Below are 576,716 nucleotides of genomic sequence, written 5' to 3' on the forward strand. Positions count from 1 at the left end.
GTCCTAACTGGGTCAAGTGCCCTGTAGATGCCTCAACCCCAAAATGCCAGGGAGATTTGTGAGCCCCAATTTGCAACATCAACTCCAGCCCTTTTGAAAGGGCAAGAGGGATTATGCCATAAATATGTTGTAGCCAAGGCTGTGCTGTGTAATCAGATACGAGGAACATGAAGAGCACTGGCTGTTCTGTGCAACCCCTCGTGTCCCAAACACTTCTATTATTTCATCTGACTTGTGCTCTCCAACTGCCCTGCAATGTGTTTTTGACAGCTGTGTTGCCTGGCAGCCACTCTGTCACAGCTCAGGATGTAATTACTAGGAGAGGTGTATCTGCACCCAAAAGAATAATGCATCCTTCCTCTGTAGGCTTCACAAAAGGCCCACGGTCTTTGTCCAAGTGTTTAGGCACTGCTATAATGCAAACAGCAATAAGACAACTCAGTGAAGTGTGACTTAATGTGACAGACTGAGGTATAACCAGAAGTAATTTGTTTATGCAAAGAAAGGATAAAATTATGCCAATGCTCAGAATTTGTCGTTTTGTTTTAAAACCAAGCAAGGTAAGTGTACCTTGTCTACAGTGTCTGAATAGAAATTACTATGCTCTGCAGCACATTTTAAAACAATAATCTACTGGGTAACATGGACTAACAATGGTCACGAAAGTGGACTAGATAGTAGTTAGGTCTTTCTATTTCTAGTTCAGATTATTCCATTTTTTTGGAAGATCATGATAGGAATTTTCTAAAATTAAACCTTACATCACTTTTTATGTTATGTCATAGACAATTTAGCTTGGAGAATGAGCCTGATACCTGTTCTTTTTCCTTACAGGAAAGGGGGACGGTAGATCAAAACTAGATCTGGTCAGGAAGTATTTGACAAACCATTTTATTAAAAAAAAAAAAAAAAGGCAATATGTTGTATCCAAAATATTGTGTTCAAAGTACCTTGATTTCAGTGAACTTTCCCTGAATCCAGAGCAGGACACTGGGGGAACTGGTCTGTATCCTCGGTGGGCTTGGCCCAGGCCTGACTACGGATTTCCTGCCCCTTGCAGGCATCAGCAGTAACACAAAAGGGATTTCAGTTCCATCTGCAGGCACTCAGTAAATTCCAGTTCTCCAGAAAGTTTAAACACTTAATTTGGTCTGATATAAACCAAAATCGAGGAGACAAGCTCTGCAGTGCTCCTACCTAGAAGTCTAGGTTTGGATATACCTTCCAGAGTAGAGCCTGAATAGGGTTTTGTTCTCTCACTTGCAAGAGACTTCATATAAATTTAGGAACATGTATGTTTAAATCAGTACAGGATGGACTCTTGAGACCTAAGCAAATCTACTGAAGCTTAACAGATGTGGGGCCTGGGAGTGTCTGCTTTTTTTTTGGATGTTTGTTTTTCCTTCATGGTCTAGCACAATCAAAAGAAATGCAGTGAAAACAATACAAGCCGTTTCATGCCTATATGTGTTTAATATCATTTTTTTTTGAGTGGATAATAACAAAAAGAATAATGTATAATCAGGTTGTAATGAAGCATAATAAACACTTATTTTGGACTTTAAGTGTAGTGAGTTCCTGTCCCCATCACAACAAGCAGTGGGTGCCACTTAGGTTTTTGCCTACGGCTGTGCAGACAGTGCAGGAGCAGAGCTGGGGAGTATCAGGGCACAGGGGCTGGATGTGAGGGAGCCACGCAACACACACAACAGACAGCAATCCTGAGCCAGCTGCTAGCAGCAGTGACTTCTGAATATTTGCTCTCCCTGACCTGTCAGGAGCCAGTCAAAAGAAAGCAAATTTTTCCAAAGCAACAACACCCGGCTTACAACCAGCCAAGCATCACTTCCTCTTCCCCAGGCGGTCGTTCCTGCTGGAGGGGGGGAATGCTTTTCTACCATTGCAGAGAATGAGTCCATTTTCTTCTTCCCATCTCTCCATAAAGCAAGCCAGCAGTCTTCCTCGTAACACCTCTGAGGCATGTGTGCACCTCTCCACCAAACGCACAAATGGGCAGGTGGGCATCCAAGCACTGCATTGCAGGCTGTGAACATGCACTGCAGGAGGCTGGACACCTCTCGCTGAAACACGCTCTTCTGCTTTGGAAAGCCTTCATTGGTTCATCTGACTTCAAAACCAAGCTGTTCATCACTGAGGGCCACTAGGAATCCTCTCTGAATAATTTGCTGCAGGCTTTTGAGTTGCTTAGCTCCCTTTCACCTGATCAGTGGGATCTCAGTGATGTTTTAAATGTTGGTTGTATTGCAAACTTACTGTGGATATAAATAGCAACAATTGATTATCAGAACCATATGCATCAATGGCATGTGTGGGTCATGTATACGGTTTGTTTGGAAGTCTTTGATTTAGTTTCTAAAGTGCTTTTTTGTTTTTGTTTTTGGAAAGCAAATTTCCACTTCATTTAGTGCTCTGTTATCACATAGAGCAAATATTTGGTGAATTCAGCTCAGAATCACTGCTTGCTGCATTTCAGAGATGTGAAAGGCCTGCAAATCGTAACATTCAGCAATGGAAAGATACCAAAATGGGAATGGGGGATGAGGAAGCAGGAGATCAGCACAGGGTGTGACTTGAAAGACAACAGAACAGGAGAATAACCATAAAAAAGGAGGGAAGAGGTGAAAGATAAAGGAGACATATGAGTAGGTGAAACATTTCAAGTAGTTTCATGATTTGTATGACTCAGAGCTGGAAAGGCGTTTATACAACCCCCAGCTTTCTCTTGATGGCCTGTGAACATCTTCACCACAGCATCCAACCCTCTCCCACTCTGCAACACCAGCTGCCTGCCTCTCTGCCCCCAGTGCCTTGTTCAGGCTTGAAAACCCAAGGCACCTTCAGATGGCAGCTCAGCCTGTGTCCTGCCAGTCATCACACAGGGAATCAGGCCATACTCGCCGCTAGCAGCCCTTCAACGCTCAAAAATGAGAGAGCTCCAGAGCATCCTGAGCCATGAGGTTTGTCCCTGCTGTGGTTGGAACCAGTTACTGCTCTGTCCACGGGAATGGGTGGCTGGGGTGTGGGGATGTTGGCAATCCTATAAAGATATCTGCTTGCATTTACTTTAGTTGTTTCATTCTTTTTAAGAATCTCCGGACCATGGCGACAGGGGCAACGCTAATGTAAATACAACCCAAAACATTGTTTGGTACACAGCGAACTTTTGTTTTAGTATGAATAAAAAGAGCAATGAGTTTGCATTGGTAATTGTGATTGTCAGAGCTAATGAACCTGACTCAACTCTTCAGTTTGATTTGTCTTTTAGCATACTTGGAAGCAGGGGACCTTATGACCCCTCGGGGAAATTAAAACTCTTATAGCTCTCATGTCTGGCCTTTTCTGTCAAAACAATGTTGTCATTGAGCTATTGCTCTTTCTCTTACAGGACAAAATTAAACTCCAAAGCCAATAAGATTCTTGAAGGAGTTTGTTCAATGTTTCTTTCTTTCTTTCTTTATTTAACCAAACACAAATCTCAAAATGACAAATCAGTACCTTTTAATTTAAATTTGAAAACAAACAAAAAAACACAAAAAAAACACCACCAACAACAACAAAAAAAACCACCACTTATAAATGGACCCATGGAAGCTGGGAGTTTTTCGGACAGCTGCCACCAAAATTCAGGTTCATTTACCCCCAGGCACCTGAGCATATGCATGATATTATTTATTTTTTAATGTCCAATGTGAGAAGCTTCACATACATTTACTGCAGAGACTGTGTAGGAAATTTTGAAAGAAACAGATTGCAGTTAGGAGCCAAATTCTCATTGAAAGTCAGTGGAAGATCTCCTGTGTGATTGATGGTTAATCTGCATATTTATCTTTTCTTCCTGAGCTCTTAAATTCCATATTTATGTTTAAAATCGTGTATTATATTTTATTTATGTTTGTTTCTTTCTTTCTTTTCCATAGCTGTGTGAGGATGCTTAGCCTGATTTTGCAGAAACTGGGTTTAAGACACAGCCTCTGTACATCTGACAGCCCTCTATGAATCTTTGAATGCTTAGGCCAATATTGAGCACATTTGAGAGAAGTATAGAAATCAAAAAAAAAACACTCGTCCTAAAAGTATTCCGAAGGTAGGCAGCCAGTTAAGAGCTGTGGTTAATGCTTCACTGAGGTAAAAAGTGCAGCACCTCGTATGAGACATTAGAAAATCCAGATAGGGTTGTAACCTCAGGACACAAATCCATAGAAAATCAGGCTTCATTGATTCCCCTGCTCACAGCACTGCTACAGAGCTGTGATGTATATGTACTTGTTCCCACAGTATTTGCATCCCTACAGCATCCACTCAGCTTTCATATGAGCCAGCTACCTTAGTGTAACAGTAATGACTTTCTCATGATTGTATTGTCGTTTGCAAAAGGATATTTGCATATAAGCACACATATTTATGCAAGGGCCTCTCTTGTTTTGCTAAGTACAGCGTCAGTATCTCTCACTGCCTTCATGTGAACAGGCCTTCACCCCATATAATCTCTTTGATGAAGGAAAAATACAAAGCCACATGCCAAATATTTTGAGTTTTCTGCATTAACCTGGGTCCATGTTGACAAGTTGTTCCCAGGAACAGTAATAACAGTAAAATATTTTCATTCCAGTTTCTTGAGAGGCTGGAAAAATCAACAAAAGGATTGCATGAGACCAGTTGCCAGAAATAATATTGCAATTTTAAACACCAGGCCATCTCACAACATCTTGTGAGTAACGAAATGCTTCAAAAATTTTCTTTAATTTACTTTGTTTGCATTGTATTCTGTTTTTTGTTTTCTTTTAAATGTGCCTGATTTTTCCTGCTGAATAAGAGCACAGCAGCTGTTGAACGGAAACAGTGAGGCAGATGACTGGAACAGAAAATCTCTGATGGGGCTTCAGACAGGAGTCTGCATCTGTACAAGGGATGCTGTAGGTTTGCTCAATGACCCTATAGGCTTCTTTGGTTTTATTAAGGATAACATTTCCTCCTGGTAGAGGTGGACAGATACAGACAGAGTGGCACCAGCGGAGGTAAAAAGGCTATGGAGAAATCCAGGCAGCTTTGCCCTTTCCATTTGGGCGGTGGTAGGTAAGGAGGGATCACCTCAACAAGTCTGCTGTCAGGTGTCAGTGGTGGTGGCTTCGAGGAGGTTGGGCACTCCTGGTGACCAGGAGTCAGGGACAAGGTGGCTATGGCCCTGGCTCTGTCCTTATCTGTCCACAGCCAAACCATGATCATGTTTGTCCTCCGCATTTGCCAGTGCTACCGCACAGCAGGGGGGCAGTAAGACCTTCAGGAAGGCCAAGCACTCACAAGGTGCATGTGTGCCTGTAGTCTAACAAGTGGCTTTTGAATGGACCCACACAAGGACATTTTGAACTCTGTGTCTACAGTTACACCTTGATGCTCCCTCAAGTCTCAGTCCAACAGCTCTCCTAGCATTCCCCATAAGCTCCAACTGTTCAGCTCTCCATCGGAGATAATGTTTCCTTGTGGGATAACCTTTCATCATTTTTGTAATGACCTATTCAAGGAAGCAGTAGATGGATGGTGCAGGGAAGGAGAGGTGATGGACCAGAACAGCTCTCCCCATGCCGAGACATCCAGGACACCTGGGAAAAAAGAAGAAATTGGCTTTGTCCTGGTTAACCTGGTCTCTCCGGTCTTTTAGCCTCTGACTGCTTACAGACATGCCTGGAAACTTCTGAAAAGGCAGTAGGAGTCAGGGAGTTAAAGAAATTATGGTGGCAAACCAGTGTGATCTAGGATGTACACTGGTTAGTCCAGTACAGAAAGACCATTCATGGAAGGTTACGGATGTTGGCTTGTAAAGGGGGACAGGTTTCAGTGAGAACATCAGCTACAGAGGCTGAAAATGTTTATGATTTTCAATTTTGCTAGGTGTATTTCTATGTCAGAACAGTACTGAGCTCTGGGGTGTGCACAGGTTTAGTTGCCTGAAATGTACACAGGTCACCAGGGAGCACCCAGCACTGTACAAGAGGACACCTACAGGCCAGCCCCCTGACAAAACCACATCAGCAGCCTTGCAAAACCAGCCAGAGGAGACTCACAACAAACTCACAGCATTTTTCTGGACCTACACACAAGAAACACATAAGATGATTTTTCTATGCCCATGAGAAAAAAATGTTCAATCTCACTGAAGCTGCAGAAAAAATGACCTTTTTTGTACTCTGCCTGCAAGACATTTACAGTGTTTTCTGAGACTTGGATGCACTACCATTGTAAACAATGTTATATCTGTAATTGTAATGAAATAAAATTATAAAGTCATGTAAAGGTTAAGCTATTTCTAAGAAAATACCAAATAAAATTAGTCTAATTAACAAGTTGACATTGAACTTATTAGCTTATGGACAAGCAATTCCTAGACTACCTAATGATGCATTTAGCTAATAGACCAAACAACAGTGTGTATCAAAGCAAATTCAAGATAGACATTCTGCCAACTAGAGGACTTGGCTAAACTAATAAATTTGTAGCTGAGATTAATTTTTGAAATAGAGCTTCAATACTCTTATGGCAGCCCGCCTAGACTGTTGTGGTTAGACAATAGCAATTCTTGCCTTTTGTTCTAGTATTTTTACTCACTGGCAACACAATTTGTGAAGAATATAACTTGAAAGCCAGCTTAGCACCCTACATCACAATTAATACTCAAAACTTCACGACAATAGTCAAGAATAATACGTTAGTTCCCCATTTATGTGATAAGTACATTTATGTGACCTCCTCAACATAGTCAGATGTTTACAGCCAGACACTTACCTTTAAACATTGTCCTCAGCAGTGATCCTGAAAGAACCCTAACAGACATGAAGAAAGCAAACAGAAAATTATTTAATTAGACATTTAAGTTTCTGCTTCCCGGTTCTTGCCAAACAGCATTTATCTCAGGAAGACTGACTTAGTGTTTAGTTAAGATATAGGTAGCTTTCTGGTAATGATAAACTAATGGACTAGTAAACTACTCTTACTGGCTTGCAGTGGTTCTGTTTCTAGCATTGTTTGGTTGTTCCACTTGCTAGAAAAGAAGAGTAAATACCTTGTTTGAATCTTTCAAAGGTTCAAGTGTCTCTCTTCCCACAATTTTTCAGCAAGTAAATACAGCAAAATAAGAAAGAGGTGGGAAAAAAAAGAAAAAAAAAAAAGGAATGTAAGTGCCTCAAGAAATCTGATAAAAACACAATGAAATATAGCTCATCCCTCTAAGCTTATATTAGGCCTCCACTGCAAACTAAGAAAATCTTCCTATCAGACTTCACCGATGCTGCCAGTCAGTAAGTACTGATTACTGATGAAGTAATTCATGAAAAATTCTATTTTGGCAAGTGAGAATGCTGTCTGAATGCAAAGTTATTAAAACTAAATGGGTCATGTAAAATCACACAACTCGTCCTGTGAGCTCCACAAAGCTGAGCCAACTTTGAGAATGTCTGAGAACTTCTCTCTCTGAGAACTTCTAAGCACATCAGATCTCATTAAAAAAAAAATAAAAATAAAAATACACAACGCATTTCAAAAGTGACAGAAAACGGAACAGAACCAGCCTATCTTTCAGATAGTTCCTATTTGCATCCAATGGAGAAAAGCTTTCAGAGATTAAGTTCCTACACACACACACACACAATCACACACACACACACACATTTACTTATTTATTTATTTTATTGTGAGTTATTTCTATTATTTCTACCCTGGATTAGTTCAATTAATTATAGCACAAGGACAGGACCGAGCAGCCAGGGATGCAAACATTCAGAGCTACGCAGAAAAACGTCCAAGCCCCCATAACCGAGGAAATCTAATGAACACCCTGGAGGTAACTGTTAAAAAAGAGGGGCACAGGAACAACCTTCCTGTCAACACTACTGGGAGAAGGAAGGGAACAGCTTTTGACATGCAATTTGATATCTTCATGACATGATGTCACCTAACACCACTCTCCTGATCCATGGAGGGCACCTGCAGATCACCCCTGATTTTCAGAGATCTCCCATGTTTCTTATATTGATTTTTCACCTTTGGTTTTTGTTTATCTGCAGTGTGTCTGCATGTGAAGAGATCAGCCAGGCTCCCTTTACTGTCAATGCAGAGAAACAGGTGTTTGTAGGTTTGGATTCAGCCACTGTATTTTGGATGAAGCCTGTCTTCCAAATGACTGTTTTTCTCCACTGACTATAAACCAAATTTAGGCAAGCAGCTCAAATCTAGACAGCTGCACTGCAGACACCTAAATTTTGCTCTGGGTTTTTATTCACACTTCTGCAAATGGGCATAAAATGTAACTAAGCCAGGACAGAACATTTACATTACCTATGGAAATACAGATTGATCACATACAGTACAAGAAAATTGAAAACTGAGCATTATAGGCTGCTCTAGAGTAATTCAATTCTTACCTAAAGCTGCACAGGAGTATAAAGAGCAGAAGCCAACTGTGCTGCTGTTTTATTTTGTTGGGATTTTTTTCTTTATAATATCTCAAATTCCCTGTCACTGAGTGTTCCATAATACAAATACTTATGCAAATATTTATTTCTAATAATAGTTGTATTTATTTCATATAAATTGTACAATACTTGTGATTGCCAGTTTATCAGGATAGTAGTCATTGACTTATTTATGAAAAAAAAAAAAAAAGTGTTTGAATAACTGAATAACTTCAGCCAAAGTAAACAAACCTCTCAGGTAAATGTATGCTATGCATGCCCTACCTGTTCATCATCTCGGATATCAGTTGCATGCCTGAATTAAATAAACAGGCTTTATCTCTTGTTACACCACAAGAATATACATACCTGCCTGCAAACTCTTTGGTTTTGGTAGGACCCACAAGACAGGCTTGGATCTGAACCCCTCATCCTCTTTGTCACAGGGAAAACAGTAACTCTCAGGAAAGCCATATACAAGCAGGCTATGTGCTGGTTAATCCTTTCCCCAAAGGCTGTGTTTCTATGGATGAATAAACAGGGTGCAGTCTGAGGGCAGTGCCCAGACTCGCTGCATTTTCCAGGCACAGGCAGCCAGGGACAGAGCTGAGGAGGCGAGGAACGGGGGATATGTCATGCATTTGCACTCCAGAGTGCGTGAAGGAAGTCACTGAGATTTTGAAGACAACGAAATGGTTCAAACAGTTCATCCAGTTTCATCAAAGCTGTGGTGAGACTGCTGAAGTAAAGCTGCCAAATTCTTCCCTCTCTCTGCTTTGGGACTGTCACAGATCATCTCTGGCCAATGTACCTGGTCAGATCCTGCTTGGCAGCCCAGCTATCAAAATTATGGACATCATAACCATCACACTGACAGATCATCATTTCGTTAGGACACTGAGCATAAGTCCAGGGCCTCTGTCTTTAACACAAAGACTTCAAGGGGAACCAAGGGTTGCCAAAATACATGTGTTCTCTTCCCCAGAAGAAAGTCTGTGGGCCTCGTGGGACATTACCAGTGACACTTCTGACAGTCAGCACAATGACTGCCATATGGCCCTGTCTTCCTACCATCTACATACACCTCCCTAGCTTTCTGGCACTGCATGTGTTCCCCTATCAGAGACACGAAACATGAGTGCCAAATGGAAGAAAATAAAAGCTGAGGCTGTCCCACACTCCCACAAAACCTTCCTGCCCACCTCCCTCTAAGCTGCCAAATCTCACCCCAAACCTCCCTGTGATTCACAGATGGTTTAATCAGTCCTGTACAGATAGATCTTGTGACTGAATAAGCACCAGAAATGGAAGGCACTGTGAAAAGGTAACAACCATACCCAGCAACCCATCAAGGCTCCTAGGGCCCAGTACTTTCAACCAGAACAAAGTTTCATGTGCTCAGGAGAGGACATGAGACAAGAACAATGAATTCCACAGTTGCTTCTCCTCCACCGTGGTAAGCAGGTGCCACTTGAAAAAAATAGCTGATGTGGAAACTATAGGAGAAAGCTCTCATCTTCAAAGGCATGATTTGGCATGCAAAGTGTCCCGGGTGCATGGGTAGCGGCCTGCTATTGGCTATGGTCAACTCGTCTCCACTCTATTTCTGAGCAAGCTCACAAAGAAAATAACCAAATACATAATCAAATCTTAATGCCTATATTTAGATTCAGGACACAGATGTGAAACCATTATAGTAGATGCAAAATCTCCTGTAGTCAGTGGATAGACAGTAAACATCCTTTCTCAGACTCCTGGAGCTGCCTTAAGCATTTGATGTCTCAGACACTCAGCCCCTTTCCCTGAGAAAGAAAGGAAAGGTCCAGAGTGATTGTCTGAGATGGTCTGAGCTCTTTCTGGAGCAGAGTACCCAAAAGTACTGTGAGAAAACTGCAGTTTTATCACAAATTTTCACACAGCTTTTCTTCAACACCTATAATCAATCACTAAATAACAGCAGTAGGAAAACCAGGACTTAAGTTCCCACAATACATTAATGACACATAGCTTTTACATATCCTCCAGCAGATACCCCCAAAGCCAGCAGTACTTGGATGAGATCTGTTTATAAATGAAGAATGACCCATGGAAATGGCACACAAGCAAGGCAGAGATGATAAGGGAGAGCAAGAGAAAGCATTTGGAGAGTTTGCAGCCACAGCTCAGTAGCTGTGGCTGGAGGAGCACGTACACTTCATCAAAGCAGACTTGTTACTTGGAAAGTCACTTGTGTTGTCTTGCTGAAATCAAGATCTTGCATAGCATCACCTAACAGTCATTCCTGGCTGGCTAGGAAACTTCTTCCTGGTAGATGATAATTGATTTTAGTAAGTCATGCCTTGATCATTCACCTTCTGATTATAGCATGCAGTATGTCTTGGCAGGAGGCTGCAATTACTATAAAATTCTGCTGAGTATCTTCTCAGAAACACAAACATGCCAAACCTTGCTACCACAAGCAGCTGCTCTGTTGTACACAGCTCTCCCCTCTGGAAGAACACACACCAAAAGCACACCATGGTCCTGACTAGTTTTTCTCAGCACTTTGCAAGAAAGCGCAGTGCAGTTGCGCTGTAGGAGACCCACGCAGGTGGGGAGCCATGTGTATTTATGAACATCCACACTCAGCTGAAAGACTGCAAGTGATGACACATAGAAAATACTTTTGAAATTGATTCCAGCAGTTAATTACCCTCACAGTTAAAACTTTGCTCTTTGGAAAGATATTTATAACAAGTATTTTAGTCATCTAATTGAACTGTGATTCAGAATATGTAAGTCTGGGAGCCTAAGTTGCCTGCATGTCCAAAGGGAAAGATACAGATATGAGCACATGGCTCAGAGCACCTGAATAGATGCACAAAATCACACAGTGTGAATATCTATCTTCGCCTTTGTTAGTTTAAGATAACCTAAAGCCATGTTCTAGTTCAGGTTCGTCGCCTTCACATAATTACTTTTGATATAGCAGAGAAACATTAAGGCAGAGCAAATCCGCCTGTGAATGCAGTGAGAATCATAACACGGCAACATGCAATCAGTAGCACAGCTGGAACTTCAGCCCACACTTCTGCACTTTGCTAGCTTGTGATAGGCTTAAGTACGTACTTATGTCCTGCTCAATGGGGCCTGCAGAAACAGATCTCAGCTGTTATAACAATGCTTTTGACTCTGGCAGGCATCCGTGTGAGGATTTCCAGCTTCTCAGATTTCCTCAGAATATTCCTTGTTTCCTGGAACATTTGGAAGGGTCACAAACATCTTTCCCACTTCTGTGCCAACACATCTTCCAGGGCAATGAGTTCAAGTGGCTTTGTTTGATTCACTTTTCCCAGAGTTTCTCTCAATCAGGAGTGTTGGATTAAAAAAGAAAACAAAACAACTATCCAACCAACCAAAATCCCCATGTCCTTCATTTTCTCTCTACTATTGCATGACAAAAGTTAGTGTTACAAAATATTTGTTTCACATTCATCATCTACTGACTTCAGTGGCTACTCTTCCAGGCATAAAACCTGGGCTGTGTTCTTTCTCGTAGCTGTTTTCCAGCATATCCAGTGACGTGCGATTCGGGGACAGATTTACAGACTGCTCTCCAGAAGTGTGATGCTTCTATCTTCTCCTAGCAGCATAACACTAGCTTGTGCTGGCATGTGTGGGCAGGCCAGGAGACATTCAAAAGCTGCTGAGATTCCCACCTTGCTGTAATGGCTGGGTCCCTCTTCCCTTTCCCTTGTCATTTTCTTTTATTCCAGCACGAGGCTCAGCAGAAGAAAATGGACTGGGTAGAACGATCTCAGCGGCAGAGCAAGTTTTCAGAGTCACCATGAATCAACTCTTTGGTTTTACTCCGTACCAAAGACAACACAACTGTTTCAGTTTCGCATCCCACTGACAAAATCAGAAGCAGAACAATGTGGGGCTGTCTTGGCTTTCTGAGTGATTGAGCATGTGTTCTTGCTCTGTTCCCAGGTGGCGTAAAGCACAATCACTGCCTTTTGATGATAATGTTTTGCTTTCTGAAAGATTGAATACTACATCCTGGTTTTCAAATAAATAAATAAATAAATAAAAATAAATTTCGCAATGTTGACCATTTGCCTGGTCTATTGAATATACGGCCAGTAGTAAAACACCAGATCACGAGTCAGTGCAGAGTACTGCTGTAGTATTTACACTCATCTATGCAGAAGGTTTTCGTCAATACAGGAAATGGTTTTCTAACCCTTTCACATACACTTTCTTGCTGGAAATTCTTTACAGGCTGTTGTTTCCCTTGCCTGAAATTTTATAAATGAATCACCAACAAGAATGTGACTTCCCTTATGCATCTTTTAAACAGCACAGCCAGGAACCGTTTTGTATTCAAGTGAGTTTCAACATGGAGAAGAGTTAAAATCTAAACCTTCATTGACAGGCATTTAGAAAAGCATGCTATACTACAATGTCACCTTACCTTTGCTCTTGAGGCTGAAGTTTCTGAGAAAAACGTGCAGTGTACGCACTGATAATGCACAGATGCACTCACATAACATATGCACATTGTAGTGCATTAAAATTTACATAATCTTACTTGTTTTGTGGTTGTTGTTGTTTTTTTTTTTTTTGCAAGTCCCTTTATGTAAACTCACTATTGTGCATATATATACAAGTTTGCAATGGTATTGAGCATCTTCCTCAGCAGTGTCTCTAAATCATTGAGCAGACTACCCATTACTGCCCCTATAAAGTGTCTACAGAATATATAAAGACACTGCCTTTTATATATGCATTAAGCTGTATTAAGTCATTGGATCCAATTAATCTTCTGTTACAAGTAACTTTTTTTTAAAAGGTGGTCCAGTGCAAAGCTTTATGTACAAATTGGTATGGAGAGACGCACTAAGTTAAAAACAACTGAGCTCCTGTGGCACAGGCAGTCCATCAGCTGAATGACAATAATTGACCATGAGCATGTTCTTAGCATGCCCCAATTGCAGAGAGAAATGTGTTAGTTTAAACCACCGTGAAGGTGCCCGCACCCTCAAATAGTCAATAGGCTGCAACATGGCTACTGGAGACCTTACCACATCTTAGGACAGGCTTAATTGTCCCCTTGGTGTAACCTGAAATCTTCCACTGTCACATGCCAGGTTGTAAGGAGCCAGAAGAGCTGTTCATTTGCATTAGGTTAAGGTACAGAAAAAGAGCAGGGATCAAGAACTGCCCATAAATGTTGCTACAAGGAATGAGACATAATGTATCTCCACCACCCTGGGCTGGGCAGAGCAGTGAAATCTCCATGTCATGAATTGTGAGTCTGAGAAGTACACGGTCCACCACAACTCTCAGCAGTTCCAGAAAGTTTTAAGGCCACCTGAAACAGAAATTTGACTTTTCAAAAGACCAACATGAAACGCCATTTTTTACTTTTTGCTTCCACATTGTAAAATTGTTCCATTTTGAATACAGACCCTGCTTATCAAACACTATGATTTTACATTACAGTAAAGCTGCTACCATTATATTTCCTGGCATTATTTAATACAAACAAAACCAATGTTCATTTACTCACTTAGTGAACCAAGTTATTTGATGAAAAAATACCTAATTTTGATGAAACAAGCAAAGACAGGTAACGCTTTTCAACAAGATCAAAAGCTATATCAAAATGAGAAGGTTTCTGAGAAGAAAAAAATATTTGAAAAAAAATCAATGCACTGCTGCAGGGGAACTGTCTCCTCCTTTAGTCAAAGAGTGAAAATATATATATTGAGTAGTAACAGTGCTTAGAGCATCTGCTAGCTACAGATACATTTGTGATGATACAGGTCTCACCTCTGTAAAAATCCACAGTGGTCTTGCTGGTCTTGGCTTGTGTCCCTTCTCTTCAGGCCTTAGTCTTTCCCACACTCCACTTCCTCAGAGTTGTCTTGAAACCCAAAAGAGATTTAAACAAGAAAAATAAACTTTTATTACTCTTTGAGAAACACAACTATTTTCCAAGGAATATCAAAGTGGAAAACAGGCTGAATAATCAGAATTTGGACTTTATTCAGAGAGCTAGTTATCTTCTGCAAGTCCTGAATATTCTGCTCCAAGTTATCTCCATCACACGAGAGAGGATCTGTAGCAGAACTTATTTGTAGTTCTGAATTAGAAAAAAATAAAAGAAAAATCTCACTGATGATGAAAACATCATACCATATTAACTGAAAAAAAAAAAAAGAAAGAAAAGAAAGAAAGAAGTGTCACAGATGCATGAATATTCCTGTGCAAATATGGATTTTGTTCAGTTTGACTTTTGACAGGGCTTCCCACAGTATCCTTGTATCCAAGCTGAGAATTTACAGGTTGGATAGTCAGAATACTAGATGGATGAAAAGCTGGACCATTGGGTTCAAAAGACAGCATTCAACATTTGGTCTAACTGGCATTTGGTTAGGAATGGCAGTACTAATGTTAGCACTATGAAGTATTTTCATCAGCAACCTGGATGGTGGGGTGGAGCACACTCTCAAGAAATGCATAGATCAAGCCAATATGGTCAGCAAGTTGAAAGAAACAATTTTTCATATTGATGTTTGTGAAGCCACTGTGGCCAGTTTTACATTGCCCAGTGAGCTCAAAACACTGGAGTGAGCTCAGCAGAGAGCCACTGAGATGACAGGGGCTGGAGCACTTGCCCAGTGAGGACAGGCTGAGGGAGCTGGGCTTATTCAGCCCAGAGATTATACGGCTTCATGGAGAGAGACCTAACAGCAGCTTGCCAGGGCCTTTGGGGAATTACAAAGACGGGGCCAGCCTCTTTTCAGAGGTGAGCAGGGACTTGGACCAGGCAACCTCCAGAAGTCCCTTTCAGCAGTTCTGTGAAATGCTTGGTATGAATTTATAAAGAAAGGAAAGTGAAATGCTTGAAATGTAACCTTTTAATTCATACAATCAAGTAAAATGAATTTATTTATGATTTAATGTAGAAGTACTACACGAGCCTTTAATCATGCAAATGTCATCTGTGTTTTCCTTCTACACAGGTTCTTAAGCTGAGCTTATCAACATGACATCTGATCAACTTCTAGGAGTGCTCTGAGCAGCATAACATCTGGCATGTAGTTTGTTTCATGGTTACTGGCATTCCCTTCTATCTATTTAGATCTTGACTCCTTTTGTTAGGGACATTCACATAAACAGGATGTTTCTCTTTCTGCCTGTACTGATATCCTATTGATGCGAGTTCTCCTGCAATAGCCATTTTTAGCAAGGTAACATTAAAGGCTGCAATTACCAACAAACAAAATCAAACCTGCATTCAAAATGACAAAATAAAATGGAATCTTGTCCAGATCCTGCTAAAGAAACTGCTCTCTGTCTCCACTTTATCTGATAGCCGCAAATGTAATTTGCACAGCTGTTCTTCAGGGACTTATACAAAGGCTTCAGGCTCTGGGAAGACCTAACCTTTGTTTCTTTCTGGGTTGATTCTATCTCATTTTTATAAGGTCATAAATCAAGGCTAGTGAGAGAGAAAATATATTTGGGCTTTTGAATACAAAATGAGTAAGAAAAAAAGCTGTCATTTAAAGCAAATTCCTCCCCCACTACCACCTCCTTTTTCTTCCCAAGTGCAAGCTCCCTGCTGTACAAATCAAAAGTATGCACCGAGATGGTGCCTAAATCTTTTATGAAATGGGCCCTTCACTTGCACTTCAATGGAGCTTGCTGTGCATTAAAATTTCTTTTAATGGCAGAAGGAAATAATTCTGCAGTTATGGCTCTCTACTCCCTGCTGCACACGATATTTGGGCTGAATATGGGACTTATGGAAGGGTACAAGAATTTGTGTTAGTGTCCTTTATGCTATGTTCTTATGGGCCACAAGACCTGAAGGTCCCTATGGTCCTGTAAGGGTAGAAAACATGTACCTCTTGAGGTCCATGAGACCCCTATATACATTCCACACATAGCTCCTATGCCTACCATCTGTAACATCACTCATCCTGCAGCGGGCACGTAATAGTAGGGGTAGAGTGAAGCAACCCAAATCACTAGCCATGGTGGGAAGTAAGCCAGCATGGCTGGCCAAGGTCAGCATTGCTGGGTTGCCCAAGGACCCAGCTGTGTGCTAGCTCTCTCCCAGGGAGCGAGTGGAAGTGCCCCTGGGAAGACACGACTGTCCTCCTCAGATGAACACCTCCTGGAGTTCCCTCAGCCCTGTAGTGTACCCCTCTCATGGCTCTAGGAAATGGGGAAATTTGATGTGATGTAACTTATGGACATGCACCATTTTGCCTAGCCACGGATGAGCGGATTCCCTGACATTGGTCATGTTCCTTCCTCAGCCCTTTTCCTTCTCCCCAGCTATTTGCCACCTGCACAAGAGCCCCCCACTAACCACAAGGCAGAGGATATACAAGTACTACCTTGTTTCCCTGAATCTTGCACAATATCCTCTATACCGTAGGAGGCATCTCTGCAGCTCCTCACCGTCGTGCAGATGTCTGAGCACTGAAAGAATTGCTTCATTCTTTCCTTAAGTTGTTGACTTTCACACAGCCCAGGCAAGACTAGCTCAGATCAATGCAGCTCACAAGGGTGCGTGCTTGCAAACACATTTAGCACCAGCCTTCAAAGCAACCCCCTCAAGCCCAAAAACAACAAAAAAGGAGGCTTCAAAGGATCTGTCTACCCCCTCCACAACATAATGTCCCAGGCTCACTGCAAACAGTAGTAACAGAAAAATCTGCCCTAACAAGGTTCAAGGAAGACATTGAAGTAAACTCAGCTGGATTCCCTAGGAAGAACAGACTCTTTCACCATGGAAGAGAGATTTTTTTCTAAATGGTAGGTATGTTTAATAATACAGAAGCTGCAGTACCATCATCCAAATATTTGTTTTTATCCCTGTGCAGGCAAGCCTGGCTCTGTTCAACAGTCAAATCCTGCTTTACTGTACACTTCCAGCGTGGAATCCTTCCTTACACGTTTTTCAGTTTTATAAATACCTGTTCTACCTCAAATAAACCCTTCCCTGTACTGTTTAGGTATAAACTCCAATTACAAACTCATGGGTAGAGCAGGGAAAAGCCCTCATTTCCTTATACTGTAACTCAGTGTATTTCAGTGTCTCAGTTGTTGCTTTGTTTTTACTTGGCATCAGATATGAGATATAAATTGTGCTTAGAATAATTTTTCATCATTGCTTCTTGCAGGTATCTGCCAGTGAGTTTATTAAACCTGAAAAAGTAATACCAGTGCTTTTTGTCTGAACCAGAAGTCATTGAATCTAATCAGTTTTCTAAACACAAGTTTAAGGAAAGAGAACTAAATGTACAACCGATGATAAAAATTGTTCAATGTCATGTTCCAGTATGTTACATTTCTTCCCATGCTGCCTTGGTACACACTGTATCCTATTTTATTTCATCCTGTTTCTCTGGGTTCAGAAGCAATTGCTGTAGTGTATCAGTACTGGCTGTTCTTGTGAAAACTTTCACATTAGTACACAGCTAAGATCAGAGTTCATTCATGCTTTCTAAGTGCTCCTGAAATGAAGTATCTGTTCTGCTACTGATAATTTCAGGAGGTTTGTAATGAGAGAAAAGATATTTTCTCTCTTCCTCTGTCCACAACTATTTGGAATATAAAAATGAGACACAAGAAAGGCCTTTAGAAGTGGCACTGAATATCTTGATTTACCATTTGTTTTTAATCTTGCCTATCTAGTTCCTGCCAAATCCCTGAAATCTCATTTTCTTCTCCAGAAAATAATGAAGAACCTCCACATGATTTTTGGAAGCTTCATGCCACAATCATTCTTATTTTCTCATGCTAATTTACTACAAACTCTGACCACACAGCTGAGTAGTGACTACCACACAGGCAGACAGATAGGTGGATAGCTCACCCACATATCTTTTGCTTTCCATATCTACCACATTAAGGACTCACTACCTGGGATGTGTTTTTCTATAATCTTGTTCAGTAAAGCACCTTTCTGTTCCAACTTCAAAAGACAACAAAACGTATCTTTTAATCTGCAGTGACTGGCAGATAGCCATTACCAAGTATCTTACTTTCTTTGAGTGTAGTTCATCAATGCTTCATCAATGCCATTCTCTTTGTCGTTAGAAGACTTGAGTTTGTAGTGTGGGGTGTTGCTTTTTTTCTCCCTGAAATCACATTCCATTGTCTCTGCAATCATTGTCTATTCTCATCTTCACATAATTGCTGCTTTATTAAGCAAAGTATTTAGAAAGTTCCTCCCAAAACCTTTACACTGAACACTTTTCAAAAATTAAATGCTAACAGAACAATTTCTCTCCCACCACTAGAGGAATGCTAAGTAGCCGGGCTGTTTTTTGGTTTTTGTTTTGGTTTTTCTTTTTTTCCATTTTTTTAATCTTCTCCCCTGAAACTGTATGACATAGTTAGACACTAAACTGATGTGGGTGGCATAAGAACAAGAATGGAATAAAGAAATATTAGAACAGCACAAAACAGGATAGTACAGGATACATTTCCTGTCCTGAGAGGGTAGACAAGAAGTTGTGTGGGAAGGCCAAGTGAAAGAGGAAGAGAAGAAACAGAAGAGAATCTGGGGGGTTTATCTGGGACGTGGTCTTGCAAATACCTGCTGCTGGGGCTCTACTCTGCAGACCAGACTGCATAGTTTCACATGAAACAGAATTATGTTAGAAGGAGATAACAGCAGAGCCAAGCTGATACTGATGCTGTGTCAAGTAAACCACAGGAGAAGGTTCACATATTCAAAATTATTGTTTCACCTCACTTGGGGAACTGAATATTGCAGCTCTGGCATTCACAGACTTATGCTGATGCTCTGCCTGCTCAGTTTTAATTACAGGCAGATATGGCAGGAACATGCACAGAAATGAAATATTGGTCGCAGGGGTGCTTGAGAGCAGCTGTTCCAGCAGCAATCACCAGCAGGACACACCACCACTAGGAGGATGACACCTTTCCAAAGAAGCTGGAGGCAAGAATGCGGTGAGGTGCCTTGCAATGGGAACATGGGCACAGAGGAACCTTTCCTCACACTACTAATTCTTGGTGCACAGTCAAACACCACACACTGAAGAAGGTTTTTGATAGAGAGATGAAGCAGCTGAAATTGGAAGGTCCACAGAGCCAAGCCACGGGGCTAAGACTGGCAGGGACTAACCTCAGCATCAACTCTTAGTACATGTGCTGCCATGTACTGACTTGCACAAAGGCTTGCTCATTCTGTATGCAGAGCTTTTACTGTCTCCCTCTGCATATTACCCAGTAGACAGCCATCATGTCATCTATTATTTACTACAGCTTTTGACAAATTGAATCCTGGCAAACACGGGTGCAATTCCTCTGAAAAAGTAGAACTTTGTCCATTGAGAGAATGGCCCCTGACATCTCTGCAGCATCCTGCAGGCTCTGCTGGAGGGGTAGGCAGAGGGAGAGCCACAGCTTCGCAGGGCAGCTTACCACATCTGGATGAGTTCAGGTAATGCCTAAAAGAACATTACTCTGTTAAGACCATGAATATACATTTTACAGGGGTACTGCAGTGTACATTCAGTAAACAACATGGTGGTATTTATTTCATAGGTGAACAGCACTACCATCAAAAAACAACTCTTTCCAACATGGTGTGGAAGTTGGAAATAAATAACCCTTCTCACCTCAAGCATTTGACATACTGTCAATCTTGAGCAGGCATTGTTATCCCCAGTGCTGTATTTTTAAAGCAATTTTTCAAAAGCACATCGCCAGCACACTGTCAGTGTTCACAGTTCATTGAATCACAGAACCGTGGAGGCTGGAAGGGGCCTCAGGAGACACCTAGACAGCCTCCTGCAGAAGTTTCTCGTGGTTTTGCCCAGTCAAGTCCTGAAAACTTCCAGTGGCACAGATTCCACAGCTTCTCTAGGCAACTCTTCACTCTTCAGCTATAAGTGTTTTCAGTTTTCCTCTTAAAAAAAAAAAAAAAAAAAAAGCCTCAAATCTTCAAATCTTTCACATTCTAGGCAACACAAAACATTTTTCTCCTGATTTACTGAAATGGTTTCAATACATCTGACAAGTGACAACCAGTCAGGAGGAAATTCCAGCAGCAGTTATATAAATGCCTGAAAATAGGTGTGTTTAGAGAGGGAATGTTGATGCTGAGCCATGGCTGTGTTGCTACAGGTATTGCTAGACTTAAGAGATAGCACAACATTAATAACCCTCATCTGAACAACCCCAGATCAGTTCTAGTTGGTATCATGTACGTTTACATATCTTCATGTCAAAGAAAAGAGAGATTTAATTACACCTACATCCACCATTTTCAATTTTAAGCCAATTTACCCATAGTGGTTGCAACTAATCAAAACGCTACATCCAAAAAACTTTGCACAAGATATATTTTTCATATCAGGCAGAGCAATCCCTTCCTCCTGTTGTGAAGGAACAGATCGTTCAAGACGGGAGTCTGGGCTGTGCTAAAGGCAGCTAAAATTACAGCCAGTTCCCAAAATAGATATCAAAAACCCAGCAGGCTCTTCTTCCCTCCATGGCTGCCCACACTGTGGGAACTGTTCCATCAGTGTTATACTCCTTAGACAGCTCTTCTCCCACCTCCCCAGGCCCAAAAAGGAGAGCTTGCCTTCTGCCCCCATGATTAGCCCTACCCACACATGCCCTGCTCCCCCAGACTGGCCAGGTTTAACTTGAGAATTAAGCCCTGGAGAGTGTTCAAAAAATCAGGTGGTTTATTTGCATAGTAACAAGGAATAACACTGATAGGTGTCTGCTTTTTTATTTCCAGACCGCGCACACTGAGGAGAAACTCAACCCTATGCAGAGAAGCAGATTTTGAGCCACCATTGTGTGAGCAAGGAGGTAATGGATCAGAGCTCCCACGTTCAGCAGATGGCAGGTGAAAAACCCATGCACTCACCCAGGCTGGTGACAAACAGGGAAGCTTTCCTCATCCTTCAGTGGGCACAATTTGTGTTGGCACAGGCCTCCACAAAGCCATTACTTCCACCCACTTGCAGTAGTTCAGCAGGGCTCAAGTCACGCCTCATGTACACAGAATTATCTAGCCTGGAAAAGACTTTCAACATCGAGTCCAACCACCAAACTGAGCTACCGAGTCCCATCACTAAACCATGTCCCTTAGTGCCACATCCACACATCTCAAATACCTCCAGGGATGGGGACTCCACCATTTCACTGGGCAGCCTGTTCCAATGTTATCCACCATCTTCATGAAGAAATTCTTCCTAATGTCAAATCTAAACCTCCCCTGGCACAACCTGAGACCTTGCATCCTATCACTTATCACCTGAGAAAAGAGACCAACATCTTCCTCGCTGCAAGTAACAGACTTTTCCTGGGTAACTGGGACCTTATTGCCTCTAGAGATATTTTGCAGCACCAAAATTCTCAGCAGCACTAAATATCTCCGAGGTGAAACAACATCCAGGCTACTGCAAGCTAGGCCCCCCAGTGGGGTCTCTTGAGTTATAATGCCATGCCTGCTCTCAAGTAGTCACCCAGCTAGCAAAAATAGCTTTAGATGAGCTTGGTGAGAGAGCAGAACTTGCAAGAGGGCTTTCTCCTTTTGCAAGTCCTGCAGATGCTGGAAGCCCTGCTAGTTTGTCTGCAGCAGCAGCTTGCTGCCAGAGGAACTGCCCAATTCCTGTCCTGCTGGAAGAAAGTCCCTCTCTCTCCCCTGTTCTTTTCAGGATGTTTTGAGAGCGTCAATCCTGAAGCTACCCTCACACAGGCTTCCTCTCCCAGCTCTCTCCAAAACCACAGTAATGAAGCAATCAGGACCTTTCAGCAACCAGCGCTTTGGTATAATCCTTCCTTTGTGACAGTCAGTGGGAGATAAATCACTGGCTAGAGCTTGCTACAAATACACAACAGAGGCACGTATAACATTCCCCACCCCCCCAAAAAAAAAAAAAAAAAAAAAAAAAGGCATGAAAGATGGACTAATCAGGGATTCTACAGCTATCAGAGGAAGGTCTTTTTTACGGCAGAGAAAATACCTTATTTTCCTGAGTATTTCCCATCAGTTTTACTTTACCTTCATGGAAATGTAAATGTGGAAACTGGAACCCAAGGGATCTATAGAGGCTCTGTGAATTTTCAGCATTAGTGAACAGAGAATTAAACAAATTTTGAAGTAAAACACAAGCTTTCTGGTGTCCAGTGTATATGTCCTTACATGAGGGCTAGGCAAGATGAAGGAGAGAGACACATGGCCTGGAGAAAGGCCGTATGAAATTTCATCTTTTGACATAATCTAAATGGGGAAGCTGGAATCAAAATTAGAACAGCAAAACAGCAGTGTTAAAACATTGATTGGGAGCAAGAGGTTTGGCTTAGAAAAGGATTCTTATGCTCCAAATATTTTTGCTGATGAATGAATGCATTCCAGCACTTGTTTTAACTCTCTCTGTCACCTCTTAGGAGAAGAAGCCTCCACAGATGCTGAATCAAACCACACAAATGGTCTGGATCAGCGTTTAGGAAAATACAGATCAGGTTTTTGTGATATTTGAAGATGAGCACTAGCAATTCCTTTCTAGCTATTACAGGCACCTACTGGAGCCTACCACACAGATATTCACCTTTAAATTCCAGTTCAGTGGGCCAGAAATCTAACAGCAGAGTGCTCTGTCCAAAGTACGTTGTCTATTGCTGTACATTTGTGGAGCATGCATTGATTTCAAAAAGGTTATAAATGTATTTTTATTCCAACTTTTAACTGTTGCACTCCACAATTTATCTCATCACTTCCCTAGAAGAGCTGATGAGAGCGACAGCTCATTATTATTTTTTTTATCATCCTTTTAGTGATGATAGCATTAGAATTCATCACCTTGAGAAGACACAGGACTATTCAAGTTGCAGGAACTTTATGTTTAAAGTTATAATTTTGCTTTGAAGCCCCACGTCCTGAGACTTCAAAAAGAATTTTCTTCTGCAGTAAGGAAAGGATGGAGGAAGAAAAATAGTCAGCTGTAATGATGCAAGTTGAGGTATCTGATCTCACAGAATAAGAATACCTTGGAATCTGTACCTGAATTTATCTTAGTATTTTCTGAAGCCAGAACGTGTACCCCCAAAGACATAGTAACTGCAATTTGCAAATGACTCCTAAGTCTTAGATCACTGACCATACTTCCTCAAACTTTTGTTGTCACTATACCTTGTTGCACACCATGCATTAGAGAAAAGCCAATTGAGATATTACAAAAGAATTTGATAAGCCTTTCTGTGCCCAGGGCTCTCTGCTCTTATTCCCATTGCCTGACTAATGCACAAGCAGGACAATATGAACCCAGTCTTCAATTAGCCAAGTTAATTAGTTCCAGTAAAATAGAACCCAAACCTTTTCACCATTGCAGAAAAAAAAAAAATGAGAGAGAAAAGGTAAATTTGCTTACCACTGTTTGTTCCCCCAGTTAAAACTGAGCTCATCACTTGGTACTTGCACACCTGATAGCCTGCCAACATTCATAAACCCAAGGAAGTTAACAGAATCAAGGAATTGAGAAACCCATGGGCATAAAATAGGCAGTAAACATCAAAAGGGATGATCTCCTTTACATCTAAAGCACGTATATGTCCCATAGCTCACCTATTAGCTCTTTGATTCTAATTCCTTTGGATGTAGAATGTATTGTTCTGATAATATTTTTATTATATAAAACCAAGCCTTTCCTTTATTTTTTTTTCCTTCATCAAAGTAGACTGAAAGTTCTTAAAAATTTAATGTTATAAGTCTAGTTTTCATTAATTTCTTAGTGGTCAACTGAAAAAAAAGAAAAAAGGCATAGAACATCTGGATTCTGGGAGCTGTCTTATCTCCAGTAACGTGTGTGTGATACTGACTGTTTTACATCAACCTTTCCCCAAGATAACTTTCACCTTCCAACCAAAAAATAAAATAAAATAAAAAAAATAAAATAAAATAAAAAAACTAAAAACAATGACAGCAACAAAAAAAAGAGCAATAACAACAACAACAAAAAAACACAGGTGGATGGGCCCATGACAATCCCAAGACCTACTCACATCCCAAAGACCCTAAGCTGTGCCTGGGCAGAGCAGCAGCAGACATAGCAAAGGCTCGTGCATGCAGGGGGATGCAGCAAAGGCAGCCAGTATCGGACCATGGAAGAGGAGCGGTGGGGAAGAAGCCTGGGAGATGCATTGTGCAGGCTAGACCAGGCCATACAGGTGGGTGAGTGGACACAGACAGGAGGCATCTGGCAGAATATTGCCTGGTGGGTTGGAGATACTGATGATGCCTCCAGAAATGCTGGGGAAGGGAAGTTCCCAGAACATCCAAGCTGGCCCCCAACAGCCCCACAGCCTTTGTGCTCTGTGCTGAATCCCGGTGAGGTCATTCCCCCTTCCTCCTTCCTCTCGGCTTTGTGGTGAAATGACGTCTTTGGCTCCAGACCGGACAAGGGCAGAGCAGGTCGAGTGATCACTTCCTTCCCAAGGCAGGTCATGTCTCTGCCATGCAGCGCAGGACTGGGGCTATCTTAAGACTTCTCAAGGCCACCAGATGGTGGCACAGAGATGATGAAGGACCCACAGGCGCTGACAGTGGAGAAACTGCTATGTTTCTGCTAAGTGGTTTAGGATATTTTTATGTCCAACTCACAACCCTGCAAAAAAGGGAAGAGGCATGTTCAGCAGGGAAACGCTGCCCCTTGGTCAGGGGCATGGGCTGTCCCTGTGGGCTGAAGGAGCAGGAGGCACAGCTCTCCAACACAAGCAGGAAGCAATGTCTCCTCCAGTTCCCCTGTTTTCTCTCCAAATATTCATTTAAAAATCTCATTCTTAACACATCCGCTTCACACTTGAGGAAGAAGCCTTTATGAGAGGAGAAATGACAGCACAGAGAGCTGGGAGATGTGGGGGTTAGTCCAGCAGAAATGGGTTGGTGATTTCAGGCCAACTTTATCCTCAGCTTGAGGAAACCTGCTGCTTGTATTGAGCATAAAAGCGGTATCATTCAGCCCCTCTTGGCTAGATCTGCACGTACATCCATGTTTTGGCCTTGGTCAAACCTCACGTAGTCATCCTTGGTCATCCTTGGTCATCCTCACGTAGTGCATTTCAGTGGTGTTTGGGGAAGGATTTTGGTTGGCATAGAGGAGGTTGCTTTCAGAGGAAAAAAACAGATGCTGTGAGCCAGGAGCGCAGAGAGAAAGTGTGCTTTAAGGCTTGCTGGGAATGCAAAGGCACAGAATTCAGTGTAAAACAAGCAAAAAGGAGGAGGGATTAGCGACAGAAAGTAGGACCTGTTGCATCCTGTAAACACTGCTGCTAAGGCACTTAGGGCAAAGTCTGAAACCATGAAATAAATACACAACTGCTCGAGGCAAAACAAGGCCTGACAATACATTTGGTATATCAGAGAAGCATGCTAGAGAATTAATGATATGACAGACAAGGGAAATAAGGATAAACAATAATTAGCTAATATGTTATCAGAGAATGCGATGCTGCTTGCATCCAGAAACATTTTAATCAATCTCTCTTACATTACACATTTATAAAGCTTTTAAAAGGCTTAGCAGTTCATTGATGGAAAAGTAAATAAATAAATAAACATTCTTTAGCAACTATAAATCACAAGGTGTGTCAGTGGCACTGCAACCTCATAAACCAAACCTTGCCTGCTAAATGATGGGATCCCAGCTGATCTGATGCACCATTTAATTTGTCTGGTGGAAACCTCTCATTTGTCTTGCTCCCAAGTTACTTGGAGGAGGCTACCGATAACTCCAGCTAAATACCAGACAAAAATGCACCTCCAAGAGGTCCTTAAAATAGGATGCCCATGGAGAAGCTTCTCCTGCTGCATATCCTGTGCCTGATTCTTGCCTTGATGAAATTGTCACCCGAGCAAGGTGAAGCTCCCAAGCAGCGATGCGCATTGTACACTTAGCATCGGGAGCTGCAGGCGGGTACGGGTGGTGATTTTCAGGGCTGAGCAGGGCTGTGTGCAGTAAAGTGCAAACATCACAGGTCTGGGCAGCACCAAGAAGGCACAAAAATCCTTCCTGGAACAAAAGCTGGGCTAAATCCAGCTGAATTTCAAGCAGACATGACACCATGCTAACACACCTGACAAACTGTAGCAAACCGATCCAAGCTGAGACAGGACATCTTATGGAGCTGATGTTTTCCTTATTTTCCTTTTTTTTTTTTTTTATTTCTGTGAGAATTCAGAGTTCCCAAACCCCTTTAAATGTAGATTTACAATACCTGCAAACTGCATTATGCCATGTAACAATACAGCACGAAGCCGATTCTCCAGCACGTTGTTACGTGAAAACCCTACGGCACTGTAGGAGAAAAGCAGTAATCAATAAAATACTACTGCATGTGGTGCTCAAAACAAAAGGCCGTATTCTTCCGAGGGCAGTTTCAAGAATAGGCATCTTCCGTGAGCATGCTGGTACTCAGACCTCATTATATAAAAGCACTACTGGATTAATTAGTTAATGTCTGCTAAGCCTTTTGAAGAAATATGGTATTGTATATATCAGTGCCAGCTGTTATTTATTTGAGAGGTAGCAGGGAATATTCTGCATCTAACTGTGACAATCCCCTTTAGCTTCAGCCATGAGATCTGAATAATGAGACGCAAGATCAGGACAGAATCCGGCCTTTAATTTTTAAAAACATTGCCTTTACCATCTACCACCTTCTCCAGACTTTAAATTCTACCCCACTACAGATAAAATAAACTATTCTTACACAAATGAGAGGTACGTTACACCCACAGAAATCAGCTCTCCCTTGCTTACAATTTCCTCACAAGTCATAAACCAGCACACCGTGCCTGGAGAGGGAAGAAAGCTCAGGCAGCTCTGAGAAACGCAGAGCATGAAAACAGCAGAAGTACTTTGTAGTAGAGGCATGGACAACCAGGGAGTTATTACACTAAGAAAGCAAGATAACCAGCTACCCCAGCTCTTAGCAGTACTTCACGAAATTCAGAGTTAGACACATCTGTGCCAATGTCAAAAAAAAGACAGATACAGATAAACACCCTAAAATGCAACGCACACAGTCTCATAAGTGTACTTGAGAGGATTGTGTTGAGGCAGGAAAATATTGTCTAGAAAGCTATCAATAAATTAAACCCTCCTTGAGAGACAATGTTAGATATCACCTCTGGTCCTTCTTAGTATTTATGCCCTCCTTTAAGTTGGCTTTCACAGGTTTCTTAGACATAAACTTGAGTATAAAGCTCTCTCCAGTATATCCAAACAGCAGGATGCCTGAAGTCCAAAAGAGGTAATACATCCCTAGAGGGATTGATTTTGTCCCCCAGAGAGGTGTTGTAGGGATGGGAACAGATTCCTCCCAATGGCAAACACAGTTTCCCCCATAGCAATCCTGGGGCATACAATTCTGCCCCTACCCTGCAGAGAGGCTTTGCAATTCATCTGAAGAGAGCACCTCCTAAGCCATCTTTTTAGCATGTGCAGACAATGTTCAGAAAGCTCAGCCCTCTGACATTTCTGTGTGGCATGCATCTGTGAGTAAACTCAGTATGGATCTCAGCTCTTCTGATGTGACAAAAATACCACAATTATAGACAATACTTTTATATCTTGCAGGTTATGTCAACAGTTTACTGCTTAAAGCTCACCTGTGTTTACAATATGTGTACTTATATTAAGAAAATTATTTAGGATAGGTTGCAAGTTTTAAATTCTATTCCCTGATAACACCAACAAAGGACAATCTGATATTGGAGAAAGAAGAATTTATTTCAAGAAAAAACAGTGTGCTGATTCCAGAATAAAAGACTGGCCCCATATGGAATATCCCTGGATCAATAATCCTGAAGATGCTACATGCACCTAAATACACCTCTGTCCATCCAACAGTGTAATCACAGCAAAACCTCAAAAAAAAAAGCAAAATGCCCTTTTTTAAAAAAAAAAATTTAAACCAATGTAAAGAGTTAAACCAATCAGACAATTCAAAAAAGGCCAAACTATGAAAACCATATTTAGTTACTGAACCAAAAGGCAGCACTGTTCAGGAAATTGGAAGCATGGATAATTACCTTGGGAGACTCAAAAAGTCTTTCTTTTACTGCACTAGCTATCTCCATCCATTATTTAACAAGGATGCCAAATCAGCCATTTTTGGTGTCAGGTTGCTCCTGGAAAAGATGTAGCAGCCAGGGGACGGGGTGGCTTGCTCAGCACTGGTTTGTGCTGGGGATGAGGGGCTGCACTTTACTTGAACCAGCTCAGTTATCCCAGTTAGTGGGCTCTTGGTCACCGTGTTTCAGGTTAAGCACATGTCTGCCTGTACACAAAGCAATTCCTTGTGGGACTTTCTCCTAGACTTCTTCATATTCTTGTCCCACTAGGATGTTTGGAGCAAACTCAGTGAGGGATAGGAGTAAATAAAGGAAAAGGACATTAAAAGACTGCAAGGATACTTTACTATACTGTCAGATAAGGGGACATCATGACACCAAGCCTTTATGTGTCCCAACCTCTTTACAGCCCTATGGCCTTAGGTGCTGCTTGCCCCACATTTCTGCCTGTGCCCAGACACCCCGCTCCCTCTCTCCCAGCAGCTATCATTCTCCATCTCCCATGCAAAGGGCTTGCAATTCCCCCCTTTCGTTATCATTCTGTTTCTTCTTTGCTTTCTCTTCTAAAGTTTCATCTTCTTGAAGCTGTCCTGGGAGGCTGGGAAGCACTGAGATATGTTCTTACACATGCGTGTAGCATCACCTTGCTCTCAGGAGCATCAGAAAGGCATCATCCCTCCCTGCAGCCCAAGGGGGCATGGCATGGAAGAATGTACTCCCCAGGACTGAGGCAGGGGGACAGCAGCAGCCGGGGGCTGAAGCCCCCAGGGAATCTGCCCCAACATCCCAACAAACCCTTATAGTGCAGTGCCCACTCACAACGCAGCGCCCCAGATGGCACCAGCCTGGGAAAGAAGCTGAACAGACAGCCCATTTCTTTGCCATGGATATTTCGGAACTGACGTTTCCCAGATTATTTTAGTTTGCTTTACCAGTTGATCCTGCGAGCAGAGGGAATTTCTGTTTTTTCTTTCAACGACGTTACACAACATTGTGTTGAGCCGCATACATACAGCCGGAGGGAAAACTAGTCTTAGCAAGTACCTCATCTTGGCAATCAGTTTTTAAACAGATGTTCAGCTGTCGTAAGATGCATTGTAGTAGTGGGCTGGGCCCTAGTACAATGTGCAGCCAAGGATGTAGCGACAATTGTACAGGATTAATTAAACTTCCTGAATGACCTCACTTAACGGCCCTGCAGAGACCAGATAAGAATCACACAGCTTGGCCAAGAGCCTTAAAAGGGAAAGGAAAGGGAGGGAAAAGGACTTTCCGTAAATGCATGCTTCTTTCCCCGGTCTGGGTTTCAGAACAGCACCTGCAGGGCCTGGCAGAGGGCGGCACAGCTCGGTTTGAACAAAGGGAGCCAAATAGGTCAGGCGAGCAAGCAGATGGTCACGGGCAGCCCCACGACCTTATGGCAGCTCAGGCGGTCCCGCTTCTTTACACCTTCGTACCTTGCCCTTACCATAGCTCTTTCTGCCCACCCAGGGATCCCAAAGCACCCGAGACCCAGCAACACAAAGCTGGGGGCATCTATGCTGCAGGTATGTCATTTTATGGCTCGCTTCTTCGATCTTCTGATAACTGCATCAAAAGTTGGCTCTGTCCAGCTGACATTCATCCCACAGTCCACTCCCCAATGAAAGAATAAGAGGCCATCACCAATTTGGCTCCTTCCACCTACATCAATCTTCCGAGACTACCTTAGCTGGCTTTGCAACCTGAAGACACCCCACAGGTGCCCTCTTGCCATACAGCCTAGCATCATGCTGCAAAAACATCTGGCAGGTTGAGACCCAGCGCTCATGCAGACAACTGCAAAAGTACCACAAAATAAAAATGAGGTCTTGGGTCACAAAGGAAACACACATACTAGCGAGCTAAATGGGGCCGGGACACCCACTTGAGCACTGCCCATACTGCTGAATCTCTAACAGGCTGCCTGGCCTGGTTTCACCTCCCAGGCACTGTCCAGGCTGACTTCAGGGAACACCATGGGCTGGTGACTGTTCTTAACAAAGAAGATGGCCAAGACTGCCTTGTTCTGGAGAGAAAGAGAGCTTATCCATAGACACCAGCTGTGCAGCATCCCCTCAGGATGGCCGGGACCTGGCCCATTTTATTTGCCCAGCGGGGTCACCATGCAAGTGTCAGAGGAGATATCCCCTGGTGCTGTTTTCTGGACATGAGACACTTCACCTGGGAAGAGGGGTTGTTCCTGCAGGTAGATGTCTCTAGCAGCATAGATGTAGCCAAAAGTATTCAAGAGCTCAGTTTCCTTTGATTTCAGGCACAAAAATACCTTAGTAAGTAGAGGCTGAATTCTACCATAATGCTAGGAGCATGATTTAGTGTTCTCCACCCTTGCCCCATCCTCTGCCTGTTTGGTGGCTTGGTTTTCCATCATGCCAATCAACTCACTGAGCAATGGCCTGATCACTGTGGGCCCAGCCATGGAAGCAACACGACACGCAGCCACAGATAGGATTCTCCTTTCTGCAGCAGGTGAAAGATTAATTATTTTAGGTGTAAGAAGTTAAACTAGAGAAATAGTGAGATTTGCAGTTTCTGAGGAATAATATGGCTGCTTCTCTTCTCTGCACTAGTGTTGCTTGCTGTGTCCCTACAACACTGGAGAAAACATGCCCCTGTATAGCTTCATCACTCACACTTGCTCCATCAGCACCCTGCCTACATGCGTGCCAAGTGCCAAATAAAATCTTTCAACTCCACTCACATAGCCCTGCCACTTACCTCGAAAGCAGTTTTGCCTGGAAGACATATGGAGACAGGGGATCAGAAAGTTACCCACAGAATGGAAAATATTCTCCTACACAATTTTTAATTCTCAACATAGGAAATATCTTTGGCCTTTCCTGAACAGGAAATCAGTGATAACATGAGGAATATTTGATCATCCTTCTGTTTTGAGTATCACACACCTCTCTAATGTATTTATGTGTTGATCACGCTATATTACAAATAAAATGAAGGGTTGTAAAATGCTGCTGGAGAAAGTAAGAGACTGGAAGAGTTAAATAACTTGCTGAGGTCCCAGAGCACGTTGCTGATAAGAATCAAGAACAGAATCTATGTGAAACAGCAAAACAGAGCAGAATCCAACATGATTGGCAAGATGCCTACTGATTTCAAAGGGACCATAATTTAGTCCCCAGAGTCTTGACTTCTAACCTGCCATTCCTGTGGCACAGCAGATTATCAACTGAGAAATTCCTGTTAAAGTCTGATCACCATGATGAAGCATGTGAAATGCATCTTGATAAGCAAGTTAAGATAAATGCATTTTTAAATACAGTTTAACAAAATAGGTCTAGCACATATTGGTACCATCAAAGACATGGTGAAAATGTTTTCCTGGATTTATTTGCTTTATGTGAGCCTGGAGTCAGGTCCCTGCTGTTCTTACAGAGCCCAAAAGTCCAGAAAAGAATATCATTGGCTTCAACAAATCTCACCAAGTTTCCTTCCCAAATGAAAATTTAGTCCCACAAAATTTAGAATATTGTATTCAAACAGGGTTAAAAACTTTCATTTAATCTTTAGCGTGAGTTTAATTACTGTACAGCTTGATCTCCTGGAGTTTTCCCTTCCCAATTAGACCCTGCAAGGAAATAATCAAGGACAAGAAGAAAGGAAGAACTGCGGATGCTACCATACTCATTACGGGGCATCTCGCCTCGGTAAAGTAATAATGAAAATAGCCAAAACATTGCAATGCTTTTGTGGCAAAATCAGATGAGGAGGAGAGCCATCCATAGCTGGCAACACACATCTTGTGCGATGATAGCTAGACTGGCTACCAAAACACCCCATCCCGTGCGCACCTCTGAAGTTAAAAAGCCAGCCTTTGTCCCACAGACCAACCCATCCTGTGGCAAGAGGCAAATGCAGAGCTGCCCCTGGCAGCCCCAAGGCTTTCTCCGTGCCTTGGTCCAGACCAGGGCCAGAGAACGTGCAAGCTGAGGGACTACACAAGCCAGCAGTGGCTGAGGGACTCTGGGAATACCAGCAAACAATGGGACTGCACTGGAGAGGCTGATGGGCAGTGGTCATTGCCTGCTTTGCACGATCAGAACACAGCAGTATCACATCCTCTGTGCAGAGCAACATAACTCCTCTGTGCCTTTGGTCATCAGCTGTTAAGATCCTCTAAAAGAGCTCTGCATTATACACATTTTCAAGTTTGCTCTCCACATATGGGGCTCAATACAGTTTTAATTCCTTTAAAAGCACACACAGACACGTAATGACCTTGTTCAGATAATTTCTGCATAATGTCCAGGCTTTATGGTAAAGGTGTATCCTAAATAGAAAAATTATTAATAATTAAACTCCAAACCAGTTCTTAAAACAGGTACATTTACCTGCTTACAGTGGAAGAACAGAGCACGCTCTTTTCCATGGACATGCAAGACCACAGAGGCATTTCTCAGTCTAGAGATTCAGGTGGAAACAGCCCCAAAGTTCAGAGATCCTTAGTTCTAGGTCAGGCCTGTGACTAAAAATAAAAGCATAAGCCTTAATCTTACAACAAAAAGCATCCGCAGTGTAAAGGGTTGTTTGATCCAGAGCACTTACAGTGTACAAACGTGATTCTTCAGGACTTATTCAGATGAAGTTCTCACAAACTTGTAGATATTCGCAAAATGATTGAAAATGATTTTCCTTCAGTACGGTTTTAAAAGTTTTTTGGATAGTGAAGCAAGCAACAATAAACAACGCACATTTAGATAAAAATCAGCCTCATCATCTGTGCTCAAGTTGTCTTAGGTAAGATGAGACTTTGAAACTCTAAAAATGACCCAAAATTCAGCATTCTCAATTTTGGAGAAGGGAAAAAAAAGGGGGGGGGGAGGGGAGAGGGAACAAGTTTGGTATGCATTTTCTTCTACTGGCCTTTTTTTTTTTTCTGAGCTTTGTTAAAGAAATACTAGCTTGCTTAAATTTTTTTTTTGTTTGTTTTTCTTAAGAGACTTCCCTCCCAGATTTGACAAAATGATTTAGATGATATTTTGGATAAGTTCCTGCAGAGGGTGCTTTTTAGCCCTCAGCCTCTAGGCTTTTCTACCACCTCCTCCCATAGTTTGGTGTCTCTGCTTCAACATCAGCACTCACTTTCATTCCATTCAAGCCTTTCCCTTGCTGTAAAGCCCCAGCACTGTCGCAGTGCACATCAATTTCCAGACACTGCCAGCAATCCTTGGGCTTTCTGAGTGCCACAATGCTCCTCTTGGCAGGATGGTGGCCCCCAGCCTGAGCCAAGCCTCTGCTGATTCCTGCCAGCCAGAAATCATAGTAGAGGTGAAAAGAGGGCAAATCCCATGGTTTAGCAGAAACCCAAATCATTTGTGTTGTTAAGGAAAGCTTCTAGAAAAAATCCATCCTCTGCCATATGACAGCTCTCCCCTTGCATCCTTTGGGGAGGCTTCCAGTAATTCCAGACTTTTTTTTTTTTTAAGCATTGTGTTCATGTAGGAAGGCTGCTAAACTCCCAAGACTGACACTGCCACTTGCAGAACAGCAGCTTATCCGGGGAGTCTCATGGATTTAATCTATCCTTAGGCAAGACCGGGCCCATTCTCAGCAAGAAAAAAGTGTTAAATAAACAGCATCAGTGCAAGACAAGTGAAATATTTCCAGATTTTCTCGAGGTGGAGCAGCTTAGCACAGAGGGCGCTTCCACAGGCGATCTCTGACTTCAGGCTGCGCCCTCCCAGCCCTTCCACATCTCCTCTCCAGCTACTGCCTCAGCAAATAATATTTTGGCCTTTATCTAGGAATGTGAAGAGATGACCACAGATAACTTCCTCCTGCCCTACTCCATACCCCGGTCTAGGACTAGTGTGCTTGAAACCAGCTGTCTTTCAGCCCCTCTGCAGCTTATTTGCAACCTTTATGCAATGACCTGCACGCTCACACTTTCCCATGTCCTCCAATGTGCCTAGCATTTCTACTACGTTCCCTAAAGATGCTGGCAGGATACAGACCCCATCCTGGGGAACAGGGAAGCCCTCTCACAATTGCCAAAGGAAGATCTGGAACAGGCTATCAAATCTTTTTAATTGACATTACAAGAAAAATTTCCAAATGTTTTCAGTGTTGAAGAGAAAGACAGGAGGGGGGTAGCAATGTACTTCAGATCCACTTCTCAGGAAGAGGCTTGAAGAGCTTTCAGCTGCAGCTTTTCCAGGGTCTTCCTTGTCCAGAGCAGCATGTTCTGCCCTGCAGGACTTTGGTTAACAGCTCAGGAAATAAGGGTACAGTACAATGAATCTGTGAAAAACCTTGATAAATGAGGGGTGAAGGGGGTGGTGTAGAAACCAACTGGATTTTTATTCTATACTTATTACTTCTGCCAACTAGCATAAATTTAAAGAAAAAAACCAAACCAGCAGGCTGTCAGAGGGAAACACCTGCAGCTCTTTGAGAGTCCCTCTGCTTTGAATTTGAACTTCTTTGTTTCACCAGTTTAAATGAAGCAATTAGTCAGTAACATGCTGCCAATTTTTTTAACGTGTCTCCCAAACAAACATTACCCATGAGCCTTTGATAAGACCATGGCACAAAACGGGCACATAGGAGTCTATGCAAGATGACTCTCAGGTTTGTTTTTGTCACATTTAAGGCATGAAATACTTTTGCTCTGTCCCCAGGGGTGTGGAAAAGCAGAGTATCTGAATCAAGTTAGCCTGCTGGATACCTAAGAAAGACAAGTGCATGCACACAGAGTGTACTGACCCCATACTGCTCATTCAGGGGGTTGATAAGGAACATATGCGAAGACATTGTCATGCTGGAAGGATCTGAAGACTCCCTCCTCCCCTCAAGCACGTTTCCTTTTGGCTTCACAGCTTGATCCTGGGTCACTCCCGCTACTCCTGCGATCTCCACCACCATGCCTGTGCAACCAGTACAAGCTTTCTCTCACGCTAGCAGAAAATTTAACATAGTTTGTCTCCTAGAAACATTCATCTCAGCAGTCCTCCTCCGCCCACCTGCGTCTTCTCTAAATCTTGCTGTTCTCCCTGCATTCATTAATCCCCCAGGCAATTCTGCATTGGCTGAACTGATGCCTGGGAATAGGAAACTTTCCCCAGGGGGGAAAGGGAGAGGAAAAAAAAAAAGGGGGAAAAAAGTAGTTAAAGCTCATTTTAAAGTGTGTTTTTAATGTCTGGGTGACAGAGTCCACTGAGACAGCATCAAACTGTTTCTTGGGTGGTAGCTAATACCAAAGCTTTGGTTCTATTCCCCTTATACCACAGAGCTGTGTGGAACAGAAGACTTTTCCCATGAGATACCACTTTCCAGTAAGGTTTTTTTTCCTCACAGGCTGAGATCTGAGACCACACGCCTGGAAGCCCAGAAAGGCACCTTCCTCCACTTTATCTTAAGCCTTAGTACCACGCAAATCATTAACCTACTGAATTCCCTGGCCTGATGTGCCAGCCCCAGCTTTACCTTGCACTTTCCAGTACAATACAGAGGCCACAGGAGCATTTCATGAACCAGGAGGGCACGTGCTGTGCTGTTGTATTGGTAGATTCGAGCACTCTCGATGCATTGCATCAGACAGGAGTTAAAATGGGCCTACAGCAACTGCAGTACCTTACAACACCATGAAACCCGCGAGGCCTACACAAGCAAAATCAGGCCTGCTTGCTGAAACCTACATCTCTTTAGTGTCTGTGCACTAAAGGTCATTCAATCTTCTGCTTGCTTTTAATCCATTTTAAAGCTGTCTTTTCATTAACATAACACAGTTGCAAATGCAAAACCTTAAGCTTCTCTGCTAGGGATTTAAAGAGGGTAAGTAAATAAATATAATGGATGCGACAATTCCTAATAGAGAAGATTTTTTTTAAGAAACAAAGGTAAGGGTACTTTTTGAGACTTATTTCTAAAAGCACTTACAGACCAAAGATCAAGTGGTCCTAAGAATAAGGGGAAACTCAAGGGGAAACACTTGTAAGAGCAACATTGGTTAGGCCAACACACATCAACCTGTGCCACATCACCTCCAAAGACCCCTGCCCTCCCCAGCTCTCAGCCCATCATCAAGGGGCTTTAGTTCTCCTGTGTTGTCTTTTGCTGAAATCTGGCTTGGGTGACACCACCCCTGACAGCATTAGGACCACATTCCCCGTGGGAACTCTCTCACCCTCTGTACAGTGATGCTGGGACCCCTGCCCAGCTAACATACCCTATGGGCTGAGCACTTCCCTGTCTTGTCTGCACCGAACAAGGTCTGCTTTTGACAGCCATCTACAGGACAACATTGCCCAGATTAGATGGAGGCCAAGATTTCTGCACAAAAAAGCACAATTGTCTGTAATTGAGCTGATGGATTTGTTCTTGTCAAGATGTAAATGGTCCAGAATAGCTGCACAGCTCTTCCTCCACGCTGCAGTTGTCAATGGACTTAAATCACTAGAAAGCTTGCCATTTTTTCCCCCCCAGCTAAACTCTGGATATTGCCTGCTATTAGAAAAATGATTTCTCCTACAGCTCTGGACCATATGGCTGTGTTAGCATTATTGCTCAGATTAAAGACTTTCAGCCATCTGCTGGACTATCGGCACCCGTTCTCTGCCTCTCCATAACCCAGCTCCGCCACTGCATTCTGGAGCAGGGCACATCCCTGGCTGCAAAGGGATTTCTCTACCCCACACCTCAGGGCTGTGAGCAAGGGGAACTGGCTGAGGCACCATTTATTTATTCAGGATGAGCCAAGCTCCTCAAGGGGCTGAGAAACCTCCTCTCTCTGCATATGGGCTGAAGTCAACACCAAAAAATGCTGAAAAAAATTTAAACGTCCTTTTTATTACACAAGCGATCTCTCTTCAGGTCACACCTTTCAAGAAAAACTGATCCTCTCTCTTCTATGTTTGTTTGGTTTCTTAATAAAATTCTAGAACAGATTGGTTCCAGTTTGAAAGGACCTAGAAAAATCAAGTCCACCTACCTGATCACTTCAGAGCTAACCAAAAGGAAGAGCATATTAAGATTGTTACCTAAATGCCTCTAAACACTGCCAGGCTTGGGGCATCAACCACATCTCTAGGAAGCTTAAATTGCTATAGTTTGCAGGTGAAGGGTATTCCAGTTTGCGCCTGCAACTTAGGCTGTTGATAAAAGCAGTTATTAAATAGTTTGTACACAATGTTGCCTGAATACAGTCCAGTCAGCATTAAAGAAATATTGGTAATGAGGTACCTCAGCCCAGCAACTCAGAGATCTGTGAATAATGAAACACCAACGTTGTATCTCGGGTGATCAATTTTTTGTAAATTTTCAAACTCTTTTTTCTACATTTAAATATTTTAATATTAATTTATTCTAATGTCATCTCAAGTGAATAATGAGTGATATCACAACCGTGGTTTAAAAAACCTCCAAGAAAAAAAACAACACACTGTTTTACTTCTGCTTGACCTGGTTATTAAAATACAGAGTACCAGTCTTTAAACAGAAATTTCTTTATAACAAGCCCCAAAGGCTATTCAGCCAACTACAAGAATTTTATGTTTACCTTGAAAGCAGTCCTTAGTATAGGCTAATGATATCTAAAAACACCCCTAAAACCTGCAGTTATGGGCTAAACAACTTCTACAGTCTAGAATGAACTCAGTAGGAAATTCCATAATAAAAACAGGAGCATAAAAAAATAACTAACATTCAAGCAAAATGCACCAACAGTACAGACAAGGTAGGCAATTCTTTAAGGCACCTAAATCATTTTTGTCTGACCACAGAAATTCTTCCCAACCCTCCAAAACCTATTGGAACTTTTTTAGGGGAGGAAGGTTGCAAGAGGGAAGATTCCTGAACTGCAGTACTGCTGCTTTGCATTTTCCAAAGCAGTTAAAAAATGTCAGTTAGTTCTTATGTTTGACCTCCAAATGGTATTTCCACTTAAATTCATTTGTCAAAGCATAGGGAGAAAATTAGTATTTTCCTTTTTCAGACCTTCCTGGGCACCTTTACTCCTGTAAAAAGCAATATCAGACTAAAGTGATTCTCCACTCTGTATAAGAGGTGAAAAGGAAATTTAGAAAATAAATCTGAACAATTCTTACTATAGCCTATTTCAATTACCACCTTTCTGAATACACAGTTGTGCTGTTGTAATTAGGTACAGAGTCATTATGTGTAGTTAGATACTACAATGACTTGGCAGGGCATATGCAATGTTTTTAATGCAAGGTTAGCTTGCCTGTGACCGTCAGAAGTGTACTCTGACAGGCTCACAAACTCTTTATCCTGACATAAGTTGGATCTCCATGAAAGGAAAGTCAGATTCTCCCCCTCCTGGGGCACTGTTCTTGGCCCACATCCTCGCCTCTCTGTTGCTTATAGAGAATCAGGATGAAAAACTGATCCAGCTGAAAATTAGCTAAAACAATCAAACCAGTAACCAGTTCCCTCTGCCAGCACAGTGTGACCACACAAATGGCTTTTGCTCATGTCAGGGGGATACTGCTGCCATGAAAGGAATGAAAAAGGAGGGTGAAATCACCACCTCTGCTAGCTGTGCCATATTATGCTCACTTTAAGCAACCATGCACGTAGAGCAGAGTTTGCTCAGTGTGCTCTTCTGGGTGTTGTACCAAGTTAACATCAGGACATCTAAAATGAAAGCACTGACAAAGGTTTTAAACTGGTGATGTTTTAAAAATAATGGATATAAACCAAGTGTAGGAGACACTAAATCAAGTATACGAGAGACAAGGAAAAGGGAGCAAGATTCTGAGTAGCAGAGCTGCTATGGCAAGGTTCCCCAACAGAACCCAAAGGGGTTGGAGGTGCCAATGCCTGGAACAAGTGTGGACCATGCAGAGATCAATCAGAGGCTAAGCAGGAGGGATCCATTAACTGCTCTTAAGGCTATAAAACTTGACAGCCATTGAACATCATTTGAATCTGTCTTTTTGCTTTTGTAGGACCTCATCCCTTTCCAATTATTGAAGAGGACAGTGACTGTTTCTACCACAGGCTCCAGTTCCACATTGTTCTCCATGCCTCTCTCATGTCTCTTTCCTCATGCTGCTGACAAATGTAAGACTGCCAGGTTTCAGCACAGCAGCAGCTCAGGTTCTTTAGCAACAACATAAAGACAGATTTCAAATACAAGTCATTCAGCCAACGCATTGCTCTTCTGAAAGGTGAAGAGAGGCAATCAAAGAAATTGAACCAAAATACAAAAGGCTGCAGTCTGGCTCTCTTTCCCTGTATGCAGCTGAAGCAGCAACATACTTAACTAAGAAATCAGTATTCAGTAATGCAGCCGTAACTATCCAACACCACAGAATATCATAAATATCCAATACCTATATGGCTGAGGCCTTACTGATGCAACTCTGCTTCTGCAAGGATCAAAGCACTCCGAAACAGATCAAATGAATAATTAATAACCATTGCCTACATCCCATCAGCATGAAATTGCTCATTTAATTCTAATCAAAGTTAAGTCATTTTCCCAGGATCAGACTTCTTATGAAATTTACTGCAAAATCCTAGTATTCCAGAGATGTTTTTCCAGTGCTGTTCATAGTTTGTTTTTTGTGACATCTTGACAGAGTGAGTTCTCTTCAGTGCTTGCCTCACACAGCTGCAAGTTACATGCACATGCATTAAAAAAAAAGTCTGAGATCTTGATCTGATGTCTTTGTATTCCTCAGTCTGGAAGAGAAAGGACTCAAAGAAAGAGATAAACCCTCTAAAATCATAAGTGGCATAAAGAAAGTGAATGGTTGCTCACAGTCTTCCAACACAAGAAGAAGTGACTACCTGAAAAACAAGAGGAGATAATGGGTGCAAAGCAAAGCATGATTAAGCTGTGAAACTACCTGGTACAGGCTATGCAGATGCTGAGCAAGACCAAGAATTAAGGAACTTTGTAGGAGTGTTGTTAATCAACATTCCTAGTAATTGAATTCTTCACTTGCACAGACTAGTAAGTGTTGACTTATTCTTGTTCCTGCACTTTGTCTGTATTACCATGTATAAAAATGGGCACCTGCAAAAAGAAAGTGAGTATTCCAGTCTGTAAAGGGCAAGGTGTGCCAGTTTTGACATCTGAAAAAATGAATATACTCTCCGTCTCAAAAATGTTTTTTAAAAAAATCATATATGGCAACTCCCTTTTGTATTGCAGTGACCATCAGTAACATTGCTGATGTAAATCCTCATTTACTCAGTATTGTCATCTCAATATCAAAATAAGTTCTAACACAATCACACACCATTTAAGCTTCTAACCTTTAAGAATTGTCTGAAAGACAACACAAAATATGGAGAAAGCAGAAACTCTATTTTATTGTATTTGATGAGGAGGGATGTAGGAGAGGTAGCTGCCAACTTACATAAGAAATATAAAAATTTAATTATTTCCTGAAACAGCTCAACATGTAACCTTAAGAACATTTATTGAAAGCAAATGATGCCAATGACAAACATTCTTTCAGGATCTGTATCACACATCAGTAGAACCCAACCAAGGACCTCATACACATAATGATGCTCTGAGTAAGAATTTCTGACGGCTGCAAACTTCCACCTGCATTTTCTCCAGATATTTGAGAGCCTGGCAGGGAACTGCAGGTGGGTAACTGCACACCAAGAGCTGAGAGCTTGGGACAGCAGTAACTGTGATGTTTTAAAGACCTGCCCAACACTAGTGAAGACACGAACAACTGCCTGTATTTGTATTCCACTGAAGGCACACAGTACATTGTGTAGCACATTAGACTTAAAAGCTTCCAGTGTATGAAATGAATTATGCAGCAGTGTTTATTGAACAATTTTACTAATAAGCCATCTTAGATTTAAATAATAATATTTTTACATGTAAGGCATACAGTAAAAATGATTCATGCATTCAAAGTGCCTAGAGCAAAGCATACTTTCCTTAGAAGGAGGCTTACTGGAGCTAAGAACCAAGAGTTTACCAGCTCTGAAAAATAATGGGACATAGTAACAAAATGCCTCTTTTTTTCTGCCATTTCAGCCAGTCTAGAGGCAGCCTTGTGGCTGGAGCTCAGGACTGTAAATATTAGGTATGTGAGACTATCATGGGTAACTAGTGGCATTAGCTGGCAGCTTTGGCAGCAGATCATTCTGTGATGTACATCTACTGCTAAACTTTGCCAAAGATAGAAGCTGATGTAAAACTGATGAGAAATGTGAGGTGAAGTGACAAGGAATTCATTTTTGGATTTTGGTCCCATTACTTTGGGATCACCCAAATATTCCAAGAAGCCCATTAGAAAGGAAAAACACGTTTGTGCAACCCTGCTCCACATGCTTTAGAATCGTATTGACTTATGTGTTAGTGTATGGAATATTATAATTTACTGCAATTATAGAATTACAGCCATATTACATTACATAAAATTGGTATCATAATGTTGCATAATTATAACATGCAATATAATATACATACTAATTACTATACTATGCAACATTACATTATAAAGTATTCTGGCATTTCCCATGCTCCAACTGCAAATTGCCAGTTAAAGCATTCACTTAAACCCCTACCACAGCTCACTTTAGCTTTCCAACATACCTTAATTTCTTTTCTTCGTATCCTGCATGGTCGTCTTCACAGTTTGTGCCTAATTTGGCTTGCTCGCTGCTTCACCACAATATTTTTGCCTTGGCACATGTGGTTATTCACATCTTGTCCTGGTGGATTATAAACCATTTCAAATTAATACAGAATTGTTACAGAACCATCACAAAACCACAGACAAAGCTTTACCACTACTGAATGTCTGACTTTGTCTTTTTTTTGCTAACTAGAAAACAATCTTTTGGAACTATTAGTGTATCATAACAATTTCCTTTAGTTTGAGTAGTATATTCTAAATACCATATCTACCTACTAATTGTTGAGCACATCTGGAATCAATGGATCAGCTACAGTTTGTAGCAGTCATCTTTTACAGTCACATCTATTAGCTGTGATAGGGAAGGAGTCTTGTCCCGAGTCACCCAAGAACCTGCAGCCTCCATTCCAGCCTTACTGTCTGCTTTGCACCCTCCTAGCCAATCTTTTATAAATATATATATACACACTAAATTGGCAATAATGTTAAATAATTGTGTCATTTTGTGTTTTGCTAATTTAAATTCAAACATTATCTGTTTTACTGTCACCTATGGACTTGTTCCAGTTTTAGCTAACTTTAAAAATACTGTAATTTCATGTTTTCTCCCTAAGTTTTTGCATAGAATGAATTATGTAACTAAGAAGCAAATGCCAGAGGTAGACAGAACTGTTGTTAGAACTTTGCTGCAATACCAAGCAGGATTTATAGCTTGGGTGGCTGAATTAAAGTTGCCACAAGACTTCACCTGTCATCAAGCACAGCCAACACAGGACTCCTTTGGTGGCCAAGCCAGACAACAAGGCAGGGGTTCTGCCATCCACAGCCACAAAAGGAACAAACCAGATGCATTTTAAATAATACTCCAATGTATTTGGAATTTTCCATTTTAACACAGAAATAGCATTTCATGCAGAATTTTTTAATACTCTATCTGAAACTCTCCTTTTTCCTCACCAGTTCTAGCAACTTCTCCTAGCTGACGGTGATGCAGGGAGCTCAGCATCTCAGAGTGCTCCACAGAATAAAACACAAACTCTAATCATAAAATGATTCACTATTTGACCAAAGGGCATGACTGAAAAAGAGGAACTAAGCATTTTTCTCTGCTTAATTTAATTTGTATTGTGCCTTTCCACTGGTCTCTGTTAATGCAGCCCACTTGGCATTTTTGGCAAGTGAATTTTCCTATTCCTAAAAATGGTTTTAAATTAATCCAGAAGGTTTCTCGCAACCCCCGTCAATTCCTCTCCCCTCTACATATTTGCGTAAAGAGCTTTGGCCTAGATTTTGTCACCCAATGATGTCTCCCAGGAGAAAGATTTCCAAGGCCTATTCATGTTTCAGGATGGGACCAGAGAGCTGTCTTGCTTGCTGCTCACTCTGGGAATCCATGCTTGTGCTGTCCTAATCACCTTTGATAACCTGTTTTGATGAGACATGTGATTCTGGTTCCTGACCTTAAACAGGTTAAAGGGGACGTATTTTGCACCACTGAGCAGCCATCCTCTGCAAAGCTGACCCACAGGGTACGTTTGGCCGAGTAACTCAATTCACTGCTATTGAAAGTTTGCTGCCATGAAAAATTCAGTTGTGGGCTGTGGTAGTACTTCAATAATAGTATCTAAAGGATTATTTATAACTAACCAATATTTAGATTCCTATCTCCTTACCGTGACCTCACTATCTGCTTTCCTGTAACCTAAGCATTTATTGCCGAAGGTAAGCGAGGGTGATAAGTGGCATGCTCTGGCTTTAATTAAACTCCTCGGACTCCCGCTGCTGGAGGAGCAAACCACGGGCTCCCACGGCCTACCAGAAACGCCTGCAGCGGCCGAGAGGAGCCCGGAGAAGAGCGGAGCCGGGGATGCTCGGGCAGCTGGCACCACCTAGCGCCCGCCGCGGCCCCGGTGCCTCTGCGCGCCGCGTGTGCGCTCCCAGGACAAGGGGCAGGGGAAGGATGCTCGCCCCGGGCAGGGCCAGCTGTGGGGCATTCCGACCCGAGCAGCTCAGGGGAGCACAAAGATGCAGCTTCAAACCGCAGAGATTTTTCCCGTACGTTCATTATTTAAATCGTTTTTTTTTTTTTTTTTTAAACTTCAAATGAGAAGTAAACTGGCTTTAAGATGCTTAAAGTGAAAGAAAAAAAAAAAGATGTTTTTAGAACTGGGACATGAGGAAAATACTTGCAAGAAATCCCCAAGCAATTAATTGAAAGACTGATGGCTTTGACAACTGTACAGCTTCAGGGTGAGGGAAGAAGAAGCCTAGAGCTGCAGGTAAATTGGGGCCGGAAAGCAGCTGCCACAGGGAGCCAGTGCTGACAGTAAGTGGAAATGCCGGCTGCACTTGCCATCTGCTCTGGCTCAGGGGAAGCCTCTGGGGATCCTCATAACCTGGATAGCTGGGGCTCAAAGAGCCTATGGCCCCAAGTGAGGTGGGGCTGGAAAGGTTCTGTCAGAAGGCATATGAAGAATGCAGTGCAAAGCCTGCTCTCCTCTTTCTCCCTAGGCATACCTTACTGACTGCCACCTTCGGGAAGCTCTGCAGTTCAGCTTTGGGATTGTTTTCCTGCCATAATTACACACAACTATGTTTTTTAGCCCCTCCATTAAACACATATTAGTACTTTAAATCCCCTGAGAGCTGTGGGTTTGTTGTTTTATTTTACTAGATTATTATAAGACTGTTTATTTTTTTTCTTTATTTAGCTGTTATTCACGTAAGTCAGGTTAACACGAAATGAAAAAAAATATTTTCCTGGAATTCACCAAAGGCAAATTAAAGCGTTTTGGACTTTACTTCTGTGAAGTTAGGGCTATTTTATCCTTATTTTCAGCTGCTTTATCATCTGTCTTCCACACACAAAACCTGCCTTATAAAACTTCTTATTATTCCCAGTTCAACCTAACTGACATCTGAGGTGTGGTCCAGCAAACCATGGCCCACAATGGCACAGCAGGGACCAGGACTGAATTCTAGGACAAAAACGCTGCTCATGTCCAAGCAGAAATAGTAGCTAACGGCCATTTCATAGAATTTGGCTTTGCATTAGAAAATGAGTGGACTAAAACTATTGAAAACCTACAATCTTTCCTGCATATAAAAACATACACTGAAGCTCTGTTTACAGATCAGAAGAGGCAGCACCACTGTGAGGGACTGACATTTTAACTGTAGATTCACACTGGAAGTACATACTACTTTGACTTGGTATTCATATTTCTGTCCAGTGCTAACTCCATTACCCCCTCAGGATATCTCCTACAGTGTGCTGATGTCTCAAAAGCTGCAGTTTCTGCTCAGCAAAGAGCATCTGCTTTGCAGGAGAGCCTGGAAATAAATTTGATTTACACTGAAATGGTGCAACAGGGGAGGAGAGTTTTGAGCTAGCACAGTCCATCCCAGAAGTTAGCTGTGTCCCAGTCCTGCAAGGTAACAGCCAGCTTTCCCAATCTTTGGTAGGAACTATCAATAGACTTCTAATGCACAGAACAAATGCAGACTGCAGCCACACAAGGCACTGTGGCTCACAGGCACTTGATCTCTTTGAGGAAAAAAGCAGGGCATTTGTTAAAAATAACTTTCCAAATGAATGTTGCATTTGTATTAGTGTTTTTTGCTGATGCAAAACAATTTCTGCCACTTGAAATAATAAATCTATTTCTCCCAAAGCTTTAAGTTTACCTTTAAATGAAGACTACTCAGGGCAACTTCGGATCATCTTTTGATAGCTTACTGATGCTAGTAGTTTCTGAATCCTTTTCCTTTTGTCACCTCTAGCAGCCAGGATTCTCGGACTGCTTCCTGGCTGGAGACTATCTACACCTCTGCCTCCAGAGGACTTCTGGTCTGAGAGCCCCAGCACCTTGTCAGCGAGACCAGGCAGAGCAGAGGTGTAGAAAGGCTCAGGATCCACTCAGGACTGTGCAGCAGTAGTGGTGATGCACCACTGGAGGCAACCTTCACTATCTACAGAAGCAGCACCTGGCACCCAGTGCAGAGATCTCAGCTCAGGCAGGACTTCCGCAGGTGGTGCTATTCTCCACTTCTCTGGTGGTAGGGTTAACCCAATACAATTTCAGGTGTCTGTATACAGATCCACACAGCTTAGAAAATAAACACAAGTCTGTGCATGTACCCAGAGATACAGCCTCGTTAGGGTTCCAGAGGATACATTATACAATTGGAGTTTACAAAGGACATGAGATTTTTCAGTTTAAGATCCTGAGAAGATTGTGCAAGACAAATGGTGGAATCAGAACTCTTAACTTCCAGAGAGCAGATTTCGGTTTATTCAGGGATCTTGTCAGGATCCCATGAGAGACTACCCTGAAGGAAAAAGGATGCAAGGCCAAATGGCTGGTCTTCAGGAACAGCCTCCTCAAAGTAAAGCACAGCCCATTCTGACATGCAGAAAGCAAGTGTGGGAGAAAGACCCCATGGAAAGGTCAGTCCATTCCTGGCTGAGCACAAATGCAAAATAAAAGCATGCAGAAGGTTGAAGCAGAAACAGGCTGCCCAGGAGGAATACAGGAATATTGCTTCAATTCACAGGAGTGAAGTTGAAAGGCCAAAGCTCCTCTGGGTTGGAACTTGCAGGGCATGTGTAGGTCAGTAATAAGGAGTTCTATAGCACAAAGGTAACAAAATGAAGTCTAAGGAAGACACAGCCATGCTGCATAATGAGGCAAGGAAACTAGTTACAGAAGACATGGAGTAGACTGAAGTACTCAGTGGTTTTTATTCTGTCCTTAGCTTTCACCAGTAAGGTCTGCTATCTGGTCTCCCATTTTCCTAAGGCTCCTAGTCTGTGGGAGCAGCAAGAAGAGAGCTGCTCTATCAGGAAGCATGAGTCGAGGGTAGGGTCAGCACAGGCAGAGAACTTACCAAGAGAGCACAGACCTATGAGCAGGAGCCATGACCACCAGAGGTCCCACCAGCAACCGTCAGGCAAAGGCAAGGTAGAAAGTCAAATCCAAGGTTACACCAAGAAATCCAAAAAATAACCAAAAAAAAAAAGAGTACTGAAAAAAGATATACTGAAAGTACAACATAGCTCAAGCTAGGTATTGAAAGCCTGGGCCTGAGCTTAAATAGATCTCCTGGGCCCATGGGCAGTGGGTGTGTGGGGTGGAGGTCCAGATGAGGGTTGTCAAGGTAATTTAAGCCTATTAGAGCCTTCAGGGCCTAGGCAGAATGTAGTGTTACCTACAGGAGAGGAGGGTACAGCTAAGGAGTACTGAAGTCAGTTGGATAGATACAAGTACCCAGAAGCAGGTGATTAGACCACGAGTCCAGGTCTGCTGATGAGTAAAGGAGTCCCTCATCGGAATGAGCCCAAATGGGATTCCAAGAGTAAAGTTCCTCTTTGTTACGCACAGCTTTGCACTGAGTACTGAAGGTTTTCCCAGACCTATTTCTAAATCTGACCACTACATCACAGACCCAAATCTGATGGAGGTAAACAGTGCATTAAATCAACAGGTTAAATTGTTCTTCTAGTGCATGCTGGTCAATGTTAGAGCAGCTTTAGTGGAGCCATGTGTTAAAAGAGGATGCAAGAAGTACCTGTGTAAAGTGTGCATATGAACAATGAAGTTGGGTGGCCTCCTTGTTAAAGGAATGAGATCTGCATTCATTAAATAAAACACAAATAAACTAGGTTAATGGAATAACTACACTGAGGGAGAAAAAAGTAATGTCTAGACACTATTTTTCTCATTCACATACTACCATTTCTCAACTCATCAAATGTGATGAAATCTTTTTCTTCACAAACCACAATGTTATTCAAACTGTAAAGACTATAGTTTCTCATGTATTTGCTTCAATATCCTCTAAAATGGAGAAAATACAAAGTCCTCTTGTTAACATTTCAAATGGTGACATTTCTTTTACATTCACGTCATAAATGTGAGAGTCAATATACGTCAAAATGGCAAATGATTTAAATAACAAAAATGATAAATTACAATGGATTGGAAACAGTCATAATTAATTTTGTAAGTGATAATCTTATCAAAGAAAAATGTTTCACACATACACTACTTTGCAGAACAGAAATAATAAGGCTGCATCTAAAACTGAAGACATGCACACCATTCCTTGCAAAGTTCCAGCATGATTCAGTTGAGATTCAGTGCTATATGGTTGATGGTCTGATTCCTGGACATGCTCTTGTTACTTCTTGTGTGAGCAGTTGTTATCATCCAAATGTTCTTCCTCACAAAGTCTGTGGCCTTGGATCCTCCTGAGAGTTACGCGTGTCCTTAATATTACGGAATTACTATAAGTGGGCACTCCCATTGGTTTCAGCTGTGATGTGGGGACAGGTTCTGTGCTGGCATCACCTCCAACAAAAAACAGAGGACTCTAAGATACCAATGCTCCTGGGGACATGTGCTAGCCAGGAAGGGTTCATGTGCTACATGATCCATCTATACTCCTCATCAATGTTAAAACATGCCTTACACACAAGCCTATTTCAACCTCATGAGTGTTTAGAGGCAGTTCAGTGAAAAAGAGTCTCTTTGTTGTTGTTTTTTTAATGAGTTGTGGAATAAAGGAAATTGTGATGATGGAAATGCCATTGGAGTCATACTTGTTGCATGGTACTATTCCTTCCTCTACAACTGTATGCAAATTCTCCAGTGGGTTTTACTAAGAGTTGATGTTTCCTAGGGAAATCCCCAAATTAGAATTATTCAAGTACGAATTTCATAATTCCATGAAAAGTTTCATAAAATTGTCAATCATGTCACTCTCTAAAATCATCTTTGCAATTGCAGGATATCTGGTTACAGTAGAAAGGGGGAAATGCCTTGTTAAAATACATATATTTATACATATATATAATTATTATATCATATATTTTATAATAACTATAATATTGTATAATATTTTTCTTATATATTTTGTATATATAAGTATATAAAAATGAATTCAATTTGATGTATATATATGTATGTAGTAGTGTGTGTATGTACATCATGTATCCGTATACAGTACAGTTTATCATTGATCTCTTGAAGCCACATCGTTTGGAGCAATGTCAGTTTAAGTCATAGTACCACATGCTAGGGAAACTGGTATAAAAAAAAAAAAAGGTCAAGTAAATGGGTGAAGACAGATACATATGCCATGACAAGAAAGACTCAACAAATGCTTTCCAAATTGAAAGTTATGCTTCACAAATCTATTGGGGTTCTTTGAAGAAGTCTATGAGCATGTAGACTAACTAGGCAAATCCAGTTGATATAGTCCACTTACATCTCCAAAGGGCATTTGACATGGTCTTTTAAAGGAACAAAGTTTCAACAAGGTAAAAATAAAGGATTCTGCATGGGTAAGCAATGATTAAACAATAAGAAACCACAAAGAATAGTCTTTTTCTCAGTGGAGGAAAACACCAAATGAATCCCACTCATTTGTGTTAGAGCCTTCGCTTTGTCATATATTCCAGCATTATGGGGAAAAGGTCAAATACTTCAAAATACTTCAGTAGCAATATTTGCTGATGACACTATTCTAACTCTTTGTGCTGAAAGTAGTGACACTCTGGAGATTGTTGGCATGATAAATTGCTGAGGCAGAGAGCATCAGCAGGTGCAGAAAAGGGTCAGGCAAATTCAGGGACAATATATCTCTAAATCAACAGGGGAATTGACAAGGCAATGACATGTCATCACCTAGATTCCTTGTTAGAGACAGAACACTGAACTAGGCAGACCATTTCTCTGACTTAGTAGAGCATTTCTATATATTTTATGTACACTTTTTAAGAGTAATCAAGACATGGGTTAATTATGAAAAACTACAGAAGCAGTTCTGAATTGCTGGGAGATTAAATTGCTTGTGGATAAATTTGTTTGAATAAAAATCCTAAATTCACAAACAGAATGATGAGCTTTGAACTAAACATTATTGCTCAGGAATGCGATCTTGGGGTTATAACAGAAAGGGCTATGAAAACATCCATTAAATACCCAGTAGGACTGCGTTAAATAAAAATAATTTTTAAAAAAATCATCAGGAAGAGTATGACAGAAACAATTATCATCTCACCAATTAAATTTAAAGTGTGCCTGCATTTTAAATTCTTTCATAGTCAAGTATTTTTAAAAAGAGATGAAATAACCAAAAAGGAGTACTGCAAGGACTAACAGGGACAATCAAATGTATGGGATAGCTTCTAAATATGAAATTATTAAAAATGTTAGGACTGTTCAGCCTGGGGAGGGGACAGTTGAAAAGGGAACTTCAGAGGTCTACAGAACCATACAATGGTGCAGAAAAGGTGAAAAATTGTCTCTTTTCATACAAACTCAGAAGGGAGGAGAGTTTAAAAGGACAATAATAAGCTGAAAGTTAGAAATAAACAGTACATTCTGAGGTTGTGATACTCCTTTCCACAGGATGCTGTGGCAGCTAAAAGCTTAGATGGATTCAAAATATGTTTGAATATCTTTTTCTCATTAATTTGATCATCAAGGGTTCTCAGTTACAATAATAAAACAGCAGGTTCCTGAAGTCACTGAGCCAAAGATCATTGGAACCTGAAGGAATATATCAGGGAACCGTGGATGTATGCTTGGGCTCTTCTTACATGCCACCTAATAACCCTTCCTTCTGCTACATGGTTTAGTGCAAATCCAATGAGCCTTGTGAGACTACAGATGCTGAAGGTTTTCTAGAGATCATGCACAAAGCTATCACTGCACAGAGCGCACCAAGGGAAGACTGCAATGACTGCGAGTTTGCCATACAGAGAAATCTGTCTCCGGTACCTATGCATACTTCCACAAACACTTACTTGGTGCCATTTTTACACTGATGCAGACAGAAATTGTTCCTCTAACTATGGCTGATCTATCAAAATCTTGTCTCAGAATGGCAAATGAAAAGTTGTATTTTCACAGGATTAGAAAATTTACTTCAGGGGATTATGCCATTGGCCAAAATAGAGGAAAAAGCACTTTAAAACAATGTTTCATGGTGAAAGATTTTTAAAACAGCATAAAGATTAGGACAGCCAAAATTCTTGGAAAAATATCCAATTTTGTCTAGGGGTCTTAGAGATAGCCAGCATATTCTGTCAAATCAGTATACCTACTGAGCCGTAATAAAGTATGCAACAAGATACTATACATTAAAAATAAAAACAAAAAAATAAAAATAAAAAGAGAGAAAGAAAGAAAACATTTACAATAAGACATCATAACAAACAAAAAAAAATGCAGAGAACGTTTTTAGACTGACTTGTGGTTTTAATTTGCTAGTGCTTTATTGAACTAATGGCTGAATTCGTTACCACATAGCTTGCTTTCATTTTCTTATATGAGCATGTTTTTTCTTGCCCCAAGTAAAACAGGATATCCATCTTTCAGAATTTCTGTCCTACCTTTTGCAATACCATTCATTTGTATGTGGTAAGAGCACAAGCATTCAGCAAATTACATTGTGGTCAAAGGAAGTTTGCAGCTTTTGTATTGCAAGAGGATAAAGCTTTTGTTGACTAATGTGGGACTTCCTACTTCCCCTTACTTTGATGTCATATGTTTAAGTTTAAAGGAAGAGCAGCAGAAATAATAAGTATTACACTGTTTACTTTATCTCATTTTGCCATGACACACAGTTTTAGTGAGAGCAGATTTAACCAGCCTGTAAACCCACTGTGGGTGCCCCTACTCCCATGCCACTAGGCAGACTACCCTCGCGTCATCCATGCAAAGAGTATGAGAAGCGTGTTAGTGAGGTACAGGAGTTTCTATTTTAAAGAAAATGCTAACAGTTCAATGTTTATGCTGGATTGTCTTTAATAACAAAAATGGACTAAAAATCATGGAGAGAGCCTATAAAATAATTTTGTTTTGCTGAGGAGATTTTTCAGTTATATCTGACTTACTGTGACAAAATTGGTATACATATTCATTTCCTAACAATTTTCAATCCAAAATTATAGTTTTATTTTGGAAGGAAGGAAGTGCCCAGAGTAGAATTTTAGGACCTGTTTGCTCTAGGAAAATCCACTATGATAAGAACTAATATAGGGAACTAAGTTCTGACACTGCAAAGTTGAAAGCAACTGCAAGTGAACTGCAAGTGAAAGTTGAGCAACTAAGACTCTTCGAGATAGTTTGTTTTTCATTTTGCAGTTTTCATTATACCAACTTTTTAGCTTCACTAGCTAGATAGCTTTTTGTCTAGAAGAAGCACAGAAAGATCTTCAGTTCTCTTTAATATATTCAGTTCTCTTTAATATCACCAGTTCTCTTTAATATCTTTATCAATGATCTGGATGAGGGGATCAAGTGCACCCTCAGTAAGTTTGCAGATGACACCAAGTTAGGTGCGTGTGTCGACCTGCTCGAGGGTAGGAAGGCTCTGCAGGAGGATCTGGATAGGCTGGACCAATGGGCTGAGGCCAACTGTATGAAGTTCAACAAGGCCAAGTGCCGGGTCCTGCACCTGGGGCGCAACAACCCCAAGCAGCGCTACAGGCTGGGAGATGAGTGGTTAGAAAGCTGCCTGGCAGAGAAAGACCTGGGAGTATTGGCTGACAGTCGGCTGAACATGAGCCAGCAGTGTGCTCAGGTGTCCAAGAAGGCCAACAACATCCTGGCTTGTATCAGAAACAGCGTGGCCGGCAGGGCTAGGGAAGTGATTGTCCCCCTGTACTCGGCTCTGGTGAGGCCGCGCCTCGAGTAGTGTGTTCAGTTTTGGGCCCCTCACTACAAGAAGGACATCGAGGTGCTTGAGTGTGTCCAGAGGAGGACGACAAAGCTGGTGAGGGGTCTGGAGAACAAGTCTTATGAGGAGCGGCTGAGGCAGCTGGGGTTGTTCAGCCTGGAGGCTCAGGGGCGACCTTATCACACTCTACAGTTACCTTAAAGGAGGCTGTAGAGAGGTGGGTGTTGGTCTGTTCTCCCACGTGCCTGGTGACAGGATGAGGGGGAATGGGCTAAAGTTGCTCCAGGGGAGGTTTAGGTTGGATATCAGGAAGAACTTCCTTACCGAATGGGTTGTTAGGCATTGGAATAGGCTGCCCAGGGAAGTGGTTGAGTCACCATCCCTGAAGGTATTTAAAAGACATTTAGATGTAGAGCTTAGTGATATGGTCTAGTGGAGGTCTTGTTAGTGTTAGGTCAGAGGTTGGACTGGGTGATCTTGGAGGTCTCTCCCAGCCTAGATGATTCTGTGATCTTGGTCAATGAATCAGCATCTCCATCCCTTCAACTGAGGTGTGAGAGCTTGCAAAGCCAGATCTCAGGGACATCCAATAGATTCTCCATCAAATGGGAAAAATCCTGGCCAACCTGCTTCATAGAGTTAAGGTAAAAAGTCAGATTAAAATGGAAGTATTTGAACAGAAATATTTTTTTCTATAAGGGAAAGGAAAGGAAAGGAAAGGAAAGGAAAGGAAAGGAAAGGAAAGGAAAGGAAAGGAAAGGAAAGGAAAGGAAAGGAAAGGAAAGGAAAAGGAAAGGAAAGGAAAGGAAAGGAAAGGAAAGGAAAGGAAAGGAAAGGAAAGGGAAAGGAAAGGAAAGGAAAGGAAAGGAAAGGAAAGGAAAGGAAAGGAAAGGAAAGGAAAGGAAAGGAAAGGAAAGGAAAGGAAAGGAAAGGAAAGGAAAGGAAAGGAAAGGAAAGGAAAGGAAAGGAAAGGAAAGGAAAGGAAAGGAAAGGAAAGGAAAGGAAAGGAAAGGAAAGGAAAGGAAAGGAAAGGAAAGGAAAGGAAAGGAAAGGAAAGGAAAGGAAAGGAAAAGGAAAGGAAAGGAAAGGAAAGGAAAGGAAAGGAAAGGAAAGGAAAGGAAAGGAAAGGAAAGGAAAGGAAAGGAAAGGAAAGGAAAGGAAAGGAAAGGAAAGGAAAGGAAAGGAAAGGAAAGGAAAGGAAAGGAAAGGAAAGGAAAGGAAAGGAAAGGAAAGGAAAGGAAAGGAAAGGAAAAAGGAAAGGAAAGGAAAGGAAAGGAAAGGAAAGGAAAGGAAAGGAAAGAAAGGAAAGGAAAGGAAAGGAAAGGAAAGGAAAGGAAAGGAAAAAGGAAAGGCATTAGCTGTTTTTAAAACACTTTCTTTACTTGTAAAACGGACTTTGATTATTCAAGTGGAATTACATGCATATGTACCCTTTAGAAAGTACTTTATAGAGGTATTATAATTGTCCATCCACTTCAAGTCTGTGGCTACTCTGCCTGATGAATATTACATATCACTTAAAAATAAGTGGGTTAGGAGGAAATCGCTTACAATGAAGCACATGAACAGGCCGGGATCATACTGTTTCCTTCTGGATACAGACACTTTAAGATTGTCTTTACTTCCAGGAATATGAACTATTTTCAAGAGATTCTCACCTCATGGGATGTCCAGGATACGTTCTGCTCAGGGGAGGAGACAGTCACTCAGCATTTTCACTCTTTCTTCAACAGATAATCCCTCTTTCACCCATCACCTTCTGGGTCTTTCCTGAAACTTTCTGCCGCAGGAACAGTGGAGAGGTGTTAACCTCAACAGGATTTCTACCACAGACATCTAACATATCAGAGGTATGAACTTATCTGAGGGAAAGGATGACATTAATATTACTACCATTGGAAGACAGAGATTTTCCTGAGGCTATCCACAGACCAGATAAAAAGATAGCGACATTTTCCATAAAAATGTTTCATTCACAAAAGTTGTTTCATTTGTGAAATATTTTTTTCAAAATCATTTCAAGATAGCTTCATACACTTAGCTTCAGCTAGATAGCTTCAACAATTCAGAAATTAACTGATGTCAGGGGACTCAGGTCTTCCTCATTTCTAATGCTATCTCCATTCCTTTAGATATCACAGATTCCTTGCTAATATGATGAATGCTGCAATGGCTTTGGCTTTAGGTGTCTAGAAAACGAAGAACACTACTGGCGTTTCAGCTTTTAAAGGCAGATGCTTAACAGTGGACTACAGGAGATTTTTATGTCCATCAAAAAATTGCCAGTGGCTCACCATCTGTAGCATGGTATGCAACAAAAAGACCATGCCTGAATCCTTCCCTACTGGTGGTGACTTCCAACGCAAAGAAAAACAGTCTTTGAGCAATTCCAGGAATTAATGTGTCTCTACAAGTTCTTCAGATTAAATTATTTTATTTATTTTTCACTTTGAGCTAAATATCTCTCTCAAAATTAGGTTTAGAGTTTGAATGGGAGGGGCTAATTTTGAATATCTTCATTTTATGCGCTACACCTGCAGCATCCTTAATATGCAGTGTATAATTAGCATGGAAATGATTATAAAGTACTTCATGGAAGGTGAAGTTTGAAGACCAAAACAATAAAGAAGGGAAAAAAAGGAGAGTTTCCAACATTGTGTCATTGTTTTTAAAAGGACTGAGACCAATCTACTGAAGCAAACCAACCATTAGGGACCTCTTTTCCAGTGAAGATAGTTACAGTAAAAGCACGCTTTTGAACATCGTCCTCTCAGACTTCATTCCTAATCTATTTCATCCGTTTTATGTTTCATTTCCAGCAATGAATAAAACCCTGAGGAGAAATAAACCTAATTATTTGTACGTGGCCCCCCACAATCTCCTACTTGACTATGTCAAGCCAGAGTCATTCTGCTGACGCACCTCCTGTCAGCCGACTGTACAGTACAGCGGTGGCTCTCCTTCCCTCATTTTGCTTTCCCTTTCCACTTGGCAGAGGTATGTGTGTGGGATTTCACAGAGTCTCCTGCCAACTTTGAATGAGAGATGTGTCCAACTCTTATTGGTCGCTCTCAATTCGTAAGGGATAAAACAACATTATTTGAAGATTCAGACAAATACCAGGAAGGAAAAAAATTCTTTGCTGTTGATTTACTGGAACACACTATCATCAGGACTTGAAGGGAGGGAATTTAAAAAGAACAAATTGCATGGATTACGCAAGTTATTAACTTTTCAAGCTGATGAACAAGACTAATAACGCACACCCTAGAGTAAGAACATAGGTAACAAATATCCAATTCACAGCTGCCATGTCTATCTTAAAACTGATCTCTGCATAACTTTCTAGACTAACCAGTTACTACATTGGCTCAAATAATGGCTGAATTTTCCCCTTCTCCTCTGCTCTGGACTCTTTTTGACCTCTAAATAGGAGTGCATCCAAAGTTATCCTCATAGCACTGTGCATTTCCGGCTGGTTTGCAGCAGTGCTTGCATAAATTAAGAAGCAGCTTTCTGATGCTTCCTAAGTCATATCCTTAATTATGTCAGGGCACAGCTAGTAAGATTTTAGGGATTAGACCCAAGATCAGTCTAAACTAGCTTTTGAGAGAATATTATACAAAACTTAAGAAGGACATCAAACCATTTTTGAAACATAAGCTGGAGACTGCATTTACTATATACAGTATCACACCTTTGAAATATATCAGTTGGGGAACCTTATTCTAGAGACATCGTAAGATTTTTGTGGGTGTTGCAGCAGAAAGAGTAATAAGAGGTCTATTAAACTTGGAACCTAATGGTGGACGACAAAGCACAAATGTATGTGCAGGGCTTTGCATGAAGATTGAATAAGTGTGAGATATATGTATCTTGCAGCAGCCAGTGAATTCACAAGATTTTTAAAGAATATTTACTGAAGACTCTTTTGTAGCAATATTATACAAGGTAAAAGAGTAAAAATAACATAAAAATCTTAAGGTAAGAAAAATGTTTTTATCATTTTTTGGCCTACAAAGAGTTCTGCTATTTAAATAAGACTCAGGACGTTTTCTTTATTCTTAGGACTTCCTAGGCAGTTATCTCAGCAGCCAAAGAGGACTTCATATAAGTTAGATAAGAAGAATTTATCCTGGCATAAAAACTACTGATTAGCTTTTTAAAAGTGGTAGGAGTTCATGTTGCTATTTTTAAAATTCTACATTGATCCAAAAAACCCACGCCATTCCTAAGAAATGAAAAATACTCTGAAAGCCTGATAAAACTTTTGAGGGGAGGAGGGGAGGGAGAGTTTTTCTCCAAACAGTTTTCCACTGCCAAAAAAATAAGTAATTTTTCACTCCAAGTAATTCATTTGAGGATAGTTGTTTTTGCATTATATCAGAGATCATTTTGTACTCCTTGTACTCCAGATGGTCCTAACAGGCTACCTAGTGCTTGTAGGTACAACTCTGGTACAGCTAGGAATCTCACCACCTTACAGGTGTTTTACCATTACCCCAAACTGGAACTCTAATCCCATGCCCTTTGTCTACTGCAGCCTTCTACAGCTTTCCTGTGCCCCCCAAAATTGCCACCATCTCCCATGGGTCCCCATACCTTTCTGTTGGAAACTGAAACTAAACTGCTTGCAATTTGCCCACCTCTGTACTAGAGGTATACTAGAGGTATACTAGAGTATACTAGAGGTATACTAGAGGTATAAACTAAATGTGTGGAGGCTATGTGCAAAGATGGTTACTGGTTTCAGTAGTCTTTCTGTACAGTTTATTGTTTGGTGCATTTCATATCCATTTATTTTGTCCATGAATGCAAAGTACTTATAGTTCGAAGACCAACTGTAAACTCCCACAAAAAGGATGTTGTTACGTTCTTCTCCTTTCCCTGCTCAATGGCAAGGCTGTGTACAGTACTGCTACTATGTTCTAGCAGCTTTTTCTTAACACAAGGTATAGGACAAGAGTTGGACATTAAATCCCAGCAAGGTAGTGTCCTTATGTTTAGATCACTGTATCTAACTACACCCAAGCTTTAAACCAGTCATGGCAATACCAAGTTTAGGATAAGCACTCAATTAACTCCCCAATTTCCTGGGAAAGCTTTGCAGTCTATACTGAACCATCTGTTACCATGAATATGCTGCCAGAAGATGCACAAGATAGCTAGTTCAGGGGACAATGACCTCACTCACTACATTTACTCCAAAAATCACTACTATGGGGTCCTGGTGGAATTCTTTTGTCACTGCCTTCAGCTTCCCGTAACCTCACATCCCCAGGACCTTGAAGACAAAGAACTGCCAGATTTTTACCTGTGCTATGTAGGTTGAAGGGGGTCAGTCTGGTGCTCTCCTGGCCTGCCCATAGGTTAGTGTGTGAACTTTCAGCCTCCTTAGCCCCCATGTTCCTCACAAAAAGTGCCTAACTCCCCTTCCAGAACATGCACACACGCAGCATGCTTTTAGATGACTACTATTGTGTTCAGTGATGCAAGTATACTTTATTCTGTTCTCATTATTTTTCCACAGTCAGCTCAGGAGTGATTTTTTTTTCTATTTTATCTCACAGACGTGGGATAGTGTAGCAACAATATCGCTCACCAACAACTTATTTTTTGGGGGGGTTGCCTTTTCTCCTTTTAAAAAGAGGAGATACTTTTCAAGAGTCTGTTTTCTAAAGCCACGGAAATTATTTTTTTTGCCAAAGAAAAGGGTGAGTCAGGCTGCTCACAGATAGTACATGCAGATCTTTTAGAAGCGCTTTAAACTGTTCTCTGGGAAATAGCTCACAATTGACTTCACAGCCTGACACAGCCAGTGCAGGATGACCAGAACACCATTAGCACATGAATCATGGAAGAGCGACAGATAGTTGAGCACACAATGTTATGTCACAGTTACATCAATATTTAGAGTACTAGAAGAGAGAATACTAAATAAATAAATAAATAAATAAGTGTCAGAATAAAACTGTATCATTCATCAGAAGCCAAAATACTGTGATGAGCCAGCAAAAAAGCACCAGAGCATTCACACCCACATTGCCCCTGTTGCCAGCACAGCCCAGGGTGATGAATCCTAGGGGAAGGCTACAAGCAGAGAGAAAGATCACAGCATTCACTACCCCCATAAACTTTTGGCAGTCAAAGAGAGACTATTTGCTACAATTTGATTGTGGTATGCAAGAAAAGGAAAAGGAAAAGGAAAAGGAAAAGGAAAAGGAAAAGGGAAAGGGAAAGGGAAAGGGAAAGGGAAAGGGAAAGGGAAAGGGAAAGGGAAAGGGAAAGGGAAAGGGAAAGGGAAAGGGAAAGGGAAAGGGAAAGGGAAAGGGAAAGGGAAAGGGAAAGGGAAAGGGAAAGGGAAAGGGAAAGGGAAAGGGAAAGGAAAAGGAAAAGGAAAAGGAAAAGGAAAAGGAAAAGGAAAAGGAAAAGGAAAAGGAAAAGGAAAAGGAAAAGGAAAAGGAAAAGGAAAAGGAAAAGGAAAAGGAAAAGGAAAAGGAAAAAGAAAAAGAAAAAGAAAAAGAAAAGAAAAAGAAAAAGAAAAAGAAAAAAAAAGAAAAAGAAAAAGAAAAAGAAAAAGAAAAAGAAAAAGAAAAAGAAAAAGAAAAAGAAAAAGAAAAAGAAAAAAAAAAGAAAAAGAAAAAGAAAAAGAAAAAGAAAAAGAAAAAGAAAAAGAAAAAGAAAAAGAAAAAGAAAAAGAAAAAGAAAAAGAAAAAGAAAAAGAAAAAGAAAAAGAAAAAGAAAAAGAAAAAGAAAAAGAAAAAGAAAAAGAAAAAGAAAAAGAAAAAGAAAAAGAAAAAGAAAAAGAAAAAGAGAAAAAAATAAAAAAAGTTTAGAATAAATAAAACAGTTTAGAATAAAGACAGTGCACACAAGCAGGGACTAAGGTACCCAGCAAGCATTGTTAGACAGCATTTTCTTGTCTCTGTAACGGATACTTTACTCTTTTTGTGAGAAGAGGACTCTACTAATGCTCACAAGTCCTTCTAGGCCGCGTGCTGACTCAGTGCACAACTTGTTCCACTGTGTCTGATGGAGCAACTTGCTTCCTATCAGCATACAGCCATACTCACCTGCTTGCTGGGTGCCAAAACCAGCCAGCCAGGTGTCTCAACGTCTGTTACACTGAGCAGAAGTAGCTGAGTGTAATTTAATCTAGAGAAAAACTGTAACACATTGAGGAGTGAAAAGACTTGCTTGTTAGGGAGAGTCCAGAGAACCAGTAACATCTGCTTCTGCTGGGTTACCATTTCCAGAAGAGCATTTGAAGGCTCCTTTTCCAGAAGAATGGAATGAGAAAGTCTTTCCTAAGAGGGTGACTCCACGGTAATTTAGTGAGCCACTGAAAACATGATTTCTGAGGGGTAGGATTCACTGGAAGAGACACTGTGAGGTTTTCAAAACTGAAGTCCGTTATGCCAGTTATATTCTTTGGCATAATAAATCTTACACAAAACCTAGATCCCAGGGGAGAGTTACCATATCTTGTGCACTAAATTTTGCACTATTATTTCAGAGTCAGAACGGTAAAAAGCAAGAGCAATACCTGAGATATATGTACAGGATACTTGTAAGGACACCAACACGCAGTCCCCATCGCTACCAAAAAACAAATACAGATGTCAAACAGGGAGCTGTGACAAGCATACCCAGCTTCTGGAGCGCTGAAGAAAAAGGTCATCCTATTTCAGAGGGGTGATGATAGATGGAATTTGTTTTTAATTTCAACAGATATTAAGCCAAACATTATAAAATAATTAGTGACCGCGTCCTTTCCTCCAGCATACTGCTGGGAAGCTGGAGTGTTTAGAGGCTGTGATCTCACTGACTCTAAGGAAATTCAGAAACAACTTCAGCAGACGAAGAGGTGGCAGCAAGCCAGGCCACTTTTCCTCAGAAATTTTTGCTGGTGGTGCCCGCAGAGCTATCAAAACCCTGGCTGAGTGTGGCCAAGCCAACATGAGAACTGGGGGAGTTTAACACCACCACACAGTGCTAGGGAACCAGCATGATCCCATCATTCTCAATCCAGAACATGCCTTTCTGAAATTATTTTTCAGTTAACCCTTGCTGTTGGACATGACAGAGAAGCCTGGTTTTTCTCAATGAGAGTTTCCCACTAGGGCAGAAGTGTTAAGAATTCAGCAGCAAAGACCGAAACGTTAAGAATTCAGCAGCAAAGACCAGTAGTGTGACATGAGATCAGCCAGTGTAAACACGTGGCACTCCTGGCTGCATGGAAAAATATGAAGAAACAGGACAACTTTCCTTTTGAAAGTCCCAAAGCCCCAAAACCAGTCTCAAAAGCCGTGGTTACCTAATGTGCAGGGAGAAGTGGTATTGGGATGAAGCCATCAGCCACACTCATAGGAAATAGCCACATTGCACCTTCTTAAAAAAAAAAAAAAAAAAAAAACTGTTTTAGAGTCCTGTCCAGTTTCAGTTGGTGTCTGTTAAATTGCTGCAAAATATTATTACTTTTTTTTAAAGAAAAGATCAGAGCTGTGCTGACAGGCTTCTGAAAACACAGCTGTAGGGACAAATATATATGGTACTTGCAGGCTGCAGTATAGCCTAAATATCTTCCAACTGTAACTCCTATAACATCTTTCAGAGAGTGCCATCTCCACTTCTGCTCTAGCCCACAAGACCTGTAAACAATAAATATTAAAATTCCATTTGTTTGAGATAGAGTCTATGCTAACAGAGAAAATTCACAAAGCTCGGTATCTTTTAAAAGCTGTAGGCAGGAAGTGTGGCTTGTAGCAAATTCTGGAGTTGGAAGAATGGAGCATAACAATTTAGTTCTGTGACAAAAGGCTTATTACAGTCCAAATGAATATGTGTTTAAACTCCAAACACCTGTCACTCAATTGTAATAGAGTGAATATTAAGAAGAGTGGTTTGTAACAAGACAGTTGTAATGAGTCCAGCTTTTGGTGATGCTGAGAAAAATCTGATATGTAGTGGCAATGTGCTCTGATTTTCCTCTGATTAGAGCGAGCTGGTGTCTCTCTTAGTCTGTGCTACCAGGGCAAAATCTACTTATTCATCCAGCAGATGAAACATCAGAGTATGGTTATTTCTTTAAGAAACTCTAGTCATTGAAACACCATTTGTAGAAAACAGGCAGCAAGTTACCCTTCGTTTCAGGTTCATTGCACTTTATGATTAACTTCCAGGCCTCATGTTCTCTTACCTTTAATTCTAACATTAGACATCAAAATTTAAATTGTCACATGGCTTGAAAAATCAGTAAAGATGAGCGTGAAACATCAGATAAATAATTTCTAAGATGTAAATAACTTGTAATGTGTACTTTTGAAAATAACATTTGGCCTCAAGGATTTTCATGGGGGCTTTGACATTCATTCCTTATGTCTTTGGACAAAGCAGCTTCCCTGCACCTTGAATTCCCTGCCTGCACAACAAAGAGAATGACTGTAGCTAATCTACTGGGGACTGCCTGTTTGATTAATTACAGTGATATTGCTACTGCTAGCAGCCACTGAGTCAGCCAGGGATCACCTCTTCTTCATGCTCAGGATTCAGCACAGCTCATCACAGTTTCTTTCATAGAAAAAGGAAGCAGGAGAGGACCCTGCACAATCTTGGAAAGCTTTGAACAACAGCTCCAGCTCTCGCTCTCGAGAAATCACAACCATTTCCTCTTGCATTTCTCCTTTAGCACACTTATGCTATACTGACCATGGCTCTCAAGAGGCACTGAACACTAAGTTTCAGATGACTGAGTCATCCTGAGACTGTGAAAATCAGATAATAGGGCTTCGGAAATTGGGAAGAGATAAGGGGGTTAACATTCCTTTTTTTCTCCTCACAGGCTTCCCAGGAAATAAGGTAAACTTATTTCAGCCAGCAAGACTTGCAGCTTCTTTTCTCTCTCAGCAGGTACATCTGATTTCTGGTCAACGGATGGTGCTTGCTCTTCCCTTTTTCCATTGAAACCAAGCAAACTGTTGGCATCTGCAAAGCAATGAGAATGAAACCACTTCATTCTCTTTCAGGGAGACTGAGAGAGGCTTCCTGAAATGTAACAGGATGTGAAAACAGCAGTGCTTTGTGCACGGCTCCTCAAGGAGTGAACACGCGTCTTGCTGCAATGCCACACTGCCCAGGGAACTTCTGCTCGTCCCACACGCCTCTTCCAGTGACACCTCACCTTAGTGCACTGCTTTGAAGTTATTGCTTCTGACGTCAAATGTTTGGCAAGGGTGATCTAAACTGAAGGAAAAAAAAATATCCAAAAATCAAGTCAGTTTCTTCTTCTGTCCATGTTTAGGGTATTTGGAAATTACACAACAACAATTGCCAAATTCCATTCACATTCCCCCCACCTTCCTGACAGCCAGCTTTACTCTCAACGTAACGTTCAGTAGACTGGGCTCACATCAAGACACCCATTCTTCTGAATATTCTGTTTGCATAAGCGTTGTGACAGCTGTGGGCTGTGTCAGGACTGGCCAGCTGGGCAGAGAGCAGGGAGGAGGGGGGTGAAGTAAAGACGACACCGGCTTTGTACAGAGGAAATTAGGGATTGTGTTTCAAGTACAGTTAAACTGTGATGGCTCCTCAGCATGTATACAAACTCCTGTTTTTCAATAGCAGTGTGGTTTTGTACTCGTATTGTTTTGCTTTTTTTTTTTTTAACTTTTAATCAAGGTGTAGTCACATGCTGAAAACCGAAAGTAACTTTTCCTTCCCCCTCCAATGTAAAAAGTGACAACACCTTCCATATACACAGACTTCTGGACTTAAACACTTGGCCAACCTGTGGCACCTTCAGGTGGCTGACAGCTGATGTGCTGTGGCATTAGTTACATTATCTTATTGTGGGGAATCTCATGGGTTTAGCTGGAGAGGCTTTCCACAGAATTTTGGATGTAAAAACAACTTTTCTCTTTGAAACACATGATAAATAGAAAAATAAATCACTGCCCAATGTGGGCACCTGGATTATTATATGTGGGATTTGAGCCTCAAGGTTTGTTTTTGATGCAAACCTACCTCAGTGCATACTGTTTGATGCTGCCAAAAATACATTCCTCTTGCACGGTGCCTCTGCAGCAAGCTGCAAATCTCAGAGGCTTCATTCTGCAGATGAAGTGGGGTTGCCCCAGAAGTGCTACAAATCCCAGGAGTTCCCTAATACTGGGGCAAGAAAACCCAGCTCAGGTCCTGGGTTCCTGCACCAGCTCTGCTGGGGCCGGGCTGCAGGCTCTGGGAAGCTTATCCGCTGATGTCAAGAGGGATTTAACATGTGACTGTGTGTGGAAACAGGCTGTCCAAGCTGTTGCAACTTACAGTAAGAGCAGGAAAGGCAGCAGGAATATTACAAGCGCCTTTTTACTGCAGCAGTTTGTGCTGAATGAAATCCCCGAAAGGCACTGACAGCTGTCCTCTGGCAGGGTAACGGGTGGTTAACAGGACAGAGAGTAAGTGAGACAGCTGGAGGTTCCCCAAGGCAGCTGTGGAGGTTCCCATATCCCAGAGATAACACTGGGTATGAAAGGAGATTAAGAAAAAGCAGGAAGTGATATAAATCAGAGCAGAATCCACATTTTCTATGACCCAGCAACTTTCCCCAGGGCAGAGGAGAGCAGAAATCAGAAGCGAGTTTGCCATTTCTTTTCTGGATTAATAAATAAATAAATAAATAAATAAAGGATTAATCATGAGGTGAAAACACTTTGTAAGACCGTGAGTCAGCAGAAAAAGTTGCTTGCTTGGAAGCCACATGAGAACGTGGCCGGGATGCAGCAGTGAGTCAGGGAAAGTTGGAACTTGGGCTGCTGCCCTCACCCTTCGCCCAACCCTTTGGTCTTCATTTAATAACACGTGCACCTGGGAACAAGGCAGTGGCTTACACAGGTAAAGAGAGAGCTCGCGCTGTGTTGTGTAGTCAGCATGGATTCAGACTGCACTGTACAAATAAAAGTACTGGATGACATTATTTCCCTTTTTGTGAGGTGTTTTTTGGCGCTGATCTTCTACAGCATCTCCTGTGGTGTGGTCCCAGCAAAACAGGATGGTCAACAACAGAGGAGCCCTTGGGCATACACACTCGTATAAATCCAGAACAGCACAAACCTGGATCCTCTGTTTTTCCACAGGAAAAATAAATGTGAGGAAGAAAACCTTGTCTCACCACAGCCCTACCCTCTGTGGTGTTTTTAGGGGAAGATCCCTCTGAAAAGAGAGTATGCCTTCTAGTAAATCACGTGTTGGCTTTTCTGAGAACCACCACAAGGGCACTGGAGCAAGGAAGTATGTCTCCAAGATGGGCACACAACTTGGCCTTTCACCTCATGGAGTCAAAAGAAGATAGGAATAAGTCTCATCCCCAAGAAAGACATTGAGAGGGTAGGACTGAGTCCAATTGCTCTTTCCTGTCTGGTTTACTTAGGCAACGCTGTAGACCCATGTATGGTAACTCTCAAAGCAACTTTGTTAATGGCTCTTAACCAGGTTACTTAAGGTTACTTACACAGTTTTAACTCAGAATATGAATTATACACCCTTACAGCACTACTGCTAGGTCTCTGCATAGGTTTTTGCTTAGTCTCCTGCTTTATTGCATAAAGGTCTCAGTACAGGCTCTACACACGGGAGACTTCTTTGCTTTCCAGGTCCTTGCTCCCCACGGTCCAGCCACACTGAAACAGTTTGTAGTGCTGTCTGAGCAGATAAAGGAGATTTTCAGACTTTCAGGCTGTACTGCTCACCCTTTAGGAAGTGTTAATAGTCCCTAAACCCTTCAGATAGACCTATATAGTGCTTTTCTTTTCCCTAATGTTAAAGGATAGTGTACAGACCCCATCCAGAAGTAAATCTCATGGCAAAGAGCAGTGTATCACTCACATGGAAGTTGACTTTCCCCCACAGATTTTATGATCTGAGATACAGCAAAAAGGCAGAAGCCAAATGCAGAGACAGGAAAAGTGACAGAGGGTAGCAGTGAAGGCGGGTGTGGTTACATGACCTAGTCACCACAGAGACCTGGGAAATTATGAGCTGCTTCTGGGTGGTTTGTGTGGTAGACACCATGAAAAATAGGGCTTAGTGAAGAAAAAATAATGGTCTTATGAATTTTGAAATAGTACGATATGCAAAACCATGAGGCCAGGGATTTACTACAAATCCATGAAACTCGGAACAGGATCTGCAATATTATTCTCATCAGACGTGGTTAATAATCACTCTTTCCTTATTGCTCCTTGTCTAACTCTTTAAGCCTCATTGCTCAGCACTCTGAAATCTTCTGAAAGATTAAAATGATCAACACTGGTGGTTATTTTTTTTTCCCTAAATTTCTGCTGACAAACCCTGGTGACGTGTTAGAATACACTGTTGGTTTTGGGCCACTGCCAGAGGATCAGCCAAGAAACAGTCTGTGGGAAGCGTCAGGAGCAGAGACTTCTCACCAGTCCTTACCACTGGAATTATAGGAGTGAGTTAAATTCAGCTATGCAATCCTCAGGCGTGACTGCATCCTCGCAGATGTCAGGCTCCAGGCTCAGGACCTGGTTTCTGTCCAGTTTCTAAGCCAGGCTGCCAGAGGTCACCCAAGGACCACCATGACCTGACTGGTGTGTCTCCTGGGGATAGCTGGCTCAAAAATGCCCGTATCTTCTCTTCGGAGTCCCCTCTGAAAAGTAGCCCTCCCTACAGCACTAGCTAAAACAGAGTCTGTAGCTTACCAGGTGTTAAGGAAGGTCTACACCAAAAAATAAAAAATAAAAAAAATAACAATCCCTCCAGCCCTGCACTGCTTAACCCCATACCTGTTTATCTTGTTTCCCTCTTTTGCCTCGTCTCCATCAGCAGCACAAGCACAAACCAGATCTGGAAACTGTTGCAGCTGAAATCTGTGTTTCACCACAATTGTTGGGGAGATTTCTGTTAAATGCACATCAAAGCTCAATCTGAGAAAAGGCTTACAAGACCATTCACCAGTTTACTCACTCAGTCACATTGTCATTCCTTTGCTTTGGTCCAAAGGTTCAACATTGCTCCCCAAAACCTCAATGAACTGCAAGGAAATACCAAGAATACATTAAAAAACCAAATTGATCAACTCTACAGAGAGTTTTGTTAGCTAGGTAGTTTAAAAATTTGGAAATTCATACCCCTGTGTAGTTCCTCTCTGTCACTCAAGGCAGTATATCACCACAGGCTCACTGATGCAAGTGGATGCTCATGAACAACACCAACTGTCCCCCTCCCTCCCCTTGCATAATTAAGAACTGTTAGAAGAAGCACACTGCTGTAAGGAGCACGTCAGCAGCCATGTTAAGGGAGTGAAGAACATGACATTGATGGCGAAACATTTCCTCTACTCTAATGTGAATGACAGAAAGGCCTCTCTGCCTAAAAATCTTCATGTGCATCACTTTGAATTTCTGGAGGATATCCAAGCTTAGCTATGGAGAGTACATGTACATACTACTGCTCTGGAGAATGCATTCTGCTTGGAGTCTCCTTTGGCAATCTTCTGGGTAACCACTAGATTTTTAATTACTTAAGTACAACCTACCTGGGGAAAAAGTAATAATAGTAATAATAATAATAATAATAATAATAATAATAATAATAATAAAGCTGCAAGAGCCCCTGACAAGCAGCTCAAGTCATATGTGTACTAAGAAGTTTGCCTCTCCACCCTCTCTTGCATGGTAGCTCTACATTTTTTTAATAACTATTTGATGACTTAATTTCAATTATTGGCACTCAGATAGTGCAGGGTACCTGAGGGCTATGATAAACATGTGAGAATACCATTCTCTAGGAATGTTAACGTTAGATTTATTTGCATCTGCTCTCACCTTCGAGCTTTTGGTGACCAGTATTGGGGAATCACTCTGTGTCTCAGTCAAGAGCACTTTCTGCTTGTGGCACTCTGAAGAATGTGCCAGGCTGGAAGAAAAGACTGACAAACCCTCTCAGAGGGTGCAGGGCTCTAGCAGAATGACAGGGAGCTGAACTTACCAAGACCTGTGCTTAAGACGAAGATATTAGCAGCAGTTAAGAAAATGTTATACATTGTAGAAAGGCAGCTAAAATTGTGTTTCTAACTATTAAAAGATTTTTATTTAGGAAAACTAAAGCATGAGACGTCTCTATAAAATCTCTAAAATCTGAAATAGGAAAAATTTGGTTTTGGAGATGGATTTCTTTTAAACTTCTTGCTATTTAAAGGAGAAGGTAAGAGTAGTTTTAACTCCCATGGGAAATGGATCTACCACTGTTATTTATGCCTCTGAAAATCTCTCCCTTCTCATTTACTAATACCTGAACACAGCAGTAATGTTACCAGAATGGAGAATCCTAGGCTCCCTCACACAACAGAAGGCTGAATGTAGCCAAGAAACAGAATTATACTTTCCTTGAGGCATTTTCAATTCTTGAAGATTACATAATTCTCATTAATCCTTACTGTGTATTAGCACCATGAGTGGCAGAAAGAGAAAAGAAACATTTAAAATTGTATTGACCAAAAACCCAGCTATACTGGACTAACACCAGCCAAGATATTTCTGCAGTTGAAGGGTGGCTTGAAGTCCTTACGCTTGCTTGATAGGGTATTTAACTATACTGTACCAGTAATTTTCCCCACACATTTTATACTGAAAAAAATTAGCAAATCTCTATTTTTCTTTTTAGGCAATTTATCTTCAGGAAGAATGACTACAAGCAAGCTGAGGGCAAGCATTTCTTTTCAGTCTCACTCACTTTAGAACCTCATGACCTCCTAGTACTTTATTAAGTGTTATTGATGCCACTATTAGAGCCATAATATCCTCAGAGTTCTTCAGGTGGACTTTTGATGTTAACAGTAATAACGGTAATAATAATAATAATGAAATTGTCATCCCTTGTGATGATAGACTTAGAAAAACAGCTAACTATTCCCCAGAGGCTCAAACTCAGCAAATCAAGTGTAGAAAGAAAAAAAATATTTAATATTTAATATGCATTTAGCCTCTTGCTCTCTAGAATTTCTTTTTGCTAAATGGTGTGTGCATGTGAAAATATTGGTATTGTATCCTCCTGATAGAATTCATACTACAAACCCACCCACAGCAGAGAACAAAATGGGCTTATCTGATTTAGCTCATTTTTTTGAGGGACCAACAAGCAGGGCAGAAAGTTGGCAAGGTTTGTCTGAGGAAGCCCTGAATGGAGTGGGGAGAACAGAGGTGAGGATCTTCTTGCTCTTCCCGTCTCTGGGAAGCATCCTCCCTTTTGGCAGCACCCTGGCTGGTCCAGCAGACTGCACTTTCACTGCCATTTTGTCACAAGGGATGGGGAGGGTATTTTTCTTTCCATTATGGAGCAGTAGTAAAGAGAACATTTCCTTGGTTGACTTGCCCTTTGGCTTCTGTGTAAAGTCCAAAGGAGAATTCAATGAAAATGTTAGTCAAAGTAAGATCCATTCAAGTCAGAGCATGAAGTGGGTTGTTTTTGCAGTGAGACATTGAGAAAAGTGTTTTAGCAACAAGTTTTGTAAACTTGCCTGAAATCAAAGCTAAAAAGGATGGATAAAAGAGTATTAAAATGGGAATACTTTAGCTTCTTCACATGCCAAGTTATTCTTTTCTAGAACTATGTAAACAGCCAGGCCGAAATGAATACACATGTTGGTTGAATTGTTTGGAGGATTTTCTCTCCTTTTTTTTTAATTTCCTTTTTAAAGTCTGCATCACCTTACATTTTAAAATAAAATAGTGAGAATAATAAGCAAAACATGTCGTCTAAAAATACTCATGTAAAATGCAAATGAGTTTATTTTTTGGGTTCTTTTTGCTTTTCTAGGACTGAGGCCTGAAGTTGTGTTTTCTTTTCTCAGAAGACTTAGAAAGTAATACGCATTCCAAAAGCAGTTACCAGTTACAGCTTATCCTGTTTGCTTTTCAAGAGAATATGAAAATATATATATATACATATATTACATATAAATATACACAACTACCGCAGAACACAAGCTACCAGTGCTAACCATGTAATTGCCGGAGAAAAGCCATAGGCTAGTAACACTATTGTGAGGACATAAAAGGACAGCATGAAAATGAAATATTAGGTGGCTGATTTAGCTTACAGCTGTTCTGCACTCTCATCAAGTGGTATTCTATGTCAAAGAATGACAGTTTTAATTTCCTTTGCTGATTGCTCTGTTTAGATTACTTTGACGCAAATTATTGCTTTTATAAGAATGTAGACCAGCTGGAAGGCAAACATCTCTCCTAATAGTTTTTTTCTCTTTTTTTTTTCTGTTTCTTCATTGTCTGTAGTGGAGGTGCAAATTCAAACCATATAACTTGGCTTTATAATCACCATTTTGATATTTTTAGGCATTCAGGTGTAAAAGCTGGTCCCTAAATTACAGGGCTATAATTCTAGCTTAGTCTGGAGAGAATGACTTCATGAAGTAATAAATGAAATGGTAACTGGACTAAGCAGGATCAAGAAAACATTTGATGGATTCAGTTACAATGGATCTTACTTATACAGTTTAACTTTTATGTGCATTTAACTGTTTTCTTAAATATACGCTAACTGAAGCACGGGCTTCCCTGACCTTGAGCTTAAGGAGTCTATGCTTACAACCCAGATAATTACACTGAAGCTACTGGTGCATCTGTTATAACACCTATTATCCAGAAAACAGCCCAGCAAAATCTGACCCAGAGGCTGCAACACCCATTTGAACTTCCACACTTCGCAGTGCCTCCTGGACTGGTCACCATGTTCCCCCTTACCAGCACGTTCTGGTAAAGACCTTGTTCACTGTGTCACCTCAGACCAGACTCTCCTTGAAAGGACTTTGTGCAGCCAGGTGCTCCCAGTGTTTCCAGCTCCACATCATCCCCTGCCTTCTTGGGCAGGGAGACCATGTTGTGCCCATCATCACTGCCAGTCCTTCCGAAAACTGGTCAAAGTAGGAAGAAAGGACCAACCTACTATGGAGTGCTGGTGTTTCTCCAACAGCACTGATGGCAACTTTGACTTCTCCAATGAAAGCATGAGACAACAAAAGAGATGGATCTGGCATGTTACGTGAGGTGACTTGGTCTTTGCTGAGTCGCCTGAGAAGGGCATGTCCCAGTGCTGGGCTGCAGACATGGACTGTGCCTTCCACTGGTGGGCCTAGGCTATGAGACTTCTCTCCTCATGTAGGAGCCAAACAAGTCAGGTTACCTCTCAGTGCTGAAGACTGGCTCAGTTACTTCTTGTCCAGGCTTTACCATTTTGTAGGCAGTTTAGCCAGGATTTGTTTGCTCTAATTTAGGTGCCAGGACCTTCTCCAAACATCTAATGCTACATCTTTGGGACCTTCAGTACAAGAAGGACACTGAAGCCCTGGAGCATGTCCAGAGCAGGGCTACAAAGCTCGTGAAGGGCCTGGAACACAAGTCCTGTGAGGAGCAGCTGAAGGAACTGGGGTTGTTTAGTCTGGAGAAGAGGAGGCTCAGGGAAGACCTTATTGCTCTCTACAACTGCCTGAAAGGAAGGTGTGGGGAGCTGGGCCTCTTCTCACAGGTAACTAGTGATAGGACTAGAGGGAATGGCCTCGAGTTGCGCCAGGGGAGGTTCAGGTTGGAAATGAGGAGACATTTCTTCTCAGAAGGAGCAGTCAGGCATTGGAACGGGTTGCCCAGGGAGGTAGTGGAGTCACCGACCCTGGGGGTGTTGAAGGAAAGGTTGGACGTGGTGCTTAGGGACATGGTTTAGTGGGTGACATTGGTGGTAGGGTGATGGTTGGACCAGGTGATCTCGGAGGTCTTTTCCAACCTGAATGATTCTGATTTTTGCTAGTGAGTCACACATGGCTAAAACCATTTGCAGGCACTGAAGCCCATATTCATGTTAATAAACCATCTCACTATACATGTTCTTATACATGATTTCATGCATAGACATAAATGTGTAATTTCTAAATATCCTGCCCTCACTGCCAAACCCAATTCAGATCATGCAGCTATATGAACTGGCTGGAGCTTGATTTGCTCCTGAATCTGTCCCAAAATTTTACAGTCAGTCTTAAACTCTGATCCCACGCTTTGGCACGATCTCATGGGTGATCATTTATTTCACTGCTTCCTTTGGGGTGCAACTGGGCAACAAAGACAACAAAATCATAGCCGTCAGGTCCTTTCAATCTGTGGCCAAACTATCATCTGGTACCAACCCAAAGCACTTGTGAAAGCAAGTACATCTAGAAATTAGTTTCCTGAGGAAAACAGGGCCATGCACACCAGCCACTAATGCACTGTTCTTACCAAAGTACGTGTGTAGAAAACACAACTCTGAACATGTGGCAAATCTCTTCTTCTCTTGAAGCAATGTTGGCTTCTCTCAACAGTGAATGCACATCGGGAACACAATTGCCACCCACAGTAATCAGCTCAGCATGGTAGATGTGCTTGAGGTCCCTGAGAGCCCTCCACCATGCAGCCCACGTGAGTCTGGTGATGCTGCTAATGGCAACTCCTGATATAGTGATTGGAAGAAAGCAGCCCCTGGCCATGTGGGGTCAATTCCAACCTGATTCCCAGGCTGCCATCACACACACAGAGTTCTGCCCACACACCCTGCTCTCTTCCTCTCCAAGGAGGAGAGTGCCCCAGCCATGATCCTTACTCACCTGAGGTGGCACAATGCTTTGAAAGACAATAGCAGAGTTGAGCCCAGCGGGCTGGGAGTGAAGGACAGCCAGTCCACCTAGGAAAGATGGATCAGATAGGGAAGAAAGGTCTTCGGGATGCAAAGGAGGATATAGACCCGAGACCACTGGCAACTGAGTGTTCTGAAAGCTGAAAGGAGATATTGGAAGGGGAAGTAGCAAGGATGTATTTAAGAAAATACGTTCAGGAGAGGATGCAAAGCAAATTTTAAGCTGTTCAGAGGAGTATCAACCCCATTAAATGGCGAAAGAAAGACAGCATATCCTGACAGAAAATGTGTGCAAGGTAAAGACATTACCAGAGACATTTGCTGCTGCTTGAGTCTGTTGCTACACTGTGCTGGCCATAGTGGAAGTAGTAAACAAGTGTTTGAGGAGGGGTGGAAGAAAGCATCAAAGAATTGCTCTTCTGTACTAGCACAGACACTTGGTTTTTCGCTTGGCCCCTTTTGCAACGTTCGGCTGCCAAGCTAGCATACTTCTCCGTTGCTGTGTCAAGCAGTTCAACCAGAAGTGCCTGATGCCTTCCCCAGAATGACGTCTTTCTTCAGGGTATTAGTAATTGCACTGGGGTTTTGAGCCACCGCTGGAGAGATGCCAGCCCATACACTACTGTCTGCCTGTGGGCTACGAACACAGGGCATTTCCAAAAGGTTCAAAGATTTTTTTTTTCTGGCGGAGGTTTTTGTTTCAGTTTTCAGACGTGTGTCCTTGCCCATGGCCGTGCTGTGAAAAATATGGCTATGCAGAAAAATACTGTTTTAAAAATGATGCTTTCCTGCACATCAAATTGAAGCTCAGTAAAACATAAGCCTGGACTTCAAATGTATTTCTGTGTCAACAGGAGGTCTACTGGAGCAGCAGCCAAATTGCCTGTCTTTATTTCAGTGGAACGACACTGAAAGAAAACTGAGTTGCAAACGATTAAGGGATCTTTCTTGCTACTCTCAGGAATTAATGGACCTGAAGGATCAAGTGCCTCTCCCCCGGAGAGATGGTCCTCCCAGCTGAACAGCAGTCTCACTGGGTGAGGAGTTACAAATTGTTCTTGCTGACTCTGCCCAGGCAAGTGCCCCATCTTTTACAAGCTCTGTCATTCCATGATTCAAAAGTGAAAGTCAGGTCCACTTCGCTTCCCCATTTCATTTCGCCTTTTAAATTGCTAAGAAGAGACTTTGACACTGAAACTGAAAAATAAATGGAATTTGTGGATCTTTCTAGCAAAACTCTACTTCCCCATGCCTCCTTTTTCTTCATCTCTTGAATACTCTTTTGACTTTTTCCTTCCTCCCCACCTTTTCCCCCCACTCTTTTCTCTATCCCCATTCTACCTCATCTATAGTCCTCTTCATTGAAAAATGATAGATTTTTTCCAACCCTCAGCACTTCCTTTTGTTCATTATTTTGGTCATTCTCAGTTCTCCTGCAAAAAAATACTGAATCTTGTGAAAAATAAATTGAGGAAAAAAGTGATAAAGACAATCAATAAGTAATTTGCTAGGTTCCTCTGTTTCAAAAAATGCAGGGAAAGCATCATTTCTGCTACTAAACTGAGACCCAAATATAAAAAGAGATGGCTAAACATTTTCTGCCTTGTCTTTGTGTGTCTTCCCTGTAAGGCACAAAACCAGGTAAAAACAGCCTTGTCCCCAGGTCTCTTTCCTGCCTACCACCAACATGCACAATAAACGTGTCATAAAGTTCTGCCTTAACAGCAGTTTGGGTTTTGAGAGGTTTTCCTTTCTTTGTTTCTGCCTGTCATTAACATGCTGTGAAGGGTGTCTGGGAATGTCCTCATTTTAATGGGACATGGGATCTTCGGGGTGGAAGGCACCTCTGGAGGTCATCTGGGCCACCCCCTGCTTAACCAGCCAGTTCAAACCTGGGCCAAGTTGCTCAGAGTCTCATCCACTCAAGCTTTGTGCTTCTCCAGTGCTGTTGATTTGATGGCAATCTGGGCACCTCTTCCAGCATCTGACCAACCTCACTGCAAAAAGCGTTTTTCTGCTTAGGAAATTTGTCTCATGGTTAGGAAGCACTTTCTTGTTTGAAACTCACATTTCTGTTCACAGTTAGCTTACTGCCATGTGTTCATTGCTATCCCATCTGATATTTGCACTGCTGATAGGCAGATAGGCAGCAGTCTTCATCCCTTCTGTGGCTTTGTTTTGCCAGCCTAAACACAGCATCCACTTCCCAGCTCCTCTCTAGCTCAAAGCTCTCCATCCCTCTGACCACTTCGGGCAGCTCTGGGCACCCTCATGGGCACCAGCCTATCTTTGCTTAAGCATGAGCAAAATTTAAATGAAATCTCACAAACATCTGCGAATAAGGGCACTATGCTTTGCTCTTTTCTGTTGGATATACCTCACCAGACCATGCTGAGATCATATCAGCAGCACATCCACTTATATACAAGGGTCCTTCCCTTCCAGAGTTATTTCCATCCAATGCCTTCGCTGCCATCACAGCACATAACTCGTTAATTCCTTCCTCTCCATGAACTTATTAACACTCAGCAGTGCTCTCTCCCTTTTAGCCAGCTCTGTCCACACCCAGGAAGTAAATGAAGAATACTTATTAACAGGGCTATGCTGCCACATACCAATCCCTTCAAAATTCATAGGCACACTTGCTGCACAATAATCCAGGAGTTTTCTAGAAAATAAATAAATAAATAAATAAATAAATAAATAAACGCCAGATTCACTGTATCTTGAATTCAAAGTAGAAAAATTATGACAAACCTGTGATCCAAAATGTCCTGCGTGCATAATCATCCTAAAAGTGTGCAAAAAGAGCCTACCTGAGCAATAGTCAGCAGTATGTTCACAGCTAACTTCCATTGACATCCTCTCTGCAAATCACATCGGAGCACCCAGAATTACCGATGCCCTGTCCAACATTTGCATGCTGGATGAGAAACTGAGAAAAGTGCTGTTTGCATGCTACCAGTGGGGCTGGGACTCCCTAGCACAGAAAGAGGTGGCTGTGAGTCTGTCAGCAGATGAACTCCTCTCTTTGTGTGCTGGAGGCTATAGCTCTGCCCCATGCCGCAGTAGCATTGGCAGAAGTTGCACATGCCCACACACCCTTACTCCAGCTCTCAGCCTGCCCAGGGGTACCAACTCCCCCTCACCAGCACTTTAAGTTTGTCTGTTTTTGTTGGGCATAGCTCAGTTCTGGAATTACTGGCTGGGAAGACAGTGAGGAGCAGAGGTGGAATCACGGATGAGGAGTTAGCTACCAATAGGCAAGATTCCTATTCCCTTCCAAATCTCTTTGTTGAGAGATTTATGTTTATGCCAGCTGTATTATCTTTTCCAATCAGCATTCCCAGCAAAACAGTTACCAGCACTGCTATTAGAGCACCCGTAGCTAAAATGGTTTCGCAATGTGGGGAAAATCAACAAGATGGACTTTGTTGGCCTCTTCCCAATCTTTTTGAACTCAGTGGCAAAAATCCCTTGGTACAAGAGGTGCTGGTATGACAAAATCTGTTCTCCTATAATCTTTGAGAATCTATGCATAGAAATAGATTCTAAAGCCATTTTTAACTTGATACTCCATATTGAATCAGTTTCATTCCGTAAGTTCAAACATTATTATGAATAAAATCCCTGAACCTCTGCTCAAAACATACGATAAATGTCCTATCATGTCAAGTGGAAATTCTGAAATTTCACCCCAGTAATTTGAAGCAAACCCAATTCTTTCATCTGCTCAATCCCTTACTAAACAATCATGTAAAAAAAAAAAAAAAAAAAAAAGACACGAGAAAACTGCCAACAACAGTAATCCTAACCTTCTGTTGCAGCCCAAGGATAAGACCACCAAGCTTAAAAGTCAAATTGTGTGGGCACTACTGTTAATTAGGAGAAATGGTACCTACATGGTATTAGTTGTTAAAGAAAAAAGAGATATTTTTCAACACTGTAAACTAACTGTAATGAATAAAATGCACAAGACTGGAAAGTTAGAAATCAGCAGAGAGAAATGACACAAACCATGAGAATGTGACTGGTTATTTGTAATAGGATAATACTACATTACTTACCTAAAACCAACTGTTTTCTTTGCCTAAGCATGATCTTTTATGTCAGGGTATCGCATGTCTTTTTCTCCTGGTGCTTACACTCTTGGAAGGATTTCATTCATTTCCAGGAAACATTTAACATATTCCTCCTATGTTGCATAAAATTCTGCCTGAAAAAAAAAAGAAGTATATACATCTGCCAGCTCAGCGTATGCTGAGAAATGTGCATTGAAAGTAAAGGTTTCAGACAATATACCTTAAAAAGAAATTTGTTATAGCAGAACCCTGGTCCTGTGGACATCTTCATATGCTTCACTGCTGTGTAGGCATAGCGTTACCACCAGTGACAGCAAGACTATTCAGAAACATGGTCCAGGCACCTACTATTTGAAGATCTTCCACATCTAAGACAATACTGTGAAAGAAGCCAGAGAAATGGAAACGTGAAGAGAATCACATCTCAAGACAGCATTCAAAAAGTGACCCTGTGGTGAATAATATTTAAGAATAACTCCAGACCATGTGAAGTGCCCAAGACCATTGTGTGGCTCCTTTCAGAGCCAAGACTAAAATTTCTGTTAGAGATGCATCCCTGTACAAGAGTTTCTCCACTAGAAAATGGAGTGTGATTATAGTTACTGTCACTACCACAGCAGAGACAGAATCAGATTCCTCCCTGCTCTGGGTCTGTAAAACAACCTGTTCAGTTTTTGGCAGCTTTCCTGTGGATTATCTGGATGGAGCTTGAACCCCAGAGCGATGGGAATGCCCCAAGATGGCCAACCAGCTCCAGTTCCCCCCCTCCTCCCAGGGAGTGCTTTTGTCACTTCCAGTATAGCTGACATATGGTGTAGCTGATATTATACTATAGTATAATATATTTAGTGTCTATGATATAGATACAGATAGTGGAAATGAAGAAATTAGTCTTCTTTTCTGCATCAGGAAGAAAAGATCTATGCCACTGAGGACAATATTCAAGATGATGAAGCTGTGGTTCAGAAAGACAGTCATTGTGGCTTGTCAGTTATCTACTTTGTGGAAGTATATCGTGGTGACTGCGCCCTAACGATGGCAGTCCCTGGCCCCAGGGCACGTCTGTTTGAGGTGTAACATCACCAACACTGCTACCAGGCTCCAGGGCAAGGGACACCATGAGCTGATGTTTCCCTGTAATGATCGTTTACATGTCAGGTGATATACGGTAAGATTCTAATCTGACATCTCTTCAAATGTGCCCAGTTTTAGCAGAAAAACATTCTAGACATTCATTTCTAATTCAATTTCTGAGCAAACTGAGAAATCTGGGTAACTATCACAGATTTCCTGCAATCTAGAAACACCAGGAGCCATCCCTGTTTTTTTTAGAGCATTTAGAGCGAAAAAATAATATTTTCTATTTTGTGTAAATTACTTCTGATTTACTAAAGTTATTCCAGATCCCCAAAAAAGAAGAAAATAAGGGTGATGCAAAATTTTTACTGGTATTTCATTTCTTCTGCAAGGCTGCGCAGTAGCCTTGATTTACTGTAGTGTAACATAAGGATTCTTTTCGTGTGACCTTTTTCTTCCTTACTTGAGAATGGCAGTTTAGAAGGATTTAGAGGTGTGTTCCCATTGTATAATTTGTGATGTTTCGCGGTTACTCTCTTCTTGTTACTCCAGGCTTGTCAAGATTATTAGTGCTTAAGGGGCTAATTCAAAGGAGGAACTGGCAGAACAGGCAGAGTGACTTCGTCCCCTGGCAATGAACTGAGTGTCAATGGCAAACAAGGGATTGTCAATGGCAAACAAGGGATTTTAAGCAGATGTCATCTAATGTTTGGGACCGGTATTTTCTCCTTTTCTTATACCATCTGACTGGTTTTCTTCCTTGCAAAAGCTCAACAAGTTATATATGTTTCTTACCTTGCTAGCCTTTGATCTAACGGTACTACTTTAAGAAAAGTTTTCTCAAATCATGATGAGACGGACTAAGGCTAAAGTGAGAGTGAACAAATTGTACAGAAGGTAGCAGGGAAGGTAGAATTCATTTTCCGCATTTTCCATTCATCTGTCTTTCCTTTTACATACAAGACAGTGTCAGGTTCATAATGAAATCAATAGGAATGTTGACGTTAAGTTCAGTGTAAACAAAATCCACCCTTTTACAGTAATTTTACCATACACTGAGAAAATTTTAAAAGCAACTTTCCTTCTGTGTGACATTGATTTTTCACTTTTGATAAGCAGTTATTTTCCTTAGCCCCTGTGGCTGCTTCTCTAAAACAATACACAAAATTTGCTCAATACATACATCATAAGAAAACTATGAAACATGAAACAAAAAGGAATTCTAGGGAAGTTAAAGGACTCTCCTCCTCCTACATTTCTTATCATTGTAAGAAGCCAGAAAATAACTTTGTTTTGCTGACTTTTGGCAGACTTTTGGTTCTGCAGAGGATCTTGGTAGACCAAAGAGCAGTGAAGGTTGTAGCTATGCCATCTGCCCACACACCAAAGCCCATTTCAAAAGCTGTGATTTCTAGAAGTTAGGATCTCATGAAATTTGTAGTCCAAAGGATCTTGCAACCTATTCAAATTGCTTAGTATAAAAAAAATTTCAGGTGTGGTCTTACCTATTCAGATGGCAAAACACACACTGACAATTGTCTAAGACTGCAAAAATCTTGAGCCTGACTTTCTTTTCTCTTTCATGGGCATCAGGCAAGAGGAGTCCTTTCAAAACCAGTGGAGTTATGACAGCATAAAACACGTGCAGTGGCTTTCTGTGAGCAGTGGATAGGTCTGGCTAAAAAGACCATTTAGGAAATAACAAATATGTCCAAAATATAATGTGAAAGCTGAAAGCACAAGGAGTCAAAAGTCCTCATGAATTGAGATTGAATTTAGCTATGAGATTTTTTTTGTTATGAAAAGTATTGAACACTTCAATTTCTTAAAACCTTCTATATTTTTTAATCTGGTTTCAAGAATATGTGCTACTTTGGAGAAGTGAGAACTAAATGCTATTTTGGGATGAGGTAAAATGTTCTTCATGTTTGTCATGAAGACAGGATTTTTTACTTGCAGTTTTTATTTTTATTTATTTATTTTTGCAGTCCTAGGAATCGGGCATCACCACACTGACACAAGTGTTTGGGCAGCCATGCAGAGAGTCAGATCATAGAACAGATCCCACTGAAACCTGTTTTTATTACATTCCTTTGCCAGGCCGGTTTCCAACCAGATCCTCCCCCCTGCTGCTCAAATGTTAATACCAACACACATGGGAGGTGGTGAGAAAAAATGACTTGTGGCAGAAGTCACACTGTGGCCTGGCAGTGCCACTCCTTTGGGTAGTGGCTTTCCCATGCTGATATTAACTTACAACAGCTATGGAACTACATGCGAAGTGTCAGGCAGAAACCAGCAGATTTCACTGGACGGGTATGTGGCACCTGGGCTGACTGGGAAACATGGATAGCACATAGCTGAGAAGTGCAACACTCACCAAGGAGTATCTTCTATATGACTATTTAAAATTCCTTTAAAAGAAAATTAGCTGAAAATTAAATGTTAAAAGGTAGCAATTTTATAATATTTGTTAAATATGGAAGCTTGCACCAGAAATTTTGCTTAGACTGTTATAAACACATAATAAATATACCATGAAATGCAACACAGAAGTTTATTTTACCAATTTTTTAAAAGCACCTGTAATTTTGAACTAAGTCCTTGCTCTTTGTTCCTGTTTGCTAATGTTTGTTGTATTTATGGGGAATAAAGAGAATGCACTTCATTTTCAGACATGTTTTAAAAGCCTAAGCACTTCATCCTGACAAGTCCAGGCAAGCAGCATCAGAAAAATGTAGACCATAGAAATCCCAAGACCTGAGCCTTTATAAATAACAATGAAGATGAGAGCCACAGGAGTGACGTGATGCTGCAGAGCTAAGGTACAAAGACAACTAGGGAGATACCCACTGCGTTCCCTCTCCACACCAAAATTGCCACTGTCATACACCATTTCAGGCATAGGGGAGAGTTAGGGTTTTTCGGACTCCAGTGGTTCATCTAGACTGCTTCTGGTTTTTTTAGTGCTTTTTTTTTTTTTTCCTTTTGGTTTCACATGTATTTTTAAAACCAGCAGGGGAATCGCTGCATTCAGGACGAGTGATACCAGGGGACTTTACACCAAGCAGCACCTGACTGGGGCAGACAGAGCCGTGGTGTTCCCCTGCAAGGGGCTAAGTGAGAGACGGTCAAAAAACCATGAGGAGCTCTTGCACCAGCCCAAAAGAAACAACAGGGAGAGGAGCTTTTTCCTCTCAGGAAAGCAGATCTCTCTCCCAGGCAGCCAACACTCAATTTGTCCTGGGTTTGGGTGTACAGACCAGTTCTTCCTCCCAAAACGCAACCTATGGAGGAAGCAGAGATGATACTGTGGGTCCTCAACCCTGCCCAGGCTTACTCAACAACTCTGAGGTCACAAGATTTCTTGGGAATCACTTTCTATTTCTGCCCAAGGGCCACATTTCTTGTGTTATATACTGTGGCAAACATCGCCTGAAATACAGGCCAGCCCACCAAGGCAGCACATTGATTCCTGACCTCTTATATCTGATGAAAAATAGTTCACTTTAAGAGGACAGAATGGAAAATATCTTGGCCAGGATTACTTTTAGGAGTTGGGGAACTTTCCTGTAAAGTAGCAAATCTGAGTTCCCAATCCCTTTGGATAGGAAAGAGATGTGATTCAACATCTCCCATATTCCAATTAAGCCATCTAAACTAAAACCACTTGGTCATCTAATTGGCCACATGGTGGAAAAATCTAGTTGGACCTAGACCACTCGAACCCTCTGATGATTGGATCAAAGTCTTTATAGCCAGCCTGGCCCCCCAGGATACTTTTGCTTCAATAATAGCAGTATGGGAAGAGTGAAGATTACAGATCCAGCACAACCTATTAATCCTTGCTGTTATAGTGTTCTGACGTGCAATTACAAAGGGCTCCCACTATAGTAAGTAGGTCCCCTTTAGCAAATTCAGTATTGTTCAGTAGAACAATAAAGGGCTTTCTTAAAACTTTCACAGAAAGACAGAAGTTACTTAAGGCAGTATCTGAGCAATGATGTTAAGGTTTCTTGACAAGACTGTAAGGCCAAATATATGACCATAGTGGCAAACTCCTCAGCAGTTCCCTTATGTCACTACAGGATCCTTGAGCTCCAAAAGCCTTTGTATAACTGCACATCTGTTGTAGCAGGTGCACAGTGTGTCTTGTTTTTCTAGTTATTCATCTTCTAAGAAAAATTTCCAATACATATAACTTATTATTGAAATGTTATCTCCCAAAGGGAATGCACTAAATTCTTGCACCTAATTCTGGCAGTGGAGTTACGATACATTTATCAGCGGTCCAGTAAAGCATTACTACCACTTTGTAGCATAATTAAAAAATAGCCCTCTAGGTGGACAGTCTGTATGACTCATTACACTCAGATGAGATATAAAAATGACACCTACTTCCACTTCAGACATCTTTCCATATTCTAGCTCTGATGTAGAAGTAAAGCTCTCTCAAGCCTGAGAAGTAGTATCTCCTGAATAATTTTGCATACAATTATAGAAATAACCACTATTCAACTTCAGTTGTCTGTTGAAAAAGAACCTGCTGCTATCCAGGAGAAAAACACAAGAGGATCATTGAACGACTTGGGTTAGGTAATTTACAACATTGCAGAAAAACAGTCATGAGGAAAAACAGAATGAAGATGCATGGCTAGAGGTCAGACTGGGTGAGAGAACAGTCTGATAAGGAGATCATTGTCACAAAAAAAATAGACTTGAATGTAGGTAAATACTTAGATCTACAAGGGTCTCATTAAGCAACATATCAAATTTTTATGAAAGACTGAAAGAGATCCTATGCTTACGGAACTGAACTAGACTTGGCACGCACTCACAAGTGTGATTGTTTTACAGGTAAACATTGACACCCCTTTGTTTTCCTTTCGCATTGAGCAAGCTGTGCGGAAGAACTTACCTTTTGAATGTTTTGTAAAACACAATCTATATCTAACATACTATGTTAAAAATGATAAACAGCAAAAATAACAAATAGTTACAACATTCAGTACCTTTGATATACTCAGACTGCTCACTGTGTTCTCTTTTCAGCTTCATCATCTTCCCTGATGACTGAAAAACCTTCCTCTTCTCTTTAGTCATACAACGTCTTCGAATTTTCATCTTTCATACTTAGAAGAGAGCTCAAAAGGAAACAAGAAGTTCTTTAAACACAAGCAGAATTTACAGTCAATTTACTTTCAAAAGCAGACAGAGACTTTCTATTGAAGCACAGTCCATCAATAATAATTTAAAACACAAAACTCATAATAAATACGGGATCTTTATCAAAACAACATATTCACAATAGTGGGCAATGGTCACGAAGAAGCCAAATACAGTTAGTGTGCAGGTACTGAGCTTGTGAAAGACAAAATATGGGAGAATTTGTAACTTGACCAGTTCTCTGTTCTGGTGCCTCATGCAGCCATATGAAAAGGTGTGCAGCACCACGACGGAGGCAAAGCGAGAGCTACCTTCCTCCCAGGAGGAAGGTTTATGGAATCACTTACTGATGCCATTTATCAGTGCAGCCACAGCAGCAAAGTACTAGTGGAGTAAGCCTAGGGTCACTGACAAATGCTACCTTAATCCCATTCCAGAGTTAAAATGGCTGCTTAAAACCGCTTTGAATCATAAAGGTGTACAAATGGGTATCTGCCTGCAATCATTATGATTTGGCAGGGACGTGTATTTAAAGTGACCTGTGATATTTGGATATTCCCCAAGAACAGTTACCTCAAGGGCCTCTTTAGCTTGGGACCACATACCAGCCAGCCTGGAGGTTGACTAGAGAAGACCGTGGCACGATTTCTCTTCTCAAGACTGAGCAGATAAAGCTGAAAATTAGAACATAAATTAAAGCTAAGAATTTTTCCTCTAAACCTCTAATTTAGCCTAAGGCATGGAAATTCATGGTATTTGCATATGATATGCTCAAGGAGAAAATTTGAGTCTATTACTACATATCCTAGTCTTGTTTAAAAATGATGCAAGCCTGCCTTTAGGGAAGAAAAATGAGCAATCCCCAGAGCTTTTCACAAAAAAATCCCCAACATCTCTGTGGTTCCCTGCTGGCAAACAACCAACAGAGAACCAAAGAAAATTTCAATGCAGCAAAAGCAAAGGTTGTTCCTGTGTGCCAGTGCTCTTTGGTGTCATGTGTAGATTCTCAGAGTAATGTTTAGTTAAGAGAAACATGAATGCAGGATATTAATGTCCTGCTCAACCTGTTCTTTTGAAGTAGAGCACGGGGCAGTCTGGTTTCATTTTCTCCTATTCAACCTCTTGGTGAAGCCGGTAGTGACTTTTTATTTGTAAACACGGGGCAAAAAAAAATCTCTTTTCTGAAGCCTCAGATTTTTGATGTAGGCTCTTGAAGATGATATCACTAATGTATCACAGAAACTGTGGAGAAGAGACATGGAAGAACTTACCGACCCTTTAATTTCAGCAAATGCTCAATACAAAAATACTTAACAAGAAAGGAGCGAAAAAATGGGTGAGGTGTTCGTATGTTGATGGACAACAGAAAACCCATCTCTTACAGAGCTATAGGAACTCAAGATCCCTCGTTAATAGTTTTGAGGGTACCCTCTGAAAGCATGCCAGGGAAACTGGACATCGGCTTTACACCTCACTCACAAAATCTAGAAGTAATTTGTTTAGTCATTGTTATGATTCCACTTAAAAGGTCTACCAGCAGTTGACACTTTCTTCCATACATGAACCAACACTTTTAGAGCAGAGCATTGTGGTTTTAGTTGTATTCCCTCTCTTATTGCAAACATTATAGTGTAAAGAAATGACCTCTGAATAAGCATTAGTGGTTTGCATTTTGACTGTAGAATATTAGAGATTATTAAAAAGAAGAAAAAAATGTCAAATCTAACACAAATAAACTGGAGTGGACCATGCCACAACCCTAGTAATTTTCTTACTTTATTACTTTATTCAAAGATTTAATTTTTCCATGCAGAAAGGCCACATATCCACTTGACTCACAGCACTGAGCAAGCAAGGTCTGCTGCTGGCAGTAGCACTGCATTTTGCCTCAGCCTGTGGTGGGGCTCTGTGCAGACGTGTCTCATGGCCAACAGAGGAGGGGTGACAAGCTCTGACGATGACAGCTCTGCAGTCTGTTGAGTTCTTCACTGGCAGGAGCATTTCTCCTGATGGTGACACCCATCTCACTGGAAAACAGCCTCCTGTTTGCAAATCTCCCAGGTTATCAGGGGCAAAAATCGCGTGGGCTTGCTTGCACCCAGAGCAATTCTCCGGATCAAGTCTCTGAGTTGGCATATTAATGCTAGAAAAAGAGAGTTCAACAAATGGCATTATCCCGGATTGTTTCCCTGGCTATAAATTCACCCTTGACTGTAGGAGTAATTTTCACGTGTAAAGTCTGAGAGGATAATTTTTTTTTTTTTACAGCATTCATGATTGGCCTCTTTGCTCCCACAGAAATTTACAATAGTAATGCCCATCACCCAGACAAAAGAAAAAGTTGGATAAACGCCAACAGTTTCTGATAACCCACTTTAAGAAGGTTTTGCACATCGGGATACAGCCATCTGTTTTCTGCTACAGCGTCTAGTAGCAGAAGCATTTTAATGGCATTGTGTAAATTTAAGTTCCTCCTTCTCTTGAATGCTATGCTTTCTGCAGGATTGTCAAGTACTGAGTTTGTAAGGCATTAATTAACAACTTCCATGGGAGCATGTAAGGATACTCTGTACTTCTGAAAAGTCACAGTGACACTCAAATACAAAGACAAAACAAAACAAAACAAAACAAAAATCAGTAAGAGGCAATAAAGACAGAAAGCTTAGAAGCTTTAAGATGATAAACAACAATTGGAATTTGCTTGTATTTCACTCTGAAGATATAACTAGATGCATTGGCAAGAGTAAACCCATATAACAGTGAACAGCACAAAAAGGCCTTTTGGACACTGCTAGGGAATGGACATGATACAAGGAAAAAAGGACAACATCAAATAAAATCACAAAATTAAAAATTACAGAACTACAAACATGACTAACGTACAGAATGCCTGCTGAAAATACAATATTAAGCAAATGTAGCATTCCATCAAGTTCAGGTGATTTTAGGAATAGTCAGCATTTTCAGTTCAGCTAGGTAAAGGGCAACAAAAGGAAAATTGATCTGTCTGCAGGGAACAGGTCATGAGCTGTCTGGAACTGGAAGGAAATACTTCTGGATGTGCGTCGATGTGCTATCACGAATGGAAAGGAGTCTCCATCCCTGCTGTATCTGCCCCTGATGAACAAGAAGGCAAACACCAGGCTTGTCCGGAGCACTGAGCTGATCTGGTCTGCTTGTTTCTGGCCTTGGGCGCCTTGCAAACAAATCCTTGATTCAAGTCACACAGACTGTTAGTTGCAGGTCTTATTATTTTATCCATTATTATTTCTGTTATTCTAATATTATCCTATTATTGCTATGGCTCCTCTCTGCTGAGCACCAGGCACGGACTGATTGCTGCTACTGAAGATCACTCTGTTATACTTGCATTTCAGCACTGTCATCTCCCCCGGGCAAAATTACTACAGCTGCCTTTCCACTCAAAAAAAAAACAAACAAAAAAAAAAGTATTCACATTCTTTCTTGAGGTTGTCTATCGAGGTTGTTCTGAAAAAAAAAAAAATAATATATATACATATATATATATGTTCTGGCAGTGTCTGCTTTTGTTAAAAAGGAGAGTCCACATGACGACACCTAAGTACAGTCACTGTGTCATCCTTTCTCCTATGCCCCATGTTACGTCCTCCTCACTCCAGAACCAGAATCGGGTCTTTCTCTGCTTCTGTCCACCCGAGATAGAGGTACAGATTTCACAAAAACAAGCCCGTTTTGCCAAAATCATTCGAGACATGCCAGCAGTTAGCCTACAGCATGCCTGGAGCAGTCGGTCTCAGCCCGTGCCCCACGCGATGGAGCTGGACGGACTCACGTGCCCCGGGTGAAGGCTCTCCCTGCGAAATGTTAAAATTCCCACCGCCCCTCCCAGGCAGGTGGAAGGATAAGGCTGCAGATAACAGGTAACTGCGTGGCATTTCCTGCGGTCCTTGCCCTGTGCTGGCTGCAGGAGCTGACCTTCCACCAGCTGTGCATGGGAAATACACGGGCGATGGGATGCGCGTCCTCCCGTGCCTGTGACCACGTACAGCTTGGGCGTGTGCACCTAACCAAGTGCGTTTAGTCCCGTATTTGTACACAGTAAGAGCACGGGAAGCGCGGGTGTAAATCACAAACCACTAGAAGGCTGCGGCTCTGATGCTGGACACCCGACGGGCGTCCGTGCCTGCGTGCAGGCTGACTTTTGGCAGCCGGCCGGCTCGGGGCTGACAGCGAGGGGGACGCGGGGACCCCGCCCGGCCCCGGGGGGCTCCGGGGGGCTCCGGGGGGCTCCGGCCCCGGCTGCAGCCCCTGTCCCGGCCCGGCGGGGCCAGGTGAGCCGGCGGCTGCGGCGGCTGCGGCGGCTGCCCGGCCCTCAAGGAGTTACCGGTTGGGAAAATGACTTCATGTTTTCTGCCCGGCTCCTCTCGGCTCGCCCCCCACGGCCCCGTTTCACAATCCCGCCGCGCTCAGACGGGGCGAGCGCTGTGTCAAGCCCGGCGCACGCCACAGCGCACACCCCCGTGTTCTCTCACCCCGGATTTTCCCGGGCCGTGAATAATCTCGAAGCCCCCTCGATAAATACACGTTCAGGGATGCCCGGAGCTCACTCAACCCGCCAGCCTCTCCTCCTCCTCCGAAGACGGGCCGGAGCCGAAGAAGAAGAGCCTCACCATGAGCTTTCCCGACGGCTGCCGGGCGGCGAGGCGCCGGGGGCCGCCCTCCCTCCGCTCCGCCGCCGCCCTGCTGCTGCTGCTGCCGCTGCTGCCGCCGCCCGCCGCCGCCGCGCCGCTGTCCCTGGCCGCGGTCTCCGACTCCTCCGGGGAGGCCGAGCCGGAGGAGGCCGGGGCGAGGCGGGCGGCGCTGCCCGACTGCGAGGCCCTGGCCTGGCTGCTGCACGCCCGGGCGGCCCGGCTGCAGGAGGAGGTGGGTACGGGGCCGCGAGGGGGGGTGGTCGCCCCCCCCCCGGGGGGCTGCTGCCCGCCGCCGAGGTACGATGTGAGGTGTGGGTGTCTCTCCTCAGATGTGCGAGAAGTTCACCGTCTGCGAGAACAGCATGGAGATGCTGGTCCAGAACAACCTCAACCTCCCCAAGGTGACGGAGGAAGACGGGTGTCTCCTGGCTGGCTTCGACGAGGCAAGGAACCGCTCTCTTTCTCGCCCGAACCCCGGCAGCAGTTTTGGGCCTGCCCCAAAAGCAGCTGAGCCCAAGACTTGTGCCCACCTGCCCCTACAGACAGCGCTCCGCCGAAGCCAGGTCCGAGTTAGAGCTGACCTTCTCACCTTTCTCTTTCCAGGAGAAATGCTTGAAGAAACTCTCCAGTGGGCTTTTCACCTTTCAGACCTACCTTGAATACGTACAGGAAACTTTTACTAGTGAAAAGCAAAAAGTTGAGTCGCTGTGCTATAGCACAAAGCATCTGGCAACGACGATAAGGCAGATGGTGAGTCGTTTTTAAATTTACTCAGACCATCGTTGTGACTTAGAACTAAGGTGTAGTCAGAGAAATAGTAAGCTGTGTGAAGCTGAGGATTTCCCGCTCTTACTTCTCTCAGCAAGAACAGGTGACAACACTTCCTTATGCTTGGATACTTACCCTTATGACTAATTTACAGGTTTTGTTTGTTTTGTTAAAGAAACTACTCTTCTTCCCACTTTCTATTTTCATTTTTGATTTCCAAACCGACAATTACAGGCAGCTTTCTGTTTAAGAACAAATATGCTAATGCTGCCTGGCTGAGATTTCTCAGGAAATTCTTTCCTAATTGCAGTTCAGTCCTAACCTCCTAATGTTGCAAGCTACCAAGAAATACGATAACTTATCTTAAAACCCACATGAATAATAGTAAATACAGTTTTACAATATTATGAATCTTTGAAACTCTCCAAAACAAACTTTTCAGGTGAGCTATGTGGTGTATTCAAATATCACTAGCTTAAAATCAAAGAAAACAGGTAAATTCAGAACAAAACTTAATGACCCAACTAAATTAAAAGTGCTGCCTATTGAAAAGCTTGATTTTGCTCGCAATCATCATGAGGAAAATATATATATATATATATTTTTTACAGACAACTAATTATCTTTTGATTTGGTAAACTAAAGGCTATTCATTTCTGACAGCTGTTTTGTGTGTTTTGGAGTGCTTTGAAAGATCACACTTTAAATTCACTTCATTCCTGCAGTTCTTACTCATGTTAATAAACCTTAAGATGAATGCTTCCTTTGTCATCAGTGAAACTTTGTATGAGTAAGAACCACCCAGGTGAGTAAGGATTCCAGAATTAAGAACTGCGGAAGTCTCGGCATTATTTCCTTCAAGGAGCTTTTCAGCATTGAAAAGGCCATTGTTTGTTTCTAATACCTTTCTTAACATATTTATTTATGTTCATCATTCTTTAAGTGAAAGGAAGCTGAACTGCTTTTTTCACACTGTACTTGCTAAGAATAATAGTCCTGTCATAAGACAGCAGCTGACTACTGACTTCAAACTCAATACATTACTTTGTAGAAAGTTTTATAGCTGGGTGAGACTAGCCTTTTCTGAAAATTATACAGGTAGAGGTAGTTAGAACAGGCACAATTAAACATGATGGTCAAATCAAACCCCACATATGTAGGAACTGTTGAGATTTTGAGAAAATCAGGAGCCCTGATCTGCAGGGTGGAAACTTTTCTTTATGGGAAGTCTCTCTGCTGTTTAAGGCAAGGAGAGCAGGTGGAAAGTATCTGTTATTTGTGGTCAAGTCGATCCATTAGCAAGATACCTGTCTGGATATCCAATTTTTTAAAAAAAACATGCAGAAAGGTGTCTGATATACCAGTAACTAAACATGATCAGAATCCACCTCCAAGTAGTCTAGATGGAAAAAATGTTCATTACTTTAATTTCACACACAGAAAAAAAAAGTTCCAGAAGGAGGTGCATGTGCTTTTGTCACTTGTTAAAGGGTAGGACAGATCTTAAAAACAGGATGAAGAAGATACTTTATTATTAGACTTCTAGAAACTGAACTGAAACTGCTCCATGATTTGGGTAAGTCCCATTTTAAAAAGTCATCCAGCCACACCATGGGACAAGCTCTTCGAAACCACTCGGGTATCCAGTTTCCAGCACTGACTGTTAGAATTAGATATGAAACTTCTCTTACTCGTCTTGTCCTTAGGATCCCACACACCAGTGAAAGTGGTAACGCTTAATCTTCCATGCACCTCAATGCCTGGAAAGTAGGAATTAAGCAGCTAGACAAGTTTGGCGTCTTTTGAAAACCGTTAATCTACTACCAAATGTGAGAGCACTTGAATGTCATCTAATTAACTTATGATTCAGGATACAGCAGCCAGTATGGATTAGGACATATCATGTTCAGCATCTTCCCAGCTAACCACATGGTGAGCGGACGCCAGGCAAAGGTGTATTGATCTGTTCAGTGCAGCGCATTCAACTGGAATATGCAAACCAGAACAAATGCTATAGATTAGACAAGAACCTTTGATTCTTCTGGAGACATAGCAGCAGATACAAACATACCTCAAATCCCACCGCAGAAGTGGAGCTGTAGATACACAGGTTGCAGGGAGGTCTGCCAGCAGCTGCACAGAATGGGTGGATATGCAGATGGTTGAAACATATTCTTATGTATAAACCAATCACTTCTAGCAAGATTGTTTAAACCATTTTAACAAGGGCACCTCAATATTCTGTTTTTCACAGGTGATAAATCCTGATGAAGTGGTCATCCCAGATTCAGCTACCCAGAAATCCCTCCTCACAAAGCTGAAGTCGGATAAGACCTGGATAGAGAAAATCACCACACACCTCATCCTCCGAGACTTTACTTCATTTATGGAGAAAACCGTGAGGGCTGTTCGCTATTTGAAAAACACCAGGAGTTTCAGTGTCTGAATGTTTTAATTCGGGCACAATCCTTTGTTACAAATCTGTCATGTGGCAGATGACAGTGTTGTTCTGTTTTAAGAACCAGAAATAGTAACAATGGTTTGCATTTTTATATATCCTCATTTCCTTCTAGGAACCTATTTATTGTATTTAAAATATTTATTCATTTCTAATGATTTCTATTTATATTTTCAATATTTAGAAATAATTTAAAGAAAGGACCTATTTTATTTCATTTCTAATGGTACTATTCAGAATATCAACTTATTTAATATGTATTTGATACCAAAAGAATTTTTCAGAAGCTAGATTGTTGTACAACTTACGCTTTTAAAATATTTGTGAGATTGCATTTATGACCTATTTATATTTTGTAAACAAATAAAAGCTGATTAAAAAAAAACCTGTATAACCTGTTTGGATTTTAATTAAGACTGAGGGACTCTAACATATCTATTTTTTAATGCCGGTAATTATCAAAATAACTATTTTCAATAATTTAATTTTTATCACTATAATTACATCAGATATCTACATAGTACATATATACATACATATACAGCCTAATCAATATAAAAATCTTAAAATGGGATATAAAGTAAATAGAATAGATGTACTGTATGTACTTCACTGTATGTACTGTATTTACATCAGTATGTATTGTAAGTACTTCAGTACTGAACATGATAAAGCATTATTGCTCAAGAAACAAATGGATAATGATACCCCTATATTTAATAGGGAACACTATAAATTTGTAAGTAGATGCTTACAAGTCAGCAATCTGTTTGAAACAAATAAAGTGGTCAGATACTGAATTAACAGGTTTGATATAACCTGATTATCCTCTGATTATACTTACTGCTGTCATTCAAGGGAATTTTCCAAGTTTGACCAAACATCTCTCCCTTTCCCCCAGGATGTAGAAGAAAAAATCTTAGGATCTTTCCCCAGGTGGGAGAAATCAACATATTATTGCTGAGATGTTAATGACTCTTGGTGATCTAATCCATTTGTCTTTTGTCATTTATATTCCACTAGCATAGAGCGGTCACTGTAACATGAATGCAAATCGTTGAGCACTGCAGAGAAAAAAAATCCTTAGACTGAGTACCAACCACTGAAGTATTCCTTACCTGTTTCATCTCTTTCATGCGGACATACCTCATACACCCAAACGCATAGAAATTTAGCTCATAGCACACATAAAGGACGGAGTCCCTTGAGTTTTGTCCCTACAGTGTGAATGGAAGAACATTAACGACCCTCTCTCTTGAGCAGCACAATGGTGCAGATGAGGAGATGAAAGGCATGCCCTGGAATGTGGATAAGGATGTCAGTAAATTCTCCTCTTCCTCTGCGAGATCTGATCCTCCACGCACGCATTCCACCACTGGGGATGCCAAAACAATGAGCAGTCAGCTCAGAGCCTGCATCTCAGAGGCTCAACACAAAGCAAAGTACAATTGCTTTGCCCAATATGGTAAAACCATATGGCTCAAATTGTGCAACACCTCAGGAAAGAATGAAGAGACCTCAAAGTGGTCATTTTCAAGATGTCTGTGGCAAGCGGGGTTTCCTCGCAACACAGAAGACAGTACTTTAGCTGTCCTGGCACACAGTCAAAAAAAATCTGGTTTGCCCTTTTCAAAGCCTACCTTTGCAGAGATTTTCTTAGTGAATGCTTGGCTAGAGAGCTTTCTGGTGCTTACCATGACAGCTAGGGGAGAGCCACAAAGTTTACCTAAATCGCTTTGCCCTTTTCTGAGTAAAATGCAACAATCCGTCTTAAAGCTGCTGGGCTGCTGTCTTGTATACATGTGGCTTTGAGAAGGAAAGAATGTAATTTGCATCTGTTGGTCTAGATGAAACTAGACCAACAGTAAGAATTCTTCAGTAAGTGTCCTTAAAAAAAGGAAGTTCTCTGAGTGAGGTCATGTATGAAGGGTTTACCACCAAGAATCTTCAAAGAGACCTCAATGGGAATCCCAAGTTGAACCCTTCAAGGACTGTCTTACTATATGAGAGCAGAGGGGAAAAGAAAAAAGAAAGGAAGAGAAAAAGAAAACTGGTCTCATCTCTCTCCTAGTACTGGGTGACAGTTAAGAATCGTTATAAGATCATTATTAGTTACTATGTATACCTCAAGTAAACAAACTCACTCTCAGAATGGATTTCCTCCTGGAATTCCAGGAGGCAGCTCAACTGCAGGGTACTGAAATCTTGTGCAACAGACCGACGAGCATCTGCACTTCCTACCAGCACCCTTCAGCTGGTGGCCACCCCATGTCGTCCGTCACTGTAGCAAAGATGTAAACGTTACTACATTTCAGGATGTACAAGGTGAGCAAATATCACTGCTTGCTAGGAGATGCTGCTGGTGCTTTTGCAGAGGTGCCACCATTTTATCTGCAGCTCCCCCACAGCCACCTGCAGTTCTCAGGCTACTTCCACGCAGCAGCTTGTCAGACAACTAAACACTGCTGAGCATGTTAAGGAGCCTCTCTAACTTATCTTCCTTTTTTTCCCCAATTTGCTGTACAGAAAGCATTTTACAATGAGCAACAAACACACACGAACATGTATTAGTTGGTAGATCAGTGCAAATACATAAAAACAGATAAGAGTAGAAATGATGAGTCTAAATTTTTACAAATTGATCCCCCAAAATAACTGTGCTACTTTTAGCAACAATGAAATCACAGAGTCATTTAGGTTGGAAAAGACCTTCAAGATCATCAAGTCCAACAATCAACCTGACCTACCAAGTCCTACCACTAAGTCATGTCCCGTAGTGTCACATCCACACACACATCTATTAAACATCCCTGGAGTCTGCAGGGACTCCACTTCCCTGGGCAGCCTGCTACGACACTCTGCTGCCCTTTCTGTGAAGAAACTATTTCTAACATCCAAACTAAACCTCTCCTGGTGCAACTTGAGACCATTTTCTTGTGCCCTAATCATTTGTCACCTGAGAAAAGAATACACCCTTCTTGCTGCAACCTCCCTTCTGTTGCAGAGAGCAATGAGGTCTCCCCTCAGCCTCCTCTTCTCCAAACTAAACAACCCCAATTCCCTCAGTCACTCCTCGGTTGTCCTATATGACCCGTGTGATGGCACTCAAGATGATCTGCACCATAACCTTCTCTGGTAGTGAGGCTGGACTGAAAGGCCTGTAGTTTCCAGGATCCTCTTTCCTGCCCTTACTGCAGACTGGAGTCCCATTCACTAACCTCCAGACAACTGGGACCTCCCCAGTTTGCTAGGACTGCTGGCAAGTTATTGAAAGTGGCTCTTAAAAGAGAGCACCTCGTAACTGACAGCTAATTCACCGATACTGAGCAAGGCAAAAAGAGACCTCCTAATACTTAGCTGTAAGAACTAGGAAACTACCCAGCAAACAAGCCTTATGGCTGATGATGTACAGGACTAGGTTCTCCCCACGAACTGTGAAGCCAGCTAGTCTGCCTCCATGTTTGTCTCGCAGCTCTACTCATTAACATCACCCAGAGATTTTGGAATATACTCAACAGATTACAAATTCCCTTTACCCCAAATTAGTTCTCCTAATGCAGGAAGAGGGTAGAGAAAGTTACATTAAAAGGAATGCATGCACTCCGTAGTATGCAAGAAAAAGCCTGTGGTATTAACAGACAGTATCAGAGGAAGATAAGTAATAACATTTGTCTTGGTGCTGTGGTCGTGACACTAAAATGCTAGGTAAGAGAGAAAAAAATCATTTGAAAAAACCTTATACGAAGGTAAGTAATCTGTAATGCAGAATTACTTAATTTTTTGACAATGATGGTCTCATTTTCCTACCTTTTAAAACATGTTTTCTTAATAGAAGCCTGATGTGAAATAAACTTAAAAAAAACATATATCAGGCATGATCCACTTCACAGTGGATTAGTTAATTCATGTAAACACGTGAACTCCTTCCAAGACAATTTACTAAGGCAAAATCCTCACTTCAGAGCTTGCCTTCACATCTTCTGTAAAGCTGTGAGAAACAGGTTTTCATGTATACAAGATATTAATTTCCTTTATGAAAACATCTCGAAGCACAAAGAAAAAAAAATGAGGCAGACTATAGAACTTCTGCTAAATCTACAAAATTTATTCCAGAAGCACAGTAGGATGTTTGAACTTTGCAGTCATTTCATTTGCTGCATTACATTCATTTCAATAGTGTTACAACTGTCTGGTTTTCAAAATCCTGAAATATTTGAATGGTGACTATCTTAAAAAAGTAGTTAATTGCAATCGGTGAGGATACACAGCAGTACCATTGCCTGCCAAGTAAGCCAATGCACTGATGTAAACTCTAAATTTTGGCCGAAAGAACAGATTCTTGAAAAAGACTGCCTCCATTTCTAGCACCTTCACTGACTTTATTAATGGCTGGTGGCTAGTGAGGTTAGCACAGATGCTAAGGTTAGAGGTGGAGGAGTATACACCACTAGCAGATTAAATGGAGCAGTATCACTTTTCAGCAGTAATGAGCCATCAGATTGACTTAGCTAGCTTTTGAAACTTCCCCCAGAGTTTCCCACTGTTACTGGTAACTAGTAATTTAATTTAAACAATAAAATAATGTGAAGATAAGTATACAATAGTATACATCACAGTCAGACCCTGAAGTTCTAGAAGTGCTGATAAATATACATATTAGTATAAACCTTATGGTATTTGGTGATAAACTTTCTTTAAACCCTTACTTCTTGAGTTGAATGGTTAGATAACAATTTCAGATCTCTCAATGAAATACTTACTTCCTGAAAAGATGAAAATAAAACTAACCCTCTCACCCCCAGAAAACGCAGCCTCTGCAGGCTCCAACACTGAAATACCATTTCCTTCCCAAGCTCTTAACCAAATTAACTCAATTCTGTAATTTCATCATATTTACCCTAATCTCAGTATACTTTCAAGGCATACTTTGGGGGTCATAGGATAACACAGTACAGAAATTTTGCAGTCTGAATTCCTATTGAATGACCAGAATCTAAGAAGAATCAGTCTTTCAAGAGATAATCTATATGCAAAATAAATAAATAAAACAATCTTCAAATTCAGAAAATTGAGATTTGATTTGCCCTACCATATTTATTTCTACCAGACAGTGCTTCTCTAACACAATATGGACATTTTATTGTTTCAGCTAAGTTTTGACTAGTTTCAATAAGAGCAAATGTGTTAGTGATTAGCTGTTCATCTCTTTGAATTTATATATAAATGGATAAAATTCTACATTCTGCAGCATATAAAGAAGGAAAATATGATGTATTTGCAAATTATATTAACAGTTTTATTACCTGAGAGAATCCCTGCTGTTGCACGCACACACACAGACGTAAAATCACCTACGGAAAGTTCAAAGTCCAATCTTCATCTTAAAAAAGAAAAACTGCCTACTATGTCATCACTAGTACATAGCAAGAGTCTTCCTCTCTTCTTCCACTGTTCCTAATAATTTGTGTAGAGATAAAAAAAAGGGACCACATCTTGACTACACCTGTAGACCCCACATTAGCAATGTTAACAAATACAATGAAGTTCAAAGCTGTTCCTCAAATTCCAAGACCTATAACCCTTACTAATCATACGGCTCAGTGACCTGGGACTGGGCTATAAGAGAAAATGGAATTTGTTAGAAGGGAGACCATTTAAGATGAAGGCAGATGTACGGGCAATCTTCCAGTCGTGCTGAAAAAAGCCTGTTTTCCAGTCGCAGTGTCATGAATTACACCATTTGGGGGGTTTCTATAAGAATAAGACAGATCCTGAGAAACAGCATTAGGATATAACTGGAAATCCAGGTTTATCTCACTTCCCAAGCCAGCAACTGCAAAGCAATGAGCAGTTACTTGAACTTCTTAAGTTATTGTTGATAGAAATTTGATTTCTTAATCACAAGAAAATATAAGAGTAAATTCTCTTTTCCACTTGGTGGATGTGCATCTCCTCTGCCTTACCCATTCCCTAATCCTGAATTAATAGAAGCATAACCAAGAAACAATGAATGTAACCCACAAACAGTTACTGCGTTGCACACCATCATGGAAAAATATTTAGAAATTGCAATTAACTAATCAGTTTTAAAAAGTAAATTAGTCATATGACATTAAACCAGGATGTGGTTTACTCCTGTGGTGAGAACAGATGTAATGAGCTTTTATTTCCAAAATTCATCATAAGTACCATCATAATTTAAATTTCAAGTATATAAGGAGATATTTCCAAAAATATCCGGGGTATTTAGCTTGTTTTAGCATTTTTTTTCCTGTTAAAAGCATGTTAGAACGCTGTTTCATTGACAACATGATGCAATAAAAACAAAACTTAAGAAGCACTTTGTCATCTACAGCCATTCTGAGACATCTGTACACAGAAAAGCAGCACATTTTACACGTTGCCAACATGTGGGCCTGTTGCTACAAAATCATGATAATTGCTTTGGTTTGCAGTGTTTACATGTTTGAAAACTATAGGTTTAAGTTACTTTGACTTTTGCTGATGACTTATGGAAACTAAGCATGTACTCTTTGTTTTGTAACTGCGATGAGATACAGTACAACGACCTTACGCTGGCTGTGTCTACACCAGCAACTTGTAGAACTACATACTTTTTCCACACTTCCTATCAGCTTCGTTGTTACCTCAACTGACCAGTCCTTGAAAAGCTTTTGGAGCAAAAAGGTAGGTTCCTTTGTAGATTAACTTACTATGAACAGATCTGTAAACCAAACATTTTGTTTACTCTCCCCTGTTCAGTGGCTACACTACAAGGCACAAAACGTCTTTTCACACCCTACTACCAGGAGATCCCCTGTCCACACACGACCAAGAAACCCACCAAACTCACAAGACTCCCCCAGTACAACAGGGCTCTGCTTCTCCTTGGTTACATACACACCTTTTTCTCAGTTCACGTGATTTTCACTTCTAAAAACCTTGTCTGCATTTCACACTCCTTTACCCTCTTGATCAATCTCATCTTTATTTTTCCAGACCCTGACTTTTTTTTTTTTAAATCTAATATCTTTATCCCCCGTTACATTTGCAATGGCCATGCCCGAGGACAGTTCTTCAGAGACGGAGCCTGCCCATTTCTTCAGTCCTGGCTTAAGGACAATTCCTCCTTCACAGATATTCTCCTCAGACACCCATCAGGCCATTGGCTGGTGCCGCTCTTGCAGAAGGAGGCGGACCAGGACCTTCTGACAAGCAGAAATGTTGACTTCCTCATGTCAAAGGACCGTGGACATGGTACTGCAGGTCACTTGAGATGGACAACAGGCCATTCTTCTCACACTAAAATCCTTGAGATTTGGCAAAAAAAAATCCCAAAGATTTGGTAAGCAGCATAGCGAACTACAGTCCATGGCAACCTCTGATCTTCCTAACACCAGTCCGGGTGGAAACGTTCCCCTCAGCCTCTTGCACAATTATTTGCACAACACACCCCAGCAACAGCTTCCCACGTGGGGCACTACACTAAGACTACGGCAACCACAGGCATGCTCCACATCTACTTCACAGGCATGAGGCATGCGGCTGTGCCACTCCTACGTCCAGGTAAGAGCTGATAAAGATACCTCAGAGCAGGTACGTTCTGCACGGCACACAGGAAAGCACGAATGATTTTATTTCACACTTCTCAGAGCATGGGGAAAGCATAAACTTTAGTTAAGCTGTGGAAGTCACAGTCTGATTTTCAGAAAACTACATGCTCTGACTTCATTCAGAGTTCATGCATGGTCTCAAAGGACCGCATCACAAATCCCATTTCTGAAAAGAATCCATACTGGGCTACAGAAGCCACTAATTCACGTGACAGAAATCTGCTGAGTGGGAAAGCCCCTGTTTGTTTCTAAGTGTCTCCCATCCCACGGTAAAACAAAAACTTTTGGGGAGTCTGACAAACAGGAAATGTATTTGAGTCCTTCCACTTTAATCCAGAGGCCTACCCTCTTCCTCCTAGCAACACACAAACACCCTTGACAAAACTGGTGTATTTGCTGACGTTATTTTAAGAGAATTAAGATTCTTTATAGTAATCTGTTCAAAATACAACTTCAAAGAACAAGGATCTGTTCCTACAAGCACGTCTGAATTTTGTGAAAATGACAGTAACTATCAAATAAATTCAACGTATTGCTACCAAAGACTCCCTTCATTTTTAAGGCTTTGAGAGAAAAACTTCTCTGATCCTGTTTTTGTTACTTTATAATTAGTTACCAAGACCTATGGTTAATGGCTATTCAATTCTTTTCAAGATAAAAATGAGTTTTTAAGGAGTTCCAATTACTTTTTATTTAGAGAGAGAAACACTGACTGCATTAATCGAACAAATTTGTACTATATATCAGCATTCAATTTAACTTGACTTGAACATACTACGAAGGACAATTTATTCCTGAAATTCAAAGGCCAAAGGTTGTATGTTAATGACTTTCCTGAACCACATTTGATTTTTTTTTTAAAGAAAAATTGCAGTCATTTATCTATAGCAGTGAATCACTAAAATTTGTTATCCAATGTGCTTAAAGCGAAATTCTCAGAATAACAGTTGCCTAAGCAATACTTACCCAATAATTCCAAGTCTTAAAAAAAAAAAAATGAACTAATTACTTATAAGGGAAATTTTGATGATACTGAGGTCACAGAATCCGGCCTGTTCTTGAAATATCCATGCTTATTTATATACTTTTAGCGAAAGAGACAAGAACACTTCCCCATTTGGCACTTCTTGCCAAATACTATTATTCCTGGAAAGCTGCCAGAGCAACCATGCGGTGGTTAAGACCCACAAACCACATCCCCAAATCTGACACACAAGAGTATATGAAATACACTTTTGCAGGTGTTTTGGTCCACAGTTGCATTTTGGGTATCATGAAATGCAAAGGTTGATTTTGAGAAATCCAAGTTACTTTGCACTGCTACCTTTGATGCTCTGAACATACTTTGCACAGCAACATTTCACTATGAATTCTGATAGCAGAGGAGAAAATGAGAAATCTCCTATTCCTGAATTATTTAATTAAATGTAAAAACTGCCTGAAAATCTACAGGGTTAAAAAAAAAAATCAATCTGGAATACCTTTATTGCAATGTTAACAGCGAGCAAAGAAATTTTTTGTTTGTTTTTTAAAGTATCACTGCACAAATACAAACTAGCCTGTATACTTCTAGAGGGGAAAGAGAGTAATCTACCCAATTCAGCTTCTATTTTAACAAAAACCAAGCAGTTGCCATTGCTGTGCTCTAGTTTCATTATTGAAATGAAGAATGCCAAATGAAGACAAAACAACCACATTCCAAAGAACAAGACTTTGGAACAAAATAAAAACATATACTGTAATATAATAGTCTTCTTCCTTCAGCTGTATGTCAATAGTTTCTACTGTACACAAGCATACACACATACACAGCAATTTTGTCACGTACTCCCAACCCCACCCCCAAATTATGGAAAATTTAAATAGTATTTCAAGGTAAAATCAGAAGAAAAGTGTGCATCTAGGGTTTTTTTTTGTTTTGTTTTTTCCTTTTTTTTTTTTTTTTTTAAAAAAAAGCTATTTGACTATGCTGGGAAAAAACATACACATCTCTCAATCCTTAAGATATCCAGAGTTGAACAAGTCCAAAAGAAAAAGAAAACAAAAAACAGACCTGCACAGAGCAACCAGCTGCAGAGGCTTACCAACATTCAGGCAGAAATCTTTGAAAAATATCAAAATGTTTAGAACATCAACTCAGTTTTCTTGTTATTGCGAAGAGGAATAGTTACCCGAAATTTAACCTTGTTATGACGACCTGTGGGGGTTGAACGTCAACAAATTTAGAAAAAAAATCCGGTTATCATTCCTATAATAAAAAAATACTATATATAATAAAAAAATACTATATAAAGACTTGAAAACAACGCATATGCATTCAAATGTGTTTATTTAATTACACTGTGATGCAAATAAGTTAGGTCCATATAAACTCCATTTTGTTGTATGTACAACCTATGTCATTAGCAAGCTGACTGAGCCAGCTGGTGTAAGTGTCCGCCTCATCCTCTGGAACATACACATCTTCAGACCCTTTCTCTGTCCATCGTCTGGTTCTAGAGCAGGACAGCCACATCTTTCATCCCCATAGCAGACTGAAAGGGGGAAATGAAGGTCAGATTTGCAGTATGTGCTTGTTTTTAAGTGGATTTTTCAAAAACACAAGCCAGAAGAAACAGCCCTATAAAAGTACAGAATAAATGCTACCCCTAAAAAACACTGAAATAAAGCTACCTTTAAAATCAAATTTAAGCCTACGGAGCATGAACATGTGCCCAGAAAAATGAGCATCTGTAAGCTTTGGAGTAAAACCAAACACACGTTTCTAGTATCTGTGTATCCTGTTGTACTAAATACTAACTTTATGTTGTGCAGACATATGCAATAAACCAAAAAAAAGTCTCAAGATGCTAGTGAAACTAAACAGAAATACTGCCAGAAAAAAAAAAAAAAAATTACTTCAGCAACTTAGTTCTTAAGACAACAGGGTATTTTACTGAAACTGTAACATCCCTAAAAATGGGATTTCTACAGTTAATATATGACCTTGCAAACAATACACTCCAATCAATTATTTGTTTTAGCAGTATCTCTGGTTCCGTACAGTAAACAAAGCCATTTCAAGAACAGTAAGAGTCATGCTTCCTTCATAACTTCAACTTTAGAAGTCTGAGCTATGGAAACCCTCCAATAAAATTCAAATATCACAAGAATTCAAGCGTTATTAATGCCAGGATGTTGCAGCAGTAACAAATAGCCCCACAACAACCAGGCAACAAGAGCATATGAACTTTGATTCATTACAGTGATTAATATTAAAGGATATATCCCTTCATTTAATGCAGCTTTTACACAGTTTTACCACCCTACTTGCAAAGGGGGAAGGAGACTGGGTTTTATTTTAAACTCATGTTAGAAAGCTAAGTAGTTATTCCTAGGTGCAGAAAGAAACTTGCATAAACCACCCTTAGAACAGCTAAGAAGGGCAGCTCCCACTCAAAAAGTACAGGAAGTCCCATGTATTAAAATCTGCATAAGATTAAGAGCAAAATACAAAGGCCCTCGTAAGAATTTGGTTTGCTGTCTTTTCTAGTTTGGATTTTTAAGGAAATAAGAACTGTGACCAGCTCTGTTATCACCCAAAATAATTAAAAACTATGGATGAAAGCAACGTTCACAGCTCTTACTGTCCAGCATGAACAGACAGAGATGACAATTAAAACCGTGACCATCTACACTGGTTTTGCATGTACATTTGGACCTGACACATACCTCCAGATTGTCGGCTCGGGCATTCCCGGATCCGCACCCCTCTTAAAACCTGAAGTGAAACACACATTAGATAAACGTACATATGTACGTGCAGACTTTTACACAGCTAAAATAGCATCAAATCATTCCAGCCCACTAAATTCCAATAAAAAGAACAGGGAGCTGTGATTCATGAAGACACAGACTCACCTCAACAGAAACTAAACATTATCAGGATTACAAAACAGTCAAAATAAATATGCTTGTGTGTATTTTCTTTATTATTATTACCTGCATCTCTATCTGACTTAAAATTCAGGGTCAGCTAGCTATGTGAGATGGTGGAAATGATTTACCCCAAATATCAAGGCACATGTGCATGCATACATATATACCCTGTCATGGCTTTGGCTGGGATGGAGGTGGTTTTTTTTTTCAGAGGCTTGTATGATGCTGTGTTTTGGATTTCTGATGAAACTAGCGGTGATAACACCAATGTTTTAGTTGCTGCAGAGCAGTGCTCGCGCAGAGCCAAGGACTGTTTAACTTCTCACAGGGCCCTGCCAGCGAGCAGGCTGGGCGTGCAGCAGGAGCTGCGATGGGACACAGCCAGGACAGCTGGCCCAGGCTGGCCAGAGGGACATCCCACACCATATGGCTCAGCAATAACAGCTGGGGGAAAGGAGGAGGAAGGGGGGGGATGTTCAGAGTGATGGCGTTTGTCTTCCCAAGAAACCATTACGTGTGATGGGCCCTGCTTTCCTGGGAGCAGCTGAATGCCTGCCTGCCAATGGGAAGCAGCAAATGGATTCCTTGGTTTGCTTCTACCTTAACCCATGAATTCTCACACTTTTACCTTTCTGATTCTCTCCCGCACCCCACCTGGGGTGAGTGAGTGAGTGGCTGGGTGGTAACATGACCGTAACAACCCACATATGCAGATTTTAAGTGTTGTTATGAAAGCAACCTGGTCAGACAGCATCAACAGTGACACCTGTAACTGGTATAAGGGCTTGAGGCGATGTCCTGTGACAGCACCTGAACTTACAGCAATATTGCAATAACAGTTCATTTAAATGAGGATTAGAGAATGCTAAATCTTAAACCAATTAAACTTAAAACCATTTTGGGGGAAGGGCGTGGTTATTTACAGAGAGTTCATCCCCAGCTAATGACTCAAATACTGATTCACTAAAGCAAGTGTACACTAGAGAAGCAATTCAAGGTTCAGTTTACTAAATAGCTTTAACTCCTGGACTGTAAATTAAGTCCTGAAACAGGATCAGGAAAGACACGCGTTGTTCAACAACATGCTTACTATGTTTACTGTATAGAAATTGACGTTATATGGAAAAAACATATTTACAGACTATAAAATCAATGACAACTTTCCTGAAACGCAGGCCATGAAGGTTAATGGAAAAACTTAGATTAACTTCATGGACACTGGGTCAGCCCTTTGAAGATAACCTTGTCTGAGTTGAGGCTATTAAACATTCTGACCTATTTTCTTTCACTGCCATACTTTGCAGCAGAAGTGATTTAAAATTCATGAAATCATATTAGCAGTCAAACTATGTGTGTGAAACAGATTTAGCTAATGTTTCTGTTTTTTTCTTTTTGTTTGTTTTTTTTTTTCCCCTAGTACTTTTAAATAAGCAAGCCAATTCAACAAAACCGTACTGGTCTAATTCACCTAAGAGGGGCAGACGCTTCAAAACAAACATTAAAAAACAAACAAACAACAAAAAAGTAACCTGACCAATGACCTGGAATTGCACATATCAGAATCCCTTGTACCTACTCTGAACATCCCATCCTGACCTAGGTCTTCCAGAGAAAATTAAAACAAATAGCTGAAAATTTCATTGCCTATGTTTAGTTTAGCACGCGTTTCATATACATGGGTCAATACCAAAGTTTACCTTGAATCAGTGGCACCAAGCACTGTGTAGCCCCTTGCCTGTGTAACTGCTATACAAAAGAGGTTCTTCCAATTCGACAGAATTTGAGTGGCTGCCACCTAAAAATGTCTTTGGCAGACAAGGGTGGCACCTGCTTACACTTTATATCCTTTTATTAATTACAGCAGGCAAACTTGGAAGAAGACAACATAGATGTGGAACAGCGTACTTATCGCTTGGAGGTAAGAAATTAAACTTCTACAATTTTGTTTCTTAGGGTTACGTAACAGAAATATACCAAGCACCCCGACAGCCCTGCCCATGGCAGGGGTTGGAACTAGGTGATCTTTAAGGTCCCTTCCATAGCTTCCACTCTATGGTATTGGTACAGCTGCAAACACAGTAAGGTGGCTTTAAATAAAGTGCTTCGAGTTATATGCGTTCCTCAGAGCAAAGAGTGATTTTCTCAGATACTGGCGTAAAAGTGAAACCAACAGAAAACCTCAGCAGGAACAAAAGTAGGTCGCGAAGCACTGCTGAAATCCCACCCCAAAATAACCAATTCTGAAATAATCGATAAACTAAGAATGAAAATGTAATTAAACTTCAATCTGATGCTGTCATATGGTTTTACCCGTCGCGTTCGAAGTGACCCCTTTCACTTCTAGCCACTAATGCACGTGTGTAAGTGATTACGTATTAAGTGCCTCAGCCCTTTAAGTTGGGTTTATATTTTATATATGTTTATATGTAATATTAATTCCCCTCAATTAAAAGAACCATTCGGCTCTGTCTGCAAGCACTTAGAGCCCCAGCTCGCTGCCGTGTTAGCGCTCAAGGTGAAGATGTCTGCCAGTTTCGGCTGCCTCTCCCAGAAGGCCCGACAGATTTCGGGCAGGAGGCCGCCACGCGAGCCGTGCCTGGTGGCTTCCCCGGGACCCTTTGGCATGAGAGCAGCGAACAGAGGCGCCAGGCCCATCGCACACACACACTTTTAAGCAGGCCCTGCCCTTCAGCCACCCCCATCGGCGGCACACCGCCCCGACCCAGCGGCACCACCGCGGGGCCGGCTGCCGGGCCCTGCGCAAACGCACCCCGAAGCCCGGCCGCCGCTCGGGGGCTGAGCCAAGCGGCCCGGGGAGGCCGCCACCTCCGCCCGGCCGCACACCCTGCCTCAGCCAGGGGGGCCCCGAGCCCCCTGCCCGCACCCCCCGAGCCCCGAGGCGGGGGCCGCCCAAGGGAGGCCCCGCTCGGTCGCCGGGCGGCGGAGGCCCGCGGGAGGCCGTCGCCCCCGCCGCCACTGACCTAGGTAGAGCACGACGGGGATGAAGCCCCAGCGGATGGCGAACTGGCCGCCCTTGAAGAGCTGCTGCAGCCGCTGCTTGGCCTCCTTGCTCAGCTTCGGCATGCCGGCGGCGGGGGGAAGAGGGAGGAGGAGGAGGAGCCGGGCCGCGATCGTCACTCGGCGCCGACGGGGCGGGTCTCCGACGGGGAGGCCGGGAAGGGGGAGGCTCAGCCCGCCCCGGCCTGCCCTGGGGGGTTCATCTGGTCGACAAGGGGGTGAGGAAAGCTGTAGGTCGTTTGTTTATTTATTTATTTATTTATTTATTTAATTAATTAATTCCCGCAGCTCTCAGGTTTGTGCTCAGGCCTCGCGCGCCGCTCCTGTGGAGGCTGGGAAGGGGCTTCTGGTAAGGGAAAGGTGAAGGCGGAGTGCCGAGACGAGCGGCTCGGAGAGAAGCGGGAGCTGCTCCTCCCGGCTGTGGTAACCGACGGCGTGATCCCGTGAGACGTGGGTGCTGGGAGCGGCAAGTTGGGCGAGAGTAATCGGGGGGAAGTGTTGCGGTTTCAGACCTAATTCTTAAAAAACGCCAATACACAGCTTATGGCTTGTTGTCCCTGCGCACTCAGAGCCTGGGCAAGCATTAAGGCACTTTTTGAACTTCTAAATGAGTGCATCTGGTCTCAGCGAGACTTCTTTGCAGTGCCTTAACCCCCAAGCTGCTGTCAGTGTGACACCACCGCTTATGGGACATCTTACCGCCTGATGTCGGTGCCAGCAAGTTTTGTCACGGCCGTACTGTTTTCATTCCTGCCCAGGTAGTCTGCTGCATGTTGCTGTAATGCCACATCCAGGCCTGCGTGTTCCTAATATCACTGAAGTGGCAGCAGTATTAACACTGGCAGTCTGTATCGTCTGCTAACTGGGTCAAACTCCTGCCGTAGTTTGGAGGGGATTTAATTGCATATAGAAACTTGGGGGGAAAAAAAATTCACCAAAGAAATTGCTGCTTGTGGTAGACCAGGAGTCCATTCAGTTTTGTTTATAATCATGGTTTACAGTATTAGTTTACCTAGGCAATAACTTCTAGCTCTGTAGCCTACTTGTCACATTAGGAACAACTAAAGGACAGTGCTTTTATATGCAAAGAAAAATTCCAGGGCTATAACAAATGTCATTTACACAAATAGCTTTTCCACATTTTTTCTTCTAGTGCATGGATGCATATTCTGCCCTTCAGAGACAATGAAGATACGAATTTGTAGCTCGCTCCTTGTTTCCCAGGTATGGACAGGTAGCAAGCTGCATGAGTGATCCACAGTTTGCTTTTCCAAATGTCTACTCAAAGTCAAGATGTGGGTTATATGGGAGTATTGTGGTGATGTGGTGACAAACATGCTATCCGTCATGGTGTAGAATGCACAAACAGCCTGTCCTCATGAAAACCCATGCATGTGTGCTGTGCTTTCATATGCATTAAACACGTGATGGGTGACACCAGTAATTCTAGTCATGTGGCTGATGTATCTAATGATGTAGTAGGTAAAGCTCAGTTCATGAGTGGCTTCTTTATCAGCCAAATAGCTTATCCCTGAAGCTGCAGGCCGCCGTGAGGCCTCCCCTCAATCTCTTTTTCTCTGGGCTGAACAAACCCAGTGACGTCAGCTGTTGCTCATACGTCTCACCCTCTAGACCCCTCACCATGTTTGTAGCCCTTCTTTGGAAGCTCTCTAATAGTTTTATGTCCTTCTTACATTGTGGTGCCCAAAACTGCACGCAGTTTTGCAAAACTGCACACAGGACTCAGCATATTAAGTTATTCACACAGAATAACACACAATTTCTCCTTTTGGTGTCATTTCCATTCACCTATGCCTGCTCAGTAATGTAATGATATTACATTGATGATTACAGCATGTAATGATAGATTTTTGGGCTTCCAAGAGAATGAACAGAAGGGATTCATTTTAAGTAATTCTACATGCAGCCCTGTCAACGAATTACTTCTAAGATGTCCAACATATCCAACAATTACTTTTAACATATCTAACATCCTCATACAAAGATGATCAGAGGGCTGGAACACCTCTCCTCTGAGGACAGGCTGAGGGAGTTTGGGTTGTTGTTGGGGTTGTGGTAATGCTTCTGTGAAGGGTATTGGTTTTACTTGAATTATTTATTTTCTTTTGTCTGATAATCAAGACAAAAGCACTTGAAATGGTGTGCCCAGGAAATCAGAGAAACAACAGCCATAATTGTTGAGTGACAAAAGTAGTAATACTATCTGTATTGAAAGCTTTTCATTACAGAAAAACCCTTTGAATTTCTTTTGTCATGTAGTTCATGTGACCAGCAACAACTGTAAAATCTGAAATAAAGTTGCAGGGTTTTTAACTGGCACAAGAACGCGAATCCGTACTGGTTTTTTTTGTTTGTTTGTTTTAATTTGATTAGCAGTAATTCTGTACGTGCTGTGTTTTCATAGCAAAGAAGTACCACTGTAAACTGGCCACATGCTTCCATTTTTAATAGGTGAGAGAGACAACAGAGATTCTTGTGGACAAGTCTGAATCATTTAAGCTTCAGTCTCTGGTTCAGGGAAATAATGGCACTCTGATGGCTTTAGCCATTTTTGTTGCCTGGTACAAGGGGTACATTTCAGGTCAGAGAATTCCAGACCTCTGAAGTTTTATCTCAATACAGCACAAACCCATGCAATAGTGTATGCAATACAGCAGGCTGGAGAATGAGACAAAATGAAGTAACCTGTTAAGGTCTTGAGACAAATTACTGTAAGCTCTACAAGGGAAATCCCTGTGTACCTCCATTATGCAATTACCACTCTTCCTTTTGAGATTTCCTCTTCCATTTACTGTGAAGAAACTGGATTAAATTAATCTGCTGGAAAACAAAGTTAAAGTTTGGCTCTGTTTAGGAGTAACTTATATTTTGAAGATACTATGGTAGATATTTTATACTGTAAATCATTATAAACAAACAATACAAGAACATAAGACACATTTAACAGATTTCCAGTCCGGGGTGAATCTTTGTGATGTCAGTGAAAAAGGGTAGTATATAATTCCTAGGCTTTATGTTTTACTTAATTATTATGATTAAACTTTCTATAGTGCCCTAGTAATGATAGTCTTTTTTTTCCATTCCATTTTAGTATTCCCATTCATTTAGTTTAATAAATCCCAGCTACTCTGCAGTACCACTGCTCTTGGAAATGCTGCTTGTCAGTTTGTGGAGATCACATTTCACAGAAACAAATAGGAATGGAAAGCACTACAGTCAAAATAAAGATAAAAATAAAAACACACACACACACAAAAACAAACAAATGAAAAAACACCCTAAGGCTGTTTGATTATGCCATTTGGAAAATGTCAGAACTCTAAAATGTCTCTTTTTCTCTTGATTGTTGTAAGAGCAAGATTACTTGGGGTTTAATGTATTTGGGTTTTTGCATTTAGCATGTTTTCAAAACATACTTGGAATGCAGAGCAATGACACACAACATTTTTCTGTCCAGATTACAGTCTCTTTCATATGAATTTCTGTGTGATACTCATTGGCTGTACTCTAGCCACTGTGTATTATTGGATATTTCTAAAAAATATATACATATTGTCAGACGCGTATCTAGAAAATTAGTAAAGGGTGATCACTTTAAGTGAATCTACAGTGGTAGAAACAAAAGGGAAAGTGTATTTTTTAAATATATTTAATATAATTAATGTACTATTGATTTGTTAAAAAAAAAAAAAGATGGAGTTGGGTGCAAAGCAATAATTACGTTATTTTTCATTACAGCTCCTGAGGCCAGTGACGGAGAAACAGCAGTCTGAGGTGAGACAGCATTCAACAAAACCTCATCAAATGTTTTCAGAGTTCCTTGAGAAAAAGTACTGTTGTGCTTAAAAATTGAATATTATGTGCTCCACAGTACTTTCATTTGAACCTGACCTTCCCATTCTCCCTATCTTCATTTAATAATGAAAATCAGTGGTTACATTAAAGATACTGCTACTTTTTACTATAAGGAGTTATCCTAAAAATGTAGGAGTTGTATGGATGTTTTTATGATTGTAGTACTTGGCCAGGGATGAAAACAATCATCTGAGTGTTTGCATACTTACAGTGATATGCAGAAGTCTGATGGATGAAAGGATTTTCTGAGGCCAAAACTAATATCTATGTTCACTCATTCTTGGTTTTTTAATAAAGCTTTTTTCTTTTTCTTTTTTTTTTTTTTTTTTTAAAGCATCTGAGCAGTAAAGATCTCAATTTCAGAAAGGTTTTCGTCTAAAGATACTGGAATGTATAATTTTCACTTGTCCACAAATTACAACTAGATTTTTGATGCTGAAGAATATGTTATTGTAACAGCACATGCCCCTAAAGATTTTACAGGATTTAAAAGATGCTTGGTTTAGGCAGGTTTTTGCTATGAAACATGATGAGGAAAACAGTGGTTATATTTGGATTTCCAAAACAGTCTTTGCTCTTATTATACTTGTTTTTATACCAATTCTGATCTTAGTATCTGAGTACATTGTATTAATGTTAGGTAACACCAAAACAACTGAGAATGTAAGTCTTTGCTATCAGTTGACAGCATTGCATATGAAAATGAAATATTTCTCTTTGGTACAGAATGTGGAATTTGAGCATTTGAAAAACAAAATTTTAATTAAAATTCATGTATAACTTCCTTTCTTCAGAGAGTTGTCGTAATTGTATGTCCTTAACAACCACCTACAAAAGAGCAAATATGCTGCTGAAATAACTTTTTCTGACAATGAAATATTTGAAAATCATAACCAATCAATGCACAGCATTAACTTCACTGATTTAGAGTGGTGCTTTTTCGTTTAGATTCTACAAAGAAATGTATATAACAACAATTATCTCCCTTTTATAAGCAAAGAGAAAACAAATAGTAAAGCAAAAAGAAGCACCTTGGAGTTGAAACATTCCAGATGGATTTGGAACAGTTCTGTGTGGATTTTCTGCCAGAATGTGAGTTTGTTTTGTTTTTCTAATTTGAGTCATTGTTAAAAAAAAAAACAGTATTTTCCAGTTACTGTTTATACCTGTATGTATCCTTTTTCCTTTGATACAAAACAAGAACAATGTTTGTTAAAATGAAAATATAAACATAAATAAATTTGAATTTTATAAGCATAGCTTTAATTCTTAGTTCAAAGATATTCTAGGTTTTAGTGTTGTCATTATAATAGTTTCTAACAACTCATGTAATGCAATGAGAGGATGCAATTGCAGAAGAATTCAGAGCATAATAGGTATGGTAAAAACCTGTGTGTTTCTAGAGTTTGAATAAGATTACCCAGTCAACAAAGAAAATGTGTCAAGTATGTACTAATTCTCTCCCAGCATATCTAAATGTTGAACAAATTAGGAAATTAATATCTGCATTCAGTTTATCTGCCTTGATTGTTCACTCTGGGTAAATTCACTTCAGAAACTTAGGGAAAAACTTTTTGGCACATTCCATATTCAGCATGGCCTAATTGTGATGTGAAGAGCAGTTCACATCTCTTCTTGCCAAGCTTCATTGGAATCCACTGCATGAGCTTCCTTCTGGAATGGTGATGTTCCAGAAGGAACATCAAGTTTCAGAACTTGAATTTGAACCAGTATTAACAAAAGTATCAGCATTTATGTCTGACTGTATTTTTCATGTTTTGATAGTTCAGATTTCACTCCAAATTGAGATCTTCAGCACAGGGAAGATTAGAACCAGTAAAGGAGTAATTAAGGCCTCTCATACATACCCAAAGGTGATCCTGGAAAGTTCTTTTCTTCCTTTTCAAGTCATATTATTGCTGTCAGGATTAAGTGAAGAGCACCTCATGGTTAATGAGGTTTTCACCATTAAAACTTAATCTCTTAAAGAGCTGTCCCTTTTGACTTTAATACTTAAAAAAAAAAAAAAAAAGTCTATTTTAGCATGATTATATGCCATATTTAACCCAGATGGATGTTTTTAGATTTTACTGATTTTAAACTATTGTCCAGCATCTTCTGTCTGTATTGACAGCCTAAGTCATGTATCTGTAAGTGTCTTTCACTGTCGCCTTTCACTGTTTCCTATAAAATGTTATATGAACTCCTAAAGTTTTTATTTTGAATGACAGACATTTCAGCAAGAATTTTATCATATGCAGAGGATATTCAAGGAACTCTTGAGAGTTCCTTATGTTCTGCATTATAAAGTCTGTTAGACATACCTGACACAATCTGACCCTGATTTTCAAACATTTGAAAGGCCCAAATAAAATTACATTTCTATAATACTTTCATTCTTTTTTTCAAGTGTACATTAAGTGTACATCTAAAGAAACTGCATTGTACTACTCCATTTTGGGTTTAGGTAGCAGCCACAAGAGATTAAATGCTGTTAAGTGTAATGAAGTGTGAAGATGACAAGATAAATGAACCAGAGGCACCTCATCTTCCAACGCACAGTGGCACAGGTTTTGTATTCCAGACACAAATGTCACCTTGGGGTTGAAGTCATAGTAGATGAATCGCTGTAAGTATAACTGAGATAGTTTTTGTTTGTTTTTCTCCAATTACCTTTGTGCTTTAAATACAGTCCTCCTGAGTCAAGCAATGAGTTAATTGCCTGTGAGATCTGTGATGGAAAGTTCTCTCTGAAATAAACACAGTACTAAAAGTTTTTCTTTCTTTTCAGACATTGTGAGGAAGGACTGCTTTTAGTGACAGGGTACTAGACTAGACTGATACTGGTCTCCTGGGATGCTAGTACTTGACTGATACGTATAGCTCAGTATATTAGAATTGTTAACTGTATCGTAGCAAAATATTTTTCTGTAGTTTTTCTAATAATCCCTTTAAAGCCATGTGCAGAATGTTACTTCCCATGTGAATATTAGTTCTGACAACTCTGGTATGAATGTTGTGTTGGCGGACTTTCGAAAATGTGAAGGACAGGAATCAGCCAGTGAGCCTAGAGGGGACTTCAAAAAGATATTTACAAATTATTTAGCTACTATAAAAAAAGAAAGAAGAGAAGCTGACTAAAGGTCTCAATTAATACATTGTATCAGCTTCTCTCTCAGTTTAGTTCCCCTTCTTTGTTACATTAAGACAACATTGATCTAAAATTTATTAGCAGTGTTTCATTAACACCAGGGGAGGGCAGGCTTGAATTGGAAACTATTCTTGCTACTTCAATTACTTGAACTTAAAATAACAGATAGTCCCTCGAGCTCAAAGCTGATGGAATTTCTCTACTATTCTAATTACTCTTCCACTGGACAAAAGCTTCTTTACAATTGCTGTTTGACAAAATGAATGTTTTGCTGTGTTGCAGAAAGAATAGTGAATGTTTAAATAAAGATGATAATATGAAAGTGGATGAGTCAGTTTATTAGCAGCTGTGTGCTATTCACAGGGGAGAATCCATGCTGCTTAATAATTAATCACATATATCTTCAAACGTTTTTTAAAAATGAGTGAATATCATTATCCCCGCTTTATAGATGAAAAAACTGACGAATAGAGAGGTAGCTTTGCAAATTATCGGTCTAGGTGACCTGCAGAGGCAAGAACAAAATCCAGATTTCTGAGATCTAGTCCAGTGCTCAGGTATATCTTTGGCATAAATAAACTATGGTATGTCTAACAGTTACAAACATGGAAATGACTGCTTGCAGCCCAAATTGCTGAGGAACTTACAGTAATGAAATGGACACGTAACCTGATAGGCAGAGTATAGCTCTTTCTCCTCAAGAGGCTGGGTAGAGGTCAGATCAGATGGCTGAAGATCTGCACTAAAAACTGTATGTTATTAAAACAAGTAATCTGCATGTTTTTGTATATTTGTCATTTTTTAAGTTAGATTGTACTCTCTTCACGGAATGAAAAGCCTTTCTATGTAGACCTTAAAAGCCATTCCAGTCTGAGTACTAGGAAATGTATGGTTAAAAAGTCAATTTGCATACAGGTGAAGGGTTAAGATGCTAACCGACTGTTCTTTCGTTCTTTTCATCTTTAATTATGAGGGTTTCAAATTATGAGCAAAACATTAGGCTTCCTATTAACTCACCAAGACCATCCTGTTTACTGTACCTGTGGTCAGTAACATTCATGGGATTTGTGACTCATCATTAAGTGTTCTCCTTCATTAAGGCACTAAGTTGAATAGCTAAATATAGTTGCTATTTTTATTTGATTAAATATATGTATTCTACTTTCTTTATATGCTGTCTTATGAGGTCATTACCCATTGTAAAAGCTTTTTAAAGTTTTAAAATGCTCTGCATTTTTTTATGCATAAGCCTTAGCATAAATTGTTCTGTTTCTAGAAAAAACTGGAGGCATACTGTTATGAAGCCTCCCATGCCTAAGACTTGTGTAAGATATACCAGAGAACATTTGGTGCTGCATATTAAAAACTCCATTTGTAGAATGAATGAGCACATTGCACAATGCATTTTTCTTATTTTTCTTATTGCCAGTTTGCAGTGGCCATCGTGTTGATGGTGTGAATTAGTCATTGGTTTATGACTCCAATGAAAAGGACCACGTTCAAAATCATAAGGTAGAATGTAAATGAGTGGGCACTTAAGAGTTCGAACTCAAAAACTGCATAACCTATCACGGTGTTACTCATTTTTGGTTTATTTCCAGACAAATCTTGTTAAAATAGGAGTCAGAAATGGCTGGCAGTGATTTAAAGTACAATGTGGCAATTATCCGAAAACTTATTACTGTACATTCAGGCAGTGAATTTCAGGTTGATAATTTCTCTGTGTATTTTGTGTACCTCATGAAGAGTTGACATCTCCAAATATTCATAACTTTCCATAGCTCACAGAGGCCTGACGATGCAATTCAAAAGGGAAGAAATTAATTTTCTCTTCTGCACAAGGTAAGCATCAACACTTTTCTATATGTAAATGATTTTTCTGTTTATGGCTTACAAGCTATCTGAGAAGAAAACTTCTCTTCTCAAAATGACCGCTAGTTGTAGGTGTTTATTTACAGACTAATTTTGCAGCAAACCAGTACCTGCTAGCTCAAGAAAAAGCAAGAAAGCTAATGGTTCAATTAACTAAAACTGTTGCTTTAAGAAATGTGTTTCCCACTGTCAGATTTCTTTATTCTTTAACGCATCCCTAATTTTAAATTGGTACTTGTAAATTTCCAAAAAAAAATAATGTTTCATACTCTCAGGGTAAATACAATAATCTGGGCAAGGATACATGTAATATACCATAGTTTAAGTCTAAAATTAAATCTTAATTCCAGTGTAGTACCAATGTCTTCCAGTATCTTTTAGATGTACTGTATTTCAGTGTGCAAAGGCTTTAGCTCTTTTGCTTAATGTCACCTCTCAGTCTCTTGCAACAGCACTAACATTCTCTTCATCTTCAGTGCAGAAGTACAATAAAATGGAGGAAGTAGCACAATGAGCAGTTGGAGAGCAAAGATGTGGGTTCATGGGAAGGACAGTATCCGTCTGTCCCCAGATAAATCTAAGTCCATCTTCCCAGCTTGTAGTTGGCTTTGTTTACCTTTTGCTCCATAAGAAAAACAGAAACCCTCCTTGGTAAAATTTCCTTCAGATTACAACCAGAGATAAACCCATTCTGTACTCTGAAATTAAAGTTTTTTTGTCAGACAGCTTGTAAGCTATAAACATAAAAATCATGTACAAAAAAAAAAAAGTGTTGTTGAAACAATTATGTGAAATAAGGCATATAGGAAAATTAATGTTGAAAATGCCCTGAAGATAGAGAAAAATGAGAGGATAGTTCCACTGCACCAGCTCTATCTGTTCAATACACTAAGCTGAAGGAGAATTTTACCTTGTTATTGTTACTTGTGTGACTGATTACATCTTTCAGTTAAAACCCTTAATAGTTATTAATGGTAAATACGCTGTGCTTTTGAGGGCATGGCAAGTTTTTCCTACTGGTAAGCTTCACAGGTTTTCAGCTCCTCTTCCATGTAGCTTCCATATAACTTCTTATATGAGTCTTCGGTGGTATATCTTCCTGTTTGATTGTACTCAACTGTCCCTTTTATTTGTAGTATATAAAGTGTTCAAAAAAAAGCTCATGATTTAAGAGTAGTTAAGATATTACTAACTCAGAAACATAAAATGTCATTGTTAAGTACATTGTGTTTGTTCTGCTGAGCAGGCCCATCTTGATACAAAGGGAGCTGCAGATAATGCCAAATAACTGTCATAGAGCAGTGGCTATTGCTGTAGGCAGATTGACCAAACGTTTTTGCTATATTCTTCTACATGGAAAAACATGGATAGATATATTCTGTATGAAAAAAGAACACAACATTATTGAGTGCTTATAGACAAAAATAAAGTGGTATTTTATTGGCAAAGTACTCTTAGTTTTGGATAAACAAAAAAGATAAACAAGATCAAAAAAGATTATAAGTTTAAGTATACCAAGCATAATGCTAATACACTCATATTTGATCAAAATCAGCTACGTTGGCAATGTGCTTTCAAATATGGGAGTAGTGACAGTGAAAAAATACTTCCACATCACTTGACAGTAAAGCCTATTACTGTCGGGTTGCCATTGCCCTTGAATGAGTGCTCAAGTGTCCTTCCCTCTTTTGATAAATGCGTATGTTTATACTCACTGTCACAAGCAGCTGAGAATCACCAATTTATTCCTTGTTTAGAACTTTGTGGAGTCTACTACCTGTGAGCAGGCTCTGCTTAAATTAGCTGGAATTCCTAATCACAAAGCTCATTCTTGACATCCTTCAGCATCCAACAGTCTGCTGCAACTCCTGTTATACCTTCTGGGATTCTATGTATAGGAATTTCTTTTCTTCCCCAGTTGGCTCCAAGCCAGAAACATATCCACGTGCAGAAATGAGTCTGAATGTTGTTCACACCACTTTTTTTGTGTTTGTTTTTCTTAGTAGTTTCTACTCTTGAACTGGTCACCGAAATGCCAGTAAGCCTTGACATCCTTCTAGTAAGTACTGCAAAAGTCTTCCTCTGAGAGGACTAAACATTAGATGTTACCTGGGAGCTATCTGTATTTGAACTTAGTTATCACAAAAAGAGCTTACATGTTTGCTCTGACACAATTATTTATTTATTACTTGAAATTTAGATTGGGCTTCTGCAGAAAGCAGAAAGATTTCTGGTAGCTCACCAGCCAGTTGGCTTTTGCTGTCCCCAGGGCTAGCCATGAGCTGGTCTTTCCAGATGCTTATCGACAGTCTTACGCTTGCAATTTTTGCCAGGCCAGTAACATGATCACAGCATAACAGCCTGCCTCACAGCAAGTCAAGGAGAAGAGGGCAGATGCTAGTAGGAATTGAGGCTACTTGGAGATTGATGCCTGGCAATATTAACCAGAGGCCTGAGAAAGGTGAAGGCTTTCAGAGACCGGGGCTAAGCCCTGCACTGGGTTTACATGGCAAGGCTTTGGTAGTGTGTGGGCTGCTGGGGTGGCCTCTGCAAGGAGTCCAGGAGCTACCCCATGATAAGAGTTCGGAAAGGACAGCATCCCTTGGGAGGGACCCCACGTGGAGCAGGAGCAGAGAGTGACCGTGAGGGAGTGGAGAAGACGAAGCGTCAGGGACTGACCGCAGCCCCCATTCTTCGTTCCCCTGCATTGCTTTGGGGGGAGGACATAGAGTAGGGTGGATGGGGGGGGGGGGAAGGTGGTTTTAGTTTGTTTTTAGTTCTCACTGCTCTAGTCTGTTATCAATAGAAAATAAATTATATTAATCACCCTTATACTGAGTCTGTTTTGCCTGTGATGTAATTGGTGTAATTGGAAGCTGTCCTTATCTCAACCTGTGATCTTTTATTTTCCATCATCTTTTCTTCCCCTGTCCTTTTGAAGAAGGAGAGTGAGAGAGCAGTGTGGTGGTGCTTAGCTACACATTGGTGTTAAGCCAGCACAACACTCAAATACTTTACAATTCCCATCACAAACTGGATTCTCTACCCGAGTAAAATATTCTAAATCTAGAGCAATCTCAAAACTCTCTTCTCTGGAGTACCTCAAGATTTACAGAGATCAAGAACAGAATTTCACTCTATATTTGTTCTCTTGCAATTGATATTAGAAGGCTTGCAAAGCTTCTGTCTTGGTATCTATTTGGCACACACTTTATCTCAAGTCAAAAGGTGAGCACAAGGGGGAAAAAGCCTAGTTAGCTAGGAACCACATCAGCCAGCTGATAAACAGTAAGAACTTGGGGGCGGGGGGAGAAGTCATCTTCAAGGATGAAGAGTCTTAATTCAAACACTATTAAATTACAGAACCCCAAAATTAAATTGTTGAAGTTTAATTAAGCTGTGAAAGCAGCCAAGCACCAGGAACTCAATCCAGCCATGCCACATGTGCTCAGTCTCAGTTCTGCAAGACTGGAGCATCTGTAGCACGCAACATGGCAGTAACAATAGGTTGGAGGGAGGAGGTGCATGGGCAGCTGCCAGAATATAAACAAGCCCTCATCCAGTTGTGTAACAACTCTATTTACAAGCTGACATTAAAAAAAAAAAAAAAAAAGAGCTGACAACCACATCATCCTGGAAAGCCCCATGAACCTGCGTGCATCAGGGTGTGATGCAAAGAGTGGCTGACCCAGGCTCCACTTGCGAATGAAGCTTAAAACTGTCAAATCTCCAAGAGAAAGAGGAAGGGTTTGGGGCTTTACTCCAGCCATAGAGGGAAGGCGCCACTCTGCCTCCTGTGTGTTTGGCCATGCAAGCCACAGGAGATAAATCTGAGGGAAGCTCATGGGCCTCTAACAGTCCTGGTTTTAAGCTTATGTGAAGCACTGATAACAACAAAAGCCATCACAGTCAGATCTATGATCACGAGATCTAGAATTCAGTTACACTCATAAACTTGTCTGGGAGCTGGCAAGATCAGCCAGGAGGTACCACAGACAAGTGGCACGAGAAATGTCACCTCCTCTGGAACAGTCATTTAGTAGATGAACTACATCTGGGTTCTGCTAAGGGTCTGCTCTAGCAAACACATTTAGCGCTGCTGCAGTCACTTTAAATGCAAGAACTAGAATACACAGCACGCTGCCATATGTTAAAATCCAGGATGTTCAGTTCAGCAGTGAGAAGTGAGTAATACAAATGACATTAATTGAAATACATTTCAGGAACCCACTTTCCATCAAAAAACGTCCTTTCTCAAAATCAATCCCTTCATCAGGCAAATGCATGATTTCAACATTTTTCAGGGAAATCTCAATGCTTTTCCTTGTTTTTTGTAGGTCACGCTTGTTTCAGAATTAAGCAGGCTTAATTGCAACGTTGTTAATTACAATAATTTTTCTTTCCTTTTACATATTTTATATGGAACATACGCTGGGACAATGAGAAAGAAACACGCTAGTGTTTCTGACATAATTTCTTCATGCGAAAGTCCCAGTTAGGAACAAAGCCTTTCAAAATGCTGCCATTTCTGTGGAAGAGAAGTTTGTGCTCCCAGCCAGCCCTGTACAGACGACAAGTGTTTCTTGGATCACAAGGTCACAATTAGGTCCAGCAAGCAAAGTACAAAGCATTACGAAAAACAGCACTGCTCAGCAGCAAGGCACTTTTTCCTGGCCAGGCCAGTAAGAAGAAACTGCAATTATTGACTCAATGTCTTGACACTGAAGCTACACAATACCTTTAATTAGGGGAATCAGCTCCTTCTTCCCGAGGAAGGTTTATACCTCAGCCAGCTTGTTCTCGCCCACCTTAGGGCAACCCAGGGTCTATTAACTCAGAGGGAAAGCAAAAAGTTTGATAAACACAGCTAAAAGATTCTACATTATCTGCCAATGTGCAGCCCATTGTACGACAGGAAGAAATAAATTCCTTTGACCTCAAGCCATAACACCGTGACTCCTGTGTAAGCTTTCGGTGGTGTTAATACTGCCACGTGGTGCTTTTGGTTTTTCCCTGCTCACTGGGGATATTCCACGTCCCTCCTTCACAGGCATTGCAAATGGTAATCGTGCCTTGCACAAAGCGCTTCAAATACGACTTTTATAAGCAAGACTCTGAGAGCAATTACAGCTGCCTACCCAGAAACATAGATATGGGCACCGAAAAAATCATCCTTATTTCTTTGTTGTCTGTCACTGCAGTTTCCAAGTAAGTCTAGAAGCAGCTACGTGGAGGCTGCCACCGTGAACACAGGAGCAGCTCCCAGGAAGAGCTCGTCTTCATAAGTGCAAGGCAGATACGTGCCTTACAAAATATCATTTAGATCCCCAAGTAAAATGGAAAAGCCAACATGGTATTTTTGCTTCAGCCTGACAAAACAAATGCATGCCGTAACTAAACAAAGACAAAAGCAGGTAGTGGGATGTACGAATACTTACATTTTCAGCACAAATACCAACATTTCTGGGCACGCTGCCCCGAACCGTCTGGTGTTTTAGTAGATACCAGCTCGTGGATAGATTTCTGTGCTTTCAGAAATGCAAACTCTTCTGAGAAGTGACATTCAGCTCAGCCTTTTGGAGCAGAGCACCCCAGAATGACTCCCAGCGGGCACCTGCTTTTCTGCTTGTGGCTTCCTATGGGGGCCAGAGCGAGGAGATGTACCTGGAGGCCAACAGCAGCCAAGTTAGAGTGCTCCTATGCCTTAGAGGGTGTAACTCAGTAACATACCTTTTGATCAGCTACCTTATGACAGAAAGGAGAGCTCCAGAGATGCCCCAGCAGTGGATCCACACCTCCAGAAGTGTGGGACCAAGCAGAGCAAAGTATTGGATCCACGCTCCCCTTGCTGCTGCAGAAGGCACGGAGCTCACATGTTGGAGGCTCTTGTTCCACAAGGTGTCTTAGTGCTGGCCTAGGAAAAACAAATCTGTAAGCCACCATTTTTAACTGATAACCTGCCTGCAAGAGATGCATGTTTATAAAAACGTACCCACAGCAGGACGGGTAAACTTTTCCAAAGGGAGATGCGGTGAGCACACACTCAGGATGAAGGATGACAGCCTGCTCTCCTGGGCATCCACAAGGCCACGCGTACTGAATGCAGAAGTCAAGATGTCTGCTGGTGGAAGACAGAACATCCACCTTCATTTCAGGTGAGTGGAAATATTGATAAAGAATACCAGAGCCTCCTCTTAAATAGTGTAAATAGTGACAGAAGAAAGTAAATCTATTTCTGAACAGTGCTGCACTGATTCAGCTAAGGTAAGAGGGGAAAACCGCATCTCGTTATGTTGCAGCACGTTCAGTGAGGTTGAAATCAGCTTAATTCTGTGCTGTCCTTCTGGAGCCAACATTTCTGACTGTGGCTATCGTGAGGAGAATGTGGTTTCTGTAGATGGGCAAACCATTAATTATCCTTTCTTTTTCCATCCATGCTTTTGAGTCCTTTGTGTAAGCTGGTGAAAACAGCTGGCTAACTCCCTGTTCTCCAGATACAGGTGGATAAATGTGTAAATGCTGTGCTTTCTACTCCAGTTCAAGGCAGCTGGACATTTTCTCGCCTTCCGGCAACAAAATGCTGTAAAGTCTCTACTACCCTTTCCAACAAAATGCCTCAGTTTACTCGCCAGCTTTTATTCTTGTTAGTAGGGAACAAAGCTGATTAAACACGCTGACTACAGCATACACGGTCTAATAAACTGGACTATTAACTGCCTTCCTGTCACCACAAAATGTCACATTTTTGTGTGCTGCCCAATACTGAATCACCTGAAGCAGACCAGAAGACGTAAAGGGCCCCCTGCTGGGAAGTGCCTCCCTTTTGCAGCCAGCCAGTCAGCAGCATTAGGCCTGCCTCTCTGCCATGCTGTCCCACCTTTCGTGCCAGGTATATAAATTGTTAGGCCCTGGAGCTAGCAAGGATGGAGCTGCCTGTCGGATTCTGGTAGGATACTTGGCCTCATTTTAATCCCACTCTTGCAACGAAGATTGTATTTGTGTAAAGCTGAAAGCAGCAAGGGATCAGTGATGCAGCCAGCACCGGGACACGCAGCTCCCAGAGCCAGCAGTGCTGCGGTCGGTAGCGTGACAGCCCTGTAACACAAGAGCATGTGACATACAGCCATGCATCCGCACGCGATAATTAACCGCTGATGGGCACCAGGAAGAGGACAGGCTGTGTTACGTTCAATTAGGTGACCTTCCTTTCGGCTGACAGGCAGCTGAGCACTATACACGAAATACAATTTCTGCAGACTTCCTTCTCCACGAGCATTATAATTGCTGTCATTAACACTGGTCAGCTATGACAGCAAAACTGTCGTCTCATTTGTGCAATGTAGTAGCTTATAAAAAGGTACAACTTACCAGTTTTATTAAGTAGCTAACCAGCATTTCCCTTCTAGCATTCATTTCATGTACTTCCATGCAGGTTTTTTCAGGTAAGTCAACCACCTTCTATATAATTCTACTGAAAAAGAAAATTTCCCCAATAACTATAAACTGGGATAAGTTCAGCTGAGGGAATTCGCACATCCCTGCTGAGAGGAAGAGTGGCAGGTGAAAAGTGACACGAGTGTTCCGTGTTTGCTGTTGGAGAGTCGGTATTTTCCATCCTGCTGGTTCTGAGGGCATTACCTGCATGTCAGTCCATAGGAAGATGTCTGGCTGAGCACCTTGCACCTCTGTTTTGACTTTCTTCTGTTTTCCTTATGAAAGCCTGCTTTCATAGATGCTCAGTGTTTTATCTGATGTTTGATTTGTATGTCAGAATGGTGCAGAGGTTAAAAGAGGGGAGCAGCAAGGCTAGGGGAGTCTATGCTAGCTCATAACTTGCTGACTGTGTGTGTAGGTATTGAGAAATTTGTACAAATATAGTCAAATTGGGTTTTTATGAGGCATCTTCCCTCGAACTGCTAGAGAGACCTGGGCAGTGGCTTCAGCTGAGCCCAAGCCTGCCTCACTGCACATTGTGTGCCTGGGCAAGGCAGGCTGAAGAAAAAGAAAAAAAAAAAAAGAAAAAAAAAAAAAACCACAAAGATTTTAATGCAAGCACTCCTGCACAGCACAGCACAACAGTGCAAAGGCTTCTGCTATGTTTGGTTGAAGCCTCAGGGAAATTGAATCTGCTGTGATAATTAAAAGCCTAAAGGAGATTAGCCACTGACCTCATGACTCACCGAGCGAGCTGCTGTTCTTCTCGGCCTGAGGAGTCCCCCACAAGCAGATCGCACAACGTGGCAGCTGGATTAACCCTTGGATGTGGCTCTGGTCCCTGTGGCAGGGAATAGTGCCCAGCTGAGGCCATGCACTGCCTGGGACTGCCTGACCTTTCACTGTTAATCCAGAGAAGCAGTTGTGACACTAGCTGTAGGAACATAACCGTACCGCAGGGTTTGCTTTAGCCTTTGAACGTGCGTCGCTATGTCCCTGTACTGAGCGACCATGTGGTGGCAATGTCAATCTTCTTCAAAACATTTTCTTATGTTTGATGGTCTCAGCCCCTGCTCCTGCCCTGCTCTTCTCTTTTTTCCCTTTCTCTTTTTATAATTGAGGAAACTTTACATGTACTGTAATTTCCTTTGCAAACGTTGAACCAGTTTGTCTTATAGTAATTCAGTCCATCCCCAGGACTTTCTGATCCTGCTAACCTGTCTGCTTCCTTCTGCTTCCCCTCCATTCAGTCCCTAACAGGTGCACAACTAAACTTTTAAAGGGAATTAATTATATGTCCAATGCCAGCTTTCCATACAAGATTTCCCCCCTTTCTAAGGAGCAAATGCTGGATATTCTGTCCTTTGACTAAATTTTATTTGAATGTTTTTGTTTCTTTCTTTCTTTGTTTTACCTTATCTCACGCCAATAAGCTTCACTGTCCAGCCACCTTCATTTCTCAAAATTTGCCCTTTGCAAATAAAAACTCCTCCAAATCAGGTCTATTTTTTCTTCTTTATCTAAAACCAAAACAGGTTCTTATCTGTAACTATCTCCTACTTCTCTGTACGGTGGTACAATGAAACATTGCCTAGAAGTACCACAACCCCAGCTGAACAAAGGGGTTTACATACCAGTAGTTTGGTCTCACCAGCACCATTCCCAGTTGAGGCTAATTAACTTTTCCCAGTTTCAGGAATCTAATCCCTACACTATTCAACAAAAATGCTCAAAGTCTGAAAAAGTATAGCCTATTCTTTATTTTGTTTAATAAGTCTGTTGGTTATAGCTTCCAGAAGTGATAAGGAAATACATTATTGATGTAATTTGTCTTCTAATCAAGAAATTTCAGTCCCTCCTAAGGATAGTTTCTGGTAATATTCCTCCACCAAGATTATAAATGTGTCCCCACAGGCAGACCTGTGACACTACCCCAACCAAGAGAGTTTTGCCCAAAGGCCGTACAGCCGTTTCCCATTTTTTCTTAATCTGCCACCATTCCACCACCCTTCCCTGTGCCTTTTTCCAGTACTGTGGTCTCTCCATGCCCATGCTCCATGCACAACAGCTATTGCAGTGAGTTATTTCTATAGCAACAAGCTCCACAAACTGCTGCATGAGTGCTCTCAGTCTTGCTATGCAGACTTCTTGCATGACTGAAAAAAAAATATATAATAAAAAATTTCTAAGTCACATTATGCTGGCCAAACCAAACCAGTGAGACAGTGGGCATTTTTTTACATTGGGATCTTTTGTAAAGTCAGATCTGTGTCTCACTCGTGCTCTGGGTGGATGGGTCTCTTACCCCACTACCACACTGGACAGCTCTGCTTTTCCATCCCAGCAGCCCTGCTGTTCCTGTGTACCTCATGAACCACAAGCTCCTCGTTCACCACTTTGCTTGATATCTGCAAATCTTGACATGTCTTCACAGCTTCCAGCCCTCCATCTTTGTTGGCTCCACTTCTTGTCTGACCAGGCTGTGGTCTTTGCAGGGCCTCTTCCAAAAACTCCCTCAGACATCCAGCCGATGGCTAGTACATTCACCAAGATCCCTTAATTCTGGTATTCCTTACGGCTTAAGGGGCATTGCAGCAGCCAATCTAGTGGCCACCTCCTTTAAGAAAGCAGAAAATCCTTCACACCCACTCATTTTCTCTCCTCTTCTTCTTTAACCCTCTGACAGAAGCAGACCAGAGGCTCCTGACATGTTGTCTTCGGGTACCAGTCCTCTTCTTCTTAACAGGAAAGTACGACAAGAAAGCCATCAATGCTTAGCTACGCAGAGCTGAGGCAGCCCCCAGTGCTGCCCACAAAGGCCCTTCGTTTCCCAGGTGAGGTTGTTTCAGAAGTAACGCCCTGTTCCCGGGGCACGTGCCTGCGCTCAGGGTCCTCTCCTGGAAGGAGGCAGCGAGGCCCAGGCTGCAGGCAGCAGGGGGGGAGGGCAAACACACCTCGAGCCCTGGCTCTTGGGATGTTACCTGCCCCTGGAGCTGCGTGGGAGTCACGGGAGAAGAGTTGTCCTCCAAAAGCTCTCACCGGCAAGCCCTCACCTTTATGTCTCTCTCATTTTGCCCGGCTTCTTCACTCACTCAGAACTGCCTGCAGAGACAGACAGGGAGGAAGAGCAGCAGGCGTTGTGAGCTGCTCTGAAGGCTTCTGTTTCGCTCTCCCATTCACCTCTTTTCCCACAGTTGAGCACAGAGCGTGCTTTATACAACGTGTTCCTGCTTTCAGCCGTGGAACAAAACCGTCCCTCAGCACTTGTGCCGTACCGCGCTGGCTCTTATTAGAGTAGGAAGGAGTAATTACAGGGATTATGAATGTGGTGCTGAATGTCAAGGCATATTAAAGCTGTTCAATATCTCAAAATAGAATAAAGATTCTTCCACCTAAGGCGCTGCTTTTCTGCCTGAAATTAAATTATGGCATCAACTGCCTTGGATCTACCTAGTAACTAATTTTGTTGGCATATTTGAGAAGTTACTCATCTCACCGTTACCAGAATGCGTCAAAACTCTTTGTGCTCATAGGCATCACAGAGCTTTTAATCCAATGCTGCTCCTAAGGCACAAAAACACTCTGTCACTCACCGAGAACATAGTGCATGTGTCGTGCTGCTGTATGTATCACGCATGCCAGGCTTTGGGGAAAAGGTGGCTGATACAGTGTGGGATCAGGGACAACTCCATTGCCCAGTAACTTATTCTTCGAGTTATTTGTCTCTATGCACATTTGATTTTGGGGAACAATTCCAAAGCAGTGGACTAATCCATTTAGAGTCCAGACCGCAGTGTCTCAGGAGACTGGCAGCTGAAACGCTGCTTGGGCTCAATGCTTCTCCCACTCCTGCAGCCACACAGGGAACTTGCCACCACACAAGTGCTTCGGTACCCAGCTGCTGGCATCGTAACACGTCTGAAATCCATTGGGAGGCCTGAAGAAGTGGTGAAAATCTCCCAGTCACTGAGCTGGGGAAGATGTGAATGCCTGAAACATGTTCAGGTTCATGCCAGTGTCAGGGACAATGCTTTTGCAGTGAGGCTTCCTACACTAGTAGCAGGAAAAAGCAATATTTCATGGGTAATTGAAGAAATTTAAAGTAATGAATGTGATGCGGTCTGCAAGGCAGTTGAGACACTCCTTCCCAGCCTGAATAGCTAAGAAACAAGGCTCAGATTTGTCAGAGGATTCAGCAAGAACTGAATAGCTATCATTCAGTGATAGAGATGCTTTAATAACCTTGCTGCTGTTCTACCATTAAATCCCAAAGCAACTAAAACTACTACTGTGTATTTTTAAGTGGGATTCTGAAAAAAAAAAAAAACAGCAGAAGAAAGAATGACGTAAAGAGACCCATGGTCCAGTTCTTTCCTCCTTCCCTGCTCTAGACATTTAGAAATGCAGCTATTTCACAATTACTCGGATAATCCAAACAGATTCAGTAGAATTGTAGCTCCCAGTACCTGTCCTCATTATTCCAAGCAGATCTTTACCTCCCGGCTAGCAGAACTACTAAATCAGGTCTATTCTTCCTAGACTTCTGCCTGCTAGTAAGGACTTTAGTAAAAATAGGACAGCTGCTGACATTATTCAGAACTATGCTAAAACATTTGATTTAAAAGCTTATTTGAGAGTATTTTGGCTCTGTGCAGCAAGAAGGGAGATGCACAGACTCTGTTCAATAGGGAGCAGTAACAAGGCAGTATTGTATCCAGTTGCACAGGATAAAAAGCAAGAAAGAGATGGGATGTGCACTCTCCAGCTGTCGGAGAGGATATCCCTCTCTTAATGTGCTGGATCCATTCGATGGTGCCTCTGATGGGAAGCTGAAGGAAACCATACATATGTGTGTATATATGTAGACGTGCATGCATAACATGTCTGTGTATGCATGTTTTTATATGCATGTTTTTAAACAATCACAGTTCTGTTCCTACTTCAATAGGAATAAACAATGATACTCACATTGCAAGCCTGAGTGAAGTACCTTTTCAGAAAAAACACTGAATCTTTGTTCTTTGTTTTGGTTCACTAGTAGTATTGCGGAAAGATCAGCAAATCCCAGCCATGCTGAAGTCTTCTTGTGCCAAAACCAGACGCTCCTTCATTTATCTTGTGCATTGCAGAGGTAAACACTGGCATTCCTTCTCACTTCCTCAGAAGTCTACTCTCTCACACTAGAAAAATCCAGCACCATAACCCAGACCGAGAAACCATAGATAGAGGACTGCTAGTATTAGTCTGCATCAACGACAATAACAACTAGGTAGCTTGTCAGAAGGGCTGCATGACTCAGTCTAACTTCCACAAGTCTTTCCACGCCATTAAATTTCAGTATTGTCCCATGAAATTTAGAGTAACAGGCAATTAAACATGCCCTCATTTTCGAAATCAAGTTAATGAAGCGAGCGCCCTGCAATGTAAAGGCTTGTTTCACAAAGATTTCTAGAGTCATACTGCATTAGCAGGCATATTTATTACCTGGCAGCAGCTGGCTGTGAGAAAACATGAGCATTGAAGTCCCCTTTCATACAGAGCTAGGTTAACATAAAACATGAAAAATAGTTATCACAAACTAAAGGCAAGCAACTAGTTGTAAAGTCTGTAGAAATAAATGTCATTTCTGTAACTAAATTCTTGTGTTACCTTCAAAGATCTCTCTCACGCCGAACTGTCCCACAAATAGGCTTTAAGGTATCCTCATTGTCCCCTAAGGGCTGTATTTTGGGGTGCCGTTACCTTCTTTTGTACTCCCTACCACATTTTGTGAAGAGAAGATTCAAATTCAATTTTTTTCTTTTTTTTTTTTCCACTGATCCATCAGTATTCCTACTTGAAACCACATAACGGCCTATTTTAAACATTCCCTTTTACCCACTGTCACCGAAATAGCAAATCTTGCACAGCCACTGCATCAACTCTAACTTTTACCCCGCAGAAACTAAAATCTTTAGTTTGGTCAAGTAAACTGTTAGGAATATGAGATTTCATTTTCTACCCGATTACATGAGGAGAAATTGAGTTTTGCTCGTTTGAATTAAGGAGTTCAAGATTTGAGATTTTTTAAAAAATGACAAAAACTTTCAGTGTTACCAGAACTTAAGCTCTCCCACTGCTGCCATCTCTAAAAGCTCTTCCGTTCACGCAGGTTTCTCTGCAGTGCTGCACCAGCGACTACATTTGTAAGAGGAAGGGAAAGGAGCCTTGAACAAAATGCGGGATCACAACCCCGCACCTCCAGGAGAACAGACCTTGTCTTGTCTGGGAAATCTGCTTGGGAGATGCCCATGGGAGACCACCCTGGAGAGAAAAGGGACGCAGGACAGCTAGATGCTGCTCAAGGGCCACCTCCTCCAGGCTCAGAAATGGCCCACCCCAGCACACAGGAAATCAGGCAAAGCCAGCAGGAGGCCTGCATGCACCAACCAGGAGATTATGATTCATTTTAGACATAAAAAATGAGTGTACAAGCAGCAGAAGCAGCAGACCAAACAGTTCTACAGAGATGCTACCCAAGCATGCACAGGTAAGGTTAGGAAAGCCAAATCCCAAATGAAGCTGAATCTGCAATGGGAGGTAGACAAGAAACGTTTTTATGGATTTATCATCAGCAACAGGAAGACTGCTCTGGAGCAGAGGACCATCCAGCCTGGCCTTGAACACCTCCAGGGATGGGGCATCCACAGCTTCTCTGGGCAACCTGTGCCAGTGCCTCACCACCCTCTGAGTGAATAAGTTTCTCCTAAAGCCTAGTCTGAATCTCTCCTCATTTAGTCTAAGGCCATTCCCCTCTTGTACTGTCATTATCTACCCAAGTAAAGAGTCCTTCTCCATCCTTTTTATTTGTCCCCTTTAGGTACTGGAAGGCCAATGAGGTCTCCCCAGAGCCTTCTCCTCTCCAAGCTAAACAAGCCCAGTTCCCTCAACCTGTCTTCGCAGGAGAGGTGCTCCAGCCCTCTGTGGCCCTCCTCTGGACTCGCTCTAACAGGTCCAGTGGGGCACAATCCCCTCCCTCGCCCTGCTGGCCGCTCCTCTGTTGACGCGGCCCAGGACGCAGTCGGCCTTCTGGGCTGCAAGCACGCATTGCTGGCTCATGTCGAGCCTTTCGTCCACCAGAACCCCCAAGTCCTTCACCGCAGGGCTGCTCTCAGTGAGTTCTTCTCCCAGTCTGTGCTCCTGTCTGGGATTGCAAGGTGGCCAGGTAGTAGTACATTAGTGACAGGAGTTATCTGCCTCTGCCACCAACCAGTCTACAACTCACCTGCTTACGTTCACCTGAGATTCAGTGCTTTCCAGCTTCTTGTCTGACACGAAGCCTTGCTGTGTGTAAAATAGGTATTCCGTACATATAAAGTAATGCAGTGAATTTTACTGTGACTTCTAGGTGTGTATAATAAAAAAGCTGAACAAATACAGTGCTCTCTGTGGTGGTTTTACCCAGCTGGACAGCTGAACTCCACCACAACCTCTCACTCCTCCTCCTCAAAAGGAAAAAGGGGAGAAAATATGATGGAAAGGGCTCAAGGGGTGAGATAAGGACAGGGAGAGCACTCGCATATTATCCTCATGGGCAAGACAGACTCAGCATAGGAGATTAATATAATTTATTACCTATTACTAATAAGCCAGAGCAGTAAGAAACTAAAACCACCTTCCTTCTCATCCACCTTTTTCTACTTTCTCCTCCCGGGTGGTGCAGGGCAACAGGGAATGGGGGCTGCGGTCAGTCCCTAACACTTCATCTCCACCACTCCTTCATTCTCTGCCCCTGCTCCCCGTGGGGTCCCTCCCACGGGATGCCGTCCTTCCCAAACTGAGCTTACAGGGGCTGCCCACAGGCAGCAGCTCCTCAAGAACTGCTCCCACATGGCTCCGTACCACGGGGTCCATCCCCCAGGAGCAAACTGCTCCAGCACGGGTCCCCCATGGGCGGCAGCTCCCCCCAGACCGCCTGCTCCTGCGTGGGCTGGAGCTGGCTCTGACCTGACATGGGGCAGCTGCTGGGCTCTGCTCACAGAGGCAGCCCCCTGCTACCAAGGCCTTGCCACGTAAACCCAATACGTTGTCTAATGTGTATTTCAACAAAGCCTGTAAAAAATAAATAAATAAATAAATAAATCTGCTGTATTAAGTATTTACAAAAGCATGCAACTTCCAAAAAAAAACATACCAGTTTATTTTACTGGTCAAAGTATTAAACACTAAACAAGACAAGCTTCTTGTTTACACAATGGGAATGTAAATTTTCATGTACAATTACAAAAACACTTCACTGTAACGTGAAATACTGAAGTACTAAAGCAAAAGTGTCACACAACATACTGAAGGGTATAAGAAAGCGTGGCACATTCATTTAAACTCAGGCTCAGCTGAAGACAAACATCTATCACCTAACGCAGCTACTATGCTGCCTTTAGTGAATATTAAATGTACACATCTAGTCTGCTGTCTTAGAATTATACAAATATCAATATATTACATATCTATATATAGCATTGTAAGCCTCAAACTGTGACAAAAGTTAGACAATTAAGTTAGAAATCTCTAAAATTCTCATAGAAATCAGAAGAGACCTACTTAGAGAGAAGTATGGCTAAAAGGTATGTATTTCTGTACCTGATGAATCTGTCAGGTATTTAAGAGAATTCAACATCCCCTTTCAGAAAAGTCATTGTAGCTCTAGATCAAATGGTTAAGGTCATAATCCTTTTGCACAAATGCTATAGATTCTCACAACAAAAACAATTCTATTCTGCTGTCAAGAGTTTCAAAAATGTTGCTTTTCAAAGCCATCGTCGCAAACAGTTCCCTTTGATTAAAACAGTAAGGTCAGTTATAAATGTCAGCATTAAACAACTTCTCTCATTATAATTTGAGATGATTCACTCCTACATAACATTTTTTTTCCAGCAGAATGTTGCAACTGTGTGTGACATTTGGAGTGTATTCATCAGAACTACCTACTACCGGGTAGACTACAATATGTAATGTCTTCATATATTTTCCCTGTGCTGTTAGAAGACCTCTACTTCTTTAATATACGCTTTTCTTCCGTCAGTATAAAACAAGTAGATGATGTTCCAAATCCAAGGCCTTCCAAATTTTAGAAACACTGGGAAAGAATTAATAACTATGCTTCTTGCCCCAACCCCCTCCAGTTCTGCACTGGAAACAGCACAACGTGTCTTATGGAAGTCAAGATGCACGTTTGGACAACAAATAATTCTGCCATTCCTCCCCCATCCCCATTTTTTCATACTTTTAAATAAAAGAAAGAAGCATAGCTGAAAGTTTTATTACTTACATCAGTAAAGAAATTCTGTAGACTAGATCAGTATCAAAGTGTGATGTCAGTTCACAAAAACATGCTCATTCTCCGAGTCGCTCCGGAGACTAACACAGACACATTTACACAACGTCACACATGTATGGAGGCAGCAGTGTCTGGTACCAAGAAACTTCCTCTTTTACCATTTTCTAAAGGAAGAATAAATCCTTACACAATTTCAGTTGTACCAATGACAGTTTCTATTTTGGATTCAAGCCAGAGCACAGTTAGAATAATTAGCTGTATAAAATAAAAGGATAAACTAACTTTAATGCTGTTTGACTTGTAGCCAACAGAATTGCAAACATGTTATGTATCTACACTTTATGGCATTTTAGTTGCCTCAAAATTCCAATGATTTACAGCTGAAGAAGCCAGATCTTCCAAGTGTAATAAACACCTTTGATATCAACACCCAGCTTGAAATAATATCTACTGTGGAGATAACTGAAAGGATCATGAACTAAATGAAACGAAACAAACCCAACAGAAGTACTTATAAGTTCTAGTTTCTTAGCACTAACTCATAAATAATACTGTCACAACAAACATTTGTCAATTGCAATTTTATTCATCTATCCCAGTTTTTGTTTCTATTTTAGTTACTGTAAGGTGTTTCCACAGCATTGTTAAATATGACACTGCAAGAACAGATCAGGAGGCAGCCCTAAGTTCTGCAGGTTATTTCTTCATCACATCTAATATAAATTTCAAGGAAAGGAAAAGCGTTACATTCAGTATATGTACTTCTAGGCAATGTCTGCAATCAGCTGCCTGAAACTTTTCCATTGCTTGTCATTATGCATGCTCCAGTAACCACATATATTAGTCAATCTGAAACAAATATATTGTCATCTAATGTGTATTTCAGGGGAAAAAACAAAACAAAAAAAAAAAGAGTAAAAAGGCAAAATTTTCTGCTGTATTAAGTATTTACAAAAGCATGTAACTTCCAAAAAAATACACCAGTTTATTCTACTGGCCAAAGCATTAAACACTAAACAAGACAAGCTTCTTGTTTATACAATGGGAATGTAAATTTTCATGTACAATTACGAAAACATTCACTGTAAGGTGAAATACTGCAGTACTAAAACAAAACAATGTCACACAACAAACTGAAGAATACAAGAAAGGGTGGCACATTCATTTAAACTCAGACTCTCAGTTGAAGACAAACATCTATAGACCAACGTAGCTATTCTGCTGCTTTAGTGAATATTAAGAAATGTACACATCTAGTCTGCTAAGTAGTAGAATTCTACAACTTAACCCTAACAACTATGTCTTCTTATTTCTTTTCACTAATCAACCAGTCATAAACCTGAATAACATTAGCTGCTTAAAAGTTACTTGTGCTTCAGTATAAGTCAAAAAAGGTATACCTAAACTTATCTCCAGGCAGACAGAAAAGTCTCCTAGAATTTTAGTGTTTGGTCTGTCACAAGGTCTTTCTACGTTCTCGACAAAAAGGGATGACTAGCTGCATACACCTGGACGGTTGGGAATGACTATGCATTAGATCCTCACCTTGATTCTACACACACAATAATATGCTGTGTCTCGGATAATCACTGCCACTGAAGTGCTTTTGTCTGCTATTGCTTCTCTGCAATAAGTATTATTTCTGCATAAGTAGTTTCAATGTTCTTTTTTAATTGAAGTCTTAAGCTTATAAAAGTTGGTATCAAACAAGGTCACCAAACTGACTGAAGGTTAAAGGTTAAGTAACCTTGAACATGTTGCTCTTTTAGAATTTCTAACTAGAAAAATAATAGATACAAAAAATTAGGAGTTACACTGCTAGTTATATTTACACTATAATTTCCCTTTGTGCTTGCAAGTTACTGAAAGTACACATCCTTTGGTAGCATTCTCTTAGTCTCAAGTAACAAGTTCATGTGAAATGCATTTACACTCCTGATTTGCTTGATTCAGTGCAAAGGGTTCATACCATATTTTCTACAATGCCCTTACATAAGCACATCTCTTCCTCATAAGTAATAACTATTGATGATGGCAACTTTTCAATGAGTAGTTTTGTGCTTGCTATTTAAAAGTACGAAAGGGATACAGAGTCAGTCACACTTTTGTCTGAAAAGTGACTATTACAGCAGTTGGTAAGAACTGCCATACACAAGTACTGCTACCATATGACTTCTGACCCAGTTTCAAAGATACACATATAATCCAAAATGCATCTATACCTTAGACACATATAGGCATACAGAAGTATGAACACTGCAGTATATACTGACTAACATTACAAAAACCATCCATAACATCACACACTGACCAATGCCTTCCAGTTTTAACCTTGCATGTAAGTACAGCTTTCTCATGACTCATATATTCTAACAGTGCCATTCCAAAATTCTATGCTCATGCCAAAAGGCTCCTCTTAAATAAAAAAAAAATGCTTGCAGTTTTGCCTATGCCAAGAAGTATTGAAAAGTAGAATCTGGGAAAGAGGATCTATTTGTTCCCATGGTGTGCATTTGTAAAAAGCCAGATATCTTGGCCAGTGGCTGAACAATCAATGTTTGTAAATCTGGTAAAGCTGTAAACTTCACACAAAGCCATAAGCAATCAGGAGTATAAATACAGTGAGTGAAAAGAGGAACGTAACAAGCTATTAGAAGTTGATGCAAAATAATTGAAACTGTAGTCTATTCACTATTACTGTCAAATGTGAGCTGAATAAGAATGTATGGGCTTGAGGTTTAAGACAGTAATGTAGAGTACATTAAGGAGCTTACTGTACGGTACCAATATTGGCATACAACCCCATATTTCTTTTTTCATACTTGCTAATTCATGATATCAATCTGTTGACAAAGTTATACTAATACTAGGAGGTCGCTGCTGGTTAGGTTGCTTGCTTAAAAGAGGAAGGTCTGTTCTTTCTGTTCCATAGATCAGTTTTTCCTCCTGAAGACTGCAAGCTGAGAACCTGTTTGCCTCTGTACCAGATACACCACCACGATTATTTGGAACTGTGACACCACTGACCTGTTCAAATGATTTACTAAACACAGTAGTAGTAGTTCTGGCCAAACTATGGCTACCAGGTTTAGGCAAGGACTGGCTGGTTGTCAGTGTCAGTCTCTTCAAGGAAACAAGTTCTAGATTCTCGCTCATGGCTCTCTGAGTTTGTTTTCGTGATAAGTGATCTCTGCAGGTTTCTGCTTCTTTTTCTTTTCCTCCAGCTTTGCTTCCTCCAGATCTTCGTTGGCTCTTCCCTAAAAGGTTCTTACTGCTTGTGTTGCTGCTGTTAGGTAAGGCAGACTGACTCGTGCTAGATGCAGCCCTAGAGTAAAACCCTTCATCAGTTTCAGATACTTCTATCAGTTCTTCTTCAATTCCTAGATCAGTGTTACCTGTGTGGTAGGGAGAAAAAAAATATTAACATTTGGCTTTCTCACTTTTATTGACTTTTATTACTAGGCTTTGATATTTACAAGCATGAAGCCATGAAGCAAAAGAACAGAGAATAGAAGACAAAACACTTACCTATTACATTTTGGAATTAAGATTCATTAGGATATAAAGCTAGCAAATAATACTGCATTAACTAGATCAAAAAGCATGCCCACAACCTCAGTTTGTAGTGATTTTGAAAAAAATGCATTATTGTTAATTCATGCAGGAGATTAGAAACATATTAGAAGATACCGCACAAAACTAAAAAAAAAGTATAAATCTCATTTTGAGCAAGTGCTCCAATACGTGATTTTGCAAAGCTGATTAATTATGAAGATCTGTGATCAATGTCCCAGAAAACCCAATATGGCACCTGCTCATTTAGCAACCCAAGAATGCCTTAGGACTGAAAGGTCACCTTCTGCATCATAAGTCTGGTGGTATTAAGTTGAAAACTCAAGCACAATGGAACATGAAATCTCCTATATACCTTGAGAAGTCCAATTTGGAATACCTTAGGTACACAGTGAGATAATTTTCACATCCATTTTGATTGATTCTTCATACCATTGATCACTGGATCTGTAAATCCAGTAAATATGCTCAATACAATCAAAGAAGTGTTGAGTCTCACAGCATACAGCCTCCAGATTAAATGTGTCTACTTGTAAGTACGTCATCATTGTCTGTGGCACAGACAAAGCTGTGTGCAATACATGCATTTGTGTTATTACGCATGCAAATATATTAACTGCATACTTTAATTCTCCAAACATGCAGCAGTGATCCTTTCAATCAACAGCGGTACCTTAGAGTGCAGCTACAAGTGGTCTGCTAAAACTGCACTCTGCCAGTTGAGTTTATTCCATCATCCATCATTTTTCTTACAGATTTTTGCCTCCTGATTTCTGGCATGCCTTTGCTGTCAGTTCTAGGATCTGTAGCTGTTTCCTGTACTCCCTGTATATGCTGAACATCATTCTCTGCTAGTGCTCTGCTCTTTTCCCCATTCCCGGTTCTCTCTCCAGACACATTTGTGACACTAATCTCAGGTATGATAAAGTTGCCCAATTCAGTAGCATCATTACCATTCTCTGGTTGTTCTAGAATTAAAGACGGATAAGAAAAAAAAAAACACACAAAAGATGTCTGAAACAAAACATGAAACAAAAAAACAACAGAAACAGATGACTAAAGCATTATGAATTAAAGCAGATGTTCACATGTCAAAGTCTTGTTAATCAGCAATATTAGTGAGTATGGAATTTTATTTCTAAATTCTGGGCTTCAATCTTCTGAATATTGGCCTGCACCCACGTACTGGGAAACCTCACACTCAGTATTTCAAAACTGAAATTTTATTTTAACTGGAGGGGACCTTCCCCCAGCCCCCACACTGAGGACTCCTGCGCAGGCACTGTACTTCCAGGCACAGCGTGCTGCAGAGCTGGGCTCCTTACTGTTGTGCTGTCTGCACTCATCACAGAAAAGAAATAAGTCTCAGGGGCAGAAGATTTTTCTGGCAGGGATGGGCATCCCTGTCCCCACGTGGAAGAGCTAACACTGAATTTACCAGCAAAAGCTAATTGTTATGATTCTTTCTAATTAACTAGTCAACTATTAACAGAAGTATCATTAACAAAAGTATCCATCTAACAAGTTGTACTATGCGGTGGAAATGGCATTAAGAATTGCTGCTATTAGCCACTACTTTCCTGATACTAGGCATGAAACACAAGTTAAAAGCTGTGTTACTCCCTTTAAGAGCGATTTTTGCAAACGTCTTCTGTTGTCAGTAACAAGGTAAGAATTGCAATTGAGCACCACGAACTGCAGCAGTACTCATACCACCAAATATAGCACTTTTTCTAAAAACACAGGAGGAGAAAGTTAGTGAGGAGAGAAGACCAACACTCTCGTTGGCCTTATTGGACTCATTGCACAGGGGTGAGGCAGCTGTGCCTCTCCTATAGCAATCTTCAAACCCCTTCCTCCCCCCCGTCAGTGCCACTACGGGCACCTTATTTCACAGCACCACCTCTTCCCAGGATCCACGGGTCTCCACATGCACAAGCCCAGAAACTTCACTGGCAGCTAGGAAACCAGGCAGAGGAGAGGGCAGAACAGAGCTCGCTGTCAGCCCCTTCCCCACCAAGGGCAGAAAAGCACTGATTAGCAGCACCCGGCTCCAAAGAAAGGAGATTCAGAGTGCATGAAGTCCAGGGCTCAGCACAGACTGGAGGAACAGAGGAAGAATTTATTTCATGGATTTTGTGGTAATAGTGATATTGAATTATTGTTCAGTGGCATGCATTTCTAAATGCAATATCCTATTGTGTATCAGCACTTTATCCACCACTGCTAGATTCCCACAGCTGTGTAATCACTACAACAATGAACTGGGGAAAAAAAAAACAACCACTAAGCTTTACTCGAATAAAGATTAAACGTAATTATGCTAACTCCTATTAACTACTTTTAACGAAGGGTAATATACCTTTCTGAGCTTAACATTGAACTACAGGAGGAAATCAATGAAAAGAGGACGTGAGGTATCTCAACTTCTATTATCGCTATCTCCCATAATATCCACAAGTCCTCTGGAAGGAGTAAGGCTACACAAACCAGGTCCCTTACAGTAGTACCCCGTCCTTATAATTTTTAAGAACACCTAAAACTAACCTTCAGCTTCGTAGTATTTGGTTTTGAAGATAATACTGCTTCAAGATGGACAACTCTGTGGGTCTATCCTTTGAGAAAGAGATATTAATACCCAGTGCAAAAGGCAATGTAGCAAAAGAGAAAGCAAAGAAACTGCTAAATTTTGTACAGATGAAACTAAATAATTATGGCACTTTGAAAGGTAATGTAAATATGCTGTAGGATTTGAAGAAAAATACATTTGGAGTCGTGTTTCTGAATGCTTCGAGTAGTACAACCAACCTTGGTAAATGCATTTCATGATTACCAGCTGCTAAGGACTAGTTTAAAAGATTTAAATCATAGTCTACCTTATTATTACAATTGCCTCCATCATTTACACAAACAAACTGCCCATTTGGATTGTAATTCAGTTTTAACCACCAGAAGCTCAAGCTGCATTTCCTGCACAACAACGTCAGCATTTTGAATTATTATCAAGCTTATAACCCCAAATTAACATACATTCCAGATCCTCTCCCCCCCCCCCAAAAAAAAAAAAAAGTTGTAACTACTTACTACTTAGCATTAAAGAACTAATGCTGCTTCAAAAATAGTAGGAAAATTCTCTCCACAGAGATTCAGTGACTAACGTTTCTTTGTACACTACCTGAAAGTCAATTCCTGTAATGGGGGAAAAAATCATCTAGTCTTTATTGTCTAGTCAGTATCTTTGTTTTTGTTATACATCTTCCTAGCATCTGCTCAGCAATTCTTACTGAGTCTGTTACATCAGGGTATTTGTCTCACCTGCACAGAAGTTCTTCCCCAACAGCCCTTTTATGGGGTAGTTTGATATATTTTATATTACTAGAGAAAGCATTGCCAGTGTTTGCTTTATTTTTTTGCCCTAGCTTCCAAAAACAACCACTCATTTAAGTGTTTGTGTACCTTATAAACTCTATGATTTTTCTGCTTTTCCTCTATTTTTGAATGGAAACATAAATGCCACTCAGGATTTGTTTTTTAAAACACAAACACTAATGCTAGATCAAATCCTCTTTTTTATGCTTTACAAATTTAGAGGCAATCCAATTCAATAGCACTAAGTAATTTGTTTTTAAGGGATGGCTAATATCAATGAAGTCTATAAATCCTATTCATTTGGGTAGACGGATCCACTTTGCAAATGACCTTTACATTTAGTACCTCTGTCAGAAGTCCAAATTGGCAAAACCAGCTTGATTCGAAAAAAACATTAAGTTGCCCTGTTTCCAAAACAGACTTCAATCTAGAGTTCTAACAGGCTAGCAAGAACTAGCGCCTTAAATTTTTGGTATTACATTGATTTTTTTTTTCTAGTTTTTAAAAAAGTATGTGCTTCTCAACTGGAAATATGATCAGCTGTATTATTTTTTTATATTTATTTTACTTTACACAAATAGACAATGATTGAAAATTACTGCTCTCACTCCTGCAAGGGATATTTTGCTCTGTAAGGTCTTGTCCACATAATGCGCAAGATCATACTGCATCTAGCTGTATCGTCCATTGTATAATTCATTTCATATTGAAGCACAAAAATAAAATCCCTGAATATATTTTTCCTTGTCACTGTGGAAGAGAGAATAGTGGTCAAGAGGTACAAGGTTTGTTATCCTACTACTAACAACTCCAGTACTCATTTTAATTCAAGCACCCATCTGTAAGTATAAGCATCGTCATTCTTTACACCTATCCTGAGTATCTGTTCCACATCTTTCTTTTATCAAGGGTTGGAGAGCACTGAATTTTATTAGGAATTTTGAAATCCAGAGAATATTTATTCTGACTTTAAAAGACTTCTTTTCCAGTTATAAGTAATTTATTTTTAAGCATTTTGTAATGAAATTTTTGACTAGGCTAGCTGAAGTACTACATGCTTGGAATGTATGCCACTTAAACCAAAATAATTGGCCAACTGGTAAGTCATAAATACTGTAGGTTCATCTTTTGCCTTTAAACTAGCCTCATGTTTACATAGCCTTCAAACTTATAGCTATTTCCAAAATCTGCTATACAAGTTTTTGTCCCCGCCCACCATCAGTATAACTGATTTTCTTCTTCTTCTTCATCAAATCCTGTACCACTGAGACAAACTCAAAGTTTTTCCAATAACCCAAATAAAATGAGCTTCCAGTCCTTATCCCTAAATACTGACTTGCTTCAGTCATACTAGCTAGATTATCACTGTTTATCTCAAATTGTCCTGCTTTATATGAAAGCTCCACAAAACACTGCATTTCCCTTCATTTCTATGAATCCTACTGTTATTTCTCTTTCATCTGTTATCTGCTGCAGTGCATACTTGTCCCACCCACTGGTTCTTGAACTTCACAGAAGTATCACCCCTGTAAGAATGCAGTAATTGTAAAAGCTTCCAGATTCTTGTATTTGCTGAAAAAATGGATTTACATCAGGATGGTTCCAGAGCAAATTCTGTCGTGGTTTTTGTATTTCATTTTTTCTGTAAATGCAGGAGCAAGGGAATGCTTATTTTAATACACTTTCAATTCCTTTGAATGAGCGAACACTCAATACCCCTGATCTGTGTCCCCATCCACTTTGTACGAACATCAGAACCACTCAAAAATAATAGCTAGCAAAACTGCCAAGCTTCAGAGGGCATATCTGAGTTTAAAAGCTAAGCTATCAGTTTTCTGAGACCTGGTCAATATTCCCTTCTTAAAAAATGTAAGCCAGAATAAAGGAAAACAAACAGTAAAGGCTAAAATGTTCCTTAGCAGTCTTCAGATTTCAGTAATGACTTGCTATGAGTGCGGTCCAATAGGAAAGACACTAATGCTTTATTCCTTAGCTTTACCTCACAGTTTTAAACAGTTTATAAATGAAATATTTTTATTTCCTTTAAATGAAAATAACTTTAATTATTTTAACTTCATTCCTCCCTTCGAAGGCTTACGCTATTGGTACCACTAATACCAACAGCTCTGAAAGTTCTACCGCTATTTTAAAGTCATCTTCTACCAGCGTATTTATAAATAATTTCCAACACTTACCTGAAATACTCCTAGGTTCTTTTATGACACAGAACTCTGCAATATTTTTCTAACTGAACTGCCTATCTACTACAAAAGTTCATACAGTAAATACTATACAGAATTCATTCTGATATACTGCTTCAAAATCTTTATTGAACCTATTAAAAAGGCATTATCTACACTCACTCCCTTAGCTTTTCACCACAATTACAAGCCCAGCACAGGAAGCAATCTGAAGTTTTGATCTCTGGTCCAGCAGCTCTTCCCTCATCTGAAGCTGGTAGAAGAAGTGGAATATAATGTTTGTCCTTTGCAAGTATACTCAGCACCATTTTTTTCTACTTCTCAGCACAGAAATGTGCTTCACTTTGGGGAAGCCCTTATACTAGTTTGTCCAAAAAAATAGTAATTTATCCCTTTACCCTTAAATCCCATTGTTATTTAAATAATTTAAGACAGATGAGTTTTTGTGGCTTTGCTTCAGGTGCCATACACTACCCTTCAAAAGAGAACAACCTCTTTAAATAATCAAAAACTTTGTACAGCAGCCCTTAAAAAAAAGTTGTTCGTTTCAAAAAAAAAGAGGGTTGGGGAAAGAGAGAATATACTTTCTGAACTACAAGAAGATTCCCATTTACCAGTTTAAAAAAGTCCCAACTGCCACTTTCTTATCAGCAGCAGCAGAACGGCACCAAAGTCCAACCGTGACATGTTTCATGTAGAACATAGTCAATCTTAGTATTGCTCCAGACCCACCTTAAAAATGTGATTAAGTTTGTTCCTAGGAAGAATCTCATTTTAAAAAAGAACGAATGTATAGCATTGGCTCACTGAAGACATTTTAACTAATAATGAAGATTCGCAAAGACAAAATCCTCAATATTACTTTAAACAGGTGTAAAAAGCTAAGAATTCATTGTAAAATGTGCTTCTTACCATGCCTTTTCCATCTATGCCCTCGGATAGACATACTAGTCACAGCATTTCTTGATATCCTGGATGAAGTAGGTGTAATTTCAACCTGAATGCACCTTGTGCCTTCTTTACTAGATTTCATGGCACCCTGAGGCAGTGAAGCTTTTATTGCATTAGCAACCTAGAGCGAGGAAATATGCAGTTAAATTCTTAACGTGAAGATCAAAATTTTAGAGAAGACTTTTATCATATGATTCTTATTACTCCATGAAGATCACTGTGTACAATTCCAGTTTAAGGTCAAATATGTATGCTACCATTTTGCACAGGTTATTAAGAACGCTGGTTGCAATTACCTCTTAGAATTATTTTATATTTAACACTTGTCATTATTTAAAACAAAGTCTCCGATTTAAAGATGTGGCTATTACTTAACATGAACCTCAGAGTACTTCTGCACTATCATTAAGCTTTCAAGACTTGGAAGTGTTCTACTGTAAATAGCTTATTCACTAGGGAAGATGATAAAATAACCAAGCGCAGCCACACAGATCTCATGAGATTTAGGTTCCTGGCTTGATGTTCACTGGAAGGACTTATTAGACTAATAATTCTACTCTAAAAATGTTGAAATATGTTACCTACCAGCAGAGGTTCTGGATACAGTTCTAGCTGTGCTCTATACAAAATGTCATCCATAGCTTTACGAGCCAGATCCCATTCTCCATTATAACTGCAAAGGTAAATATATTCAGAATAATAAGCATCTGTGTCAATGGATGAACCTTCTTGATCATGACCTTCAAGAATACAGTATTCCTTGAAGGTTCAATTTAGAGGAATTAACTGTGTTTATTAATTGTGGAATTAATTAACTGTGGAATTATTTGTGTTTATTACCAGTAAGCCTGCTACTTAGCAAAACTGTTCTGAATTATTACATATGGAGACACTAGTTTTATTTCCATTAACCAGCCTGAGCAGTTTAGAAGTGACATAACTAGTTATTGATCAGCCAGTCATGAAATATTTTGAAATTCAAACAGGATGGTTTTAATATTACTCCACCTTTTTTGATTACTCCTGTGTTACTATCCTCTGATTATTTCAATTAATAAAAGAGTTTTATGCATCAACATGACTATCAAAAAGGTGGTCAGCATTCAGCATTTCAGAGAAAGAACAGTAGAAGACTTTTTTGCTTAACTAGATTGATGTCAGAAGTAAGCAAGCAGAAATTTGGACAGCAGACAAAATTTGGAAAAGGGTTTTTGGACATTTTTTCACAACACCAGTTATAACTCCCAAGTGCTAGTCCAGTCCTCCTTCCCCATTATTACACAGGTAGTGTCATCTAACTAGTTGTTGAACTAGTTCTGCTCCTGAAGACTTTATTGCTACATCTACCCATTAGAAAATAAAACATTTCTAAGGTAGCATGCCTAAATGAATGTAAAAATTAAGCTGTCATTTATTTATTTTGTACATATTAAAAAACAACAAACAAACAAAAACACTTACAAGGCATAATAAATCCCTGTTAGCATTTGCACCATGAATTCAGATGAAACTGGAATCCTGCAGTTTACTCCCTTGTACTTTCTCACTTGTTGGCGGGGATATCCACAGACACAAATTCTAAGGAAATCATGCATTGTCATTAGCAGATAATGTAGAAGTACCTTTGCATAGAACACTACCAAGTTAAGTGTTTAGTACTTTTTTTTTTTTTTTTTAAACTGCAGTAGACCCCAGGAAAATGCTCATCAACAACTGTGTTCTGAAGCAGACTATTTCTTATTATGGAAGAAGGGTATGCCCTCTACTGGCAGAGTTCAAATCCTTCAAAGCAGAGATACCCTAGACAATGTTACATTTATACCACAGCTGAACATGGGAAAAAACAGCCATTAGAAGTCATTATCAATTCAAAGCATTTACTGCCGAACAGAAAAAAATAAACTAACAGTATTTAAAGAAACAGAGCAGAATAGAAACTATTACTGTAAGAGACAGAAGCAAGTGTAATTCCATAAAATATGAAAGTTACACGCAGATTTTTCAAGCAAAGAGACCAGAAGCATCAAGCTCATGAAACCGTTCTAAAATCCAGCAGAAGTCAGCATTAGCAGAATTAGTCACAGATCTGATCCAAATTCCACATCAGATTCTGTAGACAAAAGATTTTGAAAAACAAAGATATGGGGTGGTTAAATATTCAATTTATTGACTGCTACTGGACTTCTCGAACGACTTAATGACATTCATCAGTATTTTCTTATTCATAGCACAGACTGACAGGTTTAGTCTTAGACACCTTCAATTCTTCAGCTTCAATACAGATTTAAGAGGTGTTTCACAAGCTTTCTGATAGGTTTTGCCAGGGGAGAGGGGGAGGGGAAGAATTCTTTAAGATTTTATTGCTTCTTACCAGTCAAATTAGAACTGCCATAGAGATTCTAGCACCCTTTTTTTTTAGAAATACTAACTTTGCCACTAACTTACTGTGCTTTTTCCGCTCTCCTTCTCTATTCCGCAACTCATCCTCTGCTTTGACTTACCAAAAAAACCCCAAAAACATAAGCAGACAACCCCCTTCCTCCAGATCTCTGCAACTCTCCCAGTATGTACTTTGCATATAGGATGATATAAAAATTTGACTCATCATGCTGATTTCACCACCACCCCAAAAAACAACAAAAAGGATTTTAAAGATCATCAGGAAAGACAGGAAGCCATGCTAGTGACAACATGCCAGGAAACGAAAACACTAGGAGATGTTTATAAAGGAGCAAGATACCTACCCTCTTTGCACTCATCTGTTACTGATGGTAATTCCATAGACCCTAGGCTTGTGCTGCCACTTTATAGAGTTGGTCAACTGCTGCTCTGAGCTGAGCATCTGCACTTAGTCATAATTGTCACTGAAATTTATGACCCTAAATACAAACTTCTCAGACAAAATGTAAAGTGATTGAATTCAGCAGTTCGAAATTATATGCCTAAAAAAAACCCTTTGCTTAGTTTTGAATTTTGATTTTCAAGAGCAGACAAACACTTCATTTGCAACTAAATGCCAGTTTTATCCTAATGATGATGTTGGTGGTGATGATGATGGCCAATGATGATGATGATGTTGGCCACAAGCATAGATTACTTAAGTATTCCTTGCTTATTCAGATTCTTAACTCCAATTCTATTATCATTAGGAATATATTACTTCAGAATACATTATGATTTGCATTTCACTATTCAAATGGCTTAAAACTAAGCGTTAGAAACCAAAATGCAAATAAACAGGTAGCTTAAAATACAGAGTTCACCTGCAGAGTAAAACTAGCTAACACAAGAGTTTTACCTCCAGTTAATGAATCAAACTGACTTTTTTTGTTAAATATGGTTAAGGTGTTGAACCAACCAAGTTCATCCTCTGAGACTTCACTTTGTACATCCATGGACAAAGTTAAAACTGTTTTTCTGACTCTTATCTAGTCCCAAACCATGAGCTAGTTACTGAAATTAATTAGGTTGAATAACCCACCCCAAAAAATCCCATCCATTCTCTTCCTCTTTATCCTCCAGCAGAGCTTACTATTATACAAGATGGGCAACACTTCAGTTCCAGATATTCCATAACTTCTATCAATGGTTTGGCTCAAAGATAATTTATCATACTTAACTGAAATAATAAGCGTATCAGTATTGTCTAAAGCCTGGAGGATGGAGGCAGAGAAAAAATAGTGTCCAGTTTAAAGTAAAGCTAGCTTAGATAAAAAACATCTAACCAGGTCATTTTTATGCCAGTAATATATATAATTATGCATTTACCAGATGCTACAGCATAGGGATATGTCATGTACTTGGGGGGGAAAACAGTGAACTCACAGTAGCAATATAATCAGTTAACGATGACAATGATACAGAAGAGACCCTCTTAATATAGCCATTTCTTTAATGCCAGTACTGATCAGTTTCAAAAAGCCCTGCTCTATCCTGAGTTACTTCCTGTAAAAAGGCTAGAATGAAATCAGCAGAACTGCTTCACTGTATGTCTCAGTAAGATAACCTTCTTATGGAGACAGACTTAGTTGATTTCTGCATCTCTCTTGGGTTCTCTGGGTTAACAAGAGTATTCTAAATTCCTTAACACAATGTCCACTTCGGAAATTCTAGAGAGAGAAATGTTCAATACCAGTACTTCCTTTTTGAATAAAGAAAGAGAGGAAAAATGGACACCAATAAAAGCTGAGGTTTTTTTTTTTTTTTGAAGTAACAACAGATTTTGGAAATACCTGCAATATCTGTAAGAATGAGCATACTTCTAGTTCACAGATCTACTATAACTTCAAAGACATTTCAATTTGCACTACAGCTAAATATACTTAGTAAGCATGTAATGCAAAGTTTACCAAGATTTTAGAAGACATTTCTGATTTTATTTAGTTAAAACACTTATGACTACTTTAATTAAAAAGAATTTCCTTGATTTGACTTCTTTCTCCATTTTACAGCACTGCATGTAAACCAGGTCATTGCTTCTCCCATCTCAACCCATAGTTAGATAAGAGTAACTTAAACACAGGTAATGCAGTAATAAATACTTACAAAAAAAGTCAAGTTTACAAGCAACTTTTGGGAACCTGAAGATTTTTTTTTTAGAATTCAAATTGCTTGCATTTCAAGTTGGCAATGCCATTTCAAGTATAATCAGCCTACAGAAATTACCTTGAACAAATTTGACACAGTGACTGAAGAGAAACTGCAGGCATGTAGCTTAAGGCAGCATTGTAGCAGAGCAGAAGGAAAGTTAACACTTCAAACCTGGAGTTTACAGGAAACAGAGATTATGTTACCAATTTTACTTTGAAAAAATAAAACAGGTTTACACAGAAATTTGCAAGAGTTATTTGAACAAACTTGATGTAATTCAATAAAATCATTGACCAACGATTATCTTGGGTCTGCAAGTTTTTCCTCTTCATGTGGAAAAACTCATAGTCTTTCTGCATCTATATTTACATTTAAAAAAAAAAAAAAAGAAAAACAGCACACACCTCTATACCTTCTGTCTATATGAAAAAAAACTTAAAAGATTCATTACTGATTCTCAAGCAAAATCCTACTATACAATTTTACCTGTTCTGTGCTGTTAACATCTCCCTCTGAGGATGAGGTCCACTGTATACAACCCTGGACAAACCATGCTGGGATAAAGCTCCTTCAGTCAGAGCCATGGAGCCAATGCTAGAAGGCTAAAAGAAAAAAGATCATTCAAAATACATCCACCTGAAGCCTTGCTACAATGCAAGAAAAAACAGACAACAGGACAGCATCACCATGTTTGTACATAATGTTCAACAGGCTTAAGATTATCTGTCTGCCCAGCTGTCTTAGATTGAAGAAATCATTTTATACCAGATAAAGTATAAGGCTTCAGAACAGGAAAAAAATATAGTTGGAGCATGCATACTATGGATTTATGACTATTAAAACCTGAAAAGGCCTCAGAGGCCAGTTAGAAGTAATCAGACCGAAAAATAGGTTATTAGGTCATGCAAAGCATTAAAACTAATTTTCAGTTTTATTCTTAAACAGGCACCACAAATCGTACTGCTTTTCACAATCAGTGACAAGTTTGTGTTGTAGGTGTTACTTACTTCATGATATACTGAAGGTTTGGATAAAGACGGAATCGTGAAACTCAGCACTTTGCTATGTCCCTCTTTATCAACTATCTCCTGAAAAAGTCAGAAGACACCCATGGTTATACTGTACTACAGAAACCAGACATTCAAAAATGTTAAGTGCTGAAGTGGGGCGAATGGACAAAGAAAACAAAATGAATTGTTATAAGAACAGATAGTGGATACTATAACGATTCAAGTTACAAGCTAGAAGTCATCTCTGTATTTGTTTCCTATCACAGTACATTTGTCTTGCTTCTGAATACTATTCAAATGACTTAGCAAAGGGCACATGCTAAAATAGGCCACCTTAAAAACCTAATCTGGAAATCTCAATATGTTTAAAGCATCGTGGTTTTGCTTTTTTGTTTTTGTTGTTGTTGCTTTATTGTTTGTTTTTTTTTTTATTTTTTAAAATTATACACTATTTGCTAGTTGTGAAGGTTAACACTCAATTATGTTTGGAAAACTACTTACCCATCAAATAATGACTCTACGAGTCATTTTGGAAACATCATATCACTAAAAGGATTGCAGCCTCATACGGCTTGACACAGTAGCAGATATCAAAATACTCGCAAAAGTTCAACCTTGATACTTATATATTTACAAAGAGTCGTAAATGATGCAGCCTAGGAAAACAGAAACATGGGTGCAAAGATCTTTGAGAAGATACCACTATGGCAGAATCTTGGAAGGTGTGTTGCAGACTTCTCACTCCTGTTAATTAGTGTAAGACTAACAGGTAATGTTAAAAAAAAAAAAAAGGTGCCCACGTATCACAGAAGAGCACTGAAGTACTCTCAGTCAAAAACCTTCAGAAATAACTTCTGAAGCAGATCTGACCAAAATCATACAACAATTTATTTTTTTAAAAAAATCTTAGCAACAGATTTCGTATGTCCAAAAGGTAGAGATTGGAGAGGAGCATCAGTAAAATGTCTAACATGGACTAAATGCATTTTGCCCGTAACTAAAATATGGTGCTCTTAAAGGTTCCCCCATAAATTTGTTTTTCAAAGGACTATTTTAACATCAAACAGTATCTTTTCATAGAGAATATATAAAAAAAAAGATGTCAAGGTTATTACAGAAATGAAAGACAACCTTTATGTTCTCCAAACTGAACAAACTGTTCAACAATCAAGCCCTAAGAATTTGTTGAAAGTGACTTTTTTGTGATCTCTATTCAAGGCAATTAGAATACCACAGAAAATATTTGCAACCATTTCAAAAGCAGTGCCTCTAAAAGCTCTCAAGCAGAATATAAGTTTAATCACTGTACCAAGAATTAATGAAAACAAAATAAATAACAAGGAATTCTTTGTCTCCTTCAGCCATTAAAGTACATCACACGTTCCAAAAAACACAAAAAGAGCAGAAATAAATATTCACCAAGATAAAATCTGATTTCAAGCTAGGACATCAATTCAAAGAGACAAAATTGAAATACTCAGTCACTTATTTTCAGTTCTGAAACAAAACTGTTTATTATTCCCTGTTAAGTACTCTGTAGTATCCCCCCCAAAAGCACACTAATATTTTTAGGCCTGAAAAATTATGTGCAAATACAAACCAAGTTGTAAACTCCTAGGAGAAGGGCCTCTATGCATCCACTGCTCTGCAAATCTCTGCTGGCTGAGACAGCAAGGTAGCACCACATCAGTTCTGGTAGAAACTGCAGCGTGAATCGCAGTAATTGTTCCTCACCACTGCGATAGAACTCGAAGAGCTGATGGCAGACTGGCTCCAGAAGCTGAAGTCACAATTAGGTTACAATTGTTAATGAGTAAAACATTATGGAAACTGCAACTTTGTGTGGAAACAAATTGATTAGTCCTTTGGACAAAACTATAAAGTGATAAATGTTAGGCTGTAGCTATCAGGGCAGTGAGGCAGTGACCAGAGCAGTAGGTGCGCAAGTCACCTTGCACATTTTCTGTCTCTTACACTTGCAGATGATACATGTAGAGTCTTCCATCCCCTCAAAAGTAGTAGTTCCAAAAGCTAGCTCCTTTCTTTCACTTTTAGCCCACTTCCTCTAGCCTCACAGGCATAAGCAGAGGATACTCATTATCACTGCATCTCATACCATAACCTTAATACACGTAATATACATGAAGAGTACCTGAACAAAAGGTCTTGTTATTCTAGAGCTCTCACAGTGTACACAAAAAGTGCTGAATGATTTTACTCTGCAAGAGAGAAAAGCTGCAAGGCACTCATGTATAAATCACAGAATCACAGAATCACAGAATTGTCTAGGTTGGAAGAGACCTCCAAGATCACCTAGTCCAACCTCTGCCCTAACATTAACAAGTCCTCCACTAAACCATATCACTAAGGGCTACATCTAAACGTCTTTTAAAGACCTCTAGGGATGGCGACTCAATCACCTCCCTGGGCAGTCCATTCCAGTGCCTAACAACCCTTTCAGTAAAGAAGTTCTTCCTAACATCCAACCTAAACCTCCCCTGGCACAACTTTAGCCCATTCCCCCTCGTCCTGTCACCAGGCACGTAGGAGAACAGACCAACCCCCACCTCGCTACAGCCTCCTTTAAGGTAACTGTAGAGTGCGATAAGGTCGCCCCTGAGCCTCCTCTTCTCCAGGCTGAACAAGCCCAGCTCCCTCAGCCGCTCCTCGTAAGACTTGTTCTCCAGACCCCTCAATAAAGTATTGCAACAAACTAGTACACTGTACTTTTAATCTTTCCACTCTCGTTAAACTCTTCCAGAAACTTCAATGTATAGGCTTGGGACAGAATTAGGAAGCTTCAAAAGTAATTTATTTTTTTATTTTTTTTAAACAAGATTGGTTAAGCTGACACAAATGGAAGTAATAGATTGAACTGGAAGTCATACACTGAGCAAGCACAGTTAAACATTTAAAGTAATTAAGTGATCAGCTTATGCTGTATTTCCATATGTAATGCTCATTCTTCTGCTATGACCTACTAGAGGACAAAACATAGTGTTAACCATGCGTCACTGTAGGGAGGTTACATTTTGCTCACAACAGTAAGAAATTCCTAAATCAACTGGTAAACATTGTCTACACTAGCAGGCACTTTTAAAAGCAAGCTGAACTGGATACTGAAACTTCAAACAAACAAAAAAATCAAAAGCACAGTCTCAGAAATTCTTTTTGACTGCAAACACAGCAAATTGCAGATAAGAATTTGGAACTGTTAGAGGATTTCTTCCTTACATTCCTCAAAACGTCGCTAAAAAGTGGGGTCAGGAAGAGAGGGGGCAAAAAAGGATGTTTAGTTAAATATTCTAAGTCATGCATTTGCAAATAACAAATAGGAGGACATTATCATCTGAGAAACTACTCTTAGAAAAAGAATCATGATAGCCAGTGGATGTGCATTAAAAAAACCTTACAAAATGAAATCTGAGATTCCTGCTATTTAGAATTCATTTCATCAACCTCAGCTCTAGGATATAAAAAAAAAACATTACAAGAAATGTGACATTCTCCAATTGCAAATCTCTAAGACAGTATTCAAGTGCAACATATCTAAAGGATTAGTTTTGCTGCCTCGGTTCCTTACCTCCAAGATTTAACATCTTAATGGTTCATCTGACTCCCAGAAACAGACTCTAAATTTATTTCAAAACCAGGAACGTCAAGGATAGTAATAGATTGAAAAGTGTTACTCGAAGTCCCCAAAAGTTTCAACCTGAATGTGATGGAATCCAAACCAAAGAGTATTTTAGAGTATTTTAGAGACTGCACTGAGAAAAGATACTGTAATAATCAGAATTGCCACTGCACTTCAGTTCAGAAAGCAAAGCATTATGCAACACCTTTCTGAAAATCCTTAAGAACTGGGATATAAATATGTACTTTATTGCTAGTAACTTGCATATAATGTTTTGTATTTGATCTATTAATTTCATTCAAAAAATTCTGAAATCCTACAGAGAAGACAAAAAAGTATATCAAGCTAAACTACCAGTCAGTTTTCAAAGCAGACTATCAAAGATACTTCTAGAAAACTTTATCAGCACAAGTGCTTTCCATCTTCAGCTTACATATTCCACACAATTTGCATGCTTCTTTTAATGAAATACCAGTTCAGAATGATGTGCTTGAACTTTACAAGGCACAAAAATAGCTATGACAGGTATCCATGTTCACATCATTATCTCAGCTGAGACAGCTTTATATCAACACTTTTAAATGCGTAATCAGTACAAAAAACAGATTTTCCTCCTTAAAATGCCACCGCATGCTAAAACCTAATATCAAAACACACTGATGAGTTGTTGCTGCTTCAAGATAATGTTTTACATTAAACCAGTTCTAAAGGGTATGAAAACTAGACTGAAACTTTTTCATGCTGGAACAGAAGAATGTTCAAGCAATTTTATCCTTCCTTCTTCAATGCTGCAACCAGACACATCAGGCACTTCAAACACTTTCTACTTCCTGATGCAAAGACCTGAATTGCTATTATCAGCAGTAATAGTGCTTTAGGTACAAGGCAAAAAACCTTGAATTTGTGAAGAAACAAACCTTCTCAGAAAAAAGAATTGCCATTGGACTTTTGAGTATCTGCTCAATTAAAAGTCCTTTAAATTTTCACATCTACCGCAGACTCTCCTTTTACTGATTTAGAATTTTCCCTAGTAATAAAGCCTTTATTAACTTTCCAGGAAGTGCCAGATAGTTGGAGAACTGTATAAATTAAGATTTTCAGGAGCATCTTCTCAAGCCAGAACATTCGCATTTCAGCACTGGCTTTCTATTTCAATTCAAAGTTTCACTAACAGGAAAATCTTCAATACCTCGTCCCCGGAATTATCCCAACAATCCTTTTGAGCAGAACTTTCACAGCCTTGGCAGCCGTGCTACAAACGTACAATGACAAACCTGGTGACAGGTAGTAGTAGTAATAAATCAAAGAACACGTGAAAGCATCAATAGGGAGACTCATCAGATTAAGTTGCATGTTGATATCCACTCTAAAGACCAGGCAAGCTTGACTCGGTATTTTGGAATGACTCAGAATGACTTTTGTTTGCTGCTCTGGAGGGCAAGTGACACGTTTTCTCTGTTGTACAACCTGGATTTCTCAATCACCATACTCTCTAAAAATGTACCTGTAACAGGAAGTGTCTTACCCTCTGCCCACTACTGGCATCATCTCAAACTTTGGAGAGGTTCCTTATTCTGGGTCTTTCCAGAACAGGAATTAAGGACTCAGTGCAGTTTTAAAATACACAAAGGTATGTTGGATGGTAGGAAGTGAGACAATACAATTACCAGGACACAGCTAGCACTAGCTCAGCATGTTCTGATCTCACCTAGACACTTCAAAAGAAGTGCAGTCATGGCGTATAAACCATTCCTTACACAGGTACAGAGCAAACCTGCCCCTTTCCACACCAGAATTTCTTACAAATTGGCAGATTGTTGTTTTAAATGATTGTAAATATATGTATTTATACAGTGAACGTACATTTGCTGAAGTGATGGCAAAAAAGCAAGAAGCCATATGACATAAGCAATTACATAAAAGGAATGCAAACCAATCTAACATTGGTCTCTTGGCTTACAAAAGACAAGTATCTGATAGCTATAGATTCACACTCAAATTATATTGAAACACAAAAATAATTCAGTCTCAAACTTCTTTTCAATTCCTTAATTTATTTCTTAATTCCATACACAGATCCTGAAGCCCCTGAGTATGATCCACAAGCTTAGTTATGATCAGCAGGTTGCAAAACTTACGAATTGTTTCCATAGTATTATGTCATTGCTAAGAACACATCTCAATAAATTAGAAGGAAAACATTTTCATAGACTCTTCGTGTAGTTCACATAGTTAGAATTAACTATTTCACATAGCTAGAACACAATTAACCAGCATGCAATACTTTACTTTGCTGGCATTCTGTGAAACACTTTGTGTAAGCAAGACCTGATATACTCACTTCACTCTGTGGCTCCTGAATTACTTTGTAAAGAGATGAAATCAGAGCAGTCTTGTCTTTCAAGTTTGTCGCATAGCTGGATATGGATGCCTCTGGCAAGGTCTGGAGAAAAAAAAAAAAGTGTATTATAACTACTAGAAAAAAGCAATTTTTATCATTAAAATGTAACAGCTATGTCAACAATTTTCCATTACAAGTTACTATTCAGAGTTTACTGTAAACTAGAATTTGTTTCATAAGGAAATCCGAACAATAGAACACATCATTTTTTCATGACAGCAAAGTTGCCAGAAGACACCACATTTTTTCATTTTGAAGACAGTTTCATTGAGAAACTAATGACATTGGAATGGAAATAGATAAAAAATGAGAGTTTCAGAAGTGCAATCTCATTGAAAATACATAATATACTGACGAAGCCAGGAAAAAAAAAAATCACAATTCACTTCCCACTCTTTTTGTTAGTGTCAGTGACAACACATGCCAACTATGAAATTTAAATACTGTGAAACTTTGCAGTTTGCAGACCCACACTTTATGACAGTACACAGACAGTGAATATTGTTACAGGATACATTACTACCTGAAAGAACACGAATTCAGGTTGGCATGAATAGCTCTTCTTTAACATGAGCAGGATTTCTGGTAGTACAGATTCCAAGTCTAATCTCTTTAACAACCCTTTGGAAGCTGTACATTTAAACTCACTATTCACAGCTCTTACAGTACTACTTGTCTGCAGTCTTTCAAAGGAGATCGTACTCCATTATACTGATAGGAAAACAAAAAGTGATTCCTAGATTCCTAGCAGACCAGGAAAAAATGGTCAAGTAAGTCCCAGCCCATACTCAAATCAACCAGACCACAATGCATGCCTCGTCCCAAACACTACAAGTATCAGAAGGAGAAAGAAAGAATGGAACAGAAGGCCAGTATCAAAGTTTGGAAACAAATCCAGCAGGCTACCAGAATTTTCACAAATGACCACAAACAGAATTTCTGGGGTTTAGGTTTTTTGTGCATAACTTTCAACTTCTGTTATATAAAATCTTTCAGTTATTCAGTAACAAGATTATTGAACAGAATGCTGAGGGCTCACAGGACATTTCAACAATAGCTTGACATAACCAAAAAGTTACCGAGACAAACACTAACAGAGAAATAAGGTTGGTCTATAATCTACATGGATCCATAACAAAGGTACAGTGCATTTTCCCCTACAGTTACACAACATACTTCGTGTCTTCAGTATCGGTATCTTATTGATATTCGTATAACACTTGAATCTTCCAGTCAAGGTGTTTCAAGAACACAGTTTGGCCATGACCACAAGGGTTTAAGTACGCTAGGGGTTATAATCTTAAGCTTTTATTTCTATGAATGAAGTTTTCAAAGGTATTCAATCAACACACTAAACTTTTTGGCTGTTGGCAGGACAGTGTCCTAACATCAAGGCTGAGAGTATACCTTAATAAAACAGAGCTGTATGACTCGTCCTCTTTTAAAGGTTGGGGCCATTGAATGTGCCCAAAAAAATCTATCACGTTTCAAGACAGAAAATAGTGAATCAGAACGGAGTCACAGAGATGGTGTTTTAATTTGCAACATTTCTTCAAATCACATAAGCAACATTTACACGCTGATATCAAGTTTCTTCTAAAGTAACAGGAGATTGTGGCTTCATAACAACAGAAAATAGAGAAGCTCTGGCTTCCTTAGAGCCAGCTTATCTATCTGCTGTTGCAGTTACCAGATAGCGGCCCAATCACATTATGCGTGAGGAAGTAGTAAAACGACAGTTCCTTACTTCAAAGTTGTCTTTACTGTTGCTAGAGCAAAAACTCTATAAAATAATCAACAATTATATAAATAAATAAATGAAAACACTCGTGTACCCAAGTGTTTTTCCCATGGCAAGTGGAAGGCAGAGATGACCAGTGATGCCTGCTCTCTGCGTTGAGATATTCTCTTCCATAGCTTTTGCCCCACTTAGAGCCGGACCTGATCTAACATAATGACAGTGCGACAGCAGAGGAATGCAACCTGCAAGGAACAGACCTGGACATCTGATTGTGAACAAGTTCTTTGACTGGAAAAAATTACAGTGATCAAAACTACAGGATATAACAGAAGTTCAACAAGTGAACAGCAACTATCACAGTGTTGAATTTTTAATGATAAAACTTAAAGAAGGCACTCCAGACAACGGGTGTTAATTACTCCATACAATCCATAAAAAGGTAAACCATACAGGAAAAAATGGAAAGACTTGAGATTTGGGGTACACCTTCATAGCTTGCAGTTCTTAATTTTTTGCCACAGCTCACAATTACTTTCACTGCTCTGTATCAGGAAGTATGTAACCCCAAAAAGGACAAGGGAAAAAAAAAATCTTTCCAACAGACGTTTGTATACATCAGATTACCTCAGCAAAATCCAAGGTTAGTGGGTGTCTTTATTTTCTACAGCAATCAGGCACTGGTGCATACTGCTCCAGCAGCAGTTCAAAGACTCGTGGCTAAATATCTTACAGTGTATTACCTTGAACTCCGATAACCACTCCTCCACAATCCCAGTATCCACAGCTAACATCTTCCAGCATCTGTTCCAAAACCTTCAGCCTGAAAGAGCAAGCAAACAGTTTGTAAAAACTATGCAGTTGCTGCACTAAACAGATGATGAAAATTAAGTTCCTGGGAATATTTAAAGCATCGTACCATGCTTTTACTCATTAACATTTCACATGCTGACATTATTTTGAACTTTCATTCTACCTCACTTGCGCAAGCTGCTGAAAGCATTAAGCATGGGAGCCTTCGCATACAGCAGTTTAATAAATTCCAAATATGTATTGCGTGGGAAGCTCAGTAAGTCAAAGATTTGCAGAACTGGCATTTTGAAAACAGAAAATATTACCTTCTCATTTCTATTTATTTTTCAGCTTACAGAACTCAAGAGAAAACTGTACAAACTCACTGAAGAGAAATGACAATTTAGTTTTTTCCTTGACAACTGCTATTCCTAACCTGGAAAAGGACACTGAAAGACTGATGGAGACCTTTCAAGCCTCCCCCTCACCACAGCTGCAAGACAATGAGTCTGCAGCCTCAGCATGTAGCCTAAGATGGACTCCCCTCCCCAACTTCCCACACAGTCTCAGACAGAGCAAGATCAGTGGTACCGAGACAAACACAAAAGATGCAGAATGGCCTTGGAAACTCGTTTCTGATTTCCCTTAAGCTTTTAGAAAACATTTTAAAAACAGCTGTTCTTTGGAATGGCTTATTCTGAAACTAAGAACAACATCCCACTAAGATACAAAACTGTTAAAAGTTAAGAGCACGCCTAGGATATACCCCACAGCACATGAAAACTATTTACATTAACTTACAACTTTGTGGTCATGGATTTCAGACAACAACAAATACTCATCTGATGAAATAATTAACACTTACTTGAAATGTTCAGTCATGATACACGTTATCAAGCTCCCCTTCGCTAGTTTAAAAATAGTCACAAAGTTCTGATACCCAAGTATGGGCTTCTTTGAGAAATGACAAGCAGGGAAAAGAGGGAAGTGAAGAATTGCCTCGTATAACACGGATGCAAATTTTTGCTCTGAAATCCAGATTGCAGTGGAATTTTAGAAAGCGTAAATAAAAGGAGAAGAACCAGGCATGATAATAGTGGGAGCTCACTATAAGCCCTCCAAAGCAAGGGAAAAAATTACTTAAGAGAGGCTTTACTTAAAGAGAAAGCTACTGAAGTCTTTCAAGGTATAGTAAGTAGATGATTTGCAGGAATAACTACACAGATATGCACTGCAAAAGCAACGAAACTGGACAGGCTGTCTGGCAACTTCTTGCATCGTGTTCGTAAAAAATAATAGCATAGGCAGACAGAGATTTTCCTTTTAAGAGAAAATAGGCTTCAAGTTCTCCCAAGACTTAAGGCAAGATTTCGTGTCCACTAGTTTCAAAGGCAAAGGTGTTCAGAAGGGCTGGCAGTTTGCTCAAGAAAGAATCATGAAAAACAAGCCCAGATTATGCCAAAGGAAAAGGAAAGGGCAGGGAAGGGGAGGGGATCAGACTATCAGCCTAATCATGAGTTGAAGTCAGGAGCTCGTAATGATCTGAAATTCAATAAAGAGGCACACTGAAAACCAGATCCATTTTAAATTACTGTGAAATACAAAATAGCTATGGTCTATATGGACATGCATTAGAAAGGTCAAAACGTAAACATGAAAACGCTAGGAACACACAATTCTTTTATCCCCTTGGTCAGAGGGAAAACTTTGCTGGAAGAAAATATACCAAAGGTTTGTTTCTGGTTTTGGAATTGGTCAGGTTTTATTTGTTTTTGTTTTTAAATGATGACCAAAAAAAGTCCATTGCAGTTAGATTACTGACATGGTTAGCATAAGCAAAGAAGAACTCACAGCATTACTGAGAAAGAATTTAGCCTGTTAAATAAATTATCTGGTCAGATGAAACCTAAAATCCTTGGGAATCCAGCTACTGAATTCTCCTCTTGCAGCTCCAGAAAGATATGGAAGACTGTGCAAAAAGTAGAAGGACAGTGCTTTCCAGTAATGAAAGCAGAACGAGGGCTAAGGAAGTATAAAACACACAGGATTAGATTTAATTTCTGGAGAAAACAGCAGTGGTAGCTGTAAACACCTAGCAGCAGCAGGTCCATTAAAATGCCTCTCCTGGCAGGTGGAGGGCTGCAGCAGTTCCATTAGAAGGATGCCAGCAGCATCAAGGGAGGGAGACAACAACCCACAGTCAAGCCGGGAAGTGGCTGCAAAAGGTACGAGGTGAGGTGGGCGAGAGAGACTCAATCAACAAATACAGAGCTAACCAGGACCCTCAGCTCAAGTGCAAACAGCTAACTAAGGCAGTGCCTACAGGAAGGCGTGATGAAGCTCTCGTAGCTTTTCCAGGCAATCAGCATGACCGGGTGCCCCTCTGCAGAGCCCGGCTGCTAACACACACACACACCTTGCATGGGGACCGAGAGGGAGGAGGAATTAGAGGTCTGCATGCAGCTGGGTGGTCACGATCTCCCTGCGATCACGAAGATGTGACAGCACAGCTCGCACAACAGAGCCATTGTCACAGCTGGGCACAGGCTCTTTAGGAAGATCGGAGTGGGATGGTGAGGAGGGAAAGGCACCTTTGTTTGGGAGAACAGTAAGGACACGTGGAGCTCTGGCCTAGGATGAGCAATATGCCCGCTGAGTGCTTCGGGGTCACAGATAGGAGGGCAGGCCAACACAGATGGCATTGTGGCAGGCGTCTGCTACTCATTACCTGCTCAAATCAAAATAGATGAGACCTTGTTCATACAACTGAAGCAGCCTCATGTTTACAGGTCCCTGGCCCTCACAGGGATCTTCAACTACCCCACTGTCTCCTGAAATAGAAGCACAGCAGGGAACATGAAACCCAGGAGGTTTTTGGAGTCCATTGATGATAACGTCCTTAAAGGGGATACCGAGGAGCCAACCAAGGCAGGCACTCTGCTGAACCTCATACTTACAAACACGTTAAAACTGGGCAGCGATGTGAATGTCAGGAGCAGCTACAGCTGCACTGACCGTGACACAGGGCAACACAAGATCCCAAGAGGAAGAAATAGCAGAGTAAGAAGGGTTGAAACCCTGGACCTCCACAGACTTTGCCCTGTTCAGACAGCCATGCCTTGGAGTGAAGGCTCAGCCTCAACGGGACACAGCCGGCGTGCTGCGGCCAGTGCTGGGCCCCCGCCACAGCAGACACACGGGAGAGACTTCAGGAAAGGGCCACAAGGATGGTGGGCACACCAGAGCATCTCTTGTCCACACTGTATCAACAAAGAAATAGGAAACATTGTCACGAAGGAAACTCATCTAGCTAAATACCAGTTCTTTCTGACCAGCTCTGATGATCTCTAAAGGTATAATAATGAAGATACAGATTAGCAGCCTCTAGATGAATTAGCTTTTGTGTCAAACCCTGACGCAAAAGGGAGGCTTTCAAACAACACTGTGCTAACAAACACAAAGGCAGGTCCTTCTGCAAATACTGAAGCAACAAATTCATTTCCTACAAAATCACAAGATCTGCTAGCCCTACTTTCATTCCTATGAATGTGGACAAAGGCTTCTGCAATGTCTTATGCCTCAGTAGGATTGACAAGAGTAACCCTTACTAAGCTCCATTAATAGAATAAATGCTTGTGCTCGTATTGACTCCTGTATCAAGGAGTCCTGGATACCTCAGTTCACAGCTGACACCAAATTCATCAAACACTTGTACTATTATTTATTTTTTTTTTTACCTATTTCTGAAAATAACACTTGATAGATCAATAGATTAAAGACATCCAGAGAACACAGGATTTATTTGGCCACTGAAACAATACGAACATCCTTGGCTGGCACTATCCATTGGACCAAGAACAATACTTCAAGACTTAACGACTGTGTATTTGAAGGCAACTCTTTTGGCATACCAGGCAATGCTAAAACATGAATATTGAAATGAAAAGCTACAAAAAGCTGAATTAAAAGAAAAAGGAAACATTTTTGCTGATTGGGTCTTTGATTTTTTACATCATGGAAACATCCCATTGTGAGTTAAGGCAGTCATGATCCGTAAGAGATGCGGACTGCTCTTATTTTACCTTCATGCATCACAAGAAAAACCATATACTCTTCTGAACACCTGGTTTAAACTTAAGCACATACACATCCACAGCAATAAACATGCAAGTGTCATAAATAAGAAATCTTATTTTGAAGACCATGTTTATGATCATCTGTAAGACTTTTCTCTGCATTTAAGAAGCTTCAATTCCACCTATCAGGCGTGGGGGGGTTGTGTTAAAACAGGCAGATAACCTAATGTTTTGCTCAGGATTGCTGCATTTTTTGCTAGTTAGATTGATCATGCTGCACTGCAGCAATGTATGGACAGATCTGGCAAACCCTTCTTGAGACTGTTCTAAAAGAAGCATTAACAAATTTCTTTTAACAATGCATTTTTTTTCTGAAGCTTACGGAAAGTTTACAAAAAGAAATCAACTCTAAAACTGATTTAAAAAAAAAAAAGTGGGCCTAAATAGGGGCTAAGTTATAGCATCTGTTAACCTTCTATGCATCAAATTCCAAGAGGATTTAAAAAAATGTATGCCTTAATTATAGCTCTAGTTGAGTGGATTCAACTCCAACACAGAGGCCACTGTAAAGCACAAGATGCCCCAGTCGCTAAAGAATTAAAGCAACAAAAGTAGATACAGTAGATACAGTAGATACATGCTACTTAAAAAAAAAAAAGTAAAATTATATTGAGAACGATCTTTACAAATACCAAAGCTGTAATGAAAATTCAAACAATACAGCAAGCACTACACAGCATTTCCCCCCCAAACATCATGCTTTAAGGAACATCAGCTTGTTATTCCCTTTGAATAGACCAGCTTTTTCCTTGGCCTCTTCCTTTAAGTCCCTGTATCAGATCTACAGAGTTTGAGAATTTCTTTAAAAATTAATAGTAATAAAATAGCTTTTGTCTATATAATCCTCACAAATCAAGCTTTGACTAAAACTGACCAGCAGCTTTCAATGTCCCCATGCTCCTCACTCCAAAAGCCTAACAGGCAGAGCCATTTGGATGTCCTGATGGAAGATCATTGCAGGAAACAGAGAGAAGTCTCAAAGATTCAAATGATCCCACAAAATTGTTTGTGACGGATTTCAGTCAGGTTGTCATCCATCTGTTGAACTTAATGGTAGACACATATATTATGTGTCTATGTCATACTAACGTTAGACATGTTCTTAGCTTACATCATGCATGAGGCAAAGCAACTTTAGGCAGCTCTCCTTGCACATCTTACCACGTTATTTCGCATTTATCACACGCGTAGGTACTGCAGCCCAGCTAGCACACAGCAAAGTTATCTGTGTATTTTAGCCTGTGAGTTAGAAGCACTTTGGAGAATTTTCCACAAGACTCTCACGTGGATTAGCAGCAAGGAATAGGATTCATACTACATAATAATTAACAAACAAGCTTCCCTAGTAGAACATCTATTTAAAGTAAGCATACATGAAATCATACAGCCCTTGCTAATCTCTAACATCAGAACCCAAAGGAACTCGAGCTCTAATATCAACAAGAAAAGAATCTAACTTACATTCCACTCAGTCTGCAATCCATTTTGATATGGCTTGAGGTAGGACTTTTCTGGATCTGTTCCCAAGTAATAAGCAGACTCTGAGAGCTGTAAATTGATCTTGCTCCATTCTAATACTATAATAAAACTCTCCATATATCGGAGATGGCATTTTTTGCTTTGCTTCAGAATGAATAGTACATCTGAAATAAGATATCAAGCAAGTTTACCTGACAAAAGCAGAGAGTTTTTTCAGAGACTCCTACAAAGTGATTGTAGAGACAATCCTTTTTTCATTACAGCACAAGCACACCGGGAACTTACCAAACTTTTAACAGAGGCAGGGAGAAAATGTTGCTATGCACCAAGCTGGTGGAGAACAAGCCAAGAGGAATGAAGTTATATTCTCTGGCAAACATACTAATGGGTACTGAAATGGCTTTCATTTTCCATGTCACTCAAGACCTTTTTAATCTCCCAGTATCAAATGATGGCCTTGAATCAAGTCACAGACAACACATGCACAGGCTGTTCTTAAAGAAAATTCTCACAATGGGTGGCTTTCCTATTCTTTAAAGCTACCCAACCTTGGTAGAATTTATCCACAGGATGTGTGTATCTGAATGAACTCTGGATTAAGTACAAGGAGGCTGGACTTGGACGAAGAATGAACTCTGGAGTTCTGCAGAACTGACCTTCTGGAGTCACTGTACTAGGCATTTGCTAGTGGAAAAAACAAAACCAGGAGCCAAAAACTGCTCAAGTCCCATCCTCTGGGAACTGCTGGAAGAAGAGGAAAAGCATATATTGTGCCCTTACTTAATATGAAAAGCATCTGTTTGGAAGTTTATGATATTTGCTAAGAAATATTTTTTCTTCATCTTCAGCTACACAGATCTAAGAGCGGAACATGAAGATTTTTAAGAACCAACAGCCAAATTTGGTTCCTAACTCCCTGAGGAGGAACAAAGTAAACTTGTGAGCGTTCTGTTATGATGCACCAGGTCTGTAAGAGTCCAAATCCCCGGTCCTTGTTGATTTTGTATTCTATGGTAGTTCCATTTTCAAAAGTAGGGAACAGCTAATTAGGACTCAACCTTTATTTTTTTTCTTCCCTCCTTTTAAACCCTTTGAAGTGGTACAATTAGCATTGGGAACTTTTTAAATCAGCTCTGTATCTCACATCAGGTTCACTTAAGGACTACAGTCAATACTTAAAATTCATGTTGCTGAATCCTCTTCTCTCCCAACTCTTTTCAGAGACAAAGACAAACCTTGGTAGGCCTCAGAAGAGGAAATGTAACTTGGGCAAGCGTGTTCTTGACTAAATTGTCAGCGAAGTGAATGTATTTTCCTGATGTTAATGCACGGCTTATTCTACTGATACAGTGCTTTATTCATTTATTATGGAATTTCAAATATTGTCAAGCTATCCTGTTCAAACAGATACCTGTTGATGCAGTAATGGATAGCAAATTAAAGTCTGTCAAGAAAACAAACCAATGCTGCTCTGGGCTCCAAAAACCACTCTGGCAAGTTCCACAAACCACAAAGGCCAGGTGTGACTTCTTGACATTTTTCAAATTTACTCTAAGAGAAAGAAACAAAAACCCCATTGTGCTAAGCCTGAAAGTCACATGCTCTATTCAAATACACAATGCAAGCAATGCTCAAAGACTCCGTGTCAAATACTCTCTTATAATTGCTGCCTTCAGTGTAAAAGAAAAGCAACGTCAACTAGCTAGCTATAGTTGCACCAAGCATCACTGGCTCAGGCAAGTCCCTAAAACGACAAGAGAGCTGTTCAGCATCTTCTAACGGGAGAACTAACAAGTGCCAGGGCTCAAAACAAGCGGGAGGAGTTACCGAAAACAATGCAGAGGAAGCATGCATTGAGTCCCAAGTCAGAGTAGGTTAAGTCTACAGAACTGCAGAGAAAAAGAAGCCTGAATGCATTCATGGAAGAAACCGTGCACAGTCATTAAATGTAAGAGCACATCCTCTCATTCAGAAAGCCCAAGTCATAGGGTGATCCCCCAGAATACTCTTCCAGCTTTCCCTGTCACTACATGCCCTGTTTTCCTCTCTAACAACCTATTAACAGCTCTTGTTAGACAGAAACATCTCAAAAATTCTGGTCTGACTCCGTACAGTCCCAACCTCAGCTATCTTGTCTTCACAACTCCTGTGCTGAAGCTATACCAAGACAGCAGTTTTGAACACCCTTGTTTCCAGTGGTTTTCAAAGGTTACTGAACCTTCAGAACTGAAACTGCAGTCAATTTGAATTTCACGTTGCCAGGGCTGTTTTTTCAGTTTTGCTTCTATTTTTCTCCCCAGTCCATCAGCTCTAACCACCTTATTAGCAGGTTACGCATCAGATGAGAGCCAGAGGTCAATGAACTTGTCCACAACAGAGAGTTGAGCAAGATTTCCTCATCTTGTGCATATACTCTTCTTGAATGGTTTACATCTGAGATATGACCAAGTTACAGATCTTTGGGCATCACATGGAAAAAATCCTCCTAAACAGTACTCATAATAGGTTCTTAAAAAAATCACACGGCTAATAATATTGAGACACAGACAATTCAGTTCTGGCAATAGTAGATAATGAAAAAAAATAGTTACACTGAAGTAAGAAAGTGTACATTAACTAAACTGCTCAGAAGCAACAAAAAGCTGCCTTAAATGCAGTTGTTTCTTGTGCTAGGGATACAGCACCATACAATACTGACACTTTGCAGCACAGAAACCTACACAGATTTATTTATTTTTTTTGTATCAAGCTAGAACTCACCCTTCTACAACCCTCAACTTCTGTAAACATGGAGAGGAAAAAAGCAACAGCTGAGCTCATAATGCCATTTACAGGGCTGATAAACAGTCGTATGGGCACACATGACCCAGAACATGTCTGCAGAAAGCCTTCTCAAATCTTGAGCAGAGGGTAGGGTCCCTATAAGCAAACGCTTTAGAAGATTTTAATTCTGACCTTTGGCTGCTGGCAGTTACATCTGCTCAACTTCAGATTAGCAAACAACAATTATAAACCACCTTTGTTCACAACCCACCTTGTACTTGCCCTTTACCAGGCAAAAGATAACTCTTTAAACACAACCAAACGACTCATGCCAGCCAAACGGTTTACCAAGATAGAGAAGTGAGATTTCATATTGATTTATTCCCTTGAATTTATACAAGCTGTAGTAAGTCAGGTTTGTATTGTTAAAGCTGTACAAAAGCAACTCTAATAGTAGGGCGCCAAACTGGTGTAAAAAAAAATGAAATAAAAAAGCTTAGAAGTTATTTTTTTTAATCACACTTCACCATTTCTTCCTTGCTGCCTTCTGCACAAAAGCACACCCTAAGTACAACGGCAGTACTGGCAACAACAGGGTCAGTCAAAACCAGCCACTGGAAACCAATTTGCCCTGGTCACATCCCATTCCCCAGCCTGCACAAGCCCTACTCTGTTTCAAGCTATTTCAGTTGCAGTATATCAAGTGTTAGCTTTTCTATCATCTGCAATATACCAAGAGTTACATCCATTATAGGAAAAATAAAGAGCTATTACTTTCAAAACAGCTGTTCTTAGCAGCTGAAATATACCTGCTTCCTCTTTTGTTCTGGTCCATGCGAACACTACTGTTTACATCTTATTAAATCTTTAAGAAAGAATAGATATAAACAGCATAGTCTTGGAGAACATAAGAGATCTAGATGAAAAATCTTGTCGTAAACTATGTTTGTAGTTATTGTGGGTTAATAGAGTTAACAGTTGAACATACACAAAAATCAAAGTAATAACCATATATGCATCACAAGGAAAGACATTTTAACCTAAAGCAACATTACAGGTAGACCAGCCAAAAGCTTAACCAAACATATCAGAAATAACAAACAGAAATGCACGAAAGGGAACAGCATACTGATACTACTAAAGTCACCCAATCCACACAGGTTTTCCAGGTTTTGCATTAGCCACAAAACCCCGCACTATTCAGATCAAGGTGTTTTCTTTATGCTCTAATAAGAAAGAACTAGAAAGCTTTAGATTTGTCTTTTTTTTTTTTAAAATGTATTAGCACACCTGTGTCTGGAGTCCTACTCCTGTGTCAGAAGTAGGAAACACCACAGGACAGGACACAGTGTTCTTACCACTTCTGTAATGAAATGCAGTGCTGCAGAAGTTACCAAGTTAGCAGAAGCATTCTCTACGCAGCTCCGAGCAAAATACAGTTACTGTCCTCATACACCCTCATTCCACTAAGCCCGACGCATACTACATCACGATGAAGTCAGGAAGTTTCCCTGAAACCCAGAAAACAAAATTTAAAACAGAGATATAGGATAAACTACGCAGAGAGAATAATTATGTTGCAGCTCTTGTTTCAGCGCCAATACAAGCCTTGAGTCAACAACCAACAGTCTCTCCAAGAGCAGAGAGCGTTATTTTGGTGGCGATGCCATGACCTCTAGTTACCTACTTTGCCTCCTCAAACTTCAGTGCTACTACAGCTTACCTTTACTAGTAGTTACTCGTTTAATCTAGCTGTTTGTGAAGTCTGCTTGCGGTAAGCTAATTTTAAAAACAAGTTTTCCTTCCTGTGAAAACGGCAAGTCATCTCAGAGGTCCTTCTGAACTGATCAAATAGAAAGGTGGCAGGTAATTCAGCAGTCGGAAATGCTGTCAATATAAATCACAACAGCTTCAGTATGACCTAAAAAGCATGCAGAGAATTGAGCAGTGGCTGCGCTTCACCTCCAAGTGTCAGCTGCCAAAGGCACAGTTCCAACACCTCTACCACAACGGCGTAGTTTTGGCTAGAGCAAGCAGAAAAGAGTTCATCCAACAAATAGTTTAGTAGTGACTCTTATCAGAAGGACAAAGCTCACAAATGGACAGGGGCTGGAGCAAGCTCTTCACCTTCCACTTTTAATACTCTACACCTTCTACTTTTCAGTAACAACGTGAAGAATGCAACACTTGGCCAAAGCCTCTTCGCTCCACTGGCTGAGAGCAAGATTTTAGGAGGTTCTGCCTACTTCCAACCCTGTTCTTGGTATCTGCTCCTCATCTGTTTTGAAAGGCAGAGACGCCTGCTTACAAGCCAACAGAACCTAACTGTAGAAGACAGTACACAAGACCCATGACTAAGAAATTTTGTAGCAGCTCTTGGGACTTCTTTTCAACAAGATCCTCTTTCTGCCTCCACAACGTGCAGGGAGCTCCAAAAACTGAAAATCAGGTTGCAAAAGTTCCAGGTGCTTCAGAAGTGACTGTTTTATTTAGAAAAGAAATAGTTAAGTTGTAAATTCTATTTTTTTGAAGTAATATTACTAGCATGAAAACCATTGAAAGAGAACTGCCTGCTCTGAAATCACACCTGCCTTTGCCAGCCAGTCATATGTGCCCAGCTGAAAGGTCCACCTGCGGCCTGAACTCCTGAAAGCGTGCACAAGCACCTACAAATAAGAACTATCCTTTCAAAGCAGGTCCACGCATAGCTGAGAAAGCCTAACACACTGTATTTGAAACAAGCATCAAACTATACTATCGGCATAAATTCTGGGATAGGTCAGCGATTTAGATGACCCAGAAACAGACTTCAAAAACTTAGTACCCCTAAGAAGAGTTATTATGGTGTGTTTACCTAGGGCAGACCTGCAGTGTAGTATACTAACATCAACACACACGCTCAAATGTGACTGCAATGAAAGAGCTTGATTCTTATTTTCACTCCAGAGCATTTATTTTATTTTAAACAACTGCTATGACACTTCCCACCACCCTGCTCTACCACTACAACAACATAAGCATTCCTGAAAACTTAATGCATCCAAAATATTACCTCTAGCGTACCATTCTACCATCTCCCCAAAGACCATGAGAGAAAAGCATAAGCGTTACTATCTGCAATACAGCACACATTTTATAGCAAAAAGAGGCTTGTGGTGATCTACCGGTAACTGGTTCGGTAGCTTATTTTGTCATGAAGAAGCTATAGGAAGCTGCGTTTTCCAGAGGAGGGGCACATCAACACCGACAGTAATCTTAGGGCTTGGTTTGCTTTGAGTGGTTGAAGATCGCTCCCTGTTAAGCTGCAGAACAAAAATGATCCATCAATAAATGTACATAATACTACGTTAAATAGCTTCAGGAAAAGGCTCCTTTATCTCCACATGACAGTTTTCTCATTCTTCCTCATCTCTTCCCCACCAAGCTCTCCCACACAAGCCTGCTGTATCAGAAGACTGGACACGCTAATTTGAACGACATTTTCCAGCATCTAAATAGAGCTTTGTGTACTTTACACACTTTATGAACATCAGAAAAACATCATTTCTTTCCTGATTATTTTTTTTAATGTAACAGCAAGACCCACACTTCTGTCTTACTCAGAATTTGGTATGCTTAAGATTTTAAAAAATAACCATAACAGAGCACGCGTATAATTTCTCTTTTCCTATTTCCTTTATTTTCACGCTCATTAAAACTCGAGATGTCTTCTGCTCAAAACAGGCCTGAATTTCTAAGTCTAATTCTTTAAGATTTCTGCACCTAATATTTCTAGAACAAGTGATCGGTACTTCAATATTTGGTTACACGCTCTGAGCCCTAGTTTGGAGCACAGGCTTCAGGACTTCAAGTCTGACAATATTTCTGTAGCCTAACAATAAAGTCGTCGAAATTTGTTTCTGTAATAACCTGAAGTCTATGGAGTTCAACCTGGAACCCGATTCAGTGCATTCTGCTTACGAGAGGCAACTGAAAAGTCATTTGAATTGCAGATGCAATTATGACAATACATGGAAATTGGTCATTGACTGCACATGTATTTGGGACACGGTGGACTCAAATGAACCAGAGCCGAGTGACAGCAGGACAGCTCAGGACAGCTTCACAGCCCTAGGAAGCACGTTACGCTCATGAAAACTGCTGTGCCCGCAGTAAAGAGGAGCTGTAACAAACCAAGAGCAAAGCACGCTACCACGTGAGAGGAAACACCAAATAAAATCTCAGTGAATGGCCACTTTTCAAACACTATGACATTCTTTCCAAGGGGAGAGAGAGATGTAATTGCACGATACAAAAGGATCATAATCCCGTCGTTAAAATCACCAGTCACATTTGAGGAATCTCTTAAAGGGTAAGTGTGGCAGCATTTAGTTCCTGGTGGTTTCAACACCCAGTCAACTTCCTATTCACGCTGTTCAGTCAGCTCCTCTGGTTGCTGTACGAGCAGGGGTTTCTTCTCCTCCCAACGTGAAGAATACCCACATCCTACAAAGCTACTAAATTTATACAGGACGTTCACTTCTCTGCACTGAAAACTGGTCATAAATGGGTGAGTTAAGCGAGTTAGCCCTTGCCACTGTTTCATGGGAACACGGCTGAACTAACAAGCATTCCTTGACCAGAATAGGACATTTTTAAGTACCACTAAAATGGGAACGCATCAAAGACTTCCACGACTTCCTTAAGGAACGAATGTATGCATTATGTATGGGAACTGCACAGTTTAGAGATCTTCTCTAGTTAGGCTAAGTTTCAGGTGAAAAAAATGTGTCAGGTTTTCCCATTACACGTACGGCTTGCCAGCATCAATAGTTTAGCATGAAACATCACCACACAAATAACCATTACATCCTAGTAAGACCTTCCGGGAACCACTGCTAATGCACATGCTTCAGAGACTCTTAAATTTTGATGCAAGACAAAAAGGGTCATATTAAAAATACATACACCAAAAAAAAAGTTACTAAGGCAGCAAAGAAATTCAAAGGAGCAGAGGCTGCATCATGTTAGAGAGCGGCTGAGTAGATTAGCAAGTGCTAGAAGAGTAGTTCTGCTACATTTGCAGAAATTACTGAAAAAGCAACACAACTTGAGCTCACGCCTTCAAGCTATCTTGACCAACTTCAAACAATTCTAGCTGAAAAGAGAATCCAGCTACTTCAAGCAGTATCATTAAGTACTTTGCAAAAGAGATGTTTCCTTTGTTGTGTTCCACAAAGTGACACGACAAATTTGATTGTCTCAAATACAGTGCTTCATGACAGCATAGCAATGCTGTGGTGAAAATACCTGCCACTTACAGTAATGATGCAAAATGCTGCTGAGAAAATGGGGGGAGCACAACTTTTTTTTTTTCCCTCCTCAGCTTTACAATGAAAAGTCAATCACATTTTCTCAAGAAAGAGAGGCACAGGTAAATACTATACAAGCACTCACAAAGCTGTGTGAGCAGATGTACAGAAGTACTGTCAAAAGCCCATCACCTGCTCCTCCGGCTGCTGCACTGGGAATTCAGTTCAAAGCAGGGGGGGAAAAAAAGGAAAAAAAAGCAAGAGCCTATTAGTCTTTCTAGACCTGATATATAGAGTCAATATAATTGGGAGTGTGAGACATGAAAGTGGAAAGACTACAGCTTATTACGCCTAAAAGCTGCAACTGAGTAAAAGTAGTAGCATGTTCCCAGCATGTGACATGAAACCTGTAAGTATTTTAGCACAGCCTCGAGAACAGCAATAAGAAAGGAATTATCTTAACTGAGCAGACAGTCACTGGCTCAGCCAGATGTGCTACAAACCGCAAACTGTAGGAGAATATTCAGAGTCTCACTGCCAAAATGTAAAGTTACTGGAAGGCACATTAAATTGTTGCTTTAGTACCAAACCCCTTCTACCATCGCCCCCCCGTGCTTTCAAAAAGCTTCCCTTCATTAGCCCAACGCAAAGTGTTGGAAGTCACAGCCTGATTTTGCAACCTACTTCACCTCTGGAAGAATACCACAGAAATTCATTCAGCCAGCAAGCACTAAGGAAAAATCTTACCATGGAAAAAAGTTTCCATTTTTTTGCCTGAAGATCCTATAGAGACAGAGACCATACAGCACATCCAGCATGCTTACAGGATAGGCTGCTTGAAAACATTCAACCATCCTAATGTTAAGAGACGGTAGATGGCAATAAAAACTATTAAATGAAGATTCTGAATATTTATTAGGCCAACTTACAACTTTTACTGATATTTGAGTCATTTCCTTCGACACAGCAAATACAATAGGATTAAAAAAATTAAAAGTACAAAAAAATTGTATTTAGAAACAACAATAGATTCCAGTACTTGAAAACAAACCACAATGATATAGCACAGCCTTGTCCATCAACCAGGCATTCATGAAGACCTTTTATTATCCCACATTAGCTTGTGTACAATACTCAGACTGCTAGACAGCTTAATTATTGAGCATTAGACTTAATTCTCTACCTCCAATCAAAAATCTTCCCACAAGAATCTATTTCATTTTGCAAAGGCTGCATATTCAGAGCATAACAGGCTTCCTCCCCCCGTTTCTAAAAGGAAAAAAGAAAAAGGACTGCAATAAGGTATCGTAATAGTAGTGTTTAGTATTAACAAAAATATTAAGGCTGTATGCACTGTTCATCAGATTGGAGTTAGCACCTTGCTGAAGCATAAATATTTATCCAGTGCAAACAGCGGGAGCCCTTAGGAGACAGCAAGGCTTAAAGCACTGAAGTGCGGTAATTAGCATCCAGCGCGGCTTCGGAGCATGCTATGCTATTTTTAATTAAAGGTTAGCTTCAAAATAGAAAAAAGTAACAAAATGCTAATGGTATCTTAACTCTTACCTAAGAGAGCTGTCTGTAACAGCTCTCTAAGCCACCCCATACACACAAAGCTTCTGGCACTAAATTTAGAGTAAGAGTGCTTATTCCAGTCAGGATGGAGAGCAAACACTCGGTGACTCGTGCACCAGCAATAGGCGTGTTTAGCTGTTCAGCCAGTTCTGCTTTTACCTACATCTCTTTGTTGTGCTTTGTTTGCCACAGAGCATTTCTTATCATCGGGGGCTAGAGACAGAAGAATGCAAACATACATCTGCTTTGGAGAGATAGCCCGTTTCCAATCTTCCTCTCAGCAATCAGATGATATGTGACCGACTCTCCTGCAATGTTGATCATTTAAAAAGGAGTAAAAAATGTTTTCATGCATGCTCTCATTTTTCATGGCACTCTCCATACACAAGAGTGATGATTACTGAGCACGGTCCAAATTCCACGTGCTTTATTGATTCCAAATCTAATAAATAACGCTCCTGATAACAACTGTTTATCAAGCACACATTAAATTTGTGCACCATTTGGAATTTACAACCAGGCCTTAAAAACCAAGCCCTTAATGCATCACCCTGAAATAACCGCAGCAATTTCTGCCAGCGGGATGACAAGGACGGGTCACGTCCCGAGCGCTGCAGCGTTCGCGGGGGCTGCAAGCCACGTTACGTTCATTCACTAGCTCCCCAGTTGCTACCAAAGCATGCAAGTTCACGTGGGGATGCGGCTAAAGAAGTCACCATAAGTAAGGCGCCTGACAAGAGTAAGCCAGCACTCTATTTTTATTCTGCTGGTCTCGAACCTGATCCTAATTAGGACAAAGGCTTCACAGCAGTTTCACCAGGAGGACTAAAACACTGAATATCCTGCATTATTTTAGATGAGCAGTACGTTAAAAGCTTGGCTCTTTCAGCTGGCTTTTAATCTAAACCAGAAGTATTTGAGTTTGCAAGCTAGCAAAGTTCCAACACCGATTTGACAGAACCCTAACCACTTACAGTCAGAGCAGATGCAGAAGCAAGACCCTCAGCCTCACAGAACTAAGAAATCATTTTAATGCTGTGCAGAGCTTGAGCGCCCTGGAAGCTTTAAGCAGGGCCTTGCAGCCCTGGCACAATTTAAAAACATTTTTCATACTTGAGTACATTTTTTTCTTCAACTACACTGGCCTGACACAGATTCCAGTCTTCATCCTGACACCACTTTGTTACTGCCTTCCAAGATTATCTCAAGAAGCATTACAAATATATTAATCCAATTTAAGTACCTAATTAACTGATGATAGTAAAACAATGTTTTAATTCCAACACATTCTTCACTCTCAAATGTGCATTTAATACTCCCCATTTCAATTCTGGCAGCTGAAGGCAGCGAGTGGCCAAAAGGGCCGCTCTTTCATAAAAGAAAGAAAATACAGATTTAAAGAAAAGATATGATGCCTACAATTTTACTTGGTGGGTTTGGGGTGCTGGGTTTTTTTGTGTGTGTGGTTGAGCTGTTGTTTTATTTTAAATACTTCCATGATTAAACAGAACAGCATCAGCAAATCAAAAGCTCTAGTTCTGTCAGACAGCAAACTATCAGATTCCAGTACAACGACAAGAACTTCCAAATCCATCCTACCATAACCAAACCAATACGCTGAGCAATAAGTTTTAAGCACATTGTATTTTCATAACACCACATAAGTCTAGGAGGTTACACACTGCCACTCCAGCGATCAAGCTATTACACATCAGTATTTGCACAGTCTTCAATTTGGGAGGGTTTGCGTGCGTTTTTGTTTGTTCTGTATTTTTGTTGTTTTTAAGCGTAGGAGATTTGGGCTCTAGTTCTCCTAACTTCGAAGGAGACAGAGCATACACACACAGCGCAGGTCATATCATCAGGCTTCTCATTTCCTACATAGTGTGACAGGATCTCCTGTTTAAACTTCACGCCTATTACTCTGGCAGACCGACTGCTTGATAACTGTTAGTATCTTCAGTAACACACAAGTGCGGCGACTCATGTGCATAACCCCCATCTATGCTAACAAAAGTACCTGCACAAATCCAGCGGCAGACTTCAGCAAAAGCTTGCACCCAATCTTGCATTTGCTAGACAGAAAGCACTCCAGGTTGTGCGAAGAGGGCATTTACCTAAATGAGGGCTTGGTAATGAACCTGGTGATCCAACTAACGGAGATAAGTTTAATCTGTTCCCAGTGGAGGCACTGCATGTTTGCAGAGCAGCCAGGTGATCTCTGCAAGAGTACAAGACCCACTGCGTTTGAATATTATCATCACCATAAACATTTAAGGCTCATTCAAATGCCATTTCCAAGCCTCAAACATAAAAAGCACTCCGCAGGCTCTTAGTCCCAAAGGAAAGCCTGGGAACTGTGACTTTTCTCTTACAAATCAAGCAGATTTCTCAAACTTCCACAGAACCTGAAACAAAGCAGCGTCAAGCTGGGCCATAAAATGCATATTTATTTTCTAATCAAAATAGCCAGACGGTAGTCAACATTTAAAAACTAATGATAGTGAGATAAATCTCCAGAACGAACAAGGTGGTTTTCACGTTGCACATACTGAAGTAAGTCACAGATCAGAGAGAACCTACCTACCTTGAGGTAGGATTTAACGAAAGGGCATTTCTTGACATGAACGTGTTTCCTTGTGTGCGATAACGTACTAAGAAATAGATTAACTCCGTGACTTACTGCTAGGCTAGTCATAACATTTGCATCAGTAAGTGGGCTCAGAGCTTAGGGCCAGCCCCATTGTGCTAAGTAAAATACAGATGACACATACCATTTACAGGGCCTAGCCTTGCAATATCTTTCGCACATTCTTGTTTGCAATACAAGTCTTTACAAATTAAAATCCAAGTGACTTAACCATCCAGCTATGCCTGTGAACATGTCTACCATGAACTTTCCCAAGTGAAAGAGAACCCTCCCATTCATGTAGCTATTGCAGAAGTTTGAGATGATTCTGCCCATGAAAGCCTTCTTCCTTTTAAGAAGCATTCTGAGTAAACTTAACTTGTCCCCTGAAACAGCTCACCATTGAAAGGAAGTGAAATGCTAAAATTAATAAATCATCCGCAGCAACACGAACTTCCTCAAAATTGTCACCCCTCTGTTAAAAGCCCTGTTAAAAGCACCCTGTCTCACACAAAGGTTATCACAGAGAAGAAGAAGCTGAGTTTTGCATTTCAAAAGTAGTATTTTCATGTTGTCTCCTTACTCTGGAGGAAAAAACGTATCCAAGCACAATGCCAGATGGATTCAGCTCAACTTTAACGTTTGTTACTATTACCTCAAGTATTTCACTGATGAAAGTGAAATAGACTGGAAGTTAATTTCACCACGCTTTCCAAGGATACTGACTTTTCACAACTTAAAAAGAACTTGTTGGAAGGTGGAGATGACAACAAAAGCACGGCACTGTCACAGAGGAAGGCATGCTGTGAAAGGCACAAGCTTCTGAAAAGATGCTTTGTAGCATCTAGCTGCATTCTCAGAGGCAAAAAAAACCTGCAGAAAAGCCTTTTAAATGCAGTGACAACCAATCATCAACGTCGCTCTACACTTTGCCACACAAAACTGCTCCTTCGCCGTGTCATTTGCTCAAGTCGCTTTTAAAATAACACTAATCATTAAGCCTGAACGTGCAGCTGACAAAACTACTTAGCCGCAATCAACAGAAGCTAGTATTTTATTCCTCTACACTCGTCGCGTGTATCGGCAACCGGTATTGGGAACGATCAGAGATCGGCGTTACAAGACACACGCTCCTCGGGTACCCAAACCTTTTCCTTGAGGACGCACAACTTTCCTGACAGAGCCAGGGTTCCGCTGGAAGAGAAACAAGGAGGGCAGCTCCCAGGATCACAGCAGTCAGCCCGCGGCCGTTACTTCTGCATCGGATATTCCCTTTGGACGACAGCGTGGGGCAAGCTGGCGCGATCTGGGGCGCGATGAGGCGATTTGGGGCGCGATGAGGCGATTTGGGGCGCGATGAGGCGATTTGGGGCGCGCTGGGCTCAATACCGAAAGCTCCCCCGGCACAGCCTCCCGCAGCACTTCCTCCTCACGACGCCCGGCCGCCAACTCTCGCCGCGTACAACTGTTGCTGCCGCTTCTCGCACCCCTGCCCGCACCGCCTCCAGCCGACGCGGCGCGGAAAAACGGTGAAAATTGAAAATAAAAGGCGGAGAGGGGCGGGCGGCACGGCGAGGCGGGCGGCACGCCGCGGCACCGCTGCACGGTGCCCGCCCGGGGGGCAGCTCTTTGTCTGCCCGCCGCCCCCAGCCCGCTGCCGCCTCCCGCAGCCCTCGGGGGACGGATTCGGCACGGGGAGGACCGGAGCCGGCGGGGCGCTGCCCGGCGCTGCCCAGCCCTGCCCTGCCCTGCCCTGCCCTGCCCTGCCCGCCCCGGCGGGTACCGGCTGCCCGCGGGCCGTGGGGGCTCCCCGCAGCCGTTGGCCGCCCAACGGCCGCCGCCGTCCCGCGCGGCCCCGCCGAGTTCCCTCAGCGGCCGCGCGCCCCCGCTCACTCCTCGCTCGCTCACTCACCCCGCCCGCCCCGCGGCGCCTCCGCTGCTCACGGACGCGCTCGCCCGCGGGGAGCGACGGCGGGAGGGAGGCGGCGGGCTGGCACCGCCCGAGCGGCCGCTGCCTGACGGCGGCGGCGGCCAATGGGCGTGCGAAGCGCGGTCACGCTAGCCAATGGGGTCCTCTGCTCGCCACCGGGGGCGGGGCCGTCCCGCGGGCTGGGCGGGCGGCGCCGCGGGGCTCTGAGGGAGCCCGGGGGGGGGGCGGGCGGCGCCGTGGGGGTCCCGTAGCCGCCTCAGGGCTCCCGGCAGCGACTCCCCAGTATAAGCACTGCCCCTGTCCCTGCTCCCTGGGCTCTGTCCTGCTCGGGCTGCTCCGGAGAATTGTCTTGGAATAAAACGGAGCGAGCATAATTAGCCACTTTTTGTTTTAATGATAGTTCTAATTTTTTTTTTATTTTCGTTTGCGCCGCGACGCTTTCCTTGCAGGCGTGTTTCGGGGATTAATTTTTAATCCTCAGAAGCACATGCTTAGGGTAATCCGCGGGATCAATGCGGATTAAATTAATCAGTAATCTGCGCCGGGGACTGGCAGGGCCCGCAGTGGTGTCCCCTGCCCCCCCCCCGTGCCAGGGGGTGTCCCTGCACCCATTGTGTCAAGGGGGGGGTCCCATTGTGCCAAGGGGTGTCCCATTGTGCCAAGGGGGTCCCACTGTGCCAAGGGGGTCCCACTGTGCCAAGGGGCTCCCATTGTCCATTGTGCCAAGGGGGTCCCATTGTGCCAAGGGGGTCCCATTGTGCCAAGGGGGGTCCCATTGTGCCAATCCCCTTGTGGGGGTCCCACTGTGCCAAGGGGTGTCCCCTGCACCTGCTATGCCAAGAGGTGTTCCCCTGCACCCGCTGCTCCAGGGCCCAGCTCCCCCACACCTTGCCCCCACAGCTCTCCTGCCCACAGAGGATCTCCATTCCCACACCAGCTGGTTACACGAGCTTGGAGCCCGAGGAACTGGCAGGTTCAACGCCTTCACTCAAAATCCACCCTTCCTGCATTCATACCTCGGTGTCTTTCTGCTTAAGCTGTGCCTCAACCTGTACCATCGTAACACTCATTTCCACGGGTGTCCAGTGTGTTGTTCAAATTCGGTGACAATGAAACGTATGGGTTATTTTCAAGGATTTTCAATAACACAAATAACACACAAAAACTGCTTTTAAAATGTAAATGTCTTTCTTACTAAGTCATTTCTCTTTATGCTACTCCCACTGTTTTATGGTCTAACTTCATTCTGGCGTCAGTTTCTATGACACTGGATAAAATGGGTCTGTTTTCCTGAAAAAAAGAGATGGTATTAGTTCCAACGAAGGTGTAAGGGAGTTCTGTTATTTTACTACGGTAAGATGAAGAGAGACAGTTAAATGACACAGTCTTAGGAACAACTAAACAGAACTTTATGAGTAAGATTTTCTTTTTTTTTTTTTTTTTTCACCTTAGAAAGAACATACATCTGAATCAGAGCCAGAATGCTTAATGCTCTTTTTTCCCCTTCTAATTACCAAGTAACAGAGATTCTTTGCATTTCCATCACTTTCTGCCAGCAGTGCAGGCATAAGCAGCTCCCATCAGAACGCTTCCCGCCTGCCGACTGTACCTGTTCCTGAGATCCTTTTGGTTTCTGGGACCACACAATTACCTGACTAGCCAAACCAATTCAGTCTGAAGATAACCAAGTGAAAAAAGACCATTTAAAAACCAGATTCTCTTCCCTGGCCTGGTTTTGTGCTCAGTCCTGCAGATCTGGGAGCAGCGTGGAATACAGAAAAAACCATGCGAGTAAAGATGCAGCAGTGCAAGAGGAGTTTAAAAACAAATTTGTCAGCCTGTATCCTCAGTTCTATCACATATACAGCATCAGGAAGGAATACAGGTACTGATGTGGACTCTGTATCCCAGCGCTGCTGTGGGTTGCGACATAAAGGACATGCTAGGTGACCCTGTTAGTTGCAAACAGAGGCAGTGAGATCATACTGTCATTAGTTATTAATGTTTCTGTTATTGATGCATTATGACTCTAACAATTAGTAAAAGTAATGAATCATGCACAAATGAAAGGCAGACATACTTCACATGCAGCATATGAGATACAATGACAGTTCTGCAACTTCAGGTCACATTATTAAAAGAGAATAGTTTACCTGGTATTACTTTCTGGTTTTACTTAAATTAGGCATTCCTAGGACATTAGCCTTAAATACCCTAAATGCCCAAAACTGTTTGCAGTGCATCCTTTCACTAAGTATTGATATTTCCGTGCATAGAGGTGTGCGTCATTTATTCCCTTTTAATCTTATGTTTGTGGCAGATTTTTTTCCCATTAGAAATCCATTCCAAGTTGCCCTCTGAGAGGAGGGCTACAAAGACTCAGGACTTGTGTTCCACTTCTCCAGCAGCCAAGGTTGCTCGGTGTTTCAGAAACAGTTTTTCCAGGAAGCAGTTTCCTTTAGTTTTCACAAAATATTCTTATTGCTCAGGAAAATAATTCGGAACCAACAGCTTCTGCCCATTTGACTATTTTTGATCTGCGTTTTTCATTGTAAGATCTTATATTAAGATCTTATATTTAGATTGCAAACTATAACGGGGTTGTTAGTCTCTTCAAAAATAGAAATCCTTGATAAATAAATACTTAACAACTGTAATCTCTGTCATATGACCGCGTTCTTAAAGCTCAATTCAATGCACAGTCCATTTTTAAAAAAAAAAACAGTGCATCTGGACCTCAGGAAAAAATAGCATTTATTACCAGTCATCTGATCTGATACCAAATCCACAGCCTGCAAGACACCAAGAAAGGCACTGTTTAGGAAGGCAGACATTGTGTCACTCCTCCGTCCCAGCCCCAGCCTAGGCCAGGCGAGCCGTGACTGCGGCTGCATGCTGGTAGCACCTCCATGGAGCAATCCTTCTGTGTCAGGCAGGATGGAAAAATGCTCACTTCAGAATTAAGGGCAGTCCTGTCTTGATTGGAAATTCAGCTAACATTGTCAACAATGCCCAGAACTCGCTCTGCCCTTCACAGAGCCTTTGATAGTGCCTCTGATTTGGACCACGAGCAAGCACCAAGTCATTCTTCTAATCAGCAGAGTTCTAAGGGCTTCGAACCAAATGCAAGGGTCCCCGGAGGCTACTGGTCTGACATCCTCCTTGAAAGCAGTTTCAAGGAAAATAATGCTGGCCTAAGAACAAAAAACGGATATTCTGAAATTTCCTTTCAAATGAAAATGAAAAGTCAACACTTTTTGCAAAACGAATTCTGCAGTTTTTATTTTGGGAAACAACTGGCAGAAATAAAATATTTTGACAGCATCAGATGTTCAGTTTGCACTTACGGTTTTCCTCTTAATATTCTAGTTTCAACCACAAATAAAATATCTGGATAACTTTTTCTTGAAAACACAAATGAAACTGCTATGTTCCTACAAAAAGTTAAGTTTTATCAAAACCATGTTTTGACAGAAAACTGCTGTGGCCGAAGTCTCTTTACAAGATCTTTCAGGAAAGTGACAAATCACTAATGTCTGCTTGACTCAAACACTGAAGATCTCAGTCTCATTTTTTTTGTATTATCTCAAAAGCAAGGAACAATGTTTACAACACTAGAAAATAAAATGTAATAGGTTCTGACTTTGCTTAAATTTTAAGGAGAGGCTATGGCATGGATCCAGTAAGAGAAAAAAATATATATATATATTTATATATATATATATATTTTTTTTTTTCTCACTGTACCACTAACGTAAGGCGAAGTTTAACAAAAATACGGGAACTAAATCCTAATAAATATAAATAAAGAATAATCTGTTCTTACAGCATGAGAGCCAGGAAGCCCATTGCTTCTTCTTCCTCACACTTCCCTGAGAACACACTGCACTGGGACTGTGACGAACACCAGCATCAAGCAGAGGTTAAAAGCACGCACGTAGGTTTGTAGCGCAGCAATTACCAGGATTAATTGCTGGAAGGGACAGACATAAACCTTGCCTCAGAGCCCACACAGCCTGGAGTCCTAGAAACCAGCACTCGAGGTAAGGGAGGGGAAGAGGAGAAATGCGTGGAGGTTGCTCTCACAAGACAAACAAGCAACTACACAGCATCAGGAGAGAATCGCGGGCAGGGGAGGCTGTGTTGGCGAGCTGGAAGAACGTGGCAGACACCCACCCGAGCACGAAGCCCCCTGTGCATCCCGCAGCACCGCAGCCCTCCCTGCTAAGCAAAGTACCAAAAGAAAGGCTGCCAAGCAGCAGGAGTTTTATGCGATATCCCCGTGCAATGCTGTCCTGTGGTTGCTGATGAAGAGGGTGGGGTTGGGCTCGGCGCTAGCGGCTGGCGTTGCATTATCGCTGACCCTCGGGTCGTGCTGGTGAGCTCTGCCTTTGAATCACAAGGGCTGGAATCCCAAGCACATGCTTTGCTAATGGAAGCTCTCCCTTCTGATGTAACCCCATTAACCCCCAAAACAGGGAGGTAGATCCAAGCCTACAAAGCCCGTCTGTCTTCCGACGGACCGGATAAGAGGCTTGATGCTCAGTGTTAAGCCCTTAGTACGTATACTGCAGTTGGCTTCACGCAGAACTGGTGGAAGCAGTCCTAAAAAGCAGCACCAGTAGGTCCATACAGCAAGATCAGTTTGATCTGACCCAGCCTGACCCCCACCACTCCATCTGACTCCCAGCTGTACCTCTTCCAAGACACAAGAACCAGCGCTGGTCCAAAGACTCCGCATTTCAATCTATTCCCCTGGAAACGCTAAGGCTTCAGCTGTATTACTAAGGTTCATAGCCCTGAGGGAGCATAACGTTTGTTTTAAAGCAGATAGGGCAACATATCACAGGGCTAAACTGCAGCAAGGGAGGCAGAAGGTGGGCGTTAGGAAGTCCTGCTCCAACCACACAGACAGCTCTGCAGCTGGAGCAGGTCGTGGGAAGAAAATGTGGAATTACCATCGGGTCAGTTTTTAAGAACAGTTCAGGTGTACTGACCATGATTTAAGGTGGATACGGGGAACTGAGTGATACCTCTTTGTGAGTTATCTTCTGATCTTTTGGGCTTTTATCAGCTGCACTTATTCTCTCAAAGTAATGGGTTACAGTCTGAATATTTTAAGACTTTAGGGAAACTTGAAATACTAAATTACTGTTTTATAGAATGCTTTTAGAATAAAAATGTGAATACTGTTAATGGGAATGTAAGTATTCTTAAATAGGAATACGTGTGTACCAAAAAGTTACCTACTTGAAGCAAAATACAAAACAGACATGAGGTAGTAGTTACCTTTGTCACCTTTTCTGACAGATTATAACCAACTTTGTCTTCTTCTTTTATAGTTGGCATCTATATCTTTCCAATTCTTAAGGTGTTTCTATTTTATTTTTTTATTGTATGTTTTATTATTAACTCTGGTAATAAAACCTCGTACGCTTCCTGAGGATAAAGACCTGTTTTTTCCCCAGCTCCATACTACTTTCACAGTGCCCAAATGAGATGTAATTCCAAACAAGTCTTTGCAGCCCTCTCTCTCCGTGCATTTTAGTAGATGCTTATGGGGCTTTTGTGATATTTCATTTGAGAAGGTTTCACTTACTCAAAACAATCAGACTAGGTGCCTGCTCTTGCTCCGTCAAGAGAATCAACTGTTTTGTTTTCAGTAAATATTTTGTTTTCCTGCCAGCAGAGAGCCTTTCTACTTGGTCAAGGACAAAATTCCAGCCAACTTTTTTTTTAATGTGAACAATAAAAAAATCTTGCCAATAAGGCTCACTTTCCTCCTAATGTGGGAGGTCACAAATTTGGTCTAATCATTTGGCCGTTCTCCCTAGAACTTATAAATGTTGACTGCAGAGACTGGCTTCAGTCTTAGACACTGTGCTAAGGAGGAGAAGCAGACTCCTAAGTTAATCAGGCCATTAGTGCCCTGCTTTCTTGCTGTCTACTTTCTCAAAGCCTGACATTTTAAAGAAGAAAAACTTATTATTCATAGGGCTATTATCCGGAGAAAAGAGTACATTCAAATTATGGACTTGTTATTTGATATAGATGCACCCTGTTGATTTTTAGAAAGTCACATCTCAGCCCAGCAGCCTCCTTGCTTCACGTGGCCCAGCTTGTGCTCTGTTTTATCTGACGGCATCTCACTGTAGCATCATTCTGTCGTGAAGAACATTGGTGTAGCACTGGTTGAAATTAAAAAAGGACCACACGCATTAGGTACATATCACATATCCGATCAAACCGCTGGGACGTTCAAGGGGAAAAAAGGTTTCTGTTTTGTGCAAGAACTTCATGATCTTAGATGCTATGTCCTGATAAAATCAGATCAGCATTTGACAATAGCCAAACATATTTTCAGCCCGTTTCTCTAACTCTGCTGTAGACGTGTATGTTCCAGCCTTGCAGCCCTTGTGCGTGTCACTGCCAGTGACTGACTTGTCTCCTGCCTTTTCTGGGGATTTGCTCTCTGTTTGACAGATTAAAATTATAGCCAGTTATGTTGTAGGGTTGTGGCTTTATTCACCACTAGATAACCATCGTAAGACGCATCGCTCACTCAGACAGCCCTGAGTCTTAAAACTGACTGGATGCCAGAAGGTCGGGTGCTGGCAGGTGTGGGGAGATTCGTTGTTGATAGAAACAAAGTGGGAGGGTTTTGCTTTTCCTTTGGAGAAATCACTGCTAAGGAGGAACTGAGGGGGAAAAAAAAAAAAAAAAGTATAACAGAAAGCCTGAGATGGCATTGAGCAAGGGATGCCGAACGAATGAAGCTCTATAGCTGGGAAAAAGCAAGCAGCCGACAAACAGAATTGCACATGCACGTGTGCACGTATACATCTGTATTTGTGGCCACCCTTGGAGCATATAAACCCCGCTGCCACGAACCACAGCCCCGACTGGTGACTACGTATTAATAGCCACCATGCTTTTCAAAGCATCATAAAAACGAGATGCACTCTGTAAATGCTAACCGCTGAGAGAGCTATCATATTTTGACAGAAGGGAAGCCTACTGCAGCAAAGCTTTTTCCCTCCCTTGGCACAGGACCTCTCATCACACGCATCCCCAGCGGTATTTCCCATTGTCACAATGACATCTACTGGAGGGGATGGGGTTGAACACGGATTTCTCTGTCCAGGTGTTAACACTTCCAGTGCCAGCAGGGCCGGTGCAAATCCTCGTACTGAAAACCGGCGGAGGGGTGAAATGGGCACAAAGCAACATGTCAATGTTATTGCTCTATTTTACACTCCCTCAAGAGACGCGCGATAAAAAAAAGAATGAGAGGAAATGATTCAAACCTCGTCTACAATGTGTAAATAAAAATGACCCGGCCACATATTTTTAAATGATTAGATGAAAAGGAAATGAACTTGTTAAATATCTCTTGAAAGATATAACAATCACTAACTTTAGAAGAATACGTCGCTGTGGCACTCCAAAGATACGTAAGTCCAAAACACAGGTTTGTTAAAATAAATTAAATATTAGAAATTGGTTATGCAAACCAGCATAAATTGAAAAGAAAATGTATAGCATGCTTTTACATTTCAGGTGTTTAATTTTATTCACAATAAAAATACTGAATGCTTACATGAAAAAACCAGTATATATTCTTGCTACATTTTCACTTGAGGAGGTCCTACTGCCTGCACAGGGCAAGGCAGGCGTCAAGTCCATCTACTGCCCTCTTCCCTTCCCTTCCCTTCCCTTCCCTTCCCTTCCCTTCCCTTCCCTTCCCTTCCCTTCCCTTCCCTTCCCTTCCCTTCCCTTCCCTTCCCTTCCCTTCCCTTCCCTTCCCTTCCCTTCCCTTCCCTTCCCTTCCCTTCCCTTCCCTTCCCTTCCCTTCCCTTCCCTTCCCTTCCTTTCCCTTCCCTTCCCTTCCCTTCGCTTCCCATGGCCAGATTTTGCCATGAAACCAAACAAAAACAGTCCTGGTCAAATAAACTTGCAGCCTAGCATGGCACAAACCCAGACTTACAAAAAAAAAAAAATAACAAACAAAAACAAAAACAAAAGAGTCTTTAACAAAATGAGGTGTTTTGACTCCTGGAGTCTCCTTTTCCTTCTAGTGTAGGAATAGAAACAATAACAGCGGCCTGCAGATGAGACGGTGGTATGAAATTTGTGTATTCTTCAGAAAATTCACAATATACAACATCAGGAAATTTTTCCATAAGAAGGAAATTCACTGGGATAACAGAGAGAGGTGAGGACAGAAGAAGAACACGAGGGAATCGTTGCAGTTGGCATGCTTGAAGAGAGGAACAAGGCGGAAAGCAAGAGGAGAGGAAACGAGACCGCTGGGGCAGCCAGACGTGGGGCTTGGAGGGCAAGGCCCCAGAGCTTGAGCTTGGCAACAGGTAAAGGTACACTCGGGGACTCAAAGTGTGAAATCAACACTGGAAGGTACTGTAGGACCAACTGGGAAGAAGCAGTGCCTGTGTCTGGGAGGGCAGTGAGGAAGAGCACTGTATATTGCGTGTGCTGAGCAGCTGCTCCATGTAGGAACGGGTAGGAAGCCTGATATGCCCTCTGCCCAGCTTCCTGAGCATGCTTGTCCTGGATTTCAGGCTGCCTAGAAATCAGAAGAGCATTGGCAAAGCAATTTGGCAGCAGATGGCTGCTGCTAAAAGAAGTCAGCTACTGCCCAAGGTATTAGGCCAGAAACATGCTCAGTGCTTGGCAGCTCGGGAGTGAGCTGAAAGGTGGGGGCCACACGGCTGAAAGGAGAGCACCGCTCCCCCCGTAGTGATGTACCTCTGTTGGAAAGGGAAAAAATTAAATTAAATTAAATTTTAAAAAAGATGCTTCAAAAGGATTTTACAAAAGACTTCTTCAAACAACTCCGCGTAACCAACAGTTAAGTTAAATCGCAATTTTTGGGAACACTACTGCCTTTTCCTTGCAGGACGTCTCCCAGCTAGCTGGAGCAGTAGTTACAGGAGCTGCCTGTGCATGCAACTATTTAACGCCTCCCTCCATGAAACACCGCCCTCAGCAGGGTTAGGGGCATCATAAAGGAGGGGAAACAAAAAAGGCAAAGTCACAAATATGGCATAGGAAGAAGACAAAAAATGAATGAAAATACTCAAAAAGTGTTTTTGAAATGTGGGAAAGCAGCTTCTTAGCACTGCTGTACTTGAAGAATGCCTCTCACCTCAGTCTGAGCAGGTTTCTTCCCACAACCCAAGCCTCTGGCTATCACTTTTTTTTTGTGTGTGTGTGTGTGTGTGTGCTGAAATATGATGCTTCTGCCTTCAGCCAGGGCCCTGTCTGCACTTTCCAGACTATGAGTTATGAGTCCCCTCCTCCTCCACACATAACTATTTCTGTTTTCTCCGGAATCAATGACAGTGGTAATGAGCAGCCAACTTAAACTCTATTATCTTATACTTGCATGTGAAAGCCATTAGATAAAGCATATCTCTAAAACAGTGAAACTGTCCACACGTACAATTCTTAGGCTTGCCATCCTCCTATCCGGCAGGGTTGGATTTGTTTGAATTTCCATTACAACCTCTCTCCCCTTGCCTCTGCCAGTTTGTCTCCACGGGGAGCTGCTGAGAGGTGATCTTCCCCTCCTGTGTCTTCTCAAAGGGTTTATGAGTGTTTCGGCTCCTTTTCATCTTCAAGGTCTCAGACTGAAGTTTGTTTCTCCTTGGAGACTGCGTGCAGTGTCCCTGAGTCTGCCGGCTTCGCCTGTTATCTTTTCGCTGTGAGCCTGGCTGGTCTTGTGCGGGGACCGACTGCACCTCCTGCTCCTTGTTTGCTCTTCCCGCAGCCTCAGGCTAAGCTGAAGAAGATGGGACACCCAAAATTCAGCCTGTACAGATCCTGTTTTCTCTCCATGATCCAGACATGTACCTTTCACTGGCTTGTTGCATCCCAGTGCTAAGAGTTTTATTACTTCTCATTTTTGTCAGTTACCCGCTGTAAACGTCCCAAACCACCGTCATTCACACCGGTCAGATCAAAGATCAGCCTACACGTGACTGTGGCTGCACAAAGACCACCAAGAGCACTGATTGCTCATCTTTATTATGCTCGTGTCAGCCTTAAAAGTCCACCTTAGGAATCTGCAAATACCTCACTGTGTAACTTTAATGAAGATTAGGACAGAGTGTTCTTAGGGTATCAGAATTTCTTATACAAATGTCAGTACAAAATTTTGTTTTGACTGAACTAAAAGAAGCAATACAGCTTTTTTTTTTTTTTTTTTTTTTTCTCACACACGCCCCGAAATATCCTGTTTACTTACCTACCATTTCAGCACAGACAACACAACCTCCTGGGGCAGACACAACTTAAGGAAGAACTGGAGCGCAACACCCGTGCAGCTGCTCTGATTAGTGAATGGGACCAGGACATCCTCATCTCGGGTAAACACAATCTATCAGAGGTAACTGACAGACTACAAGGTTGATAGATTACCAAATTACCAAAGCTCACCCAGCCTGCCCCATTGTACTTCGGGCACAGCAGCATTGTTCTGGAGGCCGGTGCAGAAGCTGCTGGAGATAAGTTTGCCCCCCCTTTCTCCATTTCCATTTACAGTTTCCTTTCTTCTCATGAGAACAGAAAAAAAAAATAAGCCTTTGCAATCATCGGTCGCTGTTCTTGAGCCTGACCTTCTGCAGGGCTGGCTCTCTGCTTCGCTTAGATCTCTGTAGCTCAAGATCTATGTCGATGAGACTAATGTTTTTAGACACTTGGCAAGACCAAGCCAGAGGGGATGCATCTTGCAAGACTGTTTGGAGCAGCCCTTTGAACGCCATAATCATGCTTCTTGCCGGCCACGTAGGGCAGCACCTCCCCAGTACGTTTCACAGTTCCTGTGTTGTGGGACATCGTGTTTCTTGGTCCCTCGAGACACAAAGCCTTACTTCACCCTGTACAGTCTCATTTCTGCGATGGAGTCAGTGCAGCCAGCCTCTCACCTGCTGCAAGCACCACTTGCGTGGCGCTGCAGTAACACAGCTGCTTGACAGCACACGCCAGGGCTGCACAGGGCGGGGAAAAACCCATCCATCTAAAGAAAGCCTCGGGAGGATTTCAGATAGGTTAAGTGAATTGTCCCACTGAAGTTCATCCAGAATACCACACCGAGCTGGACTCGCGGTTTTACTAAGTGCTTACATCTCTGCTGACATCAGTGATCTGCAGCTGTTCACAACAACATGAATCTGGCCTGGGAGCTGACGATCCTGTGGCTTGCAGGCAGGAGGGGGGCGACAAGAAGCGTCATTTATTTTGGATAGAAGTGGGTCGGGGGCTGTGTCACAACCCCCTCGCTGCCTGGTGGAAGCTAGTGACTGCCCTGCTATGTCCATGCCGTGGCGTGTGTGTTACTGGGGAGACATCGACATTGCCACGGCCGACAGAGTGAGACACCATAGCGTAACAGGCACTGTCTGACCTTTACATATTCATAAAGGCTTTCATTAATTTGTTTGGATTCTGGATTATTTTCTAAAGCAGCAACAACACACGCTGCCGAAGGCAGCAGCTCTGTTCCCAGCATCCCAGCAACAGGCACTCACTTAACACTGCCTGGGCTGGCATCCAGACAGACCCAGCGCTTCCCCCAACCCCTACCTCAAGCCCCTATCTCTCTCTGTCACCTCCCCTGCCACCCCGCCACGGGTTTCGCTGTCTGTGTGCCAGGGATCCAAGGTCTAGCTCTGATGCAGCCCAGCTGCATAACCTTGGCTCACGCTTCTGGGAGGATTGCAAGGCTGCGGCCAAACGCCGTGAGAAGGTCCAGGCAAAATAAGGGAAGGTAAAATTAGAGAGGCGGGTGAAAACTTGGTGAAAGACTGGGTGAAAGACAGCAACCCCACAAACTTGATGATCTGCTCCAGAAAGCAGCAGAGGCCAGCCCACCCCGTCCTGACAGGTGCTGCAACGACTTTTCGGTGCCTTTTGTGGGGACATGAGCATGCGAACTCTGGTAGCCTGTTAAATCCCAGCTATCTTGCATGTGTGTGAGCCAATAAATTGTTGCTTTATACTTTTAAGCTGTGTTTGGCCTGACTGCAGAGACTCTTTACATATGGCTAAACGTGCTGGAACCTAAAAGGATCAGTTACAGTCAACTGCAGAGCAGCTTCCCTTACTCATCATTAATCATTGTTTCTTTCAAAACCAGCTTCTTCCTACCCACAGAACAAATATTTAGTCAAATGAACATGACAAATACATCAGCGTCATTCCAAGATGGTTCCTCAAAACTCGTTAGTACGAGCAGCCTCGTTAGCACTGAGTCTCGCTGCTCCTTCAGCAGTCATTCAGAGCCCAGGCTGCCCCAGGCCGTACAGGTCTCCCCTCTCTGCGCCACAAAACACTTCCAAAGCATCAGCCCAGTGCATGACTGGGGAGAGAGGAGCTAGAGGGGAAAAGTATTTTATTTTATTTTCTTCAGCTCGATGCTGGAATGACTCATTTTTTTATACAGTCTCTTCACTTGCTAACTAACCAGATTTCCTGAGCCTTCATTACTCACCAGAGCTCATGCGAATTCTCTTGGGAGTGGGTGAAGCTGGGCTTAGTGTTTATGCATGGCACATGCATGCTGTCCCAGCGATGAAGAGAGCAATAGGACCAATTCTCCTAGGTAGGGTGGAACAGCAGCAACAGGAGAACACTGCAGCCACACAAAGGGCCTGCTGGCTGGGCGTATAGGTTCCATATTCCCTGAATTTCATGCAGCAGGCCATGCAAAATGATGTTACTCCTCCCAAAATAAACCGTACCACTTATTTATAATTTGTGAGAGCCTCCATCACACCTGCAACAAGCAAGCTCTGACATACACTTTCCCCTTCTCAAACCTTTCTCTCCTTGCATTACCTCTCGGAGTGGGAAAACTAGGAACCAGTGCCAAGGGGTTGAGAACCACAGCCCGCATGAAGTCCATGTGTGAATGGAAATTTGTGAAAATTTATTCTATAATAATATTTTCATAATACAGAAAGGGACATAGAACAGAACAATCCACAGAAGTTTGTGAGTGCTACTATCTTACCAAAATCCCTAGTGAGCTCTCCATCCACCTTGAAGTTCCCACTAGAATCAACCCTCAGAAAGTATCTTTTACATCCAGACATTCAAACAAGAAGTGTTTAACAAGGAATAAAAGTTTTACGAGTTTTAAATGATCACTGGCTCATGCTTCTTTTTCTTAACATAACCCAGAACAAGCTATAACTGAGATGGCATTTTAATCTTCGTGTGATGTTATTCTAACTTTTAACATCAACAAGCCAACAGTAATTCTTATTGTCATAAAAAATCAAACAACAACAACAACAATAAAAAACAGATTGCTTCTAAGGCCATCGGGCAATTACATAAGTAACATCATAATGTTTATAACTGGATATTTCAGATGAATGTACATGACTTTGTTCCAAAGGAGGTGCCTCAACCGCACGTCTCTTGAGGATGACTCATGCATTGTTTTCTTGAAGGCATCCCATTACAGGCAGCATTTGGAATGGAAAAATGTGATTTGTTTAAAAATGTATATATAGAACTGCAATCATGTGGACCAGTGGGGCGTAGAGGCTGCGAGTTCCTCTAAATGATGAGAGAATCCAGCATCACCAGGAAGGCAGTTCTGCTATTTCCTAGTTGCTGCTACAAAAAAAAAAAAAAAAAAAAACCACAAAACAAAACCCATGTTAAAATTGTGCCTCCGTAAGGGTTTTTCCCATGTGTTGGCAAGCCTGTCTTTATGTGTGTGTGTGTGTGTATTCAAAGAAGCAGCAATTTATTTATTGGCTTATTCAGGTAGAAGAGATTCAGGAATATCTCTTGTTCATTTTGCGAAATCAGTAAAAAGCTGTCAGTTGGAACTACTCATAGCAACTTTTTCTGTTTATGAGATCCAACATTTGGGAGCATTCCTTGGTAGCTGTGATGGCAGCTATGTTCAACTGTTAGATCTGTGCTCCTTTTCTGTTCCTCAGTTCAGCTGAGGGTAAAGCTCACAGAGACGATGGTAATTCACATGGAATCTCTCCCTGGCTTCATTGTCCCTGCATTGTCTTGTATATTCCTATTTCAAAAAAAAAAAAAAAAAAAAAGCAAACCTTTCAAATTCATGTTGAAAACATTCACTTTCAAGGAGTTTGAATACAGATTTTTACTAGAAGAGCAGATAATATTTATTATTTGGCTGAAAATACATCTCTGAGCTGCTGAAACCTTAATTATGGAGAGACTGACACCGTCCGCAACACAAGAAGGCAGCATTACTCATTGAGTTGGACTTTGCACAAACAGTTCTACTACTCCCTGATCTTGTTTCAAGCTCTGAGGCTAACCTACTGTGAGCTTTAACAAGTTCAGACACTGCCAACTTGTGGAGTGGATCTGTTAACACTGAGGGCCACCCTCAACAGGAGATATCGAGGTGCAGCTTATCCTTTTCCTCCTGGGCTTCTCCCAGGAGAAGACTAGATCTGAGGAGGAGAAGACAGCATTTGGGGGCTCTGGTTGCTAGAACATGCCGAAGGGCAGAAGGTGCTGGAGAGAGACAGGTGCTACACTATAGCATGTTGTCACTTTAAGGTTATGGGATTTAAAAGTCCCTAACCTGAATGCAGGTTTCAGTCCTCATCAAGTTCATGCCCACTAACCTTAAGTATGGAAATCAAAAAAGCTACTTCTTTTTTCACACCTCGTTCCCCTGCGAACTTCATTTTTTTTTATCCTACGGTTACTATGACCTTGCTGCAAAATCTCCCTCACCAGGGCTGCTTGCTCTTCTGACTCATGGGCAAGGAAATCCAGGGCATCTGCAGGACCAGCAGCACAGCGGGACGTGCAGGATCCAGGAGCACAGCAGGACATGCAGGACCAGCAGCACAGCAGGACGTGCAGGACCAGCAGCACGTGCAGGATCCAGCAGCACAGCAGGGCGTGCAGGATCCAGCAGCACAGCAGGACATGCAGGACCAGCAGAGCAGCAGGACGTGCAGGATCCAGGAGCACAGCAGGACGTGCAGGACCAGCAGAGCAGCAGGACGTGCAGGATCCAGGAGCACAGCAGGACGTGCAGGACCAGCAGCACAGCAGGACGTGCAGGATCCAGGAGCACAGCAGGACGTGCAGGACCAGCAGCACAGCAGGACGTGCAGGATCCAGGAGCACAGCGGGACGTGCAGGATCCAGCAGCACAGCAGGACGTGCAGGATTCAGGAGCACAGCAGGACGTGCGGGATCCAGCAGCACAGCAGGACGTGCAGGACCAGCAGCACAGCAGGACGTGCAGGATCCAGGAGCACAGCAGGACGTGCAGGATCTGCTGTCCCAGCCCCTGGCCAGCTCCCACGGGACAGCCTTGCAGGGCACCAGGACAGCAAAACCAACCCAAACACTGGTGTGCTGACACACGCTTGCCATGTTCTGCTGCTCTGCTGACATGTTATTACAACCCACACCAGAACAGTTACTGATCTGGCTTGGAGACACATACAAATATTTTTTTTTCCTCGAGGAAAGGGCAGAGAAGTGAATTGGAATAAAAGTATTGTAGGCAGCCTAAATATTTACCGTTCTCCAGAGTGGAAAAGCTAAACTAGAGGTCTGGAATTAGTGCCGAACATTAACAAAAAAGAAGAGATGCGTTCAGTGTAGAGCAGATGTTAATGACTAAAGGGCTTTGCGCAATGCATCCTGTGGCAGAATTAACCTCATCTCACCCACCGGCTGGGGTCAGCCAGACAGGGATCTGGAGTCCTCTGCTTTCCTTCTTGTTTTGCTTATTTTATCTGTTCCCAAAAGCAGATTATTTTCAGAGTATTTACAAGCATTTGTCACAAAGGCCTCCTGTGGCTGGCCCTGGCGATAAATCATTCCGCAATGAGCCAAGGTGGAAGTGCTGACAGTGAGGAAGGACCGCCGCCTGCCACAAGGCACGTACCAACCTGGGCTGCCAGGACAACGCTGCACTCGGTCACTGACCCATCCTGTCCCAAACCTCACCACTGAGATCCGGATGCGTTGTGTTACAACGACAGTGCAATTAAATAGCATGAAATCCACCCAGAGAGGGCAGGGGGTATCTGCTGCATCAAGATGGCTACCTGCTTGCATCGAGTTTTGGGTACTAAAATTACTCTCTACCATTGGGACCCTAAAATTGGAGGCACAAAGGCTTGAATTGTAGCCAACACAGAGAGAGCAGACCCCGTCCCAGGAGGACAGTGACCAGCCATGCTGGGGTCACCTCAGCTCCCCCCTTCTCCCAGGGCGGCCCCACTCTGCCTGCTCCCTGACACGGGAGTGCCACTTTCACTTCCTGCTTGGGGTAACACGCAGCTAAACTTCAGCAGTTACGTGGTCTGCAAAGAGTCACTTCGTCAGCTGAGGCTTTGCTTGTGAATTACTTTGTGGTCTGGGCTTCTCGAGATAACCAAGGGGGACCTTAATATTTAATGCAAAAAGGCAAAGAAACTAACTTTCTTACGTCATGTACAAGCAAATAAAGAACAAGCACATTTTAACCTCTCTTTCCTCTGCCTTTAAAGCTCTAATGCACCAGGCATCTACCAGAAAATTTGCAATAGCAGGGGCTGTTGTAAGCCACAGTTCACAGAAGTGTAAGTCTGCCCTCCATTAAACTGAAGGCATGAGTCTAAAGCATGACGGGGGGGAGGGAAAGGAAAAATTGAAACCAGCACTGAGAAAGCCTTAATTCAAGACAGTAAAACAGCTCTCCAAGCCAAGAAACCAGAAGGACCTCTAATAAACTGATTAGGAAGGAGTATCCTGGAAATAGTTCAGACCTGAGAAAATCCTTCAGACAGAATTCCCCCCATGCTCTGGCACAGCTCAGAAGGGCTCACAAAAGGTGGCACAAGATGTCCTTGCACAGAAGAGGCTGCTGGCACCCAGTAAGAGCATGCTCCGAAGAAGACCAGTGAGAGTTAAAAATGTACCAGTCAAAACCAGAATGCTGATTTCAGCTGTCCCACTGCTCCTGAGAGAGCAAGGAAGCAAACGTTATTTGATCTCCTTAATGCATGCAGTAAGGTGTCCCAGCTAATGTGGTGATAAACCCACCTCATCCTTGAAGTTTATGCCCCCTGTGAGTGTCAGTGCTGCGACTTGTCCTGGTCCCCCTTCTGCCATAACACAGTTAAGGTTTTCATATGCAGCTGTACTGCAAAAAAGAACTGGTCTGGGAAAAAATAAAAAAAAATGGAGGTTTGTTTTGTTTTGTTTTGTTTTGTTAAATATCTGGGATGGGTTAACATAAAAAGAATCAGAAACATTACAATTTAGAAAGCTTTTTGCCATTTTGCTAGATAATATACCTGAGACCCACATGTGGTATGTTGCAGAGGCAAACCTGCTGATAATCCCTGGCTTAAAACCATCCCCAGTTAAGTGTCTGTTTTCACCTTTGATGTCATATTCCCACTCATCCAGTAGCATCTGACTTGAGTGCTTGTCATTGATCTTTTTGTTCTCCGATGTGACGTGTTGGCTTGTATTTCTCTAACCAACGGAATATGATTTGATCACAAATTCAAGAGAAGAACTGTCTTTAAAAGCAGTGTCTGGTAAATATATAATTAAAGCCTCATCTGGGCGATCTTTCTCTCTTGCCAGAAGTGCCAGCTCTGCTCCAGTCTGTATACACTTAACAAAGCCTGTTGCCATTCCCTAGAGCCACGGCTTTCTATTTGACTCCACTGCTTCATCAGGACTGTTGGCTCTTCGCACAGCAGCACCCCTCAGGTCCATCCGTCATTCACGCTGCATAAGCAGAAGACACTCGACCTGCCACAAAAGCCAACCAAAGGCATTTGAATCTTTCACTACAGTGCTGCCAAAAATAGAACCACAATACCGCTAGGCATCACTGTAACATCAAAGCTTTCGGAGAGGATTGCCATGCTTTTGAAGGGAGGTGGCCTGGCACAGGAAGGAGGGACTTCTCTCCCAGCATCCTGATCTCAGTGGGATGAGAGCTCCCTTGGGATCCACCATTTCGTGGTGAAATCTGCACTGCAAGTTGGCATGAGACATTCCCCATATCCAACACAACCCCCTTCTTCCCCCTCACTTTCCTCCTAAGACCCTCAACTCTCCTCATTTTCCCCATCTTCCCCAACATAACCCACTTTGCCCACAAGAGGCAGAGGCTCTGCTCATAGAGGAAGGGGAGGGTGAAAGTAGCGTTTCTTTATCTGAACAGAGGAGTAGCAAGGGGAGAAGGGTGAGTAGACCCAGGCTCAAGACAACAAGACAAAAAGCTGGAATGACAGCTCTATCAATATCATGGCAGTAGTTGCCATCACCAGTCCAAATCAAGGTGAAATAAGGTGTCGTCACATACATTCAGATTCAGAACTTCTAGTCTTTTACTCCAGCCTTTGTCTTCTTTACTTCTAGTCTTGCTTTGTGAATTGGAAAGAAAACAAGGCAAAAGTGGACAATCACCATTTATAGACAGTATATAAGAAATTATTAATGCTAGCATGACAAAAGGGAAATTAATCTGACCCCAATGCCAAAGCAGCAGAAGAGCATCCTACTGAAAATATCCTGAGTTTGGGTCTCAGTCTAGCAAAGAGCTGAACACGACCAGTACTCAGTGTCCTTCTGAGTCCATACTGCAGAACCAGGCCCTTCTAATCTTCTAAATTTCAGCATGATACAGTTACTACTTCAGCTTCGCAATGGAAACATTTCTACCACAGCGTGGATTAGAAATTATTGGATTAAGCAAACAATGCTCACAAAAACGTTTCAGAGTATTCAGCTGTGCTGCACTAACCCAGTTAGCAGCATTAGTTCATCCCTCAAAATACAATTTGATATACTTTCAAAACCGCAATAGATATGATACTTTGTGCCAGAACAGTTATTTCCCTGTCAAACTTACAAATAAAATGCACTTCAGAGAAGAGTATAATCCCTTTCAATTTTTAATTTTAACCTCAGTTCGTGAATCAGAAGATTAGACATCATTAAACTATTAATGTTTGTAAAGTGCTTTGAGAATAACAATGTGTTTAGATGAGACACAACACATTATGATGCTTTCATTTGTATTAAATTCCCAAATTATGTTACAAACTGCCCATTTCATTTAAATGATTTGAATTTAATTTCTCAGATTTCACGAGGAGCTGACTTCTACTTTTTCCAATTCCCATCTCAAAATTCTGAGTACGAGATTTTGTCCCTGAGATTACACGATTTTCTGCCATCCCTCCAAGATTCTGGTGTCTTAGAAATCTAGGACCTGAACATATTTTTTTTCTCATCTTGACATGTTCTTCCTTTGCGGCTTTGTGTATTTACACACAGCAGTGCATATATACACACAAGTATACCCATACATAAACACTAGCTGGTTTTCATCAAAAAATAATATAGAATTTCACCTCAGCTAGGACACTTATTCTTAAGACCCTTTAAATTTAAACTAAATGTAGAATTTTCTCTCTAATACAGCATCCAGGCTGCTCATGGTGATGAGGCTGCTCCCACGTGCCTTGATATCACGCTCTGCTCCCGGATCACTACCACTGCTGGAGCAGCCAGACCTCACCACTCCCAGACGCGCCCTTTGTCTGTGAATTTCTCTCTCATATAGTAAAATTTGTAAAGCCAAGTGTGTCAGTGCACTTATTTCAATGAAATAAAGGAGGTTTAGGTTAGAAATTAGGAGACGTTTCTTCTCAGGAAGAGTAGTAAGACATTGGGACGGGTTGCCCAGGGAGGTGGTGGAGTGTCACCGTCCCTGGGGGTGTTTAAGGAAAGGCTGGACGTGGTGCTTAGGGACATGGTTGAGTGGGTGACATTGGTGGTAGGGTGACGGTTGGACCAGATGATCTTGGAGGTCTTTTCCAGCCTTAATGATTCTGTGATTCAATGATAAATACAACTCCCTCCACAGCCCACACAGGCCTGAGCCTTGCTGCCACCTTGTCAGAGCAAGGCTGAGCCTGAGGAACTTCAAAGCGAGAGCTGGTGTGGTCTCCATGCGTTGGCTGAAACCATTCACTCACTGCTCACAGATGCACACAACTACCACCAGTCCCTAGAACAACACAGCTTCAAAACCCCTCAGGTGAAGAATTGAGCCTAAACCTCTAAAAACAAGCCTTGACCTGGTCTCTTGGGCGAGAGGGGTTCCCTGGAGGTGTTCAAGACCAGGCTGGATGAGACCCTGGGCAACCTGATCGTTGCGCGAGGTGGCGTTCCTGCCTACAGCAGGGGGGTTGGAACTGGGTGATCTCTGAGGACCCTTCCAACCCAAGCCATTCTATGATCCTACATCCAGGGATGGGGCACCCGCAGCTCCTCTGGGCAACCTGCTCCAGTGCCTCACCACCCCCAGAGCAAATAATTTCTCCCTAATATCTAACCTAATCCTCCCCTCTTTTAGTTTAAACCCATTACCCCTTGTCCTATCCCTACGCCCCGTGACAAATGGTCCCTCCCCAGCTTCCCTGTAGCCCTCTTTATGCACCGAAAGCTCCCAAACCCCAACCCCACAGCCCCCACGTCCCCTCCCCGCGCTCCCCCCCCCCCCGCTCTTTGTTTACCCCCGGCGGGGGCAGCGCACCGGCAAATGGCGCCCGCGCCTGCGCAGCCCCGCCTCGCTCCCTCAGCTCCAAGGCCGCCTCCCCCAGCCCGGCATCTCTCCGCCCGTCCGCCTGTCCGTCCGTGTGTCCGCCCGTCCGTCCGTCCGTGTGTCCGCCCGTCCGTGTGTCCGCTCCCGGCTGCGGGGCGGCCTCCGAGGGGTCCCCGCGGCGCCGCATGCGGCCCGCGACGGGTGGCGGGCCCCCGGTGCCGGCGGTGAGGGGCCATGGCCGCCGCCGGGGCGGAGAAGGGCGGCAAGAAGAAGACGGAGAAGAAGCTGGCGGCCCGCGAGGAGGCCAAGCTGCTGGCGGGCTTCATGGGCGTCATGAACTGCATGCGCAAGCAGGTAACGCGCACGCACACACACACAGGGCTGCGGTGGTCGAAATCCATTAAACACCCGTGAAAACCCCCAAATCTGCTCGTGCTGCCCAGGCTGGGGGGAGTGCTGGTCGTTTTTCTCTTCTTGAGAGCCCCAAACTTGTGGTGCGAGAGTGGGCACGGGATCTGCGCGGCTCCCGAAACGTGAAGAGAACTTTCTGCTCCTCAGGGGAACCGCCTTGGCCCTGGCGTTAGTTAAAAGCGACCTGGAGCCAGGCTAGAGCTGGCCATGGGGCTCAGCTGCTCGCCTCCCAGGTCAGCCTGGTGAAAGGCTCAGGCCAGCTTTTAGTAACGTGCCCATCTGTCTGGGCCTGGCCTAGGAAGCGATATCAGATTCTGCTTTTGTCCATCACCCGACCCGTGCATCTTTTATTAATAACACTGTCAGTTACGCTTGTGTGCGTAAAGCTTTTCGTGTAGCTAAACCCTTGTGTATGAAAAACTGAGTTGGCTTCAATGAAAGGTTTGTGGTGACTTCAGGTCATGGAGCACTAAGACTTACGTTGACGCTCAGAGCCTATGACCTACTTCTTGTAGGTTTGTTTCTATTTTGAATCAGGTAAAACATATTCCAGGGTGTGGCTGGGCCCAGTAATTCAGCTGGGCACTGTCTGTCTCGTACTGCTGTCCTTGTTGGCAAGGGGATGCCAGGTGCCGTGGCTCTTTGTACTTGGGTAGAGGGAATAGAGCCCCCAGTGTGAGAGGATGAAGCTGAAGTGCTGCTGTGACACTTCGGGGTGTCTTGAAATTTGGTGTGCCAGCGGGGCTGCAACCCTGGATTTTGACTTCTTTTATTTTGCCAGAGTTTCCCAAAAACTTCAAATCAGACCTCAGGTGGTAGCTTTGCATGTCTGTCTGCCACTCTAGACACTTGCGCGTAGCTCATGATACTCTTGCTTGTTCTGGTTGTTTGTGGGAGGAGCAGCCTGAGGAAAACGTACTGGATCAGCTGGTTCATTGTGCTGCAGTTCAGTAGGACCTACAGGAAGCTCTTCTACGTGCTTTGATTTGAGGATTGTGCTGTACTTATAAAACCTCAGTATGCTGTGAGTGAAAACTTTCCTGTGGTGGATATGGCAACCTGCATGCAGAACACCACCAATTAAACTGCATTGGTTTAATGATGTAGGAAAATGGTCTGGGGAAAGGTACGGCTAATTCTTGAGAGACTGCTTTTTGCGTGAGCTGGGATTTAGAGGCAGCTGCTGCGTTTATGGGATTTCAGAGCAAACTATGGACGCATGTGTACTTAGTTCTGGTGGGATGCTGGGAGTAAGTACGTTCAGTGCATGGAGGAGTTGTTGCTCATCTCCAAAATGAGATTACCTATATCTTTGTGGATTTTTACTGTGGATTTTACTATTTGACAGCACACGCATAAATCCTCTGTTGCCACTTTGTAGCTGAGTGGAAATGTGCCAAGGGGGAAGCTATTGAGAAGGAAGTTGGGACGGGTTTGCAAGGTGTCGCCGAGCTCACAAAGCTTGGCAGTGCCAGCTGACGCCTGGGTGTGTCCTCTGGTTGCCGAAATGCTGGTCATGCGTTGCATCCTTGGAGCTATGGAGTGATGCAAGTGGGTCCTTTGGAACGAAGTTCTTCCTGGGAATTTCTGTACACTGTTTGAAATAGACCAGTTGCACCCAGGAGCGTCACAGAGGAAGAAGAAAGGAAAGCGATGATCTGTTCTGGTTGACAAATATTTCTTCCCACGCCCAGAGAGGCTTTAGGATATCTGAGATGCTTCAAATACTGAGCTGAGGCAGTAAACATGCGGACGCTAAACATACCTTACAAACACAGCACGTAGGTCAAGCAGCATTACAAGCCTTAGCACAGCTTGCCCACGGAATTTTATGGTATCTTACAGTGCTAATGTGCAACGCTTATTTTGAACCAGATGTTCTGGGAATTCCAGCTTTAAAAGATTTCCTTTGAAACTTTTCTCACATGGTCTTTTTTTATTGATTCAGTCATAAATGGTGCCGTGGGTGCACAAAGAAAGTTGGCTGTCATATACCCCTTCAAATCTATACTTGTAATTAAAACATCTATACTTGTAATTAGAGTATTTTAAAATATATCATTTATATTTTGTCCTGTGAACACTTTCTGATGGTTGTCCTCTAAGAAGCTAAAAAATATACTTTTTTAACAAGGCTACATATGGATTATCAGCCGAAGCTGAGCCCTAAGTAACACTGTCTGTGTGGAGAAAATTCTAATGCTGTTCTAATCAAATATTTCCTTCCTACAGTAGAAACGCTGCTTTCTGGGGTTAGTATTGGGATGGCTGTAGGTAGGTGTTACCCAAAGTAGTCTCAAGATAGTAGCTGGAAGTGCTGAGCTAGCTTCCTAAAACCATTTTTTCTTAATACAAAAATATTACAATTAACTGAAGTATGGTGTGCCTTTATTTCAGTCAGTGTGTTCTTAGAAAGGATACCATTTTAAAATCTATTCAAATAACATATTTTTACCCCAGCCCCTTACTCTTCTCTCCTGACAACTTTTAATTCTGTCACTTTCTCCTCATAGTTTCTCCCCTATGTGAACTGTCATGCGCTGTTTATATACAATTAGCAAACAATGAGAAATACAAGTATGTTTTGTCTGAAAGTTGCTGATCAGGTGTGATCATTCAGACTCTCCGATATAAGTGGTGGTTTTGGGATATGCTTTATTTAACATATCCCAACTGCATGTTTTGAATTTGTTCATGGCTTTCGCTCTGGGCTGTATGATGGAATTCTTCAGGTATTGGGATCCTCTGAGGTTTTTATGAAAACTGACAGCTGAGTAAGTAAGAAAGCCCCTGATGGATGAAAAGGCTGCAGTGTCAATGCAGCCCCCGTTAGATGCTGCGGACACTGTTATAGGAGGTTGATGTAAATGTCACAGGAAAAGCTTTAGAGTTCATATTTTATCAGTGACCAGCTTTAGGGTGCAAGTTCATGGGGAAAACTGAGCTTTTTTTTCTTTTTCAGGTTGACTTTGGTCGTCCTGACCAAAGGTCTGACTTGGTTGCCTTTCAGAAAATATTCTTGTTACATGATACTCTTTTGAGTTATGGAGATTAAGGACACCAGTGAATTTCCTTAAGCTGCTGTTAGAGAAATATTTTTGAAAGTATTTCAAAAATGCTTATCTTTTTTCTGTTTGTCTTTTTTCCTTTGATTTAGAGAACTCTATGTGATGTCATTCTTATGGTTCAGGAAAGAAAGATCCCAGCTCACCGTGTTGTGCTCGCTTCAGCAAGTCACTTTTTTAACTTGATGTTCACTAGTAAGTCTTCAAAATCGTTTGATTTTATGCTTTCATGGTCATATGCTGTTAGATACATGGCTGACAAGCTGTTTATTTTATGAAAGTGATTGATTTCAAAGACAAGTGTAAGTGAAGATTGCTTCAGTTTGTATCGTTCCACTCATCTCTGTTCGCCATTCCCCTCGTTTTCACTTTATCTCTCCTTTGATCAAACCAAGTGTTACTTTGTATGAAAGCCCAGTTGGAGCCCATACACTGTATTGCAGTTGGTCTCCCTCCCTTAACCTGAAAACTTGGGGTCGTTACTCCCGTGGCACAAAGGATGCCTGCCCTGTTCCTTCCCACCGTTAGGCACTGCCACTTAACAAAGCAGGCTTCCAGGAACGTAAGCGTTCTTGCGTTTGCACTAACTTTACAAATTTAGCCATGTACTACCTATCTTACAAATCATAGGTAAGGCGTGCAAAAGTTAAATTGACTTTAATGCGTGTTTTATAGCACGGTAAGTAGCAGTAGAACGAGTGTGCCTTCCAGTGGTTGGCTTGTAACCATCTGCGGGTGAACTTGCAATGCTGGGACTGGGTGTGGGGAGCTCTGAGCTGGCTCTATTATCAGCGTGAATATGGAAATAGCTTTCAGTAGTGTAGTCTGTGCTTCCTGTCCTCGGTAATGCTAGCTTGGCAGTCTGCGCTGCAGTCAGCAGCGTTTCTGACCCTTTCTATTTAACACACGTTACAGCATAATCGACATAACGCGAGCATGCACGCACACACCAGTTACCTTGGTTGTCACACTGCCTCCTTTCTTTCGTGACTTGCATGAATAATCCTGGGAAACAGGAATAGCTGTGTGCAGTCTTAGCAAGTTCCCATTTTGTATAATTACTTTACGTTTTGCAAACAGTGGAAAATACAATAGCCAGAGTGGCTTATTGATGTAGTTTGTCTTTTAATCTATTTGCAGCGAATATGCTTGAATCCAAGTCCTTCGAAGTGGAGCTAAAGGATGCAGAACCTGACATTATTGAACAGCTTGTGGAGTTTGCTTATACTGCAAGGTAGTTTTGTTATTTAAAAATGACATTTCTGCTAGAAAGCCTGCCAATTGTAAATGGTAAAATGTTAAAATAATGCTTTCATGATTCATCAGTTTTATTACTATTATAATCCTTCACTCATTTAAAGTCTGATGTGACTAGACCTTCTATTCTCCTCCCCTCTTCCTTTTTATTTAATCAGTAGGAAGCCCCACAGACTAAAGAGGGTGGTAATTGTCTCCAGAAGGCAATTCAGAATGCTTCTGGCTTCAGTGTTGGAGTCAAATGATATTCCCCATTGTTCTGAAATCCAGGCCCCTGTTGATACCAGCAGGGGTTTCTCTTTATGGCCATAGTAGCTATCACAGATAACCATTTGTGGGAGTTGCACCTTCACCTCTGGTCGGGCTGGGTGGATAACTACTGTGTGAACAGCATTTCCCTTCTATTTCAGGCTGCCCCCGTGCTTGGTTTTAAATAGCACTGCAGGCACTGTAGTGTTTATACAAAGCTCGCTCAAACAGCTAGGATTGTGAACGGTACTTTGCAAGGAGCTCTTATGGCAGATGGATGGCAGGCCCTTCATCTTTGTGCTGATGGGATTAACTCTCCTTAAGAAGGCTTTTTCTGTTTTCTGAGAGGAGTCTTGTGTGCTTCATCCGTGGTGAGACACAGTGTCAGCACCCCAGCCATACTGTTGCCTCTGCTGGTGCACAAACGCTTGCCTGTGGGCTCTGGACCTTTTCTTCAGGCACTCCCAAATAGTTGTTCTGCTCATGCACTTCAGACAGGTCAACCAGAGCAGGCTCCACAATGAGTTTAGACAAATTTTGCTGATGTCTGTTTGGGAGTAGGTGGCTGTCAGGAAAAGGTTCTGTTCCTTTTCTGTTTTGTAAAAATGGCTAACCACACAAGTCAAAGTAATTAGCATGGTATTCCAGATGGCCTGTGTTAGAGGCTTAGCCTTTAAAATCCAGGACTGTTTGCCCTTCCTTAGTAAAGTACAGCAAACCAAAGCAATTTGGAAAGACCATGAAGGGAAGCTATCTTCCCTGCATGGAAGAGAAGGATGCTTGGGGAAATATCAAGGGAATAATTTTGCCATTATTTCAATTGGTTTAAGTTGGTGTTTTGGCTGCAGCTAAGTAGGTATTTGTGCTAACTTTGCATCTTCTGTTTCACAGAATTTCTGTTAACAGCAATAATGTCCAGTCTTTACTAGATGCAGCAAACCAGTATCAAATTGAACCTGTGAAAAAAATGTGTGTGGATTTCTTGAAAGAACAAGTTGATGCTTCAAATTGTCTTGGTAAGAGAAATGCAGACTTAATTTTTACTTTGTTTTTAACTTTGCTGTTCTCAAAAAACAGTATCATCTAAAAGACGGTAACGCTTAGCTAAATCCAGATACATAAAAAATAATTTGGCTCAATCTAAACCGTTTTCCCTTGCCATAAACAAAGTGATCTGGCGGTTTTTGGTCAGTACCAGGGTCCACTGACTTTGCTAGGTCTCATCCCAGATTAGCAGCAGCCTGTAGCTTCTTGTTTGTTTGAGATCCTCAGCTGTTTAATGAGGTGGAGCTTTCAGTTGTTGTTACTGTACTTGGAGGTGGAATTTGACAGTCGTAGTTCATACAAAATTAATGTATCTTCTAAAAACTATGAACAGGATAAGTTTAGGTTACTCTTTTTTAATTGCTTCTCCTTTTGAGTGAAGTCTGTGATTGTCATCTGGGCAGGTTTGGTACTTAATATGCCCTGTAGCCTTACTGTATACTCAGAGTTACAAAAAAAGATAAGCAGAACTTGGTGTGTATTGATGCTCCAAGATTTGGAGCACTTTAGTCTCCAATTAAAGAAAATTTATAAAGCTTCTTACTGACCTTGGTTATGTTATTCTCCTAGTGACATCTCAAGTATGTTATAGATGTTTATAATATCAACAGAAATGTTTTGCAAAGTATCTGAATTAAAGGATTCAACTGATGCTTCAGTGCAGTACAGCAGTGGCTCCGAAACAACTGCTGGAAGGAAGACATCACTTTCTGAGGAAAATGCCACTTATGCTTGCTTTGGGGCATGTTCAGTCCTCTGTGGTCTTTGTTAACTAGAAAGTTAATTATATTCTCTTAACGCTTGCATACTTTGCTAATTTATATCAAAAGGGAGATCAAGATTAAATCAATTTTTCCACAAGATAATGCTTTACAAGTTGAAAGGCGTTCTCTGCAGACTCACAGGCAAGCCCATAAAAATGTGTACTTGAAAGAAACCGTGGTGAATCTGCAATCTCTCGAAATTGTTATTTCTCACTTGGAAAGCAGCTCATCAGAGACGTGCTTGGATTTTATTATTGTATTTTGCATCCTACTACTTAGAGAAGCTCACTGTAGTTGCATCCCATGGGTTGCCTTTGGCTGGTGGGTTGCTTCTACCACCCCTCCATCCTCCAGAGGAGGAGGAGAGGGAAGATTTGCAGCATGATGAGCAGATTTCCTGCTGAATAACCCTGTGCTTACCTGGTTACTAGAGGGAGGGCTGGAAACAGTGCTTCTCAGTAGCAGTTGCTGTTTATACCTTTATGCAAAGTTTCTGCTCTTGAAGCAGCATCAGCTTGACTTTTTCTGTGTCGGCCTGCAGCAGTTTGCTACTGACACATCAGAGTCCCAGTTGGTTGTGGCTCTTACAGGCGGTTGGGCTGGGTTGGTGACCGCTGCTGCGAGACCGGGTCAGGGAAGGTCGCGAAACCTGGAAGCAGTCTCTCAAGCTGTGCTGGTTAGACTGGGTGGTTGTAGTGTGGCTCAGACCTAGTTAACGTGCTGTCGTCTCTTTCACAGTGGGGAAGGAAACAGCGAGGAAGTAGTTAATAGAGCAAGTGCTACAGGCCTGGCTCTCCAGTTAGTTCTGCAGGGATAGGGATCACAAGTTTGGGCTTATCTTAGTTTGTCCTGAGTTGCAGATGAGTTACAGCAGCATCTTTTTTTCTTTTGTTTAAAAAGAAAATGCATATCAATAAATATTAAACTGGGTTTGTAACTATCAGTGAAATTATGGTATTTTTATTCTAGTCTAGTATATTAAAAGTAGAACCATAGAATGGCTCAGGTTGAAAGGGACCTTAAAGATACCTAGTTCCAACCCCTGCCATGGGCAGGGACACCACCCACTAGATCAGGTTGCTCAGGGCCTCGTCCAACCTGGCCTTGGAACACCTCCAGGGATGGGGCATCCACAGCCTCTCTGGGCAACCTGTTCCAGTGCCTCACCACCCTCTGAGTGAAGAATTTCCTCCTAACCTCTAATCTAAATCTCCCCTCTTTTAGTTTGAAACCATTCTCCTTGTCCTGTCATTGTCTGACTGAGCAAAAAGTTGCTCTCCATCTTTTTTTATAAGCCCCCTTTAAGTATTGAAAAGCTGCAATGAGGCCATCCCTGAGCCTTCTCTTCAGGCTGAACAGCCCCAGCTCTCTCAGCCTTTCTCCACAGTAATTGCAGTTTAGTTGGGATTTTTTTTTTTTAATTTTTTCTTTGCAGGTATAAGTGTGTTAGCAGAATGCCTAGACTGTCCAGAACTGAAAGCCACTGCAGACGACTTTATCCATCAACATTTCACTGAAGTTTACAAGACAGATGAATTTCTTCAGCTTGATGTTAAACGTGTGACACACCTCTTGAACCAAGATACACTGACTGTGAGGGCAGAAGATCAGGTGAGATCCCTGTTTCATTATAAAAGAGCTCTGTCTTCTAGCAGCAAAGAGCATTGAACTTCACTATGGTTTTCTAATCAAGAAATAGACTGAGGCAGCTCTCTTCGTATGTTCCTACAGTGTGTGATGCACGTAGTGCTTGCTAAAAGTGCATCCTAGCTTGGTCAAAACCTGATGTTAATGAATATCCGCACTTGAAGTGTGGATGTTACATGTGTAGTCTCAGCGAGCTGCAAAGAGAAGTAATAAAGGGAGTAAGCAAAACAGTTTCCTGTACTGTGGTAGCTGTAGGGCTTTCAATTCCATACAACATGAATGGAATTAAATTTAATGTATTACAGCAGTTGCTCCCAGATTGGGGTGAGATGTGCACCTTAATGGCTGCGTGTCTCTACCTGAGTATGGGCTGAGTCTCAGCTTGTTTCAGACAGGAGCTGCTGCTGATGGAAATATGCATACGTAAACTAATCTTCCAGAACTCCGGAACTTAGGAGCAAGGTGCACCAAGCACTCGGAACTAGCAGCATTGACAGTGACAGGTTGGTGGAAGGCCTATATTTATGGAATAAATACACACAAAAAAAAATAAGCCTGGGTGGCTGGAAAGGGCTTAAAATTGATTCATTTAAAAGCTGTAAACTGTGGTAGAAAGTACATTCACAGCAGTCCCATTTGGAAAACTTGATTCAGTATACCACAGCCCTGAATGCTTATTTGCCAGAATGTTCTTTTTACTGCAAGAAAATAGATTATAGGCGTGTCTGCACTGCAGCCCAAAGAAGTGATTGCAAGATGGTTGTAGCTGCTGGATTCTTCTTGAAGGTTCTCACTCACATCTGTTGAAACCATACTGAAGTTTTGCCTTTCTAGCTGGTTCTGGCGTTTGAACTAGATAATTCAAGTTCATTTAGCTATGTCATCACGAGTCTATGTGCCTCTTTGAAGTGCAACAGAGGGATCTCGTAATCAAGATGGTATGTGTGTGCACTTAAATAGAAACGGGTGTTCTGCTGACTCTGAAGTTTAGTCTTCACATAATTAATGCATTTTCTTCAGTGTATCTGTTACATGAAAATAAGAATTATTGTGGGTAGAGGAATAATATCAGGTGACAAGAATATGACAGCTGACTAGTTTATAAGTATAAATATGATTTAGGTCACAGTTCAAAATTCTTACCATGGACTGGGAAGAGTTCAGGCCACAGGGTAACAGTCTCAAAGCTAGAAGTGTTATATTTTATTAGCTTGTAGTGGAAATTACACTTTAGAATTTACACTTTTGAAGTTTTGCTGATAAAGATGGCATGCTTCAACGTGGCATCAGTGATAGAAATTTCAGGTAGGCAGCATGGCATGATTAAAATTCCTCTTGTTAAGTGGCAGCGTACAGTATGAAATTGCAAAGTTAGTAAGTGATACCAAAGAAATCTTATTTCTTAGGAGTACCAAGAGAAAGTTGACATAGTCCAGTCTTTGTATTGGTGTAAAGCATATTTACATTTAGCAGAAACAGGAAGGGTAGCTTTGATTACTAAGTGGCCTACTTTTCCTGTACATTAGTGGTGTTTCTGTTGTTGATAGGGACAGGAACGCTGTATGCCAACATTCTGCTGAATTTCCTTAGCTGATGGAACTTGAGCCTTAAATCCTTTTTTCTTTCTCTACTTTCCCTTGCTCTGTGGTCATTTTGCAGGATTACAGCAGAGGAGGTTTAGCAATCCTTCTGAATAACTCATAATATGGAGAGACATTTAATGGCAGAACTAAATCACTCACAAGTGATCTCTGTGATCAGTTTCAGCTACAACGAGTAGGTATTGAATGTGTTAATCACTTGTAATGAAACGAGTGCTGACTCTGAAATGGCAGTGTAGTAGATAAGCTTGCTATGTCTGAGAGCAGCACTGAAATATCTTAGTAGATAGGAATGGAAAGGAAGTCCACTATTACCTTCCTGACTCAGAGGACAGTCATAAATAAAACAGGTTTCTTGGTTACCTTGCTTGTTCTGTCCTTCCTGCCCTGCCAACAAAACCCATTATCTTTTCCTGTAAAGAGGAGATAGAGAGGAGAGTCTCAGAACAGTAAACTTATGGCAGTCTGCAGTTAAAAAAGCGTATATATATTTTTAAATGGTCCCCCAAGACACAATAGCAATGCATTTGGAACTTCCCAGCACTGATTCGATAACAGAAGCAGTTTGTCAGTTCATGACACTATATAAAGCACAAACTATTTCAGCCCTTCTGGTGAAGTATTATCTGTGTTGTGACATTGAATGCGAAGCATACTAGTTTTAATTCTGCCCAGATAAATATGAATTGCAGATTCATGCTTCCCACTTGAAAAAAAGGTTAAATGGCAGTAGAAGTTTTTATTTAAAAAAAAAAAAAGTTTTGTACATGGATTTTACTTCATACATGAGTGTTGTCTTGCCTTTTTGGAAGATGGAGGTGTATACACTTGTGAAATCTCCACGTACTGTTAAGTAAGTTAACTCTCAACACGTAGAAGAATCTGTTCAGAGCACTGAGATTTAGCTTTTGTCTGAGTTTATGGTGATGTACATTATTCTTTTCTTTCCTTTTGTTTAAGGTTTATGATGCAGCAGTCAGATGGCTGAAGTACGATGAGCCAAATCGCCAGCCATACATGGTTGACATTCTTGCTAAAGTCCGATTTCCTCTTATATCAAAGAACTTCTTAAGTAAAACAGTTCAGGCTGAACCACTTATTCAGGATAACCCAGAATGCCTTAAAATGGTGATCAGTAAGTTGACTTCTAGTTGAAATCTTTGATGTTCTGTGTAACTTAAAAATTATGTGGAATGTGGATTTTTGAAAATTGGTTTAAAATGCTCTGACAACATTTTCACATTAAATACATCTGACTGTGTTCCCTTGAGGATGTTGCACTTATTTGAAGTTGGATTAGCAGATTGTCATGTAAATAGTACACATTCTTGTGAAACGAGAAAAGAAGTGAAAGTCATCACCAAATGATATTAACTTTGTGATGTGTAATGTAATGAAGTTTCCATCAATGGGTTGTCAGGGTAATTGGAAGCATTAGCGTGCCTTTGGGACACGATAGGAACTTCAGTGTCTAATATTCATATGTGAATTATTAAAATTTCAAGAAATTAATTTTTAATATTACAAAGCTTCCCTATGCAAATAAGAATGTTAAGCCTCTGTTGCGCTATTTACACCTCTAACATACTCTGGAAGCTGAGCCTAACAGATAGTTACATTCCCAAGGTACAGATGAGATGAGGGAACAAGCTTTTAGTTTTTTTAGACACCAAATCTGAAGTTTTATCACGTGAAAAAGAAAAGCCAAGATGTTGATAAATATTCCAGAAGAATTTTTGTATTCCAGTAGCAGTTACTTAGTCAGCTTCCTTTTAGTGTAAATCTAAAACTGGCATACAACTGTTTTCCTTCAGTCAACAAGCAAGATTCAAATTAGCCTATACGTTGGTAAGTATTTGCTGACCATCAGTATTTCAGTCATACTTCTTGCATGACGTGGAATTAGGTGGATTGTTGAAGGAATACGGATTTTTGTTTTAATGGTTTGTAATGTCACTAATATTTTTGTATTCTTTGGAATGTTTTTGTAAGAAAATCCTTATTTTCTTATAGCAATTGTAACTAATACTTTGCGTTGTCAAGTAGTGAACAAAAGTGAGGGTTTTTCATAGATGCATTCCTTATTGATCAGAAACCATGGGGTCAGGAGCAGAGCGTGGTGACTCCTTGTTGCCTCGAAGTCCCTTCTTTAACATTGGTGCTGTTCTCCTTGGGCTCCCGGTTCTGCCAGTATTAGTCGTCTTTGGTTGTACTTCTTTTTGCCAGTTTCAACATGGCAAACTTAGATGCCTGGTAGTATTGGCGAAAATACAGCCGATAGATAAATTGGTATGTAACATGCATCCGTATCCATACCCTGTTGTCACATGGAGCAGGCAGATTGAAATGGGATGTAAATCTGGATGTATTCTCCTATGTGCTATTGCATACTGGTACATTTAAAAAACAAAACTAAGCTGTACAGATGTACTGTGGAAACTTGATTTCCCCCTTTTTTTTCCCCTCCCTGGCCCTGGAACATCCCTTTCTGAGCCACACTGGATCTACAGCGGTTGTTGTGTTCCTTCCAGGTGGGATGCGATACCATCTACTTTCCCCAGAAGACAGAGAAGAGTTAGTGGAAGGTACACGGCCAAGAAGAAAAAAACATGATTATCGCATTGCTTTGTTTGGAGGCTCACAGCCCCAGTCCTGCAGATATTTTAATCCAAAGGTAATCGTTACCTCAGAATGCATTAAGATTCACTGTTTGTAGTCCTCTGTGGTTTATATTTGCTGATGGTATTAACTAAGGCATAATGATCTACAAAATGGTATGGAGAAGAACGTACTCCCTGCCTCTTGGGTATACAGTTGGAAGGGTGTAGCTAATTAGGCATTTTCAAATCTGTGTACCTAGATGTAGTACTTTGTTTTGAGTAGAATGATTATGTGCTTGTTTGTTGGCAGTATTAGTACAGAGTTCTGACATACATTTGAGTCGAGAATTGATTGGTGTGTGCATCCCACAGCTGGAAGTAAATAAAAGGTCACAGAAACATCAGGCAGTCAGTTAGGAATATGTAGAAATCCGTATGCATGTGCATGCACGTATGTGTCCAGAGACTAACTCAAAGCAGTTTCTTCTTAGTGTAAGATAAAACATTGGCTTTTATGATAGTATAGAACCTGTTTTAGAATAGAAGGGGTTTTGATTCATTTAGTATAAATGTGTAACCATTTCTAAAGTCCAGTGGTTCACAATTCCACAAGTTAAGAGTATGTTAGAGGAATTGGCAGCCAGTTACCCTAGAAGTGGGGGGAAAAGTGAATTTCTACAACAAAAACCTTAGAGATGGCCAATTTAGAGCAATAAAACTTTGCCTGATATTTTCTTACATGTTTCCTGAATGAAGTCAAGCCACAGAAATGTTTATTACAGCTCTGCAGACTAGATGGGTTTGAAACATTGGCTGTTTGCAGAAGGATTACCCGTACACTGTTTTACCAGCCAAGCACATGCAGTAATACAGAAATAAGTTTCTACCAAAGCATCAATGCTCTCTAATAAATTAAGTTACACACCTGTAATATTTTGTTGCAGAGATTCCAGTTGTTTCACCTCAGCATATTAAATGCTTATTACAATTTCAAACAGTTGTGTTATCTGTCTAAACTACATAATGAATGTGAGTCCCGTCAGATCTAATTCAGAATGAACGAGCCCTTGGGGTGTGTTTTGAACTTATCCAACATGAATTTGCATTCCCTTAGGTAAAATAAAATTGAAGCCACCTCTTACGAGCATTGATCAAGTTTGGAAAAAAAAAAAAAAAACAACAAAAAAAAAAAAAACAAACAAAAAAAACAGATTTGCTGACTTAAAGTGAGACATTTAATTTGTATTTTTATTGAGAATTCCAAATTCTTGAATTATGTTCATCTTTCTTCACGCATATGCTTAAGTAAGATATATAGTGGGGTGGGAGGAACAGAGCAGGTAATTTTTTTATTTTTTCTTTTTGGAAGAAATCTTGCAGAATTACTTCTTGCTGGAGCTGTGTGGTCTTGCATGTGGCTTAACTGTGGGGCTGGGTGTGGGCAGAAGGGTAGGGGCAGGGAAGGAGAAAGAAGAAAGTAATTGGAGAACTTGATTCTAATAAGCATTGTCTCCCTTCAATGTTCTTTTTTCTAGTGCTTATATGCTTCCTCAAGTGTTCTTAGCTAGCCTGTCATGTCTTCTTCAATAGCTTTACTTAATTTATTTTTAGCTTTTAAGTTACTTAAAGGCCCTTTTCTGGATATTTTCCTAGAGTGTTTCTTTGATCTTTACCTATGACAGTAGCTTCTTAAATGCCACAAACCAAGGATCCAGAACCCCTGTGGGATTATCGTCACGTGCATGTGAAATAGGTGTGGGATGTAAGGCTCCAATGCTGCAAATACTACATCACATGTTTAACCTGCTTTAATTAGTCATATCAAAAGATAATGGGAGTGTCAGAGTGCCAAAAATCAAGGTTATATATGTACTTCTGCAAGGTTTTAGGACCTTGGGAAGGAATTTAAATTCCGTTTTTTGTTGTCTTCAGGGTTGATTGAATAGTGACCTAAGCCTCTACTTTTGATTTTAATTAAATTCAATAATTTAATTAAATCCTTATGCATCAGCTAAAGAAATAGTTCAAAACAAACTTAGGTTATGTTTCTTCTGAAAATATTATATTGGTTATGAGTGACATAACTTTCACTAATACTGCAAAAATTATTTCGCTATTGAATAGGCCGTGTTTGTTGAAGCTGTAAACAGAATTACTTTGACTATCTTTGTCTTTGATGTGCTGTGTTTAATACTTCAGTTGTTGCATGTCCTTCAAGAGATCAAAATGATGGAACAGATGCAGACTGGGGCATAAAACTCTTGTGGAGCAATCTGGCACTATTTTGAGTAGAGATGTTTGGTTTCAGAATTATGCTGAAAATCTTAGGTGTTCTATTTGTGGTGGTGGGAAACATTTTCTTGTTGAATTTTCCACAGAGCATTTTAAAAAAAGCCTTTTTCCCAAGTTGGAAATAAAGTTTTTTTTTTATGATTTCTTGATTAAAATTTATACATGACTTCATGGGACTTTGAGGTAGGAATATACTTACTCCTTTGAAATTATTCTGTTAGCCCTAGTGACCAGAATTAGCTGGAAGTTTTAGCTTTTAACAATAAAAATATCTGCCAGTGGCTATTAAAAATTAACAGATGCCTGGCGTTGATATTTCTTGACAATTAAGAGAACCAGCATACCTCTTACAAGGAGATAAGGAGCTGTAGATGATACACTGTTAATGGCAAGGTTGTCCATATTAGACATGCCTGCTGTTCTTCCTTGGAAGAGGAAGTAGCAACTGAAATGGAGGAAGAAGTTTTAAACAAAAGGATGTGCTCTTTCACGTGGCCCATAATAATTACATCTGGAATTGTCACTGTAGGGTCTTGTAGCTGCCAAGAATTCAGATGGTTTTAGTAAGTTAAATTTCTTTTTTAATTAAAAAAAAAAAAAAAAGCCTTTCAAAAACAATTAAATACAAAGGTACAGCTTCTGCCTCTGGTGTCCTGCATCACCAGCTGTTGAAAACCAAGGTCAGCAGGCGAAGTGTCAGCACATATTCATCTTGTTTTTTCTTTCCTTCTAACCCCACTACCCCACGCCCTGCAAAAAAAAAAAAAAGAGGCTTGCACAGATCTTGGCTGTTGTTCAAAGCAACTGTTTGTAAACGCCTAAGCCCTACTGAGATGAATACTGTGGGGTTCAGGGCAACACGCTGAAGAGCACTGAAAGAAAAGAACCTAAATTGCCTCCTGCTGGAAGAGGAGGGTTCTGCTGAGTGTGCTGAGGTTATGGGAGAGCCTATGGCTTTTCATTTGGTAAAGCTGTGATTGAAAGGGTGGCTATGAACTGAAGCCACAAAAGTGGGTCAGATTTCAGCCCTTAAAACAGTAAGGGAAAACGGATTTCTGTAAAAGTGCCAGAAATTTGAGCCAGAAAATATGATGATCTTGCACAAAGCACTAAGACGTTTTTCTTAAGATTTATGCAGCTATTTATTTTGCCATGCTGTAGTATGGCTTTCCTTTCTAGGATGCCTCAGGACGTGTTTCTCACCATAAAGGGCCACATGCACCTGCCAGCTCTTCTTGATTTGGGGGATGCTACAGGAAAAGATTGTAAGATGTTTTGGACTATAACATGCTCTGCCTCTTTCTTTGAACCCCCATGTAGGAGTCGCTGTTCCTCCTCATTGACCAAGGTGTTTGAAGTATGTCCTTGCTAAGAAAATGTAATAATGTAATGTCTTGTGTGAACCATTACGATGAAGGTCATTCAGCAGGTTTAGCTAGACCATCCTGAGGTGACAGAGATAAGTTAAGGTCCCAAGCTTTCCTGTTCAGCATAAGACACAAGCTGTGCTTACGATGGCATGGAATATGTGAGATGCAATTATTCAAGAAGTGTTTCTTGTTCTGTATGCTATCCTGGTCTGCCATCAGTTGCTGAGTTTGGTGTTCTTAAGGCTTTGGGTAGCCTTAATGCCTATATTTGATACTTGCTGGTTTTGCCAATCCATGCAAAATCAGTTTCCAGGCAACATGACTGTCAGTATTTGTGATAAAGCATTACCCTATTTCTCATGCTATCAACTGTGGATAGCTATAGATCATTTGTGTTCTGTAAATTCTGTAAATAAGCTTCTAGTTGTTACAGTAATAAAGTATGTATCACAGAGCTTTTTAACTGAGTTGCTTGTCAATTTGGATATTATCTTTTCCCTTTTTCCATCGCCTTTGTTTGGTTTTACTTTCTGTACTTATTTTCTTTAGATGTAAGATGTCTTTTTCCATTCCTATAAAAGAAAATGCAATTCTGCTTTATTGACTACATGCATTGCATCTGACTTGATAACAGCAGGAGGTCAATTCTGTTGGGGGAAAAAAAATCTGTTTTTCAGGGAAGCTGTACGGGGTGTACAGAGGGAATGGGGAAATAGAAATTGATAATGTCGTGGTTCGTTGCAGCTAACTATGTCTGTGTCTAAGCGAATTTTTCAAGAGTACGCCTGAGGAGTATTCTTCAATAAACAGTATTCATGTTTGTTTTGAAAAGGAAATTTAAAACTGACCATATCTAAATCTCTATGAAAAGCTCTGTTTGAAAAACACTCGCTGTGCAGGTAAGTGTTACAATCTATTAGACATTACCTGTTCTTTGTAATGCAGGATTACAGCTGGACAGACATCCGATGTCCTTTTGAAAAGCGCAGGGATGCAGCTTGTGTCTTCTGGGACAACGTAGTTTATATTTTGGGTGGTTCCCAGCTCTTCCCTATAAAGCGAATGGACTGCTACAATGTGGTGAAGGATAGCTGGTATTCCAAGCTAGGACCTCCAACACCTCGAGATAGCCTTGCAGCCTGTGCTGCTGAGGGCAAAATTTATACATCTGGTGGTTCAGAAGTGGGTAAGACACTAAAAATCTTTAAAACAAACCAAAAAAAAAAAAGCACAAACAAAGATACCTGGAGATTTTTCTGGTTTTTGCATGATTCTGTTGGAAAGAAACTGCACGTTGCCGTGTTAGCCTAATGAGTTAATTTTCCCATATTGAGAATTTTCTCCTCCCCACAACTCAACAAGCTATTTCTGGTGTGTTTTTAAAATGGTTTCACTTATTGAAATATTATTCACATTAACTAGGGTGTACGGCACGCTGTACTTTGCAGAGTTAACTAGGGACAAGCAAACATGATTTGCCATCCCACTCTGCTATTAGTTTACCTCTATAAATCGACAGAACTGGTTTAAAATTTTCTCTGGCATATGGCCGGAATACCTGCATTTTGGCAATGGCATTCATTGTACAAGTTGGGCCTAATGATTTTTTTTTTTCAAAGAAAAAAGTGTGAAATAAAGATTTTGAGTAACTGGTTTTGGTGGTGAAGTTATACCTGATTTTTTTTTTTAGTCTGATTTTTCTGTGAAATGACAGAAGTTATCTTCTGTTAATTTGTTATTGTTGGCTTGCCTCTGTACATGATTAAATACTACTTTATTTAGATGTAGTTAAACTTGTCCTTGTAGTTAAACTAAGACCACTGGGGTTTTTTCCCCCCTTCCCACAAAAAAACAAACAAAAAAACCACTAGTGGGTGACACACAAACTCTAGCATAATAGCAGCTGTTAATAATTTTTGTCTAGATTAACCTGATGCATGTGCAGGAAACCAAAAGTAGAAATGTAGGTATGCTATTATCCATAAAAAGTTTTTTTAAAAAGTTCTGCCAAAAAAAACACTGTACCTAGGGAGAAATTTTTAGTAGATCCTATTGAGTTCTGTCTTGCTGCAGAGGAAAGAGAGCAGGAAAAAAATAGTTGTAATCAGTGCCAAACATTATCAAAATTTTACAGTTTCCCATTAATCGACTTAGTAATGTTATCTGACTTCTAAAATATCGGCTGCTACAACAGACCTCTTACAATAAGACAGTTTGTAGCTGCCACCTAGTGTGATAAATGTGACATAACACTTCCCATTATTTGAAACTGGTTTAACCAAGGCTTGGAACACTATAAAACCTCTTAAATCTTCCATGAGAGAGACAAAAAAGTCACATATAAAAATAAATAAACTCGCCTACTTTGCAGGTGTATTTTTGCTTTGGAATCCAGTGAACACTGCTTGTTTAGAAAAGCCTGTCTATCCTGATCAGAGTGTTTTCTAAATTGGAGCAAACAATTATGCGAAACTATTAATTGGGGAAAAAATGCTGTAGTGTGTTGTAGAGAAATCTAAAAATTGCATGCTGCTTGCATTGACTGGAGAGCTTGGAAAACAAAGTACTGTGCCAGTCCGCTAAGGCAACAGGGTTTGCTTCACCTTTTAGAACTGACGGAATCCTGGTTTACTTGCAATACCCAGCAGAGTTTGAGCACTAAACCTACTGAATTCCTCCATTCAGGTGCAGAACAAACATTTAACATTATCCTGACAACATACTGAAAACAGCAGCTCTTCACTTTTTAGCAATGACATTAAAGACAGTTATTCTCTACTTCCTGTGCATAAGAATTTGTACAGCTTCAAAGCAATAAGGATGTATATTTACTTCAAGAAATTAAGTCTCATTCTGCAGTTCTTAATGATATTGAAAATTATGTGGTAGGAGTAAACAAATACACAGTTTATAGAAGTCTACTCCTGTATTTTGGGTCTGGAAACGTAACGCTGTTCCACATATCTTGATGGTCCTCAGTGAGTGCTGCTAGTGTATGCACTTGGCTCCTTTCAGAGCAAGCTGTATCCAGCCGCCTCTGCTTTTGTTATGGCTAGTCATCCAAGCACAAGTATTTAAGCTCCCATTTATCTACATTTAAAAATAAAATGCTTTTGATTTCATTAATAGTTTTATTGGCCCTTGAGGGAGGAAGACAGACCTTGTGCTTGCAGAAAATATTAAGTATCTGCCAGGCCCAAGGAAGAAAGTAAAATGGTGAGGGCTAGCTATTTTGTGGTTGCTAATAATTAAGAATTATGCTTTAACATAATCTAGCTGTCTAATTCAAAAGCAGCAAATATTCTGGGAATTGTACAAATCACTTTGCTTAGAGAGAGACTCGCATGAATCTGTACGAACTTTACAAAGCTGGTTTCATCTTCACATCTGAAAGTTCCACGTCTCCAAGTAGTGAGAGTAGCATGGATTGATGGCGATTTGATCAGTACCTGATGGCAATTTGTTCAGAATCTGATCAAAATATACATCTCTGTTCAGTCCGGCTCCCCCTCCAAAAAAAACCTGCATAACTTATACTCATTTTCAAATGCAAACAGCAATTTTATAAACTTAAGTATTTTGGAACAAAAGAGTCAAGAAAACAATTACAAGTATGTGCTTTTTGAATAGTCGCAAATTTTGAGTTGGTTGGCCCTATTTTTAGTGGTGGAAAAGCACCTTTCCCCTTACAACTAACAAAGCAAATTTGATAATTACTGTTACTCTCCTCCTGAATAACGACCACCAAAATTAACGCCACTTTGGTGGGTTTCTTGTTTTTTAAGGAAATTCTGCACTGTATTTGTTCGAATGCTACGATACGAGAACAGAGAGCTGGCACACAAAGCCCAGCATGCTGACTCAGCGCTGCAGCCATGGAATGGTGGAGGCGAATGGCCTCATTTACGTGTGTGGAGGAAGCTTGGGAAACAATGTTTCTGGAAGAGTACTCAATTCCTGTGAAGTTTATGATCCAGCCACGGAAACGTAAGTGTTCTATCAACTCTGAATATTTTTGGTCACTTTGTGCTTTGCTCAACCAAGGAATGCCTGAAATACAGATGAATATGAAGAATTGTGTGCATTAAAGTATTTTCCTGAGTTAAGCAGTAATGTATCATTTACTTGTAGTTTTACTTAAAAGGATAATTTTCTTCAGCTTCCCTTCATATTCCGTTTTCCCAGCTCCAGGATTTATTTATGTATTTTATATTTATTTTCTAGGAACTAAATAGTCAGTTTTCCTGTGGTTTTGTGTTGTTGTTTTCTCCAGGTGGACTGAGCTGTGTCCAATGATTGAAGCCAGGAAGAATCATGGACTGGTGTTTGTAAAGGACAAAATATTTGCTGTGGGTGGACAAAATGGCTCAGGTACTCCAGCACTTGTAATTCTCTGGATGGTCTCACCAGGTTTCATGGGGGGCCTTTTTTGCTTTTGCAAAGAATTCATTCTACTTTAGTCAGCTGAAAAACTTTGAGCAGTACCATAAAACATGTTCTGCTGCTGACACATCGTTGTTGCCTTCTTCTTTCTCTTCCATGCTTCACTATATCTCATTTCCCAAAGTGAAATTTTACTAATGATAATACAGTCAAATTCAGAAATGCACCCATAGTTTAGCCTAGTTCTGCAGTAGTTTAATATGGCTAAGCTTAAGAAAATAAAATTTTTTCTTTTTTTTTTTAATCCTTTATTGTGTATTTTGAGAAACTTTGTTATTCCTCTAAGAGACAGGTAAAAGTGTAGACATTGTTTTGGGACCTTCAGTCTAAGTGAGCTATTTTCAAGTGGTGAAAAAGTAAGAATTTTCTTGACTGCCCTAGTTAATGAAATATGACTTACTGTCATAAGCAGGTCACTTTATGATCTGTCTCCTGATCTGTAAAAGCAGAGTGATAGCTAATTTCCCAGGACAGTTTAATTTTAATTTTAATTACATAGGGTTTCTGAAGTGCTTTTGAAAATGAAAACTACTCTGCTAGGAGATTTATTAATTATTATTTATGGTAACTAGAATATCTAATTTCACATTAATGCTCTTTTAGAATATAGCTTTTACTTTAATTAGCTACTGAAACTATTCCAACATGATTGACTCTTAATTCAAAAGTAGCAGTAGATAAAATCTTTGTACTTTATCTAACAGTTATGGTTAGAACTGCCACTTTGCAAAAATTTTAGTGTGTTTGCTTAAATGTGTAGTACCGAGGCAATAAGTAAAGTATTTTGCTGTTTATGTTCTGCAACCATACTGATAAATTGTTCTTAATATAATGGTGAAGAATTACGGGATGAAATATTTACACCTCCTGAGATTAGACCTGAGAGATTAATTTTTACAATAATTCAAGAGTGGAAGTGAAAACTTTTCTGTGCCTTCTAGTCATTATTGTTAAATAGGAATAACAAGATGTTTGTAGATAATGTGAAGCATGATAACTGCCTGTTTCCTAAAGAAACAAATCTTACATAGATCTTATATTTTTGATCTTATAGAGATCTTATATTTGATCTTATAGATCAAATCTTATATTTCCTTAATAACTTGAAACTATTGGCCCTTCTAAAGGTACTTAGGCCATTATGATATTAAAATCCTTGAAATTTATTGGAGAGACATCCTCCTTCAGTATATGACCTATTTAAGTAAAAGTATGCTGATGACTCCTCTAGGATGAAACGGTCGCACTAGGGGCAAGCTTGAGGTAGTTTCCTAACTTTTGGTTACTAGCCACAAATCCATAATATACTGGGCAATGTTCTGTTCATGAAGCAACACATTAGAATCTTTAGTAAATGAAATGTTAATCTTTATAATGTGAAACTTGTAACAATACCTCTCATTTTCAGTCTCCTTTCTACTCTTCTTCCTGTATTTAAAAAAAGGGGAGGGCAGGTAGTTTGGAAACCTGTGGCCCTTCTTTTCAATGATTTTTTGTTTGATCTGTGTTTCAATGTAAACCTTGCAAATAACTAAATTTTATGAAGCATTTGTATGCTCAAGTTCAGCCTCGACAGGATATTGTAATAAGCAGTTATCTGTTTCATTGCTTTGTAGGTGGCCTTGATAATGTAGAATATTACGATATCAAGATGAATGAATGGAAGATGGTGTCTCCAATGCCATGGAAAGGTGTTACAGTGAAGTGTGCTGCTGTGGGATCTATAGTCTATGTCCTGGCTGGTTTTCAGGGTGTTGGTCGCTTAGGGCACATTCTTGAATATAATACTGAAACAGACAAATGGATAGCCAACTCCAAAGTCCGTGCTTTCCCAGTGACAAGTTGTTTAATCTGTGTTGTAGACACTTGTGGTGCAAATGAAGAAACATTAGAGACCTGAAGACGTGTAGGAGATCCTGAGAAATTCTTCAAGGACTTGGGGAAAGATGGCCATTGGTACTTTGCTTCCATGTTTTACTGAATCTTGTTATACTGAATAATAGGAAAAACTGAAATGCAGTCTTTCAATTTGTATATACAGCTTATTGTATAACATGGATTTTTGTGATGCCCATTTTATTGTCTGTTTTGAGATGGGGATGTGTTTTAAGAATCCACTTACCTACCTGAACACATATGCCATCTTCCTGTAAAAGGACTCTGTGTGGCCTTGTCAAAAAATAGACCCAAATCAGTTATTTAGAAGAACTCAAGGTGTTTGATGAACATAACATTGCTGGTTAAATGACACTTACCAAGCATAGTTACAGAGATTCTTCCTTTGATAAAGGTGAGTAAAGATAGCTTGGGTCATGAGAAACGTGAGCAAACTTTTCTCATTCATACATATCTGCAAAAATCTTACCAGGATGCAATGACTATTTTGCTCAGGAAAGACCAAGGACAGCAGTACTTAGATTCCTATACTGAATGGGGATAGATTATAGAGCTCTCCGGATTACAATAGGTGTTTTATTCTGGTGATTATCTTCCATCATGTGCATGACTGTGTACTGATTTTAAAGTCAGACAGGCCATATATAGAGAGATAGATTTGAGAAATACTTTGCTTAATGTCATCTTTGGCATTTTGGGAAGCTCTCACAAAAGACTTTCCTATTTTATAAATGGGGGGGAGGGGAAGGTCCACAATAATTGTGCACTATAGGAGCAAGTTGGAAATTCAAGATAATCAAACTCAGTACATCTTCCTAGGCAACCAGACTGTACATACTGTGGATGCCAAACCATTATCAAAGAAGTGAATAGGAATGGGAAAGCAAAGTCAATACAAAAAAAAAGTATTGATTTTTATTGAAAATGACTGTTTTTAAAATGGCACGAACCAAGTCATTAAAGTTATTTTGCAGAAGTCTTCTGAAGTTGCACATGATTATTAATCTCTGGTTTTGTAAATGTTTCCAGCCACCATGATACTAAATGTGATCACAATTTTTCTTCCAGCATAAAGCTCAACTTTTCAGGCTATCAGTGTCAATATTGTGTACATTATTCTGAAAAACTGCACAAACTTACACGCAAGTCTGTCCTACTGCCATGCTAGCTCATGAATATCTTCATCCCAGTTTTGTCACTTTTCTAACTTGCCAATTCTTGCAGGTCTGTTTCTATGAGACTATAACGTTGATGCTTGCCTACCTCTATCTTACGCATCACTGGTGGTGTGGATTTTTTTAGTCAACTTTATTTCTGAAGATCTCATAAGTACTGTAATTCCAGTTTCCTGAGCTTTTTTTTTGTAATCTTCTTCCTGATTTTCTTATACTTCTTAACAACTCTGTAGGTATGGAAAATAGTAGATGCACTCGAGGGCTTAAAGGGGTTCGTGCACCTCGGTTCTCTATTCAGTAGTAAGTGAATGATCTACAACACTTTTTTCGCCCATGTTTTTTTCTTTTTGAAAGAATCAAATGTCCCTGCCCTTTTTGATCCTTATTCTAAAATACTGTAAACACGGGAGTGATTGCTGCACTCTTTAGGCGGTACAGGCTGTTTGATTTTTGTATCCGCTTTTAAAAATGTGAAGTGCCTTTTTCTAACTTTGTTTTCAAGTGGTGTTTTCTTTAAAATATGTGTAAGGAAGAAGGGCGGCAGGCTGGGTGAGGACTGGGGCGTGAGGGAGCCCCCGTCACGGCCATTTTGTGAGGGGCGTTGTGGTGGCGGCCCTGCGCCTCGATGTCCTGCCACCTGTGTGGGGCCGTACACTACTGCTTGCTTCACGTTCGTGCAAGGCCGCGACGCTCCTTGTACCCCCCTGGGCATCGCTGTTCACTTTTTCCTTGACTTGTTCTGTGCTATGGGCCGCCTCCCACATTTAACCCAACGCTACGGGGCAGTGCCCCACCACCGCCCCGCCCCGCAGCACGCATAATGGCGGCGGCCGCGGGGCGGGGCCTTCCCCCCTCAGCCCCCGCTGCTCCCCGGCGCCCGGCCGTGACGCGGCGGTGGCGGTTGCGCGGCGGTGGCGGCGGCCATGGCCATCTGTCAGTTCTTCCTGCAGGGACGCTGCCGCTTCGGCGACAAGTGCTGGAACGAGCACCCCCGCGGCGGCGGAGGGCGCCACCAAGGTACCGGGGCAGCGGGGAGCCGCCACCGCTGCCTCTCCTCGCGGCCGGAGCCGGCTGCGGCGGGGGGCCGCTGGCAGCGGGGCGCCGGGCTCACCTGGGTGCCTTCAGGGGGTTGAGAGCTGTGCTTCTCCGTTAGCAGGCGCTGCCGGAGGAGGAGGAGGAGGGTGGGGCGCCGCAAACCAGAGGTACACCAACGTTATTCAGCCGTCTGCCTTTAAGAGCAGCGCGTGGGGAGGCAGCAGAGATCCGGGCCGAGGATCGTTCGGCTCCTCCGACTTGGGGTCGTCCGGCAGCGGCGGCAGGAGCGCGGACTTTTCTCAGAACAGGTTCTCCGCGTTAAGCAATCAAAACTTCGGTGATGGCTACAGAGATGAAGAAGAGAGACTTCTGTAAGTTATAAGCCTGCCTCCTTGGAAGCGCTTACAGCGAGCTAAAAGTTTACTGGGTAATGCAGAGGGTGTGATCCCGAGGAGGGTAGCTGGGATGTGTAGGAGAAGCATAGAAAACCCTGCTTCCTTTAATTCTCTTGAGTTGTGATAGCATGGGAAGAAAGGGATCCTTGCTCTGAACCTGGGCAGGGCAGCTAGCCAGCTGCGGTACCGGTAAGACAGTTGGCTGCTTAAGGTGCAGACAGGAGGATAAGGAGGGAGAAATTAAGACGTGTATTTTATTACAAACGTCTGAGTGCCTGTAATGTTTTGTTACTGTGTAATAACCTGCCTCTCCACTTCAGTTTTTAACCTTTCACTGTTTGTTTACATTTGGATTTCAGTTTGTTGCTGTAGCTTCTATTGTTGTGCTTCCGCCAAAGCTTTTTTTAAGCTTTTGATTCTTTTCCGAAAACATAGAGAGCACTTCTCTTATCGCCTCTCCCTTTACTGAATTTTGTTATTTAATACTGTGCATATTCATTCACGTTGTATCATCTTCTAATACTGAGAAAGTTCTAAAGTGCGTTGTGATGTGCAGCTTCAGGGAATAGCCTGTGACAGCATATGCCATCTAGGGGTTAAACATACTTCGTGGGGATTTTTTTGAAGACCTGGTTTAATTTACTTGCTTTACTCTGTACTTTAGATGGTACAGTAAAGTGCTTTGAAGGGACACACGTATCCTGCAGAATGAGTGCATTTTTTTTCCACAGAGAAGTGCGTACTTCTGTTGTTCATCCAGTGTAGTGTCCTACTTAGTGTTAAACTTAATTTTAGTCGTTTTAGGTACTTGAATTTGACTTTGCTTTGGTGTTTTTCTTTTGTCTGCCTAGTTTCTCCTTCATTTGTTTTTATGCTTTTTTGTCTAGTGAATGTATAGTGAAAGACATGGAAATTTGGGAATCTTCAGGACAATGGATGTTTTCATCTTACTCACCTATGAAAGACAAGCCTAATATTACAGGTAGGTAATGTTCGTAGCGTCACTGTACGCTACTACTTTTTAAAATGTGCCTTATACTTATCCACACCTGTTATATGTATATAAAACTGTTTGCAAGGTGATCACTTGCCTTGTGATGCAACAGGAAGGAATGTTGGATTATGACAAATCCATTTTGCATACTCACATCTTCTGTAATTAATCCTTTTTGCAACACAAACTGTAACTGACTTATCACAGATGGTGTAGCAAGGCCCGTTTCATCCGAACTAGAGAGGGTGACTGGAAGTTATATTTTCTTTGAGATTTTTGATCATTCATCTTCTTACAGGCTTTCAAGATATCTCGCCAGAAGAATTGCGTCTGGAGTGTTATAACTGCAGAGCAAACAATAACGCTCAGACCTATGTAAGTATTTTAAAACAACTGGCTTTTTATTTCACTATAGGACTTGCTACTTCTCTTTGGGTGGCAACTCTTGACTCACTTGATTACCAGACCTGAGGAGATTATCAGAATACCAAAGTATTTTTAACTTACTGTGCAGTAAATAGTAAAAAAAAAATAGCTGCTAGTCTGAGTGCTCTGTCATAATTTCTTATATCTCTCCGACAATTATACGATACAGTCCTCACAAAATATTCAAGTATCCAAAGCATGTGTTTCTGTTGATAAACCAGGTCAAAATCTGAGTTTTCCAGTCTGTTGTATAAGAGCTGATACCAAATAATGTGATCTTGCAGCATGTGACTAGACACAAAAGAATTATTGATGTTCATGATGCAAGGTCTTCTTGAAAAATTAAGAAATTTAGTTACAAAAAGATTAAGTGCTCTGCTCTTACAGGCATTTGGGACATCAGAATACTTTCTTAGTTTTTTAAGGAAAATTTTGTCAGTCTAGGCTTCAAATAAGGTGTTTTTGTAAACTTAAATGTGGGAAATACAAGTTAGAAATTCCTGAAAAATAAGTTATTTAATCACTTTGGGGTTTCTTATTTAACACTTTAATCACAGTTATCCAGACACAAGTACTACTTACTGTGCGTATGTTCCGACAGCAACCTGTCGGATTGCATCAAAGGGACTGATTTAAATTAAGAAAGTTAATTTTTGCAAAGCTAAGTATTTTAGGATGATACTATTATATTGTTCTAAATTTTTCTATGTTTTGAAAGGGGTTATTTTTTTTTCTGAAAATGTGGGAGAAACTAAGACAAATCTTAGTACTTCAGCTTAGTTAGTGAGCCCATACATAAACAGGACAGATAAAAAAAACAAGGATAGAAAAGCTTAGTCTTCTATACTTAAAACTCAGATTTTTTTTTGATTTTTTTTTTTTGCAAGCAACTGTTTCAGACAGTGGTAGAGCTTAGATTTGGAAAGCTCTGGGACATTTTTTAATCTTACTGTTGCGTAAAGTGTAAAATAAATTAACTAATTAATTATAGGGCAATAGTAAGAAAATTGAAGGAATTCTGGGTTAATAAAAATTTCAGCTCCTCGCCTTGAAGTTTCGAGAAAGAAAAGAAAAACTTCATTAAGCTAAAAGAGAACTTTTTCTAATTCTAGAAATTTTCTTTCAGTTTATTATCAGATCACTCTAATTCCATTTTATTAAGTCTAATAAAAACATGCTTGTCTTTTCCCTCGTTTTAGTTAAATTCTGTCCAGCATTTAGCGAAAGAGTGGAAGGACAGGCTGCTGCAGTTGAAGGCTTTAAATGCATCAACAAAAGTAGCATTGGTGAGTGTTAATGAAGGGTAAAATATGTCTGTTTCTGATGTCATTTTTTGCTTAATCTTCGGCAAATCTTTGCGGGTTTTTTTAAGATTCACATAGTTTCTGTTAAAAAGGCTATTAAATAAATGATTTCTAAGATACAGTTGTAATATGCCACCTTGTTTTTAATGAAGAGATCTTGCAAATATTCCATAGAAATTTCAGCTGTTATTAAAGGGTTTAACTGCACAACTTTGTAAAAAAAAAAAAAAAAAAAAAAAAAACTAGGTGCTTGGTATTACTTTGAAGATCTCAGGATACTGTTGTACAAGCAAATACGCATGATTCTTCTAGGGCATCCTTTTTTTGCAACTAAATAACCTGAGACCTGATAAAGTTTGGTTCCTAGATTTAGCAGCAGTTACAATGGTAGATACGTGAATCGTTCTGAGGAAAAACGCCTGGCATGAAAATGTTTGGCAGACTGGCAGTATGAAGATCTTGGCAGTAATCAGGAAATGGTAGAGAAACTGCAAAGTCTGGAAGGAGGAATTGCATAAGAGAACAATTGCAGTTTGAGAACTGCCTCAGTGTGGTTTTTATTGGTGGTAGAAGTGTGAGTGAATGCTCTAGCACTGCGTGAGTCAGATGAACATGGAAGTCTTTGAACACACTGGGGTGTCAAAGCCACCCTTCTCTGGAATCATGAAATCAGTGAGTTACTTGCAAGTTGGATTGGAAATGAAACTCTTTAGTTACCTAAGGAAAGTAGTAGTGAATCAGGATGATGTTAGCAAAGCAGCAGCCAGGGTTGGAAAATGTCATCACTGCAAGCCACATGGGAGTAACCGTACCTTAAGGATGGGTCTGGGTCATGTGCATGTGTAGCAGTGTGCCAACAGCCGGCCCCACCTTTTTTCCCCTGTGCTGATGATGGCTTTTCTGAAGCGTAATCAGTAGACCAGAACAGAATTGTCCTCCAAGCCACTTTAGGATAAATAGAGCATTTTGGTAACGCCAGAATGAGAAATTGATACGTATTTGGTACAGAAAAGAAGCTGTGTTTAGGTAAAATGGGAAGACAGGAAGGCTAGTTGGTCTTGGGAAGCTGGTAAACAGTTGTGAATCTAGAAGAGGATGCTCAGGAACAGTTAAAGCCGATATTAAATAATCAGGGAGACAGAGTAAGTTGATCAAGCTAAAGTCTGCTTGAAGTGCATTAAAGTTTCTGTTTAAGAAAAGAGACCCCTTGGTATGTCCAGGGCTGAAGGTGAGGAGGTGGGATTTGGACTGCAGCACAGAAGACTAGATGTGTCGAGGTCAGAGAGCAGATTAAGCCACAGCAGTGGCACAAATAAAACAGACTAGAAAAGATGAGATGAAAACGAGAGCTCAGAGAGGTGTTTGGTCATTGCAATTTATCGATTTTTTTTTTTTTTTTTTTTCCTGTCAGTGAAGATATTTGTACTTCTGGAGTGTTTCAAAGCAGTTTGTTTGTACCGGCAATTGCATGCAATTAGTGAAAATGATCAGTGTCTAACTTTGTCTAAGTTGTGTTAAATTGGATGGTGCAGCTGTTCTGTTTTTCCTGTTAATTACTGAAAGATACTTGCCTGCTTTGGAATGTAGTTTTCATTTATATATTTTGAATTTTTAAAGCTCTCTGAGTTAAAGAACGCGGTCATGCAGCCATTACCTTCGTTTGGATTTGGAGGACAGCAAACATCCAGCTTTGGGGTGTCAAGTAAGTTCCTGCATTAAGAATCAACATTTTTTGAGTTTTCTTCTGCAGGACTGAAATAGAGCAGTGCTTTAGTATCGCAGCTGTATTCTAAATTCTAAATGCGTTTATTCTAATATCTAATTCTAAATTCCATTCTAAATGCGTTTATAATTGCAGGTTTTCCTGTGAACAGCAGCAGTAACAGTGCCAGCAATTTCTCCTTTAAAACAAGTTCCAGTCTCCTCAGTCCCTCGTCAGGAAACACCCCTGCTTTTGGGAGCTCTTCTGCCGGCTGCAGTCCTCCTGCGTTTGGTGCGATGTCCTCCACGAGCGTTTCCCATCCTGCTGGTTTTGGCGGCCCATCAGCTCCCTCTGCAGCCTCCTTCTCATTTAAGCTTTCCGAAACAACCAGCGGTTTTGGAACTTCTGGGTTTTCAGGCTTTGGCAGTTCTTCTACTATGAACTCTTCAAGCAGCACTCCACTTCCAGCTTTTGGAGCTTTTAGTGCAGCAGCACAAGCGTCCCCCTCACATTCAAGCAGTACTTTATTTGGTCAGACTGCCTCTGCCTCTGGACATAACGTAACACCAGCGCCTTCTGCACTCACAAACAGCGCTACAGCGGATAAGTTATTTACACCCAAGAGTGAATTAACAGCAGAAGAGTTGAAACAGTTTGAAGCAAAAAGGTTTGTGATGGGAAAGATACCTCTTAAGCCACCACCGCTAGAACTTTTAAATATTTAAGACTTGTACGTTTATTCTGAAATTACACATTTTTGTAGCTGTTCCATGACACCTCAAATACACAATTTTGTGATTGAGTCATGAATTAAAATGCCTCTCTCTGAGATAAATTTTCATTTTATCTCAGACTTCTGCAGTAATAAACTCTTTAAAATAAATTTTTTTCATTCTGTAGTTATTTTGGAGTTGACTTTTTATATCCATGAAATAAGCTACTGAAAATAAAATTTATTAGTAGAAGTTCCCTTTTATATTCTGTACTGTGAACGTGTGGGCAAAACGTGTATTAAAAACCTGTTGTCAAAGGCAGGAATTCTTTGGTGTGGCATTCACAGCTACTGTGAATAGAATGCTAGAAAGAAATTAATGCGGTGCCAGCCTGCTTGTTGGACCACCTTGCCTGTTGTCTCTTACTTACAGGGTTCGTGCAGCCTCTGATAATTGTGGCTGGGCAGGGAAGGAACAGACCGCACAGGAGACCTCTGTGACCCCGGAGTCAGTTCCCTTTCCCAGCTGATACAATTTCGGTTTTGCTGGTTGTTCTGCCTGAGGTCATGCTACGTGCGTTAATGTCATACGCTTGGTGAGGGACAGCCCTGAAAGCATTCAGCAAGAATACGAAACTTGCTGTTTGCTGTTTTGACACCTTAGATTAAACTTCTCAGCAATTGTAAAACTACTTACTACATTTACATGACATGACGCAGATTGGTTGTCTGGGTCTCACATCTTGGTGGGTGCATGTATTAGCCCTACCTATACTGAACTGGTGTTATGAGGGTATGTATTTTGCCAAGATATAAAGCAATATATATAAATATAAAGATACAAAGCTATAAAGCAGTGGTCAGAAATTTTCCAAAGGAGGTTCTAGAGTCAGGTGGAGAGAATATCAGTTCTTGGCCACGCACTCCTATTGATGGTTTAAAATCATTTAACCTCTTATTTAATAGGAAAGCAAAAAAATGACTCTGTTATACATAAATCAATTGGCTGTTTCTTTAACGTCAAAGATAACATTTCAGATCTTGCTATGGACTCGTGGTCCTACTTAAAACTTCACTTTAAACGTGTTCCCTACTTAAAGGCTGTTGCAGGAAGACAGCTTGCTAAAATAGCATGAACAAATGTAAGATCTTGGATGATAAGCTATGGGCAGGCACTCTGCAGCCATTCTGCTCCAGTAGAAATGGGAGTTCCTCAGTCCCTGCGCTCAGTGTACACGAACCATAAAATTGCATATGTTACGTTACAGTACTGGGTTGCTTCTATTAAAGTTTTCGGGTGATTGTTTTGCAGATGAAGTAAGGCATCTGGTTTTTGTTATTGTTGTTAATGAACCAGTACAGGCTTTGTACAACCCACAAACAAAATACTGATACATTGGCTAGGAGTCCCATTTAAATCTTATGAAATGTGTTTTTCCGAGCAGGGTCTCTGGAGCAGTACTAAGACTTGTTCAAATTAAGAAATGTGCATCTCTTAGGGCTCACTTAGCACTGGATCGCTTGTGCCAGTTACTCAGCTTTTGACACAGGAACTGAGGAACATACCAAAATCCATTATGTAGTTGCAACTGGAGTTGCAGAAAATCCACAACTGTACAGAAGCTATTAAACTCACATTTGTAAAAGTTTATTATTTAACAACAACAACAACAAAGTGTGGCTTGTTAGATGAATTCCATAGCTGCCTAAACTTGGTCTATCCTATACCCTTTCCTGTATTTCATTTGTGCAGCCTTAGTGATTCTCAAACCCAAGTGTATCAGAAAGCGACAAGTTTTGTTTGCTTGTTTGCTTAAGTTCCTGCAACGTTTTTTTATTGTTGCTATATTAAAGCAGTATTCTAGCATGGCAAGAGCATATTTAGGGGTAAAGGTGTCATAGACTGAAGTCCCATTGACAACCTCAAGGGTCCCCTGGCATGGTTTTAGAAGACTGTGGATAATTTTGGCTTACATTTAAGATAGCAATGATTTTGAAGTCACCTGTGCTTTTATCTTCATCTTTTTCCTTAATGCTTATCCTCTGAAATAGTTTTACTAAAAAATAATAATAATAATAATGGACAAAAAGGGGGAGGGGGATGGGACTTAATAGTAGTTAAGGATACTCTGACAAATACTAAAGTTATCTTTACTAAGTTGAAGTATCTTTATACACAAGGGCAGTGAAAGATTGTTGAGCTTCTGCACCTCAGTGCTGCTGCTGTGCAATGGAAAAGCTTAAAGCAGCTTACTTCCAAACTTAAGCGATGCGCTGTCTAAAACCTTTACACTCTCTTAGTATCTCAGCAGGTTGTTGCAGCTACGCTGCACTAAGATGTTTCAAGGCCTTGAAATGTGTAAGGGCTATTTAAGTCGAAGCACTTTTAATTAAAATAATAATAGGACCATGAAAAATCTGACTAACCTGTTGTGTGTACCCAGATCAACAACATTGGCTAGATGTTCTCAAACATCATCCTATCCCACAGGGATGTAAGGGGAGAAGGGAATTTGGAAGTCTTAGGTCACTTTGCTGTAAGAAATGAAAAGAGAAAGGTTCAGGGAGGTATTCCTGCTTTAGATGATGATAAATAAAAATTCATGTTTGAGCAAATTTTTTGAACAATTATTTTTTTAGATACTCTCTTCACGTGCAAAGAAAAATGAAGCAATGCCTATTACGGGAATACTAAAGGCTGGATATTTCATCCCAAATGGTCTTCTGAGCATCTAAAAAGATGACAGAGAACAGTGTGAGACAAGAATTGGCGATATGACATCGCTAGCAAAAGTCAAGCTGTCTATTTGGCTGCAGAAGCGGAGATAAGGGTAGAATAGAAAGAAATAGTCTTGCTCTAATGGGCTTACTAAACTGCAGAAAATAAGCAACAATTTGTCAGTAGATCAAAGCAATCTTTCCCAATATTTGCTCTCTATTTCATTTTTTGCAGTTTGTCCTGTTCTGCTTTTGTTATACTTGATATCAGAGTTGGTTAAGAGTACAAAGAAAGCTAAATAATGCCTTCCTTTCAGCTTTGATCCTTACATTGCCTTAACTTCTCCTTTTCACATCTGCTTTTTTGTTTGCTAGAGGGCTGCCCTCCAGAAAGTCATAGTATTGTGGTCTGGCATCCAAAAATACATATAGGGTGGCAGCGGTCACGCATCTTATTTACCGTGCCTTGTTTTGGAACAGGAAACACGAGGTGAAAGCCCAAGCACGGAGGTGTAACACAGCATGGTTGGCAGGACTTGCTCTGGGAAGCAGGCTAGAACGACCAAGCTCCATGTGATGTTTTCAAGCACTTCCCTAACTTTGAAATAACAGGATTTATGAGTCACTGAAATTCCTGCAGTGTGGTACAAACAACTAAGTTGAAGAATTAGTCGAAGTTTGGTTTCCAAGAGATCGTGGATTAATCCTCAGACAGCAGCACTAGAGCCTGGCTGTGTGCCGGAGAAATGCCCTCCGCTGCCCGAGCAGAGGAAGCAGCCCGCTATGTAACAAAGGGACTCTGCTCTGCTCTCATTCCTCCGGATGATGCTGGCAGCAGTGGGAGATGTCAAAACATGAGCTCCTAACTGAGAAGAGAAAAACAAGAGCCTCAGAAAACATGACTTTGTCTTACAAGTTAAGCATTGTAGTCATGTGCTCTGTAGTTTGGCTGCAAAGAGGTGAGGGAGCCTTGCTCTGAGAGTAGGAGGCGCTGCGAATCATCAGCTGACTAGGTTTAAGCCACAAAGAGTAAAGCTAAAGGCATCAACAAGAACGATTTAGCAAGAGACAGGAAGATAAGGAAAGGAGCTTCCACAGACATCTAGGGGAAGGAAATACAAAAGGCCTATTAGTACAGGTGCACTGAAGTGAGATCGGTAACTGAGATGGTGGAAATCTATGTAAAATAAATACATGAAATGGGGTGGGGGTGGCAGTTATTGTTAAGAGGCAGGTGAGAAAATATTTATGGAATGTGAGCCTTCTGCAGCATAGCGGGAGTCCAGATAATTTGCTTTACTGGTCAGTAAGGGAGTCAGTTGATGGAGTTACTGTAGTACTAAAACGGTAGGGATGTGCTAATGGGGAAATACTAAAACTTAGTAATCAGAGGTACCTCTTTTGTTGATGATTACAAATAATTTGGGGAATTCCAGAGGCTGATCCTTTGGCTTTTACTAATGCATTTGGAATAGACACTGAAGGCTGTCAGATGTGATCAGGGTTAGAGATTAGTCACACGCATTGATGAGTGAGTGAATCCTTTATGTCTGTGATCCACAGCCTGTGTCCTAATGTTGAGGACAGAGAGAGAAACTGTAATTTGATTTTTACCCGGTCAATATCTGAGGAGAAAATCCATAGGTTCTATTTAGACATTATAGGTAGGTAGCTAATTGTATTTGACCTCATACAAGCCAGCAGCTGAAAGAGAAATCTGTACTACCAGTGAGTGTATGGAGAGACTGAAAACTGTACGGTTGCGAGGTACTGACAGTAGGTGAACCCACAGTGGTTTCCATCAGGAAAACGTAGTTTGAGACACGGGACTCTCACTTGCTGGGCAATTCAGTAATGCTGCATTCGGTTCTGAGCACACCGTTGCTGTAGAGCAGCTTGACAAATAGAAATTCAGAGAGCAACCAAAGTGACTGACAGCAAGGATTTGGGTGGAATCAGAGGAGCTGAAAAATGCATGCTTGGTGAAAGCAAAAGCTGTGGTATGGGATGACTGTCCTGGTGGAGGTTTGCTCACAGAAGGGAGGAAATGCGATTTTTTACAACACCTTGACCAGTAACCAGAACACTGAAGTGCTTCCTTAGGCAGCACGTTTTCCCACTGGGAAAGTCCTATTAATTCTCTGCTAAGATCTGGCCAGGCCAAAACAAAAGCACTAGATACAAACCCCGGCCTGTCAGGGCTAACGGCACATGTCCTCAGAGACCTGAGAGTCAGCATAAGCACTTCTGATCCCTCACCTTTGAACCAGAACACACCAGCACTTGTGAAGAGAGTGACAAGAGTGCGAAGCAGAGCATTTGAAGCAGGAGCTGTATGCCGCTCCCAGCTCTCCTGGGAAAGATTTAGGGCTCTGGCCGTGAGGAGGGAACCTCTCTCCATTGAGTTTGAAGAGGCAGATCAGCTCTGTAACACTGGAAGCAAATATACTTCTCAGTCCTGAAACTCTCACTCACAAGTGCTTGGTTTTTCTGTTAAGAATAAACAAGCACAAAAAGAAAAAAAAAGAAAAAGAAAAAAAAAAAGAGCAGTTATTAACAACGCAGCCCTAGGCAGTACTCTCATTTAACCCACGATGCTGCTGCAAGTTTTTGGTTTGTTCTGCAGAATAACTAGGCATGTTCTTACAACATAGTATCATGCAACAGGCTCTTTGCTAAGACTTACCTTCCTGCGAGATAACACAAACGGCTCTTAAAACATAGGGAAGAAGAGCGAGAACAACGAGATTTAAATGTCAACAGGCTGAGCAACATTTTTTTTCCCCATGTTACGTGGATTGCTTCGTCGTCTGTGCTTTTCTCTGCAGACAGTGAGTGGGATTTGCCCTTACCATGTCACGTGAGAGGCATCCGAAACAAGTTTTACATCTTAACGCCTTCCAGCAGGCAGCTCTGTTACATTGCTAATTGCATAGTAGTCATCAGAAAAGCGAACTGGTGGTTTTCAAGTACCTGCAGCACTTATACCCTGTTCCACCTGAATTTCTGTTTCATTATGGCAGTGCGCTCTTGGCAAACCAAATGCTTTCTAGTCAGCATCCAGACATGCTTCTGTAAGTCTTCAGCGTGCCCTTATCTTTGCAAATCAGGTGAAAGGTACCCAATATATATGCCCCAGCTGTACTAAGTAATTAGATTAGTCCTAATTATGCAGAGTATACCCACCCTCCCGTATGAATCGAACAAGCAACATTTGTGTGTGTATGTGTAAAGTCATGCCACATCACTTTAAAAGGGGCACTGATGAGGTACAGTTTTGATCTCAGATAGCTCAGCTTTTCAGTCCAACCAGCGCTGTTACATTTTTCTCAGCCTGACAAGTATCTGCAGGACTCTGGCTTCTGATGCGCTTCAGCATTAAAGCACTCCTTGTAATCACAGGAGATTTTGATGTTGTAGCTTACCCTACAAGTACGGGCTCCTCCTTAACATCCGGGTTTCTCTTGGATTATGTGTAATGATGAAATAGGCCCAAAATCATATAAAGCTGAAATAGCAAGTTTATAACAAAGGGTTACGTTCAAAAAAAAAAAAAAAGGCTTTACAAATTTAGAATAAAAGCTGTCTCTGGATGACTAGTCACATGGTAGCGCTTGTTGCTTTATATACCCTATTTATATACCCTATCTTCCTCGGACAGAAATGTCCTAGCAGGGAGGGGAGGAGAAAGGATTTGAACAGCTCCTTGTCCTGACCAGTATGAGGTCATTTGTGGTCTTCTACCTTTGGTCACAGCTCACGCCTCACCTCTGTCATGAAACTCTTCCAGAACAGAGGGTGAGCACTGCACCCCTTGGCAGCCCCCAGCACCTTCCTGGCTGTCCGAGTGTCGCTGGTCACCCCCTGGGGAGGTCAAGCAGCAAGGCAAGGGGAGGTTTCCAGGGCCTTCAGTGTTCTCCCACTGCCTTAGAGGTTGCTCAGCAGCCCCTATGGTGCTGGGGACAAAGAGGTCCTCTGCTATGCCCACCAGCAGGTGAGGATGCCCTACGTTGCTCTCACAAAGCAAGGCATTGCTTGAACTTCACCATAGGAACTTGGCATGGCATGAAAGAGGGACCTGGCCTGCAGGCAGATCTGCCTGCCCTCAGATAAGGATAAAATTTCTCTGCAGATCCTCCCGCCTGGAGTCTGCTTCAGACATCTCTGTCTCTATCTAACCTGCCTGAATCCCTGCCCTGCATGTCTCCCACTCCCACCAAGCTCCTTAGTCCCCAGCTTTTATGCAGTGTGAGGGACACGACCCGTTCGGCCTTCCCACCCAGGCTTTGCCGAGGGAAATGGCCACCAGAAACAACACTGCTCTGGAGCTCCGTGCCCCTTCCTGATGCCTGCATGGGAATTGACGTGTGCATACAGCTCAGGTGACCCTGGGTTCGTGCATTGCTCAAATCACCACCAAGCCAGCCAAGAACAGATGCAGAGCTATACACCGCCACAGGTAGGTGGTGACACAGCTCCAGCACGACTTGTTTTTCCAGCTGGTCCCACCAGCGCCCTTTATTCACGTGTTCAAACCCCACACCATATGATTTCTAGCAAAACTAATCCCCCTTATCATTTAATCATCTTGTACAGCCACTGGTCGACTCCTCCAGCCTGTTCTTACCAGGCAGCTGCCCTTCCGAAAACCACACCTAGAAAAAATAGAGACACTGAAGCTCCCCCCTCTGAGTCCTTCTAGTTCTCCAGACCCTCATCCAGAAAAGGTCAGAAGGTGTCTGTCCTCTTACAACACACTGACAGAGCGATGTACCTTCCTACCTGGCTCATCCTACAGACCCTCACCCCCTTTGTAGAGGGTGTGCTACAGGGACGGGCTCCATCTCAAGCCGTGCTGCGGAGGCAGAGGCTGCACCAGCACTTGGTTCTCCACCCCTTGTACAGCTCAGGGAAGGAGGGAGCAGCTCTGGGCCCCCACACGGGAGTGATCGTAGCCTCTCTGCTAACAGTTGCTTAATTGTCTGTACCTGCTGACAGTCAGATTGACTTTCTCCTGTTTCCTTTCTGGGCAATGTTTCACAAAGGATGAGAAAGGGGGGGGAATGGCACTAAGTACTCCAGCAATTTTGCTGCAGGCGTACTGGAAATCCCTGACACTGCCAGGGGAAAAAGCCTGGACATCCAAAATGTTGGTTGTATGTTTAAAGCACGAGCCCACCCTTCTTTTCACACTGCAAATAAAGAGCAATGCTTATCAAAGAGCACACATTGTACAAGTAACACAAGCAATACCTTTTGATCCTTGCATCAGGAAACACACCCAGTTGCCAATAATAGGTCCGCACTGAGGTAACAAAGTCACGTTGGGCATCTGATGATATATAAGGCTGTCTGTCCTATCTGTCCTGACGAAAGCAGGGCACTCTTTCTGACCTTTTCTTCTCAATTTGTCTATTTTCTGTTTGGAAAAAATATTGGGTTACATTAAAAAGAGCAGCAGAGTACCTCCATATTAAATACAGTGCTGGAGAACAAACAATTAAATGCACACAAGACACTTCTTGATCACAGCTGCTGTAAACTGGTTCTGGCAGCGAGGAGATTTTCTCCCACTTAAGTGATCACTGGACACATTCCATCCTTGTGATGATTTACTTTGAGAAGGTTTATTCTTCCAACAATAACTTAACAGAAACAGTCACGAAGAGAGGGAGTCCTCTAAAATAACTGGAAAGTACATGAGAACAATGTGTGTGTGTTTTAAAATCTGTTGGTGCGTGTGTGGCTGTCATTTATAGATATGCATCCTAGATCATTTACTTAGGAGTCTGTATATGTTGCAGTACTTGGTATATAGCAAGAGGAAATAAATCGCTTTTTACAGCATTCCCACCTCTGATGCTGGCCCGTGGGGACTCACGCAGACGGAGGACTTGGAGCCAAGAAGCCCTGATACACGCTGTGTGCCCTGCTCAGCCCTTGCAGACCCTCAGTGTGGACCCATCTCCAGAAATGATGCTGCAGAGCTGTAACACCGCCTGTTAGCTGTCTAAAAAAATCTGTGTGGAAGTAGGACTTCCAAATGGCAATTTGAGTTTCTGAGATAGTGCACAGGAGCCAGAAAACTGCTGAGGTCCAATTCATGATGTTTTCTGTTTTACAATCAAATAACTCAATTGTTTTAGCAGGTTTCCTAAGAAAACAACATGGTTTTGATTAGACTGTCTGATCATCTGTCTGTCATTCCTTCTGCCCCAGTCCCTTTTTTAAAACCCCATGGCCAATTTCCAAGCACTTAAGCCTCGAAGATGACTGTATTCTCATAGCTGGACTAAGAATTGGCAGCTGGATGAGGAGGGAGACCAAAATTCTTGCTGCGACTGAAAGAAAAACAGGCACAGCTCAGCTGCTATGAATACTGCTAGCAGCTGGCTGGCTGACCAGCACCCATGTAAATCCGGTTTGCAAAGCTTTTGCCCCACTGGGATATTAGCAAGGACAAAGGGCACCAATCTCAAGGAAATTAAGTTTCATACACACATTCTGTGGGCCAAAGCCAACTTGTTTTAAATATCAAAGCACAATTCTTTCACTTCCAAATGTGAAGTTCATCCAGGAGCAATACAGAAATACTGTGCTTGTAAATTCAGATAGAGCAAGGAATTGAGTCTCCCAGCTTAATGCTGGGTTGCTAACTTGCTGCTCATTCCATACTTAGCTGAAATGAATGAAATCATCCATAATCCCAGATCTGTGCTGATAGATCCCAAGCACCATCATTCCTAGAATCCTGCTGGCACAGGATCTGGCATCCTTCCTGAACCCTGAAGCTCATGGGGAAAACAGGTTCATGGCAGATGAGCTTCTGCAATGAAACAGATACTGTGAATGATGTTTCATGTAAAGGAAATTAAGTAACTAGCTGTCTAAAGACCATTGTTAAAACTGTGGGTTTTTTTTCCCTACTGGACAGTTTCTACCCATGGCTGGTCACTAACCCTTTATCATAGCATGTAACTCTATATTCATTTCCTTGTTCTTTCCTGTGGCAGATAATACCATTTTTGCCAAAACACTTGAAAATTTTCAAGACATTTAATAGATTCTCAGCTTATCCTGAAAAAAAAAGTGCTGGCTACAGATGTCAGCTGAGTCCTGCAACATATTCATTCATCTTCTAGTCTTAAACCTAACAAAACCTACTCCATAAGGCTTAAGGTACAGGACAGTCTGAATGTGAACGAACTCAGACAATCTGAGATGTTTTTTCCGTCTCAGGTTCCAGGCTCATACACTCAACCAGCACTAGCTCCTTCTGTTCAAACTGGAGAGAACTGACCGGGCCTCAGTATATGCGGCCTCCTTTACTTTGCCGGTCAGCCACTGCCCCTGCAAAAAAGGCTCCAAAACATTCAAGACAAGCACGGGTATAAGCGAGGATATTCAGCCTCACCTGCAAATTGAAGCTCATGAACTGCTCAGATGGGCTCTCTGCAGGAAACATCACTGAACTGGTAACCACATCTCCTCTAACTTAACGTAACTTCTGTCTGCTCACACCCCATCATCTCCAGGTGGCGACCTCTTATATGGTTATCATACAAGGCATGATAAAACCTGCTGAGATAGTCAAACAAGACTTCCCAAATCTGGCTACCTGTGTTGGCCAAGTCAGAAGCCACCAGAGATTACCTGCTGGCCCTATGGCTACCACAAGAGCTTGAGTTAATACAGGAGCAACCTTTGCTTGCTGCCGGTAAATAATGGAGATAATAGGCAACTACCAGGTGGGGTTGCCTTTGTCCAGGACACCAAGGCTCCCATGGTAGAAGACTGGCTGAGCTGAGGCCACACTGTAGAACTACAACAGCACAGGAATACAGCCCTGCAACACCGGCTTATCATTATACGTTCATGAAATGCTCAGCACAAAGCAGTGATGGCTGATTATGCCCTCTAAATACTACTGTGATACTAACACTAAGTGGTTCCATTAGCAAGTTCATTTTGCTGGTTCTTAATTACAGAGAGACTTGGGAAGATATACACATCAAAGGAATCCTTTTCCCTAGCCAGATAAGTCTTCTATTTATTCCTACGATATTTTAAAATTTCCCACCCTATTCAGTTTGAAAACCTGCTGTAGGCTGTTAGGATTTAAATCAGTACATGCTTATTTGGAGACTTTAAAGGTAAATGAGAGGTTACATGGACTGGTACAGAACTGCTTCTATTCGTCGGTTTTCAGGTACATAAGAAACAGAATTAAGTACCTTCCTGCTCTCCCAGGCAGTCCATTATAAACCCCAGGCCAGTCATTTCTTAACTGAATTTAAAAGCTCTCTGAAAACAATGTGATGTACCATGAAGCACAGAGCTGTCTGCTCTCAGCATTAACTCTGTAAGTTATTATTAGTAAAAAACTTGTATCCATCAACTCTTTTCCCACACAATGTCCTGCAAAAGCATTGGTGGACTGACTTAAACACTGAAGGAACTGGGATTCAGAAAGGAACTTAAAGGAAGGTCACTACTGGGAAATAGACTTTACAGACGTATACAGCCCTACAGTCGTTAAAATGGCCCCAGACTGAGCACAGCAGAAGAAAAGGACTTGTCCAGTGAGAATGCAGTGAGCAGGGGTAGAGTTTCTTTTAAATCGCCTGTTTTGTCTTATTCTATATTTGCTCCGATTTAAATAGTGAGTAGTTCCCATTTATGTTCTAATCAGATCTAGCTCTTGAGATCCAAAGCCTTTCTTGTGTGTTGGGGATCTTTGTTTTAAGGAGAAGCCATCTCAAAGCCTTGGATGGCTTGGTGGGCCCCATCCAGCAGGAAATAACCTTTCTTCAGTTGTAAATAATCTGAAGCTTTTTATTTATTTATTTTAAATTAATATCTATGAGAAGTACACTATGAGAAAGAGTTCTGTATAATCTGAAAACACATGAAAAGCATTCAAATACTATGGTAATGAAAACTATAAAACATGGCATAGATAAATAAAATGTATAATTTGCACATCCCTCTGCTTTCAGTACTGCTGTGATGGAGAGGTGGGTTCTGTAATTTGAGCAAAAATTTCAGGAAGATAGTATTTGCTGGAGCTTTTGCCTCCTATCTACATGAACGCACTGTCTTCAAGCTTTCCAGCAAAAGTCACCTGATGGCCAAAGCATGTGAATATGTAACAGTGCAAAAATACTCCCTGTGCCTTTCAAGATATTCACATAATGTCCTTAAGCCCTGCCACATTTGACTTCAAAAATTTCATAACACTGTTTGCTCCTTGTTTTATTTCTAGATGCTCTAATTCTAAGAGCCCTGAAGAAATGACATGAAATTCGTAATGAAAGACCTAGTGATTTTAATAGAGTTTTTCACTTAACCTAGATAGCCGGAAACATTTTCAACTGCTTAAGCAGAGGAGCAGTCATAATCGTAAGTATCCCTCCCAGGGAGAGACTGCATGAGCTCAGGGGAAGATCTAGCTGGTTATTCAGAGGGAAGGGAGCTGGTTCAGGACATTTTGATGGGCTCCTCCACCAAAGTGTCATCTTTGATCACTTTCACTTGCAGCCTTTCCATTTCAGATTAAATAAAGAAAGAAATCAAAGTTGCCTTTAAACATTTTCAATCACTGTGAGCACACAATCTTAGTAGGGTATTAGAGGTGCTGGGGGGATGTATGGCGTCAGGAACATGCTGCCATCCCTCAGTGCACCAAACAGAGTGCTGATGGTGGCTATCCATTACTGCATATACATCAGCATGGTATTTTTATATATTGTCATGTTTATGACCATCAGTTTGCTTAAGGTATTACCAAACCCTTCCTCCTTTTGATTTTTCTCCCTTACTTATAGAAAGCAAAGTAACTTATTCACCCAAAGAGCAGGGCCAGCAGTATTCTCCTTCGTGAGTCTTTTTCCTGCTGCAGAAGGAGGTGTTTCAACACCACCACCACCCCCGCCCTAGCGTGCTTCCCCTCTGTCTGTTTGGATCACTGAGCTGGAGGAGAAGGAAGAAGCCTTGCAGACCCTCCGCTACACATCCCCAGACAGTAGCGACATTTTTCACATTTTCTTTCCTGAGAAATCTCTCTCCATTCTCTCCTCAGTTATGTAGCCCTGTGCATTTACTTTTTTTTTTTTCTCTCTCTCTAGCTAGACAGAAAGACAGGCGTCATAAGTCAATTTTGTGCTGTGTGAAGACACGAGCCAAACAACCAAACACTCCCTATTCTGATGGATCACCTGTGGCTTAATCGAGACCGTTTTGAGACATCTTACAGTTCAATACATCTACCAGAACCCAGAGCTAGGCTTCCTATGAAGCAACAGGGGCGGACCGTACCCACAGAAAACACAGACCCACATTTTGGTTGCCACAGCCGGCACTCCAGCCCAGTGACACGGAGCCTCCTGGTGCTGGTCGCCCCTCGCTGCCCGCTGGCAGCTGGCAACGTCACTGCAGCTAACGTCCTCACCGTGAGGTTCATGTGCTCGTTATCACTGATCAGTGAGCTCCAGCTGGGTTTTACTACTCAGCAGTAGTAGGCTTCAAAGCTGCTCCTGCCTTTGGACTTTGGAATTTCATCCTCGACAACAAATACCGTTGCAAGGTAAAGAAGCTCTGACTTCACATTATATATTCAAAATAAAATAAAGATGGCAGTTTGGGCTGTATACTGTGTTTCTTTACTTACGTCAATTTCTCAATTAAACTTCTTGATTTGAATAAAATTTAAATGCATACAAATGCATTAGTAATTAATTCGTCTGTCCTCAGCACCCACCTAAAGTAGTTTCTATTTGCTATCAGAACACCCACAAAAGTCAAACTGTTAAGAAAACTGCTCAGTGAAAAATGATTAACAGCATAACTTGGTGTATGTGTCTTAGCAAATGCTGATTTTTCTTATGTGTCTATTTTTAATTCTACAAAGCACCATTGAATAACGAGTTCTACTTGCTGAAAGGTCTTTTGTATCATGCAATAATAGAAGAACTGAGTACTCGGGAATGTAGCAAACGATTGGCAAACAAAAGATCAGATTATCTCTATTTTCATTTTATCGCGTTCTTATTTCATAAAAATAATTTTTTGCCTCTATCTAAACCCTACTCACGGTAACTACCACCTAAAAAAATCACTGTAAATTTGTAGAGGTCTGTATGTACAATCCATTTTCCTCCTCTTCACTTACACTACTCATTTCTTTATTTTCTTTTCTTTAGGGCTATTCCAATTTTTCTGCTTTGACATCAGGCACTTACAGTACAGGATTAAATCCAGACTACTCAAATTGCGTGTAATGTCCTTTACTGAGAAGAACTGCAACTATTTTACATTACATCCGAGTTATTTAATAACGGTTAAACCTCTTTCCCCCTGCAGCAGAACCGAACCATTTGCAGTGAAAATGTAACCCCTTGTGTTAGGCATGGAGGAGCCTCCTCCCTTTCAGGCTCCTGGCATACGGTAGTGCTCAGAGCAACCAGCGGCAATTAAGCATGTCCAGGGGAAGATTTGTTAAGCTATTCTGCTCTTTTAGGAGAGACAATTTAAACTATAGATCTAAGAACCAGATTTTTCTGTTACATGACGCACAGGCATTTTCTGTAACAATTTTTTCAAGACATCTAGTATTTCCCATGCAGACCTCATAGCTCTGGTGATCAGTGCATTACACATGACAGACAGAAAGATTTTAGCCTTTGTATTTCACTTAAGCCAGGGATTGTGAGTAGGCTGCTGCATTAAATCAATTTTTTGGTTCTCACACTGTAACACAATAAAGTCATGTTAAGTTTTCCAGCACTGGCAAAGAAAGCTAAAAGAAAATAGCCTTGTTCCAATGCAGATTTAAAACAGAATCAGAATTGCATCACAGAAAATATAAATTAAGGATGTCAGTATTTTTTTAAGGTGAACTCAGAAGACTAATTCTGATATGCTTAATGTATGTGATGTTGTATTTTTCTGCCTACATGTGATTACAAGTGTTAGAGACTACTACTTATTGTTTTGGGGAGTAGGGCATTAAAATATAGATATTTTCTCATAATGACAGAAAGACATGGATTGCTGTTAAAGTTTTTGCAAGCAGGAACCCCTCCACCTGTGCTGCAGCCCTCCGGGGCTGCAGAGCTGCCTTGGCAGCCCGTCCTTCCCCCTGCCCGAGACGCATGGATGTGGTGCTGAGTCGGTACATGTGGGAACTGGCAAGTCAGGGCACAGCCACGCTGCTCCTCCTGCGCCTTGCCAGTTAACCCGGCGTCCCAGCAAGACACGACAGCTCTGTGCAAGCGACAGCGGATCAATTTGGAAAACAAACTACAATACAAAACAAAAGAAAAGAAACAAAAAATAAAAACAACAAAAAGTACGTTTTTCCTTCTCTTTCCCTCCAGGCCACGGAACGAGCTTTCCCCACTGTCGCCAGCTACAGGAGCAGGATCCAGGTGGATGTAATTCCTAGCATGACAGCAGCACATCTCTAGGAGCACAGCAGCTCCACTTGCTGAGTTTGCCTTCTTTTTATGCCACAAATGTTACTATCTAAACAGAGCTTACAGGTAGAAAGCTGGGTGCTGTATAATGTATTGATCTTTTCTCTCATCTTTCCATTGCCTATATGTTCACAAGTGGGTCTGGCCTTCCAAAGAAGAGGTGAGTGTCTGGATTACTGCCATGAGTGAGTGGGAATACAGTCCAAAAAATGCAGATTTTTGCCCACATTCTTGTTGTTAACACATTAAAGAGAATGTTATGCTAAAGTTCAGCTGCCAGCACTTTCGTTTTTTTCTGACTCCTATTACAGAGAAGTGCTGAGCTTATTTCTTGAGCAGTCAAAGCAATTTCAGTAAAGCAACTGAGCTTCTGTGCTGAACTCTTGAAGCCAAACCCATAATAAGTGAAATATACTATATACAGGGAAGGAGATATAACTTAGTGCACTCAGTTTATGTTGTTTCTTAGAAAAACTTAAAAGGAGCAGATTTTGGCTGTGAGATCACTTTGCCTTCAGTGTCCTGTCACAAAAATGACTACAAAGCAGATGTTTTTGTTACTTACATTCTTCTTGAAACAACATCACCTTTTTGGTTGGGTTTTGTTTGTTTGATTGTTCCTAGATATTTTTTATTTTGAAGAAATCTTTCTTTAATTTTCCTAGCCAAATATCAATGAGAGCCTTAGGGAAAACAACTTTTCAGCAAGAATTTGGTTGCTCTCTTTGGAGCTGGTTCATACAATATCTTCCTTTTAAAATCTCCCTGATCAGCAGAGAGGCCTGAACATATTTCATTATAGTAATGTGTAAAATATGGGTATCACACAGTAATAATCATGCACTTTTACAGCAATTATCTGCCCTCACGACTGGAAGAGGATGGTGCCTTGATGAGTCACTGTGAACATAAGCCGTGTAACTAACAGTTCATTAAACCAGCATGTAAAATGTAGCACAGTAAACTCAATGTCCAGGCTGCAAATGATCTGTGGCAGCTCTACAGCCCTACAAGTGGCTCAGCTGACGTGTGCACAGGGTCATCAAGAAGCTCACAGAGGCCTTCAGAGGACCACCAGCAAGGGAAGCGGAGCACTGGGATTACTGGGATAACTCCTCCTTGCATTGGCACCACAGCTAACAAAAATTTGCCTAGAGATATTGAAAAAAGCTCACTTGCTTTGCTTATGCAACTTGAGGAAAAAAAGGGAAAAAAAAGAGTGGTGAGGTGTGGAAGGCAAATATCTGTTACCATGCTTCATCTTTGACTGCTGATCATCTACATGAATTAATTCCCATGAGCAGGAAAGCCAAGTGCACACGTGGGAGATGAGTGGATTGATGTGGATTTGTATCTCAAGGCTGAGCTCTGTGGATTTTCTGATGTCAAAGAGCTGCAGCCTGTCCCTGAGTTGAATATTATCCTGGGTTTCTGTGCCTTCCTGTGAGCTGCTTTCACAAGACTTTTGGGGCACTGTCACACAAATGGTTATACCTGATCAGTGAGGTTAGTGTTACTACAGAGGAAACAACAGAGAGACATCCCTAAAAAAGGCGGAGAGATGGCATGCTCATTCAAGCCTTTGCTCTAGAGGAAATCAAGCCAAAAATGACTTCTGTCTCACACACACACACAAAAAAAAAAAAAAGCTCCAGAATTATACACTGTGGTTAAGTACAAAGTTTGGAAAGCATCAATACCAATACAGGAATTTGAAGAAGAGTATAGGTGCATGGAAATGCCTTCCCATAAAAATAAATAAATAAATACATAAATAAAAAGGAGACACTGTAATTATTACAAGCCTGTTTGTCCCGTTGTGATGGTTAACTCATTTTCCAGTGATAACTTGAGCTGGATGGTGCCATAAACTGATCAAGAGCTTTTGTAAAGCCTTTATTTCGTGTGTTGTAATATACACACATATACATGGCAGTTTTTTATTCATTTTCTGCAGAAAGACTGCAGACTGCTAACACAGCTTTGTTTACACATTGTTTAGTCAGCTGATGGGGCACTGTCCCTTGTGAAGTAAGACACAGATGATATCCTCCCAGAAAGGGAATTTGTGTCGCCTTAAGCAGCATTCCCTAGAGACCACTGGTAATGGCACACAGCTTTCACCTACACATATCTGGTTAGCTAAAATGAGATTGTTTCATTTGCATTTGCTGGCCTGGCTAAAAATCAAGATCATTCTTCAAATCTGTTTTTTATTTTTTATTTTTTTTTAAGTTCCTATGAGAAGTGTTTAACAATTCCTGTACTCGTGTTGAGGAGATGGAAGCATGATAGTGGTGAGAACATGCCAGCTCTGTCACAATCTAGACATGCAGGTACACATGATTTGATCACACCCTGTCATCTGACAAGCCTTCAGGTAGCAGAGATCTGTATCTCTTGGATGAGTTTTAATAACTGAGGAGCTAAAGCTGTGAAGAACCAAGCACTTCCTACCCACCCACTTCTTTGTAAGAATAAATCCTAAATCTCTCTGAACGTATTTCCTTGCTAAAAGAATATTTAAGATATATTTTAAATCTTTTCTCTGTTACAGCTACACAATTCAGTTCAGTTGTTTTAATTGTGAAGCCACTTCTCAGACACCAAGCATAACGATGTAAAATCTGTAAAGTTAATTTAAGATCTAGTGATTATCAGCCAGCTAAAAGCAATTCTTTGGTGTTTCAGAAGAACTCATGTTCAAACATAACTGAGAAGTCAGCTAACACTGGGACATAGAGTACGACTTTAAGTCAGCTCGGTTTTCAGAGGGTCCCTTCAGTCTTCACTTCTAATACTTTTCCTTCACTTTTTATTCCTCTCTTCACTCATTTTACATCTCTGTTCTTCCTAGCTCTTTCTTCCATTCTTATATGGCTTCCTCTTCTCCTCTTTTCTTGCTAATGCAGCTGGCTGCAGCCACAGCATAAATGGATCCAAATATTTTCTGTTTCGTCTCTTCAGGACTGTTTAGTCTAAGGCCCAAGAGCAGAAGAGGGAGAATGTGAAGGACCAGATCTTCACAGTACGGCCACCTTTTAGTGATTACCCCAGCCCTGGTGGTTTTGGATTCCTCTAACCACAGGCCTGATCCTCAGTGCCCCTGAAGTCTATTTACAACATGTTTAATAATTTCCACCAGCTGGCTCTTATTGAGAGTGTCACTCAATATTTATGTAACATTTTCATGTATCAAATAACACGGCAAAAAAAAATCTGTCTTAACCAACCTTATTGTTTTTAGGCTGATAAATTTTTGTTTTTAATTACCAGGCATTTGTTGTCAGCAGTTTTTCTCTGGAGGTTCTCAAAAACCCTGTTGGGAAAGAGTGCTCAAGCCTCCTTTCTCCCCAGCAGACTTTGGATCAGGCCCTCAGTGCTGAAACACAGTATTTGAAGGTCACTTTTCACTTTTAGGATCAACAACCTGGAAACAAAGGAGTGCAATTAAAATTAATGTCCGACGTGGTTTAAAAACATAATTGTGAATGGCTTCGAAACCTGACATTTCAACTGGGAATGTAGTTGATTTAATAACAAGAAAGCAACAATCACATGAGGACGCTGCAGTCATATGATTTTTTTTTTGCATAGTCAGTCACAGGTTTGACTTTGATTTACGTTCCCTCTCCTTTCTGCCAGATAATGAGGGCTTAGTTTAAACAAGCCTGGTATCCCTAAGGCTATTGCCTTCACCTCTTTTCCTGGCTTGGCAGCAGGAGGGAGAGCTGGCTACAGACAGGAGGCTGCTGAACCATGGAGTTTCCATATGCAAGATGCACTTCACTTTTCACAGGGCCTGGGATCCTTCTCTCTGTGCTGTAGGAAAGACAGGGTGAAAAAAGGCACTCCTCTCTCCGCTCACCCATGTCTGGCTTCACACACAAAGGCCATGACTTACTCTTTCTGAAAGACCTCTAGAAGGAGTCTTGCCTTGCATCCATCAGGAGCTTTTAAGAGGACAGGGCATCCGAATCTGTGTTTCTGAGAAAAAATGCTGGCTGGGGTGCTCCAGGTAGTGACAATAACTTACAGTTAATAGAAAATACTAGAAAAAAAAAAAAAGGATACTAAGAATAAATAAAAAATATTAAAAAAAAAAAGTCATAGTTGTAAAGTCCCCTCCCATTGGGCAATCTCTTCATTTTGTTTACAGTATGTTGGATTTACAGACTTCCACCTGCCTTGCCCAATATAAAAATGGTTTAGTGTTGCCCAGCTTGCTGGTTTCTGGCTAAACGGCGTCTCACTTGCCAGTGATATTTGGGATCACTGAAACCACTGTTGAGCTCCCGTCTTGAGGACTGTATTTGATTCTATGCCTTGTCTCATCAAAGCTTCTTTTCTGCTGCAAACAAAAGCAAGAAACTTCATGAGACTGCCAGGACCGCAACAAAATTCAGTGGTTGCATTGCCTATGGAAGACCACCTGGGGAAGGTGTCTAGGCTGATGAAGCATGTTGAACCTGAATTTGAACCATAAGTGCAGTGTTTGAAAGTATTACCCTCCTCCTCTTCAGCCTCTGACGACACCTTGTTATTAGGTTGGACAATAAAGTCTACTTTTAACGTATCTCTGTACACCGCACGCTACAATGAAGTGCTTGTCAGTGCTTTGGTCACGGCACCTTGTGACCTAGATATTGACTGGCCATCACTACACAGTCTGTGATCATACCTCTAGTTGTGGGCATGTCATATCGCACAGCTGTGGCACGGTGGTATATGCATGTGCCCACTAACCAAAGCTTTTAAATATTTTTTTCCTTAAGGATCATTTCTGATCAGGAGCCATGTCCAGGGAAATGCTAGAATCCGCCAGTCTCCATTTAGTTTGCAGTTGTTGCCTAGCATGTGGGAAGAGAAACATGTTTAAGTAGTGATGGGCCCATCAAACGCAATGAGCTGTTGCAGTAATACTAGCAAATCAGGCTAGGGTGAGAGTTAATTTGGATTTCTGAAAATAAATGGTCCTAATTTAAAAACAAATTAAGTACAAAAATTGATCATAGTATAAAACTAGTATAAAAATGCCTGCAAGGTAAATGGTGTGGCTCTAAACAGGTCTCTCAGAAATCCCAGGGAATGCTGAAAGCAAAGGGAGTGAGTCATAAGCACATGAGCCGAAAGAAGCTGAAGACAAAATCATGCATCTCTGCTTAATTCCATCACATGATGAGTCCTGGGGCCCTTCATTTAATTGGAGAGCTGCGCAGCGGAGAAACTTTATTCACTTCTCAGCGGAGGCCGACGGAGTTGCTGCGTGCAGGAGCTGGGCGCCCTCTGCTCCTCCGTGCGCGCCGACCCGACGTACGATCCCTCACACCATGAGCAGGGTTTGCTGCCACCTCGGATTCCTGCTCCTGGCCGAAGTGGTGCTGTGTACAGCTGCCACACGTGAGTGTTTCCTTCATCCCTTTCCTCTCTCCTGTCCTGAGACTGTGCTGTAAAACCTGCTGCTCCTTGCAAGCGTGGTGGTTCCTGCATCTGTACTGGCTGTAGGGAAATGCCGAGAGCTGTCCGGTTGTCTCCTGGCTGCGCTACGCAGATACTCAGAGTTGACTGGAGCCTTGGTTAATTTCCTCCATTTCTAACAATAATTCCTCAGTTCAAGAGTGGCCAAAGAGGCAGAGTGGATTTCTCATAGTCTGCTCAGCTGTTGCTGGGAGAGGCCACCAGACCTCTGCATCCTGAACCTCAAGGAGCCCAGTCAAGGAGCTGGACCTTCCAGCTGGGGTGGACGGGCACTGGGCTGGTCCTTGCCTTCTTCCCAGACTCCCAGCTTGGTTTACAGTCTTAGGCTGACTCACTGAGCTTGGTGCTAGGAACCCAGAAATGGGAATTTAGGGTCAAGTTCCAGCATCTGTGAGAAAGAAACTGAAGAAAGAGCTGAGGCTGAGCATACCGCTAGCCTTGCACCTGCCTCCAGTGAGGAACAGTCATGGATGTAGAACTGGACAAGTGTATAATGGTATTTACCGAGGATACTTTCCCAGCCTCCAATGATTTATAGCACCAGAACTTCCTCAGTCAGATGTAGAGCCATTGTATTTAACAGTTTTTAATGGACTTCTCTTCTGCCAGTTTGTGCACTCAGGTTTTGGCTGTAACCCATGTAAATTTTGAGCACACACAACATCCTGCCAGCAAGAAATTTCACAGCTTAACTGTGCCTTGCATGAAGAAATATCTTTTTTTTTTCTTGTGTGTGTGTGTGTGCTTAGAACCTATAACCTGCTGATTTCATTTGATTCTCCTTAACTTTTGTACTTTCAGAAACAGTGAAAAATTGCTTCTTTCACCATGCTGTTCTTGATTCTGTTTTTGTATTCTCCTCTGTCACCTCTTCTCCTGGTTCAAGACATGGTCTATTTAGCTGTTCCTCATACGGAAACAATTCCATCCCTTTGCAGCATCCTTGCCACCTTTCTCTGTAATTTTTTAGTTCTTTACACCCTGCTTGAGCTGCAGAGAACAGAGCAGCATATGGTATTCAAGACATGAGCACACATGGAATTATACAATGCTGTAAAGACATTCTGATCTCCATTCTCTAACCTTTTGCTAGGTTTTCAACTATTCCCGAGCACTGCATTCAAAACTGTAAAGCTACAAGATCTCATTTCTGAGTGGCAATAGCTCGTTTAGAGCCTCTCATTCTTTAACTTTACCTGAAGTTACATTTAACCACGCTGAATTTCATTTTGTTATATTGTTGAGTCATTGAGTCTCATCCAGCCCTCCTCTCTCCTACTCTATCACGCTGTCTTTGGCAGATTAAAGAACTTCACTGTTTACCTGTTTTCCAGATGATTAACATTTAAAATTATTTCAACAGTGGAGGAAACTGGCCACTTGTTCACAGCTTTTGGCTCATATATCCTAAGCAATCATTTACTCATGTGAAATCCTTCTTGTCCCATGGTAACTTAGTTCCTTTATGCGCCTTTAGCAAGGGGCCTCACCAAATGCTGTCTGGAACTCAGGCAGACTGTAACAAACAGGTTACGTGCTCTCTGGCTCCCTCAGCAAAACTTGAATATATTTGTGAGGAACGCGCTCCTTTTATGGAATATAATATTAATCCCCTGTATCTGCTAATTCTGTTCTTCACTGCTGTTTCTACCAGCTTGTCCAATTTGAGTATCACACTTTTTGTAATCCTCTAGATCTTCCCTGGAAATGTTTTTAAAAACTGTCATCGCAGTTGCCAACTTTTGTTTCACAGCCACTGAAGCAGTTTTAAGCAAGACTTTACATGCTGTGGTTAGCAGCTCATTTACTTCACTCTTGAATAACTTCCACACCTTTTGAGCCACCTGATCTAGACAACTGTTTTGTTCGTTAATTTCTTCTATAATTCTTTTTTGTGCCAACACTTCATTTTGAGAGATATTCTCCATCATCGTAAAGAAAAACTCTGGCACAGAAGTCTCTCAGGCTCCTCCTTTGTGAATGAAAATGTAAACTAATATATTTTATTTCTGTGCCATCACTTTATCTTCCTTGAATGCTTCTTCTGTATCTATATCATCTATTGGCCCTACAGACTTGCTGGCAAGCTTTCTACTACTTTCGTGTTTTAAAAAGTTTAATTAGTATATTTTATGTTTTTGCAAGTTGTTTCTCAAATTCTCTTCTGTCCTGCTTTATTATGTTCCTACATGCAACTTTAGAAAGTTTACATTATTTTCTGTCTTAGCTTAGCCATAACATCAGCCTTTTTCCATTCTGCTCTTTAACGATGTCATCTTTTTATTGCTATTCTAACATTCACTTTCTCTCTTTCATGGCTAACACACTATCACAGGAAATGCTGAACTTCTTTTCTATATTTTTCACCAAAATGAAAACCAGAATGAGAAAGAAGAAAGTCCATCAGAGTTAAGATCTTTTCTCCTATGATCACCTCAACAAAACTATTACAGAAATCATTTCCTTAGATTGTATTATTACTGTCTATTTTGAACTGAATCACTCTAATATTATGACCAACATCTGTTCTTGAGCGCTTTGGGTTGGATTTTTTTTAGGTTGTTTTTTTTGTTTGTTTGTTTGTTTGTTTTGTTTTTTTGTTAAAGAAGAAATATGTAACAGCTTTTCATTCCTTTAGATTTAGCAATGGAAAATCTTCAGCTAAAGTATTTGCTCATCTTAAAAATGCCTTTGTTTTGTCCTGAAGCTTGTGAAATGCTTTATATTTGATTGAAATAAACAAAGCACATCAGGGAGGCACAGAAATGCCTAAGGAGCTTGTGATTTGGAAGCAGTGACCACAGTTATTACTAAAGCTGGACCGAAAGAAAATGACTTCTGAATTCAAAGATAGTTATTCAAAATTCAAAATCAAAAGCTTTTATAAAATTAAAAGTGTTCCAGCTCTTTTTGATGAATTGAATACTTGGGAGAAAAAAACAATGATTGAAACATTTTGAACTGACAAAATCAAAACATTTTAATCATTAAATAATTTTTAGATAAAATCAAAGAGAATGGGAAAAATTAGGAAAAAAATCCCTGACTACTTACTTCCAAATAAGATGAAATTAACTTCTTGACATAAAATGCAATTAAGCTTGATAAGCCTTTATGAAATATTTTTATAGTCTCTAATCTGTTGGTTTTTTTCCCCTGAGGAGTTTCTGGAGGACAGTATTACCCAACTCTGTTTCTGACCAAGACTGAAAATAATAGAGCATGTGATACAGGCCACTGAGTAAATACCAGTCATGATGTTATGCTCTGCTCACATCAAAATATATTAACTCTTCAGGAAAGTCTTGATCCAAGTGGTCTAAGTGAGACTGTGAGGAGTTCCTGCAGGGAAAAAGAGTATGGGAGATTATGTCTCATAAAATCTGTAAAATTTGCCCTTTTCCTCTGACCAATCAGTCCTCAAACCTCAAGAGACTAGGGAGAAAGCTACCAGCATCACTTCAGAGTGACCACTGAGATGGGACTGGCCAAGGGAAGTCCTGCCCAGCAGAAATTTCTCTGGGTGATAAAACGCCAAGAGAAAACAGCTCCTGCCTCTTCTTCAGTGCCGTTTCTCTGGCTCTTCCTTGCAGTAAAATTAGGAGTCACGTGCCCATAAAGACCGTGCTTAGACTGGCTGCACCTGCTCTGCACTTTTCCCAAAAGTGGGAGAAACTCCAACACAGTTGGTTTTGTAACACCACACAGGGCCATTCTTGTCCTTCTTTATAGGTCTCTGCATTTTCCTTGAAATCAACCAGCTCTTTGATGCATTTGCGAATAAATCTCAGAAGCATCCAGCATCTGGTAACTTTAAAAGTCATGAGAAGCAGAAATCCTAACTCCCTTGATGTTGTGACAGAATGGCACACCCAGCAGTTACCTGATTAACATGACAGAGCTGTTTAAAGCCTCCAGGCTTTAATGGAACTCTGCCTATGAGCCGGTTTATGAACATCTGTGGCATCCTCCAGTGTTTGACGTGTTCCTACAGGTTACTTGGATATTTATTTTGCTTCCCATTGTGACAGAAAGAGGGATCCTCGAAGGCCTGGGAAAAGTTTGAGTCCATCATTTGTAGTAATATGAGAAGAAAGAGGTTATTAAAGTTACTTAATCTGAGCCATTTTAAAGTAATAGGCATGGAGCTAATATGTTTTTGTTGTTATATTACAAACACATTGAATTTACTACTCAGCTCTGAATTTCCTTTTCTGGAAATGCCAGCTTCTGTTACGATTGGTTCCACCCCTCCCACCCAAACCACCAGCCAGCTCACCAGAGAAGCCTCACTGGGTCAAAACTCATTCCTAGCATAACTTCCACTAGAGCACAACACAGACACACAGTGAATTTAGCCTGCTACCCTTTCAGTCACAGATTTATTACCAGTCAAGCACAAAGCAGTCAGCAATAGCAATCAGGCTGCCTCTTTACAACTGGCCTGACTGTTGCATGGTTATCTCCATTCATAAGAACAATTATTGCTCTGATATGGTCAAAATGTTGTAAAACTTTGCATTCTTCCTCTGGGGAGCCTGTAATAGTGCAAGCAGAAAAATGTCAGTCTGTCAGTGGCAGAATCATCTTTGTGCTGGTTGTAGCTGATTTAAATGTTCAGAGCTGCAGTGAGCTGCAAAATTCTGTAAGTTTCTGTAATTTCTGTAAGTTTCCACTGGCAAAGAGTTTTCTAATCAGTACAAGAATACAGCCACAATGAGAAGGCTGTTCAGCACGGCCACAAAGCTTTATAGGATAGGAGGGAACGTAGTAGTCCATTGCATGTTTGCTTTTCTATCTAGGGTTTCAAGATGTGCTGAGCAACGGAAGAACTCCTGTTGCATCCTACAAGCAGCTACAAGGCTGGTCTAGTGATCAAAATAAATGGAATGAAAACCTTTATCCTTTCTGGGAGGAAGATGATCCCAGGTGGAAGGACTGCTGGAAAGGTAATTGCACATATGCAGTTCAAAGACACTGAGAAAATTGGCCATAAAATCCACTTCACTGGAGAGTGTGGGTGCTGCAGTGCGTTTTTCATAAGTGCAATATTCATAGCTGCTGCAAGCAAGAGCAAAGTAGAGACAATTGGGATTGATGCCATTACCGGAACACTGTCTGAAGAAGCAGAATAGTGAGTTGTTACAGTAAATGCTTTCCCATAGCTCATAGCCTCAGACTTGAATACTTATTAAGACATATTGATGGCCAGGGCTCTAGGATAACCCTTTCTTTGAAACATGCCCTGCAGGATATGTAACTTCAACTTCTACCTCAGTAGGGTACTGTGGGCTTCACTTTAACAGCTTCTGTGGAGAGCCTGTTTATTATCATCTGCTCTCAGCTGAGGTCTAACAGCTGGAGAGAAATACAAATATTCACCTTTGGAATCTATCAACTCCATGGGTAAAAAGCTCATTCTTAGCTCTAAGAAGGAAATGAATGACAGAACAGTAAGTTATGTGGGGGAAAATGATGAATCCCCATTGTTCTAAACTGGGACTTTGATGAGAGCACAAATGACTTAGGAGCACAAATTCCCTTGGAAAGAAAGGAGGAATAAATAAAGCAGTTCTAACATAAAGGGTACACACCTGAAGGTAGCTGCTGCTCTGATGCATCCATTAATGCTGTGAAGACCAATTTTGTTTTTTACAGGAGGAAGAGTGACAGCCAAACTGGTCACTGATAGCCCAGCACTGGTAGGATCCAATGTGACCTTTGTTGTGACTCTCCAGTTTCCCAAGTGCCAGGAAGAAGATAACGATGGCAACATTATCTACCAGAGAAACTGTACCCCAGGCAAGTAATGGCAATCTGCATGCACTGTACACGTCTCACTATGGTACTGGTGTGAAAGCACCATAAATTTTTGAAATCGTGAACAGTCACGGTGCTTCTAACTGATAACTACACTAGTGTCTAGCCGGTGTCATACCTTTTTCCTTCCTCAGAAGGTCGCTGTAGTATTTTTAGCATTCTGCACCTGTTACATATAATGACCAAGTAATTTAAGGAGATTTGTCTTGAGTATGAAATTGGCTTCCCAAAATACTTTAATTGGCTTTAATTTGGCTTCCTAACTAAACTGGTACTGCTTTTCAGCTCAAACACAAGGTTGCACAGTCCCTGGGCGAGTACAGGTTCAACTGATCACTCAGTCACACTGTTTTTGTCAAAATTTGTAAAGCCATCAATTTATAGAATTGAGTTCTTTTGTTTCTTTGTTTGTTTTCAACTGCAAATTGTAGAACTCACTAACAATCTTTTGTATCTTGAAAAACTCGCAAAAAAGTGTAAGTCTCACATTCCCCCATTTTAAGAATTGGAAACAAGAAGAAAAATAAATAAATCATTTAAAAACCAAGCAATCTCTTCATCAGAGAATCGCCTTTTTTATCTTATTTATATGTTCCATAAGGAAAAAAAAAAACAAAGCCATAATGACTTCAATGTTTGAAGCTGCCAGTAATTTTCATTTCAAGGCATATCAACATTTTTTTCAGCCTATGTTCTACTTTTTCACCATCTAATGTTTTGTTAACTGTTGATACCCATTCTCTACTTAATGTCTGTTGTGCAGTTTGAGGAAGGAAACTGTCTTTTTATTATTCAGAAAGGAACTGAAATTCATGTCTAAGTTATTTAAAGGTGCCGCAGAAATTTTTTTGACAAAACAAAATAAGTTACTTCCTCACAGTGCTTCCATGGCTGCCATTTCTACTTAAAATTTAAAATTCTGCTTTCCAAATGCCAGGGCAAACTAACTAGTTCCAGTGAAACACTACAGTTGTGTGCAGTTGACAGAAATTTTTGGACAAGCAAATTAAATTGTGTCTGGCCCATGACACTAAATTTTTAATCCTCTAAACAAAACAGTTCCAAGCAAGAAAAATGTGGTGTTTACACTAAAAACAAAAACAAACAAAACAAAAACAAAGTACAATCTTGGAAGAACTGAATGTCAGTCTAAAAATATCCCACTTACTCTGCTGCTTAAGTGCAGAAACTTTGCTGTAACCTGGGGTGTCTGCCTCCTGTTTCCTCATTTACTGCACAATTCTCAGTTGACCAGGAACATGTCCTGTTTCTACATTTAGATTCCCCAGCTTCCCAGGATCAGTATGTCTACAACTGGACTGAATGGATTGACAGCTGTGGCTGGGAAAACTGCACAGGCAATCACAGCCATAATGTATTCCCAGATGGGAGACCTTTCCCTCATCATCCCGGCTGGAGAAGAAGGAACTTTGTCTACCTGTTTCATACATTCGGTTAGTACTGCAACATACCTCAGTGTGGCTGATGCTGCAAAGCTTACATTCATTCTGTACATCAACTCATTTTACTAGTATCTTTCGTTAAAAGTCCTTAATAAGATTCCACACTTCTTTAGTGGAGACTCTGAATTCATTCCCCACTTTCCAGAGAGGCCACCAATTGCTCTATTATCTTCTGCTAGATTTGGAAAACATGTATTGCCAGATCTTCAAGTCTGCATTCACAGCACTACCACTGAAGAAAAATAATTTCCTTTCCAGAGTACTCAAGATACTTTTCTAGTAAAACAGAGGGTCTAAGCAGGTCAGTCAGATGACTTATTGACCAGCCACTGCCACTTCAGATTCTTAAATTTAAGAGAGAACTTAGAGCTGTATATGTTCAGATCAATTTAATGGTACGGCACATCTTGACTCTGGCAAGAAGGTGAAAATTGTCAGTGACTGTGTCATACTGTTCTGGTCACAGATGCTGATTTTCCAGCTGCGAGTATGTAATGGCCGAGCTATTCCTGACATTGGCCACATACTGAATCTTAGTATCCCAATTTAGGTTGAGAAAATCATTATCATTAGTATCCACGCAAGTAATAATGTCCCTAATTTTACAGAGAGGTGACACCTACCTCAATCTGCTCACATGAAGAAAAATGAATAAATGTATACAAAGGGTTCTGGGGTATGAAGCAAGAGGCATTATATCTTTTTGCTACACTGAAGGCAAACAAACACAAGACGACTTAAAATGCCTAACACGTAATACCATCCACTACATAATCCCAATAACATAACACAATTTCTTTGGAAAGATGTAGATGCCTTGGCAAATGCCCTTTCTTAGATCAGTGAAATCTGGGACATCTGACACCTTTGAAAAAAACCACAGAAATAATGGGAGTAAACACATTGAAAAAGTGCTCCAAAAACACTTGCCAGATAACTGAAAGACAATCCTGAACTATACATTTTGATTTAGACAATCTAAGTTTCACAGAGATATAGGTCTTCAAAAAACAATTTCTCATAGCTAGCTTTAAGGAGAAAACATATTACAAGTTTGTGTTCTGTTTCAGGTCAGTACTATCAAACAATTGGACGATCTTCGGCGATTTTTTCAGTCAACACTGCAAATATCACTCTTGGCAAACACGTAATGGCAGTATCCATTTACAGGAGAGGGCACTCAACATACATTCCAATTGCAAGAGCAAGTGCCATTTATGTTGTAACAGGTGAGTGTGCTGAAATAAACTGATAAAATACTGGGGGCATTTGTTGTTTAGGTGTTATAAGAATTCAGCACACACATCATCTGGCATGAAGAGAAGGCTGAGAAAGGTTTTTAATACAAATGTGAAATATCTGGTAAATTGCCTTGAATAATGTAATTTATGTTTGTACCTATCTCAGTTGTGACACCTCTACGTTGTAATGAAGAATGATTTACTAGAGGAAACATGGTCTTCCACAGATGCCTGTGATTCCTTATTTGTTCCCATACCTTTTTTGGGTACCTGTTTCCCACTAACATTAACTTGCCAGATCAGTAAATCAAACTAAAGTGGAAACCCATGTAAAAAATATTAATGTCTCACATTCTGACTCTCGCTGTTCAGAAGCTTTGGAGCTGTTTGTTGTTTGCAGCCAGATACATATGCTTTATTTTTCTTCCTTTTTTTTTTTTTTTTCTGGCAGAAAAGATTCCAATATTTGTGAGTATGTCCCAAAAACATGACCGCAACATCTCAGACTCCATTTTTATCAAAGACTCACCAATCACGTTTGATGTGAAGATCCATGATCCCAGCTACTACCTAAATAATTCTGCCATTTCCTACAAGTGGAACTTTGGAGATGGAAGTGGCTTATTTGTAGCAAGCAGTGCCACCACATCTCACACCTATGCTCTGCAAGGAAACTTCACTCTGAATTTAACCGTCCAAGCTATTATACCTGTACCTTGCAGGCCAGTAACACCTACCCCACCACTGCCCACCTCAGCAGGTAAGAGTTTGTCAACGCGCAGTGCTATCAGCAGCTCTGTGAAGCTCTGCAAACTGTCTATAGATTGGTTTAAAGACAGAATCGATAAACACATAGAGATCATTTACACCTTTATAAGCCTAATTATCGCTTACACTAAATCTAGCTATACCACCACAGTGACGGCATAAAGGGGTCTTCAGATGGACCCAGCATATACACATTTGGTTTTTTACCCTCTGCTTTGCCAGATCAAGTGGTTTCACTCTTGCCTACTCAGAGACATCTTCTGAGGTAAGATGCAAATTTTAACTGAGAAAGAGGTATTTCAGAACACTTTTATAGCCGGTTCCTTTCTAGTTTGCGTTAACTTCCAACCCAAATTAAATGAGATTGAATTGAACTAGAAAAAACGTCCTCATATTTAAAAATATGGGATTTTCAGATGGCATTAACCCAGAATGGCTCTTCCACTTTACATTTATGCACTACTGCATTTCAGAATAACTTTCATTATGTTCAGTATTGGTTTATCATCTAAAAGTTTTATTAAGGTTTGCAAAAGGACTGCAGTTTAAGGCTGGGTAGTTAGAACAGTACCACTATTAAATTGTAAATCTGCCTATATTTTTCAAATTTCATAATTTTATTTTTTTAATGAAATGTTAAGTGAGAATGGAAAATGAAAGGAAAGACGGAATTTTCACTACTTCCCTACTAGCTCTAATGTAGAGCAATGGAAAAATACCTACTTTTAAAGAGAGCATTTCAAAGCTTTTATTGGCCTTTGGATTTATTCTATTATTGATGTGGAAGTTTTAAAGAAGTGTTTAATTATACCAAACCTTGCAGTCTCACTTTTACTTCACAGAGACAGGTAACTAGTGCAGAGACTACCCAGGCTACTCCAGGGTTCTACAGAACAGCTCACCACGTGTTCTCTTACAATGATCCCATACAGATAAATATATTACTGCATAACTGTAAAGCAAAATAATCCATGACATATGACTTGAATGCAGTTGAAGGATATAGCCATGTTCAGAATAACTGTAAGCAGAACTCGTTGTAAAGCTATTTTTCCTCCCTCAATTCAACAGTAATGACTGAAGCATCTTCTAATTCAACGTCTTCTGCCACTGTTGAGACAATGGAAGACAATCCTGATGGAGGCTGCCATATTTACAGATATGGATACTATACAGCTGGTATCTCCATTGTAGGTAAGGACACAAGTCAATACCTGGAGCGAAATGGGGCTAATAATGTACTATATGTATGGTAAAGATGGTGTTTATTTAAGCCACACATTTATCAGATTAGTGAGACCCACAGTGAGATCCTTCTCTTGGACATAGCTGACATTTTAAAAGATTAACGTGCACATAGCTAAGTGGCTTACTTTGGCCTCTGTACATACTCTGCCAGGTCAGGTCAGTAGCAGAGGTTACGGTGCGTTGGTTTCAGACACGTGAGTCTGAGCGTTGGTCTGGATGCCTGCTGATGGTTGCCCCTAGGATACACGTGGGTTTCCAGGCACTTGGGCTGGGAAAGGGCTGGTGGGGATGTGAGACGTTCTTTTCTGTATCACCAGCTTCAGAGACTGGCACACCCCAAACATACAGGCCTGAGGGGTCACATTAGGTTGAGTAGACCTTGGCATGCACAGAAGTTGTGGTTAATGGGAAGCGGAGGTGATTTTGTAAAAGAAATAACTAACCATTTATAAAAGAAAAATAAAGTGGAGCAGAAAGGATCAACCTCCCAGGGAAAGCACTGGAACATCTCACAGCTTTCAAACCCTTCAAAATGAGTGCTAAGGGAGGGAGAAGGTTATGGAAAACAAGACTTGACCTGAGCATCAGCCAAACACTTGAGGTTCTGTACACACAGGCTTGTCATGTGTCCTACAGTTGACATCTGTTTCCTCTCCCAGAGGGAATCCTTGAGGTAAATATTATTCAGATGACAAGCATCCAGATGACAGAAAGTCAAGCTGAAAATTCACTGGTTGACTTTGTTGTTACCTGCCAAGGGAGGTAAGTGTGTAAATGAAATTGTCAATCATCTTCCCTCTTTAAAAATAATTAGGTGCTGGAACACTGTCTACGCTTAGATGCAGCTGAATGAACTAAAGCTGGGAACCGCAGTGTTTCTATTTCTTGACTGGAACTAAAGATAATGCAAGTCTCATTTGTAAACTATGTCAACAGAGGTTATTGCCAGGCTCTTAGGATTCAGAACAAATGGCAGGCCTAAGTAAAAGTAATAGAACTAGATACTGAGGAGAAGTAATTCTATATTTTCCTGGCAAAGACAAGATTTCAGCACTCACTGTGAAATTGGAAGCAGTCAACTGAAATTGGAAGGAAACCCTTTCTTTTTGGCCATGATTTTTTGACACTTAGAGTAAATGGGTGTGTCCAAGCCATTTCTTGGAGAGGAAAATGTTGCACTAATATCCCTGGCTTCTGGAAGAGCATTTGAGTTGAGAGGACTGAGAACTACGAGAATTGTCTTGGCAACACAACTAGAAAACAATTAACCTTTCTTAAGTTAATGTTCACTTTGTCAGCACATGGTATTACACATAAGAATCCACATTCCTTTCATAATGATGAATTAAATGATGCATTAAAGGTAACAAACTTTATAAGCTGATTTGAGGCATTTTTTCTGTGATCGCAATAAAATGCTAAATATGGAAAAAAGCAGACAATTTTATAGATGTATTTTATATAAAATCCACGTGTGTATATATAAAATACATAGGTATGTATAAAGTACAGATAATATATTACTACCTTGTTCATAAATCACTACAGTATCACTGACTTGAGTAACCAGGCACCAGCATAATACCGGGGCACCATGCAATGTGTCTATAAGCCGGCCTAATAGGACTGAACAGATGTGATGCATTCTGTCTTCCCACCCCAGTCTCCCCACAGATGTCTGTACAGCAGTTTCTGACCCCACATGTCAGGTGTCTCAGGGTGTGGTATGCGACCCCATCGTCATCACTGATGAATGCTTACTCACCGTAAGGAGAGCTTTTGACAAACCTGGGACGTACTGCATAAACATCACCTTGGGGGATGACACAAGTCAAGCCCTTGCCAGCGCGCTTATTTCTGTGAACGGAGGTGAGTCTGCACAGAGCTGATGTGGGTTGTCTGTGAATAGCTTCTCCTTGTGGTCATTTCCCTGCTGTGGGGAGAACACAGGAAGGTATGTAGGGGTTTTAGCATGCCCTGAGGCCTCAGCTGAGATTGTGCCATCTTATGTGAGAGTCCATATAACGGTAAGAGACAACTCCTTCCCTACGGGAATCTTAGATGTTAGAACTTGATTTGATTTATGTGTACAACCTAAAGAGTACAGCAACCGTACAAACCCTTCAGTATCACAAAATATAGTGTTCTTAAGCTGTAGTTTATTTTTTCTACCCTATTGGGCAGAAAAGTAGGTGAGGGACATGCCAGTCTACTCTGCACATGGAGAAACAGGAGAAACTAAGAGCAGAATTCAGCTCACTTGAAAGAGAATAAAAGCCTACAGCTGAGCTAGCTGCCCTGAGCCCTCTCTGTAGCCCATTGATCTTGACCAGGTTTCTATTTCTACTTTAGGATAAGATGAATCAGGTTCTGGAAAGGCCTGTGTCATTCACTGACTACAAAGTATGCCCAGGGCAGCTATTTCAGAACAGAAGGTTTACTTTTGCTCAGCTGACTATAACTGTGTCTTGCTTATAATTACCCAAGCAGTCTTTGACAGAGCCAGGTATTAAATTTGGTCTCAAGCAGAACCCCAAATGATCATGCTGTCTCTCTGCTCCCACCCCATTCCCCTTCTGACCTCCCACAACAATGTCTTAGTGATTCTTCTGAATGCTTTAATTAGCATCAGCCAAGAGACTGACCCTTTGCGGGCATTTGTAACAGTATTTTTGGCTGCTTTTATTTTATCCAGGTATAAAATTAGCTGTACCTAGATCAGTTCATGGTGACTAAGACACAATTCCTGACCTCTAAATGTATTTAGGCTCCTGAAGATGAAAATAAGCATGCAGTAGGATTTTTCAAAACTTTATTCACAGAGGCTAAATTTAGCCCCAGAAGACTGTCTCCCTAGGCTTCCTCCAGGAAGAAAAGCTAAGTTGTATTTTGGGACTTCAGCTATAATCATAGCAGAATTAGGATCTAAGAGAGGTTGCTGCTGAGAATCACCTTCCATAGGAGCCCATCTGGCGTTTCCAACCATTTCCCATGTGCCATGATTTTCCACTCATTTCAAGGGAAGGCAAGTATTTATGAATTTCTGAAAAATCCTACAATTTGGTGCCTGAGAATACCTGAACACCTGTCCCTTGAAGTTTAGCAGGACTGTGCTTGAGTTATGCAGGCGTTGCATAAAACATCAGCTCTTAGCCTGCTTAAACTGCTGCTGAAAGGGTTGCAGTCCTATGACTTAGACCTGTCCCATCAATGTGTGTTCGTTTGCAAACTAATTCAAAGATCTACCTTATTAATAAAATAATGTAAATCCCTGCACTCTCAGCAAAAAATATTGTGTAAACTGGGAATGAGGTCAAGCCTTCACAAATATTTTATCAACAAACTGAAAAATGCATGAGGCACATGTAACAAATAAATGGTAAATCCTGATCTGATATCTTGATTTTCACAGATATCAATTATAAATTAATACACTGGAAAGGTGAACCAACACGCACTTCTAGGTTACTCCACTGCATAAACACTGTTAGTAATGTGAGGACCAACAACATGTATCCATCTCAGCAAACTCAATAAATAGGTTGAAGTACAGCCTGCGGACTGGAAAATTAAGATATTTAACACAAATTTTAAAAAATGTACTTGTAATCATCACCTTCTTCTTCCATCATATACAGTGAATTAGGAGTAGATATGAGTGAAATGGTTAATGACAAACCGGAAGGCAGAGCTCAATGACAGGTAGAGCCTAAAGTTAATTTCCCAGAACTGAGAATGTTAAAAAAGCAAAGCCCTCGCCTCTTGAATAAGGCAAACGAGCCTGGGTTAATCAGGTTCTCAGCCATGCTTTGCTATCTTAGCATGTGGGGCTGAAACAAAGATGAAGAATATTTAAGAAACTCCATTTTTATTCCCTTTTCCTTTCCCCCTGGCTATCACCCCTAAGAATAAGCAGAAGTTGATTCTTACATCACAGCTTATTGGTGCAAATGGTCAAGGCGATTGGCAAGGAGCAAATTAGCACCACCTCGTGGGAGGCCAGCAAGAGACTCAGTTCCCCTCCATGCTGGAAGGGCCACTGTGCCTCTGAAGCATGGCTCATGCAAAACCAAAGCCCAAGTCACAGCCTGCTGGTACTGAGAGTTAAACTGATCAGGCTGTGAAAACACCACCGCCTGCCAAAGTCACTGACCTCCAATGCTGAGCTTGCATTCTGATATTAGAAGTATTAAGTGTACTTCAATCTTTGCAGCAATCAAATTAAAATGACATTTTCTTTAGAAAGTCTGTCTTACTGTAACAACAAGGCTAACATTTAATCAAACTATTTCTGAACTCTAGGATCATCCTCAGGAACAACAAAAGGTGTCTTCATCTTCCTTGGTTTGTTGGCAGTGTTTGCTGCTGTTGGGGCTTTTGTCCTTTACAAGTAAGTTGCTAGTTGCTAAGATTAAAAATAGTTCAAGGAACTGACAAGAATATTAGTTTAAATTAATAAAACCTACAGCTTGAGTTTGTGTTAGTTATATTTTTGTTTCTTTTTTTATTGCTGTTCACAAGTGTTCTAGAAAATATTCAAGAAAATGAGATTACTGGCTTAAGCCACAAAACCATCAGAAAACATGTAAATATTAGAAAAATTAGTAATAAAAGGCAGCCTGTGAACTGCATGTATGCAGTAAGCAAATTCAAACTGCATGATGTGATTTATACATGCATTAAAACCAAACAAATAGAAATTTAATTTAGCGTTAAAACTCTTAGCTCTGAGAGGGGATCTCATCAATGTGTATAAATACCTGAGGTGTGGGAGACAGAGGGATTTGGCCAACCCCTTCTCAGTGGTTTGTGCGGATAGGACAAGGGGCAATGGCCACAAAATGGAGCACAGGAAGTTCCGCACCAACATGCAAAAGAACTTCTTCACGGTGAGGGTGACGGAGCACTGGAACAGGCTGCCCAGGGAGGTTGTGGAGTCTCCTTCTCTGGAGATATTCAAGGCCCGTCTGGACGCCTACCTGGGCAGCCTGCTCTAAGGAACCTGCTTTGGCAGGGGGTTGGACCCGATGATCTTTCAAGGTCCCTTCCAACTCCTACAATTCTGTGATTCTGTGATTCTTACAAAAGTACTGTTTGTGAATGACTGACAGATTAAGAATTAACCATCAAAATACTTGATTAAATAATTGACAGATTGTTTGGAAAAAAGGATACTGGGCTGCAGGAAAGTGGTTCAAAGAAGCATGTATTACTGCATTTCTAGCTTGGACATTTCTCATGAAACTTTAAGACTGCACTGAGACTCCTGAGTCAAGAGTATGTTCAGCCCTAAGAGCCAGTGGTGAGAAAGAAACACTTCCACACAGCAACAGTACTTGTCTGTGCAACAGAGCCTTCTCATTAACCAGCCTTAGTCACAACTAACTAATATTATTTTTGGATTTAAGGGGGAAGGAGGAAAAAGAATACATGCTATGAACACGATTAATTCTCTTATGTGCTGGTTGCACGCTAAATGTGGATCTTTGTTTAAATGTCTTCCAGCAACTAACTGTACACATTCTTTCTCTTGCAGGAGATACAAACAATATAAACCTATTGAGAGAAGCGCACGACAAGCAGAGAACCAGGAGGGACTAAGTGCTTACTTCAGCAATTTCAAAGCCATTTTCTTCCCTAGGAGCACTGAAAGAAATCCTCTCTTGAAAACCAAACCAGGCATTGTTTAAACCTTTAGTCTGACACTATTAGATTACGTACAGGACTCATATCTGAACTGTACCTTGATGTTTTGGGTTTTTGGTTTGTTTTTGTTATAAAAACAAGGGCTAAGGGGAAAACGTAGATTGTTTGGTAACTTTTGGGGGCTTGGTGCAATCAGAAATATTAAAATAGTCCTTCTTAGAAAACAATTAGGTAGTTTTGAGCACTTGCTGTTCTTGTTTGTGATCTAGGGTATAGTTTTCTAAATAACTAATCCCCCCCTCCATCTGTGTTTTCTTACTTCTGGGTTAACTACCTGCAAAACTAATCAGATACATAACCTGCAGGGGGAAAAAAAATATTACTAAACAAAGAAAATAAGCAATTGTAAATATTTGGTCTTAAATACACAGTCCAGTACAGCTGTTTTCCACCTTAGTGAGAGACATGCCTTTGCTGGAAAGCAAGCTACAGGTGGACAGGTATGGGTTATGTCTGTGGAACAAAACATTGCCATGACAGACAAGGCCCATCTGCTTGGCTATTCCTACTGAAACTTTTTACTTTTAAAGAAACACGAATTTCTGCTTGTCCCTTCATCCCTCCTCTTTGAACGCTTACTCAAATAAATGAAAACCCCTAAATGTAAATAAAACACTATGATCCAGTTTTTGCTTTTGAATGATCCAGCCTAGAAACTGTAAAGTTCTGCAAAAAATCAAAACTTGTTGACTTGTTCACTGTAGCTGCAATTCTGCATTAACAAAACTTACATAGAAGCCTTTCTGAAGTGACACGGTCTTCTAGCTGTGTGTTCTTGTAAGTCTGCTTTGTGGCGTTTCGTAGTGGAAGACTAGAAGCAAACTGCTGAAGTCTGGGTCACCGGATGATATGAAAAGGAGAACATCTTATTTGTCGTAGGGAAGAGGTTGCTAAGAAGATTAACTGAGATGAGAAAGCAGACCAAAAAAATGCTTTAAACAATTTGTTTTTCATAAGTGCCTTATTGTTAACATTAAAGTTTTTAATCAAAATGAAATTAACTTTCAGCTAGGGGCAAATGCCTTTACACAATCCTGTTCTAAAAACTGAATTCTTTGAAGAGCTATATTTCAATATATTTAGCTTATTTACTGTATCTTGGAACATCTCTGATACATATTGTTCTTGGTTACTGAGGCAATAAAAAGCATAAACAGATTTCCTGGTATCTTCGTGGACCTGTCAAATGCTTGTCATTTACAATCTGAATGTAGTCTTCATTAGCACTTCCCCTAGAGTGCATAGACACAACTTGAGGATATAAAAAATACAGATTGTGACATACCTCTGAGGTTAGGTCTTAAAATTCAACGACCTCTTTTCTTCTTTTGTTTCCGTATTCTCCAATTGTTTTAATTCTTTTGTGGCCATTTCAGATATTTTATTAAGAGCACCATGTTTGGTTTCATTCTGTCTTCCTTATGTATAACAAGCTATTATCTAACCATAACTGGGCATCTAAAATAATTCTCTCACTTAAACAGAGACCAGTTCCTACAAAAATTGTTGTCAGAATGTTATGACCCCTATACTGTCTGACTCTGACTTGTTGCAGGACAGGGGTTTAGTCAAAAGCTTAAGAAAATCTGTAATGAAGCATGAAAAAACTGATGTCTACCACAGTTATAACGCACAGGATTAGTGATGATGCACGTGGCTGACCTAAGCTATATGCAGAAAGCATCTTGTTTCTGTAGAACACTGCATTTTGGGAGCTCAGAGACATCTTAGGCTTTTGTATAGAAACCAGCTTTCAGATAAAGAACTTTCTTCATCTTTCACCCAAGTATACAGTATAGCATACGCTATCTTCCTTTTGCTGTAATGTCAGAATATTAAATTTTTATAATTTGATTTTGCCTTTTCAGCTGTAACTTCCCTTCCATACGTCTTTTGTTTTACACAAATGAATGTTTAACTGCTGTATTGACAAATAAACCATCTAATAAAACATCTAAAGAGTACTTTTTCTTTATCTCAGAAAGAGACAGTCAAATAGGTAACTTGATGAGTTGTCTAATTACTGATCAAAACAGTACCTGCCACCAGAAAACAGATATGGATTTGCCTTAGTCTTAGTTTACTTATGCATATCTGGTATTACTTATTATTACTGCTTATCCAGCAATGTTTGCTGTTGCTGTTCGAGTGTACTTAGAACAATGGCACCACGAACCTGAGAAGTGGTGAAACTTCCTTAACCACACGATGGCTGTGGAACCCAGTTTCAGAAGAGATCAGGACAAAAATGATCTTCATGTCCATCAAACGCAAGAACAGCTAACAACAGATTTGTGAATGTCAGCCTATGTGCTCTTAGTCATATGGTCGGGATTTTTGGGTAGACCTGTGTGGGGCCTGGAGTTGGACTCGATGATCCTGGTGGGTCCCTTCCAACTCGCGATATTCTATGATTCTATGATTCTAATATGGATAGGTTTCAGGCATCCCCTTTGGAGAAATAACATCAAAGAATGACATCAAACATAAATGTACATGATCTTTAAAAACGACATTTTCAAACACGCCATCAAGAGAAACAGAAACATTAGTTGGGTAGCAAGTTTGTTTAAAAATGACTTAAAAATGAAGTACTGTTTCAAACAGCTTGCTTTGTTTGTCCTCCCCCTATTTGCTGAACACTTCTTATAGCACACAATTAAGAGATCCATCAGATTTAACATTCTTTTCTTACTAAAAGTATTTCTGAGATGAAACTAAGGCTAAAAAATACCAGCTCCTGAAGGGACTGTAAAGAAAGCAAACTATACATTGTAAGACACATCCAGATACCGTGGCCTCATAGTGAACACCTTCAGCCCTGTAGAGTTGAATTTATTTAAAACTAAAGCTTTTATCACTACAAGTGTTTGAATAACAAGATTATGCCTTTTAAGTTTTATAACCATTGTTATTATCATCACTTTGTGAGGGAAAAACAGAGCAGTAATTCTTTTGGCTATTTTTTTATGCGTCAGTGTAAATGCTCACATCTTCAGGAGGTTACCCCCAGTAAAAATAAGTGTATTTTTACCCCCCTAGTTTCCAGCCAGCTGCATCTTTTTTAGACCAAACTACAGCCGGCGCCCCAACCCTGAAGCGCCCCAAGGTTGGGTCGCCCCGACTCGAAGCCCGCCGCCCCCTCAGCCTCGAGGCGGCCGTTGCGCACGCGCCCAGCTGCGCCCCCCCCCCCCCCCGGACCGACAGCGGGACGAGCCAATGAGGTGCGAGGGCGGCCGCAGCGCTGGCCAATGGCTGTGCGGGGGCGGGCCGTGGCGGCGGAGGGCGGCCGGCGGGGATGTGGCGGGCGCTGCGCGGGGGGCGCCGCCTGCTGCGGCTGGGGGCACGGCCCCGCTCCGCTGCCGCCGCCCGCGGCCCGCGGCCGCTCCTCAGGCTGGCGGCGGGGGGTGGAGGAGGAGGAGGAGGAGGAGGAGGAGGAGGCAGAGCGCTGGGGGCGGCGGCGGAGCAGCGGCGGGCGGCAGGTAGGGCCCGCTGGGGGCGGCCGGGGCAGGCGGGCGCTGCCCCCCGTGCCTGGGGACCGCCGCCGCCATTTTGTGCTCGGGCCCCTCGGCAGGGGGTCGGGGGCAGCCCTTGGCCGCGCTGCTGGGCTGGGGGGAGGTTCGGGTTGGGAACGAGGAGACATTTCTTCTCAGAAAGAGCAGTCAGGCAGTGGGACGGGTTGCCCAGGGAGGTGGTGGAGTGGCCGTCCCTGGGGGTGTTTAAGGAAAGGTTGGACGTGGTGCTTGGGGACATGGTTTAGTGGGTGACAGTGGTGGTAGGGGGACGGTTGGACCAGATGATCTTGGAGATCTCGTCCAACCTTAATGATTCTATGGCAGAGCAGGCTAGAGAACTAAAGTAAATAAAAATAAAGAAGAGGCTGTCCACTGCATCACATCAGCTCCATTTTTGGTATATTGATCCCATCTACTTAAGATTTTAGAGTACTTTCATCACCACATATTATCACGGGCCTATTGGGGCCTGTTGACAAGCATTGTTTTGAAATATTTTTAATGTGCTTGAAATGAACATCTGTTGAAGTACTTAGGTTTCATTCATCTTAATCGTCACGTGTCTGATGATAGTATTGACTCTAATATGTACGAATAAAGAGAACTAAGTAAGTTACCTAAAAGAAACCTGGATGTTTGCTAACTGCTCTGTCTAGTTATAGAGCATTATTTACAAGGAGAGTGCTTAGTACTCAGGTTTGATGATTTTAAAAAATGGCTTTTAAAAGTCTTCCACATTGGATTGTCAGTACAAACCAAACTTCACAGTGAGTGGCTAGCTTAGGCTATAATTTAGTTCATTGCCGTTTTGTGTTTTTAATAACTTTCAGAGTGGTTGATGCTTGCAATTTAAGAGAGAAATTACTACTCTCTTATTCTTTTTCTGTTCCAGATACTGCAAAGTTCAACATTGACTTTGTTGTAGCTCTGCTGAGGCAAGAAAATGCGAAAGACATCTGTGTCATCCAAGTACCTCCAGAAATAAAATACTGTAACTATTTTATAGTTGTGAGTGGATCTTCAACACGACATCTCCATGCAATGGCACATTATATGATGAAAATGGTAAGACAGTTCCCACTGCCCTCCCTAGGTTTTTAGGATTCGTTTTAGGAGGAGACACTCTGAAAGTAATTTCCCTAGGTTTGCAGGTATACAGATGTACCAGGTAAGATGAAACTAATTATCCTTATGTCATTTAGTTCTAAATACACCTACCAACTAACTGTACTTTTCTCCTATAGTGACGGTACTCGATATGTAGAGATTATAATTTAAAAATAGCCCTCTCCGTATTTAGAACACTGGTGACAGTAGCACAGTTTGGTGGCTAGGACGAGAGCATCCATCAGTGATGGAAATGGTGCTGCTGACTTGTGTCCGTGTCTGACTTCTGTCCAGCAAACTTCATAGCTATTACCACTCACTCTAAAGAGAGAGATGGTCTTGCTTTTCAGTGCCTTTCTGAGCAGGTGAGGGGAATTTATTGTTCTCTGAAGGAATTTATGCACCTTTGCAAACTAAAATTGTGCCTCAAGTTAGAAGTTGCATTAGTGTGATCTGAATATAAGTGTTTAATATGTACTCTATTGCTTGCATAAATTGCTAGTCTTAAATCAATAGCCCTTCTTCTCCCCCAGACCAGGATAGATCAGTGAATACTCCCCAACTCTGCAAAAATGCCTGTGCACTACAACAGTGTGCTCCCTCTGGTGGCTGCAAGAACATCTCTGTAAGTGCAGAGCCTCTGGGGAGAGACACAGGTCTTCCTGTGCTTCCTAAGAAACTGGGAAGCTTGGCCAAGTACTCACGAGTGGCAGAGCTTGCCTGGCATTGAGAGTTTTGTAGACAAAAGTAAGGTGAAGCATAAGATGTGAAGTATAGCAGATGCTGGGGCAGCTGGCTGGCTTTACTCTTACAGTACTTAAAATGTCACGGTAATGGCAAACTACACAGCCAACTACCTACCTTGTCCCAGCTGAGATTTTGCAGTCCTGCTTTTAATTTCTCCCATTTCCTCTATCACAGTAATTCATAGCCTGTAAATCTGTATGCCAGCTGTATTTTCTCCATCTTGCAATGAGTGTTCAGAGCCCGCTCTCGAGGGGCAGGAGGCTTGTTTGAACGCCTTCCTCATAACACCAGGTCAAACTTGTTTTCTCCCCACCTCCCCTTTGCCACTGGGCATCTCCATTTCTGCATCCTTAGCTAGCCAGCAGAAAACACCTAAAGGTATCTGAAAGGAAGCAAATCTTGATGGTAATGGAAGTTACGGGGAACCTATACCTGAAAGACTACTTTATTGCTAAGTAACTATATTCAGTATTCATCTCAGAAAATGGCCACCCAAAACTCATGGGTAACTATGGGAATTCTGAGTACTGGAACTCTGATAATAAGTCTGGTAGTAAATCCCACTGATAGATATGTACTTATTTTCCAGAGCTGCAGCTGTATATGCAGCCCTCAGAAGCAGCATTGAGTTATCTATCCCATTTCAGATTTAAAACAACACTCAACAACTTGAGAAAGTCAGGTTTATCTGTTAGGTTTGAATGCTTTTAAATAAACGTGAAGTATTTCACTTCCTGCTGTTGCTTCTCTCCCAGTACAAGCATCAGAAAGAAGACACTGATCCTCATGCTCAGATTGAAGGGAAAGAGACGGATGACTGGCTGTGCATTGATTTTGGTAAATATTTGTGGATCTGACCTATATGAAGTTCTGCATGGGCCCTTTGTTGAGGGAAACATCTCACTCTGAGCCCTGGTTGCTGTGGAGAGTTGACAACAGTCTGCTGTTCTGGAATTCTGGTTGTTTTTATTGCTTGAACTCATTGAGCTACTAAATTAATTTTCTCTAAAATCATGGGCACTGAAAAGAAAGTAGAAGCTGCTCTTCAGTGGCTAAAACGGGTCTTTATAACTTGAAGATAACAGTAGCAAGAGAAAAGCTACTTCAGTAAATTTTCTCAAGTTTATACGATCTCTGGGCGAGCAGGGGCTCTCTGTACGTTTCCTTAATCATGAGCTGTTGAACAGACTTTGCAACTGTCCAGGTCATACCATGGCACTGGGTAAAACCACAGTCCTAAAGAAACCGAGTTCAGTTCCTTGTTCTTCACGTGCGAAACTCTACATAAAGACTTTACCTTCAGAAAGCGTTTCACCTTCGCCACTGTCTCTGTAATCTCACCCTCTGAAAGAGAGAACGTGAGTGGGCGAGGAGGCAGTGCAGTGATGAGGCCTCCGTTACTTTACTGTTTATGATTTTTGGTAATCATAAACTGAAAACTAATTGCATTTGAAGGGCATAACTACAAAGTACACTGCAATTAGTTTTACTACTGTTTTAACAGACTTAATGAAACCCTGTAAGGAAAATCATAATACAATTAGCTGGTGAGGCTCTGTCAAAGTTTAAGCCTGTTTCACATTAAAAAACACCTGAGAAGCAGGGAGACACACCTAAGGAAGACTAATGGGCTATAGCTGCTTGTCATCTGTAATGGAGGAAAGCTGAGAGTCTACCTGTAACTGTGGAGAAGGGCTTCTTTCAGGTAAAAATTCCTTCAGCTTATGACTTCTAGGGGACAGAAAGGGGGCAACTTCTTTAGTCTCAAGTGTTATGATACTGTTTTAAGTCAGAATATTGTCCTTCTTGTTCTCCTGGCTGTAGTCTTGCACTGTTTGGGAGGAATGACCAGTTCCTATCTATCTTCATGAACAAGAATCACCAACTGAAGAAGAGCCCTCCATCAGCTGACCTGTTCCATCTAGCCAGAGTAGGGTTGGAGGGCTCAAACTCTTTGTACAGCTGGAAGCACAGTTGTGCTTTACAGTTCATTAATACAGAAAACTAAGTTTCACTGCTTTTAGGTTACTAAATTCAGCATACTTACCCCACCCTATTGAGTTAAAGCCTGTATGTGAATATTTTCAGACTTACCTGAAGGATTGCCCAGAACAGTTCACTTCCTACTGCTCAGCTGTTGCGAATTTCTGTTCCGTGCAGGTAGCATAGTGATGCACTTCATGCTGCCGGAGACACGCGAGACTTACGAACTGGAGAAGTTATGGACTCTGGGTTCCTACGATGACCAGTTAACACAGATGACTCCACAGTCACTGCCAGAAGACTTCATTCTTGGGCTGACTTCCCAACAGCAGTGGGAAGCGCCACCATCTTGTGACAAGAACTGAATGCAGCTGCTGAGGTGGCGAGTAGAAAGAGAAATGAGTGTGCCTTAACAGACATGAGAGGCATGCAGGCTTCAGTGCTGACTCAGCTGTCAGTGCAGTTGATCAGCACAAAACAGTGTATTTACTGGACGTGCCTCAGTAAATTGTTGAAGGAGCTACCAGAACACGATAAAGAAGGAACCGTATCACAAGGGAGCTTCTTGGGAGAGTCACTCCCTCACTGGAGTTTTAAATAGAAGTCTCTTCCCTGCTCCGTTGCAGCTTGCCCTGAAGCTCAGGCATAGCCTCTACACTGATCATTTTCCTAGTACCTCTGAAAGGCCTGCCCATAGTGGCAGTGCACGTGAAGTTCCTGTGAAAAGGCTGGAGTGCTGCAAGGTGAAACATGAAATACATAGTACAGTTTAGATGCGGTTTGTATTAAGCCAGTTGCTTCTGGTCATAATGAAGCAAATCATGTGCTGAGTTGAAGGAGGAGAGCAAACGTAATGGCATTACTGAGCGCATAAAAGCTAAGAGCAGCAGTGACAAATAAATGTGTCTTGAATTAACAGAACAGTAAGTCACTTCTTCAGCCAAGGCCAATCTGTTTTTAATAATAATAATAAACTGAAGAGCTTGAGCTCTGTGCCTTCATATTAAAACACGCAGCTTACTTTAAGTGTGCTACTGGCCCATCTCTGGGCTGTCCTCTCACCTAGTTTCTGGAAAAAGCAATGAGGCAAAGGTGCTATGGCAGCGTAAACCTTCAGCCCCTTTGAGGTGGGGGAAAGATCTGCAGGAAGCCCTTAGCACTCGGCGTTACTTGCTGTTAGGCAGTTCAGCAGTAGTTAGAAGAGCTTCAAGTTGGTAACAAAACTTGCCTTTATGTAAAAGATGTTTTTTCCCCACTACAGGACAGAGCTGTCGGTACAGTAGAATATCTTCCTTGAAATTGGCCCTGCCATGCATCAGGAAGGAGCAGCAGTGGATGCTGAGGGTAGTCACCTTTTACCCCATAGCCTGCTACGCAGCAGCTGCTGGTTGCAGTGCTCAGAGAAAGTTTTTTGGTTTTGTTTTTGTTTATTTTTTGGGGGGGGGGGTTGGGGGTGGACTAGGCTTTGTTTGTAAACAAAGAACATCCTCTGCCTCATTTCAGCCTGGTTATGTTACCCTCCTGTATCCAGCCTCTTCCTTCAGGAAAAACTGCCTCTGAATTCATCTGCTTTCTGATAGAAGGCAGCAGATAGTTCTCCAAATTAAACAAGGAACACTTATTAATGCAGTTAAACAACGCAGATGAAACATATTTGACCACAAATTAAAGGTGGTTGCAGTAAACTCGCCTGCAAAAGCTTTGCAAAACACTTCACTATACTTTACAATAAGTAACCTACAGAGAGGAAAGATAACATTGTCTCTCCTATAGAGAGACAGGTTCTGTATCTGGCATTACCTCCCAGAAGAGATGTGGACCATTCCCCGAAATCATTTACCTCTTGCTGCTGCTACTGAAGATATGCACTGCTGGATGAGTAGAGGCAGATGCGGCATTACAGCATCATGCCATTATACATACCTACTATACCTTACGTTTAGTAACCAGAACTACACGCAGCATACTGTCTCTCAAAGAGAATGGTAACAACAGGAGAGTCTAGAAAAGAACAGTAAAGGGTAGGGAATGGCTGCTGTGGGAACGGACAAGGACTTTTTTTGTGTCTGTCATCCCTTTCCAACTGTAAAAGTCAAAATGAGACAACAAGCACTGAACTATATGAAGAGTGTAACTGAATTTACTGTCAAAGCATATTGTGAAAACGAGTTAGTTGAAACAGTCACTGGTTGCTATTAATCAGAATTTCCAGCTCAGGAAAAGCACTTCCTCACCCCTCACTTAGAAGAAACTCCCATAATTTGTACCACCCTACTGCAGTGCCCCAGCCAGGTTACCAGCCAGACTTGCTGAGGACCTTGGAATTAACAGAGATGGTCTGGCTGGTCACCACTGTGCAACACTAAGCCCATTTGGAAAGAGAAACAGTTGGGGCGGTTCAGCTCCATGGAGTTGAGTTCAGCTCCATGAAGTTGAGTCTTGTGTAAAATTATTTTAAAAATTGAAGTAGTTGGTCCAGGGAAGCTATAGATTCATCATTCAGTCCTCTTGGAAAGGTGCATGCAGGATCTCTTGATGATGGGATGAACAGGAGAAAGAAGTTCCAATGCGAAACTTGTCATATTACAAGATTTCCTGTGCTGCATTTGAGTAACTTGGGTATCAAGCAGTGTTTGCGTCCATAAATTGAGCTAACATTTGTTACAGCCCAGCTTGAGTGCTTACCCCATGATTTCTTACATTCATTTAAAAATCCCGTGCCCTAGTACCACGTTGAGACTGTGTTGTCCTGCACAGCATACATGCTTCATTTAACGGAAGCTAACACAAAGAGCGCATGCCTTTGAAATAGCAGCTTAAGAATAAAAGCTTTGGAAGGTTAGAAGCGAATAAAAGCATCATGATTAAGCAAATGCTTAAGAACAGTCAGGGGTTGAGCTATCACAAATGCACCAGCGATACAGAGGAAGGCTCAACTTATGTTGCTCAAAGGGCAGGGATGCCAGTTCTGAGAAGGTTTCTCAATATCAGCATGGGAAAACGAGCTGGAGCACCCTGTGAAGTGCAGAACCATACAGCGTGTCATCAACTATACATCATTCCTTCAACTCCCTCCTTTCAATGGTCAGTCCCTTTCAGTGAGCTGTGAGGACAAGTAGGAGGGTGCAAGAGTTGGGAAAACAAGCCTGGTTTTTCATTCCACTTTAAATGGTAGTTATATTATTGGTGAACACAACCCCGGTTCCCCAAATCCCTCCAACTCTGCCTAAAGCATTCACAGTTATGTATCTAAATCAAGAGGAGATGCCACCTCCCTGGCAGCTGGGGGGTGTTTGAGGGTGGTAGGAGCAAGATGCAAGTTACCGCATTTGCTCACTGTGGCTGGTTCTGCCTATCCACGCTCCTAAGGCCATGTTCCTTCCACAGCTGCACCACACGGAGCACCAAAGTAAAGACTGCGTCAAAAGCAGCCAAAAGCTTTTGACTACAATTCAGATCTCGCTTCAAACCTGTTAAACGATTCCTTCACGTTTGCCCTTGGTCACGACTTGAGCACACGTTCCTTCCAGAGCAACCCAACCCAACTCGTCTGCACGAGACGAGCCGTGAGCTAAGGATTGTTGTACAGACCGCGTAGTGTTGGTATATGAAAAGGAGAAGACGAATTACAAGCCACAGAAGTCACTGCTTGTACTGGAAAGCGCAGACATCGTAACCTGGCTGCTGGATGCCTGTGGGTGACTGTTCATTCCTCCTCGGTTATTACTACAGACAGAAAACCAACCTGATCAAAGCACCACAAATACTTAGCGCAGTCAGTCATTATGCCTCATTAGTTTAAGAAAACACCACACAACTTTATCTGATGATAGGAGTTAAACTCTTTATTCCATTCAGAGGCATCTGGCAAGTGGAGCTGCATTGGGGGGCACATTACAGATGAAAAATGATCCATACCTTGTGGATATTGAAATCATTTACAGTATTTACTTTCTAGCTATTCCCAAATACTCCAAATTACCAAGTCTCAATTGAAAAGAAAAACATGATTTACCATACTAAGTCTAGAAATTTAAGAGATATGACAGTATTTAAATCAGTAGATGTAAATGCAGCGCCTATTTGTAAAGTAATTTTTTATGGAAAATAATGAAGTCAAATCCTTCTCAAATGTTAAGAAAGGAATGTCAGACTGACTTAAGCCTCAACAAAAATTAAAATGCTATGACTTTTCATACTTCAGTAATTTTAAATTCATTGTAAGAAAAAAAATTATCCTAAAGGCTAGATGAAGGTCACTGTCAAAAAAGGAAAAGAAATTCATTTTTCTTTGCTAAATCTACAACATAAGTTTGTGGTTTTTAAACCAATTAGTAAAGAAGAGATGCAGGAAAAACACTTCAGACCATTTTCAAAATTATCTAATCTGTACAACAATGATCTTTGGGAAAATTATCTAGTCTATGTAGTAATGCCTCTATTTCAACATGAACCTAAGAGGTAGATAACAAAATGATGAAACAAATGTTTTTGCTCGTTGTGCCCCTCAAATCAGTGCAGCATGGTGATTCTGATCATCTCATGCACAAAAAACATCACAAAAAAAGGTTCAGAGGTAATAGCATGGCTCTGTCGACCACACACATACAGGCGCGCACGCGCACACACACACACACAGCAGTCTTTATGCACCATGTGTTGCCACATTTTTTTTTTTAAACTGAGGTAGACTGAAGTTTATTGTAGAAACTTGAATGTGTCACTATTACCACAATCATCATTCAAATTACATTCGGAAATTAAAAAATTTGGTAACTTTCCTGTTATCCCTGCCTTTTGACATTTTTTTCCTCTAATGGTTGGTTGCAGAACGTGCATAAATCCTGCTGCATCTATTATAAGCCAGGCTAGAGAGGTTGTTGTTTTGTTTGTTTTTTTTTTTCTTGTAATAGTTTTCAAAACCTTCAAAGTGGCTTAGTGTGGCCCATAACAGCGGCTGGATATGTAAACTTAGCCTTTCATTATCTTTCAACGTGATCAAACACTGTTTGACCTTCCCCCATCGTGGTAACTGAAAGCAGTATGATGTGATCTGCAGACAGCAGAGACCCCCGCGGCCTCAAATACGCTCTAGCAGATCGAGTGTTCTATCAAACTGAAGATGAAGCTTGCTCTTTGAACAAAATGGCAAAGTCCAAATGGGCTGCAAATGGTTAAATGTAGCATTATTAGGTAGTGATGGTCAAAGGCACAAAGGGTTCATGCATTCAATCAAGTAGCACAAAAAAAAAATTCAGCCTCTTGCAGCCTTCTAAATTTTTCCCCCAACCCCAGCCTCTTGCCATCACTTCCTTGTCCTGTTCCCAAAAAAGTACCGTCACAAACTTTTTCATCCCATCTTAAAAGAAAACTAAACGGCATTGCTGCTATCAGAATGTTGGCATCATTCACTATCTTTTGAACATTCACTGAATTTTTTTTTAAACAAATGATGGTGTTGAAGCCCTCAGAAAATCTGAGGCTATGTTTTTTTTACCCACCTTACTCCCATCAGCCAGCAGCTAGAAGTGCTCTACTATATTTTCCCCGATAAGTCTGTAGTACTCCTGGCTGGTGGCTGATCAAATTTTAATTTTTTTTAAAAAAATAAAATGCTCAAGAACTATTAGCTTTATAAAGTATACAAAATACCAAAAAAAAGCAAAAAAGGAACAATTTCTCATTGAGGTACTAAATGCCTGAGGTAGTTTAGTAAAATGCATATTTATCTTTTTATGCCCTGGCCAACACCATTCAACACTTCCCTTAGGTTATTCATGGCAGTGTTATGTAAAAATGCAACCAAATTCTTTTTAAAAAATGCCACTTGTTTCAACGTTGGGACTAACACTTAAACTCTTGTCGATACCCTTGCTCTAACCCTAGCCCACCCACAATCCCACCCTCCAAATGTGTTTCTTCTTTTACAACTGGACCTATGAGAGCAATGCCTTTTCTTTTTTTCCTTTTTTCTTTTTTTTTTTTTAACCAGTGAACTCAGAAGAGAAAGCTTCATTAAACCAAGTTCTAAAATTGTTGGGGAATAATAAGAACAATAAAAAAGACTAACGAGTTTATGTTAAATTGTGAGAATAGAACAAAAGGGAAGTGAAGGGGTCCTTATTTTAAAGCTGGGTTTCAAAAGTTTGAGAGAGCCTAAAGAATACATTCTCAGAGACAGCGTTCAACGGTTGCCTGGTCCTCGAACAGGTGATTGGCTTGGTGGATCTTCTGCATATAACTTCAACAGGTGCTCACCACCCGTCTCTCTGTTGCACAGTCTGTCTTTGGTCTGGCATCTGTCTCTGATGGGCCATTTCCTAAACCTTTATTTCCGTCTTGGCTGAGGCTGTCCGCTTTGCAATGTTTTTTGCTGTTGCTGCTGCCTTCTTACCTGAGCCAGTATTTCCTGAATTTTTCTCTGAGCAAGCTGAAGGATATAAAGAAGAAACAACGCATGATGATGCCATGCTGCTTATAACAGACTCTGTAGATGCTACTGGGATACAGAAAACACGGAATAACTAAGTCCCTACTACTCACTGATTACTCACTAGATAAAATACACTTTGGTTAGTCATAATGTAGTCCCAAAGCACAACTTATTTTAAACTTCTCTACTTTTTCCACCTGCAACAACTACCTGCACAGTCAGTTTTTCCATCTGTAATATACAAAGCATGAGCATAGGAAGATGACTACCAACAAGACTAACTGAAGTTTCAGCCTAATTTAATTTTATTCCCTGGAGATAGTATTTTTTATTTATAGGAACCGCTGCTTCACTGGAGAGCGAACTAATTTTTCCATACACAGATTCCAGGAGGTTTTACGTTTTACAGAACTCACCAGCCTTCCCCATCTCATTTCTAAACTACAAGGCACCTGCAGCAACATGACAAAGGAATCAATCTGAACTACAAGTTCGGTGACGGAAGGAGTCTTGTAATCCTTTTCTTTATGGCATTAAATCAACAGATCAGGAGACATGGACAGATGGTACATATATGTGCATTTCTTGCCAGGTTCTACGAGATGGCTTACGCCCCTCTTTCATCTGCACCTTCAGTCCCATCACAACCTGGGTTTTCTTTTGCTTTGAAAGTTTTAACAGTGCCAGAGCCTAAACACGTCAATAGGACACTTGAAAGAAGATTGTTTTATGTATTTGAGAGCACAAAATTGCTATAAATCTTTCTCATAGGCACGAGGAAAATTTGTTCAGCAAGGCAACTAGAGAAGCCTGGCAAGCAGTGCTTTCTGTATCCTGAACAAGTGTCTTCCATCCCTTGGCTCTGCACACGGACAGAGAAGACAGACCATGGAAACAACAGGGCAATGTAGACATAATTTCCAGTCCTACCTGGCATGCATAGAAGTGACCAGTTATTTTCACAACCACCTGATCATTTTCATCAGGTGTCTGGTCACGAGGGACTACAACTTCTGCACTTGTCAAGTTTTGAAGCTCATTTACCTATAAATAGATAGAAGAAGTCAGATAATCTTGAACCACCAAATATCCCACAACATGCCAACCTCAAACATGCTGCAGGCCATAGAAACATCCTCTAAATTATGCCTAAAAAAAGAAACCCACTACAGAAAGCATCTTCATGCAGCAGTGTACTTTGCAAGATGAGCCTCGTCTCTCTAACATAAATTAGCACCAAGTTCTCTAGGTTTGTAGAAGTGCTTTAGAGACCAAATACAACACACAGAAGGTGTTAAATACACCACTTAAAAAAGCAGATAGATGCCACAGTGTTTGCAATTGAGTTTACAAGTCTAAGGTCAGAAAACTCGTATAATGTATAATGTAAGGAAGAACGAATGTAGAAATATTTATAAAAACAGCTTCCACAAGATGGAGAACGATAAACAGAACAATGAGAAGCATCCAAACTATTTTCAGTAGCCCATCAGCTTCTGTATTGTCCGATTTACACTCCTTTTGTTTTAGAAATGCATAGCATTATATAATCCAAAAGTATTCTGCACAGCCAATTTTTCTAAGATTTTAATCCTTTAATCTCTTACTACTGCGAGTAATAAGGAAGTCCATGTTGCCTCCTGACACACAACTTCAATACCCCATTGTACTCAAGGATAGCGACCCAAGACTGAACCGTTTCTTTGCTAATATCAACTAGCTCCTGATTAACAAGCATATGGAAAATACGGGAGTACCAGCACACTTGCAGGGCTGAAGATCTCAGTTGTATTATTTTATGCAACAAACTGATCTGAAGGGATGCCATTAGTTAAGACAGAGCAAATCACTTTCTTTGTTGTTTTTGTCATATTGAACGTGTCCTAATTTTCTACCACTTCACAAGTTACGCTTTCACTCATTTCAGGACAGAAATGCCACCTTTGCACACACTGGATTTGATTTGATTTAAATCAAATGAGGTCAGTAACTATTTCCCCCAGATTTGACACAAGGTAAGGTTCAAAGAAAGTGGTCTTAAGTGGGAATATAATGGAAGAAAGTGGGAATATAATGGAAGAACAACATTTCTATTAATAAAAGCCCTACAGATCTGACTGCAACTTTTTTTTCCACTTTTTAAATTAAATACATCATTCTGTGAGATTCTCTTGAGACAATAGAAAGCTTAACAAATACAACAAAGAAAATAACACCAGCTTTAACGTAACTTCAAAGGATTAGTTATTAGTTAGCTAAATCTTTAAAGTCTTATGTGTATATATACAATGAAATAAGAAACATAACTGATTAACACTACGTTTTATTCTAGCTACTTACTGTTTTGCCTCCTTTACCAATAACTCTACCAGCAGCATAGGATGGCACTTTTATATGAGCCTCAAGTTTCACTTCTTCTTTAGGTCCAAAGAAATTTTCTTCTTTAAGTTTTCCATAGATTCTCCCTTGAGCCTGCAGAAGTGTTTCCAGTTAAAGAATGCGCTTACTGAAATCTAGTTAACTTCAAAGAAATTCTACAGAAAGCAGCGTTTTCAATGCACAACCCCAACAAGCCATTTTCCCCAATAAATGCAATAGCTAGCAATAGCTACTTTCCTAAAGTATGTCTTTGTACCAAACTAGGAAGCAGTGCTGTACAACCTTAAAAATTGCATGACAAACCAGTGAATCAAAGAACGATTTTAAAAAGATCATTATTACTCTATTTTTCAGTAGAAATGTTGCTTTTAAAATAGGCTATTACATCTCTATAGAGGTAAAGAGTAGTAGAGAGAAGAACCGTCTGGCTGAAGCTTTTTTATTACACCCAGAAGCACAGAATGCAGTTAATTGGCTCAGAAACCCACCCCCCCCCTTTTTTTTTTTTTAAGAGATGCTAAACTAAAAAAAAAAGTCATGGGACAAAGACTTCACTTACAGCAAGCTCTTTAGTTTTACACTCAATTACAACGTATTGTTTAAAAAAACAAATAAATCAGCTAGCTCGATCTTCTGAAGTGGAAAATTAAAGCTGTCTAGATCTAAATGGCACCATGGGAACAGGATCACTCCAGCCTGCACACAGTTGCCTTTTCTGGGGAATATGCAAGTGCCAGGTAGCAAGAAGGATGTCCACTGAGACTAAGCCACTGAATCTCGCTGATCTTTAAAAGGCATTTATTTCCTCATTGCCTGCCATTCATCAGTGAATTCCTGAGAAGTGACAACCGGAGTTTCGTCTCTGCATATCCTAGAAGCACCGAAAGATGAATTCTATTGAGGTACTGAAGAGAGATGCTCTGCGAAGAGCAGAAACCTATGGTCACAAAGTCTTCCCAGTTCAAGTTATTTTTCTCCTCCTTTAAATGAGACCCACCAGCCCTGTCACTGCACACCCCCTAAGTGCAGCCACCATCCAGGCTGGCCAAGAATGCAGTGGAACACAAAGTTCAAGAAGACCGTGTGAATGGATAATTAGGTTCAGTAGTGGCAGCTTACCTTATCTCACATCCTCAAGCCTAGTCAAGTTCACTCTATTCTAGAATAGGCAAGATGAAAGACATTTTGTGACCTCGGATCTGAAAGTACTTGGTATTTTTGTAGGTCTGACTCCATGTAAACAGTTTGGAAAAAAAACTGTAATGTATAGCTTTGGCCTAGGTGGGAGATGCACTATGGGAAAGGCGGCACACGTGCATTACTGCTGAATGATAGAACAAGGTGGGATGTTGTTTTTAGAAAGATTTGCAGTGTTAGAAATATATTTAATGTCTTCTCGCTGTTGAAAGAGTCTTTAAAGAAAGGAAACAACTGGGTTGGCAAGTCCTTTGCAGTAAAACAGTGGCTGAAATATGTTGTCTACACTCGATTCCACTTCCGCTGCACATGTCCCACATCCAAAGCAATGAGATCCCCTCTGAATGTTGGCATCTGGGCATGCCTAAACTCTAGGGAGTACTGCAGCAGAGGCTGTAAACAGCAGCATATTCTCACCCTTCTTCCAGCTCCCTCGCTAATAAATAGTCCCGCATACCACAACGTCCTCAGGCTACTGCAGCTGAGGAAGAAAGGGGTGCAGCCACTGCAGCTACCACTGACATGAATCACAGAACAGAACACAATGTAGTAGGGAAAGGATGCCAAACTCACAGGCTCTGCGCTGACACGGCCTCTCCGAGAGCTGGTTACTACTCATCTGAGCAGCAACCATTCCCTCTTCAAATTGCTGTGCGCCCAGACTGCATTCTTGTTGTGTAACAAGAGTCTGTGCTCAGAGATGGAGAAGACACACGGAGCTGAAGGACAGCAGTGCTGAAGCTTGGGCCTGGCCTGGCCTCCTTCAGGTTAACAGTGGTGATAAAAGAAAGGACTGAACTCCGCCTATCCCCAGCAAGAGGGCATTGCTCAAAGAGTAGTAAAGAGCTATGGGGGCTGGAGTGATGGAAGACCTAAGGGATAGTCCCTCACCTTCTCAAGGCCAGCATTCTCAGGATCACTGGATAGTACAGTGATCTACACATGCAAGCAGAAGCCTACGTGTAGAGAAGTAACTGATGCTTAATTGGATGTGGTTTTAGCCCAAGCAGGGGGTGCAGAGAAGGGAGACTTTCTGCAAAGGGTCCAGGCTGGGGAGAAAAGTTGGCAGAAGAGCCCTGTGGCACTCCAAGCCAACATTGTGGAGGAAGCCTACGGACAAGCCTTTGCCTACATGAAAGTCAGGATAAGGGGCACCCAAATCTACTTGGGACTGCTACTCAAGGGTTGGCTGATATCTGACAGAAAAGGTACTCAAAATTCCAACCTTGTGCTGATCCCAGGTCATGAAAATGCTTCATATGTGGAGAAAGCCATGTGACCAAGCCTACATGTTCACAGAAAACCTCCAGGAGGCAGAGCGTCTAAGTTATGCTTTGCACTCACTAGCTTTTCAAATCTGTGTGGAAGAAACTGAGCAACAATCCCAAATGCATCCAGATCACTATTACGCCTGTAAAATACCTGCCCTGATATTTCTCCAAAACTCCTGAAGGCATTCATGAAACTGATTCTAGATATGCCTGAAGTTTGTGTACCTTCTTCCTGCAAGATGCCCTGAAGCAAAAATACAAAGCCAAAAACAAGAACAGGCAAGAGAGCAATGCCAGGACATGAACTCTCAGGTGACTTCCTACCTGCTCTGGGCCTCATCTGCGATGAGGCTGGGCTGCTGCACTGAGCCATCTGCACCACTCTTACCGTGGTCAACTCCTTTTGGCGGTAACTAGATTTAGCCCTTGGCACTTAAGGCAGAAGGCCACTCCACAACTCAATTTGAACACAAATGGGATAATAGTCTTGGAGTATCTCCGTGCAACTGTAGTGTAAATACAATTACAACCCTTGCCTTTATCTGCAGAGCCACCCAAAAAGCACTTTCCAGTCAGCATGCAACAGTAACCTGGGGAGACTCAGTCTCATCTTGTCATAACAATTAAATACACTGCACTATCGCAGGTATTAAGACAGGCTAGAACGACTCAACTGTTGCACTCTTAGCTAAAAATGGAGAATCAGGAATGCAGTATGGTCATACTGACACTCTAGACTTGATTTTAACTTGCATAAAACTGCTGCCAGTTTGCAGATGACCAGAACATAGCCCCTGATGGTACTCATATATTCATGAGCATGCATTTCATATGCATTTCAGCAAAAGGAAAGCAAAAAGAGAAGATTGACTAAATTTCTGAATACACTTCAGTTTGAACTGAGCAGTTAGATTTCACTATTGTCCCTTGCAGCACAAAGGCCACTACAGATTGACAAGTTTTTATATGGTATACCTTAAACTGAGCTTCTGGAGGTCCAGTGATGATAACCATTCTCAGCTTGGCATCTGGTCCTTCAGCAGGGGCAATCTGGAATGGATAAACATAGCTTTTGGTAGCTGTCTTTTGAAGGAATCATTTAAAGCCACCTCCTCCCCATTTCAGTCTCACATTCTGTTCAAGAGCGAAAAGTTATTCATTACTGCAGCAGCATTACACTTCAGTCATGACGGGTTTGTTCTCTTTAAAGTGCATTAATTAGCTGTAATGAAATGTGGAGAAATTGGCTAAACCATAAGCAAGCTTACTCCTGAAAATTAAAGGCATAACTACTTGTCCGCATATGGCAAAATCCCACAAGCAATTTTCATGTGGCTGTGAGGGATGCAAAACATGTAGCCTTCAAAAAGAAAAGTATGGTTAATAGGCTGAGATTCTTATCCTTGCCTGCTAACTTAAATAGTCTAATGAGTTTTGCTCATTAGCAGAAGTTTGCATCTGTCCCCCTGAGAGCAGAAGATCACTTTACTGTTGTAACTAATCAGGTCCAAAACATTCCTCCGCACTGGACAATGAGTTCACAGTTTCCAAGGGTTTTCTATCTCCAGACATTTGTGTGACCCAAATAAAAATTAAGCTCCACCAGAGCTGAGACAGAGACGCCTGCAGGGCCTTTAGCAGTTCATGTCACCACAAAAGTAAGATTTCTGTGGGTGTTGTTCTCAGACTCCATTGACATTAAATAATTCAAACTAGCCTCTGACATTCTGGATGAATCTTTTGTTTATCACAACTGACATTTCCATTGTTGCGTCTAGTATTACAGAGCTGCTGTTGAATGGGCAATATTTTAAACACTACAGGATTTCATCTTAGCTGTTGGCATGGGGATGTTATTCATATTTAACAGCTGTAGTTTATTTCAGACAAATTACCAGTCACCATGCATCATTTTCACTAAAGAATTTTGCTAACCAAAGTTTATATAATTATTCATATTGTATCCTAAGATGGAGAATATATTACATGCTAGTTATCTGGTTTGCATATTTATTTTTCATACCATTTCTGCATTGCAATCGGCTATAGCTAAAAATACACGTTCACTTTACAACAGTACATTTACTAAAACACCAAGATGGGGCATTGCGGTAAGGGCAAGCACAGGATAAATACATTCACTCTTTGGAACGCAGGAATTTTACAGGGGTAAAATTTTAAGGCACATTTGGAGTCAGCTGACTGAGCAGAGCTTCGCCTACCAATTTCCTTTCCAGTAAGATGGATGTTATAGTTTGCCTTTCAGTTAACTCATTTTTTCTTACTGAAAGTCTGCTTCTTCATTGAAATTTTAGGAAAAAAGTTTTCCATCAAGTCTTCATTATATCTTTGCATCTTATGCATATTTAAGCATTCTGGGACATTTCTTGCTTTGCTCTCCTCTTGGGATGGCCTGTTCTCCACAGCTGGAGCAACACCTTGCCGAGGGCTATGAGAGAAGCACGTACCTACCGACTGGAGCATTTCCAAGTCTGAAGGAACAATCTAAGAGCCTTCAGTGTTAATTCCGTCTGCTTTTGGGAGGAGAAGCTATATACGTACAATTATTATTCAAGTGGTAAGTTTTTAACTTCTGAGAGAACACTTTTACATTCCTAACTTGGGGGGAGTCTTCCATATGCTGAGTTACAACCAGACACCTTCATACACCCAAAATCAGCAGCGCCCATCCCAGCTCCTTCAAAGACAGGAAGGGGAACTGAGGGAATTATTTTATAAGCAAGAAGATGCCAGTGTTCCCAACAGGTCCCAGCACTCCGCTGTGAGGTGGAGAACCTCTGCCTGGCTCTAAATAATTCTGTCTACACAAGGCCCATGCCAAGCCTGCGCCACCAAGCAGCAGCCCCTGGCACAGGAACACAACCCAAGGCCATCAGCAGCCGCGTGCGCCTCTGAAGCACTGGGCTGGCCACAGCCTTACACAGAGCCCCTGTGCATCTGCAGTTTATTTCGTCTTATTTTGTGGCTAACTAGTTTCATCAGATCTACAAAGCTCAGCACAAGCACGAAGAAAATGCATGCGGATGTAAAATGTTTTCATATGTAACTATCTCCAGCACCACTCAAAACAAGCTCAGAGCATCGTGCACACACAGCCTTACTTCCTCCATAAACCACGATTACTCGTTTGGAAAGTTAAAAGTTACTCCAGCAGCACTCCCTCAAGCTCTTCACTAAAAGCACAGATTCCTGGCTTCATGATTTATTATTTTGCTCAGAAGATACGATAAAGGGCAGGCGGTCAGCACAAAGGAAGTTTAGAAGTTTCAAGTCAGTTTGTACTAGCTGTCACATTTGACACTTGTTTTCCCACAAAAACAAGAGTGCTGCTCCATGTTGTTTGGTCAGATCACAGTTGAAATTGTGCTTTTATTCTAATTGATGGTCTTAAACGAAGCCCGCAACTTCCGGATTTAGCAAGCATATCCTGTATCCATACAGTTCTTTTAAGGCTTGATCCTACTTCCACAAAAATCTTCCTCACCTTACTGTTTATTGAAGGAACAAAAGACCAGAGCTTTAACAAGCTTAATTTCAACTAATGCAGGTACATTAAGCACGTTGGGTAGATGGGGTGCCAGCTAGTAAAAGCAGCCTGAGGCCACCGTTAGCCAGATGTGTGAGAAATGCAGGGAACTCCCTTTCCATTAAACTGTCTTCCAAGAACCAACTAACGAACTAGTTTGGACTGGCTCTCAGATGTCCAGGTTATTCTGCATTTCTCCTCACCTGGCAGTACCCTTCCATGTACCACTTCATCTTTAGATACAAACCAGAGAGGGAGAGGGAGGGAAGAAATCCACGTTGTGATACATCACACCTCCGTGCAAGACAGATTCCATGAAGAACCACCAACACCTTGCACTTCCTTCCATTCCATCTTCCCCACTAAAAACATGACTATTAGTGCTCTTCTAACGTAAACCGCCCAGGCAGTATAACAGATATTTAGTGTACTGCTTAATATCAACTCTGGGGTTCCTTAAACATTTTGCCCTGCACACTTAGATGAACACCTTCCAGGAGAAGCCAAGCCTCACTGGCTTCACCAAGCTTAACTCAGCATAGCCAACTCCTGCCCCTGAACTCCAGCAGATCCCTGCTCCATAGCGCTCACTGAAGAGGCCACGTCTCCTGAGCAAAAAGGAGAAGACGCTTGTTCAATTTGTGCAGGAAAACTTCAATCTAACAGCAGATAAAGCTACAAACGGCACTGTAGAACACTGAATAGCTTAGGCCAAGACGTTATCTTTGCAGCACAGAATAGCAAAACTGGCCATTTTTCAAGAAAAAAAGCTCCAGCACCTAGAAAAGCTACCTGTAGTTACAATGGTATTACTAGCAGAAACCCAAGGCCTTCCTACAACTCCCCTACAACTGCCGCTGTTACTAACCCCTACAGACAGAGGAATCAAGGATTTCAGCAAACTGGTTCAAATTCAAACTTATGCTTCCACGATGTCAGCCTCCGCAAACCGTCTTGTTCTCCTCCCCACTGAGGTGGCTGACACACAAGCAGGCCGATGTTAAAAAGCAGGGCGCCAAGGTAATTGCGCTGCTGAAATGCAAGCTGAGCCAGGAGCTCAGGCTAAAGCAGAGGTTTTAACACACAAGTGCTTCACCATGGAGCCACCAGAGGCTGACAGCCCTGCCCGGTCCATCCAGAGCCAAGTGAGAGTGGTCACAGCAGCAGGAGACGTCACCTGTGCAGTTGTTTTTAGGAGGGGAGTTTACCTCACCAATTTTCACTTTACCGAAAGCAAGAAGAAAGCCTTTAAGCACCACATCATTAAGACTTAAGTCTGTTTCTAAGAAATCGAGACCACCAAAGTAGCTTTCTTTGCAGCTTATATTTCACACCTCAGGAGACGTTTGAAAACATGCTTCTAATTATCTTGTCTCAAGGAAGATTAAAAGATGATTTATAAACAAATGTACCATTTATCACATCACATTCTAAGCACAGAGTGGGGGAGGACATTCACAAAAACATGGCTTGTACAAACTTGCTGGAAGTGTCGTGGGGAATAGACAAAGTTAGTCAGTGTAATAATACCTTAATAGATGCGCCTGCAAAACGAGAAAGTTGTTTGATGTGCTGTCCCTGCTTGCCAATAATAGCTCCAACTGCCAAGGCTGGGATGAACAGATGAACAGTCTCAGACTCGGGCTGTTGCTGTGGGGAAAAAGGAAATATGCAGTGAATGTTTTTGAACATTATGAATCAGACAGGAAAACTGGTACGGAACAAGCATGCATGGAAATGAGGGAGCGATCTTATGATGCCCTCTGAAGTCTGAATATTAAGGGTCTGCCTTTTTTCTGGAAATCATTGAATTCACAGAACATGAAAGAACAGTTTGAGCCAAAAGAGGATTCTTCCATCTTTTATAAAATAATTGCAATTTTCATGCCTAGAAGTTCTTCTAAAAACCATCGAGTTGTTGCTTCTTCACGAGGCATTCGTTCTTACCTGTCACTGTCTTGATGCGTTTCCACATGCAAGACTCTGCAGATGAGGCTGCCACAAGTGAACGGGCTACAGTCAGAGCAGCCAAACTCTTTCTAGTTTTCCTAGCTTTTTTTTTTTTTTTTTAATTTTAGATTGTGCTGAGGGCTGCACAAAAAGCCTCAGACTTACATACATGCTACAATTTCCTTTGTGTGGGAGTAATCTGGAATGATAGCCAGCGTGAAAATTGCCAGTGGTTCCTCCTGTGTAATATTATGCAACAGCCGGGGTCCTGGCGGCGGGCCCGAAGCAGGCCAGTAAATTAAAGGCGAGATGAGGCGTTTGTACGAGTGAGAGGGCCCGAGCGCTGCGCCCACTGGAGACCAGGCACCACCGCGGTTTTCTATGGCTTTCAAGCAGACGCCCCAGCTGGAGAACACAATCTAACACTCGAGCTCCTCTTTACATGCTGCATAGCAATGATCAGACCGCAGGGCTACATATGCCACGCTAAACCGTAACTATTTTACCAGCCTCAGAAGCAGCTTCTGAAGAGCTTGTCTCGGGCTAGCGGAGCACCTCCGAGTACCCACTACACTGCAGTACCATTAATCCATCCACTTACGTCAGGATTACTTCTCAAAAGCACTTCACACAAGCCCTTTCTGTGAACTAGAAGGCATTTAAGACCTCTATTGGAAAAAAAAAATACCTTTCTCTGAGTCGCCCTCACATGCAGTTTCTGAATTTGTTGCGCCTTCATCCTTGCAGGAGGGCCAGCGAGCCCTCTTCCTGCAGGGGTCTTCGAGGGAAAGACCTTCACCTTCACACCTCCACCCTCGGTGCCTGCCCCACAGCCCAGCCCCAGCGCCCGCCAGCAGACCACGGGGACCAACCCTGCTCGCTCTGCTCTCCTGTGGTTCGTGGTAAGGAGACAGGCCCACGTGCAGAGCCTCACCAAAGCAGCCTTTGCTGCAATACTTTAAGAAATAGACACCCTATATGCAACACAGCACAAAAAGCCGCTAGTTTTGCTGTAATCCAACAACCACCACCACCTATCGCTACTTTAATTTAAGTGTCTCAGGAACTTCTTTCAAGGGGAAGCAAAGTCCCAGCGCGTTAACCGTAAACAAATCAGAATGAAATGCTTGTTTCCAAGTTTTACCGCTTTCTTTCGGTAAACACAAGTCAACCATAACCTCAGGGGAAAAAATTCCAGGCACAGCTCCACAGACCAGGTGAAGAAACCCCAAAATAGGATATTTAGCATAGAAACGCACTCTGCCAGTCGCTTTAGGTGATTGCAACCGTTACACAACTCACCCCGTGTTTCCACACGTACGAGACAGCAGCATTCACAGGCAGCTCGCACTGATCTCAGCCCACGTTTTGCCTGGACACAGGATCCAGCCCTCCACAGCCAGCCTCCCCACTCCTCCCCGCGATTTGGGGCCAGCAGGATTGCGGCTCCGGCTGATTTGTGGTGCCGGCGGAGGCTCCCTGACCTGAATAACCACAGAGCCACACAAATGGCAGTCCTGGAGCAAGGGAGGACGCAAGAGTAACTAGGTCGGGGCATGGGAAAAGGTGGAGCAGCCCTTTTAATCTGCCTAGAGAAAGGTTTAAAGTGATCTCAAAAACTACGCCCTGAAACTACGTATTTGTAATGAAAGATAGCAGTCATTTCGGTATAGATGTTAAACCGCTTTCCAGCAGATTACTCATTTTCTCCTCTTATTACTACCAACATCCTGTGAGTGTACTCAGAGTAAATCCTTTTACATCTTCATCGTGAATCCAGCAAGATTTCCAGTAATTTGGAAACACTACCGTGGATGCTTGGCTGATGTCATCACTTTGGAAAAGTTTCTGAAGGGATACAAATTGGTGAGACATTTGTTTGTTCCAGTTCTGTTGCAAGGACCCACACTACCTGCGCTGGGTGTAGGCGCAATGACTCTTTCCAGCCAAGCCCAGACAGCTTAACAGAGAGCTTAGTTGCTCTCTGCAGTGACCACTACCTTCAGTTATCCCCACACCAGGAGTGTGCAGGAGTCCTCTGCCAAATTTTTCTTCCCCACGTGCAGATCCAGCCCCCCCCTCTTCCAGCTACACTTTAAGCTAACTCATACAACGCTGCTACAGATCAAACGTGCGGCTTGAGCTGGTTGTCAAGAAGTTGCACAGCTTGTACCTCGATCCACCTCCAGACATCTCTCCCCTATACAAACGAAGCAAACTTCATTACTTTTGTTTGCAGATATTTCCTGCCTTCCCTCTGTTGCCCATCTGCCTGCAGCAGCGTTTTCCCCTCTTCTTCCCAAAGCTTGATTTCCAGCCGCTCTCTTGGCTAGGTTCAATTCACCACTGGAATTCCTTTCTGCTGCCTCACCCTTAAACATGAAACATGGGCAACAAAGGCAATGAAAGACAGAAGACATACACGTGCCTTCCCAACCCTACAGCCAGCTCACTGCAGTTCTCTCTCCCCATCCATCCTTATAATTTTGACTTGCTGATATTTATTTATGCATTGTGAGTGAGGTTCCTTAACGTTACAACTCCATTTTGGTGTAATAAAGATATATGTTTATAAGGGAAGGGAGGAGAATTTGTCCATACTGAGCTGATTGCATATCGTCATTTTTCATATTCTTGTTTGCAGAAGTACATTGACACGTGTAACCAAATTCATCTCCAGTATAATATAGGATTTAGAGAAATTATGTCCATTTCCTCACCCACACCAATTTTTAACCACTCAAAAGAAATACTGTTTGATTTGTTTTAAAGCAGGAACATCAAAAAAGACAGGTCTTCTTTTTTTCTTCTGGCAGAAATCAAGTATAGCAAAGACTTCAAGAGCAAATAAATTGAACTTGGAGTTATGATAGTCTGTTCACATCCTTACCCACAATAATTTAAAAATAATTTTATATTTACTGGAAGACTGTCTTCCAAAAGAAACACATCAAAACATAATGCAATGACTGCACCACCCATCAATCTCACAGATGCTTCTGGTGAGCTTAGGAGGGGAAAAAAGTCAACTATAATTTAATCTTCTCCATGCCATGCCACATAAGTCATGTAGCTTTCCAGGAACTTCTAGCATGAGTTATATCAGAAATAGATTCCTAGATCTTAAACATATGTTAGAGGCACTAAATTTAGGAAACTCATTTCCAAATGTGTGCAATCTGAGCTTCACATTCACTCCCATAACAAGGCCAAAAGCAGCTTCCTTAAATGTATAGTTAAAATTTAAGGACTAAAATGCATATGTTTTGGAGAATAATCATCCATTTGGACTCTGGAGAACACCCCGCAGTTCATCTTACAGTTTTCTTTCTGAAAGAAGCGTGCTACTAAAAAGACCATTTCCAAGCTATTGGGGTAGGGAGAAAGATGCTTTATCAGGTCGTGTTTGTTGTGCTTTAACAGGAGCTGTAGCACTGTAAGATAAATTCGCTGTAAATATTAGTGAACCTATCATTTCGCCAGGTTTACAGCCTCCTTAGAGAAGGATGAATCATTTTTTTTCCAGAATTTAAAAACTTCTTAAAGATAGTCAGCTTATGATAGGTCTTCATCTTTTTTAATTTGAAAGGCCTTAACTGTATGGTTATAAACCTAAATGTTTTTCAGTTTAAAGATTAAAGTAGCATGCACTATTGAAGTTGTGAAGTTCATTAATCATGAAATTGTCAGTAGTACTCATCAACTAGTTTTTGACACCAGTAAGGTCTCCTGCATGTGGAGAGTTCTTTGTACTCTATGTTTCCCAGTTAACTTCATTTTCCACCCACATAACAAAATAGTTTGTTCAAGACCAGCCCTGGGAACTGACTTCACATAAAAACGTAGAAAAACAACTTTAAAAGTATGAATCTAAGCTCTCCAAGACATATATGGCCCGTATGTCCACCTTAACTTCTAAGTGCCTTTGAGGTCTGTGGTGCACAGAAGAGCTCTTTTGCCCCAGCAATATTTGTTAGATGGGCTCAGTACTAGTTGTTTCCTACCTGTAAATAGGTACAAATAATATAAAACAAGCATGGGGGGATTGTCTTTGTTTTGCTCGTTCCTGCTACCTGATGGAAGCTCAGCTGTTGATCGAATAGCTTACGTTCGGTTTGACCTGCATACTTCTGGGTGGTGGGGCAGGAAGCCTGTGCACACCTGAGAGAGATTTTGTCTCAGATAGGCGGGGCACACAGACTCTGCCAGAAGGTTTGCTCAGATGGAGAATTTCACTTCTTAGAATAAAAAAAGAACAACTCCGGAAACTGAGATTTCTCAGTTCTAAGAAACAGATTCTTGAAGAGCATGCTGACCAGAAACAATTAATTTGGTTCATAAACAGCTGCTAATACTTGCTTTGTTTCTACAAAAATCAGCATGCTTTAAACAAAAACAGACTTAATAAGCATTTTTCATCCATATCCAGCACGTTTAACTAATGAAAACAATTTTAAATGCCATTTTTGTTCATTAATTGGATTCCAATTTCCATCCAAATGAAGTTCTAATTTTCATCAGTCTAAAAAATTAATCAAGCAAATAAGAAAAGCACCATTCATTTAAAAAAACACACAGAAAATATAGCAAATATATTAACAAAAGCAAACTAACCTGAATATTTGTTTAAACAAAGATTCACTATGTGAACAAAAGGTAGCTGTGGTGCTACAGGCTACACTAAGGCTTTCAGAAAGGTAACTGAAGTACTGATGTAAAATGAAATAAGTCAGCTTAAATCAGATTTCCTACTTGCTCATTTAAATCATGATTGAAGATAGTAATCTAATACATAGATGTAAGTTAGTCCTCACTGCTGGATGAAGCTAAGCAACTCCTGCACACCAGTAACTAACATCTTAGACTAGCCCAACTCTTTTTCCCCTAGCAGATTGGATGCGTTTCCTTCCAGACCTCCTACAAGTCCGCAAACACCAGCCCCAGCCCTCTGCTATCTGTCCCTAGTGTAACAGACCACACCAACTTTTTTTTTCTTTTAAATTTCTATTTAAATTCCCACCTCCTTCCAAGACTTAGCTTAATCTGATCCTAAACCCTGTAAGACCTGCTGCTTGCCTGGAGCCCCTGCGCTGCGGGCACCATAGGATGGTCCCTTCCCTCCACCCAGACTCTACAGCCCTATAGAGAAGATTTTTCCAGGAGAAGCACTTCTCTGCTACCATTCCCTAACACATTAGAGTTTACTCTGAGCAACCTGGCTCAGCACAGAATGGTTATTTTTGTTTCCAGAGCCTCTGCTGGGGTGAGGTTATTCCCTTCACTAGGATATCTCCCATGCCCCTCAGTGTGAGGTCTATCACTCCTCACCACAGCTAGAAGCTGAAGACTCCCAGCCAAGCAAATCTGCAGATTCATTCTTCTTCCTGCACCTTCCTGAACTGCTTGCACACTTAGAAAGATCTGTACAGCCCCAAAGGTTTCCTGTGGGATAAGCTTATCTTAACTTTCTTCTGCCAAGGCCCAGTGCATCAGTCCTGCAAACTGTGCATGAAAAGGAAAGCATTTCCCTTACCTGCTACATCTGAAGAAGCAGCATTTGTCATCTTCTCACACTTGCATAACAGCCAAAGTGCGGACAGGCAAGAACAAACACTCAAAAATCAGAGATGATTCTTCAGATGGATGGTAGTAGGGAAAAGTATGACCCAGACCAACGAGATTTTGGGACTGTGCATTACATCTGGGGATTGGTCTTGGGTTTTGGTCTTTTTGGTCTTGGGATTGGTCTTTGTGTCTTAAATGGAGTTTTGCCCCCTCTGTTCTTCCCCAAGATGAACCATGAACCCCTCTCTTGCTTTCAGCTGAAGCTGCTGATATGTTAGTCCTCAGCCAGTATGGGTGTGTTGCCACCCTTCGAAGGGCTAGTGAGGGGAAATGGGTTTTATTTTATGTCCCTCATGTTAACTTGAGCACTAATCTCAGTCTTTTTCTACAAGCCTGCCAAACAGCATGATTTTTTTCCCAGTCATCTTTTTAAGCGTCTCCACAGACCCCTTGCTCCATCAAACGTATGTGGTTGGTAAATCCATTGCAACATTTGGGATAAGGCTGTAAATCTTTAAAATATTGTACCCACTGAAGTAAATAGGATTTTGTGCCAGACATCAGTGGGAGCAGAATCAGATCACTGTTTTCTAAGCCTGTTATGCATTCCCAGTACATGTTTTCATTTACTCTAAATGTGCTGCAAATGAATTACCTTCGGATGAGGCATTTATTTTAAGTCACAAAGTCATGTTATCCATTTCTAGCCAGCATCAGTTTTTAGCTGTGAGGGAAATAAGAACTATTTTAAGACTGCATGAAACAGTTTCAGCCAATGTTTGTCTACCATCTAGCAGAGTGGGTTATTGCTTTTGCTGGTCTTTGTTGTTGTTTTCAAATGCTAAACAAATCCACTCAGTAAAGGAAAAGACACTAGAAGATAACTGCTTTAAGAAGTTCTCATTTGCCATCCCCCCTTCCCAACTGCCACAATCAGCAAGACCAAGATTGCAGTGATTCACTTGGTCTTCAAATACCTTAAGCTTTGTCAGGAAGCGATGCCCCATTTTCTTCAGATCCCCTACCAGATCCAAAGCCAAAGTTTAAACCATGTTTTGGCAATGCCTTGTGAAGAATTATTCTGGCCTACAGCTGCACTAAGCATTCTTATTTAGTTAGTAATAAAAGTTTGCAGAAAGGGGAAAACCAACATTAAGCCAAGTATCCCTGAAGACATTCCAGTAAGAATCAATGCATTAATATAAAACTAGCTTTCAGCACTGGTGAAAGAAGTCCTACTGTATTCATTTTCTGATACTAACACTAAAACTAAGCCTTCGTTAGAAACAAAAGGCTCATTAAGAAAACCTTAAAATCGTGCTAGATATGCCAAATCTGACCCAAAGCTTTATAACACCCTTGAAAATACCTTTTGGGTCACTATTTCATACATCAGTTGACGTGGTGCTGCCAGTTTAAGTTAACAAACTGAAGCCCAAGGTTCCTCACTCCCCAAGCTTCCTGCATTTGTTTAGAAGAGATTAAAGCTTGTGCTGCAATTCTAAAAGCTTCTGCCATATTGCCTGCAGTCAGAAGGTGATGGAAAGTTCTCGCCGCTGAATTCAGTCTGTAAAGAGCTAGCAAAACACGATTTAGAAGAAGTAATGCACATTTTTGGCTTAGCTTTGGACACCCTGAATTATCACCCACTTTCCCCATCCACACCCAGTACTGCCACCACCCACCCATGGCTGCATCTTCCCATGAGCTCCAAACTGGTGCAAGGAGTGGTATGAGATGTCTCCAGCTACAACAAGGCACTCCCCCAGCAGCTTCACCACCACACTTGCAGCAATTATCTCCTAGTGTGGCCAGGAGTTCATGACACCACCTTCTTCCACTGCCCAGATCAATACAACACACTGTATTGGGTATTGACTCCCTCTTGCCCCCATGGGCATTACTGCTTCATCGCAGACCAAGCTGGTTATTGCGCACTAGCCATACCCTAAAATATTCAAGATTATTTTAAGAGTAGCCTCTTAGTAATACTCACTCCACTTCTTGGCTCTGAACTTGAGTGCTTTTCATCACCATGATCTTCTACCTGGCAAGCCAAGGGGATCTCCTCATACTACTAGAAGTCGCTAACACAACTACACTTATCAGAAGTGTTTCCAATATGGAAACCTAGCCAGGAACAGGGAGGATAGCAATCACAAAAGCACAGAGGGAACATTTTCTGGCAGGCTGGTTATAAGGCATTTCACAAGCAGGAACAGGTCTGACATATTTCTGAACACGGCATGAACTCTGTTTTTGCAAAATCTGATTGGCCGCTACGCCAAAAAAAGCAATCTGCTACCTTTTGTTCTGAACAGATAGCCAAAACCAAAAATCAGCACAAGGAACAGATTCTGAAACTACATAAGAGGGAATTTTGCTGGTCATTCACAAGCAGAAAATATAGGTATTCAGTGCTATAACACCACACAGCCACGAAAACAAAAGCGATGTTTATGTATAAAAGCACTTCCACTGCAAAACTCGTGGCTGTGACACACCAGCCACACAGACACTGCAGACTCCTCAAAGGTACGCATGAAATCAATGGCTTTAAAAGATACAGGTACCCTTCATTCCTGCTTCATAAAGACAGTGCTGTCAGAAGCCTTAGAAGCTGCAGGGAAAACAGGTTGTGAAGACACAGGGAGGTCACTTGTTTTTCCATCACGTTTAACAAACAAGAGATGGAGCCAGCTACACCAGAATGAGGACTTGACCTATTTTTGGTTTTGGCCTGAAGGAGCTCAGCACATTGTAGTAACAAAGCATTATTTGGTACCTTAAGGAATTAAACTTCTCATTTAGCTTAATATTCAGAAGATGCTGAGCCTGTTAATTAGAGTTCGGGTTAGAGTTTAGGAGCCCGAGATGTTCACAAATACAACAGAAATCTTCCCACCACAAGAATATGGGAGCAGGGCACCAGCACAAACTCTCATCTCTGGTCCCAGGGAACTACGAAGAAGAACACAAGTATCCAAAACTGCAGGGAGGAAGGTACCATTTTTGTTTTAAAAATAGTGCATTCCTGGTTAGCCAGCGACACCATTTGCATTACGACAACCTCAGACCCGTACAAAGAGCTATTAAGAATAGCTGAAGACTTCAACACCTTGGAAAACATGCCTGCCATCAACTTGACAGATTTTTGTACATCGTACGGTGCCAGCTGCATTTCTGCTCCCCACCATTCCCCTCGCTGGGGACCATTCCATCTCCAGAGGCAGAATAGTTTCTGATTGCTCCAGACGAGGGCCCCTGCCAACACAGCATGGCAGGACAGGAAACTTGTAGGCAGCGGGAGGACCAACCATTTTCTCTATGGATAGAACAATCCCACAACATTATGCAACCTGGAGCAAGTTTTTTAGGTGTCAAAGAAGTTTTGTTCATAAATTTAGAAAAGTAAGCAGGAAAGGCGTAGTCAAGGCACCAAGGTTACAATCTCAAAAAGAAGTCTGATGGACTAGCAGCCCTCTTCTGTTTTGAGACAGCACTGTTGTCCTATAGTGCCCTCCTCAATATTGTGTGTGCTGCACATGCATGGTTTTCATTTCACTGATATAAAACCATTTTGTAAAAACACTGCCAAATCCTCCTTCATCCCCCCTCAAAACCACATCCTCTTTTGGCTGGAGGACAGCTCCTTACAAAATCATCTACTGGTTAACAAGCTCACCAAATGAGGGCAAAGCCACTTAGACTACACAAATTATAGATGTACATACATTACTACCCCAGGGTAGTTTAGACAAAACAGTTGCACAAGCTAATCCTATCAAACCCAGACATCCAAAGGAGCCCAACTCCACCAAGAAAGAGTCAAAGTACCTGGAAACATAGGACAGTTTTTCCTCTTCCTTGTCTCTCTCATCTATGCTCAGGGCATCAAATGACGGCCCTCAATGAAGCAATTTTTCATTTTAAATTACTTTTCTTTCCTGCCAAAAGCACAATACAGTTATTTCTTCTCACATCTATGCGATATAGAAGAACTCTTCTTTATTATTTCTGAAAATTACTGGAGAATAAAGAAGGAATCTGTCTTGAACACAACATCTTCTAAGAAGAAAGTTTTCCATTGGCATGTTCCTCACCTGCAACAAAAAGCCTTAAAAGATGGCGAAAAAGGAAAGCAACCCGTCAAGCCTAGCTGCACAGGATGATTCTTCATCATTGGAGAAAGGTGGTTTGATTTTGTTTTGTTTCCTGTAGGAAACTGCTTTTTTTTTCTCCCCCCTCCCCCAGAAGTCTCTATGCATATCCCACAACCTAAAAATTAACCATGAGGCTAAAGAAAAGGTTAGAAGAATGCATTTTGAGGGTAGAGCTCCAAGAAGCTACCATCGGTGTGCAAGACTACCAGTACAGAAAGCAGCTCCTCACCTCAGCTAATTCTCACAGAGCAGAAATCCAGCTGATTCCTACAGGAACTTTTAGGACCAACTGGCATGGCCTCCTCTTGAGGAGGAAAGCTGTCTCCTTCTCACCTTTTGATGCATTTTGGTACATCTACCAGGTGACAGAGAACCTTTAACAGGAGCATTACTTCTACCTCACTGTTTCAGAACATTCAAGGACAGGACGAACTCTCAACAGGTTAGCCCTCCCTCCCCATCCCTTGGGATGCCAACTTTCAGACCCAAAGGCTACAAAAAAAACGCAGTCAGATGTACAATTAAGCACAGAATTTCAATTTTAAGAGAAAGAGTGCAACCCACTTAACCCCAGCAGATTAGCCAAGTGTATTTAATTGAATGACTGTACATAGTTGGACTTCAGGACAAGGATTTCTTGTTTGGTTGATGCTTTAAACGCTTCAGCTTCACACAAGAACAAACTTTTATTCTTGAGAAACAAGCACGTTCATATCTTCCCCAAAGTTCAGAAGACAAACAGAAAGTTCATCACAACAGCTTTGAGCAGTACAACGCTATCTGAAGCGGTTTGTCTGGGATACTTCCCAAACGTTTTTCTTGGTAACGTAACTCCTGGAAAACGTAAGCATGGGCGTACTCACTTTTACAGAATCTTAGTTTCCTCCTCACACAAAACCCAATTCTTTGTGCTGATGCTCAGCTTGTGACATGTCTACAAGTGACAGGAGGCGGACTACCAGAACTATTTGCAGTTGTGTCCAAACTGCGGCACACAAGCATTTAAGTGCAGAGCTAAGGAGAGAGATTTAAGGGTAAACAAAGCAGTGGTTCTTCAGACCCAACAGCAGCTGGACAAGACAACTACAAACAGGAACAGAAAGGCCACCAGTCCTTAGTATGGTCACACAAGGGTACCCATTCATCAAGAAAGCCATTAGTGATATCATATCAGGATTGTAAGAGTAAAATCATGTCAATTTACAAGCACCAAGAATTTTTACCTCAATATTCTCAACCAACTGATACATTTCTCAACCCCTACATTTTCCTCCAATCTTAAAATGTTTCAACAATTCCTACACGTTCTGCTTCGCCTGTCGTTTAGGAGGACAGAGAAAGCACACAGATCTTGGATTTTTGCAAGAGACAAAAATTCATAATAATAGAAATATGCAATGCTATTGCATCCCGTTCAAATGACTACACGAAATGAGTGCTTTAAACAGGCAAACAGAGCCCGGACTTCGCAATATAAAGAATTGTTGCTAGTGATAAGCAAATAACAAATAAACCTAATGGTTATCTGGCACTAGACCTGGTGCTCAGACACCATTAGCCACGTGCACCAGCCACGTGCCTGCACATGTGTGTTTACACCCAAACAGACAGATACCAAGGACAGCCTGTGCCTTCCTGTATGCACTCTACTGCCAGGACAAAGGGTAAAGCAACAACCAGCTTCTTAGTGAGACAGAAGCTACATCTGGTACCCTAAATGAGATAAGGCTGTAATAAGACTCCGATGCTATCCACCAGCATGAGTCACTGTGGAAACGGCCCCTAGAGAATAAGGCTTTTTGGGTCAGGTGGAAATTGCTCTCATGAACATGGCTCAGGCCAAAGAGCTAAATCCAATGCAGATAACGAACATCTCCTGTGTCCGATACTGGGCTGTTCCCGAAGCAGGTGGAGAAAGGTGTTCCCACTCTTATTGAGTATGTATTGAAGTTTTGCATGGAGAGATGGAGAGGAAGAAGCACCACCACAGCTCACAACAGCACAACCAGACCTACCAAACTACTCAGTTCCAAGCTCTTGAAAACTTGATTTTAGGAATACTTAGCCATGGCTGTGTAGTGGGGAGTTCAGACTTGTCACTCTAAGCTCTGGCAGAGGAACAAAACCCAAACCTGTTTGCTATGCGGATTTTTCTCTTTCCACCCGTGTAAAAAAGCAACAACCGGAATATGACAGACGCTTGTTTTGATAATTAAGATGACACCTCAGTTTCTTTGGGAGTCAAGTCCTACACAAATTCACAGCAACACCTTGTACCTAGAAAATACTACATCTGAAGGATGAACTGCATATGGAAACTTCTGTAGATGCCCCAAACCCACCCACCTACCTCATCTCCTCATCTGACCTACGGAAGAGACACTTGCAAGTCTATCTCCACAATAAGGTGAAGAAAACCTTTGGTAAAACAAGGAACTTGCTAACAAATAGTTTATAGGCAAAGGGACATGAAGTCTCCCTCTGGTTTCTTTGTTACTGTTTCTAAGACCTTCTTTCCCTGAAGTCATTTTTTTAAACCTTTTTTTTTTTAATTTTAATCTATTATTTGCTCTCCTAGATCCCCCTCTGTGGTTACCTTTAGCCTTTCAAGTTTTTTCCACTTTTCTAAATATAGCCATCCCTTTTCACTTGTTCTTTTTTTCTTCTACATGCCCCCAATACTGTATTTAAACAGTATTAAAAATATATTTTAAAAGTAAAATATATTACTGAAGGAAGGAAGTTAGAGGAGAAAAATCAGAAATTAACAGAAGCTAACCTCACACACAAGATTTAAGAGCCTTTGTGGAACAAAAAATAAAAAATGAATGTTTTGTTTTTCAAAAGCATCCATTAAAAAAAGTAAAAAAGAGAAACCTCATCATTTTCCTTGTTTTCCTCTCCCCAGAGAGGGAGAGGTACTCCAAAATCAATCAGAGGGGCTGGCTTGCCAAAGCTCACAGCACTACCTACTCTTTGCCAGATAAGGTAAGATACAAGTAAAGAAAGTTGCAATAGTTTCAACTGTTCATGCATTTGTGTTCCAGAAACTCTTTGCTTCAGGTTCGGGGGCTGTCTTGGTACTAGACCCAAGATCCCAAAAGCCGTCAGAACTCATTCTTCATATTTGTGAGTTTATCCCTCAGACATACAAACTACCTGGAAAAAGAGCTTGTTCAAAGGATCGAGCCGATAGCAGGAACAGGAGCCAGAGAGAGTTCAGACAGCAAGGTCCATCCAGCTCCAAACTCTCTACATTTTCTACAAAATAACACTTGTTTCTTGGTGACCTTTTCCAGATGGTGCCACTATCCTATTTCCAAAAACCCAAAAACTTCCAGATATCCTAGCAGGCCAACAAAGGTGCATCTGTGGGGGAGAGTGACCTACTAACAGAGGGACAGACATGCATAAGACTGAAATTGCCAAATTCAACACCGTTTGGGTGCATATTCAAAGCAAAAGCAAGAAAGAATCATGACAATAGAAAGAGTGGGGAAAAAATGAAAACAAAACAAGTGAGGAACAAAACCATATGCTTACACTATGAATCTCTCAAGAACTGTAAAGCAGTTTGCAAATTTGAAGAAACAAGAAAAAACTACACTCTTCATTACCAGCAAAGAAAGTTATATACTGTTAACAAATCATCTTTAGTTCCTCTTAAATAGAATAAATTGAGGCATTCCATTACAACAACAGATGGCATTTTACACAATACAATGAAGCCAAAACCTGAGGTCTTTAGTTAGTTTAGTCTACCACTAATTAAACTGGAAAGGAACTGTGGGGAGGGAAAAATTGTTTGTCATACACAGAGGCACTGCTATTAGCAGTAAGCTAACTGGGTATAAACATATTTTTGTTGTGGTTCTCATTGGAACCTTTTCCTGATAAAGCCACTATTATACTGAACATAGTTTATAATACATTCATATCACCCAAGCTGTTCATTCCCACAAACAATGCTGCAAGTGTGGAATTTTCTCTGTTCCTTTCAGTGACATTTTCTTGGCTTCTTCCTCTGGGAAAAATATTTAGGCAACAACTTCCCTTTAGTGCAATTTATGTAGGCCCACTTGAGTAGTTTGACGAAGTTCAGTGTGCTGTGCTGCATTTTCACTGTTCTGGTTCATGGGGTCTCAGACCTAGCTCTCTAGATGTTACTGTTGAGCAAAGAGGAGGGCAAAGTCAGCCACATCAGGGTTTGTAAAGCTCCAGCATCCACTTGTTAAGCATTCAATTTGAGAACTCATCTTAAACCAAGTTACTAACAACAACCACCACCAGAAAAAAAAGTTGAAAAATCTCCTCCTCCATGTCAGTTGTCTTTTCTTGAATAGCAAGCAGAGCACCTTCTCTTTCCAGAAAGGCTCTGGCACTCTGATACGAGAAATTCTCTTCTGTTCCATAGCAAAAACAACTCATTTATGACTACTGAGCAGCACTGGATTTGAATAAGATTCTACTGGGCCTTTTCACTTATTTCTTAGAGAACAACATGGCAAGTAAATCACAGATTTCTGGAGATTAATCCATGTAATTTAAATCCTATATAGTTAGGAGTACTTCATTTCAACAGGACTTGTACCTTTATAAAACTACTACAATCAAACATCTTTGCTACATACAGATCCCTGCTTCATGACTCATTTTCTACCTTCCAGGTGAGCAGAAATACAATTGCAAATTAGCATTTTGTTACTTGCAAACTTCCAGCAACTTTTAAATTCCATTTCATACCTGACTTCTTTGTGTAATAATTCAAGTTCTCTAGAAAACAGAATCTAATACTTTTCCAAAAACACTGTTTGCTGGTTTCACTGAGCATTTCACTAAATGAACGATGAATGCCTGTTGTCAAACAGCAGCTACAGGGAATATTTCTGGCATATAAAGTAAGCAGGAAGACAAATACTTAAAAAATGACAGAATGTAGCTACTAATACACTGTTCCTGGATCTTCAAGGTAACTTGACAACAGCAAATTTGAATGGCAGTATTGTACAGACTAACATCACTACCCACTAACCACCCGAAATCAGAGACTTGCCTTACCCCAAATGGTGGATATGAAGCAGCAGCAGCAGCGGAGGCAACGCTCACTGCGGGAGGTGGTATTCCTGAAGAAGAAGGTGGGAACAGACCCAAGGCATTCAGATTTAATCCAGGAATTAAATGTGCTTGAAGCTGCAATGGCAGAAGAGTTACTTTAGATTTACAGTTCCAGTTAAGTTTAATCAAAATGCTAGTCGACAGACTTTTTGACATAGTTAAGTTTTAAGTTTAATAAAAATGCTAGTTGACATAGACCTTTTTAGAAGATGTCAGTATGTTCTTTAAAGTTTTTTCCATCTCCATTACCTCAAGGACTCAGCTTCAAACTTATTTCCCAGACACATGCACAGAGCAATAATGTCGAAAACATGACTTTACTAGGAGAGGCAGCTGAGTCACTTGCTACAACTTAATCAAGTGAAATATATAACAAGCTTCGTAGCAAGAAATTCGGGCAATAGTATCATTTACTTTCAGAGTGAACAAAATTACCAGAGAAAATCACTTTGACTCTATACTAAAAATACACCCAGTCCTGTATAGTCAGAGAAATCTTATGCACTAGCCCCATTTTCTCATATATCCTACACTATAACCTCATCTTTCCTCCCTGCATGCAGAAGATCTTCCCTCCATGCTTGCAGAAGATGAAGATCCCACCAGTGCTTGCTGGGAAAGCATCAGCTTTGAAGTTTTTTTCAGTACCATTTTTGACTCTGCCAAATTATTGCCTAGTAATATAACTATGCTTTAGAAAGACTTCAGCTAGAGACTGACACCATCTCACGACATCAAGATAGCCCAGGTATGAGACATCAACAAAACACCTCAACACTTGACCAACTACCCTACTAACCACAACTAATTCAACTTGAAATCCATCCAGTAATTGAAGTAGTTTTCTGCTTACCACACCTTTGCTCAGTAGCAGAGCAGAAATCACTATATGAAGCAAAAATGCAGCACAATAAAAATTTTGTACTTGTGTCTATTTTGATTCCTGCCTTTGCACAGCATGGGAAAAAGAAAAGTGGGGAGAATATTCTCTCTCTCCACCCAGTAGTGAAGCCATAAGGAAGAGTCATTTCTAGAAAATGACACTACTGTAAAGTTGAAAAATATTTTCAGCCTGATCCTAGCCCATAAGATTTGGTTACAATAACACACAGGAAGCTTTTCATGGCTTACCAACAACTGCAGTTGTTTCCCAATACGCATTAGTAATACTTTGGCAAACTAACGCGGTGTGGTTTACTTGTTTTTTGTTTTTTAATACAGACAGTTATTCAAAGATGATTGATTTTCTCATATATATCAAGAAAAATCTTAATATAGCCTTCTTAAATTAAACAATTGAAAGCAGCAGAGATCCATCTCCTGTACACTATGCTTTTAAAATCAAGAGACTAGGAATCATGACTTTAAGAAACATACAATATAGCACAAACCACATCAGCAAACACATTCCTTTTAAGGCTTCTGCAACAAGAAAACATGAAATCCTCATCCATTTCCTCAATCTAAATGAATTTCTCAGTTTTCCTACTCAAACCAAACCGGCAGAGGAAGCCTGCATATAAAAATTATAATTTAAAGAAAGAAAACATACCCAAGCCCAATGAGCAAATGCAAGAAGCAACAGAGCAGTTGCAAGGGAGAAGTTCTGATTCGATATTAGAAATCTTCCCCAGAGAGACTATGGACTGTACCCATGGAGATGTCCCAAAGGGAATAAGACACTACACCAGTTCATTTAGCTTTGAAACAAACCCTGGACTGAGCAACAGCCATATTGGGACAGATGACCTCCAGAGGTCCATCACAACTAAACCATCTGTGGTTCTAGCTCCCGTGCCACAAGACAACTCACGTTCATAGCAGCAATGTCATTTTCATAGGACTCCCTGATTTTCTTCATAATTTCTTCCTCGGCCTTGGCACAAGTTTCGATACTGCCTTTAACTGTAATGGTCCTTTCCGGATTATAGAGTGTCAAGTCCTGCAACCTACAGAGGAAACAGAAGCACGATTAATCAGCAAACAGCAGAAGGTCATCAAGGTTTATCAGTTGTGTGTGACGACATCCAAACGTGTCGAGTTTGCCCTCCAGACAGCATAGTATCAGTTCACAACATGGTTCAGACAATTCTCAGAGAATCTGGAGAAACTCTACCCTCCCAGCAAACCCAACAAAAGTCACCACAGCGAGGTTTGGCTTCACATGCTTGCGATGCACCAAGGTGCAACATGAAATGGAAAATAGCAGACACTGGTAGAACATGAGCTAAAGAGCAGTGGAATACTGCTCAGCTCTGTAAGAGGGCTTCAGGTACTTTAGACATCCCAGAAACAGACTAAGAAACTTTTGTTCCTTAAGAACAACAGTGGTTTCCTGAAGGAAGAAGGGGGAAAAGCCCAACTCCCAGTGAAACTGCTGGAGAGCCTCCAAATCCTCACAAAGGGAGAACAAAATGCTGTGTGCAAGTCGCCATTTGCTGTGAAACACCAGTAACTGCCCACAGAAATGGAATGGTTACAGCATTAAGCTCCAGTACTTCGGTAAGCAACTTAAGCTGGGCCATTCTGATAAAATGGAAGATGGCTGGGAAGTTATGCCCGTGTACTGCAAAACAGTGAGCTGAGGAAGCAGTGAGAAATTTAAAAAAGTCAGAGCAGAACGCAGGAAAAGTAAGGAAGCTGATGATAGGGCAGAGACAGAAGCATGCCAGGCTCTCTTGCACAGCAGACAGCATGGCAACCTACGCATCTCCATCAAGCAGCAGCAAGCACAAGATGCAGCCACAAAGCAATCCTTCAGTTTCCAGTGTGAGCACCGAGTTACTGCCTCAGGGAGGAAAGTGGTGGGCAACACCCCCAAATAACAGGAAACTTTCCCAAACCAGCTGCCTTACTTTAACTTTATTGACAAGCTTACCCAAAGCCTAAATGAAGAGAGATCAGGAGAAAGACTAGTTAGATGAAACAGAACCGATGGGCATACATGCTCTCTTTTAGGTACTGATAAACCCAGGTGGCTTCATGGAGCTATATTATCTTAATCTTTTTGCTAAGCCTAAAGTCCAAGATTTTAATGCACGTAAGCCATTAAGGAATACTATTAATTTCACAAGTTAAGTGTTTACAGACTGTTATTTGTATCATCAGAATAAAGAGAAGTTTGTCTCATGGAATGAAGACCATTATCTTGTTTACCCTGTATATTTATTTTCCCTTTAAGAAACAGCACTAACAGCCTGCGTACTGTTTTCAAAAGTATTGGCATAAATATTTTGTTTAAGTGAGCATGCCAGCCTTACAAAACCTGTTCTTGAGAAACACTTGACATTTTGGTGCTTTTTCTCCAGTTGATTTCTCTCTTTTTTTTAGATTAATTCTGTAAAAGTTTACATACCTTCAAGGAAGACCTCAAGTTCTGTCACCTGATTTTGAATTACCTCTTTTTGATGCATCTCATTCACTCCTAACTTCTTTGCTTTCATTTGAGCTGTTTCCTGAAGCAAACCCCCCTCCCTGCCCCCCTGCCCCAACATTTCTTCACAATCTTTTTGTTACAGCCTATAAACCTTATTCTCTCTCTTCTGGCTAAAGCTCAAGTCCAGGGTACTCAAATGCCTGGAAGTTCATGCCAGATCATTCATTATTCAGCATAGGAGGTTCTCTGAAGATATTACTTCAGGGTAAAACTACTATCAGCAGCCAAACTTCTACAGAGATGTTGATCTAATCAGTGATTTCCCCCCACTGACTTGCAGACACAAACATTTTCCCGTTAGGGTGAAAATTCCTGTTTTATCTCAGCTAAATTTAAACAGATCTGTTACCTTCACAAACTCACAGACCATAATCTATTATTTTGATGCATACTAGTCAACATACAACGTTCAGCTGCTAGTAGCCACACAGAGAGGGACAGAATTACTAGCACAAATACTCTTAAGCATTCATTTGCTTTCCCTTTTGTCCAAAAATCTGATCTATACCAGAAACTAAAACACCAATAGTCTCACAAACAGCCCAGAACTACTCAAGGCTTATGGTTTATAAAACACTCTTCTTTGCATATAGCATGATATGTTAAAAACCACTTAAAATATAGTCTAAAGAGCCCATGTTATTTTTAGATTTGCTCTTGACTGAATCTACAATGAAGAATCACTGTTTACATTCAATGTATCTCGTCTTAAGCAACTGTTTAATCCACATCATGGAAGGGGCTCCAGGAGGTTGTCATCTCAGCCTTCAAAAAGCAACATTTCTGTAAAAACAAGGTACATAAACGTACCACAGCAGTGAGATATCTCATCAAAAGATTAGACCACTGAAAACTTACGGAGATATCGTGATTTTAGTATCTGTGTCCTGCTCAATTTTCTTCAGGTTTCTTCCTTCTTTGCCAATAAGTCGGCCAACAAAGTTGTTATGTGCCAATATCTTCAGGGGAATTTCTTCTGTACTGTAATAGAGGTTACACCCAGTGAGACTTTTGGAGAAAAGACTGCAAGCTATTATGCATAAAATGTATTTTCATAGAAACGTATACCAATCCCATTCACTTGCACGTTTACACTAGATGCAGAGGAGCCCAAGTGCGATGCTATTTCAACAATATCGTCTAAAGTTTCATTGCAACATATCTGCTAAATAAAAGTCATACTGAAGGAGCAAGAGCTCCTGGGAAGGAAACAATATATCTTAAGGTTTTGAGGGAGATAACTCATTATGCTTGCTCTGATTAAAAGTTACTAGTTTCTCAAGAAACTTCACAGTATTTGCTCTAGTTCACCTCAAAATCACAACCACTGAATAGCTAGAAACATAGAAGGTATTGGAGCTAATTAAACAAGTAGACTGCCCCTGAAAGGTAAAAGACAACTTTTCTACTTAAGTATGGATAATGGCAACAGAGGAAAGCTTCACTACTTAACAGATTTCAAAGACTCTTCTTTACATGGAGTCAACAAGAATTCAGAATTAATTTTTAGTGCCTTCACAATGAAATGCCATTTACTCACAATTTAGTATCTTGAGCTTCCTTTTGCATGATCTCCATAATAATTTTACAAGCTGTTGAGCAGCCTTCAGGAGTTGAGTGGATGGTAATTGGTTTCTCAGCAGCACCTGCATTCTCTTTACGATGAATATCAATTCTTGAAAGAAAGAAAAACACTAACTGTAACCACGTTTTTTATGGTAAGCTTGCATATTTCCAACTCTCATAGAACTAATTAATTTTGAGCTAACAATGACTACACATTTAAGTGGTTTCATTTCAAAAAGAGATACAATTACTTAAACATCCCCTAAATATTATTTTTGTGTGTTATAAAGAGGCTTCCCTCTCCCGACTTTACCAGTTAAACCTCATCTATGTGGACACTGGGATTTTTGTTCCTTGGACTGCAAGACATTCAGAGGATACATTAGATAGACGATCTGAAACAAACCACCGAAGAGAACATTTCATCAAGATATCCCGAAGCTCTGGATGTTTATCTCCAGTCCCCTCGCTCCATTAATAGTGACTGTGCAACTAGAGTATAACAAAACTTTGTCCGACTTTGTTTTTTCACGACATCAGCAGCAGGGCCTCCTAACACTTCTCTGCTAACAAAGTGGCATAGTAGTGCTTGCATTCATCATAAAAATTACTTGCTATGTGTTTTAAGCCTAAAATTTTTCCTGCGATTACCTTTCCTCCAACTCCACTCTCTACCACCCTAAAACTAGAAGCCTTAACCCACAGCTGTTTACATAGCTGTAGGACTAAAAATTCATCACAACCTGCAGCAAGACAATGCCTTGGCTGCTGTTTGCGCTTTGCCAATAACTACAGGTCACATACTATTTCTACCATTTCTGTTTTTGGCTTTCTCCCCTCTCTTTCCCCCCCAGATCACAGCTGTTTCCAAATTTAAGAAACAACCATGCTGCTCTTCAATAAACTTCTATATTTTTCCAGTTCTGATACTGAAAATTCATTTTGTTTCATGATGCAGCATTTTGAGGAGCCCATGGCAATCCTTGCTGCAACTAGAAGTAGACAACCTTTCTTTTCTTAATCCCCCAAACAAGAAAAACATCGTTCTTGAAGTCACATATCCTTCAAGTTAGTCGTCTGCTATTGTTTCTGCTCTATCCAGCCTTCTTTTAAAAGATAAGAGCTTTCCTTATGCCAAACTTCTAATTCATGTGCTATAAAAAACCTGGAAGCTTTAGATATCACCTGAAAATTGGTTGCCCATAGGCAAAGTACAACCGAGTCTTGTTAGGACACCACAAATCTCTTAAATGTGTGTTGTTAAACACAGCAAAGGGTCTCCTGGGATACAACATGCTAATAAGAGGTTGGAAGTAGCATCAAGATAATCCAGAGCTCAGTGGGCAGGGGGGTCTGTTTGTTTTGTTTTACTCCTAAAGGCAGCATTTTCCACCCTGTGCTCTTAGGGGAATCCTAGAAGAGTTCCTTGAATGCGATCCCTACCTCCCCCTGCATCTGCGCTTATTTCTTCCTTGTGGGCAGGGATTTAACACACTGAAAACAATCTCCTTCAGCGTCTCCAGACCCTAGTGCTCTAAGCTTCTTAGGTCACTTAGTAGCTCGCTTTCTGCCTTCCATGCATTTCCTTAATCTGTGTTTTGGTGTGGTCTGCAATTTGATAGCAGTGAATGTATTCACTCCTATGTACTTCTGGTGAGGTGCAAGGAGGGGGAGAGACAAAGGCTCTTTTTTTTTTTATGCCCTCCCCCTCTTTTATTGAAAACATATTTAAATCCTATGAATGCCCCGAATTAAACTGCAGCTAGTATAAGCACTTACAGACTTGGTATGTCACCACAGTAACTGTACATTCCACAGACCAAGATATTACAGCTTTCAGGTTCAACTTCCATGCCCGGAGCCTTATCACTATATCTATTAAGCAACTCTGGCATCAAGTACTATCCTACAAATACTACCTAATTTCATTCAAAAACAGCAAGTCAGTTGGTATTTGAACATGTATCAGGGGCAGAATACAGTTCTTAAATCTTGCAGAAGATTTCCTAGTCACAGTGATTTTCATTTGTTGTAAAGTTTTACGTGTTTCTGGAGTGACTCCTTGCCACCCCAGTACAGAAAGCAATGCTGCTCACCCAAGCTGGAAAGCAAGGTGGAACATCAAAATTTGGTCTCCAAAGATGACGCTTCTGAGGAAACAGAAGCCTTCCAAAGGATATAACAGCATTATGGGAAGAGTGGGAGACAGATTTCTCCCTGTAATCAAGACCATTTTCATAGCACAAATTTATAGAGGGTTATGGCTCAAATATTCCACTTTTTTTTGAAAAAGGAAAAAAACATTACTGCCAGCGTCTCCTAGCACAATTAACTTTGCACAATTTACTCCACGTCAAAAAAGTGCTGTTATATCTGTAAGGCTTTCTTCAAAAGTATCAAGACAAACACAAACCAGAGCACAACGCACACAAAATACATTCTTACCCCACAGAAGAGAAACACAATTCACTTTTCCCTTTACACAATACAAAAGGGCACAAAATGAAAGCTTAGAATGACATTTTTTACAAGGTAACCTACTTGGACTGCGTCTGCTTTGTGATGTTTCTGATGGTTGCTCCTTCTTTCCCGATGATGGCTCCTACAAACTGCGTGGGAACCAGCATCCGCAGAGGGACGTCCGACTGTGGCTTCTGCCGCGTGGTGGCACCGGGAGACCCCTGCCGCGGAGGGCCCCTCTGCCCGAATCCACGTCTCCCCTGGGGATGCTGCTGCGGAGGTTGCTGGGCTGCCATTTCATCGGGGATATATGCGACTTTCAAGGAATAGTTTTCAAGCTGAAACCCGTTCAGTTTTTCTATTGCTCTGTTTGTTTACAAAGGGGAGGAGAGAGAGAAGGGAAAAAAACAGTCACATGTGGGACCTTATAAAAGGAGAAGTCACTCAGGTGTAGACTTGTGCACTTACTAAATCACACGACAAAGCTAAAAAGCTACTTCCTAGAAGAAAGGTTACATTCAAGAGTCTTTAGTCAAGATTTAGATTACACAGCTTTTTTTTTTTTTTTTTAAGTCACCATATTAAGAACTACAAGTTAGTTCTTGCTTGCTCTGGGCTTCTGTGCTCTTTAAACATTTCGCTGGTACAACCCTATCAGCAAAACCTCACAGGAGACAGAGCTTATACACTCAAAAGCATTCTTTTGCCTGATTTAATTTAAATCAGTTTCCCAAATAGAATTAAAGCTGCACCAGAGGGAAAACTTTTTCACTGCTATCACAGCACCTTCATTAGGATTTTTGCCAGCACAGCTATTTGGCCGGATTTTTTTTTCCCTTCGATAACTGACATAGCTATGACACAAAAGAAAGGGAAGACAGCTTGTGCTTCATTCTCAGCAGGAGAGAAAGCGCTCAAAGCCAATCAATGGCACTTGAAACATCACTTAGAGGACCACTGGAACACCTCGCAACTTAGCAGCCACGTTGCAGGCAGGATTAAAAGTTAACCAGCAAATTAAAGCATCAGTTAAGCTCTTGATGGATGCAAAGGCATTCCGAGACATTTACATGGTGTTTCAAGTTCTGCTGCCCTTTGAGGCAAAGCAGGGCCCCCTTCTGCTGAATATCAAAGAGGCATTTCACCCAAAGGCACACAACGTGCCCACACCGTGATCCATCACGCTGAAGAGCAATCCGGTGCTCTCCCCTCAGCCTCTCCACACCTGCTGAGCTCACAAAAAAACACGATGCTCCCTCCCCACGCCATCCCACTGCATTGGGTGATGTTGGGGAGCGTGGCTCCAGCTTCACACAACGCTCTGGTACCCAACTTCTGGGCAGCACCTGCTGAAAAGTAGCCCCTGCCCCGTTACAGCATTGAGGTTGTGATGATAGCACTGATGGGGGAAAGGAACAAGGGGCATGGTCTGACAGCAGCCGTTTCAACGGAGCAAGGAGGCCCCAGGCTCACAATTCAGCCTGACCGGCAGGTCCTCCTCCTCTCCGCAGACGGAGCACGACTCTGGGGTTAAAAGTGACAGATTCCTGAAAGATTCCTGAAAGCTCAAAGATCTTCCACTCAAACACAAGGGAAAGCGTCACTAAAAGTAAAGACCCAGGCAACAGCAGGAATAACTAAGCTACTTGCAGCATGCTCATAAGGTATTAGCACAAAATTCATGCTTTTTGTCTGATGGACATTCTGAGTTTCAATCCAGAAGACATATTACTCACATTATCAGCAACCCGATACACCGATATCACCGAAACACGCATTGATTTGGGGTAGTTTATGAATGCCAGGCTTAAGAAGTTTACTGAGAGATTTTGTTTAAAGGCTTCATTTAAATTAAAAACACCCGGGGGAGGGCAGGAGGTTTCCATTTCATATTAAAGAACCCACCAACATTTTCTTTTTTTTAAAAAAAAAAAAGCTCATAATAACCGTATGCTCTGGAGCAAGGCCTTTGAAATGCCGAAACCTAATCCGGTCTCTCCCCTCACACACATTTGCATGTAGTTACAGCCAGTTTGCCACCCGCTGCCCTCTGCAACAGCTTCACCCCTGCCGCAGAGATAAGTGGGCGATGCTCGCCACCCACCTACGTTTTCAAGCGGAGGCAGCAGAGTACTGCTCATCTCCTGGGCGTCCTGGCCCTGCGGTCTCGTACCGCTGCTGGAGGGGAGAAGTAGCCTTGTTCATCAGAAAGGGTATAGGGGTACTGAGCCTCAGCTGCAAAAAAGAGGACAGCCTACCCCTTCACCTCGCAGGGAATAGCCCCGCGTCTGTGAAATACTCCAGCAGGGCAGTAAGGAGTTTATAGAAGTAGTTCTCGTCTTTGGAGCAGCGTTTAATAAGGGCTGATAATAAGTAAGGCTGAAGGCAACCCCACTGAACAACAAGGAAAGCCAAGTATTGAATAACTGATTGCTGCTCATTAAATACTTGTGTTCACCAAATGAGACAGGTCCTTCTGGGACAGGACGGAAGGGTAATTGCTCCCACGATGGGAGAATCTCCTACAGCACGTGGCAAAATAGAGCTGCATTAAAATTTGCTGAGCCTATTTCAAAGGTGACATTTCTCAACTTTTACTGCATGGACTTTGGAGAGCATTTTATTATGCAAAATGCTGTGTTCACAAGGGCAGTAAGGGACCGTGAGCAGCACAGCTCATGGATCTTGCTGTCCTATGGATTTGCCTCTCAGGTTTGAGCTGCACGGAGTTGCAGTGCCCAAAAAGCATTTTCTGGGGAAGGGGTCTGGAGGCTTTCCCTTTCATGTAACCTGAAAGTAACTTTTTTGGTTGCAAACGTCTTCAACCTCTTTCTCAGTTAAGTCTTACTGAAATGAGTCTTTCTGAAATCAGCCAAGAAGCTGAAGAGCTACTGGAGAGGAGCACGGCACCATCAGGCAGTGCAGTTGCACAAGCCCTGTTTGTTTTTGGAAACAAACCTCAAGATGTTCGAGAGATGAGCACCAGCCTTTTTGCCAACATGCTGGTGGTAGGCTCCAGATTGACGTGCATCCCAGCTCATTCCCTTCCACGCATTCATTTGACAAGTTCAGACACTGCTTCTTTCCCAAAACGCTTCGAGCTTACCTGGCTTTAAAACATCTTCGACCAGAATCCCAGCACTAACACAAACTCTTACATGAAATCAGCGCAAGAGACTTCTCATTCTTCCTCAGAAGTGGCAGGAGAGGAAAAGACTAGGCTTTTTGTTTGCAGCCAAGCCACATACATAGGTTTCACAACAGATATTATAAAGCAACAACTAACATATACCACACTTCTCCTGGAAAGTTTTCCTGGAAAAAAGGTTGCAATTTGTCTACTTAGAAACAATTTCTAAATTGTCGAATGATTCTATATGACTACAAGTGCCTTAAATTCAAAGCAAACTGAAAAAAGGTCATTTTCCACTTCAGGAAATCAATCATGTTAGCAGCGAACAATCCCTGGCTACCAAAACCATATGATGACAGGGAAAATTAATTCCAATATTGAACAAGTTGGTTTTGAGTAAGTATTTGAAAGCAAGCATGCTTTAAAGTTCACTTCTCTAGCTTTATATTAGAGGTTAGCATCTAGAGATACTACAATGATATCACTTGTTTAACTAGCCTAGATATTTATAGAGAAAACTTTAAACTAATGAATTCATCCTCTGAGTCACAGTTCTCCCCATTTTACAGGCTGACTTGTTTTATAATCCGAGTCGATCAAGTGACAAGCAGCCAGAAGAGTCAGAAAACACTGCTCTCCCAGCCGTGCGTGGAACTGAGGTTCCCAGGAAGTGTCTCGCTCTCAGCTCTGAGTCACGCACACAGAAGCGAACGCAGCGATGACTGATTGTCAGTAATGCAGGCACAAGACAATGCCCACAGCTGCTGAGAGGTCACTTGGAGTTTTGAGCCTGGCCTTCAATTTTCTAACATTTGACAGTTTCCACTAGGTTCTTAATATGCTGTCATAGCACCTTTATTTAACCGTGCTGAACTTTTTTGTGGCATAAAGCAAGGCTATAATCAGGTAAGATTGCACTCTCTTCAGCAGTCCTTCAGCACCAGAACCATGATAAAATTTCAGAGACAAAGTACCGCTTCAGGAAAGAGAAGGATGAAATAGAAAAACTGGGAGATGAGCGATTAAGAGCCACCGTCTAGATTCAAAATTCCTGAAAAAAACTGATCAATGGATTTAAGCCACAGGGTCCCTAAGCTTGCTCTGGTGCCAGCATCATGGAAAAAAAAAACATCAGCGCTTGCCATCAGGAGAGCCATCTCCACTCCCTGTGAAAGAGGGAGCCTCAGAGGAAAGCAAGGGATGGATTCTTCATGCCACCAGTGGCACCTGCTTGAGTGAAAGCTACAGGAGATCAACACACCATGCCTACCAGCCCTTTTGCAGTCCCCCAAGAAACACATTAAATTCAGCTCCTTTTGTCAAACAAATCCTCGCATAGGCTGACCACCTCAGAGACTTAAGTCCAAGCCACAGCAACACAGCCACTGCTTTTCAGCAAAGACCTCTGCCTTCCCAAACAGAGCTGGGCATCTCCTCCACAACCACAGTTACAAAGGTCTCACAGGTTACCCGTGTCATTACTGGTACCCAGTCTTTTAAAAGGCCTAAAAGCCTTCGAGTGACTCCATGATGGCAGAGATAGAGAAAACTTCCTCATTAAGAGGTAAACCCTCCTATCACCCAATGTTTTTTTTAATTAATATTTAGAAGGAAAAGGAAAATGTTTACATTTCATATGCCAGCAAGAGCTGGTAGACAGGAATCTCGGCGTAGTTCAGAAAATATTCCATAAAACAAAACTTAAAGACTGCAGTAACCACTGCCTGTGCTCTGTTAAACTGTACAGGAGCCTGGCTTATGGTCAGGTAAGTCCTATTCAGAGGAAGATCTCTCTGCAAGAACTAAACCTTCAAATAAATATTTTGTAAATTAGTCAGCTGAGTTTTTTCCCCTCATCAGAGTTACATCTCACTGCTGTCCTCTTATGAGCTTCCTATGAGAAGATACTTGCTCAGCCTTCTTCTCCCTTCTGATGCTAGCAGAGGTTAAATATCCTAAATAAATGAATACAGTAAGAGCACCAAGTCTTGTGCAGGAAATCATTCATCCATTGATAGCGTGATCACACTAAGCACTAGATGGAGAACATATTTCACTCCCACATGCAGCTTGTACATACACCATCTTTCATTTTTCCTCCCTAAACAGATATATTTGCATACCGAGAAGACAGATTTACATGGTAATTTTTCTTTGGCATAAAGATTTTTTTCTCACATTAAGTAAAAATATAGTTTTCATTAGTATTATTTGTGAAAATAAAAACAAAGCAAAAGACAAATCTAAGCTTATAATCATACACTACTCCAAATTTTCAGTCTTATCGTTCCTATGGCAACGTTAGTCCTGACCCATGATGGAATATAAAAGTATTAGTTATGTGAACTCTCATTCATTTGTCAAGGATACGTGTGGTGTGCACACAGCTTTGTGCCTCATTGAAAGGGTAAAAAAAATTGTTTTTGTATATATTCTAATTAAAAGGTGATCGCTAGCATCTTATAGTAATATATCCACCTGTATCTGCAATGACACAGATCCCGAGCTCCTCACGTTACAGCCAGCAGCTAAAACACACCATCAGTTACGAGATGCAACCAGACATACCTCATTCCTGAGCTACAAAAAAAGATTAAAAAATGGACATCCAGCCCCATTCTAAAACCATAGGCACCACCTCCACAGGCATGAAGCCAACTTTGCACAAAACAACTTCCAAAACCCTGAGTAGAGCTGAATCCCATAGCATGCACTAGATGCCTACACACTACGTTTTGGGGAGGGAAAGAGGAGGCAGTGTGACTATGAAGCCAACAGCCACAAGGACATGGCCAGCCCATCCTGGATCAACAAGGGGAGAGGAGGGGGGTCCCCTTCGGTGAGCAGGTCCCAAACCACCTCAACATCTACATGGCACTGGTTGTGTGTTCAGCCTCAACTAAACACACTGGGCTCTGCCACTCACCCTCTCACCCAAATATTCCAAAATCCGCTGCAATGGTCAGTAACTGCATGTGCAAGAGCGGTGTGCTTTTTAAGACCCTCTTTAATTTCTGGCGAAGATGGGGCTTCCTCCTTGCAGTCGCTTGCAGGAGGGCAGGTTTGGAGTCACAGAGCTGCCCAGGCAGTCCCAGTCTTCTCCTCTCTACCCATGGAGCAGGGATGGCTCTCCTAGGCCCATGCACGGCTTGGTGCTTGCCATACCTCCCTTGCAAACTTCCTGGGCTCCCTGCAAACCCCTGGTCTGCCCACTTAAAGATGAGGAGCAGCATCATGCCTGCTCAGCTAGGAAAGAGACAGCACGGTAACAGGTCAAAGCCACAGACGTCCATTCCAACTAGAAATCAGCAGCTGTGCACATCTTAGATTTTGGGTGCTATGTGCTCTGTCCCAGGCTTGCTGCTTCTGCTTAAAAGGACTGCAACAGTCTTCACTAATTAATCTCAAAGTTGATTTTTAGTCTCAAAGTTGATTTTGGACGCGGTGCTATGCAGTATATGCTGCGACCGCAGTACCAGCTGGGGGTGGGGGGGGGTGGGGGGGAAGACCTCTGCCATAGCAATTAGGCTTCAAGGCAGAGGAATGCTCAGTTTCCCATCTGGGTGGAACCAAGAGCTTTATACAGAAGTACCATCCTTCCAGCCACGCATACCGCACTTGTTTAGAACTGCTTATCAGAAACATCTCCAGGCTGTTCCAGCACCATCACAGCGCCGCATGCACACAGCACGCGCACACTCCGGCAGGCAGGGCTATGCCGCACAGCCTGTCCAGAGGGGAAGGAGCCAGCTCTGCGTGGTTTGTCAGCCAACACTTAGCTGTGAAGTTATGGCATGCCTTGCAAAAAGTTGGTGAGATGCTCGGTTACGCCCGGGAACCCACTGCATGCAGCACCGTAGGGAATGTATGGTCTCAGTCTTCGCACCAAATGGCTAATGGCATTATTTACCCTGAACAGTTAAGTCTCAAAATGCAGAGCTTGTTATCAGCTGCTGATTCCCAGCCAGCCTAAGAACAGCTTTCACAAAGTCAGTTCTTGTTTCTCCCTTTACTGCAAGGGCTGACCAACACTGACTTTTATCAGATGTCAGCAGTCGTGTACTGCTCCCCTTCCAAAGCCATTGCTGCCCACCATAACCAGTTCCAAGAAGCAAAGCTAGGTCACATCTAGCAAAAACACCCAACTGAAACATCACCACAGCTACTACAGATCAGCCACACACGCACGCGCCCTGTTGTGATTCTACATTGCAGTTCATTACTGTTTTTCCTTTAAAATACCCTATCCAGTCACTTCTCTTCGGGGTTGCTAAACGGTTGCAGGCCTTCACCCTAAACCCAACCACCCTCATTTAACATTTTCTTTATGGAAAATGGGCTCGTGCCCTTAGGCAAACTTGAGTCCCTATCAAAGCATTCACCAAGCAAATCAAGGCTCCTCTGCTTGCCCTACCTGCTCAAAGCAACTGACACCGTGTCATCATTCAGCCGCTTCAGGTCCTCTACCAACACTCGCGCTCGATGCTAATTCACCTGCTTTGAACTCCAGATACCTTCAGTTATGTTCATGTGATTTCTCATGCAAAAACAAATTTATCTCAGTTGCTTCCTCGCAGGCTTGGCTTATCTCAGCATTTTCTCAGTATTAACCTCAAAATTTAACAAGTACAGGCTGAGGGGGAAGAAATTGTACTTCGTTGTCTTCAGTTTCAGCATGGAATGCTCAAATCCAAGAACCCACACCACAGATGACAGATCAAAAATATGCATCATGCTTCTTTCCATGATATTTTAGGTACTTCCTTCTTACATTTTCAAAGAGGGAATTAACACATGTAGCATTTCTAACGTTGCACCATAGGCTTCTTCAGAACAAGAAATTCAACATCTTTCTTAATTATTGTGCAACAGAATTCAAAAAAAAAGAACCTGAAGAACACATTGAATGATTCAGGTTTTGAGAAGTTTAATAGTGAATTGAAGAAAAATACTGTTTGCTTCAGCTCCACTATACATATTAGACACACTGTTGACACAAGTTTCCCATCACATTTATTCAGAGTACACTAACAAGTAACCTAACACTTCGAAAGATGAAACATGTGTTGCATTCAAGTTGCACAGAAGTCCTAATTACTTAATTATGTGTACAAATTTATTTCATTTGTAATTTTATATTAATGCAAACCAGAAGCACAGCCTGCATCTTGACTGCTGGTTTTAGTTAGCCACAAGGTGGCAGAAATTTCAAAGTTAAAAAAAGAAATTCATTGCAGGCTATTCCCCGGGTTGGGTTTTGTTTAAACCTGCTATGGTTATAAAGAAGAAGGAAGATATGCTTATGTCCCCAGATTAAGAATTAAGAAAAAAAGACTTCTGTGTTTCTACCTGCAGTGGAAAAGCAAAATTAAACCTATAGCATAACACACAGTAACAACGTTGAAAGGGAAAGGATACACAACCGCTGATTAAGAAAGTGAAACTTATTTTTAAGTTTTAATATCTAGATGAAAATTCCTCAGTTACTGAAGATATATAAGCAAGCAAAATTGGCCACCTAAAAGTTAAAAAGCCCAAACAAACTATTTCAGTTATTCTGATTATGACCTGTTTGGAAGAAGCATTAAATTTTCTAATTAAGAAATCATTTCCTGAGGGAAAACCTCAGCAGCACAGAAACCAACAGGAGAAGCCACCACTGTTATGCAGGAGACAATTATGCAGGAGACAAACACGAAATAACCAACACTGTAAAAAGGACAAAGCTTTTTAAAAATAGATAGAATAATTAAGTGATAATTCTCATCCTCTGCCACTGGAAAAATCACTAATTTTCTGCCCTCCCCAGTCAAATAATTTTCCCTAAATTTTCAATTTTCTCATACAATCTCATACAAAGTGTAGGAAAAGTTGACGACAAAACAGCAATCTAAGCACACAAGACTTGGCAGGGGCAAGGCAGAAAGGCTTTCTTAAAATATTATTGCTCACATTATCATTTTGTTGGTAGATTAATACGAAGCAAAGATGCATATAAAATTTGAAACAATGTGAACTCCAACATGCAAGTTAACCTACAGTAACAAATAAACAAGACACTTACTGTCTAGCCTGGTCCTTATTGCCGTACGTTACGTTTACGACTGCAGTCTCCGTGTCAGTGTTCACTGGAGAGAAAGAGGCAATGGAAAAGGGTAAATTCAGCGTGCACTCACTTCCCACAACAAATTTAGAAGCAGTCTGAGATTGGAGAGCATACCTTGCTCACAGTTCTCCACTGTTCCATACTGAGCTAACAAACTGTCCAGCACCTATCATGAGGGGAAAAAAAGAAAGACACGTTTCAATTTTAAAATACATTTTAATAAGTCTGTAATTACACCAAAAATTACAATCATTTTATCAGAACATGTAGTATTCAAGACAACTGCTGTGATGAGCTGTATTTTTTTTATTTTTTAGTCATGGGACAAGTAAGCATGCGGTGCTTGTATTCTTTCCCAAGTTAGAAAATCCAGGCTTGAAACTTCATGAATGTGAAAGTGTAGACCACATCTCTGAGAAGTCACACTGCACCATGAGTCCTAACCTTCGAAGTTAAGCCTCCAAAACGTGTGTTCGCAGTGTGGAGTAAAACAGAGGCAAGAAGAATTTAAAAGGAACAAATCTAGAATAAAAGCATCCTCACAATTATTCAATCTAGCATCCTCACAATTATTCAAAAAAAATCACAGTTCATTTGTCCACTGGTAAAAAGATAAGGAGGAACAGGTAAAAACATAAGAATGGACAAAAAGTCTGAAAAAGCAGTTTCATCTGGCATAGTTAACTTAGTTCCAGTCATATGGAAAACGAAGAAGAAGCAAGAAGCACTTATAACTTGAGGAAAATCAGGGTATCAGAATATTCCAATAAAAACATCGAAATACCAACTGTTGTAACACCTCTAAAATTCAGGTGGTATACACTTCACTTTCTTCCCACTAAGAAATACTGTTGCAGAAAACAGTCGGCTACACCAGTAGCTAGCAGAGAACACAGGTATATCATTGTGCTCTGTTGCATCCTAATGTTTTGTGTCCATCATTAAAAGGTTGCTGAAGAAGTTTCCAATTTACATCAAGAAGTGAGTAAGTCAACTTGCAATCTATGCCATGGTAGAAGTGCCATTGCTCATTTCAGTTCGTCTCTTAAAACGAACTGTCATAGCAAAAGGGAGAAACCCCTTTTGGGAAAAGAAGGAAGAAAGGAAGCACGGGCAGAAGTAAGAGGCACGCAACACATCTGCACAGCTTGCCACTGCAGCCAGGTTCCACTTGCTGTAACCAGCATCTGAGCATGCACAAAAGAACAGCCCCTAAAAACGTAAAGACTTGGAACCCACATCCCTGTGAAATTAACTATTCAAAATGATAGTTTATTAACCTACTGTATACTTTTACTACAATATAAAAGACGCTTTTAAAATAAAATGAATGTGTATGCCCAAACTTAATGACAGCTTACATCAGTATAATTTCAAATCTTAATCTTCACCTCCTATTAAACCTGAAATTGCATGCAGACATTTCAAAGGTAATATTACAAACTAGGTATTTAAAAGGCAGCGCGCTACTTGCCAAGTCTGAGCAACGCATTACTACCTCTAAGTGCAGAATTTCCCCATCCTTATTGCAAAGGGTTCAGCAAGTTTTCTTGGCAACAGGTTTCATAGACAAGTTGCTAATTGTCCTCTCCTCCTACAGCTAGGCATTAGCCTAGTCTTTGCGATCCCCTAAAATAGTTTTTCTGCCACTCCTCAGATTCTACAATTGGAAGCTGCTTAAGAAAAAGTTTACTCTGAAATTCACTAAATATTAACTGAAACAGAGATGTTCCAGGGGATTAGAGTAAATCAAGAGTCTGGGGAAAACCCTTTTAAGGCCATTTAAGCATTCACTGAGGCAGGCTGGAGCTATGAGGTCTTGCAGCTCAGAGATTGTGCATCGGCACAAGCCAGAAGAGTCACTGCAAGTGTGACCAGCAGAAAGCCTTCTACTGCAGATGGCCCAAAGGATACCCAAATGATAATTTTGCCTCAGCTGAGGTCAGCAGATGAGCAGGACCATAGGTGGTTTGAGTGTTTTAAAACAAGGAAAAGCAAAGCAAGTCCCTGGCTTGAAGACCCAGTTTGAGATGTTTATTCCAAACAGGATACTGAAGAGCCCATTAGTTGCAAAAAGCAAATTTTTGTCCCTACAGCATGTCAACACTAGTAATGCGTTACACAGCAGACTGTACTACAAGTATGAGCTAACATCTTTAGTTATTTATGACAAATTTTGATTACATTTGAACTCTACAGCCCACCCTGGCCCAAAGCTGCATCACTTCAAAAATCACGTCATTTTCAACAATAGAGAAGACAATAGTGGAATAAAAATTAAACAGCATTTTATAAGCTATTTCCATATTAAATTTATGTTCTGAGCTAAGAATAAAATGTGATTTTTTCATTAAAAGGTAAAGCCACCTGCTTCACCAAGAAAGGGAACACTTTCAAAGCTGGAACTAAGTAACCTTCCCAAGATATTATGCTCTCTCAGAACTACTGCTTCCAGCATGTCTACTATCAGCTATCATAAACCTCTCAGCAAACTAGACTTGCATCTACTCCAAGAAGCCTATGAACCAAAAGGCTCTTTTGCTGCTAATACTGAAGAATAGCCCAGGACCGTGCATTCAACATCCCACTCCTCTTCATCACAAGTTTTCCACTTACACTACTCCTTAACCCTCCCCTCTGAGCTGCCTCAGACTGTGTCCATTCAGGTTCTAATCCAAGTGATTTTGAGTTCTCATTTTCTTAAAGGAGTTCAATCAAACCAGATTTGTGAGAAGTTTCCTCAAAAGACTGGAACTTCAACAAGAACAGGACACTATCCCTGTTGGGTCAAGGAAACTTGCTCTTTGCAGCACGGTACTCATTATACGCTTACCTTTTCATCACCTTGCTCATGCAGCAAGGTTATAAGTGTGAGCAACACCACAGGGGCAGCCATTTAACCAGCCTGTATTTAAAATGTACTATTAAATATATATATATATAAGCAGTGGTTGGGGCAGATGCATGTGTGCATCTATTTTCCAGTGAGCAGCGAGCTTTGTAGGAAGATGGATACTTTTAATAGAACCAGCTGATCCAGTTGGGAAAAGTTGTGTGTACCCAAAACCAGATCCTCTATTGTAACTCACTGTCAAAACACTTAACTCCACTCTTCCATGTGTTTCTTGCCTCACATGTATTTACTGCAACAGCCAGTTTCTATTCATATCCTTCCATTTTTTCATATTTCTCTTCATACTGTCTTTTTCTCTCCCCAAATTTTTCTCTCTAGCCCAAAGCCTCTAATTCTGCTGCAAAACAAACATGTTTTGTTTAAGCTGCTCTTCCGTAACACTCTTCGTGTACAGCCTTGTTGGGCAATCAGAACAAAATTCAAAGCCAAGTTGGTGGTGCAGCAGCAATTCTGATGAGCAGCTGAAAAGTTTATTTGTATAAACTTTTCATCTAAGCTAAAAAAAAGTCTTTCCTTTTCTTGAGCTCTTGTTCTAGCAGTTGTCTAAATTGGGTCTCCTGCTCTTGTTATAGCACAGATGTCTCTCTCACAAAAAGCCGCAGTCTTATGCTGTGGACTTTCATTCATCAGGCTCTAAAAGCCAGTTCTGACTTCATTATAAACAGCGTTACCCTACACCAAGCCCCACAAATCGCAACTGCTCTACAAGGGCTGCCTCGCAAGCAAACATTACCCTTCAGCAGTGCTGAGAGCTCAAAGCCCACGTTGAAATATTCCAGTTTTCATGCAGATTTCACGAGTTTAGAAGTGGAGCCTTTGAAAAAGTCAGGACAGTCATTTTCTGCACTTTTAGAGAACACTATTTTGTACATCTCTTCCTACTGGGACTGTATGATTCCTGCCCTACACCATAAAAAATTAGTCTCAAGGCATCCTGTTCATAACAACAGTTTCCCTCATTGTTTCTCACAAAAAATGCAGGTACTTGGGTGTTACTGTGCAACCTAAAATTGTTTTCTCCACTCAAAGTAAATGCTTTAGACCACCACCCTCACTTCCACAACTCCGAAAACATCGTTGGCTAATTTTAACTCCCGATCACAACTGAAATCACAAGCAGCAGAGGCAGAAACAGAGACAGGAGGATTAGGGTCATTCAGTAAAAGGCCACGTGGAAGCTTTTGGCTGCAAACACTTCGTGAGTGTTCCAGGTGATTTAACAAAAAAGGGGGGAGGGATTGGTAACAACATGAGGAAAGAAGTTGCTGGCACAAGTGGCTTCTCTTTTTAGAAAGGAGAGGCAAGGTGAAAGAAAAGGAAAGAGCCAGGTGAGGAAGGGGGGAGGCAATTCTGGTAGCACTCCAGATATCAAGCCTGTTTGAACCACTGATGCCATCTGTACACCTTACGTGCTCTGTTGGCATATTTAAGCCCACAAAAAAAAGGAATTTTAAATTCCATGAATGCAACACAACAGCCTGACGTAATCCCCACCAGACCCTCATGCACTTGAGGCACGACACCGGTGCGTGAAGCAAGACCTCGTCTCAGTAGAGGAACCAGCGCTCGCCCAGCCCCACAACTTACAGCAACAAAAGGTCTTCAGAGCGGCTTCCTTTCGGCTGAAATAATCTTTTCAGTGGTAAAACTTGCATCCCCACTAGGGGGCCCGGCCAGCATAGCTGACAAGGAAAATTAAACATGAAGCAGCACGTAATGAATCCCTGAGGAAGCAGTCATTTCTGCAAGGTGCAACCAAACAAGGCGGCGCCACCTGCGTGGAAGCCATCACAGGCCCCAGAGCTGGTGCTAGGCCAGCCTGGGCACTGCCACAAGTCAGAGCACTAACACAGCAGCTTTGCCTGTTTTTACCAAAAAGGTGAGACCAGAGCAGCGTGGACACGAAGTATCCAATCCAACATGCGGTCTGCCGGGATAAAGTTGCTTCAAAATATTGTGAAGGCATTTGAATAGGCAAAGCCAGTTTGCTATGGCTCGGCACGTTGCAACATGTGGTGATGGTGTTTTTCATCTCGTAGGCCCTCCAATACCCAGTTTACTGTCTCATGAAACCATGACCATAATCTGGAAGAATCAGAAAAATAAGTCTGGAAGCTGCTGAAGTCATTGTTTGCACACACCAGAAAGGCAGCGCCTGAAAACAATAACTCTGGCTTATTTACCACATCCCATACAAACCCTGGAGTGAATTCTTCTCCTGGGAACTTACAGTTGTATCCAAATGTTCAAAACTATTAATAAGTTTACCCTATAATACAACTGTGTTTAGGTGGCATTACCAGGGTTTTAAGAATGTAAAACTGAACCACAGAGAACAAAACCAAAATTGTCAGAAGGAACTACTAATTGAGTGACCAATTTGGACACTGAGGGCTTGATTTTCCACAGTGCTCAGCACTTCTGGGCATCCAAAGTGCAGCTTCAAAGCCACTTCAGCAGCAAGGAGAACACTGCACTTCTGCACGAGAGGCCAGAGGCTCTTCACATGAGACAAACCAAACACAGGCCGCACCACAAGCAACTCACCACAACTCCTGCTCCTGTTTGCCCAGCACCGGGTAGCTAAGCCTAGGTGTGGAATTCAGTTTTCTGTGGCAGCATTCAACTCCCTTAATCAAAGGGGTTTGTCTTCCTGAAAATCCTCAAGTTACCGCACACTTTATTGTAATTGCATGACAGAAGAGCCACCCTCCTACCCCAAGCCAACATCCCTCCCTACAGCGCTAAGAACAAGCACTAGGTCCCTATTTATCTCACTCATTACTGAACATCTGAAATGTTTCGTCTAAAACATGAAAAATGATTAAGAGGTGATGTGGGCTATTTCAACTTCAGTGTTTCAAATTAAACTATATATGTATGTATATATATATACACACACACACACAACTCAAAATAGATCTCAGGTAGAGCATCACAGACAATCATGCCTGCAATGATTGTAACCAACTCCACACACCACATGTGTTTATAACTAATAATACTGTTAATAAACAGATAATACTGTTTAACCATTTAAATTTATACACATGCGTACATAAAAATCAAAAGATCAGAGAACAATGCTTTAAAAAAAGCTAGTATTCAGGAACAACATTTAAAGGACCTGCCTTAAATCTGCTAAGTCAAAAATTGCATAAAATATGGTTAGCATAACTTACAGATAGAAGAAGGTTAGCTTCCAAAGAAAAATTTACAAGGAATCCAACAAATGTAAGCAACAGGGTAAAATCATTACAGATGAATATCAGCACCAGAAACACCTTCCCTTTTTTTTTAAATATACAAATTCACATAATTGAATACTGTCAGTGATTTTTTCTAAGGAAGCTCTGAAAACAGGAGAAATAGTGGAAGAAATTTTAGGGACACAACGCTGAAGACGGAAATTAGGCCAGGTACTGAATTTGGCAGGCTAAGGGTTCTGTGTGCTTTTGTGTTCCCACATTACACCCTGAGCTGGAAAGGGTTTCTAGTACATGCGATAGGGTGGGAAGATTAGTGTGCATTACAGTAAGGAGGTATGGAATGCCAAAAAATAAAAATAAAAAGAGAGGATCACAGTGTCGATGCTGATGAACGGTATTAAATGGTCTCCAAGGTTAAAAAAAGTGCATGAGAAATGTTTAGAGAAAGGCAAAAAACTTATTAGATGCATGGGTGGCCTCCTTCATAAAGAGATTAAAGAGAGCAGGATAATTCAGTTTGGAAAGGAACGAGAGGGAATATGATACAGGTATTATGAAATAACGAATCATGTAGAGATGGCCAAATTGGCAGCTTCTATTCACCCTTCATCTAAATTAAATGAAAACAAGTTTGAAAACAGAAATAACCATTTAAGCAATATTATCTGAATGCAATTAAGCGCTGCACAATATCTGCCACAATATTAATCTCCCCTGCCTTAAAACTGCAGGAGCAGCAGCGGATAACATCAGAGTTTACAAACCAGGTAAGCACTACCATGGACACCCGGTGCTCCCCACCCATCCCGACCGCTCAAGGAGCCAGGACACAGGCAGATGGCTCCTTGGGGCACAGAGATCCCAACTCCCTGCGGAGAGCGTCCCTGGGCAGCAGCAGCAGCACCAGCCCAGGCCCATCCTCCTCCTCCTCCTGCACCGAGGCAGATGGCTTCAGTGGCAATGCTCAGCACTGCTTCTACAGGCTCATTTGTAGCTTGACAAAGAACAAGGGGGTGGGGAAAAAAATTAGAACCCACTATGAAAGCATTACTAGCCAGCGAATATCTGTTGCCCAACTGTGATTAAATGATAGACTGCACAGAAACATGGGAGCCAGCAAATTTTAAAAGCATGTTTCGAAAACAGACTGGAATAAAGTATGAGTTTTCTGCTTTATTCACAGCACTTTGTTTAATACAGCCAATGCTTCCCTGACAGGTTCAACACCTTGCCCCAGAGGCACCCAGCAGGGCTGTCAGAGCACCTGCTACAGCAGGGCAGGTTCCCATGTCCCATTATGTGCATGAAGGAAGTGGGGGCATTTTCCCCTTCCCCCCTTCAACCTTTCATTCTTCCCAATTTTTTTGGCTCCGTATTATAATGGAAAGCGTGGTATTTTTAATGGGAAGGTGCATCAGGGAGAACTACATCTCCTATACACTTTACTCGTTTCTTGTGTGCACACATGTGAAAAAGGCACTTTTGAAAGCTATTTTCCTGGTGTTATTAAGAAGTCTTGATGCCATTTCATTATCACTCTACAGGGCTGGTGCTAGTCTGATATTTTTAGTTTCAACATAATAGTTGATTCATTTAAAAAGAATTGCCTTCTGTAAAGTTGGAAACCCGCAACTATAACAGAAAGCTGTCGAAAAAAATAAAAATCAATTTTTGAATCATCTTTTGAAACCAATCAACAATTACAAGTTCCAAGAAGTCTCCCAACAACACAGGGATAATTTCACAGAGAGGTCGCACCTGTGAAAAATATTTCTCCTGGTACAGCTGTGCTGATGCTCTGCAGTAACAGAGCCAGGTCAGCATTCGATACTAGGGAAGACTTCCCTGGGAAGTTTGTCCCATATTCTAACAGTAAGCATTTCCTCTAGAATCTGCTTATAGCTATCTAAAAAATGATAGAGGGAATCAGAGAAAAATCCTGTAAAATGGATTTAGTTCTCAGATTAGTGCAGATAAAAATAAAGTACGTTAGAACTCAGATGGAGATCACATCCAAGACGTTCCCTCTATTGTACACAAGACTCGGGGTGACAAGTTTTCAGAAAAAAAGATAAGCCCTTAACAGCCACTTTATAAATACCTTAGCTCTCTTTATAACTTGGGAAAAAAACTATAAAAAGACTGAAGCATTTTACATGAGTTATATTTACAAGATCCACCCCCCACTTTTTTTCCAGTAGTCATCCATAAGATACATACCATGCCTCTGGCTTACCAGCAGTCCAAGTGAGAGCACTGCTGTGGTCCAGACAAACGTTTAAGAGGAGGTTTGGCCTCTGAGCAACTAGTCTCCAAAACATAAGGGACCACTGAAGGGAAGGACTGGTTATCCGCATTTTACAGGCACGGATTGCTGGATATTTTCACATAAAACTTTCCCATCAAGCTGTCAGTGCACGAAAGGTACTATAACCTACCTCACCTACATCATTATTTTGCTGGCATGGAAAACACCTATATCTTAGTGCAGGAGGGGGAACAGCCTGTAGTCTTGTCCCTGTTGTGGGTCTGGGCACTGAAAGAGGCACAGGAGGTCAGGTAGGTCTCAAACTGAAGCACAGGGTCAGACAAAAACACAAGCTATATCCACATTTCAGCAAGAAGAACAAGACCACCACCTTTAAGTGTTGGATTTACTTTGAGCCGCAGAATGAGGTCAAAATAAAATTTATAGTAAACCTCTCTACAATACTAAAGAGATGAGAGCTTTGCAAACCACTAGTAAGTATTGTCAAAGCCTTCCAGCTGGGGAAACATGAACCTCGGAGCAAATGGGAATCACAGGATTTTTGAGCGTATAAAGTTTCTATGGTAAAAAAAAAAAAACACAAACCACGGTCTAGCAGATAATAATTCAGATAATCTTAAAAACAAAATCTATGACTACCTGAATTTATTTATGAATATTTTTAAGATTATCTGAATGCATCTAAAATACTAAGAGGTTAATTACTTTAAAAAAAGTTATTCAGAAGACCACCAAGAGTTAAAAGGAGATGATTGGTAAATGTGTGTTTAACACAATTTCACAAGATCCACAAAATTTTGAAGTCTACCTTAAAGTATCCCTGCATTATGGTCAACTCATGCATTAATTTGAAAGGTTTGAGATCAAAAAAACACCAACTTTTGAATGCAATTAACTAACCTAGAGATTAAGATTGCAAGACATGCTCTACACTAATACCACCTGACCTATATATCTCCAAACAAAACAATTCAGTTTGAATACTGAGTGCTAGTTAACAGTTTACAGACTATAAATTACTTTTAAGTGTCAATTGCGAATGAGCAATCCAGTGACAAGTGAGATGACTGGGACAACTCAAGGAGAACAGCCACAGCTAAACGAGTTGCCCATGGCTTGCATTAGCTGTGCTTCAGAAGCAATCTCTGCACCCATCTTGAATTCAGAGCCTCCTACAAAGAGCTATTTCCATTCATGGCCTCACAGGGTGTATTCAGTCATCAAAAAGCTCTCTAAATTTATTGCACAGCTTCGTTATTAGTATAATTAGGATGTTTTCTAGAAAACAAGACCATAGCAAACGTGAAGGAGGCAAGCTTACACCGCTCTGCATTAATTAATACTCGATGGTTGCACAGACTGGAAAACTGAAATCCCTCACAGAGGCTGGAAATCATAGAGGAAAGAGGGACTACAAACCAACAAGGGTGCGAGATGGTTCTGTTTTTTTTATTGTTTTCTAATTTAAAGGGAATTGATTGCTTGCCTGGAAGGTAATTAAATCGCTACAGCTACTCAGGTCTACATAGGAAGAGCCAAAGGAATCAAGCACAAGGTCTTCTCTGTTCCTGTTGGCTCCGTTGGCCCCAGGGGAAAAGTTTAGACATAAGCCTCAGCCTTACATTTTATAGCCAAGTATTCATTTGAACTAGATCAGCTCTGCCCAGCTCTTTCAGTTTTACCAGGTAAAAAAGCCATTAGAGCTGTCCTTTGGAAAAGTCACTTTTATGCAAACATCGAAGCAGTTTGGTAGCACAAGGTGCGAGACTGACACGCTTTGCTTTAACCTATCATCATTCCCAGAAAGCTGGGCACCCAATTTCTGTGTGACTTCCCTTATGCTCTGACGTGGACACTGAATATTCAGATAAAAGGCTCTGGTCCTGTTTCACTGCTACTCTGCTGTAAGTAGCTCTGCAGCCTATCCTCCACTAGAAGTCCCCCAACTCTACATCAATATTCCCTTGAACTGGAATCAAAAAAGTCTACAGTAGCAACAAATGAAGAGCAAAGGTGAACAGTACTAAAGGGCACCAAGAAGTTGCATGCCATATACCAGTTTTACATTTACTATGGAATAAATTACCTCCTCTTGTCAAAACAACTCGTCCTCCTTAAAATGCTTACAATTTAAATTTTTGACATTTAAGAAGCCAGCACTGTTTAAAATAAGGAAGTGGGAGTGTAAATCCCCAGTACATGCCTGTTTGAATGTACACTTCATTCTGATTTTTTACTGATTCATAGTGAAATCCTCAGCCCAGCAGAAGGGGAACTAGATTTTAAGGCAGAAAAGAGCACTTCAGTGCTTTGCTATTGACATGAGAAGAAAGAGGAGGCGGTGTAAGAGGAACTAAGAAATCTTGGTCATTCGCCTACTGAATATTTAGGAAGCCACAGCTCTGAAATCCCTGTTCATGGCATCAGGATAAGAATGAAATACATGATGTTCAGAGTTTAACATAGCAAGTAGTAGTAGAGGGCTGCTGGAGCAGTGGAGAAATTGATTTCAAGCCGTTAGCCGTGCACACCTCTTACATTAAATAGCAGCTACGCATAACAAAATCGAGAGGCAGCCCCTGCCTCAAAGAGCTTACAAAGCACAGCCAACATGTGCAACCACCAAATGGGGAAGTATTAGAGAAAAAAATGGGAACATTCACAAGGTCTTCTGGTTCAAGTTCAAGGTTGTCCTCAGCCAGCCTGGGCTGCAACTGAAGCCTGGATCACTTTACTGCCTGGCTGTAGAAGTGAGAAACAAGCAACCCAAGCACTAAAGAAAGTCCAGCCCAGCTGTGAAGTCACAGCAGCCCAGCTGCTACCAGGACTCCTGGGGTTGGGAGCACACAGGAGGGACCTCACTGAGAACCAGGTCTGCGCTGGGTAGGAGAGGATAGTGGCAGAGGGACCACCTGCTGTGGAAGTACCAAGTACCAGAGGTGCTTCCAAAGTGTGAGGGGCAACATATAAGGAAGCCATCCAACAGCATTTGGAGACGAGCTGCACCGCACCCCAAGCAGAATGGAGATGGGGATCCCAGCTCAGCACCTGGCCAGTGAACCTGCAAGAGCAGCTTCTGGGGGTAAGTAACATAGGGAGAAAGGGAGGGGGAAAAAAAAGGAGGCAAGCAGCAGCAGAAGCATCACCAATTAATTTACATTCTCTCCTTATCACATATTGCTACAAACCCCTTCACCTCCTCCCCAACAGTCCTCAGTTTCGGAGCAATAGAAACAGCTCAGAAGCAACCGCATACCAAAAGCCTTAAGGCTGAAAAAAACAAGACAAAGCACTGATGACATGATTTTCACTACCCAGGTACTCAAATGGAGGAAAAAAAATCAGAAGCATGACAGACGAGACCCTCTAACGAAGTGTAACAGAGCTACACTCTGTAGAGATGCTCCAAGATGCTCTTTAGACAAGAGCTGACTGAATAAAGATGGGCCTGCTGCACATGTTGTGCATGAAGACAGGTTCTTAAATTATGAATAATGGACACAAGATGCAAACAGCACAGCATCCCAGAGGAGATGAGAAATATTTAAAATGCCAAGAAAACAAACAAGAAAACCCAAAACACCCTCTTCCCCTGTGAAGCTAGAAACAAACTTCACAATAAGCAGCCAGAATTTGTCAGTAGCTCTAAAGAAAATAGAGATGCTGAACATGAGTAAGTATTTGTGCCAGCCCAGCTCCTCGAAGCACCAGCAACAGCACATTTCAGCAGACTTGCTGCTCCTAAAGACAGGAGGAGGTAAGTTGAGGACACCCCGCTCTTGGCTTTTTTTTTTTTAAACACTTTGTAAAGAGCCATAGTGTTCTGGAGACCTTTTACCAACATTTTTAAAGGCCTTTGACCAATGGATTTGAGAAGCCCAGGCTAGAAGGCTGCCATATTGCTCCCTCCAGGGCATCACAACACACGCCAGCCACCTCTGCCCAGCAGCAGGGGTGACAGCCCCAGAAGCCATCTCAGGAACCTGAATGCCCTTTGCTAGAGCTCAAACCCCAAACACTCTGTACTGCCCCAAAATACACGCAAGCATTTGGCTGCTCTTCCGTGTAGCAACTGTAAAATTACTTTTCCTTCTGCTTGTTTGAGAGCATGCTTATCTGTCAAGCTAGCATAAATAGTAAGCTCGGCCATAGCAGAGAAGCCTCGTACGGGATGGGGTAACATGGCAGCGTGTGCTGCAGCAGCCTGTGGAAAGCAATACCCCAACAAGGTCTGGCAGCAGATCAAGGGCAGTCGCTTCAGTTGCTTTTCAGATTATGTAGCTCGGAGAAATTATTTTGGTAAGGTTCGGCCTTCTCAAAACCTCTCTATGGACCGTGGCCTTTGCTGGTCCCTTATTGTTGAGCTCCTACCCAGCGCACAACATGGTGCTGTAGCCGTGCCGGCTGTGTGCTGGCTACCACGCCAGCAGCTCCGTGGTGGTGCATGCTGCCGAACCAATGAGACCTGCCCAGAACAGGAGGAATGCCTCCCTTTCCAGCCTCCTCTTTAATTTTAGCGTGCAGGCAGCCCGGCTGCCAGGGCAGGCCGTGCCAGGCCGCTGTTTGGTTTGTAAACAGACACCCCGGGCTCATCTCCGCCACAGGCCCCGCGGTCTCCGCCTTGCTCCCAACTGGCACACGGGAGGACTGCTGCACGTAGCGTTATCTGAAACGGCGAGCTTTCACAAGGAAGCAGATGATGGTTATGATGCATATTTTTCATATACGTGTGTTTGTTTTTCTTTCCCCGCTAACTATATAAAGCTAACTATATTAGCTTTTCCTAGAAGTGGGGGGAAAAGTTCTGTCATGTTCCAGCCTGGGCTTGGTGAGGTTTGAGAACAAAAGCGCAGTTAAGGCAGACACTTTGCCTGTACACACTACAACACGTGCAGGGTGTGTCCTTTTTGTATTAAATAAAGGCTCTTATGCTTTCCAATTCGATAAAGGAATCCCTCCAGGGTTAACGCTCGAAAAGTGCAAACAGTGACAGGGAAACCTATCGCTTTCATTCCTTATTTTGACTCCAAACAAATACAACACTGAGCTTCTTTTAACCTGAATTGGTGGTAGCCGTCACAGAGCAGCTCCTGAAGTACACACCAGGCATTGTCGCAGCTAAAATTAACTTTTAAGTTGAGTTTGGTCCCCTTTTTTTTTTGAGCAGCCATTTGGATATGCAGTTTTTGATATCCAAGTACAGCAAATTGGAATTTTCTGAGGTAAAACATTCAGCAAGGGGTCCTTTTATATTAATTTCTGGGTGCCCATAGACAAAGATTTCTCTTTCAGTTTGTTTCTTACCCCTTGCAGAAGAATCAGGGGGAGAACAGGACACACAAAACCAAAATGACAACAACCTAGCTCTAAGCTGGGGAGAAGCCCAGCCTCTGGGCTTCTGGTGGGCCAGGCTGCTCCACTGCAACCAGCATGCCCCAAACACACCTCAATACTACTTGCAGTACCTTTTCTTTCCCCTAGCACCACCATCTTTTTCCTTCTGTTAATTTTGCCTAAAACCTAAAGACAAACCTTTTTCCTCGATATATTTACAAGAACACAGGATAGTATTTGGATCTCAGTGATACTCATGTGAAATTGTTCCTCACTCTTTTAGCTGCATCAAAACTACCATTAAAAGTTTCAGTTATTGTGGTATTTTAATACCTTCAGAAAAGAAATGACAAAGTAATAACTCAAGAGATCTATCCAAATTCTGGAAGAAGGAAGCCTGATTTATCTGCACTTTGACTATATCCGTATCTGTATGTTGCATATATTATCAGTCCTTAATTTTTTAAAAAAAGCCAAACGAGTGCTACAACTTCCTCTCATCTGCTTCTTGTTAAGGTACAGGTACCAGTATCTTCGGCTGGATTTTCATCACAAGAGAAATGCTAAAGCAGGCTTTAACAAGAACAATATGTAGATAGCAGTATGCTCACCTCGAGCTGCACTGTGTGAGAATGAAAACAGGAATACTTCACAAGTACAAATATAGTTGTCACGTTAACCACGTTAATACCTTCTCCTGGAAACTTCTCACAGAAACATTCAAACTGGTTTCAGTAGTTGACAGACTACTGTCCAGCCTGAGGATTATTTAAAAAAAAATACTCACAAAGAAGGTCCTGCCTCCCATTTCTCTCCACACTCTTGCATTTTTCACTACAGCTGCTATAGATGGGGATTGCAGCTGCTTGCACTTGAATACGTACAGCTGACTGCTACATTTTTTAATATTTAGATACCTTTATTTTACATATATTTGTGTGTACATGGGCACACAACATATTATACATATTCATTCATATCCCACCCACATGCAGGATAGCAGGGCTACAGCATGGAAGAGCAATCTGGCATGAGTATGGAAGTTGCATCACAAGTGAAAATATAGGCTGTGGGATGCATGCAGAGCACACACTTCTTAAAGAATTAGTGAGAGCATAAGATGAATAATATGCTCATCTCACTTACATGATTGGCTCACTTAAAAGGTGTCATCTCACACAACATTCCATATGTACTATCAGACTTTACGGATTTAGCATCCTATCATAGGCTTAAACTATTTGATAAATACAGCTCAAGCTGGCCTCTTAATGATATCCAGAATGAAAACACTCCTCAGCCAAAGTGGAAAAAACATGACCAGAACTTGCATCAGCAGTCGAGAGCAAGTCAACCAGCAAAGTTTTGCAACACAACCTCACAGTTCAAGACAGTTTTAAGGCAGAGACTGCTTTGTCCCCTCATTTGCTACACCATCACTAACTACTAGATAGAAACACGAAGAACAACTAATTTGGAAATAGAAGCATGCTATCCTCATACAACAAGGCTTCATATTCATCTTATGCTTTCTACAGAGACAAACTCCGTACTTTGAAACCATCCACAGGTGTTCCCTTAACCTAATAAGGAGACACCTGCAGTAGGTTTCTTCCAACTTTGAGGAGGACAATGGCAATAAGGACACACTCAACATTGCATGCGAAGAGCATCGATAAATTCAGGTGCTTTTGATGCCTTCGTGTCCACTGAAGTCCAGTCAAGCTAACCACCAGTGTTCATATCAGTCAGATTGCAGTTGCAAGACAAGGTCTAGAACTTGTCCCAGGACAGCAACAGCAATATGATTTTAGAAGCAGTGTTGGTCTGGTGAACCAAAGCCTTGACTAAAATCGGTTTTGGCCTTTGGTGTTCATGACCCAAATTCTCAAAACAGGCATCTGTATAAGACATCATCACCACCAGAGCCATAAAATATCTCCACAAGTCATTTAACCTAGCAGAAGGTACAATCACACCTACAAACCAGTAACTAAGATAGAGTATCTTCAGAGGTAGAGATGCAAATATCTACATATGGATGACTTTTAGACAGACTCAGAAATACGCTTTCCATATCACTTCAGATTTCCTTATTGAAGCCCTTTACCACTTCACTTGTCTACAGCAGATACTAAGACGTTTCAATACTAAAACGTTTCATGTGCTCAAAGCCATCCATCTTCACAATGGACAGTCAAAAGACAATGTCAAAAGTCCTTGGAGGTCTTGATTTGGTTGGGTTTTTACTCTCCCTTGCTAAGATACCCAAAAAGCAGTCTATGTGCCTCTTACAATGGCACAAAGATCAAACCAAGGTCTCCAGAGAAAGACACTGCTAAAGAGACTAAGGTGACAGGACTAGATGAGAAGAGGATGTTTGTCTCAGAGGAGGTGGCAGTGCAAAAAGAAGGGAATGACCTAGAGCCACTTCCCTCAGCACTGGCAAAATACCATCTGCTAGAACTCTTGTCTCTACAAATATAATTTGAGGCATCAGTAACTGGTTTAGAGAAAGCCTATATCCATCAAATCCTTGAATAAATTTCACTTTAAAATCACCCAACATACTTCAGAAAGTGAATGTTCAGACTCTGCACTTCATCATTCTGTATTGCTTTAGAAACAGGACTAAGGCACTTGTAAGCTCTTTAGTTTCATTCCCAGTTTGAGCCAAGTATAAAGTGCATGTTATGCAGCATTAAGAGACAAACTGAGGTATAAAGCAAATATGATTTGTTAAAACATTTTGTCTATATGCTCACATAGATATCATCCATCTATTACCCAGTTCACATACTGGGGGAGCAGACTTACATGAATGCAGACAGCTGTGTAAACACACTTGCAGTTAAAATACAAAACATGTAAGGAAAGAAAGCAACACTGCAAGAAGTTTTGCATTTTCCTTCCGTTTAGCTTCACAAAAATCTGTTTCTCTGCTGTGCTCATAAATGGAGTTGAAAAGCATCTTAAAAGTAGTATCAGGGAGGCACGCAGTGGTGTGAGGAAAGAGTGAAAAAAGCTCCAGATCTGGTGAATACTACAGAGAGCTTATTGCAGCTGTAAATAGTAAAGAATAATGAAGGTTTGGCTGTGTGTTTTTTCTTTTCAAGTTTTTTGTATTTACATTACGTTTTGCCATTGATTTTTTTAAAGCCCATTAATATGGCAATGGAAATAAACTGTAAAAAGCTTCGCACATGGAATGCGGTAGAACAGCAAGTGACAACACAAGAACACCAAAGCCACTTGCGCAAATGCCACAAAAGCAACAGAAGACAACCTCAGTTTGTAGCAGAGACGCAATAGGGACTACAATATCCCCATATGCTTGAGTTTGATTGGCTTTTAAAAAAATGAAACTTACGGGAAAAATCTGAAATTCCAGCTTTAAAGCTCCAAAAAGCTTAAACTGCAATTTATGAGCCCATCACCTCCCAGGCAGCGCTGTGAGCACACTGGGCAGGAAGCTCGCTGTGTTTGTACTTCATTTGTTACACCACGAGGAAAGAGCAGACATTGGTCACTACAAACCATTCAATTGAACACTCATTTTCTAACCATTAGGGAGAGGATAAATGGTTCAAGTTCTGGAGTTCCCAACTGCAAGCCCAACTAGAACCATAATTACTAAATTCCAACTGGTAAATTGTGCATGGAGAGGATGAAATATTATGTTTTCTCATCTCAAATACAATCACCTCTTCACACTGGCCAACAACAACAAAAACTGAATAAATGCTCCATTGTGTATACTTCTAGACTACCACATGCAAGCATAAATTGTGCTGTAACAGTGGTTACAAACCACCAAACTATCAGATCAAAAAGAGGCATAATTTTCCAACTTGGATGTCACAAGTTAAATTCCTTAATCCAGAACAAGTCAGCAAAAGAGCTCAGCACCCCTGCCCTTTTTGGCAGAAGGAGCAAGTATTCCAGGCCTTCAAAAGTGAGTCCAATCTAACTCTTTTGACTGGAGAAAAAAGCCCCCACAAATACATTGTATTTGTTTCGACTGCCCAACAAGAATTGCATCTGGGTAACTTTTAAATAGATGGGCAACTGCAGGAATGCTGCTCGCACACAGCTCTGAGTCTGATACCCAACATGCGACCGTAAATCCGGGAACGAAGCAGACCACATGAGGATACAGCCATCGGTGTGACAACTGCGAAACATCATTGTTGCGGCGTGCGATGCTCTGCCCTCATTAAAAACACCAGCACAAAGCCACGCACGTGAAGCACACGCCTGTTCACAGCAATAACCTCCAAAGCAAAACGAGGAAGACCACAGGGCCGGCATCAGGAGGCAGCAGTTGAGCCAGGTGCAGCTGGGAGAGGTGTCGCAAAGAGGAGCTCGTGCCCGTGCCCCGCTGCAGCCAGCGGTGCCGGGAAGGCTGCGCTCCCAGCACGGCATCGGACCTTGCTGCTTCCCACGGGGATGTCCTGGGAGCAGTGGCTGTGGCAGGCAGGTATTTCCATGCACCACGAGTCACCTTCTCTTTTCTTTGTCCCAGCCATGCGCAGCTTCTGCAGCTAGCTCAAAATGCCATGCCAGGGACACGCATCTCTCTCATACAATAGGATTTTCAGAGTTATTCATGATTTAGAAATGCACAGATTAATTTGGGCTGCTTTACATCCCAGTCTGGCTTTTAATGCTGTGTAACTTGCTCTTTATATTGGCTCAAGCTGAGAAGGAAACTAAGCGCAGCTTGCAAACCCTGCAGTTGTACTTCTAAAGCAATGGAGAATGATGAAGTGCAGGCTCTAACCATTCATCTTTGCAAGGATTAAAGTGAAATTCACTCAAGAATTCAATGGATACAGGTGTCTGAGAATCCCATGCAAAGCTAAAGGTTGATGCAAGGCCAGATACAGTGCACACAGTTAATTTGTTTGCAAGGGCAATCGGTTTGGAATAAGCCAAATTAGGTTTGCAAAGACAAGACTTTTCCCAGCACTGATCCTGGAATGGCTTTTTCCCTCATGAGGAACCCCTCTTCCCAGCCAGGTCCCTCCAGGTCTTTCCCTGGTGCCCTGCATGCTGCCGTGTGCCACTACTCAAAGACACACAAACTGCTCTGAAAGCATCTGCAGCATGGCAGCAAGAGCCCTCTATAGCCTTCAAAAGGGGGCCTCCAAGAAACAACCGAGAGACCTGCAGTCATGTCATTACAGAGGAGAAACCTGAGGGAAGAGCTGGGTCTTCAGATGCACCTGAGATGGTGGAAAGAAGCTTCTCCGGGGCTGGAAGGCAGCAGGGGTAAATGCAGAGTGCTCGCACAGCTCCTTGCCTGGCATCAGCCCACCACACATCACAGGGACCCTCGTCCCCTCCCAGCCCCATGCACCCAGCTCCCTGTATTTCCATCTCTGGAAGCACAACAGGCTCAGACTCAAATGCAAGCATCGTACTCTAAATCTTCAGTTCTGCTCTGAGGGCTCTTTTCCTGCACCATCATGCAAAACACCAGTCGGTGACACCGCAAACCGCATGGGGCAGAAGCGTAAGTTTTGAGGAATGTATTTGAGAGCGACCTTCACACGGTGCACACCACACTGGGTAAAAAAAAGAGGCAGTGTGAAATGCTTTCATTGGCTTAACTGATTTGGATTTTTTTTTTTTTAAAGAAAGGTGTGACGGAAGCACAGTCAAAACCAGACAGCTTTGGCTACTACAACCGATTAGCCTGCCCACCACGTCACAACCACATCTGAAGTGCTTTCAGTAATAGTGACGATAACCAGTGCGAAGGGCAACAACAGTGACTTCACGAGCTGAGTAGCAGCACTTAAAATGCTCACAAAAACAGCAACACCATCCAGGAAGAACTCCGATGCTTTAAAAAGGCTCAAAACCCCCTCTTGTTCTCTCCCACTGAGATTATAAAAAGTTACTGAGCATTATGAACAGACATGCCACGTACTTCGCTTTGGTCATGCAGTAAAGAAATAAATCGGGAGTTCCACGTACTGGCGTTGAATGCATAAAAATAACCAAGACGTCCGAGTATTTCAGATTATCTACTCGCTTTCAGGAAGAAAACGTGACCATTCATATGATTGCTTAAGCAGCGAAGCATCTTTTTTAGACAAATAAGAAGCCAGCAAGCCTGTAGCGATGTCAAGCAGCCCTATTTTTAGAAGCATGTGTCAAGGGCACATGCCTAGAAAGCGCTTTCACTGCTTCAGCAGTTTACAGGAAAAACGAGGTAGACGAGCACATGCGTATGTACGGACAGATGAGCCCGAGTCCCGTGTGGGAATAATCACATGGGGCCGCTTCGGTCCTTCCAGGTGACTCCCGGGAGCAGCGCCAGCCTGACACGGCCCCAGCGCTACTCGGGTGACACGGGACGGGAGCAGGCGCGTGGCGCTCGGTCCCTGAGCAGCACGGGAGGGCTGGGGCAGCACAGGCTGAAAGCAAACAGACTAAATTACGTTCTTTCACGTGAAAATTGAGTATTATGGGTAGGCAGCAGGGTGTCTGCAGAAAAAAAGTGAATCACTATAAAAAGCTTCACATTCCCAGTTGTTTTCTATTTTAGGTTCCACCTATGATAATTTTCCAAACTGTTCAGTAGCTCTAGCATCAGCTGTTCAGAAAAGCCCAGCAAATATTTCATCTGTGCGTGTGTGGATGGACGTCTGCAGAGTGGCTTAAAGGAGGCAAGAAGGCTGATCATCTTGGCTCATCCTGGATCTTTCTAATACTGTTCAATGCCTCCAAACCTAGACCACAGCGCCTAATACTGCAGTGTATTTGTACGTAACACTGTAATACATTGTCTGGAAGGGCTTGTTTGTTAATAAAAAACAGTTACCAAGCAAAAAAAAAGTTTCACCACTACATATATGCTTAACCTGCTACTTTCAAGTAGTATCTGTACACCTGCAGCCACTGCTAATCAGAGTCCTGGGAAAGTTCCCTCCATTTTTCCATTATCATCAAGTCTCCCTTGTTTGAAATATAATTTGAATAGTTTTAAGCTTTTTTTTTTTTTTTTTTTTTTAAGTGAGCAACACTAAGACTGCCTTTAAATATGCTTTAGCTAGTAAGTTAAGCAATGAAGAAGCCAACAAGGACTGATTAATAGATGACAAAACAGCTCCGGTGAGAAGGGACCTCTAGAGAACATTTGGTCCAGGCTCTCACAGAAGAGGCTGCCTAGATGAGATTATCTAGCACCCTGCCTGGTCACATCTTGAAATGCACAAGGCTACTAGGAAAGTATGAAAAACTGGATATAAATGCATTCTTCCTCCATCCCGCTGGCACGGTGGTGCCAGATGAGCCCTCCTTAGGCTATCCACAAGCACTTAAACAAACGCTTTGGCCGAGAACCAAGGTGGGATAGCCAAATGCTCACTGGTCAGATCAGAAATCTGGCAAAGGAGGATGTGCCATATGTAAATGAACCGAAAGACTATAAAGCACTAAGCCACCTGAAACATGGTGATGCACGCAGCAGTAAAAACAAATTAAGAATCGAATAAGACAAAAGTGCAAGCTAGAAAAACAGCATTCTACCTAAGGGTATTAAAGGGCTTCTCTGCCCAAAAGCTAGTGTGCTATTACGAGTTACATGGGTGCCTGTTCCACCAAGAAACCTTACAGTTTAGTACAGGGCTTACAGCAACCTCAGTGTGTTTGCAAGGAACAGGAACACCAGAGCAAGTCGGTGTCAGCAGCAGCCCATGGTATACTTGGCTCTTTCTGAAAACAGAGACCAAGTTACCAGCTATCAAGGGGAACTGTCACATCCCCCAGGGCCCTCAAAAAAGAGGCTGTTCAGCCATTCTGAGGACTGAAGCCAGAATGAAAAGCTTAACTATTTAGTTCACTCACGTGTACGAAGTCCTCACAACCACGCTGACTTCCATGAATCTATTGACGTTTACTGGTCTTGACCTCTAGTAGGTAATGAATCATTTAAGTGTTGTGTGCTGGTCAGCATGGTCACAACACAACTGAGACCCAAATAGCAGGCACCTGCAACAACTACATCCAGTGCCATACACACAGAAACTGTGGAAAAAACAGTCAACCACAAACAGTTTGGAAAGCAGGGCTTGGACAGCATGAGATGTGGACAGACCTGGCTCTAGAGCTACCAGAACAGTGCTGCTTATCAGCTTTGCATGGCCTTGTCCGGTTCAACTCTGTGTACTGGGCTCTTCTTAGGACAGGAAATAAGGACAGCACGGGAACGTGTGTGTAAAGTTACCATTGCCAGCAAAGCAAGCATACAAGCACAACTGGAAGAAAAAAGTGGAGATATTTGCATCTGCTTTTGGCTTCGTTAATAAATAAGCTGCAGAGCAATATAAATCCCACTAATTTTCCATAGGAACAGATGTTTGCCAAACAACATCTCAGTTTCAACACTTGCTTGTAGAGAATGTGTTACACAGAACACGCTACTAAAAGAATGACAGAAAACAGAATAAAATAAAAAAACAGTTCCAAGTTACAAGATATTTCTGTGCCTGTTTAAACAAGATGGGGTGTAGGCTTAATCCTTGTACTGCAGGTCCTCTCCCGAGACATCTAGTTGTAACTGTTCTCCTGTGCCGTTACTCAGGTCATCTGTACAAATCAAATTGACCTCAACAAAGTCCAGCGTGGCTGTTTTGTGAGCATTCACGCAGCTGCGGTAACTCAACTTTTTACATGTATTTCTGCTGAAAAAACACACTGAGAAAACCTGCTGCCCACAGGTGAGGGGCACAGGTAACCTGCCATCCAAGCCCGAGCAGCTCCTCATTGCATTTCTGCGCAGCGACCTACACCCTTCATCTCTTGCATTGCTTTTGGTTACCCTTGCCATTTGCCCCCCAAGTCACACAAAGCACAAACCACCCCACCCCAGGCCACCTTTCAGCTCCAGCCTCAAAGCCTGCCCTCCCCAGCTGGGCTTGCACCAGACACAGAGGAGCGAGTCTGTGAGTGCCGCACTCTGCTGGGATTCGCAGGAGAACAGCTGGGATTTAGGAGAAGGTACAAAAACAAAGGTGAGAAGTTGCATAAAGTTGAAAGAATCAAGGTTATCAAAGTTGTCACTTGCCTACTTCGCCTCAATTAATTTAAAAAGCAAATTATTAATTTTGGATTAATTTAGCTAGAAAGCAAATATTAATTTGAAAGGACCACCTGTCTCTGTATTGCATTAACTTTCCTACTAAAGCTCGTGGCAAGTGTTACAGACAGCACAGTCACTACATTCAGTTTATAAACTAACATCAGTAAAATATTACTTATACAAGGAGTTAATACTCTAACAATTTATTAGAAATCTTCTGAAAGTTGTGTGTGTGTGAATACTCAGACAGAAGTTCTGAAGTAGTCGACAAGACCCGATTATATACACATCTGAACTGATTTAAAGCCACCCATGAATCACTGAACTTGGAATTCCCAGTATAAGCCCAAAATGCTTGCCTACCTCCTGCAGATGTGACAACTCAGCTTTAAGAAAAACGATGCTGGAATATCCACTACAACTGCAAGATGGAGAGGAAAAGTAGTATTTTGAAAGAAGACATTGATAAAAACTCAATGTACTATAGTGCAAGATGAAAAATATATTTTAGGAGATGTACATACTGCTTGTGAGCCCGATGCTCTCAGTAAAATGGCAAATGAAGCAGTGATTCATATAGCTAATCAAAAAGAGAAGCCTGACACTGAATAACTGGTATTACAGCAAACGCAGGAGAAGACACAGAGCTTTAACGCCATGCTTTTTCTCTATCTTTGTGACAGCTGAATGAATCTTTTCTTTTTGTTAAAGGTACTACCAGCGTTCAGGAAAATTTTCCCTGCATACAGCTGGTCAGCCAAGGAACGCTGAAACAAAGGGAGGGAAAACTACACGCACTAAGTCAGCCAAGCCAACAACTTCTCTCACTGAGATGACATCAGTTAGAAACCAATTGTTAATCCTGACTTCAGTGCAGTGAGACGACATGGTGTAGTATCGTAAGGAATAACAAAAAAGTTACCAGAACACACTTCATTCTCGCGCTGCCTTTAAGCCGCACGTCTGCCCATGCTTTCTGTGTGAAGAGCTTCACAGCCCTGACATCAGCATTCCCGTCTGCCTTTAAGGCAGCAGCAAAGAAAACACGAGGTAGGCAGTCCCAGCTAAGCTGCAGAGGATGGTTAGGAGTCCACTGAAAGCAACTCCCAAAACTACTTTCGAAAAAAAAGAGACTCAAAATAGCTCTCATACACACGACCAAGTATCATTTTTTACTCAACTGCTTTTAAACCATTAATGAGTCATCTCTTAAATCACTGTGCTATTTTTATAAGGAATTATTCACACAGTAAACTAGACTTCATAAAAAGGAACTCCACACATATCCAATACAAACTATTTTGCCCCTTAACCTAATTAGTGCCACACTGAAATCCACTGGTTTAGTTTTGATTTTAAACTTGCTCGCTAATTAAAACACTAACATGCATTTATCGTAGAGGGCTGGTTTTGTTTTCCACCTCACAGCAAAAGCTTACTGCCTTCTACATTGCCCACACAAGGTTTTCTTCTCTACCAGAGGGGCTTTCTACCAACATAAATGGCCAGCGACCAAGCGAACGTGGCAGAGCAGCAGAACATAAAAAGCAATTAGTGGTAAAGTTTTTGTAGGTTGTGTCATTTCTTATTCCTTCCACGCCTTCATGGGGCAGCAGAGACTTCATTAGAACGAGCTCCAGGCGAAGCCAGCCTCCTGCCCGCTTGGACTATTCTTAATCTTAGTGGAAGCCCAGCAATTTTCCCTGATTGCTTGTTTGAGGGACGCACAATTTCTGCAGTGTTTATTTTGGGCCGCGGCGGAGGGAGGGAGGAGCGTGGCCAAGTGGGCAGGAGCCCAACCTAGATCGCACAAAACGCGGCGTCCGCACTCGAGGAATGGCTCCCGGCCTCGCTCGAAGCCCCGGAGCCTCCTCCCCGCCTTGCCGAGGGCTCCTGCGGGATGGAAACCACACGGCTACGCCCCGGCCAGCCCCGCCGACCGCAGCCAGGTCTGGAGCAAGCCGCCTGCCCGTCCTCCCCCAGAACAGCGTGGGCGATGCCGGTAACGAAGCATCCCAGGCTGCGCCGCGAGGAAGGCAGGCGTCCTCCAGTGTGAAGAGCTGCAAAACACAAAGTGAGCTCCTCACGGGCAACAGGGGACACAGCCACGGATCTCTGGATGAGCAACGCGCTGCAGGAATATTTAAAGAGCGTGATCCTCACCTAAACCAAACGTGGAACCCAAATGGCAAACACCTTTCCTTGTGGAGAGCCTTGCACGCACACACAACATCAAATTCCACTGAAATCACCAAAACATCTCGCTGCCCTTTTCGCAGGGTGCACGTTAACAAGCAAAGGTCATTCAAACAACTTTTTAATAATCCCAAAAGAGTTAATATGTGGATCTTAACGTGGGTCATACCACCTCAGTGCAAGCGCACAGCAGCATCTGCAGCCTACAGAGTGCCTGCTCTCTGTGGGCCAGGTATTTTGGTGGTGGAGCAGGTCCTCGCAGTATTCAGTGACCATTTTGATTAATTAACCATTAAGAACAAAAACAAATGTAAAGTTCATGTATACTCCAAAGCTACTGTATATATCTTGCATCCCAAGAAAAGTGAAAGGAAGAAGCCATGTGTTTCAGGTCCCCACAGTTCCTCTCCAACTTTTTGTCTCTTCTTCCCTAGGAATGAAACTCCTCCCTCCTTCCTGAGGATATGTGATGGGGCAGACTGCCTAAGAGACACAAAGCACAGGAGACAACAGCTTGGGCAGTGGAGCAGAGTGAAGACCACACTTGAGGACCTCCTAATGGCTGCAATTGGATTCGGCTGCAATTGGATTCAAGCAGGATTCCCTTAGCACTGCTACATCTGGATCGCCCTCAGAAGGAAATGAAAAGCAACGCTCCAGCAAGATATGCTGTCAGATATGCCAAAGCCACAAAAGCATGCAAGAGGCAGCTACAAAATGAATTAAAGTGCTTGCAAAAATAACAGAGAAAAGCGAATGCGTTAGCACAAGTTACCGCTCTTCAAGCAGATCAGAAGTGATCCCCATACCTTGAAGCACAAGCAACAGGCACCACATTGATATTAAAATTTCGTTATGACCAGCTGGTGGTAGTTAAGCAGCACCACATCCAGTGCTGTGAGAAGCAGCTTTACCAGCACAGCAAGGTAAGCCCGACCTTGAGCAGCCTCAACAAGGACCATATTGCTCCTGCTTTTTCCGTACCGAGAGGAAAGCTGCAGAACTGAAAGAAATCCCACCAGAATCTGATTCCAAAAACAGTTTGCAGAAGGCTGCGATCCACAATCAGGTCTGTAGGGAGCACGTGTAGTGGTGGTAGCCACTGCATTCTGGAGGGAAGGTTATTTTTCTAAAACCGTAGGGCACTATTAGTTGCTAGCCATAGCATTGGACAGGGAGCTAGCAGATGTAAGGCTTACTAAGGATCACTTCCCTCCTCTATTATTTATTTCTTCAAATGTGTACATTTTTTCCAATGTGTACATTTTTTGCATTCTTAACGCACCACAAGCAGTTGATGAAGGCTAGATGCTGGGTAGGTTGTAGCTTTCCTCACAGAACAACCACAACATACCAAGAATTGATTTTGGTAGATAAAAAGCCATAAATTGTCCTGTAAGGATCTCACGTGCAGCTGATGTACGGGCTGACATTTATCAAATGTGCAAAGACTCCTGTTGTGGGTTAGCATGGAATATAAAGCCTTCAGACTAAGAGTACCTCCTTTGATCAGCACAACATAAAGTTTCCTTGCAGTTCTGGTTATACAGAAAATATTTTTTTGTATATAGCCCAATTAAAATACCTCTGTTTTTTCTTAAACTGAAATAGAGGCAGGAATTTTATACTGAATTCATAGAAAGCATCCATGAATAATAATAGTGAAGTAGTAGTTAAGTTTAAGGAAATATTTGCAACACTGTAGACATAAAAAAATCCACCAGCACCAACAACTACAGTGTTTTTAAAACCATTTCAAGTTATGTTCTTAATAGAACAAGAGGAAAGAGACCAAAGCCATCTGACAATGAAAAACTAACTTATTTTTGTGGAATAAAGACTCACAACTATATAGTCCGGACTACCAATTCCCCAACAAATAGTAGGTTTAAGATTTCCCCCTCTACTCCAGGTGAATAAATGGCACCTATTTTCAAGCTCAGTGGGTATGGTAGCTGTGTTTATATCCTCCAGCTGTCTGCCATCAGATTTGGAGACCACCTAGTTCTTGCAATATCCTAATGCATAGAAATCCACACACAAATCCCAAGCTCTTTCCTTCAAGCTAACAAGCAGCTTCTCCCATGAAATGCCCACTGGTCCCTGGCAATGAGGGTGAGGATGAAAGACGCCCTCTGCCCCCAGACCTGCCACAACCACTGATGGAAGCAAGAGCCCCAGGGCAACACGTCCTACAAACCTCAGGGTGCTCCCTAGTGTCAAGGAGATTCAGCGTAAGGTTGCTGCCACATCACTGCAGCGTCTAGAAGACAAACAAGAAAGCAGCTTCCACCACCACCGAGGTGAAGTGGAAGCAAAACAGCAACTAAAAAGCATATTTATGTGCAAAGGAGGACAGGACCCCTGGCTCACAGGCTGGAAAGAGTTTTATTTTGGGAGAGAAAGCCTTCAAGTATGACATCTCACCCCAGAGTTCCAGTGGAAATTTGAAAGCCTAGAAGCCATAGGTCAAATTGCCTGCTGGAAAACAAACTTAAGCACACTGCAGGACCACGTGTTTAACCTACACTTGCTTTTCTGCTAGCATCAACATCAAAAAGGTCAGAACAGGTAAGCTAATGCAGGCTTGTTATTTGGCTCGCACTTTGTTCATCTCGAAGAGAAACTGAACTGGTAAATAGCAAATACTTTGCAAGGAAGAGGGCAGGGGCTTGGGATGAGGGAATAATTCATGGACAAACAATTGTTTTAGATAACATTATGGAAACATATTAGTAGGCTTAAAGACAAACACGGGTGGTTTTTTTTGTTTGCCTTTTTTTGGTATTATTCTTCACAGACAAAATTTGTGATTTGTCTCATGATAAAGGTTTCTTTTGCTGATTTATAGAAATCCCCCTGAACTGTTCAGCTGGAATCAAACTGCCTAGGAATGCCTATTTAAAACCTTATTATTATTATTTAAGCTTTAAATATATGTACATGAGATGTTGGAACTCATCTGGAGACTTGAATTTTCAGTCTTTTTATAATCTACAGTTTTCTTTTGCCAAGCTTAAGATGTCAAAAACAAAAAGCCGAACTAATATAGCATCTATAATTAACTTGTTAGACACAATTTAAATTTGATGGTATCACTGTCCTGAAACCCATTATTAAAATTATCCTTCACTTGATTATGAAGTTACTATTGCCTGAACGACAAGAAAATCTTGATGAAGTAACTTGGTACCTTTATAATCTAATTGGAGCAGATAAAAGATTTTTTTAAAAGTTGGAAGAAATATTTCTTTTTCAGCACTTCCACAAACTTCGCATGTGCAGCTAACATGCATTTGCCATGAGCAGAAGGAACAGCAAACAACGCCAACATGCGACAGAGTTGGTAGGTTTTGGGGTTGGTTGGTTGGTTTTTTTTGTTTGTTTCAGAAGGGTTTTCCCCATGCACGCACACAGTTCTCTGGCAGAAGAGTCGGGGTGCCCACTCCTACGTTTTATGCACTGGCTGCATCATTAGTCATTGAAAAATTCCCACTGCAACTGCAGGCAAGTTTTTCTATTACTTGCAAAAAAGGAAGTTCCCTCTGTCCCACACCCAGCCACCTGAATTCAGTTAGCTATAAGAAGGCTGGAGATAACATTTTCTACCACATACACACTAGAAAGTAATTCTAGTGATGGTGCAGCAGCTGTTGATCACTTCTGGTTGCATTTACTGCCACCAAAACGGGAAATTCAAAGAGCAAAAGCGTCAGATGTCACTGCAGCTACAAGATTTGTCACTCCATCAGTGACAGTGTCCAGTCTACAAGTTGTTCACTGCCCAAACAATCTATTTTATGACCACATCAGCACAGAAAGCTGTTTAGCTTTACTTTTCCCACCATTTCACACAACCTGCACCATCCACTTCTCTAAGAGGAAGCACATTCTGCTGTAAGTCAGCAGCTCTGTGCCTGTTCATTTATACGTTTGACCCAGTGGCATTCGTGTTTATTAAAAACAGTTTTTAAGAAGCCTTAGCAATACCTGGAGATGTGCACAAGTGCTCCTGGCTGTGACCACAGGGCCAGGGGAATGCATGCATGCCCACTTGGTGCTTCCCAGAGCAAGGTGCTTGAACGCTGCTGTCAGGAGCAGCAGCAGCCAGGGCAGGGGAGTAGCAGGCCCTGCTGTGCTCTGCCGTCATGGACCTTTTCCTCCTCTGCCCAGGGCAGCAGCCTGGCATTGCCAGCAGCAAGCTTGCAGGAGTGCCAGAGGAAGCACACAAGCTGGAGACCTGCAGAGCACTCTCCCTAACCTCAGGGCTCTGCTGCCTTCACCAACTAATATGCCTTCATCAACTAATAGAGCAGCTGGTCTTGCTGCAACAAAAATGCAAAAAGAAAAAATAGCATTGTAACTTCTTTGTCAAGCAGAAGTCAGATATCCAACATCGAGCTACACAAAACAGGGCAATTCTTTTACATCCCATAAAACTCGGAAACAAATACTATGTGGAAGGGTGGGGAACAATGCACAACAGGCAGTACCTCCCAAAGATACTGGAGACTGCAGCTCCGACATCCCTTGCACGTTACAGTCTCAATGGCCACATACTTGGCTCACCTCTGGGAAGCTGCATTAATGCTATAATCGTCTGAATGGCAGGGAAATCAGTGCAGGTTTTACAATGGGAACATGAACAATCAAACTGAGGGGTGGCCATTAGGCAGGTTGGGTTTGTCAAGGTAATGGGAACTGTTGACATGCAGGTACACAAATTCAGTTACACCTGATCTCAGAAAATCAGGTATTCCTACTGTGAGAAGGAAATCAACTGTTCCTGCTTTGGCTTTTGCAGCAGAAAGCAGCTTCACAACATGACGGAGAAGAGAATTGCCTGCTGACTCTAAACACCAAAGCTCAAGGGCAAGCATGTCAGTGCCTCACAACTAGGGGAAGCTGTAAGACCACAGCTGACATATTCTATGCAATGCTTTGTTTTAGTACCCTTATCTGTTTTGTAAATAAAACCACACCCCCACATGGAAGCAGGGTAACATATTTCATTCATCAGGTAAGGGCACCACTTTGAAAGACCTGTTTCACAAAAACTAAAGTTACTTTCATAACAGTCACCAGAACACACATTTCTACAAAGCACAAAGGCATCACTTGACATCAGCATAGACCAAGAATTAAGTCACGTAGAAAAGCGGTGGAAGCCATGAACACTTCTCTAACACTGAGCAGCACCATCGGGCTTTTGTCTCCGCTCCTGAGCTGATGAAATGTGAGGTTCTCTCCCAACAAATTTTGGGGTCAGGATGTAATAAGCATCCTTTCTTTGCAAGCTCACATGAATGGTTCCTGTAGATTTCTACACATTTGAACAGAGGAAGAGTTACTAGAATACAACATGCCAAAGAGAAGAAAGATGTGCTGAGAAGGTAGGTTGTGTCTTCCATACCGACAGCCTGCTGAATTTGTACAGAGACGCTAGCACACGTGAACATCAACAACAGATGCACAATTAAGACCACATCGACCACATCCTAAAAGGTCAATGACTGCTCTACACAGACCGATGAAGATTACAGATATATACACACACACACACTATACACTTACTACACATCCAGTGTAACAAAGGACTAAGGAACACCAACCTAGAGGCCACTGGCACATTATAAGCCTCCACTTCAGAGTACGTAGTTGAGGTTGGCCTCCTGGTTGCTGCTCACACTGAGTAACTCAGTGTGAGTGAATAAGTGTAAGTGTTGCATGAATAGTTATCTACTATTCACGTAACAGCCTGACTCCATTAACTAAAAGCAACCAAGAAAAACCCAACACCCAATAAAAGGTGTCCCAAGAATTGCACGTGCACTCAGTCCCGTATTAGGAAAAAAGGGAACTTTAGAACAAGAATGCTGTTTACAATGATAGTTTTAATATACCTTCCCTCTCCTCAAGTTAATGGTGAGCTATAGTCTTCATAGTGTTTTCCTGTTTGCATTATATTCTAAAAATTCTGCTCATTTGCTCCACAAAAACGCATGTGCTTGGAAGTGGTTTTGATGGCTTTTAGTCACAACCCCCTCTTTGATTGCCACGACTTACAAAGCAGCTGAAAATAAGGGAGCTATTTCAAGTTACATTCCCTTCCTTCCCTGCCCACATGCACTTGGCTACCAGTTTGAGACAGAGGATCAGAGGGAGCTTCAGGCTTCAAAATAACAAGAAAACTTAAAAAAGGAAACACATTAACACAACTTGATCTCCCTTCCCCCTGCTCAGCAAGCTTTGCCTCAGTTGACATCCAGCTAGGTCTCAAAGATCTCTGAGCTGTTCTTCACATCCTCAATCCAGCAGCAAGTGCCTGGCCCACCAGGGCATCCAGACTCTTGCACTGATCACCAGCTGCCGTACGAGATGGCATTATGCAGCTGCAGGGCAGATTGTGTTGGCATTTCTCACCTTTCCATAAGCCCATGGCATTTTCCCTTGCTTGGTACAGCAGCCTCATTGCTTGCCTCAATCATGCCCATCTCCCTCTTTCTGCAGGAGGCTCTGCAGCTGAGCTTGTGCTGTTTTTTTCCCTGCACATGACCAAGGAATAACTCAAGACTTTTAGTACTACTAGATGAAAGCAAGTAGGAGCTGTAAGAGACACGGATGGGGGCTCAGTCTTGGGTGTCCAAATTAGAGATCACAGCCAAAAGTCACTGAGGAGGGAGCAGAAAGGGGACACAGAGGCAATGAAGCAGTAGGCTTGCAGAGCTGGCAGCAGCCAGACAGCTTCTGCAGGAGTGCCAGCAGACTTGATCTCCAGAGAAGTAACCCGAGAGCCACTTTCCACCTCTCCGATCAAGAAAAGAAAACCTTACACCCCTAGGTGCATGTGTGAGGGGGGATGTGCTTGCTACCATTACGTACGCAATGCAGAGGGCTGAAACTGGCCGGCCCCTTGGAAATAAGCACGTTTTGTTTCCCTCCCTCTACACAAGGGCAAGTTGCATAAAGTTAGGTCAACATGTGGTACACATATGATTCAAATGTAACATTTCCTGGCAACCAACGGCAAGCCCAGAAGAGGATCTGCACTACTGATAATGTAGATTTTTCCCATGACTGTCATAAAAAAAATGTAAGTCTGTTGCTCTCTTGAGACAAAAGCAGCAATCCCCATTCCACTGATTAGCTTTCCACCAGCTCCACTGCAGGGTTGTTTTTTTTTTTTTTTCCTTTTTAAGGAGCAAAACCCAAGGCATACACAGCAGTCTCTGAAAGCAAATACATTCATAAAGTGAAATAACTTTAAATGAATGACAAAACTGGCTGCAGATTTAGTGACTTGACTCAATAGAATTTGACTCCTTGACTCAAAATAGAATTTCCAAGAATGGGATGACGATAATCAAAAGATAGGGGTCAGCTTCAACGCGAAGACAACTACACAGGCTACCACTCTTCACAGCCTGGAAAAGAAATGGTTGAGAAATAAAGGTCCTTAAAATAATAAGGGAAGTAGAGAGGGAGAAAATTTCATTAATCTACTACTACCCATTCTTTCTTCCAATACAGGAGCTCAGAGGCAGGTGAGACTAGCCAGCAGAAGTTCAAAGCAAGCAAGAGGAGATGGTTCTCCCTGCAACATGCCCTTAAACCATGCAACTCTTCACTGCAGTACACTGCGGATGCTGAATATTTGCATTAGTTCAAGAACGCGTTCACAGAAGCTCTAGATGAATTTTGCAAACCCAAATGCACTATTTCTGGCTTCTTAAGTTCCAGGGCTGCAAAACACCAAAAGCCAGGAGAGTGTAAAGGATCACCACCACATCCTTGCCTTTATTCCTGTACTCCTCCCAGGGCACAGCAGAAACTGGATACAGGACTACTCATATACCTTTCATCTAACCCAGCATTACTCTTTTTATGTTCTTTACGCACAAACTCTAAGTGGATTAAAAAAAATAATCATTGAGGACACTTGAGCATTTTTCTATTTCTTTGTCTACCGTCAACAAGAGCTCATAACACTTCTATTGTTGCCTAAAGAACAAGTCATTTGTGGGAGTCCTTCAATTCTTCTCAAATTATACAACCGGCAGTTCTTAAGAGATGATCCCGGCTACTTACAACTTCCTTCAAAGCAGGTACCTGAAATGACTTGGGAACTTCTCCAGAAGCAGGACAAGAGTTTCTTAATCATGTTAATTTTACAAAACTTAAAGGGTATCTTTGTTTATAAAAACACGGCTTTGTCAGCAGCTGTATATGCACTTCCAAAACAAAAAGATACTGACATCTAGTTCCACCTGGAATTTTTGGGCTGCACTCCCAACATCCTGCCAGCACTCATACAGAATATCTAGCACTGCTAGGAGCTACTGGTTCCTCATTTCACATACAAAAACTAAAGTGAGCAAGATTGAACATCACAGACGACAGCACAAATAATTAATTAGGAGAGACTAAGTTTACATACCAAAGACACAGAAAAGCTGTGTCAATAGCTTTGATAGAGATGAGAACACATCTTTAAAACGTGTATTCTTTCAAAGGTCACGAAACATACTTTGGGACTTTCTTTACAACTTTCCAAACTGAAGATGCATTTAAAATGGAAATGGTTTTCAGAAGCTACAGTTTTTACCAAACAATCCATTGGCAGTTTGCTTTTTATGCTGCTAGAGTCCCAGTTTCACACAATTATATGTGAAATTAAGAACAGGTTAACTCATCCTTAGTTTTAAGGCAATTTAGCCAACCATGGCATGCAACTTCAGTTGTATCTGCAGAGCTGCAGTACAATTCACAGACATTTCCCTCTCATGCACGCAAGTGAGAGACTTGCAGAATTTCCAGGCCCAACATCACCTCCAGCAACAGCACTATAGCTGGTAACTGGCGAGACAGGCAGGCCCAGGGGACAGTCGGGCCCACGGGACAGCACTCTGCCTGGAGGCCAACACCAAGTGGTTTGTCCCTGGACCTGCCCTTAACTTTTTTATCAGTGCCCCGGAGGTGGTGTTACAGCACACCCTCCTCAGGTTTGGGAATGAGATCAAGTTGAGGTGAAGAGGCAACATGCTGGAAGGCCGGGCTGCCACCCAGAGGGACCCATAGAGGCCACAGAAACAGGCCAACAGGGATCCGGTGGGATTTAACGAGGACAAATGCAAAGCCCTGCACTGGGAAAGTGCCCCCGGGCACTGGACTGCCTGGTTGGAGAGCAGATCTGCTGGAAAGAGCACGTGGGGTTTTGATGGACAGCGAGCTGAACATGAGCCCATTGCATCAAAGATCAACAGCAACCTGGGCTGTATCAACAGAGGACGGTCAGTGGGTGGAGGGAAGTAAACGAATGCTGAATAACGAGAGATGACGACACTTAAGTCGGGCATCCAATTTTCAGACCTTTAGTACAGAACAATGTTGATAACCTGAAGCAGGACCAGTAGAGGGCCTCTAAGATGGCTCAGGGCTGGAGCACTCGGCCAGTGAGGAAAGGCTGAGGGAAGAAAGCTTGTTCAACCCGGAGGAGAGAGGGCTTTGAGGGGGACATCACAGCAGGCTGCTCCAGAGAGCACTGAGAAGATGGAGCCGAGCTCTTCACAGAAATGCAGGATGGGAGGACAAGAGAAAACAGACAAATTTACACAGGAGAGGTCTTTGCTGGCTGTAAGGAAAACAACTTTAAGAGAATCATTAACCCTTGGAACTGGTCGCTCACAAGGGTTGTGCAGACTCCATTCCTGGAGGTTTCCAAGACTGGATAAAACCCTAAACACAACATAGTCTGAACTCAATACAGGCCTTGCTTTGAGCAGAAAGTTGAACTACAAACCTCCGGGGGTCCCTTCCAACCTGAACGGTTTTGTAATTCTGTGAAAGTACACATTGCACATCGCAACGCTGGATCAAGAGGTTGCACAATGATTAAAGTGACTCCTTTAGTGAAAATTATAGCTAAGAGATGCAAGACTTTGGCAACTGAGCCTTTGAACAAACAGCTTCACAGGGACAATCTGATCTAGTGAAAGGTGTCCTTGCCCATGGCAGGAGGGGTGGATCTTCAGGGTCCTTTCCAAAGCAAACCATTCTATGCTTCTATGCTTTTTATTTGCAGTTCTAGAAAGGTAAAAGCTGATGGTTGGTTTCACAAGAAATGCTTTGAGCCAAGCAAGCTGTGTGTATTTTTAGGCTTCTTAAGTTTTTGGAATCACTGTTAGTTCCATATACTAAACATAATGAAATAAGCATCCAAAAAAACCCAATACACAAGTAACCATATTATTCTAGGCTTGGGAACAATACACTGTTCTAACGCTGCCAAGCAATCCTATGGTGACATTGCCAGAATTCTTGCACACTAACAACTGTTTTAAGTACTAGAATATTTCTGACAAGTTGAGGGATCAGAAGTTATTCCTTCCTGTACCCTACAAGATCAAAATTGGGCACAAAAACAGATTTTTGCAGAGCAGAGCTCTGATCTCACCAGGAACTTCTTTATTTTTTACATAAGCAATACAAATTAGAAAAAAACCCACTAGTTTTCTAACCTTAGAAGTATAATAAAAGCACAGCAATGCATCTTCAGTAGCAGCAGCTGGAACATTAACTCTAAAATGGGGGCAGATGTTTGACAAGAGCATCACTATCAACTATAAAAAATAAATCAGGGTCTTATTTACGTAAAAAAGTTGGGTATTCTGAGCAGAAATCTGGAGTCCACTTTTAAAAGTAGAAGACTTTCCCCGTATCTTTCCCCTTGATTACAACTCCAAGCAAATTATCAGCGCTCCTATAGTGAACACTTGCATGAATAAGTCACTTCAAGTGAGAAATATGCTCATTACGTGCTTACCCAGAGACCTTCTCTCCCACACCCTGCATTTTAAACACCTGCAAAAGGTGTTTATTACCTCACATATACCTGTAAATATCGCCCCCCATAATTAAGCCAGGCAATTAAAACCCACCAGCGTAAGCCTGTGTGTTGACTTAAGTGCTGAGCCGGGTGGTCTGCCGCAGAGGTGGGCACTTCCCTGTATCAGGTTGCCTCACCTGCTGCTAAGCCCTGCTAGAGGATAGGAAACGTGCACAGCTCAGGCAGAACAGTTAAAGCAAACTGTGGGGCCCTGGTCAGGTAGCAGAAATGAGGGAAGACCGTCTTCTCTTTTCCTTTTGGCAGGAGAGCAAAGCCCCTGCGTTGCAGAGGTACAGATGCGGGACCAGCAGGCAGCCAGGGGCTGTGCATCGCGTCCTAGGGGCTGCTGGTGGAGGGCACAGACCTGCCCAGCTGTCTGGGAGGGAGCAGAGCTGGTGAACCTTTAACCATGAGAACTGTTACTACAAACACCACAGACAACCTGCCTTAGAAGTCCCATCAATCTTGGGGAGGGAGTTTCCCCTTCCTCCCCTCCCCAAATACAACAAGGAGAGGCACCACTGGTCCCATCCCCTTCTGCCCACGTTCTCCCCTGCACCAGTAGCTCCCCTGCAGTTAGGCTACAGAAAATCCTGGCTAAATTGGCTTCCTCGATGCAGAATCCCACAGGGTGGTGATTACACCACCACTAAGAAAAGCAAGATCCATCACTTGGATGAAGCTTTTTGCAAAGTAACAGAACCATCCAAAGCACAGAGGCGATGGGCAGTGGAGTTCAGTATCTCAGGCATCAGCTGAGGAGATAACACAGCTGTGAACACCTATTTAGAGGAGCCACTGGACAGGCTGCCAGTGGTGCTCTCCAAAACGGCACAGGAACAAGAGTATGTGGTACATGAACAGATCACAAGAAGCAGGGAAGAAGGTGGAAACTAGGTCACATTATTTAAAATAAAATTGTAATACGAAGAGGAAAAGCAAATAGGCGATGACCAATATCATGATCAACATTTGTTTGAATGTGTAATTCTTGGTAAATCTTTCTAGCTTCACGTTATAACAGAATTAATCTACACACACAAGACGAGCCACAGACCTTTTCAGAAGGCTCTCGACATTGTCACCCCACAGCAGACTCCAAGATAAATACCAACACTACAACAGCAGGTAAGTAGTTGACCTTGTAATCAGATAAGTCATTACCAGTCTGTCCAACTAGAAAGCTCTGTTTCATTTCCACATCCAGTGTTGTATCAGGTGTATGTGTATTAAATCTGAAGATAACATAAGGCTGAAATGGAGTGCAAATATAACAGAGGACAAAGCAAGAACTCAAAGTGATCTTAAAGTACAGAAGCTACTCTGGAGAAACTTCAAGGGACATCTCCCGAAGACTGTCACAAGAACAACAGATTGCCTAGGAACAGGATTCCTGAAAAGAGAGTGAAAGAGCTTCAACTCTCCTCACCCCTCTCTGCGCATTACAGACCTCCAGGCATGTAAAAGACTGCTGCAGAGAACAGAATAACGCATTCTCCATTCTCCCAAAGAGCAGGACTAGTAGCAACAGGCAAGAGATACACAGCTTAGTGCCTGATGGAGCACGCTGAGGAGGGAGCAGAAAACAAGGATCCCTACCAGAGATTGCTGCACCTAGACAGCAGCAGCAGATAAAAGTTATTTGTGCGTGCTTAGCATTCTACTAGCACTTTTATAGCTATGCATTATTTTTATGGCTTGGATGCTTGGAGAAGGCTTGAGGTAAAAGATCATATTTCAGTATATTTTAAACCTCTTTACTGTTGATTCTTCGTGTAGCTCAGCTCATTCCTGCACCTTCCTTCTACGTCTTGCTTTATGAGAAGTATCTGCTTTGTATAATTCTTAATTGCAATGGTTCCATGTTTTTCCTTTTTTCTTACAACATGTTAAGTTCCTCACCTGCCCATTCTTCGTATCCTTGGTAATCTAGAATAGGCTGCGTCATGAGCAGGTACCGTTCAGCAAAAGGTAGTTTTTACACTGTATTTCTATGACAAAAGTCACAGAACTAAAAAAGCCACCACGCACCAAAAAAAGCGAACCAAAAAGCTTGACACAGCTCAGCAGTTTTGATCCAAGTAATAACTACTACAGATCACCAGGAGAAGTAGTGATATGCACTGTAAGATATACTAACTTTTCCTCCCAATCACAATCAGTCTCACTTCTTTTAAAGAAGCTGAATGCTGTCTTACAGTATATGCAAATAGGTTTGTGCCATCTCCACTCTTCTTGCGCTGCCAAATCTCAATGCAGAACGTGTACTCACACTGCAACTCTCACCCAGAAATCCTTCTCCGTTACTACTTCTGCAGAGAGAATCGAAAGCATCAGAGGTCTCAACAGAGCTAAGAGACTGTTTTTTCATTTCCGTGGAAGAGCGAGGAAAAGCAAACCGTGGTTAGTAACAAACTTTTACCTTTGGAGGAGTTAACTCAGACCTCCCTTCCCACACGTTCCTATCCCCAAAAGCAACCTGCAAGTCTCACAGCAAAGCTAGAAATACACACTCACAATGTTTTCCTTGCTTCTCCGCTCACTCAACAGGTTCACACTCCACAGGCTGGGCTTTTAGTCTACCTTTTTTTATTACAGAGTTCATCAACACTGTATCTGTTTATCTGCTCCAAACAAACCGATAAGGAAATAAGCCTGCAGAAGATAAGTGAGAACTCTTCAACAGCTACCTTCCCGCTGAGCCAGCAAGTGCTGCTTCTTACACCATCTGTGTTCTGAAAATCTGTTCTCTAGCTCTCGATTCACTAAACACGGAAAAAATATTTGGAAAGTAAATTTCTTGAAGCATCTTCTGCGCTGAAAAAGCTCGTTTTAAAATGCTTTAAAGAGTTCACGTAATGGTTCCTTCTCAGGAAAAGAACCCTACTTGGATTCCCATCATGTTGAATCCGTCAGGAACAAAGTCTGGATACTTCAGTTTTAAATCTCCACACCTAGACCTCTTTCTGGAGGGCTTATCATTGTCTTGTAAATACACCTCCAGCACCGTGAATGCTCACAAGCTAAGATAGAAATTGTGATTACAAATTAAGACTCAAAACAGTACGTTATTGTGCAAGAGAACACAGTTCAGGAAAGGGTAACACAGCTTTTAAGTTTTCTGCAGACTATAAAGCCAGGGTGTTTGTTTCCAATGAGAGAGACAAGATGGTATGTGTGGAGAACAGGAAAAGGCAGTATGGCAACGTCTCCTCTTGCCTCAATTCTTAGCATCCAATCTGGACTTTGTATTTGATAAGTACGGAGAAAAAAGGGGAAAAAAATTATACCCGCCCACTGTCACTAAAAGATGTGCACTAACTGTGGTTTTACTCCTCCAAACAATCTCAACAAGTGAAACTTTGCTTTATTTAAAAAATAAAATCTGTTAATGCACATGTCCTTCAGATTACTAGATGGGTAAAGTAACTTCTCTATGCACTTCATATGCGAGCAGAATAAAAGGAAGAAGATGTATCCAGAGAAGATCATGCTTCTATGGAACACAGGTGTTGTGCCAGAGTCCTCAAACCCAAAAAGGCCAGTGAGGGAAGGGGAAAATGCAAGTGACATCCTGGATGAGTAGAGAACATGCTCACAGACCACAGTCCATACTCCAGCCTCAGTCTAGGGCAAGCACTCAGTTTAGTTCACGCAGATGCTGCCTTCCCTCTACCTCCAGTCTCTCCTGGCTGGGCAAAGAGTACAAAAAAAAATCCAATCCCCAGGTACAGAAACTTGCAGAACCTTGCCAAAAATCCTTTTTTGAAGTTCAAATTAATTACCAGGCTAGTTTTGTACAAATTTAACCTTAAATGCCTTGAAGTACACCAGAATATTATCTTTTATAGCTGCACTTTAAGAACAAGCTCTTCAGGGTAAAACGTTGTGGTCTTGTTTAAATGTAGCAACTCATCAGATTACAGCAGGTCATTATCTGCCTTTCTTCTGCCACTTCACCCTGAACTTGGTCTAAAAGGGTTATCTTACCTCTTTTACTTACACCACAATGGTCTGATAAGTACACAGCAAACGTTATACAGAAGGAATGAACACAAATCCACTTGCTATGCCTGGCTGTAAAAGTATTTTATTCAGGAACTTGTTCAACCTCTGCATAGGAGAAAACCAGCTGGCACGTTTTTCTCCAAAAAGACATCCAGAAAAACGCATAGTTAATCTAGGAATTTGTGCACCTGGTTTATGAAGAGTCTTATTAATAAATGCTTGTTACTCCCTGGCCATTTACACCCACTATTTTCTCTTTGGAATAATTTTATGGGTCAAATAAAGTCTTGTGTGAGTCTTCAGGATAATCACTCTCTTCCAAAGGGAAGACAAGCTTTCCCTAACACTAAAGTTTTCTCTCTCACGCAAGACCAGCACCCTCACCACTACTCCAGACCACAGGTAAGAACCTGCTTTCTCTGGGCCCAAGGAGCTGCATTGGAGAACACTAGGGGTGTCCTCCTTATCATAAGTAGTTTTGTGGGAGATCTTTTTTGGTATAAGTCAAGGATCCCTCTGTTGTGTGCTCACAGAGCCTCGCTGGTTCCAGTCCTACAAGGCCCAGGACTCAGATAGCACTGCATGACAAGCGGGCAGCAAGCAGAGCCGGGAGGCACTGAACTGAAGGCACACACCATGACTGCTAGCACCACAGCTGCAGGATTTCCATGTTTGTCTTCTATAAAGAGCAAAACAAGACATAATTCAGTAGAGCTTAAGCCAATGCCTCTGCACAGAATGACAAGGTAACCTTCATAACAATGATTACACTAGAACAAATTCTCCCAAAAACGTTACTCTTTCTTCAGTCCATTTCACATATCCCTATGTCACCACAAAAAGAAATGTGTTGCAGGGTAATGAGCGTGTTTTGTATGTCAGCCCTCCTGCATGTTTAGTGGTGACTGACCGAACTAACCCAGAGACCTCTCATCAGTTGTTTCTAGCTTGGCTTTAAGGAGTTCACACCCATTAGAAGAAGTCAGTCTTGATTCAAGCAATTAACAAAGGAGTGATGAAGCAAGCAGATTGGCACAGAGGGACTATAAGAAACAATTTACGAAGTGAAATTGCTCCAGCTGCCACACACACACACCACCCTCTCAGAAAACATTAGGCAAGAATGTTACTCCAATATAAGCCCCTCTCTGTAGGTACAAACTTACACTCCCTACCAAGTAACTGGCTGCAAGAAAGACTCACTTTTAGGAGGAACCATCCAAAGCTTTCTTACAGTGCTCAAGAGAAGTTTTGGCAAGGTCCTTCAGCACCACAAGGTACCAGAACCCAAGGAAAGCTTGACGTAAGACAATCCTCTGATGAACTTAATCACCATCTGCCCTATTTTGTCAGTAGTACTTCTTAGAGAACCTGTGAACTTACCTGCTGAGTGCAGAACAGACCTCCAGCATTTACAAAGCAAAACTTCAGGAAGTTTGTGGACAACCTGTACTTGGCAAGCAGCCCCGATGTCGTTAGGAAATGCAAAAGCACTGTACAGGTTATCCTGGGGCCTAATCCCTCTAAATTCTGTGCCCAGACCAAGGCCCAGGTCTGTACAAGCAACTTCAGGACACCTGGGCACAGTCAGGGTGGTGTCAGGATGGAAAATCTTAACTCTGGCTTTGTAACTTTAGGAGGTTACAGTGTTTTGAATAGGTGGAGCAGAGGGACCATCCCTGCAGTGGAACCAGAGGTCACCACAAAAACTGTAGCAATAGACAAGGAAAGGGAAAATTTACAAATCAGGAAGCAGAGCAAGATCAGGGTAGAAAGCTGTAACATACTAGCACTAACAGATACACACGTGTAAGAGGGCCCAGCAGGTGAACACCTTTTGATGTTCTTTGCCCTGTGCTTACATCATTTATTCCCCTTTTTCTGAACCGTATGCCCCTGCTCTGATACTTACTCCTACCCCAAGCCCTCAGAGGCTACTTGAAGTTTATATCAAAAAAATAAACTAATCCTCAAACCAGTCACCCTCAACCATTTCTATTACTCCTCTTCCCAAGGAGTTAATAGCTGGTGCCAAGGGCACGACAAAAAAAAAGAGTGGCTATGAATTTCAAATAAAAATGTATCAAATGGATATGGCTCAACTGAGGGGAGCAAAAAGGTTCAGCAAGTGCAGAGGAAACGCTTATACTGACAGCACACACCAGAAGGACAGACATCAGCAGTGAGAATGGTGTTTGCTGCTACCCTGCAGAAATCATCTGGTTTAACAGCCTAGATTGGACAAGTAATGCCTCCATCTTTCTTCTAAGCTAGGAGACAATCAGAGTGTAAATGAAGAGGAAGCAGCAGGCAAAGTTGGATGAAGTAGGTAGACCAAGAGTAGAACACTACCAGCACTTTAACCTCAGTCCCTCTGCCCACCAAGCTCCCTCAGGTGAAAGGATGTTTTCACATCTTAGTAGTGGTAAGCCGATGTTTTAAACACATACAAGGTATAAAAAAAGAAAATGATCTGTTCTCACAGTAGCCCACTTAATGTAAAAATAACACCATTTTGCAGAGCATTAACAACAAGTACACAATATACTGGGGAGAGTCCATAACCATAATAATACGAGCAAATAATTTGCTGTAATGCCACTCACTAAAGAGAAACAAAAGATGGGGCGGGGGAAATCAAAGAAAAAAATAGATCTGTATTAATTGTCTGCTTTTGTAAAGGTTTTGTCCAAGTATTTAAACCTGAAGACTTAAATCTTTAAATCTTAAGATTACTGAGCCCATACACCAGCAAGGTCTGAAATGGACAAGCTTTCAGTCAAAGCAAGTGACTGCATCAGGAAGTCAGCGTTCACCAAAGAATCCATTTCAACATTTTTTATGGTTAACTCGGAGCACAGAAATGAAGGCAGTTATCTGAATTGCTTAGAAGGCTCTATTGTTCCCTCTTCCAAAGGATTTTTCCCCAGAAAAGAATGGGTGGTGTGTGCACAGCAAGTGAAAGGTGGGGGAAGGGGAAGAGTCTTGGGGGTGAAGAGAGAAACAGAAACACCATTTTAAACATGAATGTCTTAATTTTTAAAGTAATTTCCTACCTCCCACTGCAAGTGTGGCGGTATGTTTCTGATCTGAAGTTTCCGACTCCTGCAAATAAATCAAAGAACACAGTTAAAAATCAGGGAAAAAACATTACAAGGTAGACTATACACAGCAGTGTCCACGTTTAAGTATTTTCTACTAAGAGAGGCAAAACCAAGCACACAACAAAAAAAAAAACAGACCGCCAGGGGGAATGCCAGGTCAAAACCATTGCAAGCCCAAAGAGCTGTTACAGGAGCACTTGCTCCATGTTGGACAGCCGCTATATTTCATGGAGTCTCCACTTTTTGAGGACTATTTCTGTTTCAGCTTTAGGGCCTTCAGTACCCAACTCTCCTCATTATAAACGCATAATTCCTTACATCTATACTGGGTTCTCTTCCACCTACTAGTTTTATTATTTTTTATTTAATTTTTATTCACCAAGATCCTTTAGGATGCCACAGCCTTTAAGGAAAGGATTAGGAGCTTAATAAATACATTTACTCTGATGCTAAGCTCCCCATTAGCCTAACAACAGGCTATATTTTAACACATCTGATACTCTTTGTCTCTGGTTGGAGGGCAAAGGAGGGGAGGGAAGAATCAGCAAATTCATTGTATTTTTCACCCCAAATTTATATCGGTTTTCACTTATCTAGCAAACAAAATCTCCACTTTGAAGTGCTACTGCAGAGCCTGGCAGCGTGCTGGCTGCCTTCACAGCCAAGTCCTTTGTCTGCTCCCTTCCCCCAAAGGGAGAGAACAAATAAATGCCGGAGATGCCGCAAACCCCTCGGGACTCGCAGGAATGCGCGGATTAACTGGGCTTCAGCTGGGCCCAGGTACTGCTGCCTGGCTCCGTTGGGCCCGGAGAGGGGACAGCACAGAGCGACAGCGCTTCCAGGGCCACAAACACGTTTTGGGTCACCAGAAGAGCAGAAATAGGAGTCTCTCGTTCAGCCACGTTTTCCTTGGTGCTTCAATTGCTCAATGCTGACCTCTCCCAGAAGAAACCCCGCACGTTTTAAGGGCCTTCTATGCCAGAAGTGTGTTAGTCGTACACAGGCCAGTAGAGTCCTGTGACGGAGCAAGTTTGAGACGTTCCTGTCTAGCAATAAACCCAAAAGCTTTTCATTTTCCCCCTCGGCTCCTTTTAAAACACACTCCTTCCTTCCCTTCGCACCGCCACCCACACACGCAGCCCTGCAGGGAGTGGTTTTTACATCTCGAAGCGCTCTCCTCCAAAGGCTTCGCTCAGGGTGCAGCTCCAGCTCCCTGCTCACGAAGCTGCTTTGCCCAAATTTCCCTTTCTGGGTAGATTTTACCCCAAATGCTCTGGTGCCTGGGAGATCCCACAAGAAATGTGCTTTCTCCAGGTCTCGGTGGTGTGGCGCTTGCCGGCTGCTCTCAGCCCATCTCAGACAAGAGCTTATTTCAGTACTTGATCACAATCATATAAATAGGCACAAACCCAGATCACACAACCCCTTTTAAGCTGTCGTTTCCAAGAAAGCAGAGGCAGGAGCTGCTCTACGGTGAGAGAGGGGGGAAAAGAGTTGCAAAAAACTTCCTTACACTGGAATCTCAGCTGGAGAAACCACTACGAAACAGCCACCCTAAATTAGTGATACATTTCTCTGACACATCAAGGTAATCTCACGCAGCAACCTGAAGCTTGAAAGTTTAGTCCCGAAATGGAACAAAAAGGGAGGGGGGGGGGAAGTTCATTCAACCTTACAAACACTGGGAAAGCGTAATGCCGAAAAATCCCAAAGCACAGAATTGGCAGTCAATGCGCTATTCAGGGCGCCTCGAATGGTGTCACGCCGGCAGTCCCTCGTAGATGCCCATTAACATTCATGAGGGCTGCGCAGCCAGCGGTGCCACTCGCTGAGGGGCTGGGAGCTCGGGGACAGGAACAGGACACCTCCTGTGCACGCCCCAGCTCTGCGCACCCTGCGTTTCCCTTGGGAAGGGAAGCCCGGGCATCTCCCTGCCCACTCAGCACCCAAAGGATGGACCAGAGACTTGGGAAGCTGTCTCTCTGCCTACTGAGCTAAAAAGGACCTAAAACCACGCTTTTGGGGTTTTCTCGCTTTCCGCACGGCATCGAAGGACAAAAGCTTCCGACGCAGTTTAAAACTCTGCCAAGTGGCACTCAGGGCACAGAAATAACGTGGGTATCCCGAAAGGGAGGAGGAGCAAGGGGGAGAAGCACGGAAGAAACGCCACCTTAAATTGCTGGCTCCTCCACCCCGCTCGCAGAGAGCGAAAGGGAACGGGAAGCAGAGCGGGCACAGTGCTGCTGTGCACCTCGATTTGTGGCAATAGTGAGACACCTATTGTACGACGCTGAAAGGTCGCTTTAGAAACACCAGGGTGGCTACGGGAGCCCCTTCCTCTGGGGCTATGGACACCGCAAGCAGACGCCTGGCCGCACCACGAGCGATTGTAGCTCCTTGCCCAGCGCACGAGATTTCAGCCCCGTGGTTGTGGGTGCACGTGACAAGTTTAAAGCGTCCGCGTTACCGCTACAGCACTACTAGCAACAGCGGGGAACAGCAACGGAGCTCTGCGTGGTCGGAGGAGTTACACCAGCGTTACATAAAAGATCACAGGCACCTCTGAGACTTCTCCACTTCGGTTACTATCGGCTCCCATGAAAAAATCCACGTGGTTAAGGCTCCGAGCTTTGTGTACGTCTAGGTAATCCCTCTCCCCGTCTGCCCTTTTCCCAGGAAGAAGGAGCAGATTACAGCAGCAGAGGTGTGTCTGAGACCCACGCTGCCCTCCCGGGACCAGTGCAAGCCCCCCGGGACCAGCGCTGTGCTGCACCAACCCGTGCGGCTGCCGCAGGGCAGGCTGCTGCTCCCCGCACAGGAACCCGAGGGGCATCGGCGCTCGGCTTCCTCCAGAAACAGCCCAAACCGAATGCGAGCGTGGAGAGCAAGGAGCGAGGGACAAAGGGGGTCACGCTGAACTTATTCGAGAGACAGCTGCCTCCACGAGGATGGGCTCTGACTTCAGAGAGCACAGGAACAAAACTCCACAGGAGAAACAGGGAAAGCAGAGAGAAGCACGGAGGCACCTTCCTGGAAATACCCTTCATCTCTGACAACGTCAGCGATTTTGGGTGCTTCCCGTCTTCCTCCTAACCCCGCTCTCTTCAGCTCGGTGCAAGCAAAGCTCCCATGGCTATCACACCCCGGGCAGCACGAGCCCGCAGAGGGTGCTTTGTTCTTAATTCTCTCGGTTTTGCTACTTTAGAGAACTACTTGCAGTCACACCAGGCACGTAAGACCCGAAACAGTCGTTTCAAATTCCACAGAGGTACTTTACACTACAAGAGTTCAATTTAATAAATGGATCACCTAAAGTTTTAATAAATCCTTAGTAAAACACTGCCAGCATCTCTCATCTAGGTGACTCACAGAAGCCTTGTGCCCGCACCTTCCCCGCTGGAAGCAGGCTTCTTATTTCATCCCATCCACCCCAACTAGGCATTGCAAATAGCTGTCAACTGACAAAAAGTCTTGGCAAATGATGCTCATGCTCTGTAGCACTTGAAGGTTTCTGAAAGCTATCTATAGTTCACAGCATGGGAACAGATATTCCCACTTGTTTCCCTTTTTCAAAGATGCCCCAAATGCCTTTTACTGGGAAAGCAAACAGACTTCACTGCTTTCTGAGGTGGCCGTAATCAACTAGTGGGCAAGAATTTACTGAACCCAGGTGCTCTGTAGGCACCTGGGTTCAGCCACCTCGAGCCACCGCTGCTGACCATAAACACGCTGACAGACACAGGCTGCGGGTGTTGAGGCGCACAGCCCTCAGCCCGGGGGACACGAGCACCTCGGGCACACAGCGTGTGGGACAAGTATGTGTGCGCAGAGACAGAAAAGGTGAAGCAACATGAAACGGATAAGGTAGCAGAAGCCACCTTAGCACTCCCTGGACGCAATCCCCTGTATGTCAGCACACAAAGCATGCCCATGGACACCCATCAACACCCATGACCTGAGAACTCTCCACATACTTGAAACAGCACTGAACACTTCTTAGGGGAAAACGTCGGGGGGGAAGCCCACAGTTTCAGCATTCTTTTATGTGCACACTCCTTCTTTCTCTCTGTCCCCCCATACACTTTTTTTTTCCCCTTCAACCTATCAAAATCCTATTAGACTGTCCTTTACACACTCAGGGTGTACAAAAGACCCCCTCCTCCCCCTTCAGGGATAATAACTTAAAAAAAACAGAAGAGGTACATCTATAAAGCAAAAACCAATGAAGTATCATACTTTTGCTCAGTCCCTAATTTTTTAAGTAATTTTTAAGTCTCAGGAGTCCCAAAATTTCCCTGTCTCAGTAAGAAACAAAAGTATCAGAGCGGCTGCATTTCCACATGGTCACCGTGCCCAGGCTCACCACAGACCCTTCTCAGCATCCTTCCCACCCGCCCCCCTACAAGGATGCTGCTGCTGCCTTTTCCTTAATTCCCATTTCTCACCAATAACCCCATGTAATGCCTGATTTCATTTCAGCAGCACTATGGGCTACCCGCGTCATTACTGCCTTTAAAAAAAAAATCACAACTCCCTTTGACACACGCTTCCGTGGAGTAAGAGTTAAATGGGTCTGAAAACAGATCAAGCGCACATCGACAGCGCTAGTCCATTCAACTGTTTGAACTCGATACCTACGGGATGGAAAGTAAATGGTCTCCCCTCTCCGTTCCGAGGAACGTGCGGGGAAGGAGAGCTTGTTCATTTCATCATTTCATCCCTCCTAGGTAGGTGCTGCCGGACCAACTACCTGGGAAAGCCCTGGCACATTACGCCGAGGGTGCAGCTGCAGAACACACCAGGATCGATCAGCGCCGAGCACCATCAACACCCCACACCACAAAGCTAAATCTGGGCAAAAAGTCCCCGTGCAAATGGGCACAGAAACAAGGTTGGGGATTCCTGTGCCCCAGTAGAAAACTGCTGCTAATAAACTGGATTTCTGGGGGAAGGGAAAGAGGTATCCCTATGTTTACTCCACAACCAGCAGAACAAAAACAGGCAAGAAAAACCCCAAACTGAAATCCACCTTCCCAACCACACTTGATTAGTTTCTCCCCCTCAGGTTGCTTCAGGCTGCTAATGCTTGATCACACCGGAGTGAATCAATGGGTTTAGTGCTTTACCAGTGCAAAAGGAAAAGCTGGTTTACAGGACAAAATAAAGAGTCCTTAACTCGTATTGGTGTGGCTGGGGAAAACAAACAGAAGCGGTTTGTTTTAGTCACAATATGGGGGAGAGGTGCGGGGGGTTCTGCTTATCATATCCTTATAGCAAAGGCAGGCAGAGCAGCAGATGAAGGCACTGAACAGCTTGTCCTGTAAGAGGTGCTGCAGCCTGCGCCTGGCTTCTCAGCGAAGCTCCGCTGCTTTTGGCAAGCTTCGCAGCCTTTTCAAGTTGTTTGGATTTGATTCCTGAAAGCACCTACCGTGGTGATAAGTCCATCTGAATAAAGCTTCCAAGCCCAATTTTAAACATACATAAAAGTGTATGTAGGTATATAATGCATACTGTATACTACATACATGATCGTGGTGTAATGTAAATATACTTCTATAACCTTTTATTTTTTTTTTATTTCTAACAAGTAGTTCTGATAAATACAACGGCAAGGGGTCACAATCCTTGCTTAAAAAGAAGGTATACTGAATTTCTGTTAAAAATACTCAGTGAAGTGACAAATGGAGGTTTGTATATCGCTTCTGTTAAGAGGTAATTAATTTCTAGTGCATTCTACAAGGCATACTGGTGATACTTACTGCATTTTATCAAATCTACCCATTAGCTTGGGAACCAGAAAGTTCATCTTAACACCTTACCTGTCTAAGAAAGGAAGATGGTTTCAGATACCTACTTGTTAACAAACATCACCTCTTTCTGTGTGTTTTTTTTAAACATCTCTTTTTGTGTTTGTTTTTTGTGTGTGTGTGTTTTGTTTGTCTCATTTGGTTTTTTGTGCGTTTTTCTTTTTTTTAAACACTTTCTGACCCGGACAGTAGAATATGTTAAGAAGAACTGTTATTGCTCCCATTTCAGACCCAACTCGGCAATCCAAGCAGACAAAGCTTGGCTGAGCCCTGAGCCGCAGGCAAACTGCAGCAATACTTCACTTGGTGTTGCCTCAGTATTTCATCACACACCTGGATTTAAAAGCACTGTTCTACCACTCAAAATAAACTTTTTTTTTTTAATAGTATTTGAACTTTTTCCCCCTCAAAGCTCATGCTTTATAACCATTATGAAAATGGTTGGATCCGACCACCCGTCCCATCTCATCTTGCGCACACAACCCACTGAAGCAGCAGCTTTGGAGAGGCGTGTTATCTAGGCACTCAACACGAAAATCTGCCTCTTGGATTACCTCACAGATTCCTCTGCGCTGATGATTAAATTTCCTCCCAGCATCTGCAAAACATCGCCTTCGCTTACTGCTTTCCACCAGAAGGAGCAACCGGAGCCGGCTGCGCGGCTCGGCGCTCCGTAGCCACCGGCCAAACGACCAGGCACCGTGCTCAGCTCCCATTTCGGGGCAACTCACCCCAACACGTGGAAGAGGCTGGATATTTGTGGACAGGAAATACCCCAGGAAGCACAACCAGAAGATTTAACACCAGCACATCCACGGCACGACATACAGAGTAGGTAAATCAACCGGTGCACTTGCATGGATAAGCCAGAGAGTAGGCTTTCGCCCACAACCATTTGCTTCAGTATTTTGTTTTGACAATTGTTCACGCCACTGATTAGACTAAAAGCTTACATTCATTATCTGTAAATTCCCACGAGTGGTCCATAAAGACGTTTTTAAAAGAGAATTGGGGAGATTCTGCCATTACCACATTAATGCTGAATGTCTCGTTTGGAAAAAAAAGTCATTTTCCAGGTGTTGTTAATGACTGAAGGCTGTTAAGACTTTGGTTCTTTAATTAAAGAATTAAGCACTGCTCCAAAATTAATAGGAAATTCCAGTACCTTGCAGGAGGAAAAGACTTCATCTACTTATAGCTTGGTGGCTTCCAACATTTTGAGCCTTCTCTCCCTTCTCCAAAGACTTTGGAGAAACTGAAAGGGGGTGGGTATAAGGGAGGTGGTTTTGTTTAAATGCCAGACTTTCTCTTTCCCTCTTAGAGCAGGGGTCCGCATCCCTCAAACACTTATTACTGAGCTGACTTTGCTGACCAGCCATTTTAGGGCTACGGTCACTTGCCATTTATTCTCCCACCCCACCACTAACTTGCAGTTAACCGGGACGTGGATAACACTGAAAACACTCAGGATGCATATGAAGGACCAAAACTATCTTTAAATGTAAAAGCGCTTCTAAATGTGTGAAAGACTGGCCAGAAACTACCTTATTCAAGCTGAATTAATAATCCCTTAATGCCGGAACCGAGTCCACCCTCCTCCACTCCCTTCCCCTCAGCCATCAGAGCAGCCAAAGGCTCCTTTTACCCTCTTACCTATTTTCCTGGTGTCCATAGGGCTGCTCGCTGAAGCAGCCAATATTCCTATCACAGACTTATTACAGAGTGCAAGCCTGAAGACTGCACGTGGTGTCCCTGCAATACACGGCCGCGCTCGGGGCTGGGGAGCTCTGCCCAGAGGAAAAAAGCTTATTCTTTAATTTTCAATGAGTCTAGCTTCTTTTCAAATGCCAAGAGGGAGAAAGAAATGGCGTAGGGTATTTCAGAGCCATTTCTAAAGGAAAAACGGGCAGCAAGACTTGGGAATTGGGAAGCCAACAAGATGCTTTGTTCCACGGTGCGGCTGCTGGACAGCCCTCGCAGCGCTTCCAGCTGCGCACCTTCCTCCACCCATCTCCTTCAGGTGTCCAACAAGGACGCACGTTTCGGTGGAGTAAGTGACACAGATTTCATGAATGATGTGGAAGCATTGGCAACTTTTTCGGGACGGGAGGTAGGGCACCAGATTACATCTCGCCGTAACAATAGCTCAGTGATTCATCCTTCCCAGATTAAAATATCTGAACAAAATTAGCAGCGTTCATAGCCAAACTCTGTGGTCGTCCTATTGCCAGCACCAATTTGCTCAACCATGAGACAGTATTTGTGGAGAATATTGGAAATGCCTTCCAGATTCCTTACATCACCAGCACAAACCGAGTGTAACCCATTTCAGCCTTTTGCAGGTCAGGTTCAAGCGGAGCAGAGGGTGTTTACACCCAGGTTAAGATCACCATATGCTCCAGATTAACCATTCCAGTTCAGATCTGGTCTGGGGATGCTATAGAAGGCTTGAAATAAAATAACAAGAGGTGCTCCTCTTATACCACTCAGCATGCAACTGGTAAGCAGGGAAACTACTCACTATGTTTTTGCTATTAAATATCTGTTTTAAACCTTCCAGGTACGCTCTAGAGCTTAACCTAAGAGAGGTTTTAGGTATTCGGGGAGCTCAGGGACACATCCCAGTGCACATCTCTCTGCTGCCGTACCATTTCACCCTACACGTGGGCTTTTTAAAGAAAATCCTCTCTGTTGCCTCTCTTGGGCTATTCTACGAAGAATGGCACAAAGCAGCATCCAATCCCCAAAATTCTCTCGGTAAATTAAGATTCCTCTGGGGCCCGAGAACTACAAGGCTGAGGCGCTAGTGCTGCAGAGAGCACCACCTAACTCCACAAGGCTTACCTGCTGCAGCTGGAGTTAGGGAGAATTCACAGCTACGGCAGATTTTTAAGCAAGTCTCTTCCATGACATAAAAAGGATGTTAAGAAGGACAAACTACTTCACCTTTTTTTTTTTTTAAGTTTTAAATCTAATTCCTCATTACTGCTGTCCAGCCTTCAATCTCTAGTCAAACCAAGAAAAGTTTAAAAAGGGATGAACGGCAAGACAAACAGCTTCTTTTAAATCCCCTAGACCAAACTAACAGGAATAGATTTAGTTGAATTTATCCTTCACTAGTCTTACAACAGCAGATGTGTCAAATTCACCACACACTTCCCATTATTACTGCTTTAACATATTAAGATCTTCCATCCCAAAGGATTCACTGCAATAAACCTTATTCACACACCTGAAAAGTTTTCTTAAAAAACTCAGAAACTTTCCAAGTATAAACTGATGCACATAAGGCATTGCAAAGGTATCGGCTCTCATTTTGATGCCCTAGTAATTATTTTACTAGCTAACGCACTGAAATACCTGAACTCCAACAAGAAATAGTAACTGGAATTCTGCATAACCTTAAAGTGATTAAGTGACAAGGTCCACGAGATGTAACACCTCCACGGGAGTGACAGAACGTGTGGGTTTTGTACTCTCATCACCACATGTTTTTGCCTTCCTTTCCGCTTGCCCTGTCAAGACCCAGAAGTCACAGGAATTGACCACTCTGCAGTTTGGCTCTGTCATTTTTATGCTGAATGTCACCAGATGTAGGACAAAAAAGCCAAACCAATTAGGCTTACGGTTTTCAGATGCTATTGTGTTTTTTGTTTAAAGTTACATTTTCTGAGGAATTCTACCCCAAAAGATAAAATCCCCTTCAGCTGCATAAAAATTGTGGGGGCAGAATAGTACCAAATAATTTTATCTCATACCTGCACTTTCGTTGCAAGTGTTACATGCTGTTTAGAGCTGTATCCTCTCCCCTTCAGGATCTATCCCCCCAAGGCGTAAAGCCCTCTGCCTTTCAGCTGGGGTGCAACACACGATAGCATACACACTTGCCACACGTGCACAATTCTATACATAAAGCTTCAGACCAAAGACGTTACTGAAAAATGCACCTTTCTGATTGAGAAATGTAGCTTCTGAAGACATATCAAGTAATATCCATACAAAGTTTTCTAGGAACATGGGTCTACATGGCTTATTCCCTCCCCACTTTTTTTTTTAAAAAAGACATTAATTTTGGTCATTATAATTACACCTACACTAGTAAATGTATATCATGGTAAATGTTTCATAGTAGTATAGTTGACCTACACTAGTAACTGTATATTCATGATAAATGTTTCACAGTAGTATAGTTGAAACATCACAGCTTGTGCATAAAGTCTCTTGCAATATTTTATATTTACTTGATCAAAAATCTTGTTAATTATGTCTTCATTAAACCTCACTTTTAAGAATCATCAGAGCAATCTTATGCACTTCCATCACAGCAACTCTGTTTAGGACACACGGACTTGCATAGTGTACTGTACAAAAATAAGCCTTGAACTTTCATACCAGACCTTCACCAAAGCCTCCTAGTTTCATTTCATTCTGTCCAACCAAAAAAGCCAAAAACTAAAATACAGCTGTTAAATTTTAATCTTTTAAAGAAATTGTAAAATTGTGAAATGTTGCAATGGCACAGTTATGTTTAAAAGCACTTGTATACAAGATGTGTAAGCATATTTTTGTTGGTAACCTTTATATTTATTTAACATTTTTTCCCTACTTTCCTAACACTGTAAAAGTCTGCCATGACTTTAGGAAGTAGCATAAAAAGCAATCATAGGACAGCCACCATCACCTTTTAAATAACCCCATTATTTTCCATTTCCTTTTTCACAGAAAACAGAAAATAGCACATGCTGTGAGGATGAGGATCACAGTAAGCACCGATTTTTTTCACTGCAGATTTAAAATACGCTGTTATGATTAGAGAACAAAAAATAGAGTTTACACTTCTGCAGCCCTGAAAACTGCACTTCATATATATATATAGTTTAAACATTTATCTGCTATACTATTTCAGTTCACTTTGTATTTAACTGAGCATTGTAAATTCGGATAAAGCAGAGGCCTATACCATGCTATAGCTAACTAGCTTGTTCATTAACAGCAAGGCTATTTGCATCTAGTAGCTTGGTTTCCAACACACAGCATTTTGAGATATTTAAGTCAAGAGTAGGAGCAGAGTTCATATAAGTGACAATGATAATTTTGACCAAGTTTAGTACATTATTTAGGAGTTGTTTCGAATTTACTTTGTGTACAGTTTTGCAAGCTTACTGTCACACCAAGATGGTAATTAGCACTTTTTTTTTTTACAGTCCTACAGTACAGATGAAGTGACAAGGACACCTAAGTTAGTTGCTTTTACCTGGAGCACAGCCTAGCATAGCTGAAATAGGCCTTCCAAAGCTTTGAAATTCAACCATTCCACCTGCACCTAGACATACCCAGCAACTGAGGATTTAAGAGCATTTTAAAAAGCAACGAAGAGCAGAAGCTAAAAATACCCCGTTACCAAAAGAAAAAAAAAAAATCAGCATAAGGAGGACTATGATGTTATAAGGATTCAACCACAGAATGAAATCATCCTTCCTTCGGAGTCACTGCTCGCTTTCTGCTAACACCAGCACTTATACTTCGCCTTCATTCATTTCCCACACCATCACCCCAAAATTCAGCTCATTTCGAACCCTGCTGGCACCAGTTCCCCATTTGCTCTCGGACTGAAGAGCGGGACAGCCCCGGGCACCCAGCAGAGCTGAGGCTATTGTGGGGCTCACAGCCACCACCCCTTGCCCTGCCTCCTCCCAGACCTCTGAGAGCTGCTTCAATACCTCTTAAACCACGTGCACATCACCCACGGGGTGCAGGGGACAGTCAGGGCTGGATGCTAGAGGGAGAGGCAGCTGGTCAGGGCACCTCTTTGCCCTCAAGCCAGCCACAGCTCTCCTTCAGGCAGCACTTACCCAGCCCCATCAGGTAGCACACACACCGGCATCTCCAGAAAACCCCAACAGCTTCAAAGCCACTTCTTCCTCAGGAACTTGCAGGGCTTCGTCATCGTGAAGCATGACTAAGTTTTGGACAGAATTTTCCATGCCTTGCCTTTATTATTATTATTTTCCCTTTTTTCCCCTGCCTTCTTAAAGGGTACCACCCAAAGAGACCCACCCAGTGACACGAGTCAGAAGCCCGGCATACAGAAGCTTGCTGGAGGAGATTCACACATGATTTCCACCAACACTTGGTGGCTAAAAAGTTACCCTAATAACACAGCTTTTATTTGGAGAGCCATTTTGAAGAGCTGCCGCGCAGAGCGGAGCGCCGCTACGCAGCGGGCTGACAGGAGCACACGTGCGGCGCGGGATCCTCGCTGCCGTTCGTGCGTTCAGCAGCAGCACTGCCATGCCAAGATGCTGAACTTCAGCCAACGTACGCGAAACCAGTAACAGTCGGACTGAGGGAACCGTTCGGACCAGGTGAGGTGAGCACAAGGGCCGGGAAGACAAGCCACGCACATAAATATTTACTGCAGAGCCAAAGGAAGGCACGGCAAATGAACGCAATTTTGTAATTTTACTGAAGCTAGTCCGACACAAAGGGAAGGCAATCTTTAACTCAGTCCTAAAGCTCGAAGGGCTCTGTGAATGATAATGATAAATCCATCTTCCGAATTCATCTCCTCAATCTTTCTCCGAGATTCTATGATTGCTTTCAAGGAGCAACGCGTAACTTCACCCTTACACAGGTAAAGCACGTGCTATGTACCTGACAGAAGGCTTTTGCTCATGACTTGCCTTTAATTGAACAATTGTCATCAAGTCCACTTGTATAAAGGGTGCACACCCTGCAGGTTCAGGTAAAAGCTTACAGTTTTATGTTAAACACAGGATTTGGGGCATGCTTACACGCCACCACCAAACGTCATTTCTTGCTTAAGAAACCAGGGTGAAGGAGGAGGTAGAAATCACATTTATAAAAAAAATCCCTCTCAACAGCATAAGAGGAAAAAACTCTTCTAAAAAGAGGCGTACAACTTAGCTTAATTGAACACTTTGTGAAGGCAAACCAAACAGGCACCCAAATAGTTACCAGGACTAATAATTAAAACAGGACTTCACTGTTTGCTATTAGGACTCAGACCACTGAGTACCAAACTTAGCATTTAATGAATAAACGAACAAAAAGGAAGTGTTACCTACTTTGATTATCATAAATTAATCTTTTATCTTTTCTCTTAATCTTAAAAAGCAAACACTGCTGTACCAATAAGCAGTACCAATAATCCTGGTGCATCTTTGGATGGCAGCATTAGCAGCACAAGAGGAGTTTTACACCGCTGCTGCTGAGCACCGGCATTAAACTCAGAAGAAATTTAATGCTGAGTGTGCAAGTACTAAAGAAAAAAAACCTCTCCGCTCAGGCTTTAAGAGCTGTCCGTTTCTCATTTATTTTGCACAGGTTATTAGAACCAGCTCCAACACGCATGCTGAATCACAGAAACCTCCGGTTCCTCCACTGAGCATTAGTAAATCCACAGAGCACATGTTAACCTACATGCTTACTGCCTCTTAGGCTGTACTCGAAATGGAAAGATAACCCGTATTTCCATAGTTTTAAACAGCTAGCGTCCCTGCAGGACACGCATTTCTTCTAAGCATCCCGCCTGACTAATTGCGGGGCGGCCGCAAAGTTTGCGCAGTCGGGACAGGAACAAATACCGGGATACCGCAGCTCCCCTGCTAGGGTCAGAAGGAGCACGTGCTGACCGGCAGCGGCAGCTTTTAGCGCTCTGTCACAGAGCTGTGCTGCTCCCCTCGCACGCAGGACCTGCTCAGGTAACCCAAGACAAGGCTCGCTGCACGAGGGCTCGCACCACCGGGATCCCCTGTGACCGGCACCATGAAGAGACACTTCAGCGTTGAAAAGTTCTCGCTTGACCCCCGAGAATGGACATGCCTCTGCACACCACAGTAACAGTTTTCCCAAGGAAAACATGGCTCATTCAGGTACCCGGTGGCCTCAGTGGGAAGGACCATGCATGGCAGTTCCCACCTGTGACCAACCAGCACCGTGACAGCCCCCCCTTTCCAGGATGCCATTAGAAAAAAAAATATTCCAAAATCGGAAACTATATCCCAAAACTCAGACAAGTAAATTTTATACACCCCCCCCCCCCAACTGTTACCTGCCTGTGGTTGCTGTCAAGCTTTCTCTGCAAAGTCATTTAAAAGAGTTTTTACCAAAATTTGCAACAGGAAAAAGAGAAGAGACGCGGTTTACGCTGTAAGGCTTTTCTCTTACCTTGGACTAAACTACTGCCTAAATTCCTCATCAAACATCCTACAGGTTATTGTTTCCGAGTACTGCCGTAAAGACACATTGTTTTGATGTTTTTATTCTGGAAGCGGGAGGAAGAAACGAACTGCTGTCCTACGATAACTAGGAAGCCGCCATCACATAAGGAATCCCCCAGAAGCGTACAAACCAAACAGCCCGCTTTATCACTAAAACCAAGCTTCTGGAGGATCTCTTCTGTAACAGTTTTAAAACCACTGTTGGTCATCACGTTCAACACCCCCACCCCACGTCTGCTTTCTTTCCAAGAGCTAGCTTTTAGCCTTTGCTGCCTGGCGCGTGCAGTTTCCCTGTCAAGGCTGGGGCAGTTTTGCAAACTCGGTTTCCCGAGAGCCTCTCGGCGGCGGGGTGAGGACTTCCTCCGAGGGCAGGGGGAGCAGGAGCAGCGAGCACGCGGGATCAGGCCCCGGGACGAGAGCCGCCTGCAGTAGCCATGTGCCGCAGCTCCACGTCGGTGGGTTTGCCACCCCCCTCCCCTTCGCTAGCCCCCTCGCCCTGCCGTTTCCTCAAAAACGAGCCCCTCTTTGATGCAAACAAGCTGCGTCTTTAACAGATCACTCCAAATCCAAACTGCATGGGTGTTTTTTTTTTTTTATTTCACCCCTAACCACTGTTTAACACGAAGCTTCAGGAAAACGAGTAACTGCGAACGCGTCTAATAATTGAAGATACGTTTTTGTCAACACGATGTTTTGTTCACGCAGACCGGAGCTCGCTCCAACTGGAATTTTAATTCCTGCACCACGACACTTAAGGCTCCGTTAGGGCGCAGCGAGCTCCATTTTTGAGGGAAAGCTTACTTCTAAATTTTAAAAGTCCAGGTCCTGTGAAATCAATTTCCCAAAAGAATACAATCCTGCCATTTTCAAAGGGGAAAAATGTATTAGACACGCAGCGTAGGCTACATATTTTAAAATAGCGTTCCTAAAGTTCAGCTGAGCATGAAAGTTAATCTTTCAAAAGTGAACATTCAGCTCCAATTGTGTTCAAGTGTACCAACACTAGCAAAAAAAATGGACTATTTTTATAAGTTCTCCAGATATTTTTAGCAGGTCTCTTCTTAAACAGCAACTGATTTTATGGTAATATGTTCTCCTATATACACATTTTTAAGGATACACACACGCGGTTTGAAACATTTCTCGAACTACAGCCACTCTTTCGCTACCAAGACATCAAAAAAATTAAGATGGAATAAGGCCCTTCCCACCCGAAGATCTTTCATTTCAAGACTGTTTCATTTCAATACTTAATCCCATACCTAAGAAGTGTCAGATGCGTTTTGTTATCCATGCTCTACCCCGAATTTCAACTTGATTAATACAGAATATGCCTCATCTTGCCCGTTAGAGGCAGTTTCCCATTCAGATGGGCAAAAGGACGGTTTTAGGTGATGCTGGCTCCAGTGCACCACGAAGAGGCAGGCAACAGGGGAAGCACATTGCTGCTGGGGTTACACTACACAGGAGATGGCTTTTACACTGCGACCGTCTCTTGTGCATGCTGCTGCGAGAATGCACTTCGGTGAAATAACAACTCACATTATAGCTGGGTACAATTTTCCTTTCCAAATTTCAACACACGCAGAAAAAAAAACGCACCTTTTTTCCACCCTGCTTTTTTATTGCTATTAAGTGTTACATGCTCGGTATTTTAATATTTACCCTAATATTGACCCTATACTTGGCAAATAAAATGTGTTACTAAAAATATTCAACTACAAACATCAAGATTTTCTTCTTGGCTAAACGTATGCATCTTTCTACACACAAACCTATATTGCAGGTTTGGAAAGATGCAAAAACAGGAGATTATATAGATAGATAGAATTTGTTATATTTTTAATTACCTGAAACACGCCCAAGCATACAGAAGCTCTTGCTCCTATACAGAAACTTTCCAGAGCCAAATTGCTTACTGCAGGTGAGGAGAAAAAAAAAAATAACTGCCACTGCAGTGCCCACACTGATAAGTGAGCCCAGGAGCACCAAATCTGCTTCTCCACAGCACACCCCAAGCCCAGAGACCCTCACAAGTTTCAGATGGCAGTTTTAACAATATTGTCTTTATTTGGACAGCAAATGCAGATAAATATATAGAGAGATGTAACACACTGCATTTATGGTGAGTCACATTTCTAGACAAAATAAGGAAAACTTCGGTTTTTATCTCAGCTTTCCACCCTTAGCATTTAAGTCCACATACCCCTCTATACCCTGCATCAGATAACCATTTTGCATACAAAAACAAGTTGAGAGAGCACCCATGAGAAGAGAATGGCTCTGAAGCGCCCCGGAAGCACATCCTGCACCTCAGTACTGTTAAGTGCATCAATTCTACTCAAACTTTTCCACCTATTTTTCCCCCCTCTGCAAAACATGAAAAGTTACCCTCACATTTTATAACATTTAAATTTTGCACCCATTCCCCATCTGTTTTCTGATTTAAAATAAACACATTCCAATCACAAAGCCGACTCAAACTGCGAGAGCAGAAATCCCACACCCATGCAGCACGGTGCCTGTCTCGCTGGACAAAGTCACCAAAAAAAAAAAAAAACCCTGAGCCCCTACCCATGCTCCACACCACTGTGCTCTCTTTATCAAGAGCTCAGGAGGAGAAAGCCCTGAAAGTTAAGATGAATTCAGGGAGAGGAGGCTTAAGGAGGGAAGTTTGTTTTTGAGCCCTGCCCACAGTTAAGAAGGTGTATTTTAGTACTGCCTGGGTCCCTGCTCGTGGGCGTTATGGGAAGCTTCACATTTTCTGTTAGGTAGGTAAATCCCAAGCTATTCACGATTTTTTCAGGTCAAGACTAAGCATTTGAAGTCCACCCAAAAGCTAACCAGAAGCCATTAAAGGACTCCAGCACTGTAGAGTCCTATGCTGTGCACTTAAAAGAGTGACTGAAATGAATGCCTCCATTTTACAAAAATACCACCTTCAAGGGCTCAAAAAGGTGGAAAAGTATTTTTATTACCCTACGCTTAAAAACAAAAAGAAAAATTTTTTAAACATTTTCTGATTATACTTTACTACCCATGAATTACACTCCCAAAAAAAAGTTTTTTTTTTAATCCATCCCTACAAAATTTATCACATCTACACAAAACTTAATGTCTACTACAAGTATGCTCTCAGAGTACCTTCCACAAAGGGAAGGCAGAAAAAAAGAGAACAAAACCAAACTTTCAAGATGTAAGTTTAGAGACGTGTTTCATGTACTTCAGCCTACTTAAAAAAAAAAAAATGCAACAAGTGATTTTGATGACCAGACAGTATGAGGAGTTGTTATGAAGAATTTTCTGTTCTTGCATTACAACTTGTTGCCTATATAAGAATCACAAAATTTGTCCAGGTTTTCCACTATAACTGCAACTTTCAAAGATATTTTTTTTCTCAGAAAAAAAATCCTGCTCACATCTGCAAAAGTAATGTGAGAACAGAGACTAAACCCCCCAAATTCACTACGTAAAATTTTGACCCTTAGCTTTTGAAAACAGTAACTTGGACCCAGGCATGGCCCTCAGCCTCCTTCCACAGGAAAGAGCACGAATACAGCTGGTGAGTGGCATTTTCTATCACGTCTTCTTACATACAGCATGTTTCGCCCTGCTTCATATTTACAGAAGCAAAACTAAAAATGTCTGCCACTAATTTTTTAATTTTTTTAAATAACCCTGACTGCTGTAGCCACCAGACATAGGTTAGCCCTGCGAAGCCGCTTCCCACCGCCTCGCGCACACAAGCCACAAACCCTAATTATACAAAAAATTAGCAACACAATTCAACGCCCATCCCACAGCGCAAGGCTCTCTCCTGGAACAGGCGGGTTTTGTGAGGACTTTGGGGCCTGTTTCCCTCAGATCGGCCTTCCTTCGGCTACTTAAGCATCACAGGTGAAGCAGAGCTGGAAAGCCATTACCTGTGCCACGGCTGTCAGGAGGCCACACCACCCGTGTGGCACACCTCTGTCCCTCTCCTCTCCCGAATTAACCCCTCCCCCAGGAGAGACAAACTGAATTTATTTTCTCAACAGAAACAAAGGACCCCAGAGGCATGGGGGAAAAAGAATTGGCCTTCCAATCAGAAAAAAATGCCTCGTCATTACCACAGTTCAGTTCAGGTGCGGCGAGCACTGTAGGCACCTGGAAGGGCCAGGCACAGCCCCAGGTGCCCCCAGTTAGCACCATCCCTTCCCCCTCATCACACACCGGCGACATCGGGGCCATCTGAATAATCAGATTGCAGCACACATCACCTTGCGAGGTGCCAGCCGCTCCTGGATGGCCATGAGGTAGCACCCAAAGGCCTGTGCCACAAGTTTCATGGGCTCAGGGCTGTGGCCATCCTCCTGTACAAGAGGAGAGCTAATCCAAACCACGACTGTGACCAACCGTGCCCCCCGTTCCTCTGCCGAGCGTGACTAGCAGGCAGAATTATTGCAATGCCTTCGCCGAGTTTTAAATAAAGTGACCTAAACCTTTAAATATTGCCATGGCCTTCCTCCATGCAGAGGGGTCCGAATGCAGAAATTCTGCATTCCTTTTGCATTCCCTTGAGATTTCCATAGTAAGTCAGGAATCTACTCCGAGCTTATTAAAGACTTTGCACCTCCCCCAAAATAATTCCCCACCCTTCCATCAAGAAAACCTTGACCAGGCCCCTTCTTTCAGCGGCAGCGTATCCAGCCCTCCCTCTTTAAATACTTCCAGGGGGAGGGGAGGCCAAGAGCCACACACAGGCTCTGCACAGCAGGTAGAAAGGTAATTTTGCAAACCTGGGTGTGCCCACTCCAAACGTGAAGATCCAGCAGGGGCTGGAATGCAGTGACTACGGGGCCCAAGAATCTCCCTCCCAACAGCCCGCCAGGCACCCTCCATCGCCTCGGCTCGGCTCCACGGCAGCCCCGACCAACACCACCTCCTGACCTCCTTTTACGTGACAAGGATATGGATTGCCAAACTCTTACCCTTTCCTCCCAGCCACCTCAGCAGAGAGATACCCACAAACCACCTCTGGGAGCAATAAGATACACACACACACACACCCCCAAAAAAAAAAAAAACAATTTAGGAATTTGTGAGGCAGTGAGCTAGAACTCCCCACGAAGCACCCTCACAGCAATAGGGGGGGCAATACAACGTACTGAATAATTTCAATACAACATACTGAATAATTTCAAAGCACTACAAAACAAATTTTTGCTGCTGTGAGGCATCTTTTGACCCAGCTTAATTGTACACTCACACTTTAAGACAGATTTGATATATATCCGCACACACATTTAAATACATTTAAAATGGTGTCACTTCCCTGCCCGTTTCAGACACAGTGGAGCGCGCAGGGCTCCATGGAAGGCTCCCCGGCCCTGCAGCGTGCAAACGCACTGGGTGGGCCTGGTGAGCAGCACCCCCCGCCCTGGCCGTATCTGACACCCTCCCCTCGTCCAAAAAGGATACAGGGACTCCAGATAAGTTACTTTGAAAACACGTTAGTGACCATTTGCACCAAAACACTCAACCCTTGAAGGCTGTGCTTTTATGCACATCCAGCAACTCTAAATACACACCCAGTAAGCAACGTCTAGAGCCATGGAAAAAAATCTCCAACTTCGTGACACCACCCCTCAAAAAAAGAAAAAGTATTGTACATCTAGAAAAGGAACAAGAAAGTTACTTTAACGTATGGAGGCCACTGAATGAATTTTACGTGGCTTTCTATATTTGATTTTGGAAAAGGGGGAGTGGAAACAAAGGGGAAGGAAGTGCAGTTATGAGAAATGCAATTTAATTTTCTGTTAAACAGCAGTATAAATCCGAACTGTGTGTGTTTTAACAAATAAGATCTTTGGGAGAAACAATGAAGGTATACTGATACAATTGTATCTGTTTTTTAACCCCCCTCCAGTATACTGCCTATACGTAGGCAACGCGTGCCTAGAGAAGTGCTAAAGTTCAGTGTACAATTCCTCTCAACCCAAGTTACAGACAGATCCACATTTCTGATAACTGCTAATTCACAAATATGAAGACACACTACCAAATATGAAGAATGGACTTTTACACTGTTTCAGCTGACGACTGAAAGGACAGGAAAATACATTTAAACACATTAAACAATGATTCAAAAAGTTGGGGGCGGGGGGTGGTGGGGTGAAGGGCACAGCTATTTTTAATTTACCTTTACCATGAGTGAAATGAATTTGTTTTCAACAGCTTAAAGAAAATGCTATTTGTGCAAGCTTGAGACGATTAAGCATGATAATAAAGTTCATTTATTATGGAGACTGGTAGGAAGTGATCAATTCTTACGTGTGGCACGGACTTTTCCTCCTCAAAACTAGAAAATATTTTCTATCTTTTTATATACAAAAGATCTGAAATACAGACTGCTGTAAACCAAAGCCATATATCTTGCATTATAAATAAGAAAGAGCACATATAACATATTAATTTCCAATGAAAATTATCAAATATAACCATAAAGATTACCATGCTATGAAATGGCCCAGAGAGGGGCTCGCCCCCTGCCTTAACTAGATCAAGAATCCTCCATACTTTCTCAAGCAAACATTTCCTCCAACACTAAATAGTGATTAAACTTTTAATTCTCAAACACCAAGTCACAATACCCAGCAAGACAGCTAATTCACCTTCTCAAATCAACTACGTTGAAGAGACTGCCCTTTTTAAAACAACCCTGAAATAGCAGAAGCCCCTTTTAACAAAGTTACACAGACAGACATACTTCCCAGATTGAATAATGGAGTGCAGGAACAAGCACGTGGAAAGTTTGATCTATTTTGCTATTTACTATCTAGTGCACGCCAGGTTTTCTCTGATCTAAACATTTGTGAAAGAAACACGCTGAATTGCTACAGGCAGTATAAAAATACTACCCTGCTATATTGCAACTATTCCTTCTTTACATGAGGCCCACAAGAATTACTACCTTGCAAGAATTAAACATACATTTAGAAATTAAGGATGCATAAATCCTGTCCTTATTGGGAAGAAATCATCCTCCTGCTGCTTCTCTATACCAGCTCAAAATAGTGATGAAAAATCCTCCCGAACACAGATATTCAAACACAGACCTACACTACGTGTCTATAAAATGCTGCGGACTCCAACATGGCAGGATCAGAAAATATGTACACCAGGATATTTACAAAATGCCTTTTGTTGCTGGAGCAGGGCTCATGTGCTTGCCCGTTATACAGTCCACAACACATTTTATTTCCTGCTAACACACAGATTTCTAACTCCTCTCAAGAACTTTAAAATTTAAAATCTTTACAATCCTCTGCCCTCGGACCACAATAACCTGCTTCTCCCACAAAAAGGCTTTTTTTTGTTTTTTTAATCCTACAGTGTTGCTTGGCCAATCCAGGCCATTAGAAATACATGGGGCGATTCTAGAAAGCCTCTAGGACAGCGTAGAGAGCACGGCTGGGTGTTTAAGAAAGCAGCCCATTTATCTACGGGGAATAGAAACACAAACCTAAGCATTTTTCAAATCGCTTCTCACTGGGTAAATAAGGGTAATCTGAGGAGGGAGGGGGAAAAAAAAATTAAAAAAAAAAAAAGAAAAACGAAGAAATTACCTTTGTCTTTTAGGGACCGAATGCTCAACTTCTATGAGTTTCCCGTGCAGCTCCACTTTACCTGCAGAGCCGAAGAGAAGGGGGAAAGATTGGAGGGCGGCCGCGCGCCTCCCGCGCCTCCCCGCCGGGCTCCGCAGCGGCGCGGGGCAGGAGCCGGGAGCGCAACACGTTACGGGCCGGCCGCCGGCGGCCGAGCGGCCCCGGGGCGCCGACACAGCCCGGCTCCCGGCGCTGCTTCGGGCAGGGCCGGGCCGGGCCGAGCCGTGCCGAGCCGCCGGGCCTCGGACACGGGCGGAAGATAGGAAGGGAAGCAGCACCGGCACCCCCGAGCTGGCTTTCCCAGCGGGGGATGCGTAAAGCCGCTTCGGGCGTATTTTATTTTTTTTTTTATCGCTATTCTTTTTTTTTTATTATTATTATTTATTTGTAATATGTATATTTTTTAAAAGCCACCCGAAAACAGGATGTCGGGGCCAGGAGCCGGCGCGCTGCTGGAGGCGGTGATGGGTGCGTGAAAGCAGCGAAAAGAAACCGAAATAAATCCCGGGCGGTGCGGGGAGGGCAGCAGCGGCTCCCCCCCCCCTCCCCCCCCAAAACCCCAAGACTTTGGGGCCGGGTGGGCGGCTCGCCCCCAGCCCTGCGGGGAAACCCGCGGCCTGCGCCCAGCCGCAGCGATGGGGGCGGAGGGGGGGGTCCTGCCCCCCCCCCAGCCCCAGGCTGTGGGGTGGGGAAAAAACATGGGGGCCGCCGCAACGCGGGGCCGTGGGCCCAAGGCTGCCGCCCCTGCCGGCCCCATGCGCCCCCCCACCCCCCCCCAAACACCACCGCCCCCCCGGGGGGCCGGGGAGCAACGGGGGAACGGCCCCGGCCGTGCCTGAGCTGGTGCCGGGGGTGGGGGGCACAGCGGGGACCCCCCCTCGGCCCCTCCATCTGGGCGGCCGGAGCCGTCGGGGAAATTTGGGGGGGGGGGGGCTGAAGGATGGGGCCGGGAAATTCGGAAGGGGGGGGCCGAAGGATGGGGCCGCTCACCTGAAAGTGCCTCGATGGCCTTCATGGCCCAGCTCTCGTCGGGGCAGTCCACGAAGGCGTACCCCGTCTTGACCAGGAACTGGCCCGAGAAGGGGATCTTGGAGTCCTTAAAGAGACTTTCCAGGTCGAGGGGGCTGACGTTCTCGCCGAGGTTGCCGATGTAGAGCTTGTTCATCTTCCTGGCGGCTCGGGGAGGCGCGCACGGCGGGCTGCAACCCTCGTCTTGCGAGAGGAGGTGGGGAGGGAGGGGGAAATAAAACAAAATGCGATGGAGGAAGGAGAGAGAGAGAGGACGGGAAGGAAAAAAAAAAAATCAGATCTGCAGCTCGCGTCCCTCCCTCCCTCTCTCAAGGGGTAAAAAAAAAAAAAAAAAAAAAAAAAAAAAAAAGAACGTGGCCAAATGGGAGCCCTAAGTGCCTGCCGTGCTACCCGGGCGCATGGGGGGCGCGGGGGAAACACCCAGCGCCGGGGCCGCGGATGGCGGGCTGAGGAGAGGAAAAGGAGGAGGGAAAGAGGGAAAAAAAAAAAAAAAAAACTACTTTTTTTGTCTTGCCCCCGAGCCCCTTTGGCAGCAGCAGGCGGACTATGAAAATGTCACACTACGTGCGTGCAGGCGCCGCCTCTCCGTATAAAAAAAAAAAAAAAAAAAAAACACACAGAGAAGGGAAGGGGGAGGGAAGGAGAGAAGGGGGGAAAAAAAAAAATTACTTGAATATTCCGGCTTTTTGAATGAGCCACGTGTTCAAACTACAAATCAACTTCTCACGTGAGGAATCCCAGCTCTTCAATTAGCGAGCGGCCGGGGCGCGCACACAGCCGGAGGAGGAGGAGGAGGAGGAGGGGTGAAGGCCGGGGGGGGGGGGGCTGCCCAGGACAGGACAAGTTTAGAGAGGGCCGGGAGCTGGGGGGGGAGGGAAGGGGAAACCGGAGCAGGGTGGGCGAGGGCCCTGCGCCGCCTCTGCCCTTCCGCCGGGGGGGCCCCGAGCAGCGCCGTGCGCCCCCGCTACCCGAAAACGGCTGGGGCGGCCGCGCCTCCCCCTGCGAGCTGGGGGGAGCCCGGCCACGGAGGGAGGGGAAAAGGCACCGCAATGCCCGCCCCCCCCCGGCCGCTCCTCCCCCGGCGGGCCAGGCTGGGGGGATTGTTCATTGGGGTCGCGCCTGGGCGAGATGGGGCGGGGGGAGGAAGAGGAGGAGGAGGAGGAGGAGGGATGGGGGTGGGGATGGGGGAAGGCGGAGGGGGTGGGGGAAGGTGGGAGGGGGAGGGGGGGAGGGGGCGGGGGTCTCTGCAGCCCCGGCGGAGCCCCATATGGTAATGTTTCTGCAGGGCTCTGCCGAGGAAAGGAGGGAAGAAAAGGGGAGGGGTAAAAAGGAAAAAAAAAATAAAATATATATATATATTAAAAAAAAAAAAAGACAAAGGGGTGGAGGACGGTTGGCCGGGGGGAGGATGGGGAAGGGGAGACCCGCGGGGCGAGGGGGCCGCGCTGGGTCCTGCGGCTCCCGGGGGGGGGTCGGGGTGCGGGGGCGGGGGGGTCCCCGCTCGCTGCTCGTCTGCTTGGTGGCGGAGGGGGCCGGGCGCTGCCCCAGGCTGGCGGGGGCACACAAAGGGCTCGGCGCCCCCCTCCCTCCCTCCTTCCATCCCTCCCTCCCTCCCCCCCGGGCCGGTTTAAGGAACCATTCATAATTCTCCCCATTCGTGCGGATATACAATGGTGGGCTTGTGGGGGAGGGGCCGGGGGGTGGGGGGGGGGTGTGGAGCCCTTCCAGCGCAAACAAAATGTTGCCCGAAAAGATGAAGAAAGGAGACGGAAATGAAAGCCAGCGCTGCGCTCCGCACAGCCAGCTCGGAGGGCTTGTCTGAAGGATTTCGGAGCGCTTTTACCGGAGGGCTGCCCCTCTTTCGCCCCGACCCCCGCCGGCCGCGGACGGGCTTTCCACGCGGCCGCCCCCACGCGTGGCCCCGCTCCGGCTCCTCCGGGGGGCCCCGGGTTTGCCCCCGAGGTGGTGGGGGGGGGGGGGGGCGGCCTTTGTTCCCCCCCGTGCGTCGCCAGCAGCCGCTCCCCCGTCGCCCGACAGCGTCGCGACATCGCCCCGCGGGCTCCTCGCTCGGGCCGGGGGACTTTGAATTGTCACCTCCCGGCCGGGGCAGCGCGCCCCTGGGCGCAACTTCCCTTTGGGAGCAGATCGGCAAACAGTTGTCTCGGGGGGAAAAAACAGATTCTCGATATATTATTTTTTTTTTCTCCTACTCTACTAACCCGGTGGCGGCTCGCTGGCGCTGGCCGTGGCATTTTCCCTAGCCGAATTTGGGTTTCGTTAGCCCACCCCGAGCAGCCTGCCTAAAAGGAACAATTCCCCGTGGGAGCTGAAAGCAGCCCCCTCCAAACTACCGGCTCCTTGGTCAAACTTGGGAGGGGAACCAGCCGCCCTCCTCGCAGATAAATTGCGTTCTTCGTAAATCTGACTTTGTACCGAATTTCCAAGGCAGGCTGCATGCGCTCATTTCGACGTGGTTGCTCCAGAGCCTTGTCTGGGGGCTCCTCGTAAAGCTGCTAACCAGGGTGCACACATTACATTTACTATTCCACTTTGCTAATCTGTTTTGCTGCAAGATTTATTTTTTTTTTTTTAAAGAAACGAAGCTTGGGAATTCACAATAACAGGACGCATCGCTTGGCCAACATCACAAAATGCTTCACAATCAGATGGTTGGGGGAAAAAAACCCTGCTTATTAGCAATCCCTTTCTTTTGATACTCTGAAAACATCCTGCTAATAAGCTGAAATATTTTCTGTAAAGCTAAATAATGTATAGCTTTGTTTGTCAAGAAGTGTGGGTTGGTTAGTGGTTTCGTGAGTAAATCCAAATCTTGAATGCCAAAAAAAAAGGGCAAATCAACAACAAAAACTTGCTCACGTTGCTGGATAAATCCCCACTTCCCTTTGCGCACGAGCACGCTCCGGACCAGCTTGGCACCCCAGACCCTCACCCTTTGGAGCGTGTACTTTTACAATTTGAGGCGTAATTCCCTTCGGCAGTCCCAAACCCAGCACGCCGGGATGCTCCTAGAGCTACCGCCTTTTCCAAACCACCTCCGCGGGCAGAGCCGCGCCGAGAGGCGGTGCGTCTTTTATTTTTATTTCATTTTCCATTTCATTATTTCATTTCATTTTTTCCCCCCCCCCTCGAATTCCGACCGCGTCCGCTCGTCGCCCACCCAAACCGAGCCGCGGAGAAAAGCCACGGCGAGCAGCGGGAGGCGCGGAGCTCTGAGCACTCCGCGAGGCTTTCGCTCCATCAACGAGCAGCCCCGGAGGAGCTCCCCGGTGGGCTCCGCACCGCCCGCCGCCTCGGATTTTGGGGGGCTGCCGGCGGGGGCGGCTCCCTCCGGGGGGTGGCGGAGCGGGGGGGACCGGGGACGCGGGGCGGGGGGTCCCCCCCGCCCCGCGTCCCCGGTCCCCCCCGCTCCGCCCGGTCTCGGTGCCCCCCGTCCCCGCCACCTCCGCCCTCGCCCCCCGGTGTGGGGGCGCGGAGCCGTTCCCGCGCGGCCATCGCCCCCCGTGGCGGGCGCGCGCCGGGGCGTGGCGCGCCGCCGCCGCCGCCGCTTTCCCATTGGCTGCGCCCCGCCGGCGGGGCGCCACTGGCTGGCGGGAGGGCGCGCGCCGCGCCGCCGCGCCTCCCCATTGGCTGCCGCGCCGGCCCCCGCGGCGCTGTGGCGCGAAAGCGGCGGCGGCGGCGGCGGCGGCGCGGGAGAGGAGGGGCGGGGGTCCGGGAGGGGAGGGGAGGGGAGGGGGCGCGGGTGGGGAGGGGAAGGGGGATGGGATGGGGACGGGGACGGAGGGGGAGGGCGGGGAGAGCCGGGCCTTTGTCACGCGGTAAGTGGGGGCCGCGCCGGTGCCGCTCACCGGGGAGCGCGGCGGACAAAGGGGCGGCGGGGCCCGGGCGGGGGAGGCGGTGGTCCCGCAGGTCCCGGTGGTCCTGCAGCCTCTGGCCTGGGGATGCCACCGGGACCGGCCGCGGGAAGCGGCGGCTCCGTTCACACCGCGTTCGGGCACCGGCTTCGCCCGCCGCGGCTCCGGACCGGGAGCGGGACCGGGAGCGGGGCCCCGGCTCCACCGCTGCAGCCGCTCGGAGCCGCCGGGAGCCCGGCCCCGACAGCGCCGGGAGCCGAGCTCGGGGCGCGGGGACCGCGGAACTGCGGCAGCCGGAGGGCTCGAGGGAAAAAGCCTCGCAGCCGGCTCCGTTCGAGCTCGGGGGGCTTGGTTCGGTTTGGTTCCTTTTCTTGTTTTGTTTTTTTTTTTTCCCCAATAAAAAAAAGAGCTCCTCTACCCATCTGTGTGATTCTGCTCGCCGGGATTTCTTCATTTTATTTTATTTTATTTTCCAAGGGACTTTAGGGTAGTGTTGTGATACTAAAATATAACGCGAACAGTATTTGTACCTAACCGTGCCGGTGGTGGCTGGGGCTTGGGATGAATCCGCGTGCTCTGGCTGGGAAGCAAAGGCTTCAGTTCTTCATGTTGCCCAGGGATCTCCCCACTCGAGCGCTGGTTGTTGGCTTTATCTTGTTTGCAGCCCCCAAACAATTGCAAACTGGTCTTGCAAAACCACAAAACGTCTTCACGCGCATTTAAAGCACAAAGCCAACTCGCAGTCTCTTTTGAGTACACCAGACAGAAAACTTTTTAATCAGTGTTCACCGTGCTTGGTGCAGCTGGATTCAAAATGGGGCTTTAAAAATAGTGCTGCCGTGATATTTCAGCCCGATACCTGAAATCTGAGATCCTCACCGTGGTGGCGGAAGGAGAAGGTAGAGAAAATATAAATGCATGATGTGCGAGCCGGCCAGGCAGATTCAGAAGTTTATTTGATCAAGTGACAGGAGCCATCGCCAACATGGCTTCCCCTGGCCACAAAGTGTTGTGTGGGGCTTTCACGAGGAGCGCAGGGCTGGAAACGAAGGCGTTATTTCAGGAGGAAGAGTGCTGCTCACTGTTTGAATGCGTTTTAACTCAGCTCAGGTGGTTTTTTGTTCTGTTTTTGTTTTGTTTCCTTTGGTTGAGTTTTGGAGAAATCAGGCTGCGTTCCTTGCTTGGCTCCCCTTTTGCTCAAGGAGCTCTTTTTTTTTTTTTTTTTTTTTTATTGCCATGGGGGGAAAAAAAATCCCCAGAAAGGGAGCAAAATGGGTCAGCAACCCAAGCGTGAAATCCCTGCGGAGAGAACAATGCGAGCCCCTTCTCCAGGGGCTGTTGTGCCTGGCTGGGGCAGGGGCGATGTCCCCAGCCTGTGCCAGGGGCACCTGGCGGGAGCTCCCCCAGCCCCTCCGTGGCTTGCAGTTGTGGGAAGGGAGAGGTACTTCTGGGTTTTTAACGCCTAGCACTGCCTAGATTTTGATGCCCAGAGTTTCTTCCAAACAGCCACTATTTATTAGTAATTTTTTTTTTAAAAAAATGTCTTCATTTCTTTCTCTACAAATTTTGGTAGAACACTGGCCTTTGAAGAAAGACTGAAACATTTTGCTTTTGATTTAAAAAAAATAGATTTGGGGTAAAAAAAATGTTATCTTGTTTTATTAAAAACACAGTTAGCGCTGCTACCTGCCGAAGTTTCATAGAGTTTTCTTTTTTGTTGTTTTGTTTTAAATTGGTTTAATATCTTAAAATATATTTATTCTCTAGCCTGAGGTTGATAAGAATTCAATGCCTTCCAGCTCAAGCAAGAGTTTATTTTTGATTTTGATTTTGTCTTTTTACGAATCCTACCAGGAATAAGTGTTCCCCTATCAAGGTAACACTCATGAAACCAGCTGCTAGAATTAGCCATTAGTGCATGTGCCCTCTGAAGAACATGGTCACGATCCTTTGTGTCGAAAAATGCGTTTTCCCTTCCCAGTATATGTTTTATCAGTTGTCCCTTATTATTTTTCCCAAGATCAGAAAGCAACCTAATGCTAAATACAGTTGGGTTTTTGTTTCTGCTCTGGTCCTCAGGCAGTTGAGCCCATGAATTACAGAGCCTATGGCAGGCTTAAACTACCTGCAAGGCTGAAGGCTGAGCTGCAGCATTATTGGCTCCTCCTGCAGACATTGCTGCTTATATCCGAATCATTTCCCTACGTCATTTCAGTTATTCTTTATCTGCTTTTGAATAAGTTAAGCTCAGCCTCCTGGGTTTCTCACAAAAGCCATGCCGTGTAACTGTTTCCGTTGCAATGGGTTAGCTTGGTGTAGGGTTCATATTTTTAGGGATAAAATGGTAGGGAACTTTGATTATGAGATCTGTTCAGATTGGTATTGTCAGCATAAAATGGCTGGCACAGTGATACTATGGAAGGAAATACCTATCTTTTTTTTTTTTGTCCAACTTAGGGTTTTCTGACAGTTAATTAGTCAATGAAGTTTGACCTTTTTTTTTTCCTAAAACATTTTTATGTACAGCCCAGTTATTGAAGAAAAAATAAAATAAAATAAAGTAATGAAGTTAAGTAACTAAAACTTCTCCAAAAATAATTATTTAAGTAGGAGAAGAGAGATCTGTAAAAACAAAAATAGTCTGCATCCCCGTAAGGCGTAACCTGTGAAAATAAATACAAGTCTTAGTCTGACAAAGTCAAAGAGCATACATCCAGCCCTGCTCTCATGCTAATTAATTCCTGTTTCAAAGCTCAATTTACATCTCAATTGAGCGATCCTTGATACAACTGGGGGGAACATAAATATATCCTAAACTAAGTAGGAATTTCTACAAACTTCAGATTCAATTTTTTCTTTAAGAAATATTTTTGGTCTCACTGCAGATTTTTTTGTTGTGTGTATATATATGTATTTGCAGCATTAAACAGTTTAGCCAAGCTTTTAAATGTTTTTGAAGTCTTACTTAAACCAAAGTTTGAAAATCCAGCAGAAAAACAGAAAACAAATTGCACATTTAGGTAAAGCCGTGCCTGCAGGTCTAGTGTGAGGCTACTTTTTGTAAGTCTGCTCTGAGTCCATTGTTTGAATGTATGGTCATTTTGTGGGAGTAAAACCGAGCTCACAGAATGTGCACAGGCACAGCGCTAGAAGGGGGTCACAGAGGCCAGAGAAAAAATTCAGCTTTCTTGCATCAGAGCTGTGATAAAGCCCCAGCCTATATGTAAACATCCACTGAAACTTTCTGATAGGCAGCATTTACAGGCAAGGCTCATATCTACCTTTCTTGCCATAACTTAGCAATGTAAAAACATAGTCGATTTATGCTAGCAACGAAAAGCCAAAATTTGTTTATTTTCGTTCTTTGGATGAAAAAAAAAAATTGTCTGCAACAGTCTACTTTTTTACACTAAATGATGGATCTGAGAAAATTCAGAAATTTTTTGTACCCCTTTGCTTCAGCATTGTTTGGGTTTCTAATACTAACAACGCTGAAATCCTGATGTTGAACTCAGGCATGGTTCTGGTCAGAATCTGATCTTAGTTTCTTCTCAAAACAAAAAAATCCAAATGTCAGTTTTGATGGTAATGAAATGTAGACCTAATTGAAATGAGTGCTAAAGCTGCTTAATCAAACCATGAAATTCTGGAAATTTTAGTTAAATTTCTTGCAGCACTGGCAAGACAGTAAAAATACAGAACTTTTCTTTCAAAGTAAAAATAAAATAAAAATAATCGAATCTGTATTTTGAAGGCTACGAATAAATGAAGACCTTTCATGTCAGTGGTATATTTTAATTGTGGGATCGAATACAGCATGTTTATGCTCTGACTTTTTCAGTTTAATTGCGCCCTTAACGCTGCCTTCGGCTTCCAGTAGCCAAAACTTGCCTAAATGCTGCTGGTCCTTGAAATGAGGCAGCTTTCACCAAGCTGTGGATATTTCCTCGGGGAGGGAGAAGCGTGTGGGCAGAGCCTGGTGGCCCAAAGCTCTCCTGGCCCTGCAAGCCAAAGGCCACCAGGTGCCCACTGGGCTCCTTCGCCAGGCGGCCCCTGGCCTAGCGGAGAGGTTGCACCATGAGCTACGAGCAGGGCTGTGAAACGCTCGTTTTGGGAGAGCCAGAGCAAAGCCAGGCAGTTTTTTGGGGTGAAAACATCCCCATCTCGGTATCTGGCTTCCCCCACGTCCTGCTGGGGCTCTGGGAGGCTCCCCGCTTGCCGGGGGGTTGCTCATGGGTGTCCTCCTGCGAGCACCGGCTGCACATCGGGTGTCAAAGTCCAGTTGTCTCAATAATTAGGAAAGAGGGAGCAACCCTTTCTTTCCCACTAGAAAACTACGTTTCTGCCCCATGCATGCCTTCAGACAGCTTGGGAACTCTTCTGAGCAGGAAAAAAATCGTGGCAATCTATAGCCTAAGGGAAGATTTTGTTTTCTCTATAAATTATGAGTGAAAAAGGAGTGAAAAAGATATGAGGTTTTATACCTGAAATCCCCACAAGAACCCTATCCCGTTTCCCTCTGCTGCAAATAAAGTTGCGATTGATTATTTTTATTCTCATACAAAATGCTGGGTTCTGTTTCGTTGCGTTGGTGGTGGGATTTTTTTTTTTTGTTTGATTTGTTTTTTTGGGGGGGTTGGTTTGTTTTAAATGCTGGACGCCTTGTTGCAAACCACTGCCATGAGCAATCGTATCGGTGCCCGCGTTGTCTTGTCCTCAAGCTCCAGCAGCGCCCAGCGCAGCAGCGCAGCAAGCCAGGGCTTGCACCGCAGCTCTGCAGCTGTAGGTCAAGCAGGGAAGGCGCTGAGCACCTCGGAGATCTGGTTATCAAATGACTGTTGCTGCTTGTAAACATCCAGCATGGAAGATCCATACACAGAACTCAAGAACCTGTGCTAGCTCCTGGCATTGCATTCAGAACTGTTGAATTCCTAAATTAATAAAGCTGATCTTTCCTTTTGGGTTTGCACCGCATGTTGTGCCCGTGGGGTCTTTCTCCTGTGTTATTTTGTTTTTGTCTAATGTGTTAATTTAATAATATTTTTTTGCTAACGTATTTTCTGATCAGTTTTTTTCATTCATTTTTTTCAAAACAAACTTTATCGATTATATCTCTTTTTTAATTGTTCATGTTCTTTTTATACACTTTAAGGGTACAAACTTTTGTAAATCTTGCACAGGTACCTCTAAAATTAAGAAATACTCTGAAAGTCAAGAAATAATTACAACAGAGTAAAACAAAAGTTTTTTGTTTTCTTTCGTTTTGTTGTATGAGAGATGAAATATTTCTTGTAATTATATTCTGAAATACAGCACTTGATATTTTGGGGAGAGCCATTCTTTTCCATAACCCTTTTTATATGATCCCTTCAACAAATTAGGAATAAGTTTTAGACATGGCAAAATTCTGTCCTTATGACCGCACTAGAAATCACCATCAATGATGAATCAAGTGAGAGATTAAAGCCTTTCCTTGCCTTAGAGTGAGAAATTGCATCATATTTAGTTGCTATCTCAAATTCAGGTTTGTAAGAAACTCAATTCAACTGAGAAAACCGCACCAGCAGAAAACAGACTGACACAAAACCCTAAACCCATTTCATCTGGAGGCAATGTTCCCTCTCAACAACAAGATGTTGTCCTAGCACAAGAATGGGTTCCCATATAGGAAATTTCTTTTTTGAAGAAGTTCAGCAACTTTGAGAAAGACTCAACAGAGCCGTGCTGCCAGAAGTACCCTTGGTGGAGGTGGTGGGGCTGCATCTGACCGGAGCCACCAAGGTCTGGCAGAAACACGGAGATTTGCTGGCCACTGCGGCTCGACGGCACCCCAGGGGTGATGCTGCCTCTCCTCTGACACAACCCGAAGTGGAATCCACAGGGAAAGGTTCTTTAGGAATCGGGAAATTATCCTTCTTCTCTTCATCACGTCTTTTTTAAAAATAATGATAATAATTAATAATAAAAATAAAAGAACACCAACAGTGCACCCATGGGGGCAAACCTACACTGTTACAGCGGGTGGTAGGTGGCTTCAGAGATACCATCTTAACTCCAAAATGCACGTTTTTTATATTCCAGTTTGACTTTGGAAGTCCTTCAATAGGGGCTGGATAGAAAAGAGTGCTAACGGTTAAAACCCCAGAGATTTAATGAGCTTTACAAGCCCACAAGGTGGGTCCCACAGACACATGGCCGAGCCAACCGATAGCGTGAGGGCAGCAGAGGACCTTGCAGTGACAAACACCCCATCCCCACACAGCTGGGCTTTTTAATAGAAAACTCTTTGGGGGGAGTTGGGTTAACCTACCTCCAGCTGAGTAAGAGGGGCATTTACTGCAATGATCCTACAAAAAATAAAATTATAAAAAAAAAAAAAAAGGGGAAGCTTTCAAAATAGTTAGGTGATGCTTCCCTCTCCTTGGTTTTTGCCTTGGAGTTCAGCTGGTACAGGTGACAATTGATGAAGGAGGCTGCTGGAGCGTCACCGAGCCGAGGGAAAAGACACCTTTCTGTCTTGGCAAGGGCAGGGAGGGAAGCAGCGCTACCCCAGCAGGTGTGCGGGGTTCAGGTGGTCCCTGACCCCTCGGGAAGGCAGCGGCAGCAGCTGGGGGGCAGGAGCAGCTACCCAAGGCAGCCGGGTGGCTTCAGAGCTGCTGGGCACTTCGTGTCCTCCCCTCTGGGCTCCCGTCCCCTCCAAAAAGCACTTTGGGTGGTTGCTCTGCGGGGTTCTCCTGCACTAAGATGGTCCCTGGGGTACAGCCTTTCCCCCAAACTTCCCCCAGCTCCATGCCCCAGGGCCGGGGGGGACACGGGATGGGGCAGCCACCAGAGGTGCACCCAGAGCCCTCTGGCCAGAGCTCCTCCACGGGAGCTGCAGAAGACCAGGAGTAAAAACAGCAGCCATCATCGGTTCAGTGCAGTAGCAGAAGGGAAGGCACCAATATTTTCCTTTGCGTTGACCTCACAGAAGGCGCCCCAACCTCTCTGCAAACCACCCCAAAAGGTTTTAGCGCGTGCGTGCTTTACATTAACAATCGGGTCTATACATATTTAAATAGGGACATCATTAAGCTTGTGCCTGTTCAGACATATGCCCCTAGCAGGGGTGCTGGCTTCTCTTGTTTTCTTTGGCTGTGGTCTCAAACAGGAGATAGCAGAGCCAGAGGAAGAGTGTGCACATGTGTGGATTCCCCCCCAGAAAGTGTATTTTACATCCCCACATCGGTAAAACACAACGTCCTTCCCAAGTGCTATAGGTAAGTCTGATCCTGGAGAGAATGGCAAACTAGGCAATGATTTTCAGAGCATTTCCTTTTCCTCCAGCAAAAGCCAAAGGGAAAAGGGCAGCAGCCATTGAAACAGAGCAAATCACCCTGTGGCAGCTGTGCCCCCAGACGGGCTGCATTCAGCACACCCAGGTTTCTGCCACCCCCCAGATTTTTCTTTTTCCCTGAAATGCAGCTCTGCCCTCCCTGGTGTCTGCACATCCACGTTTTCAGGGCAGCAGCCTCCTTCCTGTCCAGCGCAGGTGCCTGATCCTGAACTTTGGTGCCTGTTTGCCCAGAAGCACCATGACAGCCCCCTGACGATGACGATTTTCAGCCCCAGACCCTGCCCTCCTTTGCCCAGCTCACAGGCACTGCTTTCCTGTCTCATCCACTTCTCCTTCCCACCCCACTCCCCTTTCCAGCTGCTGACCCTAAGCTCCCTCCCACTTGCCCTCCTCCAGCTGTAGCACCCTGTGACCCCGCTCCCCACCTGCCTTCCTCCCCTCTCCTCTTCACCAAGCCTCACCGAGTGCCTTCAGCCCCCCTGCAACTAGCTTCTGCCCTGCATCCGCACCCAGGGCGCATGGCCGCAGCTTACACCTCCTGCCGCCCCGGCTGTGCCACGGGTCAGAAGCTGAAGCCTTTTATCAGGACTCCTACAAGCCAGCCACGTCTCGAGGGCACCCCAGCTGCAGGCTTCCCCTTGCATTAGCTGGTGCCACGCTTGTCCCCACCAGCCCTGATATAACTGTGCTTTAGGCAATAAACCACACGGAAGGGGCTCTCCTGGTGCAGGTCTCCTCGCCAGGGAGGGTTTGGGGGAGGGCAGAGAAGCCACCAGGGGTCTGCAGGAGGATGTGGTAGCGGGGACCCCTGGGCCAGGCACAGCACAGGGCTGCTCGCCGCCGAGAAGCTGGCTGGGTGCTGGGGGAGAAGCAGCACGGAGCCCGGGCTGAGAGGAGGAAGTTAAAAGCAGACGAGATCTTTGTGGGTTTGCAGTAACTGGTGTCTGACAGGAAGAGCGAATTCATGCCGGCATAAAGGGAAGAAACAAGGAGGAGGGCAGCAGTGAAAAATCCATATTGTTCACTCAGAAACTTAACAGTCGCCTGACTCCAGAAGAAAAACAATGAGTTGGTTGCAAGGAGAAAAATCAGGCAGTTTCTGTAGCTCTCCCCAACTTAAGGTTTGTTCCTTATTCACTATCGTCAACACTTCGAGATTGTGAACATCACCCTGTGTTCTCTGCACATCTCCGCTCTTTTGAAACTTTACAGGTTCCACAGGTGTTAATTCAAACGTTACCACTTTGTACCCGGCAAAATAGCATACAAATGGATTCATCCCACAACAGCTTCCTGTGAGGAGAAACTTCACTGCGGCAGGAGGCGAGAGGAGGTGGCAGTGGGACCGAGGGGCTCTGAGAGGGCTTGGCAGGACGGGTTGTGGAAAACGCTGTGATCAAGCAGAAAACTCCAGGAAAATCCACTGTCAGGTCACTGCTTGTCCGGGCACAGCACCTTCTGCACCTTCATCCTGCTCGGACCCACCTTCCTCCACGGGCAGGGCTCTCGGCAGGTCGTTCCCTGCCGTGCCCAGGGGTTTCCTCACACTGCTTCTTCAGTAACTTCCAAAGCTAACCCTGGGCTTCCCACCTCTCCCTGCTGCCTTCAGCCATGCAGTGTTTTCCCCTCTCCCTGCTGGTCCAGCACCGTTCAGCAGGGCAGCGAGCAGTCCCCTCCTCATACCTCCTTCCCCCCTTTCCTTTGGGGCATCTGCTCTTCTCCCAGTTTCTGGAGCTGATGGACAATATTCGGCTTTTGCCACACACCCAGCAACCCCTGCCTTTCTTATCCCCCCCTTGTAAGTGACACGTTTTCTCTCATCTTTGTCAAGGAGGACCTGGATTTGAGCACAAAGGCAGTGCCAATTTCGGCAAGGCTCCCTCTCGCTGCAGCGGAAGGCTGTCTCCTCAGCGAGGGAAGGAGATGAGAGCAGAGCTTTCCCTCATTAGCTTTGATCTATTGCACCTGGCAAAATTTGGGAAATTCTCGGGCAGCTCTTCACATTTCCCCTCGCATTCCTCGTGATTAGTAGAAGATCTTCCACGGGTATCATCACCCGGAGAGCGGGCTGGCAGCGTCCCTCAGCGAGCGCCCGCGCTGATATTCCAGCGGCCAACTCGTAAAATTATCGCCGTGGCCAGCGATAGCTCATCTTCCTCACCCAGAGAGAAGGCTGTGGCCAAAGGACCCCGGTGTGGAGCTGGAGGAGGTCAGGGGCCGCTTCTTGCCCGGGGTGGCCGCTCAGCACGCACCCTGCACTGATGCACGCAGCGTTAGCAGCGCGGCGAGCGGGACGGGACGGGACGGATGGGACAGGACGGAGGCACAGCTGCTGCGGCTCAGTCAGCCCCTCCTGACGTGCCCGCCGTGAAAGGCAGCGGGGCTGCGGGGCAGCGCTGGTGGAACTAATGAGCTAAAAGTGGAACACAGGAGGGGACGGCAGCAGGTGGCTTCGGCAGGCGGGAAAAACGAAGGTTTCCATTTCCACATGCCGCGGAGGACGGCGCTAGCTATGTGGGTAGGTATTTGAGTGGAAAGCCTCCCTGCCGCTTGCCAGGCTGGGGGCGAGCAGGGGCTGCTCTCGGGCGCTGGGAGCCTCCCCGTGTCTCCCCCAGCGGCCCCGGGTGGGTGGCCGGTGACGCCTGGGGCTGGGGCCACCGGCGGCTGCCTTGGCTCCGCCGGGGGAGCTGGTGGGACGAGAGCAGCCCTCTTGCTTTTTTTCTGCTAAGCGCTGCGACCGGAGGCTGTCTCAGCGGCAGCAGCAGCAGCTGGGAGTTATGTTTCTCCTTCAGAGCCCACAGAAGGGAGCGGGTTTCACAAGGGGACAAAAAGCCCTCCAGGGACACCACGGGAGCCGCAGCGATCCTGCAAAGGGGTGTGCGGACGGTGCCACGGCATTATCTGGGGAAATCGCCTGCAAGCGGCAAGCGCGGTTCCAGACTTGTAAAAGCACACGCACAGAGCACTACGTGGAAACTTTCCTCCTTCCTCACACTTCTGCCCACAGAAACAACACGTGAAAAGTTTTTCGCTTCTGTAAACACACATACCTCACAGAGGGGATATCTGAAATCTCGGGGTTTGGGTGACTTTGCCTCGCACCCCGTAACGGCAGCGGCTGGGACCAGAGGAGCACCTCAGCCAACGAGGGAAGCGCAGCGGTGGGCAGCCACCAGATCGGTTCTGCTCAGCCGCCGCCAGCCTGGCCCAGCTCATCCTCGGGGTAGCGTAGAAGATTTGGTTGGAGAAACAGAGAGCAGAACTGTCTCAAAGGGTGTATTAGTCAATCGGGATTGCTTTTTTAAAGAGGGTTGTGCCTACCACGCCTTGGAAGGGCTGCGTTTGGAAATAGTGCTCGGTGAGTTTTTCAGGGCAGGGAAGGGGCAGGCAGAGGGGAGGGGAGCTCTGGGGAGGATTCCTGCGGGGCTGGGACCACGTGCTGCCACTCCGGGCATCGCCGCACTTTATGTGGTCCCAGCCCCTCTGGTTACGATGGCCGAACCCGCCCGGTTGTGTTTAAGAGCCTGAATAAAATAAATGCTGCACCCTGTTCTGCCACACATCGCAGCCAGTCGCTCTGGTGGGGCAGGAGAAGCTGCAGGGGCCTCCCGGCAGAGCAGCAGGACGGACTCCTGTCCTCGGCCTCCTCCTCTCCGGCCTCCCTGCACCTCTGCCCCAGCAGGCTGCCAGGTTCCGCAGGGGTTTACAGAAACCGCACACATTGCAGCAGAAAGGGAGTCCCCGTGAACATTCCCTTAAAGGACGGGTATCACCTGGCCCAGAAAAAGCCAAGGGTGCCTTTTAAAAGGTTATAGAGAGTGAATTCAGGCTGGAGCCAGGCGTGCTCCTGCTCATCCGTTCTTCCCCCACCCTGGATGTTCCACCCCTGTCACCTACTTAATCCTCATGATTTCCAGTTAATTACTCCTCCCGTGCATTAGAAATGCCACACACACGTCCCCTTCCTACACAGCAGAGCAAGGCCCCCGGAAGCAGGACACCGAGGAGCGCGACAAGGGAGAGCCGCGCAGCGCCCGCGGTGGGAAGATGCTGGGAAGAGGCTGAGGGAGGAAATAATCGGGCAAGGCCCCGCCTGCTGCGGGGAGTTCATTTACAAACCAGGCATGTCTTTCATAGGCCTGGCAATTTCCAGCTACCTGCCTCCATCAGTTAATTAAACTGATTAATGATATTCGTCGTCAGAGAATACTTTGCCCAGGGATGTGCCTTTGGATGAAGCCAGGGCCGGCTGCCTCCCTGCCGCCTGCAGCGGAGGTGCCCAGTTTCTCCGGCCTCGGAGAGCTCAGCTGGTTGTGGTGAGACCAAAGATGCATTAAAAACCAGAAGTTTAAGGGCGGATTAGCACATCAACGTGGATTCTGCAATACTTTTTCTTTTTTAAAGCAATGGTATGGGAGTGTTTTGGTGTGCTTCTCCACCTGCTCTGCAACGTGCAGCGGGCAGGCACTGGAAAAGTGCTTGTCAAGAAGGTACGGGCTGGGAAATGGGGTTCAGCCTCTCCCGCTGACTGAAGCAAGCTGTGTTTTCCTTCATTGCCTGCACCCACGGGAAGAAGAAACCACTCGGTGTTGTGGTTCCAGAGCCAGATCCTTGAAAACGTAGCCTGTCCTGCGACATCTGCTTGGGACCGGGCAGACGGGTCCTTTAGGACACCCCCGTGCCGGTGCGGCCACTCCTGTGCCTTCTGTGTCCGTCAGGGCTGCTTTAGCCTTTACAAACCTGTCTATAGATTTTAAAATTGTTTTATGGATCCTCTCCCAAATTGCCTGTTGTCTTCCAAATAAAAAACTGATGGAAAAAGGGTAATTATCCTCATCTTCATACCCAGAAAGCCAATATGAAACTCTCTGCCCACAGTTACCCACAGAGGCTGAGGCAGGAAACGAACCCAGACCTCCTAAATTCCCAGCACATCAGGCGACTTTATCCCAGCAGAAACTTCCCCCTCCAGGGCATACTCTCAGCTATATCAGCCTCTGGTCCAGTTGTCAGCTCCACTAAGGTTTTGTCTTTTTGTTTTTGAATACCTGTTTTTCTCGTCTCCTTTCTAAGACCCCTCAGACGGCTTGTTGCACGGGCTTGTTCCAGCCTCAAGTTACACACACTGCATTTAACACTGACTGAAAATCCAGACTTTGAAAGTTTTAAAATAAAATGTGGGATAATCCCTGCACTTTATGTTCCACTCTGAGTGAGAGATCAGGGCTGGGTGCTTGTTTTTAGCGAAGCTTTGTGCTCACCACCTCTTCCTTCGAGCACCAGCAGCTAACGCAGCGGGGCCAGCAGCCCCTGCCCTGCTCTCGCAGAAAAGTCTATGTCAGCCATTTTAATTATTACTTACACTTATCTTAAACTTGTGAAGGACACAAGGCAGCTTGCCTCTAGCTTAGCCAATAACTCTTTTCTACTTGCTCTAAAGAGCCCGCAGGCCTGCTAGGTCCTCCTCTCTGTCCTGATGCAGTCCACCAGGAAGAGGTTCAGATGTACAAGAATGAAAGGTTTTAGAACATGAAATGCGGGTTATAACCTGTTTTCTCTGCTCTCATTCCCTCTTTTCTGGCCAACAAGCAAGCATTCAGTGCACTGTGCCTATGCAGTGGAGGTGGAAGGAAGACAGTGAGAGCAGGGGTACAGAGCAGCTACCTTGGACCTGGCTGCTAATGGGAAGCTCCATTACCTGTTCGTTACCTGTAATTAACCTTCTGCTAAGGTGAATGCCTCGCTCAAAGGAAGAAAAACTGTTAGAGGTGTTCATGCCCTCTAGAATTACATACATAGTTCAGTAGAACTGAAGATGTATTTGAAGGACAGTTAAAGTCTTGGCGTGTTTTTTGTTTGTTTTTAAAAGAGACCAGCTTCTGAACATTTACTACATGATATTGTTAAAACCACAACCTAAAAATGCAACCTGGAAGTTCCTCATAGCAGAGAGGATCCTCAGCCAGGAGGAATTCAACTGTAGAGTGACCATGGGATTTCACAGCTGGGATTTTTCAGTGCAATACAGATTAGCTTTTGGTTCTCAGGATTTTAGGCTGTGCAAGTTACCAAGCAGGAGAGAGTGGCTGCCAACAAAGTTCTCCATTCTGTTGCCATTCTGCTACAGTCTGCTTCGTGTCAACATATTCCAGCAGTGCATGTGAGATAGCCATCAAACCAGTTGAATTTTCCCTGATGAAGGCATTTTGTGTATTTGTTGTGAGATTAGATGCTGCACGATATTCATAAAGATCCGCCTTGCCAGTATAGCGGAATCGCATATCTCCAACCATGCTTCAGTGAACAACAGGCAGTGGCTTTTTTTTCCCTCTGTGAATTGCTACTGTGAGAGCTGGGTGTTTATTTCCACAGAGCCTATGAAAGAGAGCTGAGCTTTTGCAAATTATTGAAGCCTAAGAGCATGTAGGGTGTAAATATCAGTAATATTTAGCTGTCCTTCAGGTCCTTTTTATCTCCGTGAATTTATAAGGTTTCACCATGAAAGAGAGAGGGACAGCTTACAGTTATTAAAGTACAATAAATAAGCATGTTTTTCGTCACCATGGATCTACAAACCAAACCAGCAAGAGTGGCTCGTCGTCATCATGGTGAGAACGTGAACAAAAGAGTAGTGCAACAGCTGGGTCCCAACAGCCCATGCAATACTGGTGACAGTACATCCCATGTATTAAGGGACCAGGTTTACAAGAGAAAAATTCAGCCTGGAAGTTTTGGCTGATCATAAACTACTGAATTTGAGATGTTTAGAGAGTGTGCATGCTGGCCCTAATGCAGTGCTCGAAGGAGGATGAGATGGCAATCTCAGACTGGATGTGAGGAACAGTTGTAATCGATGTTGATTCTTGATGACCACAAGTCTTCTCTATTTTTAATCCCTAATGTATCAGGCAGCTTCAGTAGGAAAATTCAAAAAAAGGGGGGGAGGGGGAGAATAATGGGGAAATTATTAACCTTAAAAAATAATCTTACACAGGAAGCACTGCTAGCCCTTTTTCACATGGGAAAACTTATTTCCACTGTAGCCACCCTTTTTTTCCAAGAACCAATTTTAATAAAGTTTTACATATTTTAGTTAATTACCTTCTTTAATGTTTAGACAGATACCTTTTCAAAATTCGAATATGAAAAGATACCTGCTATTAGACATCAAAGATGTAGCCCCTCGTTAATACCAGAAGGGTTAAGAAATCAGCCTGTGTAAGGCCACCGCTCACCTTCTCATCAGGAGATTGTACAATGGACCTGCTTAAATGGCTTACAGCCTCTTCTAGGACACTAGAAATGGGCAGTGTATCTGCAATTTTTAAAAAATGAACGCTTAACATCTTTTATCACCTATCTAAAGCAGAGAAGGATTAAGCTTATCTATTACAGTTTAATAAGTTTGACCCAAACTGAGGAAGCGTGATGATGGTCTTTTCTGTGCTGCCTAGACATACTGCTGACCTAACTTCAGGGAAATTGCACTTTCCACCTAAACTTGATCCAAGTGCTGTATTTACAGCTCTGTATGAGACAGAGAAAAGCATCCCTCTGCTGAAACTGACCATCCCTTTCTGGCTGTAGACAGAGGCAGTGCCACCTGAAACACTTCACAGGGAAGTGCAACATACACAGCACGAGAAATGTCTAGCTACTGCAGATGGCGTGGCTTGAAAATTTTGCACTCTCCATCACACTTCTGTTCAGAAGACAAGGAGGCTGACTACGGGCACAAGGGAATTCTGTTCCAATCAGTTGCCCAACAACACCACAAAAGTTATAGGAAGCAGCATTATCCCAGACTGCTCCTTTCTCTAGCCCTGAGAGCTCACGTTAGCTCCGGTGGACTGCTGCATCTGAACAGAGTGGGCAGTTTGGCAAGAGCTGGAGCCTCCTCCACAACAGGAACGTAATGCACTGCTGTGGTTTGTTCATTTGGATTCTGTCTGTCCCTATCTACCAAAAGTAAAAAAAAAAAAAAAAAAAAAAAAAAAAAAAAAAAAAAAAGGGTGTAAGTATACATAACTATTCTTTCTTTGTGAAGCCATGCAGTAGAAGGTGCTGGTTTTTTTGTTTTGTCTTTCTCCAAAAAGCATTACTCAGCTGACTAGGTCACATCTCTTTCATATCAACACAGTCAAATGCTTCAGTAAGTACTGCAGGACAGAATGCTTAATGTCGCCACACATTTGAAGGGTAGTTATATAGGACAAACGACATAAAACAATAGCCTTAATAAACATTTCACCTTATGCTTATGTATATCATCTTAAGTACGCACACAAATTCAGAAGTTACTTTGACCGAACGTGTAAATCCGTATTTCTCTAACTGCTCTTATCAGTTGCGAATTTTCCATTACATAAAGTCTTGGGCTAGCCTGCATAGCAGCTATAGCAGCTGTCGTGAGTATTATCTTGCATTCTATATGCTAAGCCTAGAATTAAGGCTAGAGAAAAAACAAGACAAACTTTTTTTTTCCTGAAGTCAACGTTTAAATATTCTCTGCAATTCAACTATAAACTTACTATTATCATGTACTAGCACAAAGTAAGCTTTTCTCTAAGTTTTGTTACTTAAGGTTGACTTAATTTTACTTCGTTGCAAAACTATTGTATATGATTAGAGTCGTAGCACTAAATACAAATGACTAGAGGAAGTACTTACCTGTTTAATTAGCTGTGATTAGAGACACAGTATGTACAAACTACCCAGGCTGTTTTCTTTCATGAACACAAATATCAACATAAACATATCAAAAGCATAAAAGTACCAACAGCTTATATAAATGATGTTCCCAAATACATTCAAAAGCAACTTGAAAGAACGGCTCCCATCCTCTGGGAAAATGCAGGCCGTACAAGCTACAGAAACCTGCTAACGCTGAGATCTCTGCCCAGTTCCAAGGAAGCATTAAACAAATGAGGAAACAGCTACAAATTGTCCTTCCAATTTCAGGACCCATAGTTTTATAAATGGCCATTAAAGTCCCACAGTTATTCATACATTAAATACATGTACAAATATGTCCAATACTGTAAGAATTGTTTCACCTGTTCTCCAGAATATCTGCATCACATCAGTCAACATGTACCACAAAATGAAACGCTGTTTCCACTTACAGCTTTGTATAGACCAGTGACAAATAGATTCATTAGCTTAAGTCTAACTGTTGGAAGAAACCATCTTCAAATTTAGTTTTCAGACACTCCCGTATCTGGCTTTAGCTTCCAGCCAGCAGAACTGACAGACTGCTCCCCAGCTAACATCTCAACCCTTCAGTTAGAGGCCACAAATGCTGTAACCTGGCAAACAGCAGCCGTCTCTGTCTCTCCGTTCCCCAATTATCACAATAACCCTGAGCTTGAATGTGCCTCCCCCAACCAGACCTGCAGCTATTTCCCTGTGCATTTGCTTCATGTTGCCTCACTATTTCTGCACTGTACTCTCTGTAATTTTGAAATTCAAGAAATTCACTTTACTCTTTGGACTTTGGCAATTTGGTTTACTGAGGACAATTTTCTTAGCTTTTATTAAACTACTTGGTTCATCAATAAATAGCAGTAAACTAGAGACCGTGGGTTATTTGTTGAACCTCAATGTTTCAGATCCTTTGTTTTCATTTTACTAAGAGCATTCAATTACAATTTCGGGACAAAATGTAACAGATGAGTAATACTGAGCAAGAATCAGTAAGATCGAACTTGTTTTGTCACCAGTTTCTCACGGCATGTTGTATCAAACCTTTAGAAGAGTAGGATATGTTTGTTTCTTATAATTACTTGTGAATAGTCCCCAGCATTGGCATTCAGGAATAGTGAACAAAATTGTTTCATATGCTTACTCTGTTATAATTATGACAAACACTTTTGGTGGCGTTCCTTGACAGTCAGGATGAAATTATTTTTGCTGTGAGAGCTTGGTAGTCCTATTCCTTTTGCTGTGCCAACATCGACATTCAACCAGCCACATGGTGAGTTATTTCAGAGGGCAAAACTTGCCAGAAATCTAAACAAAGTCAACAGTGTTTCTTCTCCTTAAACCATCTCACCATGACTCCAGCAAGTGCCAAAGATAGTCCAAGAAAAATCTGGACTACCCACTCTGCTTAGCCATCTCATATAACTGCATGCCAATTCCCAGGGAAGACAAAGCTCCTAAGGAAACAGATAAATGCTGACTTTATTACTCATGCAGCAATATCATGTCCTGCTTAACCTGTATTCCAAGGTGACACGAGATGTAGAACAGAAAACAAGAAGCCACATTTCAGTGGAATTAACTTTTATTGAGGGGGGAAAAAAAGGTTTACATGTAGTTACAGGTTTTTCCATCCATACTTTCAAACTCCAAAAAGGACCGGAAACAAAACTTGCTTAAATCATTATTGCAATACCAGAAAGTTTTTTGTTGTTGTTGTTTAAATGAACAGCAAATTATATAACTAATTGCTATGTTCAATAAATATTTTTTTTCCTGCACTAATTAGGGGGAAAAATTCAACCAAGTACAATAAAAAAAACAAACAGAATTTTTATGGTTTTAACTTCAGATGTTATCCACTGTGTAGCAATCCAAAAACTTATGTATAAAATACAGTCTTAAATTTTCTGTGTACAAGGATCTATTTTCCTGGTCAGCCAAATACCAAATTTTGCTCTAGCTCAAATATTCTACACTCAAAGCAACTACCTGACAAAAAAAGAAATCCTCTGGTTCATGACTATCTAAATAAATTTGTCATTACAGGAAAGGCTCAAAGTTGTTATTTGTTTATCAAAGTAATAGGTAAACATTTTAACAGAAAGATTAACGAGTTACTTGGAAATGCAGGTTTATGTTAAAGTATCTGAGTGTATTACATATGACATGCAAGCTTTAAAAATATTGTTGCTCTCTCGTAATTAGCCAGGAGTCCAATTGGTTTAAAAACAAAATAGGAATGACTTCCAAAATGTATCAACACTTTGGGTTTTCTATTTCATTTTGCTTAAGATGTTTTACTACACAAAAACTACAACAATTACAATATTTAAGAGTATTACAATAAGAAGGGATGGAAAACAGGAATACTTCAACTGAAGGTATGTATACTCTAAATGAACCAAAGTTTTGTAAAATAGCTGGATGGAGAACAAGGGAGGGAGGGAAGCAGTAGGGAAGCTAAGATCTGAACCTTGTATTTAAAAATCATGCCCTCAACTGTAACTCTTCTGATCTTCAATAGCGCCCTGGAAAAAAAAAAAAAGACAGACAACATCATTACTGTGAACAAACAGTATAAATGAACTCAAACACTGGAAGTGCCCAGGTTTTTTGTTTTCAGAACTCCCACTGACCGATTAGACTAATAACAAGTCTTATGCTGGCCTGATTCTATTTATTCCTGTGTATTTACTTACTTGGACTATAGGAACGGGATCTTGATCGTGATCGGTACCGGCTATAGTAAGGCGATGGTGATCGTCTCCTTTAAGGAAAATTAAAAAAGAAAACAAACATCATCATAATGAACGAAGCCTCATTCACATTACTTCTACAGAACAAAACCATTTCCTTAGCACTGAAAGATTTGGCCAGTATGAAAGACTTCAGCTTTATTTGGCTGTGGCTTATAGCTATTTAACAAATGCTTTTATATTTCTCTATCTGATGGGTTTAAAACTATGTGGCATATCTACAGAACATTTAATAAACTCTCACTAGCCCTGCAAACACCTAAATGCTTTTACAGATGCCTACAATTCTTGTTGTACAACATTCTCTGAAACTAGATAACTTTCAAAACAGTCAGATAGCTATGAAATGTCAAGCATTAAAAACCCCCATCTACAAATAACCTCTTCTTTAACAGCACTGTTTGTCAGCTGTTCCTGATTCTATATACAGTATGCAAGAAGAGTCCTCTTTCTGTCTGTCCACTACATTTGCAAAATATACGCTCTACCTTCTCCAGGTAGCAAAATTCACCTCTCACTTAACTATTTAATACGTAGCTGAATTACAGAGGCACTGAAGATGACGACTACTTTAATCTTACCCAAACTATCGTAACAAGGCTCTCAAACAAAGCAAGCACATATGCTGAATCTTGGTAGAAGCAGAGTAACTTCTTTTTTGCCACTTATCAATTTCCCCCCAAACCCACTTTTCCTACAGAAATAAAATAGAATTAAAATTATGCACCTGTATCTGTAGTCATATTCTTCGTATCTGTCATAACCTCTGTCATACCCTCTATCATAGTAAGAGTCACGTCGACGACCTGCTCCGCCACCACCACCTCCTCCACTGCTGTTAGGAAAAAAAAAAAAGAGCAAGAAGTACTTCAGATTCTACTCTTCATCAAATTAAATAACTCAAAAACTTTTTTTCCAGTGTTCTTGTAAATGAGACACTTAAGAAGCAGCAATTAATCTAGTGATTAAACGTTCAAAGAAAAACATTTAAAATAACAAAACAGATAAAAACAACATCAAGGTTTTCAGCCTAATTCACATCAGAATCAAAGGCAAATGGACACCCTAATATTTAAGCTAGCTAAAGGTGCCTTAACTGGCTGTGCTAGATGATTTTTTTAAATAACACATTCAATTTTTAAAATAAATACAGGAAACTACAGTAGGACTTAATAGTATATCTGAATCACAGTAACACAATTATATTAATACCTTTGTGAGAAAATATAATTGGCATAACTCTAAAATTAAAAAAAAAGTCTGCAGTTCAGTTTTTCCACCAGATTTCAATCATTCAGTTTAAACTAGTTTTAATCCTACTAAAGGAAGCGAGTGAACTCCTTACTGTGTTGGCCTGCCCATGTAGATGCCTGGAGTGGGTGTATGTGCTCTCTTGGTGATTGAGTAATCCACCCGAATCCTCCTGCCATCCAGCTCCATACCGTTTGCATGCTCCATTGCCTGCAAGAAAGAGAAGGGACGGGGGCGTGAAACCTACAACCCACTATGGAAAGCTATGTGCAAAACACACTATTTTCTGTTAGAAAAACAAGCCCCGACCTTGTTTTATTTAGCCTGGTTACTAGTGCCCCACTGTGGCGAACGGCTGGTCTCTGTCCCCCGGCCCGTCCGCCGGCAGTGCTACAGGGCTGCACTGGGGCGCGGGAGCACCGTGCCACGCGATCCCTTTTTAAGAAAGCACAGGACTACCCACTAACACAGTCAATTTCTTTGTAGTAGACTTCGCCTACTACCCCATCAGAAAGGTAAACAAAGTCAAAGCAGCTTTTCCTGAAAACTGCATCTTTCCTAGCGCCGTCTCTGACCCAGAGGGGATGGGCGGATTCAAAAGCTGTGCAAAACAGTGGCTTCCTGTAGGGTGCATATGGCCGGATTACTGCTAGTCGGCTGCCATTTCATGCTCTCCCAGCCTCCTGCCATCTCCCTTACAAGGACCTACTCCAGCAGAGCTTAGTAAAATGGCGGGTTCAGCCTACATGGATACCTAATTACAACCTTCCTCCCCACTCACTCTCACAATAGCAGCCAGCCAAAGCGATACGCAGGAGGGTCTGCGCTTGAGAAGCCTCTGCCTTCAGACCCGCTCGCAGCTCGTGCACACGCTCGCTGGGTGTTCTAGCCCCTGCTTCTTTGCTCTTTGAATCAATACAGTGGTCTTTCTCAAACTCAAAATCAGGAAAGTAGTTTTTCAGAGGACCACAGCGTACTTTTGAGATTTACGTTCAGGTGATAGCAATTAAAAAATAAAATAATAAAAATTTACAATTAATGCTGGACTTCATAGTTATTAAAATTTTCAAAGCCAAAATTTTTTTTGATCCTTCCTCACCACTACTCTTGGATCTCCTAAATACTACTTTACAACCCAGTTCATCCAATACATGTTATTTTCATTTTTTTGTGAGAAAAGATACTGTTTTAATCTCAAGTTAAGCAACAGCGAAAAGACAAATCTTGAGTTTAACTGTGAGGCACAATACACAAGCCTCAAACCATGTCAGAGAAGAGCATTTTCTTTTTTTTCTTTTTAAAAATGAAATTAGCAACTGTTCAGAAATGTAAATTTTTTTTTTGTAGTTCTCTAAGAAAGATCTTACTGAGTTAACACATAACCTATAGAGGAGAACTCAAAAACATGACACCCACAAGATCTAACTGTCTCCAAACTGGAAGTGACTGAGTTATCACTAACATATTTATCTGCACTTAGGTTGTGCTTTAATAATTCTGTTTATATCTGTACTATATCGCCACCTAGTGAGCTCTGCTCCCACACAGCAATCTAACAACTAGAGTTGGCTAACTACAAGGCTGAGCCTAAAAGCATGTCAAATTTCTCAACATGTATTAAAATATGTTTTGTGAATTAAACATGACCATTAGCTTTAGTTCCCTAGCTTTGAATTTTTTTGAAAGGCCTTGCTCCACAAGGATGAAAGAACTAAAAAATAAATCTGTGCACACATTATGGCCATACATGCACGTAACACTAAAACTGAATGCTGCTAAAAAGCTGGTTGAAAAATCAGCATCATGATGAAAAGCATTTTTCTGGAAAAGTGGTGAAACGCAATGAGTCTTAGAAGGAAAGGAACTTTTTGCTTCATGGCACTTTTATGTCTGATCAATAACTTGCAGACAAAAACTTAGCTGATAACAAGCCACCTGAACTCCAGAACACCTGGCACTTGTTTTATTTAGTTAAAAGAACCAGAACCTCTTTAAGAAGAAGGAGGAAGAGTTCTTCGATATAGGGAACAGCACAGAGAAAAGCAGGATACCAGCAGGGTAGCTGATGAATTAATTTTGAGACTTGATAGTTTGTATTGGAAATACCAGGGAATGTGTTGTATTTCAGTAGATAAAGTGAAAACAGAATAAACCACCATAAATACACAAATAATTTTGATGGTATCACTCACATTCAGTCCTTTGCAATTGGAAAATCCTTCCAAAGATGTTTTTAAAATCTCTGCATCATTCTTAACTTCCACATGTTAACTCTTTCAAACAAAGTACTTCAGTTGACTTTATTAACTAATGACTGCTTTGGTATGAAAAAAGTCTATTTTAAAACATACTTCGGACAAGTGATACCAAAGTATTTAAGTTGTACAAAGACTGTCAAAACATATTCATGACCCTACTTACTTAAATTAAATACTTAATTAAATACTTACTTAAATTTTTTCCTTCAACTTCAAGCAGCTTATATTCAAATTTAAGATTTTACAATTTTATTAGAGTAGCACGCTGTATTCAAAACAAATTTCAGTTTGCTTCTCCTGCTACTTTTGGGCATGCATGAACGCTAAGAATATTCAACTTTTGAAGTGAAAAGAAGTTGCATACTTTTTCTAACAATAAAGAAAACACTTTCCAACGCTATAAGGATAGGAAGATAGGAATATATTTTCCAGATCAAACAAAACATATTTAAGAAAAAAATCAAATTACATTGGGGTTTAAAGACAAGTAATGCCTTCTTAGGAGCCTTTAACTGTCAGTCTATTTTTATTTCAACCTTGATTTTCTTCCAAATATTTGAGCACTGTCAAAAGACTGGCACAGCTTTTGCAAGATGACAGTAAGCAAGCAAGCAACCAACCAGGATTCCCATAAACATATACTACTAGTTTTGGTTGCAAACTCTAAGGAAAAACTGACTTTGTAGGCCAGCATATACAACATCTCTATGATGGCAGTCAAAAGACACAGAATAAGACTTGTGAATGAAACATATAATAATCTTACATTATAGTTTTAAACCTAGAATAGCCTATCCATAACAAGAAAGTTCTTTCAAATTACTATCTAGGGTGTTTGACAAAGATGAGCAGTTCCCAAACTACAAGGTCATCACCTCCAGTGTCTCAAAACAGTTAGAAAGGAAACATTAAATTCATCAGATTTCAACTCATTGGATATATTGTATTCTAAAGATATTAGAGTTTACGTATAGCAGATTGAATATACTTAAAAAGTCAAACGAGCAATTTATGGTGGGATTCATTTTTAAAAATATTTTCAGGGTAAGAGACTTTTTTTTTCTTTTAAACTCAGAGTTGAAATTTCTCAAGTGGTACTTAAGGCCACCAACAAAAAGATCACTTCCCTTGTCACAGGTGCAACGTGGGATGAACAGACCTAATTAACTTTTTTCCCCCCAAGTACACTGATATCACTAGTTCAGCCCTGGATTTTATGAGGTTGTCTGAAATGATGTTCTGGAAAAAAAAAAGTGGTGGGAAGAAGAAGCAAATGAGGAAACCCAGCTTTCTACACTTACTGCAGCCTGCCAAGTTGAATTCAAGTGTCTATTTCACCTCTGAGCAAGAGTTGTTTATATTCTCTAGTTTGAGGTTGCTTTTTATTTAAATATAATTAGAATAATCGCAAATATAATTTTTTTTCTTTCTTTTCTTTTTTTTTCAAGTCTGTAACTTGTAATTCCAAATATCTAAGACCTTCTCATGTTCTTTTCTGGTACATCAAGGGTCCTTTTGATACTACAACCACCACTTAAACATTTCTTCAATAAGCTGTAGGAGAAGCTTTAGCCAGTAACAATGCTTCAAAAACTGGTCTGCTTGCACCACAGATCAAATGTCTTGCAAATTAAAATGAAAAACAAGACCAAAACACCTGAAATTATTCTAGTTTTTGGCAACTGAGCTATGTTAACAGCTCAGTTTGTCTCCATAAAGTCTGTCTTGATTGCTAAAAAAACTACTTCAGAAAATTGTTCTGAAAGATGGTCAAAACTGTAAATAGCATCTAAGTTGCATTAGGAACTGGAAATTTCCCATTGCCAACAGCTGTTGTAGTTAATGCTTCTCAGATGAGTTCTCCTACAGACACACAATACTTTCACAGCAGCCTCAGCTTTAACAGCTACGGGTTGATAGTACGGGTTACTGAAAAGCTAGATAGTGGCATATGAAATCCCTGCCTACCACAGTAAGAATCATCTCCCTAGAACACCCACTGCTTTTTACTCGTGATTCTCTTATTGCTAACCCTGAGATAATCATTCTGCCTCCCAACTTTTTTTTTTTTTTAAATCCTACTACATAGGTCTGTATTTTTTCTGTAAACCCTGGAAGAAATGGAAAAGCTTAAACTAATAATAATGTAACGGGCAGGTGAACATCCTTCAAAATTTAGCTAAAATATTTCAAAATGGACACCTCAGTGCCAGTGTTGCAAATGCTGAGAATTATAAAAGAAACTACATCTATCTTCAGAAACAGGTCTTCAGCAGAAACGTATGGATCTCGTTCTCCACATAAGGGTACTGTACTCCTCGTATGTACTTCTGAAGACTTAGAGTAGCAAGACAATGTAAGACAACCCATTGCAACAGACAAAGCCAAAAAGGAGTACCAAATACTAATTTTCTAACTTTATGAAAACAAAGATGTAGCTTCATAAAAAAATCAAAACACATAGCAGCCTTTTAACCAGCTCAGTAACTGACACGATTTGTAACAACGGTTACTAATGATGACAAAGGTTCCCAACAAGACCTCAGCTGCAACAGAACCCACGCTGGGCTGGGACTGACCTATCTTAAACCAAGCACAAAAGTTTAAACACACTCACAACCCATTTAGTGTCCAATTTGAGTATCAACAGTGTTTGAGAGTGCATCAGCCGAGAGGCTTCCCAGTGCGCTCCTCTTGGAAGGGTAACAGTAAAGATGATCTGAAATCCTTGTTGTCCATTCCCCCTGTACTCCCCAGAACAGGGTTCCACACCTATTTAGTCCATCTATGACTGCTGAACTGAACTGCAGCCTTTTAAAGCATCTTATTTAGAGTTTTACATTCCCATTATTCAGAGGCTTTTTGTTTGTTTTCCTATTAAGACAAAATGTATTTACTTGGAACAAAAGCAGCCCAAGTAACATTGCTATTATGCATACCCAACTTTTCAGATTAGATCCATCTTCCACAGGGAATTAGTTAGTGTCCTTCAGTCCTCCTACAGGGCCTGCCACAGATTTTCACGCCTATAGCTAGATCCTCTTTTCCTGCTTATTGCTACTTCAAATCTGTATTCAGAGCCTGTGAAATCAAGTCAAATAAAGTCTTCTTTTTCCCCCGCAATGGGCTGGTGTGGGAAGAGGGAGGAGTGTAAAATCTCTCAACACTTGGAATTTATATAACTGAAATAATTTAGCAAATAGGGCAGGAGAAAAATTTGTTTACATTCCCAATGACTTCAGTTCCCACTCACGGTGCTCATCTTCATTTCTGTATTTCTGATGCTGCATGTAACATCCCATTTTTTTCTTTGCATTCCAGTTTTGTAGTTTCTGCCAAAGCAGCTTCATACTAAACAAATTACTTTATGGTATTTACACGGAACATTTTAAGAAATGCATGGTGTTATGCATGACCATTGCCAATGACAACTAGAAAAAAACTGTACTTCTAAAGACATATGAAGTTTTAAAACAGACAAGATTAGTATATGAATGTGCCAAAATATTGTGCAGGTATTTTAGATACTAACTGTGCTACAGAACGGTCACTGTTTCAAAATCCCACTTGTGAGAAATAAAGTTGTGTTTTTGCAGTGGAAAATTCTACTAACCTTGTATATTCAAAAGTGATTGTGCAGGCATAATAGTGGGAAGTATGTTAAGCAGATAAGGGGAAGGTCCTACTGTTCCAAAATAAGGAGAATAGCTAAGGAAAACAAGATGAGCAGTGCAAAACCAGTAAAAACAACAACAACAAAAAATCCCAGGCCCTTTAGTCATGAGAGAATAAATAAAGAAAACGAAGAAATTAACGGTTGGTCAAATAAAATTCTGTATGTATGGTATAGTAATAAGCGTTGAGTAGTTTGTGAACCTGTAGTACTCGGCCAATTCCAACAGGGGAGTAATTAAGCGTTGGGTAATAGGGAATAAAAGGTTATGATAATACTTTTGCTGGATGCTCCTGCTTGCAGAACGCCCTCCATTGCGATCATAAATAAAAACAGTACTTCACTGAGACCCTCACATGAGCCTGTGTTACTGGCTGCAGATTGTTTCTCATACACCCCAGTGCAAAGAAATACTAGGCTAAAAGGTCAGAACCAGAAAGGCCACTAAACGTGAATCCTACCCATCCTACCAACTCCTCTCTCAACCTGTCAAAGCAACTGTGGGAAAATGAAGGGAAGCTGAAGGAAGCTTCCTGTTCTTACCTCCTCCTCTAGCCTGCAACAACCCCACGTATACAACTTCCATTCTCATTATAAACCAGTTCTCTGTACATCACTTCACCATCTTTTACAGCTGCTTGCCATATCACAATTGCTTGTAGAATCATACCAGAGATCAGTCAAAGCTCAAAACTGAGTCTAGTCCAACCAATCCATCCATGAAACATTTTTCATTAAAGTATCATCAACTAGCATCAGCAATTTTCATTTTTAAGTTACTGATAGTAGACCCGCAGCTGCCACCCTCCCTTCCTGCAGTGCTAGGTGAGAAGGGTCAGACCCAACCATTATGAACATACTTATCTAACAAACAGAATCAAACAGCAAATCTGAAACATCTGCCCATGACTACTCATCCATAAATGTGATGCCTGAAGTCTGTAACTCATTTTGCAAATAAGAAAGGAGAAAACCCCACAATGAAAGCTTACATGCTAAGTTAGTATTTGTACTTTATTTGTCTTGAAGAATGTGGGATAAAAGAAACTGTCTGACTGAAATAGTTTTTTTTTTTTTTAAAGAAGAACGGATACATCTATACTTTTTAACGACAATTTTACATCTACAAATTTTATTAAATTTAATAAAGCTCACAATATCCATATACAGGTTAAAATATTTCTTACTGCAGTGAATCGTAATACAGACCGCTGTTCAGATTCTTTGATTCTTTCTTTACGCATCAATCACACTACTGGCCACTAGTCCAGCTGCAAACAGCTATTTGTGTAACTAGCAAAGTCACTAACTGAAGTATAATTGAGGACAAAAAAACATACTCCCTCAAATGCATGGTGACATACTTTAAAAGAAAACAGTAAAGAGAACCTTCAGAATTTTGATACAGAAAATTAGTTTGAAGAGTTAACTTTGAAAAATTTGGAAAAATCCTGGATGTCTATATCTGCCTAAAGGCTTATATTCATTTTGAAGTAATAGATTATCAAATCAAAGTACCATGTTCCTTAGTAATTCAATACAGACAGCCCAGGCTCAAAATTTGCCTAAACGTCTGAACACTGAACTAATGTGTTTAATCTGTCTAAAAGTGCCACATGATTTAAACATTTTAAATAAATCGCACTTAGAACTTTCTAGTGAATACACACAAATATTTTTTTTACGAAGATATTTGTAAAGACAATGCACAAAGAGCACACCTGTTTGAAGTAGTAAAGTATGAATTTACCTCTTTAGAATCATCAATTCTCTCAAAATAAACGAAAGCAAATCCTCTTGATCGTCCAGTCCGTTGATCATAAACCACATTGACACCAGTCAAAGGTCCATAACGGGAAAAGACTTCACGCAAATCTCTCTCAGTGGTATACAAACTGAGACCAAACACTCCGAGACATGTATTAGGATCTGGATTGGCCTGGTAAGACAAATGTTTAACTCCAATTAAGTTAATAAAATACAACTTATACATTCTTACATTGAAATTTCTCAATTATTTTTAAGTGAAAAAATTAAGCATAGTTTATTACAAACCTTAATATTTCAAGCATTAACATTCCAATCTTAAGGTGTTTCAAAGGGTAGCTCACTTTCTGATTTTCATTTTATAAAAAAAAACACAAAAGGTAAACTTCTCATGTTGGTGAAAAATTCTGACTGTACACTTGAGAGAAATGAGGCACTATGGTTACAGAAGAGATACAGGTAACAAGAACCTGTTTTATTAGTATTTCTCACTCAAATCACCAACAAGCTGCAGGCAGGATGTCTAAGTGTGTGCTGAAAACTGGTCAGCCAGCCTCAACTCCCATCTTAGCCATTCTACAAGGCCACCACCACCGGTTCTGAATACTGCAGGCTGCCTCCAGTTTCACACCCGAAAAGCAGCTGAGATCCTAAGCACACACAGCTGAACTGTAACTTGCCTTCTACCAAATGGGTGTTCTTCCCAACCCCTCCTCCCTCCAACATTTCCTGTTCAACTATAATGAAAGTTAATATTTAAATTTTAAAGTTTCTCTCTGTTCACTAGTAAACTGGATCAAAACCAGCAGCTTCTCTCAGCTACATACTGAAGGCTGGTTCTGTGAAACGGTAACCGAAAAGTGTGCTCACTTTTCTAGAGCAAGACTCTCGATTCTTGAAAATAATGTAGGAAATGGAAATACTCGTACACTTCACTTCAACTAAAGGAAGTCAAATAAGAAATTCTACAGTTGTTCAAGGTACTGCAATTCATTTTCCTATTAGGTTCAAAATTTCTCTACATGCCCCAGAATTCATATAATGCCAATTTAACTTTAAGAATTATCTTGATCAAAATAAGTTGTTGTTTTGGTTTTGTTGTGATTTTTTTTTCCAGCTAAGTTCCTGGCACCTGTTATACTAGAAGCAGGAATTTAAAATTGGAGCAACAGGCATTTTTTCAGCTAAAATAGTAACTGCAAGTCAACACAGTTAAAATTTGTAGTTGTAGTTCAGATTTTCAAAGCACAGTGCTGTACTGTACTGATGCACAGTAATTTATGCCTCAGAGCTTGCCTTTCATCCTGACTTGAAGAATGAACAGATTGAGATCTCCTGTCACGTTCTCTTATGAACCCCTCTGTACTCCTGGATACCAAGGTGACAATTTTTAGATGACAATTTAGAAGTAAAGTCTTGAATTTCAAAGCTTACTTCCATAAGGAAAGGAAAATTCTGCTTTCAAGTACATAGTCATGAAACAAACTAAGACTAAAAGCTGAGTAAAAGTATTCCATGGTCCCTAGCTGACATTCTACACTTTTAAACAAATTAAGTAACTACATTAAGCCAAATAACATGCATGGAACAGTGGAACATGCACGTTAATTACTGGGTTTTAAACTGCAACATGTAGATTTTCAGATACAGAGCCATGAGAACCAGAATGCAAAATATAAACCGAGAAAAGCATGTCTGTGCAGTAGGTAGGCTTAAGTTTACCCTACTGGGTTCTCCATCTGCAGGAAAATATTTAGGACTTAAAAACTCTTGTTTTCTGGGGAATCGTAACATTAGATAGTGACTGTGACCAAGTTAAGCACATCTTTTTTGCTATGCAAGAAAAAAAGTATTTGGATAGTATTTTTCCATGTAGGAAGTAGCAACTTGATAAGCACTTCTTTTCACAAGAATGTTTAAAAAACATTACAGCTGTGTTTACTTGCTTCTGCCTGAGCAGGTTCAGTGAGTGCATCAGTTTCTCATAACAGGAGATCTGCAACCTAATTTAGCTCCAGTTAAAAAATTATAGCTTGCAGATGTAACAAATTCCCCTTCCTATCTTCTACCAAGACACGGAAGTGATGAAGTACATGATTCACGCATGCTCTCATATCATCTTTCCTTATTTTTATAATAGTATGTTTCAAATTATGTTGTGTTTCTTTTAAGAAATGAACCCTATTATCTTTTCTAAGGCAAGCTAAGTACGGAGAATCACTCTGTGCACCCTAGGCAACAAGTGACAATTACATCACCACTGGAAAGATTTTGACTGTGCAGGATTAAACGACACCTTTAATACTGAGTTTTTGTACCGCCTCCCATTAGCACAGTATGGCAAGGTCAGCAGAAGTGGCAAAATTGCTACCAATTTTCCTAGTGTCCTTAGACCTTGCAGCTTAGAGAATTCTAATCTGATTTATTTTTGTTTTGACACTATTAGAACTACTCCTTAGAACGAACATGGAATTCACTCTGAGGAGTTTCTCATGTTTCACAGAGTCATTTCCAAGGCAAAAAAGACTTCACAGCAAAATATTCTAATACTTCCTAAAGTAGTAAAGTAGATTCATTTGTCTTTTACCAGGAAATCTGCTAAGCCTTTTGAAGTTGTTATTCCTGCCAACTTTTTAAGACATTAGATTCGTATTTACAACAGTATGACTACACACTGGCAACAATCCACAAATAGCTTAACTACAAATGTTGCTTCACAACAGCTTAAGCCGCTGTACATTAGCACTGCTGTAGTCTTGCCCTCTTCCACATAATCATCTTCTCCCTCACATTGGTCTTATCTGGTTGTGGTAAGCTGCTTCACTAAGGTGAGCATGCAAAAAACTACATACTTTTTGACAGGATTAATAATAAATAAATAAAGAGAAAATAAAGATGAAAACTAAAAGGATCGTTTGTGGTCCTCACCAAGGAAGAGGCAGACCCATGTGTAGTAGTACTCACTCAGATCAGCATCAAGTGATGCGAAACCAGAATCTAAAACACTGAACAAGGAAGGACACTGGGAGAAATCTCTCTGAATGACATAAAAGTAGTATCTTAAGTCAATTTACCTACACTTCCTATCCCTGTCCATACAGACACTAGCTTATTTCATTTGAATTCTGAGAGGACTATCGATCCTTTTCATAGCTGTCTGTTTTTCCAGTTTATTACGATTTACAGGTTAGCTAATAACAAATGAGTTTATTTCTTCAAGTTAAACCAAAATCATTACTTGGAAATATAAAATCACAAGCAATCTTCAACATAATACGCTATATGTTATAAACAAGAACACCTGAAAATTTTTTTTTTCCTTTGCTCCTACAGTTGATCTTGTAAGTATTTTCGCTTTTTTTTTTTAAAGGCACGCACAGTTGCCTTTTTTGTGAAGTGTACGCGTGCTTGGAACAGAATAAAAATAGAAAAAGTCCAACTTCTAGAGCAGAGGGAAACAGATGTCACCTATCTACCTATACTCACTTGGGACAGCATGGCTTTCAGTAAGATTCTACAACTACCCTGCCAATGGCTGGCACAAGGTGTAAGTGCCCAGTTGTTAAGGAAAGACTTTGTCCCCCCAACCCAAAAACAATTCCCGTATCCTCCAATAACAAGACAGCAAGTCAAATTCAGCCTGCAATTATCTTAGACTACACTGATGTAAGCAGTGACCGTTTTGTTGATACTCAGCCTTGGGGAACATGACATACTCTGCTGCCTGTGTGCCTTCTCCTGTTGGACATTGGAGAGTGACTACGGCTCCTTCGACGGCGGTATTCTGGCGTGTACGATCTGCTTCGAGAACGTCTCCTATGGGAATGAGAATGGGAATGGGATCTGGAGCGAGTGTAACGTCTGTGCGAATGTCTTCTGGACCTGGATCTTCAACAAAGAGAAAGCTTTTAGTTAGGTCATATGCACCCAATGTGTTGAAATGTAAGCCTTACATTTCCCAGAGAAAAATCTTAAATTCATTTTTCAGAGGCTCACTACAATAAAAATAGTTAAGTTTCTTTTACTTTGTGCATCTTAAGATTGCGGATCTTAAATAACTTGCTCAGTAGCACAATTTTCAATTTGGTCAGAGTGCTTCTGGCATAAAAAACAGATTATATTCACAACAGTCTTCAGAAAGTTCAGAGCTTAGACTTGTATTAGCTTGGCTCCACATGTAACTAACACTTGCATATTGGTACAGAAACCAAACATACCACACTGTAAAATATTGTCTTAACTGATAAACTGAAAGATGTAGCAGTACAACAGTGCTAGGGCATCTACAAATGAAGTTTGAAAATCAGTTGAGACCAAAAAAGCTGTTTAACTCCTCAAGCATTTCTCTGCGGATATCCAGTCAATGATAAACACAATTTTGAACTCGCACAATTCTGTCAAAGCTGCATGATTTCATACAGTTGTTATATCCTAATAACAGGCAGATATCTGGCTAAACACTGCAAGAGAAGAAGCTGTAACATCGGGCTGAACTTAGGAATTTCAGAGCACAGTAACTCTTTTAGACTTCCCTGGTAAAGTAAACAGATAGGGAAGTCACTGATCTCTCCCAGGAACAGGTAAAGAGGAAAAATGTAATACTATGCAAGTCCCCTTCCCCCTCTGGGGCTACAAATGTTTTGTTTTCTGGTTTCTCTCTCCACAGATAAAAAGATTCAGTAGGTCTACCAGTTTTCAACAGTATGAAGGTGCAAGGGAAAATGGAAGAAGAGAAGTAGCATGAGCTGGATATTTTATGACATACTTAGAGGAAAAAAAGACAGACATTCCTCCCGTACACTGAGCAAGTTCTCTCAGAACTGAGAACTATAAAACTTTGCCTGCGCAAGCACAAGCAGTGAGAGAGAAAGGCATACGCAGCTTCCAAAAACGAGCTTAAATACTAAAGCTCCCATAAATTAAGAAGCTATCCATGCCCAACTTCAATCATATTTTTTCAGATTTTGTTTAAAAGAAAAGATTCCAGTGAAGGAATGTTAAGAACTGGCCCAAGTAGTGTCTTCCAACATTTCCAATAGTGATGGAGCTTACTTTTTTATCCAACCCAGACTACTTTTGCTGTAGTTCTCACTTGAATTTTCCTTCTTTCCTAAAGGAGGGGTCTACACAAGAAAGAGTTCCCCTGAAAAAGATTTTGGGGAAGGGGACATAAGCTTTCACAGAACTGAGCTGTACTCTCTTCTGGAGTAGTTAAATCTTCTCATTTTAGTAACAATTTCTACTCCACTAATTCTATTATATTACTTCCCTATAAGTACACATACTTCATTACTTATGGAATCTTCCCCCAGCTTTGTCCAACTATACATCCACCAACACACAAATTAACGCAGTCGTCTTAGTGCATTCCAAAAGGTTTATAATTTTTACAAGGGGAAAAAAATCCCAGCAATGTAACAATAGAACAGGCGTAAGCAATAATACTGAATATCAACTCGAACTACTTCCCAGACATACCTCGATTTTGATCTCGACCTAGAGTGCGATTCAGAATGTTTGGAAGCTCTCGATGGACTGCGAGATCCTGACCTGCTCTCCGATTTTACACGAGCAGGACTCCCAGCTGGAGATTTTGACTGGGAGCGAGACTCCTAACGAAAAAGATAGTATTACAAATGGTATTGGTTGTACAAATGCCTAACTCCTAACATTTAAAGTACAGTAATTCTATTATATTGATTGCTCCTGAAAAAACAAATGGTTAGGCAATACCCTCCAGAACAAATTTCATTTTGCTAGCCCACTGTTAATATTGTATGCTTTCCTCAAATAGATCCCTGCTTGAACCAGATCACCAATTCTCTATTAACTAAGTAATCATGCAAATTCATCTACAACTTGATCATACAGACACTGGAACATAAACCATACATTTACTTAACCTAGGACCCATTCATTCTTCCAGATTCTTTTAATTCTACTTCACTCTTGCTTTCTACTTCTCTTCATTCTTCATTGAGTTTTTCATTTTTCATACTTCGTGTATTCTTCCCCAATTCAAACAATTCATTATAGCCTTAAAAAAAACATTCAAGTGCTTCTATCTGACCAATCTTCTGTTCAATTTTTTCCCCCATTCAATTTTAATTTTCTGATCTTTAATACTTTTCATTAGCCTTCTTTTATCTTGATTTATCTTCCACATTCTTGGAAAAAACTCTTCAATTTCTTCACGAACATTAACCTTAATGGAAAAAGAACATTTAGTATATTTAAGCACGTGGGGATTATAAAACTCTGCTGGAGTTCAGATGTTATCTACCAAATTGAAAAGCCAGCAGGTAAAGTGCAAGAAACTACTTTATAAAACAACCTTTTTTAAAAAAAAGCTTTAAAACTGTATAAGTGTCTACGGTCTAACAATGAGCTTACTGAGTTCTCGGTGTTTTACTGTATTTTCAAAGCTACCCTCCTCCCCTTTCAGATTTTTATTCTCTGTACGATACATAGATGAACTAAAAAGCTAATTAGCACAAATATATATTAAAAATATTGATATCAATAACTGAGTTTCCCCCTAATAACAACTATGTACTTCTCAGTATTAAATACCCCAAATTCCACTCCTACGCATTATTACTAGGACACTCAGTTCAACAGCACGGCCAAAGATTTCCAGTCAAAATCTATCTATGCACATACTTACTCGCATAATACATGCACATAGATATAGGCAAGACAAATTTTTCTTCCTACTTTCTCTTCCTCATTGTTATCCTGTTTTCCTTGCACACAACTTAATCCACAAAAAACAAGACGTATAATACTGCAGTTCAAAGCAATCCAATAACAGACAGGAGTTTTTTTTTGTTTTCTTGTATGATAAGGCACACAAGAGAAAAACTAGGAAAACAAGCAAACAAAGAGCAGATTAGGATTTCCTCACATTTTAGTGTACAGCATTCCTAGGGAGCTCAGCTATTAAAAAAAAAAGCTGTGGAAATGTGTGCTATATACCTCTATAATGTCACCAAAAAACATGCAAAACTTGTAATGGAAAAATCGCATAGCAAGTTCCCCTCCCACAAGCGTTACATTTCATTTTCATCATTTCTTCTCCTGCCTGTCCTTAAAATACTTTTCCCAACTTATCTATTTTTCTGTGTAAGTCCAGATTTGCATTTTCTTTTGTAGTTGAATTCTTCAGCACTCTGGACTGAAGTCCTTTTCAAAGGACTCCTTCCTCATATTTAAAGACAATAAATCAACCAAAAATGGAACATGAGAGGCCCCTTATTTATTACAGGAGTATTACAGCTATGCTGCCTTTTCCCCTTTACCCCAATGAAAAGGACACAGGATGCATGGAGAACATCACCTTCTAGTTTGACAGGCACACTAAACTTATCAATGAAGGCCAAATTCAAAGCTGGGCTGTGACGTGGACCCCAGCAGGTCTACGTTACAGGGTATCCCACTGAACCAGCTATCTGCTGGCCTAGCTACAAAAGACTGTCACAGAAAAAGAAGAAAGAACGGGCACTTAAGTAATACCAGATTTTATACAGTGTTCTTATTTTTACATCTGAAATTCACTGTTCATTATTAGAAAACATCCTTTTAGAGCCCCTAACATACTTTTTAATTACCTCTCCTCTAATTTTGTACTCTTCATTGTTTGATAGCCCTCTTTAATTCTTACATTTATACTTCATATCCTGCAATAATTCCCAGTTTCTCCAGGAGTTATTTCCACTCCCCTCCTTAGTGAAAGTGACCAGTAATACAGAAAAGCACTTAATGTGACATCCTTCAGATTTAGAACAGATCCTTCAATAAAACGACAAAGAATTCACTCTCCTCAGTCACTCCTTAATGAGGATACTATACTGTCCATTCTCTTTTTAAATTTGAAAGATCACTTCTTAGACAATAAGGTTGGAAACAAAAAAAAGAAAAAACAAGAACAAAAACAAAACCAAAAAAAAAATCAGATACTGCACAATCTAGAAGTGTTGGGAGGTGCCAAAAATATTAAGGACCCAGTAACTCCCATACGATGACAAAATGAGCTTAGCATCCTTATCTGTTCAACTGAAGCATCTTCTGACACTGCCCACAGTTTTTCTAATAGCATCAGTTCTGACAACGGCTCTGTATGAAGTTGCTAAAAGCAAGCAGTACAGCATTTCATGGAGGTCAAGTCCTTTCCGAGCTGGTTGCTCCAGCCCTTTAAGGGCTGCACTCACGAACACGTAACTTTAGAAGCAGAGTGACAGAGGTGACAGCACGAGTTCTTACACATTTCAAACTTCCTCAAACAAAGTAACCGTAGATGTAAACTGCAGCTAAAGAGAGATTACCTGTTAGCAGTTGCATACTGTGTCTGTCACTGGCAGGCAATTACATCTCATCTTCTGATGCAACATAGATCACCTAGTTATATCTCCTACAGTGCTTCAAAAGGAGACACTAAGGGAATCACAATAACCTGGAAGAGTTTAAGGACTTAAGGAGGACACTGAAAAAGTATCTAATAAGATTTATATCAGCAAGACTACAGGTATGGATTAAGAGATTCAGCGCTTCAAGGTGTCACAGAGAGCAATTTTAAAGAATTTTCCTCCTCTATTTCCCGATGAGAAAATAACTAGCAAGATTTGTCTTAGTCTATGTCACAGACAGACCCCACTGTTCTTCATAACCAATTTATACATCCATTCTGCAATATCAACGAGAACATTATATTTCTTAGTGTATCATCTTTAACAACAACAAATAGACACCTCTATTATCCAAACCATTCAAATCCCTAAATTCTGTACTAGTCTTCAAGTAATCTAGATATCCTGATCTTAGATCCATGCTTACCCCAGAAATTAATTTAACTACTACTTAAGAAAGAACAAACTACGATTTCTCTCTGTATCCTCAATATTTACTTATCTTTCTGTTCTAAAGATCCTCAGTCATTTGAGGGCCACAGATCAGACTGCATTTTGTTAAACTCAGCTCCTTACCCCACAACAACCTCACTCTTGACAGTGTGCATGTTGATGTTTTCTGCTTTGTTATACAACTCTCGAGGTGCCACTCTCACCCTTACAACCTTACAGGCAGATACTCACTGGGACCATTTCAAACCATCTACATCTGCTCTCGCTACAGTCTGTAGGAAAGAGACAGCCAGCTAACTACCTAGCAGTCTTCAGATCAATCCTCCCATTCAAAAGGCATACATTTGTCAATACCACTTTTCCCATGGCAAAAGTGGAAAAAAAATCTTCAGTGTGCTTCCTCAGAGTGAGATATGGTGACTTCCTCAAGCACATACTGGGAAATAGGATTAATGATTCACTAAGAAGTCAAACAAATTACTGTAGGTGAACGCAATCTGAAGACTGCCGCTTCAGCTACTGATTCTCTGGTTAAGAACTGCAGTACTAGAAGCATTTATAGAGAGCACTGAAGAATATTTTCCATCGTTCCTACCTTGTTTATTCCATAAAGAACAACACTGAAAAAAGTAGTATGTACAGGATGCCTCTTCCTACCCTTCCCTAATGCTCACATAAACCTAGGCACTGAATAACTGATCGACAACTTCAGCTAAGCAAGATGATAGTCACGTCAATGCATTTCCTCCATACCAGTACAACTGTTTCAACCATAAGTGATGCAAGTTATAGCTGCCATTTATCTTCCTCACATCCTTCAAGAGAAATGCTACTTTCCAAAATAGTTACTTGAAAAAAACAAAACAGTTTTTTGTAGACTAGAATTACAGAAGTCTTTAGTAAGTATTTTTAGATTTGCACCCATCATCAGAGGGCATGATAAAGACAACAAGAAAAGACAAAAATAGTTTTTACATGACTCTTCTATCCTCACTTTTGTCACATTTTACCATGCCTCAGGCCTCACCATTTCAGAGCACGTCATAAAGGGTTTGCTACATGGCTATCAGAATTTAAAGAGAGACTAAGTAAAAAGAGCCAACTAGGCTAGGCTTACACTAGGCTTCCTATAGGAAAGCATGGGAAGTCAAATGGGAAGAAAAAAAACACATTATCACCCAGAAATTTCAGTCGGCCTCCACCTTGAGAAGCACCACCTGCACAGGGGACAGAACAGGACAGCAAGTAGTACAGCAACACCATTCAGCTAGCAGAAGATAGCTCAAGGCTTTACAAAAATCTTGCAAAAAAAAAAATCCTACCCAAACTCCAAAAATAAACTAAGTCCAACTTCATAAGGGAACGGAAAAGCAAAAGCAGTCAAAAAAGAAACTGAAATTCGGTAGCAGCCTACATTCGCTGGATTAAGCTGTCAATTTAGCAGCATCTCTTCCTGAGATGAGACCAGATTACTTTTTAACCACTGCTTTGACAGGAACCCACCAACTTTCCTCTAAACTCACCAGAAAAGTTACATTTTTGCTTAATACTATGATCTGTCACTCCACACTAAAAATGCTAATCTCTTAATTAGCTATTCTTCCATAAATATTTTAATACATATGTAAAATATAAGTTTCTTTTCATACAGAAACTGAAGTTGTGCTATCTTATATACATATTTAAATATTTTAAAAATAAAGTTATTGGCATCAGCAAGCTTCATATATTGTTATCAGTGACACTGCTCCAATAAAAAAGTAAAAAGAAGTAGCTTCAGCAATAAACCTTTTGAAATATATGCTTATCTCTTCACTGAGGCTTGAATATACACCTGTCCAAGGAAGGGTTCTGTGGTCACTCTTTTGTGCAGGTAACAATCTAGAATCTATTAAGTTGATTAAACAAACAAAAAAAAAATCAACTTCCGTAAAAAGTTTTCTTTCCCATGTTTGCCATCAGAAACCACAGCACGATCACAGCCTTCCTCCCAAGCTAATGCAGAACTACAGAGCATAAGCAGCCTGTCACGCCTGTATTTCAAGAGGTAGGAAAGCAGCGTGCCTTCCTTGCCACTGAGGTGGCAGATTGCCGATACAGGTGTCTGAACCAAAGAAATGATCTCAAGGTTGATCAGGTTTAGGTAGCATCGGAACATACATGAATTTAAACATTTTCTTTATGAAGCTTGCATGCAAAAACCACAAGACACATTCAGAGTTTAGCTGACCCAAAAGCCGCTTGCATGCGTACGAACTACACATCCTTCCTTCAACAAAATGGCTCACGCGTGAAATGATCTAGGGTTCAAGTGCTTTATTAGACTGAAATCACTGAGATTCTGGCAAGAGCAGGAAGAGGCCTCTCATTAGAGCCACGAAAGACGATCAATCTGGAGATGTAAGATGGAGTTCTGCCTTCACTCTGATATAAAGTTTTATCTATTTAGACAAAGAGCCCATTAATATTGGTAGAGAACTAGTAAACTTTTAAGATTACAGCAGAAGCTCAAAAAAAATTGATCGAAACTGCAAGTGGAGTTTCCGTCCGCATCTGTTCAGACTACAACTCTTCCACTGCTCTAGGAAAGCTTTTAATAAAGCTGCATCACAGAACATGCACCAGATGAACAATCTGTTGTTACAAATAACTGGACAAATATGAAAGGAACTAAGATCTAAATCCTTACAAAGCTATCATCTATCAACAGTAAGAGATAAAAAGCCTCATTTGTCTAACCTGCTCACAACGAACACTTAATGGTGATAAAATCCTGCACCTTTTGCAAAACTCACGTCATTGGACAGAAACATGACTTAAAATCTGTCTCCTTCTTCGAGTCCATAAACTTATATCTAGTATGCCCATTATATTTCTAATTATTCTGTCAATTTCTTTCCATTAAATAACCATACTTGGGGGCAGGATTTCTTCTCTTCCACCAGCCACATTCTTAATACAGAACTTGCTGAAGCAAAATTGATGTAAAAACAGAGCAAACGTTAATTAGTCTGAACATATCTGATTAACATTTGCTTTGGAAAAAAAAATCAGTAAAGAAATGAGCGAGTTCAAGAATAATAGTTTAAATCCCTACAATTTTAACCAACACCTTATAAATGCAAGTTTTCAAACAGTACAGATTATGCAACCTCACTGAAAAGTTATTTCCAAGATTATCCTCAATTTCCTCTTCACATGAAGTGACAGCATGATTTTAAAACTGCAAATTGGAGGCAAGATACGTGGACATCTTAACACTGCTAAAACATGCTTTATTTTAAACAGAGTAATTCCTGACATTTATTTTTGTTAAAACTATTTTTTTCTTCACATGTAACAAGCAAAACAGGGAAAGACTTTCTAACTCATCTTCCATGTAAAGATTTATTTTTAAGAATTCTTTTGGTTACTGCTGATTCAATATGCACCTTCGCCTTGTTGTCAGACTTCATCACTACTTTGCTACTTTCAAGAACTTAACTGGAAGTGTCTTGGGGATGAGATGCATCTATACGGACAGAAAGGGACTTTGACTAAACCCCCCTTTAAACATCACACTAGTTAGTATTTAAGCTGAATGCTGAGGAAGGTGAGGAGGACTAAAAGTTAGGTACTCAGAAATCTCTTTTGTGTCAATTTGGAGGAAAGCAGGTTCTTTACCCCCGCTGCCTTCCCCCCCCCCCCCAGTCTCTCTGCGGTTCCTTCTCCCATTGAACTCTTCTGCTATACTCTCTCCATCCCAGGTGCCTGCACATAACTGAGGCCCGAGGACATTCAGCGCATCAGAGTTCTGTCCAACTGGGGATAGGAGATTAAAGACTGACTACCCCCAAAACTTACACGCTTAATTTTATGAAATATATATTAGGCTGCAACATTTTATATATATATAATTTCAAATATTCGTCGTCTACAAAAAACTTATTAGTGAAATAAAAAAAAAAAACTGCTTAGGAATGTTCCTAACTGGAACAACAACAAAAAAGCCGTAAGTGAATCCTGTTCCGTTCAGTTATGTTTAAAAAAGAACATTGAGCAAGAGAGTGCCACTTGCTAGACTGATTCAGAAATTCCGGTATTAAGGAAAGAATGCAAGTTTTCCAAGTGAAAACTCAATGGGGTCAGCAGTTCTGTCCAACAGGTAAATTTTCCACCTCAAAAACAAAAAAAAAAGCTTAAGCCAACTGAGAAGCAACAGTCAGAGAAACGGCTATGCAGGACTTCTCTTACTTCAAATACTGTCAAAACATTAATTTTACTTCTACATTTGGCAGGAGAAGGTATGCAGAAATACTGAAGCTGAACAGCTGTATCAGGTTCTTTTAACACTAACAATAGATCCATCACAGCACCTAATACACACATTCTCTGGAGGAACCTAACATAAATAGTTATAAGAAAATAATAAAAAAATATAAATTTTGCTATAAACTGGGAGGCTGAAGTAACAAATTTTAAAAAATGAACAACAAAGAATACTTATGCTCAACCTTCTCTGAGTTAGCTGGCTTTCCTTTCAGAGATTAGTTCATTTATCTGAAACGAGCATAGGCATACAGCCGTCTTTGTCCAGCAACTAACACAAGAACAGATTTTGTTTACCTCACCTGAGGAACCAGCAGCAGTCACTGGGCAGGCAGGTTCAACACATTCAGCCTGGGGACTGGGTTTTTTTGCTTGTTTTCTTTATTTTTTTTAAAGACTAACATTACAAAAAGGCTACAGTATTTCTGTAAAAATAATTATTGGAATGTGACTCTGGTCGTTTAAAAATTCATTGCTCGATTCTCCAGGCAACAATCTTAGGTAACCATATTACTGAAAAGCTGCTATCGCTGGTTCATCAGAAAAAGTCACCAAAAGGATGCTCAGGTGTTCTTCTAAAGCAACTCTCTAGGAGAGAACAAAAAAAAAATCTCTGCAAAATTAAAAAAAAATAAAGTAAATGGTGATGGAGTGAGAACACACGTTTAATTTCTGTTTCAATCAGCTCCTAATTCCTGCCTGCCCTGCTCATCAGTAGGGGGAAACACACAAAAAAAAAAACAAACAAAAACAAAAACAGAAAATGGAAGGGACCAGTCAGAGGCCTACAGAAAAACCGCAGCCATCGGAGGGAAGAGAGAAGGAACAGGCCTAACAGGGTTACCAAACCGCAGCGGCTCCTTGAGAGAAAGTCTTCGGCAACACGCGATCGGTGCGTGCCAGGGGTTTAACAGCGAGGGCCGTACCTCCCCGGTGCCTTCTGAGGCCCGGCCCCGGGGCTCGGGGCACACACGGGTGCTGGCTGCGGGCCGGCAGGCAGGAGAAGCGCTCACAAAAGGATCCGGTCCCTCCTCGTTCTGCGGGGCCCGCGGGCAAGGGGGGGGGAAGGGGGGCCCGAGCCTGGGCCCGGGGGGCAACGGAGCACGGCGGTGGGGGGGCAGGAGGCTGAAGGGGACCGGGAGAAAACGGGGGCTGGGCAAGGAGCTGGGCCCTGCTGTCGGGGGGGCCGGAGGGGGCAGGATAGAGGCACAACCCCCCCCCCCGGGAAGGGGGATGGCGGCGGAGGCGTGAGGGGAGAAGGAAGCGTGCGAGGGGGGAGGCAGCGGGCTCAGCCCCCAGCCGGGCCGGTTCCCTCGGCGCCGCCGGGTCGTTAAATACAAATAATAAAATAAAAAAATAAAGAAAAACGGGGTGGTGGGGGGACACAGGGCGAGGAGGGAGACGTGAGTGGCTCACGGCCCGGCCAAGCCTCGGGCTCCCGAAGGGGCCATTTTAGAGAGCACCGCGCCGCTCCTCGCGCCCCCCTCACCCCCCCTGCCAGGGCGCCCCCTCTCAGCACGGCCCCGCCAGGGCCGGCCACTCACCCTCCCCTCGAAGTTGTTCTCCTCCACGTCGCTCATGTCGGCAGGGTCCCGGCCACGGGGTTGGGCTGGGCTAGGCTAGGTTAGGTTAGATTAGATTAGATTAGGGCGAACGGGGACGCTCAGTGCCGAGCAGCAACCGCAGCCGCTCCCGCTAAGCGCCGCTGCCGTCAGCGCTCCCGCCGCCACCTCCCTCCCGCCGCGGCCGCCCCGCGCCGAGTCCCGCAGCAGCGCAAAATGGCGCCGCCGCCGCTCCGGCTGCGCCCGGCACGGCGCTGGGGGCGGGGCGCGGCCCGCCTGTCACAAAGGAGGCGCCGAGCGCGGCCTCGCTGTGAGGGGCGGCGGCTCCGTGTGGGAAGGGGGGGCTCGGAGGTAGCGGTGGTCGCCTCCTCCCCGTGAGGTGAAGGGAGAGCCTTCGCGGGTCTTCCTGCCCTCCTTTCTCCCCAAAACTCCAAACCCGCCGCCCCGTGCCCGCACGCTGACGGGGGGCATCTGGAGGCACTCAGTTCCCCCGCCGACTGCCGGGGCTCCTGTCCCTGTCCACAGCCAAGCCCGACTTGGCTTCTCATCTTATTAACATCACACACTCGCCTCTTTCTGGCAAATTTCAAGTTCCGCGCCACTGGAAAGAATTTTAAACCTTGATTTAGGCCCCCCTTACCAGTGTCGTTTTGGTATGACGAATGGCTGCTTCATGCTTAATGCTGGAAGATTGCTGTCATTATAAGACTTTGGAAATAAAGCCATGAGATCCATCTTGAGTACTTCTAGGAAAGACAGGCCTACACATTCAGTAGTAGTCTTGAGGTTTTTCTTTTAAACAGAACATTACTGAAAGGCCTTTCTCTTCACATCACCTTGTTCCTCCCTGTCCTGCATGGTTTGGGCACCTCTTCCTCCAGCACACACAAATAATGGCAGCTACCCCCTTGCAGGCACCAGAAGCTCAGCAGCGAGACCAAACAGGTGGTTGCTTAGGTCAGAAAATTGCCAAAGGTGACCCAATAGTGAGGCTTGCTTTGCCTATGCCAGAAGGCCAGGAGAGCGGGTCAAGGTTAGAGGCCAGCTGCCCCTGCAGAGCTAAGAGCTGCCTGGTTGTGCCGTCATGTCCACGTTGGCAGACGATCACAGAATCACAGGATGTTAGGGATTGGAAGGGACCTTGAAAGATCATCTAGTCCAATCCCCCTGCTGGAGCAGGAACACCTAGATCAAGTCACACAGGAACACATCCAGGCAGGTTTTGAATGTCTCCAGAGAAGAAGACTCCACAACCCCTCTGGGCAGCCTGTTCCAGTGTTCTGACACCCTCACCATGAAGAAGTTTCTTCTCATATTTAAGTGGAACCTCCTATGCTCCAGCCTGCAGCCATTGCCCCTTGTCTTATCATTAGATGTCACTGAGAAGAGCCTTGCTCCGTCCTCCTGACGCTTGCCCTTTACCCATTTATAAACATTAATGAGGTCACCCCTCGATCTCCTCTTCTCCAAGCTAAAGAGACACAGCTCCCTCAGCCTCTCCGTGTAAGGGAGATGCTCCACTCCCTTAATCATCCTTGTGGCTCTGTGCTGGACTCAAGCAGTTCCCTGTCCTTCCTGAACTGAGGGGCCCAGAACTGGACGCAGCATTCCAGATCTTCAGCTCACCATTGCCATAACCAAGGGCTGACCAGTTTAGCTGAGTGCTCACAAAAATGAGAATCCCCAAAGAGGAGTGGGGAGTTCAGAGGGTGATCAGCAGGAAAGGGATGGTTACCTTGAAACCAAATGCCCTTGCTCTGTGAAGCACGCTCCTGAGGCTTCAAACGGCAGTGCTGTCATCTCCACCTGGTTCTCCCTCCTCAGCCCGTGACACAGGATTTCCAATGGCATCTGTAGTAACACAGCCACACCAGCAAATTTGAAGTGGAGAGGCCAAAATATTGCTGCTCATCCATACACAGCTCAGTGCAGAGGTTCCAACAAAGCCTTGACGTTATATTTGTCTATATGGAAATGGTTTGTATTGTGTCCTATGTGGACCCATGAATGAAGTTGGTTATTCCTTGCGTCTGTTGTAAATGAAGGGCTGGAACGGTACATGCTAGCTCTTCCTCTTTTTGCTTGGTAAATCAGATGCAAATATTTAAAAAATTAAATTATGCCACAATGGCAAAGAAGGTAGTATTTCAGGAAGAGCTTCCTCTATGTTTTGTGAAATGTTTCATTTTGGCTGAAAGCTTCTTGCGGGTCATTTATTTCAAAAGTTTTAGTCAGCTCCTTAGCCAGTTCTTGTTTAATTGCAATTAAATTTTCCTTCCTAAAAGACTAGACTATGTTTTAGCCTCAGCTGATGTCCTACTTTCCAAAAGACATTCTCAATCCATATTGTAATGTTTTTTGTTGTTGTTTTGTTTTGTTTTTTACCAGCTCTACACCATTCAGCTCCAGTAGATAGCTTTTCTCATCTCCCCTTCAAGTGTAACTTATTAATAAGCATTTATCCTACTGCAAGATCACACACTGTTCTGGCATAATCTGATGTTTATCCGAGCTGATGCTGCCTAATAACCTAACTGCAGGAACAAAAGGGAAAGGACGCAAAGGGCATGCTTAAATCCTAACAAGAAAATGCTTACTAGTCTTCTGCCACCAGGTGGGTCACTGAAAAAAATGCAACCAAGGATCTATTGAAAATAAGTAACAGTCACACTTAAAAAATGAGCTGGAGCGGGAGGAAAGGGCAGAACATAGGACAGGAATATCCTTTTTGTTAACACATACGTGTATAAGACCCAGCCATTGTGTCTGCAGCTCCTAAGCACTATTAGTGTACCCATTCAAGATTATTTACATTATTCCAGCAGGAAATTATTCTAAAATGTTCTGGCACTTAAACCTAACATAAAGATGGCAGAAACTGATACAAAGAGCTGTTTGTAACAAGTCTGATCAAGTTTACATTTTAAATTGAAAACTACAAGCTCTCTTTACTGTGTTTTCCATAACGACTCTGTCTTCATTGTTCCCTACAATAACTTCACCACAGTTTCCTATAGTATAAAACCAATAATTATTTGAAATAGCATATATTTTCAGGTTCGACTTTCACAGTCTATAAGGTGGTAAAGATAAGGGGAAAGAGTATATTGTGAAATGCACATTCATGAAAGATGACCAAATACATGAGGCCTTCAGGCAGTAAGAATTAAGAATGTTATAAAGAGTCAAGAGTTCCTGTCAACAGAGGATACGTTTATAATGGAGATAGATATCTTAACACAATTCTGTGACCTCCACCAGCAAATCTTTCTGTGATTACACCATGGACAGATTTCCCTTTCTCCCCCTAGTAAGCTCTAAATATCATATAATTTATTTGCAAAGATATTACAGCTGTTCACTGCATGTCTGTGAAAATAAAGGATTAATCACTGAGCAAATAGTGCAGTAATAAATAGCAGTAAATAGCTGCAGTACATTTGTCATGTGAAGTCCATTTCAGACCATCTGGTTTTGATCTTTTCTTGATATTAGAAGAGGAAATCTTAATGAGAAAATACAGAGACTGATGAGATGATTTGGCTTTAGGAAATAATTCTAGCAACACATTTATTGGTGCTGCACAATATATAGTCAATCTGTTCACTGAAAAGCTTACTTATCAAATATTTCAATTTCTAATTTTTGCCTCTCCTCCCTCAGTGTTTTATAATTTAGCAAAAGACTTTCCATGGGATGGATTGTATAATTAAAAATATATCGTTCCTTTAATGCAGCTTCTTATTAATTCTCTGTGGAAATATAGCCTCCATCCAATTCAACAATTGTATAATTTTCTCATATTGAAACGAGCTCTCAAGTGAACGCCAATATTTCCATACCAATATATGTCCTGAAAGACTCCAAAATAAGGGACTGCAGACTAGTCAACATTAGAAGTCACGGAAGTAAATATTTTTATATGCACCCGATTTACTGGCTGTCGTGATACTACCTGCCAGCAGTTTTGTCTGTTTTCTTCGGTCTAGGCCACAAACCTCTCTGATATATTAATATTCCTTTTTCTACTGGACGAGGTGATTATATGCTGAATTTTTTCTGCATCTAATCCATGCAGAAAACCAACAAACAAAAAAAAGTTGAAAAATACAGAGGAGGAAGGTAACTTCTGACAAGCACCAGAAAGAAGGGAAGGGAAGAAATGTGCACCCATAGGGAGATGGAGTGGAGTGGTGGTGTGACCAGCAAACTAAGAACACTACTTCTTGTACCTATGTTTACGTTACATATGATGGCGCTAATGCGGACAGAACCATGTTGCAAGCAAAACCTTCCAATACTTGCACCTCTTTATTGGTAACTGGTTTGTTAGCTTGTCTAGCATCTTCACCAATCTTCACTGGTTAATTGATATCAACTTCCTCACATACTACATTGTAGGAAGAGCATAACGTAACTTGCTAGCACAGTTCTATGCTCACAGTTGATTTATGTGAATATTATGGTGGAAATTTAAGTACTGTCAAAGCCGTCAACAGCTTCTGCAGTTGATTACAAGAACTAGACTGCAGATAATGGCAAACCATCCATGCATCTAACCAGAGGGACCATGCTCACTCGAGACTACTGTCAAAATTAATTTACACCATTAGAGGGCAGAAGTGACACCTTTCCCATTTTTGTATACAGTCCATAACTTCTGGGGAAAATTTTTACTTGTAGATGTCAATGGGAATTTATAGTCACAGCTACATAGCGTTCCAACTTCACAATGGGCTTCCCATTTGGAGTCTGATAATACATGTTTCCTGGAATAACTACAAGACTTCATAGAAGGGCTTGGGTTGGAAGGGGCCTTTAAGATCCTCTAGTTCCAAGCCCAACAGGAGAGGCGCTCCAGCCCCAGCAGCGCCCCCTCCACCCCCCTAGTCCTGGCACGAAACCCCCCGCCCCAACATGGCGGCGGGGTACAGGGGCACAGTCCCCTCCCTGCGCATGCGCCGCACTGGGGCGGGGCAGGAGGAGGGCTGCGGGGCAGCGCGGGAGGGGGGAGTGGGGGGGGGGAGCGGGCTGTGCGCCGTGACGCAACGCGTCGCTGGGCGGGCGGAAGCGGCGCGAGCGGCTCTGTCAGGTGGGCGCGGGGGGGAGCAGAGGTACCGCGCGCGGCGGCCGTTAGGCGACCGTTAGGCGGCCGTTGGGCTGAGGGGAGTCGCGCGCCGCCGCCGTGAGGCGGCCCCGTGAGGCGGCGGGGGGCATCGCGGCCCCGTGTCCGGGGAGGGGGCGCGGGGAGGCCTCGTCCCGCTCCCTCTGGGGAGGTGGGAGGCCGGGGGGCGCTGAGGGGGAGCCGGGGGGCTGCAGCCGGGCTGCGGTGGGCAGCAGAGCCCCGCCTGTCACCGCGCCTCGGCGCCCCCCCGCTTCGTTCTTGGTTCGTACAGGTGCTTCAGTGCGGTGGGCTCTGCAGGCAGCTGGCTGAGTGCTGCCGTAGGCTGGGTAGCCCCGCTTCACGGTGTCCTTGGGTGGTGAAGGAGCAGCGAAAGAAAAACGGGATTTCTTGGGTGTCGTGCACCGGTAAATACACGCACGTGATTAAATTCTTTTCTAAAGTCCACTTAGTTTTATGAAGATGGTTTTTAGGCTTGTAATCATCTTGACTGTGGTACTGCAGAGGTTTGTAACCCTTAGCATATTTTCATGTACTTGCATGCAATGTTCTGTAAGGTGGAAGTGTGTCGTTCCCGTTGGTTGGGTAGATGTAACTACTGATGCTAATTTCTGACAACGTCTATTGAATCTTATTTTTTATTTTTCAAGTGACTTGTTTTGAAATACAAAAGCAGGAATTGAAACATGTCAACCTAATATAACTTAAGCAAATCTGGAACTCTCTGAGGACTTCCAAAAATATTTTGTGGTTTCCTTCCTCTTTCCAGTGGCTCTTTTGTCATAAACTGTGACTGCAGTGACGCTGCAAGATTTATGTCTTTCTCGTACGGTAATGACCTAACTTTCAAAGAGGCTAAGCGTACTTACAATGATGTGATGGAACATGGAAGAAAAATAGCTTGCTTAATCCATATTCAAGCAAAAACAGATTCATTAGGAATGGTAGTTTTTTATTTCTATAAATATTTGTAATGCATTAGCACATCTCTTATTTACTTTTGTAGTCTCATTAATCATTTATTATTAATAAGCTTTCTTTTCAGTTTCCTAATCCCCTGTGCTAGTATCCCATAAATTCTCTTTTATGTATCTTGTCATCTGAAAGATACTGACAGCTAGAATGGAGTGTAATTTCTGGGTTTGTGTGCCACAAAGCAATGCAGAGAGGAATTCTTGTTTCTTTTGACATGATGCGGAGTTTCTTCAGTGCAGTCTAGAACAGGCTAACAAATATTTGGGGTTTTGATACCCAAAGTCAGTAGATTATGGAGAGGGGGGTAGTTTTTCACCTTGAAAAATGAACTTTGTAGGAGTTGTGACTTTTTTTTTCGTGAAGCCTTCAGGATGTGGGCATATTGAACATAAGAATGCGTGTGATTTGATCTAACTAATTGGGATGTAGTGTTACCTTGGTGCAAGTGTCATGAATTGCTGTTTCATGAGAATATCAAAGACAAAATGAAGATAACTATGCTGTAAGCAGCATATTGCTTTAGTGTTATAAGTGGAGAGATTGCAGTTCTTAGTCATGTGAAAATTTATTGCTACTTTTGTTCCCATTTTGAGGGCTGGAAATACCCATGTGTATAAAACTTAAATTACTGTGGCCTCTTTTTGTTATTTTGTGTGTTATAATATGTGTGTTTAATAATTCATTTCAGGTACTTGAGAACTCCAGAGGCTTAAGCAATTATGATGGAATTCATTTGGTCTAGTAAATAGGTCTCTTTTCTAAAGCTGTTACAGGTAAAAATAAAACTACCTCCAGTTCTTCTAGATTTGTTTTTTGTCTTCTTTTAGAGGCCTCTTGTGGCTTTTAGCTTCTTGAAGGCGGCATTGGTATGGCTAATCCCATGTTGTTTAGCTTGAGGAGTGGATGTCACGTAACTGCTAAAAGTAAAATATTCCCTGTGGAGTTCGTGACCACTTTTCTGAGAATAGTTAAGGGCACTAGTTTTTGCATCTTGCCCACACTGTGAGTAGGATAAGTGCATGCTGTCAGCTTAAATCGTCAGCTGTGTAGACAACATTATCTACAGACTAGTCGGTGTCAAAAATACCCATTAAGTTGTTTCCAGTAGCTGTCAAAAATCTGCTGTGGAGCGCAGTCATTCCGACGAGTGTGTTTTGTCCTGGTACATGTTTATTGCTAAAATGTACTTTATATGGTATTTGTTATTTGAAAAGCTCTTTCAACTGTGACTGAAATCTTGCACCGTTAGGTGGGCTGCGTTTTCCTCAACTGAGCGTTACTAATAGTCTCCTAACCTTTCTTGCGTGATTGTCAGATTTACAAAAATTATTTCTTTTACCATTTGCCTATGTCATTTGCAAGATGAATTTTGAACTAAATGGGTAGTTCGTCTAATTAAAAGAGGGTCTACATTAATACTAGACTCAAGGACTTCAAACTTACTCCACTAAAATCATTTTTCTGTGTGGTGGTAACAAAGAAATAAGAGGCTACCTTGATATAAATACCCAGGTGACGGTTCTGGGTATCTTCTCCTTCACTTGAACAATGACATGTTTTGCAGTGCCCACCACTCTGGTGCTGTGGTTATCTACTGCCTGTCACAACTGTTAGCGATGCTAAGGTAAAATGACAGGCCAATCTAGAAATAATAAAAAGAAGGAAATAAACTGTCTATCACTTCCCGCATTTTTATTTTTCTAAAGTCTTCAAATGGATCAGCCTCCGTGGAGGGAGCATCAGTCTGAGGCCTGGTCTATATTGGAGTTTTACCACTGAAACATGTTTTTGGTGGATGAGTATTGCACATGCCTGTACTCAGAGTTCTGCAGGTTTCTTGAAATAAAACCAGGTGAGTTAAATTCTTCCACTCTTTCCCGGTGGTACAAGCGCTCTTTTGTTGCCTTTCTACAGGAACAGTGTTTGTGTGGATGCTGTGTACACGTATAACCAGTTCTACAGCGGCAGTCTTTCCGCCATTGTAGCAGTCACTTTGCTAGTTGGTTTTTAATCCGTACCAACCCTATTTTTTTAGGTCTTTTAAAAATGTTCAGTGAAAATCCCTTTCCTCTCCGTAGCCTACACTAATGGTTTTGCAAGTATGGCTCCCTGTAAAACTGGCTAAAATTAGCTGAACGTTACCATTTTGGAAGGAGATTTTGGAATGCCAGGGGCTTTGAAAAAATGTGTTGTAAATGTGGATTTGTCATAGCCCAGTGTTAATTGTCATGAAAAAATTGTGTCAATGCTACCAGGAGATAAGTAGCTAAGGAGGTAGCTCATGCTCTGCCATAGCTGAGCAGGGGTCCTACCAGGATGGCCTGTACATCAGTGATAAAGCATGGGGAAAAGTGTCCCAGATGGAATGAAGCTGAGATATTTTTTTTTAATGTGAAGGTACGGAGTTGTAGGAATGTTTCAAAGTCCAGATGGATCTAGGGGGAGGAAGGGAACTTCAGCAAGTATAGTATACTGTTCCATTGATACTCGCTCACTTTAACTTTCTTCACATTTGGCAAGTCATTTCCCCACTCAAAGTCTTGGCTGACTGCCTGCAGGCGAGGAACAATGAATTGCTGGTGGTTGATTTTAGAAGCATTCACGGACAGTAGCAAGCAGAACAAAGCGGGGGGGGGGGGGGGAAGCATGCCAGGATACTTTAAGAAACCAAAAGTAAAAGCAATCATTGGAATTAATATTCTCTTTTCTATTGACTGATCTATGATGCTGTCTGAAAAGACCCGTGAGCCTTACTAGCACACAAGCATAGGATTTTAAGGGGCTCTATGGGGTCAGCATGACTGAGATTTTTGACCGTCTTTCTCTTTTCCTTCCATACTGGTGATGTTTTTCTGTTGACCAGAGTTTACACTGCCAATAATAGGAATACCTAACGTACCAGAGTTTACACTGCCAATAATAGGAATACCTAACGTGCTAAGAGTTGGTCTCGTCATAAAATGGTTTCATTTGTCTAGGGACACACTTTGCTGTTAATTGCTTGCTGCTTAGTAGAATATTGAGCTCTCCCATAAGCTGTGCAGCTATCGGTGTGAACCTGGGAGCCAAAGGGCAGTGGTGGTCTGCAGAAGTCACTGGTGTGACTGGGCCAGCACAGGAAAATGGTTTTGCTGTCAGTTTTTCGAGAGCTTATATGCTCTTTAAAATATGAGGAATGTGATTCTTTCTTGGGCACCAGCTTTAAATGTGAATGATGCATGCAAGATGATTTGTTAAGGGAGCTTTTGGTATGTGTAGGAAGGGACCATTAAAGGGAGGGAATTAGAAGATGTCTTTTCAAGTATGATGGGATAATAGAAAACTACATGAATTAAATAACAGATGGGGAAATAGCTTTTTTTTTTTTTTTTCTTCTGTATCTTGCCAGGAGTCATGGTCCTGTGTAACAGGATATACTTAATTTCTTTGGGCACCTGTTTGTCAGCTGCACTCTGTGCAGATTTTTCTCCTACTGCCAAGCAGCCAGCCAGTAAAGACTGCAAATGACCAGAATGCAAACATCATTTTTGGTCTTCCTGTTCTGGGAAAGACCCAGCATGTTGCTCCTGGGCTTCTGCATGCTTATTTCATTGTCCCTATCTGCACAGATCAATTGCTCGGTGAATATGTTATACTGCACTTCTGTTTCATTCTCTATTTTCTCAGTCATTCTCATTGCTGCAGTTAGTGATCTGATAGGTTTCCAAATACCAAACAAGTTGCTTGTCTGTTGTCAGAGTCATCAGCATGATGTCTGTCAGTTGAGGGACTATGATTCTGGAAGTTTTCTGTTGGAAAACTGGACAAACAAAAGATTTTGGAGGTCACAGAAGTAAATGGAAGGGGTGGACTCTAAATACACATGTAAAACAAAACAAATAAGATATTGCCGAAAGGACTGTGGAAACGTTTCCAGGTGTTCTGTAATATCCTGTGATTTTGCTTTCCTGGAAGGTACGTTGGCTGTTGCAACACGAGTATTGTCATGTCTGTTTACAGCTCGTTGTCTGTTAATATAATATCCCCTCCAAACTGAGAAATGTATGCTGCCATAGATCTAAGGAAGTGTCTACTACAGACATAATTTTAATATGCTGATTTAAAAATCCCTTATGTTTTATAAGCTTATGACACTTCTACTGATATTGTAGTAAATCCTAATTTTGTCCTGTACAATTATTTTATAGTAATTATTAGTGACAGCTTTTATTTGTACCGTCCTAGTTTTCATCTGCTGTCTGTTCTTTTTCAATGTTTTTCCCCCTTCATCTGTCTGTAGTTGGATGCACCATCCTGTGGCTGTATTTGGCATTTCCTTTTTTATCTCTGTCTTGATAAATCACTTTTTGTGCTTATATAGTTAATAATGATAATTAAGCACAAAGCCAGACTTGCGTTTGAATTCACTCAGTCATGGTGTTGTTGGTCATAATTTGGCAGTGAGACACCGGTAAGTATTATGGTAGTAAGTAATACATGAAGTAAAATTCCCATTTATTGAGGTTACTTTCTTAATATATTCCTTTATTACAGACCTACCTATATAGGTCTCTATAGTATCACTGAGAAACTGCTGCCTCAGTATTTGTCATGCTATCGTCCAAAATACATAACCAAAGAGGTGATTTTATTGGACTGTATATTAATAATACTATTTTCTGGGCGTTTTTCTTAGCTTCATCATTAAACTCTTCTGAATCCTGGAATGAAATGGATTCTTTGACTTCAGTTTTCCCTGTTTTTCCCCCATTGTTGACACTTTGTTCGCATTTTTGCTAAAGTTGATTATTAATAGCTACTGAAAATACCTGGTGGTTGCCTGCTGCTTTATTTTGCTCTTACAAATAGTCATCTTCATCTGTCCTGTACGTTTTTTAAAGCTAGGAGATACATACCACCTCTGCAGCACAACTTAGAATTTGCCATCCTGATGCCACGAACTACTTCTAGCAGTTTAGGAAGGGTGAGATCTCTTGGACAGACTAGAAAATTGATCGTGAATTTGTACTCGTCTTTTGTTAGCTGGCTGACTAGCAGAACTGACAATGCTGTAAGGTGCGCCGTGACCTTTGAAGGATTGAGTATGCCTTGTTTTCATGATACCCTTATGTTGTTTCAGAGGATGTATGAGGCACTCCTTTGCCTTACAAACTGTCACGCTTTTGGTGAAGTATATGAATGTAATCTCTGGGTTTTGCTAGGAATAAGGAAAGCTGAATCTAAGGAAAGCTTTGCAGCACAATTCAGCTAGCATGTTTTTATGTATGGATTGGTTTCCATGGAGTAGAGTCAGTATTCAAGCCTAGGTCTGATGCTACTTAACAGTAGCACCAGAGAGACTGGAACCTTGCTTTATTACAGAACATATAATGGATTTTCTGTTGCTTTTTCTTTGGCCATTGTTTCTTTTGTTTCATATGCTTATGATGCAATTTATATATGACTTCAGTGTTGGAACGCAGCTGAGAGGACAGATGTGATTTTATTTTGGAGAGGCTGAGTTCCTTCGCTCATTGCTTTCATTGCCAGATGTGTCACTGTTTGTTGTGGTATCCCTGGACAGTGTCAAATCCGCATTGGCAGGCTGTGGCAATACATTTCTTACACTACAAGCAGTGGCAACAATAAACAAAAGCAAACTCTTTCAGTGTCTGTGAAAGGCAAACCTAGTCTCATATCCTCTGTTCTGGAATTGCCTTTAGTTCTAAGTTCTAATGTTGCCCCTGTCTTGGGTTTATAATTTTCAGAATAATTTAGGCGTGCATGTTGGATTTAGAGAACTTTGATAAATCGCCACTTGAATCAGTCACCTTGCCTGCCTATTTAAAAGGTTATCTGGAAGATATTCACTTCTTCGTGGATTCTGGAATTGCCATTTTGCCTGCACAGTTGCCTGTTTTTTGTTTATTTTGTCCTTTTTCCTCTTCAGATTTTCAGGTTTTGTCTTGTCTGTACTCCACTATCTTCATGGTCTTTTTCCTTTTGTTTTAGGTTTGGGATATTAGGAAGTGTAACAATCTGTAGCTCTGATACATCTTTTTTTTTTTTTTTTTTTTTTTTCTGCTGCTCTTTGCAATTACTTCCTTGGCCATAAAAGCACTTTAGCTGAGGCTGGGAGATTGGTAAACCTGGATTTCCACATGGACTAAGTCAGTGTGAAGAAGGAAGTGTCTCTCTTTTTTTCTTTATTTCCCTAATCAGCAGGTGGTAGGTGAGGAGGGAAGAAAAGGTCACAAAACTGTTAGTTCCTTCTTACAAGTGTACTCTTATCTCATGCTGCATTGCCTCTGCATTATTGAAAACCAAGGTCTATTCTGAAGACAAATTTTGTTTAAACCATAATGTTCATGTACAGAAATACTGACCCTTCAGGGCAACAAGAAGTAAAAGCTTATTCCAGTCCATCCATTTTATTTATTGTGCTGTTTTCTTCCTAGTATGTACACCTGCTGCTCTGCTGCCCTTTTTTTTTTTCCTGCTAGAAAATCACTTGGGTGTAAGCTCGCATTTCTTTTTTTCGCTCAGCACTGCGTAATCCTGAAAGGATTAAGATTTTTTTTTTTTAAGATTTTTTTTTTTCCTTTCTTTAATATGCTCTCACAGAGGTGCAAACAACATGGCTCGGCTCTGGCCAGCAGCAGGGCCCTTACCTAACATAGGGCAGCTTCTAGATTCTTCTCACAGAAGCCACCCCTATGACCCCCTGCTACCAAAACCTTGCCACGTAAACCCACTACAGTAAGTACGTTATGGGTCACTGGAAGTGCGTGCTTCAGGAAGAAAGAGGAGACCAGATCTCGAGAACTTTGAAATTACACTGGAAATCATTTAAGGAGGAATGGCCCCTTAAAATGCCTTTGCAGGATAGGAGAAGTGCCATCTGCCAATAGTTCCCTTCATTTTGGTACACCTTACTCCCCATTTCTTTGTGCAGAGGGAGTATTCGGGTGTTACGCCGTTTGCATAGCAGGCTAAGTCCTTGATTTCCGTTAGTTTCAGTGGTCAGCATGTGCACTGTGAATCAAATTTATGTGGCAATGACCCAGTCTGTAGTTCCTGCTGTTCCTTGGTGGGAGTTGATTCAATCTGTTCAGCTTGGCTAGGACTCTCGTCCTGGCTTGTGGTCTTATTTACAGCGTGATAGCAGAGTTATTGCTACTCCAGAGCTCTACAATGATACCGTCTACTAAAGTGGTTTGGGATGAGATTTGAGTGGAGTTCTGTGGAGAGCTGAACTTCATTTAAATTCTGCAAGAGCTGTCTGTGTTATCTTCAAACAAGCACATATATATATATAGTAGGCTTTTGGGAAGGGTGGTTGGAACTTGTGGTCTTTTTTCTTTGAGAGCTCTTGTTTGTTCTTCTGTGTCATCACACGAATACTCTACTCCAGTACCTCATGTGTAAATGTTTTCCATCTTATTTGATTCTATCCAGGGATTATGTATCTGCATAATGATGTAGGTACAGTTGGTGCTTTAAAGTATGAGTACAGAGCCATGGATTTGGCCAAGTCCTAGGGAAAAGAGATTTTGGTTAGTTTGTGTTTAGGGAAGATCTGTTTCAGGAAATCTGTAATCACGCAATTCCAAAAATTTGTGCTGATACCATAGATCTTAAGTTTTTTATGGTTGTCTCTCTATTTTATATACTTAAGAAAAAATTGTCTGAAAAGGCAGATTTAGGGGGGATTAGCATGTTCTTTGAACAAAGTATATCCCACTGAATTTACAGTGGTATGTCAAATTATTGCATGTAGGCTATCTGCCTGTGTGCACGGTCATATCCCACAGTTAAGGTGAAGGAACCTATTCCTCATTCACTGATTTGTGTTTGCCTCTTACATTAGTGCACCCTACATTAAAAGTAAGATTTTGTGTACTGGCAATTACTGTCGGGCATTTTAGACGCAATACCTTTCACTTCACAGCAACTTTGTTGTCCAAGTCCTGCTACTGCCCCTCGTTTGGGTTTAGAATCTTCAGGATAATTTAGATACGCATGTTGATAGATTATCTGAAGGATGAAGGTTAAGAGGAAGCAAGAAGCACAGCTCCGAGCACTGCTGCTGCTGACATTAGAATTTACAGTAGACTGTGTTGTGTCCGTATAAGGCCAGATGAAGTGGTCAACAGAACGATGAAAAATACCATGGAGATTGAGTTAAGTTTGGATGAGTGCTTAGCAGGATGAGAAATAATGGTGTCAGTATTCTGAACTAACACTGCGTTTTAAAAACAGAGGCCTAAGTACCAGTGTAGAAAGTGCAGTGGGGAACTCTATTATATGTGTAACTACAGTCTAAAAACTACTCGTGTCAGGCTATATGTGGGAGAAAATGGAGACTAACTTGAAAAAGTACTATTATGTAGAATGAGTGGTTTTATCCAGACTATGTGAAATAATAGAAATCTCCTCTCAAAAAAAGTATTGAGTAGTTGAAGAAGTTTCAGGGGTAGCTGAGGAAAGAGAAATAGAAGATGTAAGCATTTAAAGGGGCTGTTTCAGAATAGATTCATTTGAGGGAAAAAATGAATAAGAAGAAGGACACATGTAAGTGTGTTTATGCATGTGAGGGATTGGGCTCTCACTGTCTTATAGTGAGATGTTTTGGTGAGGTTCTTACTAAGTGTTTTTTTTAAAGTAGTCAGAATGAATGTTAGGACATTTACATATATGCATTTGTAATAAAATGGAACTGGATTCTATGTTTTTTCCTAACAGTTGCTTCAAAACCAAAAATGTATTTTGGTTTCAAAAACCACGTGGCTTGAAGAGATCAACTTCAGCTGGTACATGTGAAAATTAAGGTTTTTTTAGTCCTGTATTTCATCTTGTTTCAATAATTTTTTCTTCCATTACAGAGCTCCCTGAAGATGTCTGGCTTGTATTGCTTCAAACTGTCTGGACATTTACTGTTTAACTGCTGAAGCTTTCCAACCATTTGTTCTTCTGAAGCCTTTGGCTATCGATGTGTTAGAATTGGCTACTATGGTAAGACTTTTTTTTATAGTAGTAGCAACGTGCTAGAAGTGGGTGCAGTGTACATCTTCGTTTTGGTTTTATTTCTTTGTTTATTGTCAAGACACCAAAAAGGACAAAGAATTAATACTGTACAAAACCAGAAGAGGATGACACCCAACTTTGAACTAACAAAACAGCTAAGAGACCTTGCTTTTACTTTTATCTGTCTATACTTGCCAATGCTTCTATGTGAGGAACAAGAATCAAGTGAATGATTTCACAAGCTTTTATTTTTATTTTCTTGGTATAGATGTGTCTGTATAATTTATCAAGATGTTGAGTATAAATGGAAAAGACTTATATAGAAAAGTGTTTTACAAGTCTCTTCTAGATACTGCTTTTGGGTTTAATCATTTGAAGTATGACATTTAAAGTAGTTAAGATGATTTGTAAAAATATAGTTTTGATTTTTGGAGAACAAAGGTTTATTTTTTAGAGAAAGAAACCTTGTAACAACAGGTGAGATAGAATGATGATTGTACCTCTAAGCAAGTACACATCTACAACTCTTTTTTAGGTTATGCAATAACACTACACTTGGAAAATTTTCTTTCCTTGATCTCAACAACTGTAACAATTTTGAGTAACCAAGTGATATTTTACGTTTCAGGAATCAAGACCAGCTAAACTGAGAAGATGTGTTCAAGATCATCCAGCCAGAAGATTTTTCATTTTATAGATATCCTGGTTTTGTTTTAATATGTAATACAATTTGACTAAGTCAAGTTCGGTTACTTTTCCTGAAATTAAGACACACCTGTGGCCTTCGTCGAGATGTTTCTAACATTTTCAAGAAAAAACATGTCCCAGAAACTGAGTATGTTTTTACTGGTTTTTGGAATCATTTGGGGTTTAATGTTGCTACGCTACACTTTTCAGTATCCAAGACGTCAAAGCAGTGCCGAGTTGCGTGGTCAGATATTAGACCTAAGTAAAAGATATGTCAAAGCACTGGCAGAAGAAAATAAAAATCTAATGAATGGTGGCAGTGGAGCCTCTATGGCAGGATATGGTAAGAGGAAAAAAGCATTCTGTTTGTTCTAATAACTTTTTAAAATGAAAACTATAAAGCTTTACTTCTTTTTAAAGTAATATATAGTAATCTTTCAGAGGAAAAAAACCCTCTATTGATTGATTTGACTTTAGTTTATTAACCAAAGTTGAAATTTAAGATTCAGTACACCTTGTAAACCCAGTAAGTTTAAATATTATTTTTTTTCCAAATTTGAGAGAAGACAGTGGTGTGAACATGGACAGCAGTATACTTAATTTTTTTTTGAAAGTTCTGTTACTGATACTGTTTTTGTGTTCCAAAAAATACTCTTATAACACTCAAGATCCTTTTGTCATTGTTAGTAAACGTGGGATTTTTTTAAATCTTCCTTATGCTTTTCAGTCAATTTAGGCTTAAATATACTAAAGTTTTAAACTAAGAAAAAGTAACCTTTTCTTTCCTGTTTTGTAGCTTGTGCAAAAAGTGATATGATACTTTCCACAACAATTTTTCTGTGGAATAGATCTGTTATTTAGAGGAAAGTGAATAACTACCCTTTTATGTTGGAAAGTATCAAATATATTCTATTGCTGTCCAAGGCTAAAAGTGTCATAGCTGGGTATTGTCTGGATGAAATCTGAAATACTGCCTTGAAATACTCACTATCCTTCTTCTCTAACTAGAGGTTTTGTTCTTATGCTCTAATGTTTACTTGGCTGGGTTCACAGTTTACTATAATGGTGGTATCTATCTTTCCCAAAATAACAAGGAAATGGTATTTAAATAACTCCTTGTTTATTTTTATTTAATTTCCCCTTCCTCCCAGTCTGTATGCTTTCCCAAAACGAATAGTAGGAAAGCTGGCAGGCTTTAAGATGTGAATGTGTTGAAATAGAAGTTATTTTCCATACACAAGCTAATAATAGAACATTTTTTTTCCTCATTATCTTCAGCTGATCTTAAGAGAACAATTGCAGTTCTTCTGGATGACATCTTGCAACGCCTTGTGAAATTGGAAAACAAAGTTGATTACATCATTGTGAATGGCTCAGCTACAAATACCACTAATGGAACTAACAATCAGGCACCAGTAAATTCAAGTAAACGTGCAAAAGCAGCAGGCAACATTAGATAGCAAAGCGGGCCACTTTGTCTTGCTACATCTATGATAGGTCATAATTAAGACAAGCTTTTTATCTCTGGCTTGGGCAAAGTAGTAGCTGCCTCTAAAAGAAGCGTACACTATTCTGTTATAGAATGCGCTGGATATGTGTAGGCCTAACTTATGTGCATAAGGTTCTCAAAGCACTATTTCATTGCCCTTGAGCAGTGCTTCTAAAGTGATCTTTGTTGTCTTTAAAATATTTTGATATCATGATTTGATGTCGTATGCCATTGGATAATAACAATAAATGGAAAGGAATGGGGGACTTACAGGCAGGGTTATAAATGTATTTATTTAAGTATAAATATAGCATATCTTTTGGATAGGTGAGCAGCATTGTAGCTTATTCATTTCTGTGATCTGCTTTAAACAGAGGTAACTGAGAAAAACGTATTGTTAAACAGATGCTAGAAAATGTGTATACTTACAGTATTTTGTTACTCATTTACTGAAAAATTATTAAATTGAGGATAGCATCGGGGGGTAATGTTTTAGAATTGTGACCCAAAGAATGTCTTTATTTGCACTATCAGTCAGAATAGCTAGAGAGAATTTACTGTATATTTAAGAAAATCCAGTATAATAGGAAAACATTCTAGGTAGTAACACTGTCCAGGTATATCCTTATGCCGGAATTAGGGCAGTTAGATTATCAAAAGCAAAGCATAATCTGTGATACCTTATATGATGATTTCTTAAAAGATATTTAAGTGTATGTATTTTGTAACTGCAGATGAAACTATTTAAGTGATGGAAATAAGTTTTAGATATGTGAATACTGTTTATTTTTATTCACTGCTGTTTCTTTTTAACTTTTTAGTACCTTGCAGTTTGTGATGAGTATAGCACACCATCTCCCTGAAGTGCTTTCTTGATCAGGAGGGAGAGTGATGAAGGGAGACAAGGCATCTTTGCATTTAACAGAGATATATGTACTAAGGGTGTCTTATCATGGAATATTTCAGAGCTAAGGTAATATTTGCCTTATGTCTAAGTTAGCCTTACAGCAAAGTGAATTGCAGTGTGGATGCGCTGCATTTCAAAATGTTACTGAAGTCTTATTAAAGAGAAAGTGCCACTGAGCCTGTTTTTTAAAACATAGTGAATGTTTTGTGGGGAGGGAGGGTATGTTCAGGGACTTTAGCCAAAAGTGTGCTCGTTGTTGTATCTTTTTCTGTGGTGTTTGTTTGTTTGTTTGTTTGTTTGTTTTCCAAAGCTATGTGGGTTTTCTTCTTTTCTTTTTCCCTGCTGGTATTCTGGATTCGCTTAGAACAGTAGTATCCAGATGATTTTTCTTCTTGTTACACTGTGCGTAAACTTGTACTTCCTTGCAGAAAGAGAAAAATAAATTTTTAATTGTATTTGTAAAGGCTCCTGTTCTCTTTTTTAACGATCTTGTGGTTCGTACTACATGAGCTCTAGGTGTTTCAGGATTGGAAAATTGTACATCTCTGAGGTTTAGGAGTTGTGTAGTAGTTTAATAGTAGGTTTAGTAGTAATCTGTATGGTACTCTTCCTGCTCAATTGCCAAGTTCTTTTGCTCTTGAAATTCTAATGTCTTGGGAACTTTCCTCAGGCTAGAAGTAAGGGGAGAAAGATATTCGAAATATGATAAAACAACTGGTTTAGATCTTTATTGGTGAGGACCCAGCTCTTAAAGGTGAGAAAGAGAGGTGCCATCTGCAAGTCCTTATTAGCAAGATGAAGACAGAAATAAAAACCTAGCTATGCTTTTTATTCCCTGTGTACTTCATCTGTATGAATCAAAACCTTGGTAGGTGGTGTCCCTTTGGCCTGTAAACAGTAATACACGTAGATTTTGTGTGTGCGTGTGCAAAGTGTTTTTTCTTCTAAGGGTATGTGAAGTCTAAAACAAAATTATTGAGGACTGTTAAACAAGCCTAACGAAAGTTGCCAGGTGAATATTTGTCACTATGCGTGCACACAGTTTGTTTTGTTCAGGGATTTTGGAGACTGATAGGCATACGCTAAATTATGGGCAGTTCCGTACCCCTCACAGTAGTTCATGGTTCCATTTGTGAACAGTTGCTTTTCTCTCATTTTTCAGAATCACAATAGCTCATGGGAATTAGCTTGTACTTGACAATTATGTAGGGAGAACCATGAACCATGTATGTCTTATGGCATAAATGTTCCATTCAGGAATATAGTTGAAACAACTGTTTACCAAGAAACAAGTTAAAAATACACTACTAGCATTCTCCATCTAACTTTATGTGAAAACAGCGTTATTAGAAGTTGATACAGCACTACGCGAATGTCTGTGGTATGTCTTTTCCCACTCTTTGTGGCCAGGGTTGGTGTTGTATCACCATGCTGCGTCTCCGCATCATCTAGCACAGTACAACCACTACCAGATTTCTGTGCTCCAGCTGTGCAGAGGGTGGAAGCTGAGCTTCATCCTTTTTGCTGAGCTGATGCTTCTCAGAGTGGCAAAACTAAGCATGCAGACTAAGGAAAAGAGGGTAAGGAAGAGATAAGGGGAGGGTCTCAACTGCTCTTTCTATCAACAACAGTAGCAAGAAGACATTTGTGTGATTTACCTCCAGTCTTCTTTATAGAATATTTTGATGTGTGGCAGCCTTGTAAAGACCTAAAGGGCTCTGTAAGTGGAAATGATGCAGGAGAAAGCCATACAGTTCACCCCAGGTCCGAAGTGCTAGATCATAGAATCATAGAAGGGGTTGGGTTTGAGGTCCCTACCTTAAAGATCACCTATTCCAATTCCCCTGCCATGGGCCGGGACACCTCCCACCAGACCCAGACCAGGCTGCCCAAAGCCCCATCCAGCCTGGCCTTGAACACTTCCAGGGATGGAGCATCCACAGCTTCTCTGGGCAGCCTGTTCCTGTGCCTCACCACCCTCTGAGTAAAGAATTTCTTTCAAACATCCAATCTAAATCTACCCTCTTTCAATTTAAAACCATTAGAGTATCACAACATTTGGTTGTGTTGCAAAACATTGTTTTGTTTCTTTTCCAAGGAAGATCTCAGTAGTATTTGTCCATTATGTTTTTTTATGATGCAACTTTTATAAATTTTTTATGAATGACATTACAAATTTCCCCTAAGTGACCTGCTTCAAGTTTTATGAAACATGAAATCTTCTCAAGGTTGGTTGGTTCTTGGTCTGGGTTGAATTTTTTTTCCTTTTTTTTTTTTTGGAGGGTAGGGGGGACCCACAGCCTCCCTTATAATATAAACAGCTTCTTGGATGGTGGTATTGGGGGGAATGTCTGGATTTTCTGCGTTTGTTCTTTAAATCCTTTGGCATATGATGAGACTTGAATTTCCCCATCTGTAATTTGCATCATGAGTGTTTGCCACCTGATTTCACTAAGTGGTTGTTAGTACTTCTGTGCCTTTGAATGTTTGTTTAATGTAGGTAGCAAAAGTGTTCAAGATCCACTTCTCAAAGTTCTAATGAAGAAAAATTGAAAGAAAAGATTATATCGATTACTACCTAAGCAGCGAGAAGCACTATGGGTGTCAGAGCTCTCAAGTTCCACAGCCAAATAACTGGCAGGTTAAATTGTCTTGATTCTCTAGGATTTTTCTGTTTGTTGCTTTCCTAGTCTAACAAAATTATTTCTGAATCTCAATATATTAACCTAAATGTAATTAAGATGTCTAAGTATTGTCTTACAATTTTGCATAAAGAAAAGCTGTGGAGTAGTCCCATGCATTGGGTTGGATGGATAGGTAATGGATACTCCAGTGAGACCACTCATAACAATCTGCTCATCCATTGTTAGGATCACAGAGATTTGCTGATCTGTTTTTTAATTAAATAATTAAAAAAAAAAAAAGTACAGAAATGTAGCACAAGGATGTAGAGGTCCTTCTAGTCGATGTGGTGAAACATCAGTATCCTTGGCGTCCAGTAATATGCTTAACATATTGCACAGTTGTCTGTTTCTACAAGTAACTGCTCAATACTTGTTTTTCATTAATGCAATCATTTAAAGGGTCAGGCTAGATAGATCTAAATTCTACTTGAAAATATTTGCTAATGCAGAGGTTTCCGAACAGCATCATCAGTCTAGTGTTGTGGGCAAGGTGCCTAAGTGACCGAAGTGCCTCCCGTGCAGGTATGTATTCTGGGAGTAACCACTACAGCTGCGGTCTTTTTTGACAGGAATGCGGAAGCAGAGTAAGTTTGGGAGCCTCTATAAGAAGATGATTTGGAAAAATGATTAAATAAACTTTGACATCCTAGTTTATTATGTTTTCTTAAATCTCTTTAGAAAATACTTCCTCCAAATACTCAAATTAATGGAATGAACTAAATTTCTAAACCACTCTTAATTGGTGTGGTCCTTTTTAGAGGTGATGTGGAGTGTCAATCAACATCTATAACAATTAACTCAAATATGACCCCCTTACACAGGACTTGTGTCCTTTCATTAGTTTGTGCCTCATAAAACAACACAGGATGCTATTGGTGGGGTTTAACCTAATATATTTGATAGTATGTAAAATTTTTTTCAGAGGCAAGAGTGAAATGGGAGACTTCTTTTTACGGCAGCTAAAAAGGTGAATCAGACGTCTGTAATGTCTCATACACAACAGACTGTTACTGAATTGGTATTTCGCTAAATCTCAGTTTGTCTGCGATGATGCGCACGTGCATATGTATTTGTTTAAAAATATTAAGGTTATTAAACTGTGACCCAACTCAATGTGAGAGGAAACTTCATATGACATACATGTACGTAATTGCACCACCTAAATGCCAGTGGCATCACATGCTGCAGAATAATCAGTAAATTATATCATTTACTAGCAATTTCCCAACTATATTTCTTAGTACCTCCAGTAAAAACCTATCATTATTAATTGACCCTTGCTTGCATATGAGCTTGCACGTTCCCTGTGGCATTCAGTAGATGTCTAATCATGTTCCGTTTCTCTGATAGCAAAACCAAAGAGAAACGTTGACATTTTTAAATGCTCGTGAAGCAGGGTGAATAAAACAGACTTTTTTTTTTTTAATTACAGCGTATTGTATGGTTTTGGTTGGAGGCTTACAGTGAATATTGCTTGCATTTGCTTTTAAGTGTATCAGAACATTGATTAAAAAATTGTGAACATTATTTGTCACTCATTTTCAGAACAGCTAATTAGAGATGGTCAAAGCGCAAATGCACAGAAATAGAATAATTACTAATTCAAAATGATGACTTGTCTAAAACATTAAAACGGTTATATCTAACTCATTTATCCTTGCATTAATACAGTAGCTAACTTCTTTTTACACAGGTATTCCACTGAATTTTAAAGCACTTGTCAAACTTGTAAGAATTTTTAAAAATTTAATGGGTCACACATTTTATTGTTAACAGAGGGTGTTGAGGGGGACTGTCAACACCCCATGCAGCATTAAGCTGTTGCTTTTGATGTGTAGGTGGCACCTTAGGTCTCACAGAGCTGTCCTGTAAGTAAGCGTCCATATGTTCAACCCACTTTGATATGTTCAGAGATCTTGGGCCAGCAGCATCCGTATGCTCCATCGCAGACATAGGAGGTAAAACATGCCATCTGGCTTTCTGTTCTGTTCGCTTACCTTGTAAACAGGGAGTGCCACAGTGGCAAAAAGCCTTCCCCCTCACCCCGCTGTTCAAAATTATTCAGTGGTTTACCATGGAATATTGTTTGACTCAGGCTTTAAACAACTTTATTTCAAATGTCCACCAACAATTTCTTAGAATGGATTGGAGACAGACTAGGGTTTTCTGAATCAAAAATGTATTCCAATATGCTGTGACAGTGAAGCAGCAGGTGCTTGAAGTACCTATGTCATAAGTAAGAAATAGGTCTCTTCGCCGAAGTCCTTGACTTTTTACGTCTGTTCCTAAATAAGTCTACGAGCACAAATTTGGATCCAAGCAGATGCTGGGGCACTGACGAGCCGAAGTTAGGCTCTTTAAAAAAGAGATCACTTGCTGTGATCAAACCCAGTAATAAACACTTGCTTTTTAAGATAGCAGACAGGTAGTTCATAGGACAGGTGACCCACAAAAAACTTGATTTGTTACTCTCAACAGCTTCACACTGACTGTTCACAGGTAATCTGATACTGAAGTACAACACAGCTGAGCGTTTCTTCCCCTCACCTTCTGCCTTATTCATAAACACAGCTCTGCTCTTCAAAGCCAAACTGTATTTGAAGCACAGTTTTTACCAAAGATTGCTTGGATGAGGTATGTCAACCCATGATAAAGAAGCTCTGCTGATTCTGTGCGAACCAGGCTTGCCAGAGGGCACTTCCCGTTGTTCTGGTGGTGCTGGAATCCCTGGCACCAGTGAAACGTGCATACAGATGAAGTATTCCAAAGATCTTCAGTTTTACTGCAGCTCCTGTACAGTACCATGTGTTCTTCATTATATTCTAATTCTCTTTTTGCAGAGCTGCTCATCCTGCTTTCAAGCTCCTCTTTCCGCCACCTGTTTCAAAACTTTGGTCACTGGAGGAACTTTCTTTTCCTTGGAGAAACAATCCTGACAGCTTTGTGTGGGTTTATTTTCCTCAACTAGCTTCCTTGAGGATGTATTGACTGCAGTGATGACTTGCTCCCACTATTTGTTCTGCAGTTAAGGACATACTCTGGGTTCAGAGCTCAGAGTGACAAAACATCCATGCTGTATTGCAGTGCTAGCTAATCCACTGAAATTTCCTATACGTGTGGCATAGCCACAGGACAAATGTCCAAACCATATGCCCTGTCACCTTATTTAGATACTGCTGGAAACCTGACAGTCTCCCTGTTGTTTCATCTCTGTCTGGGGAAAAGCATTGGCAAAACACTGCCTTGGTCCCTGTGACATCCCTCTTCACCTTCTGTTTCGTTGCTGGTGACTTGCCCAGTGCAAAACAATCTGGAGATTTCTTTGAATGGCTGTACATTTTTCAACAGGAACATATCATTTTATTGTATAAAAAAAGCTTACTCTTGGGTCTTATTCTGACAACCTGAGTAAGAGCTCATAGCTTATGCTAATGTACAATTAAGCTCAATTAAGAAAAGTATACATCTTCTGCTCTCATATTCAGATGCTATGTGTAAAGTATGATGATTGACATATTTTTATCACGAGGAAGCAGTCAGTTTACAGGTAGCGTGGTAAGTATCAGAAATAGCAGCCTGTAGCCTATGTGCAGCAGCCTTTAAGCACGTCGGAGGAATGGTGTGGTGGTGGTGGTTTGTGGTGCATCAGGAGCAAGTGGGAATTGCAGGTTGCCAGTCTAAGAACCATCTTTGGTTTTGATAGTTTTCCTAAATTGGCCTCCTTTTGTTTTGGACTATGAACAAAACAAGCTTTCAAAGAACATCGGTGAGTTAAAGGTAAGATTTATGATTTCAAGAGGCAGCTTTCATGTTCTACATTAAATAAATCTTTCAAGACTTTTTGTGTAAATGGAAACAGTACATTTATTTATTTATTTATTTATAACAATAGCTGTGGATTCTGTCACAAAGATAGGGACCGTCTCTGCTCCTAAGAGTTTTATAGCTGAGTTCCTTGATGCTGCAGCGGAGTCATGTTCTTTGCAACCTCTCTAGATTCCTTCATTCACAAGAATGAAACTCCATAGGTATAACACTGAGATAACTTCTAGAATCAAGATGTATAAAAATACGTGAAGGGTTCGCAGGTGGTGTTGAGAAATCCAGGGGAGGAGGTTTCTGTGCTAAATGAGGTGTTTTAACCCTGCTGGGCAGCGGAACTCCACCACAACTGCTCTCTCACTCCTGCTCATCAAATGGAAAAGGGGAAAAAATATGATGGAAAGGCCTCAAGAGTTGAGATAAGGTGTCCCAGACCCCTGCTCCTGCGTGGGCTCCTCTCCACGGGCTGCAGCTCCGGCCCGGGGCCTGCTCCTGCGGGGGCTCTCCATGGGCCGCAGCCTCCTCCAGGCCACATCCACCTGCTCCACCGGGGGCTCCTCCACGGGCTGCAGCGTGGAGATCTGCTCCGTGTGGGACCCGTGGGCTGCAGGGGGACAGCCTGCTCCACCAGGGGCCTCTTTAGTAAATATTTTAGAATGGATTTATTTACAAAATTACCTCCTTTTACTCAAACTAGAAATTAAAAACTTGGAATAGCAGAAAAGCACGGAGAAATGGTCACACATGTTGAAATCATATTTTCAGAAATCTATTTTCAGTAATCATTACACAAAGTCTGTAACTTCTTTGGTGTATAATTTTTGTCTAATAAACTGAACACAAGAATTTTAAGTCAGGAAATGAATTTAACGTTTGAGATAGCACATATTTTTTTGCTAGCATCTTTAACATCCATCCACTCATAAGGCTGTGAAAGCAAAGAACCCTTCTTACACAGTGGGACCTTGTATGTCAAAGCTAAACCTGAAGAAAAGCTTGGCTTAGGGCTTTTCTATTTAAAGCTTCTCTATTTTTCCCATTGTATCAGTCAATCAAATAAAACACCTCCTCTTCATAAACTTTGCAAAACTAAACAGATACTTCACAGCAAGGCTGGCCACCTGGCAATATTCAACTTGGCTGTAGCTAATCATGGCAGTTACAAACCACACCCTGTACTTCTACCCCCCATAACCTGAGTAATGCTATTGACTTGCATTATATTGCTTGAATATGGAATGAAAGACGAGTCATGCGTGGATTTGTTAGCGTTTCTTTCACATGGTACGTTTCCAGGACCTTTTATTTGTTCACAGTGCATAACAGCAGAATCAGAAGCAAACAGGGATGTATATTAGCTGGAGCATGGGACTCGTTAAAATTGGTAACTAATGGCTTGTTTGTTTAGCTTGAGTGGGAATATAAAGGTTAAACAACACTGGCTGCTACTGGAGCCTGACCAACACCCACAAATTTCTCTGTTCCTCATGGGACTGAAGTGATGGCAGTGGATTCTCGCCTGCTAGGAAGATGATGGCTGTAGTATAGTAGGAGAGACTTGCCGTTCACATACAGGAAAAATGAGTAACTAAAATTGGAAACTCACGCTATTACTAGAGTCAAACAATTGCTGGTGATCGTGTTATTATGGTTAATATTGCTGTTGTTGAAAATTTGTGCCTCTGAGCCCATGTGTAGCAGCCGAACAGATAGAGACCGTCTTGCACCGCAGAGAAAAGCGATGATCATGGAAACCATCTTGTGTGGCAGCACCAGTGGGTTACGCGGGCCCCAGGCAACGACCATCCCTCAGTGCAGATGTGTCCGCTACGAGCAAGCGGAGATCACCAGAGCGATGCTTCCCGAGGGCACGCAGTAGGGATTTTGGTGACAGCAGGACAGTCACAGGGCAGTTATGAGGTACGTGTAAGGGGATCCAGCGCGGGTTCCCTTCACTGGAGGTCCTGTGCTCGCCATCTTGAGCCCTGCCTCGGCTCCATCACCGACACCCAGTTAATGTCACCCCAGCGAAATCACCGGCGCTGAGGGGGGCACAGGTGCCTTGGCCAGCAGGATGGAGGGTGTAAGGTGCCCCGTTGTTTGTGCCAGTGCCGTTCCGAGGTACGGTACCTGGACCCTACAGGTACCAACGTACGGCCGCGGGGGGCGGGAGGGCGACGGACCGCGCCCCGCCCGCGGGCGGCCCAACGGCGGCGGCGGCCCCGGCCATGGAGCGGCTGCGGGCGGAGGAGGCGGCGGTGGAGGAGTTCGCCGAGTACCGGAGGTGAGCGGCGGTGCCCGAGGCGGCTCGGCCAGGGGGGAGCCGGGGCAGAGGCCGGCTGCTGAGGAGAGGGGCAGGGCAGGCTCCAGGCGGCCTCGAGCAGCCGGGAGGGCCGCTGACGAGCGAGCCCGTGTCAGCTCGCTTCGCAAGCGCTGGCCGCCGGGTGAAATTCGGCAGCGAAATAACGCCGTGTCTCGCCTTCAGGCCTGTGTGCCTGCCGAAATTGCCTTTTTGTGACGCGGAGCCAGGGGACGAGCTGCCGGCTGCGTGACCTGTGCCGGAGCTGCAGCGTGCGCGCAGCACGAATTGGGTCGGGCAGCGTGTAAACACCTGCCCTCGTACTCCCACGGGGTTTTGCTAACCTCCTTGTCACTCCTCTTGAAGGCTTCAGCAGAAATAAACGCAAACTCCTTATACTGAAACGCGTCGATTTAGCTTAAGCAAGCTTGCAGTAAAGCATCAGAGTGGTATTTCTTAGATACGCAGCTACACACCGAGTCAGGCAGGTGCCAACTTCACTGACACGCAGTGACAGTGACGTGCTGAAACAGTGCCCTGCTATTCTACCATAATGTACAAATCCACAGAGCATTTCACAAAGGATCGCTTATTTCATATGCTCAAGTACACCCAGCAAATAACAACAGAAATATTTACAGACATTAATAAACAATGCCGCAGCTTAGTTAAGTGTTGCAATTAAGTGTAATTTGTATTTTACAGGTTTTACTTATTGTCTTCAATAGCCTACGTAAATGTAGGGTTTGGATGTTGGTCCAGAGTCCCAGCTATTCAGGGACTGAATTTGAGTGCAGTGGTCATGCAAACAAATGGGCTTGTCAGAGGTGTGGGTACAGCTCCAACCCTTTTGCAGAAACTAACATGGTTTTCTTGCAAACTGGAAGATAGCTTAGATGTATTGTTTGTTTCCTTGGTGCTGGCGTTTCCCAAATTACAGTTAAATACATTCTTGCTCAGGCTCAATGAAGATTAGACAATCGATAGAAGTCTGCAGTACAGACTTGGGTGTAGATGGGTGAAGTGACTTGCCAGAGACCACTCAAGAAGCTGCTCAAGCAGAGCAGGCTGATTTCACAACTCTTAATGCTGACTGTTTTTTTCTGCAGTATAAAAAGGAGCTTCATAGTTTCATGGTTTATTATTTTTTTCCTTTTATTTTCCTCCTTTTGTTAGAAGTATATTACTACAAGAGTACTATGAAAGATACGATTTTTTTGCATTTACATTAAAAGTGCTATTATGTATTGTTTGAAAAAAAAAACAAACTTGAGAAACCTCTTTTTATTTCCTCTTTTTTTCTTTTTTTGACATGCTTGCAGAATTGTAGGTGATGATGACGGAGGAAAAATCTTTACCCCTGAGGAATATGAGGAGTACAAAAGAAAAGTATTACCCATTCGGTTACAGAACAGGTTGTATGTGAGCTGGAGATCGCCAACTGGCATGGACTGTAAGCTTGTTGGACCAGAGACCCTGTGCTTTTGTACTCACAGGTAGGTTTCTTGTCTTTTTCTGCACTGTTGTATTTTTCTTAAATTAGGGAAATATAAAAATATTCCAGATTCATTGAAGTACAGCATAGGCAAGTTAGTTCAAGGTATGAAGTTTCAGAAAATCAGGTTTTAAATCATAAGATTTTAAAAAAAATCTAAATTTAAATAACTTTTTTTGAAACCAGAACAATTCTGTAGTCTTCAATAAATTCATCTTTAAGGCATGAATTATTGTAGATCAGATTGATTCTGATAGTGTTATCAAAATGAAACATAAGGATCTGTAATGTTTATACAATGGACGTAAAAGCATCTGATATTATGTATCTAAATAAAAATTAGTAAGTAGCAGTAATTAAGATAATTAAAGATACTTCAACCCAGAACGTGTAAGCAAATTTACAAGCCTTTCAGTTAGTTTTGTGATAAATACTAACAAGGATATGTAAGTTACTATTTTTGCCTGTTTTAGGTATAAACAACACAAAACGGACTACGAAGTGATTCCTAAGGACCGTCCTATTTGTGTGCCGTGTCGAGTGAGCCGCTGTCAGTGCCAGTCCTATCACTACGTTCCTCTAAACGGCACACAGCCCATCCGCTGTAGATGCAAACACTTCGCTGATCAGCACAGTGCAGCGCCTGGATTTTCGTGCAACTCTTGTAAGTTACATGTATGTTTGCAGCACTCTTTACTGATAAACGTAACCAGGAACCGTATTCTGCCCGGAGTAGTAGGTTTGCCCTCCACTGTTAACTGATGCACGTTCTGGTTTTTGCAGAAGGATGGGAGATAGGACACAGGAAGATCTCAAACAACATCCTTAGTTCTCCAGTTTCTGTGAAGGACTGTAAACTTCATCAACTATTAGGTTAGGTACATGGGGAGTCTAACTACCTAAAATTAGGCAGTATGAAAACAACCCATTTGCAGTGTGTCCCTTCCTCCGCTGCGTACATGTGACTTTTTTACCTGAATTTGGTAGTTTGAAAGAGAGAAGTGCTCATCTCTATTCCTCTTATTGCCTGGTTGAATGTAACATTAGGGTATTTTTATATTTTTTCTCAACTCAGTAGGAAGTAGGGCACTGTTCCTAAATAGTACTACTGCTAACAGTCTAAGAAAGCAGTTCCCAAACATAGTGATTGTATGTCCAGAAATGCAAATGGCAATGGAATTTTAAGCAAGATGTTTGGTAGGCAGTAAGAGGAAGCTTTTTGCTTCACTCGATCGAGAAGCACCAGTAATTATTAACCACGGAGATTAAATAATTCATAAAGATGTTTTTCTGTGGAACTTCAAATTATGTAAGCTGAAGATTTTTTGTTAGAATTCTATAATACTAGTAAATTTCTCTCACAAAGTCTGTTTAATGGGCACAGTGAAAAAAAACATAATCAGCTTTTGCTAGATGAGATGAGAATCATATCCCACAGAATAAACATAAAATATTTATATGATAGCCTTTCAAAAATTTTCTCTAAGTGATGCGTAAGGCTTAAATGCGCAGTTGGATGATTCAAACTGAACCTTCAGAACGAAACGTTTTTAATAATCATTTACATTATGCACTTTTTGTGGTGTTCCTCAAAAACACCAGGCACTTCCGAGAGCTTCAAAGATTATGCAAAGAAATGCCAAGACTTGCTTCAATTTTGGACTTGTGTTGTTTTATTGTACTGGCATTAGTCTAGCCCAGTTGTCTAAATCTAATGTGGTAGATAAATTAGAGATGTAATATCATTAAAATTGAAAAAACACTGCTGTTGCACTTTATCTTATCTGCTGTATTCTGTATCAAAATATAGAGTAAGAACTCAGTTACTAAGGAATGCCCCAAATGAAGTAAGCAAACCTTTAACAATTACAAGAATGCGATTCTTGAGCATATTATACACTTCTTTAAAAAAAATCTTCCTTGGTACTCTGCAAAATGAACTGTAACTGGGACTGGTTAGAGGCAGGTCATAAATAGATTTGTAGTACAGACTAATATGAACAATGAAACGCTTGCAACTCTTCGATTTATTTTTCACATCACTGCTCCAGCAGGGCTTTGGTAACATTTATTCTTAGCCATAGCTGGGGCAGATCTATTTCTGCACCCCGTGTTTCTGAATGTCACGTGCCATTTGTATAACCATTGCAGTTTTATCTAATGGCTATGTAAAACTTAAAAAAACACATGGAGAGACAGTCTAATGGTACTCCTGTGTAGCACCTCCTTTGCTGTTAGCATAGCCTCTGTTTCATACCGGGATAATTTTGCTAATTTTAAAATTCGTTTAAATTTGATGATTCTTATCATGCATTGTGATTAGAAGTTTTCTGGCCATGCAGCATTGACACTCGCTGTGCCCAGTTGGAGATAATGCAGCCAAAATGCTGGCAGCTTGTCTTTTCTACTAAGTGACAGAATTTTTTTGTTTTTATTTTTCATCAGGGGAGGGAAGGAGAAGGGTGTTACTAATGGCAGTGGACATAAGTTGCAACATAAAAAAATCCAAATAAATATTAGGAAAGAAAAATTCATTCCAAGGGTAGCCCAGCATTGGCCCATGCTGCCCAGAGAGGCTGTGAAATCTCTGTCTTTGGAGATTCTCAAAGCTTGACTGCATGAGACCCTGAGACTGCATGACCCTGTGATCTAATCCCTACATTCACCCCTTCTGTTTTATAAAGCGTTTTTGTATTGGGATGAAATGAGGCTGTGAAAGGCTTCAGCAAAGAAAGCTGATTACTTTGCCCCAAATCTTCTACAAACCTCCACATAGAAAATGTGGCTGGATACTTTTGCATTGAAGAAACTCCAGATTTTGCCAAGATCAGTTTTGGGAAGTACTGTTTTGTCTACTATGAGGTATAAATTCCGTTATCATCTCATTCATAACATTTATTATTTGTTAATTAGGTTCCAAGTGTTCGGGATTTCACAGTTGCTTTACCTGTGGATGTGGTCAGCCAACGTATGCACATGAAACAGTAGTGGAAACTAAACAAGAGCGGTTAGCCCAAGGAAAGCCTGTGGGGCAGGACGTTCCTTACGCTGCTATGGGGGGACTGACTGGTTTTAGCTCACTAGCAGAGGGCTACATGAGGCTTGATGACAGCGGAATAGGTAAGTGCAGCTGACCTGAGATGAAATTTGATTTCTCCAACTAGTTTTTTTTTTTAAAAGTAGGCATTCAACATAGACTTTCAGAGTCTGAAGGTGAACTGGATCAATAAGAGTAAGACATAAAGACAGATTTTTTTTCTTTTCAGAAGTCCACTGTGACCATCCCATCCAGCTTCCTGTAGTGAATTATAAAAAAAATAAAAATGTTTTATCCATAATTTTAGTGTTCAGCACAGTAGCTTCTCATTGAACTGGAACATATCTTTTAGAAAGAACTCCATAACTACTGTTTTCTCTTAATATTTTAATTTTATATTTACATTAATCCTTTAACCTAATACTGCCCAAGTCTTCCTCAGTTATACTGTTCCAGCATTATTTTTTTTTAGTCATAGATGAATACCTGTTCAGGACAAAAATAAAAAAAAAAAAAAGGACCTTGAAACCTCTCCTGCTCTAACTTTTTGTGTCATATAGTAATGAACTCATTTTATCCTGAGAGACTGTTTTATTTATTATTTCCTTATACACACCTTTTCTTTCTCAAATTCTGATCTGCTTTCATGGGTTTGTTTGAAGTTTAGAAACTATAGCATAGCAGTAGAAAGCGAAGAACCAAAGTTCTTCATTTCTTTTGAAGCTATCCTCTGTAGCATTTTTCTTAACTCATGTTTATTTGGTCTGCACAGAGCATTGTTCATAGGAATCTGTAGCTTTGTTTTGACACCATCATGTGTGTTTTCAATGCACCTTGCAAAGTGAATTTTTTTTCATTCAACTCATTATTTAACAGGGGCTCCTTCTGCTGAACTTCTAGAATCCCCTGTAACCAGCATGGATCATCCGTTTCTAAAAGCATTTCAGGGACCTTCTAGTTCTACTCAAAACATCTCTCAGATAGCAGGTGATAAATTAGTAGGATAATACTTCTTTCACAATAAGTATATCATATAAAATTAATTGGTTCTATTTATGACTTTTAATATGTTTAGGGATAAAAATTAAAGGTAAATATTAAAACGAGTGTTGAAGCCTAGTTATCTGGAAAGTTAGTACAGTTCTCCTGTACTAGAAGTGCTTAGAATTACTATGTTATTACTGCTTGTTATTTTGGTCACGATGTGCTTTTAAAGTTAAATATTTATTTATATATATATATAATTTTGTATCTTCCCTCTTAATGGTGTCACTTATTTGTTGGATACGTGTTTTTTTTAAATTTTGATTCCTACTAGAAGCTCATCATATCTGAATAGCACAGATTCAGTTCAATCCTGTGAAACTGCCTTCTGCTAGAAAGTCTTCTGCATGGAATTAGGGATCAGTTATGCTTACTTTATGTCTCTTATTTAGTGTAAATATTAAGCAGTTAGTATCACTGTTGAACTCCTTCAAGTCTGCTTATCGTATGTAGCTGCTGTCCTTAGAGTGCGTCCTTATGGATGCTCTTTAGTTGCAGTTGCTAGGGTTTGTTACTTGTCTATAAAGGTGTTTTACTACGTTACTACATCCATTTTGAGTTCTCATTTTTAAATGTGTTTTCCAAATGTTAAAAATAACTTTTGGAATAGAGGGTACCGTTAATGATTTTTTTTTCCACTTTAGGTTGTTCTACTGCCACGATGCAAGTTTGTCATGAAGGGCGTTCAGAAGAAGATGACATGGCTTATTTTGAAAAACGTTATCAGGAACGGGCAAGTTACCACATTTATTGCTTAACTTAAATATATTTTCACAAAAAGATGGGCAACAAAGATGAACATATGATTTAAGTGGTATTTAAATGCATTATATCATCTGTTCTCTTCCTGAGAAAAACAAGCTCATTAAATTAGATTTGAAATACAGTTATGTGCTATTGTAGGGTTTTAGACATTAGTTACTTTCTGGGATGGTATTTACCTTAACTGGGCGTATTTTTATTCCCTTAACTCTCTGTTACATAAAAACAAAGTATTTTACTGTGTGAGAGAAAGAAACAACAAAACAGACTCACAGAAAGTCCCATGTAGCATTTAGGGATGTGTGTTTACTGTGTCACTTACAAAGCTTTCTCGTGCTTTTTTCCTTACTGTAGGAATGTCTGTGTAGTTGTGCTAGATCAGGTGCATCTTTCTTAGATGACCTGAATCACCCAGTCAGAGGTGCCTCTTCTACTGCACTGACTGTATCTTAACTTCAAATGTCCTGCACTTTTACCTAGACGCTTAAATACCTATTTGTTCCCCACATTAGCTTCTTAGCTCCACCATTGTAGCTGGAAGCACATTTTTACTGTTTATGAATTCTTTTGTAAAGTGATGTTGCATAACTAACTAACTCCTAAAAGCTTAACTACTGTTATGCTCGCTCCTTGCAAAAAGTTGTGTTTGTTAATGAGAAAGCTGTGCTAGCCTTGTGAAATTTTAAATAATTTTCTTTATTTTGGAAATCATCTCAAAATGTGATAAATTGTTGCAAATATAGAAAAAAGGCATCAGTTTATAGGAGAAAACGTTGCTGTTAAATCTAAATTACTAGAATTTTTTTCCCCCTAGGATTTTGGACATTGAGACATTGAGATAAAGGTTTAGCATCTAGCTCAGCTACAAACTTCCTTTGTGATTTTGTGCATGCTGGTTGGTTTTACTGTGTCTGTTAGACATCTGGAATAAAACACCTTTAACTTTCATTGAGATAAAGATTAAACCATGAACATTTGTGAGGCACTTTGGCCTTGAGGGATACATAAATACCTCCACTGCCATTACCAGAGATAAAGGCAGCCTTGGCTTGAAGAGGGGAGTAGCTGCAGGGCTATAGAAGTGCTCCTTTGTCACATGATGCAAAAGTGAGCAGTTCTGGGTTGGGCTATTAATAATCTGTAGCTCTCTCTATCTCATAAATTACTCTGGTAAATTTTTGACTGACTGTAGAGGTTTAATATTGCATTGTTAGTCTATTTGCAAATTAACTTGAACCACTGTTGTGTCTTTCTTTGTTACAGCTGAAAAAGGAGAAGGCTGCTAAACAAACAGAGAAAAGTCCAGTGCGATCAAAGAAGCCATGAGATTAATGAGGAAGTATTTATTATGTGGAACAGCGTTAATTGTTGTACTGAAGAGTATTTTTCACTGCGCCTGCTTTTACTTCATTTCTTTATTTGGTTTTGCTCTATTGCTGAAATTGATTTTTAATTAACTTGTTGTAATAAAATTGGCACTTTGATTAAAGAGTTTCTAGTCTCTGGAATTGTTATGCAGATACTCCTTTGAAAATGGAAAATCATATTTCAAGGTTTACCAAACTGTTATTTAAGTACTGAGAGAATAAGAATGTTTTAAAATATTACATTGTAATAGGGTAAAGAAAATATATGTCCATTAGACTTTTATGATGTAGTTTATTTATAGAAGCCTTACAACTCATCTTTTTCATGGATTTTTAATGGTTGTGTTTGTTCTGTTAATATCAACATTTTAATCTTAAATCTTTTTTTTTTTCATTTATGTTGGTTTAATTTCCTTTGCATAAAATTCAAACATACATTTTTTTGTCTGTCACACTTCTCTAGGCTCTGTTCTTGACAACGTATAAGTAGTTGTTACACATGAAGTTCTGTATGTCCATAAAACTATTGCCACACATACTTGCTAGGTACTTGAAGGGATTTTGCTGCCTGCTTTTTCCCAGATTTCTGTAGGGATTCTGTACCATTCTCATGATTCTGTTTGTCTGATACTATTGTAACAGTGACTCCATTACAATGAACTTTTGAAAACATTACATGGAAATTTACATGCTATTTACTGCACATAAACAAACAGTTATACATTATTTATATAAACTTCCTTAACCAACAGATTCTCTTCATCATGTCTAATCCAATACAGACTCAGATTCATCGTGTCTGATCCAATACCGAGTCCCTTAAGATGGGAGATGTCCTCTTATTTTCTTTGTACACATTCACAGCTCTGGCAGCAAATATTGTATTAAAGGTTGTGAACATCTGTGTGAAAATTTAAAGTTTGGTAACTTTGTGTGACGTTTTCAATCTGTGAAGCAGCATAGTACAGAGTGAGTACCTGGCTGAGGCTGCAATGTGATTGGAATTAGGAGGTGAAAACAGTGCCCGAGTCCACTTTGCTAGGCTCCCTTGAAAACAGGAGGGTGTAAATCAGTTTGTCCTTAAACGTACTTGAAGATGTCTCTTGGATTGAAGACTTTCTAGGTGGTATGTGTGTACTGAGACTTCATAGCATGGGTTGGGAGAAACTTTAAAAGCTTTGGTTCCTGTCAGAGAACTGATGCCACTGTGATGCCTCTGTGTGCCTTATTGGCAGAGGAAATGAGGTGAAGTTGAATGCATTTAGGTAGCTTGCTTTTTTTGTTCAAATAGCAGCTGTGGGAAGGAAAACAGGCTCTTGGGAGTGCATGCGGGTCATACAGTGGCTGATGGGAGTGCGAAGGGAATAAGGACTTGATTGCCCAAATTCAGTCAGGGGTAACAGCCATTTACCTTCACTTAACTCTGAGCTATGCTGCCATTCACTACTAGTGATGCCAAACAGAGAGGTTAATCTGTTATCTTAATTTAGATAAACAATACATGGAAGTGTATACTGAATGTTAAAAAGTACCTTTACCATTAAATTCTACACTGTTAGGGTACGTACTGCTTTACCTTAATAAATAAAAATACTAATTTGAGCTCCCTCTTCTGGTCTTAATAAGCAATTGTTTCTGTAGGTCTATTTAGTCTCATAAGCAAATGGGAATTTCACAGTAGAATTACAAGAAACCAAAAAATGGATATAACATTTGTAAAAAATTGTAAATATAGAAAAAATATTTTGATTTCAGTCCTCCAAGAGGTTATTGCAAGATAAACAGAGGAAGTTTATTTCAATAGTTTCATATTTATCCCTTATTTATTTCCACTTTTAGGAAATAACATTTACTTTTATTAACTTTTAAAATTAAAAATACTTGCCAGTTTTAAACACTTGCTTTGCCCAAATTCAGTCTTACTAAACTATACTTCAATCACTATGAACTGTTTTTTATCAAAGTTAATCTTGTAAAATCTTATTCAGTGCTTAAACATATTTAATGTTTCCACCTAAATGACACTACAAAGTTACTACCTTTATTTCATAATAATTCTGTATAGCTGGAAAACGGATGGGATTGTAAAAATACCATCTGCATTAAATATTGCTTAGGCGTTCTGACCACTTTTCACCCATGTTGATGACGTCTAAATAAAAAAATATGGTTTGTTACTAGAAGGCTTACATTTGACTTCTTGGTACTGCTTGTGTAGAACTTTTTGCAGTATTTTTATTATCTATATGTGAAAAAAGGTAGAATATATTTCCTAACATTGCTGGCTGTGAAAACTGGAGACTGATGTCATGTCCTGAGTGAAATTTGCAGACTTAACCAGAATAATTTTTATTTAAAGTAACCAATCGGAAATTATCCTGAAAAATATCATTTTGAAGGATTGAATTTGCGACTTCCAATTCCATTGAAATATCTCTCTGTACTTCTATTAAAAAAAAATATATATTTTTTTGTAAAAGTAAAAACAGAGACCAGATGCCAAAGTGTTTGCCATTGCCAGTGATCATTAAATAAAGAGCTCAGTTTAACATGTAGTTGTTGGTGATCTGTTTTCTTGAGAGAAGTCATGAACTTTGAACATAATGTCCTGGCATGGGTAAATTATCGTTTCATCTGTATGATTTCTTTGTGGGCATATATCTGTTGTTCAGCCAGACACATTAACCATTCCTGACTCTAATCCAAGAAATCTGGCACAGGAGAAATGTTTCTGGGGTTTTGTCACAGAGTGCTCTGAAATATTACAGGGTAATTGCATGGGTCTTATGCAACACTTAAGCACTTTCCATGTTTTAAATAGTTGGCTTTCAGAGGAATTATTTGCCGTTATAACATTCAAGAGTACAGACCACATTTTCACTATTTTTCATCCCCTTCTGAAAAGACTTAGGTGTAACATGGCTATTTGTGGAAATAAAGACTGATCAGTGATCCTAGGAGTTCCTCCTGATGCCGTGCTCCCGTGATACTGGTTGTAAAATGTACGTCTTTCTCAGGTTTAGGAGGAAGGGCAGCTCGTGAATTCACAGCCAGTAACAGCATCAGCGCAGAACCCCTTTGTCAAGCTGCCACACCTCCGATCAGCCCGGCAACCACAGCCCTTCAGGTTCCCCAAACCCCCCATGGCTGGATGAGGCACCCGGGCACCGCCCCAGGTCCCCCCCAGCGGGCCGGGGCCGCCATTTCACGGCCCGGGGCTGGCGGCGGGCGCATGCGCGGTGGTGGGGGAGGCACGTGCGGCCTCGGCAGTGCCCGGCCGCCTCGGGTAGCGCCGGGCCGGGGAGGGAGGGGTTCTACCCTGCGGCGCTTTTCCGTGGATTAAAAACCGCGTTTTTAGCAAAGAAAAGGGGCTCTGACGCGTTGGTGGCGCTGGTGAAGAGCTGGGGGCAAGCAGTGGGAGAGCAGGAAGGGGTGGGTGAGGTGGTGGTGAGCGCTGCAGCAGGGTTTGGGGTCTCGCTTTTGACCTGTGAAGGGCTCTGGGGCAGGGTCTGTGAGGAACGTCCCAAGGGGTGTGGTGGTGTTTCAGGACCTGCTGTCATGGATGGAGACGCAGAGTGCAGCAAAGGTAATGCGAGGCTGGTTTCTATTAAAAAAAAAAAAAACGCATCACCAACAGCATAATCTTACATTCAGGAATAATTTAAATGTTCCTTACCATTTGTGTTCTTTTTCTCCCTCAAGTTGAAGATGTTGTGGGCTGCCACATTGAAGATGCCATAACATTTTGGGCACAGGTGAATTTCAAGAGCTGCTTGGTTTTAACTCAAGTGCTTCATGTTATTTGCCCTCCATGGACAGTTTCTGTGGAAGTGAGACCAACTGGTAGTGTTTAAGTCCTAAAAAAAAAAGTGTTAGTTTAGATCTCAGAATTCCAAGTATTGTACTATTTTAAACTGAATTTGGCTACTTCATTTTTCCTGAAACATGAAAGGGAGTTGTTTATCCCTCCATTTGAACTGTAGCTGGGTTTTCACAAATATTTTGTAGTCCCTATGCAAAAAGAAAAAATATGTGTGTAAGTATTTGATGTTAAATGCAAAATACTACAGCAGGTAGCTGGAGACCTGCTGAAGATGATTCCCCTTCCCAAAGTGAGCCTTTGGGGCAGTTTCAGCCAAAATTAATAGGGAATTGGTTTGAAGATACCAGCTCCCTTCTAGTTTTGTGTAAATGGGCGGGAGGGTGTTGGAGGAGGGGGTAGTGGGGGGGGGGGAAGAGTAGTGTTCATTAATAGGTGTGGCAGAGAGAGGGGGAAATCTGGAAGGAGCCCGTAGGGTTACCTTTTCTATTTGGTCTGCTGGCTGTAGAACTATAACTAGCGTATGTTAGGTGGCACTGCCTAGCTTGGACCAGTCACAGGAGGTGCTGCCGTTTGCCTTGTTAATAGGGATTAGGGGAGAGAGACCAAGCTTTGCTTGCTCTATGTAACACCTCCTTAGTTGATTTTTTTTTTTTTTTAAATTTAAATATAATAATGATGGTTCATTCTCCTTCGGGTTCATACCCTGGGATTCTGAGACTCAGTTACGGTGGCTTATTTAGCATTGTAAGGTATAAAAGTTAGGAGTGGGCTTTTGAGGACAACAGAATATTTACTTGCATTAATGCTTTGTTTCCTGCTCTGAGCTCTGGATTCTCTGCTTTGAATTACAAGTAGGACGACAACTAATAAATGCCATGTTACTGGAACTGACAGTCTTAAGAGTGAGTGGTTCAGATACCAAGTTGTAATTGGAAAGAATCTGCTGCTTTTAGTTGAACCAAAGCCCAAGTCTTGCAAGTAAGGAAAATGAGGGGTATGCCAAAGCTGATGTCTTCTAGTATTATGAAGAAAAAGAACACCAAACACACTGAAATTTGTGAGGCAGGATTGATGAATAAGATCTGTGAACTTCCTGCGAATCAGGTCATTAAACTGTTAAAAATGTTCTTGTGAACTATTTCTCTGGGGTATGTTACCTGCCTCTCATTCATTTATTTTTGAAGGAAAATGAGAGCAGGCTTGCAAATTCAACGAAAACATGACGATTGAAAGCTTAAGGTGGGGCGTTACTTGTCTCAACAGCTGTGCAACTGTTTTGATTTAATTTTTGGCTGTTGTAAGCCATCAAGCAGCTATTAAAAGTGACAGTTAATAACTCAAGCCCTCTCTCTACACTTCTTAGGGTATCAGTAGATGTAATGACCTCTTGAAATTAAGTTGTGCGCTGGCAGAAGCTTGTCCTCGGGCTAATGCAATTTTTGGCAAGCCTGATTTTAGCAAGGTACGTAGGCTGAGTGTGTGTAGAGTTTGTTTTCTGCCTGGATGTAAAAGCTTTAATTTTGTGCAGCTATTTTCTCTGGTATTTTCTTGATCTTTAATTATGTTGTGGGTCATAATTCTCTCAAATATTTAAGAACTGCTGGCTTTCCTAAAGAAAATGCTTGGTTTGTGTGAGCAAGTCTTATTTCTTTCTGCACTTCAGACTTCAATTAAATTATGCAGCCATATAATATATGTATATGTATGTATGTATGTATGTTAAACCACTCAGGAAATACTACAAGAAATATATATATATATATACACACATAATGTTGAATTTTCTTGTTATCTAGCGTATGTTATGGGTTATCTTTAACTAGAGGGCAGTGCTTTTTCAGAGACGTGATGTGTTGATCCATCTCAAAATTGTGGAAGATCCTATGAAAACCTGTAGTATTAGCGGGCTAGCAAAAGCGCTCTTAAGAAGATAAGAACGTATTTAGTAGCAGTTATATGATAAGTTAAGCCTGCAAAGAGTGGTAGTAACTTCTGTGTTTGTGTGAACTTCTGATGGCCTACTGCAAAATAAGGTTTAAATAAAACGCTTTATCTTTGAACTGTTTGTGTGTGCAGGTAAATGACCTTCTGCATTCCTCTTAAAATGGAAGAAAACGCATCAACAGTAAACTCAGCACATTTGTGGGGTTCCTGACATGTTCCTTTGTTCGGCTTACTAAGCTGTCAATGCCAGTAAAATGTTGTAGCAATACATTTGTAGAAAAATGCATATATGAACATGCTGTACAAAATATTGATATTTTTCTAGTTATAAGGCACTCTTCACATTATTGTTTGTGGAGTAGAGGAGTATATTTTTGAAGCAGCTAGCATATGCTGTTGTGAGAGATAGGTTACCATGCATTACTTTGTTTTCATGCTGCTGTTGGGAGAATTTTAGAAGTGTGAAAAGAAGATTTGTAATGTATTATGAATATCATCTTGAGGTATGCTTATGTTTTCAGAATGCAATTCCTGATCGTTTTTTCCTAATTTTCAGATTTATGGTGGGTGTTTTTCTGAAGACAGATGTTGGTACAGATGTATGGTACAGCAAGTGATCAACAATGAAAAGGCAGGAAATATATTTTTACTGTTTTTACTTGTTTATCAGCTCTCCATGCAGGAGGATAGAAATAAATGCAATTCATCCCTCTTTGTTTTAACCTTGCTGTCTGAATAAATTTAAAAAACAGTGAATATGCACATATGGCATAAACTCAAGTGACCTGTAGTTTTGAAAGTTGCTGATGGGAGGACTCACAAAACATGACATAGTTGCAAAGTGCCATTTGTACATCTTGAAAAAGATTCACAAGTGATAGTTTATGTTGTTAAGCAATGCAATTTAATTTCAAACTTCTGAGATGTGAAAATGGCAGTCTTTGTGTGACATGTTAGCACTGATGCAAATGCACTGAAAGGGTTACTCCTCAGTTTCAGGTGACTGACACAGACAGCTAATAGTTCCTATTTAAAATGATAACTCCTGAACAGGCTGGTTGGTTTGCAAACATCAGATTGCCTGAAAGTTTTCTGTTTTTAGGTGGGTGCCGAGTTGTGTGTTCTTTCTGACTTTGTTCCTTCCTCTGAAGGGTATATCCTAGGCTTAGTACAGAGGGCTCTGATCTCTGCCTCAAATGTCGTACTTGCATTGTGCACATTTGTTAAAATGCTTATATTTTAGTTTGCAGCACACACTTCTGTAGGAGGTTCGTGTTGTAGCCTCTGCTTATTTACATTTTATGTTGTTGCAGTGTCAGGTATTATACATTGACTATGGAAATTCAGAGGTTCTAAATAGATCAGAAATAGTTGAAATTCCAGCAAACTTACAATGTCCGAGCGTTGCCAAGAAGTACAGGCTCTGGGGACTGCGGATACCAGCTGATCAGAACTTAAACATGTTTGACCAGGTGAGTGACAGATTTTGAAGCATTGAGACGATGTGCTTTGTAATAGATGATGCCAGATACCAGCATGCTGTCACCAGGAGGAGTTCTAGAAGATACGGGTGTTTAACCAGGATAGCAGGGCATGCCGTGAAGCACTGCCTGATCTCTTGCCCTGCCATATTCCAAAAACGAAAATGTTTTGTTAGAAATTGGTTCAGAATGTGCTGGGAGGTGATTTTAGAATATGCTTTTACAGTTCTGCAGGCTCAGGGGCTGATGCCAACAGGACTGATAAAAGTTCAGCACCCTTGGTCTTGTTTTAGTAGTGGTGGTCTCCTTTTCCTGGGCACCACTCATTTTCCAGTCCTAAAGTTACGCTTCAGGCTTGTTGCTGGTACTGCTCATGCTTCACCAACTGGTGACTTGAGAACAGCAGTTGTCAGAAGAGCTGGACCGGCTGTCGTGCTTGCCTTGTCATATCCCTGTGCCATTCAGAGGACATCCCGAGACCCAGTGTGTATGGTCTCCTCCTCTGTGGTCCCGTTGGCTTTGCTTAATGTGCTTACGACAGGTGAAAATCTCTGGTATTGCTTCCCTGTTCTTTGTTTTTTCACCACTTCTTGTTACTTGAGGTAAAGCTTTCTTTTTGGCTCTGTGTTGTTTGAAATTATGCCCCTTTCCTGCCTCCAACCTCTTCCATTCTTAATTTTAAGCAAAACCAGCTTGTATTCAGAAGTAGTTGAGCAGAAAGGAAAAACCCTCTTGGTAGAAAGCTAACTTTCTGCCAGATGCCTTTTGAAGGTCTTGAGCGTATTCCCCAGTCTTTCAAAGCTGTTATGCTTTGTTATTACTGATGAAAATGACAGCTTCAATTCTGGCATTTCCTGATCTCTGAATGAGTGGTTTCAGTAAGGTAGATTACAAGAAGGTAGGTGCACATAATAATTTACTTGTTGATTTCTTCTCTTTCAGCCTCCGGACCATGTACTGAAAGGCTGTTAAACAATGTAATTCGAATATCTTTCCACGTTATTTTTGTAATACTGTTAAATAGTTGGTCTGGTATCCTTTGAAAGACTTGGATAACCCTGTGTTGCCAACTTCCTTTGAGAGTTGGTGAGTCTTTGGACTCGTCACCTATAAATGATACCGAATTCTTTGGAGTTGAATATTGAGGGAAGTTTGCTGTTGATGTCCAGTCTGACATTGACAGAGATTAGATCAGAGACAGTCGTTGTACGGATGTTCCTTGTTTCAGAATAAACGTGTTAAACATAGGAAGCTGTATTTTGTTCTGCTCTTTGGGCTTTGGTCTTAAACATGTCTTTTTTTTTTTGTTCATGGAAGAAAGATGGCTGATTTCAACAATAAGTATTTAGAATGACCAGTACACAACTTGAACATATTCTGTTTTACAGGGGAAGAAGTTCTTGGGCAGCCTAGTTTTTGAAAAAGAAATAAAAGTACGAGAGAAGGTCAAGCAGAAGGATGGTATCATTATTGTCCAGGCAGAATGTGACAAAGTAGACATTGGAGAAGAAGTGGCCAAGGCAGGGTTTGCTGAAAAATGCAGATCTCTAGGAAATGCTGAAGATGAGGAACGGAGAGAAGTAGATGTTATGCAAAACCAGCATCAGAAGATAAAAGTTCCAGTTCCCCTGTGGGTGAACAGGCCTGGTCGTGCCCTGAGCAGCCGTCCAGGTGGGCTCTTTGACCCAATGTCTGCCAGCACAAGGAGTGAGAACATTGCTGGGAACCGTATGTTTGCCACAAAGTAAGGCAGTGGGGTGTCAGGGAGAGGTTTGTGTGAGTGACCTGATGAGCTTGGTTGCTGGGGTGTGTGTAGATGTGAGTTTGGAGGGGAAAATGAGCATCTAACATACAAGGTGCATTTTCTGCCTCTCCAGCATCTACTAATACTGGTACTGAACGGAAGGGAAGTATATTTGAGTCTGTGTGGTGGTTGTAATTAGGGCATCAGTCTCTAGAAAAGCTGTTAGTGTTGTTGCATGTTGGGTAGCTTGTTCTTCCTCGTTTGTTTTCCAGGGAGACTTCTCTTGTATATCTTAACATGGGATTTTGAAAAAGAAGGAAGGGGTAGCAGCTATTAAACAGAGGAGGAGATGCAGTGAACCTTAGTTGGAAGCGAAGGTTGCAAGATATCAGGCCTCTTAAAGATTTTGCAGTGACAGGCAGTGATGTTTGTTTATGCATCTGTGTAATTTCCACATGCTTGTCCTTGAGACTCCTCGTAGCTATTCCCTGTTTATTTACTCGTATTAAAAACTCATTGGACACAAATGCGTAATGTAAAAGTACATTCACCTAGCAGGACAAACATATTTTGGTTATTTATTTGTGTAGGAGTGTAACAGTGTGTGCTTATAAGAAATAAAGCCAGCAATTGCAGTCCGAAGTAAGCTTTAGGGGATAGTGATGTCGCTGCAACTTGTAATTACATTGACAAGAGGCAGTGGTAAGTTGGCAGTTACAGTTGTCGGAAATCTTTTAAAATAAACTTGTCCTACAGTTGCTAGGATTGTCATGGCAACAGGCTGCTGAGGAAGACGTTTGTGGGTGGAAAAGATGGTGCTTGGCATTCGGAGAAGTGCAATGATGTAAGAAGTAATGTTCTTCCAAAAAACCACCCCACAACACTCCCCCTCCAGCCACTCCCCCCCCCCCCCCCCAAAAAAAAAAAAACAGGTTATGTTCCATAATTTGAGCTTCTCAGACACTTTAATGAAGCTCCCGAGGGCACGCCCTTCCACATACTAGCATCCTATTCCAATTGGTGTTACAATTAGATGACTTAGGCAAGTCTGTGCCATTAACAAATATGAAATGAGGGGCTCTTCCAAAAAGTCCACGTTCATAGTGAAGTGCCTCATTGTGGATACTTCGATACTCTTAATCTGGCCTGTTTTCTGAGTTAGGTATTCTCCAAATCCGTTTGTTAAAAAGAGGCAAAAGTAGGGAGAGGAGTTGAAATATGATGGACATTGGCTTTTCTGGGTCTGCAGTGTGGTACCGTAAGATGTTTTTCGGATGGGAAAGACATTTGATTTAGTGGTGTGAAAACATAGGAAGTATTGTCTTCAAATGATGTGTGTATGCTGGTTTTGTTTGTTTGTGTAACAGTCTCTGAAGAGTGGAGAGGGGTAAAAAATGGTAAAGAATTAAAGAGTAACTGTGTAGATGCTCTTACAGTCTTTTCGTGGTGTTCTGTAGTCACTGAAACTACCGTAGCATGAAAAAATACACATCATAGTGGGTTCTTTTTAATTTCTCTGAATTTTTTTAAAGGGAAAAAATGTTAACTTCAGCCCCAATGCTTAACAGAAGTTTGGCACAAGTAAGACCAGATCAGAAGCTGGCTGAAGAGATTGAAAAGCTTCAAGGGGAAAAGGAAGCTCTCAGAAAGGAGAACATAAATCTCTTGAGGAGGCAGAAGGAACTAGAGCTGCAAGTTGAGCAGCTGAAAGGTGAACTTCAGGTATGTGGAATTGCAAAGAAGGTGCTTCTTTCCTGGTTGCAGATGTGGTTTCATCATGCTGCTGTCAGGGCTCTGCGCTGCTGTTTGGAATCCAGCAGGCTTGACTGGTTGACCAAAGACTCAGCTCCCACTCGTGCAGGGAGATGCTGGCGATGTGTTACCACCTCTGTGGCAGTCCAGGCTGCCCTGCCTTGGTGTGTGTACCGGCTTGCTGCTGCAGTTGCTGGTTTGGATCTAGGTGTTCGCTTTGAGCTTGGAGTTCTGCACTTTGTGATGAAAAACATGCTTTGTTTATAAGGATGTCGTCCGTGCCTTTTTTCATGACTTAAAGGCTAAAACAACTTTCTGGATGTTGGGCTGAAAATTCCAAAGCATCACAGAATCATTGCAGCTGTTGAATTTTAGGAGTGGATAAAAATGTTTGTTTCCCTAATTGTTGCTTAATAGAAATGATTCAGATACCACGTAATTATGTTTCTTCCAGGGGAAGTTCCTACCTAATGCTATGTGAGAAGCCCAGTACTTAGTTACCAGTAGGCTTAAAATTCTGCGTGTGATAAAAGGCAGTACTGAGAAGAGATTGTGTGAAAGGATGTTGCTCTTGCATGAGTTGAGAAAAATCTGCAAACTCTTACCTGTATAGATAAGGGAGGAAAATCTGTCATTTTACCAATCTATTTGACAACCCCAAGCCTAAGATTGCTCAGAGCTCTTTCCTATTTTTTCTTGGGGTAATAAAACTACTCACAACCAGCCAGCTTTGCTACTCAGTTACCTCTGCCTAGAATACCTGTGTTTCTACATACACTGCCTAACCTATTACAGTACAGATTCTTCATCAAGTAAAGTTACTGTGTTTGTGTACTCCTCTGCATCTGAATTTACAAACAGCAGGATATGGGTCTGCAGCCAAGAAAAGTTACCTGAATTCAAGGAATTCTTAAAAACATTTACTTTCTATATCCTGATGATTTTTTTAAGCTGCTTCCTACAAGTTTTAGTTACTTTTTTGTGCTGACTGCAAGTGAGCTGCTTTAAAAGGAAAAGTTGTGTATGTTCGAAGTATGACAATCTTTGCTCCCAGCTAAAAACACTGAAGTAGGCAATGATGTGTTTTAGAAGAGATGGTTGCCACTTCGAGGGGTACTTCAAAAATGCCCTACTGTCATGAGACTCTAAATGTTCATCAGTTAATACACAACTATTTAAATCCTTCTGTGCAGGAGTGGTGATGTGTTTTTTTTTGGTCTTTTTTTTTTTTTTAGAAAAGATTATATTATTACCTAAAATGGGGTTTATAAGAACTTTCCAGTAGTATGAGAGCAAGCACTTTTAACTTAGGCAGTCCTTTGAGGAATACAGCCTAATGGGGGTTTTCTTGTTTTTACCTTTTGTTCTGAGAAAATTCTTTGTGGGAAGGTCAGGATGGTTGTACATACGGCAAGAGTTATTTCTGCACTGTTTTGAGGTGTGGTTATGAGAGTAAGGAGTTTAATGTGGTCCTGAACTTGACTTCCCTAAATTTTGTGTGTTCAAAACAGTTCTTTACTGTCTGAAAAGTTGCTAGCAAATGGGGAGTAATTGAAGAAACATGCTTAAACACATCACTACTGAAACAAAAGGAAGAAAATGAACTGTCAACTCTTAAGAAGCTATTCAAAAAAAAAATTCTCACTGGTTTATGTGTTTCTAGGGATTTTGTTAGTGTTTCAAAGATGTCTCGCTGTGTCTCTTTGTTTTTAAACTGTTTTTTAAAAGTCTAAATTATGGTCTGCATGTTAGTAACCCCAGCTGACTCTCTTTTACCTCTTTTTCTGAAACATTGCTCCAAAATCAATGAATGATTCAGGGAGAGAAGGAAGCATCCAGGCAAACTGCTGAACGTTTTGAGGAAACCTTCCGTAATCACATTGGAACAAAAATGAGAAATTTGGCTGCTAATGTGAAAGTGTTGAAAGAAATAAGGTATGTATTTATTTGTTTCTAAAGTAGTACATTTTGTCATTGCCGTGTTTATCTCTTGATATCTCTTGAAAGCATGCTTTTCGTTTCCCAAGTAGTTTGCTAAAAAAAAAAAAAAAAAAGGCAGTGTTTTGTACAGAGTTTGGGAACAACCCTTTCCCAAGACCAAGACTGAAACCTAAGATTTTCGTCACATTGGAATTCGTCTTGCCTGCTTCTGAATGCTCATCAGATGACTTCAGTTAACTTCCGTTTTTTTGCCATGGCTGTTAAAAGATCTTTTGATTCCATCTTAAAGGAAAATGCTCATTAGTAAATGCAGCTAATTGTTAAAAGTACCTGGGCAGTCAGAAGTCCCTCTAGGTTTCTGTATTGCTGATAGAGGTGTCTCACTGGGTAGCCAAAATTGCCCCTCAAGTTTTAAAAGAAGGGACAAAACCTTTAAGAAGGTTAAAGAAGTCCTTTAAGAAGGACTCTGTGTAATATACATTGGTTTATATGTTTGTGACAGATGAATGAAGAAATTGCTAGGGGAGGAAATGAGACAGAAGAGACATTAAGAGCAAGAGAGTATTTCCATATAGAGTCATGTTAATACTGAGGTATAATGAATGTATTCTTGGTACTTCCTCCTTCCTCAAAAAAGGGATTTAACAGCTGAGTGAGTCAACTTGCTGCTACTGCCTTGTGGAAGAAACTAGGTTAACATGGCAGGTGCTATCTCAAGATCCTTATGTTGAAGAGGTCTAAATAGCATTGATTTTTAAAATGCTCGAGTTCTGGTGATAAGGTATTCTCTGGGTACAGTGCTGTTTCTTCCTTACAATTTAGGCACGCAAAAAAGAATGCTGGTTTTGGGGAGCAGCTTTCACAAGCCATAAAAGTGGTTACAGAAGGATGTCTCACTGTTCCGTGTTCCTTGGAAAAACTGCAGAAGCTTTGGACAGAGTATGACTTGGCTCAAGAGATGATTCAATTATGCCAAAACGTGGTAGGTTGGAATTATTTTTTGTCACAAACACTGTAGTTTAATAGCTGTTTACAGAGTATTTTAGTCTTGTAAGCGTAGCTTGATATCGTGAGCACAGAATGGAAACCTCTGCCAGGTAACATCAGAGTTTTGCTACCTTTGTCACAGCTGCTATGTTTATGGAGTGTTATTTTTCTGTTAAATGCAGACTTTTTGACACCCACGATTTTTATAAAGACATCAGAGCATGGTGGCTAAAGGGTTTATTTTCTGTAGTAGTTAAAAAAAAAAAAAAATACTTTAGCTGTGCAGCTGGTGTATCCTTAAAACCGTTCATAAAGGAGCATGCCACTACACTAGTATATGCTTCCCTCCCGTGGAGATGTGCAGGGAGAGCAGTATGCAAATGGCAGTTGTGTTGGAAGATGGGCTTGTACAGGGGAAAGATGCCATCTAGTGTAGCTTTCCAGCAGCAACAATCAGCACAAGCCTGCCTGGGTACGTAGAAATGGCTGTGATGATAAAAATGCTTATGTACTGTTTCTCTCGTGTAAGGAGGTGCTGCTTTTGAGAACAGGAGGGTCGCCTGCTCTGTGGCAGGCATTGTGGTAAGGCAGGGAGAGGAAGGTAGCTGTGCAGCTGGGACAATGACAGCAAATACCTACGAGTATTTTCACCTCTAACCTAAACCCTTTTAAACATCTTTGCTTAGGAGAAATTGCTGCATTGCGCTGAATTTAATAGCGCATGAAATAGACTAAAAAATAATAAGCCACGTGGAGATCTGAATTAAGTTCTGTTTTTGTTGTTTGTGCAGGGAAAGGTATTAAAACAACTGTAGCATGACATGTTCAGTTGCTGTAGGTGAAAATTGGTTCTTTTATGTACTAAAAACTTAGATGTTAAAACATGACAACATTAAGCTGTTAATATGGACATTTTGGCCTTGCCTTGTATAGGCCAATAATGTATAGAAGAATAGCTAGTTCTTTTTTTTTCCTTTTTCCTTCTCTGAATTGACAGTCCCAGCAAGCAGCATTCTTCCCTGAGAAACATAATGAAAAGAGATCTCATTCTTGAAGAGTGCTTGAGGTTTTTCTGATGGACATATTTGTTGGAATATGTTAGACTGTCTTAATATTGCCAGCCCTTTTAGCTGTGAATGGTGGCTAACAATGAAGTTAACGTCTGTAGGATGCGTGATAGTGTGTTACACTGTTAAAATAATTGAAATACTATGGAAATGCAACACTATGCATTTCCATGTGTTTTTTTAGCCATGTGTTTGTGTTGGGGAGGTGTGACCTCATATAGCCTGGCTTCGTTTAGAAATGAATCCCTTTCTCCACTTCTGACATTGTTCTTGCTTGCCTAAACTAAAGCATAAATGAATGGCAGCACAAAATCTTAAGACATTTCAAGAGCATGCCATGATTTTTGAAAATTCCTGCTGTCTGAAGAGGGAAAGCTGTCATGGTAGTGTCACAACTATTTTAAATTGGGAAATGTAGAGAAGACAGGAATTCTGCTAAGTGTCAGGTATCCCCCAGAGCGCCCAAGAACTGCAAAGCATTTGCAAATGAGAAAGTGTGCTTAAGTGTAGATCTCCCTGAAGAATTAATTTATTTTTTATGATGGATTGGTAGTAGCTGGAAGCAGGACATTTCAAGGGTCTTGTAGAACATGTCTCAAGTATTCTGAAGGTTTCGGGAGGTGAAGTGTGCATAACATGAGCTTTGGTGGCATCCTGCTAAAGCTAGGGTAATTAACCAGAAATAAACGAGTATCTTGTGCTACGAATGTTGTCCTGTTTTTAGCATACAGTGTAGGTGTTGGCTTTTTTTCCCCGTGAGAATCATTTTTAGCTTAAAATCTATTTTATGTGCTGTAACATGCTAGAGTCTTCGTTGCGGTATTTTCAAATATGATAACTGTCCAAGATGCACACAGTAAAATGGTGTGCTTGCTATTCTGCTTGTCATCCCTTCTTAAATTATATTGGCAATAGGTAAGATAACAAATATTTTTGTTTGTGGCATCAACATATTTGGTTGCACTAACTTTGTTTCCTGTTTAGTTAAAATGAGGTACCCCAGGAAGCCCAGTGAACCCAAATAGATGGGTGAAATAGCTGGCTATTAAACTATAACAGACTGTTTTAACTCTGTTTAATCTGTCAATTTATCTGTCAAAATTGGCTTTGCAAAGTTAAATCTTGCTCTTCGGTGCGTAAGCAATGTACTACTCCTTTAACCTCCCTCTTTCCCTATCCCAAGTCTCATTTGTTTGTAAGCTCTTAGGAGCAAATGTCTTGCCTTAGGAGAAGTGTAATACATCTTAAATGATATTGCAGGTGAGTAAACCCAACAGAATTTGAATGTAGAGAAAATGGCATTTCAGTATTAATTTTTTGGGGTTTCATAGTTTTAGTGCTGGTTTAACTTGATCACTACTCCTGTTTTGTTTTTTTTAATCTTTGAAATGTGTAGTGGTGGTATTCTTGTGTTTTATTCTTTTTGATATTTTTATTCTTTTCTTTAATGAAGAATTTTTTGAATTAATTGAATTAATTTCATGTCTGGATGCTACCTCCAACTGAAGATGGGTGACTGAATTATTTGTTCCTAAATAAGGTATTTGTGTAGTGGATGTCTTGGAAACGTAAGAAGATAATCAGTGAACTGAGGTAGTCCTTGCGCATGGTTTGTATAAAAATAACAAAGGTAGTTCTTCTGGAGTGAAAGTACTTTTCAAATGTTTCCAAAAATAATCATAGAATTTGATGTAAATTCTGTGCTCAGTATAGGAAGGATACGTACTCAAATGGGAGGGATATTGGTGCTGATCACATAACCAGCTCTCTTACAAAACTTTACTGGCAGGATGGCAGCTTTACAGACAAAGAAACACAAATGATTAGAATTGCACTAATTGCAATATAGGCAGGTAACGCAGTATATATATGTAACAAAAATACTGTATATTCAGACACTGCAGTATTTTATGGAGCGTTGCTTAATTTATGGTTTAGAACTAGAAGCTGATTCAAGATTTGCTTTATTGAAGACTGTAGTATACATATAATAATACATTTATTATTTAGTTGTAAATTTAATTTAAAAAGAAAAAGTTGGGGAGCAATTAATGAAGGTGCTGATGCCAGAGCTAGTTTTAACTATTTCATATACTGCAAAGTAGTAATTTGCACTAACGAAAGCGAAAAACTGAGGTCAAAAGTAGAAATAGGCTCAAAAAGTGGATTAGAACGTATCTGTGCAAGGGGATGCATCTTTGTCTTGAGGTCTTTAAAGCAAGAAAGCATTGATCAGGTGACTGCACCATGCATATCCTACTTTTACAGTCTTTTGTAATAACCCCATTGCTGGAGCTCTCTGAAACAAAATAAGCTAGATGGGCATTTGGCATGACTAGGTCTGGTGGTTGGGGTGTTGTTTTTTTTTTTTTTTTTTGCTCATTTGTTGAGAGGTGTGAGATTGATTGAGACACAGAATAAATTTTCTAGGTGTAGTTTGAGAAGTCTTCGTCCTGTTCTAAAGGAGTTTTAATTCTATTGTTGTCATGAGCTTAAGTCTTTGCAAAATACTTCTATAAACGTAAAATGCTTTCTTGTAAAATGCTTCTAAAATGCTTAATGCTTTCTGAAGTTACGTAGCAGGTGTTCCATGAGGCATGAACTGTTGTGTGTACCCACTTAAATGGCAGATTGAGGAAGGAGACTTGTCCTGTGGGTCTTGAGCTGTGTGTTGACTTCCTGGGAGTGTCATTCTGTCCTTTGTAGACTGTTGAATTTACTTAGTTTTTGGACTAGTATTACCTGGAATTTGGTTGCTTGGTTGAGTCTTTTACTGCACTTAAGTCTCCATTGCTCTAGTTTTTGAAGCAATAGTTTGCAGAAATTTGTCTTGGAAAGTATTCTTTATGGCAAGGCATCCTTGTACATTTTTTATGCAGTGTGTTAAATATTCTTTTTCAAGCTGGCTCATGTCTTACATGCATAAAACAGCAAGAAGTCTGTAAAAACTGTGTGCACTTTTGGTTACCAGAGATGTCAGAAAGTGCAGAAGTATCTATTAAACAATTTTTGTTGTTTTTCTGCCTTTTTATTCTTTGCTTTTTTTTTTTTTTTTTAACTGCAGAAACAATACTTTGTGTTTAACTTCTCTGGTAGAACTTAATTTAGTCTGTTACTGTCTGGCTGAATAATATCTGCTCAATTGCTAGTCTGGGTTTTAAGTTTTAAAATGTGGTATGCTGCAACCTGAGTTTTTATTCATAGCTAGTTTGTCCATCTTTCAGTTACCAACCACTGGATCTAATTCATCCGTCTGTTACTGACAAAAGGTTTCTAGTCTCTTCTTTGGATACTTACAAACTCTTGATTTAGTCATCTAAGCTTTCATGGGATAAAGTAAATTCAAAAACTCTGAACCTGTTTGCGTATACATACTCATATTACAGATGTATTACATATTTTGTTATGTGTCAAAAGTAAATTAGTTTTTTCATTCGTTCTCATCAGTTGTGTACTATGTATATTTTACAGGGTTACCACTTATTTCTGTCACTCTGTGTAGGGGGAATCTGGGTGTGAGTTGCTCATTTGCTTTTCCTTCTGCATAGGATGAAAGAGCTGAATTGATTATCAAGAGAAATGAGGTGCAACAGAAGTTGTATTCGGCAGTTAATGAATTTATTTCAGAAGTGGATCAGCTGTTCCTCTCTGAGCGCTCAAGAATGTTGCAGGTAGGGCAGGAGCTTTTTACTAATTCTGAAACACTGAGAACCTTTGGAGATGTTTCTTAAACGTTAAATGCCCTATAGTTAGGGACCTCAACAGCAGCAGATGAAGCTTTAGATTATACTTCTGAGGTAAGTTGTAGATCTGACACATGGTGTTCTCAATATTACTTGTGATCGTGGTCTTCGGGATGTTTCGTTTCTAGAAGGAAATTATCTTGGGTTTGGGCAAGAGTTTTCTCTTACTGTGCTGTGTTTGGTGACTAACAAATTCACAAAGCACGGAAAACTTAGAAGGTGAGCATTAGAGAGAACCTACAGTTAACAAGTCAATGCATTTCATGGTTGGGTTATAAGCTTTCCTAGCTCTTTCTGTTAAGTTGGCTGTGTAGTTTGGACTAGTATGGCAAAGTGCAGAGTGGTTAAAGCATTTTTTGTCTAAGAGGCACATTAAACAGTACAGAATGTCACGTCGATACTGGGAGTTGCCTTCTCTCTCCCTCTACCTCTCCCCCGATCTTCTGTCTTCTCTCGCCCAGTGAACCCAACAGCAGAAAGTGGGGGAGTAAATGAGGAGATAGACTCTGTAGATGCAGTAGGAACTCTTGAAAAATAGTCTTACCAATGGTAGGATTATCAAACTGGTGTTCCTGGGCTTTGTTATTAGAAATACATTTTCTTCTTCTTTTAAACTTCAGAAATACTGCTTGCTTTTATTTTGATCGTGCAAGCGTTTTTGGAGAGGGAAAAAGGTTAGCAATAGTTTTAACAGCTTGTCTGTAGAAATTCTGGAGGCTTATTCTCCTACGCCCGTACAAGATTGGGTTCCTATGAAAAACACCCCGGTTACAGGCAGCGTGCAGAGTTGTGTAAGGTTGGAGCAGTATTAATAGAAGTAAAGTGTGGAATTATTTTTAAACACCATTCAAGTATGTTTTGATGCACTTATTTTTGGTGCTAGTCTGATATGCAGATGAGCATCTAATTACAGTTTAGATGAGTAGCATTTCATGGCTTCCTATCACTGGAGACCCTGCATAGATCCTGCTTCTTCGAACAGGAAAACTGTGGTGTGTTTGTAGTGTGTGTTTAAGGGTTATGCTGTGCTAATCCACTAGGTGGTAGACATTAAACATCCTCTGGATAATTGTACTGCAGTGAAATTGTAATAGTTTTTTTTTTTTTGAAAATATTTGAAGGAGTACTGAAATGTGGCCACGTGTGTTAAATGAGTTTTGTGCTTTAGCTTAGTGTGTTGAAGGTCTTCTCTTGTATTACAAGCTAGATGATCGGAATAGCTTTCCCAAATAGAATGGAAATAACCTCTTTGACAAAAAACAGTGAGAACCTTGGTTGCCGTGTTTCAGAGCTGAAGAGGGTCACAGTTGTACTGTCTGGGAGAAAATATTTTTCAGTGCGTCTCAGAACAACAGGAGCTTGGGAACTAATGCCTGTCTCACTGAGGTGGTGCGTTGCAAACCCACCCCATCGCACATTTCTTCTGACTTATGTTTTATGCTTTCCAGTAAGAGCCATTGCTGGCCTGAACTACAGACAAACTCCAAAAGCTTCACTCCCAGCTGAGTCCAACTGACTGGGACTGAAACAAGCAGTTGGGTTTAGCTGCACGCTTTCCAAGTGGTAATATTACATTGGTTAAGAGGAAAGTTGAGAGTATGGATATGTATGTAAGTTACTCCAAAGCAGGCTGGGGTACGAGCTGAACAGTTGTCAGCTGTTCGATGTTAGCTGCCTGTAAGCGTGTGTTTCCTCTGCTGCACAGTGAAGCCTACAGTGGCTTGTTCCTCCTAATGTGAGTTGTCACACTTAGGAGACTGGTTTGTGTACATGTGGGCCATTGAGCAGTCTTTGTATGGTACCTTGTTATCCTGCTGATCAAGGTACTAATGCTTTAGGGAAGTATGTTTATATGGAAGATAAATGGGAGGAAATGGGACTTACAAGACACTTTTGCTTGAGGACAGTATGATGGAATACATGCAGGTGCTCTTCTGGTGTGACTAGCTGTTTTTGTAAGCCTGAAAGACGTGGCATATTATTACAAAAGCAAAGGTTTGTCCAGTCAAATCTCCTCTTGTAGGGATAATTTTACCTCTTGAGCTATAGCAAGTTGTATGCAAACATCATTGCAGCTCAAATATTTTTGAGCGTTAGACTTCTACCCAGTTGCATGGAAGGCTGCTTTCTGGTGCGTTATAAACTGAACCCCTTTTTGTTCTTTGTCCTAATGAGCATAACTTCACAGTCCGGCCCATAAGGTAGAAGAGACTAGAATACGAATGATATGATATGATCTGCTAAGCTTTTTGTGGTGTTTTTTCTTTCTGTGTTTTGGAGGGAGAATCAGACTCTGTAATGTGAGATCCTTTTCTGCATTATGTTTTCTGATAGATGTGCTGCTACTAGATATGAAAGTGGAATATAAAAAATACTTCACTTAATGCAGAAAGGATTTTGTAATAGAAATAAAGTTATGTCAGGAGGTAGTACCAAGTCTTTCCGCATTAAATGTCTTGATTTTTATCTATAGTATACTGTCACAAAATTCTTTTGGCTTGCAAACCTGCTGTTTTTGTTTGCTTTGCTTGATGCACAGGAATTGTCTGTTTCTCTGGAGATGGTTTATGGTCAGGTTTGTGAAGTGAATGACTCTGAGGAAGTGTTTCAACAGTTCTTTACATGGAAGTGTGCTGAAACGGAGGAGTTTGTTCACATCAGAAATGATACAGATGCTGCTTTGCAAATTCTCATTGACTTGTTCGGTGGTATCTTAAAGGTAAGTCAAGTAAGTCCACTTCCGTCACAGAAAAAGATGAAGCATGACACTGCATCTAACCAAGCTTGTGTGCAGTAGTCGTTAGTAGGGACAGCTGTCTATGGCAGGGAGCTTGTGCATATGAGCACTGGAACTAAATGTCAGCGCCTCCTTGCAGGGGGAGAAGGTGTGTGTTGAAGAACAGAGTGCTAATTTATCTCTGTGCTTAGCATACCTTTGCGGTGAGCTGGTACCAAGTGAGGGTTTATGCTTGCATGTGAAAGGATGTCTTTTGTCTAAAGATCAGTGCTTTTATGCAACCATAACTCTGTCTTAATATATCTAATACTCTGTCTAAGCCTTATGTGACTGAAATACTTTCATTAGTCCCTTCAAGTAGCCTTTGGATAGAAATATTTAAGATTTTAAAAGGTGCTAGTTCATAAATGCTGCTAAAAGAGATGAAAGAGCAATGTAAATGAGGACTTAACATTGTTGGAGAAGCCAATCTGACTCAAAATGGTCTAGATACAGGTTGCAGGCAAATATATAATCTTTTTCTCGTTTGAAATACTGAATGTGGAGAACTTATGCAAATAAATTGCCCCCTTTTATTTGCATTTCCTACGATATTTGATGCTGAAATACCACATGGATGCTTGGGCTCTTTTGATCTGAGTTGTAGAAAGTTGGGAGCATTGAAGCAAGTATGTCTACACATGGCATTTGTCTTAAAAGGAGATAAACTGTGGAAGTGGGTTATCATTGAGCTCTGTTTGTAAAGGTGCAAAGTTGGGAAGTAACTTTCTTGCTGTTCTGCTTCTGTGCTTAATACCTGTGTTCTTGCTGAGTTTTGAACTCTTACTGAGAAGACTGTAAGCTGCTCTTTCTTTATTCCTGCAGACCCAGCTTCCTTGATCGCCTTTTCTGTTGCACTTTCATGTGTAAATATTCTCGGATAGTATCAGTGTAACCTTCCTGCCCACGTGAATTGTGCATAATCCATCAGTGTTGTACCATTTTGTAGTGAATAGATTTTTGCATTTTGTTTTACCCAGACCATTTACAGTGGCCAGATGTTGTTATGATTAACAGTGTGCCTTAACCTCACGGTAAATACTGTTCAGTAGCAGCGTGGGCTTGGTGCGTGTTGTGTGCAGCGTAATGTTTATGAATTACTTGCAGATATTTATAACCATGTCAGTTATTAGACTGGGAAAACATACGTGCAGGTGGGTTTGCGTGATTGCTGTGTGCAACTCAAAGTGCTATTCTGCATATATGCAAGTGACTGAAGTACAAAAGTGACTAAAGTTTGCTAATGTAATGATGAACTCATTTACCTGTTTCAAACCTGAACTTTTCCATGAACAATTCAACTTCTTGCTTGGTGAATCATGGCTACATTCATTCTAGGAATTGGTATATCACTCAAGTGTCAGGCAGTTAAAGGTGATATTTGACAGAAATTCTGATTAGGTTTCCAGTAGTGCTCATTCTTTGTATTTTTTTTGCCTGTTCTTGCTGTCTTCTTGCTAAGTCCTAACTTTCAATTACATGGCTGTTTTTTTTTCTTTGAAGTGTTTTGACCTGTCATCAGAAGCATCTTCAGATTTAGAGGAAGTGGCTGTCAATGTGGATGAAGTTCTCAAAGAGGCTGAGTTGAATATTTGCAAAGAACTGAAGACTGACTTAACAGTAAGTTCTAAGCATTTCTGTATGTTTTATGCATCTTTGATTTCAGTTTAAGGCTTCTCTTAACGTACCAGACAAGTTTGTTCACTACAGAACAGTATTTTTTTTCTGTGTGGAAGTATGATTAAAAAGTCACTAAGGTTGCTCCTTAGAGAGAAAAGAATGTTTTCTAGGCAACAGGCAGAGGACAGATTGGGGTTACAGGAACTCAACTCTGTGACTTAGTGAACTAAGAGATACTGAGAAAGCCGGTGCTTCCCTCTGTGTGCACAGAGCAGCTCATACGTTTCTTTGAGGTGCTCTGAGTTTTGGTGCTTGTGCTGAAAATATAGATAAGTAAGTTTCTGTTGCATCTTGTGGATGTTTGTGAATAAACTTTCTGTTTCCAGTCTTAGTGACAAAATGCTATACATCTCCTTTTTGCATGGAGCAAGTGTTTTTGTCTCACTGGGAATCTTTTTCTGATGCTTGCGTTAACTTTTTCTCCAGTTCTTTACCTTTCCTGTTCAGTGTTTTCTTGGTTCTCTTTTGCTGACTCTTCGAGGTACTTGCGTTGTCTCTGCAGTGAGCCCCTTGTGTGCCAGAGAATGACCAGCAAATGTTGAATTTGTCCTCTAACCATAGAACAGCACACCAACAGTTTATCCTGCTTCTGACTGCTATCTGCAACAGAACCGGTGACTCCTTTGCAAGAATGGTTGCTTACTTTGATGCTTCATATCTATTAAACCATTCTATCCTCAAAAACATTAAATGAAAAAAATTCCCTCATAGCATGTGGAATATGAAATGGATCCTCTGCATGGAAGTGCTGATGAATTTTATTTTCCTGAAACTATTGGATGAACTCTTATACTTGCTAATTTCTCCTTTCGTCATCTTTAAGAAGAGGAAAAACTGATAGACAAGTTTTTCCAGTAACACTGGAATTTCTCAGTAAAGGTTTTACATATGGAACATTGATTGTATGAATGGAGAATGACTCAATCTTTAATATCACTCTGTGTCTATAATTCAATCTAGGAGCATGGTGAGGCAGAGAAGAGAATAATTATGAGTGCATACAGTAAAGTTGTGCATAAAGTTCGTCAAGAGCAGAATCTGATCACTGTCATACAAAACAGATACTTGGCCAGTGTTGAGGTTAGTTTATGCCTTATTTCTGTCACACTGACCTGTATTAGTAGCACTTTCTGACACTTTTTTAAAAGATGCACTTTTGTTTTTTCTCTGTAATTTTATAATGGAAATTCTAGGTGTAAGTTGGTGATGAGAGATTTGTTGAGTTAAAGTTTGAGAATAGCAGTTGTGCGTTACCTCAGCCAAGGCTTTGTTTCGGCTAAATGCAAAGCGTGGTGTGTTTGTGTGATTTTCTTGTCTTTTTTTTTTTTAACGATGGAAGCTGGAATCTCTGGATTCATTACAAATCTGTAGTATGTAACTTAAGGGAACCAAGGTTAAGTAGAGTGTCTTCCAGGAGGTTGTTAATGTCATTAAAACGAAACACAGTGAAACACTATTTTGTGGGAAAAACCCTGAAAACTGAATTCAGATAGGCTTAGGGCAGTTTCTGTAATATATTGGATTAAAGCATATTAAAACAGAATGCTTGAATGTTTTTCTGTTTTTTTTTTTCCTAGTTCAAAAAACAAGCGGAGGAATGGCTGAATAAAAGTCCTAATATTGAAAACTTATTATCAATTAAAAAAAATGTGAAAAGCGTGAAGGCCCATTTAAGATGGAAACTGGCCGAAAAGAACAACCTTGAGGAAGTATGAAAACGTTACAGTTTTTGTTGTTTCAGATTCGTTTAGGAACGTGAACTTTGTCCAAATCAGTGGTAACTACATGGAACAGTTTGTGCCTTCCGTGCTTTAAAGATACGTTCTTCAAGTGTCCCTTCAGTCAAGACTTAGTTGCTGGAGCTGAATTTGCTTTTAACTTTATATAGACATTTTTTTTCAGTCCCTAGCCACACTTACCGATGCTTTTAACTAGCTGTGTGAGGAGCTAAATACCTGCATTTTCTTCATGTCAAGCTAGGAACTGCAGTTAGGTAACACTATCTTAAAAATCATGGGAAATCCTTCACAAAATGCAGCTGCTGTGAAGTCTGGGACGGCTCTGAAAGGAGCCCTTCTAGGAAGGAAAGGGAAGGGGTCCATCTGGTGGCCGTCATTGCTAAGTACTGCATAGTCTGGTCCTGCTGTTTTTACCCTGCTGGTTGTGTGATTTACTTTTTCTGTAATGCCTGTGACACTGATCACTCTGCAGGGTGATACTTGTGTGCGTAGTGCTCATTTTCCTGGAGTTGGTCTGTCTTACCTCTTCTGTTCAAGTGTGTAACAGCAAGTAAATTAGACCTCTACCTTAACCTGCAAAGCTTTCCTTCTGAGCCATGTCCACTTTGTTCATAACGCGCGTACCTCCCTTTTGGAGGCAGAAGTCAATGTCTGTTCCAATTTTCAGGGTTCCCCCTTGCCCCTCAAAGAAGTTGAAAGAATGCAAATATTACCTCTAAATCAAATAAACAGCACTGATAATGTCACAAGTGCATAGATCGCACATTAATTACTCTGGAGATGCTTAAGGAAAGGAGACCTGCATGTGTGTCTTTGTAAGCATTGTGAAGGGGCAGTGAGCTTCCAAGAGGGATTTAAAATGAGTGACATCAATGAAAACCACTGGTAAAAGGGTTCCTGATAAATGAGGTGGCATGAGGCAAATTTGCATTTATGGAAGAAAAAGGTGAATGAATTAAGGAACGTAGCTTTGCCGGTAGATGAACGATGTTTCTGTTATGATTATATGGGGTCAGCTAATTTTTTTAAACAAAAAAAAGCTCTTTGACTTAAGGAACGAGTAGGCAAAGGGCTAGAACATTTTGTCTGTTATGTAAATAAATGGTGCACCTTTCCCTGTGATCAGGTTCTAAGAGAATCCCTTGGGTTTCCAGGATGGAGACTGAAACTTCAGAATGCATTTAACTCCAGAACTGTGATACTGAAACTGCTTTTTAATCCTGATATAGTAGATAACTGTTGTTTGGTATAATAGCAGAATGGGAATTGTATGCTAACTTTGTTATTCCTAACGCAGTCTGATGATTGCAGTGATCTTGAAATGACAAGAATAAAAGAGGAAATTGCTGCTCTGCGAAATGGGGTTCTTCAGGAAATATACAAGGAACGTGAAGAATATGTAAGTATTAAATTATTTAGACAGCTAAAATAAAGCTCTGCGAGGCACATCTGCATTTCAGTTGCTTTTAATGTATGACGTGGATACAAAAATCCCATTTTCTAAATTTTAGTGTTGAATGTTAAGGTGGCCCTATTTTGACAAAATCTCTGGGAGACGGAAGGGAGGCTGATCAATTCTTTTTTTTCGTTTGTTTCTGTTTGGACATAGTCTCTTCAGACACTTCTTTGCATCCCCTTCCCCTCCCCCAAATGGGGTGAAGTGAGAGAAAATGTGAGCTGCAGTTCTTGACCCAGAAGAGCTGCAGGTTAAAGTGTAAGCTCAGTTACTGAAGACAGACTGTTCTGTGCAAGTAAGGCAAATGTTTACCTAGGAGTGGAGTAAAACAGGGTTTTATCATGAAGTGAAGGAGATCACCCTTTCTCTAAGTCCTCTGTATGGAGGGAAGAATTGAAACCATCACCTTTAAGGAAGTAGAAGAGTACCAGGGATTGTGATGACGATGTATCTTACCTCTGCAGACATAGCATTTGTGCAAAATAGTTACCTTGCATTATGGTTGTGTGAGATCTGTAGATGCTTGAGTGGTTTGATCTATGTTATACTTGATTTCTGTTTTCTTTTGTTTAGTTCTAGTGAAGCCGTGTCCTTCGTTTAGGCCTACTAAAGCCTGTTTTAGGAAAAAAAGGGGATGTCTTTCCTTTGTAGCACGTGAGCTCTTCAAGGCCTTAACTTTATTGACCCTTAGAGCTTTCCAAAATCTATCTATGCATATTGAAATGCTGTATTAGCGTGTGGGGTGGGGTGTTGTCCCTTCCCTGTCTTATTTTGCATGGTGCTACTGAAAGTGGAACAGGCATGGATATCCATTTGAATGTCCTGGTCCGAACATGGCAAATGTTAGTGTATATGGTGTCAGAAGCTAATGACCTGAAGCTTGTTTCCTTCATTCAGGAGAAACTTTCCTTCTTGGTACAGAAATGGTTCCCTGAGTTGCCCCTTCTTTATCCAGAAGCAGGAATTCTAAGCTATATGGTAAGCTGAGGTTGTGATTGAATCTACTGTCAGTTATTGTTTAAGGCACTCTCATGGCTGTGTGTCCCACTCCCTGCCCTTCTGGGTGGTGATCAGTATTTTGTTAGCTGCCTTACAGTGACATTTTGTGTGCAGCCAGCCTCTCGCTAACAGATGCGGTCACTTCATTTTTTACAAGTCCCCACTGTGTTTGTGCTTTTTAAGTTGATTGAGGAAGAGAAGAGAGAGTTAGAGCCTGTGAGTGTTGCTGGCTGTTAATACTGTACTCTTACTCTGGCTGTCTGTGTGTATGTGTGCTTCAGAGTTCAGGTGGACTTCTGTCGCACAGCCTGGAGCGAGACCTTTTAGATGCCGAGCCTATGAAGGAGCTGAGCACAAAGCGGCCGTTAGTGTGTTCGGAAATCCAGGATCAGAAGGTTCTTCTAAAGGTAATGTTGGTCCTGGCTTTCAGTTAGCGCTGCATGTGAGATCCCGACCTGGGAATGTGCTGATTCCGAATGAACGCTGCTGTTCCTTTTGTAGTTCTGCATTTAACAACCTTTTTCTGATACGTGTTTTTTTTGTCAGGGCCTGTAGAACACAAGACCTTGTTCTCTGTCTGGATTGTTTTCCTGTTACTTACCGATTTTTCACTTCTTTTGAGGGCAGCTGTAGTGAGCAGTGCTTCGCCTCTGCTGTCTGTTCTTTCTCGTATTTGGTGAACCCTTTAACTTGTTCATTACTCTTGTTTCCAAAACTGCAAATGCTGTTTTGTCTTCCAAATGATACATCACTGTGAAACTTCAGGAACTGCTTTGCTCCCCTTGCTCTTTTTCTTCTCCATTGTGCTAGCAATTGAGAAACCAAGGGTTATAGTATCACGGGAGGCATAGTTGAATTTTTTTTTTTTTTTTTTACTTCTTAAATGGGAGACTTGCTTCTTGTTTTGTTGTTACAGACTTTCTAAGTATTATAAATATGGAAGCAGTCTATGAGAGTTGTTACTGAGTTTTGTGATAAATAGAGGAGAGTTATTTGATGGAACCTAACATTATGCCTTTCTTTAATTAAAAAAGTGTTGTGCAGTAATGTTACAGATATTAGGAGTAAGAGCTTGGGTATTTCTGTTTTGTTTTTCAGGGATACTCTGTAGATGTGAGCTCAGAAGGCAAAGTGATTGAAAGAGTTGCCAAGTATCACAGGGCCTGGAATCAACAAAAGGAGAAATCTGGCTTATTACAACTGTTGTTTCTTCTTTTCTGCAAGGCAAGATTCAGATTGATAATGTTGCTTGTTTATTGTTGTTTAGTTGTGTTTTTTGTTTTGCTTTTTGTTTTAAGTTTAAGCAGAAGAACTTCTAAGTTGGAATTTAAGGCTTTGATATTTTTTTCAGTTGGAGTATTGAATCAGAAAAATATTTCTGACTTCAGTTTAGATGAACTGTTTTCTTAGTAAGCATCAATTGATTTATCACACATCTTTAAGGCATGTTAAATTTTCCAGTGTTCCTGATATTGGAAAGAATGTATTCTTAAACTTTTGTTTGTTTTTGTTGTTAAAGTCTGATCCTCTGGTGTACTTAATGGTCCCATACTACCCGGGGGCAAGTCTGCGAGCTTTACAAGCTGATACACCTCTGACTCTACAAGTAAGTATAACTGAGATGACCAGCATTTTCCTTTTTATGTGTTTGGACTGAACTCTTAACGTTGTGCTGTATATTATGCTGCTGGAGGTGTGTGAGCAGTGGTCTTCCTTTGGTGGCTGCCAGTGACTGTACAGAGTTGCACAACATAGCTTGATTAGCATTTGATCAAGCAGTAGGCTATCATTTTCTAAACGAGCTTTTGCTTGGAAACACTTTATTCTTTTATTAAAATCAGTGCCTCAGCTGTACTGCTAGTACACTTCAAAAATTCTAGAGTGAGTACGTTAAATTTGTAAGTGCAGATATTCTTGTATTGAAGTTTAGAGGAATTATGGTGGGGGGAGGCCCCGGGGTGTGTATGTGTGTGCAGGAGGTGTTCTGCTCTCTCTTCTCTTTTCCTTTCCCTCCTTCCCACGCTGTTCATTGGCATTTTGGCCAGCCAACCTTTCTCAGAGAAGCAGTAGCTAGAAGCCAGTACAGTTTTTTCCCTAGTTATGTTTGACAACTCAAAAGCTTCTGCTCGTTAACGTGGAGGCACTCGTAAATATACATATCGCAAAATATGTTACGTGATTTTATTTTTTTTATTTTTGTTTAATGTTAGTGAATTGTTAACCAGTAATTACGTTTTGTTTGAGACAAAACAATCAGATGACTGGCTGTGCAGGTCATCACAATCTTACTGGGAATTAATCCATACTTCATAAAACAATTGTCAGGAACTTTGAATGCATGCAATCTTAAAATAAATAAAATCTGTCTTAGTTTTGGAATAGAAACATTAGATATTGTTTTTTGGTTCTTCCATATCTATCTTTGTAATGAACACCAAAATTAAATCATTAGGAGGCATTAAAAGTGATGAAAGGAGTTGCCCAAGGTCTGCAAACGTTGCATGGAGCTAATATAGTACATGGATCTCTGCATGGAAACAACATTTTTGCTCTGAATCGAAAACAAGGAATTGTTGGAGACTTTGATTTCACTAAACCAGAGGTAAAACAAAAACCAACTAAAAAAAAAAAAAAACAACCTAGTGACTTTTAGTCAGTTACGTATCAAAATAGATGAACTACATAAGATCGATTGATAAACATTGTGCTGTGCAGTAGGATTCCTGTTTCATGTTCTGAATAGGGTTGGGTGGTTTGAGTCTTGCTGAGATTTTTGTAAACACAATCTAATCTTGGATGTGGAAGAAAAGAATTACCGAGCATGAGCCCTCGTTAAGGAAAAGAAACAGAAAAATACAGAAGTTGCAGTACTTGCTAGTTGGCTCTCTTCTATATTTACTGGTAATCAGCATCAGCAGAGGTGAGAGTAGGAACTTGTTTGAGGAAAGAATAATCTAGCTCTTGTATGAAGACTTTGCCTTTCTGTGTGATAGGTAATGAGGTTCTACTGTGTGTTTTGATCTGTCTCAGTAAACTAACAAGATTACACATGTTAACCTATATAAACGTACCTGTATTTGTATGTATTTTTCTTTAGTCCTCGGTTTCTGTAGTAAAGAATTTCATAATCATTCTTGGGGAAAGCCTGATGTTCTTTAAGAACACAATCTACTCCCTTACTGTTTTACTTAGTTTACATGGCAAAGTCTCTCCACTACTGGTGTATCTTTTTGTTGTCACATTTTGACTTTCTAAACTGAAGTTGATTTGAGCACATTTGGGTGCTAGAGGTCTTCATGATTGTTTATTTTTTTATAGCAATGTTTATATAATATTATTGTGTTACATTATGTCATTATTTTTATTATATATATGTATTAATTTTTATTAAGAATCTTGATCTCTGTTTTGTCAGTGCATTTTCTGTTAATGAATCTTGTCATACTTGGACAACAAGCAAATAAATTTCTGTTTTCAGCATGCAAAGGAGAGAGGTTCTAGAAGTGTTGCCAGCTGAATTTTCTGAAAGGTCATACTCAGTGTAGGTGGTGCCATCTGAAGGTTGCAAGAGCTGAAGAGGGACTCGTATCTTTATTCCTTCCTGCAGCTAGGTTATAATGGAGCAGGAAAGTTCCACGTGTGGTTCACAGCCCGGATCAGTTTGTGCCTGCTCTATGGGGAGTGTCACAGCACTGCTCAATGGTTGTGCTTTCTGCTTGATCACGAATTGATGAGCAGAGCTGTGTTGCTGAATACTCTTGGCAATCTGGAGACTTGTCTCCTGCAGTCTGGCTGTAGCTGGTGGTGGCTACAGTCATGGAGAGAGGTTGAAACTCAGGGTCTAGCTTTTATTCTGGCAGTAGGCAGTCCTAAAATATGCTGGAAACAGGCAAGAAGGAAGTAGCTAGTTTCAAGTGAAGGCCAAAAGGACAGGGGAAAATGGGAAAACTGGCAGAACTGATAATAGAACTAAAGTCTTCCAAAGTAGTACTGAATGTCTTTAACCATTTTCTGTATTTTTTCTTCTAATTTGAGAAGTTTTGTAACTTGTATTCTTTATTACCTTATGACCTTTAATAGTTCCAGTGTGGAGTAAAATCTGCCAGCACTATTTTTCTATTACAGTTACAGATGGTAGATATGTGACTATTTCCTTTCTCTTTTACACCCCGTATTTTCCACCAGTAAAGGAGGATTTTACATTTCATTCAGGGTCAGCACAGAATGCTATGATAAAGTTGTCTGATCCATTAAATTAGAGAGGGAGATACCTCTCCTTCAATCTGCTATTGGTTTCACTTAAAGAGTACAATTTTTTCCCCATAGGAACAACGTGCTGTTGCAAGCACAATGGTCGTCGGTTCCCTGAGCTTAGTTTCTCCTGAACTGAAGATGGGACAGCCAGCTTCTCCAGCCTCTGACATGTATGCGTATGGCTGCCTTCTGTTCTGGGTAAGTTATGGCTTATGAGAGAGTTTCTTATAAAACTGAGGAACTGTAGCAGGCTTCATAAACAGCAATAGATGAATGTTATTTTCAAATTCTACTTCGAATGTTTTGGAGAAGTAAGTGTGCATATTTTAAACTGAGTGGTAGGTGTGGAATAAATGGGAGTTTATGGGCAGAAGGCAGTGCATTTTTCTGTAAGGTACACAATGTAATTTGTAGTTACATGACCAAAAACTATGTTTTTGTTCCTCATTCTGGGGATTGTAAGTTCTTCCTATGCTTCTCATTCATCCTTTTAACCCTTTTTGATTCTTTTCTTGTGCCCTTGCCTGTGAGGCAGTTTGTTGATCATCCCTATCTTTTGATTCGGGTAAGGATAGGACTTTATCCCTGGTGAAGGATATCCTTCAGGACATCCTAACTATGTCTAACTAGATGGGTGTTCTGTTCCTTAGTGTGTGCTGCGTCAGGGAGGAGAAAGCAGTCTGCTTTTCTGTGTTAGGTTGCACATTATGCAGCATCTCCTCTTCCTACTCCTTTTTGTGTTCTCTTAGTGTTTTGCTGCCTCCTCAGCTCAGGGTCCCAGTGTCATGTGTTCCAAATGGAAAACTTCAAATCTCTTGGACTTTTTTAAAAGTGATGAGCTACCAAGCAAGTGTTGATGTTCCCACGCAGTGATTTTTGCACCTGATCCATTGGAGCTGGTTCACTGAGTACCAGTTGGGGTTCAGATTAGTGACGCTGGCAGTTCCATCAGCTGCACAATGATCCTGTGGCACAGAAGGGATGGCTGAAGCTATCTTTAAACACTCTGTGATAGGGACATAAGCTGCAAGTTGATCAGTAGCCATTATCAGTTACCTGTGTTGAGAAGATGAAGCTGGTTCTTAGAAAAGTCATTCTTCATTATGTTTTTGTCCCAATATAGAGCAGTTGCTTAAAATTAAGTAATTTTTCTTCTGAAATAGATGAACTAAAGTGTAGCTTAATACTGTAGATGCTTATAACTTATTAATGTGGTACGGTTTTGTTGGAACATTTTCAGTGCCACTATTCAAATCTTCTGTTCAAAAAAAAATAATTTATTTTTACAAGCAGGAATGAATAAAGTGAGTGTAAAGCAAAAAAAAAAAAAAACACCTACCACCAACAAAACAAACAAAAACCTAAACCACCATAACAAATGGAGGGCTAGCAATGGCTGGCTCTGCTCGAAGAGAATATCTGGGATGCAGCAAGATCTGCAGTCTTCTGAAAACCGATCTCCAAGCTTTCCAGCTGAATTTCATGTTAATCCACGTGTAACAAATCTCCAGCTCAGTCTTGGTGTTGTATTGATCATTTGATGGAAAATTCTAGTTCATATTCTGGTCTTATGTTCAGCAATTGCCAGTTTGATGGCAGACACCTGAAATTGTGTTCTCCCTCGTTGAGCAGCCCTACTACTTCTAAGATGGAAGCAGGGGTTTTGTGAGTTCTCAGCTGCTCTGTGTCACGGGAGCCCAGCCCTGACAAAACACATGCTTCTTCCGATTGTTTTTATAATTGTACAGAATAGAGGCATTTTCAGATCAACTTGCAAGCAAGGTTTTGAAAAATGCTGTATACAGGCATGGTTCTAGGCGTTAATAAGGGCTGGGGAAATTTCAGTTTGCTTATGGATGTAGGGTTCGTGTTTGCTGTTTTACAGCAGACTTCATCTTTAAGAAATGCTGTGGGTTATATAATTAAATGTACAGATTAGGCATGGACTTCGAGTCATGTTTTAAAAAGTCTATTTCTTTTGATTTCTAAAAGTTTCTTCTCTAATACTGTTTTTATTGTTTTTTTTTCCTGTGTAAAGCAAATGTGAGCCACTTATGTATTTTACCCTATTGTGAAACTACAAAAAAGCTTTCCCCTGCCCATTTTTCACAACAGTCCATTTTCACTTGAAACATGGAATCTCCTTGACTGATATTTGTTAAACTAAAGGGTAAAACAATGTTACATATTTTGTATCTTTTAATTTACAGCTTTGCATTCAAAACCAGGAATTTGGCATAAAAGAAGATGGAACACCTGAGGTGGATGTGATTGGCATGGTATGTTGATTGTCAGGTGAGGTAGATTAGACTGGTCTTGTTCAGAGGTGATTAACTGATACCTTTTTTTAAAGGAAAAACAAAAATTGATTGGAAGTGTTGGGTTGAGAAAATGTTCTGATTTGGATATTCTAAATATCAAGTAAAAATAAAGTAATATTTGAGAAGGTATAAAATCCCAGGATTTTCTTAAATATTAAGTCCAACCTTAGAAGGAACAACTTCATAGATAACTTTTAATTGAGTGACACCAAGTTACAGACTCGGGGAATATATCATTGACAGTCGTGCCTTGAAGGAGGTATTGGAGTTAGAAGCCTGTCTTTTCCGAAGTCAGGGAAGTTGGCTTTGTTCTTCTGTCTTCTACATAATTGCACAATTCCTGAGCATTAATAAAACAGCCAATTTCCCTTTTAGTCACTTAATGCAGTTGTAAAGTCACAGTGTACCCTTTATCTTCTGCTTTTTTTGTGTGTGTGTGTGAAATGTAAGCTTTCTTAAATGCCTCAAACAAGTGCAGAGATGTGAGAGGACCTCAAGTGATAAGATCTAATGTTGCTGCTTTCACTGTTTTTTGTCAGCCACTGTTCTATGCCTGCCCTATGCTAGCAACTGTTGCCACCTTGAACTATGTTTTCAGTCTGTTTTTTGAAACTTACCCTTGCCCACTGTCTTGATGACTTCTGAAAATAAGAGTAGACCTGCGTGCCTTCGTATTTCCCAACTTAGGTCCCCACCTTTGAAGTAGATAATTGTATGGCCTTCTCTATGCCTTGGAGGAAAATAAACCAAAGGAAAGAGATACTCAGGTTGACAAAGGCATAGGCTATAAAGGAGAAGCCTATAAAGTTATCTACTGATGATTAACATCCAAGAGATGGGATGCTACCTATCAGAAAGCAAAGGATTGTCTTCAGAGTTAGACACTTAAGTTTAGAAATATGAAGGCACACAGGTTTACTCTTTCCCATAAGCTTTCAGTCCTCAGGCCAGGACTTAAGACTTTTTCTCTTCCCTGCTTTCAACTTCTATGTTTGCTACAGGTGATTCCTTTTTCTTCTTATCTCTTACATGTTTCCAACTTTTATACCACCATATAAAGCTTAAAGAAATTCTCTGGGAGGTTTAGGGGCCTTTTTTAAATCACTAGTTTGCTTAGACTAGTTTCTACCTCAAACTTCTGCTGGACTCTTTTAGTTACCTGTTCTTGTCTTCTTGCCCTTCCCACCTCCTCTGAGTGGGTTACCCTTGTGATTTTTAATTACGGGGATATATTTCTAACATAATGCTTTTTCTTTTGACCTCTCTTTAAGTGATAACTTTGCCTTTGAGTTTTTTTTTTTTTCGATAGCTTTGATTTTGGATTGGAGAAGGCTGTGAGACTCTTTAAATCATGTCTTATACTATTATAAAAACCCTGCAAGCTGTTTAGTTTTTAAGTGAAGTGTTAATAAACAGAATTCTCTAAGGAATATAGGAATTAGAGGTAAGTCTCCATATTACTCAGAAAAGTAGAAAAATACTTGAAGTGGAAAGTGTAGAATGAAATACTAGAGTCCCTGTTGGCCAGGTAAGTTTTGGTTGTTTTAGCAAGGGAAAACAAAGCCCTAATAAATCCATCTTTTTATTGGTTGCACTTCTGTATTAATGATGTGAGTGCTTTGCAAAGCTATCTAGGATAACATGGTGCAAAAATTGGTCTGCATTTAGTAGAGTTGTGTTCATTCTGAGCTTAGTGTATCCTCTTTATTTAAGTTCAGAAACTGTCATGATACAGTATTAGGCTAACACAGCTGTAGTGCTTCCAATGTCCAGGCCAGGTAGCTTGTGTATCACTGCATAGCGCAGTGCTCTAAATAATTTTGTTCCATTAGATCACTGATCTCCTCTACAGTGTCTTTTTAATAACTTTCAGCCGTGTTCTCCAGTATTGAAATCGCTACTATTAAAGCACAGGACTGCCTACCAAATCCGTCTGGAAAGTTAATTCCAGTGTGACACTATCGTGAAAAATAAAGGAATAAAAAATGTAGCATTTGAGCAGTGAGGTCTTTGTGTAAATAGCATTTCTTATTCCTCATTATAGTTGCTCAGTTTTTATTAAAAATTAAATGAGTCTCATGAAACGTAGTGCTGTAGGAAAGAAGATTCAGTACTTAACGATTCATCAAGATTCTGTGATCATTAGTGCAAACTCTACAGTTTTCAAAAATATTCCACAAAACTTGCACAGAGCCATCTGTCCAGTGCATCATTTAGGGTTGTGCATAATAATCCTTAAATTCTGAAAGAAACTAACTTTCTTTCACACATAAGGAAAACTTGTTTGAGGAAATAGAAAAGAGCTACTTGAGACATAAAAATAGGAATTGGTTCACTTTGCTTGTAAGATTTCTGCATAAGTGTCTGGTTTCAGCTTCCCTTACTTTTTTTTGTTCTTTTCTTATAGGTATCTTCTGAAGTGCAATATTGGCTTTTATCTGAAGAACAAATGTTCTTCATTATTGTTCTTAGCAGGGATTCACTCATTTTACAGTTCTCAGTAAGAGCAAGCTTCTTAATACTTTTTCACTGATAAAAAGAAGCAGCTTTTTTTCTTTTTTAAAAACTTTGCCAGGTGATGCAATCCTAATCAATGCATCTTTGTTGGTAGTTTAAGGATTCATCCTGGATACGTGTGCGTGCATGTGCACAAACTGTCGAAGTTTGCTGCACAGCAGTTTGTTCCTCCTGCAGTTCACAGGAACATCCATGAGGGTTCTACTAAGAAATGCAATACTAATAAATATATTTCAACAGTTTCTTGGGGAATCTCAAAGACCTCTGGCTGTTAATCCTTGTCCCAGTTCTTGGGGAAAATCTATTTTGCTTTTAAGGACTTTATCTTTAATCAGCTTATTCAGAATTAATCTCAATGCCCATCTGCAGGCCCTTGACAGGCTGGTAATTTCCCTTCCATCTCAGTCTCATGCCTAGAGGAATTGTATGCTTGCAACCATTAAATTTTTTTGTTTGTTTGTTTTCAGGAAATGGAAAATTAATGCAGGAAGGTAACATTAAGTTTCAACAAGGGGATACTAATTCTATGTAGCTGTTGAGGAGAAGCAGTGATTAGAGACATGATCTTGTACCTTCCGTTTCACCATGCTGAGCTTCAGTATTCAGCGTACTTCAGCATTCAGTTTTGTGTATTTATTAAAAGGAGTAAATAAGATCAAATCAGCTGGAGTAAACACAATGAAATGTTGTCCTACAGCAGTATTACTTAAGGGATCCGTTTCAGGTTTCCTTAGTGTGAGAAAATGGTGAAAAGGGGAAACTTGCTGATGATATTTTGATATTTTTTTGAAGTGGGAATATGGAAGTACAAAACTTTTCAAGCTCTTTAAATGTCTGGGCTTTCTTCATTTTTACTTCTACCAAGGAAGCGTGTAGGCATGATTTACTTCTGCATTTCAGTGCATCAAATGTTTGAATGTTTTTAACTAGAGATTCTCTTTTAAGCGTTTTGAATGTTTTGTAACTATTTAACAATCCTGTATGCCTGCAAGTTCAACAGTTTTCAGATCTCGTCTTTCCACCCAGATTTCAGATTATCTGGAGGGAGAGGTGGTCTCTCCTGAGTCACTGTGCCGGTCAGTGGGAAAGTTGGAAATTGTCTGCTTGCTTCTGTCTCCAGATTTTTGACAATTTGTGTACATTCCTTTGCATCATAGATTTTTGTCTGGATGAAACGGAGATAGCTGGGGGGTGGTGCGCAGGTATCTTGTGCTTTGCTGTTCTGTTGACCCAGGTCAGAGGCGATGCTGGCTTGTAGAGGCTACAAACATGAACGCCCCCTTGTGGGAAGATTATTTTTACATAGGTTTTTATTAATCTATGTCTCTAGGTCATCATTTGAGATTTTCTTGCAGTCCCCTTCTTCAAATCCAGTGTGTGCCCTTCCTTCCTCAACAGCTGACATGCATGCATATGGGTAGCAGCTGTGTTCTTGTGTTTTATGCATGGAGTCTAGCACTGTTAATATGCTAAGCATTTAGGCACGTAATCCCTTCTGAGAAGTCCAAACAGCTTAAGTGTAAGTGATGGCCTAATAGCAAAACAGCTGCTGTTGATTTAGAGCCCGTTACTCCCATTACTTCATTTTTTTTCTTACTTTATTGCTCTGCAAGAAATCAATAGGACAGAGTTAAAAGTTGATGTCGTAGAAGGTGAATGGCACCCATTCTGTTCCTTCTCAGTAGAAAAGCAGACTTCAAGAGCCCATGGCGGGGTGTGGGGGAGTGGAATTAGATGATGATTAAGGTCCCTTCCAACCCAAACCATTCTCTGATTCTGTATTTCTCTAAAATGCTGGGAAGCTAGTGTTTTAAAACATAACTCATGCTCTTCTGTGAAGTCTGCTGGCACCGAGTTGGCAGACCTGGTGCCGAAAGCTTTCTTTTATTCTGTTGTTAACAAGCACCATGTCTGTGAAGGGTGCAGACCATGGAGAGTGCTGTGGTACAAGCTTTTGTGAGGGCCATGGGCTGCAAGCATTTATGAGACCTGTTCGTCAAATACTTGGTTGTTGTTTGGAATCACGTTTGTTTCCTTTGCTGATGAAATTCTTCTCCCTCTGTTTGTAGGATGATAAAGTTAAATCTCTTCTTCAGAATTTGTTCTGCTGTAACAGACTGACAGCTGAGCAGGTGCTGGCAGATGATTGCTTCCTCTTAGTTGATGTGGTTCCAGATTCATCACAACCAGGTGAAGAGCACGTGCCACACAAGGAGCATGATTCTGAGAAGATGGATAAAAAGGAAGATGCAATTAAAATTAACTCTGAGGAGAATGGGATAGACACTACTCTAGTAGATAAGGAACTTGTCCATGATGTGTTTGATTGAAACTTCTGTTTTTGTTCATTTTTGAAATCAGTTGTCCCGATTTGAAATCTCAAAATATAAAAAGTTGGGTAGGTGCAGTCATGTTTTGGGGTTACATAACCTTAACTGCATTTTCTTCAGAGTATATTTGATTCTAAATAAGAGTTCAGAGATGTAAGTGTGGTGTTCCTGATTGTGTTCTTAGTTTGTCAGTCTTTTTTATTTGTCTGTTATGTAGGCTTTAAATTTACAGGATATAATCATATTAGATGCCAGAAGTATTTAAGATGAAGCTGTAGCGACTCGCTTTTGTATCCAGTCTTATGTCCCCCTTCTTGCTGCAATTGTAGGTTAGATATCCCTGTTAGAGATGCTCTAGGGTATTACCTTTTTAGTTGCAGGTTGTTCAGTACTCAAGGTGTTTCTACAGCAACTTGCCTTCAAGATTTAAGAAGAAAAAACTTTGATAACTGGCCAAGGAAATGGGGAGCAGGCTGCTGCTCTTCTGTTTTTCTGCATTTGCAAAAGGCATTTAACTTTCAGGAGAGCATCATTTTAGTTGCTCTTTCGCAGTGCTGCTGTGCTAACCAGGATGCTATACACATGCATGTTGCGAAAATTACTTTTTATCTGTCTGCTCTACATAAGTGTGTCTGTAAATCATCTGTTCTCATTGTTCACAGTAGCTATAAAAATGCCATTTTGAGTGGGTTTGCCTACTTACTTTTCTGTTAACATTACCATTGAAAGAGTTTTGTCAGGTCTTTATTTCTACAGGAAATTGTTGCTTATCTTTATGAAGCTTTTCTCAGAAAAAAAAATGGTTAAAATGTTCAGAGTTTCTGTAGAGATATATTTAGCCTCTGGGTGTTGCTCTTGGACAGTGCTGTTGGCAGACTAGTATTTTGCAGAGGAATTACTAAAGCTGCACGTTGTTAGATGAAGAATGTAGAAATCCAGTATGTAATGGGCAAGACACAGCAGTAGGGAAACCAGGAAGCCCTCAGGTACAACAGTAATGGACAGTGGGTAGATGATGTCACCTTGGCAGTTTCATCTCTGAAAACAGACTTGTTAAATCACTTTTTTTTAATCCAGAGTAGCATGTAAGATGCTTTGTCCTTTTTCATTAAATTATAATGATTTTGTAATTTTTGTATTGCATATACAATCAATGATATCAAAACCTTTGTTAAGAATGTTTTGGACTTAGAGTTTTTGGTTAGTGTGTTAAATGTATTTTCATTACTGAAATCGCAGAAGAATAATGCCTTGTTTTTTGTCAATGAAAACAACTGGTAGCAGTTTTGAGAGATACTTCCCAAATCTGATTGTAGCCTTTCACTGTTAACAAAAGGCTAACTTTAATTAATGTAAACACTGAACTGAGTTCCATTTGGTTTGTGTCTTGTTGTGTATTGGAATAAATTTTTTGCCCAGTTTTTCTGCACATGTCCACGCAAGCTAAAGCATACTTCTTAAATCCCATAACTACTGACCTTTGTTTTCTGAAACTAGAAGTCTCTGTTTATGCTTGATTCAAAAACTGCAATCTTTTCCAAATCTCTTCACCAACTGTAAGTAAGCTGATTTTTACACATGGAACCTAACATGAGAGGTGAAATTATTTATAAAACCTGCAATTAAGCCTTTAAAAGCTTCTGGTACATACAAGTGTCAGGGTATGGGACAGCCTTTCTATTTGAATTAAGCATTGATTACAGTTTCTCAGTGTCACCAGTTTTGTTTATTTCTACTTTGACCTTTCCTATGGTAACTTTGTAGCTCTGGCTTTCTTTTCTTTCCTTATTTGCCAGAGGCATTAAGAAAACAGGTTGGTTCAGGGTCACAGCTATCAGGGTTGCACAGCTATCCTGCTGAGATTGCATACTAATCCATTGTAATGGTCTGCCTTCTGTTTAGTTTGTGACATACCTTTTTAAACTGTATCTCTTCTGTCTGGAAGATGGAAACTTGGAGAACAGAGCTTGAAATGATGCTGTAGGATTAGTGTCTCTACTCACTAGGTTTTCCTACGAAGAAGCTCAAACAAAACTTACCTCACTCTTCCTTGGTACCAGTGTTCTGCAGTTTTTAGGAGTGTCCTTGTGCAGACCAAACAGATGGGGGACTTTCAGAAGCTAACTGTTGCTTCACTTGGACACATGACAGCAGCTCTACTTACTTCGAAGATGTTCATGTCGTCTTATGGCCTCTAATGATAGACCTGCAGTTCCAAGTCTCGGTGCTGATACATACATATTTTTCCTTTTATGAGGACAGTAGCCTTGTTACTTGTTCAGTTCTGTTTTCTCTCTGCACTCCTGGCCTCGGTGCCCACTAGTCAGAGATAGATGTCTGCGCAGGACATCATACCCAAGTCACCTGCTGCAGTCACCTTCTAACCTGTAGATCTGCTAACAAAGTCACATATGAGGATATGCTTTCTTCAGGCACCTGCAGACAATCGCTTGCTATGACTACCTAATGTAGCCTGCAGGGCTCGTATAGGATTGTCTTTACGGTGGGAAGGGGACTACTTTCAGCAGATTCGGAGAGAGTGAAGAAGATTTTTTTATCTCCATAGTTTGGGTGAAGAATTACTCCTCTCTGAATGCTCACACGTTGTCACTTCTTGAGACTCCAGCTGTTCTGTTCACTGCCTCTTAATCTGCATGTTCCTTCCAACATCCATAATAACTTTACTACATCTTTCCATGTAGTTTGTTGGTCACTCCATTACTATTCAACATTTCTGTCTGTGCAGTTTTGAGATTTTTTTTGTACTCCAGAATAGTCTTTTATCTAGGCATTTACTGGTGTTTTAACTTTTTTTCCTGATAAATGCAGGTTTGTATAGTCTGTGGGTTGAATTCCCTCATAGCAGCTGCCTCATGGACTTCCCTGGATGAGATTTTTCATCTGCAGTCTGTTCATTTTCCCAGCTTGCAAGGAAATACATCAAGATCGCACTATGTAGGTGCATCTTCAGAAGTAAAACTCAGATCGTTTCTTTCCATTTTGTCTGGTGTGTGTGTTACTGCTGTAAAGCATGTCACCAGTAAGTGGAGAGAGAAACTATTTGCTGTGCGAAGAAGTGAAGTGTATTTTTATTTGTTTTACTTCAGTAGCTAGCTGCAAAGGGCCTGCAGGTAGAAACTTGCTGAGCAGAGCTGGGAAAGCTTGCAAGAGCTCCTTGACATGTTCCTTTGTTTGTGGACTTACAGCTATTCAGCCTTTTTTTTTTTTTTTCTTCCAATCCTTATGACTGGTACAATGGTCAAGCAGAAGGGATCTGGACAGTCTCATCTCAGCAGTCTCAGGATAGACCAGAAGGTTTTGGTATTCCGAGTGTGCTATTAGGAGACTAATCTGGCAATCTGAGAGCCCCCTGGCTTCTTTATCATCTCCTTTTCCAGCTCAGCAGTCTGCTGTTTCAGCAAGGCCAACAGGTGTAGCGCCTGGTGTCATTACGTGGGATGGGGGCAGATTTGGCAGCTCTGAAGAGAGTCCTTGTTTGAAGTGGAAGAGCATGGTGTGTGTAAGCCTTGGGGCTTTGAGGCTTTGAGATGCCAAGTATCAGTCCTATAAATATTCAACGGCACATGTGACTCTTACCAACTGTGACTTGGATTGTCTCTTCTCTCAGGTGTAGTCTAGAGTACCTGTCATATTAAATGTGTTAGAGCCTTTCTAGCAATATAGAGCTGCATGGCGTTAGTTCCAGGGGCTGAGGGAACACCTATTGTGTCCTCACTGTCACTTGCTGAATCTTTTGCAGGTTTCTGAAACTTCTGCTTCTAGACAACCCCTTGATCTTTTCTTCTGTTTCCTGACTTCGGCCTGGTAATACGGTTTCTCTGTTGCTCTCAAAGGTAGTCCATGATGGTGATGACCAGAACCTGAAAATCTGTGAAATGAAAGCTCTTAATATCATTACCATATGTACCCTGTGCTGAGTTAAATTATTCCTCACAAAGACAGGAGTAGACTAGACATGTGGGCAACTCTTGAAGGAGCATATAAGTGTTATATATCCACTGGAAGGTCTTTTGGGTGTCTCAAGGTTTAGTAGGGGGAATTGAAGTGATAAACAGCACACTAAAAATTCTCCTGCTGTTTGTGTGAAGCATGCAGAGTGTCCACATGCTGTGCAAGTCCTACTGGCTGCAAGTCTGTACAAACATTTAAGGAGTCTTGATCAGTGTAAAAGTTGCATACAGCGTTAAGTTTGTGTATAACCAGGAGAATTTCTTTGGAGAAAATAGATTGAAGTTGATTTGGTCCAACTTTTGAGATTAAAGCTGGATGAGCACTCAAAAGTAAATGCCTGCTGAGAATACGCGTGTGGAGGCTGCTAGAACTGGAATTGGTTTTTATTTGAAAGCATTTTTTTTCTGGTAGGATTTTGTTTAAAGTTGAAGGGCACTGTTGGGAACTGCAGAGCTATTCCAAAGTAACTTTTCCTTCTCCTAATTTAAGATAACTGTCAAAACAATGATTCCACAAAAGCAATGCTAGCCACTTGCCGAAGGCTGGTTATTGAAAGGGTGGTTATTGGTAGTGTTCATGTTACAGGTGTGTAGTTGTCATATGATCATCAGTCATGGATTTCTGCCTGAAATTTTTATCCTCTGTCCTTGCCAGCAAGAGGTGGAGCTGTTGTTCATGTGTTCTTCTGGCTGTCACTTTTCCTAGATAATTTTTTTTTCCCTGCCCCTGTTTTAGTGAGTGTTGTTTTTTTTTATTATTTTGTTTTGTTTTGTTTGTTTTTTCTTTGTTTAAGCATAGTTGGAACCTTTTGTTTGCATGTTTTTAACTCATCTGTTGGCCTAAGGATGCTTCAGGGTGTGCTCAGAGGAACACTGCTATTTCAAGCATCCAGGTCTAACAAATTAGACTTCCATTTTGGCATTCGTTCATGTATGTATGTATTTTGAGCCTTCTGTCCTTTTTGCTCTGTGCTGTACCTCACTACTCAGGGACTGCTCAAACTAATCTGTTTATTGGCAGTCTCTGTTCTCTACTTCTCCCCTTTCCTGTTTTTGCTTCCTCTGGTTCAGGTTTTCCATTTCCTGTTTTCTATTAGGGAGTGAGATTCTCTAGTATGTGACTGTACACTTGATTACAACACCAACCATTATTCATGAAAGATACTTCTCGACAGCAATAACTTCTACCAAGGGAGTAGCGGGGGAGAGGCAAGCCTCTGACAGATAGTTCTTGTACGCAATCCTATTTTTCCAGGTAGCTTCACACTGAACAATACACCATTTTTTATTTTTATTTTTTTTTAACTGGAATGGTCTATGAAACTCTCTTATGGGAAGGATGTGCATAGTCATTACCTTCCCAGAGGCCTCTCCTCCTCCTTTAAATACTGAGGAGCACTGGAGAGTTGAGGCTTATCTGGGCAGCGTCTGCCATTTGTGCCTGTTAATGCAGGATGCTCAGGGAGCAGGTGAAAATGTTCCTGAATTGCAGGTACAGCTAGGGCCACAGTTTCCCACACATCATGTGAAAAAATACTGCCAAGTTGTTACTGGTGGATGACAGCATGTTCACATTAATGGCCTTTTGCTAGTGCTCTTCTGAAATATTTTGTTAAACAGAGTTTGATGGTGTTGTATTACTGTCTGATACCTGCAAAGTTGTTACATTCTTTGGACATCTTTTGCTGTCAGGGCCTTGTAGTGTGGTAACTGACTCAACAGCCTTTGTACTTCAGTATTTAATTCTTTACATTGTCTCTACAAATGCGACTATCGTAAAGGATGGGAATGGTTTGGCGCTTATGTTTGCTTGGAGACACTGTTTATTTCGTGATGCTGTTTGCCAGTAATGTGACTGCTAATGTGCATAAACTGAGACTGATCATTTGGGTATGCCGTAGTGATTGTCACAAAGCAGCCTCCAACTTTATAGTAGGCCTCCAGCCTCATTTGAATTTGTGCTGCATGTTGTCCCCCTGTTTTACTAGGGAGCAGCTAATCTTTAAAGATCAGGCTCACAAACCTCACTCTTGTGGTCATCTGCTCCCACGGCTGGAGAACTGAAGGAGATGCTGGATACCCGTGACTTGGTCTTTGAACACCACTTTTTTTCCTTCCTGGGTATTTCTCTTCAGTGAAAGTGACTTTAAAAGAAGATGGCTTTTGATAGGAAGCTTAAATGTGCACTGAAACTTGTTCAGCAGTACAGCTGAAGAGTGCTTGATAGTTTTTATATTTACCACCCATATGCTATTATTTCCTGTGAGTCCTAACTCTACAAGAAGTTACCACTTTTCTCCTTTGCAAGAACACAGTGGCAGGAAATCACCTGTTATTGCTGTTAGAAGGGCCAAAATGCTGAACGTGGTTTACTGAAAATGTAAAACATTTCCTAGTTGAAGAGTACTGATAGACCTGCATGTTGTGTTAATATCTTTATAAATGCCCTGAGGCATAATACTAAGTTAATCTTTTGACATTTTTATTTGCTTTTTAACATCACGATTCATTTTTTTTTTATCTTTTAAAACTCCATTTATTAGTGTCATTTAATTGATGGTAACTACAAATTATACTAGCTGCAAAGGAATACATAAAAGAAATGCAAGTAGTATAATTTGGAACACGGTAATCTTAGTAGCCTGAGTCATGAATTTCATCATCCGCTGCAGTTAGTATCATTTTATGATTCATAAGTCTATTCGTTTCTTTTTTTAGTGTGTCATCAGATAAATAGCTCAACAGTAAGGTGGCAGAATTGTCTTGTCTCACCCCGGTCGTAGGAGAGCGTGCAGGTTTGATTGTTCCTACGTACGTGTAGTAAATCTCCCTCGAACCTCTTAAATCTGTGAAATAACTTCCTGCAGTGCAGTGGAACACTTGCTGATTAAGACATTCGGATTATCAAATGACCACTATCTTAACCTAAAATTTAGAATTCATTGAAATTGTTTTAAAATGCATTTGTTCATTTGCTGAAGGTGACCTGCACCACAGATCAGTGCACAGACACTTAGAGTGATCCTGGGTTGACTTAAGTGGGAAGCAATCAGCATTTGCTTAATGTTAAATCAGCACTACTACAGAAGTACTTTCAGGTTCTTGAATAGTTCATGTCTCTAATCTAATTAGAGAAAATTTAACCTTTTCATTACCCTCTCTAGGTTTACTTTCAGTTTAAAATCCTGAAGTAGCATGATTTGTTTTGGTGTGCCCCCTCTATTTAAGTGCTCAACCAGCCGTGCCACCTGTTAACTTTTTTGAAGTTTGAAAAGCTCCACAGAAATCTCGTGTAGAGAGGTAGAGACTGATTTCTAAATCAGTACTTCCACCATTCACAGGAATTAATTTGCTCTAATAATGCTTATTGCTTTTTCAGGAGCCAGTGGGGTGAGGAGAAACAAGTTACAGGTATATGAACATATTACTGACATCTTTGTACCTGCCGTAGTAAAATAAAATAAGTATCCTCAGATTTTTTTACATTTCTAAGCTTAATTGAAAGTAAATGTCATATAAACTTGAAATCATAGAATCATTAAGGTTGGAAGAGACCTCCAAGATCATCTGGTCCAACCATCACCCTACCACCACTATCACCCACTAAACCATGTCCCTAAGCACCACGTCCAACCTTTCCTTGAACACCCCCAGGGTCTGTGACTCCACCACCTCCCTGGGCAACCCGTTCCAATGCCTGACTGCTCTTTCTGAGAAGAAATGTCTCCTGATTTCCAACCTAAACCTCCCCCGGCACAACTCGAGGCCATTCCCTCTAGTCCTATCACTAGTTACCTGTGAAAAGAGGCCGATCCCCACCTCCCCACACCTTCCTCTCAGGCAGTTGTAGAGAGCAATAAGGTCTCCCCTGAGCCTCCTCTTCTCCAGACTAAACAACCCCAGTTCCCTGAGCCGCCCCTCACAGGACTTGTGTTCCAGGCCCTTCACCAGCTTCGTAGCCCTTCTCTGGACAGACTCCAGGGCCTCACAGAATTGAAGGGGTTGGAAGGGACCTTGAAAGATCATCGGGTCCAACACTTGCACTGAAACAACACTTTTTCTCCCCGCTTTCCGTGCCCAGCCTCCTCCCTTCCCTCCTGACTCCTCAGCTCCCCCCAAGCGCACTGGGGAGGTGGGGGGCAGATTATGGCCAGTACCCAGGGGTTTCTCTGCTTCTCCTTCCTCCTCGCAGCTCTCCTCTGCAGCTCCCCATGGGCTGCAGCTCCAGTCAGTAACATCTGCTCCAGTGTGGGCTCTCCACAGGCTGTGGTGAATAGCTGCTTGGGCACTCAGCGCACCTCCTCCTCCAGCCTCTCACAGAATCACACACAGAATTACACAGAATCACAGAACTGTAGGGGTTGGGAGGGACCTCAAGAGATCATCGGGTCCAACCCCCTGCCAAAGCAGGTTCCCTAGAGCAGGCTGCCCAGGTAGGCGTCCAGACGGGCCTTGAATATCTCCAGAGAAGGAGACTCCACAACCTCCCTGGGCAGCCTGTTCCAGTGCTCCGTCACCCTCACCGTGAAGAAGTGCTTTTGCATGTTGGTGCAGAACTTCTTGTGATCCATTTTGTGGCCATTGCCCCTTGTCCTGTCCACACAAACCACTGAGAAGAGGTTGGCCAAATCCCTCTGTCTCCCACACCTCAGGTATTTGTAAACATTAATAAGATCCCCTCTCAGTCTTCTTTTCTCCAGGCTGAACAGACCCAGGTCTCTCAGCCTTTCCTCACAGGGGAGATGCTCCAGGCCCTGTATCATCTTTAATGATGCCTCGGGCCTCGGTGTCCTTGTAGTGAGGGACCCAAAGCAGAACACAGCACTCAAGGCGTGGCCTCACCAGAGCAGAGTACAAGGGGACAATCACCTCCCTTTTCCTGCTGGTAATCTGCTGTGCAAGATTGGGTCAATTTTAAAGAATATGCAAAATCATGTCTTTTGACCATTCACTGATCATCCTAGTAGCTCAAAATCAGGTTGAGCTAGCTTTAGCAAATTAAATGCCAAACAACTTTGGGGTAAATCAGTGGGGGATGACAGGAGTTTTGGTCACTTAAAAAAACATCTCTAGTGACTTCAGTGCTACTATATGTCTTCTCAATAAAATAAGAGGGATTCCTCGGTAGACTTTTTCTTGGCCAAGATACTCTTTCCAGACTTGGACATCACACATCAAGGAAGAGTAAAAACTCAGAGATGGTTCAGAAAAGTGTATGAGGAAGACTGAGGTCTACAAACAAGGATCTGTGACGTGGAAAAAAGACTTAAGTAAAGAAAGGGTGGGTTTTAAGTCCTCAAAAGAGGTAAAAGCCTCCTAGAACAGAGATGAACAGAATGAAGTTACTGCTACTTTTGCCCTTTGAGGATTAATGGGTTGAATTGTACAGCAAAGGAAATTGAGGGTGGACATTAGGGAAAGAAACATTCTGATTCTGCACAGTTAGGCATTGCTTAAGGAGGCTTGAAGCCTCTAGTACTGTACTGAGCCATCTGGCAGGAAGATGGACTGGATAACTCTTCTGTTCTACTTGGCTATGTCTTTTGTAGTACATATTTTTAAATATATCACTTTTCCTTACTCGCTATTAGGTAGGTTGGTTTTGGAAAAATAGTATGTGAACATGGAGTAATGTCTTGAATTTGTGTCAATTAAGATGTGGAAACCTGGGTTAGTATGCCTTTTGCAGATCATAGGGAGAGGAGACATAGGTTAACTGCATGCAATCCACATCCACCTGCAGTTCTAGCCCTAGAAAGCTTAGATTGTTGCTAGCCTTTTCTCTTCATTGGAAGCTGCACGCATGGCTTGCTCTGTACCGAAGGTTTAGCTTGACATTTGCAGGGACCTGCAGCCCTCAAAATAATAGACCTGGCCTGCAAGGATGACTTAAGCAAAAGCTTTATCAGTTGTAAAGTCTTGTTGAATAGAGCTGCAAATCAATTTTAAATTAATTTATTTTACATGGAGGCCTGTTGTCCTTAGCTAGTTTTCAAATGCGCTGCTGCAAGCACCATCTTCTGTGGCCAGAATGTTATGGGTATATGATTAGTAATACGTTGAGCTTTGTTTGGATACAAGGCTGAAAACACCCACGGATGTCTCATCCTGTGGGGAAACATTCTATTTGAAGTATTGTGCCTATACATCTAGTCTGCCACCATGGGGAAAGAATTGCCAGATAACGCACCACTTGCTGGTAAATTGTCATTGGACTGTGTAGGAAGCTGCGTTTACACCCACGTTTACATGGAACCCCTCAAAAATCTGACTTTAAGTGGAACTTACTTTACCACTTGAGAGAGGTTACCAAATTCCTGTCCTCTGTTCTTGCAACTCATCTTTTTTTTTTTGTTTTGTTTTGTTTTTCCCAAAAGGTATCCACTGATGAAAACAGATTCCTTTTCTATAGCAGTTGTCATTTGCTGTCAGTTCCCCAGCTGCTGTGCTTCTTTGGCATACCTGCTGCGGAGATGGTTACAATGATCTAGTCACAGTTGCCTTAAGGCAGGGGAATATGCCGCAGCACGAGGTGAACTTCTGAAAAACACACCTGCTTTTGTTCAGCTGTCCCTGGTAGGAGTAATATAAAAAAATAAATACAAGATGTGATGCAAGCTGACTTGTTTCGAAACGGAGCAATGCACCAAGTGTTCCAGAAGAGTCTCAGTATGTAGAATGTTTTGGTCCATCAGCTCTGTACTGAATTGTTGCTATCGGCCTCTTTCTCAGGAAGCCTGAAAATCAAAGGTCAAGGGGGAATCCTGAACCAGCAGAGGGTAAATAAGCTCACCTGGCCCTTTGCATGAATTGAATTGAAAAAACAGAAAGTGGAGTGCTCCTTCTCTCACAGGTCAATTGTTGAGACGGTCATAGCAGGGTGTGTTCTGTTCGCGGTGTCCATGCAGTCAGGGTGGTGGTTCGCTTGGAAGACCTTTCAGTCATCTGATGGGACCCTAGAAATTGTACTGAATTTGGTTAGAGTATGTGCCACAGCTCTAAGTCCCCCACAGGCAGTGACTTCAAGGTATGGACTAACAAAGTGCTTCAGTTTGTGCCTAAATGTCCGAGTGGAGGTGGATTAAAGCAGGTGCCTTGAGTGGCTTCATGAAATTGGACCAGTATCACTGTTTCCTCATCTGTGTACTCAAAGTTTTGCAACTCTGTGTGGCAAAGACCTCTTTGTGAGGCCTAATGCCTAGCCTGCCTTGATTGAAATTGCAAGGATTTCTGTGAGACAAAGCATTCTGGCCTCTGCCCCAGGCCAAGCTGTATTGTTTGATTAAACATTTTTACTTTTTTTTTTTTTTAAATATATTTACTACCGTCACTTCTACTGCATTTGTATTTACACTCACAGCAGTCCTATACTGCTAGTGCTCCACGTAGCTTAACAACTTCCGGAAATTTTCCTGGTAACATGTCAGGCTTTCCTGCATGTCCCTCATACCGTTCCTTTCTTATATCCATGATCCTATTTCCTCCTCTTTCCTCTGACTAGGGAGACATCTGAAGTATGTATGTAGTGTAAATGGACCGTGGCTCTAGAAAATTAGAGAGAGGTTCTAAAACTGAGGACTTCTGCCAAAAATGCATAGCACTAGCAAGTGCAACTCCTTCTAACTAAACTGGAGTGCTCTGTATTGTCTTGGGTGCCTTGTGTGTAGTAGCAGCTTCTCAGGTAACTTGTTAATAAAGTGAGCATCTTGAGCTCCTCTGCCAGCTGGAGCCCAGATGACGAGACACCTCAGCTGTGCACCAGCACTGGGGCTGAGAGGTGGGTGGGAGGGGATCGCTGCACACTGACTCAGCCCTGGAAGGGTTGGTGCACAGACTTCTGCTCCTCTGCTTTTTTAAATCAACGTGTTGGGACTGGGATGTGTAAGTCTGGCTGTGTGTAAGTTTGGTGTTGGAGTGTTTTGGTTGCTGCACAGGAATGATGGGCACGTTGTAGTGCTGATCCAGAGCAGAATACTATGGATAGAAGTATGTGTACTTTCTTTTAGGATTCTGCAATAACGTATGGCTCCTGTAATAATTCCCAAATTATACACGTACACAATGCCTTTGTCATTTCCTGGTAAATATTAAATTTGATTTCTATGGAGTATATGGGAAAAATGATTTTTTGTTTGTTTGTTTTTATAATAATCCAGTGTTTCTTGGTGGAGACTTGTAAAGTTTCTTGCAGTTACAAAGTTTTAATTGAAATGGTAATGGAAAGGTATATATTGTTAAGTGGGAAATGATAAAAGGGTGTATTTGGAGTGAGAGACAGGGGGCATCATGTTAGGGCTGGAAGTCTGCTTCTCTAAACCTATTACTGGTTTAACCATTACCACATGGTATGTGTTGAAATAGGATAGCCTTCATCAGGTACAGAGAGGAAGTCTGCATTATTACACCATGTGGGAAAGATCTGAGATAAGCCAAGAACATAAAGAAATGCATCTAAAATCGAAGGCGAAAAGTTACTGTTAAATTAGTGACAGATTTTTAAGAGTTCGTTCTTCATGAAAATGGAACTTAACGGACCAGAGACAAAGGAAACAGGAGTGCAATCCTTGCAAGTATGTGCTCCTAGGATTTTTATTGTGGGACACAAACAACGGTTGTCACTCCACTTCCAAGGAGAGCTGCAGTAAGTCTCTATGGTAGACCTGATTTTGGTTTCTTCAGAGTTTCATGTAGGTATATGGACCCAGATCCAAAGCAGCATTTTTCTTCAGTGCTTCGAGAAACTTATGAGTCAGTGTTCTTGCAATAGCATTGACAAAGAGCAGTTACCAAGATTTAACTTCCTGCCTTTTATTGGACTAAGTTTCTGCCATGCTGAGGGTCTAAGGACTAAGCTTTATTACAGTAAATGGGTGAACTATGGTGATCACTGAATGTAGAGGTGCAAACTCTAGATAAGTACAATGCAAATGATGATTTCTGGAATCCAAACCTTTCTCTTCAGTGCAATTGAGCCTGTTGCTTGTGGAGATCCCACCCAAACCACAAGTAATTATTCAGAAGTTCGCCAGCAGAAAAAAAGGAATTCCCTATCGGAATTTGTTACCCATGGCACGGCTTCTGTCTAACAGAACCTGAAACTGTGCAGTGTGTTGAAGGAGAAGCACTCTGTGTCCTCTTGTTGCCTCCTCCTGTTGTGTCCTTTCCCTCTCTCCATCATTAATGCAACTTTTAGGGGCTTTCTGATGCCAGTTCACAAGATAACCAGTTAGCTGTGTTTTCTGGGAACTCATAATTATCCTGCCATGTCTAGGCATTTTTTCCTCTTGCCTTCCACTGAAGGAGGTTGAGCAAAGGATGTCTTCTGCTAAGCTAGCGTTGACCTAGGAGTATCAGTGAAAAATCTGAGCTGTGCTAGAAGCAGGACGTTGGTCTGAGAAATGGTTTCAAAAGATTTGCTTTCAGTGATGTTAAGGGAACCCTATTGTCAAAGCACAGCTATGACGTATTTTGCTGTACAGAACTACGTATGTGGGCTTTTTCTGGTTTGTTTTTGTTCTGAGAATGTGTATATTTAATGTGTATGTGAGTGTTGAAAGGAATTCTACACATCTTAATTAAGAATTGTTAAAACTTTAGGATGTAGCAGTGACCTATTTAAAAACAGATTTTTTTTAAAAAAAACAAGGTAATACTTGAGGGTTTTCGAGGATTTTTTCTGAAGTTCACTGTTCATTTGATTACTCAAAACTACTTTCAAGTGTTTAATATTCATCACTTTAGGATTAAGGAAAGATCAGAATGAAATATCTAAGAATGCAGACTTCTGAATTTATTATTATAAAATATGATGAAAAGCTGTCAGCTTTTCAAAAGAGGTTTTATTTTTTTATTTGCAAAAGAAATGAAATGTTTTCTGTTAAATTTTTTGTACGTTCCGTATAGTTCTTATGGTGATGTCTGGAACCTGAGTGAGATCTTGCCTTACAGTTCACACTTTATATACCAGATAATCATGAGAAGAAAAGAAATTGATTTAAAAATCCCACTTTTAATTACTTAAAATATGTAAAAAGTGGTTGATTTGTTGCCTTTTTTTTTTTTTTTTTTTAACACTTGCGTTGTGCTTTTCATGGGCTATTTTAAAAGGTGGAAGTGAAGAAAAAAAAATCTGACTTCCAGAGTGAGATGTGAAGTTTCATACTGCAATGCCATACCAAAATGCCCAAATGCATTGGGAATGAGTTTGCGTGGAATGAGTTTCCATTGTCTGACTGTAGCTCTCATTTTGAGGTTTGTTTTTTTTCCCTTTGAAAGTGTCCTGTATTGGTGTAGACAACAACCATCTAGAGATCAATGTCAATGTTTTTTTTTTTTGCAGATTAGGTTTAAGTTGTTAACACCACTTAGATTTGATGTGTGTCTCTTGAACCACTGTAGGTGTGAAGGGAGGTGGTGTTGGCATGGATATATATTGGATGCGTATGTGTCCTCTTGAGAAGAAGTTAACAGCTGTGCCATTTCCTCCATGCCAAGGAATGTGCTGCCCCATGCAGAAATGGGGTGGAAAACTGATTTTTCCAGTTCATTAATGAAATGATTTATCTTACATTGATTTCTCAGTCTGCAAGTTGTGATCTTGTCTTCCTCTGCACTGAATCCCCGACTCCGCCACACTTGTTTTTCTACTTTAAGGGTAACTTCAAGGGGCTGCATCACTGCATCACTTCATATGCTATGTAGTGGTACAGAAGGGATCTCTGTTCACATGCAGGTGACTACCCAAACCTTACTTTAACAGGATACTTAAAGGATGCAGAAAATCCTCATTACAGCATCAGGCCTTTAGCTTTGGTCCATGGTTCACTTGCACCATTTTTCAGCCACAGCAGCTACTCGATTTCTCCAGATGCTGACACCTTTTAAATTTTTTCTATAACAAGTGTATAAAATGCCTGTTGGGAATTGTATTTCTTTGTAGTTACTTTTTTCATGAAGGAAGAGGGGTTTGAATCCTTATACTTTTTTCAAAGTGTTGAAATAAGTGCAACCTCCTGGGGGTGATGATTAAAAAACACGTGTGTGTGTGTGTATATGTGCTTGCATTCATTTCTTTTTTTGAGCTGTGACTCAACTCAGTTACTTGTCTCCAGGAGTCAGTAAATGTTAGGGCAAAGCCTGTTTGCATCTGAGATCTTCAGAGATCTTCGTCTCTGAACTCTGCTGATGACAAAGATGCAAAAAAGCACTCAAATGTATCGAATCTGAAAGCTGGCATTTTAATTTAATATTTCCCAGAACGAAGTGAACAACTCAGGGCATGACAAGGCAGACCTCACAGCTGTTAGCAAGCATGTGGGTAGACAGATGTGTAATGTACACATGCAATGTTTAAAAAAAATAATAAATCTTTGCGATAAGGTTATGCAGGCCAAATAAATGTGTGCTTTCTGTCTCTCTGGCTTAGGTGCTGCTTGCTTGTTTGACTCAAGCTAACAACAGACACTTAGAGCCAACATATTCACAGAGTCACAGAATGTATGGAGCTAGAAGGTGCCTCTGGAAGTTGTCTAGTGCAACCTCCTGCTCAAAGCAGGATCAACAGAAGCAGCCTGCTCAGCACTGTGCCCAGCTGGGTGTTGAATATCTCCAAGGATGGAGACTGCAAACCTCTCTGGGTAATATTCTATTTTTGACCGCCATCAAATTAAAAAAAAGGTTCTTTCTTATGTTTAAACAGAATTCCCCGTGTTTCAGGTTGTGCGCATGGTTTCTTGTTCTTTCACAGGGCACCACTGAGAAGAGTGTGGTTCAGTCATCTTTACACTCTCTCATCAGATATTTGTACACTTGGATAAACTCCCCTTTAAGCCTTCTGGTTTTCAGGCTGAGTTCTCAGCTTCTCCTCGTGTGCCATATGCTCCAGTCCGTGTAGCCATCTTTATGCCTTGCTCGTATATGTCTGTGTCCCTTCAGTACTGGGGAGTCCTGAACTGGGTCCAGTGCTCCAGCTGACTCACCGGTGCTGGGCAGAGGGGAAGGGTTGCTTCCCTTGGCATGCTGGAGACGGTTCTTTCAGCCGACACGGGCAGGCTACTCTCCCACTGCCCCAGAAAAGGGAAAACCCCTCGCTGGATGCCCTGAGCAGGATGTTTGAACGTAGTGACATGTGCTTGCAGAGCTACGTGGGTGTGTAAGTGCTTTTCACGTGGTGTGATCTTGGTGACTGCAGCGTCAGTGGCAAGTATGAGCCTGAAAATATTCGATGCAAGTAAACCAAAGGGAAATTTTCTCACTTGTATGAGAAAGTATGGCACTTATGCAGATATTTCTGTAGGAAGTTTGGATGCTTTTAATGAATTGGGATGCAGAGTAACCCTTCTGTGATGTTGGTGAGAAATTAGGCTAGTGGCCAGACGGAGCAGCAGCTACAGATAATGGGTTTCCTGTGTGCGTTTTAAATCCAGTCTGGAACTGCTATTGGCTTATACGCTGTAAGACCTTGTAGTCTCCTATCTTTTTGACTTCAGTCTTTCTCTTTCTTTCACTTCTTATTTGTTACCCATTTTTTTTCCACATGATTTAGAAAAAAATCAGAGCACAAGGTCTTTGGGTATGAACTTCTTCTATGGCTTAACAACCACAGAGTCTTGAGAGGAACCTCTGGATGCTGCTTCATTGTGGGCAGTCACTTGCCTGCTGCAGGGATACTGAAAACCTCAGTGCAGCTGAATCAATAACTGTACGGCAGCTTTGCCTGCTGGCAGGAGGAGGCTATTCATTCTCAGTGTAATTCAGCATGTCACCTGTTGACTTCAACAGCAGCGTTTGCTTTCGTGCTAGTTTCTACCACCTATGCGAGAAGTGGGGATATGTTTTTCAGGATGTATCACTAACCTGGAACAAAAATTTCTAGTAAAGCAGTCTCTGCAAAGATATATATCACTTAATTTTTTTTTTTTTTAATGGAACCAGCATGACATGGTCCTGCTTTTGTTGGATTTTACTTTGATCTTTGGATGTTTTGGTGCAACAGTTTGCAAGATATATTTTATGTTCTTACATTACACCCTCAATGCAGTATTTGATCACTTCTTTGAACATATCAGCACCTTAACCCTTTAAATGGCAGTGCCTTTTATATAGAGAGCAGGAATGTATTGTACTGATGTTTTCCTAAAAGAGACAGTTTATGACTCACATAGCTGTATCTTCAAGCTAACATGCTGAAGGCTGCTGCAAACTCACCAGTTGTCCTTAGTCATGACATTGCCTGATATCCACAGCTAATCTGAGTGGAAGGGCACCAGCACTGCTGGCCCTGGAGATGACTTGGTTTGTCAGTTCATTGCCACAGAACCTGCTGACTTAGGATCTGGATGCTCTGTATCTAATAGAGCAAATGATTTTTTCTGAAATATTTTGAGAAGCAGGATGCTTTTGCCAAAGGTACTGCTCTGAAGGCATATCTTATTTTTGTACAAAACTAGTGGAAACACAATGGCTTCCAGCTGAGACATTCAAGTCTTGGGTGACAAGTCTTGGATCTAGAGTCCTAGTCTTAAAGGAAAGAGTGAAAAACAAACAAAACCAACAAGAAAGTCCTTACTGCCTGGTATCCTGGGCTGCATTAGGCAGACTATTGCCAGCAGGCTGAGGGAGGTGATCCTTCCCCTTTCCTTAGCACTGGGGAGGCCACGTCTGGAGTGCTGTGCCCTATGCTGGACTCCCCAGTACAGGAGAGATGTGGACATACTGGAGACCAGCGAAGGTCCCCAAAGGTGATGGGCTGGAATGTCTCTCTGGTGGGGAAAGGCTGAGAGAGCTGGGACTGTTTAGCCTGGAGAAGAGAAGGCTCAAGGAAGGGGGGGGGAATCTCATCAATGTGTATAAATAGCTGAGGGAAGGGTGCAAAGAAGGCCATTGCTACCCACTGACAGGACAAGGGGACACAAACTGACACACAGGAGGCTCTGTCTGAACATCAGGGACCATTTTTTTTGCTGTGGGGGTGACCAGGCGTTGGCATAGGTTGCCTGGAAAGGTCATCAATGGAGAACTTCAAGAGCCAGCTGGGCATGGTCCTGGGGGTACCTGCTGTACTATGTGGCCCTGCTTGAGCGGGGGCCCCTTCCAACCTCAACCATCCTGTGATTCTGTGCTTATGATATGGGAATCCCATGGCATCCTAATGAAACTTGTTCAAGAGCTGTGGTAACAGCAGGCATTTAATTCCTGGTTTTCATCTCACTGAGAGTTGTCTAATTCTGTATCTGGTTTCAGTTACCTTTCAGTGAGGTTGAGGTACAAAACTATGCTAGCCATTTAGCCCCTGAGGAACGTGAGCCTGTTAGTGTATTGGTCTGGGGTAATCACATCTGGATGGTTCTGACCAGTGCATTTTTAGACTGTTAGCATCAAATACAGGGTTTTGGAGAAGAATGTAGGAACTGGAAAATATATCTGGGAGCTGTTTAGAAAGGTACATTGCTATGTGCTAAAAGCAAGCAAATAGGGAAGAAAAATGACAGATTAAAGCTGGTTAGAGAGCCTGAGCAAATAGCTGTGCCATTGAAACTGAGGGCAGACCTGTTATTTTAAAGGTAAATCTCTTCACAGATTTAATGGGAACGAGGCACAGTTTTCAGTTTCAACTGGGGGACTGGCATGGAGTCTGCACAGAAGAAGGGAAAACACCTGATATAGCTGTTGCAAGGCAGATGTGAGCCATCCGCTGGCAAGAGGCTTTAGGACATGCTTCGGTGAATCTCTAAGGGAGCGTAATGTGTGTCAGGTTTAAGCCTACAGTGAACTACGCAAATGCTTTTCCACCTCTAAATAGTAAAATATGTTGTAAGAATTTAGTAGATGTGCTGTCTTAAGTGATTCGTGTTGAGTCAGCCATGATGAAACATAGATCCAAACTGAAATGGAAGCTGAAATTCTTCTGAGAAATCTCTTCTTTTAGCCCATGGAGACTATCGGTCGTGTTGCTCACTGTGGTCTGTACCGAGCATCAGTCTATTCCCGTGCTATACTGCTGTCTTCCATCCTGTAATTGATACTTTCTCATAAAGTACAGAACAAAGTGTCTTGCGTGCTGTATGACTAATCCTTGTTATTTCTAAGTATTGCTTTTGCAGTTTAAATACAGGCAGACACCCCTTCACCTGTTGTGTGTACCTTAATTTTGGATAGTGTTGTGAGACCAGTACGTTTGAGTGGAGAATTTTTTCCCTCTGGTGAGGGGGAGAGGTGTCCTTGCACAAAGGGGTACTATGAATGGGACTCTAAACACCAGGAAGATACTGGTTTTTTTTAATTATTATTTTTATTTAAAGGGTTGCTTTTTCTGACACCTTTCTTTCACAAAAAGAGCACTAATGAAAGAGGGCATTTAATGACAGCACTTAATAACAAGAGTTGTTTTAAACGGAATTAAGGTGTTTATGTTCTCTATTTATTTTTATTTATTTATTTATTTTAATATGAAGCCTCCGTATTACAGGTCCCTTTGCAAACACAGCACCTGCTCTGCAAATGAAGACTTCATGGTCTTTAGAAGACATTTGCCTTCTCTAGTAATTTCCCTAGGTCAGACATTAAAGCAGTCCCAAACTCATTCAAGATGGGGTTAACAACCTGGCCTTCTTGCACTGAGAAATCCACAAATGGAACATAGTCTTCCTTGGTTTTCCTTACTTCCCAGGGAACCTTCTTGTTGTCTTGCGTCAGTTTTTTTCATTTGTTTGTTTGTTTTGGGGTCTGAAGCCTCGCTGTGTTGTGCATGTTGCTGAGGTCCAAGTGCTCCGTTGCAGGACTGGGGCAGGCTTTGAGTGCTCCCGTCCAGCACGAATTCAGCATTGGAGCTACTGCAAAAGGGAAACCGTGTGCTCCTGCTGTGATCACTGAAAGGTAAAGCTGAGTGCTCTTTGCTTTTTGCAGAGTCTCAAGCGTTGTGGCTAGTGTGTGAGATGGTGAACCAAAGCTCTGCAGTCTCTTCCACATGCCATCAGTGGTGCAGGTATTTTTCATGGTGATCTCTGCTACTCATCAGTCTTGGCTGGAAGGACAACTTTAGAAGAGATTTAGTGTTGGTACTTGGGCTGTGGTGAAATTATTTCAAAAACAAGAAGAAAAGAAGACTCCTGTTACCGACACTTGCATTGAAAAGAATTCATCTGAAATTTTGTATAGGTCTGTTGGCCAAGAGCACGCTTAAAGTACCTGATGTTTGTTAACCTTTCTACTGTGGAGAAGATAGATATTTTGATACCAAAATCTTACTGTTATCTTTTAGAAACTAGAAAATAATATTAAAAAAAATCAGGAATACGCGGGTCAATCAAACTCGCTGACAGACCAATCATCTTATGACACTTTAATTGTTGCTATTTTATTATGAAAATAACTTTGTGCAAAGCCTCCTTCTATAAGGAAGGGCACATACACATAATTATAGGATGCTTTTGGTGTTTAAAAAAAAATAAAAAGAAAAATGAAATGACTAATACATTTTGCTGGTGGAACTGACAGCTGTAACAAACCTGCTTCTCTCATCACCCATAAGCTTTTATCTATGCCTTGTACTAATGAATAAATCATCTTATTACATAAAATTGCATTCTAATTGCTCCCGTGTCAGTCTATTTCAGGTTAGGCCGAAGCAGTAAGGTTCCCTTGATGCCTGGGTTTTCCTATTCTGTTTGACTGCTGAGCAGTCACATTTGCAAGTGCCTGCAAAGGGACTTGAAGGAGAGGAAAAAATGGGGAGGGGACTGGAGGAAGGCAGGAGATAAAGGGAGAGAAGGGCAAGAGAGGTTGTGAAGGGGATAGGGAATGAATGGAGGAGATGTGAGAGTTGTGGAATGAAAAAAAAGAAATAAATGAAAAACATTCAGAAAAGCTTGTGGGAAGAGAGGAAAGATGAGTCAAAACTACGGCAAACCTTTTTGTGTTAGGCCTTGCGCAGAGCAGCTCGTGGGAGCTCATGTCGTTCCCAGCAATGGAAGGTCTTGCTTTGGTGCTCACACCAAAGGGTAGGGCCATGCTGCTTTCTTTGCAGGGTTTTGGCTGACACAAAGCCATTGCTATTCCTGCTGGCAGCTCATGGACGGCTGCAGGCAGTTACAAAGAATTCAACTGCAATTTAGGATTTGTTGTCCTGGGCAAATTTGGACTAAACTTCAGACCTCACCAGCATTGGTCTCCATGCCTCAGGAAGACCAGGGCTTTGTCTACAATGGCAGAATTAAATTCTGTATTTTCTGACGCCTACATGTGTATATGGATAAGACTGGCTCAGTGGGGCTGACTCTCAGGGGAGTGTGAAGCTCTTCCTTGGCCCTCGTGATATGGGCTGTGTTTCTGGACTCCTTGTTCTTCAGCTCAGTTTCTGCTGCTGCTAAACAGCTGTGGCCGTTCTGTGTGATAGGAGGCTTTCCTCAAGCTCTGACAAGTTGTTACAGTCTAAGCTCTCCTATTTGTCACTTAAAATGTTACCTGGAAAACGTTAATTAATCATTTAATGCTGTAGAGTGAAGAGATGTATCCCCCCACCCCTTCTTGTCATCAAGTCGGATGATTGATTCTCAGATAAGAGAAAATGGCAATTTGGGCAGGCTTTGTGTAGTAGAGAACATTCTTCCAAATTAACTATAACTAAATGACTTGGAATTCATCCTTCAACTATCAGCAAGCTTTATTAACTCTCATATATTGATTTTACTTACGTCGATTAGAAAGAGGGTTGAACGCAAGTAAGACTCACACAAAACCGAGTGCATCTGTATAGAAATTGTGCAGCTTTAATTAATTGGGTTTAATAACTAATTTAATTGGAGCTTCCTGTTGTAGAGAAGGGATTTGGTGAAGCTCCTAAGTGATTGATTTAATCATTTGCAAAAGGGAAAAGGAGTCTGACTACTCATTACTCTTCTAAGATGTACTAGAACTACATCCAGAATTTTTGCTGCTTGCTTTTGTGTTACAAGATCTTTATCTTGCCTAACACTGTTTTTTTCTGAAAGAACAGTATTAGTAGGATCATGCATTATAAGCTAATGAAACTGGTTAACTGAGGACACATGGTTCATTGTTTAAGACTGTTTATGGTTATCTTTTATATGTTTTATGTAAAGTAGACTTATCTTAAAGTGCTGGCAAATGGAAGAAAAGCTGTTGATGTGGACATTTAGAAACCTTTTTCCTACCTGGTATCTCTGGGTTGTTTTGGAGATATTTCTGATATCCCCAAATTTTATTGACAGAAGCATTAAACAGAAAGAAGTCTTACAGTGAACAAAACCCCTTTGGGCTGCCTTTTCAGGACATAAAATAGAAAAGGAGATCACAGTCATTGCTTTTTTTTTGCTGAGCCTTTGCCTAAGAAAGTCCATATTACTGTAACCTGTTCCAAGAAAAAGAGTCACTCTGTAGAGGCTGCACAAGGAGTGCGTGGGATCCCGTTTTTTATTTCAGCTTTGGGTGTGGAAATAAAGTGGTAATCACTTGGTTTTGCTGGAAAAAATGAATAGGAAGTTGAGCGTCTGTTCCAACACCATGAGGCAAGAATAACCCAAACAAATGAACTCCTTGATTGCTTTTTCCTGTATGAATGCAGGCAACCTTGGTTTAGCATAGGCCTAGATGAAAAGGTTTGCTACAGCTCCAACCTCAAACTTTGTGTCAAGAATTTCCCTTCAGTCTAATTGTCACCCCTGGACTGTCCATTGAAGGAACACTGTGATTTGTGTGGATTGTTTTTGAAGTTTCCTTTCAATTAGGAGTCTTTCAGAATAAAGTTATTTTTGGTGCTATTCTTCTTTGCTGTAGTTTTCTCTCTTCCCTGCCTCTCTGCTGGTACTTGGGCCCGTCCCCGTGATGTGTTTAATGCCTGGTATCTGTTCTTCTGAGGCTGTGGGGCCTCCAGGGAGAGGTTGAAATTCAGCCTGGGAGATTGGGGTTGGATTGAAGCATTCATTCTCACCAACTTTACACATGGTCCTCCTCATGTTTAAGTAGCAGAAGTACTTGACAAGTGGCCATTCACTAATTGCCATGGGGAATGGGGTTGGGTGCTGAAAGCCTGGTGGTGAGAAGGGCTGTTAACAAACTAGGAAAGAGGGGAAGAGCTATGTTGCTACTACATCACGCTGATTCTCACCTGTTGTTTGAGTCTTCAGTCAAAAGCAACTGGGAACAACATGTAATTAATCAAGAAAAAGATATTTAAAACCTGTAAAAGAAGGAGAAAAAATCAATTTGGATTGATAACAGCCAGAGCCAGAAGGTAAAACCACTGAAATAGGATAAATGAGCTGTGAAAGAGCAATATGTGCAGAAGAGTGAGAATGGGTTGAATTAGTGAGGGTAGATTTTATGCTCAGAGACTAGATCTGGTCAGGTGTCCTTGTAGGCAATACTGAGGAACTGGACAAAACGGGAGAAACATGTTTATGGCAGGCTATAAGGAGAAAAATGTAGAGGATGCTTGGTGAAAATTCAGATGGTTAAATGAGATGATAAGGTTAGACAGTGGTGTTGAAGAAATGTCTCCGAGAAGGCTGACATCTCCAGGCTCTGAAGGAGGAGAAAATCTGGGTGAGTGGGAAGGAGGCAGTCCTGGTGTGCTTGGGCTTGGGGGCAGCTGGTGGTATCACACTGGTGCCAGTCCCAGCGGGTCCCCATGATGGAGCTTGCTCTGAAATTTAGTCTTTGGAGTAGGTAATTTGATGATAAAATAGAGCTGTGGCTGGACGCTAGGTGTGCAACCGTGTAACTGCTGGTGGGTCTAAACTGCTCTGGTTGCTTTTGCCATGCCAAGTGAAGCTGAGTTGATCACAGAACAGAGCTGGGGTGAAAAATCTCATAACAGAGAGTGCCTGTGTAAAGGCAGCCCTGTGAACAGCATCTTTGTGTGGCTCACCAGTAAAAGCCTTGCTGTGGACACAGGAGGATAGGGTTTGCTCTTGGATGCTGAAGAAGCAACTAATTAGAGGTAGAATCAAACACCCTTTTTATTTTCCAAGGGAAACACATGAACCTTTTTTCCTTTCCTCTCAGGTTTCATGCTCCTGCCGGTTCTTTGAAGTGGGAAAAGCCTGAAAGGCCCAAGGAGCTGACTTACCACATGACCTCCACAATCACGAAAGTCTGCTCTGCTGAGCTTGCAGCCCGGGCTTCTGTCGATGCCGAATACTTAGGTTAGGCAGGCACTCCACATCTTCTGGGCGGGTTTGGAACAGTGTCTCTTAGGCTTTGGGGATTTAGTAGCGCTGCTTGTTAGTAGCCTAAGGGCTCTGCTTTTTGTCGCTGTTGTCCTGTGCTGCTTGATTAAAGGCCAGACCTGAGCGACAGCATTTACTGATTTCAGGAGTAAGTAAGCAAGTAGTGATGGTGGGCTCGGACCCTCCGCACTGATGCTGTTCCCAGTGCAGGTCAGTGGTGGCACCCGTCTGGGCCTGGTGTGTGCAGGGCTGGGCCTGTGGGACTGAGCCAGCACAGAGACCGGGGCGGCTATTGAGCAGGAGGTGGCATGAGGTGGAGGAAAACTACCGCGGCGATAACGTGTGTGGGGGGGAAAAACAGATCTAAGCAGTAAATGAAATGGAAAAAATAGCAGTGGGAACAGAGACGAATCGGTAGGACTTGAGCACTTGTAAGAAACAAGCTGCTAGGTCCAGTGTCAGCGAGGCATGCATTAAGCGGACTGAGTGGGAAGTTAATAACAGAGGTGGCCGGTATTGCTGAGAGGGGACCTGGTGTGCTCTTTGTGTTATGATTCATTGAAAGGACCAGGGGTCAATTTTTCTAGAGATATTTTTCTTAGAAAAGAAGCTGTAAAGCCCTGTGATTGTCAGATCAGGTATACCAACAGTTACTGCCATTAAGTATATGGTAATATGTAGTCAGATCACCATAGGGAGTTCTGATAACATAATCAACCAAAAAAGCAGCTTAACTAATGGTCCGTGCATTGTAGTTGCTTATATCGAGCGCTATAATAAATACAAAATTTGTAAATTTACTTCTGCTAAGAGATCCCAGCTCATTAAATGTGCGGCACCCCAGGAGCTGCTTTTATTCAGCTCACCTGTGTTACAGGCTGGCACGCAGCGCAGCTGCTCTCACAGAGCAGTAGCTGTCGGTGGGTCAGACTCCTGGGAGATAACAGTCTATGGTTGTAAATGGGAATTTGGGGTGAGGAACTAATAAATGAAAGTTTTTTGGGGGAAGGGGAGGGGAAGCTGGCCTGCATGGGGTAGTTACAGAGCTGACGGATGCGGTTGTTTTTGCCGCCTGTTTTGCTCTCGCTGGGTGCTGTGATGGTTGTGTTTTGTTTTCCAAAGCTGGAGACATCCAGTCTGCATGTCAAAGACGAGCATATAATGATTTTGCAGTACTTTGCTGTTTTATGATCTCATGTTTTCCGATTGCTCCCTGCTCTCTGCTGATGTTTATGGATTTTCATATTCTCTCCAGTTGGCCTGTGAAGGCAAGTACACACAAGGGCAGGAGCCTACATTAGCAATAGTGCTTGTGCGTGTTATTGCCTAACCCCAGGCAGCATCGTGCTCTTCCCACTCCAGAGGCTTTTCACGTGCGATCAGCCTTGCATGCCACTAGAGCCAACGTGAAGCAGCCTGCCGTCCTGCAGAACCAGCACAGTGGTCTCAAGAAGAGTCTGCACGGTGCAGAGAGTCATATGCACCGGTCATATCTGGTGCCAATGTGCACGTCCCTTTGTGTTGTAATGGTTAAAACCAGCGCTGATTTTTGTGTGTTGCAGTAACATGCTCAGAGCAGTAGGGGTGAATACCTTTTGGAAGACCATAGACTAAGGACTGGTCGGTCACCCTTTGGAGGTGGGAAGGTAGAGGAAGGTGGGCAGCCACAGTTTGAGTAAGCATAGTGCTTACGGCTGTGAGCAGCCTCATCGGTTCGCTGTAAATGGTGCTTGCCTGGTGGGCCCAAGGCTGGGTGTTGATTCTCAGATGTAATATTCAGAGACTTGCCTTCCAGAGTTTGTCCAAGCCATCCTAAAGCCTGAGTTTTAAAGGGCTGTCCCTACAAAGCTTTGACTTGTCTCCAGAGCTTTAATTCCTACTCGTACAGGCTGCAGGTAGTGATTTTTGTTCCATTAATTTTCAGCTGTTTGATGCATTTTGAGAGCCTGCTCTCTGGAGCCCTTTTACAGTCTCTGCTGCTTAAGGATGATTGCTGGAAAGAGAAAGAGTGAAGGACAAATGGGATGGAGGCAGTGGGGCAAGGCAGGAGTAGGTGGGACAGTAGAGAGAGGAGAGAGTGGTGGACTGGATGCCAGACAGCAGGTAGATGTCCTTCACTGCATTCACATCAGGTTTTCCTGGTTCCCTCTTGCTGTGTCTAGGAGGGGCGATGTAGCTTTGGTTCAGGGCTGTAGCTGAACCAGCATTCCTAACTGCCTGGGTTTAGAAGAAAGGAAGAAGAAAAGAGGAGGAGAATAAAAAAAAAGGCTGAGGCAAAATAATTGATATCAAATCTATATTTGGGCCTGGAATCCCAATCCCTTGATGAAGAGGTCTGTTGTGAGGCCAACAGTGTTACCTGGAGAAGTCCCTGGCGTGGGATTTTACACACTGCTCTCACTGAGATAGTATGTAGAGGAGGATTTTATTTTTGAAAGCCAAACTGACACCAGGGCCCTCCTTCTCCCTGCCCCGTGTGCACACACATGGGCACGCCTGTCCTACCCGCTTCGTAACCATTGTCCCTCTATGTGCCCTGACAGCCATTTCATAACGATAGCTCAGTTCAGTTTTGTTTCATCTCATCCTGTCATTTTTGAAAGAATTGCCACTCTTATTTATATAGCTTGCTGTGTTCCCTCTCTTTTTTTTGCTTTGCTTTTGTAATTTTTTGTACCTCTTAAAACGCCATTCACATGTTGACACAGCATCCAAGAAAACATGCCCTACTGTTCCTTGGTAAGAGGCAGCGCAATTAATTCCGAAGACCTTCAGCTGAAAGAAACCTTGGCCTTCCTCTGAACAGTGAGAGCTTTTCAATTACGCTGGAAAGCTGCATGTGGGCCAGCCCGAGAGCCCCCTCCCCTGCCCTCCCAGCCCTTTCTGAAGGGCTGCTATATTGTAATCTGTCAGAGTCACTCATTTCCAGATAATTGGCTTTTTAAAGGGCATCTATAGGACCCAAATAACTCCTGGCATACTGTTTGTTACCATTGACCTGCCAGGTTAGCAAAGGTTAGACTTAATTGCCTCATTTGTGGCTAATGCATTCCAGTTTTGCTGTTGCTTTTTCTCTGAGAATAATTGCTCAGACCTGGATATTTGTTCTGAAATGTTGATGGTAAGAAAAAAACAAGGGTCATGCTTGGTGGTTAGAGATTTCTGCTTTCACCAAGACAGAGATCACATAAAATTACTACGTTAAGAAAACGACCACATACATGGAGTAGAGGTGGTCTGGATGAGCCTTGCTTAGCTCATTGACGGTTCAGGTGTCCCACTGTGCTCCGTTGGCAAATCTGTTAGCGTGGTGCAGGTTATCACAACAGAAAGCAATTTTCAGACAGATTGTGTGCAACACCAATCTTCTCAGTCCTGTCCATGGACAGCATGTGCCCTGTGGGTACAGGGGTGGCGGGATGGCCTCTGCAAATGCAGCTCCTCTGGCCACAGGCTGGCTGCTGGGACAGGAGACACAGACACCTTCTGGGCTGGTCCATGAATATACCCAACGCTACTCTGCTGTGCTCTGCTGAATTGATCCTGATATTTTTACAAATGTCTTTAATGCACGTCTTGTGTGTGTCCACAAGCTTGGGTGGTGAAGATTGAGCAACCCTGCAGCAGCATATGCTCCGTGCTCATGTGAGTAGTCAGTCATGCGTGCCCTACCATTTCTAGCACCATGTGATTTTTCTGCTTGGCTAAGAATAAAACAAAAGCTGCAGCCCCGTGAGCTAGTTGTGATCCATTGGACTTTCCCATCTGATTTGATGCCTTCACGTGAGAGTGCAGGAATAGCAGTAAAACAGCTGAATGCTTCCTACCATGCTGGTGCTCAATTTAACTGTCTGTGCAGAAGGAGAGAACTGCTTCTGAAGGTGAGCAGTCATCCTGTAGCAGTGAGAAGACTGGTTCAGGGTATAACATCATGTCAATGTGCCAACTCTCTCAATGGACTTTTTGGGAGTGTTTGTGATGCACAAGATTAATAATGAATATAATCAAGAAGGCAACTTATGGTTGGATCTGACGGATTTGCCATCATTTAAAGCAGGCCTAATGTCTTTGTATAATGCGTGTTGTGCTTCTGATGGAAGTGATTGGTCTAGCACTGGACCTTCTGGTGTAAATGTCTTCAGGGAAATCCCAAGACTCCTGCTGGTCTTGGGAACAAATCTTGTAGGGAGCTCTCAGAAATTCACTTGGAGTCACTTGGCAGTATTTTAGAAGAGAGGGGAGTAGAGATGAGCCAAGTAAAGTGGGTGGTGGGAGGGATCACAAGTGCTAATGAACATTGGTTTTATTTGCAAAAATGTTTAAGAATATTAGTTACTCCAATGTCCCAAATATAAACTTTTTTTTTTTAAATCACCTGCCATGCGGAGAGAAAATTAACTTTCAGCTGCCTGATTATGTGAAGACTTCCAGCAAATGCAGTGTAGGGCACTGGTTTGCCACTTGTTTCTTGGATAAACCTCTGTTTGCACAATCTGTTCATTCTCATCCGGACTCAGCTTGGGGTGCGTGCATGCATGTGACCATTTATATTTATTTAATTCTGCTTGCTTTGGATGGCTAAAATAAACCCTGAAGTTCAAAGATGTGCTCTCTCAAGGGTACCATTCCCATCAAGTCTGAACACATGGTGTAATGCCACAAAAGGAGGAAGAAAAAAGGTCTAATAAAAACCTGTAGCTAGTGAGACCTTGATAATTAAACACCTGTATGTGGCAACTACAGAACTAATTACTGTGATCGGAGCAGCCAATCAAATACAGATGTGTTCAATCCATGCTCTCAGTCGTAGCAGATGTGTAGCAGAAAACACCACGTTATTCAAAACCCCACCTTCAGCCACCCTTGGCTGTGTGTTGATGAAACCTTAAGCTTGTTTTGTCTTGCTCTTGGGCTTCTTCTCTCCAGGGCCTAAGAGCAGAAATGTTGTTTGACTTAGGATGCCAGAACCTACATATCAAGCAACAAATGTGTGTCAAAGAGATCCTGAAATTGTATCCAGTGCTCACTGTGTTCTTGCTGAGCCTAAAGCTACGAAACTACTTGCTTATACTACTGATGATTTAAAAATGAAGAAAAATAGTATAAACGCTAACTTCCAGCCAGATAGTAAAGTATTTAGAAGCAAATATTACAGTTCTGCATGCTTATTCTTGAAACTATACCTCAGGATTCAGTGCTGACACAACTCAGTGACCCAAGTGCCAGGTGTCTCTGGTTCCCGTCAGGCTGTGTGGAGCGGGAAGAAGACACATCTGTGTGTCTGTAAGCACTGATCTGTTTGGAGATCTGTATGGACCTTCTTGGTTTTGACTCGGAAGCAGGAGTGTGATTTGAATTCTCTGTTGCAAGGCCACCGCTATACAAAGCTGTGAGGAGTAAAGAAGTAAGAACAAAGAAGAATGGTTGTGTGGTGTTTAGCTGTCTGCCAGGCTAAACCACGAAAATAATATTGAGAAACATGGTGAACTTAAGCTTCTTGAGTTGTCTATTTATAAGACTAAGAAAATTCTGTAATAAACGGCAAGTGTGGTCTAATTTTCTAGGATACAGAGAAGTCCTCCCATCCAGTCTCCTCCATCTTGAACTTGTTCCCCAGATTTGGAGATTTTTCCTTTGCTGTGATGCAGAGTATATGATCATCTCAAGATTAGGGAGTTTCCCATCAAATCCGTGCTGTATATACATTGTAGCCTAACCTGGCAGACACCATTTTAAAACCACACAGCTCACTACCTGCTCCCCACAGTGGAATGGGTGAGAAACTTGAAAAGAAAAATGCACAAACTTGTGGGTTGAGATAAGGATGGTTTAATAAGAAAGGAAAACAAAACCAAACAAGGAAACAATAACCAAAACACTATAACAACAACAACAAAAAAATAAACCAGGCAAGTGATACACAATGTAATTGCTTACCACCAGCCGACCAGCTTGCTCCTGGGCAGTGACAGCCTGCCCCTCAGCTGACTCCCACAGTTTTGTTGTTCCATGTGGCATCATACCTTATGGGATATGGCTCTGGCCACTTGGGGCCAGCTGTCCTGGCTGTGTCCCCTCCCAGCTCCTGGTGCACACCCAGCCTGCTCACTGGCAGGGCAGCATGAGAAGTAGAAAAGTCCTTGGCTCCGTGTAAGTACTGCTCTGCAACAACTAAAACATCCCTGTGTTATCACCATTATTTTTCTCTGAGGTCCAAAACATGGCACCATACCAAACACGAGGAAGAAAATCAACTTTATCCCAGCTGAAACCAGGGTAGTATACCTGTAACATTTACCAAATTTCATCTGGTGATGCATTCAAAAGCCTCAGTGGAGCTCAGTGATCCTTGTGACTGAAAGGGGATTTACTCCAGATATTGGTAGTAAATGTAATATGCACAATTTTTTATCTCTTTTCAGTGTAGGGATGTGCATTCCTCGTGGTTCTGCCCTGTACCTCTTCAAAACCATTAAAACGAAATCCTTGAGTGTGCTCTGTTGAAGTGCTAATAAGTTTGGAAAGACTTTATTAAAATTCCCCCCTCTACTCTGCCCTGGTCAGGCCTCACCTGGAGTACTGTGTCCAGTTCTGGGCTCCCCGGAACAAGAAAGACAGGGATCTCCTGTAAAGAGTCCAGCGGAGGGCCACAAAGATGATATGGGGCCTGGAGCATCTCCCCTGTGAGGAAAGGCTGAGAGACCTGGGTCTGTTCAGCCTGGAGAAAAGAAGACTGAGAGGGGATCTCATCAATGTTTATAAATACCTGAGGTGTGGGAGACAGAGGGATTTGGCCAACCTCTTCTCAGTGGTTTGTGGGGACAGGACAAGGGGTAATGGCCACAAAATGGATCACAAGAAGTTCTGCACCAACATGCAAAAGCACTTCTTCACGGTGAGGGTGACGGAGCACTGAACAGGCTGCCCAGGGAGGTTGTGGAGTCTCCTTCTCTGGAGATATTCAAGGCCCGTCCGGACGCCTACATGGGCAGCCTGCTCTAGGGAACCTGCTTTGGCAGGGAGTTGGACCCGATGATCTCTTGAGGTCCCTTCCAACCCCTACAATTCTGTGATTCTGTGTAATTCTGTGTGTGATTCTGTGAGAGGCTGGAGGAGGAGGTGCGCTGAGTGCCCAAGCAGCTATTCACCACAGCCTGTGGAGAGCCCACACTGGAGCAGATGTTACTGACTGGAGCTGCAGCCCATGGGGAGCTGCAGAGGAGAGCTGCGAGGAGGAAGGAGAAGCAGAGAAACCCCTGGGTACTGGCCATAATCTGCCCCCCACCTCCCCAGTGCGCTTGGGGCAGGCAGAGGAGTCAGGAGGGAAGGCAGGAGGCTGGGCATGGAAAGGGGGGAGAAAAAGTGTTGTTTCAGTGCTTGTCTCTTCGCTTCCTGTTACCCCAATCAGTAATTAAACATCTCTTTTAACATCTCTTCAGTGCCCTATTGAAGACGTTTATGCAGAAATGTCCTAAAGATGTGATCCAGCTTTTACCAAGAAGCTGTATTCAGAACGTTGTCCCAGAAGGTGAGGTGCTTGCAATTGGGTAACAACAGGTCTGGGTTTGATTTGTGCAGCTGGGGAGGGGCAGGGGGAAGAAAAGGAGTTGTAAAAATAGACTTTTAGTGTGGGCTTGAATGATCCTTTTCAAAGATGTTAGATCTCTTAATTTATAGCCATTTTCACAATCCATATATGTATATATGCAGTCACGCAGTTTTATGCGTGTGGGGTGCATATTTAACAGAAAGGGCTAATAGCCATTGTGTCACACAGGAGCATGGGGATAGGATATAAAAACTGTAAATCAGGACAGGCCTCTGAAAGCGAGGAAGTGTCTGAGCAGGAATTTATGGGCTTTGATGCAGAAATTGCTTCGTCTGCCAGTGGTGCTTCATAGCAGCCCAGACTATATGGTCATAATCATCCTGTCTGGAAGTAAAATCTATGGCCGCCTTCAGTAAATGTTACAACTGCTTATAGAGCAGCATCTTTGTATTACCAGCCTCAAAAATAAATCTTGCCATCTTTATTAGCATGATCTTTTTTTTATTGCCATTGCTAAGAGAGAGAAAAAAAATAACATTTTATGGAATCAAGATTAAGTATATACAATTCATTATTAGTGACAAACCTGGGATTTGATACATTGGGGAGATTGTATTTTGCTTGCAATTAGGTAATTTTTAAATGTGTAGTTTATAAATTGCAAGATGTGCCATTACTTATCATCCAGTACTCTAGATACCTCCTTCTGGTAGGTTTACCTGTCTCACTTGGCAAATTCAAACAGTGACGTGCAGAGATGCTTGATTTCTCCAAAGGCATAGTAAATCTTGTTCGATTTTTCAAACCTTTGGCCCACAAATGTTGCTAATAATCTTATCTGTTGTACCTTTCCTCATGATTTATTGCTGCAGAATCCCAAAGAGAGTGAGTTAATGATCTATCAGGTATTGCATAATTAATATTCTCCTGTATTACTATTGCTTAGTTAATAATGTTCTGTTCTCACTCGTCTTTTCTAATTTATGTGTCCCTATCTGTAGTCACATTCTGGAGAACTACAAAAAGATTTAGTCATTCAAGGTATAGCAAAATCAGGTGTCTGTGTACTAAAAGGTAAATTTCAGATGTTTCCAAACCTTCTTTGATTATGTTATTGTATAAAGGTGGGAGCCGGGGGCTGGGGTTCAGGCTAGGTCTGAAGTGGTTCTTGCTCTGCTTTGGAAATAATCAGATCTGGTGTGATCCAGAAGATCTCTAGAAGAGGCTATAAATCCCAGACTGATGCAGGTATTTAAGCCCTGGGAAAGACTGGGGTCGAAGAGAGAATTTTCTTGTTGTCTATGTTAGATGGGTCCATCAAATGTGCCATCTGCTGTACTGAAGTTAAATCTGTATAGGGGATCTGTAAATCATAAGTACAGATCTCTCTCCAGGTGCCTAAGAGGTTGCACATCACCTGTAGCTTTTCTGAAGAGAGCTCAGTCTGCCCATGAGCAGTTAAATGGATGTGATTTTTTTAATAGTGCTGGAACAGACTAATGCACAAATGGTAATAGCTGCAAGATGATCATCTGAGAAAGAACATGTTTTGTACCAAGGCTGAATTCTGACAAAACACACGCAGAGTAAATTGGACAAAAGGAGAAATGGGAGAGAGATGTCCTTGTATGAGAGGGCACTTTCGTACTGTGAGGGTGACAGAGCACTGGAACAGGTTGCCCAGAGAGGCTGTGGAGTCTCCTTCTCTGGAGATATTCAAAACCCACCTGGCTGCCATCCTGTGCAATGTGCTCTAGGTGATCCTGCTCGGCAGGGGGATCGGACCAGATGGTCTTCAGAGGTCCCTTCCAACCTCAGCCATTCTGTGATTCTGTGATTGTATAACTGGGGTCAGGTTCCCAACCTTGAATGGTGCTGAACACGCATGTCTCTTATTGACATGCAGCTTGCATGAGGAGGAAGGTGCATCTTCACTTTTGAGGGCTGGGTTCCAGGTCAGTTGTGTGCTCCCTGTCTCAAATTGGATGGTCTGGTAAAATTGGGTAAAAATGGCCCCAAGTGTAGTATATGGATCGAGATCAAAAGGGCTAGTTTTTCACTTTTCCTGCTTAACTGCAATTATGATAAACAGACTGTCAGGTCTGGACTGTTTTATAACTTTTATGAGATGCTCTCTTAGCCTTGGTTCACTCCAAAGGACTTCCTTTCATTTTAACCTGTGAAAGGCCAGAGAGCAGATGCTGTCAGTTGTGAAGCCTGTTGTTCACTGCATGCGAACATAATTTGTAAAACTGTTGGCCAGGAGCTATTTTTTTTTTCTGCTGACATTTTCTATAAATATATTTATGTTCTTCTTGTATTTTAGGTTTGTGTGGTGGCTCGTCTGATATTTAATAGCTATCTTCCCCTCCTAGCAAAGGCCTAGAGATAGCTTCTGTCCAGGATTTAGTTATCTGAAAGTGTTATTGCCATACAGGATATTGACAGTTATCAAAAATCCCCTTTACAGCTAAATCTGTATAGAAGATATTAGTCCACTACATACCACCATGAATGGCATATACAAACAGGTCTAGATTATAAGCTGTTTTAATAAATGGCTATAAATCATATTGTCAGGAAAAAGGGCGCTTCAGATGTGGACTCTGACATTCAGATGTGCTGGTGACTGACAGCTTTCCTGGAAGATTCAAGACCATGGTACTCAGTAAGGATCTTGCCGTATTGCTTTCCACAAGGAGCCATGTTATAGCACCTCTTAGGAAGTTGCCCTGATCCATTGTTAGAACAAGTTACTTTTCTTGTCTACTTTAGTGAAAACAAACTAAGTTGGTTGGCTTAAGTGACAGTGGCTCTTAATGCTCTTCAGCAAATGAGAATAAATCTGGTTCTGATAGTTGACTACTTGATGACTCAAGGAAAATTTTGTTTATTGGACTATAATTCGTAACTTGGAAGAAACAAAGTATGTAGAGTGGTGGCTTGTGTTAACCCACTCTCACTGATTCATCTGGAGAGTTGGGATTCAGTGACTTTTATGCCAGTAATCAAATCAGAAGCAAAACCGTCCATACTGGTTGGCTGGCAACTTCATGGCTTTTTTTGTGAAACTGTTTTAAATTCAGGTTTACCTCCTCTGAGGCATGTTACAGCCTGAATCATTCTCTTTTACAACTCAGTCATCAAGTCTCCCTTTGTTCTATTTTCAAAGGGAAAAAAATAGTCCAGACTTTGATAATTGTTCTCTGATTATTTGTATTTTCAGAAAATGGCATGTATATTATTTCTCTGGATGTTTGCGTGAATTGTTTGCTGCGGACCTCATCATGTGGAGAACTTAAGCCATGAAGCATGATAAGAATGTAATCTTAAATTTAATTTGCATCTTCCTTAGTAAGTTGCATTCACAACTGAACATGTCTGAACGTGAGCCAGCGGTGTGCCCACGTGGCCAAGAAGGCCAGTGGCATCCTGGCCGGCATCAGAAATAGTGTGGCCAGCAGGACTAAGGAAGTGATTGTCCCCTTGTACGCGGCACTGGTGAGATTGCACCTTGAATACTGTGTCCGGTTTTGGGCCCCTCACTACTTGAAGGATATTGAGTTGCTTGAGCATGTGCAGAGAAGAGCAACAAAGCAGGTGAAGGGACTAGAAAACAAGACTTACGAGGAGCGGCTGAGGGAACTGGGGTTGTTTAGTTTGGAGAAGAGAAGGCTGAGGGGAGACCGCATCGCTCTCTACAACCACCTGAAAGGAGGTTGCAGCAAGGAGGTGTCCTTCTCTTTTCTCAGGTGACAAGTGATAGGACAAGAAAACAATCTCAAGTTGTGCCAGAGGAGGTTTAGATTGGATGTTAAGAAGATTTCTTCATGAAGATGGTGGTTAGGCATTGAAATGGGCTGCTCAGGAACATGTGGAGTCCCCATCCCTCGATGTTTTTAAAAGACGTGCATGTGGCACTAAGGGACATGGCTAAGTGATGGGACTCAGGTCAGGTAAATGGTTGGACTTAGTGATCTTGAAGGTCTTTTCCAGCCTAGATGATTCTGTGATTCTGTGATTCATGTAAGAACCAGTGCAAAGCTTATTCTCTTCAGGCCTTCAAAATCATGCTAACATGGATCTTAAATGGCTTACAGAGTACCTGTATTGCTATAGCATCTAGTTCTTGGGCTGTCCCTTCCTTGGAGTGAACTTTATCCCATGTAACTCACTTCCAGGGTTGTTCCCCAAGCATTGAGAAAGACCTTTGAAGGAAACAATTTTGTAGATAATCTGTGGTTTAGATGTCCCACTGTGACTATCCCTCATTTTGTATATGATGTAATTACATCTTTGGTGTGAGGTTTTGTGGGAGTTCTCTGCGATCAACCTGCTATTTACTGTAATGAAGCCAGGTGGTTGAAGTGTCTGTGATTTGAACTACAGTTTTCTTCTAAATTCTTCTATTTGTCATCTGTCTGTATCTTCAAGATTTAAAAAAATTGTCTGCTAACTATAAGGGACCCTTGGTCTTCAGGTGGAACCTCAAGCCATTTTGGGGTGGAAGACAGTAATCATTAGTTAATGAGTTGATACCCAATCAGTAGTCTTTGGATAATGAAAACAACTCAGATAATATATATATATATACATATATATATATACATATTCACATTTCTTTTATCTTCTGGCATTAACCTTAAATACCTGAATACCTGTATTTGTGTAACTTGTGCTAAATGGTCCAGCTACATCAAACCAGGTAAATCAGAGAAGGTAGATTGTGCAAGAGCAAGGAAAAACTTTGATTCATCCCACTGAATGTGGTCATAAGAAAAATGTTCTCAAGAAGATTTACACAAAAGGAAAGGGAGGACTTGTGCTTCTGTGTATCCTGAGTAGTTTTACAACAGTGTTTTATGTGAAGTGCTAAACAATAGGGATCCAGGTACCTTTAACTATAATTACAAGGTATGGATGGGGCAGAGGGCAGAGGAGATTGAGTAGAGCTTTTTTAGGGGATAGTCAGGTGGAAAATTGAGCTTGGTCTCCCATTTTTCTATGTGGGTTGACATTGGGTGTTCCAACACTGTTTTGGGGAAAAACATATCACAAACCTGCATACCTGGAAGGCAGGGCCTCACTAGCAGTGCAGGGACTTATTGCAGGGTGTAGTTTGGCACATCTAAGTCTGTGCCACCTCTGAAATGGCCTTTGTCTGCCTTCATGTTTCTGCTCCTTTCCCTGTACCAGCATTGACTTACAGGCAGCTGTGCAGCAAATCTATTTGCAGGTAGCCAGCAACCTTATTTTCCAGGTTTAATTTTCAGCTGTGTGTCAGCTCGTGGATCTGCCTGGCCAGATGGCTGCTGCACAAGGGCAGGAGCACGTGGCTGGAGGCAGCTCTACCCCTTTAGGTGACAACGTGGATTTAGATCATCTTCATCCAACTGTGAAAGTACACTAGGAGGGGATAGACCAATCTGCTGGACCGAAGGGCTCGTTAGGTACCAAACGACAACTTTGCTTGGATCTGCCTTGATACCTTCAGCAGGACTGCTTGTAGTGAGAACAATTACTTTGTGTGGGAGAAAGAGACGGAACAGATAGTGCCACTTAAATAGCCCCTTATGTGTTAAGACTGTAAGAAGCCTTTCCCCCTCTCTGAACACCGCTCCTATACCACTGTAAAGCTTTTTTCTTTCCATTAGCTTTGCTACTGACTGCTTTTTAACCATTTATGCTGGTACTGTCATCAGGGGGAAATCCCAGACCTGAACAACACTAGTAACTGGCTTTACAGCTTTAACTATTATGAGTGAATTTAACCAAGTCACGGTTAAGTTTTGATTAGTCTTATTATGCGCTATTTTAATTATTTTTTTCACTTCGTGCTTTGGCTTTATTTTTAACTTGATAACCTAAAGGGAGTAGTTGCACCTGTAAATATTGGAATGTCTTCAGTATATTTGCCACACTCCTCTGCCAAAGCCTAGTGAATGAAGTTAACACAGTGAAAGTCTGGGCTTTTGTTGCTTGTGTGTTTTGAAGTCCAAATGCTGTTTGCCAGGAAATGTCTCATCATCAGACCTTTGAATTAAGACTATGTTCTAAACACCTTTTTCCTGTCTTTTCATCTCTACTCGTATGACCAAATAGAGTAGTTTGCATGTCTCTGCTTACTTCCCTTAAAGTGAAAAAGGTTTGCTGTATCTGATGCATTTTGCTGAACATATATTCACAAATGTGCTACCATCATCATTAACCGTGCTTTGTTGGCAGTTGCTTGGAAATAGAAGCAAGCATACAGACAGGTGTGTTAGGTAATGAGGGCAGCTTTCAGAAGGGTGTTTGCCTGTGTACTGAGATGCATATGCTGAGTAACCTGGGAAGTGGAGTAAGGTAGCAGTAGTAATGGCTCTGCCTTCACTGGGACTTTACCCTAAGGCAATCCCTCAGTGGCCTTCTGCTAGGGCAAGCCCCAAGATATGCACAGAAAGCTTGCTGTGTTTGTGTTTGTGTCATTATGACTTATGTCATCTACACTTAGGCTTTGTTTTAGCGTTGGATTCACCTCAGGTTTCTCTCAGTAACTCCTGGAATCAACAGCAAAGTATAACTGTGCTTTGACAGACATTTTAGGATACTAGACTGGAATCTCCAGGTTTTGGACAAGGACAGGGATAGCAAAGGCAGCCTGCTGGTGTATTTAGTGTTGAGCGAAGAAGGCTGAGCTGCCATGCATTCAGTTCTGCTGTGAATATTCAGGTGTTTTTCAGTTAATGAAATCTAAACAATGCCTTCCTGTTTTCATGTCAGGCAAACAATAAAAGAAGATGAAGGAAATTCTTTGGATTGTAGCCTTTTAGTCATTTAAGGTGGTTGTCCTGATCTCTTTGCATTTTCTTACATCAGTTTATATCCCTAGATAGTCTGAAGGCCTCTGAGTGCACATAACATCATATTTTCTGGGTTTTATAAAAGATGATAGTGCCCTGAATGAACTTATTGGGTTTCTTAAATGTCTAAATGTGTCTTTGATCACTTTCATGTGTTTAAATATGTTCTTATGTTCCCTTTCTTTTGACATGTGACTGTGTCTGGAGCAGGCCCAGTTCTGCAGTTTCAGATTCTGTGGAAGTGATGATGTATGAAAGAGCTGATGGGCCACGTCAACATTGGTCTTGTTTAACAGAAGGAATGGCTGGAAGGCTTTCACATGTGAAAGTATTAAACCCAAGCAGATTTGCATGGAAACTAGGCGGCCAGTCACCAGTGCTAAAATGCTTAAATTATTAAATCCTTAAGTTGGAAACTTACTGCACATCTTGTTTTGCCATTGTTATGAAAATCTAGGACCCTTTGACTGAACTTAGCAGTATGAATTTGAAAATTTACTGAAACTGAAGAGTAAAAGAAAAATATGCTCATGTTATGCATAACCCATGATTTAAACAACACTTTTGGTGACCACATGTAAGATCAGTAGTGGTAAAGTCAAAGGGGAATGCTTGTCATTACGGCTTCTTATACTATAAGAATTAACATTCTTGAACTGGTCTATTGTGTGATGGCTCAAAATTAAACAGAAAGAGGTATTTCTTTGCATCCAAGTGAAGATCATCATTACAGAAAGCTTTATTCCCAAAGGCTTATTTGTGCCCAAAAACATACAGAAAAATCAAAAGAAGAAGAATGCTTTGGCTGTTAAGCAGTAGATTGTATTTTTGTTTTAGGATATGCTCCAGCTCTAGGGTGTTTGAAGCAGGGAAGTTGTGCTGAGGGAAGTTTCATGGCATCCTTGCCCAGTTCTTACTCTATATTGGAGGCATCTGCTGCTCATCACTGTGGGAGCCTGGATGTGGGGTAGATGTCTTCTCTGTCAGATCCAGAGTGACTGTTCTTATTAAATATATCTGTTCCAACACAATGTTACAAACTTAGCTAACATTGCTCATAAGTTGCAGACTTTATGAAGCAACAACTCTCCAAGTGCCTCTCACCCCAGAAGTTATTTGTTAGGTGAAGTAAGCATTTTTTCTGTGGCTGCTTGTTTGTAATGCTGCTGTGACTGGTGGAGTTCATTACTGACTGTCCTTGTTCTGCAAAATTTTTCACAGTTGAAGATGTGTCAGAAAAATTCCCAATCAGCTCTATACCAGACAGTTTGTAGGATGTATTACTGTCCTGCAGTATTTCTAGTTTAGGTTTCCCTTATTAACCCCGGAATACCCTCAGTTAGAAGGGACCCACAGGGATCATCAGGTCCAACCACTGGTTCCACAAGGAACCACACAAAAATCATGTCTGATAGCATTGTCCAAACGCTTCTTGATCTCCAACAGGCTTGGTGCTGTGACCACTGCCCTCTGAAGCCTGTCCCAGAGCCCACCACCCTCTGGGTGAAGAACCTTTTCCTAACACCCAGCCTGTCCCAGCTCCATGCCGTTCCCTCGGGTCCTGTCGCTGTCCCCAGAGAGCAGAGCTCAGCGCCTGCCCCTCCGCTCCCCTCGTGAGGGAGCTGCAGGCCGCCATGAGGCCTCCCCTCAGCCTGCTCTGCTCTGGGCTGAACAAACCCAGGGACCTCATATGTCTTACCCTCTAGACCTTTAGCCATATTGTGCTCCTATGGACGCTCTAATAGTTTTATGTCCCTATATTGTGGTGCCCCAAACCACACACAGTGCTCGAGGTGAGGCCGCACCAGCACAGAGCAGAGCAGGACAATCCCTTCCCTCACCCGGCTGGCGGTGCTGTGCCTGATGCACCCCAGGGTATGGTTGGCCCTCCTGGCTGCCAGGGCACACTGCTGGCTCACATTCAACTTGCCATCGACCAAACCCCCCAGATCCCTCTCTGCGGGGCTGCTCTCCAGCCTCTCATCCCCCAGTCTGTATGTATAGCCAGGGTTCTTCCTTGCCAGGTGCAGAATCTGGAGCTTGCTTTTGTTAAACGTAATGCAGATGGTGATTGTCCAGCCTTCTAATTTGTCAGGATCTCTCTGCAAGGCCTCTCTACCCTCAAGGGATTCAGCAGCTCTTCCTATTTTAGTATGCATTCAAGTCCTGTGTCCTGATTATTTATAAAAACATTAAAGAGAACTGGCCCCAAAATGGAGCCCTGGGGAACCCCATCAGTGACTGCTCACCAGCCTGTTGCAACCCCATTTACTATAATCCTTTGAGCCCAACCTGTCAGGAGACTGTTCACCCCTTTTATTATGTATTTATCTAGCAGTATGCTGGACATTTTACTGCTAGAAACGGTATCATAAGCTTTGCTGAAATCCAAAAGCATTACATCAAGTGGCCTCCCTTCATCAACTAGGTGGGTAACCTTGTCATATAAGGAAATTAAGCCCATTAAGTGGGACTTTCCCCTAGTGAACCCATTTTGGCTATGACCGATGACTGCATTGTTTTTCAAATATTTTTCAATAACTCACAGAATAGTCTTCTCCTTTAATTTTCATAGTAGAGATGCTTTGGTTTGTGGGGTGGGAGATAAAGCGTTGAAAAAATGTACCAAGTTGATGAATGTCTTTGCACTGGAGAGACCAGACCATAATCAGGACAGGATGGGGCTGAGAGCCCCTGGCTGCTCAGATCATCGGGAGAGTGTTACTCTGGTTTCAGAACAGAGACTAACAACAAGAAAACTGTCAAATTTGAAGATGTATTTGCTTTCTGAAGTGGCAGATAGCAGCTGAGAGGCAAGAGAGCTATATTCATAGAGGCAGGCTCATTATAGAAAGGAAATAAAGATTAAACAAGACACTGTTGATTCTCATTGCTTTGAGTGATTCAAAATCCATGATCTCCTTAGTTTGTATGATGTAATCTTGCCCTCCCTTTTCCTTCTTGCCTTTTGAGAGCATTATTGAACATGTTAGGCAAAGATTTTATGTAGACTCCTCCTGAGATTGAAATGTGTTGACAAGCTGAATGTGTCAAGGATGCTTACATATGCTATTGCCTAATAATAACAACAGCTCAGAACCACCGTGAGGCTTTTATGTCAGGCTTGCAGCTCGCATAGAAGACTTGAATGACATTGCTCACTGCAAAATTGTTGGCATCTCTCCTCAAGAGTGACTAGCTTCCTGTGCTATAGCCAAAGCTGAACCATATTACATTTCCAAAACAGAACTGAAATTTAGGTTCTTATATTTAAAATATTGAACTTTTTTTTTTTTCATTTGCATGGGTCCCTTTCCCTTTCCCTTTCCCTTTCCCTTTCCCTTTCCCTTTCCCTTTCCCTTTCCCTTTCCCTTTCCCTTTCCCTTTCCCTTTCCCTTTCCCTTTCCCTTTCCCTTTCCCTTTCCCTTTCCCTTTCCCTTTCCCTTTCCCTTTCCCTTTCCCTTTCCCTTATAGGATGAAATCTTCATAAAAAAGGTTATCTTGCAAAGTTTTATTTTTTTCTTTCTTTCTCTTTCTCTCTCTCTCTTTTTTTTTTTTTTTTTTTAATATTTTTCCTGCAGTATTGATGTAGAACTACTGTGCAGCAAGAGACCAGAAATCCAGCCAGAACTGTTGTCATCAAAGCAGCGCGGAGTTGGCTGGCTTTATCTTGAAGAAGGATATAGACTCCAACAGCTAAACCCACTGCTTCTACTATTTCAGTCTGCACACTGGCTTGTGCATGCCAACTAAATTAGTGGAATTCAGAGAAAGTAACTTTCTCTTGGCTTTTTGAATGTCAAGACTGATCAGTGCAATTTGCAATTAAATGCATTATCCCTTAATTGCAAACAGCACCAAAAAGGCTTGAATTATTGGGGAAGGGGATTCTTTAAATGTTTTTTTGACCTAAGTCATTTAAGTGGGCACAGAGGACCTCCACCATGCAAAGCACTGTGGCCTTCCTTTGTACTCTGTCACATTTCTTCCCTTCAATTTGGTGAGATACTTGAGGCCTGGCCCCGTTGCTAAACAAAACTGGTATTTTTGTTGTTTGCCACTCCTGGCCATGGCTCTCAGAAACAGTGATGGATGATCCCTGCTTCAGGGAGCTGGGGGCACAGGCAGCTCTGGCAGCCCAGGAGTGCTGCAGCCTACCCAGTGCTTTGGGCCAGGAGCTGGTTTTGGGGCACTGCCAAGAGCTTTTTGCAGTCAGCTGCTTTGAGGCAATTGCCTCTTTCCATGTGGGACCTGCAGCAGTCAGTAGGGCTGCCCAAGAAAATACATTACAAGGCTGTATGCAAGGACAGCCAGTGTGGAGATCTGCCTTCAACCTCCCAACCCTTCAGCAGCCCAGAGCCTGAAGTGACCAGGTCTCCTCCCAGGCACCTGCTGCAGATTGCTCTGGAGCTGGCAGGAGACCTCCTGTGGGTCCTCTGGCCACCAGCTGGGCCGCTGGGACACCACTGGTAGGACTGCGTCATGTGTGTGAGTAAACTTGCTTTGTATACCGACCATATTGTATCTGAAATTACTAAAGGACAGTTGGACAAGATCCTTCATTTTCTTTACTATGCTATTTTTTTTTGTGGGGGGGGGGGGGGTAGGGGACAAGGTTTCTCCTCATTTTCATGAGACTTCAGTAATTCGACACGGGAAAATATAGGCAGGTGAAGGTTTTCATGCTTCCTTCAAAAATTCAGTCCTGTTTCTCCTCTGAACCATTTACTGCCAGATTTGGGATATGCCAATAAGACTATGTGGATGTATTTCATGTGATTTCATGTGAGGAGATGAAGTACTTTGAATAACTGCAGTAATCTTGCTTCTGTGATTTTTTTTTTCTTTTTCTATTCTTCAACTCTTTTCACTTTCCTAGACTTGGAGGAAGGTAACAGGTTAAAGTTTCAGAAAAGGCTACTCTGAAATGCACTGTCATCTGTGTGTTGGGTCCTCAACTCTGTACGCTGCAGCTTAGAAAAATCCTAGAAATTTTTTTTTTTGGCTAGAAAATCTTTTTCTAATATGACTGTGGCTAGACATTAAGGAGGACCTGTTGCAAGTGTCTCACCATTCAACAGGGATCAAGGTAAGGGAAGCTAATCCGTAAATGAGCAAATGACTATTTACATATCAGATTATTAATTATTTTGTATCAGCATTATGCATTATCAAACTATGTATTTGGCCTTGAGGAAAAAAATTATTAAATGATGGCTGACAGCAGCAGTGTTTTGAAGTCCCTTTTTCACTTACTCCACTCTGCTGTTCAATAATTAAAAAACAAAAAGAGAAAGACTTCATCTGAATAAACACACACAGCATGGGACATCTGCTCTGTGTTCTTCCAGCATCTTGGCATTGCTGGCAAATTGAGCTTCGTAGTGGCAGCAGAGGGATTTCAGGGCAGTGAGAAGGGAGGAAGGGCTTAGCCATCACAGCCCTGGTGGAGGTGCTGGAGCTCACGTACAGCCAAGTTACGAGGAATTGCCCCAGCTCCTTGCAGGCTCCAGGGAAACCTTGCCCTCCCTTGTGCACCATGTTTGGCTTTGGCTTTTTAACATTGTCAGTAAGAAAGTGGCTATGAAAGCTTCAGGCAAGATTAAAATACTGACGATGTGCAAGGGACAAAATATGGGAGAAGTGTCTACAAAAATCTTTTCCAGATACATGCTTTGACATCAGGAGTTTGTATATTTTAACTCATATCTCATAGTTGTCATAGTTGTTATTCCAAAATAACTTTTTTCTTTCTTATTTCTTTTTTCTCCTGTGGGGGAAACAAGCCACCTGTTTTTGGCTAGTGCTAGTTTGTGTTTAAAGGCTGATTCAAAAGAAGGATCTGCCTGTTCTACCACTGATTACATACCCAGTGAATTTTATATTCCTATGTATGGTTTTCATCAGGATTAAACCATTTTAAACCTGTTCGGCACCCAGTTGCGTAGTTGCATGATGCTAAATTTCATTCTGTTGGCATCTTATTATCAGTAAGCCAGAGGAAGGAACTGGCATATCAGCTGTGCTGTATCATTTCTTTAACTTTTTGGACTTGAAAGAGAAATCATCAGTCAAATTACTTCCCTAGAAATAGTAAATACAGCTCTGCAAATTGCATCCCTTATATTTTAAACAGAGTTCAAAGTCTGGCATTACAAAATGGGGGATATGGGGTGTGGGGCGGGGGAGGGTTATTTTGTAAATGTAGCATTAACAAAAAGGATGGGAAGCATTTTGGGCAGAAGCCAAAAGGAGCAGTCAGGTGGATTGGCGCAATGAAGAGCAGATATCATATTTCCTTTCTCTCTGTTGCTTTTATCATAGTAATCAGCCTTTATACTTGTTAGTTTGCTGTAATGAGTTTGAGACGTCAGCAGGAGTTTATTATGTTTATAGCAGTTAATGCATTTTTTTCCCTATTTCTTGTTTGAAAATGGCGTCTTCGTAGAACATCTCACCTGTCTGGATTTTTTTATTTGAATGTAATATAGGCAGTTCAAGACATAGCTGATAATGGGTGTTAGATAATATCTTGGATACTGTGGTATAAATTGTAAGATGACTGTAGTCTGTCATGATGAATATTAGATAATGATACCTTGTCCTTATAAGAATAACTTACTTTATTATTCAGAATGATCTTATGAGCTCTTTGGATTCATGGGAAATAACTTGGTAGAAATCATAAACTATTCAGATTTTGCTGAATATTCTAATCACACTTGCATCATTCTTAATTATGAATTTGGGGCACTGCCAAAAAAAGAGACAGAGGCAGCAAATAACAGTCTTCCATTAACTCTGTGCTGTTGGAGGGCTGGCACTGTGAGTGCCCTTGTGTTGTGAGCTGGCTTGGATGTTTCCTTTTCCCAGTGTTCACGTTAGTGCAGCTCTTCCAAGTGTTACACATTGGGTACTGCCCAGCTGCAGGCCCTGGATTTATCACTCAAGAAGGCTTAGCTCATTTATTTGGTGTTTAGGGTTTGTCAACAAATCTGCTTGCCTCAGCAAGGCAGCAAGGCTCAGCACCAGTGCACAGATCTCCCCATAGTGTGGGTTAAAAATATTCTGTCAAAAGCAGTACTGGCTGAAATTTGTATTTCACCTGGCTTATAGTGCTCTAGGGTCTTCTCTGGAGGTGGACGTAACCAGGACTGTATTTGCCGTGGAGCACCTTGGCCATGGGGATGTCATGGGGGAGCTGTGTTTATCTGGAGTGTTAATTTGACCAGAGGATGCTGTTTGTAAAGAAGAGTAGGAGCACTGGGCACCCAAACTGAAGTTCTTAAGAAGCCCTTTAGATCTGAAATGTAAAACTCTTGACTGGAAGGCCAACATTTTTCATAGGAAGGAGCCCAGCTACTTAAACACTGCTGATTTTGACCCAGCTTGAAGGCTGACTGCACATATAAGCCCTGATGCTACTAATAATTTTTGCAATGCTTTCTCAAGAAACACATTCCTTAAAGATGCTTTTTTGTTGTTGTTTTTTTTTTTTTTAAGGAGGAGTAATTTGTCTGGGGAGACAGTGAAACACAAAAGGCCCTATCTTTTCTCCTTGATAGCTAGTGGGGCTAGCACAGAAGATGGCAGACTGGGAAGATTGAGTGAGTGTGCAAATGGAAAGAGCGATATGGGTCTGTAGTCCTATAGATTCCAGGTTTTCACAGCTTTGTATTTTATAGTGGGATGTATTCGGAGAGAATAAGATGTACATTAATGGAGGAGTGTATTTTTTCCTTGAACAAAGACAAGGGCCTCCCAGCAGTGTTAATACAGGTTGCATAGTTGCATCATGACATTTTGTAAGCTTCAGAAGAGCTGCTTTTTGCCACGTGAGCTGCAAAACAATCTAGAGAGCTCTAGCTGTTCTGACAGGAAAGCAGTGTAAGGGGTTTACTGAATAGTAAACAAATACATTACAAAAGACACTAAGTGATGCAGAATGCTCAGGGACATAGAGTAAATGATGAAAGACATTTGTCTGAAGAAAGCTGGTAGTGTACAAGCATAGATTTTAGGGCTCTGGCCATAGACAACCAACTCAGTGATGCAAACCACTGCAGTAGCTACAAATTCCATTTTGATTATACCTTTCACATATTCACAGATATATATATATATATACATATGTATGTATCTCAGAAGAATCCTATGGAACGCCTTTCACTGTGAATGACAATTTTTGCTATTTGCTCTTATCCTCTGTGCTGAGATTTCAGGGATCTAAGCTTGGAAGTTGAGATCAACTCCGAAGAATTTCTGATCTTAGAGGACATATGGAGAGAGAAATGCTCTCCAAAACACTTTAGAGCCAGGGCTCAAACCTATTCCAGCTGTGCAGACCTGTCAGATTTTGCTCTGGAAGTAGTTTCTGTTTAAAAACCTACCTGGTCTCCTTTGTCTTAGGTAAGCTTTCTGGGTGTATACAAAATTTGGAATATACACTAGCGTGTTCAATGCCAGGTTTTACAACACAGAATTTTTTTAATGGTGGGAGAAGCACGATAAAATTTCACCTCCCCAATAAAGCGTAAGTTTATGCTAGTTCCCTTGTGGAAGATTATTCAACACATTATTGAGGTAAAATATCAGAACCATTTTTTAAAGCTTGGGTAAAAAATTAAAGCAAGATTAATCATTATGGAGTACAGGAGTAAATGTTGTGCTTTTTTATGAGCTCACAAAAACATGAAATTCCCCATATGCAGATAATTTTTTTTTTTCATGATAGCTCTAGGGGGAAATTTCTTGTTGGTTTCCTTAGCAGATTTTCATATAAAAAAATTGCATGGACTCTCAGAAAAACTGAGCAGAGAAAAATGTGTTTTTAAATATTGAAGTTTGTCATACTTGTTATATAGCTACATATATATAGCACTGTAGTTATACAGTGTTTATGTGCATGCTTGTATGAGAGTATGCATGTGCATCTCTGATTTTGAAATGTCTGCCTGTAAAAAAAGCTGAAGTTGTATTCCCAGAGCCTCTTTGTGAAAATCCTTGATTAAACACAGCATGTTCTTGGGGATTTGTTGGGCAGTATAAGGTAATATCAGATTAATAAATGTCCACTGAGCTCCAGAAAATACAAAATACTTTAAAAAATGATGAAATAAATGTATTTTTAACTTCACACAAGATGTATGAAAACATTTGGGAAATAAATTGCTGCTGCAGTACCAGAAGAATATTTATGTTCTTCCATTTGATTCAGTTTTATTTTTTCGGTAGGTCAGTATTTGTGAAAAGACAGAAGTGCACACATGGACTCGGTCCTTAGAGCCGGCTGAGGAACATCCCACATAGGGACCGGGAACAGTCCACCGGGACAGGCCATATCAGACTGATGTTTGCCAAGTCAGACTCCCTGTAATTGGAGTTCAGATGTGTGGGTATTGAGTGATTTCTGGTTTGAACCACAGCATCCTAAATCCTGTGGTGGTCTCCACCAACTACCGGAGGCTGTGATAAAGAGGCGGTTGTTATCTGGAGATTCATGAGAAAGGACAGGTAAATCCCTAGTCGTGCATATAGCTACAATAACTTTGAAGCACCTCACAAGGTATTTTTTATAAGAACAACCAAATATAATCATTCAGTATCATCAGATCATTGGCAATGTTGAGAAGTACTGGCTGAGAAAGCTCAAGGTCGCTAAATGCCAAGTAATACATGTGAAGAAAAGCCATCTGCGCAATACCTAGACAATTATGGACTCTAGTTACTAGAAATCATTCTAAACAGTTTTCTTAGAACGCTGACTCCATGCTTTCCAGTGTTCAAAATGCAAATAAACTGCTAGAAATTAAGAAGAAAGCTAAGAACTGGAAAGGAAACATCTTTTTGCCACTGTATGAACACATGCCACGCTCCTTTCTTGAGTATTGCTTTAAAAAGAGAGCTGAACTAAGGGAGGGTGCAGAAAAGGGAAGCATGAATGACCTAGGGCATGGAATAGCTGCTTCTGGTGGGGGCAATGGCTGGGTTAGTAGTTAAGCTTGTAAAGAAGAGTCTAAGGAAGAAATAAGAAAAATCTGTGGGATCATAAGGCAGTGGAGAAGGAAGTGGTTATTCGTTGTTTCTCAAGACCATAATAATAACAGAAAGGTCCTGAAGTACCAATTGCAAGAAGTGGTAAGGACATCTTCTGGAAGAACCAGGACATGCACAGACTATTCTCATGTTCTTTCAGTATCTGCTGCTGACTTTCAAAGAGATGGTACAGAGCTAAATGGACTTCTTGACAGCTCAGTGTAACCGTCCCTTACTAAATCTAACCATCAGTCCAACTAGTGCCATGTCCAGAGTGAAAATTAATTCAGGTGCAGGGAAGTGTCAAGCAATGCAGAAACTGGTTTCTATAGCAATAATGGATAGCCTCCCACCATACATGGTTCACTTTAGATTATCCATGCTTTGAATGTACCCCGTTGGGTGAATCTCATAGTATCTGCGGGAATGTAATTTTCCTGTCAACTTTACTATTAGCTTTGTCAGAATAGTTTTGGATAACTCAGGGTTGATAACTTTGTTCTATCAGTGTGCTGATGACTTTGGAGGGCTGGACTTTGAGTTTGATACCTCTTCCTAAAGACAGCATTTATATCAGGGCAAGTCTTAAAGGATAGATGTGGACATACTGGGGTGAGTCTGGCAAAGGGCCACAAAGATGATGAAGAGATTCTAGCGTCTGACATATGAGGAGAGGCTGAGAGAGCTGGGACTCTTGAGCCTGGAGAAACCAAAGCTCAGCTCTCATCAAAGTATCTACTGGGAGGGAGTAAAAAAAGCTGGAGCCAGGCTCTTTTCGGTGGACCCTTGTAACAGGATACAAAACTGTGTACTTGCAGTTGTGTACATGTATGCAAATAGGTGGCAGGCAGGTACTGCATGTGTAATTTGGCGAAGTGCCTTGGAGTTCTGCATTTCTAGCTGGAGTAATTTGTGCTGTGTCTGGACAGATGCACTGTCATACTCTTTGGTATATCTTGGTACACTGTCCTGGTGTTAATGGAGGTACTTAATGTCCCTCTCCTACTGGTCCCTGGGAGCCCATGCCTAAACATAATTTTCAACATCTAATCCTAATAAAGTACAGCATTTTCAGCTGTGTTTTCATGCATTGGCATGCTAAACTTTTGTTAGAGAGGAGATGCCAAAAAAATTTTACAGAAAACGGATTGATTAATTCAGTCTCCTAAAGAAGTCTTGATTAAAACTGAGTAGTAACATAAGTAAAATATTTATTTTTGTGTGGTAAATGTATGTGTATCGAGTCGTTACATCAATGTGAATTTTGCACAGGATTTTTTTTTCCAGAGATTTTTTAATCACTTTTCAATGGTAATGACAAACAAGAGTCTCTGAAGAACACTGTAACTGACAGGTGAAAGATGAGGAATGGTCTATATACCATTCAACAGATTATGTGTATTAGTAGGAAAAGAAGAAAAACTGTTGCTCAGATCTTACATCTAGCATTTATCTTACACCAAGATGAGCTAGCATTCATCTTCATGTAATATAAATGGTCCAGAATCTGGTTAATTCATATTTCTGTGGTCTGGAGATAAGAAAATTAATTTCTGAGAGTTCAGTGATGGAATCAAGATCAAATTTACGATGGCCCATGAACCATGGTTCAATTTGACCTTGTCAAAATATTTCATCAATGTATAGTTCAGGAAATGGAAAACTCAAATGTTTCAGACCTTTACAATCAAGCAAGAATAAAAACTTGGATTTGCCTTGCCCAGTGTTTTTCTCTGAAAAGCAAACAAATGCTTCTGTGATGTGAGGCTTGGAGTAGGGATGCGTACAGGATGAATGCTATGAAATAGAGCAGTTGAGAAAGGCATTGTTTTTTAAGTGTTGTATGGGCATTTGCCGTTGATAGGCTACTGGTGGTTTTCTTTTAATCTATGATCTGGGGAAAAGTAGCTGAAAATCAAGCTAGAGGTGATGCCCTCTGGGTTAAAGAGTATTGGATTCATAGCGTAGAGTCTTATCTTCCCTATGGGATGCTTTTTTTCACAGTAAAGTATGCAAACACAGAGCAGTCTTGAGATGGTAGTTACATCTGTCCTTACTCAAACAGAAGAATGTTTCTTCTTGAGAAACACCAGGAAAAAAAAGAAGCAGAGGACAAACAGAATAGAGAGAACTTTTTTTCTAAGGCATAAGAGGTGTGCAGTGGGTTGCATATATACTATGTGTTTAAAAACAAAACAAACAAACAAAAAAACACCAAATAAAAAATCCCAAAACATAAACTTCCCTTTTGATTGCTTATGTATGTTGGCCATAAAGGTGCTTTAGCACAACAGGGACAAAACACTACTGGAAAAGTCTGCGGGACTTTTCTTGAATGCCCGGAGAGTCGTCATAATGTGCATTCAGAAATGTAAATCCTACTCGGCTCTTTCTGAAATGAGATCTGGATTATGCTCTTTGGGGAAAGCCATGACCTCACGGGGTTTCTAAACTGCACTGCAGCTTTGCTGTGGTCTTTATTGTACACTGAAATGATGTGGGCAAAAGATCAAGGGAGATTAATCTGAAAAACATCCACTTTACAAGCCAATAGGGAATCAAATTATACACACTGGAGATGAAGAACAAATCTGTTTGTTAAAATGTGCTGATTTGCATGAAATGTTGTAATTTTGAAGAAATTTACAGAGCAATCTCTTTTTATTCTGTGCTGTATAATAGCTTCTCATTCTTATTCAAGTCTTGACAATTTGGAAGAAAAAGGACACGCTGAAAAATAATATGACAAGGCACATTCCCTTGATGGTGAATCTAGGAATTGACTTGGTACACAGGGGCCAACCTGTCTTCTTAATGTTTTTTGGAAGGGAAGAAGATAAAGAACCATATTTTATTATTTATGTAGAACAGATAGTTAAAAAATAATGTAGCCATCTCATAAAAAAGAAAAGAAAATGCAAGCCAGACTTTTTGAAAAAAAAAAAAAGAACGAAAGAAAAAAATAGAGAAATTAAGGATAGTTGAAGCCAGATTTGGATGTTCGATGAACAACTAAATTCGGGAGATTTAAATGCCTTCTGCACCTACTGAAACTCACTTTGCAGAGTGGATAATCAGTTTGCATATCCTACTTGGAAAGCTTTGATTTGACTCATGAAATGGGGCAGGCTATGGCATACCTGCTCTGGTTGGGAGGTGCATGGAGAGTCCTACTGACTTCAAGAGGAGTTGTGGGTTAAAGCTGTTCTGCAAAAGTGATGCAGTCTATTCAAAATAGTAATTTACAGTTTTGTGCAGAGAGAACATGAAGGAAATGAGAAATAAAAATCAGAAGAACTGCTAATGCTGGAGTAAAGCCGTCAGGCTGAGCTAAGCCAGTAAATCAAGGAGAAAAGTGCAATGCAAAAGTTTCATGTCAGAATATTGGTGGTTAAAATTACTCTGTTGCTGTTTAAAAACCAACCAACCAACCAAACAAACAAAAAACAACAACAACAACAAAAAACAAGGTGAAAATAAATGCAGAATTAAGCTGGAATGCTTTGTCGTCATGAGAAAGCAAGGAATGGAGAAGTAGGAGCTTCACAGTTCTGCTGTTGAAATTTAGGAACTTCCCAGAAATGTTGTAACTTTGCATGGTGCTATAGGGTCAGATGGGTTGTGGCAGCTGACCAAGGAGTAGCAGTCAGTCACTAATGTGAGGTAAGATGTATTACCTAGGCTTTCAGGCTTATGACAAGCTAATCGCAGCACAATGGTATGTGACCTGGACTTCTTCCTTGGTCATTGTTTGTAAGCATTGCAGGGGTGGGAATACATTTTTGATTGGTGCATTTGAGATTAGTTTTAATTCTCTTGGTTTAGCTGTGTATAAAACTACATTTTCCTGTAATTACAGAGCCAAAGAAGCTGCACCTGATCTGAAATGTGACCCTGATATGCAAGAATCCCTGTAGATATTTGCTCTTGCATTCCCAGCCAGAGGCCCTGAAACCAGAGCCTGTGTGCACGTGGCTGATGGGGTGCACATCTGGGTAGCACCTGGAGCCTCATCTGTCCCTTGACATCACCCATTCATGTCAACCCAGAAACAAATTGAGCCTGATTTTTATTCTCTCTCGTGATGGGTGGACAGGAGAACATTACTACTTTCTTGGCTTTTTCCACCCAAACTGTTCCTCCTTTGTTCTTGCACAGATTTAGCTGCCCTTATCTCCTGAGGTGGGAAGCTTGCCAGCCTCACTGCAGCTCTCTGGTGAGTCTTCCCAAAGGTTTCCTTCTGCCTGGTTCTCCCTCATTCAGACGCTTTCCATCATTGGTGAAGAACTGATTTGACAGTTTTCCTCCTTTCGGGCTGTGCTGACTGTGCCAGGCTTCAATAGCCCTTACTGCCTTTTTGGCTTTCACCCCAGTGATCTGCAGTCTGCCTCTGGAGCAGTCTGTCTTCTCTTTTCTCCCAGCACCATATACTAGCTGGGTTTTGTCACATCCAGCAGACACAACACAATGAACATTTCCATCACTCCTGTGAGGGAGCCTAGGGTCTGGACACTGGGAGCTGTGTGTCCGTGCTGGCATCCAGAAGTCAGGAAATTTGTGCACTAAGTATAAGGAGATGAAAATCCCCTCAGCCACTGTCTCTTGCCATTGGCTTTTTCCCCTTCCTTTCCATGGAGATGTATCTGTGTTCTCTGCCGCCTTCTCTGTTACTTCTCCCATGTTTTGTCTTCAGGTCAGTCCCCTGTTCCCCTCCCATCGGCTGTGTTTTTAGAGCGCTGCACTATGAGCAGTGTCGTGATTCTGTAACGTACTGGAGACTGCGAGTCCAACTGAAACCTCTGTAACTTATGGTACCGACAGGTACTTGACTTTTAAGGCTGTTAATCCCTCTTTTTGTTTACCTCCCATTCCACGTGGCCACGAAGTATGAATACCATTTTTCCCTTAGATTCATATTGATCTGGGTTCTGAATTTCTACTTATTTCTGTAAAAAGTAACAACAAAATCTTACAGACCTATTTCATCAGTAATAGTGCATGATAAGGAGCAATAAACCTGCACAGCACAGGTGAGCATAAATACCAATCCATAAATGCAGTAGTCACCCACTGAACAGGTAGTGCAAAGTCTTAGTTTTTTTCCAAATCTTATTTTCTCACTTCAATTGATTAAAAAACAATTTTGACAATGCAAGCCCTTCTGTTAAGACACAAGCTAATGGAAATATTGTGAACGAAGTATTGTCAGGTGTATCTGTGAAGTGTAGGAATCATCTATGGTGATCTGAACTGACTTTTCTAATAGGCAAGAAGATGGAGAAATACAGTTAATATATATTTAGAGGAGGGAAGAAAACAGATAGGGAAGGTAAATGCTTAGAGAAGGTGATGAATCCATAGTTACATTTTTCTTACAGATATGGGGGAGAAATCTTCACTGGATTCCAGTCTGTTGCCTAATGAATAAGTAAGTATTCGCTTCACGAGTGATGTTCCTGGAGGCTGGTTTGCACCCTTGCTCAGCAATAAATCCCATTAGCATTTGTTTTCATTAGAAATTTGGATAAGGAGGATGTTCTTAGGAATGACAATAAAGACATGAGAAGGAAATGCGGTTTTTTAGAGGACAGAACTGCCGAATGATTGTAAGTCCTCAGATTTTGTTATTAGTTTGTGTTTCATGTTGCAAATCTAGTATGATTGTCTAACATATCTTTAACTGCAAGGTGATAGTCCCGTTGTGAGAGCTCCTGAGCAGACATACTTGTTAATGCCACTTCCAAGTATTCCAGCCCACCACTTGGGAGTTTATTCTTGTTTCTCAATTTTCCACATCATTGCTTCTATACTTGAAAACATACACCAATATCGTTTTTCCTGGCATGCTGCTTGGTTAAAATACAACACTAGATATACAAAATATATCAGTGTATGGTGTATGACATAGATTAAAAAAAGTGTTTATAAACATATATATATATATAAGTTCATGACATAAATAAAAGATAAGAGCCTGTCTATACTCAAGAAACCGAGTGATGTGAAGTAATTAAGACCTAAAAATACGGAAAAATAAAATTAATGATCTTAATAGCATAACTGACACAGTGGAGTGATATTTCACTAGTATACTCATACCGGGATAGCTAGAAACCCGATTTCTGACCTGTGTAAATTGCTGTTTTTGGAAACCAATAGCAATGTCCTTGTGGGAGCTACATGGGTGAATGATGCTGCCTGTGGATGTGGGTCATAATGGAAAATTGTTAGTAACAGTCATCGGAAAGGAAAAGGAGCTGAATATTCTGGTCAATCCAAGTTCTTATAAAACCCTAATTATTCTTGTCAAAATCCAGACACACAAGTGAGAGAAGAGCTGTGGCCAGAAGATGAAATAAGTTCCTTTAAGCACTGTTCCTGTGGTTGAACAAGGAGACTAGAGGGTATTCAAGCTTCCTTTTCCCACCCACAGTACCTCCCATCAAAAAACAGTCATGCTCTTCCATCCTGCCTAGCTGAACCTTTTTTTTTTTTTTTTTCCCGACTCCTCCTTTGGCCCTGCAGTGCTGATCAGAGGAGGCTGAAAGCATTGTGATATTTGGGACGTGTCCGTTCCCAGGACTCTCTGAATCATCATATGATGCTGGCAGGCAGCCTTGGTGCAGATAAAGTTGGTGGGAGTCGGGGTAAAAGCTTGATTTTTTTTTTGTACAAACTCATTCTCCTTTGTTTGTGTCAAGAAGTGCTGAAAGGATGCCTAGGGCATGGCGGGTACTGTGGTGATGTTAGAAGACCCATCACAAGACCTCACTTGCCTAAGGGTAGCACCATGAGGACAGATGTAACCTGGGAGCAACTGGGAGTAGTCTCCAGTCAGCTTCATCTTCAGCTGAAGTTAGTCTTTGTGAGAGAGAGATTAGTCATTTGTTTTCTCTGCAGTCCTGAGGCTTTCTCTTTGCTTGAACTGCCAAAACGCTCCCTTGCAGTGAGTTGAATACACTTAGTATCCTGAATGAGATTCAGTGTGGTAGTACCCTCTTGGATGCCAAGCTCGAGATGCTCTCTTGCATCCACGTGAATGAGTGCATGCACCAAGTGGTCCTGAGCTGTCCCATTTGGGTACGGAGAGGATAAACTGTACCAATGTGGGATTTAATGCCAGTTGCAAAGCTCGTGTAGAGCCCTGGCTGAATACCTGCAGAGACGGCCAGTACTGATGTGACCAGTACATTGCTCTGACCATGGTGTGCTCAGGACCTACACGAGCTCGTTCAGAGCTATCTTTGTGCCTGGGTGTAAACCCCGGCCCCATGCTCTGACTGCATGAAAGATCTACTCTCTCAGTGTGGCTGACTGTGGATATGTGTACACTACATATACGGAGTCCAACTGAATCCTTGTTTTCTCTTGAACTATCTGTTGTTAACTATTGTTTTACTCAGGTTTTAATTAAAAATAAAATAAGTGCAGCATCTATTCTAACCAAAAACTGATTTATTTTTTACTTTTAAACCTAGCTAATAAATTTATAAATCTGCTTCTGCAATGTATGTACACTTTATGTCTTACCTGATGTCAAATATTTTCAGTCCTTCTGTCCAGTGGGAGTTGAGTACCAACTGCAGACCAGGGCTTCCCCCTTCTCTTGAAGGCAGTCACGGCACTGAAAACAGGACATTGCTTGTAGTATTCCATAAAGAGCACAACACACTCAATTTCAGCTTTCATTTTTTCTTTATAGCTAATCTAATAAGTAACAAGATGTGTGAAATAGTGCAGTTAGTTATGATCAGTGAACACTTCTTAAAGGTCAGGAAATGTCATTTTTTTTTTCCGGTTGTCACTCATAGAGGCTGGGTCACTGCTGTGTGTGAGTGAGAGACAGGCAAGGTCAACCTGGAGGGGGAAAAATCCTGGAGACTTCTGTTTTCTCCTTGAGGCAATCTCCATCATCATGAATGCACGTGTTACAGCTAATACTGCTGAAAGCTGGGGTGGTTATAAATATATATATTGCCGAAGGCCAAATTCTTGGTGTTGTGTGAAGCCCTTGGCAATTATGTGAAGTCAAAACCCATCGTAAAGCTCTCAGGTCAGAGTGGCCTTTGTGAATATTACCATGCTGCACAGCCATCAAGCCCTCCTATAAATTCAATCTTCAATGTAGAAAGGGAGCCCCATTATGGCATTTTTTGACAGAGAGGCATGAATTAATCAATTAATTAAATTTGGTGTAATAGGGTGATTTCAGGAGAGGGCCCTGTGGAGTCAGGAGCAGTAGGTACTGCATCTGGGAGTGTGAAGGCAGCAAATGCTCCCGTAATATTTTTGCTTGGGACATACTGTGCATTGGAGCCAGACCCCATGGCAAGGCAGGCTGGGGTTGGCAGCCCAAAGCGTAGCACACATGCTCTTCTTCAGACCCCTCGTATCAATCTGCCTGGTGTCCTGTTCAAAACATCTCATCAGTGTAAATGCTGGTGCAGGTTTATCATTTTTTCATACCAAGGAGCAGAGTTGCCTGAGGCATTTAGCAGGACTTGCTATAAAATAGGAAGTGTTGGGAGGGTTCGGGCAGCGTGGTGCCCCTTGGCCCTGACTGTTAGCAGATGCTGAAGGGGAAAACTTGTCCCACTGATAGACGTTATGGAATATTCTTCCTAGAAGGGAATTTGTCTCTTAATTTGCTTCTTAATTCAAAGCAATTACTGTGTTCTTATTCAGTAAAATACTTTTTTTTTTTTTTTAAATGTCTCATCTGTGGGATTTGGGGATCCTTTAAAGACATTTAGCCTTTATGGTGTCTTCTGACCCCATCTTCCCTAAGATAACCCCATGGGAAACCTTCTGCCACCCCACATAGAATATGTTACTTTCTGCTAGTTTATTTGTATATCCTGATGTTTATGTTTTCAGGGAGGGTAAAGGGCTAATTTCATGGCATTTTCTGTTTTTATACATCTCTTGTGTATCTTCTCATTCATTATTCTTTGAGTATCTTTTATCTTTCCGACCCTTAGTTAGAGGCTTTCTGTGCACCTAAATGTTTTATTTGCCCTTACTGTGTTTTTGGCTGCATTTTTCTGTGAGATGGGAGAGAAGCACTGTTTCCTAAGACAGTGGAGTCTTTAACCTTTTCAGTAATGATTTATGTAGCATTAATTACTGTATTCTTTATAGTTGGCTTGTTTTCCTTCCCCTTTGTTTCCATTGCCCATTTCTATTACATTTTTACTAAGCTATCACAGTGACCTCCTGGCCATGTCCTTTTGCAAGCATATTTACATATCACAGAACAGAATGCTGAGTAAAGGAAATCTGGCCACATCACTGTGATTGGGCTGCCTATTTACATAAAACAAATATTTAAGTATAGTCTGCAATTTCAGAGCTTTGCTGTAATACAAGTAGAATCAGATCTTTATTAAGAGACTGAAAAATCCAGTTATTTAACCACACTGCACTGAACTAGAAGAATATTCGATTTCAGACTGGAATAGGACTTCATGAAATCTGCAGCAGAGTGATACTGGCAGGGTTTTTAATTTTTCATTATTTTTTTCTTTTGCTGTTTGCTTGTTTGCTGACTCTACTTACCAAAAGCAACTAGGAAAGAGCATAAGGAACTGAATTGTAGTGTTAATTCTGTATTTATTTGTGATTAAATTGCTTTCCTGTGCTTTGATTTATGAGGAAGGGGAAGCATAAATGGGTGACTAAGGGATTCAGCTGCAAAACTCCCCTTAATTTCTGTGTCTGCTGTTTGGTCGAGCAGTGCAACAGGCTTTAAACTTCTTCAGTGGTGCCCACAGTATGCTGAATATGATAGAAAATGTTGTCTGGTTTAACTCTGAAGAGCTTACAGTCTAAGCAAGACAACAACAGTAAGAATTAATTACTGTATATGTAAGAATAAATTAGTGTGTGCGTACATATATATATATAATGATTAACAATGCTGTTTACTCTTTTTCTGTGGAACCTGTGAGAAGAAAGAGTTGTTGGAATGTGTATGCACAGTGGCTGAAGACTACAGTAGGGAAGGGTCTCCATGTTCTCCATCCAGAGAAGCTGTGGATGCCCCATCCCTGGAGGTGTTCAAGGCCAGGCTGGGTGGGGCTTTGGGCAACCTGGTCCCTGCCCATGGCAAGGGGGTTGGAATTAGATGGTCTTTAAGGCTCCTTCCAACCCAAACCATTCTATGTGTGGGAGATGGGACAGATCACTAGCAGATTGTGGTGGTATTTCACAGCTGATGTCCTCAGCTGCAGACTGTGCAGTAGTGGTGGTGCTGTGACCAGGTAGTGCTGACTAAGGTGCCTAGATCACCTGCCCAGGTGCTGATCTGTGATGTACTAAGCAGTGCAAGCAAGTAGAAAGGACTCTTGGTGATGTTAATGCATTTCAGTGAGAGGACACAAGACATTTATTTGGGTGGCAAAACAGTTCCTTCTGTCTCGTTGTTTGCTTGTACCCATGCAAAAAAAAACCATCTGCAGTGTGATGAGGGACTGTGGTCACAATGTACAGAGGACCGTGGTGAATTCGGTCACTAAATGCCTTTCTAGGAAGCGTGCTCTGTCTCAGTGTGGGACCTGTGGCGTGAGCCTTTGTGATCTGCTGTGTGGTTGTAAAGGACTCTGTGGTTTTACAGTCCAGGGGCAAAGCATTGGCTGTTCTCCAGGAATGAAAAAGCTCTCGATGAGTGTTGAGTCTAGTCCATGGGTACTCTCAGTAGCCAGGTCATAAGAGGTTTGGAGAAGTGTCTTATTCTCCACCAGTCAATGACGATGTTTGCTCCCACGGCTCCCGTTTCAGAAGCTGGTGCAGAATTACACCGTGCTGATGGAACCATTGAGCATTTCCAGAATAAATTTAAGAAGCTCAATATTCTCTTGTGTTTGGATTCTGTTTCTAATTTATATTTCTGAAATAGCTTCTTCTTTTTCTCTCTCTCTCTTTCCTTCTTTTTCTCTCTCTTTGTTTTAAAGTATTATATATTTTTTAGCACCTTAGGCTGCTGCCTGTTTCCATTTTACCATCCTTTGGCTCTTTGTCTTAGTGACGGTAAAAAGGAAGAATGCATTGCATTTGGTCCTTGCCTGTTAGTTGTGTTTGTTTACTTGCTGGTGAATTATGCTGACATTTCCCCCTCGGGAGAACTTGCCTGCTGTACTGCAAGATGCACTGTTCACCTATGAACATTACCTGGCTTGATGTGTCCGCAGGGCCAGTTTTCTGTATATGGAGAGGCCAGAAATGAAATAAAATCACAAAAGAAAGCAAGGAGAAGAAAACAGAAGTAGGCATATTCTGTAGCATAACTTTTCTGCATCTATTTGTGTTGCAGAGACAGAAAGGCAAAGTTGTAAGAACTCTTTTTTTGAAACCGTTGCTAGAGAGTACTTCTGTTGCCCCACATGAATATTTTCTGTGATGTGACACACAGAAATAACAGTTGAGTAAGCCACGGTGTTTAATTTTTCACTTTTCCTAGCCAGGCCATATTTTATGGTTTCTATGAAAAGTGCAACATAATATCTGTGTAGCCTTGTGGATTAATTTGCTTTCTTCTGGGCTGTGCAATTTGACTAAGAAAAGATGTGTTTTTACAACTATTAGTTTGGTTATAGATCATATCTAAGAACTTATATAATATTGGATGTCACTAATCATCATTTAGAAGAGAACATTATTCAGACGAGAACATGGCAGCAGCCCATTGACTGTAGCAGCTCTGAGTTCCTGCATCAGTATAACGCTTAAACTTGTGCTTCATTTTAAGCACCCGTAAAAAGTATCATTACCTTTTTAATGTTCATTCTTAAACAACACTCAGTGACCCCTTACAATTCAGGATGAAGGCAAAGCAACCGTGGAGCCTGCCTGAAGTTAGGCAAGAAACCAAGGGCAAAGCCAAGACTTTCTGACCCATGCTCCTGGCTGGGTGCTGTTGCTTGCATTGTTAGCTGCTTTCTTTCAGCTGAATGGAGCTGAGTTTATGTTGATGTTTATTCCACTGTCGTACAACTAAATTCAGTCATTTGACAACTTTCATTGCATGCCAAGTTATTGTTGCATTTCAGCTTTTGAAATTTAGCCGCTTCTTCTGCACCCTTAATAACTGCTTGGAAGACAGAGAGTCCTTACATTTTCCTTGTGGAAACAGTTGCTTGGTTTGATGGAGGGAAAATGCATCATGAAATCAGATGTTTCTAATTGCTTCTTGTTTCAGGAGTTTCTATTGTACACTGAAAATCATCCTTAATGCATGAGTAAGCCTGATGAATAGATAGATTTGAAAAACATTGACTCAAAATAAATCTCTCTTGGAAGAGGAATAATTGTTGACTAATTCTCGTGGGAGAGAGATACGAGTTTCTTGCAGGCTCTTTGAACAGTAAGACTTCAAAGAGGATCAGTGAAAAGTAAGAAAGGTGCACTTGATTGTTTATTCTTTCTTGCCATTAGGGCATCTGTCTCATTAGTGTTAACAAGATTTCATACTGTCCTCAGGGAGACAGGTACCTTCCAAGAAATGCCTATAAGGAAAAAAAATAATCGTCCTAAGTGCCATAGGCTGAAGCGTATGTAACTCATAAATCCTCAGCTGACATAATAGTTCCTGAGGCCTTTTCTTCAGAGAGAAAGGGAGAACAAATGCTATGAGGCAAAGTAATCGGTAAATTGAAACAAGCTGTTAGAGGAAATTAATATTTTTGGGCAAGGGTTTGTTGCACGTGAAGGTGAGACTCGGCAAGGGGAGGACGTCTCTTTAATTACTGATGGGGTGCAATGCCTGTGTGTTTCTAACTCAGTGTCCCCTTTCTGGCAGTGTGGCATAGCATCCTGCAGCAGCAGGGGCACTGTTCCTCTTCATGGGCCCTTGGGTTGTGCAAACCAGCTGGCAGAAAAGCATGGAAATACCAGGTTTTGTACGGCCTTGCAGGGCTGGGGTCTGGAAAATGAAGTGTGAGAACTCCAGAGCTTGCAGGATTTAGATCCAGATATATATAAGACCTTCATTTTCAACCAAGTCCATTAATTTTGGGTGCCTCTAGTTTTAGTTGCTCAATCTGATACGCTTCACTTGCACCCAGGAAAAGCAGACTCCAAAAACGACTGGGCCTCTGAAAATGTTTGTCACCACTGTTTGTTTTCATGTAAGTTGGTGTCTGTTTTTCAGGGAGAGCATGGAAGGAGCAGACATCTGGATTGCCTGTGACCAGGACAATGCGCATGGAGTCCTCCCTGCAGGGACTCTTGCAGGGTCTGGGGGCCGCTCATCTGGAGCTGCACAGTTGTACATGGAGTGGTTGGTGACATCACCTGCAGTGTAGTGAGCAAATGCATCACTCCCTGCTTCCTTCTAGGTCAAAAATGAAAAGATAGCTAATTAAATCATGCTTTTAATGCTATTTGAATTATAAAACAAAAACGAACCATTTCTGGTGTATTTTTTTCATTAATTCTATGTCATAAAATGTAATTTAAATGACTTAAGTATCCCAACCAAGTCATTTTGCTAATTATCATAACACAAACATAAAGACAGTATAAATATATGTAAAACCTCACTTGAAATTTTCCCTGACACTGCCCCTCCACAAATACTTGCTGAATGCAGTTAAAAACATGACACTAAGCCTGTTGTAACCTTGTTATAACCCTTTATTCTTTGTGCATGTGCCATCTGGGGGTTAGAAGATAAAGAACCTTATTCCTATCAAGACTATTAAGAACTATTTTTCTAATAAGCTATGGCTAATGTCTATCTTGCATCTGCCCAACTTCCTTTTATGTCTCAAATTTAAACCCAGGGTTTTGTAATGAGGGGCCTTGGGGAGTTAGTGATGAAGCAGGCGGTCCCAGCAGTCAGTGGGGAACAAATCACATCTTGAAAAGGGACTGCTGTCATCCTGAGAAACACGAAGAGACATCAGCGATGTGAAAACAACCAAGTGAAAAAGACTCCAAACACTTTTCATGTTTAAAGCAGCCTTTAGAGATAGAGAGATAGGGATGTTTTCATTTTACTTTTTTTCTTCCTTTTCCTTTTTTTTTTTTTCCCTACACAGTCAGATTTTTGGAGCTAAAATCAATTTTTAATTTCTGAAGTGCTGTTTTAGTTCTTGAGCCTGTATATGGAAAATATGACTGTCAATAGGAAATGTTTGAAAGGAAACATATGACAAAGCCCCTGCTGTGCAGACAGGCAGGGCTGGCCTAGATGGGATTTGCAGCTGAATTTCACCAATAAAAAAGCAGCATGTATCTCTTTTGTGGCCTACAAGTACGAAAGTTTGCATGATTTTAGAGCTACGTTGTGACGGAAAGATACCAGAAGGGTGATTAAAATGTGATCATTGACCTGATCAAGATCTTAAAGCATTTGTGGTAGCATTTTATGTTTTTTTTTTTTGTTTGTTTTGTTTTTACCACAGCTGCCCCAGTGTTCTCCTGACCCCAGCCTGAAGGAACTAGTTGCAGAGAAATTTATCCAAATATACCTTCATCTCCTACAGAGGTTGGCAAACATTCAGTAACACAGATTTCTATGAACTTGTTATTACTCAACAGCGAAACAAATTGATCTAATTTAGATGTATCCTGTTTGTGCAGTTTGTTCCAAAATATTTTTCATGTGTTCAGTTTTTAAACAGAAATGTTGGAAGATCTCAGGTTCAAAACGTCCCTGGAGATGTTCTGTGGATACCTGGAGGCTTCTGAGGATGCCTTTGTCTTGGTGAATTTTCAGTTAAGGTGCAGTTTATGATACTTAGTTCTCCCAGAACTGGAACTGGTTTAATCATACGTGATGGGCTGTCACAGGCTCTGTGTGATGCCATTCCTCAAAGATGTTGTTACAATTTCTTCTACGTCTTAAATTTAAATTTGAAGCTTTTGCATGAAAGATCTTAGGGAGTTAGTTATCATAGAATTATAGAATCATTAAGGTTGGAGAAGGCCTCCAAAATCATCTGGTCCAGCCATCACCCTGCCACCAATGTCACCCACTAAACCATGTCCCTAAGCACCACGTCCAACCTTTCCTTGAACACCCCCAGGGTCGGTGATGCCACCACCTCCCTGGGCAACCCGTTCCAATGCCTGACTGCTCTTTCTGAGAAGAAATGTCTCCTAATTTTCAACTGAAACCTCGCCTGGCTCAACTTGAGGCCATTCCCTCTAGTCCTATCACTAATTACCTGTGAGAAGAGGCCGATCCCCAGCTCCCCACACCTTCCTTTCAGGTAGTTCTAGAGAGCCATAAGGTCTCCCCTGAGCCTCCTCTTCTCCAGACTAAACAACCCCAGTTCCCTCAGCCGCCCCTCACAGGACTTGTGTTCCAGGCCCTTCACCAGCTTCGTAGTCCTTCTCTGGACGCGCTCCAGGGCCTCAGTGAAGGCCTTAGCATCTGATCCCACTAGTTTGTAGCTCCAAATCCAGGATAAATAATGGTGCCATATCTAGCTCGTGTTAAGGGGCTGAGATTAATGTGTGTGTGGGACAGGGGCTTTGGCTGCCTGTGATGGTTGTTTGATCTGGCTTTCGTGCCTGCATCTGGAACCGGTGCGGTCCCAGGTGGCCGTAAATCCTGCTGGTGAGCATGTTTGTGACCCCATGGCAGTGCTGTGGCTATTGCACTGGGGCTGTTGTCCCTCCTGGTGGCAGGCTGCCCTACACCAGCCCCACAGGGCATGAGGCACAGGTTTGTGATGCACCGCGAGGAGTTAATGGAGCTTCATGCGGCTGCGAGTGGTCTCAAAGGATAAAGTTGTTCTGACTTTGACCTCTCTGGATGGGCATGATCATAATTTTGTCTCCTCTTTTATCTTTATGCTGGCCCCTGAATTTCCTCTTCATTGACCTTTTTCACAGGTCACAACAATTTGCACATGATCTACAGCAGAGAAGATCAGAAAGGGAAGCAGAGAGAAAACCAAAAATAGAAGCCTTCTGCTCAGAGCAGCTGTTTCTGAAGTGTGTCTATCTTATGGAGCCCACATTACAAAAGCTCTTTTAATCTCTGTCATTGTTTCTACCACAGCAGAACAGTTTCAGGTGTCGAAGGCCTAGTACCTCCCACTGTCTCTGCTCACTTTAAAAACAAAAGTTTCTTCATGGTGAAGTAGGTCCCCATCACTTTGCTGATGAAGTGTCTCGGGCTCCAGGCAAGCTGCCACCCTCTGTGGAAGTAGTCTCATATGTTTATAGGAGTGAATTGAACCTGCTGTACCTATGGCAGTGCCCATTTCTCAGTGAGGCCATGGCTGTACGATGGGAAGACTGCCTAATGATATGTGATTTATGCCGTCAGATTTTTTGTTAGTACCCCTGTTATTGTATAAGATTACCTAGTTTTCCATATGTGAGAGAAGGGACCCAGTGCTTACACTATCTGAATACTATCATGAGAGTTATATTTGGGTCAGCAGTGGCTGATGTGCATAATCTGGCTAGCTGGCACCTCATCTTGAATGGCAGAACTACTCTGTGCATTTTTTTATTTTTATTTTTTACTTTTTAACATCTATAGGTTTCCTGGACCTTGCTCAGCTCACTGGATTTGGGGTCCCACAAGCTCTGTTGCCCTGTGGGGTGCATGAGGTAGCGGTTGCTCCTCTTATGATGCAAAGACAGTTGATGTGAACAATGAGTCTCCCTTACAGGGTATTTATAAGTTTCTTCTTCTTCCTGCTTTATTGTCTGGGGCTTACATGAAGCCAAAGGAAATTTTGTCAAGAGAGATTATTTGCCACAAACTGAAGAGAACAGTGGCCCCACAACTGTGGATGTAAAGGGGAGTTAACTCATAACCACGCAACTGCATGTTTGGGGAACTATACAGCAGTGTTGGAGAGGATAAACTTGTCTCTGCTGTGTGAATCACAAAATTGTGCAGGAGATGGGTCAGTGCATGTTGTGCTAATGAGGGAGAGTGGACAGTCCATGGCCAGCATGTGTGTGGTGCTAACGATGCTTAAGGCATCAGAGGATGGGGAGCCTAAAGGGCTCCTGGCACCCTGCATGCCACCCATGGCAGCTCTGGTTCTTTCCTATCCGAGGGAGGATGGAGTCAGAGCGAGCTGTGTGATGCAGTCCATCCCTTGAGCCTGCCCTTCTCCTATGTCACCAGCACTGCTGCTTCCTTCTTGGGTACCTCCTGTGATGTGGATGCCCCTCATTGTTTGGGAACTGCTGGTCTAGACCGAGAGAGGAAAAGGTTGAACCACATTCCCAGCCAAAACTTGCATCCAAGTTTCCTGCATCCTTGTAGAGCTTCAGCCACTGCCTAGGCAGACTGTCTGTAATAATATTTCCTCTTGATTTTGGAACTGAGCTAAAAGATGTGCTTGTATTGATTAAGTACGTTTCCAAAGCTTTTTACTCTGCAGATCAAAGATAACAAGATAATGGAAACTGTGATCTAAGAGTTCATAGAAAACTTTTTTTTTTTTTTAATATTGTTTTACAGTATTTATTCATAATTCTGGGCTAGTTGCCTCAAATTAGATATGAAGTAACCACTGTTATAATGTCAGTTTCTATTCCTCACCACCAAGGATTGGGTATTGCAGAAGACTGTTCAAAGATCTTATCTCTGTATCATATAATGGGGTCACCCTAAAACAACCGTTGTTTATGAGCAGAACACGGTGGGGGCATTGGCTTGTGTTCATTCAATTGAAGCATCTAAATCCAATTTTGATATCTGTTGTCTCACTTTTATCTTTTAAATTAAGATCTCAAGAAAATTAATGAGTGCAGTAAGATGATTATAAAATTATTGTCACCAAGAGGCATGATTTATGTAGTTTTTAATGTTGTATTCTGCACGTTGTAACAGGAAGAGCCGAGCAGAGGAGATGTGCAGAATGAGGAGCACAACAGACATATTAATTAAGAGACCTTAGAGAACACGGGGAAGGAAATGGTTATTCCTCATTTGATATCTTATGCCAAGTTACTGTAAACTGGAGAAGCTTTTCTGCAACATGGGCGACTAGGGAAATGGGACAGTTTTGCAGAAGAGGTACTCAGAGTTATTAGCCTCATACCCCACCCCACAGCTGCAGGGAGGAGGTAGCTGGTTTAATAACAGGAACATGAAAGGTGCTACCAAAGGACCTCTCCAGAGATCACACCGGTCCTGGAGCAAGGTGTAGGAAGTAGTAGTGGCCTGCCTCTAAAAGTGTAATCTGTAATTTCACTTTTTTGTTTGTACCAGTGTAGGAATGGGAGAGAAAGTGCTAGAGCAGAGGCTTGTCTTAAACTTATCACAATATACAAAATACGTGTGTTTCTAGGAGAATGGCTGGTCTATATGTAGTAGGTTACAGCAAGCAAAATTAAACATGAAAGTAAAGCAGCATTTGCCATTTGCCAGTTTAGCCTTTGCTGTTTATGTTGACATGTCGCTAATCTTTGGAGGCCCAGACTGCAGAATTTTTTTCTTTATGAATATTTCTCTGATCCATATCAAAGAACTGGAATTGTGGTTATATGCTGTCTATTGCAACTTATTTATATACAGTAAAAATGAATGTATCTCAAAAATAATAAAAGTTTTAGTGACTAGGCAGCTTTTCAGCATATTGGCAATATACTTTAATAGCAAATATTCTTTCTTAGCATAAGCAATGATACATACTAATACTGTGGACCATCTTTTTGTGTATTCATCGTTATATATTTGACATTTTTTCTGCCTCATCTTGAATGTTACATTCAATAACACACATCAAGACATGGAGGGGAAAAAGCTTGCAACAGCTACAATAAAAAAGAAAGCAATTATTTATGTTTAATTTGCTTCAGGGATCAATGAACCTCATATCTCTGTGCTATATACTGTAGCTGAACGTTCATTTCATTTTATAAGTTTCCAACTGGTACTCTGGGCAACTGAACAAACCTTGTAAAAATTAATAAATAGAACTTAAACCAAACCCAGAAGTTGTGATTTAGAACAGTCATACAAAACAAACAAGAAAACAAAACAAACAAGCAAGCAAACAAACAACCCCCCCCCACACACTCATACGTCTTGGGACGACGGTTAAATATTATGGTACAATATGTCCCTGGTATAAGGACAGGAATTTGGATTCCACTAACTTACAATAAGGCAAAGTGAACCCCTAAATGATGTAAGGTGGAGTCCTGAAAAACTCAGAGATTAATTTAATGATCTGGAAAGCTATTAGTATGGACAAATTAACTACTTTTATATAGTAATTACTCATGGAGTAATTATGCATTGTACTGAGTAATGAGCTTCAAAGCAGGTGACACTGTTAATTAAACTGTCCTTATCTCTGTGAAGTAAGTAGCAGCAGTCAAATGTTGATTGCTCCAGAATGGGCCCTGGAGGTAGCAAAGGTCGAAACTTTCTGTGTGACTAAAATGATAAGGTAGAACCATGCCCTGCTCTGACTCCATCTAAGATCTCCATTCAGATTCAGTTCCTCCACTGGAGTTATTTGGCAAGCCTAGCTAGTTTGCAGCAATATTGCACAATTTGCGCTGTACTTGTAGGAATTTCAGTCTCCAATGTCTGTAATACTTTAATGTGCAGATTGTAATCATCAATAGACAGCTTTTCAATGAGTAATCCTGCTGTAGTACCAGTTAATATTGAGGTACAGTGACATGTTACATATAGTGGCAAATCACACTAAGATGTTGCTAAAAGGGTTGGTTACATTAGTGTGGTCACCACCAACCACACACTCTCTCTCTGCCTTGCACCAGATCTTGTGTTCAGTTGATTTTTCACAAGAAATGTGCTATAAGCATATGGCCAAAGGTAAGAGGTTTGAGAAGTGGGAATGCTTCCTGTACTGGCAAGTCACCTGCTTTGAATCATTGTACATGAGATGTCTCCTTAGCGACCTGATCTTCATCGTGTGTGCAGCCTAATTATTAGAAAATCTTGAAAATATGCCTGAAATGTTATTTTTGTCTTCCAAAAGATTCAAAGTTTCGGTGTTGGCCTAAGCACGTCAGTTTTTCCATCTTGACTTTAAAGAAAGATGTTGCATGAACCCAAAACTTCAAAAACTTCAGATGGGTATTTTCAGTAGGGATGAAACGAGACAATATCAGTAATGATTTCTCTTCCCCTTTTCTATTTCAACATGGGAAAATAAAGCAGGTGAATCTGTAAGAGATCTGTAAGATGTTCACCCTTTCCCCTAGTCCATGTCAGTTCTGTGTCATAGCAGAACCTCTTCTCTGGCAAATATGATCACTGTATGGTCACACTGAAATTTTACAAGCTTCGTAGACATTCTGATGCTTACCTGTGCTTCCTATAGGATATTTTTTTTCCCTGATATTAACATACTGTCTCGGCTTGCATTTCAATTTCATTCATCTTGGTCTTTTCTCCAGAATCTTGAGGTGTTGTTTGTTGTATTCCTCTTTTCTTGCATCCTTTCACATATTTGGAAGCTGTCCTCATTGTCTCCCTGAGCAATGCAGATTGCACTGATCTTTCCTCAAGGGCTCTCTACTCCCCAGTCTCAAGCCAGTCCATTTTGGTTTTATCATGGTTCTTGCTTTGCTCTCAGCATTTTGTTCTATTACTTGTGCCAATGACCAAAACACATGCTTTGTAGAGTTTGCTCAAGATCTGTGTAATGCCCATATATAACTTGACCGAGATGCATACAACCTACCATCCTAGAAGCTATTTGCTTGGACTTCAGTGTTTGTTCTTGCTTTCAGGATGTGCTACATACAGAGCAGTTCCCTTCAAAGGTTACATTTGCATTATCAGCAGAGAATATGGAAAACTGCACAATTTTGGTTGATTGCAAACTACAGATTTTCTAACTGGCACTGTAATTCTAATTGCTTCTTTCTGGGTACTTCCATAAAGTTTACCAGCTAATTTGCACAACCATGTTCAGCTGCAAAAAGCTATGGCTCAGTCAGAGGCTGCAACAGCTTCCTCTTTTCTTTGTCTGGAGCATCTGTTATGATAGTAAACAATTTCTTTTTCTGAATAATTCCAAATAATTCATCCAGTGTAATTCACTCTGAGGAAATCTTAGATAGCACACACATGCCTTTTGTTCTTCTGCAACTTCCTACTGTTAAGAATATGTCTGATTGTTGTCTGTGATGCTAAGTAGAATGTATTAGCCAAATAAAATAGGAGCCTGTCAATGACAGAGCCGAGTTGGCTGACCTTCGTTGATGCTAACAACAAAGGAACCTCAAACACTCAAAACCAAGTGTTCTTCGAAACATACAGTAAACTTGCTTTTAAACTCAGCTTTCACTGAACAGAGTGAAGAAAAAGAGAAGAAACGTCAGTGTTAAGTACAAGCATAATTAAGCTTTAAAGGAACAGTAATACTTCTATGGGACTGGAATTAGAGCAGGAATGCCACCTTCATTGGACTCCTTCCTGACAGTATCCTTGAATCTTCTTAACTTATCTCAAATAATTTTAAATCAACCTTAAAACACTGTTCTATCAAGAACTCTTTAGACCATGGAGATCTGGAGATCATGGTACATTTTTGTCCTTTTAAAAGCAGTGCCCATTTCTCCTCTGCTTCTACAGGAAATAGTATTGTGTAAAAGAGAGAGGGGAAAAGTTACTGAAAGAGCTGCAAAATGCAAGGGGTTTGCAAAGGATCTCTTTGGGTTTCAGGTTGGGAGTTTATAACGGGCTCATTGGTAGAGTGCTCTGTTGAAATGAGAGGAGCTCTATGACGAATTGAGGAAAAGTTTGTAGTGCCCCGCAGTCAAGCAATGAGAGGAGTGAGCTGGTTACATGAGTGCTAGTAGATATACAATCAGAAATAAAGGGAAAAAAAAGTACATTTTTATTTCTAGAGCTGAGCTAAATCACAACCCTTTTTGGGAATGAAGTCACAGAATCATAGAATCATAGAATATCCCGAGTTGGAAGGGACCCATAAAGATCGTCAAGTCCAACTCCTGGCACCACACAGGTCTACCCCAAATTTTAGACCATGTGACTAAGTGCACAGTCCAAACGGTTCTTAAATTCAGACAGGGTTGGTGCAGTGACTACTTCACTGGGGAGCCTGTTCCAGTGTGCGACCACCCTCTCGGTGAAGAACCTCTTCCTGATGTCCAGCCTAAACCTCCCCTGCCTCAGCTTAACACTGGTCCCGCGGGTCCTATCACTGGTGACTAAGGAGAATAGGTCAGCATCTGCCTCTCCACTCCCCCTTGCGAGGAAGTTGTAGACAAGTCAAAGATTTTTAAAACTTTAGAGGGAGAGAACAGGTCAGACCTGACTTCCAAACTGTGTGAAGGAAAGGGGTGGTTTCCTTAAGACAAAATAGCACATCTGGGCACTTCATGCAGTTCAGTGCTGCTCCTCACAGACAGAGGACCAGTCTTGAGTTGCTCATCTGATTTAAGAGTTATCCCAAATGATGTGTATTACAGCAGGCAGGAAGCCTGGCAGTCCTCCCCATCCAGAGCCTCGTGTCACTGGAGATGACCATGCTGGATGGTCAGCAGATCTTGGGCACAGGGCAACCTCTCTGTTAGTGAAGACTAATTATCTCTCAGTGCATGAGAAGTCCTTGCAGAAAATGATGGGTTCATCATTGCTTGTCAGAGAAGACTTGGGAACAAGCCCACGGTTATTAGAAATGTAAATCACGTTGACATAGCAATCACAAAGTGAGTATGAGTTAATTGACTGTGGATTTAAGGAGTGCACATGTTACTTTGAGGAAGCTGTAGTGAAGTGAAGGTGTCTCTGGCTGCAGTGGGAGGTTTAGGTCTCAGTCACTGGTTAATAATGCTGTGTGAGAATATTAAATACTATTCCTGACATAAGAGGGCCGTATATCATAATTTGCATTCCTGGAACCTGTTATAGGTGTAAGGATTAGAAAGTCACAAGAGGTGTAGTAATACATTTTGGTGAATCCAGAGTATGCTAAGCAATGGTAAAAGAAAAGGATTAAATACAAAAAAAAATAATTCAGCTTTCCTTTCCAACAAGTGAGAGAGAGCTGCAATATTCTGCACTAAAGCTGATGCCTTGTATTCTTATAGTTTAGGAGAGGATAAATGATGATGTACCAATACTTTGAAGAGGAGATAATATTATTTAGATTGAATTTACAAAAGAATCTGAGAAATTCTAGAGACCTAGCCAGGGCTTGGGTGAATGGGCATCACAGTGACAGTTAAAATTTATGAAGGTTTTTCTTGGATAAAGACAGGATAAAGCAATCATCTGAATTACCCACATGAATGAGAGGGATCTATATTAATAGTAACCACTCAAGGAAAAAAAATCAAATTGTGGACAGAAATTCAACAGAAACAGCAGTCAGGAACTAGCAGCTAATCTTTAAGTTGAATAAGGAATTGTCTGTAAAAATTTACTTCTAAGTTCCCTAGGAACTAACAGGATAAACAGAAATCTAAGCAATGAAAATTTGCCATTTAAAGTCAAACATAACTGGCAGACATGTTTAATGACTCAAGCCCCATTTGGCACTAGGCTGAAGTCTGGGCTGAATTTTGTAAAACAACCTCAGTAGGATGTTTTTTTTATTATTATTATTTCCCCCCCCCGCCCCCCAAAACGTAAAGATTACAGACACTGGTTCTGCAGGTGCTCCAAAATCCCTCAGAAGTCTCTCTGTAGCGTTTGGCTCTGGCTGTGAATGCAGGGATTGGTTGCGTCTGGCACAATGGGACTCTATCTTGATTGGGGACTCTGCATGCCGGGGTGATGCAATCAGTAATATTTTGGTTTTGTTCAACTCCTACAGCAACAGCTGCAACAATAACCCTGATATTTTAGTAAGACCTCAGAATCTGTTAAATTAAAGCTTAGTGCATCACTTAAAGAGTATCACAGGATCTCTGTTTTTGAAGCCTCCTGACAGCAATGGACATGGTACTAATGATCTCAAGCCGGGAGTGTGACCAGTTTTCCATATTCAATTTACTTTGCAGAGAGATTACATTGAGTACTGTTATTACATTGATTACGGAGGATCGGAAAGAATTTCTGTCCTGCCTCATTTCTACAGACACTTGCTTCGGATGACCCTTCATTAACAGCCTATGTGGAAGTGAGTGATTGTATCCCAGGAGGCTTGTGTCTCTCCAGCAGTCTCATCGCTGCTTCATAAACC

General features: G+C 41.6%; 12 protein-coding genes, 9 long non-coding RNA genes and 1 other non-coding gene across 47 annotated transcripts; 12 read left to right on the plus strand and 10 right to left on the minus strand.

Moving 5' to 3' along the window:
* Positions 1 to 37,656: 37,656 nt before the first annotated feature.
* On the minus strand, positions 37,657 to 47,341 carry LOC106030194 (uncharacterized). Its single transcript, XR_001203574.3, has 3 exons — positions 47,115 to 47,341; positions 42,182 to 42,300; positions 37,657 to 40,401 (listed from the first exon to the last, which is right to left on the minus strand). It is a non-coding gene; the product is annotated as an uncharacterized lncRNA (long non-coding RNA).
* Positions 47,342 to 59,539: 12,198 nt separating this feature from the next.
* Positions 59,540 to 87,216, minus strand: LOC106030195 (uncharacterized). Of its 3 annotated transcripts, none has more exons than XR_007165671.2 (7): positions 84,773 to 87,216; positions 83,507 to 83,607; positions 82,780 to 82,911; positions 76,911 to 77,069; positions 76,676 to 76,824; positions 66,719 to 75,276; positions 59,540 to 63,158 (listed from the first exon to the last, which is right to left on the minus strand). It is a non-coding gene; the product is annotated as an uncharacterized lncRNA (long non-coding RNA). The 3 variants fall into 3 exon arrangements; XR_010829178.1 differs by having other exon boundaries at positions 59,540 to 60,515; positions 61,234 to 75,276; XR_010829177.1 differs by having other exon boundaries at positions 59,540 to 75,276.
* A 50-nt stretch (positions 87,217 to 87,266) lies between these two features.
* Positions 87,267 to 91,270, plus strand: IL6 (interleukin 6). Its single transcript, XM_048070285.2, has 4 exons — positions 87,267 to 87,838; positions 87,936 to 88,049; positions 88,210 to 88,356; positions 90,629 to 91,270. The coding sequence occupies exons 1-4, from the start codon at positions 87,587 to 87,589 to the stop codon at positions 90,818 to 90,820; spliced, it is 705 nt and encodes a 234-aa protein (XP_047926242.1). The 5' UTR covers positions 87,267 to 87,586; the 3' UTR covers positions 90,821 to 91,270.
* Positions 91,271 to 100,757: 9,487 nt separating this feature from the next.
* On the minus strand, positions 100,758 to 105,520 carry TOMM7 (translocase of outer mitochondrial membrane 7). Its single transcript, XM_048070284.2, has 3 exons — positions 105,345 to 105,520; positions 102,157 to 102,205; positions 100,758 to 100,979 (listed from the first exon to the last, which is right to left on the minus strand). Exons 1-3 carry the CDS (start codon positions 105,445 to 105,447, stop codon positions 100,964 to 100,966), a joined length of 168 nt encoding a protein of 55 aa, XP_047926241.1. The 5' UTR covers positions 105,448 to 105,520; the 3' UTR covers positions 100,758 to 100,963.
* A 3,903-nt stretch (positions 105,521 to 109,423) lies between these two features.
* Positions 109,424 to 109,511, plus strand: LOC125183531 (small nucleolar RNA SNORD93). Its single transcript, XR_007165705.1, has one exon. It is a non-coding gene; the product is annotated as a small nucleolar RNA SNORD93 (small nucleolar RNA).
* Positions 109,512 to 119,724: 10,213 nt separating this feature from the next.
* On the minus strand, positions 119,725 to 121,752 carry LOC106030127 (uncharacterized). 2 transcript variants are annotated; one of them, XR_010829179.1, is made up of 4 exons: positions 121,649 to 121,752; positions 120,273 to 120,401; positions 120,026 to 120,194; positions 119,725 to 119,944 (listed from the first exon to the last, which is right to left on the minus strand). It is a non-coding gene; the product is annotated as an uncharacterized lncRNA (long non-coding RNA). The 2 variants fall into 2 exon arrangements; XR_007165669.2 differs by lacking the exon at positions 121,649 to 121,752 and having other exon boundaries at positions 120,273 to 121,022.
* Positions 121,753 to 130,996: 9,244 nt separating this feature from the next.
* Positions 130,997 to 175,204, minus strand: HYCC1 (hyccin PI4KA lipid kinase complex subunit 1). Of its 9 annotated transcripts, none has more exons than XM_048070263.2 (12): positions 174,311 to 174,449; positions 155,241 to 155,320; positions 152,700 to 152,801; positions 148,325 to 148,504; positions 146,722 to 146,802; positions 146,201 to 146,316; positions 145,790 to 145,885; positions 142,586 to 142,702; positions 141,710 to 141,797; positions 141,086 to 141,245; positions 135,357 to 135,571; positions 134,247 to 134,425 (listed from the first exon to the last, which is right to left on the minus strand). In XM_048070263.2, the coding sequence occupies exons 2-12, from the start codon at positions 155,289 to 155,291 to the stop codon at positions 134,411 to 134,413; spliced, it is 1,221 nt and encodes a 406-aa protein (XP_047926220.1). In that variant the 5' UTR covers positions 155,292 to 155,320; positions 174,311 to 174,449; the 3' UTR covers positions 134,247 to 134,410. The 9 variants fall into 9 exon arrangements, with proteins under 9 accessions (XP_047926216.1, XP_047926217.1, XP_047926218.1 ...); XM_013171839.3 differs by having other exon boundaries at positions 134,263 to 134,425; positions 135,277 to 135,571; XM_048070259.2 differs by lacking the exons at positions 135,357 to 135,571; positions 174,311 to 174,449 and adding an exon at positions 175,075 to 175,204 and having other exon boundaries at positions 130,997 to 134,425.
* Positions 175,205 to 187,587: 12,383 nt separating this feature from the next.
* LOC125183517 (uncharacterized) lies at positions 187,588 to 195,816 on the minus strand. 2 transcript variants are annotated; one of them, XR_010829181.1, is made up of 4 exons: positions 195,695 to 195,816; positions 192,426 to 192,894; positions 189,856 to 192,289; positions 187,588 to 189,160 (listed from the first exon to the last, which is right to left on the minus strand). It is a non-coding gene; the product is annotated as an uncharacterized lncRNA (long non-coding RNA). The 2 variants fall into 2 exon arrangements; XR_010829180.1 differs by having other exon boundaries at positions 189,856 to 192,894.
* On the plus strand, positions 195,781 to 219,318 carry KLHL7 (kelch like family member 7). Of its 2 annotated transcripts, XM_066991823.1 has the most exons (11): positions 195,781 to 196,057; positions 199,272 to 199,374; positions 200,320 to 200,413; positions 201,577 to 201,701; positions 203,929 to 204,104; positions 206,702 to 206,876; positions 208,273 to 208,415; positions 212,949 to 213,189; positions 215,789 to 215,990; positions 216,277 to 216,374; positions 218,063 to 219,318. In XM_066991823.1, exons 1-11 carry the CDS (start codon positions 195,938 to 195,940, stop codon positions 218,344 to 218,346), a joined length of 1,761 nt encoding a protein of 586 aa, XP_066847924.1. In that variant the 5' UTR covers positions 195,781 to 195,937; the 3' UTR covers positions 218,347 to 219,318. The 2 variants fall into 2 exon arrangements, with proteins under 2 accessions (XP_066847924.1, XP_066847925.1); XM_066991824.1 differs by lacking the exon at positions 195,781 to 196,057 and having other exon boundaries at positions 200,297 to 200,413.
* A 929-nt stretch (positions 219,319 to 220,247) lies between these two features.
* On the plus strand, positions 220,248 to 226,407 carry NUP42 (nucleoporin 42). 3 transcript variants are annotated; one of them, XM_066991826.1, is made up of 7 exons: positions 220,336 to 220,534; positions 220,671 to 220,923; positions 221,835 to 221,929; positions 222,240 to 222,316; positions 223,567 to 223,653; positions 225,289 to 225,373; positions 225,530 to 226,407. In XM_066991826.1, the coding sequence occupies exons 1-7, from the start codon at positions 220,441 to 220,443 to the stop codon at positions 226,096 to 226,098; spliced, it is 1,260 nt and encodes a 419-aa protein (XP_066847927.1). In that variant the 5' UTR covers positions 220,336 to 220,440; the 3' UTR covers positions 226,099 to 226,407. The 3 variants fall into 3 exon arrangements, with proteins under 3 accessions (XP_066847929.1, XP_066847927.1, XP_066847928.1); XM_066991827.1 differs by having other exon boundaries at positions 220,343 to 220,534; positions 220,674 to 220,923; XM_066991828.1 differs by lacking the exon at positions 225,289 to 225,373 and having other exon boundaries at positions 220,248 to 220,534; positions 225,530 to 225,803.
* A 5,150-nt stretch (positions 226,408 to 231,557) lies between these two features.
* LOC106030165 (uncharacterized) lies at positions 231,558 to 234,649 on the minus strand. The gene is made up of 2 exons (XR_010829184.1): positions 234,057 to 234,649; positions 231,558 to 232,311 (listed from the first exon to the last, which is right to left on the minus strand). It is a non-coding gene; the product is annotated as an uncharacterized lncRNA (long non-coding RNA).
* A 4,168-nt stretch (positions 234,650 to 238,817) lies between these two features.
* LOC136790037 (uncharacterized) lies at positions 238,818 to 242,759 on the plus strand. The gene is made up of 3 exons (XR_010829183.1): positions 238,818 to 239,388; positions 241,181 to 241,439; positions 242,132 to 242,759. It is a non-coding gene; the product is annotated as an uncharacterized lncRNA (long non-coding RNA).
* A 585-nt stretch (positions 242,760 to 243,344) lies between these two features.
* On the minus strand, positions 243,345 to 246,296 carry LOC125183518 (uncharacterized). Its single transcript, XR_010829182.1, has 3 exons — positions 245,184 to 246,296; positions 244,979 to 245,101; positions 243,345 to 244,709 (listed from the first exon to the last, which is right to left on the minus strand). It is a non-coding gene; the product is annotated as an uncharacterized lncRNA (long non-coding RNA).
* Positions 246,297 to 246,488: 192 nt separating this feature from the next.
* Positions 246,489 to 264,956, plus strand: GPNMB (glycoprotein nmb). Its single transcript, XM_066991825.1, has 11 exons — positions 246,489 to 246,679; positions 251,560 to 251,706; positions 252,416 to 252,559; positions 253,858 to 254,031; positions 255,111 to 255,269; positions 255,733 to 256,041; positions 257,121 to 257,243; positions 257,957 to 258,059; positions 258,961 to 259,166; positions 261,600 to 261,687; positions 262,834 to 264,956. The coding sequence occupies exons 1-11, from the start codon at positions 246,610 to 246,612 to the stop codon at positions 262,985 to 262,987; spliced, it is 1,677 nt and encodes a 558-aa protein (XP_066847926.1). The 5' UTR covers positions 246,489 to 246,609; the 3' UTR covers positions 262,988 to 264,956.
* A 1,316-nt stretch (positions 264,957 to 266,272) lies between these two features.
* On the plus strand, positions 266,273 to 271,276 carry MALSU1 (mitochondrial assembly of ribosomal large subunit 1). Its single transcript, XM_048070287.2, is given in 5 exon segments — positions 266,273 to 266,485; positions 267,411 to 267,583; positions 269,128 to 269,209; positions 270,533 to 270,678; positions 270,680 to 271,276. Coding segments are annotated over 5 exon segments (639 nt in total). The 5' UTR covers positions 266,273 to 266,301; the 3' UTR covers positions 270,734 to 271,276.
* Positions 271,277 to 274,185: 2,909 nt separating this feature from the next.
* On the minus strand, positions 274,186 to 385,237 carry IGF2BP3 (insulin like growth factor 2 mRNA binding protein 3). Of its 2 annotated transcripts, none has more exons than XM_066991829.1 (16): positions 385,084 to 385,237; positions 384,376 to 384,597; positions 383,347 to 383,407; positions 361,642 to 361,690; positions 318,791 to 318,842; positions 318,635 to 318,698; positions 309,519 to 309,803; positions 306,952 to 307,086; positions 306,270 to 306,392; positions 303,789 to 303,924; positions 301,919 to 302,050; positions 286,713 to 286,832; positions 282,611 to 282,685; positions 279,129 to 279,260; positions 277,719 to 277,832; positions 274,186 to 276,785 (listed from the first exon to the last, which is right to left on the minus strand). In XM_066991829.1, the coding sequence occupies exons 2-16, from the start codon at positions 384,548 to 384,550 to the stop codon at positions 276,684 to 276,686; spliced, it is 1,755 nt and encodes a 584-aa protein (XP_066847930.1). In that variant the 5' UTR covers positions 384,551 to 384,597; positions 385,084 to 385,237; the 3' UTR covers positions 274,186 to 276,683. The 2 variants fall into 2 exon arrangements, with proteins under 2 accessions (XP_066847930.1, XP_066847931.1); XM_066991830.1 differs by lacking the exon at positions 385,084 to 385,237 and adding an exon at positions 384,915 to 384,990.
* On the plus strand, positions 329,156 to 339,275 carry LOC136790038 (uncharacterized). 2 transcript variants are annotated; one of them, XR_010829186.1, is made up of 3 exons: positions 329,156 to 330,150; positions 330,387 to 330,825; positions 335,562 to 339,275. It is a non-coding gene; the product is annotated as an uncharacterized lncRNA (long non-coding RNA). The 2 variants fall into 2 exon arrangements; XR_010829185.1 differs by having other exon boundaries at positions 329,161 to 330,150; positions 338,045 to 339,271.
* Positions 385,238 to 405,892: 20,655 nt separating the features above from the next.
* TRA2A (transformer 2 alpha homolog) lies at positions 405,893 to 430,998 on the minus strand. Of its 4 annotated transcripts, none has more exons than XM_048070279.2 (8): positions 430,744 to 430,998; positions 421,512 to 421,645; positions 419,750 to 419,849; positions 416,017 to 416,205; positions 408,430 to 408,545; positions 407,812 to 407,919; positions 407,028 to 407,095; positions 405,893 to 406,856 (listed from the first exon to the last, which is right to left on the minus strand). In XM_048070279.2, the coding sequence occupies exons 1-8, from the start codon at positions 430,777 to 430,779 to the stop codon at positions 406,846 to 406,848; spliced, it is 762 nt and encodes a 253-aa protein (XP_047926236.1). In that variant the 5' UTR covers positions 430,780 to 430,998; the 3' UTR covers positions 405,893 to 406,845. The 4 variants fall into 4 exon arrangements, with proteins under 4 accessions (XP_047926236.1, XP_047926235.1, XP_047926238.1 ...); XM_048070278.2 differs by having other exon boundaries at positions 419,750 to 419,921; positions 430,744 to 430,993; XM_048070281.2 differs by having other exon boundaries at positions 419,750 to 419,921; positions 421,512 to 422,238; positions 430,744 to 430,991.
* Positions 430,999 to 435,767: 4,769 nt separating this feature from the next.
* CCDC126 (coiled-coil domain containing 126) lies at positions 435,768 to 449,402 on the plus strand. Of its 2 annotated transcripts, none has more exons than XM_048070315.2 (4): positions 435,768 to 435,853; positions 445,723 to 445,852; positions 446,493 to 446,894; positions 447,830 to 449,402. In XM_048070315.2, the coding sequence occupies exons 3-4, from the start codon at positions 446,657 to 446,659 to the stop codon at positions 448,009 to 448,011; spliced, it is 420 nt and encodes a 139-aa protein (XP_047926272.1). In that variant the 5' UTR covers positions 435,768 to 435,853; positions 445,723 to 445,852; positions 446,493 to 446,656; the 3' UTR covers positions 448,012 to 449,402. The 2 variants fall into 2 exon arrangements, with proteins under 2 accessions (XP_047926272.1, XP_013027302.1); XM_013171848.3 differs by lacking the exon at positions 435,768 to 435,853 and adding an exon at positions 435,917 to 436,290.
* Positions 449,403 to 456,325: 6,923 nt separating this feature from the next.
* On the plus strand, positions 456,326 to 466,132 carry FAM221A (family with sequence similarity 221 member A). 3 transcript variants are annotated; one of them, XM_013171849.3, is made up of 7 exons: positions 456,341 to 457,373; positions 459,075 to 459,248; positions 459,721 to 459,911; positions 462,161 to 462,367; positions 463,161 to 463,271; positions 463,973 to 464,061; positions 465,354 to 466,132. In XM_013171849.3, the coding sequence occupies exons 1-7, from the start codon at positions 457,369 to 457,371 to the stop codon at positions 465,414 to 465,416; spliced, it is 840 nt and encodes a 279-aa protein (XP_013027303.2). In that variant the 5' UTR covers positions 456,341 to 457,368; the 3' UTR covers positions 465,417 to 466,132. The 3 variants fall into 3 exon arrangements, with proteins under 3 accessions (XP_047926270.1, XP_013027303.2, XP_047926269.1); XM_048070312.2 differs by having other exon boundaries at positions 456,342 to 457,737; XM_048070313.2 differs by lacking the exon at positions 463,161 to 463,271 and having other exon boundaries at positions 456,326 to 457,737.
* A 2,543-nt stretch (positions 466,133 to 468,675) lies between these two features.
* STK31 (serine/threonine kinase 31) lies at positions 468,676 to 505,385 on the plus strand. 3 transcript variants are annotated; one of them, XM_013171853.3, is made up of 23 exons: positions 468,676 to 469,043; positions 469,160 to 469,212; positions 470,644 to 470,742; positions 471,781 to 471,855; positions 472,538 to 472,696; positions 474,094 to 474,449; positions 475,982 to 476,171; positions 478,021 to 478,136; positions 478,965 to 479,124; positions 483,745 to 483,867; positions 486,479 to 486,658; positions 488,219 to 488,335; positions 489,356 to 489,475; positions 489,973 to 490,104; positions 491,432 to 491,533; positions 492,488 to 492,568; positions 492,871 to 492,996; positions 493,688 to 493,813; positions 494,109 to 494,195; positions 495,042 to 495,191; positions 496,916 to 497,041; positions 499,054 to 499,122; positions 503,751 to 505,385. In XM_013171853.3, the coding sequence occupies exons 1-23, from the start codon at positions 469,016 to 469,018 to the stop codon at positions 504,009 to 504,011; spliced, it is 3,036 nt and encodes a 1,011-aa protein (XP_013027307.2). In that variant the 5' UTR covers positions 468,676 to 469,015; the 3' UTR covers positions 504,012 to 505,385. The 3 variants fall into 3 exon arrangements, with proteins under 3 accessions (XP_013027307.2, XP_013027311.2, XP_013027308.2); XM_013171857.3 differs by having other exon boundaries at positions 499,054 to 499,138; positions 503,751 to 503,889; XM_013171854.3 differs by lacking the exon at positions 469,160 to 469,212.
* Positions 505,386 to 555,919: 50,534 nt separating this feature from the next.
* On the plus strand, positions 555,920 to 566,028 carry LOC106030152 (uncharacterized). Its single transcript, XR_001203546.3, has 4 exons — positions 555,920 to 556,257; positions 556,753 to 556,810; positions 557,973 to 558,022; positions 565,742 to 566,028. It is a non-coding gene; the product is annotated as an uncharacterized lncRNA (long non-coding RNA).
* Positions 566,029 to 576,716: the final 10,688 nt, after the last annotated feature.

This window comes from Anser cygnoides, chromosome 2 (assembly GCF_040182565.1).
Source record: "Anser cygnoides isolate HZ-2024a breed goose chromosome 2, Taihu_goose_T2T_genome, whole genome shotgun sequence".
NCBI classification, from domain to species: Eukaryota; Metazoa; Chordata; class Aves; order Anseriformes; family Anatidae; genus Anser; species Anser cygnoides.

Coding starts and splice junctions, on each gene's coding strand:
- IL6 (XM_048070285.2), top strand. CDS start 87,587: ATGAGCTTTCCCGACGGCTGCCGGGCGGCGAGGCGCCGGGGGCCGCCC. Junction 87,839..87,935: donor CGGCCCGGCTGCAGGAGGAG/GTGGGTACGGGG, acceptor GTCTCTCCTCAG/ATGTGCGAGAAGTTCACCGT. Junction 88,050..88,209: donor TCCTGGCTGGCTTCGACGAG/GCAAGGAACCGC, acceptor TTCTCTTTCCAG/GAGAAATGCTTGAAGAAACT.
- TOMM7 (XM_048070284.2), bottom strand. CDS start 105,447: ATGCCGAAGCTGAGCAAGGAGGCCAAGCAGCGGCTGCAGCAGCTCTTC. Junction 102,206..105,344: donor CCCCGTCGTGCTCTACCTAG/GTCAGTGGCGGC, acceptor GTTTCACTTCAG/GTTTTAAGAGGGGTGCGGAT.
- HYCC1 (XM_048070259.2), bottom strand. CDS start 155,291: ATGTTAGCTGTGGATACTGGGATTGTGGAGGAGTGGTTATCGGAGTTC. Junction 152,802..155,240: donor AGTGGTTATCGGAGTTCAAG/GTAATACACTGT, acceptor TTTTTTCTCCAG/ACCTTGCCAGAGGCATCCAT. Junction 146,803..148,324: donor TCCTAGGAGTTTACAACTTG/GTTTGTATTTGC, acceptor TGACTTTTTCAG/GAGATAGTTGATAAAGAGGG.
- KLHL7 (XM_066991823.1), top strand. CDS start 195,938: ATGGCCGCCGCCGGGGCGGAGAAGGGCGGCAAGAAGAAGACGGAGAAG. Junction 196,058..199,271: donor TGAACTGCATGCGCAAGCAG/GTAACGCGCACG, acceptor CCTTTGATTTAG/AGAACTCTATGTGATGTCAT. Junction 199,375..200,319: donor TTTTAACTTGATGTTCACTA/GTAAGTCTTCAA, acceptor ATCTATTTGCAG/CGAATATGCTTGAATCCAAG.
- NUP42 (XM_066991826.1), top strand. CDS start 220,441: ATGGCCATCTGTCAGTTCTTCCTGCAGGGACGCTGCCGCTTCGGCGAC. Junction 220,924..221,834: donor GATGAAGAAGAGAGACTTCT/GTAAGTTATAAG, acceptor TTTTTTGTCTAG/TGAATGTATAGTGAAAGACA. Junction 221,930..222,239: donor AGACAAGCCTAATATTACAG/GTAGGTAATGTT, acceptor ATCTTCTTACAG/GCTTTCAAGATATCTCGCCA.
- GPNMB (XM_066991825.1), top strand. CDS start 246,610: ATGAGCAGGGTTTGCTGCCACCTCGGATTCCTGCTCCTGGCCGAAGTG. Junction 257,244..257,956: donor AGCTGGTATCTCCATTGTAG/GTAAGGACACAA, acceptor TTCCTCTCCCAG/AGGGAATCCTTGAGGTAAAT. Junction 258,060..258,960: donor GTTGTTACCTGCCAAGGGAG/GTAAGTGTGTAA, acceptor TTCCCACCCCAG/TCTCCCCACAGATGTCTGTA.
- IGF2BP3 (XM_066991829.1), bottom strand. CDS start 384,550: ATGAACAAGCTCTACATCGGCAACCTCGGCGAGAACGTCAGCCCCCTC. Junction 277,833..279,128: donor TTGGTAAAGGAGGCAAAACA/GTAAGTAGCTAG, acceptor ATCTATTTATAG/GTAAATGAGCTTCAAAACTT. Junction 276,786..277,718: donor GTCACTTCTATGCATGCCAG/GTAGGACTGGAA, acceptor TATATCCTTCAG/CTTGCTCAGAGAAAAATTCA.
- TRA2A (XM_048070278.2), bottom strand. CDS start 430,779: ATGAGCGACGTGGAGGAGAACAACTTCGAGGGGAGG. Junction 416,206..419,749: donor GAAGGCACACAGGCAGCAGA/GTATGTCATGTT, acceptor TTGTCTTACCAG/GCCAATCCAGATCCTAATAC. Junction 407,096..407,811: donor GAATATGACTACAGATACAG/GTGCATAATTTT, acceptor TTTTCCTTAAAG/GAGACGATCACCATCGCCTT.
- CCDC126 (XM_048070315.2), top strand. CDS start 446,657: ATGTTTCTAACATTTTCAAGAAAAAACATGTCCCAGAAACTGAGTATG. Junction 446,895..447,829: donor AGCCTCTATGGCAGGATATG/GTAAGAGGAAAA, acceptor CATTATCTTCAG/CTGATCTTAAGAGAACAATT.
- FAM221A (XM_048070312.2), top strand. CDS start 457,682: ATGGAGCGGCTGCGGGCGGAGGAGGCGGCGGTGGAGGAGTTCGCCGAG. Junction 459,249..459,720: donor CTGTGCTTTTGTACTCACAG/GTAGGTTTCTTG, acceptor TGCCTGTTTTAG/GTATAAACAACACAAAACGG. Junction 463,272..463,972: donor AAACATCTCTCAGATAGCAG/GTGATAAATTAG, acceptor TTTCCACTTTAG/GTTGTTCTACTGCCACGATG.
- STK31 (XM_013171853.3), top strand. CDS start 469,016: ATGGATGGAGACGCAGAGTGCAGCAAAG. Junction 471,856..472,537: donor AAGTGATCAACAATGAAAAG/GCAGGAAATATA, acceptor ATGTTGTTGCAG/TGTCAGGTATTATACATTGA. Junction 483,868..486,478: donor AGCGCTCAAGAATGTTGCAG/GTAGGGCAGGAG, acceptor CTTGATGCACAG/GAATTGTCTGTTTCTCTGGA.